Source organism: Anolis carolinensis, chromosome 4, assembly GCF_035594765.1.
Source record: "Anolis carolinensis isolate JA03-04 chromosome 4, rAnoCar3.1.pri, whole genome shotgun sequence".
Lineage (NCBI taxonomy): Eukaryota > Metazoa > Chordata > Lepidosauria > Squamata > Dactyloidae > Anolis > Anolis carolinensis.
The window spans coordinates 156,461,712-157,038,427 of NC_085844.1; the positions used below are offsets into that span (position 1 = coordinate 156,461,712).

General features: G+C 39.7%; 14 protein-coding genes and 1 non-coding gene across 39 annotated transcripts; 8 read left to right on the plus strand and 7 right to left on the minus strand.

The window, feature by feature from the left end:
- The first annotated feature begins 10,079 nt into the window (after positions 1–10,079).
- ssx2ip (SSX family member 2 interacting protein) lies at positions 10,080–37,988 on the plus strand. Of its 3 annotated transcripts, none has more exons than XM_008114175.3 (14): positions 10,080–10,233; positions 18,527–18,659; positions 20,537–20,703; positions 20,861–21,061; positions 25,595–25,705; positions 26,164–26,299; positions 27,992–28,067; positions 28,157–28,334; positions 28,802–28,952; positions 32,702–32,838; positions 33,879–34,052; positions 34,478–34,574; positions 35,368–35,488; positions 37,100–37,988. In XM_008114175.3, the coding sequence occupies exons 2-14, from the start codon at positions 18,617–18,619 to the stop codon at positions 37,275–37,277; spliced, it is 1,770 nt and encodes a 589-aa protein (XP_008112382.1). In that variant the 5' UTR covers positions 10,080–10,233; positions 18,527–18,616; the 3' UTR covers positions 37,278–37,988. The 3 variants fall into 3 exon arrangements, with proteins under 3 accessions (XP_008112382.1, XP_008112384.1, XP_008112383.1); XM_008114177.3 differs by having other exon boundaries at positions 33,882–34,052; XM_008114176.3 differs by having other exon boundaries at positions 10,092–10,213.
- Positions 37,989–55,812: 17,824 nt separating this feature from the next.
- On the plus strand, positions 55,813–84,694 carry LOC100553979 (vitellogenin-2). The gene is made up of 38 exons (XM_062978078.1): positions 55,813–55,827; positions 57,475–57,495; positions 58,119–58,139; positions 58,507–58,655; positions 60,010–60,285; positions 61,265–61,423; positions 61,614–61,762; positions 63,457–63,604; positions 63,713–63,864; positions 64,047–64,224; positions 64,360–64,485; positions 64,834–65,037; positions 65,654–65,871; positions 66,912–67,009; positions 67,991–68,115; positions 68,249–68,350; positions 68,504–68,617; positions 68,704–68,881; positions 69,086–69,164; positions 69,557–69,742; positions 70,895–71,015; positions 71,570–71,747; positions 71,845–71,933; positions 72,676–72,803; positions 73,050–73,101; positions 74,594–75,556; positions 76,270–76,320; positions 78,247–78,384; positions 79,496–79,681; positions 79,785–79,927; positions 80,715–80,853; positions 80,961–81,072; positions 81,914–82,100; positions 82,461–82,555; positions 82,871–82,971; positions 83,514–83,664; positions 83,815–83,976; positions 84,351–84,694. Exons 4-38 carry the CDS (start codon positions 58,560–58,562, stop codon positions 84,446–84,448), a joined length of 5,682 nt encoding a protein of 1,893 aa, XP_062834148.1. The 5' UTR covers positions 55,813–55,827; positions 57,475–57,495; positions 58,119–58,139; positions 58,507–58,559; the 3' UTR covers positions 84,449–84,694.
- Positions 84,695–115,532: 30,838 nt separating this feature from the next.
- On the minus strand, positions 115,533–154,491 carry LOC100553782 (vitellogenin-2). Of its 2 annotated transcripts, none has more exons than XM_062978080.1 (44): positions 154,437–154,491; positions 154,273–154,293; positions 152,806–152,826; positions 151,253–151,273; positions 150,670–150,690; positions 150,050–150,198; positions 148,583–148,858; positions 147,530–147,688; positions 147,190–147,338; positions 145,633–145,780; positions 145,373–145,524; positions 145,013–145,190; positions 144,752–144,877; positions 144,187–144,390; positions 143,273–143,490; positions 142,616–142,713; positions 141,244–141,368; positions 141,009–141,110; positions 140,407–140,520; positions 140,140–140,320; positions 139,871–139,949; positions 139,293–139,478; positions 137,571–137,691; positions 136,920–137,094; positions 136,728–136,816; positions 135,236–135,363; positions 134,889–134,940; positions 133,723–133,850; positions 133,122–133,173; positions 131,188–131,315; positions 130,921–130,972; positions 128,611–129,234; positions 125,860–125,913; positions 125,154–125,294; positions 120,656–120,841; positions 120,418–120,560; positions 119,166–119,304; positions 118,948–119,059; positions 118,175–118,361; positions 117,791–117,885; positions 117,388–117,488; positions 116,697–116,847; positions 116,393–116,554; positions 115,533–115,844 (listed from the first exon to the last, which is right to left on the minus strand). In XM_062978080.1, exons 1-44 carry the CDS (start codon positions 154,474–154,476, stop codon positions 115,747–115,749), a joined length of 5,886 nt encoding a protein of 1,961 aa, XP_062834150.1. In that variant the 5' UTR covers positions 154,477–154,491; the 3' UTR covers positions 115,533–115,746. The 2 variants fall into 2 exon arrangements, with proteins under 2 accessions (XP_062834150.1, XP_062834149.1); XM_062978079.1 differs by having other exon boundaries at positions 136,920–137,097.
- A 6,794-nt stretch (positions 154,492–161,285) lies between these two features.
- Positions 161,286–214,974, plus strand: LOC100553583 (vitellogenin-2). 2 transcript variants are annotated; one of them, XM_062978081.1, is made up of 31 exons: positions 161,286–161,327; positions 161,479–161,499; positions 163,739–163,890; positions 164,832–165,083; positions 168,992–169,153; positions 172,887–173,035; positions 176,323–176,473; positions 176,561–176,718; positions 177,221–177,386; positions 180,077–180,202; positions 182,627–182,842; positions 186,898–187,115; positions 188,135–188,232; positions 191,119–191,240; positions 193,775–193,876; positions 194,865–194,984; positions 195,078–195,249; positions 197,481–197,574; positions 198,603–198,788; positions 199,869–200,004; positions 200,637–200,865; positions 202,807–202,967; positions 204,341–204,553; positions 205,271–205,413; positions 206,272–206,410; positions 210,431–210,566; positions 210,984–211,170; positions 211,837–211,931; positions 213,023–213,120; positions 213,207–213,366; positions 214,761–214,974. In XM_062978081.1, the coding sequence occupies exons 1-31, from the start codon at positions 161,288–161,290 to the stop codon at positions 214,781–214,783; spliced, it is 4,425 nt and encodes a 1,474-aa protein (XP_062834151.1). In that variant the 5' UTR covers positions 161,286–161,287; the 3' UTR covers positions 214,784–214,974. The 2 variants fall into 2 exon arrangements, with proteins under 2 accessions (XP_062834151.1, XP_062834152.1); XM_062978082.1 differs by having other exon boundaries at positions 202,807–202,940.
- Positions 198,963–199,046, plus strand: mir5464 (microRNA mir-5464). Its single transcript, NR_130068.1, has one exon. It is a non-coding gene; the product is annotated as a microRNA mir-5464 (primary transcript).
- A 1,657-nt stretch (positions 214,975–216,631) lies between the features above and the next one.
- Positions 216,632–225,440, plus strand: LOC100553385 (di-N-acetylchitobiase). The gene is made up of 7 exons (XM_003223063.4): positions 216,632–216,926; positions 218,407–218,545; positions 220,383–220,591; positions 221,725–221,896; positions 223,378–223,475; positions 223,567–223,728; positions 225,082–225,440. Exons 1-7 carry the CDS (start codon positions 216,777–216,779, stop codon positions 225,268–225,270), a joined length of 1,119 nt encoding a protein of 372 aa, XP_003223111.2. The 5' UTR covers positions 216,632–216,776; the 3' UTR covers positions 225,271–225,440.
- Positions 225,441–231,924: 6,484 nt separating this feature from the next.
- Positions 231,925–246,428, plus strand: LOC100553188 (di-N-acetylchitobiase). Of its 3 annotated transcripts, none has more exons than XR_010005356.1 (7): positions 231,925–232,176; positions 235,707–235,845; positions 237,979–238,187; positions 238,763–238,937; positions 239,921–240,018; positions 243,091–243,202; positions 244,955–244,972. XR_010005356.1 is itself a non-coding variant. In XM_062978089.1 (7 exons), the coding sequence occupies exons 1-7, from the start codon at positions 232,030–232,032 to the stop codon at positions 245,156–245,158; spliced, it is 1,044 nt and encodes a 347-aa protein (XP_062834159.1). In that variant the 5' UTR covers positions 231,928–232,029; the 3' UTR covers positions 245,159–246,428. The 3 variants fall into 3 exon arrangements, 2 of the variants coding, with proteins under 2 accessions (XP_062834159.1, XP_062834158.1); XM_062978089.1 differs by having other exon boundaries at positions 231,928–232,176; positions 237,979–238,097; positions 243,041–243,202; positions 244,955–246,428; XM_062978088.1 differs by having other exon boundaries at positions 231,932–232,176; positions 243,041–243,202; positions 244,955–246,428.
- A 315-nt stretch (positions 246,429–246,743) lies between these two features.
- Positions 246,744–278,361, minus strand: spata1 (spermatogenesis associated 1). Of its 6 annotated transcripts, XM_008114174.3 has the most exons (14): positions 278,119–278,360; positions 276,449–276,699; positions 272,181–272,287; positions 267,946–268,063; positions 267,194–267,247; positions 266,759–267,101; positions 265,495–265,767; positions 263,932–264,064; positions 263,482–263,542; positions 260,838–260,958; positions 258,799–258,924; positions 256,036–256,214; positions 251,504–251,602; positions 246,744–248,314 (listed from the first exon to the last, which is right to left on the minus strand). In XM_008114174.3, the coding sequence occupies exons 2-14, from the start codon at positions 276,482–276,484 to the stop codon at positions 248,198–248,200; spliced, it is 1,767 nt and encodes a 588-aa protein (XP_008112381.2). In that variant the 5' UTR covers positions 276,485–276,699; positions 278,119–278,360; the 3' UTR covers positions 246,744–248,197. The 6 variants fall into 6 exon arrangements, with proteins under 6 accessions (XP_008112381.2, XP_062834153.1, XP_062834157.1 ...); XM_062978083.1 differs by lacking the exon at positions 251,504–251,602 and having other exon boundaries at positions 278,119–278,361; XM_062978087.1 differs by lacking the exon at positions 265,495–265,767.
- A 3,071-nt stretch (positions 278,362–281,432) lies between these two features.
- On the plus strand, positions 281,433–287,377 carry gng5 (G protein subunit gamma 5). Its single transcript, XM_003223091.4, has 3 exons — positions 281,433–281,648; positions 285,377–285,531; positions 287,135–287,377. The coding sequence occupies exons 1-2, from the start codon at positions 281,574–281,576 to the stop codon at positions 285,500–285,502; spliced, it is 201 nt and encodes a 66-aa protein (XP_003223139.1). The 5' UTR covers positions 281,433–281,573; the 3' UTR covers positions 285,503–285,531; positions 287,135–287,377.
- Positions 287,378–288,958: 1,581 nt separating this feature from the next.
- Positions 288,959–296,563, minus strand: rpf1 (ribosome production factor 1 homolog). The gene is made up of 9 exons (XM_003223061.4): positions 296,323–296,563; positions 293,856–293,912; positions 292,913–292,993; positions 292,038–292,133; positions 291,154–291,307; positions 290,878–290,960; positions 290,616–290,797; positions 290,011–290,137; positions 288,959–289,380 (listed from the first exon to the last, which is right to left on the minus strand). The coding sequence occupies exons 1-9, from the start codon at positions 296,506–296,508 to the stop codon at positions 289,339–289,341; spliced, it is 1,008 nt and encodes a 335-aa protein (XP_003223109.1). The 5' UTR covers positions 296,509–296,563; the 3' UTR covers positions 288,959–289,338.
- A 117-nt stretch (positions 296,564–296,680) lies between these two features.
- Positions 296,681–419,433, plus strand: LOC100552598 (uricase). Of its 3 annotated transcripts, XM_062978091.1 has the most exons (9): positions 296,681–296,838; positions 300,090–300,223; positions 404,628–404,846; positions 405,668–405,784; positions 406,209–406,287; positions 410,570–410,759; positions 412,025–412,148; positions 414,187–414,270; positions 416,826–419,433. In XM_062978091.1, exons 2-9 carry the CDS (start codon positions 300,152–300,154, stop codon positions 416,967–416,969), a joined length of 1,029 nt encoding a protein of 342 aa, XP_062834161.1. In that variant the 5' UTR covers positions 296,681–296,838; positions 300,090–300,151; the 3' UTR covers positions 416,970–419,433. The 3 variants fall into 3 exon arrangements, with proteins under 3 accessions (XP_062834161.1, XP_062834162.1, XP_062834163.1); XM_062978092.1 differs by lacking the exons at positions 296,681–296,838; positions 300,090–300,223 and adding an exon at positions 363,442–363,549; XM_062978093.1 differs by lacking the exons at positions 296,681–296,838; positions 300,090–300,223 and adding an exon at positions 394,818–394,943.
- dnase2b (deoxyribonuclease 2 beta) lies at positions 377,246–391,307 on the minus strand. Of its 2 annotated transcripts, none has more exons than XM_008114170.3 (6): positions 391,129–391,307; positions 387,836–388,013; positions 384,299–384,380; positions 381,764–381,925; positions 381,141–381,275; positions 377,246–380,262 (listed from the first exon to the last, which is right to left on the minus strand). In XM_008114170.3, exons 1-6 carry the CDS (start codon positions 391,236–391,238, stop codon positions 379,928–379,930), a joined length of 1,002 nt encoding a protein of 333 aa, XP_008112377.2. In that variant the 5' UTR covers positions 391,239–391,307; the 3' UTR covers positions 377,246–379,927. The 2 variants fall into 2 exon arrangements, with proteins under 2 accessions (XP_008112377.2, XP_003223108.2); XM_003223060.4 differs by having other exon boundaries at positions 381,141–381,341; positions 391,129–391,306.
- A 7,590-nt stretch (positions 419,434–427,023) lies between the features above and the next one.
- On the minus strand, positions 427,024–463,023 carry samd13 (sterile alpha motif domain containing 13). 8 transcript variants are annotated; one of them, XM_062978098.1, is made up of 6 exons: positions 462,853–463,023; positions 457,956–458,078; positions 449,292–449,376; positions 446,450–446,572; positions 436,383–436,494; positions 427,024–428,299 (listed from the first exon to the last, which is right to left on the minus strand). In XM_062978098.1, the coding sequence occupies exons 4-6, from the start codon at positions 446,500–446,502 to the stop codon at positions 428,156–428,158; spliced, it is 309 nt and encodes a 102-aa protein (XP_062834168.1). In that variant the 5' UTR covers positions 446,503–446,572; positions 449,292–449,376; positions 457,956–458,078; positions 462,853–463,023; the 3' UTR covers positions 427,024–428,155. The 8 variants fall into 8 exon arrangements, with proteins under 8 accessions (XP_062834168.1, XP_008112374.1, XP_062834166.1 ...); XM_008114167.3 differs by having other exon boundaries at positions 446,450–446,534; positions 457,956–458,009; positions 462,853–463,019; XM_062978096.1 differs by having other exon boundaries at positions 446,450–446,534; positions 462,853–463,019.
- Positions 431,247–433,925, minus strand: LOC107983058 (dnaJ homolog subfamily B member 6-like). Its single transcript, XM_062978094.1, has one exon. The coding sequence runs from the start codon at positions 431,929–431,931 to the stop codon at positions 431,266–431,268; it is 666 nt and encodes a 221-aa protein (XP_062834164.1). The 5' UTR covers positions 431,932–433,925; the 3' UTR covers positions 431,247–431,265.
- Positions 463,024–485,034: 22,011 nt separating the features above from the next.
- prkacb (protein kinase cAMP-activated catalytic subunit beta) lies at positions 485,035–576,064 on the minus strand. 4 transcript variants are annotated; one of them, XM_062978099.1, is made up of 11 exons: positions 529,547–529,864; positions 522,227–522,467; positions 509,963–510,024; positions 507,878–508,006; positions 504,525–504,623; positions 503,035–503,117; positions 502,517–502,643; positions 498,789–498,884; positions 497,819–497,941; positions 491,227–491,391; positions 485,035–487,925 (listed from the first exon to the last, which is right to left on the minus strand). In XM_062978099.1, exons 1-11 carry the CDS (start codon positions 529,547–529,549, stop codon positions 487,800–487,802), a joined length of 1,254 nt encoding a protein of 417 aa, XP_062834169.1. In that variant the 5' UTR covers positions 529,550–529,864; the 3' UTR covers positions 485,035–487,799. The 4 variants fall into 4 exon arrangements, with proteins under 4 accessions (XP_062834169.1, XP_008112370.1, XP_003223137.1 ...); XM_008114163.3 differs by lacking the exons at positions 522,227–522,467; positions 529,547–529,864 and adding an exon at positions 575,783–576,064; XM_003223089.4 differs by lacking the exons at positions 522,227–522,467; positions 529,547–529,864 and adding an exon at positions 538,265–538,566.
- Between the last annotated feature and the right edge of the window lie 652 nt (positions 576,065–576,716).

Consider the following 576,716-nt stretch of genomic DNA (forward strand, 5'->3'; position numbering starts at 1 on the left):
AGTAATTAAATCTTACGGTTCAGTGTAAGCTGATCACAGCAGCCAGGAAGGAATGTCTCTGTCCATATACTGTTACGCAAGAAGCACAATAAACTAAGGGGGCTTCACAGCTTTCTTAAGAAGCAGTCCGGTTACTTGATAGAAACTTACTGAGCCAGCTGGTCCAAACTATTGGGGCAGAAATTCTTGCTTGTGATACAAGAATAGCAGTCATGTACAGAGGATGGAATACGTTCCAAGACCAAAGCATTTTATATCCAGTCTCCATTCCAGCAGATTATTATTACAGTACTACCGTATTAAGCATCATAGTGAACTGATAGGTTGTATACAGATTGATCCTGCTGTGTGTTGATGAAATGCTTCACTGCAGTGCAATGAAGAGTCCCCGCTGGAGAAAGGGATTGGAGATTGGGGAACTGATATTCTGGGATAAACAAACCATGTATGGACACAATGGGAAAAGAGAGTAACAAAATCTGTGACTTGCTGATCTTTTTAGGAAGCACCCAGACGAACTGGGAGAACTAGAGAGAGTATCTGGTTATGTTCCTGTCCTTTCTTAATGTTATTTATTTATTTAATGAAGATCTACATGACATTTCCAAATTTTGATGTATCCTCAGGGATTTTACAACACATAAAAACTTTTTATTCCCACTCCCGCAACCCCTTAATTGGCTTGAATGTGCCCTGAAAGTAATTTCTTTGAGGCCCTTTCTACACTGCCAAATAAAATCAAGATTATCTGCTTTGAACTGGATTATAGGGCAGTACAGGGCAGTATTTCAAAGCAGATAATGTGGATTGGCCACACTGATAATTTGGGTTATATAGCAGTGTAGAATGGTTATAGGGGTTTTTTTTATTCCACTTTAAATGCAAAATATTTCTGTTGATTTCAGTGAGTGCTCATGCTTAGGTCTTTAGTTCTAGAATAGAAAACCTTAAGCATATAATTGTTCAATGTGTCATGAATCTCTCAGTATTTATATCCATTTTTATGTCTACTTTTAAAATGCAGATTCTATCTAACTGATTTTTACTGCTTGAATGTATCTCGGCTCATGCTACAATTATTTGTCGGGCTTTCTGTGCACCACTTTTATCCCCTGCAAAATCGCTCATGTTACAAAGATCACAATCTCAATGAATGACAGAAGCTATTGGACAGCTTTAAAGAGTTAAATAGTAACCAGACTATAAGGCAAAGTCCTGAACATTCAGATTAAAACAGTGATTGTAAAGGACAAGCCCTTCACACATTGTATTTCAGATCCTGACCCAAACCTGGAAGCTTTCTTTAAATAACCATTTATTGATTTGTTTCGTGTCCTGGTTTTCTTTGGGAGTCAGTTCCAATAAAAACAATGTAAAAGTATTAAAATAGATAAAAGTTGTTAAAATACTGGAAAACAATCAGCTAAAATAATTTTAAATATCTCAATTATATTTTTTAAATCATTTAATAAAATTAGGTAACAAAATTTAGCACATACATTCAAACCCTTACCTGTAGCTGCCAATCAGGCCTGTCTCAACAGAAAGGTGTTTGTCTGCCACTTACTATTCCCTCTAAAGATTTATTGTGTGCACCATGTTTTGAAATTCAAGGGAGCAAGGAAACAATGATCTTGGTCAATGTCACTTTCAATGTACATGAAAGGAAGCTCAGAGCCTTTCCTATCTCAGGAATCTTGATAAAGATTGCATGAAAGAGCTTACAGCCACATTTGCTGCACTGACTCTGGTAAATCGACACTATACAATGATGAACATTTATTTATTTGTTTGTTTATTTATTTATAGTATTCATACCCCGCCCTTCTCACGCCGAAGAGGACTCAGAGTGGCTTGCAGAACACATATACGGCAAACATTAAATGCTGATTATACAATTAGTAGGACAGACAACACAGACAGAGGTAAAAGCAGTTTTTCCCATTTTATTTCCAGCATCTTGGAGGCTGTGCTCGACTGTGCCCGAGTCCCATTCTGTATGTTTTTCCTAAAAACTCCATATTGGGAGGCCTCCGCTTATATGGGTACCCCTACCTTCTATGGACCCCTTATGTGTGATATCATATTATCTATTATTTCTTTCTATGATTGCATGTATTGATGTATATATATGAAGCAGGGTGACCCTGTTATGAACTCTGGCCAGAAAATTCCAAGACCTGGGTGCCCCAGGTTGCCCCAGATCATCATTTTACTACTAAAAAAGTGAACTACTTTCAGGCTACTACAGTACTTGTACATTATTACTTCTGAGTTGCAAGCTTGTAAACTGAAAACTACTTAAACAAGATTTACCATACATGACTATGATGTTTATGCCAAAGTAAGTCTCGTTGTCTTCAGTGTGCACTGCATAGGGCTTTTGGGAGGATATCTTGCCAAATAATTTATAGATTTGAAAAATGCAAGCTGTAAAGATTTAAATGGTAGTTTTCTTTCCAGAAATATTTACCCTTTAAGTACTTCAACATTCAGCATATATCATTATAATGAAATGCAGTTTTCAGACATTTCAGCACCAGCTAGATAAGTACAGTTTGCAGGCATGGTGCTGCACTCCTAAGGTACAAAATATTATACCAGTCAACATTTTGTAGTACAATAAAATGTGTGTTACAATGAGTTAGTTGGAGATATGCAACCTGATCCGCTACAATGTATAGATTAGTATCAGCCGCCTGTGTGTTGGTATGATATGTGGCTTCTTTCATTTAGATTCATGGCATGGAAACTCTGTGATAGCATACATTTTCACAAGTCTGTTCACAATCTTTACATAGGAATATTCAAGGTCTGCAATATACATTATAATAGTAAATGCATTTATACTTGACAGAAAATTGAGCTGAACTGAATACAACTAATTTACCAGTTACGGCCAAAGAGATGGAAGGAATGTTATGGCCTCTATTCATGGACCTCAGCTTTTTTGGACTTCAGTAAACGTCTTTGAATGCAAGTAATGCTGCATTCCGAATGGAATCGTTTGTGAATATCTTCCATTTAACTTGGTAGGATTTCCTATTCAGTAAAGATGCATAATATCTAGCTAAATGTGTATGTATATATTTACAAAGTAGAAATTGGAAGGTCCAGTTGAATTCTTTAAAACAAATGTGGGAAGCAACAATTTGAAACTGCTAAACTCTACTGCAATTCTAATTCAATTGAATTATTTGTTGAGTGTGTGGGGTTAACAATAGGCAAAAAATGTTCTTGTGCCTGCTTAACTGATTTTATCTGAATGTAGCCTGTTGATTGCTGATTTCAAAGAACATCCAGCATAGAAGGCCCAATCTATACTGCCATATAATGTAGTTATTTCTAATATCTTTGGGCTGGGAGAGTTTGGATTCAAAGCAGGTTCAGCTTAGTCCAGAGTCATCTTGTTCAGATCTTGTGAACTTTTCTGATTGAGTCTCTCTATCTGCAATGCAATCTTCTTCTTTTCCCACCGCCTTTTACCTTATTATATTTACCATTACCTAATTTTACGTAAGATCAAAGATTTATGGGGAAGTTATAGAATCAAAGAATCATAAAGCTGGAACTGCAAGGGTCATCTAGATCAACCCTTTGCCATCTAGATCAACCCTTTGCCTTTGCTGCTGTGGCAGCATACCCTTTTGCTACAGGGCCCCGCTGGAAGTAGATGGTCATTGTGTCATGGTACCGTGGCAAAAGGGGAGAGGAACCAGCATATGACGGGCAAATTAGCCTGTATTATGAGGTCATAAGACATCTAGGTCATTTTTACAGTTACTTCTGTCAAGCCACCTGTCAATGCAACATATAGTGTGCATTTCATTTTTCTGCATAAATGTAGAACCTTACATTTATCCCTGTTAAAGTTCATTTTGTTCCACCAAATTCAGTTTTGGTGGAGTGGCCATTATTCTAAAGATGACAACAATCAGGACCCTCAAAATAGATCCTTTTTGTGGCTGGAGGAGGAGGCTGGACAGTTTTGACAAATATTCTCCAGAATATTATTTTCTCTCTCCTCTCTTTCTTCAATTGATGCCACTGTCAGCAGTGGCATCCTTAATGCTTTGGAGCTATTCATGTTCTCATTTTTATTTTCTCTTTCTCTTTGTCACTCTGTTGCCACACACCTGACAATACTAGAGAACATCAGCCACACCATCTAGTTTTTCCCCCAAATTAAAGTACTTAGCATCTTTCCCTGTAAAAATTCTCCTAAAATTTTTGCCATAGTAATCTTCTCCCTGTGAACCTCCTACTGTTCTTTTCTTCCTCAGAGCTTTTAATCATTGAGAAACTCTCAGCATACAACATTCCTCACATATGCTGTAATCCTCTTTCCTTAAGCCAAAACGTGCCCTGGTCTTTCAGCAACAAAGATTTGCCTTCTGGGTGCTTTTATATCCTCACAAACCTGGGAAAACCTTTTATAGGTAGAGTATCTCTTATCAGAAATGTTTGGGATCAGAGGTGTTTTGATTTGCTGGGGTGAAGGATTTGAAATAACTGTATATACATAATGAGATGAGGCCAGATCTAAACATACAATTCATTTATGTCTCACACACACCTTACAGACATAGACTTAAGGTAATTTATACATGATGTTGAGCTTGAAACAAAGTTGTGTACATTGTACCATCAGAAAGCAAAGATGTCATTATCTTAGCCACTCATGTGGAAAGCATTGGATTTCAGAATATTTCTGATTCTGGCATTCCAGGTAAAGGATGCTCAATCTATAACAGCTGGGTAGTAAATGTAAAGGTTTCCCCCTGACATTAAGTCTAGTCGTGTTCAACTCTGGAGTTTGGTACTCATCTCCATTTCTAAGCCGAAGAGCCAGCATTGTCTGTAGACACTTCCAAGGTCATGTGGCTGGCATGACTGCATGGAGCGCCATTACTTTCCCGCCAGAGCAGTACCTATTGATCTACTCACATTTACATGTTTTTAAACTGCTAGATTGGCAGAAGCTGGAGCTGACAGTGGGAGCTCACTCCGCTCCCCAAATTTGAACTGCCAATCTTTTGGTCAGCAAATTCAGCAGCTTAGTGGTTTAACCCACTGCACCATCAGGGGCTTTTAAAATCAGGATAGAAACCTCTAAAATTATATTTCAGAGCGAGAGTTGTGTTCAGCTGTTGTACAAAAACACATCTGGAGCTGGGCACCTGATTTCAAGTTTAGGGTAGTGGCTATTTGCCTTCAAATGGCCTATGACTTATGGCAACCCTATGAATGAAAAACCTCCAGTATCCCCAGTCAGCAACTGTCCTGTTCAGATCTTGCAACCTCTGGCTCCATCTACACTGCCATATAATGCAGTTTGAAACTACATTCTATGGCAGTACAAATAGGGCCTCTTGTCCTTGGCTTCCTTGAATGAATCATTTCACTTGTAGCCCTGTTTATATATTTTGCAGAATCAACACATTTGATTTTGTTTCTTTAGTCGTGACAATGTTACAGCAGAAGTGACTTTGAAATACAGAACTGAGTATGTTCAATGAATCCAGCCTGTATTTATTTATCTGAGAGTTGGCAAACAGTTTTATTCTTTGCTTTGATATATTTCTCTATCTGATAACTGAGGTAATTAATCCACTTGTCCAAATTAACAGGAGATATGTGTGGGTGTGCATGTGTTTCTGTAAGACTATTAAGTACAGAGCTTAAAATAGAATATCTTGCACGATTTCTCTTGCAGCAAGAAAATGTTTCTCTGTTTTTCAGAGAATCCAGCCATTGCCAGAAACTCCAGTGGTCTCTTAAAAAGCTTTAGGTTAGGAAAAGAGGGGAGAGCTGCCTTGTTATACAGAAGAGATAATTTAATGTTTGACTTATTTTTATTATTGATTGCTTGTAAAATGGAGCCAGGCAGCCAGAATAAACCTAAGATTAAGTATGTTTGCTGATAAAGATTAATAAGATGAATACATTAGATTCTCAGCTAACTGGAATTCTCAAGCAACTGGCCAAATTAAAAAAAATATCGTAAAAATTAAAATACATGTGTAATACTATGAACCGTGTTACATTATGTTTTGCTTTCAATATTAATATCAAATCAATACAGAATGTATGGTATAGTATGAGTTCGGCCTGTTTTTAAAAGTAACTCAAAAGAACAAAAACTACATTTATCTGGCATCTTCCAATCCCCGTTGGTGCTGTGATTTCATAAAATTACAAAACCTTTACTAACTTTCTGTAACTGGGGCATCTACATTATCCACTTAATGAGAAGGACTCCTGGATCAAGTCTGTGGCAGCCAGAGCTGATCTGGGGTAATGCAAGCCAAGGCCACCTTGATCCATGTTCACCAAAGTGGTGGGTGCTCTGAATTCTGACTAGGATCTGGAGTGAGAGCTTTAACTTGAAACTTCTAGACCAGTGGTTCTCAATCTTCCTAATGCCGCGACCCCTTAATACAGATCCTCATGTTGTGGTGACCCCCAACTATAACATTATTTTCATTGCTACTTCATAATTGTAATTTTGTTACTGTTATGAATCGTATGCAAGATGTATATTTCATTGTTACAAATTGAACATAATCAAAGCACAGTGATTAATCACTGGATGATGGGATTTGCAGTACCTTCAACCGATTCAGCTTTGACTTCCACAGACCACTGAGACCCCCATGAATGACAGACCTGGACCAAACTTGGCACATAGAACCCCCATGACCAACAGAAAATACTGGAGAGGTTTGGGAGGAATTGACAGTGATTTAGAAGATATATAGTTCACCTATATCCGGAGAGCACTGTGAAACCAAATGACGATGGATCTGGACCAAATTTCACACGAATACTCAATATGCCCAAATGTGAACACTGGTGGAGTTTGGGGAAAATAGACCTTGACATTTGGGAGTTGTAGTTGCTGGGATTTATAGTTCAACTACAATCAAAGAGCACTCTGAACCCAGTCCACAATGGATCTGCACCAAACCTGGCACATTACTTACATGGCTAACATTGAATACTGGTGGGGTTGGGTGGGGGTGTTTTTGAATTCTGGGAGTTTTAGTTCACCAACACTCTGAGAGCACTCTGTACCAAACCGGTGATGGAAATAGTAAACTTCCTTGGGCTGGTTAGTGCAGTGTATTATTTGTGCTTATTGAAGCTACAGGAAACTGCAAACTGAGCAAAGTCCATGCCCTTTGACCATATACGTCAAAGAGAAAGAGGGGTAAATTTCTCATAGGACAGACAGGTCATGCGCTGATGCTAACTGCTGGAGATAAGATGAACTATAAAACCATTGTTCTACGAGACCCTATTGTCCCTCCTATTCAAGATAACTAGGCACCTGCATGCATGTGTACTCTCATTTTTGCTTTTATTTATTTGTATACTATATTTCTACTCTGCTCCATCTCATGTATACAGTAGAGTCTCACTTATCCAAGCCTCACTTATCCAAGCTTCTGGATTATCCAAGCCATTTTTGTAGTCAATGTTTTCAATATATTGTGATATTTTGGTGCTAAATTCATAAATACAGTAATTACAACATAACATTACTGTGTATTGAACTACTTTTTCTGTCAAATTTGTTGTATAACATGATGTTTTGGTGCTTAATTTGTAAAATCATAACCTAATTTGATGTTTAATAGGCTAAACATAAGAGCAACTCGCAACTTTGGGCCCATGTAAACACCTAGATCGGTTCTGAGAGTGAACTGGTTGCAATAGTTTCAAGCTTTTAAAGCCAAGGGCCGGTTCATGGTCTCTCAGACTGTTGTGGGGACGGACTAAAGTTTTTAAAAAACATGAATGAATTCCTATGCACACTAGAGGTAAAGGTTTTCCCCTAACATGAAGTCTAGTCGTGTCCGACTCTAGGGGTTGGTGTTCATCTCCATTTCTAAGCTGAAGAGCCGGCATTGTCCATAGACGCCTCCAAGGTCATGTGGCCGGCATGACTGCATGGAGCGCTGTTACTTTTCCACCGGAGTGGTACCTATTGATCTACTCACATTTGCATGTTTTTGGACTGCTAGGTTGGCAGAAGCTGGGGCTGACAGCGGGAGCTCACTCTGCTCCCCGGATTCAAACTGCTGATCTTTCGGTTAGCAAGCTCAGCAGCTCAGCGGTTTAACCAGCTGTGCCCCCGGGGGTTCCTTACGCACACTACACACATCTTATTTGTACTGCAAATATGTTTAGAAAGAACAATACAATTTTTAAAATGAAGAACAATTTGAACCCATATCAAGTTACCACTATTTGAGTGGGAAGTGTGGGCATGCTTTTGGCTGCTGAGATCAGTCAAGTGAATTAGGACTGTTGTTGTGTGCCTTCAAGTGGTATCAGACTTAGGGCGATCCTAATTCTAGAGTTTATGCCTCATCCAGCCCATGGACTTTAGTTTGGGGACCCCTGGCTTAGGTGGCAGCCACCAACCTCTCCCATTCTCAGCCTCACAGGGGTCTTCCGGTGCATGACATGGGTTCTGCTGATTGGTCACTGCCTGCAGTGACATCATCTGGGGCAATGGGAGAATTGGGGAAGGGATGGGGTCAGTCCAGGCAACGGCCAACTGACATGGATCCATGTTGTGGCTCAAGACTGTCGAGAAGACACTAAAGATGGCCATCTGATGGCACCAAATCAGGTTTGTCACCACTGGGCAGTGAGAACTCCCTCTCGTCTTGACGTCAGTCGTTGGGGAAGGGGCTCTGTAAATCATTCTGGGTCTGATCCAGCAAACACCAAGCCAGATTGGATGTAGGATCACGGTCCGATGTAGCTCTGGCCTATATTTTTAGATAAGCTTCCATTTTTCTTACTGGATGATCGAGGGAGGTAGTAGCGACTCTGTGAATGGCCTACATTGACCCCTAAACATCTGCTGGGGCTTGGTTCCAGGATTCGCAAATCCATAGTACCGCACAATTAAATAGGAAGTAACACTTTCAAACCAGGGACAGGATTTTTATATGTCTACGGGGGAAGTGTACACTGTCTAATTAATGCAGTTTGAAATCACTTTAACAGCCATGGCTGAAAGTTACGGACTCATGGGAGATGTCGTTTGGCGAGTCACCAACACTGTTTGACAGAGAAGACTAAAGGACTTATAAAACTTCAGCTCCCAGGATGCCATAGCACTGAGATATGGTGTTGTTGGAATCACTGGGTTGCTGTGAGTTTCCCGGGCTGTGTGGCCATGTTCCAGAAGCATTCTCTCCTGACATTTTGCCCACATCTATGGCAGGCATCCTCAGATGTGGGTGAAACATCAGGAGAGAATGCTTCTGGAACATGGCGATAAGTAAAGGTCAAAGTTTTCCCTGACATGAAGTCTAGTCGTGTCTGACTCTGGGGGTTGGTGCTTATCTCCATTTCTAAGCCCAAGAGCCAGCATTGTCCGTAGACACCTCCAAGGTCATGTGGCCGGCATGACTGCATGGAGCGCTGTTACCTTCCTGCAGAAGCGGTACCTATTGATCTACTCCCATTTGCATGTTGGCAGAAGCTGGGGCTAACAGTAGGCGCTCACTCCGCTCCCTGGATTCGAACCACCGATCTTTTGGTCAGCAAGTTCAACAGCTCTGCGGTTTAACCCACTGTGCCACTGGGGGCCACACAGCCCGGAAAATTCACAGCAACCCTCAGATTTGGTATTTCCTTCTCCCCTGGGTGCTTCCACATTGTACAATCAATTAAGTTTGAAATCCCTTTAATGGCTATTGCTGAATGGTATGGGATCATGGGAGCTGTAGTTCCACAAGGTCTCTACTAGCCTTCTCTGCCAAACTACAACTCCCACGGTCTGATCACATTGAGCCATGGCAGTTCATGGGGTGTCAAACTTATTAACCCTACAGTGTGGTAAACCCCCTGCCCCTCCTCTCCCCACATCAATGGATCACAGATAGGGAGAGGAGGGGGGCATGGCTGCAACAGGTGAAGGAGGGAAGAGCTGGCAAGCAGCTGGCGCGCCTGCCAGGCCTTTGTTGAAAGGTCTCCTAGCAACGCTGCGGCCAATGGGGGCGCGGAGTGGCGGGGCGCGGAGGGGGGATTGGAAGGCGGGCGCTGCTGGGATCGACGCCGCGCATGCGTAGGCAGGAGGGAGGGAAGCGGAGAGGCAGGCGAGCTCGGGGCGGCAGAGCTTTGGGCAGCAAGCGGCAGAGCAGCAGTCCAGCCGGGTTGGGACGCCCCGCCCTCTCTCCCGCAGCAGGTGGGACCCGGCTGGAGCAGGTCTGGACTTGATCTTTGCTTCTATGGGGCGAAAAGGGGCAGAGGAGGGGAGGAAGCACGTGGGAAATGGGAGGCATTGGCGGTGGCATGCCAGTCAGTGGGTGGGAAGGGGGCAAGGGAGGGGGAGGAGATCTGGTTGCTGTGAGTTTTCCGGGGTCTGTAGCCATGTTCCAGAAGCATTCTCTCCTGATGTTTCGCCCACATCTATGGCAGGCATCCTCAGAGGTTATGAGGTCTGTTGGAAACTAGGCAAGTAGGGTTTATATATCTGTGGAAGGTCCAGGGTGGGAGAAAGAACTCTTGTCTGCTTGAGACATGTGTGAATGTTGCAATTAATCACCTTGATTAGTGTTGATTGGCCTTGCAGCTTCAAAGCTTAGCTGATTCCTGTGTTGGGAAGTGTTAGCTGGCCCTGATTGTTTCATGTCTGTAATTCATCTGTTTTCAGAGTATTGTTCTTTATTTACTCTCCCAATTTTAGAGTTTTTTTTAAAATGCTGTAAATAAAGTAAATAAAGAACAACAGGGGAATTCTAGACAGGAAACAATCAGGGCCAGTTAGCACTTTTCAACAAAGGATTCCCCCGGTCAGGAACCAGCCAGGCCTTGAAGCTGCAAGGCCATTCAGTGCTACTCAAGGTGATTAATTGCAACATTTAGACCTGCCTCAAACTGTCAACCCACCCTGGGCCTTCCACAGATATATGAACCCCACTTGCCTGGTTTCCAACAGACCGCACAACCTCTGAGGATGCCTGCCATAGATGCAGGTGAAACATTGGGAGAGAATGCTTCTGGAACATGGCCATACAGCCCAGAAAAGTCACAGCCACCCAGTGATTTGGCCATGAAAGCCTTCGACAACACGAGGAGATTGACACTTCTGTAGGAGGGGGCATTGCATAGGATGAGGTCACAGACATCCAGGGGTGTTCTCTCGTGCACAGTCTGGGCCAAGAGTGTGCTAGTGTGTCTACACTGTAGAATGAATGCACTTCAGCTGTCATGGCTTCATGCTATGGAAGCCTGGGGGGTGTGCAGTTTGGCAGAGAAAGCTCACAACCTTGTAACTTCACAGGGGGCATCTTCATTGTGGAATCAATGCAGTTTGACACCCTATTTCACTGCTGTGGCTCAATGGAATCAATGTTTACCAAGCTCAGCTGGTGCTAGACTTTTGATATGTTTGATATGTTTTAATCGTTGAAAGACTATTTTAATTGATATGTACAGTAGAGTCACCTTGATTAGCATTCAAAAGCCTTGCAGGTTCAAAGTCTGGTTGAGTCCTACCTGGGGAGAATTCTTTGTTGGGAGGTGTTAGCCTGCCCTGATTGTTTCCTGTCTGGAATTCCCCTGTTTTCAGAGTGTTGTTCTTTATTCACTGTCCTGATTTTAGAGTTTTTAAAATACTTGTAGCCATATTTTGTTCATTTTCCAGACATGAAACAATCCGGGCCAGTTAATACTTCCCAACAAAGGATTTCCCCAGGTAGGAATCAGCCAGGACTTAAAGCTGCAAGGCTTTCTAGTACCAATCAAGGTGATTAATTGCAACATTCATGCTTGCCTCCAACAGACAAGAGTTCTTTCTCCCACTCTGGGCTTCCACAGGTATATAAACCTCACTTGCTTAGTTTCCAATATACCTCACAACCTCTGAGGATGACAAAAACTCACATCCCGAAAAACGTACAGCAACCCACCATTTGATTGCTCAACAGTATGGGATCCTGGGAGTTGTAATTTGCTGAAGCAACAGCACTTTTTGGCAGAGAAGGCAAAAAGCATTGCAAAACTCTGACTCCTATGATTCCACAGCGCAGAGCCCTGGCAGTTCAGGTGGTGTCAAACTGGATTGATGCTCCAGTGTAGATGCACCCCAAGTCACCCGGCTCAAAATTTTCAAAACCCGTGGATTCTTTGATCTTGCTTGTGGTGCATCTGCACATTGTAGAATGCATACAGTTTGACATCACTTTAACTGCCATGACTCAGTGCTATGACATACTAGGAGTTAGAGTTTGATGCAAAGCACTTTTCAGCAGCGAAGGCGAAAGGCTTTGTAAAACTGCAACTCCCGGGATTTGATAGCATTGAGCCATGGTAGTCAAAGTGGTGTCAAACTGCATTAAATCTACAGTTTTGACTTACCCTTGGTTTCCCAAAATCTTCATCCTTTATCGCTATTCATATTTTTGTTAATTGCTACCAAGCCTGACTTAAAGCGACCTTAAACCTATGCGTCTTTTTTAAAAATCTGCCATCGAGTCCACTTAAGAATGGTCTTTCCAATTCAGGGTCCTGTGACGTTTCTTAGTTCCCCTGATTATATAACAATGCATATGTTTATATTAAGGGGCAGAATGTGAAAAAGCTTCTCAAAAGGGAGGCTATAAATGCTAAAGAGGGTGACAGGCATTCTGGGCATGGGAAGGATTGAGGCCATTGATTGAAGTGGAAAAGGCATTCTAAAAACAGAGCTGTCCGCAAGCGTTAGAAACCTGCTGGTTGGTGGAGTGTGAAAAGGCATCGGGCGTATAGCAGTCTAGGCAATGTGTGGAAATAATACCCTGTGTTGCTTGCACATTTTACTTGCAGTCCGTTGCATTTATGTGTGTATACAGTCCTCCCTACCCATGGATTTTGTAGCCACAGATAGGTCCATGCTTTGTAAATATTCAGAAGAGAATCCAGAAAGCAAAACTTTGATTTTGCGATTTAATTTACAGGATACACTTTTATTATGTCACTGTATATACAGTAGAGTCTCACTTATCAAACATAAATGGGCTGGCAGAACATTGGGTAAGCAAAAATGTTGGATCATAGAATAGTAGAGTTGGAAGAGACCTCATGGGCCATCTAGTCCAACCCCCCGCTAAGAAGCAGGAAATCGCATTCAAAGCACCCCCGACAGCTGGCCATCCAGCCTCTGCTTAAAAGCTTCCAAGGAAGGAGCCTCCACCACAGTCCGGGGGAGAGAGTTCCACTGCCGAACAGCCCTCACAGTGAGGAAGTTCTTCCTGATGTTCAGGTGGAATCTCCTTTCCTGTAGTTTGAAGCCATTGTTCCGTGTCCTAGTCTGCAGGGCAGCCGAAAATAAGCTTGCTCCCTCCTGCCTATGACTTCCCCTCACGTATTTGTACATGGCTATCATGTCTCCTCTCAGCCTTCTCTTCTGCAGGCTAAACATGCCCAGCTCTTTAAGCCGCTCCTCATAGGGCTTGTTCTCCAGACCCTTAATCATTTTAGTCGCCCTCCTCTGGACGCTTTCCAGCTTGTCAACATCTCCCTTCATCTGCGGTGCCCAAAATTGGACACAGTATTCCAGGTGTGGTCTGACCAAGGCAGAATAGAGGGGGAGCATGACTTCCCTGGATCTAGACGCTATTCCTCTATTGATGCAGGCCAAAATCCCATTGGCTTTTTTAGGTGCCGCATCACATTGTAGGCTCATGTTTAACTTATTGTCCACGAGGACTCCAAGGTCTTTTTCGCACACACTGCTGTCAAGCCAGGCGTCCCCCATTCTGTATCTTTGATTTCCATTTTTTCTGCCGAAGTGAAGTATCTTGCATTTGTCCCTGTTGAACTTCATTTTGTTAGTTTCAGCCCATCTCTCTAGTCTGTCAAGATCGTTTTGAATTCTGCTCCTGTCTTCTGGAGTGTTAGCAAGATAATAAGGAGGAATTAAGGAAAAGCCTATTAAACGTCAAATTATGTTATGATTTACAAATTAGGCACTAAAACATCATGCTTTACAAAAAATCAACAGAAAAAGCAATTCAATACATGATAACGTTATGTAATAATTACCGTAATTTATGAATTTAGCACCAAAACATCGCAATGTATTGAAAACATTGACTACAAAAACACTGACTTACTAAAAGGCAGACTACATTGGATAATACAGAACGTTGGCTAAGTGTAACTCTACTGCAATTGGATTTGAGCGTTTATGGACTTTTGTATCCTGGAATCAAACTGCAACAGATACTAAAGGCACTGTATTTGTGAATGTGAGACAGTAAACTACATTTCATACTACTTTGTGTAACAACATTAACTCTGTTTCTATTTATCACCTTCCCAGAAGTTTTCAAATAATCTGGACTACTCAGTAGTCTGCTTGATCATATAAAAATGTGTTTCCCCCACTCCCTCTACTTCATTACCTATTGAAATTGGTAACATATAGGTTTGTTGGCACTTGGAAGACTTGGCATGTTTTATTTGGCATAAGCTTTCAGAATGAAGCTCAAATAAAATATGTAAGTCTTGGAGGTGCCAGAAAACGTTTTCCACTGAAACAAATGTAGTTGGGCTATACCTCTGGAAACTGATGTTGAAGTATATTTGATTAACCATTGCTTACGTTTCATAGGGATCCATGCCATACCAGTTGTTTTCTAGCCCAACTTGTTCATTTTGCAGAGTATAATCCTTGCAGGTTCCAACGTGCATATTTATTGCCAGATTCCTTGAAGCCATCAGAAAAAGGCATGCACCGGATTTTCTAGTTTGTTTACAGTTTTCAGACTGAGGCTTAAGGCTCACATGATATGATCTGTTTTGCTCAGAAAGCTACCTGACCTTATGGTACAAGAGATTCAAAACCATTTGTCTTTGTTCATTCAGATTTGCGACACTATTCAAGATTTCTTGCTTTGTTAGCTAGCTCAGTGGGGAAAAAATATTTAGCAACATTTCACTGTTTGGGAAAAATTAATGTAAATGAAATTGTTATGCTTTCTAAGCATATTTTTAATAGTCTCATCTTTTTAAAAGGGGTTTTCAGATCTTTGTCAATGCTGACTCATGTCAGAGTAATTGCCCAAGAGACACAAAAATTGTATATTCTCACTCCATCATCCCTTTAGTATTAATGGTTCCCAAAGCATCCAATTCCTATCTTAAGGAAAAGTATGAACAGGAGAAAAAAAATAAAACATTGTTAAGATTTTTGTAAAGAGTCTGCAGAGTTGCATAATTGACTTCTGCAGCCCCTTAAACCACCCTTTTCAAAATGGGTTTTGTTTCATCCAGTAACATAGCTGTCTGTGAAGGGGATTACTTTGCCAAATGAATGGCTTAAGCTTTTATAAACACCCTCCACAATCTAATCTTAGAACATGATTCCCCAAGCCCTTTCTAGTTATACTGCATTTGTGCCGAGAAAAAAAAAATTGGAATAAAGTTTCTAGATGCAGTTGATGTTGTTTGAAACCACATTGACTGAATTCTGTTCAATATTTGAGTGGTATATGATGCTCCTGTGAAAAGGGCTTAGTATGTGTAAGAACGTGGACATACCTCAAATTGGTGACACAGCATGTGATAAATTGAAAGGCCAGATGGCCTAATGTGATTGCACTGTCATGCTGCAGAAGCCTATTTATCTTCTGCCACTTAATTCTGAACTAGCTTGTTGCTTACTTTAAAATAGGGTCTTAAAAAACCCTTTGTCAAGTCTAAATAAATTATAACATGGTATGATGTATGACAGCCGTTGAACAGGCTGGTAGTCTTACACTGTGCCAAATTTTTGAGATCCTCATTGTTTTAAATCTATGGAAATGAAATGCACAGCCCACTTAGTCTAAATCCCACACTAAGTTTATCTGTGTTCACTCTCAAAAACTCTTATTCCTGAGAAGAACAGTCCAGGCATTAATCCGAAAAGCATGAGACAGCAATGTTGAAGCAATAAAATCCTGCATAATTTAAAAAGTGCCTACCACAGGTGGCTAATTAAAATACAATGCAGCAATGTTTAATTTAGGATGGATTTTTTGCTGGTATTGTTTAATTCAAAAGTTATTTTGGATTCTGTTGAGGAATCAAACGTTTAGCTTGCAATACAGTCAGCCCTCAGTTTTTGTTGAGGTTGAAGTTATAGTAAAGCAAGAGTAGAAAAAAACATGGAGAGAAAGTCTCTTTTTTCTGACAACAGGAAAAATTGTTAACTTCCATCAGCAGACCTAGATTCTCTCAAAATCTAGAAGTTTTTTTTCTCTCTAGGAATTTCTAAGTTCTCCAGTGTCATCTTCTTTGAGAAGAGCCATCGAGTCTCCTTGTAGAACGTAACGATTCCTAGAAAGAACATATTAATCATGTCTGCAAAGAATCAAAACTACAAAAACCAAACCTGCAAATGTGAAGGGTTGACTATACTGTCCTTTCTTAAGACATAGCTGGACACTGTGTGAGCCACAGAGAAGATCTTTTCCCATGTTCCCACCAAATGTACCTAGTAAGGGACTGGGATGTAGAGAAATGCACACAGGCTTGTTTTTCTTCCAGGGCAAATTGAATTCTGTCTATATATGTCTGTCTGTCTATATATCTTGGCTGTATGTACACATTTGCATATGCACAACATAATGCCCACTGGGTTGATACTGCTTCTCTTGATTGCTGCCTGTGATTATACCTCACCCACTGATTTGTAAATGCCTCGTGTCTCTTGCCTTTCCCCCCAGTCTCCTGCAGTCATCCCTATCATTACAGACACACAAAAACATATAGAAATTGGAATTTGTCCTACAGCCATGTAGGTAATATGCAGTGCCACTCAAGAGCTGCTAGCAAAGGAAGCCTGAATTCTCACTACATATGCAGATTAGTATGCTTTCTCATAGATGTTGCTTTAACACATTGTTTTTACAGAATCCTCTTCTTCTGCCTCTTAATCATTTTGTAATCATTTTAATAAAATTCTTAATTTGGTAGCTCATCTGCAGCTACTATGTTTCCGGAAAGACAGGAAGTTCTTGAGTTTATCCTTTTTTTTGTTTCAAGCTACACCTGGTCCTTGCTCCCTGTGTTAAAGGCAACATTAGCCACTATTTCTCATTATTAAGAAGCATTAATGTGTGTATCCCCTTTAAATGCATTGGAATAAGCAGGGAACTATGTGAATATGTGAAAGCAAAAAGCATACAAAGAGGAAAATTTTATCAACTGATATTTAAAATTAAGGAGAGAAACACATAGGTTCATACACACCATCTCTCTCTCACACACACATATGGTAAATAAAGACCTGGGTTATTTTAAAATGTGTTAGGTCCCTTCCACCTAGTTGAATAAAATCCCACGTTTTCTGCTTTGAACTGGAATATATGGCAGTGTGGACTCAGATATCCCAGTTAAAAGCAGATATTGTGGGATTTTCTGCCTTGATATTCTGGGTTATGTGGCTGTGTGGAAGGGCCCTTAGTTTTATCCTGAGTAAAGATCTGACATTGTTCCAGGAGGGAGGGCGCATCGGGTGACATGTAGCCGTTCAAGCTGGAATAAATCTGAATGTTAATCCCATGTGGGTCAGGCTTTAATATTGCCTCTTCTATGTTTATGAAATTGCTAATGCATGAAATTGATTCAAGAACATCAACATTGGATCAAGATGATGATGATGGTGATAATAATAATAATAATAATTCTGTATCAGCTTTGTAGTACAATTTGTATCCACAGGAGATACATTTCTAAACTTACCATGGAAACAAGGCCCCATGGATAATAGCAAGTCCTTTTGAAATGAAAAACTTCCACCAGCAGTTGGCATCAAGTTACCCTGGAGGACCTAGAACATTTCTAGAAAGGTGTGCTCTGTAGGAATTTGTTAGGTCCTCTAGGATAACTGTATGGTAACTTCCAGTGGGAGCATGCCATATAACTGCTTGGAGAATGTAGAAAATTCTTAGGGAAGGCATGCTAGATGTGGGTAGGTGAAATCATGAGTGCCAGTCCTATGAGTACTTGGATTGAACTATATTGATGGCTGGGAGTCAATTAACAAGGATTATTTTTGAAGATAACCGCAATATTTTTGTTTATATGAATTGCTGTACTCGTCGTTTCTTTTGGAAAAAAAATAGATTATTGATAGCATTGTCCCTTTTCCTTTTATGACACCTGAAAATGTTTCTTCTCTCACTGTGTTGATCCTGGGGGGATTCTATGAATTGCACGTATAGGTTTCTGATTTGGTTACAACATATAAAGCCTTTATACTGCCTTTAGTAGGCTTCTTGTTATATAGAGGTTGGTTTAATTCTGTCCCCCCCCCCCCCCCCCCCCCCCGGGCAATCTCCTTATAGAAGTGTTAGCATCCTTGTCTGTAATTTACTTAACCATATTACACTAAAATATCCTCTTGTTTCACACATCTCTAAACATTTGTCTAATCTCATGAATCTGTAAATCCATAACATAGCTTTAACTGAGCAGAATGTCTTGATTTAAATACACTTGTTAATCCAAAACGTTCTTGCTATTTTAGGAGATGCTTACGTAGGAGATTTATCTCTCACTGGTCATAATGCTGCTCTGGCGAAACCGTTGATCAGGTACTCTGGATGTGTTAGTTGCTATGGGAGACTGGAACACTATCGCAGTGCCAGCACCGTTGTCAGGTAAGTCATTCAAGCCAGAATGTGAAATCTGGCCATGCTTAATGTAGGGGAGCGAATTATGACAAAAACCACAGCAATTCCTAGGCAAGGAGACTAGACATCTGTGCATAACACAGCTAACTTGATCTTTAACATGAGCAAGGCTTGTAATATACTTTTCTTTACAATCTTTGTTGTATACTTTTGTCATAAGCTCTGTGCATTCACGTAACAATCAGTGGTGAATATATTGCCATAACTTTTTGCTTAGGAAAAGAAAGTTCAGAGAAAAAGTCCATCTGCCTAAAATAAATTGTTGTATTAAGTATATGTGAGGAAGGATGTTCTTACTTACTTTATTCTTAACCAGATACTATAGTCGATAGTAATGTGGAATTTAAAAGTTCTGAAAAATAGGGTTCAATGTGTAGTCATCTTTTACTTGATCTATGTAATTTTAATAATAATAATAATAATAATAATAATAATAATAATAATAATAATAATAACTTTATTTTTATACCCTGCCTCTATCTCCCCAAAGGGGACTCAGGCGGCTTACATGGGGCCAAGCCCGAATAAAAACAATAGCAATATAAAACACAACAATAGACAAAAGACATGCACAATTATAAAATTTTAAACATTTAGTTTAAATAGTTACAATATATACTTGTGTATAAATCAAACTTGTGTGGAAATTGAGGACAGGTTTTATGGCCAGAATAATGGATGTTGATATGATCTATGGATAAGTCAATGGTAAAAGTTTTCAGAATTCATTTTGCAGAGGCAGTGGAAATACTACATGAAGACAAAAAGGCCTCCACTACTATATCAGTTAGGGTGCAGTATTACCTCTTAAATTAAATGTTCTCGTCCAAGCCAGAAGTGACACTGCAGGAGGGTGAGTAGAGGTGGTCAGTGCTTTTTTAGCTTCTCCCGGGATGCACTAATGCAGCAGGGAAGGGGAATGGTGAGCAGACTGAGGATCCAAATAGAAGCAGAGGACGTGAGAAGGCGAGACCAATGGACAGGCAGAGATCTTGATGGGTCCTAGATTGGAGAAGGAGTTGGGAGATACATTCTCTTTATTACTTCTGTAGCCATAAGGAATTGTTCTTGAGGCAGGTAAGTGCATAGCAAAGGGGAGCTGCTTGCTGCTGCCCCCCCCCCCCTTTCTTACTTGGGCCAGAAGTGGCATTCCAGTGAGGTGAATGGAGGGGGGGGGGCAGGACTTTTTTCAGGTTCTCTCAACCCCTGCTAATCTTCTCTTTGTTTGTGGAAGAGCCAAAGAGTTGCTGCCACAAAGAGGAGAAAGTAGGAGTTTGGTACCTTTTCTCCAGATTTTCCTGCTACCCAATAGGTTATGATCTTAACAGGTCATACCAATAGTCCAATAATAGCTGCGGCCATGAAAGGGAGATGGGAGAGTTTTTTTCAGGTTCTTCTGTCCCTCTGTAACTTTCCTGCTTTGGCAAGCAAGCACCAATGGGGAGAGATGTGAAGAGTGGGTTTTTTCAAGTTCTCCTGGGACAGATTACTGTGGAAGTTTAGTCCATCACTGGAGAACCTCAAAGAAGCACTGACCAACCCCCTTTGTTCTTCCCGCTGCAGCAGGGAAATGTGGAAAACCCACCACCACCACTTCAGTTTTTATGTTTAGACTAGGAGCGATGCTGTGGCAAGGAGGGTAGAAAGGGTCGGTGTTTTCCAGGTTACTTTGACTCATGGATAATACGACCTAGATTTTTTGTGTTATTTTCTGCCCCAAAACATCCGACATATACATGAGTGTGTGCGGTAGTCTGCAGCCATCTTGTCTAGTATAATGTTTTTCTATGTGTGTGATTCTTATTTCTGACTTATTCTGGAATATCTTGCTTTTTCTCCTCTAGATAATACAACTCCTTGGTATACCTCAACCAAAACCATGTCCCCATCAAGTTTAAGTTTGCAGCGAGTGTTGTACTCACCACTGCCTTTGTCCAAAAGTGCACACAGCTTTTTCAGTGCCTTCTGCACAGAAGAGAATGTTGAGCAGAGCCTCTCTTATCTTAACAGGGTAAATCAGTTTCTTATGGAAATATACGTATTATTTTTTATATAAATGCAGCTTTCTGAAACTAATCCAGCTTCACTCCTATAGAGAGTGCTGAGATTTAATAGTGTTGTGAATCTGGGCAGAGATTTGTTTAAAACTCTTCCCTCCATTTTCATAGGAGATGACCACACTTGGTTTCCCTTCACTTTATGCTGACCCCAAAGGTAAAGAATTATGTGTGGTATCAGTCCTAAACTGTATGAATGACCTTCTTCTGCTTCACCGTAAAACCCTGCGTGCTCAGGAAGAAACAGAAACTCAGCACCTAAAACTGGGTAGTGATATGGACCACCTGCAGAACTGCTACACTAAATTAAAGGTAAAATTGCCTTTTACAGCACTCCTATTTAATAAATATAACAGAGCTTGTAAGTGCCATAATCAATTGTCCAAAGTAACATAACGAGTGGGAAAAGCTTAATTGTTGAGGGTTGATTGTGAGTGTTCTTTTTCTTCATATAATTTTAAAAAGTTAATTATGCAAATTTGAAGTTTTTTTCAAACATTCCATAATGTCTTTCCCACAAAATCAGCTATGTCAAAAGCCGTTATAATAATTTCAAAGTTGTGCAGGGGTGGAGTATTTAATGATATGTTACATCAGTGGTTCCAAACTGTGTTCCACAGAACTCTAGGGTTCTACAAAAGCATCATAGGGTGCCTGTGAAAAAATCTGTGCCAGAGTATGAAGATCTTATTAAAATTCAATGTACCACTGCTTTAAAACCTAAATTCAAATCCTTTTATTTCAAAACCTATATTATTCAAAACACCCAGGCAATAGTAGTAGATAAAAGAAGAAAAAACTTTGTAGGTTCACAGTGCTTAGGGACAGAGCTAGGGTTCTGTGGAGCGGGGGGGGGGGGGGGGTTATAAAGGGCTCCATGACTGAAATTGTAACTTTCCAGGCTCTGAGGTATACTATATTTGTTCTGTGGAAATGGTTTGTCTAACTGCCCAGATGATATACATTTGAAAAAGGTGGTTTAGTTGTAATACAGAAATATCTGATTAAAAATGTATACTGATGCTTGAGCTTCATTAATTCTTCATTCGTTTCTAAAATAGTTACTAAAACAGTATGCAGGAATCCTAACCAATAATATACAACTTATTCAGAACAAGTACTGGATCAGTACTTGTCCTGTTTTGCTCCAGAAATAACGTTACAACACGGGCAAAAGTAACCGAAAACTACTGGCTTTGTTGCTAATTTATAGCCCTGAGCTCCCAGCACAGATGTTCCTAGAGTGAGGTCTGATTGCTCAGCATTTTTGCTGTGATTCTAGCTGACCTTTTCCTTCTTTTGCCCTTCATCCTTCTAAAAATGTAGGGATTTGTCATATGTCTTCCTCGCCTTCTCCTTCTCCCTCAACGCTTGGCCCCAAATCCCCAAGTGCTACCTTTTCAGCCTCCTGTTTTACCTCCTCCTCCTCCTTAGAAGAGTAGCCCACAACAGTACTAAATTATTTTCACACTTGGGGCCCTTCTACACTGCCATATAAAATCCAGATTGTCATCTTTGAAGTGGATTATATGGCAGTGTGGACGAATATAATCCAGTTCACAGCAAATAATGTGGATTATCTGCTTTAATAATCTGGATTATATGGCAGTGTAGAATAGACCTTAGTTCCTTTTTAATTTTGTGATACTTGAGTCCAGTCAACTTGAACACATGTGTGGTGGAGAAACTACCATTTTCTAAGCCCTTTTGGCTTCCGTTTGCCAGGACAGGAGCTAGTGGTAGGCAACTAGTTTTTTTTATATTTTCTTTTGATTATGTTCAGAGAGAGAGAATTGAAATGTGTTGGGTGAGCAACCCCATCCTGAACTCTATAGATTCTTGATCATTCTCAATTCTACCATTTTGACCCCTCCTCTGACATACTGCATTTCTTCAGCTCTAAAATACACCCCCCCCCCCCAAATAAGCATATCTAAAAACGGGGTGCATCTTAGAATTGCAGATGTATCTTAGGTATTTTTGTTGGTGATAATATTGGAATTAGGGTGCATCTTACAGTTCATGACTTCTTACAGTTGAAGACATGCGGTAGTTGTCCCAGAGGTGGAAAACTCTTGTACCACTTAAGGACCATCTCTGAGGTCTTTTAGGAGCCATATCACAACTACCACTGGTATTAATTTTGTACCCCACCTTCCCCCAAATCTGGGGTCCCTTCTACACTTCATCATATAAAACCCAGATTATCTGCTTTGAACAGGATTATATGGCAGTGTAGTCTCATATAATCCAGTTCAAAACATAATGTGGACTATCTGCTTTGATAATCTGGATTATATGCAGTGTAGAAGGGCTAGGCCTCAGGACAACTTGAACTGAACTCTTCACTAAATGCAACCCAGTGAATCATCCAGATTGTTAATTTTTAGGGAAGAAATGGCAAATTCTTCTGTTTTGCATACAGAACTGTTCCAGTGCTTCAAATAACCAAAAAGCTATGATTTCCTGCCGTTCTGTGGAATGTCTATTTATATTATTCATCATACATCCACTGAACAGTATTTTTTTGGATGGGTATTTTCAAGTAAAGAGATACTTCGTTAGTTTGGATTTGAGTTCATAATCAATGACATGAAAACCAATGAGAGGCCAAGCAGCACCACTCAGAGCACATTGTGGGCACATAAATGGTCTTCTACTCTGGTATCAGACTGCAGCAATCTGTGGAGCCTCCTGGTGGTGAGCACTGGGTAGTTATATCAGAATATAGGACTGATTTAGTCTATACAGGGCGGTGACAGGGAGCTCTGGTGTGGACTGGTCCATGCGGTCACAAAGAGTTGGAAATGACTAAATGACTGAGCAGCAGCAGACAAGCAAATGAAGCTAATTAAGGACTCACTTGAAGGAGAATATAATACTTATGCCCTATGTGCCAGACCTGGGAGAAATACAGAGTTTGGAAATTGTCAAAATTAATTTTTCAGCATTAATTTACATTCATTAAAATCTCAAACAGAATTACTTTTTAAAGTTTCCTTAATGCTTTAATGTCAATTAATTAAATCGTTGCCATTATTTAGCAAGTTAATGCTAACACATGCCATTACTAAAACAGTTTCTATAGTCAGCCTGCCAGTGACATCAGAGGAACTCCAAAGATGATTTTAATTTACTGTATAGAACTGATCAGATGCATAGTTTACTTTCCAAAATAGAATTTTATTTTATTATTTGAGGTTTTTCTCATCTACTGATACATCAGCTAACTTGTTTAGGATATCTTTTTTATGCCAGCACACTTTTGCTGAGTAAAGAACCAGCTCTTCTCTTATAATTGGCACACCATTTAGCTTCCCTATGAGCCACACTAAAAGCCAATAATTTATCTTATACCAAATTATATTGCCTTGGAGTATGGTGGAATCTCAGACCCCTTATACACTGTCCTTATATCCCAGGATCTGATCTCATATTATCTGCTTATACTAGATTATATGGCAGTGGAGACTCATATAATCAATTTCCCGGGATATGAGGACAGTATAGACGCGACCTCATTATTTGGAGGTTTTAAAGCAGAGACTGGATGGGTGTGCTTTGATTTGAGTTTATGCCTGGCAGGGGTTTGGACTGAGGCTCCCTTCTACACTGTCCTTATATCCCAGAATCTGATCTGAACTGGATTATTTGAGTCTACATTGCCAAATAATCTGGGATTAGCAGATAATCTGAGATCAGATCCTGGAATATAAAAGTAGAAATTGTGTAGAAGGGGCCTAAATGGCTCCTGAAGTGTCTTACAACTCCATGATTTTATGAAATGGAAAAAAAACATTTATTTAAATCTAAAATTGTGTTTCAGACAATTACTTATGAGATGAGGTTTCCCTGTTATGTCTATTCTTTGTGCCTTCATAGTACTTGCACTTGCTTTCATTTATGGCAGTACTATGGTAGGTACACAAAAGACTCTTTGAAATGCAGCAACAGTTCTGTGAATCCTCTATGAAACACACTCTGGCTGCACCAGTGATAATAATATAATATAATAATAAAACCTTATTTCTAGACTGCCCTCTCTCCCTGAAGGGACTCAGGGTGTTTTACAGACACAAAAAAGGCAAACATTCAATGTCTCAAATGAGTACAAACAAATACAAAAATAATACAGGATAACCCACAGTAACAACAGTAAATTTACAACGGAAGAATTAAGCATCAAAATGAAAATGTAATAGAAACAATCCAATAAAATATAATAAACTAAAACATGGGTGAAACATTACAACATATATCTTAAAAGCAATTAAAATACAATTACATTAAAAATGGCTAACACCAATGTTCATTTAAGATGTATCATAGCAGCCTTATAATACAAGTGCGTTAGCCAGCATTCCAGTGGATTAAAATGCCCTAAAATGCACCATCCTACTTCTGCCCAGACAGTGAAGTCTTGAAAACAGAAAATTATTTTCTCTTGATTGTACAAGAGAACTCCAGTAATGCAGTACTATGGAGACTGTATATATTGTTCTCCTTAAAGGGACCAACAAATGGAGGAAAGGCATCTTCTCCTTCTCAGGCTGTACTAGGTTTCCTCACTGGCCACTCTGAGCCTGTTGTTAATGGCTGTTTTAAAAGACAGAAGGAGATGGAAATTGTTTTGCAGCTCATACTTTATTCAGTTCACTGCATGAGGAATGTTGTGCTACTATTCTAGTGACATAAGATCCAACCTCTTATTCAGTCACAAGTGTGTATGATTTCAGTGTCTGAAAACAGTAATTGCAGTGGTTCAATAATAGAAAATATGTGTTAGATTTTTCTAGTATGTACTAAAAGTGAATTATGGATATTTCTTTTTTGTTTTTTTAACAGGAGCAGCTGGAAACATCTAGAAGAGAAATTGTTGGGCTCCAGGAAAGGGATAGGCAGCTGCAGTGCAAAAACAAGAATCTGCACCAGCTACTTAAAAGTGAGAAAGATGAGGTCAGTTGCATGGTACTGATAAACTTTGATAGACTGGGTGGGTTTTGTAAGTAAGTACTTCTAGTCTTTAATTTCACAGGAATACCACTAAATGAGGGGTGACTGAAACTTGTGCTTGCAGCAGTCCTGTGTGATCATAAAGCAACCCAATTTCTATGCTAGTTCATGTGGCATTCACAATACTGGCATTACTGACTCTTTCCTTCTGCAACTCCTGATTCAGTGCTGACAGTTTTTTAATGAAATGTGTCTGGAAAGAGTAATCATGGAAAAAAACCTTAATCATGCCCTTCTGAAAAATTGTGTCATTCTGGTTTTTCATTGTACGTAGATTTCTGCATAGGCTAATTATTTGAAGTTCTTGGTATATATGCATTCAAAAGTTTCTTATATCCGTACTTTTCCTGACGGATAAGAATTAGTATCAAAATATTTATTTAAAAATATATGTGTTCTAGGTGCAGAAATTACAGAATATTGTTGCAAGCCGAGCGACCCAGTACAATCATGATATGAAGCGGAAAGAAAGGGAATACAACAAACTGAAAGAGCGCTTTCATCAACTCCTTATGAATAAAAAGGATAAGAAAATAGGTAGAACTTCTGATTTGTTACTAGGTGGAGATGGGGATGTGGGCACTTGCTTCTTATTTTAATTCCAAGTTAACATTTTGTGTGTCTCAGCTGTTCTTATGGCGCGTCATACAGGGAGCGGACAACTCCCATGTTACGGCAGCTCCACTGGCTGCCGGTCTGCTTCTGGGCTAAATACAAAGTGCTGGTCATTACATACAAAGCCTAAACAATTCAGGTCTGGGCTATTTAACTAACCACATATCCACAACCATGTCTCAAATGTGGTTGGTGAAAACTAAAAGGGGGCCTTCTCTGTGATCGCTCCTTTCCTTTGCAACTCCCTTCCTATGAAGCTTAAAACAGCCCCATCAGTCCTCTCCTTCAAGAAGCAATTAAAAACATTCTTCTGCACATTGGTTCTTGGGGAGGAAGATGATTAGCTTCTTATGTTTTTATCTTGACTGACGATGTGGACACTGACTACATTGCCTTAACTTATTGGAGAACCACGTTTTATATCTATATTTTAAACAGATTTTACCAGGCTGTTGTGCACTTTATGAGGTCAGTTGATGACATGTTTTAGCCTAAGTTAATTTATCTGGATTATTTTAATTGTTTGTTTCTAATTGTTTATTGATTTGTTTTATTACTATTGTTTTGTTTTTATTGCTACGGAATTGAATATTTTCCATCTTTGGTTTTGGAAGCCGCCCTGAGTCCCTTAGTGGGAGAGAGGCCAGGTTAAAAATAAAGTTTTATTATTAGCTTTATTATTGTTCATCTTTACCCAAATGTGTGGCAGAACTCAAAGATAAATAAAAATACAGGGAAGGATGAGGCGTGGGGAACTAGAAGTCCTGCGTTCTGGTCTTTACATCAAGGGAAATAACTTCTAACAATTAACTGCTTGCAGAATGTTGTAGGTAACTATTTGGCCCTACAGGGATACTTCTGCTCAGTCAGCTCTGAAGAGAATAAGATCCTTATCATGCTGCTCAATGTTTTTTGGTTATGGGAAGGAGAAGGACTGAAGCCTCCCATTTCTTACTTTCTGAAATATTCCCAAACTATAGGATTAAATTTTGGATTAAACCCACAAAAAGTGATACCTTACATGGCCAATCAATATGCACAAAAAGTATAATAAAAGCTTTCAAAGCTGAACTGGCTTCTTCAACAAGCAAAAGATGTTTAGAAATTGTACACGAGAAGAAAAGAAAAGTGATGTTATCGGAGTCACAGGTCTGAGTAAAGCTCATCTGTTATAGTCCCAAAAAGTTTCCTTGACAAGATTTGTTCAGAAGGGATTGCCTTTGTTTTTTTCTGAGGTTGAGAGAATGTAACTTGCCCAAGGCTACTCAGGACCCTTCCATACTGCCACATAATCCAGTTCTAAGCAGATAATATGGATTTTATATGACAGTGTAGAAGGGATCTCAGTGGGTTTCCATTGTTGACTGTGATCTCCATAGCCATAGCCCAGTGCTCAAACTACTGAATTTGCTATAACATCCTAATTGGGGAGATGCATTGGAAGGAGAGCAGATGGTAACAATTGACTTGAGTTATATCAAAAGTAAAACAGCAGATGCTGACATATCAGTGCCTCTTTAAACTGGACTAAATAATGACATTGTCCCATGCAGCATGGCATCATTATGGATGGCGTGAGAGATCCTTTAACATTCATTTCTCTCTTTGTTGTAGCTATGGATGTTCTTAACTATGTAGGAAGAGTTGATGGCAAGAGAGGTGCATGGAGAACGGGGAAGACTGAAGCCCGGTAAAATGGTTACTACAAAGCTTTTTTGTTTCTGTTTTTGCATGCTGTAGTACATTTCATGTTTGGTTATTTGAATGTTTTTCTTCCAGAAATGAAGAAGAAATGTATAAAGCTCTCCTAAATGATTACGAACAGCGCCAGAAACAGCTTCTGGTGGAAAATGCTGAGCTGAAAAAGCTACTCCAGCAAATGAAGAAAGAAATAATTTCTCTCTTACCACCACAGAAGCAGAAACCAAAAGAGAAGACGGAAGATGACAATGGGACTGTAAGTTTGTGCATGTATCTCACATATGTTACAAACATCTTTAGAACAGGATTGCATTGCAAGAAGTTGCCTTACAAGTTGTTGTAAACCTATTCATTATTTTCTCAGTGGTTTGTTTCAGATTAGTGTATTTAACTAATTTAATTAAATATTTATACATCATCTTTCTGGATCGAAAACATGCCATGTCAAATGAATTAGAGATTAAATGTGATCAAACTTTAACATTAAGAATACACCATAGACAAAGCTTTCCCCCCCATTGGTGTTATTGAAATTACAATCAATGGCATCTTATAATTGAAGAAATAATGGTATATTAAAATGCAAAATAAATCAACAGTCTGCTCTCTTAACATCAGGGAGCACCAACGTGAATGAAGTTAAGTAGCAGTTTGTTTTAGCAGTCTTGAAATATTGCTATGGTTTGCCAATACTCTTTACTTGTAGGGTTTTTTAACCTGTAGGTGCTGTCAGACATGGAGGAGGACCCTGGAGAAGCAAATAAAGAGAATGTATGGGAACTTTCTTGTGAAACAGTGCGCGAACAGCTAGCTAACAGCATTAGGAAACAGTGGAGAATGCTGAAAAATCATGTTGAAAACCTGGATAACCAAGGTAAAACTGAGAGCTGAGTTATACGTGTGACACTTGTAATTTCATATTGATTGAGTACTGACGTTATTTGAGAAAAGGTCTAGGAAAGTTTTATGATGCCACATAATTATATGTAGAACAGATCTTTTTTAAACTATGGGTTTAATTAATAATGGTAAATCTATTTTTCCAGTTCCTTCATTATTTCTGGATCCAAACTATGAGAAATACAAGGTTTTGATTACTACAGTTGGAACATTTGGATGGAAAGTTGCATTTACCATAGTGAATTTTCTGCATATAAAGTAACACAGAGGCATGCATTATACAGTAAGAGTCTCACTTATCAAACCTTCGCTCATCCCATGTTCTTTATTATCCAACCCAGTCTTTCTCCCGCCCATAGCTGTTTCTCTAGGCAGCAACACGCAGCGGGCCAACACGCTCAATAACAACACAAGTGCAGCCATGCTCCCAAACATGTGGCAGACTTGTTGCAAAACATGATATTTTGGTGCTTAATTTGTAAAATCATAACATAATTTGACGTTTAATAGGCTTTACCTTAATCCCTCCTTATTATCCAACATTTTCATTTATCCAGTGTTCTGCCGGCCCGTATATGTTGGATAAGCGAGACTCTACTGTACTGCTATAAAAGTGTAAACAGGGAGGTGTTTTTTAAGAAGGTAATCTAGTAAACATATCTTCTTAGAACACCTCAAGAACTTCTTTCTCTGGATGTAATAGAACTATTTATATCTTTGGGGTTGCTTATTTATATAGATGTTGAACATTTTATATATATTTAAACATTCAAAATCTCAACATTTTTAACACAAGAGTACTCATAGCATGTTAACTATCCCAGTTACAATGAAATAACATTTACACAAAAAAAGAGACCTATATCTATATATCTTTTTGTAATCTCACAGTATAAAAGTAAATCTCCCTCTGAGTAAGTAATTAGTTCTTATTTAAAAATAAGTTAAACATGGCACAATCAAGCAAACTGAAGTGAAGCACTTCCAATTCTTGATTTTAGATTTCCACATCTTGATTTTAGCACTATTGAATTCTGCTTCCCAGAAAAGCATTAATGCTTTTCTCAGAAACGGAATCCGACTGTGCTTACCTCAGAACTTTGTCCTTCATTTCACATACCACATTTGTTAAACTTCTCTACTAGGCTTGCTCAAATAATTCGATTTCCCCGTTACCCGTTATTAATTCGTTATTTTCGTTTGTTTTGAAGCAATATACGGCCTTGATTGTCCACACGTCTGGATATCGCGGTTTCGAATCACGAGAGGCTGTTTTTTCTTATTTCGTCGTTTTTTTCGTTAGGAAAAGAAAGCTTTTGCAAATCACCCAAACTCCCACCATTCAGGCCCTTTCCTTTTGCCCCTCAGCAAAAGGGGCGTCACGGGCTCAGCCAATGGGAGGGGGCGAGGGGGAAGGAGGCCGAGGAGGAGGAGGAGGAAGACGGAGGGGGAAAATGGCCGCCGCCGCCGCCTCGCCTCAGCTCAGGCCTGGTGTCTCTCTGTGAGGCGGGAAGGCGGCGGATGGAGCCGGGAATGGAGAGACCGAGAGAGACAGAGAGGGGCCCGGCGGTGAGGTTTTGACGTCTGTGCGAAGCTAGGCAAGTGGGGTTTATATATCTGTGGAAGGTCCAGGGTGGGAGAAAGAACTCTTGTCTGTGGGAGGCAAGTGTGAATGTTGCAATTGGTCACCTTGATTAGCATTGAATAGCCTTGCAGCTTCAAAGCCTGGCTGCTTCCTACCTGGGGGAATCCTTTGTTGGGAGGTATTAGCTGGCCCTGATTGTTTCCTGTCTGGAATTCCCATTTTCTGGGTGTTGTTCTTTTACTGTCCTGATTTTAGCTTTTCTGTAGCTAAAAATGCATATAAAATTGATTCTATAGGGAGGATAAATGATTGGATTTCAACTCCTACAGCTTGGCTTTCTCTGCCAATAATGGTACCCATCTTGGATATTGTAAGGGATTTATTATTATTATTATTATTATTATTATTATTATTATTATTAGACCTTGCTCCCAGGAAGGTGCCTTCGCTGTGGCTCCCAACTTATCTATCTATCTACCTTTCCACATATTCTCCACATTGTGTGTATGTGTATGTATATTATATATACATGAGCCCCGATGGCGAAGTGTGTTAAAGCACTGAGCTGCTGAACTTGCAGACCGAAAGGTCCCAGGTTCAAATCCCGGGAGCAGAGTGAGTGCCCGCTGTTAGCTCCAGCTTCTGCCAACCTAGCAGCTTGAAAACATGCCAATGTGAGTAGATCAATAGGTACCGCTCTGGCGGGAAGGTAATGGCACTCCATGTAGTAATGCCGGCCACATGACCTTGGAGGTGTCTATGGACAACACTGGCTCTTGGGCTTAGAAATGGAGATGAGCACCAACCCCCAGAGTCAGACATGACTGAACTTAACGTCAAGGGATACCTTTACCTTTACCTATACACACACACACACAAACACACACACACATATGCAGGGACTATATATATATATACAGTATATATCACACACACACCAATTTAACAAAGTTTCAGCCACAAAAACAAAGTTTCTGAAGTAGAACAATGACTTTCACAGTAAAGACAACCCAATTTAACAGAAAATAAGACTTTCAAACCAGGAACAGATTTTTGCAATTATTAAAAAATGGTTTATTATAAAAGCTATGAAAATTCGCCAAAAATCAGAGGATAAGGGAAACGTTCCAAATTTTGGTGAGCTATCAGTGTTAAATGTGTTCTACCACTGTACCAAGTTTGAAGAAGATCACTCAAAAAATGAGGGTGGGAGAGTCCTGTAAAGTCCTCTCCCTCTGTGCTGTTTTTGGGAATTGCGCATGCGCGTCCGCCATTAACGAATTAATTTTGAAGATAACGAATTTTCGTTAATTTCGAATTTTTTTGGGGGCAAAATTCGGAAATACCTTCAGAAACGAAACGCTGCCCCCCTCTAGTTTTGAAACGAGTTTAGAATCAAATTTTTCGTGGATCGATCAAGCCTATTCTCTACACATAAAACACAACATGTAATCTTTCATACTTTCTTTATGGCTACCATTATGAATAACTCTATTATTAATGGAAAACACAAAACGGATGTATCATTCCATAGAAGTGCTAGAACAAAGAATGCCTGAGAATGTGTTTTCCCTGAGAAGGACAAAAATGCACATACAGTAGAGTCTCACTTATCCAAGCTAAACGGGCCAGCAGAAGCTTGGATAAGTGAATATCTTGGATAATAAGGAGGGATTAAGGAAAAGCCTATTAAACATCAAATTAGGTTATGATTTTACAAATTAAGCACCAAAACATCATGTTATACAACAAATTTGACAGAAAAGGTAGTTCAATACGCAGTAATGTTATGTTGTAATTACTGTATTTACGAATTTAGCACGAAAATATCATGATATATTGAAAACATTGACTACAAAAATGGCTTGGATAATCCAGAAGCTTGGATAAGCGAGGCTTGGATAAGTGAGACTCTACTGTACTATAAAAAGAAAGTCATACCAAATAAGTTTGGGATTGTTTTTGAATGAGTAACGACTTGATAGCATATCAACAGAGTTTATTAGTTGACAACAACATATATATATCTCAAACAGGGTGACAAATCATAGAAATGTATAGAACCAGGAGTACTACTAGAAATAAAGATTCAATGATTAAATAAAGTAAAGTAAACATAATTTTTTTCAAACTTGTAGTGTCACATGTACATTCTGGATCACTGCACAACAAAGATACAATCTCAAGAGAAGACCATGAACTGGAGGTTGAAAGATTGCAATCAGAAATTCACCAGTGCAAGGAGATGATAAAAACTCAACAACACCTCTTACAGGTAAGCTGTTCATGCACTACGATTAAAAATACACTTCTCTTGAGTGAGTTGTGAGATGTTTTTGGAACACACAAAAATTCTAGAGTTGTGTTCCCCAATCTCACAATTAAATTCTATACCAAGCCTCTTCTTCCATGGAAGAAATGCAGTTTCTCCCCCAAATGGGCCAAACTTGGTAAGAGTGATGGAGAGTAGAGAATTGTGACTTTAGCAATCTCTCCCAGGATCTTCTCGCTCCTTCTGAAAGGCCAGTTGAGGGCCAGCCAATGAGTTTGAACCATGGTTTAAACTCATTTGCTGGCTGACCCCAGACAGTCCCAGATGTAGTTTTCACTCTGGTCGAACACTAGCCTATTTAGACCAATGCAGGTTGGAGGTTCAGTCATTCTCTGCCTGAGCAGCATCCCACCCTTTATTTGGTATTTGTTTAAGCAAACGGTTATAGACCTTGTTTTTGTCACAGTTTTTGTTGAAGCAATTGTCATTGGAAATAGAGCTGAGAGGTATACGGTATTTTCAGGGTACACTACATGTTTGTTAAAGGAAATTCATAATTGGAACTTGGGGAGGGGATATTGGGCAGCCTTATTATCATCTCCAGGACCTCCCTGTGATAGGGGGAGGTGAGTAATATAGGCAGCAGCAGCTTTCAGTCTTCCTTCCCTTTCACTCGTAAGTACAAGACTGGAGTATCGAACTCATCAATCAGCAGGCTGGTTTGGTCAGTGCTTGGATCCTGACCCATGGGAAATAGATCTGAAAGGCATATTTTCAGGGTATATTGGATGTTGATTAGGGAAGCCCCTAATGGGAACTTTGTGAGGGTGTCTGTTATGAAGTAGGCTTGTTGCCATCTCCAGTGCCCCCTGGTGATTGGGACCAACAAGGATGGTGGCAACTCATGTGGTTTCTCCCCTTCACTCCTAAGTATCAGACTAGAAGATTGGGTTGGCAAGATTTACTGCAGCTGCAGCTGGTGATAACCCGCTGTGCTAAAATCTGCTTCTGAATTTATTTTGTATTTCACATCTTATTTGCAGCAGCAGCTAACGTCTCCATGTGATGATGACACCAATATGTTGCTACAGGACTGTTACTTGTTGGAAGAAAAAGAGAGACTGAAGGAGGAATGGAAACTGTTCAGAGAACAAAAGAAGAATTTTGAGAGAGAGCGCAAAAGTTTCACAGATGCTGCTATTAGATTAGGACTTGAGGTACTTAAAAAGTTATATACTTTTTAATGCTGGAGAACAATTATTTTCACACTTTTCAAGCAATCAAGTGTAACTAGTTAACCCTGTTTACTATATTCTAAGATATCGGAATATTGAAAAGAACACGTCTGTAAATACACATTTGACATGTATCGGGGAGTTTCCTATTCTCGGCACAAATCTGTTTAATGTTTACAAATGTACATTTCCAATTCATAGTAGAAATACATCTGTTGTGTGAAGTGTAAAGCAGCCTTTCATTTGCAGCAGGATAATATGAGGACAGTTAATGACCAGTTTCACCAATAATCTGCAGCTTTGTGATACTTTCCCATCTTCTTAAATGTGTATGCCTATCAAAATATGAAAAGTAATGAGACCCGTGTTAACATGTTGTGATAGTCCTTCATTTTCTTTTGGTGCAGAGGAAGGCATTTGAGGAAGACCGTGGAGCTTGGCTGAAGCAACAGTTCTTAAGTATGACTTCTGATCATGGGAAACCTCAGTGTGCCTACTTGGGAAGTAAGACTTCAAAATCACATGCATTACATCATTTCTTCTTCATAAATGTACCTTTTTATAAATAAAGCCATGGTCCTGTTTAAGTTGTAACTTCCCAACTACTCTTTAAGTATAAAAAAATTCACCATATGTTTTGACTTCAGCTCCTAGAAGTCCAAGGCCATATAGCCAGTTGTTAATGATTATGGGAATTGTAGTCCAAAATAATGGAAGGATCACAATTTTCCCCACCCTAAGTTTATATTAGCCATCATATTGTGCAAATTCACTCTTCTTTCTCCACTGACCGTGATGCAGGTATGTGCATTTAATTTCGAAATTATGCTGCTATCTAATGATTACAGCTTCCTTCAATGATTGCAACATGACAGAGTGATCTGACTTACTAATTTCTGAATCTAACAAATGTGACAATACCAGTTTAAGGGCAATAGTGACTCTCCTGGTCAGCGTACCAGCTGGTCTTTTGACCTGATGGATTTTTGTGAATATAAGATCTGTTTTGAGAAATGTTCAGAGGGTTTGACTCCTTAGTTTGGTTGCTTACTGTAGCCTAAGTTTGAGTGCTTGTGGCAAGTACATTTTCAGTATGAAAGTGAGGCAGAGGAAAACTATAAAAGCAGTGTGTTTCATTGGTGTGTCCCCCCTCCCCCGTACCAGCCCTTTCTCCTTTTTTAATACACACCATGGACATGTAGGTTATTACTAATGGCATGTATGTCACTTAAATTCCCTCCTCTCTATTCTGTCATTAGCTGCAATAATTTCCTAAGAACCAATGTTTATCTCACAGATTCAGACTTGGATACTACGCTACCAAATTTCAGACCTTGCCAAAAGAGATTGAACCACTTCTCCAGTGTCCCGAAATGCTCAGATGCTTGTGGGGCAACTCAGCGTGTTTATGAAAACAGGTACTTTCATCCCCTCCTGAACCAAGAATTTAATATGCTTGAGAACCTTGAACTAACTTAGGTGGAGGCTTTCAGTACCTGAATTGTGCTTGGAAACAAGTTGCATACTCTCTTTGCACATTATTTTTACTGGCTAGTGTGTCATCATTTCTGCACTGTACTGCCAAAACTTGGTAATTCAGCAGTGATTTTGGTGTTTGGTGAGAGCCGAAAAGCTTAGAGCACTGGTTCTCAACCTGTGGATCCCCAGGTGTTTTGACTTGCAACTCCGAGAAAACCCAGCCAGTCTACCAGCTGTTAGGATTTCTGAGAGTTAAAGGCCAAAACATCTGGGGACCCATAGGTTGAGAATCACTGGCATAGAGCCTATAGGGTGCTTGTTACCACTCCTGAACTAGATGGCAATCTAAATTAAATTATTTTTGTGTGGTTTATGTCTCAGAGTCAACAGCTTCAGCAGCTCAGGCTGTCAAGTCCCATATTTACAAAGTACTATAGTCCAGTGCTTGTTAAGTTATCTGAGGAGTGGAAGGGATCAGGATTTTTTTCTCATTTTTCTGAGGACTGATGTCACGTTTGTACCCCTAGACTAGAATTGTTGATTTCTTTCCTGGAAAATTCCCAGGTATTGCATCAGTCCATGAACCATCACATTAAGCAAGTCTGCTCTAGTTCATAGAGTTGATATGGACCAGGATGGCTTTTGCAGTGCTTTTGCGGGTATATATTTCATCAGGTCCTCCATTACACTTCCATTTGCGGAGCTGTGATTGAAAACACAGCCCAACCCAAAAATATTCTTGGTGTCTTGTTTTTTAAGCATGTTCTGTGGTTATTTGGGGTTCTGATTCAAAAAAATGTATTAAATAGACTGCACCAACTGTAGTTTCTTAGATACAATCAATCTTAGTGACTTAAATGAAGAGCAAGGTGAAACATTGCACCAAGACATAAAAACTTTGGAAGCCAGGTGGGATATACACATGATGGCAAACTGGAATTGTATGCGGGATTGTCCTGGCAGATCCCACTCGCAGAAGTCTAATAAAAGGAGCTTGTGTGTCAAGTGACTGGAAAGTTTGTATCAGACATCTGTGCTTTTGGTATGAAATAGGAAGATTTTCATGTAGTATACTTTTAATTTTTAATACATTTCCTTCATGCTTAAAAATCTTAATTTAAACATTCAAATATCCTGATTTTTTGTGGGCGAGCAGAGTGAAGAGTGGTATACAGCATATACAGATAGGGGGGAAATGGTGCCAGTTTTGGAAGTCAAATATGCCCAGAAACAGGTATAACATTAGGGGTACCAAAATGTTGGTTAGCCAATGAAATGTTTTGCAGAATTTGTAATCTATTAAAACAGGATGGAGACTACTAGCCTTATCTTTCTGCTTGCCATGGGCAGCTTTTTGTTTTTGTGGCGCTGAGGGGATAAGAAAAACTGGAATTGATACTATGCTGCTGTAAATAGTTGATCAAGTTTTTGGTTCGGGAATTGGGTCTCGCCAGTGGTGCAAGGGATTGCTTTTTCACTATATCATATGTTTGTGTTTATGACATATAGGAATGCTGATTTTTTTTGTATATACATTTGTTTTTCCCTAGTTCAAGTGCTCCTCTAGACAAAACAACTGAAGACCGAAAACTGAACCACATGAGGAGGGAGCAGCTGAGAAAGATACAGACTTGTGATGCCAGCTGTGTTGTGCAAAGAAATGCAGACAGTTTTCACACTTTGCTACCAGCAAACCTAGGCACAGAGCGGATGGACCCTTCGCCTTAGATTTTATAACCTCTTTCTGTTTGCAGACTTACCTATAAACTTTCTGACTTAGTGAAACAGGGTGTGATGAGTGAAATCCAATCAATGCTGGTGATAGCTGTTTTTACTGAATGTGTGGCTTTTTAGGATCGATACTGTTCCACCTCTTTCTTATCTGTAGTCAAGGCTATAAAAAAAGATCTTCGGATACACGTTTATTCTTAAAACAGAAATGTAGTTCTTTAACTGAAGTAACGAATGTACAAATCTTCAGACAATGAAATGCTTCAGCTTTGTTTTTTATACCTTCAGGCAAAAGCAGCACTTTTAGCACTAGTTTGAAGATTAAATATTTGCTTGTATCTCAAGTGTAACTGACATGGAAACCTTTTCTCTTTAACTTGAATGTACAGTATATTGTAGACCATTGCCATGGCGAGTTCTATATTTATTGTGTGATTTCAGATTACCTCTTTTTGTATCTCTTAAAGAAGCAAAGCCTTAGCTTTCAGACAGATGAATTTTAAAGAGTTATGTGACAATGCCATGAAATAAAATGTACAGATAAAAAAATCATAGTATATTACGTGTCAATCATAGCTGTGCTTTTTTATTGTGATACTGTGTTTACAAGCGAAGGTGGTTGGTTTTTTTTAAAAGCGATTATTTCAGTCAAAAGACAAAGTCTTCTTAAAATGCAGCAGCAAAATAAATATATTTGCAAAATATGGATTGAATGTGTTTGGGGTTTTCTTTATTCGTTAGAAAGGCCTTACACATAGAGGCATATAAAGCATTGCCCTGTACAGCATCTGGCATCCTAAGATGTTCTATTAGTAAAGGTAGGCCCGGGCTGTGGCGCAGGCTGGAGAGCAAGCCAGCTGTAACCAGCTGCAATTAATCACACTGACCAGGAGATCATGAGTTCAAGGCCCGCTCGGAGCCTATGTTTGTCTTGTCTTTGTTCTATGTTAAATGGCATTGAATGTTTGCCTATATGTGTAATGTGATCCGCCCTGAGTCCCCTTCGGGGTGAGAAGGGCGGAATATAAATGCTGTAAATAAATAAAAATAAATAAATAAAGGTAAAGGTTTTCCCCTGACATTAAGTCTAGTTAAGTCTGACTCTGGGGGTTAGTGCTCATCTCCATTTTTAAGCTGAAGAGCCGCTGTTGTCCATAGACACCTCCAAAGTCATGTGGCTGGTATGACTACATGGAGCACCATTTCATTGGACCTTTTAATTTAAAACTCAGTATTTTCATGCTCCTGATATTAGGAATTGGTTATTGTTAACTATTAAAGAAAAAGTGGAATGAGTAGAATTATTCATCTCAGAGATTAAGATTGTCTGGGGAGGCCCTGCTCTCGGTCCCGCCTCCTTTGCAGGCGCAAGTGGTGGGAGCAAGAGACAGGGCCTTCTCAGTGGTGCCCCCTCGGCTATGGAACTCCCTCCCCAGTGACATTAGATCAGCCCCCTCCCTCTTAGCCTTTAGAGGAAAGGTAAAACCTTGGCTGTGAGATCAGGCTTTCAGTGAATAGGGCAGTGCAATGACAGTTTTGGAATATATGGAACAACTATGGAAAGGCCTGGTCTACACCTATGGATAGCGTGATTTTTATGTATTATGTTTTTAAATGTTTAATATGTCTGATTTTAATCTATTTTAATTTTCAATTTTATTTATTTATTATTTATTTACAGTATTTATATTCCGCCCTTCTCACCCTGAAGGGGACTAAGGGCGGATTACAATGAACACATATATGGCAAACAGTCAATGCCAACAGACAAACAACATACAGTATAGACAGACACAGAGGCATTTAACATTTTTCCAGCTTCACGATTCCGGCCACAGGGGGAGCTGTTGCTTCACCGTCCACTAGTGGCTGTACTTCCTCATTCCTTTCCCCGTGTTTTGCTGGCAGTTTTATGGTGTTGTAAATTAGTTAAATTAGCCTCCCGCATAAAGCGTACCTAAATTTCCCTACTTGACAGATGCAACTGTCTTTCGGGGCTGCATAGGTCAACAGCAAGCCGGGCTATTTAATGGTCGGGGGCTTAACCTGACCCGGGCTTTGAACTCATGACCTCTCGGTCAGTAGTGATTTATTGCAGCTGGTTACTAGCCAGCTGCGCCACAGCCAGGCCCAATTGTATATGTTTTAAGGCATGGAGTAATTGCCTCTGTGTAAGCCACCTTGTGTCCCCTGCGGGGTAGAGAAAGGTGGGTTACAAATAGAGTAAATAAATAAATAACAGTTAAATATTAAGAAACAAAACAAAAACCCACAATTTGATGAAGACATCAACATTTTTAAAAAGATTTTCTCTGCTTTGGCTTACTCATAAATTAAGAGGAATTCCTAGTGAATACATAAGAAAACAAATTAAGACTCTGAAAGGAAGCTATGAAGGAACTAAGGTCTTAAGTGAAAGATACATAATTAAATACTGAAATCAGAATAATCCTTTCCAGTTTCTGTGTTTGGTTGCAAATGCTGGGCAGTGAAAAAATGTTGATGTGAAAAACCACCTTAAGTGAAATCTGCTGGAGTGTTCAGTGGGGACCATAGACTAATAAAAAGACAAATTAATCCTAGGACAAATAAAGTGAACTGTCAATAAAACACAAAAGTTTATCATATTAAAAACACATCAGGAGATAGGACAGTCTACAAGTTATGAACAAAATAAGTTCTGTAGGTTTGTTCTTTAATTTTTTGTAGGTCGGAATAGGTACATTTTTAGGTGTAACTCCAGCCATGGATTGGTGATAAAACTTCAGTGGAAGCCCCTTTTCCCCATGATAACTCTTTCAGGAGTGAATTTCCCTCTGGGTAGATTTCTCTCATTTCCTATTTTCTCATCCTTGTTCTTAACCATGAGTAATTGGTAAGTTGTATGTTTGTAACTTGGAGACTGCATGTATTGGCAAAGTGGGAGGAAAAAATGAAAACCACATTACAGAGTGATGTATTCAATAAAGAAAGCCACAGTGCTGAATGTCCTAGACCTGAGCAGAGTTGTTTCATGACAAGGGCTTTCCTGGAGCACTCACTTGTAGGTTACCATAACTCAAATATAATTTAAGAGCACATAACAATATGCCCATATCTAAAGACTCCAGGTTCCAAATACTAGAATCTAGGCATTGTTTTCTGTTGCTTGATTGATAATTTGAATTATATGAGCTATGTTAACAGCCTGAGTTCAGGAACTGTGGTTTGTTCTTTGTGTAAGTGACCCAGCACTTAAAAAAACATTTTTACTGTATTTATATTTTAAATTCAAGGGACTTCTTAGGGCTGATTCATGCAAACTTTTGTTTTACACCAGACCAGATCTAACATACTTTTAAGTTGTGCATGCAGACATGTACCTAACATTTACATTCCTACTTATGGTTAGTAACAATTCTTGTGGTTGAAATGGATGCGAGAAATTGATTTTGATCTCGTATCATGAATAAGAGTTTATATATGTATAGCTAATGCTGGATCTACACTGCCCCATATTTCAGGATCTGATCCCAGATTATCTGCTTTGAACGGAATTATATGAGTCTTCACTGCCAGATAATCTGGAATAAGCAGATGATCTGGAATGAGATCCTGGGATATAGGGTAGTGTAGATCCAGCTTTAGAGACATGGAAAATATTTTCATTTTTGGGCTGCTTGCCGTGGCAATTCTGAAACTGCAGTGTGATCAAGAAATATTGTCTACAGATGAAATATAAAATGTACATAGGTGAAAGTAAAGATTTCCCCTGACATTAAATCTAGTCATGTCCGACTCCGGGGGTTTAGTACTCATCTCCATTTCTAAGCTGAAGAGACGGCATGAAGTGTGGCCGGCATGACTGCATGGAGCACCGTTACCTTCCCGTTGGAGCAATATGTATCTACTCACATTTGCATGCTTTCGAACTGCTAGGTTGGCAGAAGCTGTGGTTAACAGCGGGAGCTCACCCCACTCCTCGGATTCGAACCACCGACCTTTCGGTCAGCAAGTTCAGCAGCTCAGCAGTTTAACCCACTGCGCCAACGGGGGCTTCAAAAATGTACACACTCATTTTAATTACTATCACTTTGATAGTAATTAAAATGTAATTACTTTGATTTATAGTGACCATATGAATGAGAAGCCTCCAAGTTGCTCTATCATCAACAGCCCTCCTTAGCTCCCTGCAGATTCAGGGAAATAACCATATTTACTAGTAAGTGTTTACCTATTCAGTTGCACTTTGTATTAAAATACTTGTGTCATTTTATATATCTATTTTTGGACAGTAGAAAGAGCTATTCTCTGGTCTGTCCAAAATCCAGCCTCTGTCCAAAATCCAGCCTGATAGGGGCAATGACTGTTGCTTCTTACCATTAGGGAGTGAAAATGCAATTCAGACTGAGAATGTGGATGGAAATGGAGAGTGAACTACATCTAAGAGCATTCTTATTTTAGGCTTTTTTGCTTACGTTGGTAGAAAAAGGAAGAAAAAGGAGGCGATAGGGCCATTGCAAGGAGAAGATGGGGTGATGGCGACAGGGGACAGGGAAAAGGCAGAACTACTTAATGCCTTCTTTGCCTCGGTCTTCTCACAAAAAGAAAGCCATCTTCAACCTCAGCAACATGGAATGGACGAAGGATTGGGGGAAATCCAACCCCAAATAGGGAAACAAGTTGTCCAGGAACACCTGGCCACTCTAAACGAATTCAAGTCCCCAGGGCCAGACCAGCTACATCCAAGAATACTGAAGGAACTAGCGGAAGTTATTTCAGAACCACTGGCAATTATCTTCGAGAGTTCTTGGAGAACAGGAGAAGTCCCAGCAGATTGGAGGAGGGCGAATGTGGTCCCTATCTTCAAGAAGGGAAAAAAGAACGACCCAAACAATTACCGTCCGGTCAGCCTCACATCAATACCAGGCAAAATTCTGGAAAAGATCATTAAGGAAGTGGTCTGCGAACACTTAGAAACACATGCGGTCATTGCTAATAGTCAACACGGATTTACCAAAAACAAGTCATGCCAGACTAATCTGATCTCTTTTTTCGATAGAGTTACGAGTTGGGTCGATACAGGGAATGCCGTGGATGTAGCGTACCTGGATTTCAGTAAGGCCTTCGACAAAGTCCCCCACGACCTTCTGGCAAACAAACTAGTAAAATGTGGGCTAGACAAAACTACGGTTAGGTGGATCTGTAATTGGCTAAGCGAACGAACCCAAAGGGTGCTCACCAATGCGTCGTCTTCATCATGGAAAGAAGTGACAAGTGGAGTGCCGCAGGGCTCCGTCCTGGGCCCGGTTCTGTTCAACATCTTTATTAATGACTTAGACGAAGGGTTAGAAGGCACGATCATCAAGCTTGCAGACGACACAAAACTGGGAGGGATAGCTAACACTCCAGAAGACAGGAGCAGAATTCAAAACGATCTTGACAGACTAGAGAGATGGGCCAAAACTAACAAAATGAAGTTCAACAGGGACAAATGCAAGATACTTCACTTCGGCAGAAAAAATGGAAATCAAAGATACAGAATGGGGGACGCCTGGCTTGACAGCAGTGTGTGCGAAAAAGACCTTGGAGTCCTCGTGGACAATAAGTTAAACATGAGCCAACAATGTGATGCGGCTGCTAAAAAAGCCAATGGGATTCTGGCCTGCATCAATAGGGGTATAGCATCTAGATCCAGGGAAGTTATGCTCCCCCTCTACTCTGCCTTGGTCAGACCACACCTGGAATACTGTGTCCAATTTTGGGCACCACAGTTGAAGGGGGATGTTGACAAGCTGGAAAGCGTCCAGAGGAGGGCGACTAAAATGATTAAGGGTCTGGAGAACAAGCCCTATGAGGAGCGGCTTAAAGAGCTGGGCATGTTTAGCCTGCAGAAGAGAAGGCTGAGAGGAGACATGATAGCCATGTACAAATACGTGAAGGGAAGTCATAGGGAGGAGGGAGCAAGCTTATTTTCTGCTGCCCTGCAGACTAGGACACGGAACAATGGCTTCAAACTACAGGAAAGGAGATTCCACCTGAACATCAGGAAGAACTTCCTCACTGTGAGGGCTGTTCGACAGTGGAACTCTCTCCCCGGGGCCATGGTGGAGGCTCCTTCTTTGGAGGCTTTTAAGCAGAGGCTGGATGGCCATCTGTCGGGGGTGCTTTGAATGCGATTTCCTGCTTCTTAGCAGGGGGTTGGACTGGATGGCCCATGTGGTCTCTTCCAATTCTACTATTCTATGATTCTATGATTCTATGATTCCTCCTCTAAGCTGAGACTGGAGCTAATTGAGATGAATAGTCTGAATTGACTCCCTACCACTTTTTCCTTCTCACTGGTACAAAACAAGGCCAGGGGTCTTCCTGGAATTCGACATCTGCTGACACATGTGGAGGAGATGGAGTTGCACAGGCAAGGCATTAGAGTTCACCCGCTTGGTGTAGGACTTTGGGCAATGTTTTCTACTTGGAAACAAATTTAAATATGAATTGTGTAGATAGAATAATCTTAACATGAGTTAGCAGGTGATGGATTCAAAGGAAACGACATCCCCAGGTCACACACAGCCTCATGCGGGCTTGAAGCCAAAGGACTACATGACCATGAAGACCTTGGACTTCCACTCAAGCTGCCACTGTCCATTTATCTGACTAGTGCAGGAGACAAATTTTGTTTTTATTTCATATCTACTTTATTTGTAAGTTGTGTTTGGGATGGCTTCCTATCTGGCTTCCAAAAAGTCAAAATTACATCAAAATATATCAGTGGGATATAACACAATACTTAAAAGCTATAAGAAGCAAATATCAAGCTGCGTAAAACCTAGAGGCAATGCATAGAAGATTGAAAAGTCTACAAAAAAGGTGGCAGTGGAGAGCAAGATACCTAGTGTTAAAATGATGTGGATGGTTTTTTAAAAGGTGATTTAAAAATAAATGAAGAGAGATGGGGAATCTTTCAAGAATGGTCTGTTAAAGAGCTTGGTGTACAGGCAGATTTTTAAATAGCCTTTATCTGAAGTTGAGAAGGCTTTAAGGCTTTCAAGAAAAGTCAAAATCTTGAATTGAGCACAAACATGATCCAGAGTCTCTGACATTTGGAAACGTACATGTCATAATTCACAATCTTGTTTGCATTTTGGACTAAATATAGTTTCCACACTGTCTTTTAAATCTGCTCCAAGCATAATGTATTAAAATAGTTTAAACTGGAGCTTAGCAGGATATGACTGGTCACTGATTCGCTGCCTTTCGAACATTAGTGTACTATTTAGTCTTACATTGTGAAATGAATTCCAAAACCTAGTGATCAACTAATACTGCCATGTAGTATGCACAGAATTGAAAGTAAGCTTTCAAAATCTTACCTATCAGAGAAGGTGGGATAGGAAGAAGAGGAAGGAGGGAAAAGTTGGCTTTGAAATCATGAGCTCTACCTAGTTTTAAGATAGGGCGGAAATGAATTAGGGTTTAGCAAGTGTTATACAGATTTTGGGACTAATAATTTTAATGACTTATTCCAATATAATTTCAGCAAAACAATCGGAACTTGGCTCCTGTTGGCATGTTTGATCTATTTATTTATTTATTTATTTATTTATTTATTTATTTATTTATTTATTTACAGTATTTATATTCTGCCCTACTCACCCCGAAGGGGACTCAGGGCGGATCACATTATAACACACATAGGGCAAACATTCAATGCCCATAAACACATCAAACAGAGACTGAGAGACACACGCAGAGGCAAGTTAACCTTCTTCTGAGGGGATGTTCGATTCTGGCCACAGGGGGGAGCAGCTGCTTCATCATCCACACTGACGGCACTTCCTCATTCCAGGTCGTAAATTAGTTAATCTTGCCTCCCCACTTTATAAGTGGTACCTTATCTCCTACTTGATAGATGCAACTATCTTTCGGGTTGCTAGGTCAGCAACGAGCAGGGGCTATTTTTTATTTTTAATTGACGGGTGCTCACCCCGCCACGGGCTGGCCTCGAACTCATGACCTCATGGTCAGAGTGATTTAAGGCAGCTGCTCAACAGCTGCGCCACAGCCCGGCCCCCTATCCCAACACTTAAACTTTCCTCCGGATGTGACATTGCAGAGACTTCTTGAAAGACTCTCTATGCTCTGCCTACATAAATGTTAATGTCTGATGTTATTACCTTTTTCCTTGTTTCATTTTATTATAATAATAATAATAATAATAATAATAATAATAATAATAATAATAATAATAAATTACCTACTTCTCCTCATGGCTTGAAGTAGAGCACAACGAAGTTAAAATATATAATCATAATAAAATACATTAAATGAAATGCATACAATAAAACATATTTCTATATAAAATACACATTACAATACATGGAACAAAAATAAATTATTAAAACTAAAATATGGAAATCTAACCTGGCTCCAGTACTACCAATTAAAAGAAAGTTACAATAAGGATAAGACCCTGGGATTTGAGCACAAAGTAACACCATGGGATGAAATTTTAAACAAGGAGAAAAAGAGAATTGCTAGAACATATAAAATTTTATTGGAGTGGAGCACTGAAAAGGAACAAATAAAAGAGTGTATGATAAATTGGATAAAAATGTTTTACCAATGGCACCTGACCCCAAAAAAGTTAACAAAATTTACCAAAGGCCAGAAGATTAAATGCTGGAAATGTGGAAAAGGAGAAGGATCATATCTGCATATGTGGTGGTCCTGCGAGAAGGTGAAACCGTATTGGAGAGAAATTAATGATAATTGTCAAAAAATCCTAAAAACACAAATACCATTACTACCAGAACACTTCTTATTGGGTATGACCAATATCCAATGGGGGGAAAATGAAGACAAATTATTTATGTACCTAACAACAGCTGCCAGATTAGTTCTGGCCAGACAATGGAAGCAGAAACTAATACCAAGAGTGGAAGATTGGATAAAGAAAGTATATGATATAATGAACATGAACCATTTAACTTTCCTGCTTTCAATAACCCATGACAAACCAAAGAGAAAGACAAACTGGTCACCGGTAAAAGATTGGATGAAAAAAGGAAAAATTAAGATGTTAATATAAGGTCTACAATCAGAAGGAGACAAGTGTCAAAGACAAAGAGGGGGGGAAAGTGAAGATTATCAACAATGGAATCATAAATAGATATGAGAACCTTCTAGAGAAGAGTGGAAGTCAAGAAACGACCCTGATTCCCCCTTCCTTCCCTTCTAACCCCCCCTTTGACCTTCCCACCCCCATCCTCACCCCCTAACCTATCCCCTTTTACCCTCACTCCCCTTCTCCCTAGATCCCCCCCAAGTGGTTTTATTATTGTTTTGGAAATTTTAATAAATATATTTAAACACATAAATTATTGCTTCTCTCTGCACCAATCAGCATCTGACAGTACAGCCCTTGGAACTTGGCTTGCTGCTGCTGCTCAGTCGTTTAGTTGTCTCCGACTCTTCGTGACCTCATGGACCAGTCCACGCCAGAGCTCCCTGTCGGCTGTCACCGCCCACAGTTCCTTCAAGGTCAACCCAGTCACTTCAAGGATACCGTCAATCCATCTTGCCCTTGGTCGGCCTCTTTTCCTTTTTCCTTCCATTTTCCCCAGTATCGTGATCTTTTCCAAGCTTGAACTTGGCTTATCCATGATCAATTTTTGGCAAGCAGACATATTTTTGTTTAGTGCTATGACATATGAGTATGTGAGCATCCAGGTCCCCATTGCCCATTTAGCTTTATATCCAAACAGGAACCTGCCGTAGCAGGGCTTCTTAATTTAAGCAATGTTTAATGAGGTTTCTATCACAAATGTGAACAATCCAATTGACAGTTTGGCTTTTTCATATTTATCTTGGAACAAAAGGGCAAGCCTACAACTACAATGAAAAAAATTCAAAATCATGTTGGGTTATCTAGCAATCATGCATGCATTTTCAATGTGGGATAGTTTATGTAGTTTGTTTTGTTTGTTGCTTAGTAACCTGAACAAAGCTGCATTCCAGAGTTGATGGCACCATTTTAGGGAAATGTGGGAAATGGGAGTATACTTCCTGGAGACTTACAGAAAATGACATATGCTTTTAGAATTTGGGGCATAAAAGGGGAGACTTTTCTTTTGTTCTCTCTCTTTGGCTCTTCGTCTCTTCCTCTTTCTTGATCCTGCCATGCCATGCTGATGTTACTAGTTGTTAAGAGATATGTAGTATCCTGAACTGTATTCTTTTGGAACTAAGATGTTTTTACCTGTATGACCATCATCATACAAGATTGTGAGTAAACATATTTTTACTATTTTACTTTTGATATCTTTGATGCTTATTTTATGTGCATGACTCTTTAAAGGGAAAGGGAGGCTGGCTATTTTGCTTTTTCTCACCTCTGCTCACATAAACCCCTAGACTTCTGCATTTTTGCTACTCTGCACCAATATCTAACCATATTGGTATCATAATCATAACACATTATGAATATATTCCTAATAAATCAAACTTGGGAAAAGCTAGAGTCAGGAGATGGGATGGTTCTTCAAGCATTTTCTAATTCAACCTCTGGTGGTGTTTTGATTTATTTACTTGTTTTTTAAATTTACTTTTGCATCAGAGTGCCCCTGGTTACTGCAGACCTAGGACTTGGCATCCCTCATGGCACTTACAGATAAATTACATAATGTAGAAACCAAAAGTACACAGTGACATTCTTGGCTTCATGGAATACCTGACAATATTTGACAGTAATCAAATAACAGGCAATCTATTGACTGGTCAATTTGACACTATCACACAGCTGAACTGATTGCTGTGCCAATTCTGTATTGATTTTGGTAAAGGGTTCAGTTGACAAAAAATTGTTAATTAGTTATCTATCCATGACCAAAAGTGTAATGGGGAGAAGGATGATAGGAAAGAAAAACTTCCACAAGCATGTGGACAACTTCAACAGAAAGGAGGAAACCATGAAAATAAACAAAATCTGGCTACAAGTATTAAAAAAACTCAAAAATCAGAACAGTAAATAAGAAGCAACACTCTGAAAGGGTTCCACACATGAATCAACCAGGGGCAGCTAACGACTCTAAACAAAAGATGCCCCCAGGCAGGAAGAAGCCAGGAGATGAAGTTATTCAATGCTAATTTAGGTGATTAACTACAACATTCACACTGGCCTCCAACTGACAAGAGTTTCTATCACCCTGGACTTTCCACTGATATATATAAACCTTCCTTGCTTAGTTTCTCCATACCTCACAACCTCTGAGGATGCCTGCCATAGATGTGGGCAAAACGTCAGGAGAGAATACTTCTAGAACATGGCCATACAGCCAGGAAGACATACAACAACCTTGTGATCCTTGCCATGAAAGCCTTCGACAACACACAAAACAAGACTTGTTTGTGATTGCATAGAATAGATTAGTTTCAGATTAAAGTGTACTGTGAGACATATAAATCAGTGGGAGTTTCATAAAACTGGCAAACCATTCAACGCTTGGTCCAGGGGGTCTTTGTAGAGCAGTGGTTCTCAACTTGTGGGTCCCCAGGTGTTTTGGCCTACAACTCCCAGAAATCCCAGCCAGTTTACCAGCTGTTAGGATTTCTGGGCATTGAAGGCCAAAAACATCTGGAGAGCCCAGGTTGAAAACCACTGTTGTAGCGGGACCTGATAGATTGAGAGGCAATAAATAGATGGTGGTGATGATGATGATGATAATGATAATGATAAAATTAGGATTCAAGGCAAAGTTTGTGAGGCTTCAATCTTGTGACTAATTTAGAGCCAAAGCAAAACTAATTTTATCAAGGTACAACCCAGTGATTTAGAGAAATGCCAAAGCATGAAGAGATCTCTCCCTCACCATATCTAAAATAAATTGCATATATATGTAAGGGCCCTTCCAGACAGGCCCTATATTCCAGGATCTGATCCCAGACTTTCTGCTTTAAACTGGATTATATGAGTCCGCACTGCCAGAAACCCTGGGATTAGATCCTGGGATATAGAGCCTGTCTGGAAGGGCCCTAAGATGTTAGGGGTGATATCCAAGTTTTTCCTTTTCCAAAGTGTAGGAGTCTATCAGAAAAGGGAATCATTATCCAAAAAATCTCTTCCATTAAAAGAAGCTTTTGCTGTCAAAGATGTGGATGTTTGGACAGAATGACATGGCTGTAACATTGAATGGTGACTAAGGATCACATGCCAAATTTCCATAACATCACAACTACAACTCCCTGTAGTATCTTGATTTTGTCTTTTTGACAGTGAGTAATGTCCTAAATCAGAAGTAACAATCATTAAGCCCTCCAGGTGCTGTTGGATTACAGTTCTCAGAATCCTTCACCACTGGCTATACTGGTTGGGACCACTAGGACTTACCATTTAACATCACATTCCTTCCAGGCTTTTGCAGATGAAAATTAAGGCACATTTAGTCAAGCAACTTGAGGATGAGGTAAAGATAATATAATATAATAATGTGGAAGAGCATGAAAACTAGCAGTGGCTACAGGGATTTGCTTTTCAATCCTCCCGGTTGCATTAACTGAGTTCAAACTATGTTTGCATTTTGAACACAGGCCCCTTCTACACTGCCCTATATCCCAAGATCTGATCCCAGATTATTTGCTTTGAACTGGATTATATGAGTCTCCACTGAGAGATAATTTGGGATAAGTAGCTAATATAGAATCAGATCCGTTTGTAGAAATTGAAGTAAACTGAGGACAAAGAGGGGGGTATGAGGAGGAGAGAGAAACTGGGACATTTGTAAAACAGCTGAAAAAGTGGGATGACAAAAATAAATTTGGACTGCCCCTGTCAAATTTTTCACAAGGAGGGTTGCGTGAAATCCATATTGATGGTCCTGCTGCTGCTCAGTCGTTTAGTTGTCTCTGACTCTTCGTGACCTCATGGACCAATCCACGCCAGAGCTCCCTGTCGGCCGTCACCGCCCTCAGTTCCTTCAAGGTTGAGCCAGTCACTTCAAGGATGCCGTCCATCCATCTTGCCCTTGGTCCTAACTATAGCATATTCAATGCATCAATTGGTGAATGATAAGGCTGAAAGTGAAGAGGAGATGAGGAGCCTTATATAAAGTGTGATGTCTGCTTTATGTCATTTTATCATTTTATGTTTATTGTGTTATATTGTATCATTGTGTTTTAATTTGTTTTGTTTTATTTTGTTTGTTATATTGCTTACTTATGTTTTAATCATGTTCGTGTTTGTTTTCTGGGCCTGGCCCCATGTTAGCTGCCCCAAGTCCCCTCGGGGAGATGGAAGCAGGATAGAAAAATAAAGTATTATTATTATTTATTATTATAACCAAGGTAAAAGAAGAAAGTGCAAAAGCTGGGTTGCAGTTAAATATAAAAAACCCAAGATTATGGCAACCAGACTGATTAATATCTGACAAATAGTGGGAGAAAACATGGAGGCAGTGACAGCCTTTATATTTCTAGGCGCAAAGATGACTGCAGATGCAGACTGCAGGCAAGAAATCAGAAGATGTTTACTTCTTGGGAGGAGAGCAATGACCAATCCCAATAAAATAGTGAAGAGTAGAGACATCACACTGGCAACGAAGGCCCACATAGTTAAAGCAATTATATTCCCCATAGTAACCTATGGATGTGAGAGCTGGACCATAAGGAAAACTGAACAAAGGAAGATAGAAGCCTTTGAACCATGGTGTTGTAGGAAAATTCTGAGAGTGCCTTGGACTGCAAGAAGATCCAACCAGTCCATCCTCCAGGAAATAAAGCCCAACTGCTTACTGGAGGGAAGGATGTTAGAGGCAAAGATGAAGTACTTTGGCCACATCATGAGAAGACGGGAAAGCTTGTAGAAGAGAATCATACTGGGGAAAATGGAAGGAAAAAGGAAGAGAGGTCGACCAAGGACAAGATGGATGGATGTTATCCTTGAGGCGACTGGCTTGACCTTGAAGGAGCTGGGGGTGGCCATGACCTACAGCTGTGGCGTGGACTGATCCATGAGGTCACAAAGAGTCGGGAGCAACTGAACGAATAAACAACAACAAGGCAATGCTTACACATATCTCACTACTTCACTAGGTTTACTGTGCTCTGCTTGGAGCTGGCAATTTGTTTTTGACCCATATTCTTAAGGAAATTTAAGACAAATCAGCTTTTCTTTATCATTGTTATATTAGAAAGGCAGTGAAAGTGATATCAAACTGGAGTCATTCTATAGTGTAGATGCACCCCTTGTCAGACTATCTGTGAAAGAACATAGCCTTTGATATGATAAGCTTTCTGCCTATATCACAAACATATATACCGAAGCATGGCAGTTTATAACAAGAGCTCTATGTACTAAGGTAGAATTTAGTCTTTCCATATTATAATAGTGAATAATATGAAATCAGCTATACTTACAATAATTACGATAATCAAGCTGGCAGCACATATGCTTCACTCATGTCTTTGCTTCTCCAACATGACCTGTCATTTAGAAAATTGAAAGGTTCTTGTGACCTGTAAAGGCTCCTGTTTCCCTTTCTACCAACCCTGGCATTTATCTTGGAAATGGCAATATTTGCTTTGTGCTGTTGATATCTTTGTACCCAGAGAAGAAATCATTTGGTCAGTGCGACCTGTGTGATAAATTTATGGTACACATGCTACAAAAATGCCAAAGTGGACAATAATTCCAAGCAGTAGATTGTCCATTTTTATATTAATCTACTTAGTTTATGAATGCTTGTGATGGTTTTCAGTCTGTGACCACAGAAAAAAACCCAAGTTACATTTTTAAAAACCCAGCATTTTAATGTGGCCCCATTTTTTCTTATATGGTCCAACTCAAGGCATGAGCATTGGGCAAACTTTGCCCCTCCAGGTGTTTTGGACTTCAATTCACACAATTCCTAACAGCTGATAGGCTGTTAGGACTTGTAGGAATTGAAGTCCAAAACACCTGGAGGGCCAATGTTTGCTCATGCGTAGTCTAACTCAAACATATGAAACATATGGTCCTCCAACTATAACTCTCATTAACCCTAGTCAGGATAGTCAATTCTGAGAAGTATTTGAAAAATAGACCATTCCTACCTCTGGTTTGAATAGATGGGGGATCTATATATTATATTTATTTCCATTTTGGGAAAAGTATAAATCAGTGATGGCAGCTCATTCTGGCAAAGAATCAGGCATCACTGCTAAATCTACACTGCCATATAATCCGGATTATCTGATTTGAAATGGATTATATTATACACTGCCATGCAATCCAGTTCAAAGCATATAATCTGGATTCAGAAAATAGATTATATGGCAGTGTAGATGGGGCCTACAAGTTATCTCCTTCCTTTGCCTCACCAAATGAGGCAACAGAGGAAGAAAGGGATGGAAGCAGGATGGCAGTGATGGAGGCCTTTCTGGGATCATTGAAACACTCCCTAGCCCTCCCTAGTCTCACCCCTACCCCTACTTTTTAACATAGTTTTGCATCCTTATGTAAAAAGCAAACATCTTTTTTTAACTCAAAAATATTTCTTGCTTCCTGAGTCTACAGCGGATCAGCATTCTCTGAGAGGTTGAGCGCTTCCAATTGGCTTCACAGCACCACTCTAAATGTATAGTCTGGTTGGCCCAGTTCCAAGGAGCCCAGAGCATGGATCCATCACATTTTAAATTGTTGTTTAGTTAATTCATGATTGAGTGACTCAGTCAAATGCAATTATTTTCAGCAGTTCCAAATATGGACATTATGATTTCATCTTATTCTTTACCTTAGGTCCAGGAGCACATACCAGGAGGCCACTGCCTTTGAGACACAGGAAGTCTTTCAAGCAAAAACGTGAAGGATTCTTGTAAATATTCATACACTTCATTAAAAGATTGTTTCCTGACACATGCTGCTGGAAAAGGAATATCCCTGTCCACAACACAGTAGCATATTTGTACAAGGGAAGCAGCATATTTTCACAATGGAAAGTGTACATTTCTGTTTTCTGCACAGAATCAAGATGTGTGTGCACATTTTATAAATCAATGCGAATTATAGCATTCATCCGAACCTGGTGTGTCTCCTAGACATAATGATTTGGCCCAGTCCAGAGATCCACTCATTTCTAATGCCAGATGCAGTATGAAAAGCAGCACAATGTCTGACCCAACCTTTCATTCCCGGTGCCCCCTAAGATCTTTAGGATTCCACTTTATGTCATTTATTTAACGTTAAACCCCAGTGCACTTACTTGAGTGTAAGTACAATACGAGCTTTGATTTCTGCTGAGGTTTGGTTTCCATTCTATACAATGTTGCAATAAAATAGTAAAATAGCAAAATCAAAGTTTTCTTTTGGATTTAATTTTTGCAGGGGGGATGGTGGATATTCTCAAGTCATTGATGGTTGAATCCATGGATACAGAACCTGTGAATACAAAGGACCAATATCATTCATAATGTAATGCCATGAAATAGTAAACGAAATCTATACAAGGATACTATTCTTTGGGGTGTCATGCACCAGCACAACCTCTCTGTGGTTATCGGTTAGGTAAACATTTGCAACACATATTAGGTCAGATTAACCAGAACAAAGTCTCCCTCATCTAAAATTATACCTTTAGCCATGAGAAAACCCAGTAAAATCCTTTATATTTTTGTTTCAATTAAAATATTTTCTTAATCTTATAAGATAATTTCATGAAATATTTCAATAAGCACCATTACCATTAAATGACCTATGTAGGATAACTGCAAAGAAATAAATTCGTAGAAGACAAGATAGAAGTGGGTTCTTTATCTTGAAAATTAAAAAAATCAGATCATTTGCCAAAAAAATGTTTGCTAAAAGAGATAAAAAAAGTTACCTGAATCATCAAAATTCTGGTCAACTTGGATCACGTGGGGCTCCTGATCTGCCTATAAAATGCCCTGCACCTCAGAGGGCTGTCATTCGCCTTCATCATGAGGGGAATCGTCCTTGCTCTTCTGCTCACCCTTGCGGGTAAGTCTCCCTTTGTGTTTTACTAAGATCATTCTGCAGAATTTTGTACATTGTAGCCAGATTGACATTTGATAATTTAAATTTATTCTCTAATGCTACAAACACATTAATTAGTGTATCCAATTTCTTTTCCACAGGGAGCCAAAAATTTCCAAATAGTAAGTCTATGAAATTATTTATTCATGTAACTATTTATTTATGTTGAAAAATAAATGTTACTACCTTAGTTGAAATGACATTGGAGGCATAGTAGTTGAGCTGGTGGAATCTAGGCACCAAAAAAGATTACATGTTGCAAGATTTTAAACCTTGCTATAGGTAGTTTTAGAGCTGGTGTGACATAGTAGGTTGTGTGTAGGTAAGGGACACTGGGGACCCTTCCAGACAGGTCCTATATCCCAGGATCAGATCCCAGGTTTTCTGCTTTAAACTGGATTATATGAGTCTGCACTGTCAGATAATCTGGGATAAACAGAAAACCTTTGATCACATACTGGAATATATGGGCTGTCTAGAAGGGCCCTTGAAAAACAGGATTCAAATATCTGTTGGGCCATGAAAACCCACTAGTCCAGTGGTTCTCAACCTGGGTTCCCCAGATGCTTTTGGCCAACAACTCCCAGAAATCCCAGCTAGTTTACCAAGTCACAAATGACTTGAAGGCACACAATTTTAGCAGTAGGAGGTCTTACACACAGTGCAATCTCTTTCCCCATCCATAGTTGGGCAATAACAACATTAACTGACATTGCAAGTTGTTGTAGCCACTAGCCCATCCTTTGGTGGAGGATGGGTGATCCCTCAGATATCTAACTGCAACTCCCACAAGCCCTTGCCATTTGGTCATCTTCATTGAGATTCCAGGAAGCTGAAGATGAACACATTTGGATAACCAAGGGTTCCTTATTCCTGAATGCTACCTAAATTCTAAGCACTAGCTAATCACTAAAAGGGAATCCTTCTTGTCAATTCTGTTTTCAGTGGTAAAGCCCAAAGAGGCTCAAACATTCCTAAGTGTAGTAAAGTCTCATTAGTTTTGTAGCATTATGATATTATGGAATATTGTAGTTTATAAAAAGCTTATAGTTAAAGCTTATATCATAAATATAAACAGACATACAGTATTTTTAAAATGGGCCCCTACTAAACTTTCTTCCAGATCAGTCAGGCCCCCTTCTATATTGCCGTATTAAATACAGATTTTTTATTTGTACTGGGTTATATGGCAGTGTAAACTCATATAATCCAGTTCAAAGCAAATAATGTGGATTATATTATTAGATAATCTGTATTATATGGCAGTGTAGAAGGGGGCTCAGTTTCAGCTTCAATTTTTAAAACATCTTCCGAGTGAAATGGTCAGTACTGGGTGATTATGCATTTATTAAAAGTGATGGATGCAAATATTGTAGATTTTTGTATTATTCTTTATGGAACTAGACATATCAATGGAAAGCTTTCCTTGTTTTGATATGCAGAATTATCAATATTTACCATTAGAAGGTTATACTGTACTAATGAGCTCCCGTTTTAACCTGTCCAATTTCTTTCCCCCAGGAGGCCAGAAGTCCCAAAACAGTAAGTCCTCCAGGATTTAAATAAGCAAATGATAAGCCACAGAAAATTCTCAGAATATTTGTGAAAAATTATGTAATTAATTCACTACCATTATTTATTCATTATGGTTACATACATTTGCACCTCTCTCAGACTTTTGCACAGGTAACCTTAGCTGAAGTGAATAATAAAGCAATAACCAAGTAGTATTATTTGGTGATTAGATTTTTTTATTAGTTCCCTTCCTCTTGACAGGACAAACCAAAATCAAAAGAAGTTGTTAAAAATCCACAAAGAGGGAGGGCTTAAATGGCAGTTCTTGTCTCCCTACTTATCAAGTGAAACATTAGCTTAACTGTCCAAATATGGATAATTTAGGATATGTGACTCTAGTGCAGGCATGGGCAAACTTCGGCCCTCCAGGTGTTTTGGAATTCAACTCCCACAATTCCTAACAGCCGGTAGGGTGTTGCAGTCCAAAACTCCTGGAGGTCTGAAGTTTGCCCATGCCTGCTCTAGTGTTTATGTATCCTTTTCAATCAATGGCTATAAAGTGGTGTGAATGATTTTTTTTTCTCTTGAGATTGATTTTTGATAGTGTCAATGAAAACAGAAGCGAACAATTTCATTGGGATGGAGTATTAGCCAATTATAAAATTAGGTAAATCCCTTTCTGTAATGCAAAGCCAAGTGGTGAATGTTGCCATAGAAATGAATCCAAAATAGGACCAGGCCCAAAGCTAATTACTATCCCCATCTAGTGAGAACTCAATGAGTGGAATTACATTAGTGTTGTGTTATCATTCTTACAATTGTTAGGTTTTTGTGAGAGTAGCCACTGGACTTAAGCCATCAAATGTACAGAAGACAAAAGAATGACTTCCAAAGAAAACTCTAAAAAACACACGCATATGAGGCAACCCACCCCAATAAACAGTAAGGACTGAGCATGCTCAGATCTCATGGGAGACTGGTGACCTCATCACATTGAGAAGCATCTTCTCTGCGCTTCTCTGGACTGCCGGAGCCCATCAGATGTCGCAGGGTTACCTTTGGTGGGGCTTCGTTGGGCTCCGTGTCGGCAGCATGCTAGCAGTGCTAAGAAGCAGATCCCAGAGGAGTCAAATGTACACCTTACTCCACATAGAAGAAACCAGGGAGGAAGCAAGAGGAAGCCAGGGACAACAGGGAAACGTCATGGGAAGGGATCCCATGATTCATGACCTTAGGTAAAACAGAGTTAGGATGTCCCCCACTGTCCCCCAGCTTCTAGGCCTCAATGTGATGAAGTGCTGAGTGTCAGGACCAAACACCAAGAGAGGTACAGGATTTCCAGTATCTGGAGGCACTGATGGCTAATGGTCTCCATGTTGGAAGAGGGGCTGCTATCCAGGTTTTACTCAAAATGAATTCTCCAAGGTCCTGAACCTACATATTTGGGGAATGAGGCTCAACACATTGTTTGGAGTAAAGTCTGGACTAAATCCCAGCAGAGATGCCTTATCTCACTCTCTGGTGGCTACAACCTTTGCATGAAGTACTACTTTTAGCAGCTCAGGATACACTGCAGCAAAATGGTGCAGATCCTGCTTATATATTTTTTCCAGTTAGCAAATGGCACTCTGCTGTTATATTCACAATGTAATTGTTTCAATTTCTTTCTTCTAGAAGGTCAAATTCCAGATAATGGTAAGTCTGTTACTAATTTTAAACATTGTTAGTCAAACTGTGTGTGAGAGAGAGGTGGGAGAAGAAGGGAAAGGGGAATCAGCTTAGTTTTTGTGGTTTATTTACTGAAAGAAGATGCTAATGGGAAAAGTCTCAACTGAAATCTCACAGTGTTCTTAGACACACACTCTTTGACTTTTCCCTACCCCTAGCAACACAGTGATAATAATGTTGGACTAGCAGGTAATCAGGTGAGCATTATTATTCATTCAATGAGCACCCATAGAACCAAAATGGAGTTAAATGAGGCCAATGAGAAATCAGAAGAAGCCAGCTTGTGAGGACTCTAGAAATTGTTTCAAGAATATAATGGTGAATATAGGGAGAAGTCTCTATGTCCCAGTCAGTTCAATTGGGATTAAATTAACTCAGCAGACAATCAAGGTAGACAGTCCCTTGGAAAAGAAACCGGAGCATTAGAAAGGGAATGAAAGTATGCCAAAAGAGGAGGTGGCTGGCTAGTTAACCTGAACAGCAGAACCCTCAGGAGAAGGCAGGATACATCCCACCGGTATATTTTACACTTAAAGGATTGTGCTCTGCTGTTCTGTCTAGAAAGTAATCTTCCAAATTTCTTTCCTCAGGACTCATCACCCCCAAATTCAGTAAGTATCAGTAACAGGACAAACAATAAATTCTTCCTGGCACTTTGTCTGAAATGATGTTTCCAGGAATCAATCCTTGAGGAGTGGTGATTAGTTGGAATGGTGTATGATGAGGCCTAAGAGACTGAACTGGAAACCAGGGACCTCCAGAGAAAGCATGTCCCTTTTTGAATCCTACTTGAAGTGTCACGCTAGAGGCCATTGGATAAATAGCCAGCCTGTACTTAAAACTATTTGTTAAGTAATTCATCCAATAACGCTTTAGCTTAATCATCATTTGATTGCATGGTTAAGGTCTTCATTCCTTATAAGTTTGCATCCATTTAAGACAACAGGTGTAAATGTTTCTTTTTATGATTCTTTGCAGGGGTAGATTTCCCTGAAGGGACTCTACACCACTACAGATATGAGAATGAAATAATGAGTACAGTCCAAGGAGAAGTTCTGGGACGATCGGTTGTAAAGATAACAGCTGACGTATCTGTCCATGCAGATGGTCCGAATAAGATTTTCTCGGTAAGGAGGAAGCTCTTTGGTACAGCCTTCAGGTTCATTCACTGCTTCAATTGAAGGAAAACTAGAAGACATTTCAAAGAACTATAGAAACAAATAATTGCTCTAGTTCTACAACAGTGTTTCTCAACCTGTGGGTCCCCAGATGTTGTGGCCTTCAACTCCCAGAACTCCTAACAGCTGGTAAACTGGCCAGGATTTCTGGGAGTTGTAGGCCAAAACACCTGGGGACCACAGGTTGAGAACCACTGTTCTACAATATACTGTACTTCTTCGAGTCTGAGACACTATTGATTGTAAGATACACACTAAGTTCAGCACCACCAACAGGAAAAAAACCTCTTTGATTCTAAGAATATCTTTTAGATCAGAGGTCCCCAAACTATGGCCCACGGGCCACATGCGGCCCATCGAAGCCATTTATCCGGCCCCCGTGGCAGCAGCTCCCTCATCCCATGTGCACCTTTCCTGCTGCCTCTGCCACCAAGGAAGGCACGTACAGGGCGAGGGAGAAGGGAAAGGTGCATGCCTTTCCCCCCTCCTTACTTGTGCCGCACGCACCTTTCCCACCTCCACCCAGTGCGCGCCTTCCAAAGCTTTGCTTGTGGTTATAACTGTATTTTATTTATTATTTAATTAATTATTAATTATTAAGGGTTGCTTTGCTAGTGCATTTGGTGCACAAAGGCAGAAGGAGGTGGGACTAAATCGCCCAAGGGGTCTCTTCCAACCCTCTTTATTATTTTGATGATGATTATTATTAACATTGAGGCTGTATTTGTTCCCGTTTTGTTTTTTTACTTCAAAATAAGATATGTGCAGTGCACATAGGAATTTTTTCATAGTTTTTTTTTTTTAAAACTATTGTCAGGCCCTCCAATGGTCTGAGGGACCGTGAACTGGCCCCCTGTTTAAAAAGTTTGGGGACCCCTGTTTTAGATGGTCTCATATCTTGTATTTGAATTCTCCTGCATCTGCCAATTTGCTTGCATTAATGTATTTAACTCCCAATTCTCAGTCTCTTTCATTATATTTTGTATTTCTAGAATCATGCTAGACATTCAGCTATTTTTATACACCAAGTCACTTGTTTTCTCTTTACTTTTGAGAAAAACATTATATAATGAGAAATGGTGTGATCTAACCAAAACAAATAATTTTTGGATGCAATCCTGCTAGCACCTCTTTGGCAGTAAATACCCATTCACCTTGATGGGGCTCACCTCTGAGTGGAGATGCACAAGTTAGCACTGTCATCCCATCTGCGAAAATCAGCAAGAGCTACAAGTGCCTAATTGGGAGAATAAAAATCACAAAAAGTTGTATTTCTTCTTCCCCCCTTTTATTTTGTTCCCAGATTTATGGTCTTAGAATGCAAGAATATGTTGGATTCCCTATTGAGCCCAGAGATCAGTTTGCTGAGCCAAAGGACCAGTTTGTTGAGCCTCCCAAGCAAGATAACAGACTGGCTGCTTGTGACCTGCACAACTATCGTGCTGTCTACAGGAATGGACAGTTTGGCGAGATCCGTGTGGCAAAAGAGGCCCCTCGTGAATGTGTGAATCATATGAGAGCAGTCATGAACTTGTTCATTGCAAACATAAAAGACCAGAATGAATTTCAGCTGAAAGAGGTTAGTTTCTCTCATATACACTTTGTTTGTTTGTGTTATTGACGGGATGGTGTACAGAAAAGCAATAGCGTCTGTATGTATCAAACCAGAAGCAGCAGATTACATTATCAATTAAAATGATCAACCAGTAAAAGGCAGCAGGGCAAGAATGGCTAAAAGAAAAAGCTCTAAAAAAACTTGAAAGTGTTTGGAGTCATCTTTTTGTATAACTCCAGTCTACTTTAGTAGCAAAATGCTATCTGTACTTCTTGTTGACATTCCATTTCTTGTTTATGCTTTGGCCTCTCCAATTGTGGATATTCAGTTCTCATCATCCCCAACCATGATGTAGGAGCTGAATTTCAGCATCTTAGGGAGCAAACTCTTCCCCATTCCTTTCTTCAACGAGTAGTCAACTACCACTCTGCTTATTTGTGGTGGTTCCGGCATTTGTTTATATGTATAACACCGGTTTTTCCAACCATGAGGACTAAGACAGCTTACAAGAAATTAAAATAAATAATTGAGCTACATGAAAGGTCTAATTGCCAATTTGGATATTATATATAAACTTTATTACGGTCCATGCACCCGCAGCTGTTAAGTGGATAACATATAGGAGTTTACAAAACATTCAAAACCGGGGATATTAATTTAAATACTTTGTAACTAAGATGTCTAATTGATAAGTGAAGTTTCCGGTCCTAATAATCTGATTCCAGATTGCTCCCCTTTGTATAAAACTAATAGGCTAAAAACTAATCTCTGTGCTTGGGATTATATCATTTTCTCTCCAACTTTCTAAACTGTTAGGAAACAATATACAGCATGAAGACATTACTGTAACCTAGAAAATATTAGGGAGAGAGAAAAGAATAACTCTCCACTGTGGTCCCCAGTGTTGGTTTCATTTTGCTCTACGCCAATTGCACACTCAGCCACACACTATTTGGATGATATTTGTGTATCCCTGGTAATGTGTCTGCATCAATATTTCCAGGATGGCATTGCGGGTGAGTGCCTCACGAGGTATTTCATCACAGATGACAGGAACAAGTGCCCCATGATCACCAAGACCAAGGACTACAGCAACTGTGATAACAAAGTCCAGCGGACCATTGGAATGTCTTATTTCCACCTCTATCCAAAATGCCCTCTGGTAAGAACAGCTCAAATATACTCGTTCACATGGAAAAGTTAAGTGATTCCACTGACTTTAATGGAGATGTGGGGTGGGATTAATATTCCTCTATATGAGCGGCGAACTCCATCTTTAAAGCATCAACCATGTTAGTCTTTCAAAACAGTGTGTGTTGTCCTCACAAAAGATGCCACTTTCTATCCTTTAGAAAAACACAATGGTTCAAGGGACTGCAGCCTTTGTCATGAAGCTGAAATGTGATGGTCCTGTAAGCATGATTTCTGAAGTCGAGTCTGAGGAAGTATACCAAATTGCTCCATTCAGTGAAGCCAGTGGTGCTGGCGTAATGAGAACCAGGTAAGTTGGACATCCACATGCTTTTTTCAAAAAGGGCTTAACTCAAAGTTGGACTGGGTCAAGTTTATTCAATTTATTTTATTTTATATAAGTTTATTTTAATGCCTCTTTTCTCCCATAAGGGACAAACCAACATTAAAACAATGCAACTAAAAAGTTTTGAAATACAAAAACTAAATAAGGAATAAATGCAAACCATTTAAAAACATCACTTTGAAATAAGTAAAATCAGAATATTGCCTCCCCATTGTATTATTTTTAAAATTAAAAACCTCTTCTATTTAAGAAATGAACAAATTAGCTTTAAAAATATCTGAGGGATTCCTGCAGCATCTTTGATTCTGAGGAATAGTTTTATACATAGTAGTCTGCAGGGTTGCCTAAGCCATATAATAATGATTTATTATTATTATTATTTTATTATGACACAGCAAACAAGATAGATATGCTGGATTTCGTATCACAAAATCACTAGTTGAACATTTCCCAAGTGTCTAGGACTGTGTGATGTATTTTCGGATGATGCGTGCAGATCCCAGTAGGGTGGCCTTTTGCAGTTGGCAGATCGTAATTTTGTCAATGCCTATTGTTTCCAAATGCCGGCTGAGATCTTTTGGCACAGCACCCAATGTGCCGATCACCACCGGGACCTCCTGCACTGGTTTCTGCCAGAGTCTTTGAAGTTCAATCTTGAGGTCCTGATAGCGGCTGAGTTTTTCCTGTTGTTTTTCGTCAATGCGACTGTCACCTGGGATGGCGACATCAATAATCCAAACCTTTTTCTTTTCCACAACTGTGATGTCTGGTGTGTTGTGTTCCAGAACTTTGTCAGTCTGGATTCGGAAGTCCCACAGTATCTTTGCGTGCTCATTTTCCAATACTTTTGCAGGTTTGTGATCCCACCAGTTCTTTGCTGCTGGGAGGTGGTACTTGAGGCATAAGTTCCAATGAATCATTTGTGCCACATAGTTGTGCCTCTGTTTGTAGTCTGTCTGTGCAATTTTCTTACAGCAGCTGAGGATATGATCAATCGTTTTGTCGGTTTCCTTGCACAGTCTGCATTTTGGGTCATCAGCTGATTTTTTGATCTTGGCCTTAATTGCATTTGTTCTGATGGCTTGCTCCTGGGCTGCAAGAATCAGGCCTTCTGTCTCCTTCTTCAGGGTCCCATTCATGAGCCAGAGCCAGGTCTTCTCCTTATCAGCTTTTCCTTCAATTTTGTCAAGGAACTTTCCATGCAATGTTTTGTTGTGCCAGTTGTCAGCTCTAGTTTGTAGTGCAGCTTTTTTGTACTGATTTTTTTGTCTGCTGTGCTTTGAGAAGTTTCTGATTTTTGACTTCAATCAAAGCAGGTTTTTCACTTTGCTTTACATATTCTGCCAGGGCATGTTCTTCTTCTTTGACTGCTTGTTTGACTTGTAAGAGTCCTCTGCCCCCTGATCTTCTAGGCAGATATATTACTACTACTACTACTACTACTACTACTACTACTACTACTACTATTGCAGAGATAACCCTAGCATCTTATGAATGCTTACATTTCCATTGGGTTCTGTGGGCTCAGCAGTGCAGTCTGTATCTCCCTGGTGTCCTTTCTCCTGACTTTCTCAGGGAAAATCAGAAGCAGATCAAATGAGTGACCACAATTTACTCAGTCCTCAATGGTACCTTTCTACTTTTTTCCTTCCTCCCAGGCAAAAACTGAACTTGGTTGAAGGTCAAAAACATGCCCCACAACAAAGTCAACAACAGAAAGGTGTTGAAGAGAAGATTGTAAGCATTCGTTATGAATTTGAAGAAAATCTGCCCGAGATGGTGATCATTGAAGATGCTAAGAAACAGGTAAAGAACAAATATTTTTCTTCTTTTCTTCCTGGCTTTCCAAGGAATGTTTTGTTGGCCAACACTGATGATATCCTGTCTACTCTTTACTTTCTGCTCCTCTGTCAGGCTGAGGAAATTCTGCGAGAGGCCGATCACTGGGAAAACGTCCCCCTAGAGGCTCTCCCCAAGTACATAGACCTTAGCCAACTGTGCCGTCGTTTGACTGTAGAGGAGATGAATGCCCTGTATAACATAGTGGAGCGCAAACCCAAGGCCAGGTATGTTGGCTCACCACCATGCCCTGCAGAGCACTGCCTAAGGACCTGAGAAGTACCACCCTAAAGGAGTTCTGCCAGAGACGGGAGCCTCAGGATCGGCCCTCAGACCTTTCAGTCAGGATTGCTCTTGTAGAAAAGAGATCAGAATGAATCTTAAGGGTGTTCTCTTTTCTCCTTTGCAGACAGCTCCTGTTGACTGCAATTGTATATTCAGGCACTTTTGATTCCATGAAGTTCGTCAAAGACAAATACATCAAAGGTGAACTGCAGAAAATGGAACCTTATTGGGTCCTTCCAATCCTCTTCCACACTGCCAACCCAAATGTTGCTAGAGTAGAGGACACAGCTCGACTAGCAGCCGTGAGTACATGTTAAATTGGTGCTCCAATGGGAGATATACGTTGTTTTCAATTAAAGCAATGGATTAACCATTAAAGAAGACAAATTGTCTATGAAAATCTGGCCCCTGGATTGACTACTTTCTCTAATCCACAGGAAATACTCAACCATGTTCATAGTACTGGGTCATTATGGCTTGAGAAGCTTGTCCTCCTGGCACATGGATCTCTAGTCTACAGACAATGTTCTCTGGCTCGATCTTGCCCCAACAAATTGCCTGAGGTATGTGGCCCTTATTTTAGGTGAAGTTGAACTGGACACGCTTTAACCAAAGAAGGGTATGCTTTCAGGAGCCACTGAAGAATTGCTTTTGGATAGCAGATTACCAATAAGGAATTCTTTAGTTGATCTCTGGGAACATTCCCAAGTATGATTCAAACCACTAGTTTCGTCTAAATCTCAGCCTTACTCTGGTAACTGTGAAACACAGGGCCTTTATTATACCACCCCAGAAATGGTACTTGAAAATTAGCCTTCAATATTTTGCCATAGGGAAAAGATAACCACATATACGTATTCCTCAGATGAAGTTGGAATGATCCCATTCTTTGTGTTTGTTTTTGTTTGTAGCCCCTCCACAACTTCCTCACTGAAGCAGTCACGCGTCACGATGAAAAACGCATAATATTGGCTCTGAAGTCAATTGGCAATGCTGCCCAAACAGCCAGCTTGAAATTAGTGAGACCCTTGGCAGAGAACGATAAACACAGCAAATTTGTCCAGGTTGTTGCTATTCAGGCACTGATGAAAATCGCCAGACATGATTCTGCAAGGGTAAGTGGAACAAGAAGGACTCACCTGAAGACATTAGGAAGATATTATGTTTTCAGAAACAGTTCCAGGTGCAACTCCTCCCCATAGCTCAAACCATGGTTAGGTTGCAGTTTTGAATATCAGAAATTTGTTTTAAAAGAGAGGAGAAAAGGTAAAGAAAGTATACTGGAAGAAATATTAGGCAAGATGGCTAGAGAAAGAAGGAATGATGTCAAAGAACAGCTATACCCCTTGGTATCAGGAGGTGGAGCAAGAAGGTGGAAAAGTCTGCCTCTGTTGCCTTCTTGGAAGGGCATCTAGATGGCCACCGAATGACCAAGGGAGCAGAACTCAGCGGAGTGCACTGGTTTTCATGAGACACTTAGAGATCATCCACACTGCAGAATTATAGCAGATTTGATTCTGTCCCAAAACTACAAATCCCATAAAATTGAGCCATGGCAGTTCATATGGCCCAATAATTCTGAAGTGTGGGTACAGCTAAACACATTGTTGATGCTTATCATATGATCTCCATATTATAAAATCTCTAAGTATATTACTCATTCCTACAACCTTCACAAAGATTGCAAGTTTTAAATGTAATAACTATGGGACATTTCCCCTTTTTCTCCAGGTTCATGGCATTCTCTTCCATATCTATATGAATGCTTCTGCTCCAATTCAAGCTCGAATTGTGGCTTGCATGGCCATCTTTGAAACATACCCAACTCTCCCAATTGTCACAGCTGTCGCTAATGTTGCATTCAGAGAGAAGGATCCACTGCTTTTCTCCTTTGTCTACTCTCAGCTGAAGGCTTGCTCCAAACTCAGGATCCCAATGTACTACAACCTGTAAGTTGAGATACACCTTCCACCTCCCCTGCCCAAATGCTTATCAGACAAATCCTCTCTTGGCTTTGCCGTTGCTTCCTCTCCAGCTGCTCTTGAATGTCCCTGACATCTCCCAGTGCAGGCTCTGTCCCTTGAGATGTCTGGCACTGACCAGGCTCCTGGACAACTTGAATATCCAACTGGAGAAGCGATGATAAAAGCAAGGGGAGATTGGCTATTCTCCCATCAGAGACCACTTCTGTATCCCAGTGGTTGGCTATTGAATTTTTAACAAATGCCCTGTTTTCTGTCCAGTGAGTCTTAAGAAGCATGTAACATTGGCTCAGCGTACTGGCTGAGGGCTCTTCTATACATGCTGTAAAAACCAATAGTAACAACGTTAAAGGGGGGTGGGATGGGTGTGGCTAAACAATGTTTAGCCAAAGTGCAGGAGGGATCAGGTTAAGAACTATAAAGCACGTGTTAACCCAATTCAGCCAGAAAAGGTGCACGTTTTCATGACTGTATATCCCTGCTGTCATGCAAAACATATGCTTTCCATCCCCCCCCCCCCCAGGCTGCTCCAGCACACGTGTGCTTTTTAAAAGCTGGAAACAGCTGATCAGGCTGTCAAACACACACAGGTTGTTCTAAGGAAGTTCAAATGGAGAGCAAATAGAACTCTCTGAAACTCTTTTTTTACACTTTATAATTTTAAACAAAATTTTAATTAAGAATTGGGAGAAGAAAGAGATCCGATTGATTTTTTTTTAAATCCCTCCATTATTTGCTTGATCTTATATACGCACATACAAATCTGCTTGTGTTTATATTAAAATATTCTCATGTGATCATAGACCTAATAAAAGGTATCTGAGACCAAGCTATGGTGGACAGGTCTGTAGGCTTCATGCCTGGAAAACTTGTTAGCCTTTCAAGGACCACAAGTTTTCTGAGGTGTAAACCTCTATCCATCTGAACAGGAGGGCTGGTTTCTAAATTGTCAAGCATTTATCTGTATTGTTGAGTCTAATTTCACCAATGGTGTCAATTTTCTTTAGGTCTTCTTATTGCCACCTGGCCTTAAAACTTATGAATCCTTGGTTTGTCCGACTGAATGGAAATTACAGCAAAGTTGTTTATTTGAACATGTTCGATAGTAAGTATCAGATATTTCGCAAATTAATAAGAAACACATGTTTCCCATGCAAACTAATTTCTCAATATTTTTGGTTTTTTGAATTCTCTGTTATCTCATGGATGAACCCTGCATCCTATTAGTGAGAATTAATGATATGTGTAATCAATGTCCTAAATATCTTGGGAAATATACTTCTTAACTGCAACTCCTTGAATTGTCCCATTCAGCATGTGATTCTAGAACTGAAGTACTTTCCCCATCTCTGTCCACACATACATTTGCAGCTATTTAGGCCACTTCCACCATGGAAAAGAATGGGACAAAAATTAGATTATGTGAAATATCACTCAATAGTAATTTTTCCACTCTCATGATGATCATCTTCACCGTCCACCCCTTTTGCAAATATGGGAGTCAAGGCAGTTTACAATTTTAAAAGAACAATATACCTAAACCATATAAATAGTAAGCATCAAAATGCAATTATATTAGTCACATCATTATAACTATTCAAACCAGATACAGTTGTAATCAAAAAAGATTAAAAGGGTGTTATTTAGCTTGCTGAGGCATTCATTCCATTTAACAGATAAGTCCCAGTTCTGGAGTTTTGTATTTGTATATGGAGATATAAGAGGGAATATGCAAGTTTTACACCAACTTACTATTAGAAAATTATGGGGCTGAAGCAGATCTGTTCCAAGAAGCATAGAAATAGCAACTTTCCTGGGAATTGATGTTATGCATCTGAACAAAGGTTGAAACAGGGCTACTTTATCAAAGATATCTCCTCTCTCTTTTAAATCATATATTACAAGCATATGTCTGGGACAGCTATGTTTGATTGACGAAGTTGTGTCAGCAAAAATATTTGAGCAATGATACCCACTCAGTTTCTTCAGGGGAATCATGAATTATAGTAAGCAGTCTGGAAAAATACTTCAAAAGAACTGTAGCAGAGGTATCATGTTTCTCTGTTGTGTTTGCTTTAAATCACAGATCTTCACAGAATTGGTTTCCTTTTCAAAATGTATGTGATTGAGAGCCCCAGAAGACCATTCCTCTCAAATGTCATCTTAAACTCAGAATTAACTGTCTCCGGCGCAATTGTTCGGCCAATTGAGGTAAGTATCACACTGCCTTAGCACATTTCAGGGAAAAGAAGTATGCTGGGTTCCCTTGCATATTTCTTCATACATGATAAATAGAAAGGAGCTCATATCATGCCCTCTCCAAATTCTCTCTTTCTTTGAAAAGCTTACAGTGCAAATGGAAGGCATCAAGGAATGGTGGTCAAACCTCCAGCGTCCATTACAGCAATCCTCTAGCCACCAGAAGATTAAAGATACAGAAAGACAGGTAATATATTCAGTTCCTTAGTGATTTTGGGGAAGGACATGGATATTTGCAAAATGAAGATGCCTACAACAAGAGTGCTGCAAAGGAAAATGATTTTTTGACCTTGTTTAAATGAGCATGCTACTCACCAAGCTTCATTTGTTTGATTTTTAGCTGCCAGGATTCAAAGACTTAGCCCTTGAGCGTCCTTTGCTTGGTGTCGGGGTCACCTTTTTTGGCCAAGATGCCATGTATTTCACCACTGAAGAAACAGCACAACTTGGGAAGGTAAGCTGCTTTCTTTTTTTGTTCACAATCTACTCAAAGCATTTGCATCATCTTTTTTAATCGATTGGATGTCTATTCTGTTGTAGCTGGAGGAAGGAAGACTTGAGTCTCAAACCATTGGAATGATTTATCATCTTATCAAAAATATTAATGAACAATTGGTTCTACCTCTGATGGTGGAGGTTCGACATCTGGTTCCTACTACTGGTGGACTACTTGACGTCAGTGGCAGTGCCATCGTCATGCCATATGCTTCATTCAAGGGTAAGCCAAAAGATCACCAAATGTCATGAAATGTTTTGTTAGACTCCTGATTCAATACATAGTCAGTGTTTCTATGTTAGTTCTTAAAGAGGGTGAAGGGATTGTCCTTTCTTTCATGAAGGTGACAGGTTCCCTACCAAAAAGCTATAGACAGAATTTGGCTAAGTCTCCTTTTAGAGACTTTACTCCTTTGATCTCTTGTAGCAAAAGAACTGGAAAATGAACAACAGCAGAAGAAGACTCCCGATATCCAGAAGGGACTTCAGCTTGAGAGCTCATCTGGGTAAGCCAAATATGACATTTGTATTCAGCCTTTATGGTAAAATCACTGTCACACGCCACAGCTTTGTTCATGAAAACTGAACTGTGAACCTGCTTGACGCAGCCGTGCAAGGTGGAGTGGCATATAATATCCCCACAATCACACACACTTTCATACGCACATGATGCAAGTCATAGCCACGTTATTTTTGCACTATAGGGAGAACATCCCATGAATCCTATTCTTGGAGTTTAGAAAAACAAGGGAACTTAATTACACAAGGAACAGTTCTTTGGGGACTTCAGAATCAACCCCCCGAGGTGCTCCCTCATTCTGTCTAATGCTGGACTTGGCTCTGCTAGTTATACCAGTGGTTAAATGTCTTGTATGCGTGATTTCCTGTTTCCCTTTAGCGTCCAAGGATTTGGAAAGTTTTACTGGGGATTGAACACACGCTCCACCCGGCATGTTGTGGAAATCAACGGCGAATTCAGGATACAAACCTCCCTGAAAATGAATACCACATGGGACTCTGAAGTTCACAACCTCAAATTTGAGATTGAACCAGTTCGTGAGAAGTATGAACTGGCCATGGCAAGGTACAGTGGTTCTCCAACCCTATCTATCTGTTTCAATGAAAAACACATACTACTTAACCACTGGATATTTTTCAGGAATAATCAAAACAAGAGTCAGAGCTACAGCTCAGGGCTTTGTGCTCATTTTTGTCTTCCCAAAACATTGTTTCAGGTTGCAGTCTTGCCTTGGGGTTTTGTGGGAGTTTTATGAATCCATGATACTTCCCTATACTTTAGCTATTTTGCCCACTACCATGCAATGGTCTGCTAAGATTTGTTGTCCAAAGTCCATATATATGGAAGTGCATATATGGAAATTGAAGAAAATTGTTTTGATTTTTCCTCTTCATATTGAAGTCATTTTTTAACTCATTTTCATTTTTGGGGTGGCGATGGAGGGGATATACGTGTGCTTGCTGTTTGAAAATGACTGAGAGTGCTGGAAGCTTCTCTTTTAATTCACATTTCTCTTTCTCATTACCTGCATCAGTTGCCTGCCAATTCAAAAAAGTTCTATGGTAGAGTTCCCTTTCAACATTTCCTTGAGCTTGAACTGAAGTGTGGGAAAGCAAGGGGGTCCCAGACCCACAGAAACCTGATTGTCCAATGAAAGAAAAGACATTCTCACTTATGCTAGCTAGTTGCAGATCTAATACCCTGTAATGTAGTTTTACAATGTTTATATATATTACATTGTAATGTTGTGTGTGTGTGTATTACAGCCATAATTTTTTTAAGTAAGCTATATTGAGTTTCACATTTGGAGAAAAGCAGACTCTAAATAAACTTGTATAGTGAGATCAAGAATTTAGCCTGAACTCCTGAGTTTTCAAAGCTTGTGGATTGATCTTGCTTACCCTCCAGTTGCAGATAATACCCTGCACATCAGCAATGAGAATTTCATGGTACTGTTAATGTATGTACGTGTATATGTGTGTGTATATGCATTTTTCAATTTTTTAGTAAGCTATATTGAGTTTTTCAGTTTTGGAGAAGAGTGGACTGTAAGTAAACTTGTCATAGTGAGATCAATTGTTTAGCCTGAGCCCCTAGTATTCAGAGCTTGTGGAATGATCGTGCTACTCCCATGCCATTCATTCAGTGAGTGTTTTTCCCTTTGAGTGTCCTTCATATTTCCACAAATTTAATGGCATTCCCTGTGTATACAAACAGCCACGAGGCACATGTTGTCGCAAGGCATCTGCATTCTGAGAGGAAAGCTCCAGTCCTTCCCGAAAGATCTGTTGAGGATATCTTGAAAGAAGAGTTTGAGTCAAGGAAAAGCGGCATTAAAGTAAGTCTCTCCTCTCCCCCCCCTCTTCTTCCCCCTTCCCCCCTCTCTTACTCTCTCTCTCTATACACACACACACACGCATGCATGTATTTGTAAATATGTCCTGTTGGGAATTTCATCATTTCCTGTTTTTTCAGGCTGTTGAGGATAAGTCTGATAACTGATTATTTTTTTAATGGAAGACACACAACTGTTTTGTATTTATTATTATTTTGAAAAAAAAATCCCTTCTTATAGATTAATTGTGGTTTATAAGTACTCACATAGGTTTTGTTTTAATATACTGACACATGAGGGAAATACTCGTAAAATTTGACATTTTAATAAGAAGTCATCATTCATCAGCAAGCTAGTCTTTATGACCCAAAAGCTGAAAGGACTACAATGGTTCCCATAGTATCTTAAAGATAAGCCCAAAATGTGGCTAATGTGACTCAGCTATCTCTTTACACTGGGATTTTATTTATTTTGTAACATAGTCTTCTCTTGACCATGTATACCTTGAATATTACTGCACTGCTCCTTATGAAATACTTACAAGCCTATCTTCACAGCAGCAATCAAGGTCCTCCTACAAACAGGACTCTAGAGATTGGTGTCTTCCACTATCGGTGATCCCGGCGAACCTCTGCTTGGAGACAGTGAAGAAAACAAAGGATGTTATGCCCATCCGGAACACATGGATGCATTTCTTGTGTGAAAAACATGAAATCAGGTTTCTGCTGACACCAGGTATCGTCCTCATGTCACCTGGATATTCTGTTTACAGTTGTATCAGTGCTTAGGATGTTATATGCATTGTGAATTGTGTGAATTGTAATCCATACAGTTGTTGCTATGGAGAAGATCAAAGGAGAAATCCTGCTAGGTCCTGAACTACCCAGGATGAAAAGAGAGGCCAAACAGTATGGAGAAAAGGTAAGTATTTCACACAGACCATAAATTATCCCATAAAATCGAACAGGAACCATTGCTACAGGGAAAGTTGTGCTGAAAGCATACCACTGTAAAGGCCCACCAAATATTCCACAGCTAAATATACAGGAGGAAACCTTATTTTCATCACCATATTTTCATAAAGCTATGATTTGAGGTATCAAATGAAGTTCGATTCCCATAAATTTATATAAAGTTCTCAGTAGTGTTGTTCACCTTCAGTGACAGAAGAGACTTCATAGTGAAAAACTGGAGAGAAATATATTTTCCCCAAGAACACTCCCATTGTCCTGATGAAGCCTTTCACGGGAATCTTTTGGAACAGTGGATCAGTGACATGACACTTTTGATAGACCCTTCTAATGTCTAAATAAACAAACAAACAATAATACATTAATAATGCATAGAACTGAAAATGTACTTATCATCCCGTAGGAAAACTTCATCAAACAACATTCCTATAGATTTTTTGTGTTAAAAAAATATTTCGCTAGAAATAGTTTCAAATGGGGCCTCCTTCAAGTAGAATAAATGAGTACAGTGGTGGCAACCTTGCAAAAACCCCGGAGAGTTCACAGTTCTTTATTGCAGTCTGGAAGAGCACAGATATAGAATAAAGAAAATTAATATTACAAAACTTCCTTTTGGGACATTACACCAAAGAGGCTTGTGAAAAGCACCAGCAAAAGTGTAGCCATCACAACCACTATCTTTTACTTCACAGGATGAGTGCCGAAATATTGCACTTCCACCTCAGGGCCAAGGGGCTGCATGCACACGTGAGAAGGCTCCAGTTTGTGGCAGTGATGGCATCACCTATAATAACAAATGTTTATTCTGTGTTGCCAAAAGGTGAGTAGATCACAAAAATATCCTTCTATAGCAAAATTAAAGTCCCTACCATCTCCTCTAACATTTCACTATTTAAGGATGTAAGATACATGTTTACATATTGAAATGCAATGCTCAGAAGAAACTAGGAGTTTCATTTTGGGTGATGTCTATAAATAATACAGTGAAAATATGAGTTCTCACTGATGTTACTGGTAATATCATGTACTCTTTGTTTTAAATGCTGTTTTTAAATGTTTTTCTCAGGGACAGTGGAAACACAATCACAATAGTCCATGAAGGTCCGTGTGAGCAAAAGGTAAGTCACTGTGGCAGATACAACAATTCTTATGAAAGGCATTCTAGCCTTATTCACAACACTAGATAAGCAGACATAACCTAGTCCCCTTCCACCCCACCCCAGATTATCTGCTTATATCTGAATATCTGGCAGCGGAGACTCATATAACCCAGTTTAAAGCAGATGATCTGGGATCAGATCCTGGGATATAGGGCAGTGTAGAAGGGGCCCTATAAAACCATAATACTTTTTCTGCCATCCTAATAATGAAGCCCTCTCTTATACTGAAACATGATGTTCAATGCAAAGTGACAATCACATTCAAGAGCCCCAGACTTCTAACTTATAATAATAATAACTTTATTTTTGTATCTCGCCCCATCTCCCCTAGGGGACTCAGGGCGGCTCACATGGGGACTAGGCCCAGCAGCGTACAATAAAATACAATGGTAAAAAGCAATTCCAAACACAACAATTAATACATCAAAGTATAAAATACATCAACAATCTAAAAACATAATCAGTGACAAAGAGCGACATAGTTGGCACTTCAATCTTCAAACTAGAGGGTGAAGGATAACGTTAACATAGTGCAATATATTAGGATTACTAATAGCATGGGACAGTGATAAAGTGCAAGATGCTAGTATATAGATTATTTATTTATTTATTTCCAGTATTTATATTCCACCCTTCTCACCCTGAAGGGGACTCAAGGCGGATCACAATGTACACATACATGGCAAACATTCAATGCCATATGAACATAGAGACATAAACAGACACAGAGATGCAGAGGCAATTTAACATTCTCTAGTTTCCAGCTTCCTAAGGGGATTCCAGCCATAGGGGGAGCAGCTACTTCATCATCCACTGTGACATCTTGATGGATACTTCCTCATTCCAAACAGCTGCTGGACGGTTTTTATGGTGTCGTAAATTAGTTAAATTAGCCTCCCTGCAAAGCGGTACCTAAATTCCAACTTGATACATGCAGCTATCGGTACAGGTCACTCTGAAAGATCTTCTAAATCAAAGGTGGCTTGAAAAAAACAGGTTTTCAGATCTTTCCTGAAAGAAGTCAGTGTAGGCGCTAGTCTAATTTTTATGCTAATCTTCATGCTTGACTGAGAGTGAATCTTGTTGAACTATACATTTTATAGATGCAATTCTTTCAGCTACATATAAACATGGCACCACAACATTTTTACCAGGGAAGACATAGCCACCATCACCAATTTTTTCAACATGAACAAAGGTTCCTCCTCTTCTCGGATGAGTAATAAAAGGAATGGTTGAGTGGAGCTTTAAAACTGTTATATTAGTTACATTGTTTTGTAAATTCACTTTAATGGATGTCTACTAATTGTATATAAATGTTCTGTTGTTTGTAATGCTGTAATTCCACTGTTTCCCCCCTTCAAAATAAGTAAATAATTAACTATACATTTCAGAAATTTCAGGTTGGTAACAAAGGCCTTTCTGTGCCTTCCTCTCAATCTTACTCCAGGGTGGAAGCAAAACTACAAAGAAGCCTTCCAAGCAAATCACAGATTTCTCTACCAGCTCTTCCACTTCTAGCTCTTCCTCTTCTGAACCTTCAACGAAACAAAAGCCAGATAGAAAGCGAGATGATAGCAGCAGTGACAGCAGTGACACTAGCAGCAGTGACACCAGCAGCAGCAGTGACACCAGCAGCAGCAGTGACACCAGCAGCAGCAGCAGTGACAGCAAGGAGGGACGTCACCGTGGAGGCAAGCGCTCCCACCGCCACAGATCCAGAGACAGTTCAAGCAGCAGCAGCAGTGACAGCAGCAGCAGCAGTGACAAGAGCAGCAGCAGCAGCAGCAGCAGCAGCGACAGCAGTAGCAGCAGCAGTGGCAGCAGTAGCAGCAGCAGCAGCAGTGGCAGCAGTAGTAGCAGCAGCAGTAGCAGCGACAGCAGCAGCAGCAGCAGTAGCAGTGACAGCAGCGACAGCAGCAGCAGCAGCAGCAGTGACAGCAGCGACAGCAGCAGCAGTAGCAGTGACAGCAGCAGCAGTAGCAGTGACAGCAGCAGCAGTAGCAGTGACAGCAGCAGCAGCAGCAGTGACAGCAGCAGCAGCGACAGCAGCAGCAGCAGCAGTGACAGCAGCAGCAGCAGTAGTGACAGCAGCAGCAGTGACAGCAGTGACAGCAGTAGCAGCAGTAGCAGCAGCGACAGTAGCGACAGTAGTAGTAGCAGTGACAGCAGTGACAGCAGTGACAGCAGTAGCAGCAGTAGCAGCAGTAGCAGCAGTAGCAGCAGCAGTAGCAGCAGTAGCAGCAGTGACAGTAGCGACAGTAGTAGTAGCAGCAGCAGTGACAGCAGTAGCAGCAGCAGTAGCAGCAGCAGCAGCAGCAGTGACAGCAGTAGCAGCAGCAGCAGCAGTAGCAGCAGCAGCAGCAGCAGCAGCGACAGCAGCAGCAGCGAAAGTTCTCAGATTTCCAAAAAGGTAACTATGTCATTATTACTTTGTTCCATTTGGGAATGTTATGTTGAGTGAACAAAGACTGGAGGAGCTCCACTGAGAAAGCGTAATACCCAGAAAGAAGCAACTTGGTTCTAGAAGAGAAGCAATTATGCTCACATAGGATAAAAGTGCAACAGTATATTACAATGTTTCTAATCAGTCAGGTAGCGTTTACAGCAACCTTCCAACTAGCATTACGGGAGAATTGTCACACCCCAAGGCAGAAATCCCTTTGACTGTAAGCAACACACCAGCTGATTATATAGCAAGCAGTTTATTATAGAATATGTTTAAAAAGCAAAGCAGGAAAATAGTAAAAAGTACAATCCAAAATGTAGTGAGGAAGGAATGTCTTTAAAGTTTCAGTTTAAATCCAAACCATTAAACTGGTGTTGCTGTTGCGATCTTGCAAAATAGCTTTAGACTTGTATTTTTAAAATTATATATAACTGAACTGGACTGCATTATGTAAGTCTATACTGACATTTCAAACTGCATTATATGGCAATCAAGATGGACCTAGTTTAAAGAAATATCAGTATTTCAGTTTATCAAAATGAACAGCTTTCAGTTATCATTGAGAAATTTATCTTATTGTTCTTTGTAATCATTAAATCTGTCAGTGGAATTGCAAAAAACAAACAAACCCCAAAACATTCTTATTCCTTCAATATTTTTTCTCTTTTCTTCTAAAGGGAGGTCGAAAAGCGATTTACTGGTTCAGTTTCAGATCAGTCAAACAGCAGGTAAGATTTTTAGTTCAGCGGATTAGGTGTCAGTTGAAAAAGTTAGAAAGAGCCAATATTTCTGCCAGGAAATGATTAAGAAAACATTGACTATATTATTGGGTTTTTTTAAAAAAAATCCTTATATTGATATGGTACTTAAAAGCAATAGATTTATCTGACACACTAGTTCTCTCTTCCAGTTATGCACACCATTTCTCTATGCTGCTGTCCATCCCAAACTGTAGTATTTTCCCCTTGGTCCTCTTCTCCAATGTGTTTTAAAGTTCTGCCTTCTAATACTAAAGATGGATTTGTTGGAAGAGTGGTTTAACACAATCAAGGTTTCTTCATGACATAAACTGTAAAATATACTTTGGGGAATTTGGTTCTCTCTAACTATGCCAATTGAAGAAATCACAGAATTATATGATGGAATAGTTGTAGTTTGTGTAGCTACTGGATTGATTATGGTCAACATGGAACTAAACCTCATTGATTCAATGAGTCTAATCTACTCGGGCCTAACTGTGAGACACTATACATACAGTAGAGTCTCACTTATCCAACACCCGCTTATCCAACATTCTGGATTATCCAACACATTTTTGTAGTCAATGTTTTCAATACATCATGATATTTTGGACCTAAATTCGTAAATACAGTAATTACTACATAACATTACTGAGTATTGAACTACTTTTTCTGTCAAATTTGTTGTATAACATGATGTTTTGGTGCTTAATTTGTAAAATCATAACCTAATTTGATGTTTAATAGACTTTTCCTTAATCCCTCCTTATTATCCAACATATTCGCTTATCCAACATTCTGCCGGCCCGTTTATGTTGGATAAGTGAGACTCTACTGTAGTTACAAAAAAGTAACATTCCCAAGCTCTTGCTGTTATTTCCCTTCTTTGGTATCAGAGATGGGTGAACCACCATACCCATCACTCCACTGCCCATGCTTACAATTTGCAAGGTAAAATATTCCTAAACTTTAAATTTCTAAATGTTACTACTATCGTTGGTAAAATGAGGGTTTTCCATGGACTCTTAAAGGCTATAAAGAAAATCCACCTTCTACAAACGTGAGCCTCCCTCGTTGTTCAATTTGGAATTTGTCCTGCATTTTAATTGATTAATTAATTAATTAATAATAAGGCTCAACGCAGGTTACAGAACAATAAACATTGCAAAAACACTACAAATACAGTAGAGTCTCACTTATCCAAGATAAACGGGCTGGCAGAACCTTGGATTAGTGAAATCTTGGATAATAAGAAGGGATTAAGAAAAAAGCCTATCAAACATAAAATTACATTATGATTTTACAAATTAAGCACCAAAACATCATGTATTACAAGAAATCGACAGAAAAAGCAGTTCAATACACAGTAATGTTATGTAGTAATTACTGTATTAACGAATTTAGCACCAAAACATTGCAACATTTACTACAAAAACAATGAATACTAAAAGGCAGACTGCCTTGGATAATACAGAACCTTGGATAAGTGAAGCTTGAATAAGTGAGACTCTACTACATATATTAAAATATACCTCTATAAAAACTATATATCTCTATAAAATACACATTAAAATACACAAAACAGAATGAACAAAATTAACATCAATTTAAAATCTTCAAATGAATAGAAAACAAAATATAAAATTAAGGAAACCAAAAAAATGTGATAACCTGATCAGCAATTGAAAGAGAATACCTAAATCCCCCATAAGCAGATAAAGACAGAGAAATAAATCAGGCAGTTTAAATCAGATAATCTGGGATCAGTTCCTGGCCTAGAGGGAAGTGTAGGAGGAGACTTAATAAAACTAATAATACTACTAATAATAATAATTCTTTTTATTTCTTACTCGCTTCTCCTTAAGACTCCAAGTGTGGCACAACAAGCTTTAAGGATGCTTTTGACTTTTACAGGGGACCAAGCAGGAAACTGATGGCAAACAGAGGCCAAGGAGCAGCAGTCAGAGCAGCAGCAGCAGCAGCAGCAGCAGCAGCAGCAGCTCCTCTCCTGCATCTTCTAGCTCCAGCAGTGAGGAAGATGTAAAAAGTCAGGTTAGTATCATAACAAAGCAGATTGTAAAGACTCTAATTTATAAGTTGCCTCTTTGGACCTTTTTCTTAACAGACAGCAGGTGCACATCTCTATCATAAGCCAAAAGTGGTTAAATCATCATTGATGGTTGCATTGACTGGGGTGGGAGGATAGCTTTGAAAGGTCTGGTCAAACAATTAGGTGAGCTATGTCCATTTATATGGACCAGTTCTTCTTCTTTTATATTTTGCTTGACCCCAAACAAGGCAGCTCTTTTAAGAAGATTCCACTGATCTTTGTTATTAACTGGATTTGTAACATAGGGCGTTTCCAGTCAGCGCCAAATGTGGGATAAAAAGAGAAGCAAAGAAAACCCGGGACCTGAGAGCAAGTTCCCACAAAAACCTGCCGGTCCCAGGATTTGTTTCCCCATCATCCTCAGTGGCCTCTCTTCAGTGTCTCGGGATAAAATGTAATAAATGCTAATATATTTGCATGTGTGCATATGAAGTTCAGCACATAATAGAGTAATACAGCACATAAAACCTCAGCCAGATTCTCCCTTTCCTAATTATTTATTAAAACTCTGATTAATATTATACAGTGTAAAATAAAGAGTTTCAGAGAGTTCTAATGGCTCTCTGTTCGTGCTTCCTTCACATCAGCTGTGTGTCCATTTGACAGCCCAATCAGCTGATCAGCTGTTTGGGGCTTTTTAAAAGGGACATCAGCTGGAGCAGTTTCCACAGTGGGGAGGGAAGGACAACACATGTTTTCTGGAATGCAGGGTCACACAGACATACAAAGAGGCACATCTTTTGGTGAGAAACAAGATAAAAGGGGACCTTTTTATCCTGTGGTTTTTCTCCAATGTAGTGATTTAACGCGCATTTAGTGCTGACGTTGTCTAGCTACTGCCTTTTTAAAATAGGAATTCCCGTGTTTAAAGCCTTGTCTGGATGGGCCCATAGATAAACTTCCATGTGGCCTAGTTTATTGCCAGAAGTCATCTGCAAGAAGGCAGGTTTTATAGTCATCTATTTCAAATGTACTAATGAGTACATTCCCATTCAAAACAAAACAATTTTTAAAAGCACCAATAAAAGTATTTCTCCTATTTTCTCCTGTTAGGGAAAATGGATAAGAATTTCCGACATTCGTGTTCGCATACTCTGTCGTGATAACAAGCCGCGTGGATTTGATGTTGTGGTATTTAAAACTCCCAACTGGCTAAGAATGACCGTGACGAACATCACACAGCCAAGCAAGCCATTTATCTGCTGGGACTCTGGAATGGTCAACCCTTACAAAGTCAAGGTAAATCCCATCAGGTCATGCAGGTGATCCCACAGACCAAGACAACCATGTGTGAGTGATGTATTTGAATAAGTTGTATTTAATATTCTTCTCTTCCTCTTAGTCATCTTTGAAGGCGGGCCGGGATTGCAAGGAATACGAGGTCACAACTGAAGTTGAGACCGGTTCGTTGGCTGGTCACCCAGCTCTTCGTTGGAAACTTGAGTACCCCAGGATCCCTTCCTCACTGTCTACCATTCTTGAACCGTGAGTAAAAGCTTCATTTATGACAGAAAACAGAGTCCCAAGGCTCACCCATAAGGGGAAAATGTCTTTGAAAATCCCATCTGTTGTTCCTGCACAAACTGATTTGTGGAAATGGGTGGAATTCAATTTCTGAAATATCTAGATGTATCATGTGATCAGTGGGGAAGGCGGGAAAAGAAAGCAAAGGACAAGAGAAGGAGACCTGGGATATTTTAAAAAAGAATGAGGATCAAATCTCAGAACATGTGGGGGAAATTTTAAAAACTGAACTTGGAACAGGTGATTCTTCCAGACAGCCCTTGTCCGCTGAGGCCTGCAAGAAATCAGATGGATGTTTTCATTCTTGTAGTCTCCTGGAAAAAAGTACTTTCTTCTGATACAAGTAACTCATTTATGGGCACAGATTAGGCTTGTGGTTAATCCCAACTCAGCCTACCACTTGTACTTGTCATTCCAATCAGTGTCCTTACTACTGATAGGGAGATGTCTCCAGAAGTGTATGGAGTTTTAAAGTAATATTGTCCCATAGTAGAAATCAGCATATTAACTGTGGGCTGATGCAAACTCTCAAAACCTCTGAGCCAGCCTGAAGGGTAGCATTGTTGGCTGGGAGTGGTAATCAGGGGTGCTTTGATGGTGCTTTTCCTGCATGTCAGGGTATTGGACTAGATGACCCATGTGGCCTCTTCCAATTCTATGATTCTATGAAATATTTGAGGGATTCACCTCCGGTGTCTCTTAAATTATTAAAATTGGGTAATTTGATTATTCCTTCTTTTCTCAACAGGTACTATGAACGAACCCCTGGAGTGGCATACATGCTCGGACTTTCACATGTTATTCAAAGAAACTCCGCTCGAGAGGTTTCAGTGGTTCTGGCTCTAATCACTAGACTCAACTATGCCATGGTCATGAGGATACCTGGGGTCAGTTGTCCCAATCAGTGTCAAAGTATCCGTTTAGGAAAACTCTGAGGGGAAAGAAAGATGTTCGCTGTGCTTAGTTTTTAATCAATCCTCATATTTCTTTCCAGAATACTTTATATAAAGAGGATCTCATGCTTCCTGTTGCAGTGCCACTCAGTCCTTATCTCCAAACTTCCAAAATCATTGATGTTCCATCAAGAATCCTTGCCAGTCTGGATGGTGAGGTTTTTTACCATCTCTACACTTTATCAGTGGTTGGGAAATCTGTGGCTCTAAGTGTTGCCATCTCTTTGAGCCAGGATGACTGACAATAAAAGATATGGGAATCGTGTGGAGGAGCCCCTTCTCTACTTTAAGCCATTTAATGTGGGAGGAAGTGCAGATCAGTTTCCCCTAACATTTTATTTTATTTCTCTGAAAATACAGTAGAGTCTCGCTTATCCAACGTAAACGGGCCGGCAGAACGTTGGATAAGCGAATATGTTGGATAATAAGGAGAGATTAAGGAAAAGCCTATTAAACATCAAATTACATTATGATTTTACAAATTAAGCACCAAAACTTCATGTTATACAACAAATTTGACAGAAAAAGTAGTTCGATACACAGTAATGCTATGTAGTAATTACTGTATTTACGATTTTAGCACCAAAATATCACGATGTATTGAAAACATCGACTACAAAAATGCGTTGGATAATCCAGAACGTTGGATAAGCGAGTGTTGGATAAGTGAGACTCTACTGTATTATATAATTGCACCAAGCAGTTACATCACCACCATTGTTCTATAACTTTAAATAGCACTGAAGAGCTGAACCTGAGTCATAAAACCCCAACACTAGCTATTGTTTGACCTGGAAGAAGAAATAGTAACTTGAGCATTCAGAAAGAAAATCACTGTATAAAAGTTACTGGTTCTTACATCTTGTCCAATCTAATTGTTTTAACTTATTTCCTTAAACAATCATTTTACTGTTTCATAGTTGTTTACATAACACTAAGGATCATCCCAGAAGTAGTTATTTTCTCACATTCATGTTGTGGCCTCTCTCTTTAGGTATGTGTGAAGTAAAGGGTCAGACAGTCACAACTTTCCATGGACAAAGCATCAGCAAAGGATTGCCATCAAATTGTTACCTGGACTTGTTGCAGGACTGTACCTGCCACAAGGACTTTATGGTGTTGCTGAAATATGAATCTCATAATAATAACAGTATACTGCTCAATACCACCATTAACTACACGTAAGTATATTCAAACATGGCAATAGACCAGTTTTAACATGATACAAGAAGAACAACTTGGGTCTTTTAAATCATCAAAAGAAAAAGAGGGAAAGAGTAATTGCATATCATTTAACATTATTTTGGTCTGGCTTCAAGATAGTAGAATTACTTGTAAGTATTGATTGCAAGTAAATCAAAACAGCTAACTGGGAATTATTTTTTTTTTGAAAAAACAGGGATGAGACACAGGCTAGCCAACTTCAGAGTGCCCGATAAATTCATTTTCCTGAAAATGACCTCATTTCAGTGATGGAAAATTCAGGAATTGTAATCATAAGAGAAGATTAATTCTCTACTGCATGTTTTCTTTTCTATCAGGGAGTTTATCTTCAAGTATCAAGATTCAAAACCTTTGGTAATAATTAATGGTACTGTCATAAAGCCCGATGAGCCTGTCCTGCGCAATCTCAGAGGTATGTACAAGAATGTATGAATGAATACTCAGACTGAACAATTTGAATCATGATTTGACACAGACAGTGGCCAACAAATAGAAAAACATCAATATTATAACTTTAGGGTAGGAGGAATACTAAATTAGTGTGGCGTGTTCCTCTGATTGCAGGTTAGAAAGAAAATATTACATAAAATACCAGAAAGATTATATCTTTTTATTATAAAACATACTAAAATAGACTATGGATAGTTGTTGTACAAGGGCATGAGATTTAGTTCAAAGCACATTTTGTTTGATATAGCTAATCCCTTTTTCATTATTTAAACTGCAGATACAAATGGTATGATTCTTACAGTAAGACCAGACGAGATTTCTCTGCAGTCGGAGAAGGTTGGATTGAAGAATCTGGTCTATAAAGGCCATTATGTCAAGGTATGTTTCTAGTTGCAAGTCATTTTCCAGATTGGAAAATGATTTGCAAACTCCCAATCCAAACTTGTGCTTCCCTGTGGCCTCTCTCCTTCTCTCTACATCTCATTCTCTCTCTGCATCCTTGCCAGATGTTGCCGAGGGCAGCGATGGATGATGGTCTGAGATTTGATGGAGCAACCAATCCCTTTTGATTTTGTTATTCAGAACTTTAAAAGTTCTACTCAGGATTCTGGAACTTGATTCCCCCCCCCCCCCCCCGAGATAATTTCAGCACATTAGATAGCTCCTTTAAAATGGAGACAGGAACTCTGATTTGATTCAACAGTCCACTGGCAAAGGAAACATCAGCTACTGCAGCTAGAAAGTAACATGGGTTTTCCTTGAGCCACAGACCCCCTTTTTTTCAATAGCAAGACAATCATTAACACAATACCCCAAATTCAATGCTTCCCTGAGAGACCAAATAGATGTAGCTATCTACATTATTCCCCATCCTGCATGTAAAGTTAGTTTCAATTAATGCTATTCACCCTTTCTTGAAGGTTGAGGTGACTCCTGCAATTGGATTGACCTGTGGTCTCTGTGAAATGCAAGGTGGAGAAGAAGGGCATCTCCGAACCCCAAGTGGCTATATGGCCAAAGACCTTGTTAGCTTTGCCCAGTCCTGGGTAGTTCCTGATGCCTTAGACGGAAGTAAGTGGACTCTTGCATTTCTTTTGTCACAACCAAGATGGCTGGTACTTGGTGACATTGCAGGGGCTGCTAGGCAAAGTGCCTGCCCGTGTGCCAGCTCATCTGCTCCCGGTTTCAAGGTTTGAAACCAACGTACTTCTTCTCTTGTAGCCTGCAAGCTGCAGCACTCAACAGTGACACATGAGAATCCAGTGCTGGTTGCAGAAGAAAATTCCCAGTGTGTTTCCAACCATCCCGTTTTGCAATGCCAAGAAGGGTGCTTGCCCACCGAAACCAGTGAGATTTCTGCTGGTTTCCACTGTATGTCAGCTGGTAAGTTGATGTCTACTCTTTTCTCTCTCTTTCTTTTCCTGAAGTTACAAAGTAGATGGGCACTCTATAAAGTCACGAAACCTGGCTTAGTGCAGTGCTCAGTGCACTATGAAGATATTTCTTGCTCTTCCAAAAGAAGTGATCTAGGAAAGAGAAACAGTTTCTCTGTTACTATTCTGATCAAAATGGCCTCTCTCAACTACTATTTGGAGTTTTCTTTTGAAATTGAAGAAAGAATCTTCAGAGATGACATCCTTTTCAAGAGAAAGCAAGCAATTGTCTAATCTGTCCTTTAGCTGTTGAGACGAAAAGCATTTTCCCATCCAAACCATCCATTATGATAATTTTTTTTCACTGTTTTTCTCCTTCCCTAGGGACGACTTTGCCAACTGAAATGACAAAACTTATTGAAAAACCTGAAGACTTTGTAGACACTGTTCGATCCCACGTGGCCTGTTCTTGTTCTCAATGAAGCGTGTATCTACTGCCAATTCTCATCTGAACCTTAACCTGTAATATTGTTTTATGTGTGGCCCAGTCGATCATTCCTAGGCAACTGCACATATGTTAATTTAAGTATTGTAAAAGTCCCACTAAACCCAAAGAAAAATGTCCAATCCCTATCCAAGCAAAGGGATCCATGAATAAAACTGATGATTTTCTAATAAACCCTTGCATTCAAAAAGAATAATACATTTTGTCTTCTTTATTTAATTTCTGTATCAAAGATTAGATGCGTCTGCTGCTAGTTGCGGCTTTGGAAAATATGCTTTTTGGAAACAAACTGCTTTTAATAATATTACTAGAAAGGTGGGCATAAATAGTTCAAGGCACAAAAAAAGAAAAAATCCCACCTAGTGATGCAGGAATGCAATTATTTCTTGTTATAAACACACGAAAAGATCATAAATGCACTACATATTCTGCAAGAAATCTTGAGAAAAGAGAAGGACAAACTAGGTGAGGATTCCATTTTTTTATTGGGACCAACCTCTATTTAGACATCCTTAAACTGAAAAAAAAAACACACAACCTTTATTTTCTCTGCTAGGATATCTAGCATTTCCTACCTTTATGAATATATGGAATACATTACAGTCATATTCATTTGATAACACATTACAGTTCGTGAATATTTCAAAAAAAAAATTGCTTACTCTCATCCATACTTTGTAATCAAGGTAGTTGTTGGACCCAAAGTAGATAACACATGATCACAGTCCTGGGGTATACAAACCATTGTATGTCATGCTGAATGTCATAAAACTATACCTTGCTACATTTTGAAAAGGGTCAATGGTTTTCACCTGACCGAAAGAGTCTGTTGAATGAATAATGTTAAGAACCCCTGATTTAGACCCAAGCCAAAAAAAAACAAAACGTTTTACTTGGGGAGACAACCATTTTGCAAAACAGAGAAGGAAAATATATTCTGAAAATACTAACCTGATACATCTTTTGATTGGTTGGTGGAGAAGAAGTTTTTCAAGTGTCTACAAAGGTTTTCTATAATCTTCATCCAAGATCATGGATGTAAGATATTCCCAGTCTGCATCATCAGGGCTGTAGAATTATCACTGTCATAAAATGGATTATTGTTGTGGTATCTTGGGAATCTTTGGCCCCTTCCACATTGCTGAATAAAATCCCACATTATCTGTCTTGAACTGGAATATATGGAACTGTGGAGTCAGATAACTTGGTTCAAAGCAGATATTGTGGGATTTTCTGCCTTGATATTATGGGTTATATGGCTGTGTGGAAAGGGCTTTAGTGGAATTAGTGGGCAACTCATGATCATATCTTAACCTTACCAAAAAAAACCCCTTAATAATGGCACTTTCCTATTTTGTATTAATCTCCCCCCCCCCAAAAAAAACAAAAACAAAACAAAAAAACTCGAATAATCCACACAGTTTCCTTAAGACATTTGGGCATCTTCAGAATCAGCATTGGGAGACAAAGGATCTCATTACATAGGGCTTCTGCCCTACTAGGACGCTGTCGAGATGCAGCCAGGATGGAGCCCTCACATGACACAGGAGACTTGGGGCTCCACCCCAGCCCCATGCATGCTGCATCTCAGCAGTGTGCTAAGAGGCAGTCCTGAGAACATGGGTGACTGCCTGTATTCTCATAGAGTAAGCCGGGATAGCACAGGACCAAGCCAGGAAGAGACGGGAAACTGCATGTGATAGTACGGGAGTGATGTGGGGTACTGCCCAATGGTTCTCCCTGCTGCCCCACAGATTCTACCTACTGCAAGATGGATTTCCCCACTGTCCCCCCAGCTTAAGGACCTCCGTATGTTGAGCTCCAAATTATTTCAATTACAGTTGTTTGAACATTTCAGTATCTGTTTTGAGGATCCCTTCCTTTTGGACAGATATTCTTCAGACAAGAAGTTTAATAAGAATGATCAGAAATTATTTTGCTCGTCAGACTAGATTTGCTAATTCTGAATGGCAGCTATCTGATGGATATTATACATATTTGTCAACAGGAGGCAGAGGAATTAATTACTTCTTGGTCTCACATAGTTTTCTATCTTTTGTAAAAGCCTCAGTAGAAAACCAACTAGAAAGCAATAATTATTCTATTAAATTAGTCATTCAGCTGACACTGGAACCATATGGAAATAAAAATGCATATCCACTTGAGACAGTTACAGCTATCAACAGATGACTTCAGTGCTTAGACACTGTAGAATTAATGCAGTTTGATATCATTTTAACTGCCATGGCTTAATGTTATGGAATCCTGGGAGTTGTAGTTTCGTGAAGCCCCAGCACTCTGGCAGAAAAGACTAAATAGCTTGAAAAATGACAACTTTCATGATTCCATACAATTGCACCATGGTAGTTAACGTAGTCTAGATTATTTATTATTTATTATTCACCTCTTAGAATCATAGAGTAATAGAAGAGTAGAATTGGAAGAGACCTCATGGGCCATCCAGTCCAACCCCCTGCCATGAAGCAGGAAATCGCATTCAAAGCACCCTCGACAGATGGCCATCCAGCCTCTGCTTAAAAGCGTCCAAGGAAGGAGCCTCCACCACAGTCCGGGGGAGAAAGATCCACTGCCGAACAGCTCTCACAGTGAGGAAGTTCTTCCTAATGTTCAGGTGGAATCTCCTTTCCTGTAGTTTGAAGCCATTGTTCCGCGTCCTAGTCTGCAGGGCAGCAGAAAACAAGTGTGCTCCCTCCTCCCTATGACTTCCCTTCACGTATTTGTACATGGCTATCATGTCTCCTTTCAGCCTTCTTTTCTGTTTCCCTATTTGGGGTTGGATTTCCCCTAATCCTTTGTCCATTCCATGTTGCTGAGGTTGAAGATGGCTTTTTTTTGTAAGAAGACCGAGGCAAGAAGGCATTCAATAGTTCTGCCTTATCCCTGTCCCTTGTCACCATCACCCCATCTACTCCTTGCAGAGGCCCTGTTGCCTCCTTGTTCTTCCTTTTTCTACCAACATAAGCAAAAAAGCCTTTTTTGTTGTTTTTAATGTCCCTGGCAAGCCTGAGCTCATTTTGCGCTTTAGCCTTGCGAACATTTTCCCTACAGGAGTTGGCTATACGTTTGAATTCTTCTTTGGTGATTTCTCCCTTTTTCCACTTCTTGTGCATGTCACTTTTGAGTCTTAGCCCGGTTAGAAGTTCTTTGGACATCCATTCTGGCTTCTTCGCACTTGTCTTTTTTTTTCTTTGTTGGCACTGTTTGCATTTGCGCCTTGAGTATTTCACTTTTAAAAAACTCCCATCCATCCTTAACTCCCTTGTCTTTTAATATTGACGTCCATGGAATGCCGCTCAGTATTTCCTTCATTTTTTGGAAGTCAGCTCTCTTAAAGTCCAGAATGCATGTTTGACTTGTCTTAGTTTCAGCCTTCCTTTGTATGGCAAACTGCAGGAACACATGGTCACTTGCCCCTAAGGATCCGACCACTTTGACTGTATCGATCAGGTCTTCCACATTTGTTAAGATTAGATTAAGAGTAGCCAATCCCCCTGTTGCCTCTTCTACCTTTTGGACCACAAAATTGTCTGCAAGGCAAGTGAGGAATTTGTTGGACTTTGTACTCTTGGCCGAGTTTGTTTTCCAGCAGATATCAGGATAGTTGAAATCGCCCATGACTACTATATCTCTTCTTTGTGCCTGTTTGGTCAGTTGTTGACATCAAGTCCTTCATCTTGACTCGGAAGTCTGTAGTAGACACCCACGACAAGATCTTTTTGAGTCCTGGTTCCCTTGATTCTTATCCAGATGCTTTCAAGCTGGTTTCCCGGATTACAGTCTTGCATTTCTTCTGCAACGTAACTATTTTTGACATATAAAGCTACTCCCCCTCCTCTCCCCTTTGTTCTATTTCTGTGAAAGAGGTTATAGCCCTCAATGGCTTCATTCCAGTGATGGGAGTCATCCCACCAGGTTTCAGTGATGCCTATGACATCGTACGTGTGGTGCTGTGCTAAAAGTTGGAGTTCGTCTTGCTTATTTCCCATGCTCTTTGCATTAGTGTAAAGACATGTAAGTCCCTATGACCTTCACCCGAGCTGTTTATTTGGGATTATTGTGCTCTTGGTACTTGGTCCTTGCTGTGTTTGTGCAGCCCTCCGTTTAGCCTTTTGGCGGTTCCCTGTGGTCATGGGTAATATAGTGTTCACCAGGCTGTTGTTGCCCTCCCCCAGTGGATCTAGTTTAAAGTGCACCTGATGAGGTTTGTGAGTCTGTGCGCAAAAAGATGTTTTCCTACTTGTTTGAGATGCACCCCATCACTTGCCATTTATACCCTGCCTTTCTCTACCCCAAAGGGGACTCAAGGCGGCTTACTTATGGCAATTATTCAATGCCGTAAAAACACATACAAAACATAAGCTTAAAATATTTGAATAAAAATGAATACATATTAACATTTAAAACGTTGCATTTAATTAAAATCACCCCATCCGAAAATTGTAGTCTAAAGCCATTCCATAGTCATTGTTGTGACTGCGCCTTCGGGGATTATGGTTGATGGTGATGGGATCCGAAGAGGAAGAAAAAACCCTCGTGATGAGGGTTCACTGGAGGAGTTGCGCAGGAAGCAACTTAGAGAGCTATATGGGGGATCTTCTGAGGAAGATTCAGATGGGGAGTTTGGGGAAATGGATGCTGAGGAACAGGTGGTGGCTGGGGAAGTGGGCACTGAATGGGCACAGCCACCAAAGATGTCTGGGGATTTGGGGCCTATGGATACTACTGAACCTGGGGTTTCTGCAGGAGCTGATCCCACTTGGGATGCTTGGAGAAGGGAGGATGGTTCTTTAAGTGTTCATGGGGCTAAGTGTGGGCAGGATGATTGGGACTCCGATGAATTGCTAGGTACTCCAGATCCACGAGCTCTAGCTGTGTGGAGTTCGGACTCTGAGTAGATTTGGGTGTGAGTGTTTGGTCACCCAGGAGGAAGGGGAATAAAATGGGAATGTTTGGCCAATGCACTTTGCTTGTGGCAAGGTGTTGCTGAGGCGCCATTGGGATCTCTGTGTTTCCGTGAAGACTGGACTTGGACTGTGATTCGGATGTAAGTTATCTGGGACTGCTTTACAGCAGAGGGATGGAACTGTGTGGGTTTCCCTGGACTGCATTCTGATTAATATTTCTAGCTGCTGATACCATCTGGCTTGGCTCTCGCTGTGTCTTATCGTGGACCTGGTTTGGATGACTGCACCCTCTTCGGACTTTGGATTGAATTTGACCTGGCTTCTGTCTACGCTCCCTGACTGACGACTACTCCCGGCTTCTGACTTCTGGAATTTGCTGCTGCCTCTCGACCTGACCTTGGATTCTCCTGACGACAGCTATTCATCATCCCGTTGAAGCTTCGGCTTTATCTGCACCATGGAAGCAGTTTACTGCTCTTCTAGTTTGTTTGTTTTTAAGCCAGTTTGCTGTTTTTCTTTTGGGAACTGTCCCTTTAACTTCGCAGAGCCGGCTGTCTGTTTTCAGAAACGGTTTGGAGCTAAAAGAAGCTTTTGCACTTTCTGTTATACTCTGCAGCTTTTGGAAGGTTGCAAGCCTTCGTTTATTTTGCATGTTATCTTGCAGTCAACTCTATTTGTTTCTTCTAAGCTGAATTGAAGCGTCCTTAGTTTTTATTGAATGCCAGCATGGGAAAATAGCATGGCTTGTTTTTGTGTTATTTTTGGCTTATCTTCAGAATAAATCTTAATCTTCGAGGTGGTTCATAAGGGAAGAGAGAACTAGCACATGGCTCCCTTTGCTTATATAGTCTCAACACTGTCTTACCCGTCATGCCCAGGGACAAAGGATGTGATATGCAACTTGTCACCCTGTCACATGGGTGTGACACGGCATTACACAGCTGCATTGTCCAGTCCCACTGACTTTAACCCTTCAGTGTTACTTTCCAGCGACCACATGTCTGGAGGAAGCATTTTTCCATGCACATATATTTAAACCCATGGAGTTTGCATTTCTAGTTAAAACACAGTAATTCCTAACTAACAGATGTCAACCACAGATGCAGGCCAAACATCAGGAGAAAATGCTACTAAAACATAGCCATATGCAAGGGTCCACTTCATAAACAGGCAGGGGGCAATCCTTCTTTCAGGATCCCAGCCACTGCCAGCTATAAACCCTTGAGTCTGTACGTGTGCATGTACAATATGATGTGTCACTGAGGGGCAATATGTGAGACAAATCTTATACTGATACTAAGTCAAACAATTCATCACTCAGAAAACTCTTTATTTAAAACAGAGAACTATTTATTTATGGTTACTTTAGTCCTAAAATCGTAACTTGTGGCAATAATTTACTTCTTCAGTTTCACATATATACAATATCAACCATATCTTTCATTCTTCAACATTAACAACTTGACTGAAACTTTGTCTCTACCATATTCCTTCTCCTCAGCTCTTCCTCATTAGAAACCCCAGATCTGACTCAATAATAGTCACTTTTTTACTTCAGTATTTCAACTGAAGTCCCAAACTTAAACTAGGATCCTTTTCCTTCTAGCTCACCCGGCTAGAGACTACCATAACTGAACCTCAGACACACACATCTTTTCTCTAGTTTCTCTCACTAGAAACATCAACATAACTCCACTTCTTAAAACATCTCCTCCTTTTCTCCTCCAGCTAGCTCCGCCCCTTTCACTAGCTTAGAAATTGTTACATTTCTACTGAAGCAGCTACGTTACCATGGTGACACATGGCCAATCATCAGTAGCTAACTTCTGCCCACTTTTATCTCTAAATCAACATTAAGTAACATAGGCAAAATTTACCAATAAAATAATGCTTTCCGTTACACCATACAGCCCAGAAACCATACAACACCCCAGTGATTCTAGTCATGAAATCCTTTGACAGTACAAAGGGTTATCGGGTGGGCCGCCTCTGACCCCCACCCTTGACTTCTTACATAATATGAAAGTATAGGAATACTATTGAATATTTATACCTCAGTATGATCAAGCATGTAATCATTTCCCTTGATTTCACCAGCTATTATATTATTACTCAGAATCCTATTAATCTTATACAGTAGAGTCTCACTTAGCTGACATAAACTGATGGGCAGAATGTCGGATAAGCGAAACTGTTGGATAATAGGGTGGGTGCAGAAGAAGGAGGCCCTTCCCCTGTTGCCGGGGAAGAGGCTTCTCCTCCTCTTCCTCAGCAGGCTGGCCATCAGGAAGAGGAGGAGGAAGCTTCTGTTCCTTCTCCCTCCCTTGCTCTCTCACTCAATCACTCACCAGGCTGGGTCCTGGTCCTGCAGACATTGCTGCCAGGATCTGGCCTGGTGAGTGAGTGAGTGAGTGAGTGAGTGAGTGAGTGAGCAAGGGAGGGCCTTTGCTGCCCTCCTTTGCTCATCCACCCTCCCTTACTCACTCACTCACTCACCAGGCCAGGTCCTGGCAGCGATGGAGGCAGCAACAGGACCAGGCCTGGTGAGTGAGTGACTGACTGAGGGAGGGAGGGCCTTTGCTGCCCTCTTTCGCTCATCCACCCTCCCTCCCTCACTCACCAGGCCAGGTCCTGGCAGCGATGGAGGCAGCAACAGGACGCAGCCTGGTGAGTGAGTGAGTGAGCAAGTGAGGGAAGGAGGGAGGGTGGGTGAGCGAAGGAGGGCGGCAAAGGACCTCCCTCCCTTAGTCACTCACTCACTCACTCACTCATCAGATCAGGTCCCAGCAGTGACAGCGGAAGTAGTGGCAGAACCAGGACCCAGCCTGGTGAGTGAGTGGGTGAGCAAGGGAAATGGCAAAGGTGGTTGCTGCCACCACCTTTGCTGCTGGGAGGAGTGGGTTAGAGAGCTGGGGTTTGGAGGAGGCAGGAAGGGGAGGCCAGGCTCCTGCTTCTGCCACCGCTGTTGCCTTTGTCACCCGCCCTCCCTTGCTAGCACAGAACTAGGACCCGGCTGGCCCAAGAGGCAGGTGAGTGAGCGAGCAAGGGAGGGTGGCCCCAAGCGTCGCATAATATGGTGTGTTGGATGAGCAGAAGTTGAATCAGCAGGATTCTACTGTACATAGCCATCTGTCTGAGGTTCTCAAAAGTATCCCGTTTTACATTGTTTCCCCTCTTTCTTAGAATCATAGAATCATAGAATCATAGAATCATAGAATAGTAGAGTTGGAAGAGACCTCATGGGCCATCCAGTCCAACCCCCTGCCACGAAGCAGGAAATCGCATTCAAAGCACCCCCGACAGATGGCCATCCAGCCTCTGCTTAAAAGCGTCCAAGGAAGGAGCCTCCACCACAGCCCGGGGGAGAGAGTTCCACTGTCGAACAGCTCTCACAGTGAGGAAGTTCTTCCTGATGTGGAATCTCCTTTCCTGTAGTTTGAAGCCATTGTTCCGTGTCCTAGTCTGCAGGGCAGCAGAAAACAAGCTTGCTCCCTCCTCCCTATGGAGGAAGTCTAAGTGAGGCCACGCGTTGCTGTGGCGAAGTATGGTGGTATGGGAAATAAAGTATTGAGGAATTGGTGGTAGTTAAGGTAAAGGGTAAACGTTTTCCCTTGACATTAAGTCCAGTCGTGTCTGACTCAGGGGGTTGCTCTCATCTCCATTTCTAAGCCGAATAGCCGGCGTTGTCTGTAGACTCCTCCAAGGTCATGTGGGATGACTGCATGGAGCGCCGTTACCTTCCCGCCGGAGCAGTACCTATTGATGCACTCACATTTGCATGTTTTTGAACCTCTGAGTTGGCAGAAGCTGGGGCTAACAGTGGGGGCTCTCTCCGCTCCCCCAATTCAAACCTGCGGCCTTTCGGTCCAGAAGTTCAGCAGCTCAGCGCTTTAACACGCTGCGCCATCAGGGGATATTATTTCCTAAAGGTTGTGAATATACAATATTTCTGATTGGTTTTTTTTTTGTCTGTTGGAGGCAAGTATGAATGCTGCTATTAGGAAAAATGATTAGGATGTAATGGCCTTGCAGCTTTAAAGCCTGGCTGTTTCCTCCCTGAGTGAATTTTTTGTTGGGAGGTGTTAGCTGGCCCTGATTGTTTCCTGTCTGAAATTCCCTTGTTTTCAGAGTGGTGTTGTTTGCGATATTTTATGTGCTTCTACTGTCTGTGGCCCTGAGAAAACAGAGGATTTGCCAGACTTTGATGATGGGAATCCTTTGTTGGGAGGTGTTAGCTGGCCCTGATTGTTTCCTGTGTGGAATTCCCCTGTTTTCAGAGTGTTGTTCTTTATTTAGTGTTCTGATTTTAGAGATTGTATTGTTCTGTTTTATTATACCACATTAATTTTTATATATTCTGATTTCAGTGTTTTTGAATACTTGGAACCAGATTGTATTCATTTTCACGGTTGACCACAACATAATAATAATAATAATAATAATAATAATAATAATAATAATAATGATAGTAATAATAATGACTTTGGTAATACACAGTGCTTCACTCCCTTCTCAGCTTCCTTTCTGGAAGAATCCTTTTTTGGGAGGTGTTAGCTGGCCCTGATTGTTTCCTTTGTGGAATTTCCAATTTTCCTGCTTTCAGACTGTTGGTCTTCATTTACTGTCCTGGTTTTAGAGATTATATTGTTCTGCATTATTCTATCCCAGTAATTATTTCATATTAAAGTAGAATCTCAGTTATCCAACATTCACTTATACAATGTTCTGGATTATCCAATGCAGCCTGCCTTTTCATAATCAATGTTTTTTTTTAATTATTTATAATTTTCAAATACAGTGCACAATTAAAAACGGGGATAGGTGCAAAAACATACGGGCAGGGGAGATGTAAACAAAAACCAAGGGAAGGGGGAGTGAGGGTATAAAGGAAAAAAAAGATGGGAAACAGAGGAGTGGGGAACAGGGAAAAGGGGGTTCACATTGTAGAAAAAACCCCCACAAAAAAACAAAAACATATTACAGGGAACATCAATCTAAAGGGAAGTAAAACTTCTTCAATTATCTTAATATATAACACTGTATTCAAACGTTCTTTTTCCAAATAAACACAGTTATTAAACCTATTACAAATCAGATTTTTAAATATATTCTTCCAGTTTACTCCAATTTGTCCTTCTAGTAAGTCTTCCGCTCGTGTCTTTCAAAAGAAACGTAAGTTTGTCCATATTTTGAATTTCTTCTATCTTGTGTATCCAAAGATCTTTTTTCGGAGTTTTCTCCGATTTCCACATTTTCGCAAAGGTCATCCTAGCAGCTGTGGCACAATATGTAAATAAGATGTCATCATTTTTGTCAAATTTAGATTCATTATCTGTAATTCCTAATAAATAATATTCTGGTTTTAGTGGGAACTTCCTTTGTAATATTAACTGTGTTTCTTGATGAATCATTTTCCAATATTTTTTTGATTTTTCACATAACCACCATAGATGATAAAACGAGCCTTCCTGAGTTTTACATTTCCAACATCTCTTATCATAATTTTTATACATTAGGCCTAATTTTTTTTGTGTCATATACCACCTGTGGAAAACTTTCAGCCAGTTTTCTTTTAAGTCAGAGGCATATGTATACCTTAACTTTTTATTCCATATCTCTTCCCATTCTATTAATTTGATTGATAGTCCAATATTTTTAGCCCATTTTATCATACCATTTTTAATTTCCTCAGTTTCTGTTGCCCACTCTAGTAATATAGTATAGATTCTAGATATTGTTTTCTTCTTATTCATCATAATTTTATCCCATAGATTATCTGCCACGCTAAAACCAATTTTTTTGTTCTTATTGAATTGTTTTTTTAATTGAGCAAATTGAAACCAGGATATACCCGGAAATTTCTCTTTTATTTCTTCTTATGATTTCATCATATATCCGTCTTTATTTTTACTCAAAATGTCCTTATATTTTGGCCAGTTTGTCCAACCTAATATATTTCTTTGTTTGGCTTCCAAAGATGAAATCCATAATGGAATCTTATTATTGCAAAGGCGCAGTTTATATTTTTCCCAAATTTTTATTAAAGCCGATCTAATAAAATGATTACCAATTTTTTTTCAATTTTCCTTTTTTCATATCCAATATATGTGTGCCGTCCATGTCGTAGGTCCATTCCCTCTAATGTCAATATATTTACATTTTCTAAAGTTGCCCAATCTTTTATCCACTGTAGCGCACTGGCTTCAAAGTATAATTGTAAATTTGGTAATCCAAAACCTCCTCTTTTCACCAGATCTGTCAAAATAGTGTATTTAATTCTAGGCTTCTTATTTTTCCAAATAAATTTAGCTAGCAATTTATTCCATTCTTTCAAAAATATTATTATTTCTAATTATCGGTAAATTTTGGAACAAATAAAGTAATTTGGGTAGCACATTCATTTTTATAATTGCAATGCGACCTAATAATGAGATGTTTAAAAATTGCCATTGTTCTAAATCTTTCTTTATCTCTTTCCATTTTACCAAGTAATTATTCTCCAATAGTTTGGCATTTTTTGTTGTGATCCAGATACCTAAGTACTTCAATTTTGTTACAATTTTTATATCTGTCATCTCTTGTATTTTCTCCTGATTTTTCTTACTCAAGTTCTTACCAAGCATTTTTGTTTTTTCTTTGTTGATGTAAAATCCCGCTAATTGACCAAAACTCTCAATTTTCTGTAACCATTCCTGTATTTGACTTCTAGGCTCTTCAATTATACACATTATATCATCTGCGAAGGCCCGAATTTTAAAGTCGTGACTTCTGATTCTCAGTCCTTTCAATCAGTCATCTTGCCTGATATTTCTAATTAGTATTTCAATTGCAAAAATAAAGATTAAGGGTGAGAGCGGGCACCCTTGCCTCGTTGCCTTACTAATTTTTATTTCTTTCAATTGTTGACCATTTATTAATATTCTAGCAGTTTGTTTGTTATAGATTGACTCTAACGCATTTAGAACATAGTAACCTAAGTCTAATTCTTTACCCAATAATTTAAAAAGGTTCCAATTCAATTTATCAAAACTTTTTCAGCATCTAAGGACATCAACACTACTTCTTTTTGGTGATGAAGCTCATAATATTCGATAGCATCAATTATACACCTAATATTATCCTTTATATTTCTGTCTGGTAAGAAACCGTTTTGTTCTATTCCAATCCATTCATTAAAAAAAGTTTTGAATCTGTTTGCCATTATTGCTGTAAAAATTTTATAATCTGTATTCAAAAGAGAGATAGGTCTGTAGTTACATACTTCTAATTCATCTCCTTTATCTTTAGGTATTATATTATATCTGCCTGGGTCCATGATACAGGAATTTTTTTTCCTTCAATGCTACGTTCATTATTTTCATTAGCCAGGGTGACAATTCATCTTCCAAAATTCTATAAAAATATATGGGAAAGCCATCTGGCCCTGGTGCTTTATTAGGTTTCATTGTTTTCATCACTTTCCCAATTTCTTCTTTTGTTATTTCTTTGTTTAAAACCTCTCTCTGGTAATCCATAATTTTCTGGAGATTTTGCTTGCCTAAATATTCCACAATTTTTTCTGGGTTTATATCTTCTTCTTTATATAGATTGGAATAGAACTCTTCAAATTCCTGTATAATGTCCTTATCTGTCATCAAAGTCACATTCTCTTTCTTTATTTTTGTGATTAGTTGTTGTTGCTTTTTCTTTCTTATCTTCCGTGCTAGCCATGCTCCCGGTTTGTTGGTGTTCTCAAAATTGTATTGTTTTATACATTTTAATTGATTAGCTGTTCGCTCTATTTCCAGATTTCTTTTATTATTTTGCAGGCATCTAATTTGATTTACTAGATTAATATTTGATGGATTTTCTTTTAGCTTTTCCTCAGTATTATTCAGGTCTTTATTAAATTTATTTAAATTTAAATTAATTTTTGGAATTTCACTCTATTTTTCTCGGCTTTTGAATAAGGTAACCTCTAATTACAGCCTTATAAGCGTCCCATATCACTTGGTCTGTGGTTTCTCCTGATGTATTTACCTCAAAATATTCTCTCGTCAGTTTTTTATTTCTAATAATATCTTCCTCTTTTTTGAGCAAATTATTATCTAGTCTCCATCTCTGACTTGCTTTCTTGTGATTAATTCTAAAAAATAATGGACTGTGATCCGACTTATCTCGGGGTAAGATATTGATTTCCTCTACTTTTGTGCACAATGAATTAGAAAGCCAGATCATGTCAATTCTCGACCAAGTTCTATGTCTATGAGAATAGAAGGTATAGTCTTTTACTTCTGGATTGTTCATACGCCAAATATCTTTTACATCGAATTCTTCTTTCAATTTCCCAAAGTTTTGTGGGATTAATCTTGTCTTCTCCACTTTTTGTTTTTGGTCACCTTACTTGTATCATTTTTCATCTCCATTACACCATTAAAGTCCCCTAAAATAATTAAATGATCAAATTCCATCTCTATAATTTTTGTTCTGAGTTCCTTTACAAATCTAGTTTGTGGTCCATTGGGGGCATAAATATTGCAGATGAGTATCTTTTGTTGGTCAATTGTAATTTGAACTGCTAACATTCTACCTTCTTGGTCTTTAAATTGTAATGTCGCCAGAATGTTATCCTTTATATATAATACCCCTCTTTTTTTAATATCTGAAGAAAAAAACTCTTTACTGAGAGATCTATTTAACAAATGAGAGCAGTGTCTTTGCGAGATATGAGTTTCTTGTAATGCAATAACATCAAATTTTCCCTTTTTTAGTTGTAACATTATTTCCTTCCTCTTGCTTGGTGAGTTTAAACCATTCAGATTGTTAGAATAAAATTTTAGTTGTCTAGAAAAGTTACCTCTATCCATGTCTACCTTCTTCCATTCCTTCTACATCCTGTATTCCTCTTCCTTCTTCCATTTTCTCTTCATCCTCCAACACTATCTCAGGCTCCTCCTCCACCTCACTTTCTTCCTCTTCCTCTTCGTCTCCTATATCAGATTGCTCTGATATAGTGGTCGGGATTCCTTCTTTATTTTCTTTTATGTCTTTTGGGGACTGGAGCCTAGCTCTTTTGGGTTTTTTCCTTTTAGCAGACAAGGGAGGAGAGGATTCAGGAGGGTTATTTTTTTTTCTCTTTCATTAGTTTCTGATAGAAGTCTTTGGCCTTCTCTACATTAGTAGGCCAAAATTTTTCACCAAACCACGTTGCCATCAATCCTTCATTTCTCTCCCACCTAAACCTTATTTTCTGTCTTTTAAGTTCATACGTGAGAAAAAAGTATTTTCTTCTTTTATCCAAAGTTGACTGGGGAAATTATTTTAATACAATTATTTTCTTGTCTTTATAGTAGATAGGGTTTCTATTATTATTTATCAAAACTTCATCTCAAACCCTTTTTTTTTTTTTACAAAGTTTATGATAGTGTCTCTTGTTGCCCGGTTTCTTCTGGAAAAGTTTGTTTGAATTCTGTATACTCTATCAACTTCATTTTCTATATATTCTTCCTCTCTCTGAAGTAGATCTGCAATCAATTTTATTATGATTCTCCTTATATTTTCTCCTGTTTCTTCTTGTATATTCCAAAATCTCAAATGAAAATCCTTCTCATTCAATTCTATTTTCTCCTGCATTTTTTCTATTTTAGTATTTTTATCCTCCAGCCCATCTACTCTCTTATGTAGTTTAGATTGTAATTTAGAAATTTTCAAATTATCAGATTTCAGATCATTTATGTCTTTATGAGTTTTGCCATTTCCATTTTCAGAAGGCCAATCTCCTCCTTAATCTCTCTCTTCATTTCTAGCATCTCTTGGCACATTTCTCTTTGTTGTAGAGAATGCTTATCTAATTTCAGTTGAGACTCTTTCTGGTATTCTGTTTGCTGCTCTGCCAGTTTCTGGATCTCCTGCAAGATATCTTTAAGATTTACTTCCTCTGCTTGAGAGGCTCTTCTTCCTAGGCCTTTATACTCTCTGGTATCCTTTTCAAATTTTTGTTTTGCTCCCACCATCTTATATTTTATTTAAAAGAATTATTTTCCACTAAATTATTAAAATTAATTCAAATTAATTATTTATAGTTTTAATTTAATTAAAGTCTAAATTTAATTGTTGTTATTATGATTGTTTTTATAAATTTATAAGTTAATTAACTGAATCAATTTGATGTATAATTATCTATTTACACTATTATAATTATTTTTAATTTCCATCATCAATTCATTTATATTAATTTGCTCACAATTCTAATTATCTGGGGGCTTGAGATATATTATTTTGCACTTCTACTGCTAACTAATAAACAGGTTATTTCTCAATAAATCAATAAATGAACTTAACTCCGACCTATAAGTCTTTCCAACACTCCCTTCTTCTGTTTCTTCCTTAAATTTCACTTATTCGTTGATTCCTTGTCATTCCGTCCGTGTATCCGTCTCCTTTCACAATTTTAGTTCTCCTCTCTGTGGCAGGACCTTTGCCACCTTTTTATCCCCCCCCCCCATTCCGGTACCCCCACCACACTGCCGTCCTCTTCTTCTTTCTTTGATTTAATTTAATAAGTTTCCAATATAAACTAACGAAACGTTCGTTCAAAGGTTCTCTATTGGTAAGGGGTATCTTCTTTAACATTATTTTTCTATGGTTCTGGGTCTTCAGTCCTCCAAGGTGTTACTGAGAATTTCCTCTGGGTTCTCTGTCTGTTTCCACTCAGTTGCGGATATACCTCGGACTTTAAAGGCTGGTGCACCACTTTTGGGCTTACGTTACTTCAGACTCTTCCACCCTTCTTCCTTTCAGTGGTACTTTCAGACCTAATTTGCTATCCGTAGCTTCTTAGACTGTGAAATGTTTACAAGAAGGAGTCATAGTCATAACAAGATACCGTTCAAGGTTAGTATAATGGCTCACTTGTCCTTTCGGGTTTCCAATTTGCTTTTCTGGCTATGTTTAAGCTTCACATTTCATTTCCATTTCCAAATACTAATACAAATATTATACTCATTTGGACTAAAATTTAAAAGGAAAGACCAACAAAAATCTTAGGTTTGTCCCAGTTGTTCTTTTCTTTACTCTTCACCGTAGACGTGACATTTAGTCCCTTATTTCTTTCTTATTTTCCAATCGGACAAGGATTTGTTCGCGCTCCTTTTGCTGCCGGACCCGTTCCCCTTGGTCTCCCTGAGGGTCGGATCTACAGTGCGACGGTGCGACGATGTTACCAATTAATCAGTCTTACCTCTTAAACTTTAAGGTTATAGTTCTCTGATTTTCTTTAAAGTTTCATTATCTTCATTTTGAGCAACAGACAATATTACTCACAGTTCCCTTTTCTATTCTTAAATCTTCTCTTGAGGGGTTTAAAAGTGAGCTGGGCTGGCAGATAGTGCAGACTTAACGCCTACTGCCATTATCGCCATCCGTGCTCCCTTTGCTACAGGACCCGTTCCCCGAGGATCTACACCCGAGGATCAGATCTACGGTGCTTTCCGGGCCTTGCGTCCCTTCTCACTTCAATCTGTGAGAAGAGGGGAGCCCAAGGCTTTATCCGATCGCTTGACAATGGAGGCTTGCCAAGAGCCCTCAGCAAATCCGTCCTGCCGCCATGAGAGCTCAACCGGAAGTCCATAATCAATGTTTTTGTAGTCAGTGTTTTAAATTCATTGTGATATTTTAGTGGTAAATTTGTAAATACAGTACAGTAGAGTCTCACTTATCCAACATAAACGGGCCGGCAGAATGTTGGATAAGCGAATATGTTGGATAAGAAGGAGGCATTAAGGAAAAGCCTATTAAACATCAAATTAGGTTATGATTTTACAAATGAAGCACCAAAACATCATGTTAGACAACAAATTTGGCAGAAAAAGTAGTTCAATGCGCAGTAATGCTATGTAGTAATTACTGTATTTATGAATTTAGCACCAAAATATCACGATATATTGAAAACATTGACTACAAAAATGCGTTGGATAATCCAGAACATTGGATAAGCGAGTGTTGGATAAGTGAGACTGTACTGTAATTTCTACATAGCATTACTGCACATGGAACTACTTTTTCTGTCAAATTTGTTGTATAATATGATGTTTTGGTGCTTAATTTGTATAGCGATTACCTAATTTGATGTTTAATCGGCTTTTCCTGAATCCTTTCTTATTATCCAACATATTCACTTATCCTGCTGGCCTGTTTATAAGTGAGACTCTACCGTATATTGATAATCTTATATTATCTGCTTAGAACTGGATTATATGAGGCCCCTTCTTCACAGCTGTATAAAATGCACACTGAAGTGGATTATATGGCAGTGTGGAGTCAAGATAATCCAGTTCAAAGCAGATAATATAAGATTATAAATGGGTTATATAGCTGTGTGGAAGGGCCTTGAGTCTACACTGCCATATAATCCAGTGCAAATTAGATAATCTGTGGAAGAAGCCTAAGTGATGCCTAAGTCTACCTGTCCCCTAACTGAACCCTGGCTGTCTGTTGGCTGAGTTGGTTGCTAGGAGACCAAGTGGGCAGAGATTAGCCCTCTAAACTGGCATCAATTGGATAAAAACAATTATTCCTTTCCCTCTAATTAGGACTTTATTTATCTTTTCTTTGTTGTATCAACCTAGGGGCATGGATGATGGGTTGTGTTGTCAAATTTCGATGTTGGGGGGTGTCAAGGACAGAACGCCACGAGATTCAAAGTAACAGAGTTTATTAGGTTACAGAACTCAAAACAAGCCCGTAAAACACAAGGGCCAGGCAGTATTTGCCTTTAGGAGCAAAAAGGGGCAAAATAAATGTTCAAAAGATAAACCGGATTAAACCGGAGTTTAATCCGGGTAAAAAACAAACTGCTTGCTTCAGCCTGAATATAAACAAAACGAGAGCCAAGAACAAAAGATACAAAGAATGCAGCTAATTGGCAGCAGATTCCTCTCTGCTGCCAACACAGTGTTTACAGTAACTTGCGTCGCTCCCACACACACACAGCAGACAGGATTTCCAGCACGAACAAATCAGCCAGGGAATGCAACAGTAGAGTAGACCAGTTCCGTTCCGTAGTTCAAAGCCAGAAGCAGACGTTTGTAGTTTTCCCAAGTCCAAGCAGGGGATGAAGCCAAGCCGTGGTCAGTTCAGTCCGGGTATTCAAAGCAGGAGATGGCGTCCGTCAGGAAGACGACGGAAGGTCAAGCTAATAAGAGTAAGCACAGGTTTGCACAAACAAATGCCCACACAATCCCTCCCGCCGTCTGACCCTGGATTCCAATCAACTTACGTCTCAGCACAGGAAAGCACACAAGTCTTCAGGGAAGCGTCCCACACACACACGGATCCCAAGCGTTTGCCCAGATTACCTTGCCCAACGCAATTTGCAATTGCTCTCAAGCCCCATTTTATGCCAGTTACAAATCTTCATCACTGTCAGCTGTCCTCCTTAACCCGGGCGTTTCCTCATCACTTTCCTCGTCAGAGCTGGAACACCTCTGACTACGCCCAGCAGCATCTCCAGCTGTGGATCCCGTCCCATCCCTCCAGCTAAGCCATGGATCTGATCCTGAAGGTCCCCATTCATCTTCTGCCCCATCATGGCCAGTGGCACCCAATTCCTCCCTTACCCGAGTCCAATCCATCTCATCCTCCTCCGAGCTAACCTGCCCCTCCTCCATTCTCTCCGTAAACCCCTCGAAAGACTCTTCATCAGATGGTGCTGCAAATATGTCTCGCAGTCTCTTTCTCTCTCGCTCCTCGAGAGTATCTGACTCTCGAGGAGTCTTACGCCCACGCCTGTCAGTAACAGAGCCACGAGGCTCAATCATAACACTATCCCCTCTCACAAAGGCCTCCTCCCCCGATGGTGGAGAAGTGGCAGTGATACCCTCTGCTATAGCACCACGACGACTAGAGGTATCAAGTTTCAACAACGAACGATGAAAGACTGGATGGACCTTTAAACTAGACGGTAAACGCAAACGAAACGCAACGGAAGAAATCTTTTTAACGATAGGAAAGGGACCCAAAAACCGAGGCGCAAACTTTCCCCCAGCCTGCTTAATATATTTGGAAGATAACCACACCAAATCCCCTTCTTCCAACTCCTCCCCTGCCTGCCTGTGACGGTCAGCCTGAGTCTTCTGCGTTGCCTTAGCTTCCAACAGTAAGCGACGGGCAACATCGTGCAATGCAGCCATTTCCGTAGAGCGGTACACAGGGTCCGAAGAGACCACATTGGTCGACGGCGCCACACCTCCCCGTGGGTGAAAACCATAAGTAAGCTCAAATGGCGTATGCTGACTAGACGTGTGCACCGCATTGTTGTAAGCAAATTCCGCCATCGGTAACCACTTTACCCAAGCCGTGGGTTGATCTAAACAAAAACAACGCAAATACTGCTCTAAGAGCCCATTAACCCGTTCCGACTGTCCATCCGTTTGCGGATGGAAGGCTGAAGACACGTTTAACTTAGTCCCCAAACACTCATGGAAGTGTTTCCAAAAGCGTGACACAAATTGCGGAGCCCTATCTGAAATAATCACCTCGGGTGCTCCGTGCAAACGATAGATGTGCTTTGTAAATAGTAAGGCCAACGTAGGGGCCGCCGGAATGGTTGAACAAGGAATAAAATGAGCCAGTTTACTAAATAAATCCACCACCACCCAAATACAAGTATAACCCCCAGACTTAGGCAAATCTGAAATAAAATCCATGGAAATGATTTGCCATGGCCTCTCCGGAACAGGTAAAGACGATAACAACCCTCTAGGGCGCCCAACAGGCGTCTTACTCTGCTGACAAACGGCGCAGCTGTCACAAAAGCGCAGAATGTCTTGCCGCATCTTTGGCCACCAGTAGCTCCTGGTGATAAGCTGTACGGTCTTGAACCTGCCAAAGTGCCCAGCCATGGGTTCGTCATGGTGGGCTCTAATCACCTCCAACCTGAGGGCCCACACTGGTACGTAAACCTGCCCCCTACGCACCAATACCCCGTCTTGATCCTGGAGATGCGGCAGTATGGTACGGTTACCTGCAGAGAGCAGCATCAGTTGCTCCTGAGTCCACACATCATCCTTCTGAGCCTCAAGGATCTGGTCATGTAACCCAAGCTCATTATCTACAACACACAGAGAGGCAGTAGGCAAGATGGTCTGACATACTACCTGCTCATTGGTCTTAAATTCCGGCTTGCGGGATAAAGCATCGGCCCGCAAGTTTGCCTTCCCCTCCACGAACTGCACCTTGAAGTTAAACCTGGAGAAAAACAAAGCCCAGCGGATTTGACGCTGGTTTAACTTCTTTGCTGTTTGCAAGTGCTCTAAGTTCTTGTGATCAGACCTGACCACGATCTGGTGCCGTGCCCCTTCAAGCCAGTGCCGCCACACCTCAAACGCCACCTTAATCGCCAACAACTCCTTCTCCCATATGGTATAGTTCTGCTCGAAGGGTGTTAGTTGCCGCGAGTAAAATCCACAGGGACGCAAGGTCCCTGAGGAATCCTTCTGAGACAATACAGCCCCCAACGCGTAGCTAGAAGCGTCCGCTTCTACCACGAACGGTTTGTCAACATCAGGATGGGTTAGTATGTTGTCTGATTGAAAACTAGACTTAAGTCGTAGAAACGCCTCGTGAGCTTCCCGCCCCCACACAAATGGCTGTTTCTTGCGCAGAAGCTGCGTCAAAGGTACCGTGAGCTTTGCAAAGTTCGGAATAAATTCCCGGTAGTAATTAGCGAAACCTAAGAACCTTTGTACATCCTTCTTAGTCTTTAGCTCTTGCCATGAGTTGACGGCGTCAACCTTATGTGGGTCCATCTTAAGTTCCCTACCTGACACTACATGACCTAGGAACTCCACTTCAGGCACATGAAAGACGCACTTGGAAGCCTTGGCGAAGAGCCCATTAGCCCGCAGACGGTGCAGAACCTGCTTGACATGTTGACGGTGTTCTTTCTCGTCCTTAGAAAAAATCAAGATATCATCCAAATAAATCACTAAAAATTGGTCAATTAGGTCCCTAAACACATCGTTCATGAACCTCTGGAAGACCGCGGGAGCATTACAAAGCCCAAAAGGCATGACTCGGAACTCGTGGCATCCGAAGCACGTATTAAATGCCGTCTTCCACTCATCCCCTTCCCGTATACGGATTAAGTTATAGGCCCCCCGCAGGTCAAGCTTGGTAAAGACCTTAGCCCCTTGCACCCTTGATAACAGTTCCGAGATTAAGGGTAGTGGGTACCTATCCCGAATGGTGTATTTGTTTAGGATCCGATAGTCGCAGACCAGCCTAAGTTCCCCAGTCTTTTTGGCTACAAAGAATACTGGTGCCGCAGTTGGAGAACTAGATGGGCGAATAAACCCCTTGGCTAAATTTTCATCTAGAAACTCCCGCAAAGCTTGCCTTTCCGGTACAGTCAAGGCATATAGCCTCCCTGCTGGCAATTTCGCACCTTCTGCCAACTTGATGGCGCAATCATAAGGCCTGTGCGGTGGTAATTTGTCCGCATCCCTTTTACAAAATACATCAGAGAACTCCCCATACTCAGCAGGCACTCCTTCCATATCAGAGTGAGTAACATTTAGAGTGCAACAATCCTGCCTCTTTAAGATCACCTTACGTGTAGCCCAATCTACTTGTGGGTTTATTACAGCTAGCCAATCCATCCCCAGGATCACATCATATCTAGGCAAGCTTGTAATATCCCACACAAACGTTCCCGTTACTCCCTGCACCTCCCACGTTACTGCTGAGGTTTCATGGTTAACCACCCCAGTCTCCAGCAGTCTCCCATCTGCTCCTTCCACCCACACGTCGCATGCCTTGCGCACTCTAGGAATGCCATGCTTCTTAGCAAACTCAATATCTACATAAGAGACCGTAGCCCCTGAGTCCAGCAGTGCCAAAGTAGAAACAAGTTCCCTTCCCCCAACAGATAATGTAATGGGTACGAAAACATGCTTCCTCCCCTCAGTTGACTGCTTGAGGAGCCCTAGTGCGTTGGACTCACGTCGCACTAGGGCTGGCCTTTTCCCGAAAGCTGGGAAGGTTTCACATTACAATTTTTGGCAAAATGCCCAGCATTCCCACAGTACAAACACAAGCCCAGCTGCCTCCTACGGCTCTTTTCCTCGGTAGACAGCTTTTTAAAGACCCCAAGCTCCATAGGCTCTTCCCCCATCACCACAGGTGCCCTGGTTACATGCATAGATGGCGCACACATTGCTTTTGAGTGTTTACGAGCCTCGAACCTTGCGTCTAAGCGCAGCACCTTGGCAACTAAGGCGTCCCAACTTTCAGCCGGCTCCAAGCGTGCTAATTCATCCTGGAGCATGTCACTTAACCCAGCAGTAAATAAAAGCATGAATGCATTTTCCCCCCAATCCAGCTGGTGGCGATACATGTTAAACTTATTTAAGTAATCCAAAACAGTCCCCTTTCCCTGTTTTAACCGATACAAAGCCCACCCAGCATTCTCTGTGCGGAGAGGATCCCCAAAAGTATCAGTTAACAACTTTTTGAAATCATTCAAATTGTCCTTGACTGGGTCATTGCCCAAAATTAAATTAGTGGCCCATTGTCCTGCGGGACCGGTCAACAAACTCAAAATAAAGGCCACCTTACTAGTGTCTGTAGGAAAAGCATGAACGCTGAGCTGAGAAAAATAAAGCTCCACTTGTGCCAAAAAGGTTGGCAACTTGCACCTGGTTCCGTCAAAGCGTTCAGGAGTCAAAACATGTCCTTTCACAGCAAAAGCTGTTTGGCTTACGGTAAAAGCCGTTTGCAGTTGGTCAAACTTGGCCCTTAATTCATCCATCGTCTTCCTGACGGGTTTATTGCTGCAATAAACTTTTTAATGGCGTTGGGCAATCTGTCAAGGACAGAACGCCACGAGATTCAAAGTAACAGAGTTTATTAGGTTACAGAACTCAAAACAAGCCCGTAAAACACAAGGGCCAGGCAGTATTTGCCTTTAGGAGCAAAAAGGGGCAAAATAAATGTTCAAAAGATAAACCGGATTAAACCGGAGTTTAATCCGGGTAAAAAACAAACTGCTTGCTTCAGCCTGAATATAAACAAAACGAGAGCCAAGAACAAAAGATACAAAGAATGCAGCTAATTGGCAGCAGATTCCTCTCTGCTGCCAACACAGTGTTTACAGTAACTTGCGTCGCTCCCACACACACACAGCAGACAGGATTTCCAGCACGAACAAATCAGCCAGGGAATGCAACAGTAGAGTAGACCAGTTCCGTTCCGTAGTTCAAAGCCAGAAGCAGACGTTTGTAGTTTTCCCAAGTCCAAGCAGGGGATGAAGCCAAGCCGTGGTCAGTTCAGTCCGGGTATTCAAAGCAGGAGATGGCGTCCGTCAGGAAGACGACAGAAGGTCAAGCTAATAAGAGTAAGCACAGGTTTGCACAAACAAATGCCCACACAATCCCTCCCGCCGTCTGACCCTGGATTCCAATCAACTTACGTCTCAGCACAGGAAAGCACACAAGTCTTCAGGGAAGCGTCCCACACACACACGGATCCCAAGCGTTTGCCCAGATTACCTTGCCCAACGCAATTTGCAATTGCTCTCAAGCCCCATTTTATGCCAGTTACAAATCTTCATCACTGTCAGCTGTCCTCCTTAACCCGGGCGTTTCCTCATCACTTTCCTCGTCAGAGCTGGAACACCTCTGACTACGCCCAGCAGCATCTCCAGCTGTGGATCCCGTCCCATCCCTCCAGCTAAGCCATGGATCTGATCCTGAAGGTCCCCATTCATCTTCTGCCCCATCATGGCCAGTGGCACCCAATTCCTCCCTTACCCGAGTCCAATCCATCTCATCCTCCTCCGAGCTAACCTGCCCCTCCTCCATTCTCTCCGTAAACCCCTCGAAAGACTCTTCATCAGATGGTGCTGCAAATATGTCTCGCAGTCTCTTTCTCTCTCGCTCCTCGAGAGTATCTGACTCTCGAGGAGTCTTACGCCCACGCCTGTCAGTAACAGAGCCACGAGGCTCAATCATAACAGGGGGCCTGTAGTTTTGTTGTTTTGTGGGTCGCCGTGATGCCATCACTCATTTATATATATAGATTGGTGCCAGAATGTTTGGGGATGTTGGGTTTCTTGGGAGGTGGGGTGGGAGAGTTGCAATACCAGTATTTGGATAGAGATTGTGAATGAGGAACATTGTGTCACCATTTTTTCCTCAACCAATCAGCATTCAATAACTCTAAAATTCTATTCCACTTCTTCTTCATGTTCTCATGCCTACTTTATACATACTAAAATATCTTCCCATAAAACAGTTTTCATTTCACTTAATATACACATCTGTACGAATGCACTGACTTTTCTCTCAGTTTATATTAAATATACTTGAGCAGTAGTTCCCAATAATAATAATAACAACAACAACAACAACCACAACAACAACAACTTTATTTTTCTATCCCGCCTCGGGGCGGCTAACACAGGGCAAAGTCCAAAGGCAATAAAATAGAGTAAAACAAATAAAATAGCATCTTCGAATAGTAAAAACACAATAAAATCAAAACATCAATACAAATTCAATACAATAACAATAAAAACCAATCTAAAACATGACATAGTGAAATGGAAAGACAGCCAATCTGGAGAATTTATTATTTATGTATTTATTTCAATTATTTATACCCCGCCCTTCTCACCCGAGGGGACTCAGGGCGGCTTACAAGTGGCAATTGATGCCATTACACTGTTTAAAACAGTTAAAACAGTCATAAAATACAATATACAAAGTTGAAAACAATGCAAAGTGCTTATTCCATTCATCCACCAGACCTTATACAGGAGCCGTAATTCAGACCACGTCGAAGCCAACACATGCTTATTCTTCAAATGCCTGTGTACATAGCCAGGTCTTCAGGTTTTTTTCTGAACCCCAGAAGGGATGGAGCCTGCCGAATGTCACTGGGGAGGGAGTTCCACAGCCGGGGAGCCACCACCGAGAAGGCCCTGTCTCTCGTCCCCACCAGCCATGCCTGTGAGGCGGGTGGGACCGAGAGCAGGGCCTCTCCAGAAGATCTTAAGGTTCTTGTGGGCTCATAGGGGAAGATACGTTCGGACAGGTAAATTGGACCAGAACCGTTTAGGGTTTTGTAGGCCAAGACCAGCACTTTGAATTGGGCTCGGTAGCATATCGGCAACCAGTGGAGCTGGCTTAACAAGGGAGTAGTATGCTCCCTGTAAGCCGCCCCAGTTAACAATCTGGCTGCCGCCCGTTGTACTAATTGGAGCTTCCGGGCCGTCTTCAAAGGTAGCCCCACATAGAGTGCGTTGCAGTAATCCAGCCGGGATGTGACCAGAGCGTGGACCACCGTGGCCAAGTCAGACTTCCCAAGGTACGGGCGCAGCTGGCGCACAAGTCTCAGTTGTGCGAAGGCTCTCCTGGCCACCGCCGAGACCTGGGGCTCAAGGCTCAGCGATGAGTCCAGGATCACCCCCAGACTGCGAACCTGTGTCTTCAGGGGGAGTGCAACCCCGTCCAACACAGGCTGTAACCCTATACCCTGTTCAGCCTTATGACTGACCAGGAGGACCTCTGTCTTGTCTGGATTCAATTTCAATCCAGTCCGACACAGTGACCAGACACCGGTTCAGGACCTGAACAGCCTCCTTAGTGACAGGTGGGAAGGAGTGACAGAGCTGGACATCATCTGCGTACAGATGACATCTCACCCCTAAACTCCGGATGATCTCTCCCAGTGGTTTCATGTATATGTTGAACAACATGGGGGACAGTATTGAACCCTGCAGGACCCCACAAGTCAATGGTCGTGGGGCTGAGCAGGTGTCCCTCAATGACACCATCTGGAATTGACCCTCCAGGAAGGACCAGAGCCACTGCAGAACAGTACCTCCGTGCCCCAGAAGGATACTGTGATCGACGGTATTGAAGGCCGCTGAGAGGTCCAGCAGAACCAGCAGGGACAAACTTCCCCTGTCCAGCTCGTGGTGTAGATCATCGACTAAGGCGACCAAGGCTGTCTTGTACCATGCCCCGGCCTGAAACCAGACTGTGCCTGATCTGGAGAATCAGTGTCAACCAAGAATGCCTGGAGTTGTGCAGCCACCACACATTCCACGAACTTGCCCAGAAAGGGGAAATTGGGAATAGGCCAATAGCTATTCAATTGAGTAGGGTCCAGTGATGGCTTCTTCAACAGTGGTTTGATCACAGCCAATTTAAGGCTCGCTGGAAATATGCCATCCCGAAGGGAGGCATTCACCACCACCTTCACCCACTCGGCCAATCCCCCTCTGGCTTCTCTCACCAGCTAGGATGGGCAGGGGTCTAGGATGCATGTGGTAACCCTCGCCTCTCCAAGCACCTTGTTCACATCCTCGAGCTCAACCAATTGAAAAGAATCTATCAAAATGGGACAAGCAGATGCTCATGTTATATCCCCGGAGACTGCTGTTAATATGGTGTCAAAACCAGAGCGGATCAGAGCAACTTTGCAAAAAACCGAGCAAATGCTTCACAGCGGGCTGCCGAGCTGTCAGGGATCCCATCTTGAGAGATGGGATTTAACAAACCTCTGACAACTCGAAACAGCTCCGCCGGACGGTTTTTTGCAGACGCAATATTAGCTGCGAAGAAAGCATTCTTAGCAGCATCTATTGCCGTGGCATATGTCCTTAGGTAGAAACACAACCGTGTTTGGTCTGATTTGTTCTGCTTCGAATGCCACACGCCCTCTAGTCCCCTCTTCTTTCGCTTGATTGCTGCCAGCTCCTCAGTGAACTAAGGAGATGGTTTAGCTTGGGTACTCGAGAGGGGACATTCCGGAGCGATCATGTCTATTGCCCTAGCCACCTCCCTATTCCAGAGAGAGACCAGAGCATCGACAGGATCACCAACTGAGGCAGCGGGAAACTCCCCAAGAGCCATCAGGAATCCATCCGGATCCATAAGCCTCCTGGGGCAGACCATTTTAATAGGTCCTCCACCCCTGTGGAGGTTAGGAGGTGCAGTCAGCCTAAACCTGATCAGCTGATGGTCGGTCCATGGCAAAGGAGCGATGGTAAGCTCCTCCACACCGCCACCTTCCTCCCATCCTGGCAGAAAACCAAGTCTAATGTCTGTGGGTGGGACCAGATACCAATTGGGACAGCCCCATGGTTGCCATGGTGGCCATGAAGTTGTGAACTGTGCCAGACAGGATAGTCTCAGCATGGACATTGAAGTCCCCTAGCACCAAAAGCCGCTGAGACTCCAATGCCAGGCCTGAGACCACCCCTGCTAGCTCAGGCAGGGAGACTGTAGTGCAGCAGGGTGGTTGGTACACTAACAGAATCCCTAATCTTTCCTGGTCACCCACCCTCAGATGGACACATTTGAACAAGGTTGACTGCGGGATGGGGCACCTGGTCAGGGGATGGAATCCTTGTAGACCACTGCGACATTGCCTCCCCGTCCTCCGGATCTTGGTTGGTGCTGCACGGAGTACCCAGGAGGACAGAGTTGGGTGAGATTGTCCCCACCTACCTCATCCAACCAGGTCTCCGTTATGCATGCCAGAATAGAGTAAGATGGAAGGGCAGTTGAAGCTAAAATGCAATGATATATTTTATGATGCCTTTGGGGGCAGAGAGGACAAAGTGCTAAGAATTCTCAAACATTGGAGTGAGGTAGGACGTCCAGTTGAATCTAGGAGAGGGTGGAATAAAGTGTGAGGTATGATGCATTCGTTTAAGTAAGATTTTGATCATCGGGACTAGGTTATTCAAAAGTGCACTGGAAGAACCAGGTTTTTAATTCATTTTTAAAAGATGTTAGGGTGGGTGCTTGCCTGATCTCCCTAGGAAGGTAGTTCCAGATCCGGTGTGACCACAACGGAGAAGGCCCACTCCCTCGTTCCAGCAAGCTGATCTTGTGATGGGGGTGGCAGCAAGAGAAGGGCCTCTCCAGCTGATCGAACCTGTTGTAGTCATGGAGCCCTTTTGAATATCAATATCTATGTGTGCAACAGGCTGGTGCCTTGTTCAGCATCGTTGTCTGTCTATCTTACTCTGCAATAATTTTGGAACGAGTAGCAGCAGAATGAACAAGCATCTTCTGATAGAGTTGTGAAATTCAACTTGGAAAATTTCTGGTCAGAATGAAACTTCTAGTTTTCATATTTTAATTCTATTTTTTATTTATTATACTTCAATTTAATTAAATTTTTATTTATTTTATTTTCCTGGAGCAGTTGCAGAACCCCTGGGAAGTACACCTGGAGCCCTTAGGGCTCCACAGAGCACAAGTTGAGAACCACTGTACTAGAGGGCAAATTCAGACTGTAGGTTACCTAAGAGCAGAGCCTGGAAGTAGAGTTCTACTTGTAACACCTTATTACATTTTTTAAAAGCTGTGAAAATCTGTCTGTAATGACCAAAGTTCTACAGTGTAATGTAACAAAGTTTTTGGCCTTTACAGTCAGCACTCCAAGTCCACAAATTCTGCATTCATGGATTCAACCATCCACAGATTGAAAATATTCCCCCTGCCAAAAAAAATTTCCAATAGACAAAGCTTAATTTTACCATTTTATATAAGGAATGCCATTTTACTGCACTGTTGTGGTATTTAAATAGTCACAGATTTTAGTGTCTGATGGAGTACAGAGTACTGAAAGCAAACCTCACTGGATACAAGGGTGCACTGTATTTGTTTACTAGGTACCGTCTACTCAAATTGAGCAACGGAGTGAGGAGACACATGGATAGCTGTCTTGCTTAGACATTTTTTTGTGTGAAATCAAGTGAAGAGGAAAGGAGCAAGAAACAGAGAGCCCCGCCAATGAAATCATACTAAGAAAGGGGTAAGATAGAAAGGAAGTTTGGGAAGAGGGAAGGTGTAGGTGGGGTTTAAAACGATCAGGGGATTAGGGGTTTCAAGGAAGGGGGTTGGGAAAAGGAGGGGATGAAACAGAGGGTGCTGTGCATTCAGTCTTCTGTATCGTGTTAATTAAAGTCTATAATTATCTATTTTACTTCTCAATTTCTGTTACTTCCTCTATTCTGTATTCCAAAGGGTTGAAACCTTCCATTTATAAGTTCATATTAGTATCTTCATTTTCTCTTGTTCCATATATTTGTCAGTGGTGACCAGTCCAGATCTTTTCTGGATTTATTTTGTCTGTATTCTAGTTGTTCGGATAGTTGGTCCATATTCATGATTTTCACCATCTTTATTGCCCATTCTTTTAATGACAGGAGTTCCTTGGTTCGCCAGTGTTAAGCATATATTATTCTAGCCGCGGCGGACAAGTACTGGAAGAGCATATCTTTGTCCCCCCCCCCCCATTTTTATATTTATCATTCCTAATAGAAATTGTTCTGGTTTGAGTAGAAATTTTATTTCAAGAATTCTTTGGATTGCATCATGGATTACTCTCCAAAACTTTTTTGCTTTCTCAAAGCTCCACCACATGTGGAAAAAAGTACCCTTTCCTTTTCACATTTCCAACAGTTTCCCTTCAAATTTTTATAACATTTTGAAATTTTGTCTGGGGTGATGTACCATTGATAGAACATCTTATACCAGTTCTCTTTCATATCATAGGTATGGGTATATCTTAGTTTACGGTTCCGCATTCTCTCCCAATCTTCTAATCCTATAGCGTGACCTACATTTGCAGCCCACTTTACCATGCAGTCTTTTATTGATTCTTTTTCAGTTCACCGTTCCAATAATTTTTTGTAAATTTTCATGATTACTTTATTTTTTTATCTTCATTATTCTATCCCAGAAGGTCTTTTTTTAGTGAAACCACGTACTTTGTCTTTCTTGCATTGTTCTTTAATTTGTAGGTACTGGAAATATGAGATGTTTTTATTTAGGCGATTTAGTAATTCTTGGGATTTCAGTATATAGGGGGTTTTTTTTTGCCTCACCAAAATTTCCTTATATGTTGGCAATCTTATTCCTCCCATTTCCCTTCTCTGGCAGACCTCCAATGGAGAGATCCATAAGGATGTTTTTGTATAAAATTTGTCTTTGTTTTTCTCATGTTTTAATTAAGGATGATCTGATGAAATGATTTCTGAAATTTTTTCTCATTCTTTCTTTTCCTGTGCCATAAGAACACATGCCAACCTAGCCTTAGGTCAGATCCTTCCAATATAAGTATTCTTGTATTGATTAGTGAAGTCCAGTCTTTAAGCCAATTCAGTATGCTGGCTTCATAATACAATTTTAAATCTGGTAGTCCTAGTCCTTCTCGGCCCCCTTTCATCGGTCAAATTGATTAATTTTATTCTTGATTTTTCCCCCTGCCAAATAAATCTTATTAATTCTTTTTTCCACCTCTTGAAAATGTTCATATTCCTTATTATGGATAGCACTTGGAATAAATAAAGCAACTTAGGGAAGATAATCATTTTAATTGTTGCAATTCTTCCTATTAGAGATAGTTTTAGGTATTTCCAATTTTCTAAATCTTTTTGGATATCTTTCCATTTAGTTTGAAAGTTGATTTTCAGAAGTTGTGTGTTAGATGCCTTTATATTAATTCCTAGATATTTGATCTCGCTAAATATTTATATTCCTGCCCTCTCTTTTAGTATTTTTTGTCTTGGTTTTGTCACGTTTTGTTAGCATCATCTTTTTCTTTTTATTTATTTTAAATCCCGATAGTTTCCCAAATTGTTCTATTTTATCAAGCCAATTTTTTATATTTTCTAAAGGCTCTTCTACATATCCATGACATGTATTTCTTACAGTCAACACAAGTCAGAAGGAACTTCAAGGCCCACAATAACAATAGTGAATATGCAAGCTATAGATTTAGGAGTGCGGTTTTAACATATTTTTAAAATGTTAATTCAGTGATTTTATGTAAAACTGTTACCTATCTGAGCTCTTCTGGATAATATAATAAATGAATAAAAGCAGTAATAGGGGTATAGCTTTTCAATCTTCCCTGAAACAGCTTGGAAAACAGCAACTCTGGAGTTAGCTTACTGTTATGAAACCTAGGATGGAGATTTCATTACTTTCTGCAGTGATTGCAATACATTACAACTCTTCACCCACTCAGTTTCTAATCCATTAAATAGGTGTCCAGTCATTCATGCAGCACAAACACTTCTCTTTGTGCTTCAGCATATATAATGAAATAAAGACATCATCACTGTATTACTCATTTTGAATGCAATAGTTTATTAGGAAGCCATTAGTTTAATTCATAGTTCTCTGTACTTGGATTGGGATGGGACAGAGATCTAGGTTTTAGTAAGACTTTTACAATACTTAAATTAACATATATGCAGTTGCTCTGAATTGAGAGACCAGACCACACAAAAAACAATATCACAGATTGAGGTTCAGGTGGAAATTGGTAATAGATACACGCTTCACTGAGAACAAGAGCAGGCCACATGGGATCGAACGGTGTCTACAAAGTCTTCAGGTTTTTCAAAAAGTTTTGTCATTTCAGTAGGCAACGTGGTTCCTGGGGGACCAAGAAAAACAATGAAGAAATTATCAAAATGTATGTTTTGCAGGAGAAAGTGCTTTCTGTCTCAACAGCTAAAGGACAAACTAACTAGACTCTTGCTTGCTTTCTCTGGAAAAGAATGTCCTCTCTGATGTTTCTTTTTTCAATTTCAAGGGAAGCCTCCAAATAGCAATTGAAAAAGGTAATTTTGATCGCAATAACAACACAGAGAGAACTATTACTCCCTTCATCTCTTCTTTTGGAAGAGTAAGAAATATCTTCACAGCGCCATGAGCACTGCACTAAACCAGGATTCTTAGCTCTATAGCAATGGTTCTCAACCTGTGGATCCCCAGGTGTTTTTGGCCTACAACTCCCAGAAATCCCAGCCAGTTTACCAGCTGTTAGGATTTCTGGAAGTTGTAGGCCAAAACATCTGGAGACCCACAGTTTGAGAACCACTGTTCTAACAGAGTACCCATCTACTTTGTAATTTCAGAGAGGGAGAGGGAGAAAGAGTAGACTAATTTTAGTCTTGAGTAGTAGTTGCAACATAGACTTACCAGCTGGTACACAGTGGAAACCGGCAGAAATCTCACTGGTTTTGGTGGGCAAGCACCCTTCTTGGCATTGCAAAACGGGATGGTTGGAAACACACTGGGAATTTTCTTCTGCAACCAGCACTGGATTTTCATGTGTCACTGTTGAGTGCTGCAGCTTGCAGGCTACAAGAAAAGAAGTACATTGGTTTCAAACCTTGAGCAGATGAGCTGGCACACGGGCAGGCACTTTGCCTAGCAGCCCCTGCAATGTCACCAAGTACCAGCCATCTTGGTTGTGACAAAAGAAATGCAAGAGTCCACTTACTTCCGTCTAAGGCATCAGGAACTACCCAGGACTGGGCAAAGCTAACAAGGTCTTTGGCCATATAGCCACTTGGGGTTCGGAGATGTCCTTCTTCTCCACCTTGCATTTCACAGAGACCACAGGTCAATCCAATTGCAGGAGTCACCTCAACCTTCAAGAAAGGGTGAATAGCATTAATTGAAACTAACTTTACATGCAGGATGGGGAATAATGTAGATAGCTACATCTATTTGGTCTCTCAGGGAAGCATTGAATTTGGGGTATTGTGTTAATGATTGTCTTGCTATTGAAAAAAAGGGGGTCTGTGGCTCAAGGAAAACCCATGTTACTTTCTAGCTGCAGTAGCTGATGTTTCCTTTGCCAGCGGACCGTTGAATCAAATCAGAGTTCCTGTCTCCATTTTAAAGGAGCTATCTAATGTGCTGAAATTATCTCGGGGGGGGGGGTCAAGTTCCAGAATCCCGAGTAGAAGTTTTAAAGTTCTGAATAACAAAATCAAAAGGGATTGGTTGCTCCATCAAATCTCAGACCATCACCCATCGCTGCCCTCGGCAACATCTGGCAAGGATGCAGAGAGAGAATGAGATGTAGAGAGAAGGAGAGAGGCCACAGGGAAGCACAAGTTTGGATTGGGAGTTTGCAGATCATTTTCAAGTCTGGAATTCATTAGATGTAATGAAAAAAAAAATACCATGACAGTTTCTCCATCATAGACCAGTTGCTTCACTCCAGCATCTGGAGCTTCAAGTATTATCTTGTCTGATTTTACTGTAATAATAACACGATTTGTGTCTGCAATTTAAAGAAAGAAAAGGGTGAGAAAAACAAAATAAAATGTTCTTTGAACAAAACCTTATGCTCTGTTCATCACCTCCCCATAGTCTGTTTTAGTATGTTTGTCTTCTTATCTACGTTATCTAATATTTTCTAGCTTGCAATCAGAGGAATAAGCCGCACTAATTTCAAATTAGCATTCCTTCTACCCTAAATTTATTGTGTTGTTTATTATTATTATTATTATTGGCCACTGTTTTCTTCAAACTTTCATTCAAATTATTCAAGCTGGGTATTCATTCATACATTCTTGTACGTACCTCTGAGATTGCGCAGGGCAGGCTCACCGGGCGTTATGATAGTACCATTAATTATTACCAAAGGTTTTGCATCACGATACTTGAAGACAAATTCCCTGATAGAAAAGTAAACATGCAGTAGATCATTAATCTTCTCTTGTGATCACAATTCCTGAATTTTCCACCACTGAAATGAGGTCATTTTCAGGAAAATGAATTTATCGGGCACTTGGAAGTTGGCTGGCCTGTGTCTCATCCCTGTTTTCTTTTTTAATTTTTTCCCAATTAGCTGTTTTGATTTACTTGCAATTAACACTTACAAATCATTCTACTATCTTGAAGCCATTCTACTATCTTCTTGTCTCATGATAAAACTGGCCTTTTGCCATGTTTGAGTATACTTACGTGTATTCAATGGTGCTATTGAGCAGTATACGGTTGTTGTTATCAGATTCATATTTCAGCAACACCATAAAGTCCTTGTGGCAGGTACAGTCTTGCAACAAATCCAGGTAACAGTCTGATACCAATCCTTCACTGATGCTTTGTCCATGGAAAGTTGTGACTGTCTGACCCTCTACTTTACACATACCTAAAGAGAGAGGCAGCAACATGAATGAGAGAAAATAACTACTTCTGGGATGATCCTTAGTGTTATGTAAACAACTATGAAACAGTAAAATGAATTTTAAAGAAAATAAATTAATACAATTAGATTGGACAAAATATAGGTACTAGTAACTTTTATAGGGTGATTTTCTCTCTGAATGCCTGAGTTACTATCTATTCTTCTCAGTCAAACAATGGGAAATGTTGGGGTTTTATGGCTCAGGTTCAGCTCTTCATTACTATTCAAAATTACAGAACCATGGTGGTAATGTGGTGGTATGCTGAACAATGTAATAGGTTAAAATATATCTTGAATTGTGCTTCACTTACTCTACACGCGTAACTGCTTGGTGCAACTATACAACATTTTCAGAGAAATAAACTAAAAAACAGATCTGCACTTCCTTTCATATTAAATGGCTTAAAGGAGAGAAGGGGCTCCTCCACACATTTGGCAATAATTCTCATATCTTTCTTTGTCAGTCATCCTGGCTCAAAGAGATGGCAATACTTAGAGCTACAGATTGCCCAACCACTGATAAAGAGTGTAGAGATGGTAAAAACCTCACCATCCAGACTGGCAAGGATTCTTGATGGAACATCAATGATTTTGGAAATTTGGATATAAGGACTGAGTGGCACTGCAACGGGAAGCATGAGATCCTCTTTATATAAAGTATTCTGAAAGAAATATGAGGATTGATTAAAAACTAAGCACAGCAAACATCTTTCTTTCCCTTCAGAGTTTTTCTAAATGAATACTTTGATACAGATTGGGAAAACTGACCCCAGGTAACCTCATGACCATGGCGTAGTTGAGTCTAGTTATTAGAGCCAGAACAACTGAAGCCTCTCGAGAGGGGTTTCTTTGAATAATATGTGAAAGTCCGAGCATGTATGCCACTCCAGGCATTCGTTCATAGTACCTGTTGAGAAAAGAAGGAATAATCAAATTACCCAATTTTAATAATTTAAGAGACACCAGAGGTGAATCCCACAAATATTTCATAGAATCATAGAATTGGAAGAGGCCACATGGGTCATCTAGTCCAATACCCTGACATGCAGGAAAAGCACCATCAAAGCACCCCTAATTACCACTCCCAGCCAACAATGCTACCCTTCAGGCTGGCTCAGAGGTTTTGAGAGTTCGCATCAGCCCACAGTTAATATGCTGATTTCTACTATGGGACAATATTACAGTAGAGTCTCACTTATCCAACATAAACGGGCCGGCAGAACGTTGGATAAGTGAATATGTTGGATAATAAGGAGAGATTAAGGAAAAGCCTATTAAACATCAAATTAGGTTATGATTTTACAAATTAAGCACCAAAACATTATGTTATACAACAAATTTGACAGAAAAAGTAGTTCAATGCACAGTAATGCTATGTAGTAATTACTGTATTTACGAATTTAGCACCAAAATATCACAATGTTTTGAAAACATTGACTACAAAAATGCGTTGCATAATCCAGAACGTTGGATAAGCGAGTGTTGGATAAGTGAGACTCTACTGTACTTTAAAACTCCATACACTTCTAGAGACATCTCCCTATCAGTAGTAAGGACATTGATTGGAATGACAAGTACAAGTGGTAGGCTGAGTTGGGATTAACCACAAGCCTAATCTGTGTGTCCATAAATGAGTTACTTGTATCAGAAGAAAGTACTTTTTTCCAGGAGACTACAAGAATGAAAACATCCATCTGATTTCTTGCACGCCTCAGCGGACAAGGACTGTCTGGAAGAATCACCTGTTCCAAGTTCAGTTTTTAAAATTTCCCCCACATGTTCTGAGATTTGATCCTCATTCTTTTTTTAAATATCCCAGGTCTCCTTCTCTTGTCCTTTGCTTTCTCTTCCCATCTCCTCCACTGTTCACATGATACATCTAGATATTTCGGAAATTGAATTCCACCCATTTCTACAAATCAGTTTGTGCAGGAACAACAGATGGGATTTTCAAAACATTTCCCCCTTATGGGTGAGCCTTGGGACTCTGCTTTCTGTCATAAACGAAGCTTTTACTTACGGTTCAAGAATGGTAGACAGTGAGGAAGGGATCCTGGGGTACTCAAGTTTCCAACGAAGAGCTGGGTGACCAGCCAACGAACCGGTCTCGACTTCAGTTGTGACCTCGTATTCCTTGCAATCCCGGCCTGCCTTCAAAGATGACTAAGTGGAAGAGAAGAATATTAAATACAACTTATTCAAATACATCAAGGTTGTCTTGGTCTGTGGGATCACGTGCATGACCTGATGGGATTTACCTTGACTTTGTAAGGGTTGACCATTCCAGAGTCCCAGCAGATAAATGGCTTGCTTGGCTGTGTGATGTTTGTCACAGTCATTCTTATCCAGTTGGGAGCTTTCAATATTTCAGCGTCAAATCCATGCTGCTTGTTATCAAGACGGATTACGCGAACACGAATGTAGGAATTTCTTATCCATTTTCCCTAACAGGAGAAAATAGGAAAAATACTTTGACTGATGCTTTTAAAAAATTGTTTTGTTTTGAATGGGGATGTACTCATTAGTAGGAGCGTCAATTTGAAATAGATGGATATAAAACCTGCCTTTGTGCAGATGACTTCTGGCAATAAACTAAGCAACATGAATGTTTCTCTATGTTACAAGTCCAGTTAATAACAAAAACCAGTGGGATCTTCCTAGCAGAGCTGCCCTATCTGAGGTCAAGCAAGATATGAAAGAAGAGAAACTGGTCCATATAAATGGATATAGCTCACCTCATCGTTTACCAAACCTTTCGAAGCTATCCTCCCACCTCAGTCGATGTAACCATGAATGATGATTTAACCACTTTCAGCATGTGCTAGAGCAGTGGTTCTCATCCTGGGGTCCCCAGATGTTTTTAACCTACAACTCCCAGAAATCCCAGCCAATTTACCAGCTGTTAGGATTTTTGAGAGTGTGCTAGATATATGCACCTGCTGTCTGTTAAGGAAAAGGTCCTAATAATAATAATAATAATAAAACTTTATTTATACCCCGCCACCATCTCCCCAATGGGGACTCGGGGCGGCTAACATGGGGCCATGCCCAGAGCAATACAACATAATAAAATATAAGAACAACATATCATAACACCATTTAAAATACAATAAATAATAATAAACAGAACATCAAGAAATCAAGAAAAAAACAAAAACAAAAAAACTATAAATCAAGGGCAGGCCACTTGAACACAAAGATAAAACCCGGAGTGAGAGGGACAGAGAAGTACTCCACTATGGGCAGGGACATTTGGAAGGGGTAATCTGGAGGATAGAAGTTCGGAGGGGAGTAATACGGAGATATATGACAGACATTACTCACCGAAAGCACAATGGAAGAGCCATGTTTTTAATTCTCTCCTAAAAGCTAACAGAGTGGGAGCTTGCCTTATTTCAGTGGGAAGTGAGTTCCACAATCGGGGGGCCACAGCAGAGAAGGCCCTCTCCCTTGTACTTACAAGGCGAGCCTGGGATATAGGCAATGGTGATAACAGGGCCTCTCCGGATGATCGCAAGGAACGGGCAGGTTTATGGAAGGAGATACGATCACGGAGGTAGGTGGGTCCCAAACCGTTCAGGGCTTTATAGATGATGGTCTGCACCTTGAATTGGGACCGGAAGATGAACGGCAGCCAGTGGAGCTCCTTAAACAAGGGAGTGGATCTCTCCCTGTAATTTGCCCCCGTTATTAATCTGGCTGCCGAGCGTTGGACCAGTTGTAATTTCCGGGCCGTCTTCAAGGGAAGCCCCACGTAGAGTGCATTACAGTAGTCCAGTCTGGAGGTAACTAGGGCATGGACCACCGTGGTCAAATCAGACTTCACGAGGTATGGTCGCAGTTGGCGCACAAGTTTGAGTTGTGCGAAGGCCCTCCCGGCCACCGCCGACACCTGAGCCTCAAGCGTCAACGCTGAATCCAGGAGGACCCCCAAACTGCGGACCTGTGATTTCAGGGGGAGTGCAACCCCGTCCAGCACAGGTTGCCACCCAATACCCCGATCCGACGCACGATTGACCAGGAGGGCCTCTGTCTTGTCAGGATTGATCCTCAGCTTGTTCCTCCTCATCCAGTCCGCCACAGCGGCCAGGCACTGGTTCAGCATCCGAGGGGCTTCCTTGGAGTCAGGTGGAAAGGAATAGTGGATTTGCGTGTCATCTGCGTAGAGATGGCAACGCCCTCCAAAACTCCGGATGACCTCTCCCAGCGGTTTCATGTAGATGTTAAATAGCATGGGGGATAAAATAGACCCCTGCGGAACCCCACAGGTCAATGGCCAGGGGTCTGAGCAGGTGTCCCCCAGCTTCACCATCTGGGAACGACCCTCCAGGAAGGACTGGAGCCACAGCAGAACCGTGCCCCCGAGCCCCATCCCGGAGAGCCTCCCCAGAAGGATACCATGGTCGATGGTATCGAAAGCCGCTGAGATATCCAGGAGAACCAGCAGGGTCACACTCCCCCTGTCCAGCTCCCTGCGGAGGTCATCCACCAAGGCGACCAAAGCCGTCTCGGTACTGTGCCCAGGCCTGAAGCCCGACTGCGAGCGGTCCAGAAAATCAGTGTCATCGAGGAACTCCTGGAGCTGCGTGGCAACCACCCGCTCCAGAACCTTGCCCAAAAATGGAAGGTTGGAGATTGGTCTGTAATTGTCACAAACCAATGGGTCTAGCGAGGTCTTTTTTAGCAACGGTTTTACCACCGCTTGCTTAAAACAGGATGGAAATGACCCCTGACCCAAGGAGGCATTTATTATGGCCACAAACCACTCCAACAGCCCATCTTTGGCCAGTTTAACCAACCAAGAGGGACAAGGATCCAGAGCACAAGTGGTCGCCCTCACAGACCCAAGAATCCCCTCCACGTCATCAGGAAGAACAAGCCGGAAAGAATCCCATAAGATGGAACCGACAGGTGCCTCGGTTACCTCCGCTGAAACCACAGTCAAGCTGGAGTCCAACTCATGACGTATCTGAGCAACTTTGCCTGCGAAATGGTGTGCGAAATCGCTACACCGAGTTGCCAAGTCATCGGGAAGCTCCTGGGCCTCAGGAGGCCGCAGGAGCTCTCCAACAACTCGGAACAACTCCGATGGCCTATTGGCTGCAGACGCTATGCGGGCAGTCGTGAAAGCTTTCCTGGCTGCTCGCAGAGCCACGGAGTAAGCCTTAATAGCGGCTTTAGCCCGTGCTTGGTCGGACACATCCTGAGATTTTCTCCAGATGCACTCTAGTCCCCTCCTCGTACGCTTCATCACGGCCAGCTCCTCAGTGAACCAAGGAGTCGACGTGACTCTACGCAGCGAAAGGGGACGTTCGGGAGCGATCGTGTCAAGTGCCCTTGCCAACTCACTGTTATAACGATCAGCCAGGACATCAACAGGATCGCCAGTCTCCAGAACAGGAAGATCCCCAAGAGACCTCAGAAGTCCATCCGGATCCATCAGCCTCCTGGGGCGGACCATCTTAATGGGTCCACCACCCCTGCGGAGGTTAGAAGCCACGGCGAAACTTAAACAGATCAGATGATGGTCAGACCATGACAATGGAAGAATATTTTGCTCTTCCACTCTGACTGTCCCACTGTCCACAATAAAAACCAGGTCCAACGTGTGTCCCGCCTGATGTGTGGGCCCAGATATAACTTGAGTCAGCCCCATGGTCGTCATGGCAACCATGAAATCCTGAGCTGCACCTGTTAATGTGGTCTCGGCATGGATGTTAAAGTCTCCCAAAACTATGAGTTGTTGGGAGACCAAGGCCGCATTAGAGACCACTTCTGCTAGCTCACGCAGGGAGACTGCTGGGTCGCGGGGTGGACGGTACACCAACAGAATCCCCAAGCTGTCTCGGGCTCCCACCTTCAGCAGGACACATTCAAACCCCATAGATTGTGGAACGGTGCATCTGATCAGGGCGATAGACTGCCGAAAGATCACCGCAACTCCACCTCCCCGCCCCTCCACCCTGGCCTGCTGATGGACCCCGAAACCCGGTGGACACAGCTGGGTGAGATTCACCCCACCCGGTTCATCCAACCAAGTCTCGGTAATACATGCCAGATCCGCCCCCTCATCCAGGATCAAATCCTGGATGATAGCTGTCTTACCATTGACGGATCTGGCATTCAGAAGCAGGACCTTAAGGTTGAGGGGTCTGTCCTGGAGACTACCACACCTATTCCTCTCCAGGGTCGCAATAACTCTGTTGCGCTTCTCCCTGGGTTGTTGGTGACCGTTCTTCCTTCTCCCCCACACCACCTCAATGGGCCCCCCCACGTGAGAACCCTCCTCCTCCTGAGAGATTGGCTTGTTGAGATTGCCAATTGAAGGGGATAGTCAGCTATCCTGGGATGAAAGGCCTCCAAGTGTATTTGATTGTTTAAAAGAGAGGCTTATCTCCGCTGGTATGAGAGAGGAGGAGTCATCTAATATGATAACATCATCTAATGAGGGAGGGGGACTAGGCACAGCTAATGACTGATGACAGGGCTGGGGGGTAGAACAGACATGGCTTGAAATTAGAGACTCTTGTATTTCACGAGTCAGTCCAATGTCTAGGGGGCGGATCACTGGGTCTACTAATACCCTCTTAAGAATAATACCCCATTGTTGGAGTTTAGGCCCGTACAAAAACAGTTCTAGGCCCGTACAAAAACAGTTCTAAGAGTTGTCCTAAGAGACAACCTATAGACTGGAGTTGTCCTAAGAGACAACCTATAGACTGGAGTCTTTACAATTTGCTTTGTTATGATACTAACCGGAATTTTTACATCTTCCTCACTGCTGGAGCTAGAAGTTGCAGGAGAGGAGCTGCTGCTGCTGCTGCTGCTGCTGCTGCTGCTGCTGCTCTGACTGCTACTCCTTGGCCTCTGTTTGCCATTGCTTTCCTGTTTGGTCCACTGCAAAAATCAAAAGCATCTTTAAAGCTTAAGGAGAGGCAAGTAAGAAATAAAATTAATTATATGATGATGATTATTATTATTATTATTAGTAGTAGTAGTAGTAGTAGCCCAAGCCATACGCAAACTACGCATTTGCTGAAGGCGCAATCCTCTAGGAGGTGCAGTTGAGGCGTGTCCAGGCGCACCCAAAGGCGCGAGTCAAGGAGGAGTGTGTCCCTCCTCCTCCTCAGCTGACCAGCCCTGCCACCGGGAGCGGAGAGGACCGTCTTCACACTCTGAGCTACTTTGTCCCCGCAGGGCTCTTGTACCCTCCGTGGTGCCCTGGCAGGGGGAACAGTTTCTGCAAGCAAGTTTCTTCAACTTGACAAAACCCAACTGGAAGAATGGGCATCCTGAGAACCAGCTATCTTTGTCCTTCCTTCATCTCAGTAACACAACAATAGAAGGAAGATTTTTAGAAACTACTGTGCAACTACAGTTATCAATTTTTTAGACCTTCAAATTTTTGCTTCAGATCTTTGGTTTTTTAAAAACATTTTGGACAACTAAAATGAAGTCTTACCTGCTGTTTTTTCACTGACTTGAAAGAGTATTGGTAAATCTCTCGTGGAGGTCTCTTTAAAAACAATAGATAACAAAAATATTGAAAGAGGTGATGTTACTTTTTGATTTTGCAATTCCACTAACAGTAAATAAACATGATATCATGCATTTCTCATTGTGATAACCAAATGGTACTTGGATATTCTGATACAGGTGCCTAACCCTTATCCAAAATGTTTGCCAGAAATATTTTGGATTTTGTAATTTTTTGTATTTCCATGTATTTATATAATGAAATATCTTGAATATAGGACCCAAATCTCTAGGAAAAGAATATGTTTTACAAACTTCTTATGCACCTAGGCTGAATTTCATTTCATACAATATTTTTAATAATTTTGTTCTGCATTTAGGCACAGCTTAATAGTGGGACAAAGCTGAACATAACTATACTGTACAGCAATATTTCCCATACTTTGGTCCTCCAGGTTTTTTGGACTTCAGCTTACACAATTCCAGACTGTGGGCCAAGGAGGTTGGGGCTTTTGGCAGCTGTTGTCCAAAACGCCCACAGGACTAGTTTAGGAACCAGCTAACTAGCTTGGCAGAAATGAAATAATACAACACAGTACAATAGAGTATAATATAATATAAGTGAACACATTGTTTCTCCCAGGATCAACCAGGAAGCCCAGCAACCCAGAAGTCATTGATCCCATAGAGAAACAATTTGTTCACTTTTTTATCATATAAAATTATGTAGGTGCTTAAAATATTAATGAATGTTGTTTTATGTAATTTTAAAATGCTGCTTTATTTTTATATTGTTTGCCTCATTATTAACTATTGCTTTAATTTAAATTGGACATACTGATGTGCGTTGTTGTTGAGATGATTTGTATAATTATATTGTTGTGAGCCTCTCCGAGTCTACTCGGGGAGATGGGGCAGGATACAAATAAAATTTATCATCATCATCATCATCATCATCATCATCATCATCATCATCATCACAAATGTTATTCCAAAAATCAACTAAAACTAAATTTTTGAATAGAGCCCTGAGACCCTTCAGCTATCAGAGGATATTTTTCAAGTGTAGGCGAACAGAATTTTGGCGCCCCCCCCCAACCAATCACTGAAAAATAAAAGCATTGGATAAGCGAAAATGTTGGATAATAAGGAAGTATAAAGGAAAAGCCTATAAAACATCAAATTACATTATGATTTTAAAAATTAAGCACCAAAACATCATGTTTTACAACAAATCAATAGAAAAAGCAGTTCAATACATGGTAATGTTATGTAGGAATTACTATATTTGCAAATTTAGCACTAAACATTGAACAGGGATATAGGGCAGTGTGGACTTAGATAACCCAGATAGCCCTCAGTATTAAAAAAAAACCCTCTAAAATCAGGACAATAAATAAAGAACAACACTCTGAAAACAGAAGAAATCCAGACAGTAAACAATCAGGGACAGCTAACTCCTCCCAAAAAAAGATTCTCCCAGGCAAGAAGAAGCCAGGCCTTGAAGCCACAGGGCCATTAAATGCTAATCAAGGTGATTAATTACAACATTCACACCTGCTTCAAAGAAAAGTTCTTTCTCCCACCCTGGACCTTCTACAGATATATAAACCCCACATACCTAGCTTCCAAGTTCCTACAGACCTCACAATCTCTGAAGGCCCCAAAGGTGGGCTTGCGTGGTGCGAAGGTGGGTCTGCGCTGGCCGGAAGGCCCAGCGCGGCCGCTGGAAGGCCCGAAAGAGAAGGAGGTGGAGAGTGGTGCCCTCCTCCCAGGACGATGGTGCCCCCGGGACGATGGCGCCACAGGCAAATGCCTATTTCACCTTATGGTTGGACCGCCTCTGTCAGCTATACCCTTGTTTAGCCTTTTATCCACCCTTGCCTGCCCGGTATTGGAATACCTGACACAATTAGCACTTTATAGTTAGCCATTACAATGCTGAATCTTGACTACAGTATTTGGACTCATTGATGGAGTTCTGTTATTAGGTTTTAAATTGTGGAGTACGTGTTTTCTTGATTATTTGTTATTGTGTCTAGTGTTTTAAATTGCTATATTTTAACTGACTGTATGTTTTTAAATGTTGCAAACCACTCTGAGTCCCTTGAGGAGATAGGGCGGTATATAAATAAAGATTTATTATTATTATTAATAATAATAATAATAATAATAATAATAATAATAATAATAATAATAACTGGGTAATTTATCCATGGGTCAGTGTAAGTACTGTACCTTAACTCTTACCAAAATAGGAACCATCCCCTTCTCTGAATAGAGTGGTAAGCAGCTAGCCTGTCCCTAGATGATCTAAAAGAAACACTGGTTCCCTCTACTCTCACCTGCATGACGACACTTGGACTTTCTGTATGCTTGGATGGGGAAATGATGACAGCAGCTAAGGGTGGACATTGGTGTTTTCCCCTCTCCATGAAATAACCTTTGGTGTATACATGATTCGACCCCATAATCTGCCCTTAATTGAGTAATGAGGTCACCCTTTTCATGAGCATGTATGGTATTTGGATGAGAGACCACCAAGGAGTACCAGGTGCTGTAGGCTATATTTCAGAGGAAGGAACTGGCAGAGCCACCTGTGAGTATACTAAGAAAACCCTGTGAAATTCATGGATGCACAAGTGACTAAAGTCTACAAGTAACTTGAAGGCACACAGACACATAGTATCAAGTCTCTCCCAGCTATTCTGCACAGAACAATGGATAGAACAGTTACCTTCTTCTCAAAACTCTGGCTGCTGCTGCTGCTGCTACTTGTGTCACTGCTGCTGCTGCTGCTACTTGTGTCACTGCTGCTGCTGCTGGTGTCACTGCTGCTGCTGCTCCTCCTTCTTGTGTCACTGCTGCTGCTGCTGCTGCTGCTGCTGCTGCTGGTGTCGTCACTGCTGGTACTGCTGCTCTTGCTGGAAGGACTGTATTTAGATTTCTTCTGATAAAGGCGCTTGTTTCCGTGGCGGCGTGTCCCCTTGCTCTCGCTGCTGCTGGTGTCACTGCTGCTGCTGCTGGTGTCACTGCTGCTGCTGCTCTTGGAGTCACTGCTGCTGCTGCTGCTGCTGCTGCTGCTGCTGTCCCCTTTCTTCCTCCCTTGTCTTTTTTTAGTGGAAGGCTCAGAGGAGGAGGAGGAGGAGGAGGAGGAACTAGAGGAGGAGGAAGAGGAGGAGGATCTAGAGGGCTCAGATGAGGTAGAACTGGAGGAGGAAGAACTGGAGGAGTCTGAAGAAGAAGGCCTGGAGGAAGAAGAGCTGGAGGAAGAAGAGCTGGAACTGTCTGAGTTTGCATAGCAGTCACCAAATTGCTGTTCAGTTTGCTTGTAAGGCTTCTTCTGCCACTTGCCTCCACCCTGGAGTGGGATTAGAGCAAGACAAAAAAACACCTTTGTTAAAAAATGTACTTCTGACATTTGTATTTACATTGAATCAAGTCCTGCTTATCTGTTGCTGAATGTATTTGATCCACAAAGTTTGTCCCTTGGTTCCGCATGGTTTCCCTTAAAAGGTTAGATCTACTCAACTTCAAGCTGTCACCACCCTAAACGAAGCTAGATTATTCTTTTGAGGCAAATGAACATAAGCCGACCATTTGCTGACATTGGAGAGCATATTTTTAAATGAAAAAAAAAGGATATAGATCTTGGCCTCCATGCAAAAATTGCAGTCTTGCTTTTTTTTCACTGAGAAACATAATTCATATAGGGCTGCCTACATTTATTATACAAACAGGAGGTTTTGTAGCTGCTACAAAGGGGACACCACTGGACAAAATAAGTATGCCCACCTATTCAGAAAGAACCTTGATTCATCTCTCATTTTTATTTAATGGTTTTGGAGTCCAGTTAACTAGCAAGATTAGACCTTCCTTTCATTGAGAACAACAGAGAAATCAACATTTTAGAGTAGGAAGCTGGCTTGCCATGCCAGACTGACTGCAGGCACCCAACTGAGCAATTCTTTGCAATAATATTTATCTCACACCCAAAGTGCTTGGAGATGCTTAGATGCATTGTGAAAAAAGATTGAGCAACTGTAGTTCAACGGGAGTAACTTTCAGGCAAGAATCTAGAAGTTCCAGACTGAGTATTCTTTATGTGCTTCTCATTTATCATTAAATATCTTGTTCCAATATAAAAGAGGGCTTGGATTTAGTGGTGGCAGGGGTGGGATGATCAGGGTGGGGTGACCAGAGCAAATCTGTGCATATCACCAGATGCTGCTTACCGCTTCTCTTCCAAAAGAAAGCCACATTGTTACCATGGGGTCTCCTTGTCCTTTATTTATTTATTTATTTATTTATTTATTTATGACATTTATATTCCACCCTTCTCACCCCAAAAGGGACTCAAGGCAGAGCACAACATATATATGGCTAGGACATTCCATGGCAGGACATAAATAAAATAACTATAAATATACGCAAACATTAAAATCAATTATATCTACTTTAAAATCAGCTGTTTAAACCAACACAAGACACCATGCTGGTTCCAGTCAATAGAACAGGTTTCCTTTTATTGCACTGCCCCAAAGGTTTGGTCCCACAGCCAGGTCTTTACCATCTTTCTAAAGGACAGGAGGGAGTGGGCTGATCTAATCTCACCAGGGAGGGAGTTCCATAGCCGGGGAGCAAATGCTGAGAAGGCCCTCTCTCTTGTTCCTGCCAAATGCGCCTGTGACGGTGGCGGGACCGAGAGCAGAGCCTCCCCAAAATATCTTAGTCTCTGCGGTGGTTTGTAAAGGGAGATGCATTCAGAAAGGGTAAACTGGGCCGGGGCCATTTAGGGCTTTATAGGCCAAAGCCAGCACTTTGAATTGTGCCCATAGCAAACAGACCACTGGCTAGTGGAGCTGACTTAACAGGGGAGTTGTGTGCTCCCTGTATGCTGCCCCAGTTATTAACCTGGCTACCTCTCGTTGGACTATTTGAAGCTTCCCAACAGCCTTCAAAGGCAATTTTTACATGTAAGGCTACAAGGCCTGTGGTAAGAAAGGCTATATTTGTCACAGGAAATGTGCATCAACAGTAGATTTACCTTTTGCTCACATTCACCTTCATGGACCACTGTAAGAGTATTTCCACTTCTCCTGAGAAAGACATGAAAAAATGCAGAATTTAAAATAGGGAGTACATGATATTACCAATAATATTATTGAGATTGGCAGATATCATCAAAAATGGAACTTCTCATTTCTTCTGCCCATGCCATCTATATCTTTTTTAAACTATCTAATTTTCAAGGGGTAAAGGGTACCCCAAAAATGATTGTTTTTATACCTGGATTTTTATATGATCTACTCACCGTCTGGCATTACAGAAGCAACATGGGTTTGAGTAGGTCTTATGATCGCTGGCACAGACAGGAGCAAGCTCACGTGTACATGGGCTATCACCTCTGCCAGGTGGAGCTGGGTGGTCATGGCACAGATTCTATGAAACAAAACAAAAAATGATAGTAGGGGGTTTTTGGGGGTTTTTCCAACAATTTCTCTTTGTTGTTATGCCAAAAGAGGGGCAACACATCTTTCTTCTTTCTTCTTAGATAGATTAATCATAATTTTTGTTGTATTATCAACCCCCCCTCCAATCCCCCCTAATAATGAATATATACTAAGAACTTGGATCAGGTAAGTGATTTATGATGGATTTATACTGCTCTATATCCCAGGATCTGATCCCAGATTATCTGCTTTGAACTGGATTATATGAGTCTGCACTGCCAGATAATCTGAAATAAGGAGATAATCTGGGATCACATCCTAGGGTATAGGGCAGTGTAGATTCAGCCTTAGGGAGATATTGAGATTCCCTGATGTAAACATGTGTTACTACCGTGTTTCCCCGAAAATAAGACAGTGTCTTATATTATTTTTTACTCCCAAAGATGCGCTAGGTCTTATTTTCAGGGGATGTCTTATTTTTCCATGAAGAAGAATTCACATTTATTGCCGAACAAAAAAATGAACATTTATTCTGTACTGTACAGTAGTTGTCATCACAAACCAACATAATCAAACCAGACAAACTGTGACTTCTGTCAAGAATTTCTTGTTACTACCATTATTTCCATATACAACTGATATGTATATTTACCAATCCTGCATGCTATGGTGTTTTGTTTGGTGGGTGCCGGGCATGATTCCAAACAAAATCTTTGCTAGGTCTTACTTTCAGGGGAGGCCTTATATTTAGCAATTCAGCAAAACCTCTACTAGGTCTTATTTTCTGGGGATGTCTTATTTTAGGGGAAACAGGGTAATGTAAAATAAAGATCTAAAACTTCAAGAGATGACTTCCTGCAATTGGTTTGGAAGACAGAGATCAAGATGCATTGCATTACTTTTATCATTTCAGGGAAAACCTTTATGAATAGCAGCTCTCAGCATAGTTATGTCAGGACTCTTGTATAGAAAATTTTGATTTTATGTGATGGTTTAAGGTGTGCATAGTATTTTCTTTCAGATAAACTTGCATTATTTAGAGCGGATAGCTGGTTTGCCATCTCCGTTTGAGATGTAAAGACTTTTCTGCATATATTTCAGATATCAATATTAATGTCAACTATATGTGGTATGATTTTTCACAGAATTTGTGCTACATTAGAACGGTAAAGGCAAATATCACTGAAATAAAAGAAACATTAAATATTAAATAACCAAAAAATAGGGTGACTAATTAACAACAATAATATTTACAGGGTAGTCACCTTTTTAAATTATCAGTCTTTATGTAAATAAACTAGTTTGACACCATTTACCATTTATACAAAGTATCAGCAATGTGTTGCATGAGTTCATTTGACCTTCCTTTGCTTCAGATTGCAGAAGGAGACATCTCAATGGACCTTTTTATTTATTTTGCACCCCAAGTGCTTGGAGATGTTTTGTTGCTTTGAGGAAGATAGATTGAACAATCCTAGTCTAATGGGAGTCACTCTCAGGCAATAATCTAGAAATTGCACACCAAGTTTTCTTAATGTCCTTCTCAGTATTAAAAACCACATTCCAGTATACGGGAGCACTTGGATTTAGTGGTGGTAGGAATGGCATGTCATGGCCATGAAAGCAGACCTGAGCATACCAGCAGGTGCCAATTGCTACTTTCTTTCCAAAAGAAAGCCACGCAGTTATTACTGTGGGGTCTACTCTCCTTATCTAGTTTTGAATGTAAGACTGCAAGACCCCTAGTAAGAAATGCTAGATTTGCCACAGATAATTGTATCAACAGCAGATTTACCTTTCGCTCACATTCACCTTCATGGGCTATTGTGATCGTGTTTCCACTATCCCTGAAGGGAAAAAAATCAGGAAAAAATTATAGCATTTAAAATTGAGAGTCCTAGGTCCCATCTACATTGCCATATAATCCAGATTATCAAAGTTCTGAACTGGATTATATTTATTTATTATTATTTCCAATATTTCTATCCCGCCCTTCTCATCCAAAGGGACTCAGGGCGGCGTACAATTGGCAACAATTCGATGCTGACACATCATTAAAATCAAACAGCATAGAAAATCTATTACAAACAATTGAATACAGTATAAAATATAAAACATGAGGTTAAAATCCATTCATCCAATGAGTCTACACTGCCATATAATCCAGTTCAATAATGGTAATCTGGATTTTATGTGGCAGTGTAGAAGGGGCTCTAGTCATACCATTAAGAACTCATGTTTTTACTTTATCATTTGTAGGCATCAGTCAAAATGGAACTTTGCATTTTTTTTCTGAGCATTTTAATCTTTAGGAATTTATCTATGCCTTGAAGTGGTAAAGAGGACGGCAGGAACTTTAATTTTGTTATAGAAGGCTATCTATGTGATCTACTCACCTTTTGGCAATACAAAACAAACACAGGTTTGCGTAGGTTTGACCATCACTGCCACAGAGAGGCATATATTCTAGTGTGCACGCTGCCTCCTGGCCCTTAGGTGGAAATTGGAATTTGCGGCACTCATCCTGCAAAACAAAAGATACAAGTGGTGAAGGCTACACCTTTGATTGTATTTTTCACAAGGGTGGGGTGGGGTGTTTGCAACCATTCCTGGCACCTGCACTAGCGTTCAATCCAAAGGTGTTTTTTAAATCAAATTCCACCACAGGAGTATTATTTGTTCTGCTATAGTTTGAAGGGGAATTTGTCTGTGTATTGGTTGTTTAGAGTTGTAAATTATAGCACAAATACATAAAATTTGTGCTACATTAGAGCACTGAGGACAAATATCACTTAAATAAAAGAAAAATTAAATATGAAATAACCAAAAATATATAGGGTGACTAATTAACAACAATAATATTTGCAGGGTGGTCACCTTTTTTAATCATCAGTCTTTTTGTAAATGAGCTAGTTTAACACCATTGACCATTTACATAAAGCATCAGCAATTTGTTGTATGAATTTATCTGACCTCCCTTTGCTTCAGATTGCAGAAGGATATGGGAATTACACTGTACATTTCTTTTATTTTGCATCCAAAGTGCTCTGAGTGTTTAATTGCATTGAGAAAGATAGACTGAGCAATCCTAGTCTAATGGGAGTCACACTCAGGGCACACAGATACTGTATATAACCCAGAATATCAAGGCAAAAGAGCCCACAATATCTGCTTTGAACTAGGTTATCTGTGTCCACACTGCCATATATACCAGTTCAAAGCAGATGTGGGATTTTATTCAGCTGTGTGGAAAGGGCCTCAGGCAAGAATCTAGATGTTCCACACTGAGTTTTCTTAATGTCCTTCTCATTTAGCATTAAAAACCACAATCCAGTATACAGGAATGCTTGGATTTAGTGGTGGTAGGGGTGGCATGTCATGGCCATCAGAGCAGACCTGTGCATATCAGCAGGTGCCAATTGCTACTTTCTTTCCAAAAGTAAGCCACATAATTAGTACCATGGGGTCTCCTCTCCTTATCTAGTTTTACATGTAAGGTTGCAAGACCTTTAGTAAGAAAGGCTAGATTTGCCACAGGGAAGTGTATCAACAATAGAGTTACCTTTCGCTCACATGCACCTTCATGGGCTATTGTGATCGTGTTTCCACTATCCCTGAGGGGGAAAAAAACAGGAAAACATTACAGCATTTAGAACTGAGAGTCTACATTGCCATAGAATCCAGTCCGAAGCAAATAATATGGATTTTATATGGCAGTATAGAAGGGGCCCTAGTCACACAGCTAAGAACTCATTTTTACTATATTATTTCTAGGCATCGGCCAAAATGGAACTCTGCATTTCTTCTGAGAATTTTAAACTTTAGACATTTATCTATGCCTTGAAATGGTAAAAAGGACTGAAGGAACTTTAATTTTGTTATAGAAGGCTATCTATGTGATCTACTCACCTTTTGGCAATACAAAACAAACACAGGTTTGCGTAGGTTTTACCATCACTGCCACAGACAGGCCTATAGTCATCTGTGCACGCTGCCTCCTGGCCTTTAGATGGAAATTGGAAATTGCGGCACTCATCCTGCAAAACAAAAGAGACAATTGGTGAAGGCTACACCTTTGCTGGTATTTTTCACAAGGCCTGTTTCGTGTACTGCCTCAAAAGGAATGGTTTTGTAATGTCAGCTACCTTATTTCCATACCTGTTCTCTTCCAGATCCCTCTTAAGAAGAGTGAATTATCATGATGTAGCCTATTTCTGTTTTTTGTATTTTTCCACCTTTGCTTTCGTTGCATTCACTCCATTTTTGGGAGGTATGGGTGGTGTTTGCAGCCATTCCTGGCATCTGCACTAGCACTCAATCCAAAGGTGTTTTTGAAAATCAAAAGTCCACTACAGGAGTATTTTTCTATAGTTTGAAGAGGAATTTTTCTATGTATTGTTTAGGAATTGTAAGTTTAAGCAAAAATGTGTCAAGACACTGATCAAGTGTAACTGTAATTTCTTTTTATAATATAGAAGAGGGGGGAAACTGTTTTGGTCTAAAAACCTGGCTTTTCCAAGAAGCCTTCGATTATGTTTAGACTCTCTAATAATACATATGAGGACCTTTAGATTCTTAAGATTGGCAGTTTATAATTCTAAGATTTAATACATTGTTTTACCTAAACCATTTGCTGTATTTTATTGATTTTACCAGGCAGTACTGTGAATTTATAATGTTGTGTTTGATTGTTAATTGTCTATGTTTTGTTTTGCACTTGTTGCATTTTATATGTCACTTTGAGTGTTCTGTGAGCTGTCCCAAGTCCCTCTGGGAGATGGTGGCGGGATATAAATAAAATTTTATCATAGTTTTGTTATTATAGTCAGATATGCCCAGAGATTAGAAAACATCTCATATGAGGATGGAAATAAAATATTGTAACTTGTATCAGGGATGTCAGAAAATACTCTGAAAGTACAGAAGCATTGTTTGGATTTTTACTGCAACTTCTGGCACATTTGCCTTGATTGAAGAATCCTTGTACTGTATTTTCTTTTCCCAAATTTCAGCAATAGTTGAAAGATTGCAAGAGATGAAAGGCTTCATTATAACAAGGCCAGTGTTTTTGGCAAAAAAGAGGATAATATTTCTTTCCCATTTTGCACTAAAGCCTGAAGGCAATTGTGTCAAATGATGATTACACTGATGAGCACACTGATGCCATAATAGTACACTGCTGAGCATTCTTTATACGTATTTATGGGAATCAAAGCAGTGATATGTGAAATCACTGCAGTGTGGAAAGGTGACAACAAAAGTAAAGTAAGTTAATCCTGTATATTCAGAACTGGAATGTTTTTGGGGCCTTTAAAGTGTTATACTCTCAGCACAACTTTCCCTGTAGCATGTTTCATGTTTAATTTTATGGAGTAATTTACAGTCTGTGTGAAATACTTACCCTTCCTCCATTCTGTTTGGTGTCTCTTTTCATCCTGGGTAGTTCAGGACCTAGTTGGATTTCTCCCTTGATCTTCTCCATAGCAACAACTGTATGGATTACAATTTAACACACATGCATTAGAAAATGCATATAACATCCTAAGCACTGATACAACTGTAAACAGAATATTCGGTGACAGGTAGACAATACCTGGTGTCAGCAGAAGCCTGATTTCATGTCTTTCACACAAGAAGTGCATCCATGTGTTCCGGGTGGGCACAGCATCCTTTGTTTTCTTCACGGTCTCCAAGCAGACCTTTGTCGGGATCACCGATAGTGGAAGACACCAATCTCTAGAGTCCTGTTTGTAGGAGGATCTTGATTGCTGCTGTGAAGATAGGCTTGTAAGTATTTCATAAGGAGCAGTGCAGTAATATTCAAGGTGTCCATGGCCAAGAGAAGACCACATTACAGAATAAATAAAATCCCAGTGTAAAGAGATAGCTGAGTCACATTATTCACATTTTGGGCTTATCTGCTTTTGGGCCATAAAGACTGGCTTGCTGATGAATGATGACTTCTTATTAAAATGTCTAATTTTACTAGTGCTCCCTCATGTGTCAGTATATTAAAACAAAACCGATGTGAGTACTCATAAACTATAATTAATCTACAAGAAGGGATTTTTTTTCCAAAATAATAATTAATAAATATAAAACAGCTGTGTTCTTCCATGAAAAAGAATAATCATCAGTTATCAGATTTATCATCAACAGCCTGAAACATCAGGAAACGATGATATTCCCAACAGGACATATTTATGAATGCATGCACGCACACGCACACAGAGGAGAGCCTTACTTTAATGCCGCTTTTCCTTGGCTGGAACTCTTCTTGCAAGATATCCTCAAAAGGTCTTTCGGGAAGGACTGGAGCTTTTTTTTCATAACGCAGGTGCCTTGCGACAACATGTGCCTCGTGGCTGTGTAGGTACACAGGGAACACAATTGAATTTGTGGGAATATGAAGGACATTGAAAGGGAAAAACACTCACTGAATGAATAGCATGGGAGCAGCATGATCATTCAATTAGCTCTGAAAACTCAGGAACTCAGGTTAAATTCTTGATTTCACTTTACAAGTTTATTTACAGTCCTCTTTTCTCCAAAATTGAAACTCAATATAGCTTACTAAAAAAAATTAAGGCTGAAATACACACACGCACACACAACATTACATTACATTATATCTGCATCTGGAGAGCATAAGGGAGAATGTCTTTTCTTTCATTGGACATTCAGGTTTCATTGGATCTGGGACCCCCTTGCTTTCCCACACTTCAATTCAAGCTCAAGGAAACATCAGAAGTAAATTATACTATGGACCTTTTTTGCCTACCAATTTTTGAATGCAGATGACTGATGCAGATGACAGGAAGGAGAAAGATGAATAAAAAGAAGAAGCTTCCAGCACTCTCAGCCACTTTCAAATAGCAAGCACATATATATCCTTTCCATCGTCACCCCAAAAAGTGAAAAAGAGTCCTAAAATGACTTCTGCCTCCAGAGTCAGAAATGAAATGTATGTCTCATTGTATGTCATTGTAACAAGGCATTGAATATTTGCCTGTGTCTGTTTATATGCTGTAATCTGCTCTGAGTCCCTTCAGGGAGAAAGGCGAAATGTAAAAAAGTGTAGTAGTAGTAGTAGTAGTAGTAATAACATTAACAATAATAATAATAATTCAATATGAAGAAGAAAAATTAAAACATTGTTCATTATTGGTGTAGTGAAAAGTGTTCTTCAATTTCCATATACAGATAGTCCCCACATCACAAACAAGATAGGTTGTGCAGGCCTGTTCTTAAGTTGAATTTGTACCGGTATGTAAATGGGAACAAGTTCATTTTTTAAGTGTAACTCCAGCCAAATATATATATTGTTTAGCTTTCAACAGCATAGGAAAGAGTCAACATCCCTGTGGTGTTTGTTTTCTGTCTACCCTTGTTCAGAAGATTTCACCTCACTTTCTATCTTTGTGATAACTGGATTTTGAAAAATTTGGCTTGTTGTGGAAACAAGGAGGGGTGATGAAGCTTCAGTTGATACATCTTTTCCCTATAATATAATAACTTTTTTCGGGAGTACATTTCTCTTCCAAGGGGTAGATTTTTCGCATTTTCTGTCTGCTCTTAATCATGAGTCATTTGTAAGTTAGATGTTTGTAGTTTGGAAAACAAATCCTAGTAGACCATTGCATGGTAGTGGACAAAATAGCAAAGGGAAGCATCATGGTTTCATAAAACTTCAATAAAACCCCAAGACAAGATTGCAACATAAAACAATGGTTTGGGGAGGCAGAGGAAGAGCACAAAGTCCTGAGCAGTAGCCCTGACTCTTGTTTTAGTCCTTTCGAAAAATATCCAATGGTTAAGTAGTATGTGTTTTTCATTGTAACAGATGCTTTAATGGGACTGCAGCTAATAGTAGCTAGGTAGATAAACAGATAGATCGATAGATAGATAGATAGATAGATAGATAGATAGATAGAGATAGAGAGATAGAGTTGGAGAACCACTATACCTTGCCACTACCAGCTCATACTTCTCACGAACTGGTTTGAACTCAAATTTGAAGTTGTGAGCTTCCAAGTCCCATGTGGCATTCAATTCCAGGGAGGTTTGTGTCCTGAATTTGCCTGTGATTTCAACGATATGTAGGGAGTAGCCTGTGTTCATTCCGTACATAAACTTTCCAAATCCTTGGAGGCTAAAAGGAAACAGGAAATCACGCATACAAGACATTTAACCACTGGTGTAACTAGCAGAGCCAAGTCCAGCATTAGACAGAATGAAGGAGCACCTCGGGGGGTTGATTCTGAAGTCCCCAAAGAACTGTTCCTTGTGTAATTAAGTTCCCTTGTTTTTCTAAACTCCAAGAATAGGATTCATGGGATGTTCTCCCTATAGTGCAAAAATAACTTGGCTATGACTTGCATCATGTGCGTATGAAAGTGTGTGTGATTGTGGGGATATTATATGCCACTCCACCTTGCACGGCCACATCAAGCAGGTTCACAGTTCAGTTTTCATGAACAAAGCTGTGGCATGTGACAGTGATTTTACCATAAAGGCTGAATACAAATGTCATATTTGGCTTACCCAGATGAGCTCTCAAGCTGAAGTCCCTTCTGGATATTGGGAGTCTTCTTCTGCTGTTGTTCATTTTCCAGTTCTTTTGCTACAAGAGATCAAAGGAGTAAAGGCTCTAAAAAGAGACTTAGCCAAACTCTGTCTATAGCTTTTTGGTAGGGAACCTGTCACCTTCATGAAAGAAAGGACAATCCCTTTGTTCCCTTTAAGACCTGACTATGTGTTTAATCAGGCGTCTAACAAAACATTTCATGACATTTGGTGATCTGCTGCCTTACCCTTCAATGAAGTATATGGCATGACGATGGCACTGCCACTGACATCAAGTAGTTCACCAGCAGTAGTAGGAACCAGGTATCGAACCTCCGCCATCAGAGATAGAATCCATTGCTCATTCATATTTTTGAAGACCTGGTAAATCATTCCAATGGCTTGAGATCCAAGTCTTCCTTCCTCTAACTACAACAGAATAGACATCCAATCGATTAAAAAAGATGACGCAAACACTTTGAGTAGATTGTGAACAAATAAAGAAAGCAGCTCACGTTCCCAAGTTGTACTACTTCTTCATTGGTGAAATACATGATTTCTTTGTTGAAAACTGAGATCTTGGCACCGAGCAAAGGACGCTCAAGGGCTATGTCTTTGAATCCTGGCAGCTGAAAATCAAACAAATGAAGCTTGGTGAGTCTCATGCTCATTTAAGCAAGCCAAAAAATAAATCATATTTCTATGCAGCACTCTTGTTGTAGGGCATCTTCATTTTACCAGTATCCATGTCCTTTTTTCAGAACAGTGTTTTACGATGCCCCAAAACCACTTAATTTAGTCCCAAGCCACATACAGCCCTATGCTATAAATGCAAGTAGCTGACCAGGTCATCTCTGGGTTATTGTATGTTTTCCGGGCTGTGGGCGAAACGTCAGGAGAGAATACTTCTAGAACATGGCCATACAGCCCAGAAAACATACAACAACCCTGTGATCCCGGCCATGAAAGCCTTCGACAACACACAGGTCATCTCTTCTTGCTCATTTGGAAGACATTTGCCCACCCCTTCCCCTCCGCAGTCCCTTAATACAGATCTGGGAAGAATGTCACCCTCCATTTTCTTAGGCCCATGGACTCAAGGAACTGAATATATTACCTGTCTTTCTGTATCTTTAATCTTCTGGTGGCTAGAGGATTGCTGCAATGGGCGCTCGAGGTTTGACCACCATTCCTTTACGCCTTCTATGTGCACTGTAAGCTTTTCAAAGAAAGAGAGAATTTGGAAAGGGCATGATATGAGCTCCTTTCTATTTTTCATGTATAAAGAAATATGCAAGGGAACCGACCCCAATTCTTTTCCCTGAAATGTGCTAAGGCAATGTGATACTTACATCAATTGGCTGAACAACTATGCCGGAGAAAGTTAATTCTGATTTTAAGATGACACTTGAGGGGAATGGTCTTCTGAGGTTGTCAATCACATACATTTTGAAAAGGCCACCCATTCTGTAAAGATCTGTGATTTAAAGCAAACAGAACACAAAAGATATTAACATGTTAATAGTCTTCAAAAACTGGAAGTATGGTACTTCTGCTACAGTTTTTTTTGTAGTACTTTTCTGTATTGTTTACAATAATTTATGGTTGCCTTAAAAGGATCAAATGGGCATCATCCCCTAAGCATTTTTGCTTACAAAGTGCCCAAAGTGAACTTTCCATGAAAAATGCCTGCCTCAGGCCCTATCTACACTGCCACATGAAGCATTTTAAAACTTCACTATATGATAGTGTAGTTGAGGACTCAGACCTTCCAAGATTTTTTCTTGCAATTTAAAATGAAGATAGGAAAGTACCCTGATTTAGCTACAGGATTTTCTAATGTTGAATCGGACCAGAAACATTTCCCAGGCCCCTTCCACATAGCTGAATAAAATCCTATATTTTTTGCTTTGAACTGAAATATATGGCAATGTGTACTCAGATAACCCAGTTCAAAGCGGATACTGTGGGATTTTCTGCCTTGATATTCTGGGTTATATGGCTGTGTGAAAGGGCCCTTAATCTATAAATCAAAAATTTCAGGACTTTAAATTGGATATATTTATTGAACTGAATGCATGTCCCAAAAAGCCAAATAACTTTTTTTTTCTTTTTGATTCCAATGTTTATCTTTTTAAATGTTGTTTCAGATAGTTTTAATGCTGTGACTAGTGTAATTGTATTTCAATGCCTACATTTTGTACATATTTGATATACTGTTCTTCTAATATTGTTAGCAGTTTTGACTCTGAACTTTAGAATAATATGGAATGATGAAGATAATGATGAGGAGGAGACTAGGAAAGCGAATGAGAAAGTTCCTTTTGGACATTTCCCAGAATCTCCTAAACTTGGTCCCATTCTTTTCCAGCTGAGAAGTGCATGGTGACATATAATGCTCTAAGTGGTGTAGCTGCAAAAGTATGTGTGGACACAGCTTGGAGACATTTTTAAAGACCCCAGTTCCAGAATAGCATGATGAGTGGGGTGATTCAAGGAGTTTCAGTTCAGAATTAACTTTCCCAAGTTCTTTGGGACACAGATCACACACATTTGCAAATTACTCACAAAAAAGGAAGCAGGGTTAATCTATGAAATAACACAGAATTTAGAAATCCAAAGTACTTTCTATATTTTGCAATATGCCTTTTCACATATGAACAAACAATATCCAAAAAACCTGTAGTTTTTTTCTTATTAAGTTACCAACTATCTGATACTTACTATTGAACATGTTCAAATAAACAACTTTGCTGTAATCTCCACGCAACTGGACAAACCAAGGATTCATAAGTTTCAAGGCCACATGGCAATAAGAAGACCTAAAGAAAATTGAAATCATCAGTGAAATTAGAATCAGCAATGCATGGCAAATCTTGTCTGTTCAAAAACCAGCCCTTTTCAGGAAGGAAGAGATTTGCACTGCAGAGGTCCTCTGGTCCTTGAAAGGCTAACAAGTTTACCAGGCATTTAATGAAGCCTGGAGACCCATCCACCAAAGCTAGGCCTTGAACACCTTTACTAGGTCTAACTCAAGAGTCTTTGTTTTTGCTGCAACTGTAGTGGATTATTATAAATTCAAGGCAAGCAGGCAGGTTTATTTTTAGGAAAAGACTAAATAGGCTTCTCTTGGTTCAGATGAGACTCAGGCAATGCTGAGCCAATGTTGTGTGCACCTGAGCTCTTACTGAATTGAAAACAAGGCATTTGTTAAATGGCCAACCACTGGGATACAGAGGCAGCTCCTGATGGGAGAACAGCCAATCTCCCTTTGCTTTTCTCACTGCTTCTCCAGGGGGATATTCAAGTTGTCCAGGAGCCTGGTCAGTACCAGACCTCTCAAGGGACAGAGCCTGCACTGGGAGTTACATTTCAACTTACAGGTTGTAGTACATTGGGATCCTCAGTTTGGAGCAAGCCTTCAGCTGAGAGTAGACAAAGGAGAAAAGCAGTGGATCCTTCTCTCTGAATGCAACATTAGCGACAGCTGTGACAATTGGGAGAGTTGGGTATGTTTCAAAGATGGCCATGCAAGCCACAATTCGAGCTTGAATAGGAGCAGAGGCATTCATATAGATCGGGAAGAGAATGCCATGAACCTGGAGAAAAAGGGGAAATGTCCCATGGTTATTATGTTTAAAACTTTGTGAAGGTTGTAGGAATGAGTAACATACTTAGAGATCATATAATATGGAGATCATATGATAAGCATAAATAATGTGTTTAGTTGTACCCACATTTCAGAATTATTGGGCCAAATGAACTGCCATGGCTCAATGTTATGGGATTTGTAGTTTTGGGACAGAGCCCTGATGCCAAGATAAATTACAAATCCAAGGATTGCATAGGATGGAGATGCAGCAATTTAAATTTTGTAAATCTGCTATACTTCTGCAGTGTGGATGATCTCTAAGTGTCTCATGAAAACCAGTGCACTCCACTGAGTTCTGCTCCCTTGGTCATTCGTTGGCCATCTAGATGCCCTTCCAAGAAGGCAACAGAGGCAGACTTTTCCACCTCCTTGCTCCACCTCATGATACCAAGGGGTATAGCTGTTCTTTGACAGCATTCTTTCTTTTTCTAGCCATCTAATATTGTCTAATATTTGTCTAATATTTCTTCCAGTATAGACTACTTTCTTTACATTTTCTCCTTTCTTTTAAAACAATTTTCTAATATTCAGAACTGCAACCTAACCATAGTTTGAGCTATGGGAAGGAGTTGCACCTGGAACTGTTTCTGAAAACATAATATCTTCCTAATGTCTTCAGGTGAGTCCTTCTTGTTCCACTTACCCTTGCAGAATCCTGTCTGGCGATTTTCATCAGTGCCTGAATAGCAACAACCTGGACAAATTTGCCGTGTTTATCGTTCTCTGCCAAGGGTCTCACTAATTTCAAGCTGGCTATTTGGGCAGCATTGCCAATTGACTTCAGAGCCAATATTATGCGTTTTTCATCGTGACGCGTGACTGCTTCAGTGAGGAAGTTGTGGAGGGGCTACAAACAAAAACAAACACAAAGAATGGGATCATTCCAACTTCATCTAAGAAGTGAAGTATATGTGGCTGTCTTTTCCCTATGGAAATACATTGAGGGATAATTTTCAAGTACCATTTCTGGGGTGGTATAAGAAATGGTACACATTCAATGAAACACATCATAGTTACCAGAGCAAGGCTGAGATTTAGACGAAACTAGTGGTTTGAATCATACTTGGGAATGTTCCCAAAGATCAACAAAAGAATTCCTTATTGGTAATCTGCTATCCAAAAGCAATTCTTCAGTGGCTCCTGAAAGCATACCCTTCTTTGGTTAAAGCGTGTCCAGTTCAACTTCACCTAAAATAAGGGCCACATACCTCAGGCAATTTGTTGGGGCAAGATCGAGCCAGAGAACATTGTCTGTAGACTAGAGATCCATGTGCCAGGAGGACAAGCTTCTCAAGCCATAATGACCCAGTACTATGAACATGGTTGAGTATTTCCTGTGGATTAGAGAAAGTAGTCAATCCAGGGGCCAGATTTTCATAGACAATTTGTCTTCTTTAATGGTTAATCCATTGCTTTAATTGAAAACAACGTATATCTCCCATTGGAGCACCAATTTAACATGTACTCACGGCTGCTAGTCGAGCTGTGTCCTCTACTCTAGCAACATTTGGGTTGGCAGTGTGGAAGAGGATTGGAAGGACCCAATAAGGTTCCATTTTCTGCAGTTCACCTTTGATGTATTTGTCTTTGACGAACTTCATGGAATCAAAAGTGCCTGAATATACAATTGCAGTCAACAGGAGCTGTCTGCAAAGGAGAAAAGAGAACACCCTTAAGATTCATTCTGATCTCTTTTCTACAAGAGCAATCCTGACTGAAAGGTCTGAGGGCCGATCCTGAGGCTCCCGTCTCTGGCAGAACTCCTTTAGGGTGGTACTTCTCAGGTGCTTAGGCAGTGCTCTGCAGGGCATGGTGGTGAGCCAACATACCTGGCCTTGGGTTTGCGCTCCACTATATTGTACAGGGCATTCATCTCCTCTACAGTCAAACGGCGGCACAGTTGGCTAAGGTCTATGTACTTGGGGAGAGCCTCTAGGGGGACGTTTTCCCAGTGATCGGCCTCTCGCAGAATTTCCTCAGCCTGACAGAGGAGCAGAAAGTAAAGAGTAGACAGGATATCATCAGTGTTGGCCAACAAAACATTCCTTGGAAAGCCAGGAAGAAAAGAAGAAAAATATTTGTTCTTTACCTGTTTCTTAGCATCTTCAATGATCACCATCTCGGGCAGATTTTCTTCAAATTCATAACGAATGCTTACAATCTTCTCTTCAACACCTTTCTGTTGTTGACTTTGTTGTGGGGTATGTTTTTGACCTTCAACCAAGTTCAGTTTTTGCCTGAGAGGAAGGAAAAAAGTAGAAAGATACCATTGAGGACTGAGTAAATTGTGGTCACTCATTTGATCTGCTTCTGATTTTCCCTGAGAAAGTCAGGAGAAAGGACACCAGGGAGATACAGACTGCACTGCCGAGCCCACAAAACCCGATGGGAATGGAGCCATTCATAAGGTGCTAACGTTATCTCTGCAACAGTCATTATTATTATTATTATTATTATTATTATTATTATTATTAGTATTAATACACAACAAGATTAGCACACAGCAAACAAGATGACTATGCTGGCTATTGTATGGGATCGCACGTCAGACACTACCCAAGAGTCTAGGACTATGTGAGGTATCGGGGAAGAATGCCTGTAGATCCGAGTAGGGTGGCTTTTTGCACCTGACAGATGGTGATTTTGTTAACGTCAATTGTTTTTAAGTGCTGGACAAGATCTTTAGGCACTGCACCTGGTGTGGCGATCACTACTGGGACCACCTTTAATGGTTGTGTCAGAGTCTTTCCACTTCGATTTTTTAATCCTTGTATTATGTAAACTTTTTCAGTTGCTTCTTGTCAATCCTGTTGTCACCTGGGCTTGCAACATCCACAATCCATGCTTGGAGTATTGTGCTCCAAAACTCTGTCAGTTTGAATTTGGAAGTCCCAGAGTGGTCTTACATATTCATTTTCTGTAACCTTTCAGGCTTGTGATCCCACCGATTCTTTGTCACAGGAAGGTAGTATTAATGGCACAAGTTCCGGTGGATCATCTGAGCAATGATATTATGCCTCTCTTGTAGTCTGTTTGTGCAATCTTCTTGCAGCAGCTTAGTATGTGATCCATCATTTCATCTGCTTCCTTGCAGAGTTTACATCTGGAATCCATAGTCGACTATTCAATTCTGGCTTTGATGGCATTTGTTCTAATTGCTTGTTCTTGGGCTGCAAGAATCAGGCCCTCAGTCTCCTTTATCAACACCAAGGAATGGCATGGGCAACCCTGTGAGCCAATATATATATCACTACATATATAGACATCAGATGAAGTGGGATGCAGTCAACTGATGCTTGTGTGATAAATTGCTTTTTTTCAGGTTCTCGGGTTGAAAGGAATCCCTCGTGTATTTTTAAAACTAGTTTATTTCTTAAATAGAATAAGGTTTTAATTTAATTAATAATACAATGGGGAGGCATTGCTCTGCTTTTACCTATTTCAAACTAATGTTTTTAAATGCATTTATTCTTTACATAGGTTTCGTATTACAGAATACTTTACTTTAATGAAGATTTTTCCCCTATGAGAGAAAAATGGCATTAAAATAAACAGTTCTTCCTCAGTCCACCTCCTACCCAAGCCAGTGTGGAGCTTAACATATGTAACCACTCTTTTTTGAAAAGCGTGTGGATGTGCAACTTACCTGGTTATAAATACTCCAGAACCGTCAGCTTCACTGAATGGAGCAATTTGGTATACTTCCTCAGACTCAACTTCAGAAATCATGCTTACAGGACCATCACATTTCAGCTTCATGACAAAGGCTGCAGTCCCTTGAACCATTGTGTTTTTCTAAAGGATAGAAAGTGGCATCTTTTGTGAGGACAACACACACTGTTTTGAAAGACTAACATGGTTGATGCTTTAAAGATGGAGTTCGCCGCTCATATAGAGGAATATTAATCCCACCCCACATCTCCATTAAAGTCAGTGGAATCACTTAACTTTTCAACGTGAACGAGTATATTTGAGCTTTTTCTTACCAGAGGGCATTTTGGATAGAGGTGGAAATAAGACATTCCAATGGTCCGCTGGACTTTGTTATCACAGTTGCTGTAGTCCTTGGTCTTGGTGATCATGGGGCACTTGTTCCTGTCATCTGTGATGGAATACCTCGTGAGGCACTCACCCACAATGCCATCCTGGAAATATTGATGCAGACACATTACCAGGGATACACAAATATCATCCAAATAGTGTGTGGCTGAGTGTGCAATTGGCGTAGAGCAAAATGAAACTAACACTGAGGACCACAGTAGTTATTCTTTTCTCTCTCCCTAATATTTTCTAGGTTACAGTAATGTCTTCATGCTGTATATCGTTTCCTAACAGTTTCGGAGGTTAGAGAGAAAATGACTTGGCAAGTTACTGGATTGACCCCAATCACAGAGATCGGTCTTTGATCAATTGATTTTATACTAAGGGAAGCAATCTGGGATCGGATTATTAGGGACTAAGATCACTTATCAATTAGACATCTTAGTCATAAAGTATTTAAATGAATATCCAAATTGGCAATTAGACCTTTCATATAGCTCAATCTTTAATTTATTGTAAGTTGTCTTGGTCCTCATGGTGGGAAAAACGGGTGGTATACATATAAATAAATGCTGGAACCACCAAAGATAAGCAGAGTGGTGGTTGACTACTCATTGAAACAAGGGATGGGAAAGAGTTAGCTGCCTAAGTTGCTGAAATTCAGCTCCAGTCATCATGGTTGGGAATGATGGAACTGAAGATCAACAACTGGAGAAGCAAAAGCATAAACAATATATTGAATGTAAACAAAAAGCACAGACAACATTTTACTACTAAAGTAGGCTAGAGTTATATGAAAAGATGACTCCAAACGCTTTCAGGTTTTTAAAAGCTTTTCCTTTTAGCTATTCTTGCCCTGCTGCCTTTTACTGGTTGATTATTTTTAATTGGCAATGTAATTTGCTGCTTCTGATTGGATACATACAGACACTATTGCTTTTCTGTACACCACCCCATCAATAACAGAAACAAACAAGGTGTATATGAGAGAAACTAACCTCTTTCAGCTGAAATTCATTCTGGTCTTTTATGTTTGCAATGAACAAGTTCATGACTGCTCTCATATGATTCACACATACACGGGGGGCCTCTTTTGCCACACGGATCTCGCCAAACTGTCCATTCCTGTAGACAGCACGATAGTTGTGCAGGTCACAAGCAGCCAGTCTGTCATCTTGCTTGGGAGGCTCAACAAACTGGTCCTTTGGCTCAGCAAACTGATCTCTGGGCTGAATAGGGAATCCAACACGTTCTTGCATTCTAAGACCATAAATCTGGAAACAAAATGAAAGGGGGGAAGAAGAAATACAACTTGCTGTGATTTTTTCTCCCAATTAAGCACTTGTAGCTCCTGCTGATTTTTGCAGATGAGATGACAGTGCTAACTTGTGCATCTCCACTCAGAGGTGAGCCCCATCAAGGCCAAGGTGTATTTACTACCAAAGAGGTGCTAGCAGGATTGCATCCAAAAATTATTTGTTTTGGTTAGATCACACCCTTTCTCACTATATAATGTTCTTCATATGTAAAGAGGAAACAAGTGACTTGGTGTATAAAAAAACTATTTTGCATTTGATATTTCCTTGCATTAAATGGCTTAATACATCAAGGCTTACATTTTTTTGTGAGGAAAGGGACAGAGTGCTATTACTACGTGTTTGCCTTCCAATACTAGCAGGACAGAGGACGAATCCAGTCAATTCATGATAAAGGGCACAGCTTTGACTGAGCAACCCCAAGGCTAAAGTAGCTACGTTTTAAAAGCCGACTAAGACTTCTGTTGCCAGCTACAGCAGCGTTCGATCAAAAGAGGACCACTCCTTACCAAAGATACATTCTGGTGTGTCACCCCAATTTTTGCAGTACAAACAAACCATCTTTGGAAATATGGCAAATGAACATTATATTAACAATAACTACCAAACCCAAAATTTGATGCAAAATAAAAGCTAGAGAGATGCCAAGTACTGAAAATAGCTGAATGTCTAACATGATTCCAGAAATACAAAATATAATGAAAGAGACCGAGAATAGGGAGTTAAATGCATTAATGCAAGCAACTTGGCAGATGCAGGAGAATTCAAACACAAGATATGAGACCATCTAAAAGATATTAGAATCAAAGAATATTTTTTTTCCGGTTGGTGGTGCTGAATGTAGTGTGTATTGTACAATCAATGGTGTCTCAGACTTGAAGAAGTACAGTATATTGTAGAACAGTGGTTCTCAAACTGTGGTCCCCAGGTGTTTTGGCCTACAACTCCCAGAAATCCTGACCAGTTTACCAGCTGTTAGGAGTTCTGGGAGTTGAAGGCCTCAACTTCTAGGGACCCACAGGTTGAGAACCACTGTTGTAGAACTAGAGCGATTATTTGTTTCTATAGTTCTTTGAAATGTCCTCTAGATTTCCTTCAGTTGAAGCAGTGAATGAACCTGAAGGCTGTACCAAAAAGCTTCCTCCTTACCGAGAAAATCTTATTCGGACCATCTGCATGGACAGATATGTCAGCTGTCATCTTTACAACCGATTGTCCCAGACTTTCTCCACTGACTGTGCTCCGGGTTTCACTCTCATATTTGTAGTGGTGCAGAGTCCCTTCAGGGAAGTCTATCACTGCAAAGAATCATACAAAGAAACATTTACACCTGTTGTCTTTAATGGATGCAAACTTTTAAGGAGTGAAGACATTAACCAGGCAATCAAATTATGATTAAGCTAAAGCATTAATGCGTTAATTACTTGACAAACATTTTTAAATACAGGCTAGCTAGTTAAGCAATGGCTTCTGGCATGGCACTTCAAATACTGTAGGAAATAAAAAGGGACAGTTTTCCTCTGAATGTTTGTTTTGCTCGGTACTTCATTCAGCCTTTTGCAGTCCACCTCACAGCTGTATCTATATTATGTGGGTGACGGAGGGGAACAGTGCTGAAGCAGAAAGGCTTGGCTGAAGCAAGACAATATGAGGAGCTCCCAGCTTTCCAGTTCAGTCTCCTACCCCATTCCAACTAATCCCCACTCCTGAAGGATTGACTCCTAGAAACATCAATTCAGGCAAAGTGCTGGGCAGAATCTGATACTTACTGAATTTGGAGGTGATGATTCCTGAGGAAAGAAATTTGGAAGATTACTGTCTAGACAGAACAGCAGAGCACATTCCTTTAAGTGTAAAATATACCGGTGGGATGTAGCCTGCCTTCTCCTGAGGGTTCTGCTGTTCAGGTTAACTAGCCAGCCACCTCCTCTTTTGGCATACTTCCATTCCCTTTCCAGTGCTCCGTTTTCTTTTCTAAGGGACAGTCTACCTTCATTGTTTGCTGAGTTGGTGTAATCAACTCAGCTTCCTCTGATTTCTCAGTGGCCTCTTTTGACTCCATTTTGGTTCTGCTGATGCTCATTGAATGAACAATAATGCTCAGCATTTGTAGGGAAGATTACCCTGCTAGGCCAGCATTATTATCCCTGTGTCACTGGAGTAGGGAAAAGGCAAAGAGCAAGTGTCTAAGAACACCTTGAGATTTCGACAGAGACGTTTTAGATTAGCATCTTATTCTTTCAATTAGTAAAACAAAGAAACTAAGCTGATTTCCCTCCCTCCCTCCAGCTTCTTCTCCCACCTCTCTCTCACCATTTGACTAACAATGTTTAAAATTAGTAGCAGACTTACCATTATCTGGGGTTTGACCTTCTAGAAGAAAGAAATTGAAAAGGTTACATTTTGAATATAACAGTAGAGCCCAGTTTGCTAACTGAAAAATATATAAACAGGATCTGCCCATTTTGCTACAGTGAATCCTGAGCTGATAAAAGTAGTACTTCACGCCAAGGTGGTAGCCACCAGAGAGTGAGACGGGGTATCTCTGCTGGAACTTAGTCCAGACTTTACTCCAAACAATGTGTTGAGGCCCATTCTCCAAATATGTAGGTTCAGGAGCTTGGAGAACTCATTTTGAGTAAAACCTAGATTGCAGCCTCTCCTCCTACATGGAAATCATTAGCCATCAGTGCCTCTAGCTCCGTGGTTCTCAAACTGTGGGTTCCCAGATGTTTTGGCCTGCAACTCCCAGAAATCCTAACAGCTGGTAAACTGTTGGGATTTCTGGGAGTTGTAGGCCAAAACACCTGGGGACCCACAAGTTGAGAACCACTACTCTAAATATTGGTAATCCTGTTCCTCTCTTGGTGTTTGGTCCTGATACTCAGCCTCTTGTGGGATTTAAGCAGGCTCAATCCATACTATTTATTGGGGAGGGTTGCCTAATGTGCGTGTGTTTTTTAAAGTTTTCTTTGGGAATCTTCTTTTTCATCATCTATATATGTGGTGGCCTAACTCCAACGAGGAATCTTGCAAAAATTTAAACACTCCCTGAATGATAACAACACTTACATAAATTACACTAATTAAACTGTCACTAGTTGGGAATAGTAATTTTCTTTGGGTCTTGCCCTATTTTAGATTTCTGTGAAAATACCCACCACCTGGTATTGCATTGCAGAAAGAAATTTAGCTCAACTTTTGCCTCATAATAATCATAATAACATAATAATAAGCTTTATTTGTATCCTGTTCCCTCTCCCCGAAGGGACTTGAGGCAGCTTACAACAAGAAACAAATACAATAAATAATATATCACAGACAATAATAATCACATATCACTTAATACAACAAGAACACAATAATATAAACATTAGTAAAACAAATCTAAAAATTCTTTGCCCTCTAAAAACAGCAGAAAGATGTGATAATGCTTCATCCTTACACCACCAAAAATCTATTTCCAGAAAGAATTATTCATACCAATTTACATCATTTGTTTAAAACGAACATATAAACACTTGAGTCACATAACCTAAATGATTCATATCTAGACAGTTAAGCTGAAGTTTCACCTGATAAATCGAGAGAAAGGGGCTGCCATTTAATCTCCCCCTCTTCCTTGTGGATTTCTACAACCTCTTTTGATTTTACTGTGTCCTTGGGACAGGAAGAGAACTAATAAGAAATTTAACCACCAAATAATACTACTTGGCTATTATGTTATTACTTTATGATTAACTCCAGCAAAGGTTAACTGTGCTGAAGCCCAAGAGAAGTGCAAATGTATGTGCCAAAAATTAATTAATAATTATATTGAATTAACTGATTAATACATTTCCCACCAACTTGCTGAGGATTTGTTGTGGCTTATTTTGTGTTTATTTAAAACTTGGAGGACTTACTGTTTTGGGACTTCTGGCCTCCTGAGGAAAAGGAAATTGGACAGGTTAAAATGAGAGCTCAGGGGTAGAGTATAACTTTAAAAATATGAAACATATATATTTGAAATCATCTTTGACTTAATGACTTCATATTATTAAAAATAAAGCTTTACCGCTGCTGAAGTATAGTTGTAAAATGAACAATAGAAAGATCTAAAGCATTATCCATTGTTTTCAATAAATGCATAATTATCAGGACTTTACATTTTAATTGGTAGATGTTTTCAAGTTGAAGCTTAAACTGACTGATCTGGAAGAAAGTTTTATAGGGTCCCATATTAAAGATACGTTGTAGTATGTCTTTTTATATTCATGACAAAAACTTTACTTAACTTTTTGTAAACCATAGGGTTCCATAATATTAAGATGCTACAAAAGTCATGTGGGTTTACCACACTTAGGTGTGTTTCAGCCTCTTTGGGTTTCAGTCTATCACTGGAAATAGGGAATTGACAAGAAGAGTTCTATTTTATTAGTGAGCTGCTGCTGCTTTTTCCAGTTAAATCATACCTTACTTCATATTGTCTTCAAGATCATGAATATCTTGGGTAAGATTCAGATATATTTAAATAAAATTAAGTGATTAATTTGTACTTAGAATTTACATGATACCCTAGTTAAGGAATAAGGAATCTGTGATTGTTCAGATGTTTTAGATTTCAGCTCCTTGAAACTGAAGTGAACATGACCAAATGGCAACGGCTTAGAGCAGTGGTTCTGAACCTGTGATCCCCAGGTATTTTGGCCTACAACTCCCAGAAATCCCAGCCAGTTTACCAGCTGTTAGGATTTTTGGGAGTTGAAGGTCAGAATGTCTGGGGACCCACAGGTTGAGAACCATTGGCTCAGAGTAATTGCTGTTAGGGATCTATGAAGGATCAGATTTCCTCCAGCAGATGCTAAGTCAGTGGTTCTCAACCTGTGAGTTCCCAAGTGTTTTGGCCTACAATTTTCAGAAATCCCAGCCAGTTTACTAGCTATTAGGATTTCTGGAAGTTGAAAGCCAGAACATCTGAGAACTCACAGGTTGAGAACCATTGTGCTAATTCAAGGTTTCAATATTGTTATCGACATAGAGCTGGAGCTGAGACTGCACCATATGTAAGATCATCTATAGCAGTGGTTCTCAATCTATGGTTCCCCAGATATTTTGGCCTTCAACTCCCAGAAAACCTAACACCTGGTAAATTGGCTGGGATTTCTGGGAGTTGTAGGCCAAAACACCTGGGGACCCACAGGTTGATAACCACTGATCTATAGCAAGGTGTAAAATGTGTTACTTCTTGGGTGACCATGTTCTACTAGTTCAATTCTTTTTTTCTACTTCCCCAATAGACAACTGACATAAATGCCGTTTCAACAAATGTGTTAATGTTCCTTTTTTAAAATCAATAAATCAATAAATAAATATCAGACAGATAGACTTACTGTTTGGAAACTTTTGGCTCCCTGTGGAAAAGTAATTGGATACACTTATTAATGTGTGCATAGTATAATGTTAAAGAAAAAACTTTACATTATAAAATGTCAATCTGGCTATAATATACAGAATTCTATGGAAGGATCTTGGTAAAACACAAAGGCAGACTTACCCGCAAGGGTGAGCAGCAGAGCAAGGACGATTCCCCTCATGATGAAGGCGAATGACAGCCCTCTGAGGTGCAGGGCATTTTATAGGCAGACAAGGAGCTCCACGTGCTCCGAGTTGACCAGAATTTTGATGATTCAGGTAATTTTTTTATCTCTTTTCAGCAAACATTCTTTAAGCAAACAGGCTATTTTTAATTTCTGAAATAATTAATGTCCTGCTCCTCCCCCCTTCATTGCATCCATTTGACTCATATCATAGCATGGTTTTGATTTAAAATATTTCATAACAATTTGTAAGTTTAAAAAATCATTTTTAATGGAAACAAAAACATAAAGTTCTTTTTAAAAAAAATTAAATTAGCTTACGGCTAAAGGCCATATTTTTAGGTCAGGAAGATTTTTTGTTGGTTAGGCTGACCTCATATGTGAGGCAAGAGTTTACCTAACCGATAACCACAAAGACATGGTCGTGGTAACATGACACTCCAAAGTGCAATATCCTTGTACTTGTTTCTTTCTCTGTGCAGTGTGAGCTTATGCATCCTCATTCAGAAACAAGTATGTTGGGAACAAGTAAATGTGCATAGGATTCCATCATAATAGAGGAATCCTGAAAAGTGGAGGGAGGCATGAAGTGGTAGGTCTTCCTCTACTGCAATGCTTCTCAACCTGTGGGTCCCCAGGTGTTTTGGCCTACAACTCCCAGAAATCCCAGACAGTTTACCAGCTGTTAGGATTTCTGGGAGATGAAGGCCAAAACATATGGGGACTCACAGGTTGAGAACCACTGCTCTACTGCTTATAGTAGTTTGGTGAGAGATATCTAAAGGGTCATTTTTGCTGGTCTTTTCACTATGGCAGCTCATTTCTTCTTTTTAAAGTCCCTATACTGAAGGCAACATGGTTGAATATTGTTATGCCTGCTCCAGCATGAAGTAACTAAGGGCCCTCATCTTTGGAATACCGTAACTGGAGACTGGAAGGGTTTTGGATCCAAAGCCATGCATACCATTTCCTGATCTATAAATGCCAGTGAATTTACACTGGTTGTTTGGAGGCAGTGAAAGCAATGGCTGGCTGTTTCTGGAGTTTTCCGAAGTTGAAACATACACAACAATATATTCAAACACTGAGAGAAGAACTAATAATGATAACCTTGAAAGGGCATAATCTGCACAGATCTATCACATGCATATTTACTCCAAGACGGTCAGGGGAGGGAGACTAAAATGATTAAGGGTCTGGAGAACAAGCCCTATGAGGAGCAGTTGAAAGAGCTGGGCATGATTAGCCTGCAGAAGAGAAGACATGATGGCCATGTATAAATATGTGAGGGGAAGTCATAGGAAGGAGGGAGCAAGCTTGTTTTCTGCTGCCCTGCAGACTAGGACGCGGAACAATGGCTTCAAACTACAGGAAAGGAGATTCCACCTGAACATCAGGAAGAACTTCCTCACTGTGAGGGCTGTTCGGCAGTGGAACTCTCTCCCCCAGACTGTGGTGGAGGCTCCTTCTTTGGAGGCTTTTAAGTAGAGGCTGGATGCCCATCTGTCGGGGGTGCTTTGAATAAGATTTTCCTGTTTCTTGCAGGGGGTTGGACTGGATGGCCCGTGAGGTCTCTTCCAATTCTACGATTCTATGATTCTATGGAAGTGTTGATGCTAACTTTATGCAGTCTGAATGGTTCCGTTTCAGGTTCCCTTCCTCCTTCTTTAGCTTGCTCATAACTGCAAAATCTAATAGAGATATAATCAAAATGTCTGTTAGAAGTCTGTTTCTGGAATTGATGGAAAGTGATTTAAAGAAAGAGTAGGAAAACTAGTAGTATAAATCCTAGATCAACATGTCTCCAATTCTTCTAAAAGGCAGGCTGAGGAGCCCATGCAACCCACTTTACCACATTAGTGTTCAAAGTACCACTATATATCCATGATGAAAATGTGATTATCTTCCAAAAAGGACACTTGTCGTTATGTGACTATTTGTGTAGGCAAACTATCACTCACATCTTTGAGATGTTTGCCATACAACCCCCAAAATAACAAGACCACACGATAAATATGGATTAAACTATGAGCAAATTTTATTAATGTTACAGTAATTAAACTATATATCTAGCAGAGAATTCTAAAAGGTGGCATGAACTTGATGTGGATAATGCCGAGGTAGTGGCTATTCAGGACCTACTCCTTGGCTCATATGGGCGAGACATCTGGGTCCCTGGCTGTAATAATCCTGGGCGACCACTTAGGGAAATGTAATGGAAAATTCTGCCCCAAGGATTTATTGAGTCCAGACTCTCCCTGTTCCAAGGCCATTTCTATTCTCCCTCATCTCGGTTATCTGAACTGCAGATGAGGGTTTCTGTTCCTGACCTACACCACAAAAGGGGTGCCTTAGGTATACACCAAAATGTAAACCCCTTGCTGTTTTCCACATGATGGCCAATTCAAAACTGCACCATCCCAGTTTTCCCTTTGCAAACAGTATAGGGTAGATGAACCCCCCTCTCCCTAGAACATAGGGGGGAATTCCTACCCAGCCCCAAAGATGACTAATTATACTGTTCATGAGCGGGAGGGTGGGTCAGTGTCAAGCTCATGAATGAGCTTGAGGGGCAGGCTGCTGAACTCCCCCCCAAATAGCTCCAGCCAAAGCTATTTTCTTTGGCCTTTCTTTGGCGGAGGTGACAAAGCACTTCCCACCTCCCAGGCCAATTCCTTTTGAGATTGACTGAGTGAAAAATTACAGTTTCTTCCTTTACCACTTTACTGCATTATTTGGGAAGTTTTGATTTATTTGTCTGGCTTTAAACAGTGAAGAGGGCACCTCTAGTCAACAAAATGTTCTTGGACTATGGTCCCTATGACCACTGCCAATGCCTGGTAGAGCTGATGAGGGACAAAGTCCAAGAATATCTGGAAAGCCACTTTTGAGCCCCTTCTTTCTGGTCATTTTTCTGGCTAGAAATTTAAATTTCTTATCAAAATGTGCAATAATTCTGCATTTGTTGTGTAAAATCCAAAATCCAACTGATTATAAGTAAAATATATTTTTATATTCCAGATTGCTATATTTCCCCCTACTGCACAAAAAGCCAAAGAAACAGCATTAGCTCCTCTGAAACAATTCTGGGTGTTCGAAAATGGAATGACAATTGGGTAAAATTCTTCCTTGTCTATTGTTCTTCCTGACAAAGTTTCCCAAATTGCCAGAAACCTCATTTTTCAACCTAAGAATAAATAGTGAATATTCGTTTCCTTCCTAGCTCAATCTTTGGTTTATTGAAACAAGGCAAAATTGTTATACTAACTACACACTAACTAATCATTTAGTGGACACTAAATTTTAGGCCGGGCTGTGGCGCAGGCTGGTTAGCAGCCAGCTGCAACAAATCTCTCTGACCAATAGGTCATGAGTTCGAGGCCCGCCCATGCCTGCGTCTGTCTCTGTCTCTGTTCTATGTTATGGCATTGAATGTTTGCCTTATATGTGCAATGTGATCCGCCCTGAGTCCCTTTCGGGGTGAGAAGGGCGGAATATAAATACTGTAAATAAATAAATAAATAAATAAATAAATAAATTTTAGCTAGTTTAAAGTAAGGCGGTTGCTCGAATTTCTAAAAAAATCCAAAATTGAATGTGAAGAAAATCAATGTCTGGCTTTTCCTGCAATGCTATGCTACGTCTTAATTTAGAATAGGGATCCCCAAATTTTCAGGACTAGTAAGTATATTTAGAAATTTGAAAGGGTGGTTTGGATATCTCTCCAAACAATTGTAATGGAGAACTTGCCCATTCCCAGTATGACTGCCATGGCCGCTATGGAGAGTCCTAAAGACCTACCAGTTTTCCAAAACATAAATTGTTGAAGCTCCAGCAGAAGTAGGATTTCAGCCCCCAAACACAAAATCATGCTTGTTGAACTATGGTTTTCTAATTCCAAAACATATTTTCATAGAAGACAAACTGATGAGCTTCATGGGTGAGTAACCTGTTCAAGCAGACAGGAGAAATGGGATTTAAGACTCAAATGCCAAACATACATTTCATAGAAGAAAACCTAGCAAAACTGAAGGAAATAGAAAAGCACAAACACATGCAAAATACTCCCAAACGACATATGTAATACACATACAACAAACATAACACATCTTACCCAAGTAAAACATATAGTACCTCTCCCAGCCCAAACATCAAATAATGCACAAAACCCAAGCAATGTACCTCACATGCATACTACCCGCAAATAAACAAACAAGGTACACCATATATTCACAAGCACACCACTTTCTGACACAGAGGCAAAACAATTATCCTGGTCTCATTTCCAGAGAAAAAGGCAACAACCTGGAGACCACCTACTCGCATGGCTTCTATCACTATGTGGTTTACTTTTCTGTTATGCAATTGGTCACATTTCTAAAGGAGATGTGAAGGTTAGTTCTAATTTTCTAAAAATGCTTCTGGTAGAAATAATGTGGCAGAGAAACCTTTGGTAGTATGCATGCTTTCAAGTTAAAAAATATTAAAAAGCCATTTAAAAACTAAGAGAGAGATTATTGTGTGAAAAGAGATTGCCTATGGGTATACTTGGGCCTTTTAACATGAAGTTACAGACAACAGATTGGCAGTTGGGTGGAATTTAAGGGGGATGTTTAGGACCTCTGATCTACACTAACACAACCATAGCTGGATAGGAGACTGGTGTCATAAAGTCTGTACAAGCAGCACTGATAGTGTTTTGTAACCTCATCAGATGGGCCGATTTCCCCGTTGTACGCTGCTCCACCTCCCTTTATGGTATGGAGCTCTTCACATGACGTAAGGTGACTTCCAGCCAGGTCTGTACCAAAAAGGGAGGTGAAGCAGCCTCCGCCACTGCTATGACAACACGGGAGGCTTTCCGTGACAAAATGGCAATTGACGTGGGGCATGGAGCGGCGGTTTCTCCACTCCTCTCAATGGGAGCCCATGGATTCACTTTGATGCGGGGTGAATCCATGGGCCTTTAGGATAAGATCCATACTGAATCTTTCTCCCCATCTGTTACACATAGTGAAATGTTGCATTCCTGTCCTTTAATTTGTTCGGGGGCAAAGGGTATTAAGTTAATTCATTCTAAAAATAGGAGACAAATCTTAACAAAGCCCCTGCAATTATCAGCAATAAATTATACCTTCAGAGACATATAATAGCTTCATTAAGGAGGGAGTGGTTTTCCGCATTCATATGGCACAGGAGAAGAGCAGATTACACAGTCCAATTTTTTTCTTGGTTCTTCGAAATTAGGCCTTTTCTTTAGGTTCTTAGGAGGAATTGGTGCCATTTTTGGAATAAGGATGTCAAATATACATAGAAATAGACCTAACATTTGAGGCACCAAATTGTGTGTTTCCAGTGTTATACCTCAAGTCCAGGGCTTTTATTTTGAAAATGAACAAACATTCTAAACAACAGTCACTGATCAAGAAAGTTAAATGAATCCTTACAGTAACATTCAGGAAAAAAGGGAGGGGTGGAATCCCTATTTACAAGAAACCCTAGCAAACTCTTCAAATCAGAACATAGATTCTTGCACTAGAGGCCCCAGAAATGCCTAGCAAACATACATAACATGTGGACATGTTTGACAAACAAGTATAATTCATACCAATAATTTTTTCGAGACCTAATTTTAAAAGCTTGCTGTTCCATGTACTAAGCTATATGGAAGTGGACTTCTACTAAGCAATGCCATTTTCTGGCATTGCTCCTGGCTGAGTAAAGGTTAAGGAGTACTGAATGACCACCGATGATGCCTATGTGTTGCAGTAACCATTAATCAATCACTCAACAAAGATAAGATCGTGTGCTCTGTGTCAGGTCAAAATAACCTTACCAATCCTATCTCAAACTGTTTTTCTCTGTCCTCTACAAAAGTCATGTCCACTAATTCATTTTCCAGAGTAAATATTTCATTGCCAAAATGTTGTGGAATAAAATGATGGAAAACTACATTAGAGTTTAAAATTAAATCATGTGTGTGTTAATATGATAGAAAGAAGAGGGAAGCATTCACTTGTTCAGGAGAATATTTCCTGAAGAAGATTATTTTTGAGGACCAGAAGACACACAAACTATTCACCAAGAACCACAGGAGATTTGTTGAGAGGGAAATGTAATGGATTGAACTACATGGAGGACTATAGAGGGGCATTCCGTACCACAATTTTGTTAAAAGTTCCGCTTGTGCTGATCGTATATATGATTAGTGAACACAGGTACTGGGCTATGACAACTGTGTCTGCAGAAGTGGAAGGTGGGAATTAAGAAGGAAAAGAGTAGGGTAGACTAAAAAGTTAACACACTCTTTCAACCATTAGTTACTGAGCTTGCTCATTGCCCACAGAGTGCTGTCTCTGGAGGAAGGAGAACAAGGTTGGAGGTGAGCTTTATGGGGCTATCCAAGGTGTTGATTCTGTTGTATGGGGGTAAGGTTCAGCACTCTGGATAGCTCTATGAAAATGTGGGTTCAAAGCTGGATTTCATTCACTGCCTGTGCTGATGAGGAAGCTACCAGACAACACTGGTTGAAAGTAATTTGGAATAATACATGGCTGGCCGGCCAGAATCCTGTATAAGATAATGCTGTGCCACATTTTATGGATTTTTTTTTAAACAGAGGATAACTTGAGATGATGGTACATAATAAAAAGCAAAAAGTCAGAATGGCTGCCCAAAGAATGTTTGAATAGCTCAGGATAGAAGTTGATAGCTCAGTAACTCCTCCTTCTCAGCAGCAAATGTCAGTTAATAATTTGTTGTGTATAAAAGCAGTCCACTTTCCCAAGGTTTTCCATTCACCTGCGTCATGAGGGGAATCACTTTTGCATTGCTCATCACTTTTGTGGGTAAGCTTCCAACTTCCATTGTTACTAAGCAGGGGACAAAAGGAGGGTTGGAGTGTTGTTTATTTTGGACCCCTCCCCTCTTTCCCCCCAATTGTTTAATAGTTTGAAACCCAAATACTTCCTTCTTACAAATGTATTTTTCCATATACAGGGTGCCAGAAAAATGATCTGGGTGAGTCAACTTGATATATTAATTCTTAATATGTTAGATATTTATCAGCATTTCATTGTTGTATGGAGGTTCCTTGCAAATAACAATACTATTATTTATTTCTACTGTTTTATCTTTTCACCGTGTTCTTGTTTTTTGAAGGGAAGAATCTAGCAGGATATTTTTTGGAGGTTGAGGAAAAGGTATTTCACCCTTAGATAGGATTCAGAGCAAAAATCATAAACCTGCACTTAAACTAATCAAGGAAGAAAAGTCCTGTCTCCTAAAAAGTAGTAATAGCTATTTGTTATACAGCATCCCTTATCTGAAATTCCAAAATACTACAACATTATCCGCATGGGTGGCTGAGATTGTGATGCCTTTGCTTTTTGATGGTTCAGCACACAAACTTTGTTTCATGCACAAAACTATTTAAAATGTTGTATAAACTTACCTTCAGGATATATGATACAATGTATGTGAAACAGAAATGTATTTTGTGTTTACACTTGGGTCTCAACTCCACGACATCTTAACATGAATGTACATGGAAATACAGGTATTGCAAAATCCATCCCCAATACAGAATACAAAACACTTCTGGTGCCAGACATTTAGAATAATGGATTATCAACCTGTACCTCAAAATAATCAGAAATCAAATGCTCTCCAGAAATAACTGCATTTGACTCAGACTGAGATTAGAATATTGCTAGAAAAAAGAAAGTGCTGCATTGATCATTGCTCTGCCCATTTAGAAAACTGTCATCATACTTGGTTACATGGATTCATGCATTCTCTTATGTGTTACTAAAACAATCTGTCATTTGTTACCATGGTTCTTCCCTCTTAGAAAGCTTTCCTCCAAAGTGTATTCCCCAGAACACGAGGTGGTTGCAACCAAACACCAACTGTCTTTTTGACTTTATTTTACACTTCCTTAAATTACTGTAAATTCAAACTATGTAACACATGAAAGGGTCTTTGAAAGTCTAAGAGTGCTTTGGACTACTCCAGCATTCACATGGCATGATCGTAGGATACTCCAGAAATTGTAGTATTTATGGGAAGGTTTGCAGGGTATGGTTAGGTTTCCAAAGAATCTGAGTGTCTCCTATGCACAGAATGACTAAAATTATAGCTTGGAAAGCTTGCTGCAGGCACCCTAATGTATACACGAGGAAGCCCCATTCTAACTGCAGGAGAAAGGGAATACCATAGGGCTACGCTGTTCCAGCCTAAAAGTAAATGTGCTTGACATCTGCAATAATAGGAAAGAAGGGATTACAGGTAATGCATTACTCTAATGTGTTGTATCTAAGCTCTTGATACAAGTTACTGACTGAAGAGAAGGGAATAGGGAGGTTGGGTATCCTACTTTACTAAAGGCTGTCCTCTACTTGAAGGACTTGCAGAATGTAGCTGTTCCATTGAAGACATCCTCAGTTTATTTTCTGGTTTGATCAGCTATGGCCCTCAGACATTATTGGATTAAATTTCCCATCAGCACTAACCACTAAGGCAGTGGTTCTTAACCTACTTTTTCTGTCAAATTTGTTGTATAACATGATGTTTTGGTGCTTAATTTGTAAAATCATAACCTAATTTGATGTTTAATAGGCTTTTCCTTAATCCCTCCTTATTATCCAACATATTCGCTTATCCAACATTCTGCTGGCCCGTTTATGTTGGATAAGTGAGACTCTACTGTAATAAAAATATTGATGGTGCTCTATATAATGTGCATCCAATAGCAACAAAAATGCAACTGCAGTGAAATAGTAGGTTTTCCAAGAGCTAAAGTTTATTATATAAAAGACAAAAGGGAACCTGAAGGGAAAGGGTCTTTTCATGCTCTGGTCATGGAATGATCTTCATAGAAAACCTTACTTTATTTCTGTGTTTTTGTCACCCAGTGAAAACCATTTTTATTTCCTGAGATTTTTTTAAATCTTGAAAAACAGTTGATATTCACATTAAAATCTCTGCATTTCACAATTTTCATTATGTTTTCTGGATAATTGGGGGAAGTGAGTGAGTTTTAGCCACTATGACTTGGTTTGACAGCATTTTAATCTTTGCTGTCTTGCTTTCACGCTTATTGAACTTGCAATTGATTTTTGATCATTATTAATGATTTTGGACGGTTTTAATTAATATCAGGCAATTTTAGCCATTAATACAAGCAATAATTAAATATGACAGCTGTAGTTTGTGATTGGGACTATAGGTAATAACTAAAACAAAATCACATTGACAGAGCCTGTTTTTAGTGACGTCAAAACATACCTATACAACTATGAAGGACTTATTCTGAATGGGCTGGAAAAAGATAACTCAGCAAAGTCTGGCATAAAACTAACATGCAAAGTAAAGATCAGCAAAGTATCTGAGGAAAACCATCTTCTTAAGGTAGATATGATTTCTAATTTTGATTATTAAGAAAACCTATGTTTAATATGTATTAATTTTAAATTTTAACTGATTTTAGTCTCTGTATGTATGTATTTTAAATAATCTAATAGTGGCCATATGTAAGCCACCTTTAGTCCCCTTTGGGGTAGAAAAAGGCAGGGCAGAAATAAGGTAGATAAAATAAATAAACAAACCTAGAAATATCTCTTTCTTTGGGATCCCTTGGGATTTTCTGGAAACAGGTACAGATAAAATATAAGGTATTGTGCTAGACAAAATAGGATTATCATGAAATAATAGGAGTGTGGGGAACAGAATATATATTAAGAAATACATCTATGTACATTTATTTCTCAAACTGGTTATGTAAAATCAGAGATTGGGGAAATTATTTTTGTCCTATAAGTCCCAGAATCTCCCAGCTAGGTAACTGGGAGATTTTGGGTGCTGTGGTCTAAAAAGGCAATTGCCCAAGCTTTGTATAAAGATGAGCAGTTCAGGGATCTTCTGTGATGAAACGTCATAGCTAGGTTACCTTTTGGGTCTGTTATTGTACCAGAAAAAAGATTACTTTGGCTGCAACATTATGCACCCTTGCCCAGGGCCAAAAGACAACTCAAACTGCAACATTATAGGAGATGGCACCAGTTTAATTGACATGGTTCCATCTTATGGAATCTTGAGTTTTGTAATTTGTGGTGGCACCAGAGCAGGATAAATATCTCACAAAATTACAAATTGCAGAATCCCATAACATTGAGCCATAGCAATTAATATAGTGTCAAATGCTATAATACTGCAGTCCACATAGGTTACACTTATCAGATAAATCTCACTGTGGTCCACATTCTAGCTGAATTGTGTGTTTCTTCATTCCTGTATGACTGTATGTGGGAAAAATCTAACTCAATTCAATCTTCACCCATCTGTTTTCTCAGTTGCTGTCTCCACAACTGGAAGAATACAATGGAATCTGGCCCAGAGATTCGTTCACCAAAGCGTCCAAAACCACTGAAATACTTCAGCAATGTTTTGCCCAAGTGTTTAAGTTTGAATACAGAAGAGGTCACGTTGGAAACATCTATGCCCCTAAAGATGTCGGCACTATTTGTGTTAATATAATAAAGGGCATCCTGAACTTGATGCAGATAACCATAAAGGAATCATTGGATATGTACGAACTACAAGAGGTTTGGAGGGTTTTTTTCTTGTTAGATTATAAGATGATTTATTAAGGAAACCATACAGTCAAGTTATAAAATGCTCAGAAGGTTTTATAGGAGCACCATCTTAAAGTATGGACCAGTAGCAGGCGGCTTTCTCAACATTCAGCAATGAATGTTGCACCACAACTTGGTGTGTGAACTGATTTCACAATAAGCATTGTATTTGGGGGGAAATGTGAAGGGATACAATTGTTTCATGGATCCTACTTGATTCATGACATTTGCATGTTCAGTTTGAAGCAGAAATAGTCAAAGAAAAATGCATGTGCATGGGAACCACCTGATCAGAATACGCGTATAGAACTGTTAACTGTAATAGGATATAAAGGTCCTCTTTGTCACTTTCCTAGTTAAGGTCTATAAAGTACTGACAGATTTTGAAGTACAGACACTCAACTTTATAGACTCTATAGCAGCAACTTCAAATGCAGTCCAATAATTCAGAAAGTATCCATAAGAACAACCAGTTCTAGCAGTTCTAATCCTGACCTGGAGCAAATATTTGCTAAATGTAATAGATTAGAATAGATCTTTCAAAACCAACCCACCACCACATGAATAACCATAGGAGTAGATGATTGCTGAAGAAATCAATCTCCTTCCCTGGCATTACGGTAGGGATTAAAGCTAAAATGAGAGGATTTGGGCAACCAATGATACCGTCAACCCTACTATTAAAAAAACCCTGCTGTTTTGATCCCACAAGCCTTGATTCTATTACTCTACTGCCCAAAGGCAATCCTTAAATAATATTTCTGTATGACTTTGCTACAGTAAGTGAAATTAAAAGTACCACAGCTAATGTACTAGTCCACACATTTCTTACCAGGTCCTTCCTTGTGCAATGCAGTACAAAATATATGGGTATATAATTTTACATTTGCGGGCTACACTTAACTTTATCACTTTTTCTTAGAGGGGAATGATTTCAATTTAACACAAGTATTTCTCAGTGTAATGAAATCTGTGAAAGTAAGGAACAAATCAGGGATTAGCCTATCTGTCAAACAGATCTGGTGATCATCGCATCTTGAGGATAAAAGGAAAATTTTTATTGGAAGCTACTTCATGATGTATCATTAATGTCTTCTATTATTGATTCCAATAATATTTTATGCACAACTACCTTTTCACAGATAGGCAACAAAATATACTTTTCAGGTGTTTTCAGATGAATCCACGAGAAAGGTGCTATTGAGAAACAGTAATTAATATGCGATACATATTGAGTATTCTCTATCTCGAATTCTGAAATCCGAACTGCTCCAAAATCATCCACAAGGGTGGCTAAGATAGCAAAACCTTGTTTCCTGATAGTTCATTGTACACAAACTTTATTTCATGTTCAAAGCTATGTAAAATGTATATAAAGGTACATGTAGTTATATAAGATGCAAATGGAATATATATGAATGTAATGGTTAGATTTCAATCTTATCTTCAAGACAACTCATTGGTATATGTAAATATTCAATAATTGGGGAGGGGGACTGAAATCTGGAACACTTTTGATACCAAGCATTTCAGTTAAGGGATACTCAACCTGCTTAGGCCCTGGCCTCCATAGTCCCCTGATTATTTCTTCCTATTTCTAATGGAATTCAATTTCAAATGAACTCTTTCTCATGTATCACATATTGGTATGAATTTGTGTTTCGGAGGCTGGATGCCACAAGTGAAAGAGTGCCATTTAATCCAGAAAAACATCTACTTCTGCTTTATTGACTATTCTAAAGCCTTCAACTGTGTGGATCATAATAAACTATGGCATGTTCTTGGTGGTATGGGGATACCAAGTCACCTTGTCTGTCTCCTGAGAAATCTGTATAAAGACCAAGTAGCCACCGTAGGAACAGATCACGGAACAACAGACTGGTTCAAGATTGGGAAAGGAGTACGGTAGGGCTGCATACTTTCACCCTACCTATTCAACTTGTACGCAGAACACATCATGCGACGTGCGGGGCTTGACGATTCCAAGGCTGGAGTTAAAATTGCTGTAAGAAACATTAACAAGCGTAGGTATGCAGATGATACCACTCTGATGGCCGAAAGTGAGGACGAGCTGAGGAGCCTTATCACCAAAGTGAAAGAAGAAAGTGCAAAAGCTGGGTTGCAGTTAAACATCAAGAAAACCAAGATCATGGCAACCAGACTGATTGACAACTGGCAAATAGAAGGAGAAAACGTGGAGGCAGTGACAGACTTTATATTTCTACGCTCGAAGATCACTGCAGATGCAGACTGCCTCCAGGAAATCAGAAGACGTTTACTTCTTGGGAGGAGAGCAATGGCCAACCTTGACAAAACAGTGAAGAGCAGAGACATCACACTGGCAACGAAGGTCCGCATGGTATTCCCCATAGTAACCTATGGCTGCGAGAGCTGGACCTTAAGGAAGGCTGAATGAAAGAAGATAGACGCTTTTGAACTCTGGTGCTGGAGGAAAATCCTGAGAGTGCCTTGGACCGCAAGAAGAACCAACCAATCCATCATCCAGGGAATAATTCCTGGCTGCTCACTGGAGGGAAGGATATTAGAGGCAAAGTTGAAGTATTTTGGCCACATCATGAGAAGACAGGAAAGCTTGGAAAAGATCATGATGCTGGGGAAAATGGAAGGAAAAAGGAAGAGAGGCCGACCAAGGGCAAGATGGATGGACGGTATCCTTGAAGGGACTGGCTTGACCTTGAAGGAACTGGGGGCAGCGATTGCCGACAGGGAGCTCTGGTCCATGAGATCACGAAGAGTCGGAAACTACTATGTGACAGAGAGAGAGAGAGAGAGAGAGAGAGAGAGAGAGAGAGAGAGAGAGGCTGGAGGCCACAAGTGAAAGAGTGCCATTTTATTCATACCCTCCTGGTGTATTTCCTGTGATTTTATATTGTGTTAATAGAATGGTAGACCAGACAAGTCTTTGATCCATTTAGGCTCTTTTTATGTACTTATGACTTGTCCTTCTCAGCTCTTTTGGAACTTTTGACTTTGAGAATAGTTTCCTTTGCTATGCTTCGCTCATCCCTGATTCTTCCTTTAGTAAGCACCATCCTGAATTATATGGGTTCAAAGAGGAGAGAGGAAGATTTATAGAGGATGAGTTCTTGTTATTTATACACATAATAAAAGTGAAAATGTGTATGTGTGTATGTGGCGGAGGCGTCCACTTACACAGGCAGTCTCCTGCCTTCACAAACAGCTATAACTTCCACCATTCAAGAGACACCCATAGCTCTCTCTCCTAGGACATTTCAGGTTATAGTGAGCCCTGTGAACATGTCCAAGAGCCCTGCCAATGTCCTCCACCAGCACCATACTGCCCACCACCCAAGTGAAGGTTTTCATACGGGGACAATTTTCTCCTAGATTTTATGTTTTTCCTCCAGAATGGACATCCCAGGGTTCCTTGTTCTCCCCATTGGTGTGGAATTTGCATGACCCCACCCATTGCCTCTCCCTTAACCCTTTCCTACTCTTTTCAACTCTGTCTGCATAACAAACAGAGCAGAACTGAGTAGCAATTAAACATACTGGACGAGTTTGGGGAATTGATTTCACATGATGGAAGTTGTAGTTCACCCTGCATCACGTCAGAGCACTGTGACCCCGACTGACAATGGACCTGGTACTACAGGGGTTTGTAAACTGCTTTGAGTCCCCCCAGGGGTGAGAAAAGCTATATAAATAAACAAATAAATTGTGGGAATTGATATTGGGAGTTGTAGTTCACCCTTATCCACAGAGCCATGAACCCAGCCGACAAATAACTCAGCCGTCAAATGCCAGGTCCCCAAGTAGTAGTAGTGCTTGAATGTAACTGTTAGACCCTTGTAACCGTAGATAATGTGATTTAATTATGTAATTTGTCTTTTCAGCCAGGTGTTGGGGGCACCTGCTTCACCACATATCTTATCCAAGAAAAAAGGAAAGACAGCAGAGTCAGCATTCTGAGAAGCAAAGATCTCAACAACTGCACAGATAAAGTTGTGAAAGATGTTGGAATGACCTATGTGAGGCCTTGCCCCACATGTCCAGTGGTAAGTTTTAATGGTACTGCATAAAAAGCAAAAATTGTAATTATGCTTGTTGTTTCAGAAACAAGTTATCTTCAAAATATATAAACCAAACCAATTTACAATGCATCTTAGTCTTTCTTTCTGTATGATGCTCTTTCCTTTTTGTGACTTTAGTGTGGAGCCTGAACCCAACTGAGGGAGTGGAGACTATGGGTCCATCATCCCTAGATTGTTGACCTCTTAAAGGATTTGGGGATATTACTGATCAGGCGATACTCACTTTAGGGAAGTTGGGCTTATTGTGATCCAAGGTGGTATGGAACTACACATCACCTTTTGCCCGCCTGATATCCAATTACTACCATTCTAGTTACTCAGCATTCACAATCAGGAAATAGTTAGTGCTTTCACTAGTTAGTGCAAGATGGGAATGGGGTTCTGAGGCCTGGATCCATTTCCATCCATTTCCAAAAGGCTAGGCTTTTTCATTTATAGCACTAAAGTTCTGACTGTTTGTTCTAAGGCAGTGGTTCTCAACCTGTGGGTCCCCAAATGTTTTGACCTTCAATTCCCAGAAATCCTAACAGCTGGTAAACTGGCTAAGATTTCTGGGAATTGTAGGCCAAATCACCTGGGGACCCACTGGTTTAGAGGATATGATCTTTTTGTTAAGAGATATATATATATATATATATATATATATATATATATATATATCCCTCCCTCCCTTCCCCCTCTTCCCCCCCTCTCTCTCTATAAAAGGGTAATGAAATTTGGACCATGAGCAAAACAACAAAACTACACCTCACAGAACCATGAAACTTGGCAACACAACCCCCCATCCTTGCCCCTAGGTTCCGACAACAAAAAGAAAAGAAAAATAAAGCCCTAATTAGAGGGAGAGGAATAATTGTTTTTATCCAATTGCTGACAGTTAGAAGGCTAAGCTCCGCCCACTTGGTCTGCTGCCAGTTAGACGGCTAAGCTCCGCCTACTTGGTCTCCTAGCAACCCACTCAGCCCAGGGGACAGGAAGAGTTAGGCATCACTTAGGCCTCTTCCCCACTGCCTATAAAATACAGATTATCAGATTTGAACTGGATTATATGGCAGTGTAGACTCAAGGCCCTTCCACACAGCTATATAACCCATTTATAATCTTATATTATCTGCTTTGAACTGGATTATCTTGAGTCCACATTGCCAACCCAGAAGTTCGAAAACATGCAAATGCGAGTAGATTAATAGGTACTGCTCTGACAGGAAGGTAACGGCGCTTCATGCAGTCATGCCACATGACCTTGGAGAAGTCTACGGACAATGCCAGCTCCTCGGCTTAGAAATGGAGATGAGCACCAACCTCCAGAGTCAGACACGACGACTAGAACACATAATTAAGAAAGCACAGACTTCAGAGAAAGGGCTGGTGGGAGTAACATACAAAGCGATGACCAAAGATGAGGAATATATCATAAGAACATTACAAGAACGATGGCAAAAAGAGGGGGTACTTACAAGACAAACAATAGAGAACTTAAAAAGAGAGGCCACAAAAATTAAAATCGAGAAGTACAAAGAAATGGAAAGGAAATTCATATGGAAATGGTACCGCACCCCAGCACAATTAGCAAATATGATCAGGGACAAAAATTCAACATGTTGGCATTGTGGAGTAAGCAAGGGATGGTATGCCCACATGTGGTGGGAATGTCCAAGGGTAAAATCATTTTGGGAAAAAATAACGGGGAAAATAGAAGAATTATTCAGAATATCACTCCAAGTAAACATGGAATTAATGTTGATGGGGATATTAGGGAACAATAAGATTGATGTAAAACACCAAGATCTATTCAAAGCTATGATTCTTGCAGGGAAGGCAGTAATAGCATGGGGCTGGAGAGATGAAAAAAAGTGGAATATGGTGAATTGGAATAATTATTTGTTTGACCAGGTTCAATCAGAAATTATTGCAAATGTAACCTCTGAGGATAAGAAGGAAGATAAAATGAGGAAAGTTAAAGAGAAATGGACAATATATTCAGATTGGATAAAAAGAGGCGAAGCCAATGTAAATATTGTACAGAAATGGGAAAAGTTGTGCTCATGGTTGGAATTAAATTTCTAATGGAATTGTGGTATGGGGTAGGGGTGGGGGGAAGGGAGTGGGGTGGGAGAGGGGAGGGGGAGGGGAGGGGAAAAAAGAATGAATAGAATGATGATATATTAGATATGTGAGTAGACAATATAGATGGGAAGATGATTGAGAAATGTGATAAGAGATAAATGATGTGTAGGTATGAATGTTTGTATTAAATGTGCAATACACTCACAACATGAAATATGAGATAATATCAATAAAATATATATTAAAAAAAAAAAAAAAGACACGACTAGACTTAATGTCAGGGGAAAACCTTTTCCCTTAACCTTAACTACCAACAATTCCTCAATACTTTATTTCCCATACCACCATACTTCGCCACAGCAACGTGTGGCTAGGCACAGCTAGTGTGTGTGTGTGTATATATATGTAATGTGCATTTTTCCCATGGAGTAAACAACAAAACCACTGAACCCAATCACACCAAATTTAGCCACAAATGACATAATCATCCAATCTATGTCTTTCAATCAAAAAACCTAGAAAAATAGTCCAAATTACAGAGGATGAAGAAGAGCCGTTTTCCCCCTGGCTGCCAGTCAGAAAGGTAGGCACTGCTGCCTTTAGGTCCTGCCCCTTCATGTCCTAGCAACCCCGTCAGCCACTAAGGCGCCCAGGGAACAGGCAGAGTTCACTTATGCCTCATCTGTACTGCCTATAAAATACAGATTATCTGATTTGAACTGGATTATATGGCAGTGTAGACTCAAGGCCCTTCCACACAGCTATATAACCCAGAATGCCAAGGCACATAATTCACAGTATCTGCTTTGAACTGGATTATCTTGAGTTCAGTGTGGATTTTATACAGCTGTGTAGAAGGGGCCTCATATAATCCAGTTCTAAGCAGATAATATAAGATTATAACGAGAATATATAATAATTACTGTGGTATAATAAAACAGGACAATATAATCTCTAAAATCAGGACAGTAAATAAAGAGCAGAACTCTGAAAACAGGGAAATTAAAAATTCCAGAAAGGAAACAATCAGGGCCAGCTAACACCTCCCAACAAAGGATTCCCCCAGGGAGGAAGCAGCCAGGCTTTGAAGCTGCAAGGCCATTCAATACTAATCAATTGCCGCATCCATACTTGCCGCAATGAGACTATTCATTGCTATTCAACCTGGCCAACCAAGGATTCCACAAGGTAGAAAGTGGCCAGGCTTGCAAGCAGCAAGGCTATTCAGTGCTATTCAACCTGGCCAACCAATATTTCCCTGAGCTAGAAAACCCCCAGGCTTTGAAGCCACAAGGCTACTCTGGCCCATTCAACCTGGCCTAGCAAGGATGCCCTATGTAGAAAGTGACCAGGCTTTTAAGCTGCAAGACTATTCAGTGCAATTCAAGCTGGCCAAACAAGAATTCCCCTACAAAGGAAGTAGCCAGGCTTCAAAGCAGTTCTTTGATTGAGGGTGCTACTCCAGCTTGCCAAACAAGGATTCCTCTAGGTATAACACAGCCAGGCATTGAAGCTGCAAGGCTATTCTGCCAAAAAGTAATGAAAACAATCATTTTTCAGAGACAAAGAGAAATGAACAGTCTTCTGATGGATGTTGTTCTGGTTGTTTATTTGTACTTTTTTTTAAAAGAATATCACAAACACAAGAGGGACTGTGGCATTCAACTACAACCTGAAACGTACAGACACTGGATCTCTGATTATACAAGCTGAATCCCAGCAAATTTATGAGATCTCCCCATTCAATGAATTTCATGGTACTGCTGTTATGGTGGCAAGGTATGTTTGATGAGTAGCATTGAATCAGTATTGTCACTAGGACTATGTTCTTGTTCAGATATGAATGTGTGCTCTCCCTCTCCCATTGCTACTGAGAGGTGAAAATGTGAACCATAGAAATTGGGATGGAAGTGAAAAGAAATAAATTCTGGTTTTCATATTTGCTCTTCAACGTTACCTTCACACATGAAGGAAAACACTTCATACTGTTGTCATCTAGTGAGTACATTAAGATTAAAAATAGTCCTTGGGTTTTTGTTTTTCAGTTGAGACAAGGCAGAACATGAGTCCCATACTGGGAGAAAGGATACACAGCCCAACCAAAAAGAATTCTTGGTGTTGTGGTTTTCAGGCCTATTCCTGGGGTTATTTGGGGCACTGATTCAGTAAAGTGCATTGGATAGACTGTATCAGCTCTAGTTTTTAGATACAGCTATCATGGTTTTGTATGGGTGAGCAAATGGCATCTAAGTAAAAGTAAAGGTTGTCTAGTTGTGTCTGACTCTGGGGGTTGGTGCTCATCGCCTTTTCTAAGCCGAAGAGCCAACGTTGTCATAAACACATCCAAGGTCATGTGGCTGGCACAGAGGAGGTCCAAGGTAATTTTCAAGTGTAGGCGAACAGAAATCCCCCCCCCCCCAAAAAAAAACAAAACCAATCACTGTAAAATAAAAGCGTTGATCCTGGTCATGACAACACACAAATTATTATTATTATTATTATTATTATTATTATTATTATTATTATTATTAAGATCCAAAGGAGCAGGGTGTGAAAATAGTTCACATTCCAGGATCCCATCCCAGGCTTTTTATGTTTAACTGGATTATACGAGTCCACACTGCCAGATAATCTGGGATAAACAGAAAATTTCTGATTAGATCCTGGGATATAGGTCCTGTCTCGAAGGGCCCTAAGTGGCCTATAAACTTTGACAAACTGGGATTCCTTCTGCATGCTACAGCAGGCAGAAATGCAAATCATGGGTCAGTTGAGCAACATGACAAGGAAGTAAAGAGAGAGGGCCCTTGCACACAGCCATATAACCCAGAATATCTACTTTGAACTGAGTTATCTGAGTCCACACTGCCAGATAATCCAGCTCAAAGCAGAAAATGTGGGATTTTATTCATCTTGAACCTGCCAAAAAGCAAACCTTTCCCAGGGTTGCGAAGGCCAGCTCTTTCCTTGCTGAGGAGCTCCTGTTGCATTTCATTCCAAGAGAGAGAAAAGGAAGTAAACATGAGGGCGGAGGAGGAGGAGGAGGAGGAGGAGGAGGAGGAGGAGGAGAAGGGAGACGTCTCCCTTCTCGCTCCCTCCAGCGTCTGAGTATCCAATGCTGGTTTAGCCTGCTTCTGCTTGTCCGATTAAGTGGCAGCAAAGGAGGGAGAACCCTGCCTCCTCAGACAGAGGCTGCCAAATCAAAGCGCTGCAGAGGGAAGACAAGCAAGTACCTCATAGGCGTCAGAGACAAATACACACGCACAGATCACCTTTGATTTACCTCGATCCATTGCCTAGCTTTGGCCATGGCTGGCTCCAGACGGGGGGCGCCCTCAGCCAGGTCTACAACCGGCAGGCCGGCCATTGGTGAAGGTCCTTTCCTGCGATGGCAGGTGCTGCAGCAGCCCAAGGGGAGAGGCCGAAGGCCGGGTCTCCCTGCAGCAAGAGCAGGAGGAGGGGGGGGGAAGGAGGAGGCAGCCCTGCCGGGCGGGCATGTAGTCCCTTCTCTACCAAAGTCCCAGCCTCTCCCTCCCTCTTCTTATCTGTCCTCCGTCCCCTCCCTGCTCTCTTGCAACAAGATCGAGCCAACCTGAGCAGCTGGCTAAAAACACAGTGCTGGAGAGGGAGGCAGAGGGAGGCAGGGATAGGAAGCTTTCGTCCCTGCCAGCAGCGGCTTCTCACGGGCAGGGGGAGAAGGCGCGGGGACAACTCAGGAGAAAAAGAAGGAAAGGGGGCAAATAGCACCACGTCTCCACCTAGGTATGGCTCCAGCAACACAGCAACAGCAAGACCAGTGCCCCAGATCCGCCTCCAAGGCCGTGCAAACCTGGGAGGAGGAGGCAGGGGAGTGTGTGCATGCACAGGGGTGCACGCACGTGAGATCTCCTCAAATGCGCCCACAAGAAAATGGCGCGACAGGCAACTGCCTAGTTTGCCTTATGGGTGAATCGCCCCTGCTGGCATGACTCCGTGGAGCGCCATTATATGGCCATTATATAATATATGGCATATATTCTGTATCTCAAAAAATAGAGCTGATAGGCGGAACTGGTTCCATTTTGTTTAATCAGCAGGTCATATGTACCCAGAAACAGGTCTAACGTTCGAGGCACCAAAATGTGTGTTGGTCAGTGATAAATCAGTGGTGCAGGGCCGGGCTGTGGTGCAGGCTGGTGAGCAGCCTGCTGCAAGAAATCACTCTGACCGTGAGGTCATGAGTTCGAGGCCAGCCCATGGCGGGGTGAGCACCCATCAATTAAAAAAATAAAAAAATAGCCCCTGCTCGTTGCTGACCTAGCAACCCGAAATATAGTTGCATCTATCAAGTAGGAAATAAGGTACCACTTATAAAGTGGGGAGGCAAATTTAACTAATTTACGACATTGGAATGAGGAAGTGCCAGTGGATGATGAAGCAGCTGCTCCCCCCTGTGGCCAGAATCGAACATCCCCTCAGGAGAAGGTTAAATTGCCTCTGTGTCTGTCTCTGTCTCGGTTCTATGTGTATATGGGCATTGAATGTTTGCCCTATATGTATATAATGTGATCTGCCCAGAGTCCCCTTCGGGGTGAGAAGGGCGGAATATAAATACTGTAAATAATAATAATAATAATTCAACATAGTGCTTTGAAGCAGTGCTGAGCTAGTCAAGAGATCCTTAAACTGGAGTGTTGTGTGGTTTCCGGACTGTATGGCCATATTCTAGCAGCATTTTCTACTGATGTTTCACCTGCATCTGTGGCTAGCATCTTCAGAAAATTTGCCTTCAACGATCCTTAAACTAACCATTGCTCTAGGTCCTAAAATCTGAGATCATTATGCTTTTGACTCTTCTTTCCCAGCTAACTACCCCAGCAATGTTATTTTGTCTGTGGATGATGGGAAGTGTAATCTAACATATTTGGAAGCCACTAGCTTGGGAATAATGCTTTGGATCATGGGATTCTCTTGCTGAAACTGAATGCATTTCCATTGTACTACATTCCGTACCTTTGAACATTCACTCCCCCTTTCCATTATAATACATGCATGCTTTTCTTTCTTTCTTTTTTTGCTTCACACAGACAAAACATGACTCTGATTGAAACAATCACCAACCAGGAAAGGATGTCAGAGACACCGATGCAAAACCATGGGACCCTATATTACCAGTTTGAAGAAGACCTGTCGCAGATGGCTTTGCATCTGATCAGAACCAACAACCCTGAACTGGCGGTAAGAAAACCAATGAAAGGCCCAGAAAAAGAATCCAATTATTCACATGATGCTACATGATGTTTTCGTCCTTTGTTTACTTTCTAGATTACAGAGAGGTTAGAACAATTAGTTCAGCAGAACCAAATACAAATCCACGAAGAAACTCCAGCTAAGTTCTTGGAGCTTATTGAGCTTTCTCGTGCAGCAACTCATGAAAATCTGGAATCTGTTTGGAAGCAGTGTGCCAAAAGGCAGCAATACAGGTAACTGCTTTATTTGTTTTATGTTGTGTTGCTTTCTTTCTTTTTGGACTCACACTTTAAATTGGCACAGCCACACCCAGATATGAAGGTAGACCCTTCTTTAATCTGTGGATCCTCTGGTAGCCGGCAGTGGGGGTTACTTTTCAAATTTCCAACATTTGGTAGCCACACTACATCATGGAATGCACAATTTCCCCTTTTAAAAATAATCTGCAAATACAAAAAGAAAAAAAAGCGAGAGACAGAGAGAAATAGGTAAGAGAATATAGAATGTATTTATGGGCTAAGAACAGATGTTAATATAAGCTGAACATACATCCAAAACATTTCCTTGGCTGTGTATTCATAATTACATAGTCATAAAATGTTCTTGCCATTCGAAACTGTATGGAGAAAACCTGTTCTTCCAACCTTCAAGTATGTTTTGTCACTTCATTAAGGGTCCACAGGATCCGACCATCCTGTCTATCAGTTATCTCCCAACCAACCCTTCTCTTTACAGGTATTGGCTACTGAGTGCCGTTGCTGTTGCAGGCACCTCAGACACACTGGCATTCCTGAAACAAAGAATTCTCAGTGAGGACCTAAACGTCTTGGAGTCAGCGATCACTCTCACTTTGGCCTTCCATTTAACAAAAACTGATAAGCTTACCTTCAAAGTAGCAGCAGTGAGTATATTGATTTGTTGTATGATTTTATTTTATTTTCTGATTTTTCTTTTTCACACAGAGTTCAAAGATGTATAGACATGCAAGTCATAAAGATATTTTTTTCTACCATCTCTACACTAAAAAGGAAATGCACATCTTTTCTGACCTGTAAACATTTTGGGCACTATTACATCTCCGATTTGTAATGATTGGTTAAATTATTATCCAGATGCTTGGAAAGACCTATCATTCTTTTTTGTTTAAATTAACAGTAAGGTGTGTTTAGAATTTGGAGAAGTTATTTGTGGACTTTTTTTTCGTGCCAGGAGTGGCTTGAAAAACGGCAAGTCGCTTCTGGTATGAAAGAATTGGCTGTCTGCAAGGACGATGTCCAGGGGATGCCTGAATGTTTTGATGTTTTACCATCCTTGTGGGAGGCTTTTCTCATGTCCCTGCATGGGGAGCTGGAGCTGACAGAAGGAGTTCACCCACTCTCCCCAGATTTGAACCGCTATAGCCAGTGGCCATAGTAGCTGTTAGGATATCTGGGAGTTGAAGGCCAAAATATCTGGGGACCCACAGGTTGAGAACCACTGGGTCAGCAACCCAATCTTCAGGAGTAGTCCTGCTGACACAAGGGTTTAACTCATTGCACCACCGTGGGCTACAATGTGGACCACAACTCATGGTATCCTCTAACCCAGTGGTTCTCAACCTGTGGGTCCCCAGATATTTTGGCCTTCAACTCCCAGAAATCCTAACAGCTACTATGATCACTGGCTATAGCAGCTGGGGATTCTGGAAGATATCATCTAGAAAAATAACAACCCCAATTTCTGAAAGACCTTGCAACTAGGTGCATATTAGAAGGACTATGTTCAATAACTGCTGACATCGATGTTTAACTCCAGACCTATTACATTCAGCAGAATTGAAGTGATAATTGAAGAGAATATAATTGTTTCAATGTATGGCTCCTTTTCATTTCTGTGGAGAATGTATTTTCACACCACCACTCTCTAACTTCATTTCTCTCACTGTTCTTGTCCTTTTGATGCCCATGAGACAATTGAATGTAACATCCTTTTATTTACAGGGTTCATGATGACATTATGTTAACATAATACAGTAGAGTCTCACTTATCCAACATTCGCTTATCCAACGTTCTGGATTATCCAACGCATTTTTGTAGTCAATGTTTTCAATACATCGTGATATTTTGATGCTAAATTCGTAAATACAGTAATTACTACATAGCATTACTGCATATTGAACTACTTTTTCTGTCAAATTTGTTGTATAACATGATGTTTTGGTGCTTAATTTGTAAAATCATAACCTAATTTGATGTTTAATAGGCTTCTCCTTAATCCCTCCTTGTTATCCAACATATTCGCTTATCCAACGTTCTGCCGGCCCGTTTATGTTGGATAAGTGAGACTCTACTGTATAACGAGGAACGTAAGGGCACAATGGCCAAGGAAAATGAATGCCAGTGTGAACAAACAGGGCCAAAACAAGTGATGGCAAAGGGAAATTAATTGCTGCTGATATGAACCCCTCTATACATTTGCTTTGCGCAGGATGCCAAACATGGGACATTATCACACATACCTCAGAAAATATATTTTAAGTAGGCAACCTGCCACATAAGAATGGTAGATGATGACTGGATACCTGTTCACCCCTTCTCACATACTTTTTCCTAAGCTAATAAAATAATGCAAGTCAGACTTACCACACAGCCACAGGATTACACCTCCCAATCTGTCCAGTGTTTCCCTATGTCACTGCCCTCCCTTTTTTTGGCAGATCTTGCACAAATCTGATTTTTTTTTGTCCCATTGGAAAAATATAAAAACATCTATTTTCCTACAAAGTTGTAGAATTTTGATTTTTTTTTAAAAAAAATAAATAAATAAAAAGGGAGCAGTCATGAGAAAGTGGAAAACATGTATAGCTTTAGTCATGGTCTTTCTCTGACTGCCACCAAAAGTGTACTGCCAGCCGTTTTGCCAAAAGAAAATTGAGTGGGATGAAAAGACTCTCCCCAAACACACTGTGAAAGACATGTCACTGGCACAGAGGACAAGCTGCAGACAACCTGCAGATGGGTCTGCCCATCACACACAAAAACTCTCTTCTGACATGTGCGGCAAAATTAAAGACGACTGAAGTTTATTGTTTCCCATTTTTTAAAAGGACTCATGGCAGATTCTTTGCCTACAAGTGTCTGATGAAATGGACTTTGCATTATGTGATAAGACCCATAGGCACCAGTAGACAAAGAGCATCAGAGACAGGATCTAAGTATGTATGGAAAAAGTCCATGGTTGAGAATGGGAAGAGTGCTTCTCACACAAAACCAAATAGGAAACATGTCAAGTAGTTTCATAAGGCCCAGGAAGTGAAGACTTAGGATAATCAGCAGAATAACATTGTAGTTTACCAGTATAATTCCTGGCTTCAAAGAGCGGAAGAGAGGGTAAATACTTATTTGACCTGCAATCTACAATTCCATGTCTATGGGATTCTGGAGCTGTTATCCAGGAAAGTAATTCTCCCTGTCTGGTTCCAAGCAATATCTTTTATTCATTTTAATTTTTTTTTTATGACTCATTGAACATGAGAATGTTGGGTTGTAAATGTTTTCAATAAAATTCTAGGAAACATTTATGTTACATTTACTTTGTTTTGACTTTTGTAGGAACTACTGACCAGCCAGGCTGTCCGAAAGTCCTTGATACTTCACAATCTTGCTTATTTGGCATATGGTTCCATGATAAACAGGCATTGTTGTGCCTCTCCACATTGCCCTACTGAAATTCTTCAGGTAATATTCCTGTTTCTTGGGGTGCACAAAATGTTGCCCAATGCATTTCTGACTAGTTAATTATGTCATTATTAAGTCTTCTCATCAACGACAAGTCTAACCCTGCAAGGAGCCCAATTCGATATGCATGGTGACATCTCTTCCTTAGATGAGACAATTTGTTTGCTTTTTAACCATCTGCCCAAAACCCTCAACCTTTTAAAGTTATGCTTTTCATGAAATAAAATCTGTGCCAAAGTTTCCCATCCAAGACTCTCTCTGTCAACACTGTTTCATTCTCATATATTTCCAGATGACAAGAAATTCTGAAGCTAGTGCTATCAAGATGAGTTTCTTTTGTCAAACTTTGCTTTTGTAGGAGACGTGTCCTGTCAGTAAAAGAACAGATCCTTTAAAGCTTAGGAGATTGAGAATTTGTGGGAAATGAAAAAGGATTTCAGGGGCTATCACTGGAAACCTTCTCCAGGTGTTCCCGCTCCCATGATTTCATTTAACCCCACAACACTACTGCTTCCTAGTTTCCCAGCTTTTGTAATCCCCCTCCCTAATGCATCATCGAATGTTTGGGGGCCTAAATATCCTAAAGGTACCTGATCCTGTCAGATATTGAAAGCTGAGGAAGATGGTCTCTGGTTATTACTTGGATGGGAGACCACCAAGAAATACCAGGTTATTGTAGGACATATTTCAGAGCAAGAACAAGAAATTAGTAAAAATCACCTCTGAGTATTCTTGCCTACGAAAGCCCTACGAAATTTGTGGAGTCACTATATGTTAACAGGCACGTTTTTTTTTTAACTAGGGATGAAGGACAGATGTTGGCATGGGTGTGAACAAAGAGGGGTGTTTAATCACATGATATGGGATGCGATCGAGTGCAAGAATACTGGAGAATGATTGAAGGAGAAATCAATAGAATGCTAAATCTACAAATAGTAATAGTTAATAGAAATGTTTTACATGCAAGGATAACAGAAGTGAAGAATATACAAAAAGAAAAAATGGTTGACAAATGAATAGCATGTGCACAAATTGTTTTAGTGAGGGGTTGGAAAGATAAAGCAAAATGGACTCTGACGAATTGGTATAAGTATCAACATATAGTTGATATGTTAAATATGGAAATAACAAATTGCAAATGGAACAATATAGATAAATTTGAAAAGACTGCAATAATCAAGGGGATTCGGGAACCAGTTAAGAATTATTTAGAGAATGTGCTAAGATGTGGAGTGGAAAAATTAAGACTGAGATTGATATTTCAAATGAAACTTCTGTAGTTTGTTGTATAAATTGCATGTACAAGGAGGGGAGGTTGGGAGTGGGATAAAATAATAAAACATTTTTTTTAAAGGCAGGCAGTTTGAAAGCACATACACACACAAAGGTTGAATGTTGTTTTTGATCCTGCACATGTGCCTTTGTCTCCCTTCACCACTAGAGTGCAGCCTTTAGAACTTTTCCAAAACTGAATTTATCCCTCAAGGTCAAAGAGTTTCCTTAACTTTCATTTGAAATATTATGAAGTTTCTTTAATCAAATACCCTGATCACTTCAGCAAAACCATGTTGATAGATGAGAAAGCAAAGTGATGAGGCTTGCTATAAAATTTTTGAATAGGATTATTTTCCGAGTAGGGACTGACTCATTGGGATGCTTAATGGATTGAACCTTTGCAAATTTTGATATGAACTGAATTGCCTGTACCTCTACTTTGTAGACCGCAATACACATATATACCACTGGTCTAGTTCCACCATTGCTAAATAATTCAAGGTTTTTTTTAATGATTTCTCCATAAATGGGTCAGAAATAACTTTAGATGCGAAAAGTTCAGATGCCTCCAAACTACCCTGCCATTGCTTTTTGCCACCATAGCCGTATTGTGTATTCACTTCCTGAACAACAACATTTAGAGCTTTGAGGCCAGAAAAGCTCATCTGTCTGCCTTGGGTACTTTATGATGAAGTGAATGTAGAACATACACACAAAAGGGAGGTGGGAAAGGAAATCTGATCTGGGTGGGACAGATGATGGAACATTGGCAAAAAAGAACAACTTTCAGTGTTTGTTTAAAACTTCACTCCCCAGAAAATGGTGTGTTTCTGACATCTGTGTATCTATAAAACAGAGATTCTTCTCGAATGTGTGTGTATTACTGGGCACAGTTACAGTGTTGGACCAGGATGTGGGAGCTGCAGTTTGGGGTCCCTACTGAACCATACAATTCCTTGGGTCACGTTGGGCCAATAACAGTCTCTCAAATGGACTTACCTCAGAGGACTGATGTAAGGATAAGTAGAGAGGATCATGGTGTATTGGAGGAATGACAAGACATAAAAGGCAAGAGTAATATATAATAAAAATTATAGAAAAGATAGTCACATTATTGACTGACTTTTGATACTGATTGTGTTTTTTCAGCCTCTCCATGATCTTGCCATGGGGGCCTATAAGAGCCACGAGGAAAATGCAGCTCTGGCTCTGAAAGCCATGGGCAATGCTGGAGAACCTGCCAGCATCAACTACATCAAGAAATTCCTGCCAGGATTTTCAACTAATGCTAATGACCTGCCAGCGAGACTCCAGAGAATTGCAATCCAGTCCTTGAGGAAAATATCAAGAAAAAAAGCTGCAACAGTAAGCAAAGTCATTCATTGTTAAATCAAAAATTGTACACAGCCAATGGAATCCAAGACATTAGCTGTAAAGAAAGTGGTTTGATGCAGGGGAATGGGCAAGATCTAGGACTCATAGAAACCATCCACAACGCAAATGATTTTGCTAAACATATATCAGTTTATTTAATAAAGATTCCAGTCCTTATAGTTTTATTTTGGATTTTCAAAGGCAGTTGCAACTGATGGCTCCCAACTCAATGGAGCTGTAAATTTACTCCAAACTTTAGCCTCAATATGAAGTTGTTGATCCTATTTTGGGGATGGGGATCAGCATGTAGAACAGTTCCTTTTAACTTCTTTAAAGTTTAGATCTAAATCAGAATCAGATTCACTCTGGAGTGGCATGGAGGCCACCCAGCTGCTGTTTGCCCAAAGGCTCAAAAGCCAGTTTTTTTCATTGCAAATATTGCATGGCATTTTCATGATCTCTTTCCTATACCCAGGGAAAAGAAACTGCAATCACCCTATTGCTATAATAGCATTCCTGTTCACATATACACTTGAAAATTATTAACTGCATTTGAAGTGTCAAGTCATTCATGGATAACTACAACAGCAATACAGTAGAGTCTCACTTATCCAAGCTAAACGGGCCGGTAGAAGCTTGGATAAGCGAATATCTTGGATAATAAGGAGGGATTAAGGAAAAGCCTATTAAACATCAAATTAGGTTATGATTTTACAAATTAAACACCAAAACATCATGTTATACAACAAATTTGACAGAAAACGTAGTTCAATACGCAGTAGTGTTATGTTGTAATTACTGTATTTACGAATTTAGCACCAAAATATCACGATATATTGAAAACATGGACTACAAAAATGGCTTGGATAATCCAGAGGCTTGGATAAGTGAGGCTTGGATAAGTGAGACTCTACTGTATTTCCTTCTCAATACTCAATTTATCCATAGTAAGGAACCATGCCATAGGGACTATTGTTAAATGTCTCTGGGGGATTTCCTGACTAAAGCATTATCACATGAGGTAGGCAAACTGGAATTACAGCAGAACCACATCTTTGGCTTGGACATAAGATTTATAAGATCCCATATTGCACCGATTCTGAAACAACTGCATTGGCTACCAATAGAACATCGGATCTCTTACAAGATACTAATTCTGACATTTAGAGCTCGAAATGGCCAAGGACCATTATATCTTAGGGACCACCTCATTCCTTTTTTCCATCAGCGGTCACCTTGATCCTCCCAGGAAAATCTCCTATATGTACTGGGCCCTAGGGAGGTATACCTGGAAGCTACAAGGCGTAGAGCCTTTTCGACCTATGCTCCAGTTCTGTGGAACTCATTGCCTCCATATGTTAGAGCTATGTCGGAGTTGCGACCTTTTGTAAAAGCGCTCAAGACTTGGCTGTTTGGTTGTTCATTTAAGTAAATCAGATCTAATTTGCCAAATAGTCACTGCTGAATGTTTTTATGTTGAATGTTTTTATATTGTGGAATGATATTTTAAATTGTAAGTCGCTCAGAGCACTCTGGTGGAGAGCGACTAATTAAGAAATAAAGTGAAGTGAAGTGAAGACATCAGATGTTGCTCTTTTCCACTCTCAGTGGGAAACAGCTTAGAAATTGTTTCCTTACAAACACAAATAATCAATTAATAACTTCCACTTATGAAAAAATGCCTTCAAACAGTTTCCCACTTGGAGAGTGGCAGGAAAGGAGCAATGTCACATGGAAGGTCCAAAGCAGAACCACTGTTGTCCTACTATAATTTCAATTTGTCTGCTTCATATGATAGCCTCCAATGCTAGTTGGACTTTGACCCTATTGAAAGCAATGAGATAACCTAGTTGTGTCCTGGGTCTTGCTGATTTCAGTAGAAACTGCATATGCTCAACTCAGTCTAGACCAGACATAGGCAAACTTCAGCCCTCCAGATGTTTTGGACTTTGACTCCCAGAAATCCCAGCCAGTTTACTGGCTGATAGGAACTGTGGGAGTTGAAGTCCAAAACACCTGGAGGGCCAAAGTTTGCCCATGCCTGGTCTTGACACAATTATATTATATATCTCCTGTACTATACCATATATCTCCTATTTACTGGTGATTATAGAGAACAGGTGTTTTCTTCACATTACATTTTTGCATTACAAATGAAACGTACAACTATTTGTTTGTTCAAATAAATTCAAAGCCAGAATGAGTTCCGAGAGTTTGGGATTCTGGGAGTTGTAGGTCAACTAAACAAACAACTCATGCATCTTCTTCATTCTGGAAAGAAGTGATGAGTGGAGTGCCGCAGTGTTCTGTCCTGGGCCTGGTTCTGTTCAACATCTTTATTAATGATTTAGATGAAGGGTTAGAAGGCATGATCATCAAGTTTGCAGACGACACCAAATTGGGAGGGATAGCTAATATTCCAGAAGACAGGAGGAGAATTCAAAACGATCTTGACAAATTAGAGAGATTGGGCAAAACTAACAAAATGAAGTTCAACAGCGACAGATGCAAGATCATCCACTTAGGCAGAAAAAATGAAATGCAAAGATACAGAATGGGGGATACCTGGCTCGACAGCAGTACATGTGAAAAAGATCTTGGAGTCCTTGTGGACAACAAGTTAAACATGAGCCTACAATGTGATGCGGCAGATAAAAAGGCAAATGGGATTTTGGCCTGCATAAATAGGAATATAGTGTGTAGATCCAGGGAAGTCATGCTACCCTTCTGTTCTGCCTTGGTCAGACCACACCTGAAATACTGTGTCAAATTTGGAACACCACAATTGAAGGGAGATGTTGACAAACTGGAAAGTGTCCAGAGGAGGGTAACTAAAATTATCAAGGGTCTGGAGAACAAGCCTTCTTTGGAGGCTTTTAAGCAGAGGCTGGATGGCCATCTGTCAGGGGTGCTTCGAATGCAGTTTTCCAAGGGGTTGGACTGGATGGCCCATGAGGTGTCTTCCAACTCTATGATTCTATGATCCCATGATTCAAGCTGTGCTTGAGATGTGAGAGCTTTCATAGAGTAAACCCATAACAGGAGGAGGAGGCTTGTGAGAGCTTTGTAGCTTATGAAGCAGTCTGTGTCTGTATGGTATCTCTGAGCAACAAAGTTTTAGTAGCAGCATACAGTCTAGATTCCAAGATTTAGTTTTCAGCATCCTTGCTTATGAGATCTGAGGTAGCAACTATGGAAAACATATAATAAAAACTAGAAAGCTGCTTCCCATATCATATAACTGGTAGAATTCCAAGCATGCTGACCAAAAAGTAAGATCTGCTATCTTACAATGAATTTCTGTTTAGAAGTTCCACTTAATTGAACCAGTTATTCACCTTGATGTAAGGCATGATCATATGTCTCTATGGGCAGTTCTACACAGCCATTTAATGGAGTGTGGGGGTTGTATCAGCCTACGCGCATCCATACAACACACGCAGAATAAGGTGACCTTTCCTGGGGAAAGGTGCTTAATGTGGTTGCACCCTGGATTTAAGAAATACAGGCAAAGTCTGACTCCTGCAGCAGAATTTGGACCTTTTCCTGTGTTGGAGCAGTGAGAACACCAATCCTCAAGCAGCTTGGGGAAAAGGGGGGTTGTCCCTATGCAACCCATCCCCACAAAAAACAGAACATTGGCATTTTTCTGAGATCTGGAATTTGAATTTTTGGTCCTGCCATGTAACTGAGCAAGGCAGTTAAGAACAAGTGAGAAGGGGGCTTGCTTCTCCTAAGCTTCCTTGTTCGACCACATAGGAGTACCCAGAACTAGACATGAGGAGCTCAAATAAGTGCTGATTTTCTGTATTTGGGGGGGGGGGGTCAAGGTGCTTGGGGGAGTAGAGTCTGGCTCCATTCTCAGTTGTGCCAAACCATCTTGGGCTGTGAGGCTGGTGTCCTGCTGTGCAGGCAGTTTACAACACCATAATGTGGCACCAAATCATGATGTTTCATACTGGTTCAGGGTCGTATTTTCTGCCTGTGTAGAACTTCCTTATAATGTACCACATACCTTGTGGAATTGTACGTTTCTCTCTCTCCAGATACGAGAAATCACTTTTGAGATCTTCAGGAATCGCACTGTCGATGCTCAAGCCCGAATGGTGGCCTGCATTGCTTTCTTTGAAACCAAGCCTACTCTCCCTCTAGTTACTGCCATGGCCAGTTTTGTGGAAAAGGAAAACAACTTACAGGTTGCCAGCTTTGCATATTCCCACATGAAGGCATTGGCCATGGGCAGGATTCCACAACTCAATAATCTGTAAGTGCAAAGGGGACTAAAAACCAGGAAGGAGGTTTGGAAAGGGACCAAGGAACCCATGTAGTATTGTGATAACTACAAAGTCACACTATGGCTGGATCCCTTGAACTCTCTCCCAGTCACACATGAACCACTTATTGCTAAGGTTATCTCAGGAAGCTGAGAAAATATTTGGACTGAAACAAACATTTTTGTTTGTTTTTATATGTAAAACGATAGCCCTCCCCATTACAATAAAAGTAATTGTCCCTAAGTATCCTGGTATGTCCACCATAAAGCAGGCATTGACCCTATTATTTGGGAAGACAAGTGGTGGATACTGATGTTTGAGGAAGAAATTTGGTACCAAATTTGTTCCCAAAACAAAGAGGATCCCTCATCTTCCTAACCCAGTGGTTCTCAACCTGTGGGTGCCATTTGTTTTGGCCTACAACCCCCAGCAATCCCAGCCAGTTTACCAGCTGTTAGGATTTCTGGGAGTTGAAGGTCAAAATATCTGGGGACCCACAGGTTGAGAACCACTATCCTCAAGCAAGATAGATGCCACCTAAAGCCTGCCAAGGTATTTTTATGTATTTAAAGAGGAAACCCATCAACATTCCCTCACACCCCCCTGGCAGTAAAAAATAGCAAATTATATACAGTACTTAACAATAGTGCCCTTTTTATGACACCCCAAAACTGCTAGATAAAGGTCTGCCTCACCTTGCTTAATGGCAGGACAGTCATTCCAAGCTACCGTCTACCATGACAGTGGAATCCTTTGAATGTCAAAGAAACTATACAAGATGCTGAAACCATGGATTCAGGACCCTGGCCAGCACATTTACAATTCAGACTAAAACCTGATGCTGATTTGCCATCCTGTTAACAAGAAAGCCACAACTGGAAGTAACATTCAGCTTCCAGGCTAGTCAGATTTTGCATGTGTAGTAAGCAGTTCTCTTTAAATATATATAAACATAAGAATATCAGGACTGTTAAATTAAAAAAAAAACCTATTCCCTGCTTTTTTATAGATCTGCTGCTTGCAAAATTGCCATTAAACTAATCAGTCGCAGGCTAGAATGGCTGAGTATTCGTTACAGCAGAGTTCTTCATATTGATGGCTACATGTGTAAGTCATGCTTGTCACAGAATTTCTTGATATTCCTGATAAAATACTGCTGCTGAGGGGGAAAATAAAGAGAACCTGGAGCAGTTACTTGTCTGATCTAAATCTCCCAGAAATCTTATGCCATGGGTTTTTTTGAACTACAGTAGAGTCTCACTTATCCAACGTTCATGGATTATCCAACGCATTTTTGTAGTCAATGTTTTCAATATATCGTGATATTTTGGTGCTAAATTCATAAATACAGTAATTACTACATAGCATTACTGCGTATTGAACTACTTTTTCTGCCAAATTTGTTGTCTAACATGATGTTTTGGTGCTTCATTTGTAAAATCATAACCTAATTTGATGTTTAATAGGCTTTTCCTTAATGCCTCCTTATTATCCAACATATTTGCTTATCCAACATTCTGCCGGCCCCTTTATGTTGGATAAGTGAGACTCTACTGTAGTAGGCCAATTGAATATCTTTCCCAAATACTGTGAAGGAGAAGGGGGTGCTTTTTGTGCATACAAAATAGATGATGCTTCGCAGCAGCTACATCCCATATGCTTTTGGTAATATACTCAACTTTCCACATTTGGAGATTTGATTATTTGTGGATTTGATCAATATATGCTCTGTAAGACTTCCTAGGTCCTGCAGGATGATTCTGTGGTCAGCTTCTGCTGGAAGTTGATCATAAAGTAACACTGCAGGACCTAGAGATGCAGATTTTTTTAAAAATAGTTTACACAATCCCTAAACCTCCATACTTGCTGTCACTAAGTCTAACAATGGACTGGATGGCAGGCTTGCTCTTCTTGTAGCCCTCAGCATTACTTCCAGAGAACTGACACAGATTTTCAGATAGATGTAGAGAAGTGGAGTAATCAACAAGAAATGCCTCCCTGCTTTTATTGTGGGAGAGTACAGGAAACCCATGGCAACTCTGGATCCAATCCTTAGTGCAATTGGAAAATGTTAGATTCACATGTGGAGGGGAATGGGGGAGATGCCTGAGTTGACTGTGTGAGTTACTACTTTCATGATGTCATAAACCGGTCTTATTGAAATAGAGGGAAATGTGGCACATTGTGCCATGCGGAGCTCTCCGCTTCCACTCAAATGATATGGATAGTTGTGTATACCTGCGATGTGGAAGGCTTAGTCCTCAAACCCCTTTTCTGGCTCTAGAGCCCTCTTGGGGCCAGTGGGGTGTAGTGGAGACCAGGATTCAAATTTCCACTTGGTCCTGATTTCTTCCAGAGTTTTCCATTTCCAATCCATCATTTTTTTTCTTATATAAGAGGCCATCCTTAAATTAGCAATTTGTCCATAAGAATCTGCCCATTCATTCCACCCCTTCTGGTTAATCTGTCATCTTCTCCTTCTGAGCTGACAACTCCTGGTCAATCTGATGTAGTGCAGCTTCTCCCCCTTCTGCCTGTTCTTTTCCTTGTTGTTTTTCTGTGAATTGTTTTGTTACTTCCAATATTTGTTTAGATTCAGTTACCATATCTTTTAGCTCCTGCTTAAAATTAGCTTCTGTTTGAAAAAGATCTTTTTAAAGCTCCAATATGCAAAAGCATTTGTGACCTTCCTGTTCTTCATACACAACAGGAGGACAGAGAAGAAGGGGTTAATTACAGCCTTATTCTTCGGCAGACGACACCAATTACTGTATTTCTTCCATTCTTAGAAGCACTTTTTTCTTATATAAATATCTCTAAAAATGAGGTGCAACTTAGAATAGCAGGTGTATCTTATGTATTTTTGTTGTTGGTTGTATTGAAATTAGGGTGTGTTTTACAATCATTGGCATCTTACAGTAGCTATTATTGCTGAAATGTCATTTTCCCTTCTTGGAATATGAAACTGTTTTCCTCTATGTAATTTTTCTAGTTTTTATAATCCTGGTTTTTTTCCTTTTATTGTCTTCATACAAGTTTTATTAGTAAATAGAAACAGAAATATTTTTATACGTGTGGAATGATTTTCTTCACCACATTGATGGCTTAGTTTTGTGGCAAGGAGAAGACTGTTGTTGTTACCTCTAGGCCTCATCAGTCTTCCAGTCAAATTTGATTAGGTTTATTTTAAGAACTACAAATAAAAGAGTTTGCCTTAGTTTAAGGAGGTTCCCAACCTTCATCTTTTATGTTGATTTTTGTGTGTGTGTGTGTGTGTGTGTCAGGAGCAACTTGAGAAACTGCAACTTGCTTCTGGTGTGAGATAATTGGCCATCTGCAAGGATGTTACCCAAGGGATGCCCAGATGTTTTGATGTTTTATCATCCTTGTGAGAGGCTTCTCTCATGTCCCCGCATGGGCAGCTGGAGCTGACAGAGGGAGCTCACCCTGCTCTCCGCGGATTCAAACCACCAACCTGTCGGCCAGCAGTCCTGCTGGCACAAGGGTTTAATTCATTGTGCTACTGGGGGCTCCTGCATGTTGATTTATGAATGTAAGGGAGGGCTCTTAGAGCTTGGCCATCATCAATGCTGGGGCAGATCTGCAGGAAGGCAAGATGGGGATTCAAGCTTTTTGTTTGGTCTGTGTGTCCACTCTTCTGAAACACTGAGACGAATTTTGGCATGTGGATAATCCTTTCATTTCTTCTATACCTAGAAGATTTTTTTTGCTTCTCTTGGAGCCTCAAAACCAGCTTTTCTTTGTGGGTTGCTTCTTTCTCATCTCAAGCTGAAGTGAGAAGAACTTTTACTCATTAGGTCCTCCCTCAAAGTCTAATTGGTCATTAAATCACTTGAACACAACATCAGTCTCCACGATGACCACCATGCTACCATAAATACATAGTGATCCCTTTGCCACTCCTGCAAGTCACAAAAATGGGGAAATTTGATTTATTTATGTATTTATGTATTCATTTGATTCCTACTGTAGCAAACTATGTAGCTGGTGCACTTGGGAGAGTTTACCTCCTGAACAAGCCAAACACACTGTTTCCAATCATTTTTGCGAAGATCAGAGGTTTCTATGGTGCTGCAGCAATGGATATTGTAGAGGTAAATATGTAGTACTGGGAAATAATAATCATTGGATAATATTGTGTTCCAAAATGATCATTTGGCAAAAAATGTTATCTTTTCATTAGATTACCACTGTTGGCTTTGTTTTTAGTTCACAGTCTCCAAATGCAGACTGGTCATTCATAAAGAAACTACATGAGCCAATGTCCCCAAAACATGCTCTTAAAGTTTTATTAAGCAGTATATTTAAATAAAGCATCTCTAAGCAGTGAGTCATGACTTCAGTAAATCTATACACAAATTTTATCTGACTCATTCTTGATAAATCAAGTCCACTGTATTAAGTTATCCTGGTATTATGGCCTTGACACAGCACAGTTTGAATCACAATGCAGATTGAGTCTCTCTTATCTGAAATTCTTGGAACCAGAAATGTTTTGAATTTTGGACTTTTTAGAATTTCTGAGTATTTGCACATATGTAATGAGATACCTTAGAAAAGGGGTCCTAGCCTAAACACAAATGCATGTATTTTTCATATAACACCTTACTATAAACATTGCCTGAAAGTGATTTTATACACAGTATTTTAATATTTTTGTTTGAAACAAACTCTGTGTACATAGAACCACCAGAAAGCAAAAATGTCACTATCTCAGCCACTCACGTGGACAATTTTGGAGAATTTTTTTTCCTGAATTCTGAAACAGGGATGCTCAACCTGTATAAAACATTCACACTAGCCTCAAACAGACAAGAGCTCTTTCTCCCACCCTGGACTTTCCACAGATATATAAACCCCACTTACCTAGCTTCCAACAGACCTCACAACCTCTGAGGATGCCTGCCATAGGTGTGGGCCTGGTCCCAGAGGCAGGACGGGTGCAGGCCCCGGAGGCGAGCTGGCCCAGATCAATGCTGAGAGGAGGCGGGGGGGTGAGTGCCTGGGTGCATGCACATGCGTGCATGCGTGTGCACTTCCCGCCTCCACTCGGCTTTGGTTTGGGCCCGCTTGGCTTCAGCCTGCCGAGTGGGCCCAGACCGAAGCCGATAGGAGACGGGGGGTGCGTGCCTGGGTGTGCGTACATGCGTGCGCACTTCCCACCTCCTCTCAGCTTCGGTTTGGGTCTGCTCGGCTTCGGCCTGCCGAGTGGGCCCTGACCGAACCCGAGAGGCAGGGGATGCGTACCTGGGCGCGCGTGCATGCATGCATGTGTATGCACCCCCCGCCTCCTCTCGGCTTTGGTTTGGGCCCGCTCGGCTTCGGCCTTCTGAGTGGGCCTGAACCGAAGCCAAGAGGAGACGGGCGGTGCGTGCACACGCATGCACGCACACCCGGGAGCACCTCAACTGCATCCCCTACAGAATGGCACCACAAGCAAGTGCCTGGTTCGCCTTGAGGTTGAACCGCCTCTGTATACAGGTGCCTCTGTTGATATGAGCACAGGGCACCCACTATCACAGGAGTTCACCCAGAGTGGTAACAGTGACACAATAGGCAAGGTGGCGGTCATGATAATGCAGTCATGATCTGGCTGGACCATGTGAACTCCAACCTGCCAGCATAGCAAGTTTTGCAGGGTGTGTATGGCTGCTTCTGGGGCCAGTCCTGCGCATTTCTGCTCAACATTGTTCCCAGATTTACTGGTAGGTGTAGATATAGACCAAGTCTCTAAGAGGATGGTATTCCACAATTAGGTTATCACAGCAGAGAAAGCTATCTGCCATGTCCCTCCACTAAGCATTGTGCCTACCAGTTGAATGTAGACAAGGGCCCCTCCAGCAAACATCTTCAGATAGGCACATTTAAGGTTTTTTTTTCCCCTTAATGAATTTTCTTTGCTTTTTAAACACACTGGCTGTCTCTTCACACCAGAGCATGAATCCACTTTAAATCCGGTTTCTGCCTCCTGCAGAATTCTGGGGCTTGTAGTTTGGTGAGGCCCACGACCTTTCTGGCTGAGCTGTTTAAAGGCCCCTCCCTAAAGTGGATTTAAAGTGGATCCAAATGTAGCGGAAACCAGATTTCCCCTCTTCCCGGCTTCTCGTGTGTCTGTGCGGACGCAGTGGAAGTAGGAGACAGACAACTGGAGGTTTTTTTCTTTTTCCCAAAGAAAGCAGTTTACTAAAAGTTTCCTGCAGCTGCAGAGGTTCATCCCACGCACAACTAGATGCTCAAAAGGGAGAACGCCGCAGACAGGGTCGAGTGTCTATTTATACAATTCAGTGGGTTCAGTTTACGACCGCCCACATATCAAACCATTGGTGCATATTTGTGGTGCAGTATTACATTTCATTACTTTCGTTTCTCTCAAAACACATGATTTCAGGGAAACCATGTGATAACCCATCGGCTGTGTTCCTGGCCTGCTCGTACCTCCTTATATGGCCATTTCCTCCTACCCCTTCATTCCTGCCTTACAAACTCTAGTGTGATGTGGTCCGTGCTCAGCATTTATAAAGTGTTTTATCGGTAAAGCTTTGTTGAACATAACGTTCTCATCATTTATGTGTTTGATTACTTAGTGCATCTCCCTTTCCTGAAGTATATTTCCTTCCATTTTATATAGGTTGGTATACGACTGGAAAACCTCTTTGATGTGGTCAAAAGACAGAATATTCCTTTTGAGCAGTATTCAACATACAAAAAAATTAAAGAACTTGGAAAACTGGTATGAGAGCTTTCCTTTTGTATTCAAATAAGCATCATTTTTTCAGAACCGCAGCCAGTCAGTTCATTTTTCCAGTACATTTTCTAAGAAGGTTGCTAATACAATTTCTACAATTACTATTACAACTACTTAATATTTATTTATTTAGCATATTTCTATCTTGCCCTTCTTGCCCCAAGAGGGATTCAAAGCAGCATAGTTTTTGCTAGACTACTTGGATATTTCTGGTTGTTTCCAAAGATCTCTTTCCCTTCAAAATAGAAATACAGTAGAGTCTCACTTATCCAACATAAACGGGCCAGCAAAATGTTGGATAAGTGAAAATGTTGGATAATAAGGAGGGTTTAAGGAAAAGCCTATTAAACATCAAATTAGGTTATGATTTTACAAATTAAGCACCAAAACATCATGTTTTACAACTAATTGACAGCAAAAACAGTTCAATACATGTTAATATTATGTATTATTTACTGTATTTACTAATTTAGCACCAAAACATTGCAATGTATTGAAGACATTGACTACAAAAACAATGACTACTAAAAAACAGAGTGCATTGGATAATACAGAACATTGGATAAGTGGAGGTTGGATAAGCGAGACTCTACTGTAAATAAATTTGTGAAGTCAGGATTATAACTCAGTTAAATATTCAATCTCAGAAATGTGATTCATTTAAAAACTACACAAGACAATGATTATAAGTAAATTGGAAATTAAAGCACCATCAATTTATTTGTATGCTGCTTTTCCATGGCATCTTCAAAGTGACTTGTAGCATTAAAAAACTTTGCAGAAAAGAGTAATTTTTCAATATGAACTATTTCAATTAAAGATTTAAATAGTTATATAAATAGGCTAAACTTCTCACAATAAATAGTCATTAAGATTAAAGGTTCATTAATAATTCACATAAAAGCGTAAAAAAGAGAAAGAAAAAATATATTCCTAAGTAATTCATTTTTAAAGCTTCTTAATATCTTTTCAGCTTCAAGGATTGAAAGAAATACCTTTAGAAAATCCAGAGGTGGCAGCTTATCTGAAGATATTTAGTCATGAAATTGCTTATGGTCTTGCTGACAAAGAATTTTTCCAAAAGGCCGAGAAGGTATGGCTGTTTCTGAAAAATCTGTTAGTGCATGTAACTATTTGCCTTCCCAGACTGTTTACCAATCATGCTTGCATCTTTGCCTTTGTGTAGCTGGTGACCAGATTAGGAGAACTGCTAACCACTCTGTTCCAAAAAGGCCTAGCAGGCAGATGGACCCAGCCCATATTGGCAGGAGAATTCCGACTCATTGTGCCCACTTGTGTGGGTCTCCCGCTGGAATTCGGGTTATATACCACTGGTGTGGTCCATGCAGCAGCCAAAGGTGAGAATTGTCAGGAAGAAGCATCAGCAAGTTGTGCTTCCAACAGTTCTTTTACCTTACACTTTGTCCCCTTCTGGGAGCCACATTCTCGCCACAAAAAAATGAGAAGGTATTTAGAAATTCAAAGAAAAGGGATTGATTGCAGGAAGTGCAACACTACTTAGTATTGAAGGGTGAAGAATGCTTTACAGTAGGCAGTAGTAACAGGGTTATATGCCATATTTCATCACATAATAGTCACATCTTCCTTTTTGGGTCACAGTTTTGGTATTTAGGAATTCCTCATATAATAGTCACATCCGTAGTTCATGGGTGTGACTATAATGCGAGGGGGCAACACCCGCCAGATTGCCTCTTTCCTCCGAGCTACAGAGGGTAGCCAAGTGTCAGGAATTCCTCTTCTTCAGAAGAGGAAGGGGAGCAGAAAAGTGTTCATGAATCTGAGGGTGAGTTGGAGTCTGAGGAGGAGATTTTGCTAGTACCCTCATTCCAGGAGAGGTGAAAGGAAACAGAGCAGAGACATCGTTCAGCTAGATTAGCTGCCAGAAATGCAGCTGAGTAATTAGGAACTGCCCTTGCAGCTGTGTGGGGACCCAGGGCTATAAAAGCCGAAGCAGGTGCAGCCAGCTCTTGCTGGTAACAAACTGACTCTAATGCCTTCACTCTCTGTGTGCCTGCTCCAAGTCTGCATCTGGATTTATGCCTGTTTCTTTGACTGAAGTAAGACTTCCTGGCTTTCTTTTGCATTATTTCACTGAGTGTACTGTACTTTATGTTTTGCTGAAGTGAAACAGTTTTCATTTACTTACCACAGTGTGTTAAGGCTGTTCTTGAAAGACAAAACAGGACATGAAGGCAACCCTTCATAACTCGGAGGGGAGAGCCAATCCAGTGGGTGAACCCACCTTACACCCTCTCCCAATTAGATCTCCACCTGTATTCCAGAGGGTTGACCAAGGCAGACTTCTGGAGCTTGGAGGGGAAAGACCTCCCGCATGCCTGTCAGTGAGAGCTGCGAGGCCTCCCTCAGTTGGAGGCAGGTGAGGGAAGCATCATAGCTCTTGTCAACAGGTGCATGGGCAGCTTTGCAGCTATAGCATTTCCCTTGGCTGGTAGTTGAGGGAAGTCCCATTGCTGCAAAAACGTTCCTCTTATAATAGTCACCCACATCTTTTTCAAAAAAGGAGGGAAATGTAACTATTATATGATTAAATACTGTAATTTAAGTAACCTGAAGTATCCTTTTCCTATGGGTGCTTATTCCTTTAACAGCCATGGCTCAATGTTGTGGAATCACGGGAGTTGTAGCTTTACATGGCATTTACTTTTTGACTAAATAATGCTTGAAGCTGTAGTTCTCAACTTGGGGTCTCCTGATGTTTTTGGCCCACCACTCCCAGAAATCCCAGCCAGTTTATCAGCTTTTAGAATTTCTCTGGAGTTGAAGGCCAAAAACATCTGGGGATCCCAGGTTGAGAAACACTGTGTTAGAGCCCCACCAAACTCCAGCTCCCATGACATCATAGCATTCAGCCATGGTAGTTAAAGTGATATCAGAGTCCATTATTTCTATACTGTAAATGTACCCTAAATTTATCTATAATGATTCCTCTATGATGTGAACTCTTACTCTTAGGGATGTTTCTCCACCTCTCCTTCTTTCCATAAATTCTCTTTTGAAATTTGAAGGTTGCTATTCATCCTGGGTTACTATACTACCTCAGAAAGGAGTGTCTAAAATAAAGCTCAGGTCCCATCTATACTCCAATATAACACAGGTTAAAACTGCTGACCACATAATGCAGTTTTAAAGTGTAGATGGGGGGGTCTTAGGCTCCACCTACAGTGCCAAATGATGCAGTTTGGACTTATATGAACGTCATAGACCAACCCCACACAACCAGTAGCCCTTCCAGGTGTGTTTGCCTGTAACTCCAAAAGGCTCTAGGCAGCTGTTTCAATGGCCAGAGATTCTGGGAGCTGAAATCCTTGAGGCTTGAGGCAAGATATATATATAGATAAAACAGTGAGGTAAAACAAATCACTAATAAAATACGTGTAACAAATAAACAGAGGTTAATTGCATTTTTAAATTTATTGATGAAATACAGGTTAAAATTCACAAGTTAAAGTTGACTGTAAATATCTTAAATGATAAGTTAATAGCGTAGCACTGGCATTTCTTTATTATTCCATACTTTTGGCATTTAATTGCTTTTCACTTCTTGCAGTAAATGGGCAGCTATCCCCTGCTTTGACTAGTGACTTCAGATCCAAACAGCTGCTTGAAACCAACATAGATCTTAGAGCTGAGATTAACTCCAGGTATGTGTGAATAAGAAACTGGGGTGTCTGAAGAGAGAATGGAGCAGGGTACATAATTTCAAGTATGGACGTGCAATTCTTTTACACTACTTGTATTATGTCTGCTATAAAAATGAATAGATAGATGAGCAGCAAGGAAGAGATGCTCTCATGGAATTGTAAAATCCAATCATTTTTTTCAGGCCAAGGAAAACAAAAACATCTTACATACAAGGCCAGGCTACACTATAAAAAAGAAGAAACAAAAGTTACATGCATTATAGAAGTGATGAGAAGTTTAGAAGCAGCTTAGTTTGGGGTTCAATTTCTGTCAGAACGAGAGGTGACAGGAGATTAAAGAAAGTTCTGTAATCTTTGAGTTTATTTACAAATATACAAGTTGCTATGTCCTATACAGTGGGCCCTTGGTATTAATTGGGGTTTGTTTCCAGGAACTCCCCCAGATAACAAAATTCATGGTTGCTCAAATCCCATGACATACGGTTCATTAGTAAAATAATGTTACTAATATAAAACGGCTAAACCAAGGTTTGCTTTTGGGAGTTTAAATATTTTTAGGCCATGGATAATTGAATCCATGGATTGAGACAACTTTGAATACTAATAGTATTGTTCATCAGCAAATGTAGGAAAAACTCTATCTTGGCACTGGTGCAGTATGGTCATAGTAGAACCAAAATGTTTTGAAATTCATTACCCGTTTGATATTTTATAGCAAGTTGAAATAGTGAATTTCACCTGATACCCCAAACTCTATATTTACATTGACTTCAATTATTATTATTAATTAACAATCAATTGGATCACCACCAGCCACTGTTTTGTTTAAATATATCTGGCCCGCTAAAGATGTGAATCACCATCTAATGAACTATGTGAACTAGCAAAAGTATTGACATTATTCTTATGTTTCTATTATTTATATTACATTTGCTGACTATGCTGCCAATAAAATGTGTATGGTAAAGTACAATTGTATGGGACAAATTACATCCTTTATTCAAGTTGGTGTTTCCATGTTATTTCAGTGTATATACCCATTTAGTAGCAGTGATGGGGATCAACACACCACATTTCCAGACTGGCCTTGAAGTGCATGCTAAATTCCATGCAGATGTTCCAGTGAATTTTAATGCCAACATAGACTTGAAAGAGGAAAGATTTAAATTTGAGAGCACACCAGTACAACAGGAGACAGAGCTGCTGTCTATAAGGTACAGTAGTGAGAATCACAATTTTTGCAACTAATTGTGAATTGCAGCATTCTTAATATCATAAATATCTGCATATCTCCTAATGCGGTAAATATTCATTGTTGCTCTTTTGTCTGTTGCTCTTTGTTGCCAGTGCTTTAATGTATTTACCTTTACAGGCAGTTTCTTTTTTATGATGGCCTCTATCTTGCCGTTCTTACCGAGGCAATAAAGTAGATGAGATTTTTGCCTAAGTAAGGACTTCAGGATTAGGCCCAATGGACTCTCATCTGGGCACAGATCACAATGTCATTCTCAGTACCTAGGAATGCAAGAGCAAAAGGGATGTCTAACATTCAGAAAGGTTGGATCTCCTTCTCCACCAACAGATTCCTAAAATATATCTCCTTCATCTTGTCTCGCTATATCAGCTCTATCTTTGATTCAATTACAGTAGAGTCTCACTTATACAATGTTGAATAAGCGAAATTGTTGGATAATAAGGAGAGATTAAGGAAAAGCCTATTAAACGTCAAATTACATATGTGGATGTGAATTTTGTAAATTCGATGTTGCGCATCCTGCTTGTGAGAAAAATTGGTTGAATTCCTTGTTGTGGTGGTACATTTTGTTTTTAGTTGTTGTAATTTGTGTAATTCTTTGGTTTCATTAAAAGGTAAGTGATCATCTCTGCAATATGAAAAGAACAGAATGTGCTGTCATTATATAAATAAAAGTGATTTGGTTGTGTTCACATTATTCTCCTGGAGGGTGGCATTTCCCTATTCCCCTTTGGGGCCTCTGCGACTGTAAGGAATCAGATATGGAGAGATGTGGTATAGTAAACTCACAGTTTTTCTTGAGGTTCAGTCCCACTTTGTGAGCACAGTTTTAATCTCATCTGCTTTACCACTGCCCTGGGGTATATGAGTGCTTAGGATATGAATATTTTGATAATGGATAATAAGCCGAACGCTGTGCCCAATGGGAAAAGTCTGCGCCTGCTATGTTTTGCCCTCCCGGCAAGGTTGGATAAGCAAGACTGAAAATCATATCATTGAGTCATTGTTCACATCGAGTATTCTATGCCTGTTCTTTCAGGACTAAACTTTATAGAGTTTCAAGATTTGCAGATGAACCAAAGTTAGCTAAGATGTTGCCACTTCTACCCGAAGTGCCTGGATTTGATGTTCTAGATAAGTGCTTTAAGTCATCAAAACTATACGATGTTCTGCAGGTAATTCATAATATATCTTACTAATTCCCAATTAATTTGATTTTCTCTTTGAGGATATTTTCAGCAAATTAAAGAATTAAACACCCACTTTTATATTGATGAATATGCTGCCCCACTAATTAAGAATAGATTGTCTATATAAGAATAAACCGCTTGAGCTGCTGAACTTGCTGACCAAAAGGTTAGCAGCTCAAATCCAGGGAATGGGATGAGCTTTTGCTGCTAGCTCCAGCTTCTGCCAACCTAGCAGTTCAAAAACATGCAAATGTGAGTAGATCAGGTAGCGGCGTGTCATGCTGGCCACATGACCTTGAAGGTGTCTATGGACAGTGCTGGCTCTTCGGCTTAGAAATGGAGATGAGCACCAACCCCCAGAGTTGGACACTACTAGACTTAATGTCAGGGGAAAACCTTTACCTACCTATATAAGAAAGAAGCTATCTGCTAAATCTGTTCCTTCAGTGCAATTCTCTAGCTTATCTACATCTAAGATTTTCTTAACTATTCTTATGCAAATCACATTTTTATTAACAATCAAGACAAAATAAAAGGCTTCATCTTCAGAAATTCTTTACTCGTGAAAATGGTCCCAGCTATCCAAATGTAATCTGCTGTTGTTCTTTTTAATACAGCAAAAACCAAAGTTTGACATTACATCAAGAAAGTTCACATACAACCTTGAAGATAATTTTCACCACAGCAAAACAGCAATATCATATCCAACAGCCTCTTATGTCAAACTGCCAGCTTTAGGATTTCAGACTTGTTTTACAATGAAAAGGTGTAACACGGGTTTCCCTGAAGGAACATACCTACACAAAATCTTGGAAAAATGTGAAATCAAACTAGCCATGAAACCAGGTACGGTTTATATCATTAGTTGGTCTCTTAATCAAATCATCAAAATCAACATACATCATATTTAAATTGTCTTGTTAACCACCATATTTAATATGTTGTATGCATGAAATTACTGGAGCAAGCTTTCTGAAGTTCTAGAGCTTTTGACACCAGTACACCAGTAACACTTCTCCTGCCCATCTAAATTTGGTGGGGAGGGGCAGGTTTGGTTCAAAATAGGTGCCAAATGTCAGTAATGGCTTTGATGAGGGAAAAAAGAAGTTTAATCTATAGTCACAATCCTGACCAATTGGAAAGAAAGTCAGGGAACAGGAATTCAGCCTGTTACGGATATGCGTACATTTGCTATGATGACACAAGTTGACAATTGGGTTAGTTCTTGGATTGAATCTGAACACACACTGCACCTGTCCCCAGAAATATCTGATCAGGCCACAGTGACACATACCTTAGTTACAACCTATTTAGATTATTATAACACACTCATTTAAAGAATATTCACAACTGCAGTGGGCCTCAAATGCTGCTGCCAAAACTGTAGACTGAAGCTTATTTTAAGAAACACGTGTTTTGTTCCGACTGAGGCACTGTCAACCAGTTCATCTTCAGAATTCGAAGAGCATGTTTGGCTACAGCAGGGGTTCTCAAACTTTTTCAGCCATGGAGCCCTTTTTGAAGCAAAAGTTTCTTGTGGTGCACCAATAAATGTTAATATCTTATATTCCATATAATATGTATATATTAGGCATGAGCAAACTTTTTGACCAACATAACCTTAACAGTATTTCAGTGGAAGACCCTAGGGGTCATCTAGTCCAACCCCTTCTGCCATACAGTAAAAGCACAATCAAAACACTCCACGCTGTGGGAAATAGGGTTTTGGAAACAAGGAGTGGGGCAAGGAAAAAAGGCTTTTGGCTGCAAGGGGGGGGAGGGGAAAGATCAGGAAAGAAGAGGGAAAGCTTGGAGGGAGAGGAGAGAAGTACAGAGCCCCTCAGTATGCTTTGCAGATCCCCAAGGGCTCAGTGGAGAAAAAATTGAGAACCACTGGGCTACAGGAAATCGTATGCAATTGAAGTTTAAAGGATATTTCCCCATATGAACTCACCTAGACTTTAAGATCTTCAGGAACATTTTGTTGGCAACACAAGATATAGTTTTCTTGGTACAACCTTGTTCCCTGTTTGTAGAACTCCCTTTTGTGGGAAGCTAAAATGGTCTCCTTATTTGCCTTTTGCTTGTAAGCAACAACCATTTTTTACCACTGACAGGCCACTGTGGAAGTGACTTGTGAGTAGAAAGATAAAGCTGCTATACAATATCTTCTTTGTTTTGAAATGCTTTGAATTTTTAAGATGTATATTATTGTTACAACTCTTTTATTTCTAGCTATAAATGGATTTTAAAAATCATGTTGTGAGTTGTCTTGGATCCAGATATTAGGAGAGGGAAGGATATGGATCCCCAACCGTGACTTATATGTCACTCTTCTTTCTTCTCAGTTTCCTTAACCCTCATCTCAAACTTAACATTAGAACCTCATCAGACAGGGTGAATTCAGAATCCTAGGATGTTTTCACCACGTCGAGAGGATGGAGCCCCACACTGGACATCAGTGAATTCTGGCAGAGGCCCTATCCCTAAATGGGGTGAAAGTGTCACTAGACGCTTTCCCCCCAACACGGGATGCTTCTTGTGTTGTGCTGGCTCCATAACCATATCCAAGAAACTAGAGCTGATGCAGTCTATCTAGTGAAATATTCTGAATCAGTGCCCCAAAGAATCCTAGGAACAGGCCTAAAAACAAAGACACCAAGAAATATTTTGTTGGGCCATGTAATCTGTACTTGCAATGCTCACAAGCCCCTTTTGCTGTCTATTATTTAAGAATAATCAATTTAATGCTCATAATTTTTTTTTCACCTCCCTTCTTTCATACAGTAGTTGCTAAAACCAAAATACAGCTGGATATTAAATTAGGATCTGAAACAGATTCAGAAATAAACCATGAGGAATATAATGAATCGTCTTCAGAAGAGAACCAAAGGCGTAAAGGGAAGAAGGGAAAGACCAAAGTAAAGAAGACTAGAGAAAATGAACAAGTTTGTATGGTTTCAAAAGAGGGCCAAAAAAAGGGAGTGGTGGGAAAGGAGTAATGTATGGAGGAGGTGCGGAAGGAGGCTAGTGAGAACATCTTCAAAACAAGTCTTATGATCTCATCGGATGGCCGGTGGCAGGAGGCGGTGGTGCTCTGCTTCGCTGCGAGGCATGGGGAATCCAGCACCCCACACCTCACCCACATTGCCCACCAGGAGGGTGATCATATGGAGAGAAGCATGAGCGTGAAGCTTCCCCACATAGATACAGGCAACACAGGAAGCCTCCCGTGTTGCTGCATACCAGTTCCACCTTCCTTCACCCACAGAGCTGGCATGATGTCATCTGATAGGAGCCAGCTGGCTCCATTGGTGGACAGGTTTAGAACACCCTATGCTGCCGATTTTAGCCCCGTGTGACGAGGTCGTTAGAGAGAAAGCTACAGAGTTGAGAGCTGGGTTACACAAGCTTGTCAGTGATTTGCATGTGAAAGCTGAGGACGGGACAGACACAGGTTCAAATTGCTACATGCGTCATAAAACCCACTGGGTAAACTGTGCCACTCCTCTCTCACGCACTCTCTGACTGATCCATCTTACAGGGGCTGAAGTTGGGAGGATAAAGTGAGGAGGAGAAGAACCAGGTGAACTGTCTTGAGTTCTTGAGTAGCTAATAGTGCAACTTGTTCCCAAAACTGACTAACAGAGAAGGAACAGTTGGGCATTTTTTGTAACTCACACCTCTTCTTTGGGCCTCATCAGCACTTCCAGTTTGATCATGTCACTTCTGTTTCTATTTTTAATGTGGAAATTGTGTGTGGGGAGGTTGTCCTGGAGTCACCAGGGGAGATTGGAAGGTTAGAACCTAAACACCATCATTTTGAGGTATTTTAAACTGTTCGGGAAGACACACAAACATACACTGTGGACATACCTTGCTGGTATGCTTTCCTTACACTATGCCAGTTTAATAATTACACCCCTGGCACTTTTCTTTCTACCACCCTGTTTCCAGATATGTTTGATCCAGAGAACAAATGTGGGTCTGAGGACCCTGGGCAAGACAAATAGGGGACTTTTGGGTCCAAACCAACTCCATCAACTCTACACATCAGGGATGAATTTCATATTATTGATTTATTTATTTCATACATTTATATCCCGTCCTTCTCACCCCTGGGATGTTTGCTTGACTGAGAGATTTCCCTCAAGTATCAGTCATCTAGTTTGTGTAGTAGCAATTGGATAATATGTGCCTTGTAAGGATGAGGCATAGATACAAATTAAAACCCCACCTTTATAAAATACTTTATTGTTGGTTGTTATAATGTTCAGAGTGCTTCCCCCTACCCACCTCTTTCTTTTTCTTCCTTGACTAGTTCAATATCTCAAGAACGAATAAGCCATCAGGGCTAGTTGCAACCCTCAACACCATCCAGAATAATAAGAAGCTAAAAATATGTCAAGTTGTACTGGAGTCTGATTTACATTCTTCCAGACCTACAGTACACATATTTGTGTCAGATCTCCAAGGATACAAAAGAATGAAATTCTGTGGTGATGTTTCCATTCTCAGTTCTCAAAATGCAGAGGTAAGAAGCAACCATTTCAGCAAAGCAATCATATTTTCACAGCCGGATCATTCAACACTATCATGTTTATTAAAAATGAATGTCTTAAGAGGTTCCAGTTATACTTCTCAGATGGTGTTACTTTAGATGAACTTTTGCAGAAACTACTAAAATCAAGCCAGTTGAAGCTTTAAGTCCATATACAGGCTTGGGCAACTTTAGCCCTCTTTGTGTTTTGGACTTAAACTCTACCAGCTGTTAGGGATTGTGGGAGTTGAAGTCCAAAACACCTGGAAGGGTTCAAATCTCCACTCAACTATGAAAATCCACTGGCTAGCCTTTGGAAAGTCATACTTTCCCAGCCTCAAATGAAGGCAAGAACAAACCTTTTCTGAGCAAATTCTTAAAAAGCAAAAAAAAAGTTAGAAGCTTGGACATTTTTAAAACATCTGAAAAAGTGTAATGACAAAGGATCAATTGGGGCTGGACGGTGTGGTATTTAGCTTGTATGTACTTGTACAATGAAATTCCCTATGGCTTTGGTTGCAACAGTTAGAAAGTGTTAGGTGGCACTGAAGGCATATTAAAGTGCTTACTGTTCTGCTTTGGCCCAAAACATTGTGTAGAGCTGAAATTCCCTTTGGTAGATAAGGAAGCATTTGTAGTATGGTAATTCCTGTGAGTTGTTTCCCATTTAATTTTAGGAAAATAAATTGCTCACTGCCTGTTCCTTCTTAGGGTTACCTGAAATGGGGAAAGGATTGTCGTGACTACAAAATTTCAACAAAGATTGCATATGGACAATTGGCTGGTCACCCAGCTATGCAGATTAAGCTGGAATGGCCCCAAATTCCTTCAAGAATAGAAGAAGTTGGAAGAGAGTAAGACTTAAATAACATGAAACTGATGTTTAAAAATCATTTAATACTGAAATTAATGGATGTATTTGCTCCATTTTAGACCAGATTTATATGAACACTGCAGTACAGTCCAATTCATAAATATAATTAAAAATAAATTGATGCTGGGGTTTTTTTTCATGCCAGAAGCAACTTGATATACTGCAAGTTGCTTCTGGTGTGAGAGAATTGGCCATCTGCAAGCTCATTGTCTGAGGGACACCCTAATGTTTTACTGTCCTGTGGGAGCCTTCTCTCATGTCCCCGCATGGGGAGCTAGAGCTGGCAGATGGGAGCTCACCCTGCTCCCCGGATTCGAACTGCTGACCTTTCAGTCAGCAGTCCTGCCAGCATAAGGATTTAACCCATTGCGCCACTGGGGGCTCAGTGAAACAATCAGATGATTTATAAAGTCATTTCAGCAAGGAAAGGGTGCCTTAGCAATAGTTAAGTCCTGAAAAATAAATTGAACTCAGCAGTTATTTTTGGGGAAAAAGTTGAGTAAAAAACTGGAGGACTGTGTACAAACTTGTATAAAACATGACATTGTCATGTGGATAAAAGTATGTTTTGCTTTCTGTGCGAAAATAACTATATCTTGTTTTTAAATACTGGAGTTTATTTTTTAAAGGATTTTAAAACAAACCATCGTCTTGTGGGCAAAGAAATCTGAAACATGAAAAATCATTGGAAAATAATCAAAACAATTTTTCCCAGCCATGAGAAAATGTTCACATGTCTATATTCTTGCATTCTTGAGAATGAAATAAGTAAGAATCTGCACCTCTATCCATTATTGATGAATCATGTAACCTTCTGTCTCTTCTTATTTTTCTTCAGGCTTTCCATGCTCATTCCAGGCACTGCTTACATGCTGGGATTCCCTGAAGTAGAACAGAAGAATCCTTCACAACAGGCTTCTGTAATTCTGGCTCTCACCTCTTCAAGGACCTGCAGTCTTGTTGCCAAACTACCTCATGTAAATACTTCATTTTGTGACTTTCCTATACTTTCAAGTGGAAACAACAATACTCCACACAATTAAATGAGTCATGGGAGACCCACTGAAAATGATGGCATAACAAACTTGTCATGCTGATTCCAAGGGGAATTAAGCATGACTAAAGTATGTGTCAGTTGTTTTGTCCTCATGTGGTTCCATGTGCTACTGCCCCATCCCACTTCCTTTTCACTCATCTAAATTTCATGGTTTTGAGCCTAATGGGAGCTTGAACAAAAAAACAATATTTTGAAGGACTCTTTTAGGAAGAGTTGTCCAAAAAAAGAGATTTACCAGACTCTGACCTTATGTGATTTAAATCGCATGGGCAGACCCTGTAAGGATTCTCCATTTTAGAAATGTCACCTGTGGATGTTTAAATAGAAAAGATGTTCTCTGTCTTAGAAGGCATGATCATCAAGTTTGCAGATGACACCAAAGTGGTAGGGAATTCAAAATTGTCTTAACAGATAAGAGAGATGGGCCAAGATTAATAAAATGAAGTTCAACAGCAACAAATTCTCCACTTAGGCAAAAAAAAAATGAAATGCAAAAATACAGAATCAGGGACATCTGGCTTGACAGTATGAGAAAGATCTTGGAGTCCTTATGGACAAGTTAAACATGAGCAAACGTAATGCAGCGACTAAAAAAACCAATAGGTTTTTGGTCTGTAGAAATAGGAATATAGTGTCTAAATCCAAGGAAGTCTTGCTACCCCTCTATTCTGCCTTGGTCAGACGACCATATCTGGAATACTGTGTCCAGTTCTGGACACCGCAATTGAAGGGAGATGTTGACAAGTTGGAATGTGTCCAGAGGAGGGTGACTAAAATGTCAAGTGTCTGGACAAGCCCTAAGAGGAGTGGCTTAAAGAACTGGGCATGCTTAGCCTGCAGAAGAGAAGGCTGAGAGGACATGATGAGGGCCATGCATAAATATGTGAGGAGAAGTCATAGGGAGGAGGGAGCAAGTTTTTTTCCTGCTTCCCTAGACACTAGGACATGCAACAATGGCTTTAAATTACAGGAAAGGAAATTCCATCTGAACATTAGGAAGAGTTTCGTACCTGTGAGAGCTGTTCAGCAGTGGAACTCTCTGCCCCGGAGTGTGGTGGAGGCTCCTTTTTTGGAGGCTTTTAAACAGAGGCTAGATGGCCATCTGTGGGGGGTGCTTTGAATGAGATTTTCCTGCTTCTTGGCAGCGGGTTGGACTGGATGGCCCACAAGATCTCTTCCAACTCTATGATTCTCCTCACAGTTTTGATCTTGTAGAGATTAATTACTTAAAGAGCTTTACTGTAGCTGACTACTATCCAGTTGAATTAGTTCTAACTGGAGTTGACCCATTAAATCAATTGTTGAATGGTAGGTCAACACATAGGTAAATCTTATCTCTGTAAAAATGGCTTTGTCGAGAATATCAAGAGGATTTAGGCTTATTATTGTTTTACCCATTCCACAGCAATATTTTCATTTATCAATTACGCACATGCTTTTCTATCACAAGGACATGTCACTGACTTAACTGCCAATTGTAAATACTGGTAAATTCCATCCACTGTAGTTAATAAATTACAGATCAGCACATAAAATCAAATTACCCCACAAGAGTCATGATATTATGTTATCTCAGTTCTCAAGATAATTCCCTCATAGATCTTGAAGGACTGATGTAAATGGGAACAAGGTTAGCACTACTCTCCAATAACTACTTCTGTACAATACAAAATAATCCTGTCATGAGATAATATATTGTATAAGGAAAGAAAATAGTTTTTCCCCTTCCAAAGAACACAATTTGCTCAAGAAGTAAGAAACTGAAAAGAGGAAAGAGCTTGGAGATGAAGTTATGACACTTACAACACAATCAAAATTATCACAGGACAAGGTTGTTGCTTTCAGCAACCAATTTCTCTCTCCAAATTGCTCAATTCACATGTTGAGTAACCTTGCAAAAAAAGTGAGCAAATAGTTCATGCGGCATTGCATACTGACTTCCCTATTCCTGTTATTTTAAAATGAAGTAGACTTGAAAAAGTACACAAGAACCTTAAATCCACAGAATAGCACAATCTCCGAAGGTAATCTCTCCTTTCTCCTGCAATGAGAGGTATGAGTTTCAATGGACTGCACATATCACTGTTTGTCATCCTCAGACTGGATGATGGTAGTACTATAGAAAAGACAAAGTAAAGCAATGTGCAGCAAAGCCCAATAGTATTTCTTCCATTAGCTTTGCTTTACTAGGAAACAAATTCATGCTCTATGAAGTGTTATCTTCCACCAAATTACAACTCAGTCCTACCATTGTTCTTGAGATGTGTATGACATATTGAAATTTGATAGGTAAAGCAGTCTGTCATGCTGAATGTAGATGTAGCAGCTTAGAGCCCTTCCACACAAGTCTCAATCCAGGGAAGAACTGGGATATTTTATTATTTACAGTATTTATATTCTGCCCTTCTCACCCTGAAAAGGACTCAGGGTGGATTACAATGCACATATACATGGCAAACATTCAATGCCATTATCCAACATACAACATATACAGATGGACAGACAGAGGCTATTTAACATTTTCCAGCTTCCGGCTTCATGAGGGTATGCTCGATTCTGGCCACAGGGGGAGCTGCCGCTTCATCATCCACTGTGATGCCGAGTTCTTTTGATGGTAGTACTTCCTCATGCTCTTTGGCAGTTTTATGGTGTCATAAATTAAGTTAAATTAGCCTCCCTGCATTAAATGGTACCTAGAATTTTCTACTTATAGACACATCTGCTTTCGAGCTGCTTAGGTCAACAGCAAGCTAGGCTATTAATGGTCGGGAACTTTAATCCCTGACCAGGCTTCGAACCAATGACCTCACAGTCAGTGATGATTTATTGCTGCTGGATACTAACCAGCTGAGCCACAGAATCAGTTTCTGTCAGACCCAAGGCAGCGGGGCACCAAGAACCATACACGGAGGCCAATTTCTATCTAATATCTTTATTAAGTAAATGTATAAAAGTAATAAAAACAAGTGAAGAATATAGTTCAGAAGCAGACCTTTCAAATGAGGTCAAATATAGTCCAAAAATGTATTGTCCAATAAATGATATTAGAGTTCAAAGTTTTAATCCAATACCGAAACACACACTATTGCCAAGCAATAGTGTGGGGAAATGCCAGAGTCTTAGGAGTCCAAGGTAGCTTGACAACAAGGCTGGATACAATCTTGGTTCTTTAACAAGGTCCGTGACTAGGAACAAGGCAAACAGTGATTCTTGGAACAAGATCCGTGGTTAAAAACAAGGCAAGGCAAATCTTGAATACTTGATCCGGGAAGCAAGGAACTGGGGTTGCGAAGTCCACACATGATCTTACTCCTGAAGCTGCTCTGTTGACTCCGCAAAGATTCTCCCGTGTCAGGCACCTATATTGGGGTCTCGTTTTCCCGCCAACAACCTCTTTCCCTAGAGAACGGGAAACGAAACCCAACTTTGTCCAGATGCAAGACTCCTTAGAATTTCCCAAGGGAAGCAGGTCTAATCAGCCTGTTGTTTGGCTGCAATCCGTAAACTCCTGCGATTCTGTTCCCTCACTCCTCTGTCTGCAGAATAGGACTGTCTCCTAGGGAACGGGGGCGAGGAATGCCCAAGGTCTGTTTTACTGAGTTCTTGGGTACAAACATCAACATCCGGCAGGTGAAAAGATTCCGGCTCTTGTTGAACCGGCGAAAACCCCATGTTTTCGTCTTCATCTGCCACGATGGCACTAGGAACAGGACTACAAGGCCCATGAGGCATCACAGTTTCTCTTGGAATAGAGGCTCCACACCTCCCCCAAACCCCGTGCTTTCCCTGGGGGATACATGCCCTCCCTGGTTGACCAGCCCCCCATTTACCCGTATCTGGAAGATTCCTTAGTTAAAATCTACCTGCTTTGCATTTCTAACCAGTTACTGCCCCTTGAAATGATGGAAAAGTATAGGATAATCCCAATTATTTTTTCCAGGTTATGATCTATGGCACCAACATCAAGATCCCTTTTGCACTTCCAGTAGATCAAGATCTAGGACCCTTAGCAAAGCAATCCCATGTCTGGAGTTTTATCTCTGATGTGCCACCTTCAGTCCTTGAAAATCTGAAAGGTTAGTAGTTTATCCAAGACAATTGCTCTCCTGGTGCAAGTAGTATGTATGAAATGGTTTATGAGGACTATAAAGCATCATCCTCAAGGAATTTCATCAAGAGGAGATGCTTTGACACATGCCTGAAACTATCAGCACTCCTGTCACTCCTACACAAATTACTGGACCATCTTTGGGTTTGCAAATTGAAGGTGAAAAGCAGCGAGTGAAGCTTTAAACACCAGAAGTTGAACCCTTTGTCTCAGTCTTGTTCACTAAGGGGGCTGGAATATTATTCGCCTTTCACTCCAATTGGCAGTTGAACAGATCCTATCTCAGGATGCTGCTGCTGGATGTTAAGATGAGTTGGGACAGGAGATGTTACTTAATTACGTCTCTAAAGTTTGCTGATGCCTCCTAATAGTGTTTATTTTTCAGGTGTTTGTTCAATATCCCAAGATAGTGTCACAACTTTCAATGGTATTACTTTTAACTATTCAATGTCTCCAAGCTGCAATCACATCTTGGCGCAAGACTGTAGCTCACAACTGAAGTTCCTGGTGATGAGGAAAAAAGCAGAAGACCCTAATGATTTGAACACCATTCACATCAACCTTGCAAATCTGTAAGTAATGCCTCATAAATTAGTATCTAAAGGGCCAGTTACTTAATGGAAATTTGCAATATGATCAGTAGCAACAAACATTATCCTAATAGGCAGTCTACTAGAATGCACACTTTTGCCAGACACTATTCAAATATTTTACAATGGAACAGCCAAAGCACCCTTTTTTGCGTATCCAGTATGATTGGTAAGAAGATAGAGTATTCATTATTATAGTGGGTTGAATCCAAGGTTTTATCCTCATGACAGAAAGCTTTTTCATCTAGCAGATGCTTCCATAAATAGAAAAGGATGTTCTGTGATCTCCCCCCTCCCTATATAGATATTCCTCCAAAAATCTGCTCCATGAAGTTGAGAAGACCTTTGTATCAATATAGATAATGGGACAGAGTGCGGACAAATGTAAAAATGGGAATTTGCAAACACTATTCCTTTACTCAAGGAAGCTTCATGAATCAAAGTGTCTTCCATTGGGGGAGGAGGGGAGATAGAATCCAATTTTTGTAAGCTGCCCTGAGTCCCCTCGGGTGAGAAGGGCGGGGTATAAATGTTGTAAATAAATAAAAATAAATAATACTAAATAAAGGACAGCTTGATCTTAGTTCTGTGTGATGATTAGGATATTATTGGGCTGTTTAATTAATTTTATTCTTCACTTATCTGAAGGGAAATTGTCATGGTTCTTTCAAATGGGATCGTTAAACTGTGGGTGGACGGTGCCGAAATATTGGCAGAAAATCTCCCATATGTTTCCAGTTCTGGTAGGTAACAAAATACCCTGACTTTTTTCTTAAGTGTGCAAAATGAGTACCTTTAAGTCACCTGTCAATGTATGGCAACCTTTTAAGACTTCATAGTATTTTTCTCATGCAAGGAATACTCAGAGCTTGTTTTGCTAATGACTTCCTCTGCAATATATCCTGGTATTCCTTAGCAGTCTCCCTTCCAAGCTTCCAAGATCAGACACAATCTGGTACCTTTAGGGTGACTACTTTACATATCTATGAGTTGGGTTAATTTGGAAAGAGATTAGTGTTTGATTAAGATTAGAAAGCGATTTGGAAGCAAGACTTCAGTGGGAGGCTAGAGCTAGTCCACCACCATAACTAAAACTGGATCTACACTTCCCTATATCCCAGAATCTGATCTCAGATTATCTGCTTTGAACTGGATTATTTGAGGGCCCTTCTACACTGTCATTTAATCCAGAATATCAAGGTTGATAATCTACATTATTAGTTTTGAACTGGGTTATCTGAGTCTGCACTGCCATATAATCCAGTTCAAAGAAGATAATCTGGATTTTATACAGCTGTCTAGAAGGGGCCTGAGTCTACACTGCCAGATAATTTGGGATCAGATCCTGGATTACAGGATCAGAAAGGCTGCAAGTCAAAGCCATTGCTCTTTGCATGTCATCCTTTTCCAGGTAAAGCTGGGCCCCTTCTACACTGCCATATAAAATCCAGTTTATCTGATAATCTGGATTAAAGTAAACGGCAACACGGAAAACTTTCCGTGTTGTTGCTATGGCGGCATGCCCTCCTTCACCCACAGAGCTGGCGCTACAGCGTCTGAGGAATGACTGGAGCTAAACTGGCGCACGCCACCAATTTTAGCCCCATGTGACAATGTCCTTAGATTCATTTGTAAGTCAGATGTTTGTAACTCAGGTACTGCCTGTACTTCAGAGACGAAAAACAGGAAAGAATCTGATTTGCTAAACAACTTTTTGTGGAGCACCATCCGCATTCTTGTTGCAACTGTCTGCCATTTTTATTGGAAAATAGAAAGCAATTATGATGAAAACTTTTATTTCAATGTGAAAAGCAATTTTATTTTATGCTTACAGCTGGGTATATCTTTATCACCAATGAGGAGAACGGCTTGTTATTAAAAGCTCCAGAAATTGGCATTGAAAAAATGTACTATGATGGAAACATGCTTAAGGTACTATTTTCTTTATCACACACCTAATGTTTTGGTTTTTAAAAACTTAGCCAGCACTCCATTGATGTCTGTTATGTCCCTTACAGATTCAAGTACCTTTCTGGATGACTGGGAAAACCTGCGGAATATGTGGAAGATATGATGCTGAATATGAACAAGAATATAAGATGCCCAATGGATACATAGCTGAAAATGCTATGAGCTTTACTCAGTCGTGGACAGTCCCAGATGATTCTTGTGCCACAGGTCAGGAAACTATCCAAAATATTTGTATATTTAGGCACAAACATACTTTTTTCTTCACCTCTACTTACCATATAGACTATACACTTGTTGTATAAGTTGACCTCATGTATAAATCAAGAGCAGATTCTGGGGCCAAAATTATGAATGTTTATATGAACTGTGGGTTCTGCAGAGCAGGGAAAGTGCCAATGCTGTCTTGGGTAGCCAGATGCTCCTGGTCACTGCCACCATTTCCCTGCATTCAAAGAAGCCAAAATTGGTACCACAGAGAAGAGGAGAGGGTTGGTATTTCTTTCAAGTTTTCCTGGACTTGGCTCTTTTATTTTGCTGCTCCACTCAGAAATGGTGATAGGTGAAATAAGAGTTAATGGACTGTATTGACATTGATCAGAGGATAAGTTTACCCAGGTTACAGAAATTGATTTTTTTGACTGAAGTTTCTTGACATACGTGAATATATAGGGTACCGGTAACTTTTTGCTATATATATGGTACTGTAATTGTGCATATATATGCAAAGCAATATGGTCATATTCACTCCATGGGGAAAAATATCAGTACCAATAATTGCTTGCTGCCTTTATAAGCAAATTGACTCTAGAGTCAAACTGATGAATGAGATGTGATGACAGTGAATCATAGGTTGCTTGTGGAGATCTAGATACTAGGGGCTTAAGATAGCGACTAATGTTTTTTCTTCAAGACTCAGAACTGCAAATAACTTCAGTGTACTGTATACCCCACCCCCACTTCCAAAACCAACAAAAAGTATGTTGCACCACTCTGGACCAACAAAAATGCATAGTAAAACAGGCATGAAAATGTTGACAGGTTTTGCTTGGCTACTCTTTCTTTTACTGAGTTGTTTCATGCGGGAACTTCACTCCATGAATGGAGCCGTGGTGAGGAAAGCCAATTTGCATGCAAAAGTATTTAGACTCATTAAAACGTGTGGAATTTACAGAAACCTTGCCATTGCACAGAATCTGCTAGTGTCAGTAGTACGAAAAAAGATATCCAGGATTTTGCCCACAAAATAATTACAGTCAGCCTTCCACATTTGCTGCGGTTAGGATCTTCATGAAAGTAAAAAACTGCAAAGAAAAATTATATTTATTTACCTAAGAGAACACCTCTTTCTGCTGGAAATTGACCAGAGGTGTTAGAAATCTCTAGGTCCTCCAAAAGAAGAGAACATTATGATAAAATGTGTGAATAATCAAATCCACAAAAGTCAACATTGCAAATGTGGAGGGATGGTTAACAAAGTTGTCTATCAGGTTTTTACTCAAGATGCAACTTCTAAAGTAGACAATAGACATACCACATATTGTCACACTGTGAAAAAAATGATTTCTGAATAACCACCAAACTTTTTAATTTTTTTATTCCAGAATCTGCTGCCATTCCAGCTTAAAGAACAGAAAAACAGTAGACCAAACCTTGAACAAGACAGAAGATCTAATTGATGCTTGCACAGCATGTTTCTAAGAACAGCCACAACAAAGAATTTAATGCTGCGGGGCCAAGGATTAGAGGTTCCAGTGGTTTCCAGATGGAAGACAAATGTATTTCTGAAGAGTCATTAAATGAATTTAAACTGCAAAACCATCTATATTTTTCCCTTCAATGACTGATTTCTCCTGTTACCATAATCAATACTTTCAAAAATCTGAATCTTAACACATTCAATAAATTATTACCTGCAAAAAAGCTGCATACTATTTTGTCTAATGCTGAGACCACTATGTCAGACTACATAGAAAAACCACTATGTTAGACTACATAGAAAAGCCATTGAACTACGCAAGCATGTGGACAATTTCAACAGAAAGGAGGAAACCATGAAAATGGACAAAATTTGGCTACCAGTGTTTAAAAATTGTAGAATCAGGACAGTAAATAAAGAACAACACTCAGAAAACAGGGGAATTCCAGACAGGAAACAATCAGGGCCAGCTAGCACCTCCTAACAAAGGATTCCCTCAGGCAAGAAGCAGCCAGGCTTTGAAACTGCAAGGCCATTCAATGCTAATCAAGGTGGCCAACTGCAACATTCACACTTGCCTCCAACAGACAAGAGTTTTCTCCCATCCTGGATTTTCTAGATACAGTAGAGTCTCACTTATTCAACATAAACAGGCCGTCAGAACGTTGGATAAGCGAATATGTTGGATAATAAGGAGGGATTAAGGAAAAACATATTAAACATCAAATTAGGTTATGATTTTACAAATTAACCACCAAAATATCATGTTATACAACAAATTTGACAGAAAAAGTAGTTCAATACCTAGTAATGCTATGTAGTAATTACTTTAGTTATGGATTTAGCACCAAAATATCACGATGTATTGAAAACATTGACTACAAAAATGCGTTGGATAATCCAGAACGTTGGATAAGTTAGTGTTGGATAAGTGAGACTCTATATAAACTCCACTTGCCTAGCTTCCAACAGACCTCACAGCCTCTGATGATGTCTGCCATAGACGTGGGCGAAACGTCAGGAGAGAATGCTTCTGGAACATGGACATACAGCCCGGAAAACTCACAGCAACCCAGTGATTCCGGCTATGAAAGCTTCCAACAACTCAAGGACCAGATTTGTTTTCGAATTTTGTTTCATAGGGTTATTAATACTGAGTATATGATACGGTATAGGGTGGGGCATAATATATACTAGGTTTGTTTTTAATAGCAACTCTCAAGCAACCAGTAACTATTTATCCAGCATCTACCAGCATTATCCAGCATCCAGCACCTACCAAGGGCGCTGGTTCAACTGGGAGTCTACTGTATGGAGATTCCTCTGCCCAATTTTCTCAATATGGTCTCTTAATGCAGTAGTCTCACTTATCCAACATAAACGGGCCGGCAGAATGTTGAATAAGCGAATATGTTGTATAATAAGGAGGCATTAAGGAAAAGCCTATTAAACATCAAATTAGGTTATGCTTTTACAAATTAAGCACCAAAACATCATGTTATGCAACAAATTTGACAGAAAAGGTAGTTCAATATGCAGTAATGCTATGTAGTAATTACTGCATTTACGAGTTTAGCACTAAAATATCACGATGTATTGAAAACATTGACTACAAAAATGTGTTGGCTAATCCAGAACGTTGAATAAGCGAGTGTTGGATAAATGAGACTCTACTGTATTACTGTAAGGCGCGTCTTTTCCTATGGGGATGGCTAGCCAATAAAACGGGGCCGCCCCTTAAGCTCCTCCCTTTGTGGGCGGGGCCAGGCTCCCTCCTGTTGCTCTTCCGCCTCCTCGGCCCCTTTAAGGCTCTAGGCTCCCCTACAGCTCTCCCTTCTCCCGCTGCGAGCAAAGCGACTGGATCCGGGCAAGCGCCCGCATAACAGACGCTGTCCGTCCCCCCTCCCTTCCCGTTCTCGGCATGGAAAGGTTGCTAGGCAGCGCGGGCGCGCGCTCCTCCCTGCTCGCGCTTCTCGTCTTCCTGACGCTTCAGCTGAGGCTGGGCTCCGGCGCATGCCCGTGCCGCGAGCCCGAGCTTTGCAAGCCCATCTCGGGCAGCCGGGACTTCGAGGTGGGCTGGGTGTAAACAAGCAAGCAAGCAAAGCATTCTCTCCACAGAAAGGCAAAAACGGGGAAGGGGGGGGGGGGGGAAGGGGGAGAAGGAGGAAGGCGATATGTCAATTTACTTTTCCCAGTCATTATCATTGAAACGTTCTTCAGTAAGCAGTGGCAGTGAAAGGGTGCATCTCTACACTGTAGAGCAGGCATGGGCAAACTTGGAGCCTCCAAGGGTTTGGGACTTTTCAATAAACTCTGAAAGACTATTCTAAATAATTAAAAATTACAATTTACAGTCTGAGGAAGGAGAAGCCGAAGGGAGAGAAAAGGAGCCCAAGCGGCAACGGGAGGAGAAGGAGGCGATTTATCAACACACGATTGGTTGATAAAGACTTAAAATAGTGTATAACTACTAAAATAATGTATAAATATTAAAATAAATATAGTGTCCCTACTTCAGGGATTTTCACTTTTTGCGGGTGGTCCTGGAATGTTGTTTTGGGATGCGATTAATAGTAGTTAAAAGAATCAGATTAAATCAGGAAGTTAGTTTTAAGGATTTGTGTGTTTTTCTACACTAAGAATAGCCTGATCTGCTAGGAATTATTTTGTAACGTTGTTTCCCTTGTGATATGTTATAAAATGTTAAAACAATCAGATTAGATGGAAAGTCCAACTCATCTGACAAGCAGAAATGGGAAGTCCACATTATCTGACAAGCGGAAAAATTCCCATATGTGGGTCTATAGTTACCCTGAAAATACTAGATTTTCTAATAATTCTAATAATTTCTGTATAATTCTACGCAATAGAAAATTAAAATATTTCCTGTGATTGCTTCCAAAGAAGGGGGAATTGGATTAACAGCATCATTTTTGAAATCACAATAAGAATATTAATAAGAATATTCACATCTTGCATCAGTTAATTCAGATAAGCGGCCACAGCTCCTGCCCTCCAAGTCATGAATCTGCTTTTAATTTTTGTTTAAACGTTAAAGCTACTACTATCCAGAGTACTGAACTGAACAGCTCCCTTGAAAATCAAACTAAAACTTGGGAGTAGATTCATCAGCCCCTGAGATGGATAAAAGTATTTAACTTACCAGCTATGAGGAAACTGGATTTGATTCCCACATAAGGTTCTTCCTCTTTAAATCCACTTTTTCATAGTTTACCTTCTGAATTAGAAGCAGTTGTTCACTTGCTGACCATTTGTGTTTGAGGTTATATACAATTGCATTTTCATATTTATCTGCCTTTTCCCTTTCATAATTTTAAAACTGGTAAATACTGTTTTATTTTGGTGAGTTTTGTTTTTGTGTGAATTTAATGACTTCTGTTTTTGTTTCTGCAGTTGCTTACATGCTGATATTTTATTAGGAATTGAATTATTATGATCTCCCATCCTCAACTTTTACAGTCAAACCATGAAATGTTTGCAAGAAAAGACAGAGATTCATGGTTGTTGGTTTTTAATTATTATTTCTGCAGGTTTTGGTATTTGATATTGGTGGATCAAACTGGAAATACTACAACTGGACACATATTACAACAGTGGCAATATTTGGAAAGTATGATCCTGAACTTATGTGTTATGCCCATTCAAGAGGAGCCAGAGTCGTTTTAAAAGGTTTGTTCAAACAAGGGTTTGTTCTTAAATCTTTAATCCTCTTAAACCGTATATGTAGCTTTATTCCAAATTGAACTCTTTCAGCTTCAATTTTTTTATTTATTTTGTGTCAGACGCATTGCATAAATAAGTATAAAACTGATAAAATAGAGGGAGTACAAGCAGCTAAATATTTTAGACCAAAAACGGGCAACAGCAACTGCATTATCTGTAGCTTTAAACAATTCTTCCTCTGTGCACAAGGCAGGGCATGGTGGGCAAGCTGAGTTGTTTGTTCTGCTCCACAGTCGCACAAGGTGGAGGATTCTTCTAGGTAGTGCCATTTTGTCAGGTTGTCTTTTGATCTGCCAGCTCTGCTTCTGAGTTAGGTACTTCCAAGTTGCCCATTCTTGGTTTGCACTTGGAGGCAAACCCTCATGGGGAGCCATCCAATTGGGATTTCCTGGTTTAGCTGCCCAGGGGGATTCTCTTGCTGTTGCTTGGGGAACATTTAGAGGAGTGGTAGTTCTCATGAAGCTTTTCCTTGATTTAAGTCTACTGGGAGGAGGCTGATAGCCATGCAGAGGATGGCTTTCACAGTATTCAACCTTATTTCTCTCGCAGTTAGCAACTTCCTGTCGCACATTAGGAGCGGCAATGCCAGCTTCAAAATAAAATAGCAGGAGTAAGCATGGTTTTAAAAAGGAACTTTACATTGGAGGCAAAGGTGGAGATAGGGCAAGACCCTCTCATTCAGTGCCATTGGGTGAAATTAGTGAAAGGCTTCACATCTGGGGGCAATGGAAGTATAACCAGGACCTCATAGATATATCTTGCTTAGAAGTAACCTACTACAGTGGTTCTCAACCTGTGGCCTTCAACTCCCAGAAATCCTATCAGCTCGTAAACTGCCTGGGATTTCTGGGAGTTGTAGGCCAAAACACCTGGGGACCTACAGGTTGAGAACCACTAACCTACTAGGTGTTTCATACTGTTTCCACACAGAGCTACAAGCCCATCTTTATGCTGCCCTGCCATGCAGAGGTCTTTCAAACAATGTAATGCTGTCAACAGACTAATCTAGTGGTGTTACCTGAATCCCAAGCAATGAGATCACAAACGTTGAGCAAAATACCCTGTGACTACACCTATATTTAGTTCTTAAGAAAGCACTTCCATCCTTAGCTATATCTTCTTTCGCCTTCTTTTCTGTGGCCAAGTCCTTCAGGCCTTCACTTCTTCCTCTTGTCTATGATATTTTATTTAATGCCACTAGTGATTCAGTTGTATATACTGGTGTGTGTGTGTATGCATGTATGTATTGCCTTGGGTAGAAATTTCTCCTCATGGAAACCCCGACTTGCTGGTAAATAATTTTTGCCTTTCAATGCATACAAAGAGCTTTTGCTGCAAGCCTCCCATCTTCTGTGAATACCTATTCCTTCACTGATGTCATGGGTCTGTTGCCTCATGTGGGATTCTACCAGCATGGCTCTAAGCATCTCAGTGTAATAATTATATGCGTAAGGATAATTGTGCTGGACCTCTTGCCTGGAGATCTTTCTAGTAGGATGAAGCTGTCATTTAACTGATGATGGTATCATATAACTGAAGATGGTGCCATTTAACTCTACTGTATTTGTATATCAGCCCCCACAGTGTTGATTGCCCTTCCATATGAGATTAGGCATGTACTTTCACCACTTCATTTTCAGTCTTTCCAGATAGAAAAGCTTTTCCTGATCAATAAATCCCAATAACAGTTTTATTAACGTGTGTCATTATATTTGATCATGATAATATACATATTTTCTGTCATAATAATGTAATAGTCAACTAATCACTGTTTCTTTTTTAGGAGATGTAGCTGTGACAAAAATTGTTGACCCTGCCTTCAGAGCAGCTTGGATAAATCAGCAGGTGGAATTGGCTAAAAGGCAGTACATGGATGGAATCAATATAGACATTGAGCAAGAGGTGGCTAAATCTTCTCCCGAATACTATGCATTGACAGCTTTGGTTAAAGAAACAACAGATGCTTTCCATAAAGAGATTCCAGGATCACAGGTAAAAATATCTAGTCTTTCACAAATATTGCTTCACATTGACCAACTGCCCTATTTATTAATGTAAGAGATTTATATGCTGCTGCTAAAAGTATAAAGTCCCCAAAGTGCCTCACAAACACATTATTAACAGGATATTCATTATATAGCACCCAATTAGAAACCATTGTTTTATTAAATATGGATGTAGGGAAATCAAACAGTAGCCTAACATCAATAATACCAAACTTTGAATCTCTTAAAACCTGAAGTCAGTCATTACATATTGACTAATGGCAAATAGAAAATAAAAGTTATCAATAACATTTCTAACATGCTCTTTCTTACATTGAGCTCAAAGCGATAAACATAGCTCCAGTCCAGTCCATGTCTTTAATTGTAAAACAACCCTCAGTGATTCTATACTGTGGAATTAATGCAGTTTGACACTTGAACTGGCATGGCTCATTGCCATGGAATCCTGGAATTTATAGTTTGATGAGGCCCCAGCACTTTTTGCCAGAGAATGCTGGACCTTGTAAAACTTACCAGTCCCATGATTTCATAGCATTGAGCTGTGCCAGTTACAGTAGTAACAACCTGCATTAATTCTGCAGTGTAGATGCATCCCCTGTGAGGGAGATCAGGATGAGTTTAATCATCAATCGGTCAGTTTGATGAAAACCACAGCTTGATGGAAATTTGATCGGGTTTTTCATTTATCCTTTGTCCCAGGCCTGATCTGGAGTGGTGAATGCTGGATCACCCCTGGGATGATTTTAACCAACAACCCCCTGGCCACTGTGTAGGTGGAAGGAGTCCTGACTGTCCAGTAATGCTGAACACTGTTTGGCACTGCTGGACAGCCATCCTTGTTTTTCCCCTTCTGCTTATTGCAGAAGCCAGCAAGCATGACATGGTTAGGGTCAGGTCACTCATCACCTGTAGTAATATCAGCTAAGGCACCAGAGTGAGGCAGAAAGGGGGAAATCGCTCCCTCACCCCCACCACCACCCATCTCCCATTACCTTGTTACTCTGGTTAGTGTCACTCCAGGCGATGAGTGACCAACACTAGCGATGTTGTATCTGCTTCTGTGCAAACCTGTGTCAACAATGATCACAAACAGATTTTACCCCTTTGTTTCTCTGACAGGTAACCTTTGATATAGCTTGGTGTCCAGATTGTGTAGATAAAAGATGTTACAATTACACTGGGATTGCCGAGTCCTGTGATTTTGTGTTCGTAATGTCTTATGATGAACAGAGTCAGGTGTGGTCAGACTGCATAGCAAGAGCAAATGCTCCATTCAATCAAACAATTGCTGGTAAGAACCAAAATAGAAAAAATGCTGAGGTTGGTTTTTGAAGGGTTTGGGGGAGAAATGCTTGATTCACTATTTCATGAGTAATAAAGTTTATTTTAAGTAACATTTTAATCCTGCGCTTCAGTCAAAGAAGTTCCCAGAAGAGTAGACAAAAATCCCTGAACTGTGTTTATCACATAAAATTAGACTGCATGGTATGCATATAATTCTTAAAAATATAGGCTGTGGTTTACCAGGAAATAAGTCCCATTAAATAGAGTGAAAGATATTTTTGAATAGCCAAGAATAGGAGGATAGCTGTGTTAGTTTTTTCAAACGATAACATCTCTGTAATGTTACAGACAGAAGATCAAGCTGTTATGATTCAAACTAAATAAGCATTTCATTTTTCATTTCATTTTAGTTGTTTATAAAATAAAAACAAAACATTTACATTAAGAATAAGAATCATCAGTCTTGCTTAAAAGCAAAACCTTGTCATCATTTATTCTTGGAAAAAAGTATCTTGGCATATTAAAGCCACATGAGAGTGCTGCAATACACATGCAAGTTGAGCATCTCTTATCCAGAAATCCAGCATCTGAAATAATTCAAAATCCTAATTTGTCTGCTCATTTGGCTGAGATAGTGACACTTTTGCTTTCTGATGGTTCAGTGCACATGCACTTCGTTTCATGCACAAAATGTATAAAAATATTACATAAATAACCTTCAAGCTCTGAGGCAGAAATAAATTCCACGTTTAGACTTGAGTCCCATCTCCAAGATATCTCTTTATGTACATATATATGCAAATACAGGTATTCCAAAATCTGAAAAAGTCTAAAATCCCCCCAAAATTAAATGATCCCAAGTGTTTCAGATAAGGGATAGTCTACCTGAATTTGGCTAACTGAAATAGCAAAAAAATTACTTCTTACTTTTTCTTGCTTCCAGTTACATATACAGTAGAGTCTCACTTATCCAAGCTAAACGGGCCAGCAGAAGCTTGGATAAGTGAATATCTTGGATAATAAGGAGGGATTAAGGAAAAGCCTATTAATCAAATTAGGTTATGATTTTACAAATTAAGCACTAAAACATCATGTTATACAACAAATTTGACAGAAAAAGTAGTTCAATACGCAGTAATGTTATGTTGTAATTACTGTATTTACAAATTTAGCACCAAAATATCACGATATATTGAAAACATTGACTACAAAAATGGCTTGGATAATCCAGATTCTTGGATAAGCGAGGCTTGGATAAGTGAGACTCTACTGTATTCTTATTTAAGGTGTTCTTTTCATGACTATGTTAAAAATAAATCCCATGGAAATTAAAAAAAACATTCTTAAAAAGATAGCTGAATGTGAAAGAGACTTTAGCTTGAATGTCTGTCTTAGTGACTTTTAATTTATTGTTTTTGTTATAAATGTTCCTGCTGTATTAAAAAAAAATACAAGTATTTTGAACTTTCAAATTATATATTAAATTAGGATATGAACAATACATTCGCATGGGCATTGATCCATACAAGATTGTGATGGGTGTTCCATGGTATGGATATGATTATACCTGTCTAAGCTTAACCAAGGTAAGAGAAAGAAAGGCTTTGCGTGTGGATTTTAAAACTATATCTTCTTGGTATTTTATTATATTATGTAACATAACGTGCCTTTCTTCAGGATCACATTTGTTCCATAGCAAAAGTCCCTTTCCGAGGGGCTCCGTGTAGTGATGCTGCAGGACGTCAAGTCCCCTATAAAGGAATAATGTCTCAGGAAAAGTCTTCTTTTACTGGGATCCTATGGAATGATGAATACGAAGCCCCATTTTTAGAATACAAGGTAAGTTGCAAGTTTTAAAAAAAATACTTCCTCAAAGTTATTTTTATATATTTTGCAGAAGTGCTCCACAAATACAAATTAGCAATGTTGTTTGTTTAGAGAATAATCTAGAAGCCATTACTGGGTGAAAGAGAAAGCAGAAAAAGTAGAGAATAACAATCTCTTTCATCTTCCCCAAACCTGCAGTTCTTTAGACAGAGTGTAAGATAAATCACGTATGCAAAATTTCATGGTTCTCCTTGAGTACAAAGCAGATAGAAAAATTAATTCAGTAATATTATATCTGTTCTCTTCCCTTCTACTTTCCTCAAATTCTCCACATAAATGCTTACCTGCACAATGTACTGTTCAGCTATTCTCATTATGGTCTTTCATTTGGTTACGTAATGCAAAATAACTTAGAAAACAAAATCAAAAATAACAGTTGCCCTGTGTATTGAGATCTTCTGGGGAGCCCCTTTCCTCTGAACTACTACCTGCACAAAAACATCTGGTGTTAACAGGAGACAGGGCCTTTTTTATGACTGCTCCTGGGTTCTGCAATAACTCCTTCCTACAAAAGTTAAAACTTTCCCTCCTCCATACTGTCTTTTCAGAAACTCAAATACTTTTTTGTTTCAGCAAGCCTTTGAAGATAACTCAAGGGGCTTTCATCATCTGCTATACTGTCTCTTTGATGCTTTCTTTTTAATGCCTATGCTTTCAATTGGTACTAATTTCATTGATAAGTTTAATTATTTATTAAACTTTTGTACAAGAGATTATTTAGCTATGTTAAATAAACTGTTATGATCTGTTTTGAATGCTGGATTGCTGACATCTGCAAGAGGGAAAGACAAATATGAAATCTGTAAACAAGTGGGGAGGCTTTTTTTTTCTTTCAGAGCAGAATATAGGATTACAAAAGGAAATATAAACAATGGCAAAAAAGCATCAAACACAAAGCAGAAATAAAAGAGCAATTAAAAGGACTCAGTCAAAAATTTCAGTGCTTTAAAAAGCTATCAACTCCCTTATTTTATGTTAAAGTTATTACAGAAAAGTTTCTTTGCCAGTATATTCTTCCAATGCAACCCTAATCCATAGGGTCCCTTGAATTTTTCCTGCATGTATAGGAACACCAAAACCTGTAAGGCTGGTTTGAAAATAATTCAGGAGGCATGCTAATGTAATACTGTGCAGCGTCCTTGTTTCAAAAAGCAGAACCAAGTACAAACAGATGGTTACCAACAGCATGCACTTCTTCCTGTAGCCATAATCAACCTATTTTAGCTGAATATGGGAATACCTAAAGTTATGAGCTTGGTTTAAAAAGAGACGTTTTAATGTGCTCTCTTTTTTATTATTTTGTAGGCTCCAAATGGTATTTTTCATCAAGTGTGGTTTGATGATCCCAGAAGCATTTCTCTGAAAGCAGCATATGTAACAGAGCGTGGCTTAAGGGGTATCGGTATGTGGAACGGAGATTGCCTTGACTACTCAGGAGGCTATGTCGCACAAGAGCAAACAGAAGCTATGTGGGAGGCCTTGACCCCAGATTGATCTCATTAGGAAACTTGTCCTTGCTGTGTGGATCTTTTCAATTGTGTAATATTTCTTTTCTTAATTACATGTTAATAATTTTAATGCATTATTGTCAAACATTGTACCTTTTGGCAAAAGAACAAATGAACGAACATAATCAACAGAGAAATAAATTAAATTAATCCAAACTATCTTATCCCATTTATGTTTTCTTCCATCTCTGTACTTGATTTTGTTAGCTATGAGTATGGTCACCAGGAATATGCAGAATGGAGGGAAAGCAAAACAACACAAAATGAAAATAGAACTTACATATATATCCCCTCTTTCTTCCATACTTCTTCTATGTCTATATATCTTTCTGCATATTCCCTTCAGGATAACAGTACTCAAGTAATCTGTAATCCACAATTTGATTCCTGAATTCCTATTTCCAAGGAGATAGGATAATAGTGATGGATTCATAAGGAAGCAAAAGCTTAAAACAAGCTTGTAAAATGCAGGCTTGACAATGCTATAGTTAGGTGGATTGGGAATTGGTTGACTGTCCAATTCCCAATCCTACAGAGAAGTGATCCGTGACACAGGGTTCTGTTCTGGGCCCAGCACTATTCAACATGTTTATAAATGACTTAGATGATAGATTAGGGAGCATGCTTATCAAATTTTCAAATGACACCAAATTAGGAGTGGTAGCTAATATCTCAGAGGACAGGTTCAGAAATGACCTTAAAAGATAGGAGAGCTGTGCCAAAATTAACAAAATGAATTTCAACAGGGATAAATGTAAGATATTACACTTTAGGGAGAAAGGCTGAAATGCACAAATATAGGATACCTGGCTTGACAACAATACATTTGAAAGAGTTCTTAGAATCTTAGTATCTTAGTAGACCACAAGCTTAACAGAAATCAACAGTGTGATGCAGCATCTAAAAATGTCATCACAGTTCTAGGCTGCTGCATCAATAGGAGTATAGTGTTAAGATTGGGGGAAGTCATAGTCTCACTCACTTCTGCTTTAGTCAGACCTCACCTGGAGTACTGTGCCCAGTTTTGGGCACCACAATTCAAGAATACTGGCAAGCTGGAAGGTGTCCAGAGGAGGGCAACTAAAATGATCAAAGGTCTAGAAACCATTCACTGTGAGAAAAGGCTTAGGGAACTGGATATGTTTAGCTTGAAGAAGAAAAGGTTGAGTGGACATGATAGCCATGTTTAAAGGATGTCACATTAAGGAGGGAACCAGTTTGTTTTCTCATGTTCCAGAAACTAAGCAATGCTCCAGAAACAGCAATGGATTTAAAGTATAAGAACAGAGATTCAATCTTTTTTTGTGTCAGGAGCAACTTGAGAAACTGCAAGTCGCTTCTCGTGTGAGAGAATTGGCCATCTGCAAGGGCGTTGCCCAGGGGACACCCAGATGTTTTGATGTTTTACCATTTTGTGGGAGTCTTCTCTCATGTCCCTGCATGGGGAGCTGGAGCTGACAGATGGGAGCTCACCCTGCTCCTTGGATTTCAACCGCCAACCTTTCGGTCAGCAGTCCTGCTGGCACAAGAGTTTAACCCACTGTGTCACCAGGGGCTCCCAAAGATTCCACCTAAACAATAGGAAGTTCTTCCTGAAGTTAAGAACTGTTCCCTAATGGAATATGTTTTCTTGTGATTGCCTCAAAGTCTGTTTCTCTGAAGCTTTTTAAATAGTGACTGGAGGGCTTTCTGTCCGGTGTGCTTTGGTTGTGTGTTCATGCATGGCAGGGGGCTGTACTGGATGACCCTTGTGGTCTCTACCAACTCGGTGATTCTATACACAACATACTATCTACAGAAATCAAGATCCATTATTTTCAGTGGAATGGCAAGAGATTGGACCAGTTAATCAGTAACATTCTCTTTGGGGGTGAAAAAAAGAGAAAAAAATCTGTAACATTCTACCACTGAGGTCAAAGTGCATAATTAATGTACTTATCTCATTCAGCAGATGGTGACTGCTGTGCTCAGGCAGAAATATCCTTTACCTTATCCTCTACAATGTTTTCTATGTTGGAACTTATGATTAGTTTTTTTCTCCTTGTGTGATATTTTCATTTTAAAAAAATAATGAGAGCAAATGTTTGTTTACAAACATACTGTTCTGATTTATCTGTGATGACTGCCAACAGCTTTCTAAGGTTTCAGATAGAAGTGTTTCCCAGTCCTACCTGAATAGCATGTGCTTTGTCACGGAGCTATAGGCCTTCTCCAAGCATTTTTTCAGTTTCTCACACATCCCCAAAATGACTTTACATATTCTTCTCAAAGTTCCAGGCAGCCTTTTCACATCCTCCAAATAGCAATAATGGATAGATGAAACTTATGACATGCAGCATTGACAACCAAGCAGTAGGAATTAATAATGTTGTTTTATCTCAAAATCTAATTAATGATTTCAGTTAAGTTACCGTAGTCATGTTTCTCTGTTAAAGTATTTTATACATTTATAAATTACTTCATATTCCTATTTCTATCATGCAAACATATGGATTTTGGGGGGTTTCTTGTTTATACTATACCAAAGATGTCCTATCCTCAAATAAGGCACATCTATATATATAAAAGGGTAAAGTTGTTTGCGCCGTGACTATAACAACACAACTAAACGCCCCAGAAATACGAAACTTGGCAACACAACGCAAAAGCCTTGCCTCACGGTTGTTACAACACAACCACACCACAAAAACATAATCCCGAGCCACAAAACCGAAAAAACCGGCAAAGATGCACAATGCAACTACATGACCCAAACACACGAAACTTGGCAACACAACCCAAAATCCTTGCCCCTAGGTGCCGACAACAAAAAGAAAAGAAAAATAAAGTCCTAATTAGAGGGAAAGGAATAATTGTTTTTATCCAATTGCTGCCAGTTAGAAGGCTAAGCTCCACCCACTTGGTCTCCTAGCAACCCACTCAGCCCAGGGGGCAGGCAGAGTTAGGCCTCACCTAGGCCTCTTTCACACTGCCTATAAAATACAGATTATCTTATTTCAACTGGATTATATGGCAGTGTAGACTCAAGGCCCTTCCACACAACTATATTACCCATTTATAATCTTGTATTATTTGATTGGAACTGCATTATCTTGAGTCCACACTGCCATATAATCCACTTCAGTGTGCATTTTATACAGCTATGTACAAGGGGCCTCATATAATCCAGTTCCAAGCAGATAATATAAGATTATAAATATACAGTAGAGTCTCACTTATTCAACATAAACAGGCCGGCAGAATGTTGGATAACTGAATATATTGGATAATAAGAAGGAATTCAGGAAAAGCCAATTAAACATCCTATTCCCTCACGACCCTATCTGCTGCCAAACTGCCATCCATGTCTATGCCAGGCATCCTCAGAGATTATGAGATCTGTTTGAAAACAGACAAGTGGGATGTTTATTTCTATCTCACCAATGATATCCAGGATGGGACAACTCTTATCTGTCTGAGGCGACTGTGAATGTTCCACTTGCCCACCTTGATTACCACAGAATACCCTTCCACCTTCAAGGCCTGCCTACTTCCTGCTTCGGAGGGGAAATCCTTGGTTGGGAGATGTTAGCTGGCCCTCAGTTCATCATGTCTGGAATTCCTTGATTGCTCAGTGCTGTTCTTTAGTCCTGATTTCACAGATTTTTTAAATACTGGGAGCCACATTTTCTTCATTCCAGGCAGGCACGAACCATCCAGGCTTTGAAGCTACAAGGCTATTCAGTGCCAATTCCAACATTCACACTTGCCTAAAGCAGACAACAGTTCTTTCTTCCACCCTGGTCATTCCACAGATATATAAACACCACTTGCTTTCGTTACAACACATTTCACAACCTCTGAGGATGCCTGCCATACACGCAGGCGAAACATCAGGAGAGAATATATTTGGAACATGACCAGGCAGACCACAGAACTCAGAGGAACCCAATACAAAGAGAAACAAAAATAATAAAATAAATACAAAAAATACATAAAAATAAAATACAATAATACAATTAAAAAAACATAAATAAAAATAATATAATCAAATAATAAAATATAATACATACAAATAATAAAAAATAAATAATAATACAAGAATAAAAAATAAAATACATACAAATAATACAATAAAAACAATTTAAAACACTAAGAAATTAATACAATAAAATACTATAACAGAAAATAACTAAAAATAATAAAATAAAATAATAAAATATAATAAATAAAACCCCAAGATAAGTTACAATAAAAAAATTAAAAAATACAAATAACATCAAATAAAAATTCCACAACAATTTTTAACCAATACCACCACCACTTTGCCACAGCAACGCGTGGCCGGGCACACCTAGTATATATATAAATGTAATGTGCTGTTTTACTATGGAGTAAACAGCAAAACCATTGAACCAAATCACACCAAATTTGGTCACAAAAGACATAGTCATCCAGTCTAAGTCTGTCAAACAAAAAACCTAGAAAAATAAAGCCCAAATTAGAGGATGAGAAAGAGCTGTTTTTCCCCTTTAGAAACGGCTCAGAAAGGCATTCATACTTGCCACACCAAGACTATTAATTGCTATTCAACCTGGGCAACCAAGGATTCCACAAGGTAAAAAGTGGCCAGACTTTTAAGCTGCAAGACTATTCAATGCAATTCAAGCTGGCCAAACAATGATTCTCCTACAAAGCAAGTAGCCAGGCTTCAAAGCGGCTCTTTGATTGAGGGTGCTACTCCAGCTCGCCAAACAAGGATTCCTCTAGCTATAACACAGCCAGGCATTGAAGCTGCAAGGCTATTCAGTGCAATTCAACCAAACCAACAAAGGATTAACCTTGATAGAAGGCGGCCAGGCTTTGAAGCAGCGATACTACTCTGTACTATTGAAGCTGACCAACCAAAGATTCCCCTAGGTAGCAAGCAGGCAGGCTTTGAAGCAGCGAGGCTATTCATTGCTATTCTAGCAGCCCAAAAAACCACTCCCCTAGAACGCAAGTACCCAGTCTTCCAAGCAGCAAACCTATTCCATTGTATTCCAGCTCACCAAACAAGGATTCCCATAAGAAGAAAACGGCCAGGCTTTGAGGCTGCAAGGCTATTCACTGCTATTACACCTGGCCAACAAAGGATTCCCATAAGTCACAGCAATGCGTGGCCGGGTACAGCTAGTCCTTTATAAAAATGACACATGCTCATCCTGTAAGGGACAAATCTCCAACCCTCAAATATGGGACATTTCTTATAAGAGACACCTGGTAACTGTACTTCCTTAGGATAAAACAAATTTATTTCTTTTTGGTCAGAGGTCAAGCTTACACTCCTAGTGTGAGAACTGCTTGCTTTTAAATCAAATCAAACATTTTCATTTTTGACTTAAATATGGGTTTACATTTAGCAGCATCCAAGGTCCAAAAATCACAGGTCAGACGCACTTACAAGATCAGGCTGTTATCCATTTCTTGTTTCCTTGGGAATTTTCTGCAAGGAAAATAGTTATTTAACTATTTTAATTGTTGTGTTATTTTATTGTATTATGATATACTGGTAGTGATCCTGCCAGTTGTGTAAGCCGCCCTGAGTCCCCTTGGGGAGAATGGAGGGGTAGAAATATCGGAAATAAATAAATAAATCTTCCTGGACAAAACCTAGCAAATGACAAGTGGCACTAGGGAGAGCTTATATACAGTACATTTGTTCAATACATTTTATTTTTAACACAGCATGGATGTGGGAGGACTGCATGAGAAGAGAAACTAGGTGTAACAGACACTCAGTTAACCAGAAGTCATGTAACTAGAACTCTCAAGCAACCAGCAAATGTTTATAGACTGCCATTTAAGTAAAATTGAACACTGCATTCACAAAGCTGTTTTTTAATACAGTTGATCTTTCTTTGTCTTAATTTGCTTTTAATTACTGTGTTTCAACATTCAAACCAATTCAATACAGTACAGTGCTAGTTCCTTCCTCTGAAATATAACCTACAGGCCCAGGAATTCCTTGATGGACTCTAGTTCAAGTACTAATCAGGACTGACCCTGCTTAGCTTCCCAAATGGGATCTAATGATTTTACATTTAGGGAACTATACTAGTGAATGGATCTCCTATTCAAGTACTAACTCACTTTAGAAGTGACCTAATCTCCCATCATTAAAGGGAAAGCAGAATATTGGATTGCTGTGAGTTTTCCGGGCTGTATGGCCATGTTCCAGAAGCATTTTCTCCTGACGTTTCACCCTCATCTATGGAAGGCATCCTTAGAAGTTGTGTGGTCTGTTTGAAACTTGGCAAGTGGGGTTTATATATCCGTGGAATGTGGGTGGGAGAAAGAACTTTTGTCTGTTGAAGGCAAATGTGAATGGTGCAATTGGCCACCTTGATTAGCATTAAATGGCCTTGCAACTTCAAAGCCTGGCTGCTTCCTGTCTGCACAATGCAGGGCCATCGTAAATCAGTCACAGCCAAATAGAACAGACTTTTAAAACACCATGAGCAGATTTAAATCACTTGTGGAAGGGTCGCGAACCCTAAAATGCTGGATTTCTTCCCCTTTTAAACCAGCGCTTCACTAACTTTGGGTCTGTTGGACTTCAGCTCCCAGAATCCCTACTCTTTGGCCAAGGCAGCTGAGGCTTCTGGGAATCGAAGTCTACGCGGCTTCTTTCTTGACAAGGTGGTTTGGCCCGTCCCGCTTCCCGTACGCTGAATAAAGCGAGGAGGGAGGGAAGAACGCAAAGCAGCCCTCATGAAGGAGGAACATGCAGGTGTTGTTGGCTGGCGGGGGCGCGCGCCTTCTCCTCCTCGCGATCGCGCGCCTCTCCTTCTGCTTGGGCTGGGGCTGTGGCGCGTGCCCCTGCGACGACTGCGCGCTCTGCGACCCCATCTCGGCCACGAGGGATTTTGAGGTGCGCACGCGCAAGAAGCCCTCGAGTTGGGCGGAGGAAAGGGCTTGGCGAGGGAGCGCGAGGCTAGTGACGTCAGGGCGAAGGCGGGGCGAGAGCTGCGAGTTTAGGAGGGAGTAGGGAATTTATGGGCAGCAAAACCAATGCTTCAGGGTGATGGGAGTTGCAGTCCACATTCCTGTTTAAGAGCTACACAGGTGGACAGTTGGTCTCCGAAGAACGCTTCAAACACAATGCCTTATTAGCTGAGGTCATTAAAATCAGGCTGCATGCCATGGAGGCCTAGGAGTTGTTTGGTGAGGCACCAGCATTGGACAGAGAAGGCTAAAAACTTTGCCATGACAGTTGAAGTCATCTCAAACTGTAGGTGCACCCTAAGCCAGAGGCCTTCTCCAGTAGTCAAGCTGCCTGGGGATTCTGAGAGTGGCATTCCAAAAGTAGCCTTCCTAGGCTCTAACTTCCAAATGGAATTAGTTCTGTAGGGTTTCAGGAAGGAGTCTTTCTCCCCTCCTTGGAATTGTCTAGAGGCTTTTGCCATGCCAAGGGCCATATAGCCCAGTGGTTCTCTACCCGTGGCTCCCCAGATGTTTTGGCCTTCAACTCCCAGAAATCCCAACAGCTGGTAAACAAGTGGGCAAATAAAGCCCTTCTGGGAGAGGATCCATCATAGAATCATAGTATAATAGAGTTGGAAGAGACCACATGGGCCATCTAGTTCAACCCCTGCCAAACAGGAAAAGTACCATCAAAGTGTCCCTAACAGATGGCCATCCAGCCTCTGTTTTAAAACCTTCAAAGGAAGGAACTTCTCTCAGACTCAGAGGCAGAGAGTTCCACTGCTGAACTACGCTTGCAGTCAGGAAGTTATAATAATATAATAATACTTTATTTGTATCCAGCCACCATCTCCCCTAAGGGAGCAGCTTACACAAAATAACAGTAAACAAAATCATTATGTAACAACAAAAATAAAATCAACAAACAAGACTCATCAATAAAAACAACTGATCAATATAAGAACAGCAACATATCAAATTAACAGAAACCATCTGTTAAACCAACAGAGACCATGGAAAACAAAGAAGTAAAAATATTCTGGGATTTTAGAATCCAGCAGATAAATACCTGCCACATAACACACTAGATGCAACAGTGGTGGAAAAGAAATACGTTTTCATTATAGACAAGTTCTTCCTAATGTTCTGTTGGAATCTCTGAACTTATCTCCTATGAACTATCTCTGAGATTAAGTTCATTCGGAGAGGCTGCTCTTGATCCCACCCCCTTTGCAGGCGTGACTGGTGGGGCGAGAGACAGGGCCTTCGCAATGGCCCCTCAGCTATGGCACTCCCTCCCCAGGGAAATTAGATCAGCCCCTTCCCTCCTAACCTTCAGGAAGAAAGTTAAATCCTGATTGTGGGACCAAGTGTTTGCACAGTGATTCCTAGTACAACAGTTGATATCTCAAGTGCAGCAATGAACAATTACAGATGACAATTGCAATGGCGCCTGACATATGTTTTCGGATTGTATGATTTTAAGCAATTGTTTTAATTGATGTGTTTTAGTGATGTGATTTTAAAGTAAATGTTGTTTTATGTTGATATGTGTTTAAGGCATCAAATTGTGCCTTTATTGTAAGCCGCACTGAGTCCCCTTCAGGGTGAGAAGGGTGGGATATAATTATTAAATTAATTAAATAAATATATCTCTTTTCCTGTAATGTGAACCCATTGCTCTATCAAGTCCTAGTCTCCAGGACTGCTCCCTCTTCCTTATGGCATCCTTTCACATATTTATATTTGGCTCTCATATCTCCTCTCAACCTTCTTTTCTGCAGGCCGACATTATTTCACTGAACTGTGGTCTCTCTTGTACAATGACTACTTAGTGCACAACTATTAAAAAACAACTACAGTAGAATCTCACTTATCCAAGCTAAACGGGCCGGCAGAAGCTTGGATAAGCGAATATCTTGGATAATAAGGAGGGATTAAGGAAAAGCCTATTAAACATCAAATTAGGTTAAGATTTTACAAATTAAGCACCAAAACATCATGTAATACAACAAATTTGACAGAAAAAGTAGTTCAATACGAAGTAATGTAATGTTGTAATTACTCTATTTATGAATTTAGCACCAAAATATCACGATATACTGAAAATATTGACTACAAAAATGGCTTGGATAATCCAGAGGCTTGGATAAGCGAGACTCTACTGTACCTGTATAATACAAGTTCCAAATCTGTTTTCAATTACTGAAGGGCTTCAATGCAGATTATTGAGCAAAGTTGTGTCCTTTATTCTTAATGTTGCAGAGGGCAGGGCAAAAACTAATGAGTGGAAATGTCAGGAAAGCAGATTTCAAATTTTAGGAAACACTTCTTAATAGAGCAAGATGATCATGCTGGTTATTATTATTATTGTAATATTTATTTATATCTCACTTTTTCTCTCCACACGGAAACTCAAAGCAGCTCACAACTAAAAGCATTGCAATACATCTTAAAATATACAAGTATTAAAACAGTATTAAACATCATTAAAAGCATATAAAATCACAGCAGCCCCTGATGATCATAAAAACCTTCTTCTTTAAAAGCCTGTCTGAATAAAAAGGTTTTAGTCTGCCACCGGAAGGACAGCAGAGAGGGGGTCATTCTGGCAGGGAAATCCAGAGTCAAGTAGCAGCCACTGAGAAGGCCCACTCTCTCATTCCTTGAGATCGTGGTGGGACTGAGAGAAGGGCCTCTCCTGAAGATCTCGGCCCAGGCAGGCTTGTACAAGGGGATGCAGTCAGCCAAATAGCCAGAACCTGAATTGTCTAGGGCAGTGATTGTCAATCTGTTGGTCCCCAGGTGTTTTGGCCTACAACTTCCAGAAATCCCAGCCAGTTTACCAGCTGTTAGGATTTCTGGGAGTTGAAGGCCAAAACATCTGGGGACCCACACGTTGAGAGCCACTGGTCTAGATCCTTAAAGGTTTATTGGAGGAACAGGCAGTTTTGGCTGGATGATCATCTGTGTAGTGAAGCACCTGCATTAAACAGTTTGTATGAATGGTAGAAGATATCCAAGATCCCTCCCAACTGTATGGTTCCAGATCCAAAGTTTGGTGAATTCAGGACACTCTTAAGTTTAATCTCAACATTTGGCTCAAACCAGACATTGAGGACACAATGGGTTCTTTGCAATTAAACTGTTTTTTCTTCCACCATGTAAGTTTCTTAGATATACCTTGGTTTCCTTAGATATACCTTGCAACCAGATGTATAAATTAAATCTGTGTTTATCTTCCAATTGCCAGTCATAAAAACTGCCTATTTTTCAAGTTATGGAGCTGAAGAAAATACAGTAGAACTAGCTGCTATCTTTCACCACTTGAGGGAGCTCCTCTCCACGTGCATCATCTAGTTTGGCTCTTTATTGCAGAATGATCAACTGCACAGATTTAAACCACGCTATTAAAGACAGTGGAGTCATGAAAATGTTAGCGAGAGAGTGCTATGTTTCCCTGCTGTGCACCTGCAGGTCTTTGTATTTGATGTTGGTGGGAAGACCTGGAAATTCTATGACTGGTCACAGATTACAACGGTGGCAACTTTTGGAAAATATGATCCTGACCTCATGTGTTATGCTCATTCCAAAGGAGCCAGGGTAGTTTTAAAGGGTACGTCTTAACCAGCGTAATGAGAACATGTGCTAACTGCATACTTATCCATTTGGTTTCTCTGATGTTCCACTGAGGTATATGAAATGTATTCCATACATGAGGTTGCTGCACCGGTAATCATTTTGCAGTGCTTGTTACCACAGTTTCCTTGTAGTATTTGGAAGGAAATTGTCCCACCAAATTTGCACCTCTAATGTCAGGATAGGCTAGTGGAGATGCTTTGTGTGTTCCTGCATGACGGGGTTGGACTGGATGGCTCTTGAGGTCTATTCCAACTCTTTATGATTTATGATTATATTAAGACACCTCTATCAGCCCCTGGTGGCGCAGCGGATTAAACCGCTGAGCTGCTGAACTTGCTGACTGAAAGGTCAGCAGTTTGAATATGGGGAGTGGGGTGAGCTGCTGTTAGCCCCAGCTTCTGCCAACCTAGTAAAGTAGAATCTCAGTTGTCCAACACTCACTTATCCAACGTTCTGGATTATCCAACGCATTTTTGTAGTCAATGTTTTCAATATATCGTGATATTTTGGTGCTAAATTAGTAAATACAGTAATTACTACATAGCATTACTGCGTATTGAACTACTTTTTCTGTCAAATTTGTTGTTAAACATGATGTTCAGGTGCTTAATTTGTAAAATCATAACCTAATTTGATGTTTAATAGGCTTTTCCTTAATCCCTCCTTATTATCCTACATATTCACTTATCCAACGTGCTGCCGGCCCGCTTATGTTGGATAAGTGAGACTCTACTGTAGTTCAGAAACATGCAAATGTGAGTAGATCAATAGGTTCCGCTTCGGTGGGAAGATAACGGCGCTCCATGCAGTCAGGCCGGCCACATTACCTTGGAGGTGTTTACAGACAGCGCCGGCTCTTAGGCTTAGAAAAGGAGATGAGCACCCCCAGAGTTGGATATGACTAGACTTAATGTCAGGGGAAAACCTTTACCTTACTCATCATAATAGTATGATAGAGAGGGAGGGGGGATCCCTTTTAAACCTGACAATTTTAGAAGTGTGTAGTCTAAGGGGTGCAAAACGTGATGTATTCTCCCTCTACTCTTTTATGTAAAAGAATTTATCAGTGATTTCAACAGAACTGCTAACTGTATGATCTAATGAGCTATCACACAGTGTTGTGATAAGTGCATTTTATGTGATTAATTGATTATGTGATTAATCATTTTAATCTGCACACATTTGCAATAAATCTTAAGTTCTTATTTTTCTATGACATACACTTTTTTTGTAACAGGTATTTTCTTAGGCACTCTCTTCTGTAAGCAAGGAAAGATTTCTTTTAAGGTGATCATTATTGCTCTTTGGAATTCTTCCCTTGAAAAAGGTTTGCATTATACATTAGTTAAAAATTAAATCTTTAATTGCTTCATTAGGATTTAAATTACTTAATAAATGCAAGCCCTATTAAATTGTTTAAGATACACATTAAGAGCACTATGCAGTTTATTATAAGTAATTTCTATAATTTTTATTCATGTTTTTATCCTCTCTGGAAATCATCAGAGGGGTTTTAGCAAGTGAGGTCTTTTTTTAGAAGAGAAGCAATGTAGCTCAGTGGCAGCTGGTGGATTTCCATTTCAGTGGGTTGATGAACTTTGAAGTACCTATCTAAAGTGCTGAGCACTATCTACATAGGTTTAGTTTCTACATCTTTGATAATTTCTTTAAAATGCAGATTAAAGCTGAGAGAAGATTCACCGCTGCTCATGTTAGAGCCACCAGCCACTGTTGATGTAGTCACCAGAAGACATATCCACCAACTGTATCACAAATGGCCTTTTCTGAGCTGCTAAACAGATGGGCAGAAAATATCTTAACTTGATATTATTTGTGCTCCTTGATGTACCCTTGACTAGCAACTAAGAAGGTCACTATATATTTATTTTAATAATTTTAACCTTTCTATTTGTCCTAGAAGGCATTCAAGAATAATGGGTTTAGATAGTGTTGCCAATAGTCATGAAACAAATGGATACCGCTGTAATCCTAAGTGTATTTACAATGTCATAGAATTCATGAGATATAATTTTGAGCAAATAATATTTAAGATTAAGGTGGTCTCAAAACCCTGCCAACTAATTATAATGTTTATTTGGCTTTTTAGGTGACATATCTATGAAGGAAATTGTTTCTCCAGCAGTCCGAGCTGCCTGGATAAAACAAAAGACAGACCTTGCCAAAAAGCAGCATATGGATGGGATCAACATAGACATTGAACAGAAGGTGATAAGAAACTCACCTGAATACTATGCATTAACGACTTTGGTTAGGGAAACAACAGAAGCTTTTCACAAAGAGATTCCAGGGTCACAGGTAAAAATCAAGTACAGATTTTTCTTACATAATCGCTATTTCAGTCTGACTGTAACCAGTTCTATTCTAAGCACCATTTACAATTTAAAAATAAATCCTTTATCCTCCATGTATGAGCCCAAAGGTTCCTCTTCATAATACTTAAACTGCAAGCATAAATTTTACTACATGCAGTCCCTTGGTTAGTTCACACTAGAAACAAAATAAATGGCATCTGGAAATCTGAATCTGAATATATTCATATAACTTCTACCCTCCCTTCTGATGTGAATACTCACAAAGGGATTTCAAAATAATTACCACTGAATACAATGTAGTATGGAAAAATCCACAGTAATAAAAGTAGGAAAGCAAACAGATTGGTAAAATAAATTAATCCCCCATTAGAAAAGATTCTGTCTATCATCTATACAAAAAAAGATGCGTAGGCAAATGTTTAATGCAGTTGAGATAGAAACATTTTTCAAGATAGTATTTTGTCTGCAGTAACAGTGTCTTGGTATTATAAAACAAATATACAAAGATTTTCTGTTTAGAACAGATGAGTGTGGGATATCTTTTGTGCCTTGCTCTAGGTAACTTTTGATGTATCCTGGTCCCCAACATGTATAACCTACAACAGGTGCTACAACTACTCTGGGATTGCTGATTTTTGTGACTTTATGTTTGTAATGTCTTATGATGAAGCGAGTCAAGGATGGTCAAAATGCATAGCAAGCGCCAATGCTCCTTATAAGCAGACTATATCTGGTAAGAACTACAGTATTCTCAGCTTTGGACTATTAAAAGGTATTGGCTGGCCCATTTATTACAGATACAGTAACCTTAATAGGTTACTTGAAGTTTTCTAAAATCTCCTTCTGTTGCTTGGAGGCAGTACACAACTAACATTATGTTTGCTAGAATTTTGAGACATATTTTTATAACTGACAGTTAGGACCAGATTATCAGTAGCTCAATTGGTGCAGTTACACACACTCTCTCTTAAAGCCCAGTGTTTAAGCTTCCTCTTTTCTCCAGTCACTTTCTAAGTGCCCTTCCACACAGCCCTATATCCCAGAATATAAAGGTAGAAAATCCCACAATATCTGCTTTGAACTGGGTTATCTGAGTCCACACTCAGATAATGTAGGATTTTCTGCCTTGATATTCTGTGATACAGGGCAGTGTGGAAGGACCCTGAGTCTTTCAAGATCTCTGTTCCCCAACAGTTTGGTGAGACTAACAGAAAAATTGTCTCACCAAAGTTGTAAGACAGAAAATGTGTTTCTGCACAAAACTTTTTGGTTGCTATTGTACTATTTCATTGTAAGGTATTAATTAATGTTATTTTTCTGATAACCCTTATAGGATAAATTTGGCATGCTCACAGAGGAGCCTCATTTTGCAAAGTGCTCCAACCAGCTTTATCTGCCATTGATCACAACAAGGGAAATTGCAGCTGTGTACCTTGGTTCTTCCATGGCATATGGCCATCTACTTAAAACAGAAAAAATCAGTATCTGTTCTTATAAAGGGTGTTTCCTTAGTGAGTAAATTAAAACATAAATCACACTGAAAACCAAGCAAACACTGTTCTCCAAAGAGGGAATTGCATGTGAAAAAGATGAATAGGTCTAGTTGTATCTTGAATATCTGCTTCTGTCATAATTTGTTGATGTTATAAATATACCTGCAGGTGTGGAAGTAGGAATAAAAGACGTGGGCAATTTTTAAATTTTATATTAAATTAGGATATGACAATTACATTCACATGGGCATCAGTCCAAAGAAGCTTGTGATGGGTGTTCCATGGTATGGCTATGATTATACGTGTCTAGGCTTATCTAAGGTAAGAGAAAGACAACTAATTTCTACCATTTTTTTTCACTGTGGTCTGTATAACTTTATTTTTATGGGCATGATTCTACTCTAAGCAGTTTAAATAGTCCAAGTATTTGTATTCTTTTATCAAAGTATAAATCTGCCCACATTGGATGCCTTAGTGAATCTTGTGGGAACAAGGGAGAGGGCCTTCTCTGCTGTGCCCCCCCCCCCGATTGTGGAACTCACTGCCCGTGAGATTAGGCAAGCCCCCACATTAGCAGCCTTTAAGAAAGACCTGAAAACATGGCTCTTCCGTTGTGCCTTTGGAGAGTAATCACTAGATAAATCCTAGGCTTGATCGATCCATGAAAAATTTGATTCTAAACTCGTTTCAAAACTAGAGGGGGCATTTTTTCGTTTTTGTTGCTAATAACGAATTTGGCCCCCAAAATTTTTTGAAATTAACGAAAATTTGTTATTTTCGAAATTAATTCGTTAATGGCGGACGCGCATGCGCGGTGGCCCAAAAACAGCCCGAAGGGGGGGGACTTAGGGGGCTCTCCCGCCCTCATTTTTTGAGTGATCTTCTTCAAACTTGGTACAGTGGTAGAACACATTTAACACTGATAGCTCACCAAAATGTGGAACGTTTCCCTTATCCTCTGATTTTTGGCAAATTTTCATAGCTTTTATAATAAACCATTTTTTAATAATTGCAGAAATCTGTTCCTGGTTTGAAAGTCTTATTTCCTGTTAAATTGGGTTGTCTTTACTGTGAAAGTCATTGCTCTACTTCAGAAACTTTGTTTTTGTGGCTGAAACTTTGTTAAATTGGTGTAGTCCCCGGCTGAGACACAAGCAGCCCCGCTTGTGCTTGAGAGCGGTGAAGGGACAAAGGCACCCCCTTCTTTCCCCAAAAGGAGTTGTATTTTGTACAGGGAAGTATGGGATATGCAACTCTTTCCCAAACTTGGCTTAGGATTATCAGGAAGCGTCCCCGGCTGAGACACAAGCAGCCCCGCTTGTGTTTGAGAGCGGTGAAGGGACAAAGGCACCCCCCTTCTTTCCCCAAAAGGAGTTGTACTTTGTACAGGGAAGTATGGGATATGCAACTCTTTCCCAAACTTGGCTTAGGATTATCAGGAAGCGTCCCCGGCTGAGACACAAGCAGCCCCGCTTGTGTTTGAGAGCGGTGAAGGGACAAAGGCACCCCCCCCTTCTTTCCCCAAAAGGAGTTGTATTTTGTACAGTGAAGTATGGGATATGCAACTCTTTCCCAAACTTGGCTTAGGATTATCAGGAAGCGTCCCTGGCTCGGATCCCTTGTTTCCAAAAACACTTTTGCGTGGAAAAAAGAAAGGAGAAAGCCCACCCCGCCCGCAAGAAGAAAAATGGCGTAGCAGAAAAATTGCTGCGCCAGGAAAAAAACACCCACAGGACAGCCCTTTGCAAAAACAAAAGAAAAAGAAAGACCCAACTAACACACACCACCCAAACTCAGCCAGCCACCCCACCTTTTCTCCCGGTCTTCACACAGCCATGCTGTGACGCAGCAATCTTTCCTGCCTGCCAGTGCCTGCACCAAAATCTCCCTTCCACCCTCTCCAAAATTCCCAGTGCGACTGAGCCACGAGGCGTGTGCACGCTCAGGACGTCCTACCAGCCCCTCCCCCTGGTTAAACGTGCTCTCTGATTGGCTACAAGGTGCAAACAACACGCTAGATTGCCCCAGTGGACTTAAACAAGTTTGGATGATTTGCCAAAGCATTTTTTAAAAATGAAAAAAAGGCGCCATAACGGAAAACGGCCAATCGCGGTTCGAAACCGCGATATCCAGGCGTGTGGACAACCAAGGTTCGATATTGCTTCAAAACAAACGAAAATAACGAATCAATAACAGTAAACGGGGAAAACGAATTATTTGAGCAAGCCTAATAAATCCCTTTTGTTGCTCTCCTTCAATATTTGTCCTCCAGATTGCACCACCACTTTATGACCCTGTCCTCTGTGGTTTTTACTCCTACTTCCTTTCTCACCCCGAGTTTTAACCTAGTGTTCATGTGGCCCGCCCTTGGTTTTATTGTTCTTTTGATCTTGTTTAATGTAGTGTATATTTTCTTTTATTGTTGTTGTTTTATTGTTGTTTAATGTGCTATGATTTGTTGTTCTATTATATTTTGCTATATTGTATTGTTCTGGGCATGGCCCCATGTAAGCCACCCCGAGTCCCCGGTGGCGGGGTATAAATAAAGTCTATTATTATTATTATTATTATTATTATTATTAATCTTTAGCATGTAGACCAGGATTATTCAACAACATCTTTAGTCAACATGGAAAAAACAGAATCATACATCTGGAAGGGATCCTAAGAAACATCTAGTTCAATCTCTCCCAGTGTATGGATTTAATACTAAAATATCACTGAAAGGTTGCCATCAAACTTCTGTTTCAGTGAAAGAGAGTCTATCACTTTCTCAGGGAGTTTCTTTCACAAACATTTTCATCATTATCTATTTCTTTTTTACAAGTTGAAATAACGTGAAGGGATTCCCAGCCTTTCCAAAAAATCTATTGGTAAAAAAGATGTTTGATTCACAAACACATTTCACCTTGCTTTTCTCTTATCAGGAGGCTGTAGAGTGTGAGGTGTGGCTGGGATATATACACATAAAAGCTTTGCAGCCTTCCTGTATAAACATCCCGGCACTTCATTTGAAACTGTTTTTAGGTAGCAGTTATAAACATATCAATCTTAAATAATCTGATCCTATGTAGAGCTAGACTGAACTCGAATGAAAAAAGGTATTGCTTGGCTTCACAAGTTATGTTTAAAAATGTGTACTTTTTTATAATGATTGGCAGGTAACTGGATTTTGGAAATCAAAACTTTCTCTTAAATCTAGTGACCTTGTTAGTAAAATCGAGAACATGTTAGCAAAAGTGGGAAATTTTAACAGGGTATGGACATTTATACGGACAGGAAATCAAAACATATCCCTGCATGAGATTGTAGTATATTGACATAACAAAACTTGCATTTTTAGGCTCATGTTTGCTCCTTGGCAAAAATCCCTTTTCAATTGCTTCCATGCAGTGAGGCAAATAGACATCAAGTCACATATAGAATAATAATGAATTGGAAAAATAATTCTCTTTCTGGGATCCTGTGGGATGAAAAACAGAACTCTCCCTATTTGGAATACAAGGTAAATTTTTATGAAGATTATATGCACTTTAACATATGGTATTGTTATTGTTTTTGAAAACCAAATTACAGAGGTTCAATAGTACATAAAATATATAAAGGCCATGTCCTGGTGCAGTTGTTTGCCAATCTACTTACATTTTTGATGGGGTAGTTAGAAGCTACATGCTTTCCCCTGCTGCTTATTTTGCGGGCACAACTGGAGAAACAATAGCCAGGTGCTTGAAGGCACAGCTGCATCTCCTTAGCCACCTGCTGACCTGAGGTGTGCCTATGTGTTCTGGCTGCTCTAGAGCAGTTGGGGATCAAGGAGCATGTTGAGCAGCCTCAGCATATACCAGGAAAATGTTGTGGAGGCAGGTACTGAATATCTCTTTCTGCAACATCTAAATGAATCTTTATCATGTCATTATTATTATGCTGGCTTAAAGTAGCCAAAGTATATGTGTTTGGGTGTTAGGTGGTGGAGGGGAGACTTTTCACACAAGACTTTTGTTGAGTGATCAATTTAAGGATGCCATGTCAGTAGTCCCCTATTTCCTGATATTTCAGAGCCCAAATCTGAGAGTAGAGTTGGGTCTTTGTAATATCACAAGGACAAGTCAATGTATCATGGCGAGGGATCCTTTTGATGGCACAGAAGTGGGATAAAAAAAGTGTTGAGAGGCAGTCTGGAACTACTCGTCCTGTATAATAGAAGTATAGTTTCCAAGTGTAGGGACTCCCCTTTGGAGAGATCAAAGTGGGGTATAAATAATAATAATAATAATCATCATCATCATCATCATCATCATCCAAATTGGTCGTCACTAATCTGGAGTATGTTATTCAGTTCTGGGCATCTCTTTTTAAAAAGGATATAGACAAGTTGGAGTGAGTTCAGAGAAGGGCAGCAAAGATAAGAAGTATGGAAAACAACATCTATAAGGAATATTGAAAAAGTTGGACATGGTCAGTTTGCTGAAGAGAAGATTGGGGGTAGTAAGATTGCAGTCTTTAAATACCCCAGACTATCACTAATTGAGAGTAAGGCAGCCTGTTTTCTGCTTCTCCAAAGAGTAGGTTTAATGATTTGAAGTTACAGGAGACTAGATTTTTATTAAATGTAAGAAACTTGACAGCAAGTGTAGTTCACCACTAGAACTAATTGCCTAGAAAGATAAGACCTCATTCTTTAAATGACTTCAAAAAGAAACTGGACAACTGCCTGTTGGGAGATGCTTTAGATGGAAATCCTTCATTGACCAGAGGTGGGACCCACTAAGCCCTTTCAAATCTATGATTTTAATATTGGGTATTCTAAAATTGACATGAGGGCAGTGGATCCAGAATCTGGGTAAAACTCACCCATCAGTTTAAAATAACAAACCTGTACAAGTTTCATTAATGGAATTTTCCTTGCTTCCACCACAGAAAACTATTCTGTAGAGATGGAATAACTATACAAAAATTTTTTAACTCCTTGGAAGAATCCCATATACAAAGTATTGAATTTATTAGACGGTGGGTGGCAGTATGTGATCACTCTTCCAGTATTTTCTAAATAAGTAAATATTGTGAAACATAAGCATATGACTTCCTTTCCCATAATCTAGACCGAAGCAGCACATAGATGTTTACAGCTATTATATACTTTCTAAAGCATATCATAATCCAGATTTTCATGGATTGTTTTTCCTGAGTTCAAGAGCAAGTTAGTGAAGTTGCCTGAACACAACTATTTTAAAATGTCCTATTTTTCAATGTTTTGTAGGATTCAAATGGTACTTTTCATCAAGTTTGGTTTGATGATCCCAGGAGCATTTCTCAGAAAGCAGCCTATGTTAAAGAACGTGGTTTAAGGGGTATTGGTATGTGGCATGCAAACTGTCTTGATTACTCCAGAAGCTCTGCGGCACAAGAACAAACAAAAGCAATGTGGGAGGCCTTGAAATCAAAGCAAGCTATTAGAAAGTAGATTTAAGAGTCCAGACAGGCATACATGACTTCTTGTCTTATTGGGAAGAGAGTTGAAATGTATAATATCATTTTTTCATTGCTGTGATGTCACTTAAAATGATATACCATATACTCCTATTATGCTATTATTCTAATTGAGTCTGTTATTTATTTTTCTATAATAAAGCAACCTGTTTGTTATCTTAAAATCTATGAAAGAAAAATAATATGGTAACAGAAGTGACAAATAAACATGTTACAAGTACAGTTGTAACTTATCAGTGAATTTAGAGTATGCATTTAAGTGTGGGGTGCTACTCTGAAAGTAAAATGCAATATTAAATTGCACCTGTGAAAACCATTCACAATTTCTTACATATAGCCAAAAGCAGTGAAAGCACTGTTATTTTTACAGGAAGAGAATTAAGATTGAATTTATTTGTGGTTTCCTTCACCTAATACAAACTACACAATTCAGTACACTAACTGCTGCTAACAATGTTCTTGCACCCATTTCATCATCTGCATTGAAATTTTAGGCCATTTTCCAAAACGCCAAGCCACCTAATTAAACAGTTGCACACAACTCGATGGAAGTGTTGCTAAAATCTACAAAACCTTGTAGGAACCATCTCCTTGAGCCCATTCTGGGTATTGTAATGTATGTTCAAGACATTTCCAATGTGTGGTGATTCTAAAGTAAGCCTATGTTAGAGTTTTCTTAGCATGGCTTATTCAGCAATTTGCCTTTGCCTTCTTCTGAGGCTGAGAAAGTATGATTTGTCCACAGCCATTCAGTGGATCTCCATGATTGAGAGTGGATTAGAACACTGCTCTTCAAAGTCATAGTCCAATGCTCAAACCACTAAACCACACTTTCATCATTCTGCACATGGTTTCCTGTAAAAATTGGCATTTCTTGCCATTTGTCAGAATACATCTGTATTCCTTGAAAGGGGTTCCAATAATTAGTTTATGTGGAATTTGTCTGGCTTGCTGCATCACTCTCACATATGTAGTGCTCTGCAAGTAGGAAATTTGGTGGGCATGGCTACATGAAAAGTTGGTATTCCTGGCCATTTTCCACAATATGTTTTGTCTTGAATGAGTATGAGAAGGTGCCTTCTGTGGACTTCTTTTGTAGTTTCTTGCAGCATTTCCATCTGCTCTTGTACAACCTGAGAATTGAATGGGCATGGTCTGTGCAGATAGTGGTATCCATGCCATTTTATTCTGGTCAGGACCGTTTTTGGGCATTGAGAGTTAATAAAAAATAATATTCAAAATGATTTGAGTTCTAAAATTTTGTTCTTAAGCATGTTTAGCACATTTTAATCTATCTGACATCTCTATCTCTCAAAAATAGTTCCCACCCATTCAGTTCAGGCTTTTATCCACAGACAGTATGAGAAACTTAACATAAAATGAACATTGATTTTCCTCTGGACATGTAAGAAGCATACAAGTACGTAATAAAAACATATTCTGTGGAACTTTTAAAAATAAATAAGCAATCAAAAGGCATTTTAATGCAAAGACATAATCAAAGAGAACTGTTATCATCTACTAGATGTGATGTGGTAAAGAGACGAAGTCTCAGGATATTGAAAGGCAAGATTATTTTATTATTGAAAACAACCAATGTATATGGCCTTCAGGGGATTATATCTTTAAATCATCCTCTAGGGATTCTAAAAAGAAGGCTTGCAAGGTTTATGTTTATAATGCATGCCAGCCTACAAGAGAAAGGATATCCCTCCCATACAAATAATTAAAGATGCAGTAATTTATACACATTAGAAGCTTAATTTGAAGCCTTTCACTAAGCACGAATCTTCTACTAAAAATGTAGGTGAACTCTGATTGCTGTGATGTATATATGTAAAAACCCAAATCAGGCATTTGAAATCATGATGTAGGATTGGCACCTACAAGACGATTTAAGGACTTTAAAAAGAACGTAATCTATCAAACCCAGTAATACTGTTTTTACAGTTGGTACTCAGATGCCTATGAGAAGCTCACAAACAGGACCTGAGTACAACAGTATATTCCATTTTATATTCTGTAGCAATTATTATTTACAAGGACACATATTTGATACAAGACATAATATACACCACTATTGATAGTCATTTATAGATATAACATATTTGTCTAGTTTCTCTTAAAACTGTAATACTAAAATAGAGGTTGTTAGGCATATGAAAATTTCTTCGAGAGTTTAAGAATTTTAAAATTTTAAATGGGCAGTTCAAACCACAAAAACAGAAAAGAGTGTAGGAATTCAGCATCCCTCGTTCATCTCACTCTAGCTCACATCTCTTGGGCCAGTCTATTTATGCCAGGAAACAACACAGAATTATTAATATTTTCCTTTTATGCACAACAATAATAGGGATACTAGTACCTTTGGCATACTGGTGCATTAATGTCTTTTTTAAAAGTATAGTCTCCGTTCTCGACTATATGCCAAAGCAAAACTGATTTAGATGAGGTTGACAACTATGCATAAGATTAAAAGATATAAGTACGACTTATGATTTACATAGATTAGAAATAAGTACAAGGGGAACATTTGCTTCTTCTTTTTCTTTTTTTTTGGCTCTAGGTTTCGTATAAATAATAATCTTCCAATTTCAGGCTATTATATTAATAGAAAATAGCTCCCCATTTTTACTGCCTCATGTTCAAGTGTGCTCTTACCAAAAGTAAAGCCAGCTGGAGTTTGGGGAAATATCCAGTGACTCCACCATTTTCTTCATCCAAAAAGAGGCAGAAAGAACTGTAAATTCTTCAGAGTTCTAAAAGTGAGACTTTCCCACTCCCTAGTGTTTCTTCAGCACAAACAAATGGAGTTCACTTTTACTGCTGCATATGATGGATTGGGAGAATACTGTGATCAGCACAAGCACTACTACATAGTACATCAGGATTGAATTACTGTTTTGAAATATCCACATTTCAACACATATAGCATCTCTGTGATGTTTTAACGAATTACAACTAGAAGAATAGCCTTTGTGTGTAGCTATAAACGTATAAAGAGACAAGAATATCAAATTGGGTTCAGCTGAGATACATGTTTGCCAGACTGGAGTTTCAAAGCCTGAACCTTCTTATGTGCCAGTTCTGCCTTCAGAGCTCGTAAATCAGAAGTTGCCTGCTTTCTCATCTACAAAAGATACAAAGATTGAAAAGAAGAATAAAATTACAACCTTGTTTTATTTTATATGTAAGATATAAGATTAGACTTTAATATGTATTAATAATAACAGCCTTAATCTTTCATCTCTTGAACTTAACCAGTTATGCCATGAGGCACTTGTGTTTTTTTCTGGCATGTTAATATCACAATAAACCAGACAAACACAGGTACATATTACACAATATTTCCATAAAGCCGATGGGAAGTTGTCTGAAGGAACATTACAGATCATATTGTAGATATTAAAGCATTGTGCTTCTGAAGCTGTTTTGTTTCTGGTAATGAAAAAAAAGTGTATTATTGTTTTCCATAAATGAGGGATTTCAAACATAGGGGGCTTGCAAAACTTTGAACAGTGTGGATATAGATATTTCGGTGATACCTTGATATATATATATATGTTTGTGCTGGCCTTCTAAGCTAAAAAGTACTTGACATAGGATTTGTCTGCACTGATATATATGTATACATATATATGTCTGTTACCCACCACATTTTTCAGTGACCCCATTTGTTCCACAAACATCTTCGTGGGAACGCCATAATCAGCCATACATTTCCTCCTGGTGAACCACCTTGCTGTTAGGGATAGGCTAGATTTCCAATCCTTTGCATTATTCTCAGCCACATGGCCATTTTGTTTTGTTTGTGTGTGTAATATATGCAAATATACCTATTTTTTGTTATGTGGGGTGTGCTAATACTGGTATTCTGATATGCAAACATCTGCACACACGTTCCTGCTTTAAAAATGCCAACTTAAAATTTAAAATTCAACCCAGCAAATAATTAATTCCTGCTGGCAACCTCCCAGTAGTACCTCCGCCTCCCAACTCCAAAGCAATATGATGTCACTTGAAGGACTGGCCACACATTTAAAAAATCTGGAAGAAAAATGGCCAGATAAAAAGCAATATTTTTTTAAAACAAAACTGGATTAAATCCAGAAGAACCACACTGTAAGAGAATCATGGATCAGGATTGCAGTGCCTGCAAGGTGAATACATTTTCGCCCATAGTGGTAAACGAGGAAATAGTGCTGATGGGAAGTATATCAAGTGACTACATAATGACCATTCAATAAAACAGTCCCGGGTAAAACAGTCTGTTCTCCATTGTGGTCTCTGTGGATCACATATAGATGTGAATTAGCAAGCTTACCACATAAGGCAAATGAGAAGGTGCAGACAAATAGGCATTGGGTAACTTAAAATGATGCTGTGTAATTGGTATAAAAATCTAGAGTCCTGAAAGGTTTCTGAAAATGTAAGAACTGTTTTCTGTCCCATGTTGGCATGATGGAACAGAACATTAACAAAATGATAGCCTGTGCCAGGTAGAAAGTAGACATAACCACTGGCAGCAAAGTAATGACTACTCTAAAAAAACTCCTTGTGAATGAGAGAGTTTTCTTGCAGTGTGATCCCCCTCAATGTGAGCTCCTCTCCAAGGAAACAAGAGTGAGATATTTAACATTGTTGGTTGGGCATAAACTACTTAAAGGCTTCTGACAGAAATGTGTGGATTTGTGAAAGTGGATGCCCTAAGGGCACAGGATCCTATCTGATTTTAGAAACTAAGGAGGATTAGTACTTGGATGCGAGATTACCAAGGAATACCAGAAACTATATGCTGTATTACAGAGGAAGGAGCTGGCAAAACCACCTCTGAGTATTCCTTACCTACGAAAACCATAGTGACTTGAAGACACACACAGAAACACATATTATGAAGACCACACAAGAAGTGCTTGATTTCCAACACAGTAAACGGAGATAAAGACAATGATGCTTCAAGCAAATAAGCAATGAGAGCTGAAAGGTAAACCTGTAATGATGGAAAACTATGCCCTTTGTCATACAATATGGGGATGAGAGGCAATACAACACATCAAAAAGCAAACAATTATAGGGAGTAACGTTATACTGAAGGGCATAATTATAGGCAACAGTCTATTTGTGAGAGTAAGATGCATTTGATCCTTTGGAGCTGAAAGAGAAATGGATTTTCAATATAGTTAACTAGAATGTCCTCCCCTCTGGGAAATAAACACCCGTCCCATTAAATCACATTTTGCCAAAAAGAAAATCTGTGGAAATGTCTTTCCAAATCTTTATTGGATACATTGGGCATGACCAAGAGACTCAGAGATGTGAAAAAGCATGGTGTCTATGAAAGGGCAAACACTAATGAACCACCCAAAATGGTGCTGGGTCAGTACACAAGCCATGTAATCTTCATTTAATTGGTGCCAATTGCATAAATATCATATAGAGCCAAGCAGCCAAACATGGCGTTGTGGTAATTTACATCACTTTTGAGGAAAGCAATCTGCTAAATCTATTTTATTGGGGAAACTATTGTAGCCAGAATGGAATACAAATGAGTTCTTATAAAAATAGTTTTCTAGGTAGAAGTGAAAGTCTGAATTTACAAGAAGAGGTATGAAGGTTTCAACAGGCCGCAAATAAGCAATAGGAGGACAAAACTAGGTGGTTTCTTTCCTGGGTGGAAAAACTCTGGTACTTTCTAGAAAACTGATGGAGAATGAAGATTTTGGCTGTTACCACTCCTAAGTATGGTTTTGGTTGTGACAATGAAATAGTCACAAGTGAGTAAACCAAAGTAACTGTTTTGTATTTGAGATTGCTACTTAGTAATGAATGTGACACTATTACTATGATGGCAATTTAAACCAACTTTACCATGCATCATCTGCATGTCTAATTAGAAGTCTACCCCTGCAGAAGAGTTTTCTCTGTTTGGCAAGGAACCCTTCCACACAGCCATATAACCTAGAATATCAAGGTAGAAAATCCCATATCTGTTTTGAACTGTATTATCTGAGTCCACACTGCCATATATTCCAGTTCAAAGCAGATAATTTAGGATTTTATTCAGCTGTGTGGAAGGGGCCAAGGAAGAGATCAATTTTGCCAGTGATTGAAGTGCAAGTGCATGATACTTTTATTAGGTTTGTGGGGTTAATATATATATGTGTGTATGTATGTATGTATGTATGTATGTATGTATGTATGTATGTATGTAGTTCCTAACAGGATTTTAGCCATGATTTTTAACATGAACTTTTAAAATAAGTTGTAAGTTGACTGGAGTCCCATTACTACGAGAAAGAAGGAGAGACATTAATAATACCTTGATTTCTATGACAAGCTTCATTTTTGCATTATCTAGCTTTCTCCTCAGCTGGTCAATATCATGCTGAAAAGTTGTGATCTGGATTATTGTATTATTCTATAATAAAAATGAAATATAGATTCCATTTAGAATTATACACATATAGTCTAAATAACAGAATCACACACCAATGCACACACAAACAATGAACTCTCTATTAACTTCACTGTGTGGGCAAGCTGTTCAGGATAGTATTTCTTTTAGTTCTATAGATACTCTATTTTACTATCTTCCAATCTTGTAGCTGACAAACCTAACCTGCTTTATTCTTCCCTAAATAGACAGATCAAAGTCAAAAATTGATTTGTCCTTTCATTTCTACTATGATACTGTCTCTATGGGAGAGTGGCAATAAGCTTTCTCTTCAGTTAGGGATATTCCAAATATGTTTGTGTTTTCCAGCATGGATTAACTTCCTTTGATTATTTTAAACCAGGATATATTTGCCTGTTTCTAGAATACACATTTGAATCAGAATGCAGAAATGGAAATATTCTGGTGTGGAGTTATATGTGGCTAACACTACATAATAAAACTGAGTATTAATTTCATGAAATGCCAAAATCATAAGAATCTTTAACTTGTGATAGCATCAGAAAGTATAAAGGAACAAACCAATGAATACAAAGTGTTGGAAGTGCAGAGAAGAGGAAGGGACTTACCACCATATGTGGTGATCCTGTAAAAAAGCTAAGGAATTCTGGAATTCGATACATGAGAATATTAAAAAAAAATTAGAGACCAAACTTCAGAAACTGCCAGAAATATATTTATTAGGCATATCCAAAATATCCCCTGGCTCTAATGAGGAAAAGATCCTAACGTATCTCGTAACAGCAGCAAGAATAACATATGCAAGATATTGGAAGCAACATAAAATCCCCCAATTAGAAGAATGGCTAATTAAGGTAGCAGAAATTAAAAATATGGATAGACTAACTTTTCTAATAGTCAAACAACAGGGAAAACCAAGGAAAGAAACAGATTGGAATCAAGTAGATAAATTTTTTAAAATGAGGAAAATAGAGGAGTTTGAGAAAAAGGGAATAAAGAACCATTCGAGATTGGATAAAACGTTCTGCTTATTCACCAAATCAAGAATATATTGTACAGGACCGCAGAAAGAAACCAAAGAAGAAAATTAAAAAAGACATCGAGAGATAGAACAACATCTACTGAAGTTGACCTGGAAGACTACCCATCTCCCACCTCTTACCCACCCCCTTTCCCCTCTCCTCACATCCCCCATCCATCTCCCCAAGCCCCTACTCCATTCCCTTCCCATTTTTCCGTTCCCCTAGTCCATCATCCCTTTCCGTTTTAATCTGTGTATTTATTAAAACTCAAAATAAATACTTTTTTTTTTAAAAAAAGAAAGGCTTCCCACATTGTGGCTGCTTGATGAATTTCAGACAATAATTGAAGCAGTTTACCTGATGGCCTTCAATCAGACAGAGTCAAGAATCATGGCTATTTAATGTGTGGTTTTCCCATCAGAAATGTGCGCTTTTAAAAAGAAACTCACAGAATCCCTGATGTGAAGAAAATTTATTATTATATTTATACTAGCTGTGCCCAGCCACGCGTTGCTGTGGCGAAGTATGGTGGTATGGGAAATAAAGTATTGAGGAATTGGTGGTAGTTAAGGTAAAGGGTAAACATTTTCCCCTGACATTAAGTCCAGTCATGTCTGACTCGAGGGTTGGTGCTCATCTCCATTTCTAAGCCGAAGAGCCGGCATTGTCCGTAGACTTCTCCAAGGTCATGTGGGATGACTGCATGGAGCGGTGTTACTTTCCCACCGGAGCAGTACCTATTGATGCACTCACATTTGCATGTTTTTGAACTTCTGGGTTGGCAGAAGCTGGGGCTAACAGTGAGGTCTCACTCTGGTCCCACAATTCAAACCTGCGGCCTTTCGGTCCAGATGTTCAGTAGCTCAGCGCTTTAACACGCTGCGCCATCAGGGGATATTATTTCCTAAAGGTTGTGAATATACAATATTTCTGATTGTTTTTTTTTGTCTGTTGGAGGCAAGTATGAATGCTGCAATTAGGGGAAATGATTAGGATGCAATGGCCTTGCAGCTTTAAAGCATGGCTGTTTCCTCCCTGAGTGACTTTTTTGTTGGGAGGTGTTAGCTGGCCCTGATTGTTTCCTGTCTGGAATTCCCTTGTTTTCAGAGTGGTGTTCTTTGCGATATTTTATGTGCTTCTACTGTCTGTGGCCCTTAGAAAACAGAGGATTTGCCAGACTTTGGTGATGGGAATACTTTGTTGGGAGGTGTTAGCTGGCCCTGATTGTTTCCTTTGTGGAATTCCCCTGTTTTCAGAGTGTTGTTCTTTATTTACTGTTCTGATTTTAGAGATTGCATTGTTCTGTTTTATTATACCTCATTAATTTTTATATATTCTGATTTTAGTGTTTTTGAATACTTGGAGCCAGATTGTATTCATTTTCACGGTTGACCGCAACACAATAATAATAATAATAATAATAATAATAATAATAATAATAATGATAGTAATAATAATGACTTTGGTAATACACAGTGCTTCACTCACTTCTCAGCTTCCTTTCTGGAAGAATCCTTTCTTGGGAGGTGTTAGCTGGCCCTGATTGTTTCCTTTGTGGAATTTCCAATTTCCCTGCTTTCAGAGTGTTGCTGTTTATTTACTATCCTGGTTTTAGAGATTATATTGTTCTGCATTATTCTATCCCAGTAATTATTTCATATTAAAGTAGAATCTCACTTATCCAACATTCGCTTATACAATGTTCTGGATTATCCAACGCAGTCTGCCTTTTCATAATCAATGTTTTTGTAGTCAGTGTTTTAAATTCATTGTGATATTTTAGTGGTAAATTTGTAAATACAGTACAGCAGAGTCTCACTTATTCAACATAAACGGGCCAGCAGAATGTTGGATAAGCGAATATGTTGGATAAGAAGGAGGCATTAAGGAAAAGCCTATTAAACATCAAATTAGGTTATGATTTTACAAATGACGCACCAAAACATCATGTTAGACAACAAATTTGGCAGAAAAAGTAGTTCAATACGCAGTAATGCTATGTAGTAATTACTGTATTTATGAATTTAGCACCAAAATATCACGATATATTGAAAACATTGACTACAAAAATGCGTTGGATAATCCAGAACGTTGGATAAGCGAGTGTTGGATAAGTGAGACTCTACTGTAATTACTACATAGCATTACTGCACAGGGTACGACTTTTTCTGTCAAATTTGTTGTATAATATGAAATTTGTTGTATAATATGTTTTAGTGCTTAATTTGTATAACAGTTACCTAATTTGATGTTTAATCGGCTTTTCCTGAATCCCTTCTTATTATCCAACATATTCACTTATCCTGCCAGCCTGTTTATGTTGGATAAGTGAGACTCTACTGTATATTGATAATCTTATATTATCTGCTTAGAACTGGATTATATGAGGCCCCTTCTTCACAGCTGTATAAAATGCACACTGAAGTGGATTATATGGTAGTGTGGAGTCAAGATAGTCCAGTGCAAAGCAGATAATATAAGATTATAAATGGCTTATATAGCTGTTTGGAAGGGCCTTGAGTCTACACTGCCATATAATCCAGTGCAAATTAGATAATCTGTGGAAAAGGCCTGAGGCCTAAGTCTGTCTGTCCCCTGGGCTGATTTGGTTGCTAGGAGACCAAGTGGGCAGAGATTAGTCCTCTAACTGGCAGCAATTGGATAAAAACAATTATTCCTTTCCTTCTAATTAGGACTTTATTTTTCTTTTCTTTTTGTTGTATCAACCTAGAGGCATGGATGATGGGTTGTGTTGTCAAATTTCGAGGTTGGGGGGGGGGCTGTAGTTTTGTTGTTTTGTTGGTCGCCGTGATGCCATCACTCATTTATATATATAGATTTACATTTGGGAATGAAGTAAGACAAGCCAACACAAAACTGCTAACCATGATAGAAAATTTTAAAAACCCAAGGTTAACCTTCCATAACTGGGATGTATAAAACTGCAGTTTAACAGGAAGATAAGTTTACTGTATGAGAAAAGCATGATACACAAAACTGATTCTCACACTAATTAGCTGAATTGCCTCCGTGTCCTTAAGGCATGCTTCATATGGGAAGGATTTAATTAGTTTAAAACTTTGTTCTCATGATTGTTTATTTGAGTGGGAAAGAGAATTTAGGCATGCAAAATGGTATAGACATGAATCGCGTTTGTGCATGTTATGCAGTATGTTATGATAATTCAAATGAGGGCACTAGCTGAGAGTTAAGTACATGGATTCTTTTTCCTATCCAAGGCTGGTATTAGTTGTTTGGATCACTATGCTCTGAGTCTTTGGGAACCAAGAATAACGTCATTGAATGACATTTCGAACATGTAGCAAAGCTCTCTTCCATATTAGTACTATAAAACATACAGGCTTTATTGAGTTTCAATTTTGAGAGAAATTGCAACTGGACAAAGAACATTACCTTCGAATTAATGAGGTATGTTAAATTATTACGTTTTTTTCTAACGTCTCTAGCTTCTAGTTGTATCAATAATTTCTGGTAGTGAAGTTCAAAATCTTCCCGTAGTTTGTTTAAAACTTCTTCCAAGGAAACAGTGACTTTCTTCACTTCAAAATATTTTTTCTTCCAGTAATCACGGGCTGCAAAAGAGCACAGGTCAAAATATTTAAATTTACATTATCATCCTATTCATACATATTCAAAAGTAAGAACTACTACATTCAAAGGACTTACTCCCAGGTTAATGTTTAGAGAAATGCTGTCTAATAATCAGTAATAATGTATTATCAAAGGCTTTCAAGGCAGGAATCACTGGGATGTTGCATGGTTTCCAGGCTGTTCTAGCAGCATTTTCTCCTGATGTTTCACCTGCATCTGTAGATCCCTCGAAGATGCCAGTCACAGATGCAGGGGAAATGCTGCTAGAATATGGCCATACAGATTGAAAACCACACAACATCACAATCAGTAGTAACTCTGCATTTCTACCTACAAGTTTTAACTTTGAAAACATTTCGTAAAACTCAGTTATCGTTCAAGGATGGATGCACATTTTAAAAAAGACTAGCTAGACCCTTGGTAAGATCCTAAAAATCTTAGAGCAGGAATGGGGCAAATACAATTCATGAGTATTCTGCATTTAGCTTTGTAGCTTCTTCCCATACTCTGACTCATTTATCCAGGCAGTGAAAAATCTCTTTCTCACCATTATGTATGGAAAAGTATATGTATCTGCCCTTGTTTAGTCAATCATGCTGGAAGCCACAGGCCAGTAAGACCTTGGCTGTAGACAGCATTAAGACAGGTGGGGAATGCTCCTGAACAGATCAGGTGCAAGACAAAGGAAAGAGGTGCTAAGTAACAATCAGATAATGAGAGATCACTACAGGGCCCTGGCTGAGAACTATTTTGTATCTGGGCTCTGCTAGTCCATGTCAACCCAATTATCATCATTGGCCACACAATCAATCCACACAAGTTTGTGAACTCTAGTTGGCTTCTGTAAATTAATGTGGACATTTGTTCAGATTTTATGTCAAAATATATTTTGGCTGACTACATTGGTTCAATATATTGAAGTTAGAGTTAATTCACTGATGCCAGGTTTAATTTGATGTTAGGTTTTAATGCTGTTTTCATATGCTGAGTTTTTTTCTGAGATTTTATGTCGGCATTTGTTTGTTTTATGGAGGCAATGAATGTTTGCCGCTGTATGTTGGAAATCCCTTTAGAGAGATAGGGCAGAATATAAATAAAGTTATTTGTTGTTGTTGTTGTTATTATTAGCAAGGCAAACATTTAAAGGAGCAAAATTCTCATGAAAATGAGGGTGAAATGTGAAGTATATGCACATAGGGTCAAGGCGACAGAACCAAAAGCAATATTTCCAAGACGTTATCAGTTAGCTTCTCATGCTTTCACCTTCCACTCACAAGCCTTCTTTTTACCACCATCAAACTAGTTTCTGCACTAGTTTGTCTTATGAAGGAGCTACAGTCTGTCAAAAAGCCCCAACAACAGAGTTGAGTAGGTCTGGATAACTTAAGGAGCTAAGCTGTATACTCTAAGGCAGGGGTCCTCAAACTTTTTAAGTGGAGGGCCGGTTCATGGTCCCTCAGACTGTTGAGGGGCCGAATTATCATTTTTTAAAAAAATTCCTATGTACACGGCACATGTCTTATTTGTAGTGCAAAAAAAACCCAACAACAATTATTTGTTTGTTTGTTTGTTTACTACATTTATACACCACCCATTCTCATCCCGAAGGGGACTCAGAGCAGTTTACAAGTTGTATGTACATACAATATATTATATTATTAGCATAGCACAATATTAGCATTATATATTACTATATTGTACTATACCACTATACTGTAATATTATTAATATTACATTTAATATATAATATATAATTAATATTATTATATTGTATACATTATAATATTATTATCAATATTATATGTATATAGGTACACAATATATGATATTATTACCATAGCATAATATTAGTAAATGAAAGAACAATACAATATAATATTTGAAAATAAAAACAATTTTAACCTACATAATCCTACCAGGATTTCAGTGGGAAGTGTGGTCCTGCTTCTGGCCAATGAGATAGTCAAGTTAATTAGGATTGTTGTTGTTGTGTGCCTTCAAGTCATTTCAGACTTTGGGTGAGCCTAAGTCTAAAACTATGGGCGGGGGCCAGGTAAATGACTCTGGAGGGCCGCATCCGGCCCCTGGGCCTTAGTTTGGGGACCCCTGCTCTAAGGCAACAAAAGAATAAAGAATTTAAAAATGTTATCCCATTTTGCTAGGAACTAGCCAACCACTTCGGTGGCGAAGTGGATTAAAGCACTGAGCTGCTGAACTTGCAGACCTAAAGGTCACAGGTTCAAATCCCGGGAGCAGAGTGAGCGCCCGTTGTTAGCTCCAGCTTCTGCCAACCTAGCAGTTCGAAAACATGCCAATGCGAGTAGATCAATAGGTACTGCTCCAGCGGGAAGGTAATGGCTTTCCATGCAGTCATGTTGGCCACATGACCTTGGAGGTGTTTATGGACAACGCCGGCTCTTCGGCTTAGAAATGGAGATGAGCACCAACCCCCAGAGTCAAACATGACTGGACTTAACGTCAGGGAAACCTTTACTTTTACCTTTAGCCAACCAAAGGGAGATGAGCGGTCCCTTTTCATCGGCAGCACGTCATTCTAAAACGTACCTTGACATCTCCTGAACTTGTTTTGTTCAAGCAAGGTTTTCACTTTTTTAATCAGTTCCATTCTAGTCTTTTCCAAGTCCTTTCTTTCTGTCTTGATAAGATGTAACTGTCTGTTCAGTTCACTTCCTAGGGAAAAGAAAAAAATTAGTACACTTGTGAAAATTAGAAGTTGGCAGAGAATACAATCAGCCACCCATATTCACTGGTGATAAGGACACAGGAACTTGTAAAAGGGAAAAACCACAAATAAGGAAATTGCTATTTTTTTAACCTGAGGATATATTTATCTAGGAATTTCTAAATCTTCCAGCATGATTCTGGTCAACTTCCATGGAAACTGACTACAGAATCACACTGGAAGACCTAGAGATTCCTAGTCAGAAGTTGTCTCCAGAAATCTCTAGGTCCTCCATCATGAGTGGAGGAAGTTGACCATAGAGTTACACTGGAGGACCTAGAGATTCTGAGAGAAAAGTTTTAATCACATCTGTGTAAAAGTCAAAACTTGAAATGTGAAGGGGCAATTGTATAAAATATAGATAAGGCTTAATACTGCAAAGCCTTGAAGAAGAAAAGTAATCCAGAAGTACAGACAGATTGCTGGCCATGCTGTTGGCCAGTTCCTGCAGGATTCAATACAGTAAAATGAAGTTAAAATGTACTCAAAAAAGATGTGGTGGGAGGAATGCATTCTTGTTTGAAGGATTTAACCCCTACGTGACATTTTAGGATCCAGGTAAAGAATTCACATACCAAATACAAGAGAGGAAAGTTACTTGTGCACTAAACTCCACACTACATCAAAAATATTTTCTTCCCATACTTTCGGTTTGATTCTAAAGCTCTTTGCTTGGGAAGTAAAGCCTTCTCATGCAGGCAAGTATGCCATTTTCTACCTCTGTCTCTGCAGGTAATATTTGGAATAAATGAATGGGAACTTGAAAAATGCATTCACATGGTAACTAAACTCTTGAGAGTAATGATGATAGGGCCTTTTATAAGACATTGTCTTGTGTAACCTCAACAAAAATGAATGGAAGTTGTGAAAGAAAAAGAATCCTAAAAGGATTATGTCAGTCCTATATAATAACAACAATATTGGTTTTTGGTGTGCTGGTAACACAGACAATACAATTCACACACCAAAGGAAAGTATCAGCAGATTTGGAGCAATCCTGACGTTAAGTGTAATGTTTTAAGACAAAATATCAGAGGGACCCAAAATGAAGACTGAATACTGATGACTGGTTATTGAGGGGAAAAGACAAAAATGGGGGTAGAGGAATAAAGTGGAGCTTCTAGAAATCCTGAACAAAAGCACTCACACTGTAACATTACTTCAGGCCTCCTTTATTAATTATACTGCATAAAAAGATGGCTAAAATCTGATACAACTGGATAAATTAATTTTTATTTTAGAAAAAATAGACTATCTCCCTTTCATAGAATCCTGGAGTTCAGCCATCCATTCAGTGAGTCCAAAGGTAATAATAATTACTGTTGTAGGAATTAGTGTCTCTGCATAATTGCAGACAATGATAACAGATACATCAGAGGCCCATTGAGAATAGAAACTTCTCTGGAGGCATGTTCATGTAATGTATTTGTAGTTTTATATGCTTATTTGCTTTATTCAATTTGTGTTTTCATTTTAGATGTACTTCTTTTATGTTTTAGTCACTGCATGCAGGGTGTAAGCTGCCACGAGTCCCTTCGGGGAGATGGTGGTGGGATACAAGAATAAATTTATCATTTATTACTATTATATACTATCTATTTGCCTTTACTTAAACCAGTGGTCCTCAACCTGTGGGTCCCCAGATATTTTGGCCTTCAACTCCCAGAAATCCTAACAGCTGGTAAATTGGCTGGGATTTCTGGGAGTTGTAGGCCAAAACACCTGGGGACCCACAGGTTGAGAACCACTGACTTAAACCCTGCATCCTCCTTTATAATTGAGGAGCAAAATACTTGTTGCTAAAATTACAGGCTAAACATTTCTAAGAGTGTCAACAAATATATCACTTGAATATATTTACCTTCTGTTGGAAATACTCTGTTGGGATGAGTTCTGCTTACGGTTAGAGCCAGAAGAGGTGGACTAGGAGGTGAAAGATATTGGTATGGATGTGCAAAGTCTCTTGGGTTATTTTCATCAGTCTAGGGCAAAAAAAAAATTAATGTTCAACTATCTCTAATATGCAACTAAAGAGACTAAGGTGAATTTATCACAGGGTTTTCCTTCCTCAGAGGCTGAGAATGTGATTTGCCCAAGGTCACCCAGTATGTTTCATGGCTGAGTGAGAATTTGAACCTTGGTATCCAGAATCATAGTCCAGCACACAACCCACTATACGGCATTGGTCTTCAGATTGTGGCATACTACAGTTGAACCATGGACTGTGCCAAGGCATGCTGAACTTCCCCTTTGCCCCAGAGTATCTCCTATAGAACACATACAGTAGAGAAAGGAGGAGGATCTCCATAGTGGGATGCTGGAAAAATATTTGAATGACTGAGCAAACACTGGGAAACATATGTCAACCTAATGAATTATAACACAGAAAACCTCTCAGTTTAGTTAATATCATAAAGCAAAGCAGAAATCACAGAAGCAGATATTTAATTTGCCAATAATTTCTATGTGGTTGTGCAGCAGTAGCATTTCTGATTCAACGTTACGAGTTCTCCTGTCGCTTTCAAGGTTTATATTTACAACTTCTAAAAGTTAACGTCAATTTTTTTTTCTGAATTCATCCTAATGAAGTCAGTGGGAATATTTGGGAAAGTAATAGTTTTTAAATCTCAGACTGATTATTTCAAGCTTGTGTGACAGTATGCCCAGCTGCATAGGTTGCATTCTTATGCTCGGTTAACTACCGTGTTTCCCCGAAAATAAGACCTCCCCAAAGAATAAGACCTAGCAGGGGTTTGGGGGGGATTGCCAAATATAAGGCCTCCCCTGAAAGTAAGACCTAGCAACTAAGGCTGCAGCAGAGTTCCATTGGGAAGCATGGCTGCAGGGCAGAAGCAGCACTCATTCATACACCGGAGGGAGGGAGGGAGGGAAAGTGCTTGTTTTCTGTGCCTCCCTCCCTGCCTTGCCTGTCCCCCAGCCGAGGCTTGAAAAACCTTCCGTGGCTGCTGCCTGCGCTGCCGTTTCTTCCTTCTCCGTCCTGGCCATGCTGGCCATGCTCTCTTCTTCCCAGAGGCTTCTGATTGGCTCCTGGAGCCCGGGCAAGGGAGGGTGGGAGGGAGGGAAGGAAGAGGGCTTTCGTCCTGCTGCTTTTGCTCTTAAAGGTACAGGACGCATTGGGATTCTCCTCTCATCTTCCTATCCTATGCCATGAAACTGATTATTTTATACTATTATTCTATTGCCATATTATTATCATCATATTCTGTTACTATTATTATATCCCATTATTATATTATCCTATTAATATATTTTAAATCATTATATTATATTTTTCTATTATTATTATTATATCATTATATTATTATTCTATTATATTTTCATATTATTATATTATTATTCTGTTATTATTAAATTCCATTTTATATTACCCTATTAATATATTTTATATCATTATATTCTATACTATTATTCTATTATATTATCATATTATTATTATTAGCATATTCTGTTATTATTATTATATTCCATTTTATATTATCCTATTAATATATTTTATATCATTCTATTCCATTCTATTATTCTATTATATTATCCTATTATTATTATATTATTATGCTATTCTGTTATTATATCCCATTATTATATTATCCTATTAATACCATATTATCATCATTTTCTGTTATTATTATATCCTATATTATATTATCTCATTAATATATTGTATATCATTATATTATTATTATATTATCATATTATTATTATAGTATATTATATTATTCATCATTCATGACTACATTGAAACTAGAATAGAGAGAAATCAGCGTGGAAACCTTGTGAAACCTAAATTGCAAGAGGTACCATAGATTGTTGTACATGTAAATAATGGTAGTAACAAGAAATTCTTGATAGGATTCATAGTTTGTCTGGTTATGCTGGTTTGTGATGACAACTACTTTACAGTATATAATAAATGTTCATTTTGTTGTTATAAATGTGAGCTCTTCTTCATGGAAAAATAAGGCATCCCCTGAAAATAAGACCTAGTGCATCTTTGGGAGCAAAAATTAATATAAGACCCTGTCTTATTTTCGGGGAAACAGGGTAAAACTAAGTCCTAAATAATAATAATAATAATAATAATAATAATAATAATAATAATAATAATAATAATAATAAATATTTTTTTATTTCACCCTCTCTCCCCAAGGGGACTTAGGGCATAAAAACTCAGCAGATTTTTTCTTCAAGTAAACATGCACAGATGTGAGCTGTATGCCTTATGGGACTCTGTTTTGCCTTGGGACGAGTCAGTTGTTACAAATGTACAGTATTATTCCAAATAAACCACACAAAAAGCTGTTTTGGAGATGAATTTAGCATTGTCCAAGAACAGACATAAATTACTTTTTTTAACCAAAATAATCTATTATTATTATTATTATTATTATTATTATTATTATTATTATCTCAGCAGTTTTATGTTGATGGCATATTTTTAATCAGAAAGAATAACCCATTTTCTTGTTGGATCTTTGGAAACATACCTGATTATCCTGCACGCTACAAGTGTCAGCAACAGACTTGTTAATTCCAGGGCACTGGTGACTGAAGATAAAATCAAAGCACAGTGTAACAATTCATTTAGAAATAAACCACTTTAATTAAATTTGTTTAAAAGTCTGGTAGCTCTAATAAATCGTATGCTGGGGTGGCAGGGCACTTTGTCTCAGTTACCAATCTAAGGAATGAGGATGCTGAAGGCAGGGCAGGGAATCTGCTGCTGGCAGCTTGGGCTGGGAGCAAGCATTCTGTGAAAACCCTAACTTCATGTGCGGGAAATGATGGCAAGAGAATGAATTCCCATGTTTAATTATGCTTGCCTGAGAAATAATTAACGTACTGTGCCTTTTCATTTTTCAGCACGTTAGCAGTCCTTTGCATTTTTAATGAACGGCAGCCAATACTGTCAGCATAATAATGCAGTGCTTCATTACCTCTTCTCACTTTGTAAATATTCCAGGTCTCTCTCTTCCAAGGATTCTGGTATTCCTGAGTCCCCTGTGGTATGTCTTTCTATTCCTATTGGACTGCCTCCATTTTTGGCATCCAGCATGACAGAAGTTTCTTCTACATCAAGCAAAGTTGTAAAATATCATGAGCCTGTTTTACTTCTACCATCTGCCAGCCAAAAACAATGGCTCAATGAAAAATGTCTGCTTCCTGGAAGAATCATTCATTTTAAAGAAACATGGACGATATAAGAAATCTTTGAAATATTTAGACACTTTCTGAACTGGCAAAATTTCGTGGACAAAAGTAAGGCAGTTTATCAAGACCATACTGGCTGCATGCACATATCCGTTTTGAATCTGGAGATTTTCAAGAATGCTGTAGGGCTGAATGTTGATTGTCTCTTTATGTATACTGACTCATTTAAAGTTCTTTAACCATCATTGGCTGTGACTGCCTTACGCGACTATTGCAGAACACCAAATCACTGTTTGTAAAACATTCCATCAAACTGAAACTGGAGTTTAGAATTAACTGCAAGTTTGTATGATTTGGATATCACTGGACATTATGGTTACAGTGAACTTACATTTAAAAGGGACAAGGGAGAAAAAATAATGCATACAAACTCCTGGCACAATCCCAATCTCTCCAGCATTATGACACTTATGCAAATTGATTCTTTTGATTTATGGTTTAAATGAAATGCAATACTGCTTTTTAATTTAATATGTTTTGTTTACTTTTCACTTTAATGGATTGTTTAATTACTTGTGTTGATTCCATTTGAATTGCTTATTGGTTAATTTTTTTATTATCGTTTTATTTTGATTATTGTTTTGTTATTTACACTGTTGTAAGCCGCTCCAAGACCCCTTGGGGAGATGAGGCGGGTATAAATAAAGTTGTTGTTGTTGTTATTGCAGTAGAGTCTCACTTATCCAACATAAACGGGACAGCAGAACATTGGATAAGCGAATATGTTGGATAATAAGGAGGGATTAAGGAAAAGCCTATTAAACATCAAATTAGGTTATGATTTTATAAATTAAGCACCAAAGCATCATGTTATAAAACAAATTTGACAGAAAAAGTAGTTCAATACGCAGTAATGCTATGTAGTAATTACTGTATTTACAAATTTAGCACCAAAATATCACGATGTATTGAAAACATTGACTACAAAAATGCATTGGATAATCCAGAATGTTGTATAAGTGAGTGTTAGATAAGTGAGACTCTACTGTATTATTATTCTGTAGATGCCCCACTTCATAAAAAATAAGAAAAAAATGGATAAAACATTCCAAAACATTTTAAAAGGATCAGAATTCCTTCAATGATAACACTACTCCAACTCAAAACAATGAGCACACCCATTCTGAGGATACATCTACTTGGAATAAATTATGGAAGAAAAGAAAACTATGAAGGCAGAGAAAGGCTAGAATACTGATAGTCAAAGAATATCAGCTGAGCCACAGCGAAGGTCCAGCAGCTTAGAGGTATGAAAAATTTCACGTACTATTTAGCTGCATATGGTATACCTTTTATCTTTTGTGAGATGTTTTTCTCTTCAATCTGGTTGTTTTCGTTTTGATTGTGGTTTTGACTTATGTGCGAAGAAGAAATGATTTCTATGGATTTCTCTCTCTTGCTGGTAAGATTATGTGTCTCTTGAGCTTGGTTGAGAGATATTCTCTGTTGCATTTTCACTGATCTTGATTTTTTAATAGAACTTTGTCTATCAGGGATTAAATTATTCAGTGCATGGGGGGATGTACTGGATTCCCTTTGGTTTTTCTTACTATTTATTTCCCCTGGTGAATAAATTTACACAGATATATATTAGATTCATACAGCTTCAGTTGTATAGTTCAGTACAGTTATATACAGTTACTCTAGATTACAACGGATCAAAATGTTATTAATCTTACCATTTCAGATTTAATGTATTGCATTGATTTCAAATAGTTTCCTATCTTTTAGATGTAATCCAGTTTTTGAGTTTATTTTATAAATAAGAAAATAGTATCATTTTAATTTTAAAATAAAAAATAAATGTATGTAGGCAATGTTGTCAAAACTTTAATTAAATACATAGCTAATCTTTTATGTACCACATTATCAGTAAAATTAATGTATGACAGATTAATCTAAGAAAGCTGGTGATTTGGAGAGGTAGGTGGAGATAAAGATTTTGGAGGGTTCCCCACATATAGTTATTAGACACATGGTATTAGGATAACTAACAGTAAATCTGTAAATGGCAAAAAAATGGGAACGTAGAATGTTTGAAAAGTCTGTCACCTAGAGGGAGTAAGGCAGTTAGCTGTCAGTTGAAAACAACAAGGATATTTTGAAGCAATTACCCCAGTTAAGAGCTTTAGAGAGAAGACAGAGAAAGCCAGCTCTGAAAGGATTTGTGGGGCTGCTTGTTGCTCTGGAAAGTTGATCAAAGACAGTGGATTTGACTGTTTCTTGGAGTTGCATAAACCTATTCCCAACCCATATATACTTGTCAATAAACAAAAATAATACAAAAATATTACATCCAACACACACCATTGTAACTTATCTTTTAGTCACCGTGGAAGTAGTACTGAATGTGCAATAATTATAATTCCCCTCAGCCAAACTCCCCCCCGCCCCCAACTGAGGCCTCCCAATATAGCCATTTCCTGGCAGAAGAAAAATAGAGAGAATTGCAGAGAAGTGTCCAGTTATTTTTGTTTAGCTGGATACAGAGAAGCTGACATCCCCAGGGACATCCTAATAATCTTCTCCCTTAAAACTGCTTAGAAGACTCACCATTTCTTTTGTGTGAAATATATTTTTCTTTAACGCTTTCATTCTTCCTTTGCTCAGAATTCTGTTGTATATGGATACTCGGAACATCTGTTTTTTCAGTCTCATTACATCCTAAAAAATTATCATATGTTTGATCCTGGTTAAGATGATTTTTCAAAGAACTATCCCAAACTGGTGGAGTCTGTCCACCTTCAGGAGTTGGAGCAGCTAAGGAATCTGGTCCATGATATGATGTATATGAGAGTATATAGTCTGCATTATTGTGATGTTTCTCTGGGGTTGATGATGAAGACAAATAAATACTTTCTACTCCTGGTAACAAATACAGTTCTGGGTGAAAGGCCTGAAACATACAGCATATTAATTTGAAGTGTATGAGATTGCAAATCAATGAATAATGTTTTATGATAGAAATTATTGCAAATAAATGCTTACATATGGAGGGGCAAATGATTTGAGCTTCAGTTCTGTCTCTTGCTTTGCTTTCACCTAGCAATATAGTATCAAAAGTGACATTGTTAAAATATCATCCAGTCTATATATTTTGTTACTTTATTCACATATATAAAAACTTCATTTCAAATATGTAATCTAACCTTTGGTAAGAACTGAGAAAAAAACACAAACTATAATCCTGTGGGAGGCTTCTAGATGGTTAAGACATGTTTATTTAGGAATGCTATCTAATTACTTCCCCGTCACAATTTTTTAAAGGTTTTGCAGTGCAGTTTTTTTTTAGTTACATACACATACATAAACACACTGATCAGATATATACAGCAGTTCCTTTTGGAATGGTAGCAGCCAGTAAACAGTTACATTTTATTTTTGCTGACTCCCTTTGAATTCAAAATTTTAAATGGGTACAAATGAAATATGCTGACCAGAAGGTCAGTGGTTCGACTCCGCGGGAAGGGGTGAGCTCCTAGCTTCTGCCAACCGAACAGGTCGAAAACATGCAAATTTGAGTAGATAAATAGGTACCGCTTCGGCGGGAAGGTAACAGCATTCCATGCAGTCATGCCGGCCACATGACTTAGGAGCCATCTACAGACAATGCTGGCTCTTCAGCATAGAAGAGTCGGACTCGACTAGACTTAATGTTAAGGGGAAACCTTTGCCTTTTACATAGGAAATGAATCATGGTATGTTTGAATATTGGCAGAAAAAAACATAAATCAACTTACCACTGCAAGTTTCTTTCCTATACATTTTAGAAAGATAAATTTATCCACAACTGCATCTTCACCTAGGTACTCGCCAAACTGCTCTCTCAATGTTCTCAGTGTCATGTGAGGTGACACCCTGCAACACCAGATGAGATTATTGTGTTTATATAATTGGGATATTTTTGATTTTAGAAATAGGTCTGCTTACAGATGATAGATTGTCAAATAGGATGCCGATAAGCCCCTATAGCAGTGGTTCACAACCTGTGAATCTCCAGGTGTTTTGGCCTACAACTCCCAGAAATCCCAACCAGTTTACCACCTGTTAGGATTTCTGGGAGTTGAACGCCAAAACATCTGGGGACCCACAGGTTAAGAACCACTGTCCTACAGCTTGGGCTGTATCAACTATTCATAGCTTTCACAGTCACTTTATATACTGGATACTATTTATTCTTTGTTGATATGAAAAGATGCAAATAGAAATATAAAATGGTGTTTCCTGCTAGGCTTCTCCTCCACACCCATTGCCAATTGCTGTCTCCCATACTCTTAGAAACATATAATACAAATTTTAGGAGTTGGCATGAAATAAAATTACAGTAATTTTAAACCTAAAGATACAGGTTTGGTATTTTTCATTTTTTCATTTTTATATATTTCAAAACATATTTGTAAATGAGAGTAACTGATAAAGTAATTACAATTTTAAAAGTATAGTCAGCCCTCAACATTTCAAAGTCATGGATTTGATTATTCGGAAACTTGTACTGCCACACCAGCTCCCAAAGTTGGGCCGGCCATGAGAATATTCAAGAGGTGGGGAGAGGCAAGGGATTACCACTCATGATGCTCCCAGCTCTTGAGGATAGGCTTGTCATATGAATATTCACACAACAGCCCTGTCTTCAAGAGGTGAGGGGCAGATGAGTCATAATTCCCAGTACTGTGCCTAGCTCCAAAGATGGGGGCTACCATGCAAACATCCACATAGGAGCAATATCCTCAGAAGGTAAGCAGAGGATTGTTTGGGAGGAGGATGCAGCATGGATGGCAATGATCCCCTCCCTATTCGTCCCTTGAAGATTAGGCTGCCCTATGAATGTTCACAGGACAGCTCCATCTTTGGGATCTCAGTGAGCCAGGTGCATCTGTTTTGCTAGAGCTCCCTTCTTCTGCTTGGGGAAAGCAGACACATGTGGCACACTGGAAGAGAAACACTTTGCCTGTCCTGTGGATCCCTATTCCTCATCATCTTCTTGTGTGCCATATGTGTCTGTTTTGCCTGGGCAAAGGAAGGGAGATATTAGACAAAATAGACACACGACCCATAGGAAAAAGATGAGGAACTAGGATCCACAGGGCAAGTGAAGCTGCAGCAGCACGCGGGATCTGCAGGGTAAGTGAAGTTGCAGCATCATGCAGAAAACATATCACATATGTCTGTTTCCTCTAGTTCAGTGGGTCCCCAGATGTTTTGGCCTTCAACTCCCAGAAATCCTAACAGCTGGTAAACTGGCTTGGATTTCTGGGAGTTGTAGGCCAAAACACCTCGGGACCCATAGGTTGAGAACCACTGCCCTGGTTGCTATGATCAGGTGAAATAGACACCCGCAATATGCAAGAAAAGGAAAAGAAGCAAGGATGTGCAGGGTAAATTTATTTTTGGCCGTCTGCAAGGACATTGACCAGGGGACGCCCAGATGTTTGATGTTTTACCATCCTTGTGGGAGGCTTCTCTCATGTCCTCGCATGGAACTGGAGCTGATACGAGGGAGCTCATCCACACTCTCCCCGGGTTGGAATGAAATGTATGGGACCTGTTTCTCCTCCTCTTTTCCCTGGCACCACAGCAGATAGCCCTTGATTGGGACTACATCAGTAGCACTCCATTCCTCCCCTGGAATTATTTGCAGTTTTTACACTTTTGTGGGGAAAGGGCTGTGCCCCTAACCTCCATGAAAGTGGAGGACTGACTGTTCATAAACTTACTAGTCTACATGTGATGTCAGTGGTACTTATTCCCAGTTAAGTGCATTTACAGCAGTAGCCCTAGCATCCTTACATGTAACAATTTATATTTTCCTCAAAAACTACATATGTCTACCTGTCAGTTAATACTTGAATATTAATGTTCAGTAGATGGTAAATATTCTCGCATAAATTCCATTAAGCATTATAAGAAACAGAAGATAAAATGTGTATAGACTGAAAACCTGTTTATTCTTATGTCTTCTTTAGTTAAGGCTGTATTACCATTTTAGATGAAACTGCTCATTTTATGTTTAAGCAGCACTATTGCTAGCAAGACAGGTGCTCTAAGCAGTTTCTCAAGTCATTAAGTTAAGGATTTTCCTAATTATAAAATTGCATTGTATTACAATTAAGGACATGAAGCATGATTTACAGTAATAGGATCTTAATAGATTCTATGATCTAAAGACAAGCAACCACTACAATTGTAATGATTCTTATAACATGTAGATACAAGCTTCTGAATTTAATAAGACTATAAATTTAATTGAAGTTTAAAAAACATGGTTACCTAATGGATAGCTATAAACAGAACAATGGAAGCCATAAGCCAGCTATCTTATGTCTTGTAGTATCTGTACTAGACAAGGTTTTTTTTTTTTTACCAATATGCATTCTAGATCCAAGAACATAAAGCCAATATGTGTTCATGTATGCAGAAGATGCTTAGGCATTTGGTTCTTAGTGCCTTTATATCCAACCACATTACTGATGCTGAATTAAGACTGCTACCTGTTTTTTAAAATCTACAAGGCAAGCATAATATGACCATGTTGGGAACACCTGCACCTATTGCATATAATTGGTCCAGAAGATGGCTGAGAACCTTATTCAGTTCCGTTTCTATGAGAATCCAACATTTGCAAACTTCCTCATAAATGAGATTTTTTTTTCTTTTACAAAACAGAGTGGGAGAAAACAAAACTGACAAATTCATCCATCTTTCATTTTCACCACAGACTGCAATTTATATAATAGTTGTTCCTTACTCCTCTCCTAAACCTAGCAATTGTAGGTCTTTGTGAGGACCAGTATTTTCTAGTAAAAACAATGAAACAAAAGAATCACACAAATCATTCAACAAAGTCATTTTCCAAAACTCTTTGAGGGGTAATCCTAACAATTAAAATAATGTAAATTTCTTATGCCCAAATAAACTTATCAATATTGTTATCACAAACTACAACTAAGTAGGAGTGGGTCTCTCCCACCTCCCAGATTACTCTCTAAATTGAGTAAATTAGAGAGGAAAAGACACACAAATGGCACCTTGTTCCCTTGTAGTGTTCCATTCCAATTTTAGTTACAGTAGAGTCTCACTTATCCAACACTCGGTTATCTAACGTTCTGGATTATCCAACGCATTTTTGTAGTTAATGTTTTCAATACATCATATTTTGGTGCTAAATTCGTAAATACAGTAATTACAACATAGCATTACTGCATATTGAACTACTTTTTCTGCCAAATTTGTTGTATAACCTGAAGTTTTGGTGCTTAATTTGTAAAATCATAACCTGATTTGATGTTTAATAGGCTTTTCCTTAATGCCTCCTTATTATCCAACATATTCGCTTATTCAACATTCTGCCTGCCCGTTTATAAGCGAGACTCTACTGTATTAAAAACACTCAGTAATACTTTATTTTGCAAAGCGTGTATGTTTAATTATGATCTCCCAAATGACAACAGGATTCATATGTGAACTAATTATCTTTTTGGTATCCTTTGTAGGCAATTAACCAATTTTCTTTTACTCCTAGAGGGCCCTAGAGACCACTAAAAAAATTGGGGTGAGCATGTATCCTGTATGCTGCATTTTCCCCACCTCTCCAGTAATAAAATATGATAAACTGTATACAAATAAATTCAACAGATTTGGGTAACTACTGTTCCATTATACATGAAAAAAATACAGGCCAAAACACAAATCACAAGCAGTGTTATGATTCTTGAGGAAGGAGGAAGCTAGAGAGAAACTGGGACATTTTAAAAGCAGTTGAAAAATTAGGATGGCAGAAGATTAATAAGGGCTGACCCTGGCAAACTAGAACAGCTGGAAGCTATTGTAAGAATTACTTAAATCTCTTTCATGCACATTTTAGCCTTTAGAAAGCTATACAAACTGATGTAAGTGCTTAAGTAAATCTTTGAAAGTCCTATGAATTATGAATTTTTAAGGCAAGGCTGCTCTTTCTTTTTTCCACCATGAAACTCACCTTATAAAACCAGCTGAAAAGAATTTGTTGGTGACATCTACAGGAACTGTATTCAACTTGAAATCCCACAGTTCCTCCGGAACATAAAAAACATGAAGTTCTATGAACTAAATAAATTAAAATAAAATTAACTTAAAATCTAATATGCAATTTGTATTTTAATGTATTATAAGAATTGATATTGCTATCCATTTAAATTTTTATTTTTATGTCATCATTAATATCCCACTTTTCAAAATGTGAATAGAACTGTCGCCATGGCGTTGTCTCAAGGTGATGTCCTGGGACTAGACGAGAAAAGCCTTGATAAAGGAACATTTCTGGCAATGTATATCAATGAATATCCAGTGAATATTACTATGGGGGTGTGAGATACCTACAGCCATTCAAATGCTGATGTACTGCAATTTCCAGCATCCCTCACCATTGGGTATGTGGCTAAGGTTGCCGGGATTGGTTCTCCAATAATCACTGAAGGACTACATGCTTCCTACAACTACTTTAAAATACTGCACAGGGAATTCTACCCTCCCCAAAGTTAAGTATAATACATAACACAGCATAGTTCTTTTTGGGAATAGAAAAAAATGGAAGCGGAATTGCAGTTATTACTCAGAGATTAGAAGGAAGAACTGAGTTGAGGGCCCTGAAAAGTGTTAGGAATCTAGGAGCTGTTAAGCTCAAATCACCCTCTTTGTGAGGTAAATTCCCAGGAAAACAGCAGAGTGTGTGGAAGCATCTCTTCCAATACAGCAGAAAAACTTACGTGGAGTGAGTTTAGGAAGGCCTTTGTCTTCTTCAGGATGGCAAAGGATCGCAAAGTCAGCTTAAAAGTTTAAAAGCATTTATTGAGGTAAAAGGAAATCCACTGATGGATAGAAAAGGTTTGGAGCTTACTAGCTTATCTAATCTGGTCTAAGATAGGTAGACGGATCAAAATAACAAAGAATCTAGATAGCTACATCTTGACTACAAGAGGGGACAAAATGCGTCCTCTCTGTGAAACAAAGCAGGAAGAATGAAGGACGACCACCTCGTGGTGAGTCCCTTTCTTCTCTAGGGCCATAAAAATTCCAAAGGCCAAATTGAGGAAGTTACATCAAGCCCTAGGAGAGATTTCTAAAATCAACAAAAGGATGGGGTGAATCTAAACAGGACAGGAAGAAGGAAATAAGAGTAAAGCCTATCAAGCATGCATAGGACTGTGGGAAGGTGTCCCTAACTCTGCTCTAGGCTTGCTATCTAACAATAGAGACAGGCAGTGCAGAATGACATCTCTAACAAAAAGGAGGTGACTTTTGTAAAGGGCTACCTTTCTATGGATAGCTGATTTGTGTCAGTCTAACTAGAATTTAAATTCACAGAAATTTAGATAAGAAATACCCAGCAAAATCTAAAACTGCAATGATATAGATATATGTGAAATAGGTAAAAAAGGTAAAGGTTTTCCCCTGACGTTAATTCCAGTCGTGACCGACTCTGGGGGTTGGTGCTCATCTCCATTTCTAAGCCGAAGAGCCGGCGTTGTCCGTAGACACCTCCAAGGTCATGTGGCTGGCATGACTGCATGGAGCGCCGTTACCTTCCCGCCGGAGCGGTACCTATTGATCTACTCATATTTGCATGTTTTCGAACTGCTAGGTTGGCAGGAGCTGGGGCTAACAGCGGGCGCTCATTCCACTCCCGGGATTTGAACCTGCGACTTTTCGGTCTGCAAGTTCAGCAGCTCAGTGCTTTAACACACTGCGCCACCACCAGGGGCCCATATGTGAAATAGAACCAGAATATTACGCTTCTTGCTGAAAGTTTCTGAAACATAATAATGTATTGCTTAATGACATATACATATTCTACTAGGCAGAGAGCCTTCTCGATTAAGCCCCTTATTTATGGAATGCCTTGCCAGTTGAAATTCGAACTACCCGAGACCTACTTGCCTTTCGGAAAGCCTGTAAAACCTTTCTCTTCCGACAAGATTTCGATGGGTGAAAACTTGGGGCTACGTCTGTTCTTATTGTTATCTAAAGCTAACTGCATTGTTTTATCTATTTCTGTAAACCGCTCCGAGCCAAATTGGGAGTAGCGGTATACAAGTCCAATAAATAAATAAATACAGACATGGTTGTTTGCCAAAATTATTATTGTTGAATTTCAGCAGAGTTTTATATTAGGGGACACACGTAAGCGTTGCCGCACTCATTATGAGTGACTTTAATTGACATTAATGTTAAAACATTTCTCTGAATTACATACGTATATTGTTAACTGATGAGGAATAATTTTATAAGGAAATCTATAACTACACCGCAATTAAATATAAAATAAAACTCAAGAGTCAACTTAAAGGCATATAACAACAGCAATTCAAATTTTCAGGGCAGAATTGCTGTAAGGAGGAAAAACAAGAGGTAACCAAGGTGGCACTACAGGAGAATAATAAAAGGAGAGAAAATGCAATTGAGCAAAAAGAATGCAGAGAAACCAGAAATTTGACTCGGATTTCTCTCAAGTACAATATGATAAAAATGAAAAAATGTCAGTATAATAAAATAAGAAACATACATAATTTGTCCTATAATCATATAAATGCAGCAGAAATAAATTAATGTCGCCAGTATGACAGATCTTTGATGACAAGAAGCTTCTCAAGCAAATGGCCACAAGGAAGATCTATAGATGGCTGAAGAAAAAATATAGTAGGTGCCTGATAGCCAGCACCAGCCCAAGACATTTGGGTGGATAAGGCAGAATCCAAATGTGATCTCTTCACTGCTACAATTAATATTTTTATCCAGATACTGCACCATTTAGACACAATTTCCTGCTCTCAATCTTTCTTCATTCCTTGGGTCTTAATGTCACTTGAAACAAGTTGCTTTATTCTTCTGATAGAAAAGAATATATAGAACAAGATTTCAATATTGCGCCTTCACATCAGAAATGAATTTCATCTCTCTTAGATCCAGGCCATACAATACATTAAAAGGGAAAATATTCTTATGTTTCAGTTCCTATAATCTGTGAAAATTTGATATACTCCAGGAAGCAAATAGCAAATGCACTAGCACAGCCTTCCATATTTTCTTTCTTTCCAGAAGAAAACTGGGATATGTATGGCCAGACAACATCAAAATGTTGTCAAGATGGCAAATGTTATTCATGTGCAAACTAGGAAAGGTTGCAGGAATTTGATTTTGCCTAATCCTATCAAAAATGCCCTCTCCATTCCTCCCTCTTTCTCCTACTGAGTTGAGTGCAAACTGCAACTGAAGCTGAGGAGAAAAGGGAGAAAGGGGGAGGATGAAAGAAAAATTGGGATATTTTAAAAGCTGTTGAAAAAGTAGAATATGCAGAGGATTAATCAAGAATATTCTTGCCAGATCAGGACAGATTGATGGCATACTTTGAGTATTCTGAGCCAATTAAAATGTTATTGTTATATTAGGTTTAAAATTAAAGGTTTAAAATGTATGTGTGTGTCACCACGAAATAGTCCACACATGTACCTTCAATCTCCCCCAGCCCGGGAATGATCACCTCCCTCAACAACTGGTCTGTTTGACCTATTCTTCTGATAGGTCTTTGCTGAATATATTCTTGTTTATCACAATGCTACCACTGAAACCTCCTTGAGAAAACTTAGTAGAAGGGGAATCCACTTCCCTGGTAGACTGCATTTCAGTTCTCTCTTTGTCATAAGACCCTGGAAGCACCCAGGTCCATAGATTGCAGTAATCATACACACTGAACTACTCTTGACTGAATTACAAATTGAAATACAGTATACTACTGTATCCTTGTCTCTAAAGTTAAAATTATGATGGCAAGCGAATCTGTGAGATTTCATTTCCCACTATTGTTATCCCAACCTCAGTTACTGTTCAACTATTAGCAATGGAGGAAAATGTTCACTAAAATAGCCACAATATTAATGCTGTCTGTATGTAACAGCACAGAAATCTTTGATTGCTGTCTAAAACCAGATTATAGAACTCCCTCTGTAGACTATAATATAGATCACTGTTATACCTATACCTTGAAGGTATTTAAGGGGGTTCTTTGTTTATAGTATTTTGTATATACAGTACATGGTTTTTACCTTATTTTTAAAATCCAAGATTAATAATAATAATAATAATTATAATAATAATAATAATTAAAAAATAATAATCTTTATTTATATCCCGACCCCTCTCCCTGAAGGGACTCAAAAATTTGCTCCCCACCCCCACCTCTGTATATATTTTCTCAAAACCATTATTTCTTACCTCTGCTGTGTGGGGTCTGATCTGACCAGATGGCATTTTTTTCAATTTCTTTCCTTACACATGCAGACTTCTGAACAGGATCACCTCCTTTCAGTTACATCTTTTATAAGGATTATCTAGTATAATAAGAAAAATCCTGTAGATTTCCTAAACACAAAATTCTGTATTTCATGTGTGGTTCCATTTCTTTGAAGTCTTGGCTTTAGAACAGAGAAAACTTCAGGGGAGCCAAGTATTTGTTTCTAGTGAACCTGAAAACAAACAAAAAAAGATCCAAAAGTTGGCTAACAGAGTTGATCCAACCTTTGATGTGAACACTCCCTCAGTACAAATAAATATCACTATAGTAGCACAGTTAGTTGTACAATCAGAGCCAGGTAACTGAGGTTTACGTTTGTAATCTAGGATTTGCTTTATTTGTGCTTACATGGAGATAAAAGAAATACAGAATAAAGACAGCAACTATCTCATGACTTCATCAGTGCAGTTTAAGCTATAAAAAGATCATAATTGGGTATAAATTTGAATAGCCCTGAATATGAGGAATCCCTGAATTTGCTTGTTTACACTCTCCTCCACAACCATGCTTGTAATAATATAGAGACCAATATAGGTACACTTTCCTTGGCATTGCTCAAGTGAAAGGTATATATATTATACAGTATATGGGAGGCAGGTAGGCATAACATGTAATCTTACACCAAGTGTGTGGGAATAACTTCTGTGGGTAAGTTTAGGCAGTTCAATGAATTCAATTTTGTTTGTGCATATATGTGAGGAGGTTCCAGCTGGTCTATCACATACATGACCATTGTCAACTGGCTGATTTAATATAAACAAGTCTTATGTTCTTATCTACATCATTATCATAGGTGATCCCTAGTGGCTGAGTATGATTGCCGTCCAATCGTACTGTTAGGAATTGTGGGAGATGAAGTCCAAAACACCTAGAGGGCCCAAGTTTGCCCATGCCTGCGTTAAAGGATGTACACATTTTTGAGATATCTTGTATAGATGTATGCATGTCTGTGTCTTTCATGTGTGTGTATGTATTTATATGTCTGACTCTTGGTTAACTGGAACCTAACCAGCCGGAACTCTCAAGCAACTGTCCAAAAAATATTATTGCGCTTAATGTTATTGTTTTTACAACAACATTAAAACTGTGTTACATTATGTTGGTCTTGTCTTTATTTGCTTTAATTACCACATTTCAATATTAACATCAAGTCAATGTAGAGTTTAATATGGTATCGTATGGGGTATAATGTTAGGCCTAGTTTTAATACTAATTCCTAAGCAACCAGAAACGAAATAACCCTCATGCGTGCCGGTTAACCGAGTCTACTGCAGGCATGGGGAAACTTTGGCTCTCCAGGTGCTTTGGACTTCAACTCCCACAATTCCCAACAGCCTACAATTCCCAGAAGCCCCCAGCCTGCATTCGCAGGCTGGGGGCTTCTGGGAATTGTAGGCTGTTGGGAATTGTGGGAGTTGAAGTCCAAAGCACCTGGAGGGCCAAAGTTTCCTCATGCCTGGTCTACTGTATATTCAAAAAAAATGAAGAAAATATGACTATTTCATATACATGTGTTACTTCCTTCACCAAATGCAAGACAGCCTCAAAATTTGCCTAGAAAACCGAGCCTGTAAGCCCTCAAAAAACCTACCAAAAGGAAGGCAGAAGAGGATGAAAACAATGGAGGAAAGGGAAGAGGCACACTAGCAGCGTGAGAAGGTGAAGTAAAAGGGAAGGGGGAGGACTCCTGAAGGATTCTCCATGGAGTCGCCCATAGCAACCCCCTCCCAGAGGCCCAAAGGCTGAACCACAAACTTCTCGCCAAGACGGGAGCAGGGAAAGGTCTCAAACGGACGCCTACGTTCACGGCGCATGCGCGAGGGCTGCTTTGTGCCCGCCGCCGTCCCCAAGCCCCGCCCCTCCGGAGACTCGCTGAATTTGGCATGGAATTTAGAGAAACAGAAAAGAGAGAAGTGACCGGGCCACACTTGGAGACCAACACTTCCGGGAGCTTTTGGTAGCTGCTCTTGGGAAAACCAAGAACTATTATTCAATAAGTTCCCAGTTCATGTTGTTTCTTTATGTAACAACATTTGAAACATTCTGTGTTCCTGGTTTGAAAGTGTTATTTCCTGTTCAATTGTGCGGTATTTACTTTGAAAGTTGTTGCCCTACTCCAGAAACCTCGTTTTAGTGGCTTCCACAAACTACAGTAGAGTCTCACTTATCCAACATAAACGGGCCGGCAGAACATTGGATAAGTGAATACGTTGGATAATAAGGATGGATTAAGGAAAAGCCTATTAAACATCAAATTAGGTTATGATTTTACAAATTAAGCACCAAAACATCATGTTATACAACAAATTTGACAGAAAAAGTAGTTCAATACACAGTAATGCTATGTAGTAATTACTCTATTTACGAATTTAGCACCAAAATATCACGATGTTTTGAAAACATTGACTACAAAAATGTGTTGGATAATCCAGAGGCTTGGATAAGCGAGTGTTGGATAAGTGAGACTCTACTGTATGTTGAATCATGGAATGGCCTTGCAGCTCCAAAGCCTGGCTGCTTCCTGCCTGGGGGAATCCTTTGTTATGAGGTGTTAGCTGGCCTTGAATGTTTCATGTCTGGAATTCCCCTGTTTTCTGAGTTGGTGTTCTTTATTCACTGTCCAGATTTTAGAGTTTTTTAATACTGGTTGTCGGCGGTTTGAATCCGGGGAGCGAGGTGAGCTTCTGCTATTAGTCCCAGCTTCTGCCAACCTAGCAGTTCGAAAACATGCAAATGTGAGTACATCAATAGGTACTGCTCCAGCATGCAATCATGCTGGCCACATGACCTTGGAAACATTTTTACGGACAACGCCGGCTCTTCGGCTTAGAAATTGAGATGAACACCAACCCCCAGAGTCAGATGCAACTTGACTTCATGTCAGGCGAAAACCTTTACTTTTACCTATATCTGGGTGGGAGAAAAAACATTCCACAGGCAGGAAGCGGCCTGGGATGCACACGCGAATAGATACCTACATAAAAACTCCAAGCATCACCCAAGTAAAAAAAGCACAATTAAAGCCATGGCAGACCATGCAAAAAGAATCTGCAATGCCAACTCCTCCAAGGGGAACTGAAACACCTAAACTGGGCTCTATAGCCCAATAGATACTCCACTACAGACATCAGAAGAGCTGCAAAGTCAAAAACAAGCCAGGAGAGTAAAGACAAAGATCCACCCAGAGGAAAGGTGTTCTTACCATACATCAAGGGAACTGCTGACCGCATAGGGAAGCTGATGAAGAAACACAACTTACAAACTATTCTACAGACCCACTAAGAAAATCCAACAAATGCTACATTCAGCAAAGGACAAGAGGGACTCTCTCTCCTCTGCAGGAACAGAAAAGGCATTGCAGACTAACTCAACCAGAGAAGTCAGCCATAGCAGAGCACTTGATGAACCAACCTGAACACAGCATATTATTTGAGAACACAGAAATGCTGGTCAACTTCAACAACCACCATGTCAGACTACACAGAGAAGCCACTGAAATCCACAAGCATGTGGACAATTTCAACAGAAAGGAGGAAACCACTGCCACTTTCAGAATCCCCAGGCAACTTGATTACTGGCAAGGGACTCTGGCTTAGGGTGCATCTATAGTAGAGATAATGCAGTTTGACATGATTTCAACTGCCATGGCAAAGAGTTGTTGTGTGTTTTCCAGGCTGTATGGCCATGTTCCAGAAGCATTCTTTACTGACGTTTCACCCACATCTATGGCAGGCATCCTCAGAGGTTGCGAGGTATATTGGAAACTAAGCAAAGAAGGTTTATATATTTGTGGAAAGTCCAGGGTGGGAGAAGGAACTCTTGTCTGTTTGAGACCAGTGTGAATGTTGTAATTAATCACCTTGATTAGCATTAATGGCCTTGCAAGCTTCATTCCTGCCTGGGGGAATACTTTGTTCTGAGGTTTTAGCTGCCCCTGATTGATTCATGTCTGTAATTCCCCTGTTTTCAGAGTGTTGTTCTTTATTTACTGTCCCAATTGTAGAGTTTTTAAAAAAATACTGGTAGCCAGATTTGTTCATTTTCATGGTTTCCTCCTTTCTGTTGAAATTGTCCACATGCTTGTGGATTTCAATGGCTTCTCTGTGTAGTCTAGCATGGTGACAGTCAGAGTGGTCCAGCATTTCTGTGTTCTCAAATAATATGCCGTGTCCAGGTTGGTTCATCAAATGCTCTACTATGGCTGACTTCTCTGGTTGAGTTAGTCTGCAGTGCCTTTCATGTTCCTTGATTTGTGTTTGGATGAATCTATAATATATAAGATATATCTATCTTTTTGACTAAGGAGCCCCAGTGGCGAAGTGTGTTAAAACACTAAGCTGCTGAACTTGCAGACCTAAAGGTCCCAGGTTCAAATCCTGGGAGCGGAGTGAGCGCCCTCTGTTAGCTCCAGCTTCTGCCAACCTAGCAGTTCGAAAACATGCCAATGTTAGTAGATCAATAGGTACCGCTCCGGCGGGAAGGTAACGGCGCTCCATACAGTCATGCCAGCCACATGACCTTGGAGGTGTCTATGGACGCAGGCTCTTCGGCTTAGAAATGGAGATGAGCACCAACCCCGAGTCAAGACATGACTGGACTTAACATCAGGGGAAACCTTTACCTTTACTTATCTTTTTGACTGCTCTCATGGTTCAATTGGTCCTTCCACACAGCCATATAACTCAGAATATCAAGGCAGAAAATCCCACAATATCTGCTTTGAACTGGGTTATCCGAGTGCTCACCGCCATATATCCCAGTTCAAAGCAGAAAATGTGAGATTTTATTCAACTGTGTGGAAGGAGCCTCAGTGTGTGGCTCTCTCAAGGGGCAACCCCTTCACTTCCGCTGAAGGAGCCCACGAGCCAGCGCTGCGGGCGACTCTAACCTTTTCCCGCTCTATGGGCGAGAGAGTTTGCGAAGGGAGCCGGAAACTGGGGCAGAAAGTTTACGAGAAGTCCACCCCCCTTCCCCACCCTTCGAAAGCAACAGCCGGCGCGAGCCAGGTAGAGGCAGGCAGGCAGGCAGCGCGAGACCGGGGGGACCATGTCCTCCAACGTGGCGGCCATGAAGAAAGTTGTGCAGCAGCTGCGCCTCGAGGCCAGCGTCAGCCGCGTGAAGGTGAGGAGGGGGGAGGCGCCTGAGGCGCAGAGTTCGGCCGCCATTGCCGCGCCCTCCGGGCGGAGAGGAGCACTGGCTTCATGGCTCCCCTCCCTCGCCCTCTCTCAAAGGAAGGAGGTTGGCTTTGGTTTGGGGAGACCGTTAGGCTGGGGAATACATGAACAGGACGCGCCGAGAGCGCCTTGCCAAGGTTTTTCTTTGTTCAAAGCGGGAACTTCTTTGCCTTCCTCTGAGGTCTCGAGTTTCCATGGCAGGTTGGGTTTCGGGCGCGTCTCTAGAGCCATACTAGAATTACGGCAGTCAACTTGGCAATCATGAGTTCTGATTTACATTCTTTTACCAGTCTTGTTTTGAAAACCTACACCAAACACAGCTTCAAAATTGACCAATACTGCTACTAGAATGCAAGAGGGTTTATATATCTTTGGAAAGTCCAGGGTAGGAGAAAAAACTCGTGTTTCTTTGAGGCAAGTGTGTATGTTGCAATTGGCCGCCTTGATTAGCTTTGAATAGCCTTGCAGCTTCGAAGCCTGGCTGCTTCCTGCCTGGGGACATCCTTTGTTGGGAGGTGTTAGCTGGCCCTGATTGTTTCTTGTCTGTAATTCCCGTCTTCTGAGTGTTTTTTTTTTTCGATTTACTTTTTTTTACTGTTTACTGAGGGATTTTACTGAGGGAAACCCCATAATGTTATGGATTAGAACAAAATGCAGTATAATCCAAAAGTATGCCACAATAATGTGAATGTACATTATTGTTTTCAGTTGTTTATTTTATGATATTTTATACTTATTATTGATGTACAGTAGAATCTCACTCATCCAAGCCTCGCTTGTCCAAGCCTCTGGATAATCCAAGCCATTTTTGTCATCAATGTTTTCAATATATCATGATATTTTGGTGCTAAATTTGTAAATGCAGTAATTACAACATAACATTACTGTGTATTGAACTACTTTTTCTGTCAAATTTGTTGTATAACATGAAGTTTTGGTGCTTAATTTGTAAAATCATAACCTAATTTGATGTTTAATAGGCTTTTCCTTAATCCCTCCTTATTATCCAAGATATTCGCTTATCCAAGCTTCTGACGGCCCGTTTAGCTTGGATAAGTGAGACTCTACTGTATTTGGAGTGTTGTTTACATGATTTTAATATGTTGTAGGCCACTTTGGGTCCAGTAAGGGAGAAAAGCAGGATATAAATAAAGATTATTATTAATATTACTGCAAAAAATTTGTTTTTGCAGGACATCTTGCAGCACATTTTGCTATAGTTTTTAATGAGTATCTCACAGGGCCCTACCAGACAGGCATGAGTCTCCACTGCCAGATAATCTGGGATAAACAGAAAACCTGGTATCAGATCTTGGGATATAGGGACTGTCAGGAAGGGTCCATAAAGTCTCAGCCAATTCATCATAGTTTGTGACAGCCACAAAAATGAAGGTTTTGGTGTAAAACAACTAATTTCAAATTAGGTATCACCCAATTAAAACAGAAAAAAACTTAAATTAGGAACATAATTTTTTCATTTTGTTTCATAGTGTAATAAATAATATGTACTATTATTACCTGCCATGGCCCAATTCATTCTTTTTTTGCCTATAATTTTTATAGCAAATCTATAAGGAATGGGTATCTATATATAGAGCAGGGTTGGTTTTTTTTACATCTTCATCTTCCATTGCTGTCAGCCATGGCCCAATTCTGTAGCATCCTGGGAGATATAGTTTTAGTCTTCTCTGCCAAGAGTGCTGGTGCCTCATTATACTATGAATCTCAGGATCCCACAGTTAAAGTGGTGTCAGTCTATGTTCATTCTACAGTATAGATGCACTCCTAAGCCAACGCTCAAACCATTACAGGCACTGTTTCATCTCCCTTTTTGCTCAGTGACAAAAAAAGCCCACTCCTCAGTAAGGAAACCATTGTTGCCCCTCCCAAGCACATTGCTAGTAACACACACACCTTAGCAGCAGTGGGATAATTTAAAACTTAGTGCCTGTTGTTGTGTCCTCTTTAAGTCATTTACAACTTATTGCAATCATATCATAGGGTTGCTTGGCAAAATTTGTTCAGAAAAGGCTTTCATGGCTAAGTAGGGGATTTGGACCCTAGGCTGTGAATGTGAATCACTGGAGCCACTACACTGGCTTTCCAGGCCTTGCTGTTATCCTCCCAAATCTGCTCCCTGCTAGGATTGCTTTCCCCAGACTTCACCTACTCAAATATTGGAAATAACAGCCTGGAATCTTTCCTGAAATGAAAGTTACGGGTTCTGGAGGGAGAGGCATTTTAAAACTCATCTGGCAAACCCGCCCAGGAAAATGCGGAAGTGCCTTAAGGCCCAGGGAGGGCCAGGGAAGAGAAATTGGTCAGCACTTTTTTTCCAGCTTTTACAAGCCTCACTCCACCTTAGTTAACTACTTGATCATAACAGTGCTTTTTGTTGTTTTCATGTGTGCAATCCAGTTATCTACCCATAGCCACATGAGCAGAGGTGGCGAGACTTCAGTATTGTGTGATCTACTTTTCTTTCTTTCATCAGATCCCCAAGATCCTTGTGCATATATTTGCAGTTCTACTGCATACTGTACAAATTTAGACTTATAGCTATAGAAATAGTAATGTTTATTTCTTGACTGCCTCATGGCTCAAGGCGAGCTACAACATTGCTAAAACACACATTCATCTAAAACTTCTATTAAAACATATTTCCACAAAATACATATTAAACTACACAAAATAAAGATTATGCATAAGATGCAAGTTTAAAATTTGTAATTCAAACTGTTTTAAGTAGATTTACCTCCTGCCCATCTCAATCTGTACAATCCATTAAGGGCATATAGTAGCCTTGAGAACAGCTAATTCTTGCGATCCAATCATGTAACTCATTTTCAGGACTGCTTAGCTTGTTAATGGGTTATTTGAAGTCAAAGTGGTTTTAAACATCCTTTTGTACTTTTTCACCCTTTTCCAGCAAAGGCTTTATGGAAGCAGCACTGTTCTTTCCTTTAAAAGGAAATTTAAGACATTCTGGAGAATAAAATATATTTTATCTGAAGAATATTTGTACTGCTTTACTTAGTACTCTTTACCAAAAAGGAGCATTCTGTATCACATTTCAGGAGTGTCACCTGCAGTTTTGGGGATGTAACATTATTATTGGACTAATTCAAGGATATGGGAGAGAACAATATTTTACTGTACAGAACAATACTCCCATTTCATGGGGGATTTTCCTGCTGGTCTGATGGGATTTTGGCTAAGACTTCCTCAGGCCTGATGGAGAAGCTCCACAGGTACTTGGGGTTCCTTTTAACAGAAAATCAATAAACTGAGTTTTGTATATACATATATACAAGAGAGATGGTGCCATTTTACAAGACAGGCTTGAAAAGTACTGCTATAGTTCACAGTCAGGAATGGAAAACAGTTATCTTATATAGCAAATTAAAAGTGTGCCAGAAACTGGTATCATGTTTGTGCCCAGTTGCTGTAACTTTTATTTTCTGGAAACTCCTAATGGATTGGAATCACCACTTTCAGTAGCACTTGCCTATAACCAATCTTACCACATGGGATGAACGTACATTGATTTCTAACTGGCTTAATTATTTTCCCACTTAAAGCTGCTCAGAGTCCCCTCGGGGAGATGGGGTGGGATACAAAATGTTGTTGTTGTTGTTACAATATTCATTCAAACATGGATTTTTTTGTTTGCAGGTTTCACAAGCTGCAGCTGATTTGAAGCAGTTTTGTCTGCAGAATGCACATCACGATCCTTTATTAACAGGGGTGTCTTCAAGTACAAATCCATTTAGACCACAGAAAGTCTGCTCATTTCTCTGACTTTGTGAAATATATGGCTACTTTTCATAGTAAGTTTTCATTAGTTTCTCTAGGTTTAGCAGGAAGAAGTCTTATTCTATTCAGGTATATGTTTATTAAAATATTTTATCCTGTCATATATCCAAGGTTCACATGGCAATGTATAATGAAAGAAATCTGAACAGTTTAAAACAATGAAAATAATACAAACGTTTTAATACAAACAGTTTAAAACAATGAAAATAATACAAATATTATTTTTAATAAATAATATTAAAAGAATATTAAAAGTTAAATAAAATTTCAGTTAAATAAGATTTTAGAATGTTTTCCTGGTCTTAGAGTACATCTCACAAGTATGTACAGTGGGCCCTTGTTATCAGCTAGGATTTGATTTAAGTAATTTCTGTAGGTGCTCAAGTCCCATTATGTTCAGTAGCATATCTCTTAGATCAGGAATCCTCAAACTGCAGCCCTCCAGCTGTTTGAGCCTCCAGCAATAATATATTTATGATATATATTATTATGGTACCACCCAGAATTCCTGACTATTGAATAAGCTGGCTAGGGGGGTACAAACAGCTGGAGGCCTGCCTTAGATAAAATACTAAAGTCAAAGTTTGCTTTTGGGGTTTTTCTTAGTATTTTTAAGGCATGGATGGTTGAATTTGCTGATATAGGCCAATTACATTTTATACAAGACCAAGTTTCACCTAGAAATCCAATGTGAAATAGTTTAAGCATTGGGCTAGGACTCGAGACCAGGGTTCAAATTCTCATCCAGCAATGAAAACCCAGTGATAGTTTCACTGTAAATTGGGGAAATTAAGGCACACAACAACAAAGTTTTACCTGTTACTGATCTGAGATAGAATGCAAAACTGTTAGGAGGCTAGAAGCACATTAACCATGCAGGGACTTTGGGTGGCTGCATCTCATTTAAGTCTTCAAATGCCCCCTGGAAGACGGACATTTTCACCTTGCTTTTGGGGCTTTTTGTGTTTTGTCTTCAAGTTGACTTTTCAACTTCCGGCAGGACTGTGCAGTTAGACAGCTTTCATGGACAAGAAATACTCAAGATGGTTTTGCCAGTTTTTCTGAACTATTCAATTATTCAGGCAAGCACTTACCGTAGGTCCAGGAGGGACCTTTTATGACAAGAAGTCTACTGTTATTTTTAAAGGCCTCTCCTGGACCTAAAATTGACCCATTGCTCATTCTAAAATATCTCCCACCACCCTTAAAGTGCATTTTGGCTAAAACAGAATTGAACCATCAAATCGAAACTATGAATCTATTGTAAGTCTGAACACTTATGGTCCTCTTAATTTCTACCAGCTACCATTCTTTACTTTTTTGCAATATAAATGTTTTTATTGACTAGCAATGTAGCATGGACAACCACTATCTGCCTTAAAATCTTTGGATAAACCCATGATATATATGTGTTGTCTTACCTATACAAATACAGATAAAGGCTAGTTGATCCTTTCTGTAGAATTTGGAAGACTGATTTTTTCATTTATTCTTGTGTTAGTTCTGTGTCACTAACTTGTGTAAGAATTTTATTGGATATATCAAATAAGTTGTGATTTCCAGAAACCATTCTCAGCAAATGCTTAACTCCAGCAATGTTTTTGTTTTGCTTTTCAGACTTTCTTACAACTTTCCCTAACTATATACACATGATATCTGTCGAAGCAAAGCGAGGCGACTGGGAACACGTACTGAAACTTTGCATCATTGTGCCAATTTAGATCTAGGAATACTTTTACTGTTGTCAAACTCTTACAATCTACCTCTCTAAACAAACTGTATGCTTGCTACAATAACTTCTGTATCACGAGGGAATCGATTTTATATACAAGCAATAAAGATTGCCTTAATCACTTTCAATGTTAGTGTAAAGTTTTACAAGTTAAGTAGAGTGCCTGGTTTCACAATGATTTCTTCATACCTTTCTTACTTGCTCAAGGAAGGAAAACACTGTAACATAACCTACTCATTTGGCTGTACCCACTACTTTTAAATTTCCTAAATACAAAATAGTGTTTGCAACCAGACATCAAATACATTTATATCCACTATGCAACTATTTGCAATTTCAAATAGTTGTAATACTGTCTTGAAATGGGCAGCATTTCTTTCCAAGGCATATTAAGAAATTAATTTCTTCTTTCATGAAATAGCTGGCGCCAAACTCCATCCTTAAATATGTTTTACCACACACTGCTTATAAACCTAGCAAGTCTGTGAAGAAATTTATTCAGTGGACATTAGAGTTGATTGAGAAAGCTGTCTATGGTTAGCATCCTGCTGATTAATCTCGACTAGAGCAGACACATTCATGGTGTGAATGATGAGACACTTAGGTAGAGCCGACTGGATAAATGAGTCCACTCTAATCAAGACCAATAACAGACTTTAGACATATATGCAATTTGCATGGAATAATGGATACAAAACATCTGACCAATACGCAATGCTAGTTCATAATTCAATGCAGCAAACTATATAAAAATGGATACTTCGTATTTTAAATGATTTTTGAAATGTACTATTTATAACTTGTGTAACTATTAAGGAAATTTATTTGTAATCAAAATACCAAAATGACATGCCCATGCATAATAGATCAAAGCAAAATGTGATGATTACTGGCTAAAAAACTTGTGTTGAGCATGGTATTCACATCTGAGCAAGGATATTAGTTTTTAACTTAGAGGTGCATTCCCTTCTTGACATTACATGTCTAATACAAGGCATTGTTTGGAACATTTCTATTTTAGTTATGACGTGAAACTAGCCTATGCTATAGTATAGATATAAATAGCTTCCCTGCTTAGTACAGATTAATGGGTAATGGTGGGAAGCAATGCCATATATATTAATATAGGTCAACCATATGTATAATTTGAGTGCAGGTTTCGGGCTAAAATTATGGATTTTTCTATGGCCTTTGTGAGTCAAGGATAATTCCACAGAGAGGAAAGCACCAATGCTGACTCAGGGCTAGCAGCCTCTGATCATCACTGCCGCTATTTTCTTGCTCTGACATTCAAAAAGGTCAGAAGCAGTACCATAACAGAGAATAGAGGAGTTCAGTGTTTATTTTAAGTTCTGGGATGGACTAAGCTCTTGCCTTTTGCCACTCTTATCAGAGTAGGGGATATTTTTGCCCCATGGATAAGTTGACCTAAGTTTTCTGGGTTGTTTTTTTTTACTAAAATTTTGAGACGTATACATGAGTGTGTGTGTGTGTGTGTGTGTGTGTGTGTGTGTATAATACAATCTATTTTCTCTTTTTATATATTAACACAGACATGTTTAAACCAAACATATTCTGTTATTCTTTCTTTCCTTTATAACAAGGCAATTCTGAATTGTTGAATGCACCAATCATAATATTCTGAAGTAGAAAACAACCCACCAGGGTAAAAATATTAGGTAAATGTTTAGACAGCTAATTCTGAGAAGTAACTCATAACACATGGTTTTTTTTATTATAGCAAGGTTCTAGGTCTTAAAATACAATCTACTTCTGAAGAGAAATTACTCCCACAGAAAACAGTTAAGTGATTATGAAAGAGCATTTTAAAAAAGTTTTTAATTTTGTGAGTGGACAGCAGATAGAATTTCTTGTCATTGTCACATGAAATGTTCTACTCCTTATAAATAAATAGAAACACATTTAGGAAGTTAAGGCACTGAAGATAATCGGTGTTAAATCGGTGAAGAAAAGATGTCTTAGTGGAATTTTTCCCTTTAGACCAGGAGTTACTAAAGACAATATCCCAGTCCTTGTGCTCTTCTTAATTCAGCAGAAAAAGGAAAAGCAGCAGTGCCTTAATTTGGTCTTATAGATGGAATTTTCTTCGACTTGTGTCCATTTCACGACGCTGAAAGATAAAGGATAAAACTAGATTTGCTTATCAAATGAAGAGAGCATTTTATTAGGAGAAAAAAAACTTTGCCTCAGGACAACAACTTACAAATACTTGTCAAGCATTTATTTGCATTAGGCCTAATGAGAGGATTTATCAGTATACATTTTTATGTCAGATTTTATAAATATAATAGTCAGGCCGACTTGGACTGGTTGTAGTAAGTTCCTAGCTCTGTTTACATAGGCTTAGTCATACTACAGTAACTAATTCACCCTTTATTTAGGTTATTATACAATTTGACAATTCCCGTTGATATTGAAAAAACTTCAAAGCTATTACCAGAAGCAAGTTCATCCATCAATGTCATCAACTGATCAACTGTCTTTAGTGACAGTAAAGCAAAGCTTCAATCTTTCTATTTTGTGCATATTCAGATGGGGAGGGGCAGAACCTTTTTTGTTACGTTGGAACTGTTTGAAACTCAATCTACTATAAGTACTAAGACCATCTCCACTCAGTCCTTCAGTCTGAGACACCGTAAACGGGCTCTCAGCTTAAAATATTTGAGAACCCCTGATCTAGACTATTAATATTTCTAATTATATAGAATTAGGCAGCTCTGGGAAAATACCAAAACAATACCTTATGGATCCATTCATATTCTCCAAACTTGGAATCAAACGTTCCTTTCTGAAGAGATCTTAATTTCAGGGTAAAACGTGGTCCCACTTCTTGAATTGCCACTCTTTTTTCATTTTTGAAGATATACCTGCAGAAAATAGTACGCAATATTAGCAAACTGGTAATATACAAATTCCCACCCTAGTGGCTAGAGCAGGGGTCCTCAAACTAAGGCCCGTGAGTGGAATGTGGCCCTCTAAGGTCATTTACCTGGTCCCCACCCGCCCTTAGTTTTAGACTTGGGCTCGTTCAAATCTGAAATGACTTGAAGGCACACAACAACCACCCTAATTAACTTGACTATCTCATTGGCCAGAAACAGGCCCACACTTCCCATTGAAATCCTGATAGGTTTATGTTGGTTAAAATTGTCTTTATATTTAAATATTGCATTGTTCTTTCATTATTGTTGTTTTGCACTACAAATAAGACATGTGTAGTGTGCATAGGAATTTGTTTTCTTTTTTCAAATGATAATTCGGCCCCTCAACAGTTTGAAGGATTGTGGACCAGCCCTCTGCTTAAAAAGTTTGAGGACCCCTGGTCTAGAGTCTCTGAACACTCACCTATGGAATCTGAAAAAGATGTAGTCGCGCTGATTGTGAAATGTAGCCACTTGTCTACCAATGAACTGAGGATCGTGTGGGAAAAGAGATGCAAACATGCGACCAATGGAGTGGCCTAACCGTGTTGTAAAGTTGTTCAGAATAATTTCAGGTTGGTGTTCTGTGGGAGCTTTCCCTTTTCGCTGGAAGAAGTGACACAAAACATTAATGTTATACCTAGCAAAGTTATACAAGCAGGGCCAAACCATGAAACTAAACTCACCTTAATTTCTTTACGAAGTCTAACACTACTCATCCTAAAATGAGCTGTTGGGCCTTCAGGCAAGTGACTTAAGACAAGACCATCTATTCCAGCAGTTAAGATTCATAATGAGCTGTGCACCATAGACTAAAACTGAAGAATAAAGCATGGAGAATATGACTAAAAGTGTTAACTTTTATTCCCAATAAGCAGTGCTATAGCCCAGAATAACTTCAATTCTCAAATAGTATCTGATATTTAAATTGCTTCATGAAGTATCTCATCAACAAAGGATACTAGGTATTTTGCGATCTTCATTGATCACAATCATATCAGTAAAGTCTCTTGCGATACACTGCGGAATAACGTTTTTTAGAGCCAGCCCTCTTCGATAGTAAACATGTGAGTTTGGAATACATGTTGACAACTGTTCACAGAACCTCACAGTCCTCTATAAAAAAAAATAAAAAAAGGAAGGGGGTAGGCAAAAATTAGGCAAGAATGTTTAAACAAATCAACATATGCTTAAAAATACATTGCTATGTGTCACTAGATCTCAGGCTATATGGACATTTCTATGTATCATTTTTTTAAAAAAAAAAGTACAATCAAGTACTCAATTTCTTCCTAAGGCTTGGTGAACCTTTTGCAGGCCAAACTGATTCAGGGACGGAATGCCAGCAATGTCACAGATCCACATGCCAAAGTAAATGAAGACACCCCATTGCTACCATGTGGCTCCCAACATTTTCTATAGACTTTATTCACTAATACAGAGCAGTCAGCTTTTTTACAAGTTTGACTGCATTTAAAAAGTCTAAATACAGAGTTTTTCAAGGAAGAGTCACATGATTAGGATTAGCCTTTCCCTGCAATGCCAGCATTGACAGTTGTCCGTGCTGCAAGGATACTTTGAAAGGCTTCTGGGAGCATCAATGTAGGCTTTGTAAAAAAAATTATAGTACAGTATGAGCAAGAACCTTGCCAACAGAAAACATGGAAGGCCAGATGTGGACTGTTCTGCTTTAAGCAGCTTTCTCTTAAAGGGACTTCAGCCAAATTTATTTACAAGATGCTGTGAAGTCAAAATCCAATAAATGCTCAAGGGTTACGCTCCTCACATTATATACAACCATGATGAAATAAACATTTTATAGTTTTCTTTTAAATTGTGTTCTTACTCCACGGGGTCTGTCAGATGTTGTAATAAGAATCTTTGGGATAGTTTGCCGGTTGAAATAGGGTGCAAATTCATCTGTAGCTTCATCCAAAGCAACCTGGAAGTATATAATAATGTGTAATGTAAGAAACTACACTTACGTATCATTTGTTTTTAAAAAAATAAGACCTGCAATTAGGGAAAGCAAAGTCCCAGCAGAGCTTTACAATTTACTTCCTCACAAAGAGGGTAATGAAATGTTTAGAGGTGGGAATGTCTGAGGTCACATAAGGTTTTACATACTACAATTCTCTTTAATAAACACAAAACTTTTAACTGATTTTGCTACACCAGACTACGAGGCTACTCCCTAGAAATTCTTATATACAAGCTCACCTAACAAAAGATTGCCTGGACACAAGATATAATTATCAGACAACGTGCACCAGGCCCTTAAAAATATGATTGGGAAAAAGAAAGATTAGACATTTTTTATTTATCTTCAGGGTGCTGCTAGAGATATATTTTCAAGATGGGAGAAAGAACTACCTTAAATCGGGTGAAACTAATTGTCCATTTAAGTCAACAAATTATTGTCTCTGGCAGCAGTTCACTTTTTCCATCTCATCTGCTACCTGATACTTTTAATTAAAACCACAAATATAACAAACAAAGCCTTTTACTGAGAATGTGGTAGTTTTAAAGAAATTAGTCCCATCAGCTCTAGATCAGTGCCCTGCCATTGTTCCTGTGAAGGAAAACGAGAACGAATGCTTTATCCATATTACTGGGTTGGAGTTATTTATCAAATAATTCTGCGGGTGACAAGATGAATGAAAAACTAAGAGGGAATTTTGGGTGGCATTTTGGGTGGAAGTGTTCTCCAAAAAGAGCTACCTCTTCATCATTTGGGTCAACTGTGGTTTCATCATATACACGCTGGTTTTCAATAGTCTTTGGAACTGGCTTTGGCGGTGCCTGCAGAAAATAAAATATTAATTCATTAAAACAGATTTTCAAACTACATTTGCTGCAGCTAAAATGTTTGATGGATTATTTCACCAGCAGTAAAATCAAATAAACTTACTGCACTCTCACCGTTTATTTCAAATGCTTCAGATAAGTAGAGTTCTAATGTAGTGCAATATGCCAATGATTGCATGGAAATACAAAATAATGAGTTTCATTCAGACTTAGTCATATTTAAAGTCAATGGGATGTCAATGGGAAGGCTCCCACTGATTCCAATGAGTATACTCTAAGGGCAAGTAAGCTGTGGTTCTAACTCATGCACACACATTTAAAGTAGTAATTTCATATGCTTATTGAATTTGATAACTTCATGTAAGTAGACATTACGGCACAATTGAAAGCTGTCAGAATTCAAAAATAATTAGAATGTATTATTTTTTCATACATTCAGAGGTGGTTTTGCCTCTTTCCATACTACAGGATGGCAAGATGAGTTTTAACAGTAGTCACTTGAGTAAGGTTATTTAATGAATTTCACAGTAGTGGTCTTAATTAAAAACTTTCCAGGTCAGATTTACTACATTGCAATAGTACATTATTCTCAGTATACCATTAATATTAAGAATTACATTTCATACTCCAACATGATGTGAGGTAAAAGAAGTACTGAACAACATCCATTTATTTCCTTATAGGTATCTTGCTTCCTATATAATCTCGGATGACCACTACTTGCTGTCTTCCACTAGACACATTTCAAAGACTAAATGAAATGTAACAAAATCCAGTTATGAAATTGTAACATTATTAATAGTTAATAGTATTTTTTATAAATGAGAACTTATTAGCCCTTAATGTTTCCTTTTACCTTGTCTCCAAGTGCTGCTCGCTCCTTTTTCCTCTTTTTCTTAATGGCTAATTTTTCCTGAAGTAGGGAGGGAGAGGAAAACACATACTGCTGAGTAATACATAAGCACCATCACAGATCACATACATGGGAATAGCCCATTTCTACAATGATCCAGACTTTAGAACAAACACTGAAAGGCATAACACTTTCTATTTCCCAAGTTGCTTGCACGGAGCATTATAGTATTTTGGATTATCTAACTTCCATCTCACAGGCATCCTCAGTACAGGCAGTCCCAAAGTTACAAACCAGATAGGTTCTGTAGGTTCTTTAGTTGAATTTGTATGAAAGTTGGAACAGGAAAATTTTTAAGTGTAACTCCAGCCTTGGATAGAATTTGGATAGTATAGGGGAGTGTTAACACCGCTGTGGTGTTTGTTTTGCTGTCTGTGCCCCTGTTAAGAAGATTTAATCTTACTTTCTATCCCTTTGATAATTGGGATAATTCCCTTTTTGATAGGGAACCTTTCCGGGAGTCGAACCTAGACCCCCACCCCCGTTTTCCCTCAAATCACTCCCTCCCCTCTCCAGTCCAACACCCTACCTGGATCCTTAGGATGTACCTTATCATACCTTCATATATGTATCCATCCCTTAGGGTTATTCCCTTTCCTTATCCCTATCCTTCCCCTATCTTGTTTACCCAAACCTACCCCCACACTTTTCCCCCTTAGATAAATTGATGTAATTTTGAAAACCTTTAATAAAGATTATTGGGGGGGGGGGGGGGGGGAAGATAATTGGATTTTGAAAAATTTGGGTTGTTGTGAAAACAAGGATTGGTGATAAAGCGTCAATGGATACCTTTTTTTCCTCATTATACCACTTCCAGGAGTGAATTTCTCTTCCAATGGGTAAATTCCTCTCACTTCCTGTTGTCTCAGCCCTGTTCTTAACTATGAGTCATTTGTAATTCAGATGTTTGTAACTTGGGGACTGTCTGCATTAGAAATGAGGATCTATCGCTCAATAGAGATATGGCTTGAATCCCTAACCAACACAACTGGAAACTGACTGCAGACCAGTCTTTCTTGGAAACCTCAACACTCACCTCCACTCTCCAATTATTCCTCAGCATCCCCAGATCTCTATGCTTTATTCACATTCTACATTTCCACCAGTGATTATTCCTTTTTGCTTTACTCAGGTATAGCTGTTTTCAAATTACCAGGCAATTTATGAAAACCTCATGAATTTCAAAGGTTTAAGGCAGAGCTGGTTTTGCCAGCTTTTGTGTGCGTTCAAGTCATTTCCAGCTGATGGCAACCATAAGGTGAAGTTATCATTGTTGTTTTTGTTTTGTTTTTTTGCCAATATTGGTTCAGAGGGGGGTTGACTTTGCTTTCCTGTGAGGCTGAGAGAGTGTGACTTGCCCAAAGCCACCCACTGCTGTTTGGTGCTGGGATCTGAACCATGGTCTTCCAGAGGAGGAGGATGTATCTACAATGCAGAATTAACACAGTTTGACACCATTTGAAAGGTCATGGCTCACTTAATGTTATGGGATTGTGGGAGTTGTAGTTTTGCAAGGTCTTGAGCCCTCTCTTCCAAGGCATGCTGGTATTTATTTATCGCATCAGAAGCGAATTGCAGATAAAGTTATAATGTATTTTTAAAAACACACAAAGTTAAAAACTTGGCATTACATTAGAATTCCTTTGACCAAAAGCTGGCCTCTTGGAGTGCCTCTGGTGTCGCTGTGAGAAGGTACTCCATTGTGCATGTGGCTGGGCACAGACTGCATTGTAATAAGTGGTCTGTGGTTTACTCTTCTTCACACTCGTGTGTCATGGACCCCTCTTTGTGGTGCCAGAGCGCAGTCTGCTCAGCGCCTTTCAGGTCATCCAGTTTTCTGTGTGCCCATGAGGGTGTCGGCCACTAAGGTTCCTGGTTTTATCCTGCTACTTTTAGACTCTCATTTGCTGAGGTGTTCCTGCAAGCATCTCTGTAGATCTTAGGAAGCTATTTCTTGATTTAAGTTGTTGGCATGCTGGATGATACCCAAACAGAGGATGGGCCGGCGATGTCACTGCAATGGCCTACTGGCTGCTACTTCCCAACGGATGTCAGGTGCAATACCAGCTAAACAGTGTAATTCCTCCAGTGGTGTAGACGAGCTGTGATAATGCGGCATGTCTCATTAAGATTCACATCCACTGTTTTAACGTGGTGAGATGTATTCCGCACTGGACATGTTTGAACGGGCATGGCTCACTTAATGTTATGGGATCGTGGGAGTTGTTGTTTCGCAAGGGCTTGACCCTTCTCTGCCAAAGTGTGCCTGTGCCTCACCAAACTATCAATCCCAGGATTCCATAGCACTGAGTCACGGCGGTGAAAGCGGTGTTAAATGGCATTAGTTTGAGCACAAGGCCAGGGAGCTCCTTCCTCTGAGACAGAGGCCTTTCTTCCCCTCATCGCCTACCTTTCTCTGCTGCTGCTTCCAGCGGAGGAACATGAAATGGCGCCGCTGCTTGTTCTTAATCTCGGAGACGCTGAACGTCGGCGGGAACGCGGCCTGGCTCTGCTCCGCGGCGCCTCCTTGCTCCCCCGCCTCGCCATCGCACGCCGCCGGCTTCGGCAACCTCCCTTTCCCCGAAGTGCCCGCCATGCTGGTTGCTTCCCCTCTGACCCTTCACCCCTCCCGCCTCCTTTCACGCTCCTCTTACGTCACCACGCCCGTGCGAAGCGGACTCCTTCCTCCCTCAGCAGTGAGGGTTTCGCACTCTTGCCGCAGTGGGCCAATCAGGACTCAGTCTGTGCGCCTGCGTCTGCATCAGGACAAAGTTGGCTGTTTGGAAGGCTAACTGTGAAATGTGTTGTCGAAGGCTTTCATGGCTCGGATCACTGGGTTGCTGTGAGTTTTCCGGGCTCTGTGGCCATGATTTAGAAGCATTTTTTCCTGACGTTTCTCCTGCATCTATGGCAGGCATCCTCAGAGGTCGGTTGGAAACGAGTCAAGTGGGGTTTATATATCTGTGGAAAGTCCAGGGTGGGAGAAAGAACTCCTGTCTGTTGGAGGAAAGTGTGAATGTTGCAATTGGCCACCTTGATAAACATTGAATGGTCTTGCAGCTTCAAAGCCTGGCCGCTTCCAGCCTGGGGGAATCCTTTGTTAGGAAAAGTTAGCAGGCCTTGATTGTTTTGTGTCTGGAATTCCCGGGGTTTTTTTTTTTTTTTTTGCGTTTCTTCTTATTTACTGTCCAAACACGAATCAAGGAATATGAAAGGTACTGCAGACTTAACTCAACCAGAGAAGTCAGCCAGAGCAGAGCACTTGATGAACCAACCTGGACACAGCGTATCATTTGAGAACAAAGAAATGCTGGACCACTCTAACAAACACCATGTCAGACTACACAGAGAAGCCACTGAAATCCACAAGCATGTGGACAATTTCAACAGAAAGGAGGAATCCATAAAAATGAATAAAATCTGGCTACCAGTATTAAAAAAACTTAAAGAACAACTCTCTAAAAACAGTAAATAAAGAACAACACTCTGAAAACGGAAATTCCAGACAGGAAACAATCAAGACCAGCTAACACCTCCCAACAAAGGATTCCCCCAGGCAGGAAGCAGCCAGTCTTTGAAGCTGCAAGGCCATTCAATGCTAATCAAGGTGGCCGATTGAAATATTCACACTTGCCTCAAAGAGACAAGAGTTTTTTCTCCCACCCTGAACATTCCAGATACATAAACCTCACTTGCCTAGTTTCTAACAAACTTCACAACCTTGGAGGATGCCTGCCATAGATGTGGGTGAAATGTCAGGAGAGAATCCCACTGGAACATATAGCCATTTAGCCCGGAAAACTCACAGCAACCCAGTGATTCCGGCCATGAAAGCCTTTGGAAAGCCATACCATAATGGGGGTATACTTGTTTGTATCAAAAAAGCTGTTGCTTGGTGAAGTGGCCCTCTGATATCACTGGGGAAGAAAGGGAGCAGGGCAGATTGAAGTGTATGAGGGGAAAGGAGGAAGGAAGGAAAGAAGGTGGGGGAAGAAAGCAAAAACAGAAGGGGAGGGAGGGAGGGCGGAAGAGCCACAGAGAGCCCTGTTGCCATGGAGACGTGAAGAAGGGGAGGGAAAAGGAAAGAAGGGATGAAAGCAGGGGGGCATTAGCCCCTCCAACAACCAGGCAACGCTGAATGTATACACTGGTTAATAGTAATAGTAGTAGTAATAATAACGAGGTTTTTTGTGCATGCTCATATCCCACTTCCACTATGTCCATAGCAGAGGAAAGGGTTTGCGCATCTGCAAAATGACAAAGCAACCTATCCACAGATATCAGAAAGTTATCTGCTGCAGCCATTCTTTCTGTGTTTGGGATATTAATTGAATTTTTGCCAGAGCAGTGACCTTAGGATGATTATATAAACAATTCTGACTCAAACAATGTACTACCTGTAGGCAGAGCTCCCCTTATATTGGGCTAAGCCTCTTCCAATGGCTGATTCACCAGCAGAGGGAACTGGCAGCACAACTGCCCAACCAGCTAAATAAAGCAAGGGATGGAACAAGGGAGGAGCCAGGTCCAACCTCCTCTCACTCAGCCACTATGGGTCCATCTACATGGAAAATCAGTGACGTTTGACACCACTAACTGCCATGGCTCAATGCTATGGAATCATGGGGGTTGTAATTTTATAAGATACTAGCTTTGCCCGGCCACACATTGCTGTGGCTTATGGGAATCCTCTGTTGGCCAGGTGGAATAGCCTTGCAGTCTCAAAGCCTGGCTGTTTTCTGGAGTAGCTGGAGCTTGGATGAGGGGTTGTGCTGCCAAGTTTAGTGTTTCTGGGATGTGTAGTTTTGTTGTTTTGTCCTAGGCCGAAATTTCATTACCCTTTTACAGTAGAGTCTCACTTATCCAATATAAACGGGCCGGCAGAAGCTTGGATAAGCGAATATCTTGGATAAGAAGGAGGGATTAAGGAAAAGCCTATTAAACATCAAATTAGGTTATGATTTTACAAATTAAGCACCAAAACATCATGTTATACAACAAATTTGACAGAAAAAGTAGTTCAATATGCAGTGTTATGTTGTAATTACTGTATTTACAAATTTAGCACCAAAATATCATGATATATTGAAAACATTGACTACAAAAATGGCTTGGATTATCCAGAGGCTTGGATAAGCGAGGCTTGGATTAGTGAGACTCTACTGTATATATATAGACTAGCTTTGCCTGGCCACACGTTGCTGTGGCTTATGGGAATCATTTGTTGGCCAGGTGGAATAGCAGTGAGTGGCCTTGCAGCCTCAAAGCCTGGCCATTTTCTGGAGTAGCTGGAGTAGTACCCTCAATCAAAGAGCTACTTTGAAGCCTGGCTACTTTCTTAGTAGGAGAATCCTTGCTTGGCCAACTTGAATTGCACTGAGTAGTCTTGCAGCTTAAAAGCCTGGCCGCTTTCTACATAGGACATTCTTGCTAGGCCAGGTTGAATGGGGCAGAGTAGCCTCACGGCTTTAGAGCTAGGGGGTTTTCTATCTAGGGGAAATCTTGGTTGGCCAGGTTGAATAGCACTGAATAGCCTTGCTGCTTGCAAGCCTGGCCACTTTCTACCTTGCGGAATCCTTGGTTGGCAAGTTTGAATAGCAATTAATAGTCTCAGTATGGCAGGTATGAATTCTGCAATTAGCCACCTTGATTAGCATTTAATGGCCTTGTAGCTTCAAAGCCTGTTTGTGTCCTGTCTGGGAGAATCCTTTGTTGGGAAGTGTTAGCTGGCCCAATTGTTTCCTTTCTGGAATTCCCAATTTCCTTGCTTTCAGAGCGTTGCTCTTTATTTACTGTTCTGGTTTTAGAGATTATATTGTTCTGTATTATTATATCACAGTAATTATTTCATATTACAGTAGAGTCTCACTTATCCAACATTCGCTTATCCAATGATCTGGATCAGGGGTCCCCAAACTAAGGCCCGGGGGCCGGATGCGGCCCTCCAAGGTCATTTACCTGGCCCCCGCCCTCAGTTTTAGACTTAGGCTCGCCCAAAGTCTGAAATGACTTTAAGGCACACAACAACAACAACAGTCCTACTTAACTTGACTATCTCATTGGCCAGAAGCAGGCCCACACTTCCCATTGAAATCCTGATGGGTTTACAGTATGTTGCTTAAAATTGTTTTTATTTTTAAATATTGTATTGTTCTTTCATTTACTAATATTGCCCAGGGGACGCCCAGATGTTTTGATGTTTTTACCATCCTTGTGGGAGGCTTCTCTCGTGTCCCCGCATGGAGCTGGAGCTGATAGAGGGAGCTCATCCACACTCTCCCCAGGTGGGATTCGAACCTGGCAGCTTTCAGGTCAGCAACCCAACCTTCAAGTCAGTCCACTACGCCATCTGGGGGCTCCTAATACAGTAATTACTACATAACATTACTGTGTATTAAACTGCTTTTTCTGTCAATTTCTTATAAAACATGATGTTTTGGTGCTTAATTTGTAAAATCATAATGTAATTTTATGTTTAATAGGCCTTTTTCTTAATCCCTCCTTATTATCCAAGATTTTTGCTTCTCCAAGGTTCTGCCAGCCCATTTATCTTGGATAAGTGAGACTCTACTGTAATATTATAATGTAATACAATATAATATTTATTTATTACAGTATTTCTACCCCCGCCCTTCTCACCCCAATAGGGGACTCAGGGCAGCTGATAATAATAATAAGACAATATAATAATATTGTATAATATAATATTAATTATATATTATATATTAAATGTAATATTACCAATAATATTACAGTATGGTGGTGTGGTATAGTACAATATAGTAATATATAATGCTAATATTGTGCTATTCTAATAATATAATATACTGTATGTACATACAACTTGTAAGCCACTCTGAGTCCCCTTCGGGGTGAGAGAGGGTGGGGTATAAATGTAGTAAGCAAACAAATAAATAATTGTTGGGGGGCGTTCGCACTACAAATAAGACATGTGCAGTGTAAAATTTCTTCATTTTTTCCCCCCAAATGATAATTCGGCCCCTCAACAATCTGAGGGACCATGAACCGGCCCTCCACTTAAAAAGTTTGAGGACCCCTGATCTGGATTATCCAATGCAGTCAGCCTTTTAGTAGTCAATGTTTTTGTAGTCAATGTTTTCAATACATTGTGATGTTTTGGTGCTAAATTCGTAAATACAGTAATTACTACATAGCATTACCGCGCATTGAACTACTTTTTCTGTCAAATTTGTTGTATAACATGATGTTTTGGTGCTTAATTTGTAAAATAATAACATAATTTGACATTTAATAGACTTTTCCTTAGTCCCTTCTTATTATCCAACCTATTCACTTATCCAACGTTCTGCCAGGGTGTTTATGTTGGATAAGTGAGACTCTACTGCATATTTATAATTTTATATTATCTGCTTAGAACTGGATTATATAAGGCTCCTTCTGCACAGCTGTATATAAAATGCACACTGAAGTGGATTATATGTCAGTGTGGACTCGAGATAATCCAGTTCAAAGCAGATAATATAAGATTGTAAATGGGTAATATAGCTGTGTGGAAGGGCCTTGAGTCTACACTGCCATATAATCCAGTTCAAATCAGATAATTTGTATTTTATAGGCAGTGTGGAAGAGGCCTGATTGAAGAGGCCCTGGGCACCATTAAATGGCTGAGTGGGTTGCTAGGAGACAAAGTGGGCGGAGCTGAGCCTTCTAACTGGCAGCAATGGGAAAACAGTTATTTCTCTCCCTCTAATTAGGACTTTATTTTTCTTGGGGTTTTTTTATGTAAGAACAGACCGGATGACTATGTCTTTTGTGGCCAAATTTGGTGTGATTTGGTCCAGTACTTTTGTTATTTAAGTTAAGGGAAAAACATATATATATATTTTGACCTTATTTGCCAAAGAGTGCTGGTGCCTCACCAAATTACCAGTCCCAGGCTCCAGTAGTATTGAGCCATTGCAGTTAAAGTGGGGCCAAACTGCATTAATTTGACACTGTAGAGCAGTGGCTCTCAACTTGTGTGTCCCCAGATGTTTTGGCCTTCAATTCCCAGAAATCCTAATAGCTGGTAAACTAGCTGGGCTTTCTGGGAGTTGCGGGCCAAACACCTGGGGACCCACAGGTTGAGAACCACTGGTGCAGAGGCATTCTACCTCATCATGAAATTAGACCAAAGGTATTGTAGCCTGAAATAATTTCCAGCATTTTAGGGTGAAATGAATTTGGAGTCAACACAACTTCAGCTGGTCTGATCTTGTCTCAGCTGTCCCTCAGCCATCTTGGTCAACATATGGTGACTCCATGTATTTTATAGGGTTCTCTTAGGCAAGGGATATCAGAGGTAGTTAAATCTATTGAGTTGTCTGGAAACATCTGTTCAAAGAGAACAATTTGGAAATTCAGCTATTTTACGTAATGCACGAACATGTCTCTTCCTTTAAGCAGAGGCTGGATGGACATCTGTTGGGAGGTGCTTTGAATGTGATTTCCTGCTTCTTGGCAGGGGATTTGACTGGATGGCCCATGAGGTCTCTTCCAACTTTGTGATTCTATTATTTCTGTGGGCTGCACTTCTTTAATGTTTGCCCCAAAATTCATTAAACAAAAACAATGTATAGGTATTATCAGCTATTTCCCTTTTATCCTTGAATAATTGTAAGGACCTGTATGCCCTGTATGTTGTTGAAGAAGAAAAGTTAGAGGGTTGTTACTTACTCACATCCTGCTTGTGGGCTTTCTGTGGACATCTTGGCTGACAAAAGCCACTGTGTAAACAGAATGCTGGTCTTGGTAGTCCTTTGCTTTGATCCAGCAATTTCTTGTTTTCTTAATGCCTTCTGGCAGAATAACAAAAGTTGGAGAACTTGAAAAACCTGAGCACAGATTTGGGCCAGATAGGGACATTGAAGCCCTCTTATTTTATTTGCTAAATAATATCTTGCTGTTTTCATCTTGAAATGGGGATTATTTTTTTAGCCAGGGGTTGCTGAACACACATTATGTTGTCTTTGTGAAGTTCATCACCCCAGAAATGATAAGTACTAAATGCTATGATAAGTATTTAATTAAAAATATGAAATAATGAGCTCCTTGAGGAAAGCACATTGCCTTGATTACATGTAAAGTGGTTTGTGTGACAAAGATTTCTAAGAAATAGACATGGTGAAACCATTACAATTTGACAGTAATAGCTTTCAAAACATCTATGATCGGGTCATGTCATTGGTATGACTGGTGGCAGTCACCAGTCAGTACCTGCATCCAAATCTGAGCTTTTCTCACTTTCTGTAATTCCCTGTTTTGTTATTGATTAGGAACAAAATGGATTAAAAATATATTTAGGATTGGGTTGTAAATCGACATTTCCCACTTTTCCTACTTAGAAGTAGATATCTGAACATTAAGCCTTCCTCTGTTATGTGCTTTCCCTTCATTCGCATTATCTTTAAAATCCTAATCCTGTTTAGTGGCATCCTATAAAGTTTTTTAGTCCTATCATTTTGAAATAAGTATGTCTAATTATGATTCAATGTAGTTTTCCTTTTCTCAGTTCCCCCCTCCATTTTATTTTTTAATCCATCACATATTTTGATAATGTCAGCATTGTTACACAGATAATAAAATTGTGTTCCAGTTGGCTCTCTGTGTTCATATATTTTCCATTGACAGATTCTACCATTCACAACTTGAAAATATCCCCCCAATCCAAACAGCAAACCTGGAATTTGTTATTTTATATAAGGGACATCATTTTATTATGCCATTATATATAATGGGACTCAGAAATCCCTGAACAGACTCAGAAGTGGAATTGGCAGATCAAAAGACAACCTGGCAAAATGGTACTACCTAGAAGAATCCTCCACCTTGTGTGACTGTGGAGCAGAACAAACAACTCAGCATCTGTATGCTTGCCCACAATTCCCAGACTTATGCACAGAGGAAGAACTGCTTAAAAGTACAGACAATGCAGTCACTGTTGTCCGTTTTTGGTATAAATCTGTTTAGCAGCTTGTGATTCCTTTTATCTTATCAGTTTTAAACTATTTATTATGCAATGCTTTTGACACTAAATAAATATAATGAGACTTGAGCATCTACAGATTTTGACATCCACAGGGCATCTTTTTAAACATTTGGCTGTTTTAGGTGGCTTTTAATATGTTTTTGTATCATGTTCCATTTCTGCTCTTGTTAATGTATTGTGATAGTTTAGTATACCACCTTGTGAGGTTAGGTGTCCAGTAGATTATTTCATTAATAATGTTAACAAATAAAGCATAAATAAATGTATCCTGCCAGCATTAATGCCTGAAGATTTGTAGAGGCAAACATGACCACTGAGAAGATCTCTGGTTGTATATAGGACAAGCCGCGTGTCATGGAGTGGTGTCAGTGTGTAATGACAAGCAATGACTTTCATTATTATGAAAACAAGTGTTGTCTAATGGGAGTAATTAGAGACTACAAGTCAAGGATCCTAGTTCTAAAGTTTCTGGTTCCAACTCTGTGGCTGTAGGCGAAGGGCCTCCTTCCAAACACCTCAGTGTGCTGCTCTCTAAAATGGGCATATTAACAGCTGTTCATCTTGTAAAGAGCATGAGATCATCAGATCAAAGGTACTTAATGAGCCCAAAGTATTCTTGTTACTACTGAAGCTGCCCTGCCTACACGTACTCACATATATGTTCCGCATAGTTTCCTTTCATAGCACTTAGAGGATGCTGTCTAGAAGAATTCAATTTATCACATGCCATTTAAGGGGAGTTTACTTGGATATGCAAAGTGACCACTGTTGTAACACTTCCTAGTATGTGCATACCATTGTGTAGTTATTGTGATATTCACATAAACCATCTTGCCTTCTCTGCAGATTTTTAGGAAATGTGTTGTAATCTCTTGGACTTGGGCCATCTTTGATGCATGACTGAAATGATTTACGTGGTGTCATTGGCTGTTTTCCATCACAGACATACATGAATAAACATATGAGAGATGGATGGCTCATCGTGATCCAAGGCATCTATTTTCGCCTTTTGCACAGCTCTAGCAAGAGTTGGCTTAAAGTCCCACTGCTGTTGTCTCTGAGACATCCTCTTTCACTGTCAGCACCCACTACTAATACTGTCCAGTTACTGATTGGCACATTTAGACAAAGGTGGCATTGTCTTTCTGTAGCAGTGGACCATGATTGTGTAGTGAGCCATTTCATGTCAATGGATCGCACATGATTTGACATGTTTTTCCGCTTTACCCGTATTTTTCTTCTTACAGCCTTTCAGCAGAACATAGTTTTGTCATAGCTTGGGTGAAGGATGAAAGAAAGGAGCAGTGGTGACACTGCGATACATGTTTGACCGAACTCAAGTACAAAATGGGAATACATCTGGCCAGCAGATTTTGGGCAACTAATCAGTGGGACTAAGGCTAGCCAAATCCTCATACTGACTAACCAGATTATTCCCTTGGATCAACAAGAAAATAGGAACCATAGCATACTCCTGCACACCCATTAATACATATCTATGTTTGTAATTCAGGCATTGGCTCTGTGGCCCTACTAATGTCAGAATATAGTCAGCATACCCAATTGTGAGTCCAACCATATATAGGGGCAGGGAGCAATTTTAAAGAATAAAGGTATGACTAAGTTCAACTCAATGAGTGGTGTCCTTATCATTTTTCAAATTGTTGCACCCCAGGACTGGAAACCCCTATGACCACAGCACCACACAAGAGTCCAGAGTATAAGCAAACAGTTTATTATAAAAACACATTAAAAGATAGGAAGAATTAGAAATAAGGCTAGAAGATGCATAATCCAGGAAAGGGTCAGCAATAGGTGATAACCAGGCAGTAATCTTAATGTCTCCTGCAAATTCCAAGGTAATATAGTCCAGGAATAACCAGAAAGTCACAAATATAGCATACGTCCACAAGCAAAGATATATGTAGTAAAACTTGAGAAAGAATACAAAACATGAACATAGAAAGCTTCCAGAATACTTGAATGCAAAACCAAGGCTTGACTTGAAACAAGAACCAGAGAACTCAGGCCTAGCTTCTCCCTTGAATGCTACGTTGTCTGAACTAACTCTTAGGAAAACAACTTGCTAATTAATAAGCAGCTATGAAGTTATTTTGTTTACCACGAATTCTCTCCTCAACTTTCTCACGTAGACGCTCTGACCAGAGCTGCCTATTTTCTGCTCTAATCTGTAAACGAAGGCTTTTGTTGACGTCCATAGCTCCAGGTGTTTTCCCCTGGGAGCCTTGTGTATCACCTAGTTCCTCGCCCGACTCCATATCTCACGTTGCAGTTTCTGGCTCTTCTGCCTGACTTTGGAGCCTTATACTTTCTGAGTCAGGTTTTCCCCAGAGAGAACCATCATTTATCTGACTTGAAGCTTCATCACTTTGTGCCCCAGGAAATCTCACAGGAAATCCCACAATTCTCTCTAAACCATCAGTGAACCCATCAACCTCAGGTTCAGGCTGTACTACAACACAAATCACAGATTCCATAGAAGCTGGTGAGGTTGGTGTACACAAGCTATTACGGCTATATAATTTACATTGGGCCACACACATGCCATAGCTGCATGAACATCCAGACTCTGAACCAAATGATACAGTACAGGAATGGGAGGGGAAATGTGGTTGTTAGATCTCTGGGTCTGGTCGCTATTCTCCAATTATGAGGGCAAGTGAGAGGAAACTCAGGATGAGAACCTTACCTTAAAAGTTTCACACACACACAAATATATACTCCTCATTTTTTAGAATTTGTGTATTTTATTTTAATTGTATTTTCTATATGGCTTTCAGTGATGCTTACTGTATCCTGTGTAATGCCATCATCAGGCACTTCTAACAAACACACTGGTGATATCAGCAGGGACTACTTCCTGTGACATCACAAGAGATCAATCTTATCACATTAACGTTGAAATTTGCATGAATCGTGAGAACCCATCACCCCACACCCCGCATCACTCAAGGTAACTTTGGCCCCATCTCGGGGGGCCGGGGGGGAGCATCTGCCAGCTGGCTTTCACCTACTGTTGCTGCATTGTCGTCGCATGCTTCTTCCTCTTTTTTGCCACGGAGCCCCACCAGTAGTAGATGTAAGTTGTGTAATGGGCTCCGTGGCAAAAGGGGAGAGGAACCAGCATACAATGGGCAAATTAGTTGCAGTCTTGGATTTTGATTCTGAAATCTCATGATCTGGGTTAGTCTTGACTTGGCAAACCAAAGGAAGAATTAAGTTGATTGGAGAAATTCCTTTTTTTAAATTTTGTGTTTGCAGTTTTCAATAATCTTTGCCAACATGGCCAGACTAAATACAACTTTTCTGAGTTTTGCGTGAGCCTTGAAAGTTTCTTCCTTTGCTTTCTGCTGGCCTTGCCTTTTTCATCACAAGCTCAGTAATCCTTTTAATGGAGATGCTAGTAACTGTGATAGCTTCAACCCATTGGTGCTGTCAACTTAGGACTGCAGGAATGAAGCTCACAAGGAGACAAACATAGCAGGACTGGCTTCCCACACTTTGCAGTAAGTCCAGACATAGACATTGCCATCTGAAAAGGCAGCCCTCATAAAAATCCTGTGAACCGAGAACTGAACATTATGTAACTGCAACACTTATTGAATTTGGAGCCTTCCTTATGCAGATGTGCTTAACCACTGAGCAATGCTTTCTAACCTATTGACAAGTACACCTTTATTTGTGACCAGGTCTCAATTTAAAAGCAAGCTATTAATCGCAAGGTGGTTTTTGGACCAGTCTCTGGGGAGCTGACTCACTGCCACCTCTGTGGCTTGGTTGCTGTAGAGGCCACCACTACCATTAGGCAAAGTAAAGCACCAGACTTGAGCAACTTTGATTTGGCATTTTCTGACTCACTTTAATTTATTAATGTATTTTTTGCTGCCAGGAAATGAGGGATTCATTTGTGGGATTTCCTGCCTCAGGCGTTGAGTACCATGACCTTTTGGGAGATGACTATTGACAGCTCTGGCTTACGCAACCTGGACCAGTCGTGGTGGCAACTAATTCTCTGGAAGTTCATATTTCCAATCATCCTTCTGCCTTTCCCCCCAGTCTAACCACATGATAATCTAACAAACATAGAAAGAGGACGTATGTGATTGACCACTGGTTTGTGTAATCCAGGCCTATCTTGACTGGCTAACAAATGCTCTTTAGGATTTCCGTCCCTATTGAGAGATAGCATGTGCTCTCCTAGGGAGTTGTATGGTTAGGGAAATGATCTCCTGAACCCTCCCAGCAATTTAGTTTATTTATTTATTGAAATCATTGTATAATTTTAAATGCTTATAGTCAAGGCAGTACTCTGATATAATTGCAAATGTGAGATATGTATGGAGACCACATTCATATTTATATACATTGTTATTATCATTAATTTATATAGTGCCCTGTACAGGTAAAAGAACAAAGCAGCTCTCTGCCCTCAGACTTATAATCTAATTAAGACATGACGCAAAAAGAAAAGATGATGGCAACGTGGGAGAGCCCAGTAGTAACTGCCCTTTCTCTCCCTCCACAGTGGCAGTTGGGGTGGAGGCAATGCCTTTCACCTGTCTCTGTCTGGGCCTTGTCATGATGGTGTTGTGCCTGCCTCTCCTCTCTTTCTCTCTGTAACCAGGGCAGTGGCAGTTGAGATGCAGAGAGGCTCATGTATCAGATGAGATGCAGAGAGGCTCATTGATAAATCTATATCTATATCTATATTCCTCTGTGAATATGTACACTTGAGAAATCAAGATTTAACATTTGGTCTGAAGCAGGGATGGTCAACATGTGGGCCTCCACTTGTTATTGGATTGTAGCTTTCATCTCTCAATGCTGGCTATGATGCTCAGGGTTTATGGCAGATGTAGTCCAATAACATCTAGAGGCCAAGCTTTGCACTGTTGCCATTGTTGTTGTCATGACCCACCACTCCCTATGGATCAAAGTGGGGAACAACAACAAATTAAATACATAATACGAGTTAAACAAGTATATAAAGCCAATACGGATTAAAAACGATTCATACATACTTTTAAACAAGTTGATTTAAAAACCATCTAGGTAGCCCGATTTGAAGAGACTGGTCTTTACTGCTGCTTTAAACTCAAAAAGTACATCTACCTGATAGATTGCTTCTGGCAGGCCATTCCAAAATCTAGGAGTGGCTGAAGAAAATGTCCTCTGGGAAACAGTTACTAGCCCCGTTTTGGTTGACTTGACATAAATGCCCCTTGAGGACCTCAGTATATGGGGCAAATTATACTGAAGAAGGTAGTCCTTTAGGTAATCTGCACCAAAACCAACACTTTGTGTCTCATTTAGACACTAATAGGCAGCCAGTGGAGTGATCTTAATATTGGTGTAATTTAAGACATTATCCCACAAGACTCCTAAAATGGGTTCTGCTTTCAGAAACCCATCTTGCTTGAGACTGGAGTATGCCTGCCTAGCCCCTTTTCTTATTGCAGCAGGCTGTATTGAAAGCACCCCCAATCCATTCATTCACTGTCTTTATAGTTTCCCCCCTTTTGTTTTTTTTTTTTCTATGAAGATCGAGAATCTTCAAAAGTTCAGATACTGAAGCTGCATATTTTTGTTCTTTCTGGTTTTCAAAGTACTGAAGCACTATCCACATGGACACTTACAATATTAATTAAAAATTAACGAATATTTTGCAATTAAAAACCTTTTCCCATTGTGTTTACAAGGGGGAGGTGTGGTTTTGACTCTGAAACCTTTTTTTACCAAAATAAAATCATGCACGAGTGGAAAATAGTTGCCTTGTAAGAAAGGGAAATATTTAATTAAGAGTGGAAATTCATATCAGCAACCTGGTGCAGTCAATGAGTAGTGCAGTTATATATATACATATACATATACATATATATATATATATTTTAAAGGAAGTGGTCAGGGAGAAAAAAAAAGAAACTTTGGGCTTACAGCAGTGGTTCTCAACCTGGGGTCCCCAGATGTTTTTGGCCTTCAACTCCTGAAAATCCTAACAGCTGGTAAACTGGCTGGGATTTCTGGGAGTTGAAGGCCAAAAACATATGGGGACTCCAGGTTGAAAATCACTGGCTTACATCCATACCTCTTCTCTATCTGCCTACCAGAAGTGGCAATGGCAGCAGATTGGGTGCCATTTTGATCTCAGAGCAAGTGACTTCAGAGGCAAGGTTCTGCCAGAAAGGTGCTTGATAGGGACATTGGTGGCCCCTACGAAAAACAAACATTTTTTTTCTTTTTTCTATGGTTAGGACCCCACTATACCACCTCACTGTTTTGGCTTGTAAGTATAATATCCAGTATATCATCAAATAGCTCAAAAATGACAATTCCTACCTCCCGTTAGTCTATTACATACAATACCATCCTGATTCCAGTGAACATATATAGTAAGATAGCTTTTTTTCTTGGATACTGCGGAGAGGGTAGAGTTTTTAAAAATCTTATTAAAGCCTTTTAAAAAGTGATTCCACTATTAAAACAGTTGTAAGTTTTGTGTTCCTACTGTACCGGAATAGAGGTAGTTGCATTTTCTTTTTGCTGGTGTAGACAATCTCTGCATAGAATACAATTGCAAATTATTTTTTTCAAACCCTTCATAAACTAAATAGAGTAGAGTCTCACTTATCCAACATTTGCTTATCCAACATTCTGGATTATCCAATGCATTTTTGTAATAAATGTTTTCAATACATCATGACATTTTGGTGCTAAATTTGTAAATACAGTAATTACTACATAGCATTACTGCATATTGAACTACTTTTTCTGTCAAATTTGTTTTGGTGCTTAATTTGTAAAATCATAACCTAATTTGATGTTTAATAGGCTTTTCCTTAATCCCTCCTTATTATCCAATATATTCGCTTATTCAACGTTCTGCCAGCCCGTTTATGTTGGATAAGTGAGATTCTACTGTAAATGACAATTTGCAACTCCAAATCTATCTTCAGGGAGAGGCTCCATCAGCTCATGCAACTTTCCAACAATCTAGCCTGTAGCTTTTTTCTCGTTTTAGAAGTGTGTTGATGTTAATCATTTTAAGTGTTCTATAGTAGTGAGTAGGTATAATCCAAATATAACCAGAGTGGGTAGCATGCTTGGAAACATAAGCCTTCAAGAAAAAGACAAACAGGCAGACAAATTAATCTGACATTCACTATTCTAATATGAAGTCAAGCAGAAAATAGAAAGGAAAGAAAACTAGAGTTACTCAGAATCACACCAATAAAGAAACTTTCCTACTTGTTACACTCCTTTTGAACTGTAGCTTCATATTCCCTTATTAAAACACAGACTGAACCCCACAAAAATGGTCACATCAGCCAAATTAAAGCAACATGAATAATAGTAAACATTGGATTAAGAGCTAAGAATCCTGGGTGAGATAAGATCTTTCACAAGGGTACATCACAGATAATGCATCAGTAAAAAGACACAGTGCATTAATTCAAACATAGCTCACTCTAAAGTTAATTGGAGCCTGTGGTGGTGCAGCAGATTAAGCTGCTGAGCTGCTTAACCTGCTGACTGGAAGGTCGGCAATTCGAATCCAGGGAGCGGGGTGAGCTCTCGCTGTTAGCTCTAGCTTCTGCCAACTTAGCAGTTCGAAAACATACAAGTGTGAGTAGATCAATAGGTACCACTCCAGCGGGAAGGTAACGGCGCTCCAAGCAGTCATGCTGACCACATGACTTCAGAGGTGTCTATGGACAATGTCGGCTCTTCGGCTTAGAAATGGAGATGAGCACCAACCCCCAGAGTCGGATACGACTAGACTTAATGTCAGGGGAAAACCTTTACCTAAAGATAATATTGACTCTTCCTTAACTGCGACAAGATGGCTCCTTGAGGAGACAACTACTTACATAGCAAATAGCACTTGTTCTACATTCTTTGTACATGCAATGCTCGGGATCAGCATCTGGTTATTTCCTAGACAAAAGAGAGATCTGAAATTTCATATTTAACAAAATTACTGTAGAATTTTTCATTTTATTAATTTAATGAAATTTCAGGGAATTTATAAGCAGATGAGAAAAGAGGTGACTACAAACCTTCTGTCCCATTCAGATATAACTTTTACAATTACCGTTTAGAACATAGTCCCTGCTTCAGATAATGTAATATAATAGTAAAGCAGGGAAAGCATAACAGAGTCATAAAAATGCATTCTTGCTATTTGACACCCCAGTTACTGGGACTGCCTTGCAGATATCTGAGTATGAAAACACTGTAAACATTGCAAAACTTTGCATCAATGTTTATTGCAAGGTAAAGATAAAGGTTATCCCTGGCATTAAGTGTAGTTGTGTCCGATTCTGGGGGTTGGTGCTCATCTCCATTCCTAGGCCGAACAGCCAGCATTGTCCATAGGCACCTTCAAGATCATGTGGCCGGCATGACTGCATGGAGCACCGTTACCTTCCTGCTGGAGCAGTACCTATTGATCTACTCACATTTGCATGTTTTCAAACTCCTAGATAGGCAGAAGCTGGGGCTAACAGTGGGAGCTCACTCCGCTCCCCGAATTCGATCCAGTAATATTTTAGTGAGCAAGTTCAGCAGCTCAGTGGTTTAACCTGCTGCACTACCAAGGGCTCCGTTTATTGCAAAGTTTATGGCAAAATATTCTTTTACAATTGGAAGTCTTGTTCTAAATGAGTCAGTGGAAGTAGCTAATTTGTTCTTACAATATCCTACAAATATCTTTTGACTTTTGATTATTTGGGATTTTGAAATATTTTTTGTAAGCGGAAGGATTTTTCATATTAGTAGGTGCGGCACCTAATCATATTTCAGGATTTAAATATTACTCATTACCCAGAAGAAAGTAGTGAAGTTATCAGTTATTGCACTATTTGCAAAAAATTATACCCTTGTTACTGAATTATGAATTGTTAGTTATAACATGTTAATGCTATGCTTTGCTAAGAAGGAAGAGCAAGGTCCTTTTAATTGTCCATAGACAACACCTAGATAATAGCCTGAGCTGGCACACAGTTCACCATGTCACAAGGTGCATCTATACTGACCACCTAGCACAAAAAAAAGCTAGCCGGTGTGATCTGTGGCCGCTCCGATATTGCTTCAGTTAATGAGTGATTGACACATGCCATGTCATAGATGCTGGTCAACATGACAAGAAAAATAGGAGGGTGTTAAGGTGGCCATCTGGCAGCACCAAACTGAGTTTAAATCCATTGGACAAAGGAGACTCCTCATCTCTGCAGCAGCCAGAAGAATGAGGGTCTAAAAACTATCCTAGTGTCAGTCTGGCATTGACCACACTGATTTCGCCACAAGATAAGAGGTCAGGTAGATCTGCCCACAGCCTTCCTCACCGTGATGAGAGCTATTATATTTACAGTGCAACTCTTGTACACTTTGGATGTGTGTGTATGTGTGTATTTTTCAGTGTGAGTAAGTGAAACAATGGATATTAAACCTGTGGATTGTAGAGTTGTACTGAATATTTAAATTAAAATACTCATTTCTAAATTTGCATTGTATATGTAGGTTAGAACATGCAGTTTCCATGTAAACCTGTGTCCTCATTTGTTCTTTGATGATGACCTGCTTTCTCTTTTGAGGCTAAGTGGCTACTCTAGGGTATGCCCAAGAGGAGTTTCCTCTGTGATGGCAACATTTCTTGGCCCGGTCAGAGCTTAGTTAGAAATGAAGGGTTGACTTCTTACTCATTTGTAATTGGCTCTGGGCTTACAAGTTGTTGAGGACAAGCCTTGGGGGGAAATCAGATTTCTTATTTAGTTCGGAGTTCTTTTAAGCCTAATAACACCCAGCTCCTTTTACTTCCACCAGGACAGAAGAGAGAGATCACCAACAAGAAGGGCAGCACTAGAAAATTAGAGCAAACTTTACTGGTAGATCAGGGAAATCCGATGCTTAAGAGTCCACATTATACACTTTTTTGTTCACTTTCTTGTGTTTGTGAGTTTTACACACTTTTCCTTATGGTATTTGCCTTTTGCCATAATATGTGTGTGTATGTATCAACAAGGAAGAGTAACAGCAGTAGAGAGCTGAACAGGAGTGAGCTCGGCTGTTAGGTTGCCATATCCCACGGCCAGGACCCCCTCAATCTTCAGGATGAGGGAGGAGGAACCTCTGGGTGAGAGTACTGCCTGGAAAGGTTTTAATACTGTACACTAAGGGTCCTCAAACTTTTTAAGTGGAAGGCCGGTTCACAGTCCCTCAGACTATTTGGGGGGGGGGGGGGCTATGATGAAGTAGTCAAAAATTAGGATTGTTGTTGTTGTTGTTGTTGTTGTGTGCCTTCAAGTTGTTTCAGAATTAGGTCAACTCTAAATCTAAAGTTTCAGACAGGGTCCAGGTAAATTACCTTGGAGGGTGGCATCCAGCCCATGGGCCTTAGTTTGGGGACACCTGCTGTACATAGTAGGTCCACCATACCTGTTTGGTTCCAGGACCCACTGTAGACATGAAAAAACATGGATGACCACACCATATGTTTCCTTGGTATTTTCTACTTTCATAGTTTGCTCCATAACTGTGATTGATGCTTAATATATCGTGTTTAATGATATTGCCAAGGGCTGGTAATTGTAACATCACTTGGAGTCATCCTTAGGAGTCACATTTTGTTGCTGAAATCTCAAGGCCTTTGATAGTCCTGACTTGGCAAGCCTATTTAGTTTTGCATGGCTAGATGATTTTTAAGTGTACAGGATTATTATTCCGAGCATCCTTCGCCCCGCCCCCTAAAATTCATTGCCTTTTGATTCCCAGATTTTCTCAACCTAGCTGCCACTTACTTCACCACTTGAGTAGACAAGGGGAGAAATGGTTAAGAACTAGAAAACTTAGCAGAAGATCATTAATAAGGTATTGCTGAAATAGAAATTGAGCTCACTAAGAGTCAATTACACTGTTATTTTTCTTCTATGAAGTTTTCCATTTCTGGGTGGCCTTTCAGGTGGCTTTAGTCTGGACTGACTGGTTCATCTGCACAACATATTGGGCACCACGGCATGCGTGTGCAATCTCAGCAAAGGTGAACTACCAATTAGTATGAGCCATGGGTTACATCCTCGTCTTATAAATAAATAAAATAACTGTAAATAATATTATGGGATGGAGTTCCATATGCATATGTTTGCATGCAGAACATGTAGCCTTCAGTGCACATGTAAGCCCTATACCACAAATGTGACTATTATCTCATGTATTGCCTTAGAATTTATACAGTTGTGTACATATGATCAGAGATTGGAAATGTGACTTCTGGAAATGTTCAGCTAAAATAGATTTTAGGATTGGTAGACTAAATCATCTTTTTTTTTCGAAACAGAGTCCCTTCCTCCTTCCATCCTTTCTTCCTTATCCCACTTTTCTCATGAATGGGATTCACTACTTTGGCGATCCCTCATTGTCCGAGTATGATTGTCTTCTAAGTGCATTGTTTGTTCTGGCGGTGGATACATAGGTGACTGTGGAGCCCTATTCTTGACCCGCATATTCTTCCACAGTGAGGACATCGGTTTCCAGGTGGAATGTGGTCCCGATCAGGGTTGGCTTGACATGCCTTCCTCTTGGTATGTTTCCCCCTTTTGTCCTCCATTTGTGCCTCTTCAAATTCCACAGTACTACTGGTCACAGCTGACCTCCAGCTAGAGCGCCCAAGGGCCAGTGCTTCCCAGTTCTCGGTGTCTATGCCACAGTTTTTAAGGTTAGCTTTAAGCTCATTTTTATAAAATGTTTTCCTGTCCACCAACATTTCGTTTTCCATTCTTGAGTTGGGAGTATAGTAACTGCTTTGGAAGATGGCAATCGGGCATTCGGACAACATGGCCAGTCCAGCGGAGTTGATGGGGTAGGAGCACCACTTCAATTCTAGTGGGTTTTGCTTCTTCCAGCATGCTGACATTTGTCTGCCTGTCTTCCTAAGAGATCTGCAGGATTTTCTGGTGGCAACAGTGATGGAATTGTTCCAGGAGTTGAATGTGCTTGAATAGCTTTTTTTTACCCTGGTTTAGAACTTGTAATTTTGGCTGAAGATTCAGTACTGACCAAATAGCAGAATTATGGCACAAAACTTGTTTTGTGTGGTGACTTCCCTCGCCTGATAAGAACATAACCAATGTCAGTATGGTTTAGCCAAGGAGCATCTTTAAACAGAATGAGATTGTCTTAGTTTGACATCAAAAGTTTACCAGACAAAATATGCCAAGAAAACCTGGTTTCTGATTTGAGGGATTTCTGTTTACACCTGAGTGAACTAAGGTCAGTGACCACCTAAAGACACCTTCTCATTGCAGGGAGTATTTCATTGTTCTTGATTTTCACCGTCTAGCCATGGGGGATCCCTCAGGCACTTCTCAAACTAAGATTGCACAGGTGACAAGGACTGGGGAAGGAACACTGTCAATTTTGCAATTTGCACAGCCACCTTCCCATAATGAATGCATTTTGAAATCCGCTTTGATAAGCAGGTGAAGGATGGGTCAGTTGCCATTTTTAAAAATAACCTGCTTGTGAACATCAAGAGGAAAAAAAGTGACAATTTTTGGGATGATGTTTCTGGATGAAATTGACTTTGGTTTAATCTTAAAACTTTTGCCATGTAGAAGATGGGTCTGCAGACACATTGAAATTTTCAGGAAGTGTAGTGGGAGCCATCACAAAATGGTTGTCATAACGTGATGCCGCCATTCACAACAAAGGCTGCTCTGGTGGCATGGCTGGTTAGAAAACACATATTTTCCAGAAGGCAAATTGGAAATGCTTAGAGATATTTAGTACTTTGCCTAAAAACCTTAATACAATGCAGAGGTAGGTTTAGTTTCAAATCACAAAACCTATAGTTTGGATTCACATGTTTCTGTCCCAAGAGAACAGTCATTGCACAGAAGGCAAAACCCCCAAACTTGTGAATGCAAAATTAGTACATTTTCCTAAATTATTAGGAATATCATATGTAAATTAATATTTTTAAATTAATTACTAAACCTGTTCCCTTTCCATTAACTCTCAATGCACTAATTTTCACTCTGCCAACTATCTTTTAGACTTTGACAGAAACCAGATGGAGAGCACAAAGGGCTCTGTTTGTGTTGTTGTTTATTTGTTCAGTTGCTTCTGATTCTTTGTGATCTCATGAACCAGCCCACGCCAGAGTTCTCTGTTGGCCGTGGCCACCCCCAGCTCCTTCAAGGTCAAGCCAGTCACTTCAAGGATACCATCCATCCATCTTGCCCTTGGTCTTCCTTTTTCCTTCCATTTTCCCCAGCATCATTGCCTTCTCCAAACTTTCCTGTCTTCTCATGATGTGGCCAAAGTACTTCATCTTTACCTTTAATATCTTTCCCTCCAGTGAGCAGTTGGGCATTATTTCTTGGTGTATGGACTGGTTGGATCTTTTTGCAGTCCAAGGCACTCTCAGAATTTTCCTGCAGCACCAAAGTTCAAAAGCATCTATCTTCCTTCTTCGCTCAGCCTTCCTTATGGTCCAGCTCTCGCATCCATAGGTTACTATGGAGAATGCCACTGCTTTAACTATGCGGACCTTCGTTGCCAGTGTGATGTCTCTACTCTTCGCTATTTTATCGAGGTTGGTGTTTCCTCTCCTCCCAAGAATTGTACAAGACATCAAACTTTTTTTTTGATAATTCAGACTACTGACTTTGTGGCCTATTTGTTCAGCCTCATTTTCTGACTTCCGCTATACTTTTTCCATGCTTCTATGAACCTAATGTTCCACCTGAACATTAGGAAGAACTTCCTAACTGTGAGATCTGTTTGGCACTGGAACCCTCTGCCCCGGGGTGTGGTTGAGGCTCCTTCTTTGGAAGCTTTTAAGCAGAGGCTGGATGGCCATCTGTCAGGAGTGCTTTGAATGAGATTTCCCTGCTTCTTGGCAGGGGGTTGGACTGGATGGCCCATGAGGTCTCTTCCAACTCTATGATTCTTTGATTCTATGATTCTAACCTAACAATCAAAAATAAAACCCAAGATCCTGTGCCCTCATGCAGTTTGTTTTTACCTAACATTCAATGTCTCCTTCCTTTTCTGGCTTTTCTATCTGCTTTCCTATCTTTAGCATGACAACTGAGGACCTCATCCCATGAGCAATGGAAAAGCAGGAAAAGTGGAGAGAAGCATCTTACTTCATTCCCTCCCATCAAGGTCCGTCTTCTAGAATGACCAGCCATCCCACATCCTTTCCCTGTCTTCCCCTGTTTTTAGCAGTTTTCTGGGCTCTGTTTCCATGTGCTTCAGAAACGGAGTCCCATTGAGTCCCACCGGAAGTGCCCTTACACCATGTGATTGCCTTCATGGAACTCTGTTTCCAAAGTGCATGGAAACAGAGCCCAGATTGCATGGAATAAGGTCCATCGTGCCCTATCAAGAAGGCAGTCCTCAACAAGATTTACAGCTGACTATAATTATAACACTATAAAATGAGATCACATTGATATAGGAAGAAGAAATAAGTTTCTCGTGAATCTTACAATGTCCCAAGCATATTCAGCAGCTAAGTTGTGAGGAAATTGTGAAATGTTGGAATGGCATGCATAATGATATGACGGAAATGTAAAATAGTTTTATTATTATCGTCAGATTAAATTAAACAGAGCACGGCATGACAGGGAACACGTAGTCTAGATTTTGAAATAGCTGTTAAGTTCATCCTCCACAAACAAATGACCTCCAGATGTTTGCTCAAAGGCAGTTATCAATAAAGCCCTGGCTCATTTCTCTCCACAACAGTAATGCTTTCCATGTGGAATTAACCTTGATCCCAGAGTGCTTGGCTGTATTTATTCCACCCTGTACCCTGTAATTTCTCTTTTCTTTTTCTTTGACCCCTTCTACATTCCATATAAAATCCAAATTATCTTCTTTGGACTGGATGATCTGGCAGGGTTGACTCAGACAATCCAGTTCAAAGCAGATGATGTGAATTATCATCTTTGATAATCTGGATTATATGGCAGTGTAGAAGGGCCCCTAGTTTCTCTAAATAGTACTATTATCTTTTCTATAAGGCTTCAGATCCCCACCAACGTGAGTGGGCAGAGGTTTGAGAAAGATTTTCCACTATGTAAGGGTTGGCAACCTGAAGAGTTGTAGGGTGTGGAAGGTAGAGCGTATTGTAGGGAGAAAGAAGCTATTGACTAACACAGATTCACAATGGAATATCTAAATAAAGCCTTGCTAAATGTTGCCAGTAGGCTGCAAGTTACAGGTCAACAAAAATTTCCCTCTGTTTCTTCCATTTCTCCCTTATACTCCTTTTACCCTTCTACCTTGCCAGAAAGTCCAGGTTACCACAGCAGAAAATCCACAATATCTGATTTGAACTAGGTTATCTGAGGGCCCTTCCACACAGCCATATAACCCAGAATATCTAGGCAAATAACCCATAATATCTACTTTGAACTGGATTATCTGAGTCCACACTGCCATATAATCCAGTTTAATTGGGTTGAGTTGCTGACCTGAAGGTTGCCGGTTCGAATGCAACCCGGGAAGAACGCGAATGAGCTTCCTCTGTCAGCACCACCTCTATGTGAGGACATGAGAGAAGTCTCCCACAAGGGTGGTAAAGATATCAAAACATCCAGGCGTCCCCTGGGCAACGTCCTTGCAGATGGCCAATTCTCTCACACCAGAAGTGACTTGAAGTTTCTCAAGTCACTCCTGACACACACAAAAAGAAGAATCCAGTTTAATGCAGATTTTATACAGCTGTGTGGAAGGGGCCTAAAATCACATTCAACTCTCTATCACACTCTCTAATTTATCTCAGGACAACCCACTTCCAAATTATTTTTCAATATCCAACACATTTTAGCACTATTGAAATTCTGGCTAGCCATCATTTTAGGATTTCATCACACCTACCTGCTATTCAGCAAGAGACATATTACCATAGATAATGGATACATACCTAATTGTGCAGCTTTGATACCACACCTCTCTTCAATAGTGCAATTGTGCCAATTTGCTATTTCATGGCCCTGCAATCATACTTCTTTTACACACCCTTATAACCCTGTCTTCCTTCAATATTGTAGTTCTTTTTTTAAACAATGTTTTTATATTTTGTACAATCTCAGCATTCAAAACAGCGAAAATGATACAATATATATGGTATGAGAGTATAGCTTGAATGTGTAAGATACAACTACTTTGCTGGGTATAGTAAATACCACCATTTTGTATCTATCCCAAAGATAATTGAGAATGATGGCATAGGGTTTTTTTTTCCATGTCAAGAGCGACTTGAGAAACTGCCAGTCATTTCTGGTGTGAGAGAATTGGCCACCTGCAAGGACGTTGCCCAGGGGACACCTAGATGTTTGATGTTTTACCATCCTTGTGGGAGGCTTCTCTCATGTCCACGCATGGGGAGCTGGAGCTGACAGAGGGAGCTCATCTGTGCTCTCACTGGATTCAAACCAGCAACCTTCAGGTCAGCAACCCAGCTTCAAGTCAGCAGTCCTGCCAGCACAAGGATTTAATCCATTGTGCCACCGTGTCATACTTGCATGTGTCTCTGTGTTAACATCATAGTGAATATATCATGTGTCTCTGTGTTAACATCATAGTTAGATCATGGGGAGGGTTAGACTTTTGGACTAATTTGGGTCACGCAATGCTACCTGCTCTCCCCCTGTTCCATCCTTGATATGGAGGGAGGAAATGAGGAAAATGGCAGTGATAGCAGAGCTGTCGGTTTGTGCCTACTAAAAGAGAAGGACCTCTCCACTGCCATCTTCCTTTCCTCTTTCTTCCATGGCATGGAAAGTGCACACATGAGTATATATGTGATTGTGAGAGAATGAGCGTAAGCATATTCATCCATGTGTTATATGTGTCATAGAATTACCTGGACAGTACTATCTTATAACCTGTCATAAAGGGTGCCACTGTGATTTTACAAAGGTGATGTTACAAGGGGCAACTACTGATGATGTCATTCAATATGGTACAATAACATTTGCAGTTAATATGCCATTCAAATTAAAAACATCATGTTTAACAAATGATATATCAAAGCAATGCTCTCCACCTGGGATTTATCCCCTTGTTCTGAAACATGGAGAAAAGAGGCCTGGCATTGAATCAGGCAACTCTAAAGCTGGATGAAGACTTACTCAGTCTCTGAGACTACAGGCTTCTTTGTAGATACACATGGACACCTTTTATTGTATAAGCCAAAGGCTATGAGGAAAAGTGAATACAAGTAAATGGACAAGAGACAATTGCATACAACATTGTGTGGACTCTAAGCATCAGGTTTCTCAAGCCTACCTAAAGTCAAATTTAGACCACAATTAAATGTGAGTCCATCTTGGCAAGCATTTACGCTAACAATCAAAATTCCCAATTGAAGAACACACTCGCCAGGGTCAAAGACAGAGACAGAGGATTTCATTACGTTCTGGTCAAGAATGGATGCAAGTTGGCTCTTGCTCTAAAGTACATGCATAACCATATTGTGAAACGTAACCATTTTATACAGTAAAGTTTCCATTTGTTAAGTTTGATTTTTCCCTCCCTTGTCCTCGATTGGCTGAGCTTTGGGAACCAGTTGGTGCCCCCTACGCTCCTGATTGGTCAGGAAGCAGGCTCAAGCCAGCTTGCTTCCAGTTTGGTGCCTTCTCCGATGATGTGGCTGGGGATCCCTCCTTGGAGGGCGGGGGAAGCCCTGGGATGGCCAATCAGCTGGCCAGGGTGTTCCCTGGGCAGTGGGAAGTCCCCAGGAAGTATAGTCCATATCTAGAGACTTAAGCTGTAGTTTTGAGACAATAGATGTCTGGGCATGGAGATGATAGAATTATGTAAATGCAGAATCCAGGATGCTGGGAACAATGGGTGATAATTCTTCTAAGTCAGTTCTCAGACAGGGCAAATAAAAGAATGATCCCAAGATGTCTATTGGGTTGCAAGGGTGATCACAGTCCCTTTGTTCAGTGTTCTATTGGGCTGATCACCAGGGTCCCACCTGAAGCAGTATAAGGTGGGAAATCATAAGCCCATCAGTTGAACTGTTTGTCCATGGCGTGAGGTAATTTTTGGGTTGTTGCCCCTGCCCTGGGTCAGGCAGAGGTTAAACAGTGGCTCTTGTTTCAGAAATAAAACATATTTGATACTGGAATCTTAGAAGCAGATTGGAAACAGATATATATAATAGCAAGGAATATGGTGTATCTGGACCAAGTTAGAAAGGATAGATTTAATTTTGAAAGACTGGATATTTAGTTGTCCTTGGAGAGACCTCTGGCTGGGGCTAGGTTCCATGGGGTATGCACTAGTTCAGATCAGCAAACGGTTCGGGCCCTGCCTATCTTTCTGACTGCATCCTCCCCTATGTACCTGCGCGAGCATTAAGATCTGCCGGGGAGGCCACTTATCTTGGTTCCATCACAGTCACAAGCACTGTAGAGATGAGGGAGAGGGCCTTCTCGGTGGTGGCCCCGAGGAGGCAGGGTAAAAAAATGAAATTATTATTATTATTATTATTATTATTATTATTATTATTATTATTAAGTTATTATCAGCAAAGATTAAAGAGCCTGAGTTCCATGTGATGGGTTTTTTTAAAAATTGTGTTAGAAGCGAGCAAGTTGCTTCTGGTATGAGAGAATCAGCCGTCTACAGAGACGTTGCCCAGGGGACACCCAGATGTGTTACCATTCTGTGGGAGGTTTCTCTCATGTCCCCACATGGGAAGCTGGGGATGACAGATGGGAGCTCACCCCATCTCGCTGATCTTCAGGTCAGCGGTACAAATGGCACAAGGGTTTAACTCATTGCACCATCGCAACATGGGATAGATACTGAACTGGAACAGGCACAGATTAAAGATACCTAGATCCAAGGAGGAGATTCTCAGCAGTAGACTTAGCTCTATAAAATATGAACTTGGATCAACGTAGATTAAGGAGACCACACTGGTCCAGACCAGGAAAGCTTAATGCTTTATTTCATTCTGGCTCACTGTCCTTTGAAAACTATAAATCTTTTGGGATGTTGGGGGTGGGTTTGTATTCAACAACATAACAATATGTGGCAAGGCTGCTCAGTTTTGAAGACCAGCTGCAATGTCTGCAATTTTAAAAAGAATAATCTTCCTGGAACCGCTAGTTTTGCTTCTCTGCTCTTTGCCCCCAAGCATTAGTACTGCTCTGAATAGAAATAAATATGCATTTCTTCTGGCATTTACAAAGTGCGACATGTATTCAGGAACCCACATTTTCTGTATCCTAAATTGACCATGGATAGGACCAAATTCACACCCACATTTCATGGCATTCTTCAAGTTTTCTCATGTTACATTTTTCCAAGGATCAATATTGTTTTTATTCAGTGGATGTGTGCCAATAATAGAGGAATTTATCTTCTATTATTAAAGTAGGTTCTAATCTGTTGTGCAGGAAATCTGTCACTGCTCTTACTCCATATAGTGCCTGACAAACTGCTGATTCAATCAAAATAGTTACCTAGTAAATAAACATTTGTTTTTGTAATACCTTTTAAAAATGTAAAATGTATCCCAACCAGCTTTTTCCTAGTGTTCTCATGACTCAGACAGATTTTAGAGGGCACTGAGTACTAAGAAAGAATGGCTTGCTCAAGACAAACTCAGTCAGTTCTTGCTAAGATGGAAATGGAACCCAGAGCTTATCCCCATTTTAAAGAATGTATTTTGACTCCACCAGTGTTCATTATGGCAGCCCCCAGAGACACTTTCATATAATTTATACAGACTGTGATAACACTCCAGATAAAAACTGTATCATAAATCACAAACTTCTCAAAACAAGTAAACAAACTCTGGACAAGATCACTGGCCATTGGCAGCATAATTCACATACTGCTTCAGCTCAGCAGGGATTTATTAGTATCTGTAGGCATATAAATATTCAACTTGTATGCAGAACACATCATGCAACATGTGGGGCTTGATAAATCCAAGGATGGAGTTAATATTGCTGGAAGAAACATTAAGAACCTTAGATACGCAGATGATAGCATTTTGATGGCTGAAAGTGAGGACGAGCTGAGGAGCCTTATCACCAAGGTGAAAGAAGAAAGTATGTAAGCTGGGTTGCAGTTAAACATCAAGAAAACCAAGATTATGGCAACCAGACTGATTGATAACTGGCAAATAGAGGGAGAAAACGTGGAGGCAGCGACAAGCTTTGTATTTCCAGGCATGAAGATGACTGCAGATGCAGACTGCAGCCAGAAAATCAGAAGACATTTACTTCTTGGGAGGAGAGCAATGGCCAACCTCGAAAAAATAGTGAAGAGCAGAGACATCACACTGGCAACAAAGGTCTGCATAGTTAAAGCAACGGTATTCCTCGTAATAAGTTATGGATGTGAGAGCTGGACCATAAGGAAGGCTGAGTGAAGGAAGATAGATGCTTTTGAACTGTGGTGTTGGAGGAAAATTCAGAGAGTGCCTTGGACCATGAAAAGATCAAACCAGTCCATACTCCAGGAAATAATGCCTGACTGCTCACTGGAGGAAGGATATTAGAGGCAAAGATGAAGTAGTTTGGCCACATAATGAGAAGACAGGAAAGTTTGGAGAAGAGAATGAGGCTGGGGAAAATGGAAGGAAAGACGAAGAGGGGCCGACCAAGGTCAAGCTGGATGGATGGCATCCTTGATGTGACTGGTTTGACCTTGAAGGAGCTGGGGGTGATGGTCGACAGGGAGCTTTGGCATGAGCTGGTCCATGAGGTCATGAAGAGTTGGAAGCCACTGAATGAATAAACAACAAAGCATATAAACGGGGCGGTTCACCCTTAAGGCAATCTAGGCACTTGCCTGGAGTGCCATCTTTTGGGATGCGCACTTGAGGCACCACTTGAGGCGCCTCCAAGTGCCGTAAAGCAAGCTTTTTGTTGGTGCACGCCGCCGCTTCCGACGGGAGGCTGTGGAGGCCACCCCCACCTCCTTCTCCTTCGGCCCGGCGTGGGCCTTCAGCCCAGCGCTCCGCCTTGCACCCAGCACTCCGCCTTCCGCCCAGCGCTCTGCCTTCCTCCCCGCGCTCCGCCATCAACCTCGTGCTCCGCCATCCGCCCTGTGCTGGGCCTTCTGCCCTGCGCCGGGCCTTCCACCCCGCGCCGGGCCTTCCGGTGCTCGCACCAGGCCTTCATGTTTAATTTGTAACCTTCCTGGGTTGATCCTTTCCTACTTCCACCCTTTTCCAACCCCCCAAATAAATATGTTAAGGAGGAAAGAAGTGACAGAATAACTCAGGAATAGGGAAACGGCGCTCCATGCAGTCATGCCGGCCACATGACCTTGAACACTGGCTTTTCAGCTTAGAAATGGAGATGAGCACCAACCCCCAGAGTTGGACACGACTAGACTTAATAACAAGGGAAAACCTTTACCTTTACCCTCTCAGATTCCTCCAACTAGTATGCCAGTAAATTTGGCAATTTGTAGCGGAAACAAATACATTTTCCAAATTCTGCACCTTTCTTTATTTATGATTTTTCATAGAACATTGATTTAGATTTTCATATGGCCTTTCCCCATTTTCTGCATTTTAATGAACAGCATTTCAAAATTACAGTGTGATTAAAAGATGTTGTTGTATTGTTTGTAAAAGCAGAGTAACTGCCCTCCAATACAAAGTTAGGGGTATTTCAGTTCAGGATTGTAATATATGGGTTTGTGGCATGCCCCATTTTGTGGACTATCATTAGCCTTTCAAAAGCGAAATAATATACTTGTTAGAATTTATTACGAGTTCTAATAACTTATGACTGCTTCAACAACTAAATATATAATTTATTACTTCAACAGCTAAATATTTAAGAGGGCAGATTTAGCTCAGGGCTGTCTTGGTATCTGAGATCATTTAAAATAAACATGTTGCTGATACTATCATCTTGTACCATCACAGAAACCTAATTGTTTTCTTTTATTTGTGTGTGGGTGGTGAGATTGGCATGATTGCCTCTAATGTCCACCAGATATCTCCACCTAATATCCTCCAGGAAGTATCATTATTATATTGCAAAACTTATTGAAATGATGTTATTGATCTCACATCAGTATGTCCAGGGTGACAAATCTGCTGAATGGAGTTCCGAAGAAATAGTTCAAGGTTCTATTAACCAGCTCAGTATAAAATTACAGAGGTTGTTTTCCTTTTTAAAAATGCACAATCAGGTTGAGTAGATTCCTGATAAGACTAATTGGCTGCTTAATCAGAAAAGATAAGGAAATTGGCTTTCTGTATTCTGTTGTAAACAAGTGTAACTGACTGCACATACATTATTCTTTTTATATTTGCCTTTCCAACTCTCTGCCACATCATATTTTCCCTCCAAGCATTTGGGAAGAAACATTTCCTTTAATTTCTGCAGAAGAAGAAGAATAATTTACACATTCTCTCACATTTTAATATCAGGTTCTCCAGCCTAACAGTCCACTGGAAAGGAGAAGGTGTATGTGTTTGAGCATGAACATACGGATACATCCTCCCCTTTTCATGATTGGTCTCTAAGATATATCTTGTTCTTCTCAACATGAAACAATGTTCTGTATGGAATAGGTTCATGTAGATTTCAGAATATGCACACAGATTTTGTCTTTTCACAGTAGAAGCAGCCCTGGTTGTGATGGCTGGGGCTATAGTCTAAATAGTAAATTTTCTAAGTTTGGGTTCCCTATACTTTTGAAGTTGTTCCTGTACCTCTCTGGATGCCATGTATATCTTTTCCCCAAGTGAGTTGGGTGACCAGTATGGTAAAATGCCTATCATGATAGAGATGGAGGCATAGTTGCTCTGATACATTTGTAGAAGATTCTGGTATCTCATGAAACAACCAGAGCTCTGCTGGTCACTCTACTGTTGCAAAAAATAAATAGATGAGTTGTCACTGATCTGGAGCAAAGGAAGTTATACCAGGGTGAGCAAATGTCAAGGATGGTGCCACAATGACCCTCCATGGGATCTCAGAAAACCATGCTTTCTAATTATTTTACTGCACCCGAGAGAGACGAAGTAGAAAACAAGATACAGTGTTCAGTGTACTTCACGGTTCACTTATTGAGGACTCGCTGTTTCGGGGGAAATTTATTTATTTATTTATTTACCTGCCCCATTGCTACTTTTAATAGTTAAGTGGCCTTTATCCCGCTTGCAAGCCATGGGGAGAATGAAGCCCTTCTTACCAGTGCCGACGGGCCCCTTGCTTTGTGTCTGCCATGTTGCCCTGGCTGCCTCTGCTCCTGCAGCCAGGGAAGAAGGATGGACGCTACGCCCAGTAAGTGAGTGAGTGAGTGAGCGAGCAAACGAGGGAGGGTGAGAGAGAGAGTGAGGGCGGGCAGCAGCAGAGGAGCGTGGAAGAGGCGGTGAGGCTCCTTTTTCTGCCGCCGCTCCAACCAGCCACACCAGGAAATGTGGAAGATTCGGAAGAGGAACTCGGAAGTCCCGCCCCTTCTTCCGAGTCCTCCACATTTCCTGGCGTGGCTGGCTGGAGCGGAGGCAGAAAAATGAGCCTCACCACTTCTTCCACACTCCTCTGCTGCCGCCCGCCCTCACTCTCTCTCTCACCCTCCCTCCCTCCCTCCCTCCCTCCCTCGCTCACTTACTGGGGCTTGCAAGGGGGAGAAAGGCCACTTAACTATTAAAATAATGTTTAGATATTAAAATAAAAAGAGTGCTGCTACTTCGCGGATTTTCACTTATTGCGGGTGGTCCTAGAACGTAACCCCCACGATAAGGGAGGGAACACTGTAATTCATCATTCCCATGGAACAATCACTTTCCTGAAAGCTCCTTCCTTAACTACCAGCACCATCAGAACTGAATAAGTGGATGATAAAGGATGAGACCCCCCCCCCCCCCAGGCACACACAAGACTGAGCAACTTGGAAGCCACTGAACAGACAGTGCTGTGGCACCATGAGATGCAGAGCTAACCTTAAGAAATGGGGCCACAAAGTGGAGTCCACGACATGTGAGTGTGGAGAAGAGCAAACCACAGACCACAATGCAGCCTGAGCCCTGCCACATGCACAATGGAGGATCTTCTTATAGCAACACCAGGGGCACTCCAAGTGGCCAAAGGATATTTTGTATAATGCCAAGTTTTAAAATATTGTTTGTGTCTTACACCTACAAATGATCCACAATGTGGTTTAAAAACATTTGAATGGAAGTCACAAATAGTGATACCAAAATCAGATAATGATGCATCACAACTAGTTCTCAGGGATATCTTCTGCCCCATAATTATGAAATTTTTGCTCTTTTCTGCATCATTGGCTGCTTATATCACCAGGATAGATGTATAGATCATGCAAAAGTCATTCCTATAGCTCCAGGATCATCACTGATCCCATTTTATCTATGGATTCAGATGCCTTCAGTACAGCTGAATTTTAAAATACAGCTCTGGGGAGGTTTTGAATCTTTCACTCATGTCTTTCACTTCAAAGACTGAGCAATGCACCTGCTAAAGTATTTGCTGCTGCAGCAGTGCTTTATAGGCTTTTCATTTAATTTCTCATTTAGTTTAATTCTCTGTTAATCGGTTATCCAACTGGGAGCTATTTTATTTTACCTAGCCCAAAATTTGACTTTATCTTTTGCCATTGTGGTGATTGACGAAGAGTCTTTTATTCATTCCCTCATGTGTCATCAGATTACACTGAAAAGCCTTTATTTCTTTTGACATGAAAGAATACAGGCAATTACTCTATTTCAGAGTGGCTTCACCTCTTTCTCGACCAAAGAGATAGGGTGGGGATTAATGGTAGATCCTTCAGACGTTGACACCCAAACCCACAAACTGCTACAACATCTAAGCAAGATCATAATTTGAAGTTCTGCCTGCTCTGCAGTATTTGTTTCCAAGCGAGGAAATGTAAAGAGTTTAATTATTTTTTTGAAAGAAAATGAAGTTTAAAAGAAATTATAAATGCCTGTAATGAAACCAGGAGAGTCGGTCAAGCTTAAATTAAGATGACTTAAAACTTAATTAAATAAACATTGATTTTCTGAATGAGCTAAAGGTAGCTTGTCTGGGTAATTTACTATAGACCAACAATGTTTTCTGATTTCCACTATAATAATAATAATAATAATAATAATAATAATAATAATAATAATAATGACCTTAAACACAATTGGCGCTGACAAAATTACCACCTGCCAGCTGCAGAAGGCCACCTTGCTGGGATCTGCATGCATTATTCACCGATACATCACACAGTCCTAGATACTTGGGAAGTGTCCGACGTGTGATCCAATACAGCAGCCAGCAGAGTGTCTGCTGTGGACTCATCTTATTGTGTTTCAAATAATAATAATAATAATAATAATAATAATAATAATAATAATAATATATTTATATACCGCCCTATCTCCCAAGAGAATGCAGGGCAGTCTCCAACATAAGCAAAACATTCCATTGCCAATAGAAGACCATACAAGATAGACATCATAAAACAAAACAAATAATCTTGCTAAATGTTTGTAATACTCATGGCCATGGCTATGTTAACTGTAGGATTCTGGAATTTCTACTCCCAAATGGTGACATTTTCAAGTTCTGAACTGAATTCAAAAATGAAAGTAACAATAAATTGATTTTTCTGTAGAGAACTATGTACATTAGAAGTCCAGAATGGATTCATCATCAACAGCAACAACAGCAACAACAACATTTTATTTATATTCTGCCCTTCTCCTTGAGGGGACTCAGAGCGGATTACAGACACAGGCAAACATTCAATGCCTTGTTACAATGAAATACAATGAAACACAAATAGACAGACAAAGGCAAAGGTTTCGCCTTTTCATTTCCGGCTCTGGAGGCTGTGCTCATCTCCATTTCCATGCCGAGGAACTTGTGTTGTCCTTAGACACCTCCTGGTTGTGTGGCTGGCATGACTGCATGGTGTGTCTTTTTGCCTTCCTGCCGAGACAGTAACTAGTGGTCTACCTACATCTGCATGTTTTTGAACTGCTAGGTTGGCAGGAGCTAGGGCTAATAGTGGAAGCTCACCCCATCCCACGGATTCAAGCTGTTAACCTTGAAGTCAGCAGTTCAGCAGCACAAGGGTTTAACCCACCGCAGCCCCTATCCATTAATGCAGCAGCTAATCCATCAGAACAGCTGCTCACTTTAAAATAAGGCAAGGCAGTAAGTAGCATGTAGTCATGTTGGGCTATGACTCTGGGAAACCAGGATTCAAATCCCCACTCAGGCATGGAAACCCATTCAGCGACCTATGGCTAGTTGTAATCTCTTTGCCATAGAGGAAGGCAGTGCCAAAACTCCTCTGAATAAATCTTGTTGAGAAAACTCTAAGAGGACTATACCATAAATTGGAGTCAACTTGGAAGCTTATAACAAGTGCTTGAATATTAGATTTCTTTGAAGAAGGAATAAAATCCCTGTGAAATGATGTGACCTGGGCTATCTTTTATTAATGCTTATGTTGATATGAAATCTTTTGTTTGATATTAAGATAGACATGCGTTTATGGGAAACAATGTCTTTAATAATTGCACTTTACTATGCTTCTAAGCTATGTGCTGCCAGATCCCCAGCCCTTCGGGGCATTTCTGTAGGATGCAGAGGACTTTCTCTTTTCTTCAAAGAGGAAGACGAAAGGGGGGGGGGGGCTATGAAAAGCCTCAAAGAATTTTAATTTTGTAAATTTTGAGAACTTGTAGAGCTTCCAGCTGTGAGAACTACTGTCATGGGAGGATAGCATACCTGCAATTCCTTTCTCATCATGTGGCTCTCCCCTCTGCCCACATCCTGTTTGTTTCTTAACTCCCTCCAGCCCTGATGGTTTCAGACACAGTGATGCTTAGTGTGTAGATCCATTGGCACCTACAGGATACATTGTACAAAGTGTTGGTTTTCAACTTTAAAGCCCTTTGTGGTTTGGGTCCAGGCTACCTACAGAATAACTTTCTCCCATAATCTGCCCCTTAGAACATTTAGGTCCTCCAGGGATGGCTATTCTAGGCATCCAGAACCTGACTGACAGCTGTCATCCACAGGACCTTTTCATTAGCCAACCCAAGACTGTGGAACAAACTGGAAGAGAACCAACAGCTAAAAGAGCTGTTGGAATTTAAGATGCAATTGAAGATCTATCTCTTCCAGCAGGCCTACCTAGTCAGTTTTAAATTGTGATTTTTAACCTGCATTTTATTGGTAATGTTAATCTGCATTTTACCTGTGTATATTAGTTATATTAGTTATTTTAACAATGTTCTGTTTTATCTTGCTGTTCCCCACCTTGAGAAGCAAAGAGGGGTGGGTGATAAGTAAACTGTTGTTGTTGTTGTTGTTGTTGTTGTTGTTGTTGTTGTTGTTGGTCATGCCTAAGTTAAACCCCATTGATTGGAAGATAACTAAATCGAGAGAACTCAATTATGGTTATTTTAAAAATATCTCATTCTGAATACAGTCAACCCTCCACATTCACATAGATTAGAGGCTCAGGACGTCTGCAAAATTGGAAAACTGCCAGTTTGTTTTACCTGAGAAAATACCTCCAGGAATCTCTAGGTCCTCCATCATGACCCTATGAGCAACTTGCACGGGAACTTTACATTTGAATCATCCTGAAGGACCTAGACAATCCCAGAGAGGCATTCTCTCTAGGTCATGCTGCATCCAGGTGTTCTCTCTAGGAATCTCTAGGTCATCCCAGTGTTCTTTCTGGGAACCTCTAGACCTTCCAGCAAAAGCTGACCAGAGAGTAATAAAATCCATAAATAATGAAATCCACAAAAGTGAAACCCACAAATGCGGAATCTGTATACTGAAAAAACAAATTGTGTGATGAAAAAAATGCATTTTGATGTGAATAAATTATATACGTGAAGATTAATTACTGATAGTAGAGAAGTCCAAATTTTTATTTCACATTTTGATTTTGATTTTTAAAGTACATTGCAAACAGCATTTATTTATTAAATAATGCCACCTTTTATCTAATGAATTCAAAACAGCATACATAGCTCTGTTCTTTCCCATATTAGCCTCATAACAAGGATATTAAATAAAATTGTGTGAAGTGAGGAGCTGGACAAATATAGGTAAAGGCAGCTGATCACAGCTCTGGGAATGCAGTGAGGTATGTGTGGGGAGCTATGTGGAAAATCAATTAAAAAAAATAACAACAGAGCCCAGATGGGGTTTGGATTTAACAGAGACGGGTTTGATTTGAGAAAGATAAGGAATAGAGACAGGGCAGTCAGAATAATAGGAGAACTGACTGTGAATTTAAGGAACTGGAATAAACTGAGAGCTCATGGGAGTTGTAGTTTGATGGGACACCAGCACTATTTGGTGGAGAAGACCTTGTGAACAATTCCCATGATTCCATAGCATGGAGCCATGGCAGTTAAAGTGGTGTTACATTAACTCTACAGTTGGATGAACCCTGTCTGAAATTTTGGGTTCTCCCAATGTGCTTGAGCTCCAGTCCAATCCAATGAAAACACACAAGGATGAAGGCAGGAACCAAAATGGATTTATTCAGCAATGGCCAAGGTGGATGTCAGGAGATATAGTGAAATCCCAAATGTTCTGGACAGCTTGGAAAGCAAGGATGAGGAGATGCTGGTGGAAGGCTCAGCAGTCGAGTTGGAGGCCAGCAGTGCTCAGCACTTCCATCAACCAAGCTCTGAAACAATATCCATGGAAGGAGCTCTACTTCTCAACCTGCAGAACAAGTGCAAGAGAGTTCCCCTGAGCAGACTGAGGAAGAGTTAACCTGCATGGACCTATGAAGAGAGATCTCAGCTGCACAGGTTCTTGAGAATAGCTGAAAAGCAATCCAGCAACAGGTAACATCTGTGACTTTAGGATTTAAGGAAATCAAATGTGGTATGTTGCTGGCTGCAACGTCAGTTCTAGAAGCTATGACCTTGGACTCTTGCTATCTTGTATTCCTGAACTTACCTTGGACCTCAGTTTTCAGATTTAACCTTGTACTCTGGACACTCTAGTAATCAGCTTATGATCCTGGAATGTGTTATTTGTGTTATCCTGCTAATGTTTGCACCTCTGTTGGACTATTGGCTTGATTAATGGTCTGCTAGTATTTGTGGTCGAGGCTTTTGACACCAAATCTGACCGAATAAAAGCATGGATATTTTACAGATAATTTACATACATTTTTGAAAAATGGGAAATGATAATTGGTGCAGTATCAGGGTTTGGGGTCTCATTGGATGAAGGGGATTGGTCAAAAGTTTAAAGGTTTGTGAATCTCAAGCACTGATTGGCAGAGAAGTCTGGCTTGAATTTTAATAAACTGTCATTGGTTGAATTTTTAGCTGTCTTCTGTCAGTTTGTGCTCACCCTCTTTGGGGCAGATAGGTTGGGAAAGAATGTGGGTTAGTTCATAGGAACAAAAGGTAGTTGGTGAATTTATCTCTGGGGACATGGTCCCACAATATTCGGAGATTTGGAACAATGAGTGACTGGGTGCTCTGATGGCCTCAGAGATTAGGATAAAAGGGTGAGAAGGTGATTTGATGGGCTTATGGTTTATGTCAAACATGGGTCTTTGTGAGACAGAGAAACTAGTTAATTGCTGATCCCTATTTATTGTGAAGGTGCAAATCAGAAGGACGTGTAGTGCTTTTTTTGTGTCAGGAGCAATTTGAGTCGCTTCTGGAGTGAGATAATTGGCTGTCTGCAAGGATGTTGCCCAGGGGATGCCCAGATGTTTTGATGTTTTTACCATCCTTGTGGGAGGCTTCTCTCATGTCCCCGCATGGAGCTGGAGCTGATAGAGGGAGCTCATCTGCACTCTCCCCGGGTGGGATTCGAACCTGGCAGCTTTCAGGTCAGCAACCCAAGCTTCAAATCACTTAGTCCACTACTCCATCTGGGGGCTCCAATGTGTGTAGTGCTTATGCATACTTAGTGGGTGAATGGGGCAAGATTAGGGGGAAATGGTTTGGCTGGATTTGCGGGAAATTTCAGAATGGTGGTATGGGACCTCTTAAGGTAATTATTTGGGCGAGGAGAGTTGACAACAATCCTAAGAGAAAGAGACAGTGAAGGGAATGTCAGAGGTTAGAGATGTGTTAGAGATGCATCACATGCAATTGAAATAACTCGAGTTAACCGAAACTTTGATTTCCAGAGACATTAATGAAGAAATAATTGGATATTTAAGATCTGTAGAGATCTGGTCCCTGGTAGCGCAGCAGGTTAAATTGCTGAGCTGCTGAACTTGCTGACTGCAAGGTCGGTGGTTCGAATCCGGAGAGTGAGGTGAGCTCCTGCTGTTAGTCCCAGCTTCTGCCAACCTAGCAGTTTGAAAATATGCAAATGTGAGTACATCAATAGGATGACAGGAAGGTAACGGCGCTCCATGCAGTCATGCCGGCCACATGACCTTGGAGGTGTCTATGGACAACGCCAGCTCTTCAGCTTAGAAATGGAGATGAGCACCCTCCCCCCCCCCCCCCCAAGAGTCGGACATGACTAGACTTAATGTCAAGGGGAAACCTTTACTTTTGAGATCTGGCATTTTTTGAAATGCCAGAAATTTATGATACAGGAAGATGCATGAGATCATATTGTTTCTGGTTTGAAAGTGTTATTTCTTGTTTAATTGTGTGAAACCTACTTTGAAAGTAGTTGTCATACCCCAAAAACCTCTTTTTGTGAATGCCACAAACTATTATGAATTGATTGAAATTCTATCCACCTCTGCACACGTGGCATTTTTGCCCCGTTTTGCCACTTTGTTGCACGGTGAAGGCAGGGCCTGCTGCGCATATTTCTCTAAGTGGAGTAGAAGTGCTGAAAGGGGAGGAAAGTGTAGTTTGGATAGCTCTGATGAAGCTACCTGCACTTTCTTCCTCTTTCCCCCTGTATGATGGGGGAAAGGGTGATGGGGTAACACACCCTGTCACATCATAACTTGGATGGAATATGATACCAGGTACCTTGAAGCAGTTTATTGTCCATTGTTAAAACCACTATGGTTACAAATGCCCTGGTAACCCTCTTTTGCAGATTAGGTTTTGCAGTGAAATTGTTTCAGATTTGGGGTCATCATTAATTTCTCAAGTGATGAAAAGTCTGCAAGAAATATGTGGGGTCAAACACTTAACCTCTTTAACCTACCATCCTGAAAACAACAGGCTGATAAAAAGATTTAATGGTACTCTTAGCAAAACACTGAATGTGACTACTAATTTGAGTACCTGGGATGTGAAACTTCAATAACTCCTGTTTGCATATTGAGACACTTCATAGGAAATTGTCAGAATTAGTCCCTTTGACCTAATATATCGATGGAAAGTGCATGGATCTGTAGTCCTAGTCAGGCAAGGCTGGCAAAGACAGCTAGATAAACCACCAGAAGCAATTGTAACCTATGTGGAGAACGTGCAAATCTCACTGAGAAATTCTACGCAATTGGCAGACAAGAAAAAATAACGGGTATGTCCAAAAAGCAAGAGAACACATCTATAAACCCAGAGATGAAGCTGCAAGTTACCTGGGATGAATCTATTAATATCCAGTCCCATTAAGTGACATGGATGATTTGCTTAGTTTGGAGGTGGAGGATAATTACTCCAAAGCAGTACATACAAACGTGCTAAAACCTTATTATAGGAGGGGAAATTTGATGCTGTATGACGGTACTAAAAAGAGAAAAGAGGCCTTATTTATCTTACTAGAGGAGAGTGGAAATCAAAGGGTTAGTAATGTAAATATTACCCCCCCCCCTCTCTCTCTCTGGAGAGGAAATAAAAGTTCCGAGGATGTTAAAAGAATATAAGGAGTTATTTTCTGACCTGAGGGTAATAAAAGGTGTTCAGCTTGATATATGTACTGGAGATGATGCACTCATATCTATCTCCTCCTATCAGGTAACAGGAAAATATGCAGAAAGGGTGTTCCAGGAGGAAGAGGAAATACTAAGACTAGAAGTAACAATGCTTTGAGAAAGTCTTGGTTGAAAAAGTGGATCCTACATTCACTGTTATGTAGACAATTGAAAATTCAGTCACATATTCCGGGCAGCCAATTCCTTGGCTAGGTGACCTGACTGAAAGAATCTAAAGGTCCAATTGTGGAGTTTGTTTCCAAAAGGTACTAAATCCCAAAAATATATGGAAAAATGAGTAACTGGTGCCAGCACACTGTTGGCTAGAAGTAGGATATTATCTACCAATCAAAAGTATCAAAATGTATCATATCACTTTGGTACAAGGCTTGGAAAATTGCATTTTAAATTAAAATAATGCATATCTTCAGCACTGGACTTTATACTGCTGCTTCTCCTTTCCCGAGATTGGTGGGCAAAATGGTAAAAGGCCTGTACTGATTATATAGGGCAGTGGTTCTCAACCTGTGGGTCCCCAGGTGTTTTGGCCTACAGCTCCCAGAAATCTCAGCAAGTTTACCAGCTATTAGGAGTTGAAGGCCAAAACATCTGGGGACCCATAGGCTGAGAACCACTGATATAGGGGGTTTCAGCCACATATGGAAGGAAGGACCATCTAAACTTCCTTGAATTTGTGCTGAATAGAATCAAGGATGCTGTAATGAGTGACATTAAGGCACCAAAATGTCATATTGGACAGAGAAAGAGAAAGCATTTAGGGTACATCATGGTAAGAGGTGGAAAATTTGGTCAGAACAATCCAAGATAGAGGCAGTTGATAATTGGCCCATCTCTACCACAAATAAGAAAGTTAGAGCTTTTCTTGGCTTGGTAAGTTAGTATAGAGAGTTCATTCCGAACTTTAGGTCCATAGCTGCTCCCTTACCAGGGATGACAAAGAAAAGACTACCAGATAAGGATGTGTGGACCACAAAATGTCAAGAGGCTTTCAAAACCTTCAAAATTGTGATCACATATAGGCCAGTGTTGGTTGCCTTAGACTTTGATACATTCTTTGTAGTTACCACTGATTTTGCCAAGATTGTTATTGGAGCAGTCTTAAGTCAAAAAAGGAAGAGTTGGCAGTTTCATTACATTATGTTGCTAAGTAGGAAGGAAGCAACCTCTGGCCACTGTGGGAAACCAGTTTTTGACATTGGTGTGGGCTTTGGGTGCGTTAATGCCTTATCTCTGGCAAAAGAAATTTGTTTTAAGAACTTATCTCTCTTCCTTATGCTGGTGGCATCATATCAAAGGGGAAAATGAGAGTGTTGGACTAGCTTTTTCAGAGCTATAATTTTGACATAGCTCACATAAAAGGACAGGAAAAAGTGGTGATTGTGGCTGATCCTCTGTTTTGACAGGAAGAATCACAAACTCATTGTTTAATAAACTGGGAAGGTATGATCAAATGTCTGATGTTGTTATCTCTACTGTACTCTATTAATGTAAAATGAGGAACTGGAAAAATGTCTATGGCAATTATAGTAATAGCTTTAATGTCTTGTCGCATTAAGGTGCTAGATCTCATTGCTCTTAATTGAGATGTATGGAGACCTCAATAGAGCAATGACTTCAGAAGGTTGGGCAAGTGAACATTAAACTTGGCTGAAGGTAGGTAATCACAGCTCAAGGAATGGAGGCCTGCAGAAGAAAGCAATATAAAAATAAACCCAGAGGCTTGTCTTTGTTAGAGGCCAGATGGGATTTGGATTTGACAGATGTAAGCATAGCTATATTGAAAGAGAGTGCTAGTAGTCCAAGGTCACCCAAAGATTTGAAAACTGTTTCGGACTGAGCCCTGTTTCTTCCAAGTTCCTGTCTAGTACTTTTTCCACGATACTACCTCAAAGCAAAAATGCATACAAGCAATTACATAATTAAAGCATATAAAAATAACATATCAAGGAAAACATGTGTTTCTTGGACAATTTCCATCTCTCATAATAGACAGGCAGACAGATGACAGAGATCAAGAGATAATGTTGATATAGATAAGCATAAAAACATGAGAGTATTTCAAAGCATATTACTGCAGTAGAACTATCTCCTTAGTTCTTTCTGGATTTTTAAAAAATCTAGTATCTGGTTGTTCTCATGGGCAGTAAATAGATCCTGTATCCATCATTAGTTCAAACCTGCTCAAGGGCCTGGAAGTCCCTTCCCAGAAGAGAGACTGTAGCCTCTAAGTATCCTGATTTGGCAGGGACAGTTCCAATTAACCCTTTGTCACCCCACTTTCTCAACTGCTTTAATAATATATTCCAATTTGTCTCTCATTCTCTCACCTTCCCTTTTTCTTCTCAGTTTACCTCAAATGCTATCAAATGAATTCAAAATGCAACAGTAGTTCACACTCAACTCAGTAATTGAAGACAAGAGGAACAAAATCATATGCATACAAAAACAAAATGCTGTTGTCAAAAAACCAAAAGTCAGGGCTGACTAGATGATCGCTTGGTACAACATCCACCATAAGATACAAGAAGTCCCCTTTGGAGTCCTGCTTATCTCTTTCACAACACAACAATAGCAGGTTCACAAGTGGGGCACAGGAAATTCCAGGTAAGCTAGCCACCGGGCAAACACCTCATCACATCGAGAGGGGCAAGAGTAGAGAATTGCCCCTCTTACATCTCCCATTTTGAGTTTTGCCTACCTATCACATTCACATTCACACGTGGAAACTTAAGGGCTGTTAGTACATTCATCTTACTCATTACAAGATCAGGATTACTTTTCTTTAATCAGGAGAAACAACAATATCTGAAAACCAAGAGATCCCTTGCCCTGCCCAAAGCCCATTACATTAAAGGAGACTGATATCAGTTTAAAACCACTTATTTCCATGGGATTCTATTGTTCTGCATCAAAGTCCATAGGATACAAGAGATAGTGATCCAAGTTAAAACCATTTATTTCCATGGGATCATATTGTTCTGCATCATACCCACAAGGATACAAGAGACTGCTGACAGTTGGGCAATGAAACAGGATGGGAAACTTTTGATGGTTCCCATCCCACCTGTTTTTCAGTTGTAAACATGGGAATAAAGTGCGATAAAAGGTAGGAGCTCTGAACACAATTGTTGGTCTGTGTTCAGAGTTCCCTCCTTTCAGGACATTTCTGCCTCTTTTCAACTCTGGAACATGTGATGAGCTCTGTGCCCCTCCATGCTTGAAAAGTGGCTGAAAAGAGGGGGAAATATCTCAATATGATGAGGTTGATTGCTGGAGTTGTCTCCTTTCAGGACACTTCTGCCTCTTTTCAACCACAGAGGGCTATGCATGACAGCCAGAAGTAGTTTCACTCATGTGATGAGCTCAGTGCCTCCCCATGCTTGAAAAGAGGCTTAAGTGACCTACGACTGGGAAATTTCTCAATGTGATAAGGTGGAAAGGCAATAGCAAAATCTCTGATCAGGAGTTGAGTATTTGACAAATACAAATACGTTTAAAAGAGATCAGGAATCTCATCAACAGGTGCAACTCTCCATCTTCCGTTGGGAGGAGATAGGAAAATCCCATCACCTAAGGGTGTCCTACCCCTTTTAATCCAGATGACTCGCCATCAATCAGTTTGATTCGCCACCCTTTGTTTTCTCTGGAAAACACAGACCATGGAAGGGGGACAGGACACAACCAGTGAGCAACAACTTGAAATCACCAATAATACATGATCTGCCAATCATAGCTGTTAGAATTGAAGAATGTATGCACATTAAACCAATGAAAAACAAATTGTATACACTGAGTTAATAAGAGCAAAATATATTGTCTTTGTGATATGATAAAATAGGGCATATCAGGTTTGGGAACCTTCACCTGACATGCTTCTCATCACTGAAGAATAACAATCTCTGATCTGGCACCCATTTCTATATATCTTCAGTTTGGGACATCAGAGCTTCAGCATGGTGGGACTGGACCTTCTCGTTCTGGAGACAACACTGCTGCTGCTTTTCCTAAGTTGTGTGCATGTCCTCAAATAAAAACTTTAGCTAGCTTGACAATACTCTGATGTTGGTTGGCTACAAGTGCCCCAGTTTTCATCTATAAAAGGTTGGAAGTATGGGTTAGACTAGAGTGATCATTCTTTTCCTTACTTGCTATCCAGTTGGTGGTAGGTGAAGATCTTTTTGTTTTAGCAAACATTTTAGGCCTGACAGCTCAGGGGAGAGCGCTCTTCGTAGCTGTGTTGTTTACATTTGTTGTTGTTTTTAATGGTTATGCTTTTAATTTTACTGGTAGTTTAATTATACTTTTAACATTTGTACATGCAATTTAGTTTCACTGTGTTTGAATTTTTATAAGCCACCTTGAGGGTTAGAGTAGGAAAATGTGGGATGGTGATGACGTTTACAGCTTCATATCACTCACTGTAACAGAAGGTATAAGGCCAACTTATTAGGTGTTTTAAAATGCTTCTACACTCACTCTGGACTGGAAAAGAAGTGGACTGTTGGGCATGTATGGCCTTAAAGTCAGGAAGAGTGAGATAGTTATCATACGTGGCAAATTGTGGGGGACAGAGGGAAGGTGAGTATAAGGATTTTTGAGAACAGCTCTAGACCCCCCAAAATACCCTGTTGCCCCCATAAGCAGTGTAAGGCTCTATCCTGTCATTGGAAGCTGCCATGGAAGCTAAGCAGATTCAGCCATAGTTAATACTTAAGTGGGAGAACAACAATCAATACTAGGTGCTGTGGGCTGTATTTCGGAAGAAGGAAGTGGCAAAATCACCTCTGAGAATTCCACGCCTAAGAAAATTCTAGGAAATATATGGGGTCGCCATCATAAATTGATGGGCGATTATTCTCAGATAATAATTGGATTTAATAATTTACAAATTTACAGTTGTTTCCAGAATCGACATGCCAACCCTTGTGGTTTCAGTTCAAAGTAGAAAGTTTTCTAGGCTCAGTATAAAATTCAAAATCCATTGAACTCAAAGAAGCTTCTTGGAAAAAAATTAATTGTTTGGAGCATGCTCTAGGTTTAAATTGTAAGAAAGTGAAACGCTATTAGGTTAAGATTCATATGTCAACAATAAAAACAGTATATCTTTCAGTAGTACCAGAAGTGATCTTGATGGACATTATGGACAAAGAAATGGATAGCAAGTGTGGACGACTTCCTTGTTATATGGCAACAACAGCAAGAATACTGGAAATGGTTTGAAGCACTGAATATGGAGAAATGGATTGTTAAGGCTGCTAATGACAGCCTTATCATACTGGAGAAAATAAGTGTTCTAGGATGCTTCTGCCCCAGTTCACTCATGGAGTCCCATGTCAAGACTCCGTGGATGAACTGGGGCAGCAGTGTGGTAGGACACTGCCGCCATCAGCATAGAAGCCTCCCCGTGTTCTAGAAAGAACAATGGAGCTACTGAGGGCGTCAGCCACATGGCCACACTTCTCCATGTGTGATGAAGAAGCATCAGCTGCCAGCAGGGGCACCAAGATGGCCCAACGGCCACCCCAATTCGCCACAATGGCTGACGAATTGAAACACTCGACCTCATCCATGTGATGAGGTTATTTTGGGTTCATCTATAGTTCAGTTCTAGTCTTAGTTCTATATATGTGTGTTTATGTTTACATATGTACATCTTCTTTCTTTGTTCTTTTAAAATATTTGCTTTTTTCTTTTGGCTGTAAATTACACTGTTTCTGTCAAAATTAATTAAAAATAAGAATGATAAATAACACAAATTGGCAAGCAACTTGAAGGCACACACATATACATGTGTATGGACAGGATGGACACAACAAAATGTCTTGGGCCTGTCCTGACTCAAAAATATAAAAATTGGCCCACTCTTACACTAAAGGAGATGTGATAAACTGAGCATGGGGTTCTTTTTAGCCAGTTTAATCACACCTTATTTCTGGTTCCCAGTCAGCATCACAGTACACCTCAATAACTCTCTTCACCATTGATAAGTTTATTTGCTTGCGTTAGCTTTAAGCAACATATTTTCTCCTGCCTTTGTCTCCCATTTACTATAGTTCAAACCAAACTAGTCATTTCATCACCATACCCAAATGTGTTGCATTTTTATGGCTATTCATACATGCAGTCTGCCTACAAATGTCTTTTCCTAGGCACATCACTCCATACATCTGAGGAAGTAGACTTAGCATAATGATGAAAGCTGATGCTACCAATGTCTTTCTCTCAACTAGTTTCTTTTTTAACTAAACTGAAATATATTTTTAGTTTTCTACACTTTGAGAATACTCATTATAAATACAATACACTAGGCACCATGCCCTACTAATGCTATAGGTGATTACTTGTGGATGAGTATGATTGTTTTCCAAGGGTAAAATTTTGGCAGTGAGTCTGTAAGTGACTGTAGTGACCTATTCTGGGTCCACATGGTCTGTCACAATAAGGACATAGGTTTCCAGGTGGAAGGGGGTTCTGACAAGGATTTACTTGACCTGCCTTCCTCTTGGCACGTTTCTCCCCTTTGCCCTCTGTTCATGCCTCCTCAAAATCCATAGAGCTGTTGGTAAGAGCTGACTTTCAGTTAGAATGCTCAAGGACCAGGGCTTCCCAGTTCTTGGTATTTATATCAAATTTTTAAAAGGTTAATAAGTCCATCTTTAAATCTTTTATATTGTCTGACATTCCATTTTCCATTCTTAGTTTGAGAATAAAGTAACTGCTTTGGGAAACAGTGATTGGATATTCAAACAATGTGGTCAGTCCAGCACAGTTGATGGTGGAGAATCATCACTTCAATGTTGGTGGTCTTTGCTTCTTCCAGAACACTGACGTTTGTCTACCTGTCTTCATAAGAGCTTTGTAGAATTTTCAAAGGCAATGCTGATGAAATCTTTCCAGAAATCAAGAGTGAAGTTTGTTAGATGGTCCATGTTTCTCAAGCATACACTATAGCAGGGGTCCCCAAACTAAGGCCCGGGGGCCGGATGCGGCCCTCCAAGGTCATTTACCTGGCCCCCGCCCTCAGTTTTATAATATATTTTTATATCAGTTTTAATAATATAATATATTGTATATACATATAATATTGATAATAATCTTATGTTATACAATATAATACTAATAACATATAATAATATTAATTATATGTTATATATTACATATTATATAATAGTATAGTGGTATAGTTCAATATAGTAATATATAATGCTAATATTGTGTTATGCTAATAATATAATATATTGTATGTACATACAGCTGCTCTGAGTCCCCTTCGGGGTGAGAAGGGTGGGATATAAATGTAGTAAATAAATGCAGTAAATAAATAATTTTAAACTTAGGCTCGGCCAAGGTCTGACATGACTTGAAGGCATGACTTGAACAACAACAACAATCCTAATTAACTTGACTATCTCATTGGCCAGTAGCAGGCCCACACTTTCCATTGAAATCCTAATAGGTTTATGTTGGTTAGGGTTATTCATTTTTAAATATTATTTATTTATTTATTTAATATTTATTTATTTAATATTTAAATAAATATAAAATTATTTTTAAATAATTTTAAAATAGGTTATTCATTTTTAAATATGGTATTGTTCTTTCATTGTTGTTGTTGTTGTTGCACTACAAATAAGACATGTTCAGTATGCATAGGAATTTGTTTGTATTTTTTTTTCAAATGATAATTCGGCCCCTCCACAGTCTGAAGGATTGTGGACCGGCCCTCTGCTTAAAAAGTTTGGGGACCCCTGCACTATAGTATAGGTATAATACATTAAGCTAGATTCTTAACTTACTTACATAAAACCTGATCACGCTTAATCTCCTCTAGCTCACATTAACATGTATGAGTTCCTTCCCCCAGTTTATAGGCACAAAATTAAAAGAAATATTCCACATATGGAAGAGCATGCCCTTCTGGGTTTCTTAGTTCCTTCATATATTTTAGCAAGTCTTATTGGGTTCAGGAGTATTATTTTATAGAAATTTTATTTTGAAAATCTTATTTGGAAATTGACAGTAGTGTCTTTGGGCAAAGTTAAAGACACATAGTCAAGATAGCTTGACTATAAAGTAGTTGTTCAAACCAGCATGAATCTTGCTTTTCTCATACCAGGCACCTAGACGTGCCAGTCAAAATGTAGATGGCATCCTTCTCAATGCAGCCATCCTTCAGTGTTAAGAGTTGAATCAAATTAGGACCCTCAATATCTAAGATGCTACAAGATCCCTTTTCATACTGATATTACAGACTAGCACAATTGTTTCTTTGAATGAAGGGAAAGAGTTAATCTTCCCCTGTTTCATCCTTAAAAACTATCCATTCTCTTCCAGGACTTCTTTTCAGTATAACAATGACTGACTGTCAGGGCCATAGCCAGGATTTTTTTTTTTTTTTTTTGGGGGGGGGGGGTTTGAAACTTTTTATGACGAGTAGTTCCATAATGCAAAATAATTCTGAAATCAGGCTCCATCAATAAACTTCAGTAGACACTCATAGGGATTTGGTTAATCAGTTAAAATTTATGAATAAACCAGGTTAAAAAAAAACTTGAAAATTTTCAGGGGGGATTGAACCCCTAACCCCCCCCCCCCCCCTTTGGCTGCAGCCCTGCCTATGTGTAAGTAGCTTAACCCAACAGCAGAACTGGTTGTTATAACAGATAGTCTGCAACTGAAAATGGTAGGCGCAGGTGAATTTTTTTTCTATCCTTCATCTGTACTCCAGAGCAAAACCAAAGTTGGAAATGTTGCAAAGGAAGGGGAAAGCTGTAGATTATTCTCAGACAATAACTGGATTTGTACAAATTGTTTCCAAAATTAGCAAGCTAGGATAGCCAACCCTATGGTACAAAACAGTATTTTTTTTCTAAGTTCTGAGTCAAATTTACACTCAGAATAAATTTGATATTTTTGAAATGGCTTGATGGAGTCATGAAAAGCTGAGTAAGACAATGGTAGCATCCAACATAACACAATTGTCAAGTTGTGACAGTAATGGAGAGGGGATGGATGTAATAAACATCATTTTTGCCACCAGCTCTTTGTTTATCATGACATCTAGTTCTGGCTTTTCTGGGAAGTGGTACTTAACTTTGAATTCCATGAGAAATTTTCCTAAGTAAAGATGGAGACAGAGGATTTGGCTTGAAGACTCCAAATGTCTATTTCCTGTGGAGTAATTGTTTATGATATATCAGGCAGACACTTCCAAGGAAGCGTGCTTCAATGAAAGCTACTTCCTCTGAAAAATGACTTTTCCAGTGTGTTAGATTAATTTGTAAAGCTCAGTCTGTGTGTGTGTGCCAGGAACTGCGGCGGCATGCCCTCCAGCTTCCTGATTAGCTATTAACAGTTTGTTCTGGTGATGTAATGCTTCAAGCATATTAACCTTCCTGGCATTTGTGTGTATGTGTTTGTGTATGTGTTAAACTGGTCCCACAGGATTAGGAAAGGTGTCCTAAGAAAGCAGTAGTTATCATATGAAATTGACGCCAGACTCTTAATTATTTCTTTTCAACACGAACACAGAATGGCATCTGTAAGGGATTTAATTTTTTTTTTAAATCCATCCAACAGGTGTATCTAGCTACACCTATCAGGTACAAAGGAAGTAGTGTGCTTCTCATGACCTGATGGCACGAATATTCATTTGATAATGCACATTTTTGCACAGGGCTGTTTCCTTGTAGTATTCTTGGATTTCCCCCTCTACATTTGATTTACTAATGATGGAGTTAGAATGAAACTTATGAATGTATTTTTTTTTACGAATTATGAAGAGTAGTGTTACACTAGCATGATGAAATTCCTTTGTGAAAGGACAAGAACTTGATCAAGGCACTGTACAGTGTTTCTCTATTTTGTCCATATGTTCTTCAGGCAGCAGGGCTAAACCAATGTAGGTTCAGACCCACCTGACCTTTATCCTTGAAGTCAGAACAGCTAGGAAGTGGATTGAGCCAATAAAATAACAGCTTCAAGTGAAAGATATATGAGGATAACTGTGACAGGCCTCTGGTTGTACATGATGAGCATTCCACTTTCCCCCCACCATTGGAAGGTAGAGTTATCTAGGTTACACAAATGTTTCTCTGACTATTTGATGGGGTAAACCAACTTATCCCCCTCCTCCCCAATATTTCAGGGACTGGCATCTAAATTTGTGCTCATTAGGTATGACTGTGAGTGCTTCCAGACAGCACCAAATTGCCCGTTTCAGTGAGGGGCAAAAAATCCCAGGGCTTGAGAAGAGGTCCACATTCAGACCTGTTGGTCTCAGGATTTCTGCCTCCGTCATCCACACTTGCTGTTTTGTTGCAGGATTTAGAGGCTCCAAGATGGCCACTGCGGGACGTCTGCTGGAAATTTTGGTGATTTTTTAAAAACTTAAGATGAGAATATGTAAATATCTGAATCACTGTATCAGTTCCATTCCTGGGTTACAGAGGCTGCATGGCCTCTATAACAAGTTTGGCTATGTACTTGTGCCTGGGAACTATGGGGTGCTGTTCTTGGGTTATGCATGTCTATTCCTTATTGCTTTTATCATAAAAAAATGGGAAAAGTTGATTACATGGCAAAATTTTTGTTTGTGTGTCACAAACTTCATTAAACGTATGGAGGACAAAGTTTATCTTGCCAAGATAAAGTTTTTATCCTCTAGTCAACTATTGCCATGTTTTTAGGAACCAATCAGGAACCGATATGTATAACCCAGGACCAAACCAACATAAAAATCCCATATTTTCTGAGTGTAGGGAAATACAGAGATTCTAATATCTGCATTTTCCAGCCAGAACCGGTATATTCCTGCACCTGAAAATCTCATGTTTTTTAGCCTTTGTAACTATTGCTCCCATGTTTTGAGGGAATCATGTTTGGCCACCTTCCATTTTGCTGCAGGAACTCCTGGGGTAAAGGTATTATCTGGACGGGCCCTATATCTTTCTTTCCTGGAAACATGCCGGGCATCAGCAGCCAATGGTTCAAGAAGCGCCATCATTTTAGTAGCACTGGCCTACACGACCTTCTTGTCTCAACCATATTGCTGCTTCTGATATGGTGTGACATTATCACATTACATTCTAAATCCTATTGCTAGTTCTGAGTACAGGAAATCAGGAAATTCATTAACTCGGTTTGATTTATCTCTGTGTTGACTCCCCATTCATGTGTCTATTCAATGAGTTTGCTCTATTTGGGATGAACCAACAGGGCTCAATCCAGCTAATGTCAAAGTAGATTTAACTAATTATCCTTTGAACTGATCATTCATACATACAACTTAACATCCAAAGTAGAATGGCATTAGTTATGCATACACTCAAGTGATCATCCAATGCAGAATTCAACTGATTATCTGAAGTAGAATGGATAATCCATCCATTCAGATAATCATCCGAAGTAGAATTTAACAGATCATCCATTCAACTGATTGTTCAAAGCACAATTCAACTGATTATCCATTCAGCTTCTATACACAGAGTGGGCGGGGGATGCCACCGTGCTTCAGACAGGAAAAAATCATGGACCAGCCCTGAGAGCCAGTCAGTTAGACTACATCCCCTCCATACTGGTGCATGTGTGAGTTTCTCCAGTATAAGTGATAATCCCTTTATACCGCAGCTGAAGTTTGCCATACAAAGGAAGGCTGAAACTAAGACAAGTCAAACACACATTCTGGACTTTAAGAGAGATGACTTTCAAAAAATGAAGGAAATACTGAGCGGCATTCCATGGACACCAATATTAAAAGACAAGGGAGTTAAGGATGGATGGGAGTTTTTTAAAAGTGAAATACTCAAGGCGCAAATGCAAACAGTGCCAACAAAGAAAAAAAAATATGACAAGTGCAAAGAAGCCAGAATGGATGTCCAAAGAACTTCTAACTGGGCTAAGACTCAAAGGAGACATGCATAAGAAGTGGAAAAGGGGAGAAATCACCAAAGAAGAATTCAAACGTATTGCCAACTCCTGTAGGGAAAATGTTCACAAGGCTAAAGCGCAAAATGAGCTCAGGCTTGCCAGGGACATTAAAAACAACAAAAAAGACTTTTTTGCTTACGTTGGTAGAAAAAGGAAGAACAAGGAGGCGATAGGGCCTCTGTGAGGAGAAGATGGGGTGATGGTGACAGAGGACAGGGAAAAGGCAGAACTACTTAATGCCTTCTTTGCCTCGGTCTTCTCACAAAAAGAAAGCCATCTTCAACCTCACCAACATGAAATGGACGAAGGATTCGGGGAAATCCAATCCCAAATAGGGAAAGAAGTTGTCCAGGAACACCTGGCCGCTCTAAACGAATTCAAGTCCCCAGGGCCAGATCAGCTACATCCAAGAGTATTGAAGGAACTAGCTGAGGTTATTTCAGAACCACTGGCAATTATCTTCGAGAGTTCTTGGAGAACAGAAGAAGTCCCAGAAGATTGGAGGAGGGCAAATGTGGTCCCTATCTTCAAGAAGGGAAAAAAGGACGACCCAAACAATTACCGTCCGGTCAGCCTCACGTCGATACCAGGCAAGATTCTGGAAAAGATCATTAAGGAAGTGGTCTGCAAACACTTAGAAACAAATGCAGTAATTGCTAATAGTCAACACGGATTTACCAAAAACAAGTCATGCCAGACTAATCTGATCTCTTTTTTCGATAGAGTTACGGGTTGGGTCGATACAGGGAACGCCGTAGATGTAGCGTACCTGGATTTCAGTAAGGCCTTCGACAAAGTCCCTCACAACCTTCTGGCAAACAAACTAGTAAAATGTGGGCTAGACAAAACTACAGTTAGGTGGATCTGTAATTGGCTAAGCAAACGAACCCAAAGGGTGCTCACCAATGAGTCGTCTTCATCTTGGAAAGAAGTCATGAGTGGAGTGCCGCAGGGTTCCGTCCTGGGCCTGGTTCTGTTTAACATCTTTATTAATGACTTAGACGAAGGGTTAGAAGGCACGATCATCAAGTTTGCAGATGACACCAAACTGGGAGGGATAGCTAATACTCCAGAAGACAGGAGCAAAATTCAAAACGATCTTAACAGACTAGAGAGATGGGCCGAAACTAACAAAATGAAGTTCAACAGGGATAAATGCAAGATACTTCACTTCGGCAGAAAAAATGGAATGCAAAGATACCGAATGGGGGACGCCTGGCTTTACAGCAGTACATGTGAAAAAGATCTTGGAGTCCTTGTGGACGACAAGTTAAACATGAGCCAGCAATGTAATGTGGCTGCTAAGAAAGCCAATGGGATTTTGGCCTGCATCAATAGGGGTATAGCGTCTAGATCCAGGGAATTCATGCTCCCCCTCTATTCTGCCTTGGTCAGACCACACCTGGAATACTGTGTCCAATTCTGGGCACCGCAGTTGAAGGGAGATGTTGACAAGTTGGAATGTGTCCAGAGGAGGGCAACTAAAATGATCAAAGGTCTGGAGAACAAGCCCTATGAGGAGCGGCTTAAAGAACTGTGCATGTTTAGCCTGCAGAAGAGAAGCCTAAGAGGAGACATGATAGCCATGTACAAATATGTGAGGAGAAGTCATAGGGAGGAGGGAGTAAACTTGTTTTCTGCTGCCCTGCAGACTAGGACGCGGAACAATGGCTTCAAACTACAGGAAAGGAGATTCCACTTGAACATCAGGAAGAACTTCCCGACTGTGAGAGCTGTTCAACAGTGGAACTCTCTCCCCCGGACTGTGGTGGAGGCTCCTTCTTTGGAGGCTTTTAAGCAGAGGCTGGGTGGCAATCTGTCGGGGGTGCTTTGAATGCGATTTCTTGCTTCTTGGCAGGGGGTTGGACTGGATGGCCCATGAGGTCTCTTCCAACTCTACTATTCTATGATTCTATGATTCTATGCATACATCCTTGCACCTCAGTCCATGTGGTTTGCATGCAACTTTACTAGAGTCTGAAACTGAAGGCTATTACCTGTGTTAAACTGAACTGGGCACAGAGAAGACTGGGCGACTTGGAAGGCGCTGAACAGACTGCACTCTGGCACCAGGAGATACAGAGCCAACCTTAAGATATGGGGCTACAAAGTAGAGTCCACGACATGCAAGTGTGGAGAAGAGCAAACCACAGACCACCTATTACAATGCAGCCTGAGCCCTGCCACATGCACAATGGAGGGCCTTCTTATAGCAACACCAAAGGGACTTCAAGTGACCACCTACTGGTGAAAGTACATTTAGTATAATGTCAAGTTTTTAACTTTGTGTTTTCAAATACATTACAACTGTACCTTCTCTGACATGATAAATAATAACTAAACTGATGAGAATAATTTGAAAAAAATGAAAAGATGAAAATACTGTTTTAAAGCACAACTTCTCCAAATTCATTCACCTTTCATCAAAACAAAATTTGTATTCTCCCCACGAATCCCAGGTTAACAGAAGGAGCCAGGACTTCATTATACTACTGATGTTTAGTCTTCCAATTCTAGGATCCACCCTTAGACACGCACAGCTTTTGTGGACTCATCTCTATCTATAAATGTATCACTCCTTATTTCCATCTCTACCACTGATCTCTTGTCTCAATTTCTCATTCCAAAATCTTTCATCATACAGTATTGGTGCTACTACAGCCACACATTATAGGGCAGGCTGCGACTCAATAGTAGATCTTTGGGGGTGAAACTGTGGACTACAACTTCTCAGTTTCATAGACTAACCTGGCCACTGGCCAAACTGGCTGCTGAGTCTGGAGACTATAGTTCCAAAAGAAGCTTTTCCATGCTCTGGGCCTGACCCACTACTAAGTATAAAATAAACAAGCCTGAGTTTTATTGAAAAGGTGAGAGATGGGATTAGATCTTGTCTATAGTTCTTGACAGTGACTGTAAATGAGAAGTGAAGTATATCACTGAAATGCTCTAGATGCCAGGTCATGCATGTAGTATTGAATTTCTGTACATGCTTCATTTCAAAGTCCAGCTTTCACCAGTGTTCTTAAGTGAAGTCTCACATCTTTACTACATCTAAGTGATTTGCCTCAGTGTTCATTATATTAGTTAAGGCATACACCATTCTAATACACCATCTGATAAAATGCACAGCTTCCTCTCATCAGTTTCAGTAATAAACATTAAATGCAAATGTTGTTGCATGACAGAAATCAACCTACTCACAATGGAAATGAGTTCCCACAAGTTATTTGAACATCCTGCCCACGTCATTTATGTCATATCAAAATATGTTTCTCAGCATATTGCCCCAGATAATACTAATATGAGCAACGCTTAGGAAAAAAATTAATATAATGTGTGAACTGTGATCGAGTCTTGTAAAATCAATAAACATTTAAAATTATATCATGTACCTTCTTCAAAAGCACCCCAAATTTTGATGTTGTCAAATTTGGGCACATGATCAAAACAATTACACAGCAGGTTTACTGTGCAATCCATTTGGGAAATCTTTTTAAGGTGTTCAGCATTTCAACCATAATGTGAACAATTGAGCCATTAGTTAAGCTACAGAGTTTATCTGAAACAACACTGAAGGTTTGTTTACATTGGCTCCATAACTTGTATTTGCCATGCAGTTGCTCCTGGCTATCCCTACAAAGTCCTGAAACCTCCCATCCATATTGTAGGATAAACCAAATTGCCCCAATTTAAAAGACGTTGGGGGATGCTCTAGGGTAGTGGTTCTCAACCTTCCTAATGCCATGACACCTAAATACAATTCCTCATGTTGTGATGACCCCCAACCATAAAATTATTTTCATTGCTACTTCATAACTGTAATTTTGCTATTGTTATGAATTGTAATGTAAATATCTGGTATGCAGGGTGTATTTTCATTCACTGGACCAAATTTGGCACAAATACCCTATACACCCAAATTTGAATACTGGTGGAGTTGGGGTGTGTGTGTGATTTTGTCATTTGGGAGTTGTAGTTGCTGGGATTTATAGTTAACCTACAATCAAAGAGCATTTGGAACTCCACCAGTGATAGAACTGAACCAATCTTGCCATACAGAACTCCCATGACCAATAGAAAATACTGGAAGGGTTTGTTGGACATTGACCTTGAGTTTTGGAGTTGTAGTTTGCCTACACCCAGAGAGCACTGCAGACTCAAACAATGATGGATCTGTACCAAAATTGGTACAAATACTCAATATGCCCAAATCTGAAAACTAGTGGAGTTTGTGGAAAATAGACCTTGACATTTGGAAGTTGTAGTTGCTGGGATTTATAGTTCAATCAAAGAGCCCCTTGAACCCCACCAACGATAGAATTGGGCCAAACCACACAGAATCCTATGACCAACAGAAAATAGTGGTCTTTGGTGATCCCTCCAAACGTCCCTCGTGACTCCCCAGGGGTTCCGACCTCCAGGTTGATAAACACTGCTGTAGAGTTTGGCCAGTACACCAGAGTATCCCATGGATTTGACACAGTGCGGACAGCAGGATCAGGACTAATGCAGACTGGTTCGCTGACCTTACGGGTTGCTGCAATCCACTTTTCCCTATCTTCATCAGCAGGCGTACTTGCGTGACTGTATCATACGGGTGAAAGGGATGGTAAAATTACAGTCAAGTGGGGCCATCCTGGCTGGAATGCCTGGCCTCTGCCTTACACATGCTACATGTTGGGACTGGAGTTAGTGCCAGTGTAGTTGAGCCCTGAGTGACCATCCATATAATCTATGTTGTTAATATTATATTTCCATTATTTATTCTGAAATTAAGAAATTTATGACTGTAGGCACCAATAGGACCATACCTCATTATTTACAGTTACAGTACATTGTGGCGTTTGCTCTTTGTGGATACAAACAGTGATAGCCAGCCAGCACCATCTGTGTTACTGAGCCAGGTTCCTGGTCCAGCGTTTTGAACAGGTCTTTTAAAGTTCACACTAGAATTCAGAATGCATTTCCTGTCCCACAGACAACTGCATCAGCAGATATAAAGAAAATGCAGTGAAAAAAATTGCAATGTGAAAAGAAAATGAAGTCACAATTCAGAATAGCCCAATTCTGTATTCTTCTTACTTCCTTCTCCTTGCTAGCTTGGGTTAGCTTGGGGCATTCACACAACTCTGTGTAGATATATTTTACAAATAGATCTTTGTGAACACATTCTAGGTGATTCCTGACTTATACAAAGGGATGTATATTTATTATTTCACTACAAGCAATTTTTTAAAATCAGTACAGTCAGGAAATTGGAGATCACGACCACTGCTTACATTATTCCTATTATTTTAAAGCATGTACAGTGGGCTATTGAGATCTGTTGGTATTTGGTTCCAGAAATCCTCATGGATACCAAAATCTATCCATCCAATATATACAGTGGTATAAGTCCTCAGTGGTGCAGCGGATTAAACCTGCTGTACTTGCTGATAGAAAGGTTAGCGGTTCGAATCCAAGGAGCAATGTGAGCTCCTGCTGTTAGCCCCAGCTTCTGCCAGTTCGAAAGCAATCAAATGTGAGTATTTATTTATTTATTTACAGTATTTATATTCCGCCCTTCTCACTCTGAAGGGGACTCAGGGCGGATCAAATTGTACACATATAAGGCAAACATTCAATGCCATATAACATAGAACATAGACAGAGACAGACGCAGAGGCAATTTAAACCTTCTCTAGCTTCCAGCTTCCTGAGAGTATGCTTGATTCCGGCCACAGGGGAGCAGCTGCTTCATCATTCACTGCACTTCCTCATTCCAACGGCGGCTGGGTGATTTTTATGGTGTCATAAATTAGCCTCCCCACATATAAGTGGTACCTAAATTTCCTACTTGATAGATGCAACTATCTTTCGGGTTGCTTAGGTTAGCAAGGAGCAAGGGCTATATTTTATTTTTAATTGTTGGGTGCTCACCCCGACACGGGCTGGCCTCGAACTCATTACCTCTTGGTCAGAGTGATTTATTGCAACTGGCTGCTAACCAGCCTGCGCCACAGTACGTAGATCAATACGTACCGCTCCAGCGGTACAGTTTTTAAGCATTTGACTGATGTTTCCATTCCAATTTAAACCTTCTCTAGCTTCCAGCTTCCTGAGAGTATGCTTGATTCCGGCCACAGGGGAGCAGCTGCTTCATCATTCACTGCACTTCCTCATTCCAACGGCGGCTGGGTGATTTTTATGGTGTCATAAATTAGCCTCCCCACATATAAGTGGTACCTAAATTTCCTACTTGATAGATGCAACTATCTTTCGGGTTGCTTAGGTTAGCAAGGAGCAAGGGCTATATTTTATTTTTAATTGTTGGGTGCTCACCCCGACACGGGCTGGCCTCGAACTCATTACCTCTTGGTCAGAGTGATTTATTGCAACTGGCTGCTAACCAGCCTGCGCCACAGTACGTAGATCAATACGTACCGCTCCAGCGGTACAGTTTTTAAGCATTTGACTGATGTTTCCATTCCAATTTAAACCTTCTCTAGCTTCCAGCTTCCTGAGAGTATGCTTGATTCCGGCCACAGGGGAGCAGCTGCTTCATCATTCACTGCACTTCCTCATTCCAACGGCGGCTGGGTGATTTTTATGGTGTCATAAATTAGCCTCCCCACATATAAGTGGTACCTAAATTTCCTACTTGATAGATGCAACTATCTTTCGGGTTGCTTAGGTTAGCAAGGAGCAAGGGCTATATTTTATTTTTAATTGTTGGGTGCTCACCCCGACACGGGCTGGCCTCGAACTCATTACCTCTTGGTCAGAGTGATTTATTGCAACTGGCTGCTAACCAGCCTGCGCCACAGTACGTAGATCAATACGTACCGCTCCAGCGGTACAGTTTTTAAGCATTTGACTGATGTTTCCATTCCAATTTAAACCTTCTCTAGCTTCCAGCTTCCTGAGAGTATGCTTGATTCCGGCCACAGGGGAGCAGCTGCTTCATCATTCACTGCACTTCCTCATTCCAACGGCGGCTGGGTGATTTTTATGGTGTCATAAATTAGCCTCCCCACATATAAGTGGTACCTAAATTTCCTACTTGATAGATGCAACTATCTTTCGGGTTGCTTAGGTTAGCAAGGAGCAAGGGCTATATTTTATTTTTAATTGTTGGGTGCTCACCCCGACACGGGCTGGCCTCGAACTCATTACCTCTTGGTCAGAGTGATTTATTGCAACTGGCTGCTAACCAGCCTGCGCCACAGTACGTAGATCAATACGTACCGCTCCAGCGGTACAGTTTTTAAGCATTTGACTGATGTTTCCATTCCAATTTAAACCTTCTCTAGCTTCCAGCTTCCTGAGAGTATGCTTGATTCCGGCCACAGGGGAGCAGCTGCTTCATCATTCACTGCACTTCCTCATTCCAACGGCGGCTCGGTGATTTTTATGGTGTCATAAATTAGCCTCCCCACATATAAGTGGTACCTAAATTTCCTACTTGATAGATGCAACTATCTTTCGGGTTGCTTAGGTTAGCAAGGAGCAAGGGCTATATTTTATTTTTAATTGTTGGGTGCTCACCCCGACACGGGCTGGCCTCGAACTCATTACCTCTTGGTCAGAGTGATTTATTGCAACTGGCTGCTAACCAGCCTGCGCCACAGTAAGTAGATCAATACGTACCGCTCCAGTGGGAAGGTAACGGCAGTCTTGCAGGCCACATGATCTAGGAGGTGTCTATGGACAACACCAGCTCTTCGGCTTAGAAATGGAGATTACCCCAGAGTCAATTTTTAAAATGCTGAATTTATGTATATGGAGGGTTATATGAAGCTATTTCTCCCACAAGTTGCAATTTGGGCCACACTTACTTAATTTGGGTTTTGCCCCATGTGTTCTGGGATTGCACATGCTTGAAATAGTGGCTCATTTGTAAAATAAATACAGGAATTAGTTGTTTTGTTGGTTACCCCCCCCCCCCCCCCCCCGGCCATTTCATTAATGGATCTGTTGCACACAGTTTTTAAGCATTTGACTGATGTTTCCATTCCCATTTGAATTACAGGGTAACAGACCCCTGTTGATCACAGTGGCCGCTGCCCTGTTAGTGTGATTGGAGGACTAGCTCCAAAACTAGGACTTGCATATGGATCACAAATATATTAGTCATGAGTACATAACAGTAGGTTACATAGCATAACTGCCATAGAGGATTTCAGCCTTTTTTATTAAATGCCCTTTCTGCCAAGATTTATACTCCAAATACCTTATTAAAATAAGAGTGGTCTTACTATTCTGAAGGAACTTTATGACCCCATATCTGTAAAATGTTTATGTTTCATTATAAATAAAACAGTATTCATTAAAACAGTCATATAATATATGTGAAGCAACAGACAACAAAGCCAGCAGTTTTCTAGGTTGAAGAAATGAATGAATTCTGCAGAACATTCTCTGTATGTGAAAATATCTCCCTCTCCCAGCCTGTCTGGGTCCAATCTCTAGTACTTGGTTTTTCTTTGGGTTGTGTCTGCTATTTTAATACATTTCTGAAAGCCATAGCTGAGGAAGAACTCTTATTCACTGTAAAACTAATTCTGGAAAAATGTGTGTGTCATTAAATAGCCACACTCTTGCAACATAATAATGAATGTTTAAGTTCATTAAAATCAGGGAATTTAAGTGCATTTTACTCTGTTGTGGGTTGTCGTCACTTTCTGAAAAATTGATGTGCATTGCTGTTTTATCTTCACATATATTTTCACATTATAGAAGTGAGACGTGACAAAACACCTATTTCATTGAAAGTTAATCAAAAGGATGCCGTTTTCTTTGAAGTCTGCCATGACTGAATCCCATTTGTCTTTTATTGATGTACAATTACAGAAAAGATTGGAAAAGTGACATTTTTCAGCTACTACTTCCGAAATCCTTACCCAAGAGGATTACTACTCATGTTTTCTGGGAGGTTAAAGCAGTAATATTTCCAAGCTCCGTATCACAAAGGGGACAAGTGATCACGGACACAGACAATTATAATTAAGGCAGGGCAGACCTTTCCACACACTTAAAATATCCCACCCCTGTGCCTACAATATGATAGCAGGACGATGATGGATATGTTAGGGTAAAGTGAACCCTCCTTGTCTTTTAAACTTTGTTTTGAATTAAAGCTGCCACCAACCTAATAGGTTTTAGGAATTTTCCAAGGTATTTGAGGTAAACTGCTCCCACTTCTGCCAACACTGCTTTCACCCCTGGCTCCCACACAACTGTTTGTTAAGAGATTTTCCTGTAGTAACTGGATGTTACTAATGATGGAACTATCACAAAGGCTTGACGATGGAATGATGCATTGTAGAGACCTTTTGACAGTTAAATAGAATAAGATTTATTTATTTTAAAACAGACAACTAACCACTCCTGAGAGGTACAAAAAAGCGTGATTTGTTACAAAACACTTCAACTTGAATTGGCTGCTTGTTCAGTTCTCGTCACTTTGTTATAGACAGATCTAAACAAACCGATCTAACTGTTATTAACAAAACCTTTGCTCTATTTCAGAGAATAGTGACGAGTTTGGCTAATCTATCTAGTTAGCCCCCTGGGTTCTTAACTAACACTACCTTAGAGTTCTTCCTGTTAACTAACCTGGCCTGGAGAGTCAGTCTCTTGTGCTAACTCTCACAAGAAATCAAACTGCTATCTGACCTTTTCCTGTCAACTCACAGCACTCCACTCTCTCCCTGTGAAACTAGGTTTTTTTTAAATCCCTACACCTTCACACACCAGTTTTCTCTGACCTCTCCTCTTCTTTTCCTCTCCTCTTCTCTTCCTCTCGGCCCCTCCCCACTCCTCTGGCCAGTCCTAGGAGTCTCCTAACTCCTTCCCTTTTCCAACCTTCCTCACTCAAGATGGCTGCCTCCCTGGCATTCTCTCCCAACATGGAGGCCTGCCATACTGTTATCCAGACTCCATTTATTTATTTATTTATTTATTTATTTACAGCATTTATATTCTGCCCTTCTCACCCCGAAGGGAACTCAGGGCGGATCACATTACACATATAGGCAAACATTCAATGCCTTTTAACATAGAACAAAGAAAAGACAAACATAGGCTCCAAGCCGGCCTCGAACTCATGACCTCCTGGTCAGAGTGATTCATTGCAGTTAATTGCACAGCTGGCTTGCTCTCCCGCCTGCGCCACAGCCCAGGCCCTTTCCGGCCTACCAGGTAAGATTCACTACACTCTGTCATTGATAAGATTTCTGTATTGAGAAAAAAGAGGTAGAACTAACCTGCTTCTTTCATCATCATCATCATCATCATCATCATCAACAACAACAACAACAACAACAACAAAAGTTTATTTATATACTGTTCTATCTTACCAGAAGGGACTCAGGGTGGTTTCCAACATAGGTAAGCATTCAATACCAATAAAAAAAACATAAAACACCACTGTAATAAAAACATAAACATAATTATGATTAAAACAAATATACCCATTTAAAATAGAACCAGTTTCAGGACTACTTCATTGGGTGAGATTCAACTACCAATGGACAGAATTCCAGGATGGACCAACACAACTGTGAGGACTGGGCTAGGGCTAATGCAACCAAGTACCATAGAGCCAGGGGGTAAATAAAGTGCAACTGATTGCAAGGATAGTGCCTGGGTTACTCGATTTCAAGGCCTGCTGAATAGCTATAGGATGGCTAGGCTAGTGCAATAAAGTATCAAAGGGCCAGGGAAGTGGGTAAAGTGCAAGGCAGGGTCCTATCTGGTGGCTAGAGTAGGGTCTGTGATCTGGGATTAATCACTTTCAAAGGCCTGCTGGAACCACCAGGTTTTCAGGTCCCTGCGGAAGGAGGATAGCAATGGGGCTTACCTTATCTCTTTGGGGAGGGGGCTCCAAAGGTGAGGGGCCACTACCGAGAAGGCCCTCTTCCCATCAACTGCACTTGAGATGGTGATGGGAGCGAGAGGAGGTCCTCCCCAGAAGACCTAAGAGTCTGTGCTGGCACATAGGGGGAGATGCGATGGCAGAGATAGGAGAGGCCCAAATCATTTAGGGCTTTATAGGTCATAACCTGCACCTTGAATTGGGCCAGGCAACTTATCAGCAACCAGTGGAACTGTTTTAATAGGGGTGTTGTATGTTCTATCCTAGCACTATATATCAAAGAAGGTTATAAAGTCATAACATATTCTCACATGAAGGGTAGAATAATAAAAATAATAAGAATAATAATAACAGCAACTTTATTCTTACAGCTGCGTCCATCTCCTTGAAGGGGCTCGGGGCAGCTTACATGGGGACCAAGCCCAGAATAAACAGAAATCAAAGTACAAAATTAAAACACATAACAAAAACAATATAATTAAAACCATTAAAACCAAGAAAATAAAAGCATCATAAAATACATCTCTCAACATCCCAAAACCTCTTGAGATTTGCGAAGGAAGATCAGGGATTGTGCAAAATGCAGAACAATAAGACCAAGATTGGGAGCAAAGAGGGAGCAACGTGCTGGAAACTAGAACAATAAATAATAATAAAAATAATAAAACTTTATTTATATACCGCCCTATCTCCCGGATGGGACTCAGGGCGGTTTACAGTCATAAAAGCAACACAAACATTACATAACAACATAATACATAATACATAATACACATTATTAAACAAAGTAAAATAATACAATTATAACAATAAATCACACTTACATGACCAGATCAAGGGGACGGGAACCATAAAGGGAAATCTTATGCAATATATTCAGGCTCAGAAATCGGCGGTAGTCCAATATAATTACTCAAAAACCTGCCGACACCACCAGGTCTTCAGTTCCTTACGGAAATTGGATAATGTAGGGGATTGCCTGATCTCTTTTGGCCATGCATTCCAGAGCCGGGGGGCCACTGCCGAGAAGGCTCGTTCCCTCGTCCCCACCAGCCGCACTTGAGACGGTGGTGGGAGCGCGAGAAGAGCCTCCCTGGAAGATCTCAAGGTCCGCACTGGCTCATAGGAGGAGATGCGATCCCGGAGATAGGTAGGGCCTGAGCCGTGTAGGGCTTTATAGGTCAAAACCTGCACCTTGAATTGGGCCCGGCAGTTTATCGGCAGCCAGTGGAGCTGCTTTAATAGGGGCATTGTGTGCTCCCTATAGCCGGCTCCCGTTAGAAATCTGGCTGCCGATCTTTGAACCAGTTGGAGTTTCCGGGCCGTCTTCAGGGGCAGCCCCACGTAGAGAGCATTGCAGTAATCCACTCTGGATGTAACTAAGGCATGGACCACCGTGGCCAAATCAGACTTCTCGAGGTATGGTCGCAGCTGGCGCACAAGTTTTAAATGTGCAAAGGCCTTCCCGGCCACCGCCGACACCTGGGCATCAAGCGCCAGAGATGAATCCAGGAGGACCCCCAGACTGCGGACCTGCGCCTTCAGGGGGAGTGCAACCCCGTCGAGCACAGGTTGCCACCCAATACCCCGATTGGTCCTCCTTGGGCGGAGCTTTGTGGGATGAATTCATCTCCAGAAGAGATGCAGGCTAAGGGAGGAGGGCAGACTGGAGTTGCCATGTGGGGTTCTTTCTGAATTTTCGGCAATGTGGGGAGTCTCCATTTACAAGTTAGCTCGCTTTCGTGAGCCTGAGATACTGGGATTGAGGGCCTCAATTGATTTTTTTGACAGCTATTTCTTTGGGCAGTTCCTCTCAATCCAGGTAGTAGTGGGTGGATGACAATATCTTGAAAAACTCTTCTTACTGAAATACCCCATTTACATAACCTGGGCTCGAGTGCATATATGCTTTTAGATATAATAGCATCATCGAATGTAATCAGCAACCGCCAAGCATTGTTGTTATTATTTTTAGATAGCCAGGTGATGGAACTGATTTTAATTTCAGAGGGATACAGGGAGAGAATCTGTGCAATGGACCGTTTGACCTGGTTAGGTGTTTTCCACCTATCTCTATTTAATTGTATGTCCAATACATCAAAGGCTAGTTTATTAGATTGGAAGACTCTGTAATGTGGCTTCCTATCTTGGTGGTGCATCTGCCTTTGTTGGCTATTAAGATTCTGAATCTCCTCTTTGCAGGGCTTATCCGTGAAGTTCAGCCTGTTTAATGTATCCCTACAATTTTGGGCTATATTTTTACCATATGATTTCCCCTTTTCCCAGTCCCCAGTGTAGCTATCAGTTTCCACACCCGCTCTCCCTCTAAAATCAGTTAAAGTCTCATTTTCCCTCCCCCCATGCCAGGAGGGTATCTGGTCCAAAAATTCCTCCACCCTATCCTCCTGATGGCAAAATTTATCAGATAACATAGTTGTGTTTCGGGCTATATTCTCAACTAAATAATCTAATTTTTCATTCAATATTTTCAAATAAATTAGGGCTGGGTAGGGATGGTTACAAGCTAAACGGTTATTCAAAGAAGCATTGAAACATCCAAGTTTTCAAGTCTTTACTGAATGTGGACAAGGTAGGGGCTAATCTGATTTCGCTGGGGAGAGAGTTACAGAGCCGGTGGGCCACCACTGACAAGGCCCTCTCCCTCGACACCACTAACCATGCTTGTGACAGAGGCGGGAGTGAGAGAAGGGCCTCCCGGGCAGATTTTAGAGCTCGCACCAGTTTGTAGGGAGAGATACGACCATGAAGATAAGCAGGACCCAAAACGTTTAGGTCTTTATAGGTCATAACCTGCACTTTAAATTGGGACCGGAAACTTATGGAGCTGCTTCTGTAGAGGCATCATACATTCCCTCTAACTAGTTCCTACCACAAACTGCATCTACAATGTAGAATTAATACAGTATGACATCATTTTAACTGCTGCGGTTCAATGCTATGGAATCCTTGGATCTGTAGTTTGGTGAGGCACCAACAAACTGACCGAGAAGGCTAAAAGTCTTGTAAAATGTCACTCCCATGATTCTATGGTATTGAGCCATGGCAGTTAAAGTTGTGTCAAACTGTATTCATTTTACAGTATAGATAAGTGATTCTCAACCTGTGGGTCCCCAGATGTTTTTGGCCTTCAACTCCCTGAAAGCCTAACAGCTGGTAAACTGGCTGGGATTTCTGGGAGTTGTAGACCAAAAACATATGGGGACCCCAGGTTGAGAACCACTGGAATAGGTGTTACTTACTTACTTAGGCGATCCCTCGTTGTTCAAGTATGATGGTCTTCCAAATTCTTGGAAGATGGCTGTGCGGGTTTTTTATATGTAGAGGTCATTGCACAGCTTATCAACACACAGTCTTCACAGAGTGAGGGTCCCCACCCAGAGCCGGCCCTAGGTATTTTTCAACTGTAGGCGAACAGAATTTTGCCCCCCCCCCCAAACCAATCACTGAAAAATAAAAGCATTGGATAAGCGTAAATGTTTGATAATAAGGAGGGATTAAGAAAAAGCCTATTAAACATCAAATTACATTAAGATTTTAAAAATTAAGCACTAAAACATCATGTTTTACAACAAATCAACAGAAAAAGCAGTTCAATACCTTGCGGAGGCAGGCGCAGGAGACAGGAGTTGCCTCGATGGCGCCCCCAACAAGATGGCGCCACAGGCAACTGCCTAGTTGCCCTGGTGGTTGAACCGCCTCTGTCCCCACCAATAGTGTGGTTAAGATGATGTTGCAGCCTTCTTCCACCTTCACAGCTGTTCTAACATGCACCATGTTATCTTCCACATGATCCGCCGTTGAGGTCTTTGCCATTAAACCTCCCCTGCAGTCCCCCCTGAGAGTACATGATTCCGGTGGTTATGCCCGCAGGTTCATTGGAACATGCAAGCCCCCTCACCATGACAAGGTGACAATCCATCAAGGGGGAGTATAGATGTACCCTTAGAAATAACTTGAAACAGATTTGTATCAATCAATACAATTGAATATTACACAGGACTGAGTAGCATACCGGCTATACTGATAGCATGCTATCATCGTTGTCATCATCATTATCAGCAGCAGCAGCAGCAGCATCATCATCATATCAAGATGCATTTGAACCAGTTATGGAAGGGATGAGAGCATTTTCTGGCCTCAAGAAGAATTCTGCCCACCCCATCCTTCAGGCTCCATATTTCTAGTTATTGAAGTACCTTAAAATTTCAGTTGAGCATTTATAAATACAATTGGCCATCCAAAGAAAAGAAGAGGCAAAGTGACCAAGAAAATACAAACACAGTACATTTATAAATCCATTCCACCTAGAACTTATTAATGATTTTTAGTGTCTCACTTTCCACAATGCAAGAAATTGGGGGGGGGGGGGGGCAGAAGTCTCATTTGCATGGATTGGACACATTTTGCCCACTTCCTTATAGTCACAACCTTATGTGCATCATTACGTTAAACCCCTGTGAGGTCAGGAGTCCCAATTTTATTATGGAGATCAGCCATTTGTGAGGAAGTTATTTAGGGTGGCGAGAACGTTTTTCCTGTCCCTGGTCACATCCTTGGTACAGGTGTATGCTGCTGATTTATGTTAAATCAGAAGAAGTTGCCCTGCCACAATTCTCATGGATGGTAAAGCAAGATCAGGAAGCATCTCATTTCTTCTCTTCTTCCTTTTCTCCTTCATTAACATTTCTGCCTGTAGCAGGAAAAAATGCAATTCAATTGAATAAAGTGTACAATATTTACATCTGTCAGGCCAACCCCCTCAGTCATTGCTCCACCTTACACATTATGAAGATGACACCTTTTTATAAAGCACCAGCAGCAACAGTTGTAGCCAGCAGTCACTGTGAGTCGCTATTACTTTCCAGTGCCATCTCGAAGAGACGAAAATGCAGAAAGCACCGGGGTGCCAGGTTTCTGTAAGTTTGAACTTGCCCTTTTTTAAAAAAAAGTCATGGAAATACGAGCGCACCTACACATAAACACAAAGGCGTGCTTTAATTTGATGCTAGGCAGATTTTATACTCAGTATTTAAATCTAAAGGTATGTGGGGAAAGGCACTGTGGTTTGTAGAAAAATTAAACTCTAAAGTAAATCATGTTATAGTTTTGAGTGAAAGTAGTCTTCAGCTTAGAATGGGAGGAATTTTGAGATGTTATTGGTGTTTGTATCTATTGTGTTACAGTCTTCCCATCCTAGTTTTCAAGTCATTAAGGTTTTGTTTAGTGGAATGTTCTGAATGGGGTCTATTTCTAGTATGTGTCATTTTCCTATGTGTTTGCCTGGAACTCAATTTCATCCAATTACAGCATCAATCTGTTTTTTTGAAGTTTGTAACATATTTCCCTGTCTAAACCTGATTTCTGTTAACATATAGATTTATAAATGCATTTAATCCTAATTGCATTGTGTTAGGTGTATTTAATCCAGTGTGTGATTCCAAAATGACACTGCAAAATTTGGAGAGGTACAAAATCAAAAGGATATTTTTTCCCAATTTGTCCATTTTTTCACAAGCTGTGGATCAGGTTTGTTTGCTTCAATATGCAGAGTGAACAAAATTCTTGAGCCTCACCAGTTCTGAGCAATGCTTTCTTAAGCGATCATTCATGAGATGCTTATTTTGAATATTGCTGTTCAGATTCTATGGAAGCTTTTATGCCTAATTCATATTATGGATATCTTCCTGGCTACATGTATCTTTACTGTATGCACCACCAGACCCTTTCCCATGGCACTAGGCGAGTGATTTTCAACCTGTGGGTTCCTAAGGTTGAGAACCACTGGCTTAGTGAGTCTAGGGGAATTTCTGGGTTTCACAACATTTTTAATTTTTTAAAAAATAGGATGAGAGTGAGCATGGCCCCAGAGAGTAAGTAGCTGCCCACTCCTCTTTCGTGATATCTGATGGATTCATAAGGTAGTTGCCCAGTTTGGTGCACCAAGTTTATTCAAAACTACCTTAAAAAGAAAAATGCAAGAGACTGTATAACTTTGAAATTTCTGAGTATAGTAAATGATAAAAAGTCAGATCCTGTACATAAAGGTCTCATTATCTTTCTACTTATGCCTGCTTCTTTGGAGATATCCCACCTCCTGATTTTCTAAAATCAGGCTGTTTGCAGTACTAGTACCAATGTGCTTAGCAACCTGTTTTATTAGAAAAATTAGCATAGCAAATGTGCCTATCCCAAGGGTTTAGTCAAACCAGATTCCTTCCACTCTATGTGGCGCTTTTGTATGTCAGTAGAGATTCTTTTAATAAGTAACCACTTCCCCTTCAAGAGCTATGTATCTGATGCATCTTAAATTCTTAAGTTCTCTTAGTTTGTGGCTTCTAAGTCATCAATGATGGATTTTTTTGTCAAGACCTTTCAATTTTCTGTTTTATTATTTCTTTACATCACATTTGCACTTATGCTTTATATATATATATTTTTAAAATACTCATAACTACATTGCAACATTACAACACAGAATACCGATATGAAACTGATTTTATTCATGTTCATGGCCTAGAGCAATGGTTCTCAACCTGTGGGTCCCCAGATGTTTTGGCCTTCAACTCCCAGAAATCGTAACAGCTGGTAAACTGACTGGGATTTCTGGGAGTTGTAAGCCAAAACATCTGGTAACCTACAGATTGAGAACCACTACTCTAAGGGATGAGGATAATGGTTGGAGAACAATGTTGCTGTGGATATGGGCCTCCTGGAATTTATAGTACTATTATGCAAATCAATTACTTTGATTTTCAACTTCTACTTTCTGGTTTTAAAAGCAGCTGTTCTGGGCTTAAAACAACTCTGCCCACACTCCCAAACATGCCAAAATTAGCCCCATATTCTCCAAGGCATAAAAGCTATCCAACCTTGCACCCTCCAGCTGCACTGGACTACAGTTCCCATATCCGCAATAAGCATATGATTGGTCATGATGACTAAAGGTGATGGTAGTTGTAGTCTAACATATCAGAGAGTGCCGAGCTGAGAAGATTTATAACACAGAGAGACTTTTATTGTGAACATTAGAGTATCCACATCCCAGTTGCCCATGTCTACATCAAACACTAGGTGTTTTGTAGGTACAATACAACCCCTTTATCTGCAGATTCAATATGCATGGTTTCACTTACCCATGCACCAACAAATATTTGCTTTCAGAAGTAGGCCTCTCTAGGTCCTCCAGTACTATTCTATGGTATGTTTCTGGCTCAAGTATAGTCAAAATATAGGGCTGGCTATTATCTGCTATTTCAGGTATCCACGGGGGTGGGGGGTGGGGGTGGGGGTGGGGGGGTAAGGGATGCCGTAGGACTTCCAGGATCATACTATATAATGATATTTGAGTGGCAACAAGTGCCAGACTGGTGGATCAGTTTCATTCCCCACCTCTCATCTTAGTTAATATAGATTTAAGCTGGTATGGACAACTTAGTAGGCTCACATGTTAATTTTCTGTCTGGGGGAACTACCTCAGAACATGAGACAAAAGTTCAGAATAAATGGAGTTTGTAATACTCTAATCCAGTGGGTCTCAAACTGTGCTCCGTGGAGCCCTTGGGGCTCCGTGAAGCATCCTGAGGGACTCCACATTTTCATCCTCTTCATTTTCCCTCATCCCCACTTTGCCCCCAAAAGCCTTTTTTTCCTCACCAACAGGTGGCCCCTGGGGTTGCTTCTATTATTATTATTATTACTATTATTATTATTATTATTATTATTATTATTATTATTATTATTTACTACTACTACTATAAAGGCTAGATGGCCATCTGTTGGAGGTGCTTTGATTGTGCTTTTCCTGGATGGCACCTGGGGTTTTCTATGTTTATGTTGGTTCAAATTGTTCTTCATTTTAAATATTGTATTGTTCTTTCTTTCCTTTTTTTGCACTACAAATGAGATATGTGCAGTGTGCATAGGAATTCATTAGTTCACACAATCACTCTCCATCCATCTGCCTGACCCATCTGTCAAATTTTTAAACACAAAGTTTTAAAAAATGCCCATGCCTGTTGTGTGTGCGTGTGCGTGTGTTTGTGTGTATGTTAAACATTTCTTGGACCTCCATGAGAAACTTTTGATTCAAAAAGGGCTCAGCGGCTGAAAAGGTTTGAGAACCCCCGCTCTAATCTATTGCTACTGCTGAATCAAGTTGAATCAACCAAATTGTATGCACAACAGGTTAGCTGCTGTAAGCATGCATTTTCAGATTGCTGGCAAACCTGTAACAATCTATGAATGATTAGCAATGAGTCTGTGACAAGAATTTGCGATACTCTTTTCTGGTTCATGTGTTTGGTGTTGAGATCCTTCCCTTCTGTATTTGTTTGGTGGAGTTAGTGGCCCAAACCACTTGCAGAATAACTTCCAAAATGTAAAACTGGAAGCAACTTCCTATTTTATTTTAATTGGTTTAGGGTGATTTTCCAACAGAGTGAATCCCATAGAAAAACTTGAAAGACAAAATCAAGTAATCCGAACTTACCTAGTTGCCCATCTGTCTTCTACTGCAATAGTATTCTGTTCTATTCTCCAGCAGAAGTTTAAGAAAACAACCTCATTTCTTTTTCCGTCAGCTGCAGAACTGTGTTGAATAACTTGGTCTTAGGTTATTTAGGGGTGTCTTATCTCTTATATTATTATGATGATCAGGTGATAGCGAAATTATAATTGGGGTGTCTTTTTGTACACAGAAAAGTCCCAATAAGATCTCAAGTGGTAAATTAAAACAAATAAGTCAAATCATACAGCTAATTATAAGATTATTTTTTTCAAAATTCCTGCAGTTGGACCTTCTATCACTTTTATGGATTACTTCAAGAGCTCAAGGTCTGAAAAGCTTTTATGGTGTCAAGAATCATCTTTCAGCTAAATACTATTAAGAGGAATTGGGAATGTATTCACATGTTGTTTTCAAATGAAGTAAGGAAATATTAAGAAAAGATTTTGACATAAGTGGAACAACCCCAGATATGAATTAAAATTGTCTGAGTAAGTATGACCTAATGGTTTGAATGTCAGAGTCCCGGAAACCAGAGTTCGAATCCCAGTGAGCCTTGAAAACCCATTGGAAAATTTTGAGCAAGTAACATTCTCTCAGCCTAAGAAAAAAAGCAATGTTAAACTTCCTCTGAATAAATTTTCTCTCACACACATACACACTCAAAATTCTATGGGAACATCATCATAAGTTGTGTTCACCTGTTGTCATATAAAAATAACAAACTTAAATTAAAAGCAAATTACTTTGTAGTCATTTAAATAATTTTATGCATGCTTTGAAATAAGGAAATAGACGTATAGTGAATTAAAATGAGAGCAAATATGAAATTCTTTAGTCATCATCCAGTGTTTTATATTTGGACAGAAATCTTATTCCTGTTTACCTGAGAATAAGTTGCATTCACCTCAGTGGGAATTATATGTGAATGCACATGCACAAGACTGTGTTGTCACACCGCTTGGACCCTGTTAACATAAAATCATAGAATTATAGAGGTGGAAGAAACCAGAATGGCCATCTAGTCCAACCTTCTGCCATGCAGGAATATACAAATAAAATACTCATGAGAGATGTATATCCAACCTTTGTTTAAAGAACTTCAAAGATCGAGAGCCTATATTTGAAGATCTTTAAACAAGTCAGTCTATTCCGTTGCCAAACTACTCTAACAGTAGACAGTTCTTCCCAATATTGAGGCTCATTTCTTGTAATTTGGACCTATAGGTTTATATTCAAGTCCTCAGAGCAACAGAAAACAAGCATGCTCTACCTACATGATATGCCTTCAGATATTTAAAAATAGTTGACATATAACTCCTTAGTCTTCTCTTCTCCAAGGTAAACATATCCAGTTCCCTACACCATTCTTCATATGGTTTTCCAAAGTTTTATAATTTTGGTTGCCCAAAATGGACATGTTCAGTTTGTCAAAATCCTTCTTGAATTGTGGGGCCCATAACTAAACACAGTATTCTAGGTGAGATCTGACCCAAGTAGGATAAAGTCATGTTTTTACTTCCCTTAGTTGGGACACTATGCTCCTGTTGATGCAGATTTCATTGGCTTTTTGGATTGATGCATGACACTATTGACTCAATTTTAGCTTGTGGTCTGCTAAGACCTCTCTTTTCGTATGTACTGTTTTCAAGCCCAGGTGATCCATCCTATATTTGTGCTTTTCATTTTTCCTATCTAGATGGAGATTACTAGAATTGTTGTAGAAAAAAACTCATGAAATGCAATAATAAATTAAATACTGTAACGATTAACTGGCAATAATATTTGTTCACTGAAGAAGGGTCAATGCAGGTATCAGAGCCTGGGAAGTGCCAGCTTGACATAGCTCAAACATATGAATTGGTTCCTTTTTCCTAGTAGCAAGACTTTGGCCAGCTTTGTTGTTCTCAAATGTGATTTTTATCCAATGAGTTCTATCCAATTAGACTGGCAGGAGGAAGCCAGGCATGATATTCCCAAGCATCTACAGTTTTAAAAGGGGCACATTAACTCAGATGTTGTGTAAGAGTACAGGCTCCTTTCAGTGATGACTAATCTTTATTTTATTGTAGTGGTCTCCTGTGTCACTGCCATAATTTAGTTGTGGTTGTAGTTTTCAAGTTACAATGGAGAACAATAATTTAACTTGGATCACATGGATCACATGGATTAAATAGGAAATGAGACTGCTGCCCTCTTCCCCGTGTTGTAGTAGAATAAATATTCCTTTGAGTTGTTCTTGGCAGCCTGAACTTGGCCCACTGTAATCTGTCTTCTTGTGTTGTTGTATGCCTTTATGTCAATCCCAATTTATGGCAAATCTAAGGCGAACCTCTAGGGCTGAGAGTGTGTGACTTGCCCAAGGTCACATAGTAGGTTTCCTTGGCCCAGAAAAGAATTGAACCCTAGCTTCCAGAGTTGTAGTCCAATGCTCAAACTACACCACACTGGCACTATGACCTGTCTAACCTGTCTAACAAGTTGCAAAGAGCTGAATCTTTTGACTGAATCTTCAAAGAAATAAGTTGGTTGCTTCTATGTGCTTTTTGTTTCTAGGTTCAGTTCCCTTGCCCAAGTCATAATTCCAATTCTAGATGAGTCATCTGTGCAAGAAATTGTTGACTGGTAATCAACAAGTTGATCTCCCCACCAAATGAAGATAACATAGCACTTTTGTTGTGAGCCAGAAACACCTTTGTGGTGCTGTTGTAGAGATCTGTAGGGATATTCACACAATGGAGGAAAAACAATGTTTATGAAATTGGCTCTGGGGTGAGGGAGAGCCAGCAGGTTGTAGTAGTTCGAGCATTGAACTGTGACTCTGGAGACTAGGGTTCAACATCATCACTTGGCCATGGAAACCCAGTGGATCATCTTGGATGTCACATACCCCCAGCTGCAGGAAAAGGCAAAGGCAACCCCACCACACCGAATAAATCTTGCAAAGAAGGCTCTGTGATAGATTCGCCTTAGTGTCACCGTAAGTCAGAAATCACTTGAAGCCACAAAACTACAATGAGGGAAAATGGAGTGAATAGGCTAGTAGTTTGAAGTATCACTTTTTCATTTCCCCACTCTATCTCCCTCACCCACTCTATTCTAGATCTGATATGTTTCAGGTCTGCACATGCTCATTCATAAGAAACTTCTATCCTGTGTCCTCATCCTTCTGAGACTTTTAAAATATCCAGGAACATTTGCATTTATTTTGTATGCATTTTCTTAAAAAGTATTTTTGTATGCAATTTCCTCTAACGAACACTTTCTCCTAATCAGTTTGCATCAATATATATATACACACAATTTTTAAATAAAGGACTACATTGATAATTCACAGACAGGTGTAGTCCAAATAATGTGTTTTTCAATCAGTCAGGTTTATACATACTCTAAGTAAGCTTTAATTTAAATATTTTAAAAATATTCCTATGCGTATCCTGTTCAATATTTATGAGATCATAATTCAGATTTGTGAGCTCATAAATTTTGGTATTCCTATTTAAGGTTGCCAATAACCTAATTCCAAAAACCCACTTCTTGAGCTAGGCAGTGTCCCAGCTAAAAGGTTTCCAATGCACTGCAGATCAGGAAACTGAGAAATAATTACTGTTGAGTTCTCTAGGTTGCAAAGTGTGTTGAGACAAGCAATTGAGGAAGGACCCTGTGTATGTCTCTCCAGATTCCTGTCTCAATCTGCAGGGCCGGCCGGACATATTTTTTTATATAAAGCGGGGAGGGGAAATTGTGCCCCCCCCGCCTCCTGCGCCCCGCCAGCGGGCCCCGCCTCCCACGCAGGTCACCCTGGTCCCGCCTCTCACGCTGCATGAGAGGCGGGGCCAGGGCGTGGAGGGCGGGGCCAGGGTGGCCCCGCCTCCCGCGCAGCTCAGCTTGCCAGTCTGGCCTTTTCCAGGGGCCCAGACTGCAGCAAAGGTCCTTGCAGGCCGCGATTGCGGCCTACAAGGGCCTTTGCTGCAGTCTGGCCCCCTGGAAAAGGCCAGGCCGGCGAGGCTGAGCTGCGAGGAAGGCGGGGCCAACCCTGGCCGCGCCTCCCTTGCAGCTCATCCTGGCCCCGCCTCTCACGCAACGTGAGAGGCGGGGCCAGGGCGCGCAGGCCGGGAGGCGAGGCTCCGCCCAGACGGGGCCTTGCCTCCCTTCCAGCACGCTCTGGCCTTTTCCAGGGGGCCAGACTGCAGCAAAGGTCCTTGCAGGCCGCGATTGCGGCCTGCAAGGGCCTTTGCTGCAGTCTGGCCCCCTGGAAAAGGCCAGGCCAGCGAGGCTGAGCTGCGTGGGAGCTCACCCTGACCCCGCCTCTCACGCAGCGTGGGAGGCGGGGCCAGGGTGCCTGACCGCCCCCCCGGGCCTGCGCCCGAGGCGGCAGCCTCACGTGGCCTCCGTGTTGGGCCGGCCCTGTCAATATGCCCCATGAGCGGAAGGGTGCTGCAGCCATCACTTCCCAGTGCCCCAATTCATACAAATCTCAGAAACCCTGTGGTTGCAATGTTACGTGGCATAAGAGACATTATTACCATACGCTGAAGGCACATGACACCAAATGGAAGGGCTGGCATTGGTTCCTCCATTGTAGCTATGGCGGATGGTGCAAGATCTCAGCCAACATTTTCAGTTTCACACACTAGGTAGAAGAATACACATTCTATGGGTAATATTATGGGGCCTCTTGATATACAACTGGCATAGTGTAAGGTCTCAGCACATCTCAGTTCATTATTTCCAAACTGTATATTGATCTCCAAGTGCAAATATAAGCTTTTCATTCAGAAATACAGACTGAACAAAATTGGTCCCTGTCCCAAGCTACCACTTTGACAACTTTGAATATGCTTTGATTATGTTTAATGGTTTTAAACTGTGAATTTTAAATACTGTTTATATTTAATTCTGTTTTAATGTTTGCATATTTGTATATTTTAAATTTTATGTTAAGACGCTTTGAGTCCCCTTTGGCAGAATAAATAAAGATGATGATGATGATGATGATGATGATGATGATGATGATGATGATGATAAATAATTGTTCCCAAATTTTCACATGTGTCGGCTTTGATGTCCTCCCCTTCTAGACAGATTACAACCCTGCTTTTTTCAAAATGACAGATATTATATTCTGCAGTTGCCATTTGCATTTAAGTTCCTGGTTTTGTTTGATAAAGATGTGTGGGAAAATATTGGTTTGTAGCTTAAATAGTCATTCAGTTACCTCTGTCTTAGTGCTGGTATTTTTTCAAGTTATCTCTTCATTCACCTGTCAGGACTATATTTTAAAAACAGCTCTTCTTCTCTTCACAAAACTATCTTAGATTGATACTACTTTGCCATAGAATTAGCAGATAGAAGGCTAAGATTTGTAATTTAATCAGGTTTTTTAATCATCTGCCAGCTGCTCAGGGAAGTAAAGTAAAGAATTCCAGGTATGAGATTCCATAAAATGAAGTCTTAGCAATTAAAGGTAAATGGTGCATAGGGCTGATCTGACTTCGCCCAGGATAGCTGTCAAGATAGTTCAGGAACCAGTCCATATTAATTTGGTTTTCCCCTGGGTTAAACTAATGCGGGGGGGGGGGGTCTGACCAGGGTTTAGGTTGTCCCCTGTGTTAGGGACAGTCACAACAGCTGGGCTGGTTTCTAAGTGGAACTGGTGGCATCTGTCTTGACAGTCATTCCCGCACTCCTTGGACCCAGGCTGCCCAGGAATGTGAAGTGACAGTCCCCCCTGTCCCCTCCCATGTTGTGTTGGTTGTCTGGCTTTTCTCAGCTTTTCCTCTCCCTCTCCCAGCCCCCTTAGCAAACAATGCAAAGGATAACACCAGCACCCCAAAGCTCTGATGGTGGGGGTGTTGTGTTGTCAACATGGGGGAAGGAAGGGAATCCAGGATGCTTCTACAGAAGTGTAGACTGGCACATGGTTAAGGTAATACATTGTTATACCTGTTGCATGGCATTTTGACTCCTTGACTTCCAGGGCAAGGGCTTTTTTCTCATTGCAGTTGTGGGTTACAAACTTGAAATTATGGAAGATGATGGAAGCAAAAGCCACTGGTTACTAAGGCAGTAATGGATATGGCTGCACTTTCCATTTCCACCACCACCTGGCTCTTACGTGATTATGATGAACCTTATAGTCTGGCCCTAGGGACAGAAAAATATTCAGGTGAACAGTTTCCCTCACAAAAAAGAATCCCGGGCTGATGATAATTTTAACAGTTTGGAATTTATTATATGCAAATTTTTCATTTGGTTGTTCTGCACAGAAAAAAAAACATTTTGAAATCAGCACTTCCTATACAGAAATATCATCATTCATCATCATCATCATTTAATTACTTATTAATCGCCCTCCATCCAAGATTCTCTAGGCGATTTACAAGATAAAATTGTAAAGGATAAAAATACATACATACAAATATTGATAAAATTAACATAGATTAAAAGCTCTAGTAAAGAGCCAGGTCTTGAGTGCTAGGGTAAAAGGCCCTAACTCATGCATGGCTCTCATATGAGGCGGCAAGGCATTCCATAAGGCAGGGGCAGAAATAGAAAAAGCTCTGCGTCTGGTCCTTTCCAAGTGCACTTCTCTAGGACCCGGTATATAAAGTAAGTCGCGTTGGGATGGTCGCTGCGACCTCCGATGATGGGAGAAGGAGAGACGGTCCCTAAGGTACGATGGGCCCTGGCCGTAAAGAATTTTAAAGGTCAGAACTAGCATCTTATATAGACCACGGTAATCAGTTGGAAGCCATTGTAGATGCTGCAGCACTGGTGTTATATGGCATTTCATGGGTGTTCTTATGAGTAGCCTGGCTGCCGCATTCTGGACAATACGGATCTTTCGGGTTGTGGACATCGGAAGGCCAACATACAGGGTGTTGCAATAGTCCAGCCTAGACATGACAGTGGCATGGATGACTGTTGCCAGACCCTCATCAGATAGATAGGGTGCCAGTTGCCTCGCTTGTCGTAGATGGAAAAAGGCCTGTTTGCTAGCAGCAGCGACCTGAGCTTCCATTGTCAGCTACGAATCCAAAACAACACCCAGGCTCTAAACGGTAGGCGAAGGAGATAGGGCAGCACCATCGAAGGTGGGTAGCAAATGGGTCAGACCAGTCGAGCGGCCATGCCAAAGATGCCATTCCCTGCACAGAAAATGTAGTTTTCTGTACACACAAAATACCACATGTAAATTTTGCATAGAATAAGTCCCAAACTGCAAATAGTACTTGCTCAGAAACAATTGCTACAATTATTAATCGCTTTCATTAGGAAAGAGAATTTGTGAAGAATTACATCCCTAGTGGACACAGAGAGAATGGATTGTGTATGTATATGGGGTGATGGAGGCAGGTAACAGGAGGATGAGATAGAACAGAGTAAGTGTTAAAATGCTGGGGGAAAGGTAGTAAGACAGCAGTGGCTCTGGTCAGTTTGTGAAGTAATTCTGCTGGTGTATCTCACCCTCCACATTTGTTTCTTCAGTTTTAATGGGCACTGTCTGGAACATTTGAATATTTGATGCCTGTTCTCACAGCAAAGCAGCAGATGAATTACATGGATCTAATAATTAGTTTTAATGTGTATAAATTTTTAATTTTATATTCTTAATCTATATGTTTATTTTATTACCAGTCTGTTTTATGTCGCATTGAATTATTGACTATTGTAAGGCTGCTCTGAGTTCCCTTTGGAGTGAAAAGGGCGAAGTATTAATACAATAAATAAATAAATAAATAAATCTACTGATCACACAACTTGCTCAGATTCAAAGGCCGCCTCCTTCCCAATTCTTCTTCTCAGGACTTCATCACATTAGTCTTCAGCTTCGTCCTAGGATGCTTGCAGGACGGAGCCAGGACGGAGCCTGACAGAGGTCATCACATAACACAGGGCTACTTCTGGTGGGGATGTGTTCCAGCTCCATCCTGCAAGCATCCTAGGACAGAGCCCTGAGAACATGGGAGGCTTCCTGTGTTCTCATCCAGTAAGCCAGGGAAAATGCAGGGGGAAGTCGGGCTTTTCCCTTTGGCATGGCTATGCGGGTCACAGGGCAATAGTTCCCTCACTGTCTGCTGGATATAACAATAACAACAACAACAACAACGTTATTCTTATATCCCGCCCATCTCCCCGAGGGGACTTGGGGAGGCTTACATGGGGACCAAGCTCAGTAATACAGCAATAAAATATATCAACATAAAATACATTTCAATTACAATGAATTAACACATACAAAGATATAAGATACCATAAAAACATAACTCAACAACAACCAATAACTGATAGCTGGGTGCAATGGGCATGTTCAGAGCTGGAGGCAAGGCAATAATAGGGCATGTACAATATATTGCAAGGCCACTGGTAAAAGGGGCTAGTAATAAATGATTTTGCCCTGCTGCCCCACAGATACCCCAGGCTTGAGGACCTTCATCTGAGGAGGTCCCTAATCCTTTTTTGATATTTTCTAAACTGGATGTCCCCACCTGTCTTGCTTCCCAGCTTACGAGAGAAGAAGGGTATGTGTTACAGTAGGGAAGAACTGCAACGCTTCATTCTAGATAATTTAGACAGAATGCTAGCGTTTGGAGGACTAGCTGAGAATAGAAACTCTGAAAATGGAGGTAAAGATCTCCAAGGGACAAAGGATCTGATGCTCTCCCACTCCCAAGATGTATGTTTGGCAGTCCATGTGTGCGTGTATTTGTTTTTGGTGATTCATGTAGGACCTTTCCTAGAAGCTATGCTTTTAAAGGCACCTGTTTCTTTCAGATGAAAATAGTTTAGCCCCATAGCACTGTTATTTAAATGGGGAGAGGAATATCAACTGCAATGGCTGACATTAAATACATGAAGTCAGATCTCCTCCCCACACAAAAGCACTTTCTCCTCAGAAGCCATTATACAGGTTGAGCATCCCATAACTAAAATTCTGAAATCCAAAATCTGAAATTGTTCACATAAGTAGCTGAGACAGCAAGACCTTTGCCTTCTGATGGTTCAATGTACACATACTATGCTTTATGCACAAAATCATTAACAATATTGTGTATAAAATAACCTTCTAGCTATGTATACAAAGTCTTTCATAAAAAATTAATTTCCTATTTACATTTGTGTCCCATCACCAAGATATCTAGTTAATGTACATATTTTCAAATACAGGTGTTCCATTTTTAACCAAAAAAAAAAAAAAACGAATTTCACAACACTTCTAGTCTCAAGTGTTTTGAATAGGGGTTTCTCAACCTATATTGCTTGATCTTACTTCAAATTCCTCAGAGAGAAGAGGGAAGGAAGTCTTTGCTAACTTCTTGTAGTTGTTGGGTGTGTCATTGTTGTACTTAAAAAACTTCTGTGGAGTTGTTGTAAAGACAAAGCTCAGAAAATAGAATTTAATGTGGCCTTTGACACTATTGAAAGAAGACATGCTAGTCTAAATTTAAAAGTGGCAGAACATGTTGATTTGGAATATTAAAATGTTAGATCCAAAATGTTTTCTGGGATTGGTCTACATGAGGTCTGAGCCTTAATTAGATATCTCTTCAGTGGAAATGTTTTTTGTTTATTTATCAACTTTAATAGTTTCAATACATTTGCAGTAATAGTTAAAATAACAGTAAATTCAAAACTGCAACTAAAGATAACAAAAGAAAACAGAAAATAAAATTACAATAAAAAGTGGTGGATCAATTTCAAAGGCCTACATTTAGCAGGTAAGATCAAATAGAAATGGGACATCAATAACAACAAACAGATCCCTTTGTCCCCACTGTAAGGGTGTGAGAGAGGATGTCAACTTCATCTCTGGGTGAATGGGGAAGAATTACACATTTCAAGGATTGACATACACACACAACCCTATCTCATTTGGGTTAATGGGAATTTAAATGACTATTGGAAGGTAAAATTGGACCTGATCATAAAGTGGGATCTGCATGAGCTATTTGACACTTTGACTGAGAAGGAGCTCATGCATTTTTCAAAATGCTTGACAAACCAGTGGCTATACTCAAATGGGATTCTTGGAGTTGTCAAACATAATTTTCCCAGGATCTGATACAAATCATATTCTCCTTAAAAATATACTGAAATTCAGGGGAGGCATTTAAATGAACATTTATGAGAATCAGGTTTAGAAATCAACATAAAACAACACTGATATTCCGCATGACCTTTTTCTGCCACACATTTTTCTAGGTACAGACACATTTGGAGGAAGCATTTCCAAGCTGTTTGTATACAAATGAGCAAGCAAGTAATTTAATATTATAGGTTGCTAAACAAATATGTTTATAATTACTTCAAGCAGGGTATTTGCTAGGCTTATACAATCCAAATTTATGTCAAGCAGTCACATCTTCTGAATTAACATCAACCTTTTAATTCTGTGTTAACAAGCAACTGTGCAAATGATGCAAGCTCACATATACTTCCAGCATGTGTAATGCTATTATTGGAATATTTTTATATTGTCGTTTTAGCCTAGACCAGAACTAGCTGTGGAAATTGGAACCCAGACTCCCACAGATTACTTTTTCCTAACCAAAAACAAACAAATACCCTATGTTGAATTGCTTCCTCTGAAATCTAAGGCAGGAGTTGTGTTCGAATGTATCAGAATATATTGAAAGATCTGTACAACATATCTCCCATCCTGATCTATTTCTGATGAATTTCCAGAATGATTCATGATTTTGGAACTCTAACGGCCTCATTAGATGGGGTACTTTTTGGTAGCATGTACCAGATTGTCTATCTTTTTGTGATGGAGCCCATCCCACGGTGTACAGCTACTTCTGGTCGGGCTCTGTATAAATGGTCGGGCAAAAGTATAAATGAACAGGTACATGCCACCATGGGGACAACATAGGAGGTTTCCCATGTTGTATTGGATCAATGGAGGGAAGCCGGATGGCCGACACTTCCCCAATGGGATGGGGCCACAAGTAAATTAGGTGATGTGGGGCATGGGGAGTTGGGTTCTCCATGCCCATCGATGGGCAACGGCAGATTTGTGATGATGCATGGCAATTCCAGAAGCCCATCTGATGAGGTTGCAAGACCAGAGGTAGACTTGGAGGAGGGACTCCCCCAGATTTGGATACTGGGGTCTATCCCTGTTATCTCAGTTTCTTTTCTACTTCTGTGTGATCCCACATATGGAGCACTGAATGGGTGTCTCATCATGTAGCCATGGAGGTTCTTCTCCAACTTTCATTCCTTTATTATTCTGGGGCATGGAGGAAACACCACTCACACTGGACTTCAAGAAACAAACGATTGAAACCATATTTCAGATATGGCTGATGACTGGATGCAAGTGGCAGGAAGAATCACTACAAGTTGTGCATTTCAGAACCATAATAGCCCAGCATTTACTGAGACTTTTGGCTCACATGGAAGAGGCTTTTTTTCTAAGCTCCAAACAATTTCCCTTAATAGTGATAGTCTCTTGAGCAATGGTGGTCTATGAGTCATTGGCTTCCTTTCCAGGGAGAATTCATAGGAATAAAAATAGGTTGTAGACAGTGAGCACAAATACATCACCAGTCCCAGGCATATTATTAAAAACCTCATGGTCCCACACATCAGATATCCTGAAAAACTGCTCTGAATTTCTAAACCTTCCTGAATCAGCACCAGATGCAGATTTTCATACTCTGAGACTATAATATGTACTAACTCTAGCTCATCTTCAATCTGGTCTTTTTTCTTGAAAAAAGGAAAAACTCAGTTTTTATTTTATTCTTTTCTTCTTTTTATTCTGTCTTTGGCCTGGACTACCACCCAGTTTAGAGTCAGGATTGATCCAAGGACTGGTTGGGAGGTAGGAATGTCACCTGAGGCAACATTCAGTAGTACGCATGGACATATGCACATAATCATATATGTGGGGATCAAAAACCACAGAGGATTTGGAAGTGCTGGTAGTCACACTCTGAAGGCTGGTATATACCAAATTAAGGTAAACTAAGCTCCCATGTGAGTACAGTGTATACGCCTTGTAGAAACAAATTCTCCTTAGAATTATGAGGTGTATGGCTCTTGGTCCTGAAGGCATTTCAGACAGAAACCAGATGTTTTGCCTCTAGTGATGCAGAACCAGTTTAGGAATGAATGCTCACTTTAGCCCTAGGACAAGGATCAGGTGTAGACTTGGCTTAGGACTTGATATGCACTTTAAAAATGTGTCACTCTCTTAATTTGAACATCAAAATGATCTGTATTCCCTTCTAAAAACCAGAATGGGACTTTTGATAACTTTCATTTTGTTTGTACTTTCTTTTGGCATTATTGACAGTCTATGGCCCCATCAACACTGCCAAATAATGCAGTTTGAAACTACATTACATGGCCAGTGTAGATCCAGCCTGAGGCCCCATCTATACTGACCATTTAATGCAGATCGAACTGTATTATATCGTCAGTGCAAACTTATATAATGCAGCTTGTTAAACTGCATTATATGAGTCTACAATGACCATATAATGCAGTTTGATTTTCATTAAATGGCCAGTGTAGATGGGGCCTGAGTTGCTCCTAGAAAGTCTGAGGGCAAAACACTAGCCTCTAGACCTTCTGAAGTTCCCCACATTTGGTGTAGAGTAAATACAAGAATAACATAGGTTTAATCTGTTAAGACAGTATTGGTAGATGTCATATACTTCTGTTTTTCTAAAATAATGGGGACTACAAACATCTTTGTTTAGAAAAATATATGAAAGGATTGGCATAGAAATCTGGCAGATTTGCTATCAGTCTGATACATATATTCATGAAGTTCAACAGTAATAATAGCCGAAGACCAATGACCTGAAGGCTTTGTAAATATGCTGATTTTGAGTGCAAACAAAGCCACCACTTCTCTTGGCTTGTTGAGCTGCATAGTTTAAATCCCCAATGCAGGTCCATTGGTCTTCAGGCTTCAAGGAAACACACCACTTTGAATGATCATAATAGGAGAAGAAGGAGGAATTCCATGGTGTCTGGATCAGTTTGATATTGTAGACATGATAAGGAAGAGAACAATTTGAGAAGTGGCGATGTCCATTGCGCTGCCAGGATTCTATTAGAAAATCTGTTTGCAGTGTCTGTGCCATCCAAGCTGCATAGATGTCTGGTAAACAGAGGAAAGTGAGAAATTAGCGTAAACCTCATCAGATGGGAGGAATTTAGAATCCTAAGATACTTTCATCCCATCTTCTGGATGGAGCTCTACGCCAGCCATCACATGACATCACGTGACTTTTGGTGGAGGTCCCCTCACAAGCATAGTGAAAACATCACTAGAGATTCCCCACAAGATGGGAGACTCCAGTGGAGCCAGCAGGGGTCCTCTCCGGAAGAGTGATGCTTCCCCTGTGTGATAGGGAAAACGTTGCCGAGAGGGAGCTGCGTGTGGGGTCACAGATTCACCCCGCTGCCCCTCTCCTTTTGCCACGATGTCAAGTGAAGCGAGACTTGTCCTGACCTTTGTGATGAGACCCCTAGGCTTAGCTTTTGAAATATATTTCACTTCCTGTTTTTTAGGGATAAGATTTGGGCTGTTTCTTTCAGACAGAACATTTTAAAGACAGAGAAGGTCTGTCACTTTTAAGAAGGCTTTAAGGAAGAGAATTAAATTTGCATAAGTTCAAGATATCACAAAGCATATAGGGTTTTGTAGAGAATTTTCTAGGAGATGGTCTACTCTTTAGCTTTTTCAGCTCGTCATTATCACCATTGTCTTGTGAATCATGGAACATAGAAGAGGATGAAGAAGACTTGGACAGTTTTCTGGGTTCCCCTTCAATGGGTGCATTCCAACATCAAGGAAAGATGTCAAACATTGTTGGATTTTTAATACTTAGAACAACTGTGAAGTACAATTTGAGATGGGACTCATGAAGCCCTCCAGATGTTGGAGGGCTCCCAGTAGTCCTCACCATAGGTTCTACTGTCTAGAACTTCTGAGAATTACAGTCCAACAACATCTAATTGTTTCTCCTGCCATACCTTCATGATCTCTATGTGTTTTGGCAAAGCTGAAGAGTGTTTCTCCCTGGGATGACTGGAGTTTGATGAGTCGCTGTTTCCAAGGGACTGGAGGCATCTTGTATCCAGCACACAACCTTTGCAGATTGAAGAGCTCTGTTTGGAAGGCCATTGGTATGGAACAGTTGTAAATATTGGGGTTGTAGCACAAGAGTTGCTTGTCTGGACAGGATGAAATGTAGTTCAGAGATGCTAGGTAAGCATGGTATAAAACAAGACTAGCCCACTTTTTCAGAGAGTGGCCCTCAAACAGGCCGTTTTAGTAGAATCTCAAATCAGCTGTACCCGTTGAGTATCTCTTATCTGTAATGCAGAATTGTATTGATTTTTTTCAGATTTTTTGAATATGTGTATTTGCATATATGTACATAATGAGATATTCTGGAGATGGGACCCAAATGTAAACATAATTTTTTGGAGATGGGACCTAAGTCTACACATAAAGTTCATTTATATTTCAAGTACCTATGAGGAAATTTTTTGGTGTATTTTGAATTTTGGAATTCTGGATAAGAGAAGCCCAACAAATTGCAGTAGTTACTTAATAGAGTCTGATGTGTATATGCAGAATAAACAATTATTACCTATTTCTGCAAACTGATCATGTTGGAATGTCAGGCAGATCACTGTCTGTCCATTATATTTCCCACTGTGTGGATATCCATAACCATCCTCAGGAAATGGAGGGAACTCAGGAATACTGTGAATGACCCAAAAACCTTGGGATTGGTCCAGGAGCAGAAATCCTGCCATGAAGAAGAAAAAATACAAGGAGATGAGAAATAATCACTCTCAACCTCAGGCTGAACCCGTCTTACCTGGAATTCCACAATCCAAAATGCTCCAAATTGTCTATGTGCATAACTGAGATAGTGACACCTTTGCTTTCTATTGGTTCAATGCACACAAACTTTGTTTCATGCACAAAATTATTTTAAAATACTGTATAAAATTACTTTCAGTCTATGTGCATGATGTGTATATGAAACATAGATATACAGTATTCCCTCACTACTTCGTGTTTCACTTTTTGCAGATTTGCTGTTTTGAGGTTTTTCAATAAACTCTAAAATAATATTATAAATCATAAAAAATTACAATTTACAGCCTAAGGAAGGGAAGAAGGAGAAGCCAATGGGAGAGAAAAGGAGCCCAAGCGACAACGGGAGGAGAAGGAGGCGATTTATCAACAGACAATTGGTTGATAAAGACTTAAAATAGTGTATAACTACTAAATAATGTATAAATATTAAAATAAATATAGCGTTACTACTTTGCAGATTTTCCAGGTGGTCCTGGAACCTAACCCCAGCGATAAGTGAGGGAACACTGTATATCATGTTTCTACTTGAGTGCCATTATGTACATATAAAAATCCAAGATACTTTTGATCCCAAGCATTTTGGATAAGCAATGTTTCCCAAAATCTGGTTTTCCAGATGTTTTGGACTTTAGCTCTCAGATTGTCCAAAGCCACTGAGACTTCTGAGAGCTGAAGTCCAAACACTGTGAGGACTAAGGTTTGGGAAACACTAGGATAAGGGATACACCATCTGTGTTTATATATCCCCTATTCCTATTCCAGTGGCGCAGTGTGTTAAAGCGCTAAGCTGCTGAACTTGCAGACCGAAAGGTCGCAGGTTCGAATCCGGGGAGTGGAATGAGTACCCGCTGTCAGCTCCAGCTTCTGCCAACCTAGCAGTTGGAAAACATGCAAATGTGGGTAGATCAATAGGTACCATTCCAGCGGGAAGGTAACGGCGCTCCATGCAGTCATGCCGGCCACATGACTTTGGAGGTGTCTATGGACAACGCCAGCTCTTCGGCTTAGAAATGTAGATGAGCACCAACCCCCAGAGTCGGATATGACTAGACTTAACATCAAGGGAAACCTTTACCTTTATCTATTCCTCAGTTTAGGACTCAAAGTGGTTTACAAAGTTTAAAACAGATTCATCTTTATAATTCATGTCATACAAAAACTAATAATATAATTAAAGTAGCAATAAAATTGAAATCAATTCAAAGCATATCCCACAAAAGGAAAACAGCAAATAAATAGTGTAGCACATCATTCAGTCATCGAAGACATACAGAAAAGGATGCCAGTGTAACCTCTCTCAGAAAGCAGTTTCAGAGGCTGGGATCAGTCACTGAGAAGACTGTCTCCTATGTTATCACTACCTTCAAACTGCGATAGCTACACAACAGTGTGTGAAAGAAAGCCCTTAAACCAAACCAGTGCTTTGCTGCATAGCAAAACCACTTTCTTCAATACAGGTTTGAAACTGAGGATCTACAATGCCATATAAAATCCAGAATATCTGCCTTGAACTGGATTACAAGGTGGTGAAAACTCATATAATTCAGTTCAAAAACCATCTGGATTATCTGCTTTGATAATCTGGATTATAGTGTAGATCCAGCCTGACAGACAAGATCAGTGAAGATGTGCCCAAGGGCTTCAACTGAAGGATAATATCCCATAGCATCCTTATTACGAAGGATGTTGTAAATACATAATCTATGGTATTTTCTTTAAATCCTCTCCATACGTTAATTCCTGAAATTTCCATTAACAATTGTGAATTAATTCTTAGACTATAGTTTGTTTGGCAAGTCCTATATGCAGATAAGAAAAAATAAATAAAATAGAGAAGAGAACTTTGTCCAGAAAAGGCTATTTCATGTGTGTACATTGTTGTTTTTCATGCAAGAAATCCACATGTGAGTTCTGTATACAATGAATCCTGACTTTCAAGTAGGCTTTTGAAAACCACATGGTTTTTGAAGACTTTATTGCAGTAGGAAGAAAATGGCTCGTTGCTTCCGTTTAGAAGAAAATAAGTGAACAACGTCATCCTTCCTTTAAAATGAGTTTTTCATTTTTAGTTCTCAGATGGGATATATGTGTGTGACCCATAGGGAGAAATGGCTCATTTAAACCTTCCATATGAGCAACGGTTCCAATCGAGGAAGTAAAAAGTGATGTGAATTTTAGCTGTATGGTACATATGGAATAGAAGCTGTAGTTTAGCTCTAGGTAAGTTTATTAAACAAGAGAAAAGCAATGTTCATCTGAAGAGGCAAGAAAGTAGCTCAGAACTATTCGTCAATACCTTTTGAATGTCCGTGCGTCCAACTGTAATTCATTTTGTCAGGTGGCCCATCATTGTAGAGCACGTAGGCTGTACTGTTCTTCTAAAAAGACATATACTTCAATATTTTACTGAGTTTACTGAGTTCTGAAATAAACAGAATATTAAAATGGAACTTTTCCTATCATATTAAGAAAATGCACAGACCCTTTCATCACTACTTCAAAGCCAAAAACAAAATCATCACCTAGACCAGTGGTTCTCAACCTGTGGGTCCCCAAGCGATTTGTCCTACAACTCCCAGCAATCCCAGCCAGTTTATTAGCTGTTAGGATTTCTGGGAGTTGAAGGACAAAACATCTGGGGACCCACAGGTTGAGAACCACTGACCTAGACTGCAACTCCATGGCTTTAGTGATACTGAAGACAAGAATGCCAAAGTGAATAAAAGGAAAATACAGTAGAGTCTCACTTATCCAAGCTTCGCTTATCCAAGCTTCTGGATTATCCAAGCCATTTTTGTAGTCAATGTTTTCAATATATCATGATATTTTGGTGCTAAATTTGTAAATACAGCAACATTGGCTATATGAAATGGGTTGATCCATTTCACTTAGAAACAATTAAATAGGTGGCACCATAAAGTTGCCTAGTTTCATCATATATGTGAATGATCCATTTGGTAAGGGAACTGGGTAATTGGCTAAGGATGGTGTCTTAAACAAGCTACCACTGGCAGATATTGGGGGGAGATATGACTTTGGTGAACATTTTTTCTTACCTCCATTGGTGGATGATGGGAACCGCGAACTGCCCATGATTATCATGCAATTAGGGGGTGGAGAAAGTTACTGTCCTTGGGGCTGATCTCTAGGTTTTTACCTTTCCCAAGAGGCCTCATGGCTTGAGGGTTGACACCATCTGGTCAGCCTTACATTTGTATTGCTTGACTGGCAGCAATCCAAATGTTTAAGTTGGATTCCTTTCAGGGACTAAATTGTTGTTGTCCAAAGAAGTTGTGCAGGGGGTCTAGGAAGTACTAGTGGCCCCATTACTCCAGCAACATTGGCTATATGAAATGGGTTGATCCATTTCACTTAGAAACAATTAAATAGGTGGCACCATAAAGTTGCCTAGTTTCATCATATATGTTTGTGTATGGCCTCATTATTCCATTGGTTGATCAGCAATTTGACTTGCTTCAGCAAGACATTGTTTTACATTCTTAAGCAAGAGTGCATTGTCAGGACCATTTACAATGATAATTTTGTTTTAATGCAAGACCTTCAATCTGCAGGTTTGCTTTCTCAATGAAAAGCATTGCTTATGCAATGGGCATTTAAGTCACATCAGCAACCCATCGCACAGCATTCTTCCTTTCTCAATTTAAAATACATTGACAGGTGCTATGTCTTCTATTTTTACAGAAAGTGTAGGCTATACAAAACAAAAGCCAGCCCATGCTTATTCTAGAACATGCTCTAGAAAACCAGCCCCCTCTGGTATGTTTGGAGGGAAATACCCAACTGTGATTGACCTGGGATGACATGTAGCCATCCCTTCAGCAAAATCTCAGAGTTTGGAGCTGTTGTGGGGCCTCAATCCTGAGAGGAACTGGGATATAAAATCCCAGCTTCTCTTGGGATTTGGGCATGTGTGGAAGTGCCCTTACTTGGGGATATTTAGGCCCTTTCTACACTGACTATTTAGATTGGTAAGGGGATGAATCTGCCTGCGGGTGATTCTAAAACACATGTAGGCTGATCAGCAATAACCCAGGAAAGCTTCCAAATGCAGTTATACCACAGAGTAATATAACTCAGTCAAAAAACACAAATCCTGCAGCAGGGTTCCTCCTCCCATTTCCAAAGCTCCTGACACATCATTTTGAAGCATCAGAGGCTTTCTCTAAAGCAGTGGTTCTCAACCTGGTGTCCCCAGATATTTTTGGCCCTCAACTCCCAGAAATCCTAACAGCTGGTAAACTGGCTGGGATTTCTGGGAGTTGTGGGCCAAAAAGGACCCCAGGCTGAGAACCACTGCTCTAAAGGCCCTGAGGATGCAGCCCGGCCCCTCCAATAAGTTTGGAGGGAAAATGGAGGGTTGGAGGTGAGGATGAAGGTGGGGTTGCCCTCTCACTCCTACAGGCTCTTAGAGCCCAAAGATCCGGGATGGCAATACAGATTGACCCCCAGGATGACAAAAGGTGACTCCAAGAATCAACCTCCACAGTGGAAAAATCCAGACCTTGCAGTCATGTCCGGATCTTTCCAGGTGTTTTATTAATCTGGAGTAAACTCTTCGGCTTAGAAATGGAGATGAGCATCAACCCCAGAGTTGGACATGGCTAGACTTAATGTCAGGGGAAAACCTTTACCTTTACCTTAAAATAGGAAATCCCAGTTTACTACAGATTAATCCAGATTAACCTGAGGTGTGGTTTGGACACCTCAGATTAACCCCAATCATCATGAGTTTTGGGCCTGTGTAGAAGAACCCTAAAAGACTGAAGGAAATCAACTATATATTAATACATATTAAGGGCCTAATCTTGTAAAAGCTTTTTTTAAAAGTTCTATTCAAAACTGTAACATACATTTACTGTTGGTGCCATAGGATAATCCCCAGTTTGGTCAGTATAAATATTGGAGAGTGTTGCAAAAGGAAATGTCCAGTGCCTCCTTCTGCAGCACCTCAGCCTAGGGCTGCTATACCTCACTGGAGTTGGAGTTTGGTGAGGTACCAGCATTAGTTAGCAGAGGAGGTCATGGTTGTTAAAGTAGTGTCAAACTGCCCTAATTCTACAGTGTAAATGCTCTTTCATGCTGAACCAGATGATTTTTTTAAAAAAACAAACAAACTTAGTGCAGCAGGTTAAACCTCTGAGCTGCTGAACTTGCTGACCGAAAGGTCAGTGGTTTGAATCTGGGGAGTGGGATGAGCATTGACCCTTCTTCAGTGAACAAATATTATTGCCAGTTAATCTTTACAGTATTTAATTTATTATTGCATTAACACACTGTGCCCCTGGTGGCACAGTGTGTTAAAGTGCTGAGCTGCTGAACTTGCGGACTAAAAGGTTGCAGGTTTGAATCTGGGGAGCAGAATGAGCGCTCGCTGTTAGCCCCAGCTTCTTCCATCCTAGCAGTTCGAAAACATGCAAATGTGAGTAGATCAATAGGTACTGCTCCAGTGGGAAGGTAAAGGTGCTTCATGCAGTCATGCCAGCCACATGACCATGGAGGCATCTATGGACAATGCTGGCTCTTCGGCTTAGAAATGGAGATGAGCACTAACCCCCAGAGTCGGACACGACTTGACTTAATGTCAGGGGAAAACCTTTACCTTTACTATCCTTTATATTTTTAGGTGATAGTATGTATTGCCAAAATTGTAGTTGTCATTAATACCTCAAATCATACCAATTTTGTTTCTAAAAAAATAAATCCCATTTAACATGTCATTAACTCTTTTGCTAAATATTATCTTGTGGATTTCAATCCAAATTTTAGAATCTTTTCCGAATTTTTGGTTCTATTTGAATTTGATGTCACTTGCCTTGGACTTGTAAGTTTCATAGAGTTGCTGTAGAGTTTGTCCAAGAGCACTCTCTGTCATGTTGATGAAAGATTCACTCTGTTTCCAGACTGGAGTCAAGGAATCCATAAACATGTATTCAAGCCCAGTTCCAGAAGCGTTATAATGCATATACTTTGGGAATTTATAAAGAATATACCTAAAGAAGGGATGTAAGCAAAATAAAAAACAGTAGGAATCAACTATGACTTACATGTGCATGAAAATACGTAGAAAAGTCACACTTTTTTGGGTGCTTTAACTGGTATTGTGTGCAAGGCTGTTATACAATTTGATATGTACAGACCTTTCCTATGATTTTCATACATGTTGGGAAATTCTCAAAACAGAAAATTTACTCTCTTCACCATTTGAAACTATTTCAAATTAGGATATGAGCAGTAATTAGGAGAGTCATGAAATACACTTTCTGAAATATATTTTGAGTTTCTGGTTAAATGAAATGCTTCCTTCTTCTATCAGTCTATATAAAAATGGTATATCTATTTTGTGCAAGAAATAGTTTTTACGCAGCAGATTCAGTTCTGCTATCTCTATGCCAAACAAATGTAGGAACTAGAAAAATTTAGTTTAAAATGAAAAATCTGTTTGGGGCTGTGTTTGTTTTTGCTGTCCTGACTCTCATTGAAATAAAATGCTACTACTTCTTCCCATAACATTTTAATTGTACAGTTTATGCGTGTGTAGATACTGCCAGTGCAATTTAGCTGAACCTGTTTTTGCTCATATGGCATCTTTTTAGAAAACAGAGTTAGGGAGTATCTTATACCAAGCAATGGCATTCTTTGTAACATGCTACTTTCTGTTGAAACCTTATTCAATATTACACCAGGCTTGCTGACTATTTGAGCAAGCATGTGGCTTTATATAGCATAAGACACAGACATTATAGTATAACACAGACAGAAATTATAGTGTACATGTACACATGCAGAAATAATTACTATAATTTACATAGAAATATATTTCATTGTAGTGGGGGGGGGGGTGTTACCAGTTAATTTGTGTGCTTGCTCAGTTTGCTCTCTATGTGATATGTGAGTAATTCCAAGGCTTTTGCTTAAGAAGAAAATTAAAAACTCTCTTCTAAAGTGAACTTGCATAGGTCAGCTCTTCAATATAGATGACGCTTTGAAAATGGAAGATGACCTCCTATAATATGATCAAAGCAGATTAGGAGACAAATTCCAGCTGCTATAGATGGTTACTTGCATTTTAACTCTGGATCTGATCTCGCAAGATGGGAAAAGTGGAGGAATCATGACTATTTTTAAGACAGAGTCCCATAGAGATCATCAATCGCTACATGACTGCTTCTGGTGGATTTCATGTTCAAAGTGCTTGGAAATAGGAGGTTTGTGAAGTCAGTGAGGAATTGACTCCACTGCTCTCCCTGTGCATAAAAATGACTAAAACTGGGTATTTTAAGGTGGAATGGAAACTGTTGCATTTTAAGGTGGGATGAAACTGTTGAATTTTAAGATGGGAAATAAGCTATTGTAAAATTATTCATTTCCTTTGGAAATGGAAGGCTACTGAGGCCCCTTCTACACTTCCAAATAAAGTCCAGATTATCTGCTTTGAACTGGATTATATGGCAGTGCAGACTCAGATAATCCAGTTCAAAGCAGATAATGTGGTTTATATGCTTTGATAATCTAGATTACATGGCAGTGTAGAAGGGGCCAGAATAACAAAGTTAGAAAATGATTCTCTCTGTGTTCCCCCTTTTGTTGGATGTATCTTGTATTTTAATTATGTTTTATTTCTTTGTTTAAACAAAGTTGTGCCCTGCATTAAGGAGATGTATTATTGTTATTATTATTATTATTATTATTATTATTATTATTATTATTATTATTATTATTATTATTATACCATATGCCTGTGACAAAAAATTGGTGGGATCACAAGCCCGAAAAGGTTACAGAAAATGAACATGTAAAACTACTTTGGGACTTCTGAATTCAGACTGACAGAGTTTTGGAGCACAATATTCCCGACCAAACGATCATGGGGAAAAACAACGTATGGATCATCAATGTTGCAATCCGAGGCAACAGCAGAATTGACAAGAAGCAACTGGAAAAGCTTACATGATATGAGGCTTTAAGGATTGAACTGCAAAGACACTGGCACAAGCCAGTCAAGGTGGTCCCAGTGGTGATCGGCACACTGGGTACAGTGCCTAAAGACCTTGACCAACACTTGAAACAATCGGTGCTGACAAAATTACTCTCTGTCAGTTAGAAAAGGTCACCCTACTCGGATCTGCACGCATTATTCGCCGATACATCACATAGTTCTAGACTCTTGGGAAGTGTCCGATGTGTGATCCAATATAAAAGCCAGCATAGTGATCTAATTTGCTGTGTACTAATCTTGTTGTGTATCAAATAATAATAATTTAAAGCTCAATGAGTTCCAGCCATGATGAAAAGGAATCATCCAAGTGACCATCAATCAGCGCATGGAGCTTCATTTCCTGATGTTTGCCCATCCTTTCCTTGGACAAAATTCTAATATAGGGCACACAGATGCTTATTGATTCATATTCTGATTCCATGGATGAAAGGTATACTTGTCTCTCAGAACACTAAACACTCTTGGAGAGAAAAAAAAGTTCCGGAACACATGACTGGATAATTCTGGGGGATGCTTATCACAACATAGCAGAGGGCACTATCATCTCCATCCTCTTAAAACAAAATTCTTATTGAATGACTTGCAAACATAGATGAATGAAAGGTGCTACTGTTCTAGGAATGTCAAGAGGGAAGATAACTCAGCCCAAACCATGGTATGCTGCCTGTCAGCCTTTTTGTGGAACTGGATCAAAATGGAAATGCTAGCCAATTGCTGTCTCCTCTGTAGTCAGCGTCAGATCTCCGTAGGAGGGTGTGAAGGAGAAATCCCTTCTTTAAGTGCTGCAGTTTAACGTACGTGCCATTTGCAATGCTCCTCCTTCCCTGAGGATTGGGATTATCATGCATAATCATCTTTCCTCTTGATCAAAGGAAAAAGCCTTCTGTGAATCCATCACTGCTCTGCAATTAGTCACGCTGCAATGATGTCCTATATAGCATAGAATCTAATCAGATTTAGTAACTTACATTTCATTTTCCACAATATAGTTCAAAGGCTAGCTTAATAAGCCTCTAATATTCATTCATTATTTCCACTTAGAGTCAAGCGTCTGAGCTTCTTTATTTGCATTTGCTTTGCCATCCTCTAATGCCACCTGTTTTACTTACCAGTCAACCGGCTTGCCATCTTGGTTTATGCAAGAAATGTCCATCGCCCACAGAGGTACAGTACATCTGAATAACAGCAAAAGCAGACTCCACAGCGATCTGACAGTCATCTTGGTTCCATCAGCAGATGGCAAAAAGAGGAAGCACTCAGTATGACTGGCCTTATCTGAAGCTTTCTCTTTCAGTAGTAAGCAAAATGCAATAAAAACTATTGTGAACTACAGCTGAAACTGCTGCTTAATGTCACATAAACTTGAAATTCTGCATGGTTTAAACCACAGAGGCAAGCAGAAAATGGGATTTTATTTACTGCATTTTCCATCCTTCCATAAAAGAGCACAAGGAAGCATTTCTTTCATCCTAGCTTCAGAGGTAGCAACTGGCCAAGCACATACAAGGTAGGCAATATGACACAAGGTAGGCAATATGCCATTGTATTAACCTACTTTCTGTTGGTAAAGAAAATACAAGTCCTGAAATCCCTAGATGACTTTGATAGAATTAATTCTGTGCATAAATAAAGCATAGAGATGCCTAACAATAGGTGGTAATCTATTAAAATTGAGAAAAAACACAAGGTGACTGGAATCCTATGAATGATATATCCCCAGGTATAAATTGGACTATATCTGTAGTGATTTTTTTACAGCATGCAGCAATCATACGTGGCTGGTTTAAGCAGGGTGGTACATGTAGAATCATTGCACATATGTAGTGATGTGCATGGTATTTGTTTCATTGGTTTCATTCATCTGTTCATTTAGTATTGTCCATTCGGCTGCACTAAATGAAAGATGCCATTTTCAGAGGAAACAAAAGGCAACACGAAAGAGAAAGCTGTATGGTTACCATGCTTGCTTTCGTTTTCCTTTCGTTTCAGGCTACGTAACAATAAGCAGGTACTGACAGAGGGCTGCTTTCCTATTACAGCTGATGTGTGCCAATGGGTGTTAATATTAATATTAATATTAATAACAATAGTTATTCTGGGACCCTAGGCTGAGTCTGAGAGAAGAGTGCTTCCCCATGACATCTGATGTGTACCAATGGGTGCTAATGATAATATTAATATTAATAACAATAGTTATTCTGGGACACTAAGCTGAGTCTGAGAGAGATCTGCTTCTCCATAACAGCTGATGTGTGCCAATGGGTATTAAGAATAATACTAGTAATAATAATAATAGTAGTAGTAGTAGTACTCTAGGGAAGACCCAAAAATTAGTGGGCTAAAAGGGGTCGAAACGACCTCCGTGGGTGGTGATTTTCACCCCTCTAGACCAAAAACCAAGCCGGGGGGGGGGGGGTGAGTCTCAGAAGCCCTCCCATTGCCACCAATGATCTGAAATTTTTTTTGTAAGCGAGACAAAAATTCCATTCGTATAGGCGCCCCGTTTTTGGAAACGGGGACAAATACAAAACTGATACAAAGCAAATGAAACTAAACAAAATGAACAGAGATTCCATACAAATGCACACCACTCACATATGGTAGTACATTACAGTACAGAAGGTAGTGTGTATGCTCATTATCTCTTTGTACTGCATTTTTACATGTAATTGCCCATGGGTTTTGGGCCACAATGGTCCATTGACCATTGCTTGATATAATGATGCACACTGATATCTTATATTACCTACTTAGGTGCCAATGCATGACTCAGTAGTCTTCTGGACCTTAACAATCAGCAACTGCAATGAGCAACGGGTCTTTTCATGGCATAGAAGAATTGATGTTTCCAGATCCCTCTGGCCAGCAAGCAGGGCAATAACAAGGAATTGTGACAGGTGTCCTGTTTCTGATTGTTGCAACCTCTGTTGCTGGCTGGAGAGGACTGGAGTACACTTCTGTGTCTTGCTCATCACCTTTATCACTTGATGCCTTTGCAGTAGGTTTTGGGGATAATTATGACAATCACGGCAAACATGCCATGATTTGCAAATATGTAGTATTACTGAATACAGAGCAATTGCAAATGCATAACTCTAGATTACCAATAATCAAATAGTTGCTATTGGCATATTATTTTGCATAATTTATAGGAACGTAAAACATTACTAGTATGAAAAGGTACCCACTTCACTTAATATCTTGTTATATTGCTATTTGGTGTATAATGACTCACATTTGAATGTGTGAATACATTCAACTGTATTATATTTCATGGGAAGGGAGGAGGCTTGTAGTGTGTGTCTAGGGTGTTGGATCTCATGCTGAGTCCGTCATACATGCACATGTCATCACATGATGCTTTAGTTGCTTTAGTGCATGCATTTTTTCAGCATAGCCAGGTCTAAAGGAATGGGAGCTGGAGCAAGGAGAGACTGGAGAGGCTATTTCTCGTGTCTCCCACTACGACCCACCTCGAAGCTTAAGATCATCAGATGAGGCCCTGCTCGCGGTCCCGTCAGCCTCACAGGTGCGGCTGGCGGGGACGAGAGACAGGCCTTTTCAGTAGTGGCTCCCCACCTATGGAACGCCCTCCCCATTGAAGTCAGTCAGGCAGGCTCCCTCCCTCCTATCCTTCCGTAGGAAGGTTAAAACTTGGTTGTGGGACCAGGCCTTTGAATAAGAATCAGCAGCATTAATTACTACACTGGAACTCAATTGACAGACCCAGTCTTTTAAACTTATACACGCCTATCTGTATTTTATAATGCGTTTTATGAATGTTTTATGTAAGTTAATTTTTAATTGATTTATAGTGTATTGTACAGGTTTTATATGTGTGTTTTATTGTAAGCCGCCCTGAGGCCCCTGTTGGGTGAGAAGGGCGGGATATAAATATTGTAATAAATAAATATAAATAAAATACTTCATCAGGCAGGGGGGAATCTTTTATATATCCCACCGCTGCCACCAATATAACGAAAGGAGCGCAGACACCAAATATATCGTACCCACTCTCCACTCTACTCACGCTCACACACACACACACGTATGTGAGAGGCGAGGGTATACCGTTTGATTTTAGATTTTCTTTTAAAATGGTAGCTGCCACCAACCTAAAATGTCTTTAGGATTTTTGTTGTTAAATGTGTCTGAGATAAGTTTCTCCCATTCCCTGCCCACACTATTTCTACCCCTGGCTCCCAAACTGATGTTCACTATGAGGCTTTTCTGTGGTATTTTATTGTTGTATTGCTGGAACTTTTATAAAGGCTTCTTGATGGAAAATATACACTGTGGAGGCTCTTCAAAGTGGAAAATTGAATAAAAATTTATTTTCTTAAAAAATAGGCAAATGATTACTTCAGAGAGGTACATTAGCGCAAACGGTTGCAGGCGTTCTTCAGCTTAACTTAGTTGTATGTTTCAGAATTACTTCACTTAGTTTCAAACAGTTCCAACCAACCAAACTATCTATTGGTCACAAAAACCCTCGCTCTATTTGCTGAGAACAGACACGAGTTCCCCTGGGTTGTTAATTAACTCTGACCTAGAGTCCTTCTATTAACCAGCCCAGTAGTGAGAGTCAATCCCTTGAGTTATCTTCCCCCAAGAGATCCAAACTGCCTGACCTAGCCTGTCAGTTTTCACAGCTTTCAGTTCTCTCTCTCTCACACACACCCTCCAAACTCCAAAACCAAACTGCCCTCTTCAAACCCTAAAACAGAACTCCCTGGAGCTCTTTTTTCCCCTCAGCACTCTAGGACTTGGCTCCTCCCATCTGCTCTGGCTGGCCAATCCTAGGAGTCTCTCTCCAAGCTCCTCCCCCTTTCTAACCACACTCAAGATGGCTGCCTGGCATTCCTCTACAAAATGGATGTCTGCCTCACTAACTGTTACCAAGGCTTCATTCCAGGCCTAATAGGTAAGGTTCACTACACCATGGTGTTACAAAATGATGGACCCAATTTGAAAGCAATGTATTTCATGATGGCAACATGATACAATTACACACAAAATTGCTAATGTTTTGATGTGTTATTGAATTATCAAATTTTATGAACCATTTTAAGCTAGAACAAAATCTAAAAAACAAACTGCAAATGAATAATATGTCAGACTTATCTTTTTAAAAATATTTTTATTGATACTATTTAGATCTACCATTAAAACGAAGACAGAAACAGAACATGTGAGGTGGGAATAAAAATAAAATAAAAAGTAATAAAAAAGGGAAAAGGGGTCAGACTTATTTTGTGGGTCGTCATGATGAGAATGATTGAGGCTAGGGGCTGTTTGTGTGCTGAGAAAGGCATCTAGTGGTAATCCTCTGAAACTCCATGCCCCATCCTTTCAAGTGTAAAGGGTTTAATTTCTGGGCGAATCATAGTTGTACAGACAGACAGATTTCAAATCAGGTCCATCTTTTTGAAACTTCCTATATATCTCTCTAGGGGCTCATTTATGCTGGGCAGTTTATCCAGATATCAATATGCCTAGAACAGCCCCAAATTAAGTACATTCAGGCTGAATCTGAGGCCATTGTTCAGTTGGCCCATGAGTATGTGCTGGTTCAGCCCGCATTTTACCTTCTCCTTGTGATCTCTTCTTTTAAACCAGTGGTTCTCAACCTGTGGGTCCCCAGGTGTTTTGGCCTACAACTCACAGAAATCCCAGCCAGTTTATCAGCTGATAGGATTTCTGGGAGTTAAAGGTAAAAAATATGTGGGGAACCACAGGTTGAGAACCACTGTTCTAAACTCTGGAATATCCCATGAGTTTGCCCAAAGCAGGGCAATCAGTTAAAAACAAAACAAATAAGCAAAAAATTAAAAAATAACAAAGAGGGCACACTGCAAACTGTTGTGCATTTGAGGTGAGTCTGAGATTTGTTTGTTTGTCTGCAAGTGTAGGCAAGTCCTTGGATAGATATATTTTGAATCTGAGTATATTGAATTCAGCCACATTGGTGGAATCCTGAACCAGAAGGAGCACATGGACTGGGACTATTTTCTGAGGTTTTCATCTTCAGGATTGTTGTGTGTTTTCCGGGCTGCCTCACAACTTCTGAGGATGCCTGCCATAGATGTGGGTGAAACGTCAGGAGAGAATACTTCTGGAACATGGCCATACAGCCCAGAAAACACACAACAATGCTGTGATTTTGGCCATGAAAGCCTCCGACAACACATTTTCAACCAAGGGGAAACAATTTGAAATTGGTATCCTTGGCACAATTTATCTTTTGAGAATAGTTAAATTTGTCAGTATAGAGCAGGGGTCCCCAAACTAAGGCCCGGCGGCCGGATGCGGCCCTCCAGGCTCATTTACCTGGCCCCCGCCCTCAGTTTTATAATATAATATTTTTTATATCAGTTTTAATAATATAATATATTGTATATACATATAATATTGATAAAAATATTGTAATGTTATACAATATAATACTAATAATAATACCATATAATAATATTAATTATATGTTATATATTACATATACAGTAATATTACAGTATAGTGGTATAGTTCAATATAGTAATATATAATGCTAATATTGTGCTATGCTAATAATATAATATATTGTATGTACATACAGCTTCTCTGAGTCCCCTTTGGGGTGAGAAGGGTGGAATATAAATGTAGTAAATAAAGGTAGTAAATAAATAAATAAATAATTTTAGACTTAGGCTCGGCCAAAGTCTGAAATGACTTGAAGGCACACAACAACAACAATCATAATTAACTTGACTATCTCACTGGCCAGTAGCAGGCCCACACTTTCCATTGAAATCCTGATAGGTTTATGTTGGTTAAAATTGTTTTCATTTTTAAATATTGCATTGTTCTTTAATTGTTATTGTTGTATTGCACTACAAATAACACATATGCAGTGTGCATAGGAATTTGTTCGTATTTTTTTCCAAATGATAATTCGGCCCCTCAACAGTCTGAAGGATTGTGGACCGGCCCTCTGCTTTAAAAGTTTGAGGACCCCTGGTATAGAGGCTTGTGAAAGGATTTATTATAAGTTGCCTACAAAATGGCTTGTAGCCTTACACTGTACAGATACATGCTACATCTCGAAGGAACTAACATTATTTTAACAACAGCCTTGGCTTGAATTTCTGTCCCAATTGCCTCATGTACAAAATTGGTTGTGGCCTTTTTCTTTTATCATCACAATGTTATGTTTTGTGTGCGTGTGTGTGATGTCTGGTATATTCAGGTTTTATTTAGCTTCATATTTGAGTTCTCCAACATGCCTGGTATTGTAAGAACCCCCTTTTAGAACATGCTAAAGAGCCAAGTTATAAGTGACAGTAGATTCAACAACAACAACCGCAACAGCAACAGCAACAACAACAGCAACAATAACAACAACAACTTTATTTATATCCTGCCACCATCTCCCAAGGGAACTCAGGCAGCTTACAAAACAGCACATATTAGTGCTATAACACACAAAATACAAGTAAAATATATCAACAATTAATAACGACAAAATATCAAAACATAAACAAAACTTACAAAAGTAAAACCCAACTCAATTTAAATAAGATATTCAATAAAAACGCAGCAATGACAATATAAAATGGACAATAAAAGCAGTTTAAAGTATTTCTTTTCCACAACAATTTCACTTCCTGTGTGCTTTAAAGTTTTTGTTGGAATGCATTTGCCAGTCTTGATTATATGCTATGATGAGCATGCATTGGTTTCATCTATTTTAAATTGCTGGCTGTATGTGGCTTTTAATAGCTGTTATAAAGGTGATGTGTTAGCAGGTTTTACACCTGCTATTCTGGTAAAATCTTATCCTGTACTGTATGATTGTGCCTTAGTTCTGAAATTAGCTCTACAGAAGCTTTCTGTAATGATGATGGCAATGATGATAATAATGGTGATTAATAACACTATTGACCCTGGTGAATGCAAAAAAGTCATGAAGGTAACACAGTGGTTTTCCCTGGCCACAGTCAATTACTGGTACCTGTTTCTGGTGTAATTTCAGAACAGCTACAACATTTTTAAAGGGTAGATAATCTGCATATGATCTTGTATTTGGGCACACTTAGGGATAATGCCATGAGCTCTGTGACTATGATGAAGGAAACCATCTCACACCTAGTTTGAATGGTGTGTACAATTTTTCACTCCTTTTTACTATTAGTAAAATAGGTCCTCCAAATCCATGGGGTCCAGATCCACAATTTTTACCAACTGTGGATCATCTTAGCCAATATTATGAAATTGTGGTGATATATTATTGGGGAGTGGTCTGTGTAATCCTGTGTGGTCCCAAACCTAATTCCCATGGATATGGCAGGCCAACTACACAGACTTGTATGTACCCTGGAATAAGGGGTTTGGGTTCAGAGCTTGAGCTCCCCAAAGACTTTGATGTGGGGCGGTGCCTCCCTAAAATGATCTGGCAAAATTGGTCCACCAAGTCTTCCTCCTCTGAGTCAGAGGTGAACTAAATGACCGGACACTAAGAAATCGTAATGCAGCTGTGGTAATTAAATCCTGCTAGGAATAATAAAAGTTGCCTGCAATTTGCCCTATGTACACTTACTTGGGAGTAAATCACACTGAACACATTGAGGTCATTTCTACATGCCCATTGTACTTTCAGACTCTTAACATTTAAGATGCTCAAATGATAATAGATGTGAAAAATACTTTGTGCTCCATCTCCACATAATTAATAACAAATGTAATTAGTAATTAAAACAGTAATTAATACTGAGCTCCTCCACCGTAAAAGTTTTGTGGTCCCTGGCTATCTTGGCATATAAAGCTATTTGTATGTTTGTAGGTGTGAGTGAGAGAAAAAGATTAAATTTCTGCATATTTTGTGATCAAAATGTCTTATATCAAGTTGTTTTGTTTCTTACTTGCTATCAAGACTCTGAGTGCTCCACATGCTTGTCATATTCCCTTCACATAAAACTATGCCTTCTAAATTTAAAAAAAAAATGGATGAGAAAGGAAAAGGTAATTATATTAAGGGATTTTCCCCTGAATCGTACGTGCAGGAATGTTGATGAGATGGGGATATTCAGACCTGTGAAGCATCTGCCTCGCTTCCTCCTGGAATGATACATCCTAATCAGAGATGGTACACCATCTCCATTTATCTAGCCACACAGTTTGCTTGAAGGTGAGGTGTCAGTCCTGTCCACCCTTCCTTGGAGATAAATCACCTTGTGAAAGCAGCTAAGCTGGCAGGTGAAGAAGAGTATAATTTCATAGAGAAACCTGTACTACAAGAGATGGTAATAGCCTAGAGACTTTTATACAAATTGTCATCGTTTATGGGAAATTCTGCTGACATATATAGGAATTCAGTGTAAAGCCCTCACATAACCTCTTTAGAAGTCTAAGAGTGACACCAATAAATGTGGTTAAGCATGTAAACAAACACATACACATTTAATTTTTATATGCTGCTGTTTACTAACCAGATGCCAAGGGTATTCATGAAACAAATATGAAAGTATGCCCAGGGCTAGAGTGAGTCATGGAGAAATATTGAATAACCATCAAAGAAATGTTGCTCTTTCATTGCTATTTATAAAACATAAAGCAGTCATTTATAATCCTGGGTGCATCTATACTGTAGAATGAATGCAGTTTGACGTCACTTTAACTGCCATGGCTCAGTACTGTTGAACCCAGATAGTTGTAGTTTGGTGAGGCACCATCACTATTTGGAAGGGAAGGCTAAAGACCTCGTAAAATTGGAACTCATGTGTTTCCATAGCATTGAGCCATAGCAGTTAAAGTAGTTTCAAATGGCATTGATTCCAGAGTAGATACACCTCTAGGCAGTATCTTCATAATGGCCAATGCAATGTCAGAAAATAGTGGCCAAGTCCTGCTTGATCAGATGCAATTATGATATAAGAGCTTTGCTATAATAGCCTCTCCTGCGAATGCAACTCCTCAAAAACTTACCTCTCAAACTAGGAAGTGCCCTGATCAAAGGGTTTCCAAGGTGCTCCAAGCTGGAGTGCTGGGAAATGATGACAGTGTCGTCTTAGTCAAGAGGAACATTGAAAAGAGCAAGGAAAAAGATTCCCTTTGGGTTCTGCCATAATTGCTTATCTCAATACACCGCACAACCTGGAGAGGGCCACAGCCATTGTTGTTGTTGTTGTTATTATTATTATTATTATTATTATTATTATGCATTGTTATCCTGCTTTTCTCCCATGGATAGGGCTCAAAGTGGTGAACAAATGGTTAAAAAAACAATATGGGGGACAAAATTGAACCCTACAAGACCCCAAAAGACACGAGCAGGAGCCTCCCTGCACCACCTTCTGGACCAGACTCTCTAGAAAGGACCAGAACCACTGTGACACACTGTCTCCAAGTCCCATTACTGTGAGGCGGTCCAGAAGGATACCATGGTCGATGGTATCAAAAGCCACTGAGAGGTCTAAGAGAACTAGAAGGGACACACCTGTTCAGTTCTCTACATAGATCAGTGATTTTTGACCAGGTTGCACTTTTTAACAGGGACCACTTTGACCAGGGACCACTCTTCAACATTAGTATCAAAAGGGTTACGAATCAGTTTTTGGTCAACTTTTGTTTCGGTTTGGTTATTTGGGGTGCTGATTCAGAAAATGGCATTAGATAGACCACATCAGCTCTGCAGAAAGGAGCAGAAATTAAAATAAATAAAATTATAATAAATAAGTAAGGAAGTTTGTTGACCGGATTTTCTTTCTCACAGCCCACTGCTGGGCCATGGTCCATGGGTTGGGAACCACTGACGTAGATCATCCACCAAGGCGACCAATGCCATCTCAGTCCCTTGGCCGGGCCTGAAACCAGATTGGGATGGATCTAAATAATCATTTCCCAGAAGTGCCTTGGAAGGCATTCAGTTGGAGTACTGTCTCCTAACAAATATGATTGACCATAAATATGAATGTGAGTCCCAAATTTAGTTCCCAAATCTGCCTCTATATCACCCAAATGGTTCACAGACATCAAGAGTACATTATTCTGGTTTGTCAAAGAGTGATGGAGATGTCTCTCTTCAGGAGACATGGCATCTAGCTTATTGAGAACAATGGGCTAAAAACTTTCATAATGAAAGATTATCACCCCCTTTGGCAGATCCCCATGACTCCTCCCATTCACATCCCCATCGTGCATTACCTGAATTATCTTTTTGGAAAACTCTGCTTAATATAAAACTATTACACTATGTAACAAAATTTGAAAAAAACGTGTTCCTTGTTTGAAAGTGTTGTTTCCTGTTTAATTGTGTGGTACTTACTTTGAAAGTAGTTGTTGTACTTCCAAAACTTAACTTTTGTGGCTGCCACAAAATATATTGAATTAAGACTCTATGAGATATTCATTGAAAAACTATAACAAAATGTGCTGCAGGATGTCCCAAAAAAACAAAGTTTAGGCAGTTTAAGACATTTTCCCCATATTTTTATTATGGAACTGATTAGAAAATAACATAACCTAGGAACAAAAATCGAGTTACACAGCATTATCAAATGTCACAAGGAAATAAATAGGGGTGATTTTGAAATGTATTCATATGCTTTGAGATGGCCCTTCTCCATTTATTCTTACGTTGCATTGAAATCAAAGGATTTCAACTTAACTTGCAACATGATCAAATTTCAGTTCTTTCATTTTAAAAAGTATTATGAAAGTTATAAGATGTTGAGGGTCCATGAAGGACTGGTGCAGAAGTCATTAAGGGAATTAATGTAACACACTTCAAAGATCCTGGACTAATTTATAATTCAACCCAGTGCTTTTTGAACAAGTCAGCTAGAGCCTTCAGCTAGCTTTTAAAAAATAATTAAGTGCTGAGAAACATGATGTATTTACATGTGTGAGCTGTCCCACAACTACCTTTCTTGAATGAAAGATGGAACAAGATTTAAAGGTTTAGTGTCTATCCAACCAATATATAAATAGAAACACTTTGGGATGTTTTGAACCTACAGAGTCACAGACTCAAGACAGAAATTTGTTTTCAACCTCAAGATAGACTTCTTATGGTGGAAGAGAAGTGAGCTCTAGTTGTTCCTTATATTCTTGACGCATGCAATGTTTTCAAAGATCAAAGGAGACTCACTGGATATAGCAGATTTTGATATTAAGATGTCCTAAGTAGGCTACATCTCCTTTTCAAATAACACTGATCTGATTTAACAAAGTGGGAGTGTTTTTAAAATAGGACTCCCATAGAATAAATTGATTCAGGTCTTCAGAAGAGGAAGCTTTGTAGGAGAAAACTGAGGAATTTACTATTTACTGGAAAACCAAAACAGAACTCTTATTAAAATATTTGCATAATTCCCTTTGCCAGTGGCATCCAAAGATATGAATCATGGAAAATTTTTAAAAGAGCTATTGCAAAAAACAAAAAACAAAAACAAAAAACAAAAACAAAAAAAACTTATCCAATTTGAGGATGTTCTCTTTTATCTCTTCAACAACTGATATTAAAAGAACATTGCTGCTGCTGCTCAGTTGTTTAGTCGTCTCCGACTCATTACTCGAGTCTAATGCGCAATTGAATCTAATGCACACCTCAATTATCAAAACACCGAAACCCCCCAAAGTATTTACCATATTATGTGAATCTAATGTGCAATCTAATTTTGGGAAGGTAATTAGTCAAAAAAAGGTGAGCAGTAGAATCAAGTAAATAAGGTAATTTAGGGATAAGGGAGCAATGCCAACTGTACAAAACTGAATTAAGGGGAATTTGCTTTTGTGTAACTAACATGCATATTAATGCTGTTGTTTTTAGGTCAGCACTTATATAATTATTACCTTTGAACCAAAAAGTAATAAATTTAAGAAATGAGATTTATGCATATAGTAGACCACAGAAACTGACGATAGAAAACTTATTTCCACTACATTGACAGCTGCTCCACATCGTTGAGAACAATGCATTTAGCAATGTTTATGTTATTTTCATCTGTATGCAGCTTCAAGTTGTCTTGGCAAGAACAAGGTTTTTAATGTATTCTTAACAGTGTGGACCATGAGTTCTTAAGCAAGAAGATGTGATTCCAGTCACTTATGTCTCTTTCATACTTAGCCCCGGTCCAACATGGAGGCCAGTGAGGCCCCCACTTGGAGCGCACGGTCCCCTGGGGCGTCGTTGACCCCCCCCCCCCCCCGCAGGGACCATTGGCTTTGGCAGCTGCGGGCATGGCTCTCTCTTCCCTTCTCTCTCTCCCCTCTCTCTCTCTCTCTCTCTCTCTCTCTCTCTCTCTCTCTCTCTCTCTCTCTGAGAGGTTGCCCTTGCCTGGTATAGAAGCATTCTATTCTTCTTCTCCAAACATGCCAACAGTTTGTGTACTAAGTGATAAAATCCTGGGCATTTTTTCCTTTAATGCTAAAAGGTCATAGGTTGTTCAGCAACAGCCTATTGACTGGGTTGCTATGAGTTTTCCGGGCTCTATAGCCATGTTCCAGAAGCATTCTCTCCTGATGTTTCACCCACATCTGTGGCAGACATCCTCAGAGGTTTTGACGTCTGTGGGAAACTAGGCAAGTGGGGTTTATATATCTGTGGAAGGTCCAGGGTGGGAGAAAGAACTCTTGTCTGTGGGAGGCAAGGGTGAATGTTGCAATTGGTCACCTTGATTAGCATTGAATAGCCTTGCAGCTTCAAAGCTTGGCTGCTTCCTGCCTGGGGGAATCCTTTGTTGGGAGGTGTTAGCTGGCCCTGATTGTTTCCTGTCTGGAATTCCCATTTTCTGGGTGTTGTTCTTTATTTACTGTCCTGATTTTAGCTTTTTTAAAAATACTTGTAGCCAGATTTTGTTTATTTTCATGGTTTCCTCTTTTCTGTTGAAATTGTCCATGTGCTTCTTGTGGATTTTAATGGCTTCTCTGTGTAGTCTGACATGGTGGCTTTTAGAGTGGTCCAGTATTTCTGTGTTCTCAAATACTGGCTGTTAGGAATTGTGGGAGTTGAAGTCCAAAACATCTGGAGGGCCAAAGTTTGCCCATGCTTGATTTAGATCCATCTCACAAAAGGGTATATTTGCCAAGCCCTTTGGGTACGACCTTGGAAATATCTGGTTATAGTGCAAAATGTTCTCAAGTGTTGGGTTTTGGAAGCTGCACAAGATGGCTTTAAGGCAATTTCTGCCCCCTCAGCCAAAACATATAAAGCCAACTTCAGTAAGCTGGAAGTAATGTCTTAATCATGTATCTAGCTCAATAGCAGATTGTGATGGGAAAGTTCTGGAAAGTGCAGTAAAGAGCAGGCATGGGTAAACTTTAGTCCTCCAGATATTTAATAATAATAATAATAATAATAATAATAATAATAATAACTTGCCCCCTCTCCCCAAAAGGAGAGTACACCAAGCTCCACAAGAACTCTCCAACAAATATATTCAAGTGTGAATTGGAATTAGCTTGAATGTGTCATTAACAGGACACTGTTTTGAATATCCTTGGTAATATGACAAGAAGATTAGACTCACAGGTGGATATGGATTCAAGGATTTGTACATTTTCATTCAGTTTTCTCACTATGATAACTCTGACTTATTTCAAGTAAAATGAGCATGCTTCTTTTTCATTACAGTGCCTGGATGTGGAATACGTGAATTCTGAATATGGAAAAAATGGAGTGCGACTCCTGTATATTAGAAGAGAAGGCAAGATGCATTGCATCAAAGAACTGGAAATCTCTGTACATATAAAACTGGACACTATGAATGAATACCTGCATTCTGATAACACCAAAGTTATCCCCACTGACACCATAAAGAATTCAATTGAAGCTCTAGCCAAAATTCGTGGGGTACGTTTGAAATTCTTATGCATCTTCCAATAGCTAGATATTGTTTCAGTGTGATGCATTGTCTTCTTCCCTATCAGTTGAAAAAGTCAGTCCTTAGACAGAAAATAAGAGGAACTGTGGCACATCAAAATGCATATAGGTAAAAGCATATGAAATAGATAAAAAGGAAAGATTTCAATTTGACCCTCAGATGGTTTTATAAAATAATATGGGGAAATGGCAACTATCAACTTCCCCAATGTACTTTGGGCAGTCTTGTTGGCTTTGTTATATATGTAGTAACATAAATAGCAGCCTTCTACTGGATACAGACACTGCACAATTGAAAAATTCTAATTTTTGCAGACATAAGTCCATTTATGAAGTCGCAATGGCCCAACGGGAATCTGTCCAGTATTTGGAAACAATGTGTGCATTGATCAAGGGTCCCAAGCCAATGCACCTTCAAAACAAAACAGAAGCATTATTTTAGATGATTAAATGTTTTTTTTAAAAAAAAATATGTATTTATTTTTTTGCGATATTTCTATCCCACCCCTCTCTTCCCCGAAGGGGACTCAAGGCAGCTTTTTAGCTTCTTATATTGTATATCTTCCTGTCTAGCTATTTTTATTATATAGCATTTTAGCAGGTGTTTAATTAGATTGTATTGTATTCTTCTGGATTTTTCTAAACAACCCACAGAACCTTTATTAGGTGGATTTAAATTTTCAGCACATCAATATATGTGTGCATTTGTAAAGAATGAGATACTGTACCATTTCATAGTGATTTTACAAGAAAGAAGCAGATAATCCCTAATATAATGTTTGTCTTACTAGATCAACACGATAGAACAGTTTGGCCTTGACATCTGTGATCACTTCCTCACCTCATTTTGCCACGTTGTGTATTGCAATGCCTTCATCCAAGAGGTGCCATGGCAGCGCCTAGAAAAGGTAAAATGGATCTTAACATTTGAGTCATAATCTTATTTGTCTGAATTATCTGCAGCTTCTACACTCAAGCAGAAAGCCAACAAGAAGATGGGAAGTGGGGAGCTGGAGGGGGATGCATTTATAAGGGGGCATGGCAGGATGTTGTGGAGTTCTGGATCATCCTTAATGTTTATCTTCAGGATATTCTCCTTGTACATTTGTTATCAAATATCAGACATTCTTGTAGCACCTTAAAAGTTAATTACTTTTATTTGGCATAAACTTTCATGAACTACATCGCCTTAGTTGTATCAGATACTGGACTCCTTAAGAAACGTAATATATTTGTTTGATTTCTCTGTTAGTTTGTCTATTGTTTTAATATTTCCGCTCCACGGACAAGGAGTTTTACTTTCATATGTTGAATCTCATTCTTACTCTCTAGGATGGTACCCCACATGTACATGCTTTTCTGTATAGCTCTGAAGGGGTTCGATTTTGCGAAGTAGAACAGTCTGTGGATGGTAAGACAAGTATTTTCATTCATTTCAGTACTATTTTCACACACACACACACACACACAATCTTTATACAACAATACAATAACAAGTATCTCCTATACACATAATAAAAGTGAAAAATGTATATGTGTGTATGTGGAGGAAGTGTCCACTTACACAGACAGCCTCCTGCCTCCACAAACAGCTATAGTTCCTGCTGAGCAGGAGACACCAATGGCCCTTCCTCCACCATCATGCAGGTTATAATGAGCGGCATGAACATGTAGCCCAAACCCTGCCAGTGTCCTCTACAAACACCATTCTGACCTGAACCCAAGTGAAGGCTTTCATGCAGGGACAATTTCATCCTAGATGTTCTGTTTTTCCTCCAGAATGGACATCCCAAGGTGCCTTAATTTGCATGAACCCACCCATTGCCTCTACCTTAACCCTTAACCCTTTCCTACCCTTTCCTATGGCACATACCGTGTTTCCCCGAAAATAAGACAGTGTCTTATATTAATTTTTGCTCCCAAAGATGTGCTAGGTCTTATTTTCAGGGGATGTCTTATTTTTCCATGAAGAAGAATTTACATTTATTGTTGAACAAAAAATGAACATTTATTATATACTGTACAGTAGTTGTCATCACAAACCAAACTCTGAATCCTATCAAGAATTTCATGTACAGCTGGTATGTACATTTACCAACCCTGCATGCTCTGTTGTTCTGTTTGGCGGGCATGCTTCCAAACAAAAACTTTGCTAGGTCTTACTTTCAGGGGAGGCCTTATATTTAGCAACTAGCTGTGCCCGGCCACGCGTTGCTGTGGCGAAGAATGGTGGTATGGGAAATAAAGTATTGAGGAATTGGTGGTAGTTAAGGTAAAGGGTAAACGTTTTCCCCTGACGTTAAGTCCAGTCATGTCTGATTCTGGGGGTTGGTGCTCATCTCCATTTCTAAGCCGAAGAGCCGTCGTTGTCTGTAGACTCCTCCAAGGTCATGTGGGATGACTACATGGAGCAGCGTTACCTTCCCAACGGAGCAGTACCTATTGATGCACTCACATTTACATGTTTTTGAACTTCTGGGTTGGCAGAAGCTGGGGCTAACAGTGGGGGCTCTGTCAGTTCCCCCAATTCAAACCTGCGGCCTTTTGGTCCAGAAGTTCAGCAGCTCAGCGCTTTAACATGCTGTGCCATCAGGGGACATTATTTCCTAAAGGTTGTGAATATACAATATTTCTGATTTTTTTTTTGTCTGTTGGAGGCAAGTATGAATGCTGCAATTAGGAAAAATGATTAGGATGTAATGGCCTTGCAGATTTAAAGCCTAGCTGTTTCCTCCCTGAGTGATTTTTTTGTTGGGAGGTGTTAGCTGGCCCTGATTGTTTCCTGTCTGGAATTACCTTGTTTTCAGAGTGGTGTTGTTTGCGATATTTTATATGCTTCTACTGTCTGTGGCCCTGAGAAAACAGAGGATTGGCCAGACTTTGATGATGGGAATCCTTTGTTGGGAGGTGTTAGCTGGCCCTGATTGTTTTCTGTGTGGAATTCCCCTATTTTCAGAGACTTGTTCTTTATTTAGTGTTCTGATTTTAGAGATTGTATTGTTCTGTTTTATTATACCACATTAATTTTTATATATTCTGATTTTAGTGTTTTTGAATACTTGGAGCCAGATTGTATTCATTTTCACGGTTGACCGCAACACAATAATAATAATAATAATAATAATAATAATAATAATAATAGTAAGGATAGTAATGATAGTAATAATAATGACTTTGGTAATACATAGTGCTTCACTGCCTTCTCAGCTTCCTTTCTGGAAGAATCCTTTCTTGGGAGGTGTTAGCTGGCCCTGATTGTTTCCTTTGTGGAATTTCCAATTTCCTTGCTTTATTTACTTTCTTTATTTCTTTATTTCTTTATTACTGTCCTGGTTTTAGAGATTATATTGTTCTGCATTATTCTATCCTAGAAATTATTTCATATCAAAGTAGAATCTCACTTATCCAACATTCGATTATACAATGTTCTGGATTATCCAACACAGTCTGCCTTTTCATAATCAATGTTTTTGTAGTCAGTGTTTCAAATTCATTGTGATATTTTACTGGTAAATTTGTAAATACAGTACAGTAGAGTCTCACTTATCCAACATAAGTGGGCTGGCAAAATGTTGGATAACCGAATATGTTGGATAATAAGGAGGCATTAAGGAAAAGCCTATTAAATATCAAATTAGGTTATGATTTTACAAATGAAACACCAAAACATCATGTTAGACAACAAATTTGGCAGAAAAAGTAGTTCAGTACACAGTAATGCTATGTAGTAATTACTGTATTTATGAATTTAGCAATATATCATGATATATTGAAAACATTGACTACAAAAATGCGTTGGATAAGCGCGTGTTGGATAAGTGAGACTCTACTGTAATTACTACATAGCATTACTGCGCATGGAACTACCTTTTCTGTCAAATTTGTTGTATAATATGATGTTTTGATGCTTAATTTGTATAATGATTACCTAATTTGATGTTTAATCAGCTTTTCCTGAATCCCTCCTTATTATCCAATATATTTACTTATCCTGCCGGCCTGTTTACGCTGGATAAGTGAGAGTCTACTGTATATTGATCATCTTATATTATCTGCTTAGAACTGGATTATCTGAGGCCCCTTCTTCACAGCTGTATAAAATGCACACTGAAGTGGATTATATGGCAGTGTGGAGTCAAGATAATCCAGTGCAAAGCAGATAATATAAGATTATAAATGGGTTATATAGCTGTGTGGAAGGGCCTTGAGTCTACACTGCCATATAATCCAGTGCAAATTAGATAATCTGTGGAAGAAGTCTAAGTGAGGCCTAAATCGGCCTGTCCCCTAACTGAAACCTGGCTGTCCCTTGGTTGCTAGGCAACCAAGTGGGCAGAGATTAGCCCTCTAAACTGGCAGCAATTGGATAAAAGCAATTATTCCTCTCTCTCTAATTAGGACTTTATTTTTCTTTTCTTTTTGTTGTATCAACCTAGAGGCGTGGATGATGGGTTGTGTTGTCAAATTTCGAGGTTGGGGGGCCTGTAGTTTTGTTGTTTTGTCCACTGCCCTGATGCCATCACTCTTTTATATATATAGATTGAGCAAAACTTCTACTAGGTCTTATTTTTCGGGGATGTCTTATTTTCGGGGAAACAGGGTAGTTAAAAGAGGAATTATCAGCAACTGAACAAGAGGTTTGGAGAGAATTCACCATGATTTACAAGAGTTGTACCTGATAAACATCCAGAGAGCACTGTTAACCCAACCAATGATGGATCTGGACCAAACTTGCCACAGATAATGAGACTTGCAGTACCTTCACTGATACTGTGACCCCCACCAACAATGGACTGGGACCAAACTTGGCACAGATAAGCCCCATGACCAACTGAACACACAGGGGTTAGTGGGAATGGACCTTGATTTTGGGAGTTATAGTTCACCTGCATCCAGAAAGCATTGAACCCAGCTGACATCAGATCTGGACCAAACTTGGCACACAGACCCAACATGGCTAACTGTGCAAACAGGCCTGGTTTGGGGATCATTGACCTCAGATCTGGGAGTTGTAGTTCACCCTTATCCAGAGAGCTCTGAACCCAGCTGATGACAGATCTGGACTAAACCTGGCACATAGACCCAACATGGCCAACTGCGAATACTGGCAGGGTTTGAAGATGATAGCCCTGGGAATCTGGGAGTTGTAGTTCACCTTTAACCAGACAGCACTGAACCCAGCCAACGATGGATCTGGACCAAGCTTCAGTGATATTACCTAACATTCCAAAACAAACAATGTTTTCTTCTAATAACCTGGACATCACTGGATCCCCAAGCTAGTATACAATAAGAGAAAGTCACGAGTAAAAAGAAAACATACTTAAAGTTACTGATCTCAAGGATAAAATTTGCAACAGTCTCACAAAGTAATGCATCAGAGTTGTTCAGAAGATATGGAATTTTTTAACACCCTCGCCATTAGGAACACTGTGAAAAATGGAATTACAGTATTTCATCTGTATATTATCATATTTGTGGCAAAAAACAAAGAATGGTGAAGTGTTTTAACAGGGACCAAATCACAAGGACAAACCCTTTTGGAACGTTCCACTTTTTAATATCTCCATCCAAAACAGCTGATGGCAAGACATGACATCTTGCAATTGCCAAAGCTAAGTTATCCATTTGGGGAAGAAAAAGAACTGACAATTATATGATCTCTCTCTCTCTCTCTCTTTCTCAAATTGCAGGTGCACCAATTGTTTTCTCTGGCATCAAAGATCTGAAAATTATGAAAACAACCCAATCTGGATTTCAAAACTTCTACAAGGATAAGTACACCACACTTCCAGAAAGAAGAGATAGAATTCTCTCAGTGGAAATGTTGATAAAGTGGTGCTATGGTGTATGCCCAGAAGGCCTTGACTATGACTGTATATGGTACGGTAAAAACCTTCTGCATGGGACCTTTTTTTGTTTGTTTGTCTATGAAATGTATCCATAGTGAAGGAGATGCCTGATAACCAGAAAAGTGAAAACACAATGAATGAGAGAATAAGAAATAGGTTTTATCTGAGATCTTTTTCTAGGGGAAGCTTTACCAGAATGCTTGTTTAGAAATCACAATCCCCATGTTTACACTGGCCAAATAAATCATAGTCACCTTGAATCCATTGTGAACAGTCTGGACCTTGTTCGGTTCCACAACAGAAGCACTGCTTCCAGGCATTAATCTGTCACAAGAAGAACCACAAATTACTCCGAAGGTTCTGGAAAATTCTGGAGTGAGCCACAGTGTTTTTGACTTGTGGACAGCAGGATTGAGTTAGATCTGAGGCAATCCACACTTCAAAGAGATCCACTGCTATTTCACCAACCAAAAGCAACTCCATGGCAAAGCTTGATAACAACATCACTTCTCTTGATCACATGGCTGGGCACCTTGTTTGACCTCACCGGAAAGTACATTGTCAGCAAGTCCATGCTGGGGATCTGCTTCTGGCAGGTGAAACAGTGTCAGTGGTGGTGACGGCAGCCCCTTGCAGGACAACAGTGCTGATGCACTGTCAGCCTGGCCACTGTGTGATTTGCAAAAGGGCTTCAGGGTACTTTCACACGAACATGTGAGGACTCCTTGTGCTACACCCTTGCCTGCCACAAAGCAGACTACTTCCAAGTATTTTGCTTGGTGTAGCTGCAGCCAATATCTCCCTCCCTTTGGTTCTGAAATGTTTTGGCCCTCATTTTCCATAATTCCTGACAATGGTCATGTTAGTTGAGAAGACCAATAAATCCAATTTCTAATCCCAACTAGAGTAGTCCAATTGAATCAGCATTTGGCTCAAAGTCAGCCTTAAAAATGGTTTTAATGGCTGAACTTTCCTGGAACTAGTAATTATGTGTACCTTATATTTTATGCTTACATCTTACTCTTGGAAGTGGCTCTGATCATTTCCAAAGGGTTGATCAACCTCAACCTATCCACTGATTTCGTCTTCTGCAGCAGGCTTAATGTGACCCTGTGAAAAGCCTTCCCTTCCTATGGTAGCTTATGAAATATCACATACCTGATTAGTTGCACTTCAAGTTCCCAAAGTATTGTACGGATGCGTTCTTTTATAGAAAAATGAGGAGAGAAGCAAAGTTTCATGGCAAAATGCCAGCTATTGTACAGATGAAATCTAATTATTACTCTTTATTTGAAGGAGAACTGCACATGAAAGTGCCCTTGATGCCTTTGCTGGACCACCTGAAACAGGTCATTACTCACCTTCTTACCAGAAGACTGTCAACTGTGTTCAGGAATACATCCTGGAAAAAATCCCACAGGTCAGTATCTTTATATTTTTGGTGAATTACTATGTGTACGGAGATAACATTGCCTACTGTCAAACCCTTAGACTGGTGCTATTTACCCTGACTGGTATTTGCTCCCCATCTATTTAGAGGGAACCTTTTCTGCCCTTGTTAGTTCTGATTTAGAATAATTGAAAATGGCAGGAAGTCAACGTGGGGTTTTCAGTGTGGAATGCATTTCTACTGTGTGAGTGTGTGCCATTTCTTTCTACCTTATGTTGAACTTAAGGCACACGTACCATGGTTTCTTCTTGGTGAGATTTATTCAGAGTCTCATTGCCTTCCACTGAGACTGGATGCGATTTGCTTAAAGACACTGATTGTCCTCCTCCATAGTAAGGAAAGCCTTAAAACCACCAGTCTGCATGCTCATGAGGCACAAAACCCACAAGGACACACAACAGAGTCTTTATTTGGCTGCTATTCAGCACAATGAAATCATAAAACTGTAAGCCACTAAATAGGGCTAGCATTCAGTTCAAGCATGACTAACTGCTTATCCAAAGCCTTCTGTTTTAGGCCAGTTGCTATTCACATTACAACTGTTATTTATCTGTCACCACAATAAGTCCAAAGGTTACAAGATTGAATAAATCTTAGTCGACTCCTCCTTCACCAATGTATCTTTCAACAATTCCTCTTGTCTGTCCTTCCAGACTTCTTTCTCCATTCTCCCACCTTCTTCCCTGTCTGCTCTACACCTCCGTCCTCTCTTCTGCACTCCCTCTGAGCTTCTATCTTGTTCTCTATTAACCCTTTCCATCCCATTGTACTCTTCCAGGCTCTACTCAGGATCCTCTGCTTGGGTGGTTTCCTCCCTAAGTGCAATCCTGTTACAGACAGTAGGTTTACATGGCCAAATGAGGATTTGAGCCCTGATTTCTCACAACCACATCATAAAGCCCTGATGAAGTATCTCGCTTCTGCTGGGCTTCTGGGGAGGAAAGAGGGAGCAGGGGGGTGAATCTGTCATCCCATGCACAGCTCCCTCTTTCCATCACATGGGGAAAGCATCGCCATTGAGAGGAGGCCCCATGCTGGCTTCATTGGAGCCTGCACAACATGGGAAGCATGCAGTATTGCCGAGGAAGCATCTGGTGATGCTTTTACCTCAGTTGGGAGAGGAGCTTCCACAGGAAGCTTCCTTGCATCATCTGATGTGCAGCAAGCCCATCAGTCTTCTAGACAGTGTGGAAACATCCTAGGATGCCAAAATCGCCCCACTTGATGAGGTGGTTAGAGTTCTAGTTCAACACTCAAACTACTATGCTACTGACTTATTTTTCAGTACAAAACTATAATCCATCTCCTTGACTAAAAGAGAAAAGGGAGGGAAAAAATATAACATTACAAAGTAGAAGCAATGCCCAAAATCCTGTTGGGACATTGTGTACTTGTAAGCATGCATCTATGGGAAATAGGATTGTGGAGCTACACGATATCTATTAAAGAGCTGCCATTAACAACATAGTGGAGATGGCAATGGAACTAAAATGAATCGGGACTGATGCGCTATAATACCCTAATGTACATTAGGCCCATAAGTCACATCAGATGCCTCCAATGTATATTAGAAACTCTTACTGGTATCCCATTATCCTCTTCACAATTCAGTAACTGAGTTTCCTAGCACCTGTGCTACAGGAATCCAGCCAATACATTTTACTGAATACATCTCAAAATGTGACATCTCATATAGTTTTAATTTTCTGGAATTTTATTTTCTGGAAGTATATATTTTGGCTTCTATTGGAAACTTGACTAAACACAGTAAATGGAAATTAGTATGCTGTACTACTTACCAATTTCCTGTTGATTCAGTAGATTTAGCAATTGGAATTACTGGTGTGTAACTCTGAGAAAAGCTCTGCTCTTGGAACACTACTTTCCAAATAGTTGGGGAAACAATTTCCTGTTTTCAGCTATCTCACATATATGAACCAGGAAGGAAGTCTAAATGTTATCGAGATGCTTATGAACTCATAATGTGCCATGCTTTTTGTACTTTCAGGTGGAAGAAGTGGAAGTGATCTGTTCCAACATCCATTATTCACTGACACCTCTAGAAAAACTGGGGTTGTGCAATGACAAGGAGGTGAGGAAATACCGTATATCTTTCTTTTACCCAATAAGAAGAATGCATTGTGATATGGAACTATATTTCAACATACAGGTTGAGCATCTCTTATCTAGAATGTCAAAATCCAAAAGAAGCCAAAGCCCATTTTTTTAAATATTGTGTATAAAATTTCTTTCAGGCTATGTGTATAAGGTGAAATATTTATATGAAATATAAATAAATGTTGTGTTTATACTTGTGTCCAAGATATCTCCAAGATATCTCATGATAATAATAATAATAATAATAATAATAATAATAATATAATAATAATAATAATAATAATAATAATAATAATAATAATAATAATAATAATAATATACTGCTGTCATAAGCTATACTTCTGGCATCATAAACTGGATGTAGGCAGAACTGGATAATTTGGACAGAAAAACAAGAAAACTAGTGACCATTCGTTAGTCACTGCATCCTTGTAGTGATGTTGACCGGCTATATCTGCCTTGGTCTGGTGGCAGAGGACTTTTACAAGTAAAACAAACAGTCAAAGAAGAAGAACTGGCAGAATATGTAAAGGAAAGTGAAGAACCTGCTTTGATTGAAGTCAATAATCGGAAACTTCTCAAAGCAGAGCAGACAAATCAGTACAAGAAAACTGCACTACAAACCAGAACTGACAGCTGGCACAACAAAGCATTGCATGGGCAGTTCCTTGACAAAATTGAAGGAAAAGTTGATAAGGAGAAGACCTGGTTATGGCTCATTAAGAGAACCCTGAAGAAGGAGACAGAAGGCCCGATTCTTGCAGCCCAGGAGCAAATGCAATTAAGGTCAAAACAGAAAAATCAGCTGATAACCCAAAATGCAGGCTGTGCAAGAAAGCTGATGAAACCATTGATCATATCCTCAAATGCTGTAAGAAAATTGCACAGATGGATTACAAACAGAGACACAACTATGTGGCCCAAATGATTTATTGGAAATTATGTGTCAAAGACAGAACGCCACCAAATAGAGTACAACACAGTTTATTGAAGTTACAGAACTAAAAAATGCTCGTAGGAAGCAAAGGACTAGGCAAACACTTGTCTTCAGTGTGAAAAGTAACAGAAACAGCTCCGTTTGAATTAAAACGGTTCGAAGGATAAACCGGATTAAACAGGAGTTTAATCCGGATTAAATCAAAAGTGCTTACTTCAGCCTGGCAATTTTAACAAACAAAAGTTGGTAAACAGAGGTCAAAATGAACACAAAAAACTGGCAGCAGATTCCTCTCTGCTACTCAAAAGCTACAGACGAGTAACTCAGGCTGTTTACTCCTCCGTGCAACGAGCGAAATCCGGGTCCAGGCACATCAATCAGGGTAACGGCGGTCAGCAGGGTCCCAATCCGGTCCAAGGTCGAAAGCCAAGTGCAGACGTCTAAAGTTCCACAAGTTCCACCGATAGCCACAGAAGGGATAGTCTGAGGTCGTAGTCAGTCAGTCAGTCCAGCGTCAATCCAGAGTAGGTAATTAATGTCCGTCAAAAAGACGACGGAGGTCCAAGCTATCAAGATTAAACACAAGTTGCACAGAAAAACCCCACACAGTTCCTCCCGCCGTCTATGCCCAGTGTCCTTGGTAACTTACGTATCTAGCAACGAATCACACCCGTCTTCAGGAAGTTCCCCAGCAAGAGCCCAAGCGTTCGTCCAGATTACCTTGCCCAACGCAATTAGCCATTGATCCTAAACCCCATTTTATCCCAGTTCATAACTCCTCATCGCTGTCAGCTGCTATCCTAATTCCAGGTGCCTCATCATCATCATTCTCATCAGAGCTAAAACACCTTTGACTACGCCCCACAGCATCCCCAGCTGTGGATCCCGCTCCATCCCTCCAGCCCGTCCATGGGTCTGATCCTGCAACCCGCCAATCGCCTCCCATGCTATCATTGCCGGTGACACCCAAATCCTCCCTCACACGAGTCCACTCCATGTCATCCTCCTCTGAGCTAACCATCTCTTCCTCCATTCCCTCGGTAAAACCCTCAAATGAGTCTTCATCTGTTGGTTCTGCAAATAAGTCCCGGAGCCGTTTCCTTTCGCGCTCCTCAAAAGAGTCTGACTCTCGAGGAGTCTTACGACCCCGTCTCCTAGTACCGGAGCCAGAAGGCTCAACCATAACATTATGTCACAAGTACCACCTGCCAGTAGTAAAGAAGTGGTGGGATCACAAACCTGCAAAGGTAGTGGAAAATGAATATGCAAAAATACTGTGGGACTTTTGAATCCAGACTGATAAAGTTTTGGAAAACAACATACCAGACCTCACGGTTCTGGAAAAGAAAAAAAGTTTGGATTATTGATGTCGCCATTAGGTGACAGTCGAATTGACGAAAAACAACAGGCATTTTGCTATTTCCTGTTGCACCAGAGATCATACTTAGGAGAGAGTGGAAGTGGCAACCAACTGCCTCCTGATTAATAAGGGGACAGTGTAGCTGTGTGCACAGAAGCCTAGGTAGGTTTGCTTTTAACCGGGCGCACTCTGATGCACGATCAATCACTTACATGTGTTCTTTCCTGTACAGATCTTTACACCTCAGGATACACCCTTTGGGGCTTGTGCATCAACGCTGCGTAGGAAGAAGGGCCCAGAAGAAGAGTGTGACACTGTCGTAGAGAGCAAAACCCACTGCTCTGCTGGATGGAAGCCTGCCCTGAAGTCAAATTAAGCAGTCAACGACATTATTACAATTATCTCATATCAGCATGTATTATTTACTCCACGCTTTGTCCCCATAATGCTCAACGTGTGGATATGAGTGATGTTTTCAAAAGTAGCCTAAAAGAAACCCTATGCTAACATCATAGTTCATTTTCTTTTGTTTCTTTTCAAAATACAAGTAAGAACTGTTCAACGCAGCTCACTAGTACACATTTGAAGCTGGATATATGTAGAATCAAATCATTGAAAGTAGTGGGATTTAAGTTGGTTAAATGTGACTTCTTTCAGTTCTATTGATTCCAGTGATCTTTTTACATCAAGGCTATATCTGGATCCACCTAAATAGTTTAGCAGGCTTCAAATATGAATATGTTGCTACATGGGGGGTTTTCACATCTGAAGCCTTCTGGGTTTTTTCCCCCTTGTAAGTGAATCCTACTAAAATATTAAGAAGTTCTATGAAAACTTTCAAGCCTGATTTATTTCTGGTTTTCCAATAAAGAGTGCATCCAGACAGAATGAAAAGTTCCAGATTTTGTTCCTGTTCTTTCCAATTTTAGTGACTCTTTCTGACCAAATTACCAAGAAAAATCCACAACAGAGTTGCCATAAGTCAGAAATGACTTGAAGACACAAAACAACAACAAAATAAACTGAGCTGGGGAGCTGGAATAAAAAAAATCTGATTTTATCATGAGTTGGCAAAAAATATTCTGGGATAAACAAAATTTGTATGGTTCTCAAAATAAAATTGGAAGAATGGGAATAAAATGTGGGATTTTCTGCTCATTCTAATCAAACTGGATGCGCCCAAAATACATTACAGTGAGCTCCATTAGCTGAATTCCCCCCACTACCTTTCTATTCTGCCTATATATTCAATCACCCTACAACTGTCAAGTGAGACAAAGGAAGCAATTCTGTAAATATGGCGAAAATGGGTTGTAACAACAACAACCATGTCCGTGTTGACTAATAGACATTTATGTAATGTGATTACGCTACTCCTGAATTTTGCACCTCTGATATACCGATCCCTAGGGCATGTGTGGGTAGACAAACAACTTTATCTGCTTATATAATCATCATGCTGTAGTTACCTTCATAGATTTAAGTAGATTGTCTTTAATAAGCCTCAGACTTTAAAAAGTGTTCCTTTACTTTAAAATGTCTGATGCTGAGCAAGTAGACTAAAAAAGGAGTGTGTATCAGCATGGGCAATGTCAAACATTTAAAACAGAGATAATAACTAAAAATTGCCTTTATGGTACAAAGTAAAAATATACCTCAGTCACAAAAGTTAATTTTTGGGGATCATAACTTCCACCATCTTAGCTGGGTGTTACTTTCCAATAATAACCTTTTAAGCTCTGGTTTCAGTTTGGATGGGCATAATCCAATGTACGTTTGTCCTTATCATTTACTAATATAACGTTTCAAAGGGTAACCTCCAAAGGCAATCATTTCCGGTTGTGGGATCTTAAATCATTTGCCAAACAAATGCAATTATAGGATTCAATAATAACCTAGTTTTCAATCCCAATTCCTGATCAAGTTTCAGTGGTTTATCCATAAACAGAAAATCTGTTGATACCACTTTGATTATGTGTGTGTGAATGAATAAGTACGTATGTATATATGTATGCATGTACACACTCACACATATGGCAACTAACCTCTAGTCTGAGGATGCTAAGAGAGATTTGCTATGTGGCTGCTAGATAGTGTACTATTTTACCCATCTTTGAGTGTCCCTGTCTTGGCCTTGTTCTTTCCAAGGACTGTTTATATGACTAATCCAGCTTGTTCAATCTGCTTGCCAAAAGAATTTCTAGTAGCTTCTCAATACACATTTTAATCTCAGTAACATAACTGGTTGGGAAAAGGATTCAGTTTCCTCCAGACAGCAATAATTCCATTTAAGCTTTTTATTTCAAGTAAGCTATTGTTTGGGGTCCAGTTCACTGAACCACATACACAAGCACAAAATAAATCATACCATCCTCTCCAACAATTTACTTTTCGTTCTTGTGATTTATACCATCAAAAGCTAGACCAAGTGGTATTGATTTTGGAGGTACTATCAGAAGTTGAGCAAGAGCTACACACTTACAATTAAAGTGCTATGATTCCATTTCAACTAACCTGGCAACATCCTACAGAATCCTGAGATTTGCAATTTTAGGAGGGATGTTTAGCATTCTCAGTCAGAGAGCTCTATGTCTTGCCAAATTGCAAATCCTAAGGATACTACAGTAAGCAACCATGGCATTTGCAGTGAAATCATAGTGCCATAATTATGCAATGTGAAAGGACCCAAATAATCTCACCTGTTTATTTCATCCTGTATTCCAACCAGAAAGGTACTTGTTACATTAGAAGGATTGTAGATTTCCTGTTTCTTTAGTATGACTTGTGTGGTGAGGTTTCTATGTATCTTTTGGGGTGAATAAAGAGCAAAGACAAAACAATTTGGATCTGTTATTGAATTAAATATCTTCATGAGATCAAAATATAAATATATCTTATGTACACAATTATGGACTGGTATATTTGATTCTTCCTCTCGAAGAGATTAAAACAATAGACAGAATTTAAGTGTATATCCTGAACTAGTTATAAACATAAAAAACCCATAACTAGGCACTTTATTATAGCTAGGAGCATTGAGCATTCAAGGGCTAGGTCTGGGACATCAGCAGTCTTCAGCCCAAATCCTTGCACAATCCCCCTGAATGGCTCCCTCATCCGCCAGGAGCAGCATTCCTTCTTCCCTGGCTGCAGGAGCAGAGGCAGCCAGGGCAACATAACGCAAGGGCAACATGGAGCAAGGGTCCAGCTGGCGCTGGTAGGGAAGCGTTCACTAGCTCTCCAGGGCTTGCAAGGGGGAAAAAGGCAACATAACAATTAAAATCTATATATATAAAAGAGTGATGGCATCACGGCAATTCACAAAACAACAAAAGTACAGGCCCCCCAACCTCAAAATTTGACAACACAACCCATCATCCACGCCTCAAGGTTGATACAACAAAAAGAAAAGAAAAATAAAGTCCTAATTAGAGGGAGAGCAATTTTTTTTATCCAATTGCTGCCAGTTTAGAGGGCTAATCTCTGCCCACTTGGTTGCCTAGCAACCAAGGGACAGCCAGGTTTCAGTTAGGGGACAGGCAGATTTAGGCCTCAATGAGTCTTCTTCCACAGATTATCTAATTTGCACTGGATTATATGGCAGTGTAGACTCAAGGCCCTTCCACACAGCTATATAACCCATTTATAATCTTATATTATCTGCTTTGCACTGGATTATATTGACTCCGCACTACCATATAATCCACTTCAGTGTGCATTTTATACAGCTGTGAAGAAGGGGCCTCAGATAATCCAGTTCTGAGCAGATAATATAAGATTAGAAATATACAGTAGAGTCTCACTTATCCAACGTAAACAGGCCGGCAGGATAAGTGAATATGTTGGATAATAAGAAGGATTCAGGAAAAGCCAATTAAACATCAAATTAGGTAATCGTTATACAAATTAAGCACCAAAACATCATATTATACAACAAATTTGACAGAAAAAGTAGTTCCATGCGCAGTAATGCTATGTAGTATTTACAGTAGAGTCTCACTTATCCAACGTTCTGAATTATCCAACGCATTTTTGTAGTCAATGCTTTCAATATATCGTGATATTTTGGTGCTAAATTCATAAATCCAGTAATTTCTACATAGAATTACTGTGTATTGAACTACTTTTTCTTCCAAATTTGTTGTCTAACATGATGTTTTGGTCCTTAATTTGTGAAATCATAACTTAATTTGATGTTTAATAGGCTTATCCTTAATCCCTTCTTATTATCCAACATATTCGCTTATCCAACATTCTGCCGGCCCGTTTATGTTGGATAAGTGAGACTCTACTGTACTGTATTTACAAATTTACCACTAAAATATCACAAGGAATTTAAAACACTGACTACAAAAACATTGATTATGAAAAGGCAGACTGCGTTGGATAATCCAGAACATTGTATAAGCGAATGTTGGATAAGTGAGATTCTTCTTTAATATGAAATAATTACTTGGATAGAATAATGCAGAACAATATAATCTCTAAAACCAGGACAGTAAATAAATAGGGGAATTGCACACAGGAAACAATCAGGGCCAGCTAACACCTCCCAACAAAGTATTCCCATCATCAAAGTCTGGCAAATCCTCGGTTTTCTCAGGGCCACAGACAGTAGAAGCACATAAAATATCGCAAACAACACCACTCTGAAAACAAGGGAATTCCAGACAGGAAACAATCAGGGCCAGCTAACACCTCCCAACAAAAAATTCACTCAGGGAGGAAACAGCCAGGCTTTAAAGCTGCAAGGCTATTACATCCTAATCATTTTTCCTAATTGCAGCATTCATACTTGCCTCCAACAAACAAAAAAAACCAATCAGAAATATTGTATATTCACAACCTTTAGGAAATAATATCCCCTGATGGCGCAGCGTGTTAAAGCGCTGAGCTGCTGAACTTCTGGACCGAAAGGCCGCAGGTTTGAATTGGGGGAGCGGAGAGAGCCCCCACTGTTAGCTCCAGCTTCTACCAACCCAGAAGTTCGAAATCATGTAAATGTGAGTGCATCAATAGGTACTGCTCCGGCGGGAAGGTAACGCCGCTCCATGCAGTCATCCACATGACCTTGGAGGAGTCTACGGACAACGCCGGCTCTTCAGCTTAGAAATGGAGATGAGCACCAACCCCCAGAGTCAGACACGACTGGACTTAATGTCAGGGGAAAGCTTTACGCTTTACCTTAACTACCTCCAATTCCTCAATACTTTATTTCCCATACCACCAGACTTCGCCACAGCAACGCGTGGCCGGGCACAGCTAGTAATGTATAAATATTAATATTAAAATAGTGTCCCTATTTCGTGGACTTCTCCTGTAACAGAACCCCATGATAAGTGAGGGAACACTGTACATCCTTTCCGGCAGCCCCGTCTTCCACCTTGGTCCTCCCCACAGTCAGACAGACAGGCTTTTCCATGCCTGAAGACAGGAAAGGTTTTTTAGTTTTCCTCAACCAACCCCCTCCTTCCAGACAAGCTGTTCTTGGGTCCTTTCTTCTCTCAGCTTGCTTTCTAAGCAGCCATTCCACACAAGTGCAGCCCAGCACTAATATGAATAGGAAAGTATAAGCCTTACCTTGTGTTCTCAGCCTCATGGGGTTTGCAGAATTTGGCAAGGCCAAGCAAGACTTATAAATCTCTGTGAAAGATGGCATAAGGCAGCCCCAGAGGCATCAGCAAATAATCAGTGAATAATTAAATCCATGAAAACAAAAGGCACGGATGTGGAGGGCAGACTGTAATTCTATGATTTCAAATGTGCTCAAAATAGCTTCGGTCTCCTTTCCTCCCACTTTCCCCCTTTCCCCGTGGTAAGTAAATAAAAACAGCTTTACTTCAGCAAAACATAAAGTACAGCACACTCAGTGGAATAATGCAAAACAAAGCCAGGATGTCTTACTCCTCCTCAGATCCCAACTCACCCTCAGATTCATGGACACTTTCCCGCTCCCCTTCCTCTTCTGAAGAAGAGGAATCCCTAACAAACCCACAGGTTGAGAACCACCGATGTAGGACTATGTTGGATATTATGCCCAAGAGCAGTTGCAGCTATAAAGCTAGAGGAATGCTGAATACAAACAGTATCAGATAATCAGATAACAGCATTAGCATTTCCATCAGTGATATTAAATCACATAGTTTTTTTTTTTTTAAAAAATCCTTTATTCACACATCACTTCATGCAATTGAGGAAGGAGACTTCGCCTATGAAAGCTTATGCTACCAACTTCATTCTCTGTCACTAAAGGGTTACCAGCATCCCTTTGCACACCATATCAAAGCCATACAGGATGAGTTCCCACTGAATTATTTTGTTTCAGCTAAAACAACGTTATACCTTTTAATGTGACTTTTTCTATAAGAACATGGGGTCTTGCTGTCTGCACCAGTGGTTCTCAACCTGTGGATCCCCAGGTGTTTGGCCTACAGCTCCCAGTTTACCAGCTGTTAGGATTTCTGGGAGTTGAAGGCCAAAACATCTGGGGACCCCAGGTTGAGAACCAATGGTCTACACCAAGGGATGGAGTTGTGATAATATGTTTCTATCACACATATTACATGCATATATCTCTAGCCTTGAAAGATAAGATGAACCTATTGGTATTGACACGCTTTCATATTACTTAACTTAGGCGATCCCTCGTAGTTCAAGGATGATGGTCCTCCATTTCTTGGAAGATGCCTGTGCATGATTTTTTTTAATGTGTGGAGATCGGTGCACGGCCGATCAACACAGTCTTCACAGATTGAGGTCCCAGCAGTGGTGTGATTAACACAACGAGAGTGGCTTCTCAGTCTGTTGCAGCCTTCTTCCGCCTTCACAGCCGTTGTAACATGTACCATGTTATCCTCCGCCTGCTCCGCCGTTGAGGTCTTTGGGTCTTCGGATTGTTCTTGGTCTGGATCCTCCCCTGTGGTCACTCCTAGGAGTGTGTGACTCCCGTGGTTGTGCCCGCAGGTTCGTTGGAACACCCAAGCCCCCTCACCACGTCGTGACAATCCATTAAAGGGGGACTTTCATATTAACACAGGCTTCAATCCCATGCCTGTAAATACATGCCTAAACCAATTTCCTGGAATGGAAGTCAATGCACTGAACAGAGTGTAACCTGGAGCCATGATATTTACAATGACGTGAGTTGCTGCATTTGAAGGATGTAAATATTTGATACCATCTGAAATGGCGTCATTTCTTCCTTTCTCCACTCTTCCGAAGATTGGTGAGAGACAAATATCTACCATCCTAACAAAAATATAAGGCCTTCCATCATATATGCACACCCACAGCCTTCCACATCATTTTACGTGTTCAGAACACTTCAAATGAAATCCCAAGACGTAATCCTTCCAGTACCAGTGTAAACTAGGTCAGTGTTATTATTGCCTCTATTATGGATGAAGCGACCGTAGTAAAAAGACAGCAACTTTCAGAAAGAAAATTCACGATAGAGAGGCAAAATAGGGACATATGTAGCCACCCCGGACAGGAAAGGAAACGCAAAATAAAAGACAACATTGATTTACTTACTGCAGGGGCACATAAGTGAACGCTTATGACCTTATTTACTTCTCACAAGAAACGTCCCAAAACCACTTTCCTTTCTTTACTGCTCCTATCAGTGAGAAAGAGTGATCTATAGAGGAATATCAGAGGGAGGGAATGGCATGAAGTATTTTAACTTCCAGCTTTAAAGGGTGAGGGGATTACTGGGAAATGTGCTTATACATCTTCTTTGCTCTCTGCAGCCAAAAGGTCATGCACCCCAGAATTTGTGCATTTTATCTCAGCCTTCCTTCAATTCAGGGAACAATTCAGTTCTCATTCATGTTATCCTTCTCCAAAATTTTTGTTGTAGTCTAAGTCAAAGTTGGGTTTACAGATGTACGCCCCCCTCCAAAACATTTCTTTTTGAGAAAGAACCCAGGCCCACTTAGATCTGTGTATATATCGGGACATAACTAATGTAATAGATAAAATAAACAAGCTCCACTGCTGCAATCAACCTGATGACAACCGAGTATGCTGGGCATGAGACAATAGCTACTCAGCTGCCAAAAGGAAAAAAAATACAGCAGAAAACCAAAGTGGCAGCAGGATGGAGTATCCAGAAGGATAGTAAAGCTGGAGACCTGAAATGCAACATCCCATTCCTGTTCCAGTTGTTACAGGTGCCACTTGTGCATTCTAGGAAAAGGCATTAAGTCTAGTCGTGTCCGACTCTGGAGGTTGATGCTCATCTCCATTTCTAAGCCCAAGAGCCGGCATTGTCCGTAGACACCTCCAAGGTCATGTGGCCAGCATGACTGCATGGAGAGCCTTTACCTTCCCGTTGGAGTGGTACCTATTGATCTACTCACATTTGCATGTTTTTGAACTGCTAGGTTGGCAGAAGCTGGGGCTAACAGTGGGAGGTCACCCCACTCCCCAGATTCGAACCACCAACCTTTTGGTCAGCAAGTTCAGCAGCACAGCGGTTTAATCTGCTGCGCCACCAGGTGCTCTAACCCTGAACAATGTATATGTGGTACCTTTACTATCTATGGAATGTGAAGCTAGTCTGTAATACATAAAACTTCCCCCACCCTTTATGTGCATTACCAAACTGCAATTTATAGGAGAATATCAGTTTCAGTTGGTTTTTCACTTCCACTATTTCACAACCAAATGTGATTTTATTCAAGAACATTTAAGCTTGTTGAAATAGCAGCTTTCCTTATCACTTACTATGGCAACCTTTAGGACTCAATCCTAGATTGGCAAAATCTCATTGCAGAAATATAGTAATACATTTACATGCATTCATGAAAAAAGTATGTAAATCTGTTTCTTATAGTTCCTGAGGTGCAGTAGTAAATTTGGTAGCCCAGCATTAGGAGCATGCCTCCAAATCAAGAGGGGAAACAACTATAATTAACCACAGGACATTAGTAAACCTGGCTGTTGTATGTATAAAATGCTTAAGTTGCCACCTAAGATTTTGTCACACGTAACATAAGAAATGAAGTGCGGCAAACAGATATGAGGTATACAGGCCAGAGGCAAGAAAAAGGACAGCCTCCCAGAGATCTTCTTCCTCAAATGCCTGAATTACTATTTTGAAATTTGTTGGAACTGTAGTATTAGAGATGATTTAGACATAGTTAACATTGCCATCCATGAACAAGACAATTTAGTCATTGTGGAGAAATGGGTATTGTTCTTGATTCGATTTTAAGAAGAAAATAAAATTCTGACAATATTTTAGCATGAGCCAAGTGCAAATTCATTTCAAAATGATATAACATTATATGCTTCCCTAGCTTTAAGGTGAAAAAAGGCAGGTAATAATTTGATCATATCTGAATTGTAACACCTTAGTCTAAATGTTTCTGTAATTTAGCCAAATATGTAAATGTCACACTGTAATAAACATTCACATGCCAACAGTACAACCTTACTCATTATATGGAAACTCCTAAAAATAGGGATATGTACTGGTAGGATAGAGTTATGCAAACTTCTTCAACCACTGGAAAAGACCACATTACAGATGGACTGACCCAATACAGGAAGCCACAATCCTGAACCTGCAAGACCTGAGTAGGGCTGTTGATATTCATGGTTCTTGGAGGTCTCTTGTAATAGGGTCATCACATAGTGTTTTGTGATGCTGGTAAGTGGGCCACTGAAGGATGATGTCTCCTGTTCCCTCTTTTCAGCAAGTGGGCAGTGTGCCCAAAAGTTATGACAGGGTGCATAGGGGTTTCTATTTCTGATGTTGTTCTGTTGCTTGCTGGCAGAAGAGGGTTGGATGCTGAATCTTTGGTGCGTCTAGTTCAGACCTGCACTACATTCGACTCATGGGTGGACAAAAGATGTTTAGCCTAATTTAATATTGGCCCCTTACCATTGCAGACTTGAGCAGGCCTGGTCTATCTGGATGTTAACATTAGTTTGGGAGTCAGATTGGGAGAAAGATCATGCCACAAAAACACGACTAAGGATGTCAATTCTATGTATCACTGCCAGGGCATAGTTTTCATCTACAAAGTATCAGATTGAATCTTTGGTGTCCTGTTATTTCAGGTGGCAAGGCTGCTTGAGACTCTGGACAGTTGCTGTCAATTGGAGGACAGTTTGAGAAAAGAGTAGAGAGCATTACCATCACTCACACATAGTAAGTACTAAGATCATCCATTGCCCTTTGAACCATGATTCTAATAAAATGAAAATCCATTTGGTGATTCTCTGTTGATAAGACCATGAGTTGATCACGTAAGGGTGCCACTATTTTTAGACAGAGAACCTGTTTTCTTAACAGCAAGCTAAATCCCAAACTGAACTGCCAACTGTATTAAGGTGCTTCTTGTTATATATTGGCATACTGGTATAAAAAGCAAACAATAAGAGACAAAACTTCCCCAATAAAAAAGCTGAAAACCAAATTGAATTGAAACACATCAACATCTTTGTTGACAGAACAAAATTTCAATTAAAAGAAGAGGAACTGGTCAAAACAGATTGAACTAGATTCTTCCTTCCACAGAGATTCACAGTCATAAAAGAACATTCTTTCACTTTTCAGAAACATGTGTTCGGCTCATGAATCAAGTCACATAGCAAAATAATTTGTTACAGCACCACAAAAGACAATCTTAAAAAATATGCAGAGATTTACAATCTTTTTTGCACCTATTCAGCAAAACTGTTAGCAAATAAGTTATAAATTAGAACAAGAGCAAAACAAACTTTCTCATAAAGCAATGCAAACAGTGAAAAACCTATCTCCCACAAAGACCCTTTAAAATCCAAAGAACATTAGCACATTCTGCAAACAACTGTAGGGTTCCCATAACCCCTGAATGTATCTTCTTCTGCTGTCAAAAGATGTTAACCTACTCAGCCTGAGCCAGTTTAAAACATTTCAACATGCTGTGAACAAATCATAATAAAATCAAAAATAGGCCTGCTCTGCAAAAGGGATTGGTGGGTTATTTTTTTTTTGCCAACTCAAGATATCTTGCTCATATTACAAAAGAAGATAAGTCACATTAGTAGCTCTTTATGCTGATCCAAACACAAAACCTCTTTTCAAATTAATGTGAAATACTCCCCAAGCACCACAGAAATAGTTGAGAATTGTGAAAGGGCATATTGTGTTTCAGTGAGTCTTGGCCAATAGAATTTGCCAAGTGGCTAACATATTTAAGTTAAAATAGTATTTTTAAAAATAAACAAAAACAGTGCTTCTGCTTGACTTTCATATTAAGTAGTATTACTCTCCTTTTCTACTTACCTTTCTTTATAATATAGTCATCTCTAGAAAAAGAATATTTAGCTGGTCATGTACCTGAACAATGTGAAATTCCACTCCTCCATCAGCTCAATTGTCACCATACAGCATATTGCTAAAGCTATCCAATAGGATATACACAAATATACTTTTATCAGTGCTATTTGGTTTAAATTTTGTATATACATATAATGTCTTTTGACAAAGGTCCATGAATAGGAAACCAATGTTGCTTATTTATTTTGAACCATAGAGACACAACATGGTCCCAGCAGGATAATCCATTATAGAGAACTACTCTTGAGATGCTGTGTCTGTAGAGGCTTGACGTGATATTCATAGATCTTCAGTGCAGGTCCAAGTTTTAATGAAAGTCCAGTCAACACATCGTTCCTTGTCATCAACAGTAAAGATTTTCCATCGATTTCCTAAGATAGAAATGAATGAGTAATTAAAACACTGTAAGAAAGCAAGGCAAAAAGCAAGAACTAGAATAGAGGTCATCAGAGGTCCTGGACTTCTGAGATTAAAAGGACCATCATGTACCTTAGACCCACAGGTTGAGAAGGGAATAATTGCTGGTTGGTTTTCTGTTCATATTCACAGAAGATAGCTCCAACTATAAGTTTTCAATTCAAGCTATATTTAAAAAAAAAAAACCTCCCATTTTTCAGCATCCTTATCATTCTCATCCCCCAGTTACTTGAAATCTCTCTCATGGTCTGGGGGTTGAGGGGTTGGAAGGGAACGAGTGCTGTGTGTCCTCTCTATCTCCAACTGAATTAAAAGTAGGACAAGTTAACTCTTTTCTATCACAGAATTGAGAGCTAGATTGACTTACGCTTACTTTGATAAGAAAATGGGCCAGTAGGACATTGTTCAGGACAATGTTTGTATTACCCTGTTTTCCTGAAAATAAGACATACCCATAAAATAAGCCGTAGTAGGATTTCTAAGCATTTGCGCAATATAAGCCACATCCCGAAAATAAGGCATAGTGATAGGCATGACTATGCAGCATATAAGGTTGGCTCCCCCTGTCAGGTCCCGGTCGTTCTGTGCGTGCTACAAGCTGAGGCATAGTGGGAGACATATAAAGTGAAAGTAAAAGTCTCCTCAGTGAAGTGAGGAACAGGATTCTCTACTTTAGGTATTGTGTGTCCTCAGGGGGAAGAAGTAAAGCTGTGGCTGCCATTTTACTCAGTACCGTGGGTCTCCCTCCCCAAGCAACAACCAGCAACAGTTTGTGGGTCTTTCTCACCTCCCACAAACACCAGGAAAGCTGCTGCTTCCCAGCACTGACCAGCAACAATCTGTGGGTCTCTCTCACCCCACACAAACACCAGAGGATAGGGTAAAGGCTTCAGCAAGCAATCTGCTACTGAGCCCAGAGAGATCATCCCATAAATGCAGATTGTTGTACCATACTTAATAAAAATATGATATACTCTGAAAATAAACCATAGTGTGTCTTCTTGAGGAAAAATAAATGTAAGACAGCATCTTATTTTTGGAGAACCACGGTATTGTATCTCTACAATCATGACAAAGTTGTACTGCTCTAACTGATTTCTATTTTGGCACTGTTCTTACTGCAGATCCTGAACTTGGAAAAATGAACTCTTTTGAATGATCACTCCCAGAGTCTCCTGTTTGGCATGACATTATAATCAAAGAAAGTAATTTTTCCAAGTTCTGCTTACAAGTGAATCTGTTCAAGGCTGCTTCAGTGAGTGAGTCATAAAGCTTGGTTAGGAAAGGTAGGTTATGGGATTGGATGTCATAAGTGATAAAAAGCAATTTGTACCACTTCCATAGTTAAGATTGATTGTACTTATCAGCCGCCAATAAAAACAATAACATAAACATTATGTTCTTTTGACATCCCTAATCCTTTCAAACAAAATTATGTCATCAGCTGATATTAAAATAAACCTTAATCTTCTTTATCAGTTTAGCATTCAAATTGTAGTCAAAGATACATACCTGAGTATATTGCTAATTAAAATAAAAGACAGCACATGCTAAGGTGTGCAAAAATCATACGAGATAAAGTTGGCACTGACATTTTGCATATATCAACTTAGTATTCAATCGCGCTAATAAGCCAATTAGAGGCCTGTCTCTACCTGTTCTGCTGTGTGGTCAGATCCTTGAGATAGAATGAATGAAATGTATTCTTTAAGCAACTAAACATATCAATGAGAAAAGACACTAACAAATGAAGAAGTATGCCTATAAATAACTACTCTAAGCAAAAAAAAAAAATCGTATCACAAAATGCTTCAGTTGGCATGGCTTTTTCCAAATACAGTATAAACAAATACAAACAGAAGCTCCAGAAACTGTGACCATGAGTATGAATACTGATCAAAGCCTAACAGAATGAATAATGTCCTTGAATGCCCTCACTGCCAGAGACATAGGCTGCATGCATGGCATTTATTTTATCCATATGTAGATTGTGCATCCCTTATCCAAAATGCTTGAGACCAGAAGTGTTTTAGATTTTTTAAATGTTGATACACCTATATATCGGCTTTTTCAGTGGTGGCTCTGCGGCTGTGGAACTCCTTGCCAAGGGAGATTAGGAAAGCCCCAACATGCATGTCTTTCAGGAAGCAGCTGAAGACCAGGCTGTGGGATCTAGCATTTGGCCTATCCTAAGATATGAGCTGATATGACCTGATAGATTAATATTAATTCGAACACAGACTGGCTCTGTTTTATATTTGGTTTTTCTACTTGTTGTATTATATATGGCATTTAATTCTGCCCATATGTAAGACCGCTCTGGGTCCCCTGAGGGAAAAGAGTGTTATATATATATATATATATATATATATACACACACACACACATACACACATACATACATACACACACACACACACACACACACATACACACACACACACACACATACACACACACACACACACAATGAGATATCCTGGAATTGGGGCCCAAGTTTAAACACAAAATTTATTTATGTTTCATATATATCTTCTCCACTAGTTTTAAGGCTATTTTATGCACTGAGCATGTACTGCCTTGCCATTAACAGATTGCATAGTTTGCTTTCAGGCCAGAGAATAAGGCTCTTAAAGCCACTAGTGATAGTAAAACTCATTGCTATATTTCCAAATATCACAAGAGAGTTGCATAAATATACTTTCATAGATAGAATCAAGATCTCTCTTTACGCAACCCTCACCTACCGTAGCAAGAAACTGGAGAAACTGTTTCTATTGAATCAAGTTGGCTGAAGTCCCAACTGTGGAGTGATATCTTCCACCCATCCTTCAGATGACATTAAATGCAGCACAGGTGTTTAACAGTACCCGCCTCAAGCTTAGTATCTGTGTCCCTTACCAAAGACAGCTGGAAAAACTCAGTGGCAGAGTGGCTCCTCCTCAATTTCGATGCTCTCTTTGCCATTCAGCACAATTCTCTTCGTGATGACTTTTCGGCCATTCACAATCTTGCTAGTTGTTATGACAGACTTGAACTTCCCATTGCTGCTACTCTTTACGGAACAGGAACTGCATCCAGTAATCTCAGGGCCAAAAGAAGTAAACCCAGTTCCCGGAATAGGGGACACGCCATTGATAGAGATGGAAAAGCTGCTGCCACTTCGGCTGCTCTGCCCAGAAATGTGGTCAAGCAGATCACCAAAAATGTTAAGTGAGAAGGAGTCCACATTTTCATGCTCATTCATGTGAGGCTGGTGGGAGCAAAGTTCAGTTTCAGTCCGCCTTCTTTCACGGACTTTGTCTCTCCGGCCACCATCATCACGTCTGCCTCCAGTTCCACCTCGTCTTTCTGCATGCCTTTCTTTTATGACTGCTCTGTTGGATCGGTCATACGCATCTCTCTTTTTATCATCAGATAAGACCTCATATGCCTTAGAGATTTCTACAAATTTCTTCTCTGCGGCTTCTCTGTTTCCTGGATTTTTATCAGGATGCACCTTTAAGGCCAACTGTCGGTATGCCTTTTTAATCTTATCCGAAGAAGCAGTTTTTTGTACTCCGAGGACCTCGTAGTAATTCACCATCTTCTTCAAACAAGGTTATGTTAAATTTTAAATAGTCTTGAATGCAATAAGCTCTTGAGGTCTAGCTCACAGTATCTGGGTACTGACCATGTTAGGTCGGTTATGAAAGGCTGTTGGTTTCAAACAGTCAACTGTGACATCATCATTATATCCAGTAACGGCTCAGTTTCAGTCATTTGCATACTGCATTCCCATTGGTTATATGTGAGAATGACAGCCATCCTTTAGAACTAGATGACATCAAAGAGGAATAGAAAGTTCAAGATAAAAGAGTGTTTGGACTTTTGAAAATGGCTCAAATGGTCATAATGTCTCCTGTACGACCATAAAACTCTACATTTACTTATATACCCATCTAGCTGTGTTGCTTTGCTAAAGTGCATCATTTTTTAAACTGGAGACTAGCAACTCCCCACCCCAAAAGTCCTCAAGCACATAGTATTCACAGTATTACTGGGATGATTTTAATGCGCCAAGTCTCTGCAGATGCTTATTTATTTATTTATTTATTCCATTTCTATCCTGCCTTTCTCACCCGAAGGGACTCAAAGCGGCTTATAGATCTGGCAAAAAATCAATGCCAATAAAAACAAAAATACAATAAAACATAAAACAGTTAAAAAAATTTTACATTAACCATTAAAACACATGAAACGATATACAAAACTTAAAACAAATAAAGTACATAAATCCATTCATTCAAAAACCTTGTGCATAATCCTTAATCCAGACCACATCAAAGCCGTAAAAGCATATTCGTTAAACGCTTGTGCGCATAGCTAGATCTTTAGCTTTTTTCTAAAACTCAGAACGGATGGAGCTTGTTGGAAGTCACTGGGGAAGGAGTTCCATAGCCGAGGAGCCACCACTGAGAAGGCCCCGTCTCTTGTTCCCACCAGTCACGCTTGTGAGGCAGATGGGACCAAGAGCAGGGCCTCCCCAATTGATCTTAAAGTTCTAGTAGGCTCATAGGAGGAGATACGTTCGGACAAGTACAGGTAAGTTGGACCAGAACCATTTAGGGCTTTATTTATTTATTTATTTATTTACAGTATTTATAGGTCAAGACCAGCACTTTGTATTGGGCTTGGTAGCATATTGGCAGCCAGTGGAACTGGCGCAACAGAGGAGTAGTATGCTCCCTGTACGCCACTCCAGTTCTAAGTCTGGCTGCCACCCGTTGCACTAGTTGAAGCTTCTGGGCCATCTTCAAAGGCAACCCCACGTAGAGCACATTGCAGTAATCTATGCGGGATGAAACAAGAGCGTGGACCACTGTGGCCAAGTCTGACTTTAAATTTTTAAAATGTATTTAAAAAATCTTTGTTTCCCATTTGCATAGGAACTCTTTCTTTAGCACATGTGTGGGAATAATGAAGCCCTCCTAAAGTTGTTGAACTGCAAAGTGAACTAGCACTAGCCAATGGTGATGAATGTCCAGCAACGTCTGGGGAGGGGCTACATGTTTCCCACCCCTACTTCCACAATACAGTTGTCACCACCAGCAAATCTGTTACTATAGGAAAAAAATATTCTTCCACCACTATTCTTCTACCCATGATTATTATGACATAGTGAAAACTTTAATATTGTATATACTAAATGGGTGCTTTTGATACATCACAGCCTAAAGACCTTAAAGGCACCAGATCCTATCTGATCTTGGAAGCTAAGCACAGTAACCCCTACTTAGCACTTGAATGGGAATATTAGGTACTGTAAGCTGTATTTCAGAGGAAGGAACTGACAAAAGCACCTCAGAGTATTCATTGACGAAGAAAACTCTAATGAATTCATGGGACTGCCGTAAGTCAAAATAGCTAGGTAAAGGTAAAGGTTTTCCCCTGATGTTAAGTCTACTCGTGTCCGACTCTGGGGGTTGATGCTCATCTCCATTTCTAAGCCGAAGTGCCGGCATTGTCCGTAGACACCTCCAAGGTCATGTGGCCGGCATGAATGCATGGAGTGCCGTTACCTTTCCATCGGAGTGGTGCCTACTGATCTACTCACATTTGCATGTTTTCAAACTGCTAGGTTGGCAGAAGCTGGGGCTAACAGCGGAACTTCACGTCGCTCCCCAGATTCGAATCGCTGACCTTTCAGTCAGCAAGTTCAGCAGCTCAGCAGTTTAATCCGCTGCACCACCGGCGGCTCCCAAAATAGCAACAACTTCTCAAAATGGCTATGTAAACCAAACCTAAGACATGAGGAAGGTTTCTTTTAAAACTACACCTGATAAATGTATAACATACAATAGAATTACTCTTAAATTTGAAGACTGTAAATAAGAAATGGCTCTTTGACCTTTTTTCTGGGGACTGGGGACATCCTCAAACCCTTAACTTCTGGAGTCACACAGGTGTTTTTTTAAAAACTACCTCCTTATACATACATACACACACACACACACACACACACAATCATACTTGAACATTATTGGTACAGAGGAGCCCTTGGTGGTGCCGTGGGTTAAACCCTTGTGCCGGCAGGACTGATGACTTGAAGGTTGGGTTGCTGACATGATGGTTGCCAGTTCGAATCCAACCCGGGGAGAGCATGGATGGTAAAACATCAAAAACATTTGGGCATCCCCTGGGCAACGCCCTTGCAGGCGGCCAATTCTCTCACACCAAAAGAGAGAATTTCTCAAGTCATTCCTGACATGAAAAAAAGATTATTGGTACAGTGCATTTGTCTTGTTATCAACCCATCCTTGTCATCAAACCATCCTTCCAGGACAAAAGTCTCTAAATGTCTTCTCACATGTTTAATGAACAAACTAAGGCTGAAGTGATCTCAGGACAAGTCTCCATTAATTTTAGTGACTTCTCATTCATCTTTCAATTGCTATGTCCATAAAAGATAGTTTTATACATTACTTCTGTTTTTTTAATGATTTCATCACACCGTGATTCAAGATGCTGAGACTATATTCTCCAGACCAAAGAAAAAGTTCTTGAAATCCAAGTATTACCTAGCCAGTGAGAACAATAGTTAGGCAAGATAATCAATGCAATTGATTCTAGCCATGTCATGTGGGCTTTCTTAATATTACTGTGACAGCATAGATTAAAGTGCTACAGGAAAATCACAAAGAAAAACAAGGATATTTCACTGATTGAGAAGGCCAGCAAAAGTTGTGGCTGGCCCAGATCAGCCTGTCTTGCTTCTTCTATGGTATCTATGACAGAGAGCAATCTTTATTAAGATTACCAAATCCACATTGGAGGAGTCTTTAACAGCTACCTTGCTAGTAGAAATCTCTGAATCTGTCACTTCCTCCCCATCTCTCACTGACATTCTTGTCTTGCCTGATTCTTATTAAGCAGCTTGAGATTTGGGTTGCAGTGAGTTTTTCGGCTGTATGGCCATGTTCCAGCAGCATTGTTTCCTGATGTTTCGCCTGCATCTGTGGCAAGCATCCGCAGAGGTTTGTTCAAAGGTCTGCGGACGCTTGCCACAGATGCAGAATACTGAAACGTGGACATACAACTCGAAAAACCCACAGCAACCCAGTGACTCCAGCCATGAAAGCTTTTAACAGCTTGAGATTTTCTTCTACTTGCATGAAAACTGGAACATATTTTTAAATAATTACTTAATATTTAGCTATTGCTCCCACTGATTAAAATGAGAGTACATTTTCCTTCAAATAAATACATTTTAGTCAATCTTTCACATCTTTGTTTGATTTTGAATGTTTTCTTCTTCTTCCATGGAACATATTTAATGTTTCTCCAAAGCAAGAGGGCTTCACCCGATTGATAATTTTCAGAAGTGTGAAATGGATGCTTTCATAAGTACATGTGAGTGCAATGAGTTTCTTTTCTGCTTTGAGCTATGGAGCCCGCCTCCAGTCCACAGACATACTTCACAAATGAGCAATAACTTTGAATCAAGCGCTAGCTCCCTCTAGGGGCTCCGTGATCCCATTTCCAGGCCAGCATGATTGGGGATCCTGCTGTCCTTTCCCAGTTCAGTTTTCTCAGCCATAAAATCTCATGCCTACTTGAAAAAGAACACTTAACCAATAAGGAGTATAAATGAATACATAAACCCTGCTGGATCAGCAATTTGCTCATTACAGAGCCACAGTGGTTAATCTCTGTACAACAATTATGTAAATGCTACTATCATTTGCAGTTACACAAAGCCTATAATCACTCTCCAACCCACCCACCCATTGTAACTTATTTCATAAGCATCAGAAACTCACGTCTGAGCAAAGTAGTCTTGTAAAAATGCTGGTTTGGTTACAGATATGGCACTAGTAATGAAAAGCATGTTGTTGTTATCTTCAGGAACAGAATATCAAGATATATTTGAACAGAGATGGAAATGTTTTGGAGTAAAGCTCTCAGAAGTGTCCAATCAACATGCCGCAGAAGATTCTGGGAAATGTAATCTTAAAAAATCTTTGTGATTTGAATTAAGTATTCAAATAGATTTACCTGTTCTTGAAAAGCATTTGCTTGTTCTTCAAAGCCCGCCGTTCGGAAATAATTAACCACATCTGTAACTGCCCAGTCGGCAGGATCTGGAGGTCTTCCATTCTCTACCAAGCTTGAAAGAAAATTCAGGCAAACTGTTAAGATATGTACACTGTGTGGACTGAATGCTGTACACCTTTTTTACAGATCTCTCAAGAAATGAAAAAGGGCACCAAACAGAAATGGTGACTACAGATACTGATCCAATGAATATGGGGGTCATACTGTAAAACAAATATTTTCACATAACAACAGGGCATGCACACTTTGGTCCAAATGGGTCCCCGACATTTATTTCTCGTATTTTTACCCATCGTTCCTCAAAATAAACCAAGAGTTGGCATAGTTTAATCTTCACAAGAATCCTTTGAAGAAAAAGGCCACCCCCCCAAACCACCCCCCCCCCCAAAACAAAACAGTTGACTGGCCTCATGTCTCATATTTAACGTTGAGGTTGGAGATTTGAGTTGTCCAATCTAAGCTTAAGAATCAATAAGGAAGCTCTTGCTTCTCTAACACAGTCTTCTACAAATTGAAGCTTCTAGTTACACTGGACTACAACTTCCCCCATTCCAGCCAGCATAGGAGATCTGTTGGGAACTGTAGTCTAACACATCGAGAGAAACCATGTTGAGAAAGGCCATTCTAGCCATTGTGTCCTTTCACACACTGCTTTATTGCCATGAGGCAGTGTGCCCAAAACTATATCTATGTGGGAGGATCCTCTGGAATTGTACTGAGTGAAAATACAATGTCTTTCTTTAAGCAATTTTTATTTTCATCATTTGACACATATGCTGTGTAGTCTTCCCCCTCCCCCATATTCATGGATTCAACCAGTTTGAAGATATTAAAAGACGTTAAAACTTGATTTTGACTTTTCATATGAAGGACTTGAATATACACAGGTTCTAGTATCCACAATTGATCCTATAACCAAACTCCAGTGGATATTGATGGGCCACTGTAAACTATCCCCTGAAAAGCCATTTATCTTCATTTTAGTCTCACAACTTTATGAGGTATGGCAAGCAAAGAATTCTGAACTTGGTCAAGTTATTGTCCATGATAGCTGGGAGTGTGTGAAGTTGTCATTTAAAAAGACAAACTAGCATTCAAGCTCTTTAGAAAATAAAGAGCCTCAAACCGCAAAGAGAGGCCGGTAATAAATTTGTTGTTGTTATTGCTCTGTGGTCACACCCAGTAGCCATCCTGTCACTATATTTTTCTTTACTACTTTAGAGTATTCAACATGCTTCACAGAATCTACCCCAATAATTCAACTCTTAAGATGTAAATATGACTGCCTGCCTATTGTGATAGGCAAGGAACAAAGGTATATTGAAGTTGTAACATAGGGGCAACATACATTAAGTCTTACTGCGAAGGCAGGATAATTATTTCATTAGTACTTGCTTCCAGTAATTCAAATGAGCTTGAAAAGAGCCAGCATGTACAATAGACAGACATTTAAGTAAATCCATGTGCACTGAGGTTGGGAGGGAATGGAAGTATACACATATGTACCTTCTCTATGCCCTGACTCCATTTCGGACATGCCAATGAACACATGAAGGTCTTAAGTGTGGGAATGTATATGGGAGGAGGTACCTGGAAAACCCTATTATCACAAAGACTGGATATCACAGATAATTATTTCATTAGTACCTGCTTCCAGTAATTCAAATGGGCTTGAAAACAGCCAGCAGATACAGTAGGTAGACCTCATGTGAGTTGAGGTTGGGAGGGAATGGAAGTACAAACATAAGTACCTTCTCTATGCCCTGACTCCATTTTGGACATGCCAACGAACACATGAAGGTTTGAAGTGTGGGAATGGATATGGGAGGAGGCACCTGGAAAACCCAATTATCACAAAGACAGGATATGACAGAACTGGGTACTGGAAAAGGCTTGCTAAGCACAAGACCTGTGGATGCTCCAGCTGGGGTGAGAAATGAACCAGGAACTTCTTTACTTATTCTTAACCACTAACCAAGGAGGAAAACATTTTTCAGACCTGTCAACCAAGTGGGATATTCACCTGTTCCACTCACACACCCCAGAATCTGTAATCATGTGAACCGTCTGTCTTTCTCACCTGTTTTGGTAACCAATTGTCTGATTTTGCATACAATGGCAGGTGGAGGGCAAGTAGGAAAGCAGGGAGAGGATGAAAGACCTGCACTGTTTCTTTCAACACACAAACACAATGGCTCTTGTTTATGCAGCCTTCTGTCAAATCCTGAGAGAAATCTACACATTGAGAAAAAGTGAATGCTATAGTATTTCCAGGAATGCATCGCTTCAGAAGCTGATGGATTATAGCTTGGCAGAAAGAAGGTAATGGGTGTCAAGTTTGAGTGATTTTGAGCATCACGGTTTCTCTGTCAATGGAAAATAAGGATGGCAGTGAAAAACTTTTAGCCCAGATTTCTTCATGCTTTGTTAGCTGCAAGAATGTCATTTGTTTGTTTTCTTTTAGCTTGCGGTAGAAACACAAATGCCAGGTTCATTCCAAATATAATTACATCTCATTAAACAGAACTAATAAAATCCCCAACGTGGCTCCAAAGCAGGCTGCCAGGGGTCTTCAGCCAGATGATAGGAGTTGTAGTTCAACACCTCGGAATTCCACCAAGTTGGAGAAGGCTGCTCTAGAGAAATGTACCTGGAGGTGAACAAAAGATATGACAAAATCCAGGCGGTTCCGGCTGTGAGGATATGGCATGTTTAGTGTAATTTGGAGCAGTCTAACAAGATTACTCCACAAACCTTTGGAGTCCTCTGTTGCTTATCTCTGAAATGCATGCCTGTATTGCTTATCTCTGAAAGCAATGTATGTTAACACCCATGGAGTGTGAAAGGAATGTAATACATTTCCATTTATTTTAAACATGTCTGGGCTGTTCAGCATTAACCGCACCAACATGGTAATTTGGAGGTAGGAACAGTATGTAGCATAAAACCAACAAGACTAGATCAGTGCTCTCCGGAATTTGATTTGCTGCAACTGTGTTTGCAACTGCTGGAGGAAACTGGAAGAAGGGCCATAAAGCATATGCGACTTCTTAAAGAAGAAAGAGAAAAATCCCATGGAATGATTACATGGGCAAACAGATGCCAACATGACCAAGCTATCAGTCACCATTTTGTGATCTACATTCTCTGTGTTGAATATAAGCACACTATAAAGACAACAGGAGTTCCTGGTGGTTGCAGTGGGTTAAACCGCTGAGCTGCTGAACCTGCTGAACAAAAGGTTGGCAGTTCGAATCCGGGGAGCATGCTGAGCTCCCACTGCTTGCCTCAGCTTCTACCAACCTAGCAGTTCAAAAACATGCAAATGTGAGTAGATCAATAGGTACCGCTCCGGCTGGAGGGTAACGGTGCTCCATGAAATCATGCCAGCCACTTGGAGGTGTCTACGGACAATGCTGGCTCTTGGGCTTAGAAATGGAGATGAGCACCAACTCGCAGACACAACTAGACTTAATGTCAGGGGAAAACTTTTACCTTAAGCTATAAAAACAACACTGATCTCATTAGATCACGTGGGTTCACTGGCAATGTGAAATGGGTTCAGATAAGCTGTGATTACGTGGAACCAGCACACAACATTTCACTTCCAGCTGTTTCATTCTGAACAGTCTTTAGTGTGCTTGAATTCATTCATTTTATGGTCTCAGAAGCAACGAACGGCATAGAATTCAGACTCCTTTCTGATTATCCAAATGTTTACCATGCTCATATGAATAAGAAGTTATTGTGCCAACCTGTTTTCTAATAGTACACATATGGGGGTGGCAGGTTGAAACCATATTAGAAAATGACTTTCCAAATCAGAATTATATTTTAGTATAATCCTCTTTATATTTATTCAGAGGCTTTTTCACACAAAACAATTATTGCATTATGATTCCACTTTAACAGCCATGATTGTATCCCATGCAATCTTGGTATTTGCAGTCAAGGGAGATGTAGAAAATCAGCTCTATCAACCCACTTGTCTTTTCCCATTGCTGCTTCTGTCATTTTTCTTATGAGAAAAAGGTGGAAAATGTACAATGGTTTTCAAATCATAGGGATTATTTCGTTTGGAAGCACATGTCAATTCGGCACATACCCACAACCCTTATTACACAAGTCGGAGAGTCTACTTTCTCCACTCTCCCATAATTCCACTTTGTTTTGCTTAAGGGAAAGAACGTATTTAGAATCAAAAAAGGAATTGCTGAAGACAGACACTTAATTACTTTTCACATGTGCCACAATTCTCTTATCCGCATGGTGCTTACACCCTGCAATATTTCTGTGTTTCAATAATTTGCACAAATGTATGTACGTGCAAAAGGCAAATAAACGAATGACAGCCAAAAACTGCTTGGTTGGAACTGTTTCGAGAAAGGGAGGGACCAAGATAGAGAGGAACACGACATCTTATGTGTGCCAGCAATATAATCATGCAATGCAATCTTTGCATTGCAGTAGGTACTTTGAACACAACCACAGGATTGAGCAGTTTATTTGTTTATTTATTGCATCTGTATGCTTTCAGAGTGAGACAACTTGCAAAGTTGCAAAGGCAACTTGCAAAGCCATTAAAATATTCACAATACAAATTTAAAAACAATAAAAATAAAATACAACAGCATAAAAACATTTGAAAAATACACAAGTTTAGAAAAAATAAAGCAATCCCTTAAAAGTTCCTTGAGACTCTATTAGTGTTTTGTTGATTGGTTTACAACGCCTTCATCACTAAAAGCATATTAAAGTGCACACAAGTCTGTTGCTATACTGTTCAGGATTTTAAAAAAATACAGACCTGATAAAATAATTGGGTTGAACGTTTGGAGGTTGCTCATATTGTAATTGTGAGATAGAAGTAAGAAAAAGTTGTTGTTGTTGTTGTAATTATTATTCTGCTTATTTATACCCTTATTTATCTCTTGCGAAGGAGACTCAAAGCGGCTTAAGTTGGGTCCTGATTTAGGAATCTTTCATGGTGATCTAATGTGAGATCTCACTATACACTCTTTTAGGTTCGACAGTTGGCATCTATACCTACTCATTCTGTGCCAGTGCATCATTTCTATTTTATTTTGATTTATTTGATTTACTTTATTTATATCCTGCCTTTCTCCCTGTGGGGACTCAAGCTGGCTTTGGGGCCTGTTTCTTGATGGATGTAGTGATTTCTGGTATTAGAGCGAGAAGTTTTTTTTTAATAGTGTCTGGTTTATGCATGTAATCTTGTTTTTTTTTCCTATTCTTTAAAATCTTAGTCTTTCAGACCACCTAACCTAGAAGCACACACTATATTATCTGAATTCCTGTGTGTAATCACTACTACAAATGTGTAAATCAGTAGATAAAGATAAGAATCACAGGGACACATCCAAACCCAGTTTCTACACTACTTAATAATGCTTGCCCATAGTTTTTTTCCCAGCCACACTCAATTAGCATCCAACGCCTTATCATTCAAGCCACAAGGCAAAGTATTACATCGAAACCAGTTTGGTTTGATTGCATTTTCCTTCCAGCAAACCCAATGGAGAGCATGGCAGACTTATAACATATAGGATTTTATTGCATATTAACACCCAGCATCGATTGTATGCACATGCTAATTCCTAATTCCGAAGGCGGAAGAAGTTTGCATAATTTGGTGGCAGGAGCCCATTAAAATATGTGCTAGAATTAGAAGATGTTAATTCACCATCTTGTGGTAACAATTACATGGAGTAAGAGATTTTCAGCTGTGTCAATAGATAAATTATCTGCTGATACATTGCCACACAGTCTGAAATCACATTACCTGGAAGGCAAAAGACATAAAAATATGTGCATCTGAAAGCAACTGGCATCAAGGTAATAGCAACCATTTCAAAGGTTATCATAAGCATGGTATGTCATCATATTCTTCTAAAGAGTTTCATTTTGTGCTTTCTTGTTGCTATGTTCGCAAAGTGTACTTTAACTGATGGTGACCCTATCATAAGGTTTTCTTAGCAAGGTTTATTCAGATGAAGTTTGCCACTGCCTTCTGCTATGCCTGAGAAAAATGTGACTTTCCCAGGATTACCTAGAGGGTTTCTGCAGCCAAGTAGATATTTGAACTCTGGTCTTCTGGGGTACTAATACAACATTTAGACTACTGCATCATTATGGTTGCTTTATGCTATATAAATATTATCAACACGTAGGGAGATTAACTGGACTGGCTTTGGGAGACAAATCCCCCCCCCCCCCCCGGGAATTGGATTATTCTCACAGTGAGCAACAGCCTCTCCCAATGGGTGACAGATTCTCCCAGCACCAAGGAGAGAGTCATAGGTAAGTCCCAAACCAGATTTGCTCTTTCTACATCTACACCATCTCAGATGAGGGAAGGTGAGGGAGAAGGAAACTAGGCTCAGATGAAGTCTTGAGGAGCACTTCTTAAGACTATGGTGGAGTCCTGAAACAGCCTAACTCCTCACCTGGAAAACAAGAAACCAAGCCAACATGGCCCTGAGGACTACTATCACTTACTCTCCCATTGCCTTTTCCTTCTGAGTGATGGAGCTTTGAGATGAAAGATGATCTTTACTCTGACATCAGAACTTCCCCATCTCTGGGCCATGGATTCCCCATCTCTGGGCCACCTTGTGGGTTAGAGGTTCCCCTTTTCTATCTTACTTGAACAAAAACAACAATCTCACCAAATGACTAATTTATGTTTGAAGTAGAGATGGAATGAATATTCCAAAACATTTTAATTTTATAAAACAATGTTTTCGGAGTGTCAGGACACCCTGAAGGAAAGAATTTGACCAGAATCTTTGCAGTCAGGCTTTATTTTGTGTGTGTGTGTATGTGTGTGTGTGTGGGGGGGGGGGATCCAAGCATGTGGTTGTTTCATAGAAGAAACAGAAAAAGATTCTGTTTCCAGTCGAAAATGCTGAATTGGACTTGTTCCATACCAAATTTGCGGGTTTTTGATTTGCAAAAATAAACAAACCCAACAACACAAAGCAACTTTTTCTGATTAAGAAAGTTTTTCTATACAGAAAATGCTACATGTGAGGACTTATTCTTTGCAAAATGCACATGTGCCTTGCACAGAAAACAGAATTTTCTGTTGGGGAAACAGCTTTTGCTAGAATTACTCATTGCTTTGTTTGAAAATAGTGAAGAATTGCACCCCTAGTTTGGAGATAGTAGAGTTGCCAGCATTTCACTTGGCATCTTTAATAGCCATCTGACATATGGAAGGAAATGGAGGTTGTGATCTTTAAAAAATCTTTTTGCTGACAAAACTGTTTAAAATAGTTGTTAAAGGTACTAGTGCCGGCTGAAGCAATTTTTTCCTAGTCAGCTAACAATCATATCAGACAGGTTTTGGGGAAAAGGGGGCAACAAAATGAAAACCTTTCCAAAGAAATCGAATAATATATGAAAACTAGGGAAAGGCTTATCAGCTTTTCACTTCAAAAGCAAGAGAACAGACTCATTATCTTCACTGCTCAAAGAATGAATCCTATTACTGAACAAAAGCAAACTACCCTACAAAATTTGAGCACCACAATTTTACTTTAAAATCTAGGCCTCCATCATCTGGAATCCTAGAATTTATGGTTTCAAGTGCTATTTATTTGGTATTTGTGCTATACCAAAGTAAAACCTCCAGGATTCTGAAAAATGCAGCCATGACAGAAAATGGGATCATTGCACTATAACTTTGCAATGTGAAAAGGGCCTGTAGTTGTTATGTAAGACAGAAGACAACAAGATTACCGTATGCTCATGTTAATGCTTGTCAAATGTGTAAGTTAGAAAACTTACACAACAGCAAAAGCCCGGAATGCATCTATAGGTTCCAAATCTTTGATGCAGCAGTAGGACCTGGAATTTCATTTTGTTAAAAAAAATACAATGATGTCCCTTTAATTTTGTTTTAAAATTAATTTTCTGTTTGTTAGTCTGTGTAAGGTTAGTCACAGCTTAATTACTTTTAAAACTTTAAAAAGAACATGAGCAAATAGAAATAATGAGAAATATGAACTTGCAAAACACCATCTTTGTGAGTAAAACAATTATAGTTAATATTAAAACCAGAAGCAATCGTATTATGATTTTTAAAGGGTTTTTATACTCTGATTACACAAAAAAGTTAGATGTTTCAAGAACCATAAATATTTTTAATGTGTTGCTTCTTCTTTTCGTGCAAAAGCAACTTTGCATTTGGCACCCACATTTTTTACCATCCCAAATAAAAACAGATAGTTATCTGATTAGTTACTTACAAGGCTTGCATGATGCAAGCTGATGTTCTGAGGACTTCCATCTTTGATCATTTGCTGCTAGAGTGCCACCTACTGGCAGGCAATTCCAAGCACACAAGGCAATTAACACTTTCTAACTCAGATTTTCCCTTCCAGATTCCTAAACATCAGTTGACTATGGATTAGAATTATAGCTAATCTATAGTACAAGACATAATTTCTGAATTGCTTTACTGATTTACAGCTTTGGATCCAAAGCATGTGAGACAATAAATGAAAATACAAGTCATGCTTTGCACAGAAAAAAGACCGTAAAGACTTTATCACAAGATGCATAGTCAACATAGGATATGCTACTACAAGTAATAGTGATGGCCTTCAAATCAGAAAGCTTTAAAAAGTAAGGAGAAAAGTTCACAGAAGATCAAGCTATCCAATGGTACCAGTTTTACTAATTATATATGACTGAAGGCGCTTCCAGACAGCACTAAATCACGGGTTTTAAACAGGGGCAAAAAATCCCAGGACTTCAGAAGTGGTCCACATACAGATCTGTTGGTCTTGGGATTTCTGCTTCTGTTCTCCAGACTTGCTGCTTTGTTCTGAGATTTAGGGGCTCCCAAGATGGCTGCCGCGAGACTTCCACCAGAAACTTTGCCAGTTTTTTTTTTTAACTGGCGAGATGCAGATATGCGGTGATTCAGATATGCGAATCACTGCAAAAGTTCCATTATTTGTCCTGGCCAGAGAAACTGTGCCCTCCAGACATTTCATGAAGTATCTGTCACACAAGCAGACCTAATGTGATAGCTCAGCAGTGCCCAATGAAACAGGAACACACACTTTCAAGCCAGGAACAGAACTTTGTCATTATTGACACTTTTTTGAGCATGGCTGCCTGGCCATCTATCCAGACAGATTTGGTTGTGTACTTGTGGCATGTAAGAATGGGATGCTGTTCCTGGGTTATATATGGCTGTTCCTATTAGCCACCTGCATGACCTTGGCTCTCAGTATTTACATTCCTCTCCAGCACATCCATGTCCCAACAGCCAATAGTAAGTTTTTGCCATTTACTAAACTGTACCCGTGTTGTCAGCATACACCCAATGAGGAATCGACATGTATAACCCAGCAACATCATCCTGTTGTTTCCTGGCAAAAGTACACCACGAAACCTATCTACACAGATGGCAATACAACAAAATCTGACTAATTACAGTAATGATGACATTCTATTCCTGGTTTGAAAGTATCTGTTCCTGTTTCATTGTGTACTACTTAATGTGAAAGTATTTGTTGCATCTACCACTAGCTAAGTAAAAGCAAGAACAAGCAACTCTCACTCACAATAAATAGTATATCAATGTGTATCAAAGCAAAATTCTTCCAATATCACAAAGAGTATCAGTGCAAAATAAAGGTAATATTCATAATACTCAACTATCCTAAATGGTTTAGTCAGAAAGACTACTGAGACAATGGGCATGAAACACTTCGAAACAGAGAAACTTAGAATTCGATCATAATGTTCCAAACTGAAAAAATAATGATGATTTCTGGAAGTGGGAACAAGCTGAAAGGCTCCCTTCTTCCACTTTTGGCCTCCACAGAAAAGTGAACTAAGCACTAGTTTGAAAAGAGTTTACAGGCAAAGCTTGAAAATTGCTCATCGCTTTTTTGGTTTCAATGAGAGTTTAGACTGAGCTCCAACAACTCAACAGAGCAATTTATTACATATAAGGGACAACTTACTTTTCTGTGCCCAGAGATCCATTTTCCTTGTTTTCCATATCAATGGACAGCATGGGGAGGTTAGAAGTGCCTTTTACGTCAGGAACTAGATCAATAAAGAAGAAAGCTGCATTCACTCATAAGCTATAAGCAAAAGAGCAATGTAGTGTTATGAAAGTTTTCAAGCCTTGGCTTTCCTTTTAAAAATAATGGATTAACCACACACCTTCCCAATCACAAAGTTCTAAAAGCAATTTGGGTGGCTTCTGTCTGGGGCTTTGACAAATTAAATAGCCATCTTGTCAATCAATAAGAAGCATGTCTGTCCAAAGGACTTTATGTTATGACATTTCAGTATGAAACTGCCTTACCCTGGTTAGTACTGGGCAGCTTATGGTAAGATAAGATGTACTCTCTAGTCTAGGCTATATTTCCTAGCTACAAAATGGCAACACATGCCGTAAGATAGTGGCATTATGCAAATGAATACAAGTTGGGTTTCAAACTACTATCCAGCTTATACTATGTACTCATGTATAAGTTGACCTGTATATAAGTTGAGGATAGGTTTGGGGCCAAAATGATGGCTTTTGAAGTGACTCAAGGATAAGTTTAGGGTCATTCTGCAGAGTAGGAAACACAAATGCTGTCTCAAGGGGTCAACTGCCCTTGATTGCTGCCACCTTTTCCCTGCCTTGGCATTAAAAAACCCCGAAGCAATGCTGCATTGGGAAGAGTACGAGGATGCGTGGGTTGGTGCCTTTTTGAAGTTCTCCCAAGGCAGATTATGTTCTTGCTTTCTGATATCAACACAGAGGGGATGGGTCCTTCTTTAAAATAAGAATCAAGATACAGTATTTATATTGATCCATGGATACGTCGATCCATGTTTTTGGGCTGATTATTTGACTAAAAGCTCTACAATTATATATGAGTATATGGAGTAGTTGCTGTAAGAAAAAAAATACAATTAGGGCAAGTATGCAGCAACAGTATTCCCATTTCCCTTAATCATGGAAGGATCCAAAAATGTCTATCAGTATCTATGTTCTTTGGAAGTGGAAGCATAGTTCCTCCCATTTTACAGGAAGAACATAAATTCACCAGTATCAGAATGATTTTGATAGAACTGAAGCAGGAAAGTCAATATACTGAGTCCAATTTCAATTGTTCCACTCCAGCTAGGGTACCTCATGAAGAGAAATACTTTTCTGTATATACAGGCAACAACACAAATGCTGATATCCATCCATCATTAATCACCCAGACCCCCACAAACTGGCAAGATATATTTAAACAGACATTAAAGGTAAAATCTAAAGGACATTTAATGGTAAAATCCCTGCTGAATCAGAACAAAAATATGAATGGGAAAAATGAACTTTGAATAAAGTTATGCTATGAGACTTTCACATTGTGGTGCCAATCCTATGCAGATTTACTAGCATTGTGGTGCCAATCCTATACTCTGTAGGAACTAAGTGTGCTGTAAGAAAATTCATATACTTGGCTCTGATTGGTGACCAGGGTTTGATTTTCTGCTCTGCCATGGAAACCCATTGGATGACCTTGGGCAAGTCACACAACCTCAGACCCAGAAACTCATATGGTAGGGTGGCCTTAGAGCTGCCACAAATCAGAAATGACATTTTATTTATTTGTCGTGTCAGAAGCGAATCGATATAAACACAGTTATAATGTATTTAAAAAACACACAAATGAAGTTAAAAACTTGACATTATACTAGATTTCTTTTGACTAGAAGCTGGCCACTTGGAGTGCCTCTTGTGTCCCTATGAGAAGGTCCTCCATTGTGCATGTGGCTGAGCCCAGACTGCACTGTAGTAAGTGGTCTGTGGTTTACTCTTCTCCACAATTGTATGTCATGGACTCCACTTTGTAGACCCATTTCTTAAGATTAGCTATGCATCTTGAGGTGCCAGAGTGCAGTCTGTTCAGCACCTTCCAAGTCGCTCAGTCTTCTGTGTGCCAGGAGGGAGTTTCTTCATCTGGTATCTGCATGGATAGAGGTTCCAGGGTTTTAGCCTGCCACTTTTGGACTCTCGCTTGCTGAGGTGTTCCTGCAAGTATTTCTGTAGATCTTAGAAATCTATTTCTTGATTTAAGGCTGTGGTTCTCAACCTATGGTTCCCCAGATGTTTTGGCTTTCAATTCCCAGAAATCCTAACAGCTGGTAAACTGGCTGGGATTTCTGGGAGTTGTAGGCCAAAACACATGGAGAATCACTGATTTAAGGCATCTGCTTGGTGGTTGATATCCGAACAGATGATGGGCCGGAGGTGTCAAAGCCTTGGTCTTTTCATTACAGGCTGCTACATCCCGTCAGATGTAAGGTGGTGCAATACGGGCTAAGCAGTATAATTTCTCCAGTGGTGTGGGGTGTAGACATCCTGTGATGATGTGGCATGTCTCATTAAGAGCCACATCCAATGTTTTAACGTGGTGAGATGTATTCCACACTGAGAAGACGTATTGAGCAGCAGAATAGAAAAGTGCAAGGGCAGATGTCTTCATTGTATCTGGTTGTGATCCCCAGGTTGTGCCAGCCAGCTTTTGTATGGTATTATTTCTAGCTCCTACTTTTTGCTTGATAGTCAAGCAGTGCTTCTTATAAGTCAGAGCACAGTCCAGCATGACTCCCATGTATTTTGGTGTGCTGCAATGCTCCAGTGGGATTCCTTCCCAGGTAATCCTCAGGGCTCAAGATGCTTGTCTGTTCTTAAGAAAAGGCATGAAGACACACAACAGCAACACACTGGTGCACAATTGTTTTGTTGGCCTCCTATGCTTAAAAGGAACATGTCACTAAAAATGATAGTGATAATATTTTGCACACACTCACCATTTTAGGAAGAAAATCTCAGAAAGCATTCAGTAGTCAAAATCCATTATACTATCCAATTTTTTAGAAGTCTTTTTTGTGAAGTCTTTTTTAAAGAGAGAGAGAGAGAGAGAGAGAGAGAGAGAGAGAGAGAGAGAGAGGACAGACAATTAAAAAACATTCATTTTGAAAAACAAGATTATCAAGTTGAAATAGAGCTGTCAAGTTATTTGTTCATAAAGCAGGCTAGCAAAGGAATTCATGCACAGTGCACAGTGAAATAAGATCCAGCTAGCACTAAACAAAGATCCCAGCTACTACAGTATAATATTCCAGCCCACACAACCATGTGAGCCACAGCAACTGTCTTCAATGTCACGTCTGATTTTTTTTAGAAGACACTGAATTATCTATGCCCACTCTTTCTGATAGGATTTTTTATTACAATTGCATTCAAACTATACAAACATTTGGCTAGATGTACCTATAGCTAAAGAAGAGATGAAAGAGAGGGAGGGAGTGCTATTTCAAGCTACAGTAGAGTCTCACTTATCCAACATAAACGGGCCGGCAGAACGTTGGATAAGCAAATATGTTGGATAATAAGGAGGGATTAAGGAAAAGTCTATTAAACATCAAATTAGGTTATGATTTTACAAATTAAGCACCAAAACATCATGTTATACAACAAATTTGACAGAAAAAGTAGTTCAATACGAAGTAATGCTATATGGTAATTACTGTATTTACGAAATTAGCACCAAAATATATGATTTATTGAAAACATCGACTACAAAAATGCGTTGGATAATCCAGAACGTTGAATAAGCGAGTGTTGGATAAGTGAGACTTACTGTATATGTATTTAACGACATGTGTGACATTAAGCACAAAGTTTGTTAAATAGAAAATGGGCTTTTAAGTCTCCATCTTTGTTATTATGTGCTCCTAAACCAACTCCCATTTATAACAACCATTCCCAAGGGGTTTACTGGCAAAGATGATTCAGAGACGGGGTCTAAGGCTAAGAGAGTGTAGTGTGATTTGCTCAAGTTCACCCAGTGGGTTTACACAACCGAGTAGGATTTGAATCCTGGTCCAGCACGCGAATACTACAACCAGGCAGTTTGTTTCCATCTATGGGCTTCTATTCCCACTTTTATTAAGGAAGTAGTTTTTCTACCAAAGAGAGAGCGAGAGAGAAAGCAAATTTGCTGCAAGTTAATTGTCGTGTTTCTGATCAGCCTGATCTTATGGGAAACCAAAAGTCTAAATTATTTCCCCTTAAGAAATAACTTTGCTAAGCAACTACAACCCCAGGTTGCAGTGGGGTGGATTATTAACATAATTACTGATAAAACTTTTCAACTATTGCTTGAAATATTTCCTAACTGGTTACTTTGACATTACTCTGGTGTTAGGTGGCTTGATTACATTACCCATCTTTGCAATGCTAGTCACCTTGGTGTTTCTTGGAACCAACTTATACCTTGCAGCATAGTAATACAGTATACTTCCCAGTGTTTAACTACATGTTCAGACAGCCAAGAAAAATCAACACTACAACTAGGTTCTACCGACTGCAAACGTGGCTCAGGTGAATTATACCAATTACCAGAGTAACATCATCACAGGATGAGAATCCTGTAGCCTTCTAAATGTTGCTGAATTAAAACTCCCAGCATTCCTATTAGCTAGTGAGGGCATCTGGCAATCGCAATGGAAGCCACATGGATCTTGCACTCCTGATCTAAATCCTCAATCTAACCTCTGAAGGCTTCTTTGGCTCTACCCCTGGCTCTACACTATCTTACATTCCATAACATTGAACCATGACAGTCAACAGTGGTGTCAAAGTGCATTAAATCTACAGAATTGATGCATCCTTATTCTTGCTCTCATTAGGTAATCAGACACTTAATCATTTTTGCATTCTGATAAATCACACCTTCTGCATCTTCAACAGTGTGAATTTCTGCAGACCTCCTGCTTCTAATGGACTTTTTACATCTCAACTTCCCTTGCCTTTGTTTCTTTCAGCAACATTCATAACCACCTCTTTCGTCAGATTTCTACTATTGCCTTTTACAGACTTTTGAAAACTTCTTGTCTGTGAGTTTCCTATCCCATAACTACTCTGCACCACAGTACTTTTCCCCTGCCCATCATTTCACCTCTCCAATAACTTTGACTAACAAAAGGTCCAAGGGGACAGTTGGTAGACCAAATGGAAAAGCTTCAGGGAAGGGCAGTGTGCATGGTCATGGTACCAAAAACAAATCTTATGGGAAAACACAAAGCTACATATACATGTTCATCTTGCAGGAGAAAAGTTAGGGCAGGCATGACCACACATAAGAGACAGCAAAGATTTGGTCTAAGTGCAACAGGACACATTAGGAGGAAAAACCTAGTAATAAGAATATATAGCTGGGGATATGTTGTTTCTCTCTCAAATTGTTTTTTTTCAAGGAGACATTGGACAACCAACTGTTGGGATGAGCTAACTCGAGATTTCCTTTAGGAAACAGATGGTTGGACAACTCTACAGTTCCAAGTACAGAAATCCTGACCACATATCTCTGTGCAAATTATTTTTCAGACCCAAAACAAATACATCTTTTCTAAAACTTTGCAGATTTCCTTGCTCTTACTTATACCCTAAACAAATGACTATTTGATAATAATATTTGATAATTTGATGTTATTTACAGGTGTTGATCTCCCTTCTGGAACATGAGACTAAGGTAGAAATTTAGCTGATTAAGCATCTCTTAACATGTAGAAAATAGGTGGAAAAGAAATCATTGCCTAAATTTCTGAGGACTTAACAACTCAAGAACCAGCCATTTAAAAATATAGTAACTCTTTAGAAGTCTGAAGGAAACATTCTTCTATATCTCAATATATCTCCTACTCTATTTACAAGTCACAAGGGAAGTTTAACTGCTTTATCTGAAATCCCAAACTAGATTTTTTAAATAGGGTTTTCATTTGATTGTTGCAAGACTTCCTAATACGAAGTGTACCGTCGCGCCTGGGGCTGTACTCTTAGTGAAAGAGGCATGGACGTGACATCTTTCCCCAGGGGATTACTTCTTGCCCTCCTTTAGGGAAACTGGAACTCCCAAGGACCAAAACACTGAAGTTAACTCAAAAACTGGGTTTATTGTTCACAAAGGGGGTAAAAGAAAATATACATTACAGTCTTTGATTGTTTAAGTCCATGAAGCTTGTCCAGATCCCTCTTTCTCTGGCTGTGAATGCCGGAGCAAACTCAGCCTCAGTCCAATGACCTATATCTGAAGACAAGAGTCTTCCTCTGTTGCCAAAGGACTGATGTGAAGGTGCTTGAGACTCCTCAACGTTGTTCAGGTTGGCCCTGAACATGAAGTGTGAGTCCCAAGGGTAAGAACCTCAGAATTGGTGCTGAGAGGTAACTTTTGAAGAGCTTTTAGTGCCAAGCCTCTCTTTCACGTCCATCCGATAGAGAACTTGCTGATGGAATGAAAAGGAGGAAACACAGTCCTACTCTAGGAAGAGGTGGAGCCAAACAGTTTTGCTGAGTGAGCAATATAACAGGTACACACAACATTGATTGACAGATATAAATAACCAATCCAACTACATTTACAGGGTAAGGGCAAAATCAGGCATGATACAACAATTCAAATCTTGCAACTTATAGTTCCAACACATAGATGGCGCCACTCGCGCCGTCACACGAAGATTTTTTTTAAACACACACACACACACACACAAATTACCATTTCCATGGAAGTGATGCAAACTTCCTCTAGCACTTCCATTTATTCAGCCATGGCAAGATTTAAAAGACAAGAGGAAATTAAAATATTGGTGGGTTATATAAGGGAACTACAAATTAATTGTGCTTTGCTGCACATTTCTTTTCCTGCCAACAGATTTAAATTTTAGTCACTTTCAAGAATCAAGCTATTTAGCCACCACTACACACACATTCCTCATCTGGTTTCACAGCAAGCATTTTCTCCTGTTAATACATTACACACAAATAATATGACATGAACGACATGCACATCCAGGTTGAATTGGGGGTACGGACACAGAGATCTATGTGGATCACATTCTGTAACATGAACATTTATACCCAACCAGATCAAATGGTGGTAAATGATAAAAGTTTGCCTCGGATTATTATGAAGTGCTGTTTGCAACCCACCTGCCGCTTCTCAAGATACTAGTATTTACAGGGATTTTAATTAATTGGTTCTTGTTCAAATGCTGATTCTTTAAATGTCTAGTTACTCATTCAAATGTTGGGGTATATCAAGTACAAACAAGTAACCTTTTTCAGGAAGATGTGTGTATTAGAAAGCAGGGATTTCTCAGTGATGGCTCCAAAGCTTTTAAAAGTTCCGTCTGTTCCCATGGAAACCTGTTTGTTAAGATAATCCTTTTTCTGTTTTCCTTTCAGTGAACATTTCCTATGTGCTCATAAGGAGAAGCTCATTTTTAGCTATATGACGTACTATATATAGTCATATATAAAAGTAAAGGTAAAGATTTCCCCTTGAGTCCGACTCTGGGGGTTGGTACTCATCTCCATTTCAAAGCCAAAGAACCAGTGTTGTTCATAGACACCTCCAAGGTCATGTGGCCGGCATGACTGCACGGAGCGTTGTTACCTTCCCGCTGAAGCAGTACCTATTGATCTACTCACATTTGGATGTCTTCAAACTGCTAGGTTGTCAGAAGTTGGGGAAAACAACGGAAGCTCACCCCCATCCCATGGATTCAAACCACCTTCCAGTCAGCAAGTTCTGCAGCTTAGCGGTTTAACCCGTTGCACCACCGCGGCCCATGTATAAGATAAGTATAAATTGAGGGCAGGTTTTGGGGCCAAAATTATAGATTTTGCTACAACTCAAGGATATTGAGGATAAATCTTGGGTGCAAAATTTAAAACTTAGAGACACAAAACTTATGAGACAGAAAAGCAAAGGTATATACATGTGGGGATAGATGTCATTACGGCAACTCTAGCTGTCATTGCTGTTTAAATGCCTGCAGCCATTAAAAGAAAAACAGTGCCTGAAAGAAAAAAAAAGTCAGCCTTCCCTCACCTTTTTCAGTCTGAACAGTGTTCAGCAGCAATGTGCAGTGTCATGGTCTGCAAAGGCACTGTGCTTTGTATGTTAACAGGAAAATGAAGTGCATGAAGCCGATTGGCTGAGCCTGCAAAGATACTGTTTCTGTTCTACTGCTACGGAACCAGTTTGGACAGGTTTTCAGTTGCTGACTGAGTACTGCTAGTGAAGCGAAGTGTACTCAGAGAGGCCTTGCTATTTTGAGGCCTGTTTGCTGCTGAGGAAAGAGAAAGAAGAACCAGGACTGTATTCTTCTTTGAAGCAGATTTGTGGACTAAGAAAGGACTATTTATGATTGTGGACTTCTGTAAGTGATCAGAGGGAACATTGTAAATACTACTGTTTTTGATCTCTTGGAATCAGTAAAGTTCCTGTATTTCTGTTCTGCAAACCTGAGTGGCATGCTATTGTTCTGCGGGTGATTCTGGATCGCAGGCACATGAAACAGCTTCCATTTATCATCATCAATTTATTTATTTATTTATTTATTTGCCCTTGAGTCACCCCGAAGGAGACTCAAGGCATCTTACACATGGCACAATTCGATGCCACATGCAGGAACAAATGTATACAGGAAGCCTTACTAAACTACCTGCCAACGTTGTGAGGCTGATGAAGTAAACCCATATTAAAAATGTCTGCCACTGTTCAGTTCATCTCAAGCACATATTTGTCACCTGTCTCCAGCACTGAGCCGTTGATAAACCGATGAAGGTTTTGGGGGCTCATTTCTTGCCAAATTTCTTATTTATTTATTTATGTATTTATTTATTTATACATAAGTATCTACAGGCAGTCCCTGGGTTACAAACAAGATATGTTCTGTAGGTTTGTGCTCTGAATGTTAAGTCAGAACAGGTATATTTTTTAATTGAACTCCAGCCGCCCCCGCCCCCCCACACACACATATGAATGAAAACATGCAAATCAATTGATACTGCTCTGGGAGGAAGGTAACGGTGCTCCATGCAGTCATGCCAGCCACGTGCCTGTGATAACTGGATTTTGAAAAATTTGGCTTGCTGTGGAAACAAGGATTGGTAGGAAAGTTTCAGTGGAGACTTTTTTTTCCATGATAACTCTTCCAGGAGTGAATTTCCTTTCAGAAGAGTAGATTTCTCTCACTTCCTTTCGTCTCACCCCCATTTACAACTAGGATTCAGATGTAAGTCAGACATTTGTAATTCGGGGAGGGGACTGCCTGTATAGTAATACAATTGACCTTTCATATCCATAGGCTCTATATCCACAAATTAAATATCTCATGGCTTGAAAACATTCCTACCTCCAGGAAAAATAAAAAGAAAGCTTTAATATTGACATTTGACACAAGTGACACAATTTTCCTAACCCATAGTATATTACAGGGCTTGGACACCTATAGCTTCTGGTAATCAAAGGGGGTCTTGAAACCAAACTTGCATAGATACCAATGCCAACTGTTCACAGATGTATGTTTAGAGCAGCTTTTCCACTAGAGTTTAAAGAGAACCCAGGTCAATGCACCAAAGAGGAGGAAGAGACCAAGCTAGGGCTTTCCACTGTTCATCCGTAAGACAAACTGCCAACATTGCCAAAGAAAGAAGAGAGTGGAATGAGGAGAAGAGGAGGAGGAAGAGGAAGAGTTCTCTGTTTTGTTACCATCACCACCACTGAAAGAAACCATCACAGTCACCACCTTGTGCTTCCTCCCAAAAACTGGCCTGAGTCTGCTAAGGCAAGGAGCCCTGGGGGTTCTCTGTACTGGCCAACTTCCCATGGATATTTTTCGGCCAAGATCCATGATGGCAAGCAAAGCCAGTATGTGCTCTTCTTTCTTCTATCTATCCCTTCTCCCTGAACTCATGCTCTTTTAATTTCTCCTCATCATTGCCCTATCATCTCCAATTTCACATCCTTCTCTGACCATGTCATTGATTCTGCCCTTCACTCTGCAAGTTATGAAGAGGCTGCTGGATTGGAAAAAAGTGGGCAGGCGACTGCTGCAGCGCTCTTGCTCATTTATTCACGGGCTCCTCGGAAAACTTATACCAGGCATGGGCAAACTTTGGCTCTCCAGGTGTTTTGGACGTCAACTCCCACAATTCCTCACAGCTGGTATTATTATGGGTGGGATTTAAAGTGGTGTAAAATATTTAAAAACAGAAATTACATAACATATAAATTCAAACAAAAAACACCATAAACCAAATGCCCAAATTGCACACTACATAAACCATATATAACAAATCAATAAATTACAACATATGCCATTTAAAAATCTGGTCACTGAGGTTATCCATAAAACAAATACAGTAGTACTAAGATCATAAAGCATCATTTCCACTGGACTGTGTAACAAAACTGCCAAGTTGCCTATTACAGTAGAGTCTCACTTATCCAACACTCACTTATTCAATATTCTGGATTATCCAACACATATTTGCAGTCAATGTTTTCAATACATCGTGATATTTTGGTGCTAAATTCGTAAATACAGTAATTACTACATAGCATTACTGTGTATTGAACTACTTTTTCTGTCAAATTAGTTGTATAACATAATGTTTTGGTGCTTAATTTGTAAAATCATAACCTAATTTGATGTTTGATAGGCTTTTCCTTAATCTCTCCTTATTATCCAACATATTCGCTTATCCAACGTTCTGCTGGCCCGTTTACGTTGGATAAGCGAGACTCTACTGTATAAGTTGTCAGAAAAGACCTGGTTCCACAAAAAGGTTTCAATTTGTGAATGAAAGGGCAACAAGGAGGGGGCAGATCGCACCTCTCTAGGAAAGGCATTCCAGAGCCTCGAGGCCACCACCAAAAAGGCCCTCTCTCTTGCTCCCACCAATTGCACTCGTGAGGGTGGTGGAACTGAGAGAAAGGCCCCTCCTGATGATCTCAGGGCTCATGTGGATTCATAGGAGGAGATACAGTCCCTCAAGTAGACTGGGCCTGAACCTTAGGCTGTTAGGAATTGTGGGAGTTGAAGTCCAAAACACCTGGAGGGCCAGGTTTCCCATGCATGTCCTATACAATACAGGTACTGTACTGTGTTTTATGTACTTGTAAATATGGGTATTCCAAAATCCGGAAAAATCCAAAAAGCTCCTGGTCCCAGCATTTGAGATAAATGAGACTCAACATGTTTACATTCTGCAAACTTTTGGATTTCTCACAAACTTGCTGGTTCTTCCTTTTTGAGGCTACATGTGGATCAGCTTTCAAAGTCTGACTGTCACTAATATAGGGAATTATAGACTAGGAAGCGGGAGAAGAAAAATATGGACAAAATGTGCGTGCAAAACTTCCGACTGTAAAACCTAAAAGCACTTTCCTGCAATTAGTTAAATACTTGCTAAAGCATTTGGGATGCATGTTAGAATCTTCATTTTATCGACAATGTAGACAAAAGAAAGACGGCACCTGTCAAATAGTGTAGCAATCAGAGAGAATCGTGTCATTTAAATCCTGCATTATTATAACACATCTTCAGATTGTTCAAAGTGCTTACATATATAACTTCAAAAAAGATGATAAAGACACTGAAATAGTTTGAAAATGTTTATACCTTGGCTCAATCATTTATCGGATTGCAGTCATAAAGGTCTGGCAGCGAAGAAAGCTGATAGGAAGAAAATCAACTCATTGGAAAGGTGGTGCTGGAGAAGTGTTCTATGAATACCATGGACTGCTAAAAAGACAAATAAACAGGTCCTAAAGCAAATCAAGTCTGAAATCTCCCCAGAAGCCAACATGGCTAATCTGTGACAGTTGTACTTTGGACATATAATGTGAAGGCATAACTCATTAAAAAAGACAATCATGCTTGGTGAGATAGAAGAAATAGGAAAAGAAGACGATCATATGCCAGATGGATGAACTCAGTCAAGAATGTGTTATAGAAGGCTTTCATGGCCAGAATCACTGGGTTGCTATGACTTTTCTGGGCTCTATGGACATGTTTCAGAAGCATTCTCTCCTAACATTTTGCCCACATCTATGGCAAGCATCCTTAGAGGTTGTGAGGTCTCTTGGAAACTAGGCAAGCGAGGTTTATATACTTGTGGAAAGTACAGGTGGGAGAAAGAATTCTTTTCCGTTTGAGGCAAGTGTGAATGTTGCAACTGGCCACCTTGATTAGCATTGAATGACCTTGCAGTTTCAAAGCCTGGGTGCTTCCTGCCTGGGAAAATTCTTTGTTGGGAGGTTAGCTGGCCCTGAATGTTTCCTGTCTGGAATTCCTCTGTTTTTGAGTGTTGCTCTTTATTTTCGCTTTATTTATTGACTTTATTTATTTACTTACTTACTTACTTTCTCCCACCCTGACATTTCACAGATACATAAACCTTACTTGCCTAGTTTCCAACAGACCTCACAACCTCTGAGAATGCCTGCCACATGTGGGTGGATGTGGGTGGAACGTCAGGAGAGAATGCTTCTGGAACATGGCGATACAGCCTGGAAAAGTCACAGCAATTCAATCAAAAATACCATGGACCTGAATCTGCAAGACCTGAGCAAGCTTGCTGATAATTGACTTGGAAGTCTCTCTTTCAGTGGACCACCATAAATCAAAATAACCTGACTGCAGTTAACAATAAAGAATGTTGAAATGACTTTCCTAAGTCTCAGTTAAAGAGGTAGGATATTTATGTTAAAATACCTGGTATTTTTTGGTCCTCTCTGTTCCTTTTTGTCTTTCGCCCTACCCATCACTGGAATATGGTTCCCAGAAACTGCTCTGAAACTAAATTTCAAAAGTTCCCCAACTTTGTCCTATGTGAGTTATGGGACAAAGACAAATTTGAATGATACTGTATTTATTCAAATCTAACGCTCCCCTTTTTTGGCTAAATCATCTTGCCAAAATTAGGGTGCGCATTAGATTAGCTAAATATGGCAATCTTAGTGCTGAGGCAAAGCAATAGGGAAAGGTGCTTCAGGAGCACCTGGAGCTCATATTTGAGGGATGTCGTCTGTAATTTGGTTACATGCTGCTCTGTACAGATATCAGCCAGCACACCGACATCTTAAATCAAGAAACAGTTTTCTAAGATCTACAGAGATACTCGCAGAAACACCACAGCAAGCGAGAGTGCAGAATCATAGAATCATAGAATCATAGAATAGTAGAGTTGGAAGAGACCACATGGGCCATCTAGTCCAACCCCCTGCTAAGAAGCAGGAAATCGCATTCAAAGCACCCCCGACAGATGGCCATCCAGCCTCTGCTTAAAAGCCTCCAAGGAAGGAGCCTCCACCACGGCCCCAGGGAGAGAGTTCCACTGTCGAACAGCTCTCACAGTGAGGAAGTTCTTCCTGATGTTCAGGTGGAATCTCCTTTCCTGTAGTTTGAAGCCATTGTTCCGCGTCCTAGTCTGCAGGGCAGCAGAAAACAAGCTTGCTCCCTCTTCCCTATGACTTCCCTTCACATATTTGTACATGGCTATCATGTCTCCTCTCAGCCTTCTCTTCTGCAGGCTAAACATGCCCAGCTCTTTAAGCCGCTCCTCATAGGGCTTGTTCTCCAGACCCTTAATCATTTTAGTCGCCCTCCTCTGGACGCTTTCCAGCTTGTCAACATCTCCCTTCAACTGTGGTGCCCAAAATTGGACACAGTATTCCAGGTGTGGTCTGACCAAGGCAGAATAGAGGGGGAGCAGGACTTCCCTGGATCTAGACGCTAGAAGTGGCAGGTTAGAACCCAGAACCTCAATCAGTGGCTAAGACCGGATGAGAAACTTCTTCCTGCGCACACAGAAGACTGGGTGACTTGGAAGGCACTGAACAGACTGCGTTCTGGCACCACGAGGTGCAGAGCCAATCCTAAGAAATGGGGCTACAAAGTGGAGTCCACGACATGCGAGTGTGGAGAACAGCAAACCACGGACTACCTATTACAATGCAGTCTGAGCCCTGCCACACGCACAATGGAGGACCTTCTTATAGCAATGACTGTGTGTTTTTAAATACATTACAACTTGGTTTCACTTCTGATACAATAAACAAATATCTGTAATTTAATTGTCATAACTCAATGCTACGTAATCCTGGGATTTGTAGTTTGGTGAGACATCTACACTCTTGGGCAGAAAAGGCTCAAGGCCTTGTAAAAGTACAGCCCCCATGACTCCATAGCATTGATCCAGGGCAGTTAAACTGGATTTATTCCACAGCAAAGATTCACCCAAAGGTTTCTTTTCCATTGCTGAAAGCTTTGGTGCACTAACACAATTGATTTTAAAGGCAGCAACTATAATGGCCATATTACAAAGAGGGAAGCTTTTCCTGCTGCATGTTATATTTGTCAGCAAAAACCTTTTTTGGTTTCAGGGTTTTGAAAATTGAGGTGCACATGAGATTCGCTGGTGCATTAGACTCGAGTCAATATGGATTTCTTTATTTATAATTTGCTCTCTTTGATGGCTACACGATTACTAGTATACACAAGAATTACATCTGTGAGTGAAAAAAGATCACAAGAAGCACAAGTTTTATTTGGCATTAGCTTTCATGGACAATAGCCTATTTTCATGAAAGCTTGAATCTTTCATCTTAAGTTGCATAGAAGTCACTGAAGACTTTCATTTGCGGTTGGACTCTTAAAATGACACGGCCATTGGCCACTCTCTTGAACTTATGGCACATCAATCCTCAAAGTACAACTTAGAAATATAAGTACAGTATCTGTTCTAGAAACTTTTTTCCATAGTTCCAGACTGGTGTGGGTTGTGAATCGTGGCAATAGTGAAGGAATGTCATTCTGAGCATGTGCACTTTTCTTTACAGCTATGCAAAATTAGTGACTGCTATAGAAAACAAGATTTTGGTGTCAAGCCTGGGATCTGTTTATCTCCAAGGAGAATTACATTCTATATTTAAGAATTACCAAAACTTAGAATTAATGCATTTAACACTGTTTTAACAGCTATGGCTCAATGCTATGGGATCACAAGAATTGTAGTTTTACAAGATCTCTGTCAGAGTGATGGCACCTTCTCAAATTTCAGCTCTCAGGATTCCATAGCATTGAGCCATAGGAGTTAAAGTGGTATCAAACCGCATTAATTCTTCAGTGGAGATGCACCTTGAGATAGTATGATTTTCAGTAAATGCAACAGTCTCATTCAGCCCCCTTCTACACTGCCATATATGCTAGGATCTGATTCCAGGTTATCTGCTTTAAAGTGGATTGTATGAGTCTCCACTGCTAGATAATCTGGGATAAGAGGATAATCTGGGATCAGATCCTGGTGTGGAAGAGGCCTCAGTTTTTAAAAAAAAATAATAATGGTAAGTTGTTCAATCTTGTTTTCAAAGCTCACTGACTGACAAAATGGGCTTTCATACTTTTTCTGCATGTTGTTTATACTTCAAAAATTAAACATTTTTTTTCTTTTTTATACCATCATTCTTTCCATCCTAATGCTGTTCAATTACCACTCCCAGCAATTCCAAAAAAAGTGCCTGAGTATTCTTTTTTTTTTTTTTTAAACAACTTTGTTTACCAGCAACTTGAACACACACAGACATTGGGTAAATTCAAGGCCAATTTCTGTGTTTTATGCTCTCCATCTGAACACAGTCTATTGAAGTTATATTTTGGGGGGGGGAAACACAATGCAAACAGGACAGGGCAAGAAGGTCCAAAGATATTATATTTGTGGACTGTGTTTGCTACACTTTATGCCAAAGACGCTTTCTTTCTGTCCATCCTTGAAAATGTTGTGAAAGACGGGATAGAGTGTGATAAAGAAACACAATGTTATATTTGATTTGATTTCAACCAGAGACTGAAGGGAGCCTATTTAGAAATGTAGAAACACCTAATTCATGGTCCTAAATCCCTAAACAGCTTTCCGTGAGGAAGCTGCAAAGCTTTTAACATCATTCAATGTGTCAGAAGCATCTTATGATGTGACAAACTTCCCACATACCATTAGAGGCAAACTTTTTTTTACAAAAATGCAGCATTTCAGCCAGCATTTTGAAAGCGATTTCAAATAAACAAACCCAACGCTAGCATTCCTCTCTCTGCAATGACAAGAGAAACATTGAATAAAGAGATGATGGTGAAAATATACATATGATGATACACAACAGTTTGCTTTGAAATAATCAGAAATAGCTGGTGTTTAAATAAATGGATGGATAGAGAAATGACTAGTTGTGTGTGTGTGTTTTTCCCTCCCAGAGTGTGCAGTAATCCTCTCTCTGAATATGTTTCTTGATCCGTTTGGGATCATCCCCAGTGCATCACTATAATAAGTCTTGCTCTCCCAGTTTTTGGATTGGCTAAATTTCCCTAAACACACTCCAATACAAAACATGCCTTTGGGAAGCAGCTGCTTCAAGGAAGCGCTCACTAACTAGGTCAGGAACAAAAGATCTGGGGAGAAAAAAATCATGGAAAGGAAGGGAAGCAGCCCCCATTCCCCATGGAGCATGTCGCAGAGCTGACTTACCTTTTCCCCCCTATATACACGCATATCTATTGCCAGCAAAAGCCTGCCTTCCTCTTAGCACAGCAGCAGCCACATGCAGAGTTGCAACCAGAACCAACCACAGCCAATCAGGAGCCAGCTGTCAGGGAGGAAAGCATGCTGGGAAACGTAGTCCCACCTTGCCAAAATCAACCTGATGGGAATAAAATGTCTTTACAGACCCTCCATGGAGATGCTCCTGTTGGATTTGCAGTTTGGAGCTGCCATTCCCAGCACACACACAGGCACATGCCTTTGCATGTGAAACTCCTCTCAAACCAGTGGGAGCAGTTTCCAGACCAAATGCCTGGGATGCTGAGAAGTCAGCACATTCCTCTGCATCCCTGGTGCATGATCCGGCATCGATTTGGAAAGATGTACATACATTTATAAAAGCATCACCCAAAAGGGGAATAAGAAGAATTACTTAGGCTACTTAAAACTGAAGGATGGATTGAATTAATGCAGGAACACTTTCTCTCTATATACAGTATAAGTAAAGGTTTCCCCTGAAATTAAGTCTAGTCGGGTCCGACTCTGGGGGTTGGTGCTCATCTCCATTTCTAAGCTGAAGAGCTGGCATTGTCCATAGACACCTCCAAGGTCATGTGGCTGGCATGATGCATGGAGTGTCGTTACCTTCCCGTTGGAGTGGTACCTATTTATCTACTCACATTTGCATATTTCAAACTGCTATATATATACACACAGATATGCATACACACACACACACAAATACACATGCTCATAGAGAGATAGAGACAGAAAGAGATACACACACATACAGGCTCAGTATCCATTATCTATAATAATTGAGACCAGAAACATTCTGTAATTTAGATTATTATTATTACAGTAGAGTCTTGCTTATCCAACCATTTCTCATCCAGCATTTTGTATTATCCAACGCAGTCTACCTTTTAGTTGTCAAATATTTTTGTAGTCAATGTTTTCAATACATTGATGTTTTAGTGCTAAATTTGTAAATACAGAAATTAATGCATAACATTACCATGTATTGGACTGCTTTTTCTGTCGATTTGATGTAAAACATGATGTTTTGCTGTTTAATTTGTAAAACCATAAGGTAATTTGATGTTTAATAGGCTTTTCCTTAATCCCTCCCTATTATCCAATAGTTTCACTTATCCAACGTTCTGCTGGCCCGTTTATGTTGAATAAGTAAGACTCTACTGTATGATGATTATTAGGTTGCTGTGGGTTTACCAGGCTGTATGGCTATGCTTCAGAAGCATTCTCTCCTAACGTTTCACCCACATCTATGGAAGGCATCCTCAGCTCACACCTCCCAACAAAGGATTCCCTCAGGCAAGAAGCAGCCAGGCTTTGAATCTACAAGGCCGTTCAATGCTAATCAAGGTGGCCAATTGCAACATTCACACTTGCCACAAACAGACAAGAGTTCTTTCTCCCACCCTGGACCTTCCACAGATATATAAACCTCACTTATGTAGTTTCCAACAGACCTCACAACCTCTGAGGATGCCTGCCATAGATGTGGGTGAAACGTCAGGAGAGAATACATTTGGAACATGTCAACACAGCCCGGAAAACTCTCAACAACCTGGTTATTCCTGCCATGAAAGCCTTCGACAACATATTTATTATTATTATTATTATTATTATTATTATTATTATTATTATTATTATTATTATTGGGAGCCCCTGGTGGGACAGCAGTTAAACCACTGAGTTGCCAAACTTGCTGATCGAAAGGTCAGCGGCTCGAATCCAGGGAGCGGGGTGAGCTCCCACTGTTAGCCCCAGCTTCTGCCAACGTAGCAGTTTGAAAACATGCAAATGTGGGTAGATCAATACGTACTGCTCCAGCAGGAAGGTAACGGTGCTTCATGCAGTCATTCCGGCCACATGATCTTGGAGGTGTCTACGGAGATGAGCACCAACCCTCACAGTCAGACAAGACTAGACTCAATGTCAGGGGAATTTACAGTAGTATCTCACTTATCGAACATAAATGGGCCGGCAGAACGTTGGATAAGCGAAAATGTTGGATAATAAGGAGGGATTAAGGAAAAGCCTATTAAACGTAAAATTACGTTATGATTTTACAAATTAAGCACCAAAACATCATGTTTTACAGCAACTCAACTGAAAAAAGCAGTTCAATACACGGTAACATTATGTAGTAATTACTGCATTTACGAATTCAACACCAAAACATTGCAATGTATTGAAAACATTGACTACAAAAACATTGACTACTAAAAGGCAGACTGCATTGGATAATACAGAATGTTGGATGCGCAAAGGTTGGATAAGCGAGACTCTATTGTACATCATGAGAGAAGTTAGGAATAGGACCCAAGCCTAAAATGTCAAATTCATGTATACTTCACATACCCTTTATACACATAGCATGAAAGTAATTTTATGCTATATTTTAATGATTTTGCGCATGAAACAAAGTGTGTGTACCTTGAAACATCAGAAAGGTGGCACTGCCATCCCCCATGTGGATAATTGTTGATTCTAAAATATTACAGGTATCATAATTGTCAATTAATGGAAAAACAGCTTATTCTAAACACTTTCAAAAATAAATTTTAGGGATACATGGTAGTACTGTTATGATATATATCACTGCTAAGTCACTGGAGCCAGGATATGCGCAAGAAGGTGAGAATATAATCTGGATTTTATTAAACATTTCTAAATTGGTTGTCCTGTTACACAGCCAGAGATTTATTTTAAAAAGGAATACAAATGAGAAGTGTTATGATAATAGCAAAATGTAGAAATGGCAAACTACAAACAGGACATTGATCAGATCATTTTAGTAGATAGATCTGTTTAATTTTTTTTACTCAAAACCAGTTTTTATTTACGAACATTACAGAAGACTATTGCTAGATCTTTCAGTTTATAGATAGATCTGTTTATTGATTAGTCCACTGAAGATATCTATACACATAATAAAAGTCAAAATCTGTATGTGTATATGTGGCATGGATGTCCATTCACGCAGATAGCCTCCGGCCTCCACAAACAGGCTATAGTTCCCAGTGCTGAGGAGCCACCAAGTCACTCCCTCCCAGGACATTGCAGGTTACTCTAACTCCTTGGTCATCTAACCTTCCACATTATAGCACATCCTAAATTCTTGTTCTTTTGGAAAGATAAGTCTGGCGAAGCTTGGAAGAGCCTTCTAGGCAAGACTCCAAAAAGATGAGGAAACTGTATATTTGAAAAGCATATATATATATTTGGTCTTGTTTTTATATGACGTATGAATGAATATCAAAACTTTTGGGAGTGCGCGGGGTGCACATCAATGTTGTATAACAGCCACAAGGTGGAACTGCAGGGCTGAGTTCCTTCCATGCATCAGATATTCAGATCACAATTACAGGAAGGAACAAGAAATACAGTCAGATTTAAGAACAGTTGTTAAGAAAGAAGCAGGACATGCAGGAGAGTTTAGGGGGAAAATATTCTAGTGTGAAGCAAATTTAGACACCAGTCTATCCTGGATGTAGGTTTTGGGGGGGGGGGGGGGGAGCCAGTTAAATTACAAGAGGCTTTGACCTGGAATCACCAACTGAAACTATATAATCGTATGCACTTATGCTATGAGGAATATGTAGAGGATGGAGGGATGAGTCCAGAATCCTATTTATACAGAAGTAGACACTGCTTCATTCAGTATTTAAGTAGTATTTTAAATATTTCTAAGCTCATGTATTTAGATTTGGAGTGCCAGCAGTCTAATAGCCAAATCCCAATCCTAGAGTCCAGTGCCAAAAACGCCAATGATAGTGTGCATCTAATTATAGCCTTTTACAAAGCGATTAAATTCACACTTTGCAGCAATGCCCATAAGTTCCAGAATGACCTTGAAGTGATAGTGTTTGACTTCCTGGCATCTCTGGTACAAATACTACCCACAATTTCACTGTAAAAGAAAAAAAAATCCAAAAACAAAAGATATATATTGCTCCATCCACATGCGAGCTCACATGTCACTCTTTTCAGATCTGTAGTAAGTTTTAGTGCAAGAAATGGCAGACCATTAAATAATTTCATATATCTGGACGGGACATGAAAAATATACAAAACGACTAATTGAAAATAAAAATGAAATCGTTGTGTTGTAGGTAGTAAAGATAAAGGTTTTCCCCTGACATTAAGGCTAGTTGTGTCTGACTCTGGGGGTTGGTGCTCATCTCAATTTCTAAGCTGAAGAGCCGGCGTTGACCGTCGACGCCTCCAAGGTCATATGGTCAGCATGACTGCATTGAGTGCTGTTACCTTCCCACTGAAGCTGTACTTATTGACCTACTCACATTTGCATGTTTTCAAACTGCTAGGTTGGCAGAAGCTGGGGCTAATAGCAGGAGCTCACCTCACTCCCCGGATTCAAACCGCTGACGTTTCAGTCAGTAAGTTCAGCAGCTCAGTGATTTAACCTGCTGTGACACCGGGAGCTCCTAGTTGTGTTGTATGCCATTTATATTAAATTATTTGAACTCACTTTGCAGTAACAGAAGGAAACTGAGGACAAATGGGGAAAGTGGGAAGAGGAGAGAAAAACTGGAACATTTTAAAAGTATGTGACAAAGTGGAGGATTTATGAGGACTGTCCCTGACACCCTTTTCTGCAAGGACACCTAACACATGGGCATTTCTTAACTCAAGGAAAGGATGCATCTACACTGGAGAATGAATGCAGTTTGACACCACTTTGACTGCTATGCTTCAATTCTATGGAATCCTCAGAATTGTGGTCTAGTTTTTTTTCTGTGACAGGAGCGATTTGAGAAACTGCAAGTCGCTTCTGGTGTCAGAGAATTGGCCATTTGCAAGGACATTGCCCAGGGGATGCCTGTAGGAGGCTTCTTTCATGTCCCTGCATGGGATGCTGGAGTTGACGGACGGAAGCTCACCCTGCTTCCTGGATATGAACTGCTGACCCTTGGATCAGCAGTCATACCAGCATAAGGGTTTAACCCAATGCGCCACTGGGGGACACCAGCATTCTTTGTCAGAGAAGGCTGAAGACTTGGTGAAACTTCAATTCCCATGATTCTGTAATATTGACCCATGGTAATTAAAGGAGTGTCAAACTGCATTCATTCTATAGTGTAGATTCACCCAAAGGTAGCACAGAATGTTGTTTAAGTCGGAAAAAGTTACCTGTATTTACAGTAGAGTCTCACTTATCCAACATAAACGGGCTGGCAGAACACTGGATAAGTGAATATGTTGGATAATAAGGAGGGATTAAGGAAACGCCTATTAAACATCAAATTAGGTTATGCTTTTACAAATTAAGCACCAAAACATCATGTTATACCACAAATTTGACAGAAAAAGTAGTTCAATACACAGTAATTTATTTATTTCCATTTATTTCCAATATTTCTACCCCGCTCTTCTCCTTGAGGGGACTCAGTAATGCTATGTAGTTATTACTGTATTTATGAACTTGGCACCAAAATATCACGATTTATTGAAAACATTGACTACAAAAAAGCGTTGGATAATCCAGAATGTTGGATAAGTGAGACTCTACTGTACTTGTGTATAACGTGGCTTTTAATGTAATGCACGCCTCAGTTTTGAAGGTGCACATTACACAAAATGGACATGCCTCTGAATGTAATGCAGCCAACAGCGCAGGCATGGCGCACCAGGGAGGTAGGCAGCAATTGGGTTATTTGGGAATACACGCTCTTCCATCAGTCCAAGGCTGGCGAGTTCACCATCCTCATGCAGTTCCCAACTGGCCTTGAGAATGAGGCCAGTTGGGAACCATGTGGGTCTGAGCCAGGGGGCATGGAGAAGGAACCACAACTACGGTAAGTGGTAGTGTGCCGTCACGCCTGGGGCTGTAACTCTTAGTGAAAGAGGCATGGACGTGACATCTTTCCCCAGGGGATTGCTTCTTGCCCTCCTTTAGGGAAACTGGAACTCCCAAGGACCAAACACTGTAGATAACTAAAAAAACCTGAATTTATTGTTCACAAAAGGTTATCTGGAAGTTTCAAAGGGGTAAAAGAAAATATACATTACAGTCTTTAATTGTTTTAAGTCCGTGGAGCTTTTCCAGTTCCCTCTTTCTCTGGCTGTGAATGCCGGAGCAAACTCAGCCTCAGTCCAATGACCTATGTCTGAAGACACAGTCTTCCTCTGTTGCCAAAGGATATGAAGGCGCTTGAGACTCCTCAACGTCGTTCAGGTTGGCCCTGAACATGAAGTGTAAGTCCCAAGGGTAAGAACCTCAGAACTGGTGCTGAGACGTAACTTTATCAAGGGCTTTTAGAGCCAAGTCTCTCTCTCACGTCCATCTGGTAGAGAGCTTGCTGGTGGAATAAAAGGAGGAAACACTGTCCTACTCCAGGAAGAGGTGGAGCCAAACAATTGAACTGAGTGAGCAATATAACAGGTGCAAACAACATTGATTGACAGATATAAATAACCAATCCAATTACATTTACAGGGTAAGGGCAAAATCATGCATGATACAACAATTCAAATCTTGCAACTTATAGTTTGACATATAGATGGCACCACTCGCGCCGTCACAGGTAGGAATGACTGGGTCATCAGCCAGATGCTCCTCCTCCTTCTGCAGGTGCCATGGAGCCCAGACTGCCACCACTGCTGAGATTACAAACCACAACATGGCCAGCCAAGTAATACAAGCATGACTTCCAAAATTACCGTAGCTGTATGCATAAAGCTTATGTAAAGTATTTTAATAGCATAACCACTTAAAATGACGAAGCTCAAAATGATCACTGATGTTATGGAAGCCCTTTGTAAATTTTGTTCAGTTATTAAAGCGACAAAAAATTCTAGTCCAGTGAACGTTTCTTTTTCAATCCCCGCTTTAGCCATTCTAATTCTACAGAACATTTTTTTCTGAAAGGGCCAGGCTTGACTCTTGAACAAACATGTGCAGGACTCCACTACAATTTCATGAAATCTTTCTGTCAAGAGAGTAATTGAGATTAGATCTAGATTGCATACAAGCAAACAGATACAGTATTTGCCTTACAAGTCTGTTGATTTACTTTTATGATCTATGTTCTCTGAAGCTGGTTAGGATGAGACACTGACCTGCCCAAAGTGATGCAAAGCTTTATAAATGGACTTTTTTTCAAGTTTGCTATGACCAAGCTTATGCTAGTTGCTACACAGAGTCTGGACAGCATAAAAACAATCCTTCATTGAAAGAAGAAATGAGGCACTAAAGTTCATGATCCACATTCATGAACTGGTAATTTGTGTGAATCTTCTAGATAAGGACTAGGTCTACATTCTTATCCGAGGGCCCTTTCACACAGACTTATAACCCAGAATATCAAGGCAGATAATCCACAATATCTGCTTTAAACTGGATTTTCTTAGTCCACACAGCCATATAATTCAGTTCAATGTGGATTTTATACAGCTGTGTGGAAGGGACCTAAGCAATCTTCACTGAGGTTTTATTCTAGATATTCCAACAACCAGATTACTTCCGTGCACTGTTCTTAAATTGAGCATCAGCATGGTCCATAAAAAGAGCCCCCGATGATGCCGCGGGTTAAACCGCTGCGCTGCTGAATTGCTGACTGTAAGATTGGCAGTTCAAATCCAGGGAATGGGGTGAGCTCCCGCTGTTAGCTCCAGCTTCTGCCAACCTAGCAGTTCAAAAACATGCAAATGTGAGATCAATAGGTACCGTTCTGGCGGGAAGGTAACGGTGTTCCATGCAGTCATGCCGGCCACATGACCTTGGAGGTATCTATGGACAACGTCAGCTCTTGAGCTTAAAATGGAGATGAACACCAACCCCCAGAGTCGGAAATGACTAGACTTAACGTCATGGGAAAACCTTTTCCTTTACTTACTATGGTCCTTAAATAGTCCCTTGTGGTCATGAATAAGATGTCTTTCTATTCTAAATACTGTTGAAGTTTCTTTAGGTCAAGTCTGATAGCTAAATTCTCATTTGGACGGCCTTATTCTCACTTAGATAATATAGATTTATATTGGATAAGTGGGAGGAAATGTACATGCTGGTCACATACAGAACCAAGACAATTTTTGCTTCTCAAAAACCCACTCAAATAATCCCTTGGATTGTCATTTCAAATGCTGTGTAGGAGACAATATTATTATGTCCTACCCCACAGCTGTTAATGGGCTTTTTTTGTTTTTACCTGTTGTCAATCAATTTTGACTTACAGCAACCCTATGAATGAGACACCTCCAAGTAATAATTTTAATTGTGGGTTTTTTCTCCAGGTTAATCTTGGAGTGTAGATTGGTTACAAGATTCAAGAGGTATTTCAAGATCATAAACCAGTATTTAGTCTACTAGAGTTGACGCTGCACCAGAAGTACAGAAAATGGCCATTTGAAATGCACTGTGGCTGTTAAAATATGGCAAAGCAGCCTAAATTGACTATGTATTTCTCAGAAACAATGCAGTTAAAAGAGATTTTGATTTTTTTTAACTTAATCTTTTCAATCAAGTCTCCAGAACTTAGGTCATTGCTGAAATTTTGCTGTTTGATATTACAAGAAAAATGCCTCAAAGGTTTATTTACTACAGAATAATAGGATTAATTAGTCAGTTTCTCAAGAGTTTCTTCAGTGTAATGTATGCTAGGATTTACAAGAAATGTGAACAAGGTGCAGATGACACATACTTTGGATTCAGTACAGTGTGTAGGAAATACTGTTCTATATTCTTGAGGAGCGATGCTGTGATGAGAACTTGGCTAAAAGAAACCATTTGATTAATTACACCACAGTACATTGACTTGTTGATAAATGAAGGTTGGGTCAAGATAAACGTGTATAATTGGCAACCTGCACTGGCAACAAAACTAGTGAAAGCTGAAGATCATATGACAAAGGACATAGACGAGCTAAGAAGAGTATGACAAGGATATATACTAGTGGTGAGATTTGTGCAGTTATCCAGATGTTGTTTGACTATGATTCCCAGATATCTTAAGCAGTATTGCCAATTATGAGGAATGCTAGCAGTTGGAATCCTGGGATATCTGAAGGACTACACATTCTCTACCTTTGATGTGAATTCTGATCACTCCTTTTTTAACTTCTTCTGTTAGCACATTTTTAAAGAAGCACTTGCTGATTGAAAAGCAATAATATACATTAATTTAATGACAACCCAGACTGGCCCTGGCATATGACCTGGATTATGTGATTTCAATTCTTGTTTTAATGTTATGTTTTAATTGGTTGGTTTTAATGTTTATTAATTGATGTATGTATACATGTCGCATTAAATTGTTGCCTTTATAAGGCCACCTTGAGTCCCCTTCGGGGTTGAGAAAGGTGAGATACAAGTATGGTAAATAAATAAATAACACAATTGTTATTAAAACTCCTGGACTCCAAAGAGGACTTCAAAACCCAGCCATGGAATAGTCCCAATAGCAAAGTCCAAGGTGATCTTTCACCCAGAAACCTAATTGGGGCTGACCTCCACAAATGATTTTTAGCCTGGACATACAAGTTTCACAACTCTCATACTCTCACCAGGAGGAATATAGGAAACCCACATTGCCCAGGTGTAGCCATAATTCCCTAACAATGCCTCTGCACAACTAACAATGGAACCAAACAAAAGAAATGGCCAAATGCTTTGATTCTGTCCTTCTCCTGGGAACCCATTCAGGCAGGTTAACACCCATTGCTACTCGTTGTTTCACCAGCACGGAGTATTGTCTTTTCTAAGGCTGGGGAAACTACCATCATTGACTCCAATTACCTCAAGCCTATCCACATTCTTTCTCTTCACACACCTATGAGAACAAGTAGCAGCTACAAAACTGCTCAAAGTGAACGATGACAATTTATTAAAATTCCCCCCAAACCTGGAGACCGATAAACAACAATGCCAGACAGTTCATTCCAGCCAACCAGCTTGCAGATCCTAGCCTGCCATGATCTGGACCAATCAGCAACCAGGGTGGCAAAGTTTCAAACTGCTGTCAGGTGCAGCAAATATTTCTTTATGTTTGCATTCTGTATGTCAGCCTTTAAAGAGTAGACTCTGATGGCGTCCATTCTGGCCAAGGTGATGCCTTTTGCCTTCAACCCATCTATATCTTATTTGGTAGTAGATACGCTGGGCCCTGAACCTGCCATTTTAGCTGAGCTGAAATCACACAACAGAATTGTGAATGGAGAGATTATCAGTATCAAATATTCAGGTGTAGGTTGAGCATTCCTTATCTGGCATTCTGATATCTGAAAATGTCCATATATATATATATATATATATATATATATATATATATATATATGAATGAGTGATGGCATCACGGCGACTCACAAAACAACAAAAGTACAGGCCCCCCAACCTCGAAATTTGACAACACAACCCATCATCCACGCCTCAAGGTTGATACAACAAAAAGAAAAGAAAAATAAAGTCCTAATTAGAGGGAGAGCAATAATTTTTTAATCCAATTGCTGCCAGTTTAGAGGGCTAATCTCTGCCCACTTGGTCTCCTAGCAACCAAGGGACAGCCAGGATTCAGTTAGGGGACAGGCAGATTTAGGCCTCACTTAGGCTTCTTTATTTATTTATTTATTTATTTTACAGTATTTATATTCCACCCTTCTCACCCCGAAGGGGACTCAGGGCGGATCACATTATAACACACATAAGGCAAACATTCAATGCCCATAAACACATCAAACAGAGACAGAGAGAGACATGCAGAGGCAAGTTAACCTTCTTCTGAGAGGATGTTCGATTCTGGCCACAGGGGGGAGCAGCTGCTTCATCATCCACACTGACGGCACTTCCTCATTCCAGGTCGTAAATTAGTTAATCTTGCCTCCCCACTTTTTATAAGTGGTACCTTATCTCCTACTTGATAGATGCAACTATCTTTCGGGTTGCTAGGTCAGCAACGAGCAGGGGCTATTTTTTTATTTTTAATTGACGGGTGCTCACCCCGCCACGGGCTGGCCTCGAACTCATGACCTCATGGTCAGAGTGATTTAAGGCAGCTGCTCAACAGCTGCGCCACAGCCCGGCCCCAATCTTCCACAGATTATCTAATTTGCACTGGATTATATGGCAGTGTAGACTCAAGGCCCTTCCAAACAGCTATATAACCCATTTATAATCTTATATTATCTGCTTTGCACTGGATTATCTTGACTCCACACAGCCATATAATCCACTTCAGTGTGCATTTTATACAGCTGTGTAGAAGGGGCCTCATATAATCCACTTCTAAGCAGAGAATATAAGATTATCAATATACAGTAGAGTCTCACTTATCCAACATAAACAGGCCGGCAGGATAAGTGAATATGTTGGATAATAAGAAGGGATTCAGGAAAAGCCGATTAAACATCAAATTAGGTAATCGTTATACAAATTAAGCACCAAAACATCATATTATACAACAAATTTGACAGAAAAAGTAGTTCCATGCGCAGTAATGCTATGTAGTAATTACAGTACAGTCTCACTTATCCAACACTCGCTTATCCAACATTCTGGATTATCCAACGCATTTTTGTAGTCAATGCTTTCAATATATTGTGATATTTTGGTGCTAAATTCATAAATACAGTAATTACTTTGTATTGAACTACTTTTTCTGCCAAATTTGTTGTCTAACATGATGTTTTGGTGCTTAATTTGTAAAATCATAACTTAATTTGATGTTTAATAGGCTTATCCTTAATCCCTCATTATTATCTAACATATTCGCTTATCCAACGTTCTGCCGGCCCGTTTATGTTGGATAAGTGAGACACTACTGCACTGTATTTACAAATTTACCACTAAAATTTCACAATGAATTTAAAACACTGACTACAAAAACATTATGAAAAGGCAGACTGCGTTGGATAATCCAGAACATTGTATAAGCTAATGTTGGATAAGTGAGATTCTACTTTAATATGAAATAATTATGGGATAGAATAATGCAGAACAATATAATCTCTAAAACCAGGACAGTAAATAAACGGGAATTCCACACAGGAAACAATCAGGGCCAGCTAACACCTCCCAACAAAGTATTCCCATCATCAAAGTCTGGCAAATCCTCTGTTTTCTCAGGGCCACAGACAGTAGAAGCACATAAAATATCGCAAACAACACCACTCTGAAACCAAGGGAATTCCAGACAGGAAACAATCAGGGCCAGCTAACACCTCCCAACAAAAAAATTACTCAGGGAGGAAAAAGCCAGGCTTTAAAGCTGCAAGGCCATTACATCCTAATCATTTTTCCTAATTGCAGCATTCATACTTGCCTCCAACAGACAAAAAAACCAATCAGAAATATTGTATATTCACAACCTTTAGGAAATAATATCCCCTGATGGCGCAGCGTGTTAAAGCGCTGAGCTGCTGAACTTCTGGACCGAAAGGCCGCAGGTTTGAATTGGGGGAGCAGAGAAAGCCCCCACTGTTAGCGCCAGCTTCTGCCAACCCAGAAGTTCAAAGACATACAAATGTGAGTGCATCAATAGGTACTGCTCCGGTGGGAAGGTAACGCCGCTCCATGCAGTCATCCCACATGTCCTTGGAGGAGTCTACGGACAACGGAGATGAGCACCAACCCCCAGAGTCGGACACGACTGGACTTAACGTCAGGGGAAAACATTTACCTTTGACCTTAACTACCACCAATTCCTCAATACTTTATTTCCCATACCACCAGACTTCGCCACAGCAATGCGTGGCCGGGCACAGCTAATATATATATACTAGCTGTGCCCGGCCACGCGTTGCTGTGGCCATTTAGAATTCCACTGAATCGCCTCGCTGCTTCCAAGCCTGGGTGCTTTCTATATATGGGCCTCCTTGCTTTGGCTGGTTGAATGGAACGGAGTGGTGTGATGGCTTCCAAATGTGAGGGTTTTTTATGTAGGGGAAATATTGGTTTGAGAGGTTGAAGAGGAGTGAATAGTGTTGGTGCTTTGAAGCCTGGCCGCTTTCTACCTTGTGGAATTGTTGGTTGGGCAGGTCGAATAGCAATGAATAGTCTGAGTGCAGGAAGTATGAATGTTGCAATTAGTTACGTTTTGAATGTATTGAATGGCCCTGGAGATTCGAGGCCTGGCTGTTTCCTGGTTGAGGGAATCCTTTGTTGGGAGGTGTTAGCTGGGCCTGATTGTTTCCTGTGTGGAATTCCCGTGTTTGGAATGTCCCTGTCTTTTGAGTGTTGTTTTGTATTTTGTGTCCTGATTTTAGAGATTCTATTGTTCGGTTTTCTTATTAGACCATAGTAATTATTACATCTATATATATAAAATGATAAAGTTGTTTGCGCAGTGACTATAACAACAAAACTAAACATCCCAGAAATACAAAATTTGGCAACACAATGCAAAAGGCTTGCCTCCAGGTTACAACAACACAACCACACCACAAAACCACAATCCAGACCCACAAAACTCACAACAACGCATCATGCGATAACAATACAACTAAACACCCCAGAAATACAAAACTTGGCAACACAATGCAAAAGCCTTGCCTCCCAGTTGTAACAACACAACCACACCACAAAACCACACAGGACCCACAAAACTCACAACAACGCATCGTGACTATAACAACACAACTAAACGCCCCAGAAATATAAAACTGAACAACACAATGCAAAAGCCTTGCCTCCCGGTTGTAACAACACAACCACACCACAAAACTACAATCCGGATCCACAAAACTCACAACAATGCATCGTGACTATAACAACACAACTAAACGTCCCAGAAATACAAAACTTGGCACACAACTAAACGCCCCAGAAATATAAAACTTGACAACACAACGCAAAAACCTTGCCTTTCAGTTGTAACACCACAACCACACCACAAAACCACAATCCGGACCCACAAAACTCACAACAATGCATTGTGACTATAACAACACAACTAAACGCCCCAGAAATACGAAACTTGGCACACAACTAAATGCCCTAGAAATACAAAACTTGACAACACAACACAAAAGCCTTTTCTCCCAGTTGTAACAACACAACTACACCACAAAACCACAGTCCGGACCCACAAAACTCACAACAACGCATCGTGACTATAACACAACAAAACACCCCAGAAATACAAAATTTGACAACACAACGCAAAAGCCTTGCCTCCCAGTTGTAAGAACACAACCACAACACAAAACCACAATCCGGACCCACAAAACTCACAACAACGCATCATGACTATAACAACGCAACTAAACGCCCCAGAAATACAAAACTTGGCAAAACAATGCAAAAGCCTTGCCTTCCGGTTGTAACAACACACCCACACCACAAAACCACACCGGACCCACAAAAATCACAACAACGCATCATGACTATAACAACACAACTAAATGCCCCAGAAATACGAAACTTGGCAACACAACACAAAAGCATTCCCTCCCGATCGTAACAACACAACCACACCACAAAACCACAATCTGGACCCACAAAACTCACAACAATGCTTCGTGACTATAACAACACAACTAAACGCCCCAGAAATACAAAACTTGGCACACAACTAAACGACCCAGAAATACAAAACTTCTCAACACAACACAAAAGCCTTGCCTCTCAGTTGTAACAGCACAACCACACCACAAAACCACAATCCAGACCCACAAAACTCACAACAACGCATTGTGACTATAACAAATACAACATTTGACAACACAACTCATCCACCTCCCCAATTCCTACATTCACACTTGGCCTCCAAAAAAACAATTACAATAATAACAATGACAACAACGACAACAATAAGAATCAACACAATCACAGACAAGAAACAGCCAGGCACTGAGGCTGAGAGGCCAGTCAGTGCTACACTGGGCCTCCAAAAAACAATACAGTAGCATCTAACTTATCCAACCTTCATAATCACTACAACAACAATAATAATAAACACGTACACAGGCAAAACAAAAAAAAGACTATTGTACCACAATAAAAATATAAACCGCACTCAGTAGAATCAGACATTACAATTAACAACAAACCAAAGACAACAGGGATCTCAAGCAATTATCAATCAACACAAAAATGGAAGAAGGTAACAGAATTCAAATACTACTACTAATGTGAGTATAAAGAAGGGTGGAGGTCACAGCATCAATACAACCTAATGTAAACTGACCAACACCACCAGACTAAGCCACAGCAACGCGTGGCCGGGCACAGCTAGTATGATATAAAGTAATGTTATGTATTAATTACTGTTCTTACGAATGTAGCACACAAACATTTAATTTGAAAACATTGACTACTAAATGGCAGACTGGCTTGGATAAGTGAAGCTTGGCTAAGTGAGACTCTACTGTATTGTCTGTTTGGAGGCCAAGTGCGAATGTTGCCATTGGCAAGCTTGATTAGCACTGAATGGCCTTGCAGCTTCAGTGCCTGGGTGGTTCTTGCCTGTGATTATTGTTGTGGTTGTGATTGTTTTTACAGTAGAGTCTCACTTATCCAACATAAATGGGCCTGCAGAATGTTGGATAAGCAAATATGTTGGATAATAAGGAGGGATTAAGGAAAAGCCTATTAAACATTAAATGAGGTTATGATTTTACAAATTAAGCACCAAAACATCATGCAATACAACAAATTTGACAGAAAAAGTAGTTCAATCGGCAGTAATGCTATGTAGTAATTACTGTATTTACAAATGTAGCACCAAAATATCACGATATATTTAAAACGTTGACTACCAAATTGTGTTGGATAATCCAGAATGTTGGATAAGTGAGACTTTACTGTATTGGAATTGAGGTGTAGAGGAGGAGAAACTGAAAGTAATTGAGGGAGAACTCTTCCTGCTTCCCTTCTGGCCCCCGCCCCTCCGTGGCCTCGGTGTGCCTGTTTGAGGGGGCGACGTGGGCAAGGCCCCTCCCTCCCTCCCTCCCTCCCACCTCGCTCTCTTTCCCTGATGACCATGAGGAGGAGGTCGTCCCGGAGGAGGGTGGCCGGGGAGGAGGCCTGGCCTCCCGGCCCTCTCCTGGCCGCGTCCCCCAGCCCCAGTCTCAGCCAGGCCTCGCCGGGGGGAGGGCGGCGGTGGGGGGCTCTGTGTAGGCCTTGCTGGTCCCTCCTCCCTGGTGCCATGTTGAGGGCCGCTGGGTGAGGTTTTTCTTGGTCGCGGTGCCTCGGAGCAGGAAGAGGGGAGCGCGCAGGAGCGCCTGTTGAGGGGAGGGGTGGGGGTTGTTCTCTCCGTGCCTGGGGTTCGTTGTGGCGGAGGCGCACATGGAGCATTTTTGTTTTTAGGCCCCGTGGTGGTTCCTGTTGTTTATTTTAGTTGTATCCCAGAGGCAGGGATGAGGGGTTGTGCTGGCAAATTTTGAGGTTGTGGGATATGTAGTTTTGTTGTTTTGCTCGGTGCCGGGATTCCATTACCATTTTATATATATAGATATATACATACACATACATATATACACATATACATACACACACACACATATATACATACACACACATATATATATACACACACACACACATACATGCATACACACACACACACACACACACATTTGCCACCAGCTCCCCATTTACCCATTTGTATGAGACTCACACTGGAGAAAATGGTACAGACCCACTTCCGTTTAGGAATTGGTTCTAGAAGAAAGCAAAGAGAAGACATATTTTGTCAGATGTTTTGTCTAGGAGGGAGTTAACATGGTGTTCCATACAAGGATTAGAAGTTGGAATAAGCTAGATGATTACCCTTATGAATATGAACCACTCATCACACTGGATGGACTGAAATCAAGGTTATTTCAGTCACCAAGAGGGAAACACCCACTTTGTCACTGATTAAAATAAAATTCTCCTTGATCGTACTTTACAGTTCTTGGATGATGATGCAAATTTTGATTATTAAATTATGTTAATTACAACTCAGTGGAGTAGTTTGCAACATTTAAGAGGGTATATTAATAAAAATAGCTTTATTTTTTATTAATTTAGAAAACAGTAGTGCATAATAGACTCATTACGTGTGTCATGCTGTGAGCAATGCGTCAAGTGCATTAGGAACGATAAGAAGTAAACCACACTGGCATAATGGCACATGGTTTATTAAATTCAGTCTTAACTGTTCATAAATGTTTCACATTGCTACTACAGAAGTGCCAGCTGCTGTAGCTATCCTTAAAATACACATGTATATACACAGTGTTTATGAAAGTTTTACTGGCAGATCCATGGAGATCTAAAAGCTTCCATGAGGAGGCACACCTAGAAGAGTCTCCTTTGGAGGGAGGCTAACATCAGGGAACCAATGGTGCAGACGGTGGAAGTTTTTGTGCTAGGTACCAAAAGGCCAGACTTTTAACTACTTGGCCATTGTTGTTGTTTGCCTTCAAGTTCTTTTTGACTTATGGTGACCCTAAAGTGAACCTGTCACAGTTTTCTGAGGCTGTTGTCTGTGGTCACTCAGGCTGGATCTACACTGCCCTATATCCCAGGATCTGATCACAGATTATCTTCTTATCCCAGATTTTCTGGCAGTGCAGGCTCATATAATCCAGTTCAAAACAGATAATCTGGCACCAGATTCTGGGATACAGGGCAGTGTAGATCCAGCCTCAGTGTGTCTCAATGTCTAAACAGGGAATCAAACTCTGATCTTAAGAGTTGCCACCCCATTTCTTCTTAAATTTCCATTTCCTGAGTAATAATTTGTGTAATTTTCTGATTCAAAATGTCCCATTCCTGTCTAATTTGGTTTGCTCACGCCAAGTATTGCAATGTTTTTGCATTCGATTTCTTGTTTCACTATGTCCAGCTTCCTGATTTATGTTCCTATAATAAGTGTTGTGCAGCTTTGGATTTTCCTTTCATTTCAGATAATGTCAAGAGCAGAACATCCTTTTGAACTGAGACCCAATTGGGTCATTAGCCACAGCGCTACTTATAATTTCCCTTTGCTCTACCCCATCCAACCCATCTTGGCCCATGTCTGAACTATATTCAGGTACTGATTCTGCTTTTATTGAAATTTACTAATAGTGACCTCTCTTTAAAACATTATTTCCACTTTTGCTGTAATGCTAGAACATCAGAATATGTAACTAAGAACCTTATAGTGTATTTGTATTTTGCATAACATGCCGGGGGGGGGGGGGGGGGAGTAGAAGAAAAAACAGAGGGAGTGGGGTTGGTTAATACAAAAGAGAGGGAAAGCAATAGTGTAGTGGTCACTGCCAAACTCTTCCCCAGATCAATTGGTAGTGGCCCTCCTAGTTGGAAAATGCTATTAATGAATATCATGTCTTTGAGTGGGAAATTAGCAGCTATTCAGGACTTCATGATGGATGAGCACGATGACAAAGCTTATATCAAAGAAACCTGGCTGGATGAAGCTGGAGCGTTGGTGGGTTGACGTCAGTCTTGTTTTCCCATGAGGTTTTTCTATGCAGCATGAGGTGAGATGTGGAGGCAGGCAGGGAGAGTTGCAATGGTTTATTATGCTTCAGTCTCCTTAACCAGTGCCCTATTCTACAAAATACTGGGCTTGATTGTATATATTTAAAGGTGGGTGTCTGCACTAGAACAGGGATTCTCCTAGAGTATACTATAAAGCAGAGTGATGCCAAAGTAGCCCCTTATTTTCTCAGGGAAAAATAATGATGGCACGAGTAAGACAAGAGAGTAGAGTGCTGCAGGTGGGAGAATTGGAGCAAGCCTGATCAGAGACAAGAATCTCTTTAAAGACCTAATGTGTAAATTATTATTTCCTGCCATCACTGCCTCTGCAAAAAGATGTCCAACAGAGCTGTTTTGAATGATCAGCTATTGTAGACCATTCACTATCCCACTGTTATGAATTTACATACTTTACAGATACAATCTTTCAGGTCTATTCTTGGATGCTGTAATTGCTATAGTTCCCATGGATTTAATTCTGCTCCGTTTTGCTCAATAACAATCAATTATCTAAAGATGTGGACAGAATTCTTGGAAAAGTGGAAGCCCCACACCCAACATGTGCTAGACTTGCTTTTTTTTTTACTCATTAAAATAGTCAGAGGGGGGCAGACTAAATGGATAAGGGGAGTCATGACATCTTTAAAACAAAATAGTACAACTGAATTTCTCAGCAGCTTTCAGTATCACCCATTGCAGTATCCTTGTGGACTATTTCATTGGAATGGGATATAGGTGTTTTTTTTTTTTACAGTAGCTCCATTCTTTCCTGAATGAAAAAACTCTAGACAATTGTGCTGGGGGGGTTCTTGTTTAAATCCTTTAGTTCATTTTTGTCCTCCATGCTTTTTAACACCTGCACAGAACAAAGGAAGTTGTCAAAAACTTTGGGATCAAGTGTCCAAAACTGATGACATCAAACCGAGAAAGTGTGACTTCTCTAAAGGCACCCAGTGGGTTTATGGCTGAGACCCGGCCATGAATCCTGTTTTCCAGAATCATAGGGAAACTCTACACTGACCATTTATCTTGAGCCTGATCTGGAGTGACAAATGTGGGATTGGCCCTGGGATGGTTTAGATCACACCGCCAGCTGCTGTGGAGGTGTGAGTTTTGACCTTCTCACTGTCGTGGCAACTAACAGGTATGACATGTCTTGTGCTGATTGCCTGGAGTGATGTCTGCCAGGATTCCAGAGTGATGGGAGAGGGAAGAGGGGGAGAGGAGGAATTTCTCCCTCTGATCCCCACCCCACACCAATCACCTTGTCACTCCAGCCAGTGATCAACATGAGCCATGTTGTGCCTGCTGGCCACTGCATTTATTATAATAGGCGTGAAGCAGTGAGTGCCATCTGATGTCCTTGGGGCCACCCGAGCTTGGGGGATGAAACTGACATGTAAACAGTTGCAGTCTGTTTACATGAGCCCAAAAAGGCAGCGCCCAACTAACCAGCCGTGCAGATTGCGGGGTGGGGGGCGCCCACGCAAGATGGCGTTGGTGGGGGGCTTCTCTCTCCCAGGAGCCCCCTCGCTCGGTGGGAGCATCAGCGGCCTGCCCGCCCTTCCAGTCAGTGGCCTGGGACCAAAGGTAATTGGCTGGGGTCGCCCCTTTTTAAGGCGACCCCCAGGCTGGCCCGGGTCACTCCATTCCTTTCTTTTGGCCCTCCCTTCTCACCCTGTTTATTGTCTTTTGGATATCATTCTGTCTCAACTCCCTGGTTGGTGTTTGGCATGGGCCCTGGATCGGGTTGGCCTCCCCCCCCCTATTGGAGGCGGGGGGAGTGCCCTATTTGCCAGTAGTGCGGGGTAACACTGGCTCGGTCTTTTACCCGGCTGCACCCTGGCGTGCTTGCATCGGTCAGCATTCGGGCTGACCAATCTTAGATCCAGGACCCATGCATGGGCTGCCAACCCTCTTTGTTACTGTTGTCAATAAATAAGTTGTGGCCAGTTTTAACCCAACCATGTGTTCGTGTCTTCCTTGGTTTGATGAGGGGAGGCGAGTCCCCCTGCCCATGCAATCAGTTTGCTCTGGAGTCTCTCTGGGAGAATTCAGAACAACCTATGGCTTCAATGCTTCATTAAGGCAGCCTTGGCCCACATTAACCCAAATGCACTCCATGCATTGTTTAGCCATAATGGAGCTGCTTCACTCGCCTTTCAGGATAAGAGGGCAGTGTAGATGTGCCTGGTTTGATGCCCAAACCATTACACCCCACATGCCCAAGGAGATGAAGATTCATGGGCTTTATTATTATTGTGATCCCCATTTTACAGATTGTGAAAATTGTGAAAGATGCATTGTGATGTCATGGACTTGTTCTGAAAAAAGTGCTGTTTGATTTATTAGTTGGGTAACAATATGAAGCAAGCAGCTGCTGGGAAGGACTAAATAATATACAGTTGGGAGAGAAAGCTGATTGGATGGAAGGTTTGAAATGGATGGAATGCTTGGTAATAAAATTTTGGAGTTAGACAAGGGCTTTAGATTTAGTTGAGCGTTCCAAATTTTGGTGGGGCTCTGGTATGGTTGGCCAGAGTTAGGTTGTGAAGCTTGTGATGTAAATGTAGTAAGTATTTAATCTGCTTGGTTATGTTTAACTTCTTTAAGTAAAGATTGGTGATTTTTATCCTTAATACATTTTTGATCTCTAGAAATACTATTTATCTGAGAAAATGGATCCAGATAATGTGATTGCATTTACTATAGAGGGATGGTATTCATTGCAGATAGAAGTGGCATAAATTCTGATAGGTATGTTATGGGTATTTAGAGGGTTCCAACAGTTGGTGTCACACAGATGGAACAGAAGAAGTTCTTACACTGTAGCAGGGGTGGGGATCAGGGAAAGCCCCCATCTCTTCATAATTGTAGTGAATAACATGGAAATCTTTACATTTGATGGATTTAATGGTTGAAACCCCCCATCTGGCTATGGTGTGGGATTGTCTGAGAGAAACCCTCACAGCTGGTGTCACTGCCTGAGTGGAAAACCTGACAATTGATGGCAGCTGTGGGACTGCCTGAAGAGAAAACCCCACAAGTGAGTTCCTAAAAAAAAACTACTGGGTATGAGTAGGGGCAGCAACAGGTAGTCAACAATCAGGGAAAGTTACTAGATACATTGTTGTGTATTTGCATGTGTATTCATGTGTTCCCCCCAAAAAATAGGGACACTGACCCATAAATGAGCAGCCATATGGCTCTCCTTCCTGGGTATGATATAGAGTTCAATGACCCCATGTGCCCCCAAAGGAGCTAAACTAGTTCAAAGTACCCAAAATAACTTTGGGATGAAGCTTCAGGGTCGATGATGCCTGATATAACTAGTAATTAGACATAAATCATGTGATTACATGGTATGTGCATAATTCTCTTCGAATCTTTACCATGACAAGAGTTCTTCACACTTAATTCTGGATCCTGTACAAAGAGAATCTAAAGTGTGTTATTCTTGTTAGCTCACAACTTGACTTTGATTTATGGGAACTCTATGAATGAGACTTCCAAGAGAGCCCTGCTTGGGTCTTGCAAACGCAGGGCTGTGGCTGCCTTGATTGAATGAGTGTGTATCCTGAATGAGAAAAAAAGCATCAGAGTCCTTATGCAGTGTTGTACATAATTTAATTTACAGTTTTAATATAAACTTCTACTGTATTGCACGCTATTTTAGCCAACTAATTATTTGCAAAGAAATCAGGAAGATACTTAAAGGATTTAAAAATAAGGGTTTTAATGGAGAAAATAAAGGAAGCAAACTTACTTAATGGGATACAATCCTTTATGTTGAAAATGAGGGTTACATACAACGAGAATACAGCTAAAAGATACTATACAATCCAACACTTAATTCCTCAAATTGTGTAAAATTAACAAGTCTCTACTGTCAAATATACAGTATTTCATATGATTATGAAGGTTTTTGAAATTAAATACAGGCAGCATTGTCATCACGTGGCTTTTGTATGATCAAAATCATAGGGTCATGTAACTATTGCCAAGTTTATATTCTTAATGCCTTGAAAATGGCAACCTCCATAGCTTTTGGCCCAATGCTTTTTATTTTTCCAGTCTAGTACCCCAACTTAAGATTTATTTTTACCATCTATTTCTGACATGTTAAATAAGCAGAAATAATAAGGAATCAAGATTTCGAAAGAAATGTCCACCAGGAATTCAAATCTCGGACATGCTGGACTCCATCCTTTGGACTCCTACACAGACATTCAGGGTAAAGTCTCACAGCAGGTTTTACAGCAGACGCCTGTCCTGTATGTGATCCAATCTAAGAATTGGCTAAAATTCATACCAGAATCAAAAAAGTGGTCTCCAGCATTTGATAAAATTGTTAAAACCTATAAACAATAAAATTACTGTAGAATGTATCGCATAGAGCTAGCATACGACAGTGAGTCCTCAATCTAGATGAAATACAAAAAGACTAACATTTTTTTCATACAAATAATTTCTTTAAATTTATTCATGTGACAATATATTTATTACATAAAATTTGCTACTGCAAAAGTATTGTATGTTTGTCTTACACATACACTGCTGGGGGAGGGAGACGACATACAAAAAAATGGCAAAACAAGACTCCTAAAGGATGATGTGCGAAAATGGCTTGACAACTTAAAAAGACATACATAATGTTATATGATACATCCTATTCCAGACTGAAAAAAATGTCTTTGTCTGTTTGTTTTGTTAAAGGAGTGTCACAGAGATTAAAAAGAAGTAATGCCAATGGTCTCATCTGCAATGGCATTCTACAGAATACCATGACTACACCACAGCAATCTAGATTAGTTAATAAAAAAACACATTTCATTCTTGTATGCATGTAAATTGATAGTCAAACATAAGCCAACTTTATTTCAAACACACTGATGTGCCCTCTGAAGACAAGCCACCTTGAGATAAACCAGAAATGGGGTGCCCATAAAGAGTTGTATGGATAAATTTAAAAGCACAAGAAGGTGTGCTAAGCCACTGATTGTTAAACACTGAAAGAAGTGTGTAAGGAAAGTGCTGGAAGCAAACACATTGCAGCAATACCCCTTTAAGTCAGTTGGTGAGATAATATGAAACTTAATGCAACCTGAATAACTCTGTATGACCATACAATCCATTTCAGTAGTAGGTTAGAAATGAAGACCCCCACCGCACAGATATGGATGGCGGCAGCTTCAAACTTTTGTCTTTTTTCCATGCAAATGAAGCACTGCTGATAACCATGATTGGAGCAGCACTCCATCCTTGATTTACTAATATAGTATACCAGGATAAAAACTTGGCATTTACTTCTTTTATTCTTCACAGCTAACAGAAACACCAGGTTTATCTAGAAACGCATCAATATTTTAAACACTACATTTTCAGTTTGCGAAACCATTTATTCTTATCACTAAAGAGATTTAAAAAACAAAACAAAACAAAAAACCAAAGAGCTTTCCTCCCCTTTAATAAAAAAGGGTTGAAATTTGAAATACTTCAGGAGCCCCAACATTATTAAAAACCAGTCCTAGTCAATACTGACCAAATCTTTTTTTTTATCTATGTCTTTTGGGCTTTAAGGTGTTTTAAAAACCCATTTAAACAGCTACTTACTGAAATGCAGGTACTTAAGCATGGCTAAACATGGTCCAAGCATGGTCCAAAGCCTAGGCTGGATGGAATTGTTCCTGCTTACTGAGACTGTGCTTCTTGTGTCTCAAGAATATGCTTATGGCGCATTTACCTACTGCCCAGGAAGGAAAAAAAATGAGGCAGGGAGAAGAACTGCCAGCATGTAGAAAACCAAGGCACGGGGTCTAGCTACTGTACCCTACACAACTGTCCAATTTTGATACTAAGTTTGGTCAGTCTCCAGGAAGATGTGTTTAAATTAGCATACACTCATATGGCGATAAATACTACCTTCAAAAATGCTAATGATGTTGGCTAGGTTTAGTCTGAGCTACGAACAAAAAAAATACAAACCTATGAACTGTAGCTTCAGACATAAAGACAGACATGGGAGGACTGGCTGGCAAAGACTAGAAGCAACACTTATCTTTCACTTCAGTCTAAAGTCATACTAGCCAAAATACTTTCAATTTCATTATCCACACAAATACATTATTCGAAATAAAATGGAGCATTCTTAGGTAAAAGGCTGCTTCATTTTAAAAGGGGGGAGAGAGGGGAAATCAACAATACACAGAAAATAAACAAAATGACAGAAAAAAGGTAATTAGGAAAAGTGGTCTATATTCTGTGTTACAGCACAAACCGTGCTTGCTTAATTGTGCCTAGTTATAAGGGTTGGTGCAAACTGCACACATGGAAGATGGCAATAAAGACCTCAGTCAGCTTTGTGGAATGAAGTAACTAGGTAATTGTTTTGACATATGATGGTCTCAGCTCCGCCTCATGAGTTTACAGAGTGCAAAGATCCCAACATGAGCCCTGATGTCCTCTTATCCTCCAGCAAGTACTAAAAATCAGCAAATTCCTTTGCACATTTTTCTGTTAGAGACACGCGGATATCTTCTTCCTCATAGTCATCAAAATTGCTGGTATCTCCAGGACCTCTACATTTTGGTATGAAGGGGGCTTCTACCTACATGTGAAAAAGAAGAATAGAAAATTCGTGGTTGCAAATCTGAAAGATTTAATCAACAGTAATCGGCAAAAGCTTCTTGGTAGTGAAGTCAACGGAAATATGTGTGTATGGTACACTCCAAGGAAACATCATAAATGTGGAATTTGTTGGTTAAGTATTGAGATAATCACTGGCCAACACACATTTTGGTGCCTCAAATGTTAGACCTGTTTCTGGGTAAAATTGACCTTCTGATTCCAAACATGGCACCAGTTTCCCCCATCAGCTCTAGCTTTTGAGATATAGAACATATGCCTTCTATCAGTTACCATGTGCTTGCCCACAGAAAACCACGAAAACCATATCTAAGGTACCTTCCACACAGCTGTATAACATCCCACATTATCTGCCTTGATATTCTGGGTCATATGGCTGTGTGGAAATTTGGTTGGGCTGTGTTATCTAGAGTTTTGCTTTAATGGTACATAGAGAAATTTAAAATGCAGCAAGTACCTACAAAATGAAAGATGATCCCTACCTCAGATCAAAAGCCTTTATCTTGCTCTGTGAAAGATTTAACTCAGATTGATCCAATATGAAATCTGGAATCTGACAAGATTTTACACAGATCTTCCTTGCACTCATAGTAGAAGAGCTGACCAATTTGAGTGTTGCCACACACAAGCTTTGGCAATAAGCAATGGCCTAGAAATACGAAGGAAGGCTGCCTGCTTCTTGTATACAGAAGGGAAGTTCAAACCATGAGTTTTGGAACTGGCTGCTTTCAACACTCATTGTTAAGATTAACAGAGATTACCAGTTTACTGCTGTACTGCTAAATCACAGTTAATCTAATCTAAAACGGAAGAAGACATTTTCATGACTCTCATGGCTGTTCTGGAAGGAAGAGATTTTAATTCTCAGTTTATAATGTACAGTTTTTTTAAGTTGGCCATCTTCTGCCCTGAGCACTATTTCACTTGGAAATGAGAGAAAATATATATGAGCCTGAATCTCATTACATCTTATACTTGAAGGAATATTCATTATAACATTGATGGGTTATATTATACCAATATTTATAATAAAATAAAACTTGTAACTCTAAATTATAGTTTACAATGACAAACTAAAGCAATTATTCTGTCACCCCAGTCCTCAATGGGACCCGAAATTCAGAATACCAGAGAAATGCAGTAATCTCTGCTATGTACACTATAGGGAAGGTGAGAAGCTTTGGTGACCAATATACTGGCTGCAAAATAAAATGTACCAGTTCATAACATGCATATTATTTGTCCTGGGATGAGAGAGAACAGAGGCACTCTCTGGGTTTCACAGCAGTTGGAAGTCAAAAAGCATCCTGACAAGAGGGAGGCCAACCTTGATGTATCTATCCATCATCCAGATAAGTAACTAGAGTGACTTTCCTTTCTCTCTGCCTACTAGAAAAGAAACTCACACATTTGGCTCCAGATACAACTTGCTCTAGGATTACAGAACCAAAGGGAAGTGACGACACCAAACTGGGAGCTAACACTCTAGAAGACAGGAGCAGAATTCAAAATGATCTTAACAGGCTAGAAAGATGGGCCGAAACTAACAAAATGAACTTCAACAGGGACAAATGCAAGATACTTCACTTAGGCAGAAAAAACGAAATGCAAAGATACAGAATGGGGGACGCCTGGCTCAACAGCAGTACGTATGAAAAAGATTTTGGAGTCCTCGTGGACAAGTTCAACATAAGCCTACAATGTGATGCAGCATCGAAAAAAGCCAATGGGATTTTGGCCTGCATAAATAGGGGTATAGCATCTAGATCCAGGGAAGTCATGCTCCCCCTCTATTCTGCCTTGGTCAGACCACACCTGGAATACTGTGTCCAATTCTGGGCACCACAGTTGAAGGGAGATGTTGACAAGCTGGAAAGCGACCAGAGGAGGGCAACTAAATTGATTAAGGGTCTGGAGAACAAGCCCTATGAGGAGCAGCTTAATGAGCTGGGCATGTTTAGCCTGCAGAAGAGAAGGCTGAGAGGAGACATGATAGCCATGTACAAATACGTGAAGGGAAGTCTTAGGGAGGAGGGAGCAAGCTTGTTTTCTGCTGCCCTGCAGACTAGGACGCGAAACAATGGCTTCAAACTACAGGAAAGGAGAATCCACCTGAACATTAGGAAGAACTTCCTCACTGTGAGAGCTGTTCAGCAGTGGAACTCTCTGCCCCAGACTGTGGTGAAGGCTCCTTCTTTGGAGGCTTTTAAGCAGAGGCTGGATGGCCATCTGTCGGGGGTGCTTTGAATGAGATTTTCCTGTTTCTTGCAGGGGGTTGGACTGGATGGCCAATGAGGTCTCTTCCAACTCTACGATTCTATGATTCTATGAATTATGGCTCATTCAACAGAAACAGGACAAAGGGCTACCAAGTTGCATATATGTGAGAGTCTGAAGGTACCAATAATGCTTGTAAGGCATCCTGGAAATTTTTAGGTTTAAAGGCAGAAAGTCCCTCTTCCTACAAGCTGCATACTAAATACATATTTGAAATGAAGATGAAGAAGCTACAATTCTTTGGTGAACATTTTGCTTAAGAAGCCAGTCTTCAAAATCCATGAATACAGTGAGGTTAATCGTAGCCTGTCTTATGCTAATTAATACATTACTGATAATAACTGCTACTGTATGTCATACTGTTCAGCAAAACAACCAGTTTCCTTTTATAGACTATTGTTCAGTTTGAGAGTTAGCTGCTCTTTTTTGCATCGGAATATAACTATGCGGTTATAAAATAAAGGTATTTTAAAAATCCTCACTGTATGGTCATGGATGTGTTTGTGTTAAAAGTATTGGTGGTTTCAAGACAATGAGAATACAGGAAGGCATAATTTATTAAACTGCAGTAAATACCAATGAGCACCCTTCCAATGCTTTAGAAAGAGTTTAAAAAGTGTTCAGAAAACCAATCTAAATGCTTTAAATCTGATGGGCTTCATGCATTCCCCAGGGCCTTTTTGAAACCACTAAGGGTATCTTAGCACCTCTTATTTATTAAACAAAGACTTGCTCTAAGCTTGAAACAACCTCAGCCCCTCTAACCATTATGATACTGCCCCCAAGCATTTTGATTTTTTAAGATTTTTTAAAAAAATTAAAAATGCAAGAGTGGCTGCATGGCAGGTGGAAGACTGGCCAACGTAAGGACTCAATGCAACCTCGAAATACTCAAGTCGCACAGACCTGTTCCAAATCCTCTGTTGTTGTTGTTGTTGTTGTTGTTGTTGTTGTTTTTGCTAAGAATAAATGCAACACAATCTTACCTTTCTCTGATAAATGGCAATCCAATCTGTAGTGGCAAACCATTTGTGATTTTTAATATCATTCACTCCGTTCTTGAGATTGCCATATCGTTTGGTCAAATCTACTTGGAGTAAATTTCTTAGTAGATCTTTAAGATCTGAACTGAAGTGCGATGGGAACCGTACCTGCAAAATATGAGATATGCAATGCAAACTCTGTTTAATTTTCAGGGGGAGGGGGGCATAAATCAACTGTTAAGTTTTAGAAGTGTAAGTTCACAACTATACATTTTGAAAAACTGCTACCATCAAGCATAGACATGGACAAGGACCATAATTTCATGATATACTATATCTCTGGTTGCCTCCCAAAGTTTCAGTTGATGTCAAATTCTCCCCCTTCCACTCTCAATAACATTTAAAATACGAGAACACTTGATTAATTTAATGCTATTATGTTAAGTTAATTGGCATCCAGTGAGTTCAGTGGGCATGAGAAATGCAAGGCCATATGTTTGCTGCTGCACTGAATTTGGTGCCACTACTAAGCTGAATGATTCTGCTGAAAAACTAGTTTGTGTAAGGAGGTTTGAAGCACCTTTTCCCTTGTAGCCCCAAAATCTCTCGAAGCAGAGCTGGTTGAAGGGGAAGAGGCTGATTGGGACAAAATGTGTGATTATTTTTTTGGTGGAGGCTGATCCGGCCACCAAAGTGGGCTAATGCAGCCCTTAGCCTTTGATTGCTGCCCATCCCTGCATTAGAGTGACATTGGGTAAGAATTTAGTTACACATGTGTTTCAATTTTAAGATGGGTTAAGATGGTATGCAAAAAAAAATAAATGGCTGTAGGCCATGCATGGGCAATCTTCTGCCCTCCATGTGTTTTGGACTTCAATTCTCAGAAATCCCAGTCAGCTTATCGGCTGTTAGGAACTGTGGGAATTGAAGTCCAAAACATCTAGACGTCTGATGTTTGCCCATGCATGCTGTAGGCACATAGCTATGGCAGAGATGGGGGAAGAGAATTTCTTTTGTAAGTTCCACCAGCTCCAATCCAAACTCCATCAGCTCTAGCTTCCAAAAACATCCAGGAAGCTAGTGATGCTGCAGCCCAGGTGCCTGCCATGCCACAGAACAGGTGTCTTCATACTGTAGCCCTGCAGGAGTTTGGGAGTTCAGCTCCCAGAATCTTTGACCACTGAACATGTTGGCTAGAGCTTCTGGCAGTCAGAGGTACAAATACCTGGAGGGCTGCAGGTTGAAGAGGTCTTGCCCTCCTCTCTGCACCACTGAAAATGTACAAACAGGGTTTCCTTGTAAATTGACACTAGCTTGTGATGCAACGTATGGCCTCTCAACTCTTGTCTGTGACTACATACATAAACCATTTAAAACTATAAGTGATACTTTCTGTTGCAGATTTTCACCGCTTCCTGACTTTCTGCAAAAATAAACTAGTGTTGAGAGAGAAAAGCACCAAATTTCTCAAATATGCTTTTCTTCTCCAAACTTCCAACTATAGGCAGTGGTTCTGGGCCAATAATTTCTGATCAACATTGCCACAGTTTTGTACAGCACAATAGTAGTGGAAAAGCATTAGATTCCTCGGGGGGGGGGGGGGAGATGATGAAGTTCCTCCATCTGTGATTACTTTATTGTTAAGTGCAAATCCTGAACTGATTTGTCTTCCTCCCTAAAGGGCTCTGTCACAAGCCGTGCCAAGGGAGGAACAAGCAGGGTACACACTTACATGTTAAAATGTTTGTGGTTTAACAATCAGGTAACATGTAGAAGCATTTGGCTTACAAACATCTAGTTCCACTAGATGTTAATTGTGTTCTGAAAGCAACCATATTTTCCCCAAAAGCGCAGTTCTTCCAGAATCTTGTTTTCCGGTCCCACCATATAAACAAAATGTGCTCTACTGATATTATGGGGTCATCTCAGAAAAGAAGCTTTTTATCCTCACTACACAGTCAGGTATGAAGTCCTGATGTTTCTGGGGCATTTTCTTTGTAGATTTGTTTAATTATTTAGTCCTATTCTAGAGGCAAACTTACTATAGCTTTACAAGTATTGATCCACTATCCCTCATTGCTTCGTAGGTTATTCCCTTTATACATGCCTCCTAATGTAAAGATCTCCAGTTTCTCAAATTCTATGCCATACTAACATTATTATATATGTAGCACAAGCCTTCTGCTATGCAAATCTTGAAAGAAAGAAAAATTACTACTTTTCATCTTGTGATTTATCTTATGGTACATAATAAATCCAACCTTTATAAAGCAGTCCATAAATCGAGTAAGTTTATGTCGAAATGATCCCTTTGCCCTTCAAAAATACTATACAACATGAAAGCTGTTTGTATGTTAGTTGCTATATTTACCTCCTACCTTAATTACAGTACTATAGCTGTCATTCTTCCCCTTGGTTTAATATGAGGTTGTTTCCCTTTTCCCAGTCAGGCTATTACTGCAAGTCTATACACAGTCGCTCTATACCCAGGGCCTCACCCACTGGCACTCAGTATAACTGCAGAGTAATTTATCACTATGCTGGGAACTGCCATTGTTATGTGATTAATTTTACAGCATTTATGCTCTTCTTAGCTGTGTATGGTCAGAAAGGTGAGGCGGAAAGTTTTTTCAATCTTATGTTTTCCATGAAAAACAACCCCAGTTCCTTAAAATAGGATTTGACCATATATTACAAATGCGTCGATTTTGTTAATAATTAACTTGAGCCATGCCAGTTAAAGTGGTGTCAAATGGCATTAATTCTTGTTATGGTTGAGCCTTCTGGCTCCGATACTAGGAGACGGGGTCGTAAGACTCCTCGAGAGTCAGACTCTTTTGAGGAGCGCGAAAGGAAACGGCTCCGGGACTTATTTGCAGAACCAACAGATGAAGACTCATTTGAGGGTTTTACCGAGGGAATGGAGGAAGAGATGGTTAGCTCAGAGGAGGATGACATGGAGTGGACTCGTGTGAGGGAGGATTTGGGTGTCACCGGCAATGATAGCATGGGAGACGATTGGCGGGTTGCAGGATCAGACCCATGGACGGGCTGGAGGGATGGAGCGGGATCCACAGCTGGGGATGCTGTGGGGTGTAGTCAAAGGTGTTTTAGCTCTGATGAGGATGATGATGATGAGGCACCTGGAATTAGGATAGCAGCTGATAGCGATGAGGAGTTATGAACTGGGATAAAATGGGGTTTAGGATCAATGGCTAATTGCGTTGGGCAAGGTAATCTGGACGAACGCTTGGGCTCTTGTTGGGGAACTTCCTGAAGACGGGTGTGATTCGTTGCTGGATACGTAAGTTACCAAGGACACTGGGCATAGACGGCGGGAGGAACTGTGTGGGGTTTTTCTGTGCAACTTGTGTTTAATCTTGATAGCTTGGACCTCCGTCGTCTTTTTGACGGACATTAATTACCTACTCTGGATTGACGCTGGACTGACTGACTGACTACGACCTTGGACTATCCCTTCTGTGGCTATCGGTGGAACTTGTGGAACTTTAGACGTCTGCGCTTGGCTTTCGACCTTGGACCGGATTGGGACCCTGCTGACCGCCGTTACCCTGATTGATGTGCACGGAGGAGTAAACAGCCTGAGTTACTCATCTGTAGCTTTTGAGTAGCAGAGAGGAATCTGCTGCCAGTTTTTTGTGTTCATTTTGACCTCTGTTTACCAACTTTTGTTTGTTTAAATTGCCAGGCTGAAGTAAGCACTTTTGATTTAATCCGGATTAAACTCCTGTTTAATCCGGTTTATTCTTTCGAACTGTTTTAATTCAAACGAAGCTGTTTCTGTTACTTTTCACACTGAAGACAAGTGTTTGCCTAGTCCTTTGTTTCCTACGGGCATTTTTTAGTTCTGTAACCTCAATAAACTGTGTTGTACTCTATTTGGTGGTGTTCTGTCTTTGACAATTCTACTGTGTAGATCCACCCAAAGATGAAATCAGTCCCCCCACACCAACAACTCTCTTTTTTCATGAGATCCATGCATTTATTCCATACATGAAGCCTAAGTGGGGCCCACAGCTTCCCAAACTCTAATTTTTCCTATCTTCCACATAAAGAAAGACAATAGACTGTAGATATGGTCATTTTGTTAAGATAGTACTGATCACAGAGTGACCAGGGGAAATCCAGTAAATGTGCAGATATAGCAATTGGTGGCTGTAAACATCCCACACATTGACTGCACACACAGACAGAACATAAGGACAGGATTTTTAGGAAGCAATATGCACACCTACTGCATAGGCTTTGATTATGCTAAAATTAGAACGTCAACAGCTCTCAGTGCTTTCGTTTTCTTTTTTACAAAATGTAATGGAATGCTTCTGAATGGTCATGTAGAAGTTTAGAGGAATTTTGATAAGATTTTCTGTTTCAACAGGCTGAAGAATGCTTAAATTTTTGCTGAACTGATACAAAGGCATGCTTTCAGTGTCTTAGTATAAAGCAGCAGAGGTGACTTTGGGGGGGGGGGGGAAGCTAGACATTTGCAGAAATTCTTTTCTATCCTTGCAGCTTCATAAAAGCCCCCTTATTTTATGGAGAAGTGAATATAGTGGTTATGAGAAGGGCAAAAATAGTGATTTTGCAATCTGTCTTAAATTAAGTCATTTTACAGTCTTCTGCTTGACTTAGTTTCCCAATCTATATGTTAAAATTTTGAGGTTACTTATAGAAACAGTTTTGTTTTTAAACACTGTAAAAGAGAAAGGGGTTAATAAAGAATCCAGCAGCAACGATCAAACTAGCTGGTTTGTTATAGCATATGCTTTTGTGGATATTAATTCACACTTTAAAATGAACTGAAGCAGCTTAATAAGCCTTTGCTGCCAAAAGAGAAATAATGAAACAAGGAAAGCTAGGGAAGCAACAAAATTCCCAAAGTGTCTTATCCCCAAATAGGAAGTTTGATAAAAGTGAGCACTCTAAAAAATTGCCAAATATCCGATTTGTTTTCTTACGTGAATGAAATCTTCATTCAAATGAACTAACAGAGTAAATTGGAGATTTTTCAACAAAAAGTGTTGGGCATTGCAATAAATATAGGCATTGTATGTTTTGTTTCTAATGTCCTACAACCACAACCTGCATTTCTGATAGTCACACATTCTAATGAAAGGACAGAATCAATTGGATGATCTTGAATATAGTACTTCTTTATATCTTGGTCTAAGAAATGGGTGAGCAATGTGGAAGGGTAAGCCCATCAGGGGATTTGTTGTTCTCCGTAGAAAAGGGGGCCCTTTAACCATGTTCTAGATTCAGGAGAAGCCTTTTCTTTAACAACAGAAAATGAGCAAATGCCACTCCTGTTTGAAAAAAGGCTATGCTATGCTATGAAAGATGTATAAATTAACAATGAACATATAAACAGAAGTTATCATAGGTGCAAATATAAGTAAACCCCTGGTTGAATTAGAAACACTTGTTTGGTAGACCTGCAGTACTGAGTTTGGGAATATACATGTTCCAGCCTAAAGGAGACAGAAGCCATTGGGCTTGATCCAGAAATTTTTTGGAAAAGGACTTCTGTTGACACATGGAGCAGTTCTAACTGAGTCTCTACATGCAATAAGGGTTCCACTGCACCACCTTCTATAAAGCAACCTGAGAACAATACGGCTGAATTAGATATACAGAATTAAGTGGACAAGCTTTTCTATTTGACAGCACTACTCCAAGAAAAAAATCGACAGAGTACAGGGAATCTGATGTACATCCTTGGAGTCTGATTAATGGATTCAACTGTGTTGTGGATCTGAATTTCTAAGTAGTACGCATACTACTCAGCTATGGTTTGAAGGCCCATGATACAAAAGCCATGCCGAAACAAAGCAAAGCTGGGTTTGGGTGGGGCCAGATTATGATACTGCGAAGGAATACTATATGTGTCCCTTTGTGTTTTAAAGAAGCAGAGTGGATATAAATGTAATAACAACATGAGCAATCACACCGCTTAATAAATATGAGCATTCTATGGCACACAAACTGGTTTTGCAGTTATTGACACACGAGAATGAGAGATGCAATATGAATTTGCAGTTTGTCAGCATACTTAGAAGCAAGATTCATTCTAAAACCATTTCATAAACAATTCTCTCTGTAATGAAAATGTAATTACAATAGCAGTGCTATGACAAAAGTGCACCTTCATTTCAGTTCAATTTTCATTCTCAGACTACCTGCTTCTGTTATCCTAATGAATAGCTTTCTGTGTAAAGAGCAGGATACACATTTCAGATGTTCTTAATCATACCATTTCAGGAATGGGTATATATTTGACATTAGAACGTATTTGAACCCTATTCTGAAGCCAAATAAGCCAACTCCAAAATTCCATTTCCCATTTGTGGCTATAAAGAGTACCAGACTTTAAAAAATCTATACATCCACTTACTAAATAAACATCTCTCTGATAACAATGTTTTGCGAATGGGAATAAACTTCATACAACTCTGGTTTCCTTATGATGGAATGAACTGGGTCAATAAAGTTGAAATAAAAAAACATATAAACACTGTACAAATTAGCATACATGTTTCAAATTATTTCCAGAATTGAAGAAATCATTGCTTACCTTTCCAGAAACAATTTTTTCATATATCTGGATTGGCTGATCTGCAAAGAATGGTGGATATCCAGCTGCCATTTCATAAATTAGCACTCCTAAGGCCCACCAATCTACTGCTTTGTTGTAGCCCTGGCAAAAACAAAATACTATTAGCAGCGTTGCTTGGATGGCAACGAAACCTTAGCATAAGCACTCAAATATTAAATGTAAATAACTTTTTAGTAATAGCCTTTAAAAACAAGATCTCATGTTTTATAGATAATTTTGACACTTTTTAGCTAAAGCTAAAGAAAATACTCACTGCTAATCAATAGATGGCTAAAAAATTAGTTGGTCTCATTCAGTACTGAATTCAAAATCTTTCAAAACTGCTCAATATTTTTGAAATGTTTTAAAATATAAAAGAGATATACAGTAATCCATATACCACTCTTTATCATGTCAGAAAGGACTTGAGAACATACTGCAAGTCATTTCTGGTGTGAGAGAATTGGCCGTTTACAGAAATGGTGCCCATGGGACGCCTGAATGTGTTAGCTGGGAGGCTTCTCTCATGTCCCCGCAAGCTAGAACTGACAGACACGAGCTCAACCCGTCTCGCGGATTCGAACTGGCAACCTTCAGATCAGCAACCCAACCTTCAGGCCAGCAGTTCAGCCAGCACAAGGGTTTAACCCACTGTGCCGATATTTATTGAATATGAGAGACTGTCCAATCTAGGACACGGCAACATTTTAAGATGCACTTTTTTGTGGCTTTCAGAACTTAATTATTTTAAGAAACTTCACACAACTCCAATTATTGTGAGAAACGCCACACAATTTCTGTGACACTCAAGTTAACCACCCCAATCATCAGTGCATTAATTTAAAATGTATGTCCTACTAGTTTCAAGTGAATTTTCACCCAAACACATAATTGTTCAGAATTGTAGTCTTTCACTTTCATCACTGTTTATTTACTCTCCAAAATATACCTTGCTGAGAATTATTTCAGGAGCCAAATATTCTGGAGTCCCACATAACGTCCAGGTCCTCCCTTTTACTCTTTTTGCAAACCCGAAGTCTGTGACCTAGTAGGATATAAAACAAGAGAGTCACTACATTCTCCAACCATGACGTGTTAATGTTTTATTTTAAGGCAGCAAGAACATTATGTACACACTTCTAGCCACAGAAGAGGATTTATATTTTATGAATGATTCAAAAGGTCTATACATTTTGGCTGTAGTGAAACTTTCATTTGTTACATCCTGTTTGGAATATTGCAACACAATGCACACAACACAATGCATTTGTAGAGTTTCTGGAGACTTCAGCTGGTCTAAGAGCAGTGGTGGGACTACTGTCTGGATTGAGTTATGAGGAGCATACAACTCCCTCATTACAACAACTCCACTGGCTGCTAAGCTTGTTTCCAGGCACAATTCAAAGTGTTTAGTTATCTATATATATAAAAGACAAATGGTGTCCTCCCCTGCCACTAAACAACAAAAGTACAAGCCCCAGAACCTAGAAATTTGGCAGCACAATCCACCATCCTTGCCCCTATGCTCCGACAACAAAAAGAAAAGAAAAATAAAGTCCTAATTAGAGGGAGAGGAATAATTGTCTTTAGCCAATTGCTGCCAGTTAGAAGACTAAGCCCCGCCCACTTGGTCGCCTAGCAACCTACTCAGGTCTCACGCTCTCTTCCACACTGCCTATAAAATACAGATTATCTAATTTGCACTGGATTATATGGCATTGTAGACTCAAGGCCCTTCCACACAGCTATATAACCCATTTATAATCTTATATTATCTGCTTTGAACTGGATTATCTTGAGTCCACACTGCCATATAATCCACTTCAGTGTGCATTTTATTCAGCTCTGTAGAAGGAGCCTCATATAATCCAGTTCTAAGCAGATAATATAAGATATACAGTAGAGTCTCACTTATCCAACATAAACACCCTGGCAGAACATTGGATAACTGAATATGTTGGATAATAAGAAGGGCTTCGGGAAAAGCCGATTAAACATCCCATTCCCTCACGACCCTCTCTGCTGCCAAACTGCCATCCATGTCTATGCCAGGCATCCTCAGAGACTGTGAGATCTGTTTGAAAACAGACAAGTGGGATGTTTATTTCTATCTCACCAATGATATCCAGGATGGGACAACTCTGATCTGTCTCAGGCGACTGTGAATGTTCCACTTCTCCACCTTGATTGCCATTGAATTCCCTTGCACCTTCAAGGCCTGGCTGCTTCCTGCTTCAGAGAAGAATCCTTTGTTGGGAGATGTTAGCTGGCCCTCAGTACATCATGTCTGGAATTCCCTGATTGCTCAGTGCTGTTTTTTAGTTAACTGTCCTGATTTCACAGATTTTTTAAAATACCGGGAGCCACATTTTGTTCATTCCAGGCAGGCAGGAACCATCCAGGCTTTCAAGCTACAAGGCTATTTAGTGCCAATTCCAACATTCACACTTGCCTAAAGCAGACAACAGTTCTTTCTTCCACCCTGGTCATTCCACAGATAAATAAACCCCACTTGCTTTCGTTACAACACATTTCACAACCTCTGAGGATGCCTGCCATACATACAGGAGAAACATCATGAGAGAATATATTTGGAATATGACCAGGCAGACCACAGAACTCAGAGCAACCCAATACAAAGAGAAACAAAAATAATAAAATAAATACAAAAAACAAATAAAAAACAAAATAAAATAATACAATTAAAAAAACATAAATAAAAATAATATAATAAAATAATACAATATAATACATACAAATAATAAAATAAAATAATAAAAACACAAATAATAATGAAAGAATAAAAATAAAATAAATACAAATAATACAATAATAATAAAAAAACCCTAAAAAATAATTAAAAACACTAAAAATTAATACAATAAAATACTATAATAACACAAAATAACTAACAATAATACAAGAAAATAATAAAATATAATAAATAAAAAAGATAAGTTACAATAAATTAATTAAATAATACAAATAACATCAAATAAAAATTCCACAACAATTTTTAACCAATACCACCACCACTTTGCCACAGCAACGCGTGGCTGGGCACAGCTAGTAGCCTATAAATCTCTACATGGCTTGTGTCCATGGGATGTATCTCCATCCTAACATCCTAGGAGACACATCTATTAACAGAGGTGTCAAACTCATTTTCATTGGGGCCCACAAAGAATCCATGGATACAGAGGGCCAACTATAATTTTTGACATAGTGGTTGACGCTCTTTAGTTTTTACCCAGCTTGGGGCCCCAGATGTTACTGAATGAAAACTCCCATCACTTGTGATTATATCTGCCATACAGACTGGGGATAATGGGAACTGCAACCTAACAGCATTTATGGCTCTTCAAACCCCACTATTATGACTAACCCAAACAAACTGCAGCCTTCCAAATATTACTGTATCAGAACTCCCATTAATTCTAGTCATGATTTCTAATTATGAGAAATACAGGAGTTGGAGTCCAGCATCTGGAGGGCAACATAAAACCACATGGTGGGCCAGATTTGCCCTACAGACCTTGAGTTTGGTACATGTGACCTATAAGGAACAAGGCAGAGAGCCTTCTCTGTGGTTACTTCTAAAGAGGCTAAACTGGTGCCTTTTATGGTGTCCTTCCAGAAGTAGGCAAATACTTTTCTTTTTGTTATTCACAACTCCTTCAGGACTAACTACTTATGAATGAAGGAATTTTAAGAATGCATTCCATTGTATGCATTTGTTATTTTTTAACAGGCATGTTTTTACATTGTCATTATTTCTATTTATAACATAGCTATATTTTAACATCTATATGTTTTAAGGCACCTGTGTCTTCTAGTGGTTTGAGTACTGGACTCTTAAGAGACTAGGGCTCAATCCCTATTTGGCCATGGAAATCCACTGGGCAACCTTGGGCAAGTCACACGCCCTCAACCTCAGGGGAAGATGATGAAAAAAATCCCTCTGAACAAACCTTGCTTAAGAAAACCACTTAATAGTTTCATCTTAGGATCACCATAACTTGGAAATTACTTGATGGCACACAAAAGGCAACCTTGAGGCAATAGTTGCTGCACTCCTGTTCATTTGTTTTTCAGATCCTCAGTGTCTCTCTAGCCTTATGTCTCATACCTGAATGAGGCACAAGGATGGAGAGACCGAAGTTCTTTGAAATGGCAGGAATCCAAGTGTAGTGCTTAGCAGGCACCCCCGTCTCCCACAAATCACTAATATTCTTTCCAGCCTTGTGTCTCATATATGAAAGAAGCACAAGCCTGGAGAATGGCCGAGCATTTGTGAAATGGTGAGAAATGTATTTATATGCAAAGACATACATTACAAAATCCATACTCAACCAGTATTGTATTTTAGAGATGACATACTGTATGCTATTAGAAGCGATAGAAAGGGAAACAGAAGACAACTAGAAAATATACACGCTAAGCATGCTATGCATACATTTCAGTGGTATCCATTACACTTTTTTGGACAATTAGTAATAAGCTTTGATTAGATCCGCTGAAAATATAAACCATTTGGAATCACATTTTACCATTACTTTTGAATGATCAATTTGCAGGTTATCAAACAGAGATTTAATTTATGGTCATCATCAATTGACTTAGATTGGAAACATTTATTTTTCTTACAAGGAAAGAAGATATTTCTCTGCACTGTACCTGGATATATCCTTGTTGGTCAATTAAAAGGTTTTCGGGTTTTAGATCTCTGTAAATGAGGTCTAGTGAGTGGAGGTACTCAAAAGTTAGCACTATCTGGGCTGCATAAAATCTTGCATGTGGTTCACTGTAAAAAATAAAAATATTATACTTTTAAGTTTTACTTGTATATTACATACATAGCATATTCAGTATATTAATAATGTCATGGATTGATCTGTGGGTCTTCTAGAACGACTTCAAGAAATTCATGTTCTTTCATTCAAAAGTACAAGAACAAATTCAATGATATATTTGTAAATTTTTAATCGTGTAAAACCACTGCAGAAATCTAAAGAAGTTAAATGAAAAGTTGTTTTTTGAAAGTCATTTGAGGAAACGTTCATGCTTATGCAAAATAAGAATCCTTTTATCTCCAAGATTTCAAGAAAGCTGAGCCTGCCACTTCTGTCTCCTCCTATGCCTCATGACAAATAGAATAGATGTTTGAAAACTATAATTTGCCAATGCCTTCTTACCTGAACCTCCCAATTCTTCTTAAATGTGAGAACATTTCACCCCCAGGAACATATTCCATAACCATGTATAAATTAGAATTGTCCTAAAAGAGAGAGAAAAACGTTGATTTGGAAATATGTATTTACAAAATCCAGAATTCACCATATTCTATTTCTGATACCCTCAAAGCAGATTGCTTAAGCAACCCCATTCTTGAATATTGTACACAAAATGAGCAAGTAGCACAGTCAGTCAGGAAACATTCTGATAAATAAAAATGGCCACTCTAATTTCATCAAATTAAATGAATCAAAATGGAGGTTCATGTGTTTCTCTCTCTCATCTTCCACAGTGGACATAAGAAGGAATTAGGAAGGTTTCACTTCCATAGATGAACCCATTAAATTATGGTTAGTTGCAAACTGTGATCTGTTTAAAACAAATTAAGTTCAAACTATAGGCTATGATGTTGACTTCTCTGAGCAAACTATGGAACGTATTTACCACCATTCATAATTAAAGCAGTGTGCTGAATAGTGGTTAACTGAAATAGGATGCAAAGGCTTGCAAACTCCTTTTTATGTGTATGCTGGAGAAGGAAAGTTTTTCTGTGGCTTTTCTTGTGTAGCAATAATTTAAAGCAGAATAACATCTCTTGAAAATGTAATCCATCCAATCTAACCATAAATATATTAATAAACACGTAATGAACTGCAATGAGAAGAAGCAATGTGCTGGTGCATATAGCCCATTCAGTCTTGCTTCGTTGTTCCCTTTGTTATTAATTAAACCAACCAGAAAGATATTCAATTTGAGAAAGTGTACCCTCATAATCAGGGTTGAAAGCAACCCTGAAAAAAAATGTATTGATTTTGTTACAAATTCTGACTTGTTTTTGTGCATTTAAAGATAATCATAAGTTCAAGTGATTTTTTGTTTGTTTACATCTTTGTTTATGGAGCCACAATACTGTATTTTATTGCATAATAGTCACAATTGCGTAATAGTTTGGGTCCCAGTTTTAGCATTTATGTCTTCTTCGCATAATAGTCACCCACTGGTGCACGGGTGAGGTGAGAGGGGCCCTATAGTCCTTCCAATTTTCACCACACAGTAGGGGAAAAGGGAGGGAGTACAACTGTTGTGCAATGAAATATGGCATTTGGCATAAAGTGACATATGAACATGACCTAAAATGTCATTGAACAATAGCAGGAATTGAGAACTGTAGACTTTTTGCTTTAACAGAGTAAATCCTTCAGTTCTTAAAATCTGATTTGGGACTGCATGCTATGTCTGGGAACAAGACGCCTAAGCATTTCACCTCTGATTTTAACAACTGGAGAGTCATAAATCATTTTTTTCTTGATTAGGTTTGATACAAAATAAGGAGCGATCACTGGACATTTAGATTCTACAATTGATTTTAACAAGTGAAGAGTCCAAAATCAATTTTTACTTGATTAAGTTTGCTGCCATAAAAAGTAATGACCACTCATTCGATATTTACCTTAAAAGAATACTCCAGTCTTACAAGAAAAGGAAAGTTCACTGCTTGTAATATTCTTTTTTCATTCAGTGTGTGTTCTATTTGCTTCAGTTTAACCACCTTGGGACAAAGCACAGTTTATTTTATTTACTCTTAAAATTAAATCAAACCAGTCACAATATTTTTAGTGGTAAAGAAAAAAAATTGAAGCAGTAACTCAAGCGTGGTAAGTTCCACAAAAAGTTGTAAAACCATATAACGTTGTACCAATTTTTAACAGTGAATATGTATGCAGATTAAGCATCCCTTATCTGGAATTCCAAAATCTGAAATACTCCAAAATCCAAAATTGTCCACATAGACCAGTGGTTCTCAACCTGTGGGTCCCCAGGTGTTTTGGACTACAACTCCCAGAAATCCCAGCCAATTTACCAGCTGTTAGGATTTCTGGGAGTTAAACGCCAAAACATCTAGGGACTCACAGGTTGTGAACCACTGACATAGATGGCCAAGATAGTGACCTCTTGTTTTCTGATGAACACAAACTTTGTTTTATGCACAAATTATAAATATTGTGTAATACCTTCAAACGATGTGCGTAAGATATATATAAAACAGAAATGAATTTTGTGTTTAAGGTTAAGTCCCATCTCCAAGATACAGGCAGTCCCCAAGTTAGAAACATCCGACTTACATATGATTCATAGTTAAAAATGAAGGTGTGACAACAGGAAGTGAGGGAAACCTACCACTAGGAAGAGACATTCACTCCTGAAAGAGTTATCACAGGGGAAAATTATCACAGAGACAGAAAGTAAGATGAAATATTCTGAACAGGGGCAAAGACAGCAAAACAAATTCAACTTAAGAAGAAATCTACAGAACCTACCCTGTTTGTAATTTGGGGACTGCCTATATTATACATATGCAGATATTCAAAAATCAAAAACACTTCTGTTCTCAGGCATTTTGGATAATAAATACTCAATCTGTACACCAAAACTATTACTCTCTTCTGCCTTTTAGAAGATATTTATCAGACAAAGTGTGGCGCACTCTGTATGTCTATTCCATCTTTAACCTCTGTCAAAGGAATATTACGATTGGTATTCGTAACATGGTTGAAATGACTCCTCAAAATGTCTAAGGCCCTGGACTTTCCTAGAGGCTGGCAAGCCAGTTTATCTAACCGGGAGTGTGATAGATTATATACTGAGCTCTTTTTTGGCACATGTTATTCCCACCCTGATCCTGGTAACTGTGAAGCGAGTATAGCACGGAGAACCTAATAAGGGATGCACAGGACTCTCGCGATGCTCTAAATTTTCAATGCGCACCCCACCACATCAGTCATTTATAATTTAGCATATAATCTTACATTTGGAATAACTTAACAATGATTTCGCTATAGATCTGCAAATGTTTAAATAGGGCACTGTTTATGCTGCAAAATGCTAGTATCATATAGCTAGCATTATTTTCCTCTCAGTGAGGTGGCCCTAACTTGGATTTTTGTGTGAAGTGTCACCAGGCCAACTTTGGCTTTTGGAGACCCCGTGAACGAGAAACTTCCAAGTCACTCTAACTGTAACAACCTTGCTCAGGTCTTATAGACTCAGGGCTGTGGTTTCCTTGGTTTTTAATTCTGAGATACCAATACTTCACTTTGTGTAAAATGAAACTTAAGCAAAGGGAGGAATTTTTGTAATATAGTAAGACAATTAAATTCTGGAACTGAAGACACAGAACATTACCATCATGACATTTCAAGTAATTTCAGTATAAATGCAGTAGTATATCTGTATATAGCATGCAGACTTGAATAATGAAATTGGCATGATTTGTAACATTGCTTCACTTTCTGATTTATAGCTGTTGCATTATATTAAAAATCCAATGCCTCTCTCCTAGTATTGAGAATTAAAAAGTATCCCTGCCTAAGCTGCAGGATGTTTGTGAAAAAAAGGTGAGGGAACAAATATACAGCTATTTTCTATCCCATACTTCTTTAAACCCCTTCCTTTTTTAGATATTCACCCAAATTTAAAAGAAAGGGAACTATTTTTTTTTAAAAAAACTCATTGAAACACTAGCAGCACAGATACACTTTCTCATTCAATGCTCCAAAATATTACTGTGTGCTTTATTTCTAGGACAGAGTTATTTAAATAGGACAGAAATATTTAATGGAATGATACAATATGAATTATATCCAGCTGTAGCAATATAATCTGCCTGAATAACACAACGATATGAACAACTGGATTTGTTAATACCCCTACCGTATTGTAATAGATATAATATTTTTGTATTCAGCTGCACTATCAAGGTATTGAATTTACAAAACAATTACTGTATATACTCAAGTATAAGCTGAGTTTTTCAGCCCTTTTTAGGGCTGAAAAAGCTCTCCTTGGCTTATACTCGAGTGAGGATCCTGGCAGGCTTATATTTGGGTTGGCTTATACTCAAGTATATAGGTAATCAGAGTTGGCCAATCTTATCTTATTAAAATCTTATTATTCTCTTAAATTACAGATTTATGTAAATATTCAAAAACATTTAACCTACTGATGCCTCAATTAATGTAATTTTATTACTATCTATTTTTATTTTTGAAATTTACTAGTAGCTGCTGCATTTCCCATCCTCGTCTTATACTCGAGTCAATAGGTTTTCTCAGTTTTTTGTGGCAAAATTAGGTGCCTCAGCTTATATTTGGGTTGGCTTATACTCGAGTATATATGGTATTTCAATATGGTAAAAAAAGCAATCCAATAAGCTATCACTCCTAGGTAATATTATTTATAGCAAATATCAAGAAAGGTTATAGACAGAAAAACCACTGATCCTTTCACTAGGCTCATAATTAGATTATAAATATTACTAGATGCTGTAAGTAATAAAGATATGAAGACAATAGGCAGATGCTCAGCGCAACCTGATGAGTTATGAAGGGCTTTTTTTAGATAACAATATAGTATTCCCTATTTCAGTATTTTTTCTGGTCATAGAAATACCATATTCTCATCTGTTGTTCAGATTATGCCAAACCCCCTTCTTCACCCAGAAGTGATTTAAGCACTTGAAGCATGGCTGGGAAAGGCACTTGACCGTACTCTAGGTAACACACAATTTTAACAAAGAACCCTCATCTTGCTTTTCATGTCTCCTTAACAGAGCTGGTGTACTATTCTCCCACAATGGAGTAAAATAGATATGTTTTCCTGGGTTGGAGACCTGAGAGAAATTCAATTCAAATGAAGGAGTAATTGAACAAGAACAACACAGAAAAAAACCCTATCTAAATGATATTTTTCTGTGCGTAAAGAATGGTATTTAAACAAAGTAAATGTTAATAAAAACGTACTAACTTTTTGTTTATCCAGTATCTTCATGGCATAATACTGTTCTGTTGCTTTATGCTTCACCAACATAACTCTGCCAAATGACCCAGTTCCAAGTGTTTTTAGCCTCTCAAAGTCTTCTAAACCAGCAGTATTCTACATAAACAGAAGAAAATGATAAAATATTCAAAGTCTAAAAATATAACTGGTATTTTAAGTTCTATTAAGTTCTATTATAATCAGTTATCAAATGTTTTATTTCATTAAGGAGGGTGACAGCATACTCCATGGCAGATATTAAATTAGAAACAATCTGCTACCAATTTTTCATATATTCAAAAGGTTAACAACAGTCATTCAAGGCATGAATGAATACTTTGAAAAGTACACAAGCTGGGAAGTGTAATTCTTAATATGAACAGTCAAAAGGGAGTTGCATAGCATTCTATATTCATCCAAACAGTTGGCCCTCTGCTTTTGCAGGATTAAGGAAAGTAAGAACTTCACAATAGAAGAAAAACAATGAATTAAAAAAAATTAATCTGAGAGAACGCTTCTGTAGGAATTGCTAGGTCCTCCAGGGCAATTATATGATCACTAGAAGTTGACCATATCAAGTTGATCACAGAGCCACCATGAGGATCTAGGGATTCCCAGAGGGAACATATTAATTAACACCCTAAATAATCTGCAAAAATTAAATCTGCAAATGTGGTAGACTGATTGTAATTCAAACATAAATCCACCCATGCTTTCTAACATACACATTATTACTGATAGGAAGCTTCTCACAGAGGAACTGAGGTTGCAGAGGTAAACTAGATGCTTGCCACCAAGTACTATTCCCGCCCACCAGTTCTTACCTACTATGTTTTAGATATAACTATGTAAAAGATGTAGAAAGAAGCTACGATCTAGAAACTGTTATGTGCAGGAAGCCTAGAATTGAAGGTTGAAGTGTCTGGAATAGATAGAGCTCTCCACTTATCTCGGAATAAGGATATTGTTCTAGATCCCTTCAGCTGTATTGATAAGGAAAAGATGTACGCATTTCCCAAGCAAATCAGTTATAGCCTTTCACTTTTCCAGGAAACAGGAAGGTGGTTCCTCTGACACTGTGGAGATGCAATTTTGCATTCTCCAATTATCTGTGATCCCTATTTCAGAAGCCCAGACTACTGTCATTAGCACCAAAAATCTTCAACTGGGTTATAAAAAACAATTTTAAAATAGAGGTTGAATGGCTTTCTCCCATGAATGCTTTAATGATGAATTTGTGCATGGAAGAGAATTGAACTAGATGGTCCTTGCAGTCCTTTTCATATTCATATCACACGACACTGTTACAGCACTATTGCTCCACTTTCACTGCTTGTGGCTACCTACTGTGTAATCCTAGGATTTGTTATTTAATGAGACTGAAGAGCTCTCTAGTTGAGAATTTCAAATGACTCCCCCAACTGCAAATTAACAGGAAACAGCCATAGTGGTTCAAGTGGAATAATAACACTATAACAGTGTAGTGTGATATTGGTCTTAACCCAGTATTCACATATTTGGGAAGGTACTTAGGTTTAAATGCTACTTCACCAACCCTTTACATAAACCTTAAAATATATTAGCTACAATTAGGAGTTGCAAACATGTTGATGTTGTTCTATATTGCATATGCTGGATAGATCTCAGAAATCCAAGCAATGTAGAGTTAGGAAGCATAAAGTATTCAGGGGCACAGAGCCTTAGTTTGAACAGTGACTCTCGCAAGTCTTATATAAAGCAACAAAAAGACAGCAGTATATACAGCACTTATGCTATAAACACAATTTCAAATATCATTGCAAATTTCCTCCATGGAAAATAAAGCTACTCAAAATATTTGTTTCTATACATTGTTCCAAAGTTTGAGCAGTCAGTAAATACTGACTGTGAACAAACCCATTTCTTCTCCAAGAAGATTCATACAAAACAGAATCACAGGACTGAAAGATCATTAAAAGTTTCCTGACCAGTATCTAGTGCTTTTCTAGAAGTTCTAATTACTTTTAGAAGAGTATATAAATGTGCAATGCGTTATTCCAAACACAATAGATAATACTGAAATGGTTTCATTACCTGAGGGGGGCTTTCCCATTTTCTTAAAAAATCTTCTTTGGCTTTGGCTAGGAACTCTTTCACTGAAAACAGAAATTAAAATGTATAATTTAATAAAATTTATTCAAGTAACAGGGCTTAGCAAAAGTATTTCAAGGCTGTTTTAAGAACTGCTTGTAAACTTGTACTTTTCAACTCACACTCTAAATAAGAAGCAAGAGGTCTACAGTAGTTCTAACAGCTTTGTAAAGCTTATGAATGACAACATATATTTCAGCATAACTCGCTTAAACTAGTTTAAATCTAATAGGCCACACCACTGTACAGGCAAGCAGGCTTTAAGGTGATGCAAATCCCTCTTGGACTGAAGGCAGAATGTAAAAAGGTATTTCCTGTTGGTATTCAGAGAGCAAACTGGTCTTGCTCCAGTGCATCACTTTTGCTTAAAGGCTGTTTGCAAGCCAAAGAATCAAGTGCACAGCATTACTGCAAGCAAAGGCAAAACATAGGGTTACAAAATAGCACATCATAGATGCCCACAGTCAGAGACTACCACAAAGTACTAATTTTGCATTTCATGCAATATCATTCTACATTGTTGTGTAAAATGTGCACTATAGCATAAAGCAATGCATATTTGTTTTAACTTTTAAATTAAATTACTTATTGTATATATAATAATTTTATATAATAATTATATCTATTTACTAGCTGTGCCCGGCCACGCGTTGCTTTGGCGAAGTCTGGTGGTCTGGGAAATAAAGTATTGAGGAATTGGTGGTAGTTAAGGTCAAGGGTAAAGGTTTCCCCCAGACATTAAGTCCAGTCGTGTCTGACTCTGGAGGTTGGTGCTCATCTCCATTTCTAAGCCGAAGAGCCGGCGTTGTCCGTAGACTCCTCCAAGGTCATGTGGGATGACTGCATGGAGCGCCGTTACCTTCCCGCCGGAGCAGTACCTATTGATGCACTCACATTTGCATGTTTTCGAACTTCTGGGTTGGCAGAAGCTGGGGCTAACAGTGGGGGCTCTCTCCACTCCCCCAATTCAAACCTGTGGCCTTTCGGTCCAGAAGTTCAGCAGCTCAGCGCTTTAACACGCTGCACCATCAGGGGATATTATTTCCTAAAGGTTGTAAATATACAATATTTCTGATTGGTTTTTTTTGTTTGTTGGAGGCAAGTATGAATGCTGCAATTAGGAAAAATGATTAGGATGTAATGGCCTTGCAGCTTTAAAGCCTGGCTGTTTCCTCCCTGAGTGAATTTTTTGTTGGAAGGTGTTAGCTGGCCCTGATTGTTTCCTGTCTGGAATTCCCTTGTTTTCAGAGTGGTGTTGTTTGCGATATTTTATGTGCTTCTACTGTCTGTGGCCCTGAGAAAACAGGATTTGCCAGACTTTGATGATGGGAATACTTTGTTGGGAGGTGTTAGCTGGCCCTGATTGTTTCCTGTGTGGAATTCCCCTGTTTATTTACTGTCCTGGTTTTAGAGATTATATTGTTCTGCATTATTCTATCCCAGTAATTATTTCATATTAAAGAAGAATCTCACTTATCCAACATTCGCTTATACAATGTTCTGGATTATCCAACGCAGTCTGCCTTTTCATAATCAATGTTTTTGTAGTCAGTGTTTTAAATTCATTGTGATATTTTAGTGGTAAATTTGTAAATACAGTACAGTAGAGTCTCACTTATCCAACATAAACGGGCCGGCAGAATGTTGGATAAGCGAATATGTTGGATAATAAGGAGGGATTAAGGATAAGCCTATTAAACATCAAATTAAGTTATGATTTCACAAATTAAGGACCAAAACATCATGTTAGACAACAAATTTGGAAGAAAAAGTAGTTCAATACACAGTAATTCTATGTAGAAATTACTGGATTTATGAATTTAGCACCAAAATATCACGATATATTGAAAGCATTGACTACAAAAATGCGTTGGATAATCCAGAACGTTGGATAAGCGAGTGTTGGATAAGTGAGACTCTACTGTAATACTACATAGCATTACTGCGCATGGAACTACTTTTTCTGTCAAATTTGTTGTATAATATGATGTTTTGGTGCTTAATTTGTATAACGATTACCTAATTTGATGTTTAATTGGCTTTTCCTGAATCCCTTCTTATTATCCAACATATTCACTTGTCCTGCTGGCCTGTTTGCGTTGGATAAGTAAGACTCTACTGTATATTTCTAATCTTATATTATCTGCTCAGAACTGGATTATCTGAGGCCCCTTCTTCACAGCTGTATAAAATGCACACTGAAGTGGATTATATGGTAGTGTGGAGTCAAGATAATCCAGTGCAAAGCAGATAATATAAGATTATAAATGGGTTATATTGCTGTGTTGAAGGGCCTTGAGTCTACACTGCCATATAATCCAGTGCAAATTAGATAATCTGTGGAAGAAGCCTAAGTGAGGCCTAAATCTGCCTGTCCCCTAACTGAAACCTGGCTGTCCCTTGGTTGCTAGGCAACCAAGTGGGCAGAGATTAGCCCTCTAAACTGGCAGCAATTGGATAAAAACAATTATTGCTCTCCCTCTAATTAGGACTTTCTTTTTCTTTTCTTTTTGTTGTATCAACCTTGAGGCGTGGATGATGGGTTGTGTTGTCAAATTTTGAGGTTGGGGGGCCTGTACTTTTGTTGTTTTGTGAATTGCCGTGATGCCATCACTCTTTTATATATATAGATGGATGAAGGGGACTTATCTGTTAGGAAAACAGGTTGGGAATCCTGTCTAAAATGACCAGAGCAGAAATAATTCCATTCTTTTCATTTTTTGTCATGTTGTCTATATAATCACATTTGTGAGGATGCAAATGTACTGTCTGCTGAGACAGCTTGCTCTACCACACACTCCATAATTGTGCATCTGGCAGGCAAAGGCATATTCATTTGCCCCTGTTTACTGTTCAAAGCAATTTTTCTACTCGGATGCTAATTTATCTTATGGACCTGCTACAGTGACCATATAATGCAGTTCGAAGCCGACTCAAAGCTGTGGTGACCATGAAACTCATACCAGAAGTGCGCATTTCAACACAGATTAAATGGGAAGCAACACATTAAAAAGTCACAAGAATATCTGATGTAAACTATATAATGTGCTGCAACTGATTCAATTATATGCCAAATCAATAAAGAAATCAGCTCCGCAAAATGCAGAGCACAGAGTAGAAAGCCGCTCCTACTGAAACGCAGTAATGAACCTAAAATGGGGGATCCAAAACAATGCCCCAAGGGCGTAGCTGGCCAGCCTGGGATAGTCAACCCCCTGGAGATGAAATTGATTACCTCCACTGCTGTCAGTTTCCCTTTTTAAAAAATCCCATATGCCTTTGGTGCGCTGATGCTTATTTCTGTGAAAAATTGAGGGAAGGGGTGAGTCTGCACAGTGATTTGAGGCCAAGTTCTGTGATTAATGTAATAATCTTCCAGGCCTCAAACTGATTCCAGACCTTTTGATCTAATCACCCACACAGCAAACCTCTCAAACCAGCTCCAAGGTAGAATATAGTGTCTCTGTAGAAGTGCCCTCACAGGCACTTTTAACCGATTTAGTAATTTTATTTATATTGTAATGGAAAGTTAGCCTGGCAAAGCAGTTTACATGGACTAGGACTGCAGGAGACTAACGTTCAAATCCCTGCTCAGCCATAGAAACCTATTTTGTGACCTTGTGCAAATGAAAATCTCTCTGCATAAAAGTGGTAAACATCCTCTGAATGAATCTTGCTAGAAAAGCCTATGATAGGTTTGCCATAAACCAGACTTGACTGGGTGGAAGGTAACAAAAACAAATGTTTTTTATAATGTATTTAAGTATTGCTAGCCATTGTGAGTGCCTGTATTGTCAAAGCAGCAATAAAAATAAATTGAGCTCTGGGTCATATCAAAAACTCTGCAGTCTTTATGTATATTTATACATAAATAATCCTATGGATACTTGCATGTGTGTGTGTGTGTGTGTGTGTATGTATATGTATATATATGTATGTATGTATGTGTGTGTGTGTGTGTATATGTATGTATGTATATGTGTGTGTGTGTGTGTGTGTGTGTGTGTGTGTGTGTGTGTGTATATATATATATATATATATATATATATATATATATATATATATAAATTTTACTCAATAGTAATGGATACTTGTTATCTGAAAAAACACAAAAGTTCCTAATTTTTTCAATTGGATTTTTTTACATAAAATCTATGAAATATTTTCAATGTAAATGGACCCAACTACTGAACTTCCACCCATCAGTGCACATTTTATTTACTAGTTTTATTATTGCTGCTTCCCCTTTTTTGTAGTTTTATAGTCTAGTCAATGACTCTGGGCTCTAATGAAAGAATGAGCATACCAAAGGTTTCTAAAGTTTTCACCAAGGATTTTCAGGAACATTCACCCACACAGATGTGATGAAAAGAAGAAAGAAAGAGAAAAAAGGTTTACACATTTTCCATGTGGTACACAGAAATAAAATTCATCCCAATTCAGCTCCCTTTCCACCTTTCTCCCCAATATAGAATGGACATCAGAACAGACCAGTCATCCCACATGCTCAGACTTGTATGAAGAAATACACCTGCAAAAAGCAGTCAGAAAACCACTAAGTTTTACAGAAATAACGAATATGTAAGGACTGTGAAGAACAGTACATTGAAAACATTACAGAATTCATGAAAGAAATTGGTTTGTTAGTAATTTAGGCACTCAAACACGTGACACATAAAACAGTGATGTACTGCAATCTCAGAAGTGTGCTATAGGGTATCATTCACAGATCAGTTGCACTGACTGTGAATACACTTATCGATCCCCCTCCCAGTTATTCAGTACTATCCATATGTTATATTAAATTGAATGGGCATGCTAAGCAATTGTGCTGCATTAAAACATCTGGCAAATGGTGAAGAACTGCACATGCAGCCTCCAATCTGGCATTTCTTTCAGAAACCACAACATTTTGGTGTAGTCAACCTCTAGTATTAACCAAAAATGTACTGTATACACCCAGGTATAAGACTAGAAATTTTAGTAAAAATCAACTCAAAAATCTGGGCCGATTCATACATGAGTCAATGTAAATCAGGCACGGACAGACTTCGGCTCTCTAGGTGTTTTGGACTTCAACTCCCTACCAGCTGTTAGGAATTGTGGGAGTTGAAATCCAAAACCAGGGGGGCCAAAGTCTGCCCTGGCCTAATGTAAATAGTGGATCTTAACTCTTATCACAAAAGAAACCATCCCTTTCTCTGAGCTGAGTGATAAAAGGTGAGAGCTTTGCCTACCTTGGGAGAACCTGAAAGAACTACCAACGCAAACATCCATATGATGGCACCAATTCTGGCCTATTAAAACACCTAGACAGGAAAACAGTAGTGGTAGCGGCTCTCTGACACCTCTCCTCAACAGAGAGTAGAAGAGGTTCAGGTTCTCCCTGGACAGATTAAGCTCTTGCCTTTCCCCACTCTACTCAGAGAAGGGGATGGGTCCCTTTTTATAAGAGTTAACACTGTACTTTAATTACCTTAATTAACAAAAAAGGAACAATCCCTTGCTTTAAGCAGAGGCCCCTTTTCTGGAAAATGGTGGTGGTAAAAACCAGGGACAGCTGAAGCAGCACCGACACTTTCCCCTCTCCACAAAATGACCCTCGATATATCAACAGGTCATATCAGAATCCACAATTTGGTCCCTAAACCTGACCTCGACTTATGCATGAGGTTGACTTGAATAAACAAGTATAGATGGTAACTTGCCTTTGGGAGGAATTAAATGGCCCATATGCACTTGCCCCAAAACTCCTTATACTTTACTTTCACATGCCATCACTAGGTAGGCATTGACTTGCACAAAGCCATAACATGAACCTATTGAAAACATTATGATGAATTATTGATGTTACATAACGTTCACCACTTCCTGTACAATTTTACTTACTGCAAATAGTTATACTGACAACTCTAAAGTGTGTATTTACTGTTCTATTGATTCAAACATCTGATAAGGGAAAATATAAACATGTGCTTATCCCTCTTTAAAGTCCTACCTAACAACCCTGGTTTCTTAACTAATTAGTATCAAAATGAACTAGAGGTCTCTGAGTTCACTTTCCATCGCTCATGTGGAAGGGAGGACAGAACAGGAGCCCAAGGCTCTCAGTGCCCATGAGTCATGATGACTATGCATTCTCTCTGGTATCAGAAGCTACTGAAGTCAGTGACCTTCCAAAAGTAGTGTAATATATATTTCATTCCTGCTGATTAGATTGATAATGGAACTGCTGTGATGTGTATTTAGATTTTGTTGTATTTTTCTGCATAGACTGAATATGTTCTTCAGAATAGAATATTATTCAGATTACAAGCACACAGTTTTGTGTGCTTGTAATGGAATTACAAACACCCAGTTTTGGGTTACATGGTCATTGTCCCCTTCAAAGTATACCTCCCTCCTTTTAAAACATTTGGAGTATGTGTAAAAGAACTATCAGTCCTCCTTAAGTCTAATTTAGTGGCTCCCATGTTAGAATCATAGTTTGGAAGAGTCCACATGACCACATGTGCCATCCAGTCCAACCCTCTGCCATACAGGAAAAGTATAATCAAAGCACCCCTGACAGATGGCCATCCAGCCATCTGTTTAAAAGCCTCCAAAGATGCCTCCACCACACTCCACGGTTATATTATATGTTATATTATAACTATGCAGTACCATAGAACATTGTTGGTGTTAACCTTGGCACCCACTATATGGGGGGTGAAGGGGGATACCTGGGATGGCCCTGACAAGTTGCAGGGCTTTGGGGCATTTTGGGATTTCCCCCTTGGGGCTGGACTGGGGGGTTCCCGCTTTCTTTCATAGTTTTGTGGCTCAGGAGGGAGTGCCCGTGGAATGGCTTTCCAGTAATGACCGTACAAGCCAGCAAGCCATTAAGTGGACTGTCTCTGGGGTCAGGTGTTCACCCAGAGGTGGATGAGGAGATAGCCATTGTGTGATACTTGGCCTCCGCCATGACCTATTTCTTTGTTGCTCCCTCCAGGTTAGCTTTTACTGCTCCTGATTGCAGTTTAAATAGGTCAATAAACAGCCCTTTGTTTCATATTTTGTTGCCTGGTCTCTTATTTCACAGTGTTACTTCAATTATAACCAACAGGTGAAAATGTATCCTGTTTTCCTATTATTTTCCCCACCCATGTTGCCATTGTAAACAACCATAGTTTATGATATGGGAAAAAGGTGAGGGGGGGAAATGGTTTTCTTCCTTCAACTCCTCTCCCCGCTCCATAAAATGGACTATCCTTCTCTGTCTAGGCCTGCTTTTGAGTCTGCCCGGATAATGGAACAGTACTGTAGTTTTTCATAGTTCTAAACAGAAGTTAAGTTATTTCCATTTACAGCTAGACAGAATTTCCATTTAGAACTTCAAAGAAATCTATAAGCAAAACTAGTAGTTGTTGGACATGTGATTATGTAACATGGATTTAAGTCATACGTGATTGCTATGACTTAAAATTTAACAATTTGATAAAAGTGATATTTTGTCTTCTCAACACTCTGTCATCTTTATCATTAGGCATAACGAATCAAGCCCAAATGTATAAGTGTTTTGATTACAATGTGAAGAAGCATTATGTTTAATACACTGAAATTAGTGTATATTAGACTTGCAACATTATATTATTAACATCAGTTATGCTTAAACTGCTTAGGGTATTTATAGATAGATAGATAGATAGATAGATAGATAGATAGATAGATAGATAGATAGATAGATAGACAGACAGACACATGCTTACAGTGGACAGTGTCCACATGATGGAGGTTCAAAAAAACTTGCTTTGTACAGAATTAATCATGGTTTTAAAACAAAAGTGGCAATAGCACAAACTGTTTTGAGTCTAAACAAACCATACCTGCTTTGATTAAATGTCACAATCTAGTTTGTAAGAATGGCTTTCATCAAACTACAGATTCGTTTCTCTTTGAAAACCCAGTATTTTCTATTGCTCTTGAAACAAGGTCGTGTAAAGCATAATCTTTACAACAAGTTATGCCTGCTGACTCCAGGAGTAAGCCTTCTGCAGGCACACACACACACACACATACACACACACACTGGAGAGACAGAGAGATCTACAACATTACACACAAAGCAGGCATCTCTGTTACAGCTCTGCATAGGAAGCAAGAAAAAAGAGCAGATAATGCAATTTATCAAGCTAGGACAGAACAACAGCAGAGAAAGCACCTGTCCTTTAAAAGGAATCTATTCTGCTAACTACCCACATTTTGTTCATTACTAAACTAGAAGAATAAGAGCTGTTACTCAAAACTAGTTCTTGGAATCTATTTGAAGCCACCTGCAATACTTCATCTTCCCACATTTTCAAATTTTAGGTTGAATGAAGTATTGTCAGAAAGGCTGAACAGTAACTGATCCAATCAGCTACAAGCACAACACACACAGAGAGTCTGTACGGTGTAGTGGTTTGAATGCTGAACTATGAAAACTATGAACTACGAACTCTGGAAATAATGGTTTGAATCATGACTTGGACATGAAACCCACTGCACATCATACTCTCTCAGCCTTAGATGAAGGCAAATGCACAAACCCTTTCTGAACAAATCTTGACAAGAAAATGCGGCAATCCATTTCGCCTTCAAGTCACGTAAGTTGAAAATGGCTTCAACAACAACAACAACAACAACAACATAATTTAGACCAGAAGGGGCTATGGACAAGCATCCAAAAGGCTGAAATGACAGCAGCAATGGTCAAATATCCATTGCAAACATCTACTACCCAACTGCTTTTACATTTCTCACACATGGTTTGCAAAGCTGGCATGAAACAAGCACTATTTCATCATGATTATTCTATTTTTTTCCCAAAACATCATTTTCCATAGTAACTATCTATGCATGATCATTGAAACAAGCCTGGGCAGAAAACTGAAAGCAAGCCTTCTAAACAGAGGTCATTTCTGAATAGAGAACACCCTGTCTATTACATTTTATTTATACACAAACACAATACAGTCCTCAAAAATTTATTGTAGGTGTGGCAACTATCCAGACCTACAGTTACACTTTCACAACATGTTTGGATATTGCTAACTGCGTGTTCTAACTAGAGCTGTATATCTTTTTATAATAAGCATTCATTCAACAGCAATCTCTTGTCCTCCTCCCACCATGTTGCAGCACATATATTTCAGAAATAAAATCTAGCGAACAGAGCTCATGAGATTATACAAACATCAATTAGCATAAAAAAGATACCTACAGCCCTAGATATAATTGCTATGCTAGCCACACAGGCAGATTAATAAGAGATATAGTTCAGTCTATGAATAAATTTTCCATTGGTAAAGTTTATATGAAGGACTGCTATGTGACTTTAAAGTGACTCCAATTTATAGAAATCCAATATAGGATTTCCCTGGCAAAATTCATTGAAAAGAGACTCGCCATAGTCTTGCCTAAGCATATTAAAATATATTGGTATACTGAAAATATTGGGGGCCCAAGTGCAAGTTTCTCTGTGTCTGACCGAAGACAGTCCTCTCCAGTCAATAATAATGGACAAACCATAAAATGCAATCAGCCTGAAGCCTATAAATATCTGGGTATACTACAGTTGCACAATATCAAGCATGGGCATGTGAAAAATGTGGTCAGCAAAGAATACATCCAAAGAGTCAGAAAGGTTTTGAAGAGCAAATGAAATGGTGGAAATACGATCAAGGCTATCAACACCTGGGCCATACCCGTCATTAGATACACTGCTGGAATTGTGAACTGGACACAAGCAGAGCTAGATGATCTGAACAGAAAAACAAGAAAACTGATGACAATCCACTACTCATTACACTTGCGTAGTGATGTCGACAGACTTTACCTGCCCAGAAAATCAGGAGGCAGAGGGCTTCTGCAAGTGAAACAAATGGTAGAAGAAGAGAAATATGCCCTGCCAGATTATGTGAAAGGCAGTCAAGAACCAACATTGAGGGAAGTCAATAGTAGTAAACTGCTTAAAGTGCAAAAGACAAAGAATGAATACTGTAAAAACACAATCCAGAGCAGAAGAGAAAACTGGCGAAAGAAGGCTCTCCATGGACAGTTCCTGGGAAAAATTGAGAGCCAAATTGACAAAGAAAAAATATACCTGTGGCTCACAAATGGAACTTTGAAAAAGGAGACGGAGGGCCTGATTCTGGCAGCCCAATAACAAGCCATTAGAACCAATGCCATCAAAGTCAAAATTAAAAAGTCGATGACAGATCCCAAATGTAGACTCTGCAAGGAAGCAGATGAAACAATAGATCACATCCTCAGCTGCTGCAAGAAGATCACACAGACTACAAGTAGAGGCATAACACCGTTGCTCAAATGATTCATTGGAATGTGTGCCACAAATACCATCTGCCTGCTACCAAGAACTGGTGGGATCACAAGCTGGAAAAAGTTACAGAGAATGAACATGTCAAGCTACTCTGGGACTTCCGAATTCAGACAGACAGAGTTTTGGAACACAATACTCCTGACCTCGCAATCGTGTTAAAAAACAAAGTATGGATTGTCGATGTTGCAATCCCAGGTGACAGCAGGACTGAGGAGAAACAACTGGAAAAGCTGACACAATATGAGGATTTAAAGATTGAATTACAAAGGCTCTGGCACAAGCCAGTCAAAGTGGTCCCAGTGGTGATCGGCACACTGGGTGCAGTGCCTAAAGACCTTGGCCTGCACTTAAACACAATCGCCGCTGACAAAATTACCATCTGTCAGCTGCAGAAGACCACCTTACTGGGATCTGAACAAATTATTCGCCGATACATCACACAGTCCTAGACACTTGGGAAGTGTCCGACGTGTGATTTTGTGATATGAAATCCAGCGTGTCTGTCTTGTTTGCTGTGTCATACAATAAAATAATAATAATAATAATAATAATAATAATAATAATAATATGAATCATCCGAAAATACATCACACAGTCCTAAACACTTAGGAAGTGTTCGACTTGTGATTTTGTGATACAAAATCCAGCATATAGATCTCATTTGCTGTGTCATAATATGTCTTTGTGTCAATATTAATAATAATAATAATAATAAAGTAAAACAAGCAGTCAAAGAAGATGAACATGCCCTGGCAAAATATGTAAAGGAAAGTGAAGAACCTGCTTTGATTAAAGTCAAAAATCAGAAATTCCTCAAAGCACAGCAGACAAAAAACCAGTACAAGAAAACCGCACTACAAACTAGAGCTGACAGCTGGCACAACAAAACATTGCATGGAAAGTTCCTTGAAAAAATTGAAGGAAAAGCTGACAAGGAGAAGAGCTGGCTATGGCTCATGCGCATCATCCGAAAATACATCACACAGTCCTAGACGCTTGGGAAGTGTTCAACTTGTGATTTTCTGATACGAAATTCAGCATATCTGTTTTGTTTGCTGTGTCATACAATGTCATTGTGTCAACAACAACAACAATATTTTTTTATTATTTATATACCACCCTATCTCCTCAGGAGGACTCGGGATGGTTTTCAACATAAAGCAAAATATTCAATGGACCATACAACAATGTGAACATAATAAAAACAATAAACATAATAAAACAAGAACATACAATTCAAAACAATCCACAAATATCAAGTTTCAATATGCTCCATCAAGGGTTCAATATACCAGTGACCAGAGCTTCAGTGTGGACATGGCCAACTATAATGGGTTAGCTGCGAGTAGTGCATCAGAATATCGTACGGCCAGGTAGTGGATAAGGTGTAAAGCAAGGTCCTAGTTGATAGCCAGGAAGGGCCAAGGGATTAATCCTGCTTGAAAACCTGAAGGAACTACCAGGTTTTCAGGTCCTTGAAGAAAGAAGGCAGTGTAGGGGCTTGCCTGATCTCTCTGGGAAGGGTATTCCAGAGCCAGGGGGCCACCACTGAGAAGGCCCTCTCCCTCATCCCCATCAAGCGCGCTTGTGACCGTGGCGGGAGCAAGAGGAGGGCCTCCCTGGCATATCTTAGAGCCCACACTGGTTCGTGAGGGAAGATGTGATCATGAAGACAGGCAGGGCCCAAGCTGTATTCTGTTCATAAAATATTCTACATCACTCTACATAATTCTGTTATGTGGCAGATTGAAGCTGAGATAGTATAGGCAATGAAAAGCTGTTTGCCAAAGTCACTGCCACATAATAGATACAACAAAAAGTTGTCACAGATCTTTGATCATACTCACTCTGTCTACAGTTTAGTAATTGTCCAGCCTTTTTCTTTACCCATAAAGCCAGCTGGGCTGTGGCGCAGGCTGGATAGCAAGCCAGCTGCAACAAATCACTCTGGCCAAGAGGTCTTGAGTTCGAGGCCAACCCGTCTTGTCTCTGTCTCTGTTCTATGTTATGGCATTGAACGCTTGCTTTTATCTGTGTAATGTGATTCGACCTGAGTCCTCTTTGGGTGAGAAGGGCGGAATATAAATGCTGCAAATAAATAAATAATAAATAAATATTGTGTAAACTATGGTGAGTTATATAGGCTTCAAAGCAGTAGATAGGAAAATGAGGGGCTTCATTCATCTTATACCAATTTTCCTACCAGAGGTGTGAAATGGAACATTTTCAGATGCTCTATCTTTTTTCTGGATTATTTTCCATGCCATATATGTTCACATTTATCTATAGTTGTTTGGCTGTTGTATGCCAACCAGTGATATTAGAGAGGCTACATAAAAGCTAGGAACATGTAGTTATTTTTGTAATCATTGGCAAGCCCTAGAGAATAGGATAACAAATCAACACATTGCTGAGTTTGTTTGTATTTCAAAAAACTCTTGCTTCTCAATCCATCACAAGTCCAAATAGTCAAGGAAAAATTTGATATCAATTCTTTAGTGAAATGAAACATTCAATTTGTTGTCCTGAACCAGATTTTTCTCAACCTGAAGTAGAACTGATAAGGAGTGCAAAAAAAAAAATGAGTGAGCGGTGTTGAAAGTATTACAGGTATACCTCTACAAAAGAAAATTAAGCTGTGAATATAAATCAGTACAGATCCCCTGTAGCATGTGATGTAAAAAAAAATTCTTTATGCATAACCATTTTTGAAAGATGTATGGGAACTATATCCTATTCTGTTCATACTAATACAAATATTCCAAAATGTAAGTTCTACAAACACCTTGAAATGTGTTTGAATATAAAATTTAAACCATTTGTGCTAAATCATATAACACTACTGAGAGCACTAAAAAACTATTTCCAAATTCTTCTTTTTCAAAAAAAAAAAACTCCACAAAAACCTCACATTACTGTTTACTACCATGAAAATAAATGTAGAAATGTGTTGTCGAATGTAGAAATGACACTCAAGACATGGGAGTGAGGGATGGGGAACTGTTTCAGACCGAAGCCTCGCAGACATGTTTTAATCTTTGAGTGTTGTGAGCATTTAAAATTCATAAGCCTAATAGTTTGCTCACATTCTGCTTTAGAGCAGTTAAAGCATAACGGAAATGCTTTGAGATTCTATCTACAAATTAAAGACACCCCCCCTTTCCTTGATTCTTTCTTGACCTTTTCTCATTGCTCATTTCAAGCTAGCCAGGCATTTTATTTTCTGTAGTGCTGAGCCCCAACTGGTTTCTGACAATCCCAAAAGCTCAGGTCAGCTACTGGCTCTTTAAAGAGAGACAAAGCACCATATGGCGCTGTGGTGTATTTTTGAAGCATCAGTACAGATTATTCTCTCCTTTCAGACTATGTAAGGACCAATAGCACACAGAGAGATTCTACAACACAGGTATGAAGGAAAAGAGCAAAGATAGGAAAGTAATCCTTGCTCTTAGCAGTCTACATAGGGCTTTGATCTGTGATCCTCTAAATTAAAGGCTTGGTCACAGAAGAGCAGTACTCGTAAGTGGGAAAAAGAAGAAAGGAAGTGTGTGTGTGTGTGTGTGTGGAGGGAGGGTGCAATGGTATCATTCAATAAAGATTGCCAAGGAGGCACACATTTTTGTTGACTGTATTCATAACCCCTTTGCTGGCAGTAAAAACATTTATAGTGAGCCTACATATCTCTGAGGAGTACCAAAATAATTGGTACTGTGGAAGCAGCCTTCCAAAAAACTGAATACTTACTCATAATACTGACCACTGAGCTTTATCAAACTTAAAATAAACTGCTGCAGAGAAATGTTCCTAAATAACTGAATAGAACAATATTTCACGTGTGAATGATAACAGAGATATTAGTGCATGGAAACAAAAAGCATCCAAACCAATTTTCTTGAACAAACGCAGACTTGCACCATTCAATTATAAATAAGAGTACAATTCCAGGAGACAGGGGAAAAAAGCTACACTTTTACAAACAGCATTAATTTGGTTGTATCTGAACACAAAAAATGTCAATCAATATAGTTCCAAAAATGATTGGGGGAAACAAATCGCTTGCCTAGCAAAATCACTCTTGCAAAACAATACACCCTTTAAAAGGGGAAGAATGTTTATCTCCATGTCCACTAGTAGTGGGGAACACAGGGAAATGAAAGTTCAAAAAGTTCAAACTGAAACCTTTTTTTAAAAATCCAAGGAAGATATATTGTGCTCCTAATTAGCCCATTATTAAGTTCAATAAAGGACCTAGGGTCTTCCATAAAGGAAGTTATTAGTTACATTTCAGATAAAGGAAAACCTTTTGTTCACATGTTTATTCAAAGAGGGTTTATTCAAAGTAGTACTGAAATCAAAACACTCTGGAGATCAGGCTTAGTTTCTGTACTAAGTGTGAAGAAATACGTATTAGTTAATGAAAGTCCTACAGGCTAAAAGATGTGCAGTTAAAACAGATGCATTTTTAAACAAACAGAAATGTATACACAATAAAACACAGGCAAATGGTTAGATTTAAGTGCAATATATATTAGTATTAGCATTGTTGTCTTGCCTCACAAGGGCCCAAAAGAGTGGAGAAATTAATATCCATAAAAAAATATAAAAGCATTTAAAAACGCATTAAAATATCCTTTAAAAACTCCCCACAACAGTCTAAAATGAATGATTTTTTCTCCTCACCAGGAAAAGGTACAAGAGACATCGACATGTTGTATTTCTAAGTTTTTAACACATCTTGATATTTTACTGTGAACTTGTGTCTAAATATATATTCCTCAACAGTTTCACTCAAATGCTATGGGTGTGAAAATCAGAACGAGTTGGTAAAATTAATTCCAAAGCTGCAATACCAGGTGAAGTCCCACACTTCTTTCCCTACCAGACAGTCCAAAATGGTGAGAGAAGACAACTCTGCAATGGTCTCCAGGTCAAATTTCTAAGTTGACATGGGATCCTATTTTACAATATGCATTGCCTTTTTTGGGGTGAATTCTTTTAACTTCTGTATAACACTTTGGACACACACACATATATTATATGAATTCTCTGGCTTACATCCAACATCACACTAAAAGGTAGCTACCAATGTGACAGAAACTTCTCCATTCTCCTCCACACTGCAGCTCTCTGTACTGTCTAGAAACCTGCTACAGATGGTTCACCTAAGCAGGTTTTAAGGTTCACTGAAACATACATACATACATACATATGGACGGGTGGTTCACTGTCCTTAATTTTGCTGGAAGTAAGGTTTATCTATGAAACAACCTTAGTGGACCCTGACCTCTTCTTGTATTATTAGCTTAGTCAGTGGTTCTCAACCTGTGGGTCCCCAGGTGTTTTGGCCTACAACTCTCAGAAATCCCAGCCAGTTTACCAGTTGTTATTTCTGGGAGCTGAAGGCCAAAACAACTGGGAACCCACAGGTTGAGAACCACTGGCTTAGAACAAGAGAGCTAAGAAAGGTACTTCCATTTATACTAGGAAGCTCCATGTCATGCCATATCAGAGGGCCCCCTGTTCCTCATCTTTCAGTTCAAGTTTTGGGTGTCTTTGATTGAGAAAAGAAGCCAGAAATGCCCTGTTGCATGAATTGGACACTGCTTGCATTTCTCTGGAGGCAAATTTCTCTGGAGGCAAATATAGAATCTAAAAATAAATGTGTTATGTATGGGCTGTCACATTTTCAACACTGCATTATTTTCAGCAGACTGTAATTTCTTCCTCAGATCATAATGGCAGAGCTTTTCTTCTTCTGATTTTCAGTACTAATAGCAATACTCAGTCCAGAGATGAAATAACATAAACAACAATGAGCAAGGCATTATGGATGGATCAATCTAAAATATCAGTCTCATCCCATGTTAAAGGAATGAAGAACTATGTTAAAAATACAGCGGACTATGACTCTGGAGATTTGGATCCCTGTTCACTGGGAAGACCCTAGGCAAATCACACTCTCTCAGTCTTAGAGGAAAGCAAAGGAAAGCTTCCTATGAACAATTATTGCCAAGAAAACTCCATGATAGGTTTTGCCTTAGGTCACTGTAGGTCAGAAGTGACCAGAAGTCACACACATATGGTAATAACATTGATGAACTGAAATGTCCACATGGAGAGTTAGAGCAGTAGGAAGTAGCTCTGTGCTTAGACAGCACCATTTTTCCTCCTCTCACTTTGCTTCCCAGTAACTGGGAAGCAGCTCATACCAAATACTCTAAAACAAGGGTCCTCAAATTTTTTAAGTGGAGGGCCGGTTCACAGTCCCTCACACTGTTGGGGCAGGACTATGATGAAATAGTCCAAATTAGGATTGTTGTTGTTCTGTGCCTTCAAGTCATTTCAGACTTAGGTCAACCCTAAGTCTAAAGTTTAGGACAGGAGTCAGGTAAATGATCTTGGAGGGCCTTATCTGGCCCATGGGCCTTAGTTTGAGGACCCCTGCTCTAAAATCATGATTTGGAGGATAAGAAATATGTGAATTCATTAGAGGAAACACACCTGAACGAACATACGTACCATGGAAAGAATCAGACAACTATGTGCATGTTCACTAGTTAACATCAAGTGTTTTATTTTTACCTCTTCAAGTCCTTTTTCCTGCTCTGCTAAATATGTTCTGCCTTACAAAATTACGTTAATATTGTTAGTGAAAGCAAGGAAAATAATGCTTTCCAAAAGAATATGCTAAAGATTCCTTGCACAATTTGAGTATCCTATATTTAAAATGCTTAGGATTTGGATTTTACGTGTGTGTGTGTGTGTGTGGGGGGGGGGGGGGGGGGGTTAAAGGTTTAACCCTTCTCACTCCCAAAATGTTTCAGGGTAAAAAAAACTCCACAGTTTCCTCGTGAATTTTAACTAGTTAACCAATTCATGAACAAACCAGGTTTTTTTTAACCTGAAACAATGCCCCCCTCTCCTCTGGTTACAGGCCTGCCTGTATTTGCATACAAATAAATAATGAGATATCTTGAAGTTGGAACCCACGTTTTCTCACATTTATGCTTCATATATATAGTCTGAATGTAATTTTATACAATGCTTTTAATAATATATATGAAAGAAAAGGCATAGAAACTTAATCAACAGAAAGCAAGGGTGTCACTAATGGTAGCCACCTATGAGGACAATTTTAGATTTTGGAGTATTACAGATTCCTGAATTCAAGATAAGGGATGCCTATTCCCTACAGCAAATATAGAAGAACTCAAGTGAGGTCAGTTCTTCTCATTTTGGCCTCTGATTCACAGATCTGGGGATACAAATCCTCTGAATGGTTTGATCATATTGACTGATGAGGCAGCAAGGATAGAGATTAGATATACACTCGCCTTCTCAAAGAAAACAGACTCTTTGCTTTGCCTATCCAGACAGTCCCAATATCCCAGTTGTCTAGATAGCAAAGGAGACCTTTTCAGCTAATATTCCGGATGTCCAAACAGTACAACAGAAAATATGCATATAAAATGAAACATGCACAAACCAATGCTATATGGCTATTTCTGGTTATTACTAGGATTATTAACCATGCATTTCCAGCCTAAGCATGTTGGGTTTTTATATGTGTACGCCATATTAAAATGCTACACACATGTGGATAACTGGGTGGGGACAGAACGAGCTTGCTCTCTGCCTCCTCATGCAATTTGGTATGCATATACTCTGGCTATCCCTTAAAGCTGAATCTACCGACTGCCTATCCATTAGAGCTACACTTCTGTTTACTAATAAAACAGTTCATCCTGTGAATATGCTTGCAAACTGAGTGCAATTTTAGAACCACTTAGGAATCCTTGTATTTCCAAGAGACACAATTCAGCACAGGAATCACCAAGCGGAAACCTGATTCTGCAAGGTATCTCTCCTTGATTTAGTAGTTAAACTCTGTTTGAGATACCATCAAAATGTAAGACAACACATAATAGATTTTTTCCCCACCATTCTCTGTAAAGAGGGTTGGAGAATTGAAAGATAATAAATTTGTCAGCCTACATTCCTTATGGGCCAGATTTTTACAATCTGTGCTGGCAGCTGCATAAGCAGTTACCATGACTAAATCAAGCAGATGTCAGAATCAGATTCCCTCCTCCCCATGTGCACCACTTTCCCCAAAATGCAAATCACATTCATGTTTGTTTCACGATTATAAGACTAGAGCAGCATGAATGAACAAGACAATTTATATGTTCTTTAAAATCTATCCCTACAAATAAGGTTCTTTCACATCTTCTGTACCTTACCTTTTCTAGGGTAGTTACAAATGGCCATCTGGATTATCTTAAAGCTGCTTTGCTTTTTGAATTACACTTCAACACAGGTGAAGTGCTCATGATTTTATATATTTAGACAAAAAAAAATCCTTAGAGTTCAGGGAACAATATGCCTTTTGGTGCATATTTTTTATGGAAATAAGACCAAATAAAAAACAAAATGGCTTATATTCTAGGTTATTTGAGTCTAGTTCATTCATGCTGGAGAAGGGTATGTGATGTTCAATTCCTAGTCATTATTGAATGATTCTAAAATCCAAGCTTGCTTTTTGAAATGCAAACAAAAATCAGTTCACAAACCTGATCACAGTCTGATTCATTTCCTTGCCAGATCAGCCTCAATTTTAAATGACAGAGCCATAATTTAAATGTGCATGCCTTGACATTCTTAAGAATATATATGTGTCAAAAACAGTTGCATAAAGGAGACAATACCAATTACATTGTGTAAATTTTGAGATAAATTGTGTTGTTGAAGGTTTTAAAACAAAATTTCTGAGTCGAAATGCCATCTGTAAAAATTGACAAGAGAATTATATAAAGGATGCCAATGGAAATCTAGGCTATTTCTACAAAGTTTTTTGTTAGAATGGTTGAACTTTCATTATAGATAGCAAAACAGACATGCTTGCAAATAAAGCATTGTATTATAATTTGCATCCTATTTGAATACAGCACAGTAGGAAAGGCTGCATCCTGATGATTTACAAAATACTCAATAATTTAGTATTTATTTTAAAATCAACAACTCCGTAATACCAAGATAGTAAAATGAAAAAGGTGCATGAGAAATTTAATATAGTACAGAGAATAATTTGATATATCACTTTTCATAAAAGCAGATAAATCCATGACAGAAACAACACTGTAATATTAACAACAGAAATAGCTTACCATTCATATTGAAAGGTTCAGTTGTAGAAACATATTGCTAGTAATACACGTCCAGTAAATGAGTTGTTTAATCTCTAGAGTAGAAGCACTAGTGCTTTCACACACAGCCACTAGGATGGGAAGGCAAACAAACCCAGAGAGCTTGCCTTCATTCAGGCTGTTGGAGATATGAAAGCAATCCAATACAAATACCAACAGTAAATCTCAGATCAATATTCAAATAGCGATGCTCATTAACCATTTGGTTTGGAGCCAGCATCACCTATACACATCGACAGCAATGCAAAATGGCAGAGGGAAACGAAAACGCAAGGATGTTTTTAAGATGTTCTCAATTATATCACGCACTGCTTGTTTCCATAGCAACCTTAGAGGAGAATTATCGGTCTGCTTGTACCCTACCAGCAATTTTTTTTTGCTAAAGCTTTAATCTGTTCACACAGAAAACATCTCTCTATATATCTGTGTAAACACACACACACATATATTTATTTATGGATTTTTTAAAAAATTAATATTTCTCCAGAGGTAAACAACTCAATGTTTTCAAACATAAGCACTTTAAATATCCTATATAAATTGCTTGGATGCAGAACTTTTTCCTTCTATTATTTACTACCACGATGAGCATACAAGTGCAACCAATCATTCCCAATGGTATTTCTCACTCCATACACAACAACTTGTGCATGAGCTGCTTACTTCATGATTCCTGAGCAGCCAGTCCCAACACTGGAAGACAATTTAATGAATGAACCTGATATTTTTCTGATAGAGGCTGAAAGAGTTAAGGATTTCCTGAAAATCACCAGAAAACAAACCATGCATGAAGAGCAGGAACATAAGCCCTAAACCTGTCACAGTGTTAGGCCTGATGCAGACTTACAACTACACCAGGATGGTGAATCACTTTCATCTCAAGGGCTGAGATTTTTTTCCCCTGGGAGTGGGGTAGTTCTAGTCCATGAAGTCAAAGGACAGCATATATAGAGAGATAAATATAGCTTGAAGCCATACATACTGGCAGTAACTAAGCCAGAGGCATTTCAACCTTTTAGAATTGGTAAACTGATTTTACCCTTTTCAGAATGGGTAAAGCAGAGCCTGCATGGAGTGATGGTTTGAAAGTTAGACTCTAGAGCAGGGGTCCCCAAACTAAGGCCCGGGGGCCGGATGCGGCCCATCGAAGCCATTTATCCGGCCCCCATGGCACAAGGGCAGAAGGGGGTTAGACTAAATGACCCAAGGGGTCTCTTCTTCTCTTACAACCCTTATTATTATTATTATTATTATTATTATTATTATTATTATTATTATTATATTTTATGACACAGCAAACAAGATAGATATGCTGGATTTCGTATCACAAAATGACATTATTATTATTATTATTATTATTATTATTATTATTATTATTAACATTGAGGCTGGGTGGTCATCTGTCAGGGATGCTTTGCTAGTGCTTTTGATGCACAAAGGCAGAAGGGGATTGGACTCAATGGCCCAAAGGGTCTCTTCCAACCTTCATTATTATTATTATTATTATTATTATTATTATTATTATTATTATTATTATTATTAATTGAGGCTGGGTGGCCATCTGTCAGGGGTGCTTTGCTTGTGCTTTCGGTGCACAAAGGCAGAAGGGGATTGGACTCAATGGCCCAAAGGGTCTCTTCCAACCCTCTTTTTTATTGTTGTTGTTGTTATTATTTTATTGTATGACACAGCAAACAAGATAGATATGCTGGAATAATAATAATAATAATAATAATAATTATTATTATTATTATTATTATTATTATTATTATTATTATTATTATTATTATTATTGCTCGGTGGACAACTATAGTCCGGCCCTCCAACGGTCTGAAGGATCGTGAACCGGCCCCCTGTTTAAAAAGTTTGGGGACTCTTGCTCTAGGGTGTTGTCACACTTGAGGATTTTTCCTCTTCAATCCATTTTAAATGCTATGACTGCCTCCTGCAGATTTCTGGGGCTTGCAGTTTAGGGAGACCCAGAGCTTCTCTGGATGAGCAGTTTAAAGGCTCCTCCCTAAACTACAAACCCATGAATTCTCCAGGAGGCAGTCCCAGCATAATTCTGGGGTTTGTAGATTAGGGAGGAGCCTTTAAACTGCCCCTCCAGAGGCAGTCACAACATTTAAAGTGGCTTGAAGTAGAATTTTTTGTGTATGTCAGGAGAGACTTGAGAAACTGCAAGTCGCTACTGGTGTGAGAGAATTGGCCTTCTGCAAAGACATTGCCCAGGGGACGCCCAGAAGTTTTGATGTTTCTACCATCCTTGTGGGAGGCTTCTTTTATGTCCCTGCATGGAGCAGGAGCTGATGGAACTCATCCGCGCTCTCCAAGGTTGGATTCAAACCAGCAACCTTCAGGTCAGCAACCCAACCTTCATGTCAGCAGTCCTGCCAGCAAAAGGATTTAACCCACTGCGCCATGGCGATGCTCAAGTGTGATGACGCCTTAGGACAGGATTGGAGTTCCTACTTGAACAAGTGTACCTTTGGACAAGTCATACTCTCTCATCCTTAGAGAAAGGCAAGGGTAAACCCCCTCCAACCATGTTCTGTCAAGAAAACACCATGATAGAATCACAGAGTTGGAAAAGAACTTGTGGGCCATAAATCACATTCAAAGCATTTCCGACAGATGGTCATCCAGCCGCTATTAAAAAGCCTCCAAAGAAGGAGTCTCCACCATACTCCATGGCAGAAAGTTCCACTGCTGAACAGCACTCCCAGTTAGGAAGTTAGGTTCATCTTAGGGTGAAGGCACACAAGAACTGGGCACTCACCAAATGATGGTGTCAATGCGAAGGGAGAGTATTTTTCTGGAGAATCCCAAAGGGAGAAACAGAGGCCCCGGGAGTGTCAGAATAAAGTGTCAGATCCTGTATTATTTCTTACCTTAATTTTGATTAAGAACTCAAACAAAAACATGACATAAGCTAATGAACGGCTATGGGTACGAAGCTGAAACACCTTCTTCAAGCATAGGTTATTCAGTAACACATAACAGCAACAAGTATGATTAAGGTTTGCCTAGGTCTATTAATACTGAAACATAATGTCTCTGTGATATGCATCAATGTAACAAGGATTTTACTTGGGTTCTGTTAATTCAAGTATGTTGCGCGAGGCAGCTACTTCCCTCAAACTTGGAAACTAAATAATAATCCTTGCCATCACTTCAGTATTAAAATACCACCGCAAACAGTTCAGATTGTAAACCACAACCTGCAAAGAGGAATCTGCATAAGTCTTAGAAATCCCTCACACTATGCCTCTCATAGACTAAAAACAGAACTAATGGAAGTAATAGTACTTTCCAAATGTCAAATTATCAGTTTGCTTAGAACAAGTAAAATGTATTATAAGGAATACAACTTAGAGAAGAGAGAGAATTTGTTCCGATCCTTCTGCTGCCTGCTGCATTACTAAACCACCAGAAACTAACAACCCACAGAGAAAAAGCTTCCCCTTTGAAAGCACTATAACTGAAGCACAAGATGTTTTGCAAAAAGGATATGTTAATTCAGCATAGGATTCTGCAATGTATTTTCTGCCATACCAGCTGAAAACAGATCCTTTTCTTTCTTTTTTCAAAAAAAAAAAAAAGATATGACTTCAGTAATTTCTTTTCAAAATGTCCTGTGATAAAATTCATACCAAACTCCAAAAACGTACTCTTCACAGCTTGTATATCAGGTATGGGCAAACTTCGGCCTTCCAGGTGTTTTGGACTTCAACTCCAAACAGCATAGCAGCTGTTAGGAATTGTGGGGGGTGATGTCCAAATCACCTGGGGGGGGGGGGCAAGATTTGCCCATGCGGGTTGTATGTATGTACTACTACTCACAAACATAAAGCCTATAGGGGTCTAGGAAGTAAGTCTCATATAACTCAATGGGACACTCTCCTGGAGTAATACACAGTGTTTCAGCTGGCAAATTCTCAGTGTGGCTTAAAAACACACACATTCCAGCTTCAAAACCAAATTTCAAATGATAAGCAAAGCCCTAGAAGTAGCCTCTTTTATTGAACTTGTGGACAATGTATCAGAACAACCATCATTAGAGAATCTGAGTTTGTTTATCTGTAAGAACAGTTAATCCCTTAAAATTATGATTTAACAACACACCTAAAACATTTATTTGGGAAAGAACCATTCAAAACTATCAGCATTGATTTAAGATACAGCATTAAACACAATCTCCACCTCTCGAATACTGCAGAAGATACCTGAAACTGCAGATGTGATCAAACATCATTAAGTCACCTGACTTCTGATCTCTGCACACCACAGAGTTGCACCGAAGGACCTAGAGTTTTCTAGAGAAGTATCCTGTCTAGCAATTTGCTAGGTCCTCCATCCAGCTTGACGTTATGGCAACTTCCAAGGGAAGCATACAATAGAACCACCCAGTAGAGTGATCAAATTCCTAGAGATACCATTTTTCTGCAGGTAAGTGAAACCACAGATGTGAGTTCCATGATTACAGGGTTCTTATTATATTATTAAGTGCATATTTTGCGTTTTCCAGAATAGTCTGTGTTTTCTGTCCACCTGTGGATTTTTAATGACCAGGAATTGTCTAGATATTAAGTTCTCAATTGATAATTTGGAAAGCCTAGAATCAATTGGAAAAAATGATGCAGAGCTTCTGGTATGTGGCTCTTACTAGCAGATGAAATTACTTTCGCAACTGTGGAAGCATGTACATAATTCTACACTTCTATCTTCATCCCACTTTGGGAAAACAAAACTGTTAAATATGTTTTGAATGAACACATACTTCCCATAAGAAACAAGAAAGAATTTTATTTATGTTGAACTCCACAGTAACAAATTTTAAAGTTGAAACAGCACTGCAGAGCTGCAGAAAACAGTAAAATGTATTAAGCCCTCCTTATAAAAATACATTTCAAAGGCCTGCTCATTATTGTCTGTTTACATTCCAGCTGAACTCTATCTATACATTACATTTTTGGCTAATCTATTGGTCATCACAGTGCACATTATTACTTACAAATGCAATTCAAAAGATCATATCCCCTTGTGTTTATTCACTAGCTGTTTCCTTGTTGAACAAGTCAGACAGGTAAGCATAGCTTAAAAGTGGGAAGGTCTCTCCACCATTTAAACATAAAATGTATTGCTAATTAGCTCAAAAGGTCGTAATCTTGTTCACATTCATAATCCTTGAAAGGCTAGCTCTGAAACTAGTAGCAACCCCCTCCCCTTCCTTCTTTCAATCCATTCTTGCGTGTTTACATTCTCGGCAGGAACCATCAAAGGCCCTAATCTTGAACCTAAGCACATTATACGAAGTCTGATGGAGTTCTAGGCAGAAATTAAAAAAAAAACCCCTGTAAGAACCCAAAATATATATGAAATGCTTTCCTTGAATGCTTTTTTTCACTTTGAGTGCCCATTTTCTTCTAGAAACATGACTAGCCACAACGTTGACATCATTTGATCCTGGCAACCTTAGATATGTAGAAATATTTCACTGGCAAATACATTAAAACAGACACAAAAACCCAGCCTTTGTGAAGCTTTAATATTGTTCTGAAAAAAATACAAGTTTTTACCCATTTTTAAATTATTTTGGTAGACATATACACAGGGATTTCTACTAGAAAACCAACTGCAATTTTCTTGTTAAGCTATCTCACACCAGCATCAATTTTTGACAAAGAAATGGGAAAAAGATGGAAACACATAAAATTTCCTGAAATGGCAATAATTCCTAAATTCCAGCACTGTTGTGTTAGAATGCAGCTAATAAGATAAGATTAACATGGTCCAAATCTTCTGCATCACCAAAAGATACTACACTTTCCATCTTCAGACCATGTGTTAGAAAAATGTCCCAACACATGGGTACAGAAAACTAATTTTAACAAACAGAATTGTAGAGACAATTTCAATATATTTTCTGTCTTTGATACATTTTCCAAAAATTATGCTGAGCTGCCAAATGTCTTTGACTGCTTTATTGTTCAACCTAATTCAGTCACAGTTCAATTTGGTTTAATTTAAGCTACTTCCAAAGACTATACATACTAACACAAATATGATTCTGCATTAGGTTTGTTTCATGTGTTTCAATTTGCTTTCAATTACTGTGTTTCAATATTATTATCAAGTCAATAGAGAGTTTATAGTAGGGTATGGTATAGAGTATAATATTAGTTAAGCTTACCTTTATTAATAACTCTCAAACAACCAGAAACTACGCTTATCTGGCACCAACCAATCCCCAAGGATGTTGGTTAAATGCAGCATTTTAAAATAACATAGACAAATGTGTATATGTAAAAGCCTTATTGCTTATCCTTATTGCTCATAACTAATTTTAATGTAAATGTAAATATAGTGGGCAGAGATTTGATTCCAGGATCCTACATAGACACCAATATCTATAGATACTCAATTCTTATTATATACACTGGCATAGTAAAATGGTGTCTTTTATATAAAATGCCAAAATCAGGATTTGCTTTTGGAAATTTTATTTTTAGGAATATTTTTGAGCCACAGTTGGTTGAATGTATGCATTCTGAATCTATGGATAAGGAGGGCTGACAGGAATGACTGAATTGTTCCACACCAAGAACGAAAACCATTCTTCATTCTCTGTAACAGATTTTGACCAAAGCAGAACCTTCTTGATTTTGGTATACAAAATGAAAGCAAAAATGAAATGTATTAATATACCTATATCTATAAATAAACATGTTCAAGTGCTTATATTCTTATATCTGCAGTGCAAATACCATGGTTGCATATTGTCAATATTATAGTCAATAATGTTGTTCCTGTATGCCTTCAAGACATTCTGACTTGTGGTGACCCTGTCAAGGGGGTTTTCTTGGCGAAGTTTGTTTGGGGAGGGTTTACATTGACTTCCTCTGAAGCCAAGAGAGTGTGACTTGCCCAAGGCCACCCAGTGGGTTTACAAGGCCAATTGGAAATTCAAACCCAGGTGTCCCGATATCCTAATTCAATATTCAAACTGCTATGTCAGGCTGGATTATCAATATCTAGTAAAATACTTGCCACGATACTGTGGCTTAACATCTGGATAGAAAATATTATATTCAGAAACTCTTCTATGAAGAATTTTCACTACCAAATCACTCTTTCTCCCTCTCTCAAGCTAATTTATATCACAAAATTAGAGCAAAGCTAAAGTGACATTGTACTCCTTTGAGGAAGGAGATAGTAATTGTAGCAAACTAAGCTTAGGGCAAAGTAATCTGGTAAACACCCAGCACTTTGTTTTGGAAAGTTAATGCATTTTAGTTAGCTTGGAAGACTACTTTTAAAAGTGGTTATAATTTCAACATAATTAGTAACCATTATATGTTTAGAGGAGGAAGTATTCATTGTTCTATGCTACTCCCCCCAATATTTATCCTCTAGACTGGTTCACTATCTGATGTCCCGTCCCTCGAGGTTTTTATTCTGATCCCTTTCTCACCCAGAGTTTTTAATTTTTAATCTAGTTTTTAAATGTAGTGTTCATGCGGCCCGCTCTTGTTATATTGCTGTTCTGATCTTATGTTGTACTGTTTATTTTATGTAATGTATTATTTAATTGTATTATGTTATGGTTATATTGTATTGTCTTGGGCATGGCCCCATGTAAGCCGCCCCGAGTCCCCATTGGGGAGATGGTGGCGGGGTATAAATAAAGTTTTATTATTATTATTATTATTGTACTTTTTGAATTTTCAAACACACAAATGTTTAAAACTTCTGGTCTGTACTGCAAAACACCGTTTTTCCTGGGACCTTCTTGCTGTCTTAAGAGCCGCAATACAACAAAAGGCATCAGCAAAAGTACAACATGACCCAGCATTTAAATTGTCTGGTCATTTAGTAGGTAAAATCCTTTGACTATAAGAATAATGCTGCAAAAGGAGTGATGCTAGTAAGTTACAAGTGTAGCTTAGCTATACTTCTGTTACTAAAATTAAAAAAATGGTGACAACTAATTAATTTGAAATACATCCTGCCAAATCTTGCTTTTGCTTATATTTTAATTTGTTCTTATGAAGCAGTTGTGGTTTTAAAATATCAGAGAATGTAAAAAGAAAGCAAATACCCAAACCAGTGAGATGTAGTTAAGAGATTTTTCAGGCGTAACAGCAGAACATGCAACTAAGGTCTTCTAAAAAATAAAATAAAAGGTAGATTGGCTGGCTGTATAGAACAAGAGACAATTTACTGGCAACAACTCTGGTAACCCTGTTTTCCACACTGTACCAGTCTTGCCCATACAGGGCCCTAAATGGAAAATGATTTCTATGCGGCCTGTTTCAGTACATTTGCTATCCTTGTTGGACTAAATGTCCATCTGTTAGATCATGCTTCCTTCTTCTGAAAATTGTATTATAAGGTCAGTGAACAATGAAAAGCCAGGATCTTATTGCTTTCAAAAGCCAACTTGAAAGAAATATGCACTTAAATGACAAGGTGAAATTATGTAAAATAATAAATTGATAACAGGAAATCCGATCATTAATTTTACCCCATAACCAGCAAGTGTTTTAAGAAACAGAACTACAGACTTGAATCCACCTGCTGATTATTTAAGCGGTTTAGCTGTCAACATTTTTCTATATTTAGTATGCCACAGTTTAAAGCTTGCCATTACAAACCAAGTAACCTCCACACACTTACTTGATCTCTCCCACAGTGCAGCAAGTTCAGAGAAGTGCGGAGACTCATTTTCCTGAGCTGCTTTCAGTTCACTGGAGGAGCCCTTGGAGTGCCTGTGAAAAAGCCTGTTGGCAAATCCCTCCAGTCTCTGCAAAGCATTTGCAGTCCCTGTGCTTGGGTTGCCCTGTAACTCCTTCTGAGCAGCCATCTATACACATTTAGTTTGTGTGTTAAAAGCAAGAAACAACTCCAAACTTAAGAATTCAACTTCAAAGCCAAGTGCTGTGCATGTGTCAGACTTCCTGTATGCAGTGCGTTAAAGCCACAACTGTTGTTCTGCTTCCTGTTAATATAAAACCAACTTCAAGAGCTATTCTCAGGCTCTTGATATCAGCTCAGGGTGGTGACGGGGAGGGGGGGGGGCAACATGACTTGTTTGCGTGCTTTCCCTCCTTCCCAAATAAGCCACATGATGTTGAGAACAAACACACTTGTTAAATTCAAAAAGAGCACTAAAAAACTGATTATATAGACATTTATGTGTATATATGCATAAAAGGATATTATATACCTAAAAGAGTTAGTGTTCAATTTTAACTTTTGGAAAAGTTAAGTTATTATCCATATTAAATCATACAGTGAGCTTCTGCTACATATAGTGTAAGGAGGAGAAATATATTTTTGAACAATTTGGGGAATGAATGGAATGCCTTTATGTCAACTCACTCAAAAGGTTACAAACTGTGTAGTATAAAATTTTATGTAAGATAGTTTTTATATTCCTCCATGTACATCATTCAGACCCGAGAAGCTCGTATTGGTGATGATACAATGGGCCCTTGGTATCCACTAGGTTTGGTTCCAGGACCCCATATGGATACCATAATTGGGAGTTCTCAAGTCCCAGTATATACAATAGTGTAGTAATGTTTGCAAACCATGGGCAGTTAAATTCTTGGATGAAAAACCTGTGGATGCAGAACCTGTGAATACAGAAGGGTAACTGTATAGACTTCTGAAGAGCTTATGACTGTCAGTACTCAATTGAACTGCATATCTGGTATATTACAAGCCTACTTTAAAAACTGTTAATGCATGAGACTGTTTCTCTCCAAATAATTCACTTTATTTTATTACATAATATGTAGTTTCCGTTTTCATTTCCTCCTATTTCTCAAACAGCAACAATCAAGATAGAATGCAGTAGTTCGCAGCTCTCTTTACTATAGTATACTGTATATTCATATTTCAGCTTACAGAATACAGATATTCATCTTTTCAGATGTAATCAATATTTAAATAGTAAAATTTTATGAGTTACTGCATGATTTTAAAGAACTTTTTATGTTTTCAAAACAGCATAATTTCACTGGGCATAAAGCCCACTAGACACAATGAAGATCCTGTGTAGACATGTACAAGATTGCACCGTAAACTCTTTCTAATTTTGCAATTTTGCATGAATTAAAAACTAGAATGGTATAGTTCTGTGGAGTACAACTCTGGAGACAAGCATTTGTATTGCTTCTCAGCCATGGAAACTCATGGGGTGATTTTGGGCAAGTTGCACACTCTCAGCCCCACAATAAGGAAAACAAATCACCTCTGAACAAATTTTGCCAAGAAAACCACACCGTAAGTTGGAAACAACATAGGTTAGACACAACATCATGGCACACAACAACTATCAATTGGTTAATAGTGCAAATACCTAGCATAGTTATCAGCAGAGAACACTGGTACAGATATAGCCTAATGAATGCTTGGAAGAGGTAATGGGCTGGATGAGGAAAAACAAATTGAAACTGAATCTAGACAAAACAGAGGTGTGCGCCATCAATGGTCCTAATCTGGAAATGGAGGTGTGTCAACCAATCCTGGATGGGGTTATACTCCCATTAAAGACTCTGTCCGCAGCTTGAAATTGCTTCTGGATCTGTCTCTCCAAATGTCAGTAGTGCTTACTATCAACTTTGTTTGATCCTCCAGCTGCTCCCCTTTCTAGAGGACCTAAAGATGGTAGTGCCTGTGATGGAAACCTCAAGGTTGGACTTCCACAATGCACTTTACATTGGGATACCTTTGTACCAAGTTTAGAAACTTCAATTATTTAAAAAAATGGCAGCCAGGAACATCCAGGGGTGAGCATATTACACCTATGTTAAAGTCACGCCACTGATTGCCAATTAGTTTCCAGGCAAAGTGTTGTTTAAAGCCCAACATGGTTTGGGTCCAGGTTACCTAAAGGATTGCCTTCTCCCGTTCAATCCACTATGAACACTGAGGTCCTCCAGGGTGGGGGTGGGGGATCTACTCCAGCCTGCCAGAACCCAAATGGCGACCATCACCCAGAAGACCCTATTATCGGCCGCCCCACAACTAAGAAATGACCTGCCAGAAAAGCTCTGTCAGCTAGATCTGTTGTCACAATTTAAAATACATCTGAAGACCTAGCAGGCCTACCCAACCAGTTTTATTCACAAATTTTAAACTTGCATATTATGATCAATCTTTCTTTTGTGTACAGTGTTCCCTTACTTATCACGGGGGTTATGTTCCAGGACCACCCGCAATAGGTGAAAATCCGCGAAATAGAGAAACTATATTTTAATATTTATACATTATTTTAGTAGTTATACACTATTTTAAGTCTTTATCAACCAATCATGTGTTGATAAATTGCTTCCTTCTCCTCCTGTTGCCGCTTGGGCTCCTTTTCTCTCCCTTCGGCTTCTTCTTCCTCAGGCTGTAAATTGTAATTTTTTATTATTTATAATATTTGTAGAGTGTATTGAAAAACAGCAAAACAGCGAATCCATGAAAAGTGAACCGCAAAGTAGTGAGGGAACACTGTATTTTAAAATGTATTTTGTAAAAATATGTTTTATGAGTATTTTGTAGAATGTTTTTAAATGATTATGTGTTTTTAGAAATATTGTAACCTGCCTCGAGCCAAGAGAAGAGGCAAGCGAGAAATAATGATAATAATAATAATTGTCCAATAAACAACTTTCTCATTCCTGGGATCCAAATACCATATATACTCGAGTATAAGCCAGGTTTTTCAGGACTGTAAAAGGCCCCCTCGACATACTCGAGTGAGGGTCCTGGCCGGCTTAAATTAGAGTTCTGTATAAATATTCAAAAACATTTAATCGATTGATGCCTCAATTAATGTAATTTGATTGGTATCTATTTTTATTTTTGAAATTTACCAGTAGCTGCTGGATTTCCCACCCTTGTCTTATACTCGAGTCAATAAGTTTTCCCAGTTTTTTGTGGTAAAATTAGGAGCATCAGCTTATATTCAGGTCAGCTTGAGTAAATACGATAATTACTCCTACATGTATTCACAGTAAAACACCAGTTTCTTATCACCATGCCACAAAGAAGATTTCATTTGAAAATGTGGGGATTTTCAACAGCATCTTGCGAGATAAAGCGGGGGGGGGGGGGGCACCTACTATTTAAAGGAAGAATAAAGTTTTTTTAACATGTGTATGCTCCTTACTGTCTTAGGAGTGCCTAAAGTAGCTCTTTTGATTCCTGCCTATTACTAAAAGCAAATAAAACATTACAAACACAATTCATGCAAAAGAATGTTAAAATCAATTCAGGACTAACCAATACTCTGTCTCTTGCCAACAGAGCTTTTTAAAGCCATTGAGGAAGTCTTTCTTTAGCAAGAGAGCAATGTAAAGATGAGGCAGCAATGTTTCTATAAATAACAACGCCCAGAGGAAGTTGTTGCTATGGCAGCACTGGCCACATTTCTATTTTAAATTCAGAAGATATCTGCTGGCATCTGCTGTTCAAAAGGTAAAAATGCAGCTATTCGGTATAGTAAGTTACCCTCAAAATTAATTTGTGCTACATGAAAGAATTCCTTTAAAAAATTAATGTACTATGCATTTGGGCTTAGATCCAAAACTGGATACACAACTTGAAGGTAGAGGAAGGGATATCAGTGTCCTTCAACCCTCAAAGTGAGACATTTTCAGGGGGTGTGAGGGAAGGAAGAAGCAGGAAAGCTCTTTTCCATGAAAGGAACATTATGTCCAGGGAATAGAAACTGGCTTTTGTCATGATAAAAAATGATAAAAGTATGAGTCACAGTGCAATTAACACAGAAACTTCAACAAAAGACTCAATGTATATAGAAAAGCAGCAGTCAAACAAAGAAGGTCAGTGCAAACATCTAACCATGTTCAATTCCAGCAAAAAGTGCAAGATCTTTCATCTATGTGTAGAAGCAGCTGCATCATGATATTGAATAAAATTCCCTAAAGCAGTGGTTCTCAACCTGTGGGTCCCCAGGTGTTTTGGCCTACAACTCCCAGAAATCCCAGTCAGTTTACAGTTGTTAGGATTTCTGGGAGTGAAAGCCAAAACATCTGGGGATGGACCCACAAGTTGAGAACCACTGCCCTAAAGAGACCTTCCTTTACCATATTAACCAGTGTTTATGTTTCTCAAAGTTTCAGGTACACAGATGCATCTAGGCTTCCAGCGCTATCAACTCATTAAATATTCATCCACCCCTTTAGTTATATTCCTGCCTTTCCCCTAGGCTAGGACCCAAGGCAACTTGCAAAAAAATAATAATATACGAAATGCATATAGTTAAAAACGTACAAAAACAACATTGAAACCATACTGAATATCAAATGAATTAAAACCAATTATAGTCATCCTTCCACATTCATTGGGGCTAAAAGCAGAGGACACCTGTGAAACTGAAAAATGGCAAACAAAGAACTGGCTATTTTTTATTTTTATTTTTGCTGAGAGAACATTCTTCTAGGAATTTCTAGGTCTTCTACCATGATTCTCAGCAGGAACTGACCACAGAATCGCACTGGAGAACAGATTTAATCAAATCCGTGAAAATCAAATCCAGAAAAGTGTGTGAAGGGACACCTGTAAAATCACCTTTTTTCAAAACAGATTAAAATGAGTTTCCAAAGGCTTAATAGAAAATGAAGGTCTTTGCTTGTTGCCAAAAGGAAAACAAAGGGGGAGCCATTCTAACGTCCTTAGGGAGATTGTTTGAAAGTGTGGGGCTTTCTCCCCTGTTCACACTAGTCATGTCTCTGAAGGGGGTGGACACAGAAAAGTCCATCCCCTGTATATCTTAGGGCTTTGGCAGGCTCATATGGAAAGAGGCAACCCTTCAAACAACCTGGGCCTGCGCCATATATGCCTTTATAGGTCAAAACCAGCACTTTGGTTTGTGTCTGGAAACAGACTAGCAGCCAGTGGAGATGTCGCAAAATGGGATCTGTGTTCACCCTTCAGCATTCAAAGTCAAAAGAGCAGCATTTTCCTAGTTGATCATGTAGCTTAATCTCAGAGAATGTCACGAGGTCAACACCCTATACCCTATCATTAACTAAAATGTCTTACATAATTTTGAAATCAATTTTCCAGCACTAAAGATATTTTTCTACAAATCTTTTAAATGTATCTCTAGCTAGAATAACATTTCTGTACTTGTCCCTGGACCTGACAAGTTTGCAGAAAAGAAGGAAACTATTTTATCTAGTGGAAACAATTTAATGGCGGCCTTTGGCACATTAGGAAAACCGTGACAATTCATTCTCATCAGAAAGCCTGAGAAGTAGGGCTCCACCCTTTCCTAAAAGGTGGCTCTCTAAAAAAAGATTATCATCACAAACAACTCCAAAGCAGAAATGGACACAGACCAAACTCATTTGTACAGTCTGCTCTCCTAGAATGTATCCATACTACAGTTATACCATGTTAATATCACTTGATCTCTCATGAGTCTATTGTCCAAAATTGGGGATTTGCCAGTTGAGGAATTTGTTAGAATTCTTTGCTAGAAACCCCTAAAATGCTCTTAATTAACATCACTATAGTTATCTAGCAAAGAATATGCCTCAAACTACAACTCCCAAAAGTGCAGACACTGCAATTCAAGGGCTATCAAACTACTTTATCTGTGTATATCGGGTACACTCTTTGTCTCACATCTAAAATAGCTCCTTAAAAAACATATTTACCTGGATGCAAGGCCAGTACAGCGATATACTGAGTTAAGATTTAAATTTGTTCCATGACCGAGCTCTTAACTCAAAAGAGAATTTCCCTGTTGAAATGCTATTAATTTATTCCGGTCCCCCGAATCCTCTTCCCATATTTTTGTTATGTGTTTTTAAATAAGAAATTCTACTTTATAAATAACAAATAATGTATAAATGCACATTCACATGGAACAATAAAAAGATCAAGTTTAACATGGTAGAAGCATGAAGTCATGGCAAAGAAGCAGATTTGAGGTAACAAAATATGTGTTGGCCAGTATAACAGCAAGGCAAAACCTGCACATTCACAAGGAATAATAAAAAGAAAGATCCACTTTAAAATGGTAGAAGCACAAAGAGAAGAGGCAGAAGCATCATTTTCTTCATACTGTACTCATGTACTCATTCTCCCTCTCTTGCTCTCTCCCTCTCTCTCTCTTCATGAAGCCAGATATACCAGGAATTAAAAAACACACACACACAAAGTCAACTAACTCAAAGTTCCTCAAAGTGGAAAAAAAAGCAGACAGCAATCTCCCAAAGCGGACAAGAGCATGAGACACGGAGGCTGCTCCCTTGAAGCCCGAAAGTCCTGTACACTCATGCTAGCATGCTTTCTGGCACTAGTTCTTAACTCAAAATGCGTCTTTTATGTCAAAGTGAAACCTGTATCAAGTGACAGCTCTTAACTCAAAACACTCTTCAGTTGGGACTCTCCTGAGTAGAGGTTCCACTGTATTCTGATGAATTATGTTGTTAAGTAATAATAATAATAATAATAATAATAATAATAATAATAATAATAATAATCTGGGCATATCACAGCTGGACAACATCAAGCATGAACATGTGAAAACTGTGGTCAGCAAAGAATATACACAAAGGGTCAGAAAAAATTCTCAAAAGCAAGCTCAATGGAGGCAACACCATCAAGGCCATAAACACCTGGGCCATACCTGTCATAAGATATACTGCTGGCATTATAAATTGGACACAGGTGGAACTGGACAATTTGGACAGAAAAACAAGAAAACTAATGACCATTCATCATTCACTTCACCCTCGCAGTAATGTTGACCGGTTATATCTGCCTAGAAGATCAGGTGGCAGAGGACTCTTACAAGTGAAACAAGTAGTCAAAGAAGAAGAACATGCCCTGGCAGAATATATAAAGCAAAGTGAAGAACCTGCTTTGACTGAAGTCAAAAATCAGAAACTCCTCAAAGCACAGCAGACAAAAAACCAGTACAAGAAAACCGCACTACAAACTAGAGCTGACAGCTGGCACAACAAAACATTGCATGGAAAGTTCCTTGACAAAATTGAAGGAAAAGCTGACAAGGAGAAGACCTGGCTATGGCTCACGAATGGGACCCTGAAGAAAGAGACAGAAGGCCTGATCCTTGCAGCCCAGGAGAAAGCCATCAGAACAAACACAATTAAGGCCAAGATCAAAAAATCCAAAATGCAGACTGTGCAAGGAAGCTGATGAAACCATTGATCATATCCTCAGCTGCTATAAGAAAATCACAGACAGATACAAACAGAGGCACAACTATGTGGCCCAAATGATTCATTGGAACTTATGCCTCAAGTACCACCTCCCAGCAGTAAAGAACTGGTGGGATCACAAACCTGCAAAAGTATTGGAAAATGAGCACACAAAGATACTGTGGGACTTCCGAATCCAGACTGACAAAGTTATGGAACACAACATACCAGACATCACAGTTGTGGAAAAGAAAAAGGTTTGGATCATTGATGTTGCCATCCCAGGTGACAGTCGCATTGACGAAAAACAACAGGAAAAACTCAGTCGCTATCAGGACCTCAAGATTGAACTTCAAAGACTCTGGCAGAAACCAGTACAGGTGGTCCTGGTGGTGATTGGCACATTGGGTGCTGTGCCAAAAGATCTCAGCCGGCATTTGGAAACAATAGACATTGACAAAATTATGATCTGCCAACTGCAAAAGGCCACCCTACTGGGATCTGCGCGCATCATCCGAAAATACATCACACAGTCCTAGAGGCTTGGGAAGTGTTCAACTTGTGATTTTGTGATACAAAATCCAGCATATCTATCTTGTTTGCTGTGTCATACAATGTTGTGTCAATAATAATAATAATAATAATAATAATAATAATAATAATAATAATAATAAAAAACTTTATTTGTAGATAAATAAAGTTATATATCTCTATCTCCCCAAGGGGACTTTGGGTGATTTCCAATACATATGGCAAACATTCAATGCCAACAAAAAAAATATCAGCAAGTTACATGAAAAGTGAGACACATCAAACAATATCAAACAGCCTAGTTGCAAACTTAATACCAAATAAGCATATACTAAAAAAAAATCAGACTTAACATCCCTAAAAGACATAATCACATCACATAAATTAACATGAATTAAAAGCGCTTAAAACCTTATTAACAAGTAGGATAAATTCCAACAACTGACAGGTTAGGGTCAATTCCAGTATAGAAAGGATTTAATGTATCTAAATGGTGATATATGTTGGGACGTATTGGTTTTCCTCTCCTGAGAGGCCTTTTAGGACTAAAGGGCAGGGCTAGGGGCGAGGGCGGGGCCTCTTCCCAAGAGCATGAGACAGGGCTGAGCCTCTGTATACCTCCCCTGAGGCGCGTGTTAGAACACGGGGGTGGGGTATAGATATTTAGCCCCACCAGGCACTTGGGAAGAGGCCCCGCCTCCTCCTCTAGCCCCACCCCCTGTGTCCTGGCAGGCACTGCAGGACAAGGATAGAAGCTCAGCCCTGCCTCAGAGCTCATAACTCTGCCCATCCCAGTTCTGGCCACCCATTTGTGGCCCCGCCGACCTCCCCCTCTCCGCCCTACATCTTGGACTGGGGAGAGGCCCTCTTGAGCAGGAGCCATGCCCACCCCTCTAAGCCATGCCCCCCTTTCCAGGGAGCGCTGAATAATATTTTTTCTGGAAAGGGGGCGGTAAGCCAAATAGGTTTAGGAACCACTGGTTTAGGGCTTTATTATAGGAGATGTCCCCTAACTGAGAAAGTTTGTTCTTATTGGTCTGGCTGGTGTCCCTTATTATAAGAGGTGAGTACTTTTTTCCCCCCAGATAAACTGAAGAAGATTAAAAAATGGTAGTGGAGTGGAGTGGGATCTCCACAGAAACAGAAATGTGTGCATTGTTTAATTTATTGCTGTGAACAATATGTTAATTCTACAAACAAATACATAGCTGATTGAAATAAATACTTTCATTTGGTATTTATTCATTTGGTTAATAACTGCGTCCTGCTCATCAACGGCATGTCAGGAATTACGACCCTCTCTTATTGCTATTTTGAAAACTTGGCAACAGTAGGCAAAAGTTGAAGTTGGAATAGGCAGCCCAGCAGGGCTTTCTCCTTCTCCACTCATCCTCCATATCCTTCTATGGGCTTTCTCCCCCTTGTCCACCGCAGAAGGCTATTAGGGAACAAAATGAGTGCAGAAAAAAAGGATATGGCTCTTGTCACAATTATTTAGAATTACAGATGAACTGGAATGTAACCTGATTAACACTAACAAGGAGTTTTCACTAGACATGATTTGAAATTCTGATCTGGCACAAATTCTGGTTAGTGTGAACCACTGTTGACCAATTTGTGACATCCCTGAGCCAAGGTAAGAAGGTATTTATTTACCAAAACAGAGGGCATTAGAAAAGGTTGTATTAACCCTGGTTAAAACCATAAGAACATTACAACTGCAGTGACCTAGAAAGCAACTTTCCACAAATTCCTTCCAAACTGCAATGTTTGACATGATGTATTAATTGCTCAGGCACAGCCAAATGACAAATACCGAAGCCATGTTTGTAACACATAAAATACCAGACTCTGCCTTCTGAATAGGCAATGTTTAGGCCTGGAAACCTTAATCAGATTAGCCAACTAACACTTTCGTCATGATTTAAAATGTGATCCTGTGGCTATTGACGTTATTCTTTCTCCACTTTATTAGATGAAAGAGAACTGTAGAGATTGTTGTTCTTTCATCACTGTGTCCCAAGCTAGCACAATATTTGCCCTTCAGGGTAAAATTACAATAGATGTTTTAACAATTAGTACCAAAGGAAACTACAGCAGACAGTGCGCATGTAAAGCCAATCTGTGTCTTCCACACTCTTGGAAGTTGTTTAATTTTTAACCGATTTTTATAAACTACTAAAATGAAAGGTTCCCTGTATTCTTAAAGAGAGCATATTTGCATGGTAGGCTTTGCTTTTTTTATGTGTCAAAGATTTAAGAGTCATAGAATTATAGGGTTGTATGGGGCTTCGTAGGTCATTTAGTTCAATCCCAGGCCAAAAGTAAGATCTCCAGCTCAAATAACCCAAGAAGGTAGATGCCCAGCATCTCTAGGCAATTGATTCCACTGACAAACTGCTCTCACTGTCAAGAAATTCAATCTAATGTTCAGTCAAAATCCATCCTTCTTTTGAAATAAAATTTTTTGGGCGCATTAGTAATTTGTTGGAGAGCCCGTGCATAGGAGAATTAATCTCCCAACAAGCATGAGAGTAATTTAAATCCCCCATAAGTACTAAGTACTGGTTCTTGCATCTTTGAAATTTGTTTCTGAAAAGCATACCATTTTCCTGAAAATAAGACATGCCCATAAAATAAGCTGTAGCAGGATTTCTAAACATTTGCGCAATATAAGCCATATCCCCCCCAAAAAGACATAGTTATAGGTATGGCTATGCAGCGTACAAGGTCTGCTCCCCAGTCAGTTGTTCTGTGCATGCTGCAAGCTGAACCATACGAGGAGTCATAGAAAATGAAAGTAAAAGTCTCCTCAGTGAAGTGAGGAGCAGGATGCTCTGCTTTAGATATTGTGTGCCCTCAGGGGAAAGACGTAAAGCCATGGCTGGCGTTTTACTCAGCACTGTGGGTCTCTCTGCCCCAGCACCAACCAGCAACAGTCTGTGAGTCTCTCTCACTCCCCACAAACACCAGTAAAGCTGTTGCTCCCCAGTATTGACCAGCAACAGTCTGTGGGTTTCTCTCACCCCACATAACTACCAGGGGGAAAATAGGGGAAAAGCTTCAGCCCAGAAAGATCATCCTATAAATGCAAATTGTTGAACCATACTTAATAAAAATAAGATATCCCCTGAAAATAAACCACAGTGTGTCTTCTTGAGGAAAAATAAATCTAAGGCAGTGTCTTATTTTTGAGGAAACACTTTAATTTACTACCTCTTCTTAATAGTGTGCAGTTAACACTGGTCACAATATTTATTTCTCTTTTTTGCCCAAATGCTCTCAACTAGTCCTCTCTGATCATTCTCATGTATTTCTATACAACAAAAATTGATTGGTTCTTTGACCCATCAGAAAGCAAAGGTATCACAAGTTATCACTACCTCAGCTAATTTGGGAGTATTTCTGATTTCCAGATAAGGGATGATGAACCTGTACTTCTGTATATTTTAAAGTTATATGCAACAACTTAAAATAAACCTATCACATTATGGTTACTGAAGCCATTTAAGTCTTTAATTGCCAATGTCTCAGGTATTTTCATTTTTATATTCCATATTTTTGAACTCAAGCTTTCAAATCTAAAGCTATGACAATATAGACAGATAAAATAATTTGCATTGGAGTATTAAGTTCTTTAATAGGAGTACAAAATTGTAAAGAATCAACGATCTATTGGAAAACTATTCATGCAGACTGCCAAAAAATTTTAGGATTTTTTCCCCCAATAAAACCGGAATACTATCTTCTGGGAATTCGAGAACCAAAATAAGGAAAAGCTATTTATATACTTTACTACAGCTGCAAGAATGGTCTTTGCGAAAAGATGGAAATTGGATAGTATACTGGATATAAAGGACTGGATTATTAAAATAATGGAAATAAAGGACATGGATAAACTAACATTTTAATTAAAAGAAAATAATGGTAGTGGAATAAAAAAGACTGATTGGTCAATTTTTGAAGATTATCTTACAAAACTTTAAAGCCTGGAGAGGGAAAGAAAATTCTTTTTTCAAAGACATAATTTAGTTAAGAATAAACTTGTATTTAAACAGAAGGAAGAACGGAAGTTACAAACTCCCCCCTTCATTTCTCTCTCTCTCTCTCTCTCTCTCTCTCTCTCTCTCTCTCTCTCTCTCTCTCTTCCCCCCCCCCCTTTCTCTTAAATATTCTTTCCTACTTTCCTATACTTGTATTGTTCCCCCACTTTTTATGTAAACCAAAACCTCTATCTTTTTAATTTCAATAAAAATTACTTTAAAAAAAATAAGAGTACAAAATTGTTTGGGCATGGGTCTCCAGAGATTGTTAAAAAAAAACCCAAATGGACACATTTAGCCATGCTTCAAAGATATCTTCAAAAAACAGGCTGACAAATTTTACATTGATTATGTTTGTTCTATATATATTGCGACACAGTGCCTCAAATCCTCAGAAAAGTACTGCTTCTTGCATTCGCGAACTGCTTTCCTTTATCTTTGAGCTTCAAAGGAATCTCTCCTTTCTGCAACAACATGAGAGTTACAGTTGGATAAATATATTGGGTCACAAATATGGGTCATCAATTCAGGTCATAGACCTTCCTCACTTATAATACTCTGAATCCACCATATCCAAAGCAGCCAGATAGCCGATTCATTAGCAACTATCTATAGAAAGGTATAATATTATACTGCCAAGAATATGGAAGTAAACATGAAATTCATGCATATAATTAGAAATAAGATAAAGTATTCAGAATGTTTCATAAACCATTTATGTAAGATAAAAAGTATTTAATACACATTGAACTCTAAAATAGTAGCACGCTATCCTATATATTGCTATAAAAATTCCAACCTTTCTGTAGGCTAGGCAATAATTTTGCAGCTTCAAAAAGGGCTAAGTAAAAAGGCAGCTTTCTACAGCTGATATCTACTACAGAAAAACTTGCTAATAAGCTTTTCAGTGAATGCAAAGAGGTATATATTATGTCTTTGGTCCCACCACAAACCTGTTTCATAGAATTGGAAGATCCTATCAAGTAATTTTGGGATGCTTGCAGTGAAATCGTTGAGAGTAGGGTATTTGTTTCATATGTTTCATTCGTGCTTTTGTACCATATCGTCCATTTGTGTTGCGCGGTACGACAAACTATAACAACGAGAAGCCTTCTGGATATTTACTCTTAAAACTGTTCATCCTAAGGGTCTCTATGATTCTATTTCATTTCAATGTTTTCTAAGAGCCTGTGTATGCCTTTTATGAAGTTCAAATAGGTTCTTCTTATGAGAAACTGGTTACAGTTGGTTGGGACAGAGCCACACCTATATCCATACCAGGCCCCTTTAAATTTCTCTCTATATACAGTAGGGTCTACCTGCTTCTCCTGGGCGTGCTTAAGGAATCAAACTAGTAGCAGACTACCCTTGTAGGAGCGTTGATGTGAGTATACATGCTCCTGTCTTTAATGCTTTTACTATACTTGGTAAGTTTGATCCTATACAAGTGTTTCTAGCCACTCATATGTATTCCCTGTAGGTCCACTCCGTCGCTGATACTTATCCATTGAATCGATTTATTCGAAGAACGTGATACACTGGAAATTTGGCTGTTCTATATATTTTTGATCTTTCACAAACTACCACCTGAGGAAGACTCGACACAGTCGAAACCAGTTGTGGATGGTTACAAACTTTGGATTTGTTTAAAACTTTGGATTCAAAAAGGATTTACTAACTTGGATATATAGGTTTGGATTTACCATCTGTGATTTACACAGTCCTCCATGTGGAACATGAACTCTGGTTGTCATTGGACTCACAAACCTTGAGTATAGGAGTCGTGCTTTCTATGAGGGTATGTGTGTTTGTAACACGTTGATTATATTTTTCTGGACTCTGCTTTAGAAATTTCTTGTCTTTCCTATGTAAGGAAGATTTTGGTTTAGAGATGTGTATTTTGAAGCATTTAGTAATCTATAATCCTTGTCTGTACATTGAATGTTGTTTAACATATACATGAGAGATCATCCAGAGTTTCGGGGTGCGGTGTCATCTGTACGCAGATGATGTCCAGCTCTGTCACTCCTTCCCACCTGCTACTAAGGAGGCTGTCCTGGTGTCTGGCCGCTGTGTCGGACTGGATGAGGGCGAACAAACTGAAATTGAATCGCCCTCAAGGAGAGGTCCTCCTGGTCAGTCGTAAGGCTGAACAGGGTATAGGGTTACAGCCTGTGTTGGACGGGGTTACACTCCCCCTGAAGACACAGGTTTGCAGTCTGGGGGTTCTTCTGGACTCGTCACTGAGCTTGGATCCCCAGGTCTCTGCAGTGTCCTGGGGAGCATTTGCACAACTCAGACTTGTGCGCCAGCTGCGCCCATACCTTGGGAAGTCTGACTTGGCCACGGTGGTCCACGCTCTGGTTACATCCCATTTGGACTACTGCAACGCCCTCCCCACAAATATCTGATAAGCCCCAACCCTTCTGGGCAGTGAAAACATGGCTGTATGCACAAGCTTTTAACGAGTAATATGATAACGTCGACATGGAAGGCTGAAGCAAATGGATCTAATTTACATATGTTTTAAATGTTATAATGTATTTTAATCATGTATAATTTATAGTTTTAATTGATATGTACTGTTTTTGTTTTATTATTATGTTCTTGGCATTAAATGTTGCCAAATGTTGTAAGCCGCCCTGAGTCCCCGCCGGAGAGAAGGGCGGGGTATAAATGCCGGAAATAAATAATAAATAAATAAATGTTCTATGAGTATAGCATATATAGGAAATACTGTCTTATAGCTTATATTATTAGATTAGATTTCTGGTTAGAGTGGCCTCTAGCCTTAGTATTTAATGCCACCTTTGTACTGAGAAAACGCAAAGAGTGCTGAAATGTTTTTGATTACAATACACTGTAAATTAAAGTGTGTGTGTGTGTGTGTGTATTTCTTTTGCAGAAAGATATAAAAGGATGAGATATCAATTTTTCCTTAACTTTGACCATGTTCAAAATTCCTACCTTGCCAACAGCTGGAGTAAATTACCAATGGTCTTAACTATCTCTACATTAATGCAGACACAGGAAATAAACAAGACAAATTTGAACCTTAACCCTGATGGCAAATATGATTTAACAGCCATCACTGAAAGTTGGTAGTGATGTGCTTCGTTACTGCAACATTATAATAGAAAGTAGAACGTATTCCAGAGAAATGAAACAAATAGGAAAGGAGGAGCAGCAGCATGATATGTTATCAATATGTACACCGAAAAGATCTATAGTGGCAAACTTGGAAAACAGGTGAAGGGGATGCAGGTGGGAATTAAAAGGGAGAGAAACAACAACATATATCTGCTATAGGCCTCTCCAAGCTAGACTGAAACCATGAGGTGACTTCTTCCTAGAGCAGGAGGTCATATATTGAAGAACTTTGCAAGGACAGGCAACCACCACTTTACGCATCACTGTAGAAGATGGAGCATGATGGAGCAGGGATCAGGAGATGAACCAATTGAAAAAAATCCACCTAAACATTAGAAAGATCTTTCTGTGTAACTATGCAATAGACTGCCATGGAAAGTACTGATAGTTCTTCAGAATTCTTTGAACATCATTAGGGTGGTTATCTTTTAGTAGTATTTTGCCTGGCCGTGAGTGAGTCACATTAGATAGGTATGTGGGTATATTTATTATTCTATAATACAGAGCCACTGAAACTATGTCAATGTGATAGTGGACAGAAAAAGATAAAGAGCTTGTAGAAAAAAAAATTCTTGAAGAGAAAAGCCGATCAGCCAGATGTTACTACAAGTAAACTGTCACACCAATGCAGTTCAGTCTATATCTAATAAGTCATAATAGGTCATTTTCTACTTGGAGCCCCCCAGTGGTGCAATGGGTTAAACCCTTGTGTTGGCAGGACTGCAGACCAAAAGGTCGGCAGTTTGAATCCAGGGAGCACGGTGAGCTCCTGTCTGTCAGCTCCAGCTTCCCATATGGGGACATGAGAGAAGACCCCACAGGATGGTAAAACATCAAACATACAGGCGTCCCCTGGGCAATATCCTTGCAGACAGCCAATTCTCTCACACCAGAAGCAACTTGCAACTTCTCAAATAGCTCCTGACAGAAAAAATCTGCTTTCAATTTCCTGATCAGAACACCTCAAGAAACTGTGGCTGAAGAAAATGAAATGTTTGCTGAATAAGGGTATTTATTTATTTTTACAATAAAGCCTACCATGAAATGTTTCTTCAGATTCTCACAAAGTATTTAATGTTTTAGCATTTTGAATCCAACTGATTTACTTTACCATGAGCTTTCAGGAATCTCAATCTATTCATTCAGATGGATAGAGCACAGCATTAAGAGCTTAATGCTTAATATATATAAATTGTTTCTAATAAGAAAAAAATGGATGTAGAAAATGACAAGAATAGGATCATCATTGGGCTTCAAATATTAGCACTAAAATCCTGGCAATAAGTAATAATACTCCTATAGCCATGTACATGGAAGTATAGTATACAACCATATTCTTAAGTGAACTGGAAAAATACTTCTTTATTCTTGTCCTTGAAATACATGGCAACTTGATTATCTCAACTCAAAGACAGGAATCAGTTGAGGAGCTTCACTGGAACATCAATAGTTTTCATTCCACCATCCACCTAGATGTAGAACACAACAGACAACTGGTCTTCTGTCTGATACTACTGCACAACTTTTAAAATGGACATGTAAGCCCTATATTATATTGAAAACTAGTGATCACTGTGCATTATTACATATTTCCAGGTTTTATCTACAACACTAGGAAACCTATTTTCTACAGCAAAGCTCAAATGCATCTTTTCAGAACTGCAGAACAGGGTTTTGGGATTCACGATATATACCAGGCATTTCTCAAAATCCTCAAGTACAGTTCATACCTAAGGATGAGTAAAAGACAAGCTGACAAGGTAAGATTGGTAATTAAGAACACTTTACTTCAAGACAGATCCAAAAGAGAAAATGACACAAGACTCTAGTTGTGAAATGCAGCTTGTACCTGAAACCAGTCAAATATATTAGTGAACAAAAATTTATTCTGAAAGATGATACAGTAAAGTCTCACTTATCCAACATAAACGGGCAGGCAGAACGTTGGATAAGTGAAAATGTTGGATAATAAGAGATTGAGGAAAAGCATATTAAATGTCAAATTACATTATGATTTTACAAGTTAAGCATCAAAACATCATGTTTTAGAACAAGTGTGCCACTTGTTTGGGAGCATGGCTGCACTTGTGTTGTTGTTGGGCATGTTGGCTCGCTGCGCATTGGTACCTAGAGAAACAGTTGTGGATCAGTACGGGAGGCAGACTGCGTTGGATAATACAGAACATTGGATAAGCGAGACTCTACTGTACTTCCTTTTCACAGATCATAGATGGATAATCTGTGCTTCTATGGAGAACCTTCCAACCTTAAATGAATGCTTTTACCAATAACAACCAATGTATTCACTGCACATATCATGGAAAAGGCCTACAAATTCAGATGTTTACTCTGTTGTCATAAACACAGGGGCCATGCCATTACAGAACCTAACAATGTCATCTACAGTTTCAGGGATTTGTTCGCTTCATCAACTGGAGGTTAAACCAAGCTGTTATAAGAGATACAAACACATACATAAATTGTAATAACAAAACTTATGGGGCACAATATATCTCATGTTGCTCCCATTAGGCCTTCATGGCTTGGAAAGGCTACCTGCAGTAGACTTCAGTAGGGCTTTGTAGATGGCCAGCCACTTTTTTGTCCCCACACTTTGTCTTCCAAGCTTTTTCAGGAGACACACCTGGGCACTGCAGCCAACACACCAGGGTGTTGTGACACACAGTTTGGAAATAAATATACAGACAGTTCTCAAGTTACAAACACACAACTTACAAACAACTCATAGTCAAGAATGGGGGTAAGAACAGGAAGTGAAAGAAATCTACCCCCGGAAGGGAAATTCATTTCTGAAAGAGTTATCATGGGGAAAAGGGGTCTCCACCGGAGCTTTCTCACCTGGAGTTACACTTTAAAAATGTACCTGTTCTGACTTACAAATTCAACTTAAGAACAAACTTACACTATCTATCTTTTTCATAACTTCGGGACTGTCTCTACAAAACATCCTCTGTCAGAAATGTCCATTTGCATTCTATACAGGGCTATGCAATATATATATATATATATATGTGTGTGTGTGTGTGTGTGCGTGCGTGTGTGAGTTTTATTATGGAGTAAACAACAAAACCACTGAACCAAATCACATCAAATTTGGCCACAAAAGACATAGTTATCCAAAATATGCCTTTCAAACAAAAATAACCCTAGAAAAATAAAGTCCAAATTAGAGGAAGAGGAAAAACTGTTTTTTTCCCTTGTTGCCAGTTAGAAGGGTAGGCTCCAACCACTTTGTCTCCTAGCAACCCACTAAGCTACAATGGGGCCCAGGGGAAAGGCAGAGTTCAGTTAGGCCTCTTCCACACTGCCTATAAAATAAAGATTATCTGATTTGAACTGGATTATATGGCAGTGTAGACTCAAGACCCTTCCACACACCTATATAACCCAGAATGCCAAAGCAGGATAATCCACAGTATCTGCTTTGAACTGGATTATCTTGAGTCCACACTGCCATATAATCTAGTTCAGTGTGGATTTTATACAGTTGTCTAGAAGGGGCCTCATATATTCAGTTCTAAGCAGATAATATAAGATTATAAATATAGTATCTAAAATTACTGTGGTATAATAATACAGAGCAATATAATCCCTAAAATCAGGACAGTAAATAAAGAGCAACACTCTGAAAACAGGGGAATTCCAGAAAGGAAACAACCAGTGCCAGCTAACACCTCCCAAAAAAGGATTCCCCCAGGCAGGAAGCAGCCAGGCTTTGAAGCTGCAAGGCCATTAAATGCTAATCAATGTGACTAATTGCAGCATTCATTATGAATTATGAAGCTGCACTGAGACTATTCATTGCTATTCAACCTAGCCAACCAAGAATTTCACAAGCTAGAAAGCAGCAAGGTTGTTCAGTGTTGTTCAACCTGGTCAACCCAGATTTCCCCTAGATAGAAAACCCTCAGGTTTTGAAGCCACGGGGCTACTCCATCCCATTCAACCTGCCCAAGGAAAGATGTCATTATATAGAAAGCGGCCATGCTTTGAAGTAGCGAGGCTATTCATTGCAATTCAAATTGGCCAAAACACCATTCCCCCAGAACGCAAGTACCCAGCCTTCCAAGCAGCAAGCCTACTCCATTGTATTCCAGCTCATCAAACAAGGATTCGTATAAGTAGAAAATGGCCAGGCTTTTAGGCTGCAAGGCTGTTCACTGCTATTCCACCTAGTCATCAAATGATTCCCATAAGCCACAGCAACGCGTGGCAGGGCACAGCTAATAATAATAATAATAATAATAATAATAATAATAATAATAATAAATATTTTGGAAAATGGAAATCTCCATAACCTTTTGGAGAATTTATGGTATTTGGAAAGGCATGAACTTGTCGGAAGTCATAACGTTTTGAAGAATCATGCTATAACCTTTTGGGAAAATTGCATTCATGCAAGGCAATCAAGTTTCTCAGCTGTTAAACTGATATACTTTTCAAAAGTGTTCTTTTAGTTGCCCAAAAAGCAGCTACTCCCCCTTAATTTTTTTTTTTTTGCTTTTAAACCATGCTCTCAAGAGACAAAAATAAGCAGACTTCTTTAAAAGTAACGTAGTTGGTTTATTCAAACTTCATGTATTCAGTATACACATACTTTGCATAGGAATCCAGTTACAGATAGGATTAGAAATATTTTCTCTGTATAGGTAACACAGGGCATCTTTCTTATAATCAACAGGCCAAAGTTCTAAGCATCTCTCTGGTCTGAGAGTCTAATAGTTTCTGTTTCTACATTGAAAATCTAATGGCTTCTGTACAGCATTTTGTTCCTACTGACTTCTAAAAGCATCCATCTGTTTCTAATGAAGTCTCTAAGCATACTGTTCCTACTGACTTCTAAAGGCATACTGTTTTTAAAATGGAGTCCGAGTCCTGAACAATTCCAGATCGGGATCATGTGGTCTGCAGCCCCTCCCATAATAAAGAGTTAAGGAAACCTGCATACCAACACACATATATAGAATACAGTAAGCAATTTGAATTATATACTTAACAAGTAACTACTAGAGGCTTGAAGAAGGTTTCTATTTCCAACATATTATTATATTTATTTGTACCCCACTTTCTCTCTCTACAAAAGAGACTCAGAGCAGCTGTCATACCCCAGCCACCTTTGGTTTCTGAACCTGATTCAGAAATCAACTTTGACCAGGATGAAGCTTATTCTGACTTTTTACCTAGTCCGCAGAGCTCCTTCCGATTACAGCTCCCAGCTGTTGATAGCTCGGATGTTTCCTTAATTGGGAGAGATACTGGAAATATTACTCCCGTGGCTGAACCAGATGTTCTGAGTTGCCCAGAGAATGTGTCCTTCAACAGAAGGTAGTTTCTGCATCGCCATAGATCGGAAAAGCAAGGGCTCCACAGGAGTAACCGCTTGGCATCTCGAGGGGATAATGGATAGAAGATTTTCCCTTGGGAACTTTTAGGGAGTTTGGCTTGCCTTCTTGTGATCAGATCTAAGTTCCATAAATGTGTCTTGCACCGTGAACACTTTGCGGTGTCAACATAGCTATTTCCTGAAGAAGGATAAACCAGCCATTTTGGGAGAGGGGGCAGAAGGTAAAGTGCCAAAAATTAATACCATATTGGTACCCATGGACTAAGACTATTACTTTATTTCCTGCAAAGTTCCTATGGACCAAGCAGACAAAGATTAACATATTAGCACTGGTTTACAGACTATCACTGGCATATAAATTATGTTCTGAAAGGATTCTCTGGTTTTAGTTCTACTAAACAAGATACTTTTTATTGCTTCACTATTTCACATATAATAAACTACTGAGTAGACTTATACTTGATAACAAATCCTTATAATGTATTAAGTATTGTTAGGATGTTTATTCTAATCAATCAGTGTCGATATATAGCTGTCTTTATCTAAATCACATTTCTCTCCAATCACCCCTCTACCATGTCAGATTTGCATACATATCTGAAGCTCTAACACTGTACTCCCTGTATCTAAGGAAGTGGATTATAATCCACAAAGGTTTGTGCTAAAATAAATATATTAGTCATAAAGGTGCCACAGGTCTCTTTGTTCTTTTGCTGGAACTGGCTAGCACAACTAATTTTAAAACAATGTTTTCAATATGTATTTTGTATTCCTTTTCAGCAGGGATGGAGAAGGGTTACGTAACCATATGAAAAATCAATCACACTCTTGCTTGCTAACTTATCCTAATCGATTAAATTTTGTTATTTTTTCCCCTTAAGAAAAATTCCAGCAATTAAGATTTGGTATCATAAGACGCCAGCATCTGAAATAAAACACAGAATGGCCAAGGAACAGAAGGAATGAACATAGAAAGGACACAAACATCACTTGTATAATTGCAACATCTGCATTTTTATGTGAACCAATCTAATTCATTTCTCCAAGTTTTACACTGCACTTCCAGCCTCAAAATTAGTGTGCAAACATACATGTTAGTGAAATCTTCTTTAAAACCTTTTACTTAAGCAGGCCTTTAAGAGAGGGTGTATGGTGTAGTAATTTGAATATAGGACTATGACTCTAGACTAGGGATGGATTCCCCACTTAGCCATGGAAAGTCACTGGGTGATTTTGAATGACTCACACAGTCTCAGAAACCCCTGTGATAGGTGAGCCTTAGGGTCACCAAAAGCTGAAATTACTTGAGGGCACATAAATAGCAAGAGGTTTTTTTGGAGATAGTCCTTGTCAATTAATAAACCTACATTGGTTTGAATGTCCTCTGCAAATTCTCAGATGAATTGTCTATATACCATATAGTAGTTATATACAGCATGACCCTGACAGCCAAGTTCATGGATTTCTCGTGTATATGGAAAATAGCAAATACTATTTAAATGAAGGATTTAATGGCATAAGAATATCATAGGATTGCACCTGGAGGATCTAGAAAATTACTAGAGATTATATATTTTGTCAGATGTGGAGAAATGAAACCAGAGATACTGATCACACCGGTACAATGGTCATATTGTATAGTTTAAATAATTGCCACTACCATTCATTTAAGATATCTCATATCTCAACTTTCTGTCTGAAATTAAATTTATTTGGCTAACACTGAAACAAGAAGTCTCTTCCGATTATTTTAATGGACATGTAGGACTTCACGTTACCTGCAAACAGATTAATCTTAAAGTCAAATTGTACTTTTTTTTCCAGGAAAGATGAGACCCAAAACTAATTTTCACTCAAAATTTATACATTGACGGGCAGGATATGACATGCTCTTCTGGCCCAAGCAATGAGTTTAGGAACTTTCCCTCAAAAGAGGACATGGTATGAGTTAAACGTGGACTCAGAAGTTGACTGATGATAGAGAAGTCACAGATATCAGTCTTCCAGAGATGTACTTTATTGTTTTCAAGAGGTAGTGCTTTATTGTTGTTATCCTTTCAAGGGGCTGGGAAAACCCCCTTTCAAGGGTTTGGGAGATACACATCAGCATTAGATAGGATTGAAAAAAGAGCTGGACAAGGCCTTAGGGCAGTGGTTCTCAACCTGGGGTCCCCAGATGTTTTTGGCCTTCAGCTCCCAGAAATCTTAACAGCTGGTAAACTGGCTGGGATTTCTGGGAGTTGTAGGCCAAAAACCTCTGGGGACCCCAGGTTGAGAACCACAGCCTTAGGGAAAGACAGAATGAAAAGTAGGCTATTCCCATCCCTTCTCTCTCATACACTGTTGCACCACTACTTTTATTTCCTTCTATCCGCCAGAACCCTTTTCTCCCACACTCCTGGTGTTATTTCCCATTTAGAAGGCTGCTGGTGGGGGACAGATTGCTCTTGCAGAGACCTGAAATGATCACTTTAGAAATTAGGCCAAGGGTTGTACGTGGTTTTGAAAGGCAGCAGGTTGTCCACCCCTGATTTATAAAATGTTATTAGCCATCCTGCAGGCTTTGCACAATTATTCTAGCCGAGTACAAACATCAGAGAATTCTCTATCTTATTCAGCACTTTAGAAAGGAAAAAGTACAGTTTCAGTTAATCAAGGTCTAGAGAAAAAGCCGCTTGCAATTTGATCTACTTAACTTTAGCATTTCAGCTGTAGAAGCAGCTGCCACTAAGCAAATGGAGTATACGTGCTATTTCCTCCGCAATTAGAGCTGTACATTTAATAAGCTATCAACAGTAGTGCTATGTTAGCGGTAGCAAGACTTTAGAAAATGAAAACTTTTTTCAACTTAATAGCACACTCAATCAGTGGCTAAACAGATATTTAAACATTCTTTAATTTTATTGCTACTCTGGAAAAAAATAAGATGCAGTAAAGGTGTACAGTTATGCTTAATGCATTTTGCTATGATTAGAAAAAATTATTTGCATGTATACTCCATCCTTATGGTCTTGGGTGATATACGTACTCATCCTCGAAATAGTACAAAACATCAAACCATTACAAAAGCTAAATCATCACATAAGCCAATTCTTTACACAACTTTACCAACAAGGTGAAAGACATTAAAATTTTCCAAAATTTCTAAACAAATTACAGGCAGCTTTCTTTTCTTTTTCTCCTCCTTCTACTTACAAGGAGTAGAGCTTGTAAAAGGTGGCCCATATAGATTTGTACACTAGACCAATAGAAAATTAATGACCCTTTATGAACTAGTCTATCTTGAAATACTTAAAAAGCTATTTGATAAGAGAAACCAATAATTTAGAGAGCACTTTTATAGAACGGTCTACATAATTTAAAAATAGACTATGCCATTAGGAAATGGAAACCACACCACAACTATATTATTTGTGCAGAAAATCTAATATGCTGAAAGTTGATACCTTTTGGTTTAAGAAGCCATGGTTATTGCATGGATGGGAGACAATATGCAGTAGGCCATTGTTTCTTAAACTGGAGGTCTTGGCCCCAAACAGTAGTTCAATGCTGGGATCACAAAAAAAATGGCAACTGTAAAAGGTTTCTGAATGCCACCCATTTACAGAAATCTGTTAGCAACAATGTGTGGTGTTTACAGAGGGCTCTGAAGAAAATGTTTTAGCTGTATTCCACAAAAAGGAAAATCGACCTGTTTAGCAAGTGTTGCAAATGCTGATTTATTATCAGTAAGTGTTTTATTTTTATACCTATTTTAAATACTTATATACCTGGGGTCACATAAATATTTCTCGGGCAAAAATGGATTGCTATTGGAAAAAGTGTAAGAAGCCCTGCTGTAGGCGATACTTCATACTAGCAAACCCACCTCTGGGCATTCGATGCCTAAGAACACCTTATAAAATTTGTTGGGCTGCCATAAGTTGACAGGAAACTTGAAGGCACATACACACACAAATGCTTGAATGATCAGTCAACTGGGGAAAGGGTTGCTTGGGGAGAAGAGTAAAGAGAGAAAGTAGGATCTTTTTTTCTTTTTGGCTGCCAATACATAAAAATGACTAGCAAGGCATCCATGAGCATCTCAACAAATAAACTTTCTGAACTTAACTTCTAAAACTTATACTAAGTGCAGAATAAGATCCTTAACTGAAATGGAAATGTAAGTTACTGGACAGAATGTGGCTGCTTACAACTCTTTGTGCTACCTCTAAACATTTTATAACACATGTTCTTAATGATCTTACTGTAATTTTCCCATTTCTTCTTACTGCAGGAGTGGAAAAAATAAAATACAGGCTGAGCATCCCTTATCCAGAATTCCAAAATCTGAAATACTCCAAAGAGGACCACACAAGTGGCTGAGATAGTGACCCCTTTGCTTTCTGGTGGGGTGTACTCAAACTTTGTTTCTTGCACAACATTATTAAAAATACTGTCCATAAATGTCCTTCAAGTTCTGTGTATAAGGTGTACATAAGACATAAATGGTATTTAGTATGACTGGGCTCCATGTCCCTGTCATTTCACAATACAAAAGTAGATCACAGAAGTGACTTGAGGTATACCGATCTAAAACTGGTGCATAGCTCCTTATTTAACAGCTTATGATTTCTAGGGCAGCAGGTCTATATGATGAAAAAAAAATGAAGTGCTGATTGATCTGTAAGTGAGAAGAATGGATGCAAACCTCCAATAATCCCCATTACCAGCCTTCACAAGATCTTGTTCGGTATAGTAGTATGACTGTTGGGCCAGGACTCTGGGTCATCAAGCTTCAAATTCCCACTCATCCATGAAAACCCACAAAGTGATCTTGGGCAAGTCTCAGTGTCAGGGGAAGGAAATGGCAAAGCCTTATTTAAACAAATCTTGCCAAGAAAGTCCTATGATACATTCTCTTTAGAGTTCCTGTAAGTTGGAAATGACTTGAAGTACACAACACCAATACAAATAACTTACAGTTTCACTACGTATTATAGCATGAAGCCATACAGTATACCTCTGCTAATCCATTAGCATTCAGAAATCAAGTTCACTTCACTATAGTAAGAGAGTGAAGAGGGACTGTAGTATTTCCCACAGCTATCTAATGTTGCCCATTTTCTATGATACCAATGGGACTTCTTCTGAGTAAGCCTAGTACAGCAATATTTATTCAGATTCTCAATATAATAAATGCTATACAGTGTTCACTCACTTATCGCGGGGGTTCCGTTCCATCTTCATTTCTAAGCCGAACAGCCAGCGTTGTCCGTAAACGTCTCCTAGGTCATGTGGCCGGCATGACTGCATGGAGCACCATTATCTTCCCAATGGAGCTATTGATCTACTCACATCTGAATATTTTGAACTGTTAGGTTGGCAGAAGCCGGGGCTAATAGCAGGAGCTCACCCCGCTCCCCGGATTCGAACCACCAAAATTTTAGTCAAAAATTCAGCAGCTCAGTGGTTTAATCCACTCCACCACCAGGGGCTCCATATAGAATATAATAAATGCTATACTAGTACTTATAGTATTATAATAACCCATAAGTTGATTTTGATGCATACAAATTTCTAGGTAGTTTCAGGAAACAGAGGTTGCACTACGTAGAAATTATAAAAACATGCCAAAATATTTAGTATGGATCAAGGAAAACTGATAACATTTGCTGAATACATACAGATATAGTTCATCTTGTGTAGAATAGATACACTGGTAGATAATGTGTGGTTGGCCTAGTACACAACTTTAGGAAGCTCCATGTTAGCACAAAAGTCCTCCCACACAAATCCATGATTATTAGGGTCAGGTTTTTAAATAGGCATCTGCTATCTTGTTATGCAAAACAGCCCAATATGTAGAAATCAATTCAAGGTTATAATAAATATTTCAAGAGCGTATTTCAAAAGTCTCACTGTTCATTTTGCTTTTGAAGAGCAACCACTCAAGCAGAAACAACACTTAAAAAAACAAATTAAAACCGCATAAAGGTTTTCAAAATCAGTTCAACAAAATGATCAACAAATGAACTTGCTTTTAATTTTTAAAGCACAGTATTATGATCATATATAAATCACTTCAAATGCCCAATAGGGTTTTTATACGTTTGTTTTATTTGTTTTATGTTTGTTTGCTTTGAAAAGTAGAAGGAAGTTTCCGTTTTTTCTGCGATTTTTAATCCCCAGGTCATTCTGACTTCTGTTACTTTCTGAGTTTATTATATACCGTAGATAACAAATAACCCAAAAATCACACCGCAAAATGGAATTTCCCCCCAGTCTGAACCCATTTCTTGTCATCTTTTGCTTTGAGACCTCTAATATCCAGGGCACTGTTTATCAGTTGATCAGAAAGTTCAGTTACCTTGACTGTGTGTGTAATGTCGCCCTATCTTTAAGTTAACTCATGTTAAAGTCTCAAATCGGATAGATATACCTGAAAAAATCCCAAAGCCTATTAATAATTAGATCAGAAACATGTGCATGCTTGTTTAAGGAGGAAGGCACAGAGAAAAAAAATCTAACTAAAACATGATATGCCTATGGTTAAGCATATTATATTTTCTAACAGGATGGAATAAGAAAGGGAAGCAGACACAGAAAGAGGACACAACATGGTTCTAAAGATATAAGGTGAGAAGATAACATTTTCAGCTGCATACTGTAAAAGATTTGCAAGGGTTTAGTACCTACACAAGGTAAGATCATAAACATGAGCCTAGAAGAAAAGTCAGGGAGTGGTCAATTAAAAACCCTAAGTGGTGAATCATCCAACTCCCCTTTCTGTGTTCCTGGACTTGGAAGAGTAGAAAACACATGGCCAGATGACTGTAAGTGACACTGAGACAACCAATTATTATTAGATCTGCCTTGGGCTAAGAGAGAAAAAGTTGAAATCGGGCTTATTGCTTTGTTTTGTTTGCCATGACCTTTCACTGAGACCATGGTAAGAGATTATGACTTACCTAGTCATACAGTGGGCTTCCTTAGCCAGGTAGGAATCCAAATCCTAGCCCCCCTGAAGTCCAGGTCTAGCAAAACCACTGCACCACATTGGCTGGTGAGCCACTTCATTCACTTGAAAGTGCAGAAAGACTGATGGTATTTTTTTTAAATGGGATTTGGTGGTGGATTATAATTACAAAAGTCTGTCATATTGACTAAAAATGTGAAGAGAAAAGATGAAATGGAATTGATGACAAAAACTGGTGTCAGAATTGGGAAAAAAGTAAAATATCTAAGTGCCAAATTCAAATTGTAAGGTAAAGGTAAAAGTTTCCACTTGACATTAAATCTAGTTGAGTCCGACTCTGGGGGGTAGTGCTCATCTCCATTTCTAAGCCGAAGAGCCGGCGTTGTCCATAGACATCTCCTAGGTCATGTGGCCGGCATGACTGCATGGAGTGCCGTTATCTTCCCACCAAAGTGATCTTTGGTGGGAACCTAGCGATCTGCTCACATTTGCATGTTTTTGAACTAGCTAGGTTGGCAGAAGCTGGGGCTAACTACAGGAGCTCACCCCATCCTGTGGATTCGAACTGTCGACCTTTCGGTCAGCAAGTTCTGCAGCTTGGTGGTTTAACCCAATTGTATGTTATATCAAAACAATTATGTTAAGATGTGGCATGAAATCAAGGCTATGAAGAGATAGGAGAGTGTAAACCTGTCTTTCATGTGTGTGTGTGCGTGTGTGGGGGGATCTCCACATTAAAATGAATGTATTATCCAGGATGTTGTTTTTGTTTCAGACAATACCAATGAATTCAAAAGATATACCCTATAACCAATGCCAGATGGATTTGTCAAGATTAACTTGGCAAAGTAAGAAGGCAAAAGTGAAGATAAAAATAATGCAGATGTAAAACAACATGTTATCAAATTTGAGATTATAAATCGCTGCACAATGTTTAGTTTAGTTAAAGGAATAAATACTGTTGAGAAATGAAAGACTTTTAGAAATAGAAGGTCATGATTGAAGGACTGAACAGCACTCATATCTATGGTATGATAAAATTAAAGTTAATGCAGATTTGAATGATCACTATGTGGGACATGTCTTATTGAGAATATGGATGAGATTCAAACCTCAGTTGTTATGCCAGAAATGCCATTATGGATCACAACAGCAGAAACTTTTTATAGAAAAGAAATAAATGACAAAGAAAAGTGGCTCAGATATCAATGTATGTTGCAGATTTACCTTAAAGAATACAAGGTAATAACAAAAGAACAGTTTTTATGGGAATGATGTGGATTTCAGTGGTTTTCTTATTTCTTATTATTTACAGTTGTTTGAAAAACTATGGTATTGAATTGTCTAAGTCTGAATTCAAATTTCAACTATGTACAAATTATGAACAGGTAATTGATATGTGCAGTACAAGCTTTTATTAAAATTAGCTATGGAAGATAGCCAGTTGTTTCTTTTCTATAAAAAGCTTCTTGTGTTGAAAGCATTTCAAACCTTTTAACCGCATCTTCTCCCATGTCTTCAAGGACTGCATGATAAAACTGGCTAGAAATTTTGGACACAATATATACAAATGGAGCCGTGGGTAAAAGGTTTGAAATTTACTCTGTCCTTCAAGATCATTTACTGGGCCCATGCCCTAAACTTTAGACTTAGGATTTTATAGCTAATAGCTATTTTATGTAGATTGCATTCAATAAATATTATCTATGGAAGAGAAGATCTAGAGAGAAAGGGATAGTGGGACAAGACAATACATTGAGCCTTTGAAAAACAATTTATAAATACACCAAGTTGCTTTCTCAACTTCAGTCTTCACTCCCTTGTAAACATGTTTTGCCTAAGTACAAGTTTTTCCACAACCTATGCACATCCCCTCTTCTCAAATATAAAATATAGTCACTAGTTTGGCTATTTAGCTAATTAATATTTGCAATCCCAAAATAGTGTATATTCTCATGTGTACATACATGTACAAAGAATACTTTCTCTTATTTTGATTTTGCTCCATGGGAGAAAAACCAGGCAGGGTGATCCTATCTTGTCTAGATGAGCATAAGAATTTTAGTAAGAAAGTAGCTACCCTCCAACACATCATTCTCAACTGCTTTTTATTGCCATTCCTCAAATAGGGCAATGGTTTTTAGACATCTCTCTGCAAAAACTACTTAATTGTTTATATTTCCAACAGATGTTCTACAAATCAAATGACATAACATAAATCTTTTCCCTTGCTACCAGTACTATATTATGAAAACCATGGGCCTAAGACTAGGTCAAGTGATAAAGTCTTCTTTCCTGTTAATTTCAAAACAGCTAAATGTAAAGTATAAAATTAGTAGAATGCAATACTGCCATGTCACAAAAACCAGCTGGTAGGCCAGGGCATTGTTAGCATACTGAATAATCTCAATCAACACAACTCAACTCAACCCTGTTGAAGGCAAAATAAGTAAATCAAATTTAGGGCCAAGTAGTACCAGGCAACTTGTGTGATGTAGGGTGTGGAGCGGCAACTTCTCCATGTCCCCCCCAACCACCAGGAGCCCATGGATTCACCAGAATGTGTGACAAATCCATGGGACTTTGTGATAAGGTCAACAGAGACAATGTTCTGCAGTGATTCTGCTCCTTTCTGGCATGGGCCCAGAAGGTGGTGTTGGGGCCTCTATGCTGTATTTCATGGGACTCAATATCAACATGAAACTACTGGGAAAGATCTCCAGGAATTTGGGATTCAGTGCTATCACAGTACAGAAAGCACTCAACTTTATTAAGGCTTTCCACTTAACTCCAAGGAAACTGCTTTGGTTCTAAATCAGTGTCTGGGAATCATTCTCTCCCATCAACAATGAGAGATAATAAAGACAGTCAAATTGAAGCTCAATCCAGCCAAGACACAAGTGCCTTCCTTATATTCCAGCTGAACTGAACAGCTCTACATTAGTGGCTTCCCCTGGAGAAGTGGTTCCTAAACTTTGGTCCTCCAGATATTTTGGACTTCAGCTCTCACGGTTTATAACAGCTGACAAATTGGCTGGGATTTTTGGGTGTTGAAGTCCAAAACAACGGGAAAACCAAAGGCTGAGAACCACTGCCCTAGACTCTGGAACTCTACCCCTAGAGAGGCTGGAATGGTCCCTTTCTTGCTGTTCTTATTCCAAAAGTAAAAGGTTTTTAAAGAATAGATTATTAAAGGGTGCAAAATTGTTTTAAACTGAACAATTTTAGCTGCTTTTCTTTTTAGCTATATGTTAACATTACTTTAATGTTGTGAATACATTACTTTTTATATGTTTAGCTGTATTGCTCTTCTTTGAAATTGTAAGCAGGCCTGAGTCTCAATTCTGGGAAAAAGGGAAATAAAACAGAAATTTCTTTTAAAAATCACAACTATTGCCACTCTTCTGTGGTCTATCTGAAGAGAGCTTACCAGTGCACTTTGGACACAGGGAAGTTAATGCAGTCTTCCTGTATTCAACTCCCTCCCTCCACCCACCATGAGTTCTGTGGCCTCAGTTGTCTCTATATGAAGTCTCTATTTGCCAAAGCTAAATGTATGAACAACAATTATCTTTCATCTTACTTCTACATTGTAACAGTTTTAAAAACATTTCAAGCATAAAGGAAGCGATCTTCTATTTTTTTGTAAGGCCTACATTCAAACACAATTATGAATTATTTGTCCTCATCTCTGGGGTTTTTTTTAATTCTCTATTTTAAAGGTAATGACATGTATGTATTTTAGGACATTTCTGATATGGCTGCCTTTTAAAAAAGGTATTCACTGAGGCAAAATTAAGTTCAACCTTCAATAAATAGAAAGGATAAATCCCCCTTATACCTAAAATACTAGTAAGAAAGTAAAAGTCACATTATAGAAGCCTTAAAGTAGATTGGTGTTGAGTCCTAAGTAGACTTAAGTAGAAGACAAGTCTCAAAATAACGCTTGCTCTTAACTGGAACTGTGTTCAAATGCATCCTCAATGCATTTCCTTTCTAAATCAATTCTAATGATTTACCTAAGATCAAGTTCAAGATGTAACAGATATTCACTTACACAACATCAAACATAATCCCCCATTTTATTTAGTATAGTATCACTACAATATTTGTTCTAAACCAGTGGTTTTCAACCTGCGTGTCCCCAGGTGTTTTGGCCTACAACTCCCAGAAATCCCAGCCAGTTTACCAGCTGTTTTCTGGGAGTGGAAGGCCAAAACATCTGGGAACCCACAGGTTTAGAACTGCTGTTCTAAACTATACTAAAGGCAGCATTGGCAGTTTAAAGAGAATATTGCCCCGTGGAAAGTTAGCAATATATGAAGGTATGTTTAGATGGTATTTATTACAAAAATGGAGCAATCATATTGTACATCTCCACTGACCAAAGTAGTAGCAAGGGCTTTCACATATTGAAAGCCCTAAGTGAAAACTCATGAATAAAAAACTGCTTTTTCTATCTGAAATAATTCCTCTCTAGGAAGATCTATATTCTCTAGCACAACCCTATGGTCAACTTCTGGTGTAAGCTGATCACAGAACTGCATTGGAGGACCAAGAGATTCCTAGAGAGGTGTTCTTTGTAGAAACTCTAGATCCTCCAACAAGACTCTATCATCAACAACCAACAGACATTAGCCACAGAGTTGCACTGAAGGATTAAGATTACCACTGAGAACATTTTAATAACATCTGTAAACAATGAAGTCTGCAAAAATCAAACACTCAAAATCAAAGCTATGATGATAAACTTTAAATCCTCACATCCCATCACATGCTCCCCCTCTTAGATTCATATTTTGCCAAACTTTTCCAAACTTTTTTCTTTCCAACATACATAGTATCTGCTCAGAACAAAAATCAGTAAGTAATATCCTACTATTAATATAAGTAACTCTTTATCATTCCAGCATGCAATTAAGAAACAACTCAGAATATGACAAAATTAGTCCATGTATCAAAGTCTACCAACGACATAAAAGACTTCATTCTACAGAACCCCAGTGTTTTCACCTCGATCCCATGAAATCTCCCTCCTTCACCTCTTTTAAGTCCACAATTTCAGGAAGGGCACTGTTGAAATGTGTTGCCGGGACTGCCTTATTGTGTGTTTAAGGTTTTCCGCAGAAACTCCAAAGAAGAACCAAAGACAAGCATATCCCAGGCAACTAGGAGCTAGGGCCGAGTTATTCATGACATGAACATAACTGCAGAATCACAATGAAGCTACTTAACACTGCTTTTATAAAATGATAAGACTTCTTCCTGCCAAGGAAACAAATTTTATTTGAATATTTCATACGTTATACACAGAACTATATAGATTGCAGTTGTCCACATCCTGGCATGTTAGAAAGCTGACCTGTGTCTTGCAACTAAATAGCCACAATTTTGTTTTTGTTGTGTGTGTGTTTGTGTGTTTTTTTGCATAGGTCAAAGGAAGATACATCATGAAATACACCAAGAAGGGACCAGATTGGATTAACATATGTTAGAAATGCTTTATGAAACTGTAATCCTGTACATTTCATGCATTGGTGGCAAGGTGAGAAGCAGCTTCTTCTGGAGACCAATATTTTTAAAGGATATGTAACAGAACCTAAATATACCTTCTACATAGCTACAGCTGCCTCAGGAGTACTGTGATGATGGCAGACCACTCACCTAAAGCCAAAAACCTCTGAATATTCACTTTCTGAATAACTAAAAGACCTTTCTCTCAGTACTAACACTGCTCTCAGCAGATCCAAAACTGTACATAATGGCCTAGGCAATACTATATCAGTGATAACCACAAGTACATCCCTTGTCTTATAACTATTGGGCTACTGAAACATAGTTCATCAGGGACATAACACACTACACATAAATAACAGTATGATAGGAAAGTAGATAGAGACACCTTCCATCCAGCTGAATAAAATCCCACATTATCTGCATTGAACTGGGATACATGGCAGTTTGGACTCAGATAGCCCAGTTCAAAGCAGATATTGTGGGTTATTCTGTCTTGATATTTTGGGTTATATAGCTGTGTGGAAGAGCTCAGAGTGTGTTTCAAAATGATAGGCTGAATTTCAAAGAATGATGGCAACATGTTACAATTACATAAAGAGTTACAAGTGGTTTAATGAGTTATCAAGTTATACTAATCGTTTTGAGCCAGAAACAAGTCTTAAAAAGAACTACAAATTGAGAATATCTCATTAAGCCTTATGTTGCATGGACGCCAACTTGCAAATGACTAAAGGAGCCTTCCACACAGCCATATAACCCATAATATCAAGGCAGAATAACCCAGAACATCTGCTTTGAACTGAAATATCTGAGTTCACACTGACATATATCCCAGTTCAATGCAGATAATGTGGGATTTTAGTCAGGTGTGTGGAAGGGGCCTAAGGCTCACAGCTGCCTGTGTACTGGGAGAGGCTTTAGCGGTAATCCTTTGAAACTCTATGCTCCACCCTTTCAAGTGCTGGGAGTTTCATTCATGAGTAGTTTACGGTTGCAGAGGTATAGTGATTTCAAATTGGATCTATCTTATTGAAACATCCGGTACTATGCCATGCCTAGTGTTAGTTTAAATAAGGCTGGCATAATGATTCTTCCCTTAAAAAGGGATTGCAACATAGCACTTTCATATTAGTTGTTAACTGTTCCTCAAAGCACTTTTCTCCCACTACAATTTCACAAACTGCTTCTGGGGATATTGCTATCCTATATATACAGTTTAAAAACCACTGAAATCTAACACAGTGAACAGTTCATCTTCAAGAACAGGACTAAAGCTGAAATTTTATGGTTATTGAGGGGTAAAGCCAACTTAATGCAACAGGAATATGCTCTGAAGCCATCACAGGCCTTGATTTTTTTTAAAAAAAAAAAGATAAAAAACTATAGAGTTGGAAGAGACCACAAGTGCCATCCAGTTTCACCCCCTTCTGCCATGCAAGAATACATAATCAAAGCTCAAAACCGAAAATTGGTAATTCAGCCTCTGTTACAAACCTCCAGAGAAGGATATGAATTTATTCCTCCATTTAACCAAAGATTTGTTTTATTGGAAAAGACAGATGACTTTCCTCAGAATGAAGTCTTTTATTTACTAAAATCATCACAACCTTTTAAATGACGTACAGCATTTGTCTAAATTAACGTCAAAAGTAAGTCCTACTGAGCATGTAGCACTGCAAATCTAACAAATGGTTTAGTTTGTGTGTACACTATAAATAAATAAATGCAAAACAAAACTCCAGGAATGCTAAATAAGTTGAGGATAGAAGGACTATGTAGGCATCAGAACGCCGTGGCAAAAAGTGGGTATATAAACACAAGCAATACTGCTAGTTACCATCAATAACAAACGGGGAAAATGAGAGACTTATTTCTGAAGCCAGACTCAACCCAAATTAAATAATTATCACACCAGCGATTAAATACCTAATACAATGAATCATACCCACGTCTGCTTCACCACCAGCCTCCTATAGCTTATGGAAATGGAGCATGACAAACTTTTAGTCTACTTGAATTGTAAAGTCTGTGATGAGATAAGATTTTTTTTTTAAAGATAGTTTCCTGACATTAGACATCCTTAAATACGAACAGGTTATGTTTGGCATAAGCTTTTGGACCATAACATGCAGGAAAGTGGGTTGCAGTCTATGGGCCCTTCCACACAGCCATATAACCCAGAATATCACAGCAGAATAACCCACAATATCTGCTATGAACTGGAATATCTGAGGGCCCTTCCAGACAGACCCAGGGATCTGGGATAAACCAGGATCTGATCCCAGGTTTTCTGTTTATCCCAGATTATCTGGCAGTGGATACTCATAATCCAGTTTGAAGCAGAAAACCTGGGATCAGATCCTGGGGTATAGGGCCTGTCTGGAAGGTCCCTGAATCCACACTGTTCAAAAACAGATAATGTGGGATTTTATTCAGTTGTGTGGAAGGGGTCTACAACTGCCCCGAGTCCCCTCAGAGAGATAGGATGGGTTATAAATAAAGTTTTTAAAATTATTATTACAACAGCTGAGGCCAAATAAAACTTGCTCATCTTTTCGGGTGCCACAAGACTCTTTGTTGTTTATTCTTCACTGGCTCCTAATGAAGACAAACAGAAGTGCTCCACAAACACTGGAAACTTTTGTTGAAGGCTTTCATGGCCAGAATCACTGGGTTGCTTTGAGTTTTCCGGGATGTATGGCCATGTTCCAGAAGCATTCTCTCCTGACATTTCGCCCACATCTATGGCAGGCATCCTCAGAGGTTGTGAGGTATATTGGAAACCAGGCAAAGAAGGTTTATATATCTGTGGATGGTCCAGGGTGGGAGAAAGGACTCCTTTCTGTTGGAGGCCAGTGTGAATGTTGCAATTAATCACCTTGATTAGAATTGAAAAGCCTTGCAGCTTCAAGGCCTGGCTACTTCCTGCCTGGGGGAATCCTTTGTTGGGATGTGTTAGCTGGCTCTGATTGTTTCATGTCAGGAATTCCCCTGTCTTCTTTATTTACTGTCTTGATTTCAGAGTTTTAATACTGGTAGCCAGATTTTGTTCATTTTCAAGGTTTCCTCCTTTCTGTTGAAATTGTCCACATGCTTGTGGATTTCAATGGCTTCTCTGTGTAATCTGACATGGTGGTTGCTAGAGTGGCCAGCATTTCTGTGTTCTCAAATAATATGCTATGTCCAGGTTGGCTCACCAGCTGCTCTGCTATGTCTGACATCTCTGGCTGAACACGCTTAACAACTATCATGTCAGACCTCATGGAGAAGCCATTGGAATACACAAGCATGTGGATAATTTCAACAGAAAGCAGAAAACCATGAAAATGAACAACATCTGGCTACCAGTATTTAAAAAACTCTAAAATCAGGATAATAAATAAAGAGCAAGACAAGAGTTCTTTCTCGCACCCTGAACATTCCACAGATATATAAACTCCACTTGCCTAGTTTCCAATGCACCTCACAACCTCTGAGGATGCCTGCCATGGATGTGGGTGAAACATCAGGAGAGAATGTTTCTGAACATGGCCATATGGCCTGGAAAACTGACAGCAACCCAGTGATTCCGGCCATGAAAGCCTTCAACAACAGATATTATTATTATTATTATTATTATTATTATTATTATTATTATTATTATTATTATCATCATCATTATTACAAAAGCTGAGGCCAAATAAAATTTGCTCATCTTTTCGGGTACCACAAGACTCTTTGTTGTCTATTCTTCACATGCTCCTTATGTAGACAAACTGAAGCACTCCACAAACACTGGAAAGTTTTCCACAAGTTCCTGAAACTTGAGAATAATGGTTTCCAGTCCCCTCCAGTTTGGAAAAACTATCAAGACAGTTTTGTAGAAACAACGCAGGAGAGGATGAGCTGGGGGGAAAGCCCTAGGCAGGAAACAAACCACAGCAGATGGGTCCTTCTTGGTCCTCTCTTTGCAAACTCTCCAAGCCTTCTCAGTGTCCAGGGAGAAGCTCAAGAGCGCTGCGTAATGAGGCCCTGCGAGTCTTTGGGACTTCAACTCCCAGAATCCTTGAGCTATGGCCCAGTTGGCGGGGGTTCTGGGAGTTGAAGTAAAAAAAAACAACACCTGGAGGACAACACGAGTTGACATCATTGCGCAGGGCTCTCCTCGGGTTGGAGGGAGAAAGGTCTCTCCTCCTGAGTGGGAGAGGGGGAAAGAGGCTTCCCTTCTCGAGTGGGACAGCCTGACCTAAGCTAGAGGACAGACAGAGAGAGAGGAAAGAAGGAAGGAGGGAAGGCTGGGGGAGGCGGCGCTGCTTTCCTGCGGCTAGCTGCCCTGAACCTGGCCGAGACCGGTTAACCCGCTTACTCCTAAGCCGGGGAGGGCTGCAGCCGACACGCAGGCCTCCTCCTCCTCCTCCTCCTCCTAGGCCTGGGCCTGCCCTCCGCCCTCGCACTCACCGCTCTCGATCTCGTTGCCCTTCTTGGCGGTGGCGGCGTTGCCCATGGCTGGCTCCGGCCCTCCAGCGGGGAAAGCAGTCCTGAGGGCCCGGTCGGGCGCCTGCCTTCTTGCCTGCCTGCTCTTCTCTCGCCTCCTCCTTCCCCGCAGCGCTGTCTTCCTTCTTGTCTCCCTCGGAGAGCGCTTTGGCGGGCGGGTTGGCTTGCTGCTGCTGCTGCTGCTGCTCCTCGCTCCCTCCTTCCTTGGCTCGCTCCCTCCCTCCCTCTCTCACACAGAGGCACACAACACACGACGGAAATGACGGCCGCTTCAAGCGCCTCCTCCTTCGCCTCTTCCCGCCAAAGCCCTCCAGCCACCCCACCTGAGCAGAAAGGCTGCGCCCGCCCTCCTGGGCGTAGAGATGCATCTATCCGTGGATACTCAATATCTGTCTACTGAGTATCCTCGTATATATACATATTAGATACATACTTTCGTACAGTGGCACTTATTTCCCATGCCAGTAAGGTAATGCTCAAGATCCTGCAAGGCAGACTCCAGCAATACATGGATGTCCAAGCTGGGCTCAGAAAAGGCAGAGGAAGGAGAGACCAAATTGCCAACATCCGCTGGATAATGAAAGAAGCCGGGGAGTTTCAGAAAAACATCTATTTCTGCTTTATTGACTATTCTAAAGCTTTTGACTGTGTGGATCATAATAAACTGGCAAGTTCTTGGTGGTATGGGGATACCAAGTCGCCTTGTCTGTCCCCTGAGGAATCTGTATAACGACCAAGTAGCCACAGTAAGAAAAGACCACAGAACAACAGATTGGTTCAAGACTGGGAAAAGAGTATGGCAGGGCTGTATACAGGCCTGTAACCGTGTGTGTGTTAGGGGTTCAAACCCCCCCCCCCATTTTTCAGATTAAAAAAAACCCCTGGTTTACTCATGAAT

What these genes read in the sequence shown, in the direction of transcription:
- ssx2ip (XM_008114175.3), top strand. Translation starts at nt 18,617, where the DNA reads ATGGGAGACTGGAACACTATCGCAGTGCCAGCACCGTTGTCAG. An exon ending in ACTGCTACACTAAATTAAAG is followed by an intron (nt 21,062 to 25,594) that starts GTAAAATTGCCT and finishes TTTTTTTAACAG; the next exon opens with GAGCAGCTGGAAACATCTAG. An exon ending in CTATTAGATTAGGACTTGAG is followed by an intron (nt 34,053 to 34,477) that starts GTACTTAAAAAG and finishes CTTTTGGTGCAG; the next exon opens with AGGAAGGCATTTGAGGAAGA.
- LOC100553979 (XM_062978078.1), top strand. Translation starts at nt 58,560, where the DNA reads ATGAGTACAGTCCAAGGAGAAGTTCTGGGACGATCGGTTGTAAAGATA. An exon ending in AAACAGCACAACTTGGGAAG is followed by an intron (nt 68,618 to 68,703) that starts GTAAGCTGCTTT and finishes ATTCTGTTGTAG; the next exon opens with CTGGAGGAAGGAAGACTTGA. An exon ending in GTTCTCAGATTTCCAAAAAG is followed by an intron (nt 75,557 to 76,269) that starts GTAACTATGTCA and finishes TTTCTTCTAAAG; the next exon opens with GGAGGTCGAAAAGCGATTTA.
- LOC100553782 (XM_062978079.1), bottom strand. Translation starts at nt 154,476, where the DNA reads ATGAGGGGAATCGTCCTTGCTCTGCTGCTCACCCTTGCGG. An exon ending in AAGGTGAATGTGAGCGAAAG is followed by an intron (nt 131,316 to 133,121) that starts GTAAATCTGCTG and finishes TTTGTTTCATAG; the next exon opens with AATCTGTGCCATGACCACCC. An exon ending in TGCCCTGCGCAATCTCAGAG is followed by an intron (nt 117,489 to 117,790) that starts GTACGTACAAGA and finishes TTTAAATTGCAG; the next exon opens with ACACAAATCGTGTTATTATT.
- LOC100553583 (XM_062978081.1), top strand. Translation starts at nt 161,288, where the DNA reads ATGAGGGGAATCACTTTTGCATTGCTCATCACTTTTGTGG. An exon ending in TTGTTGCCAAACTACCTCAT is followed by an intron (nt 206,411 to 210,430) that starts GTAAATACTTCA and finishes TATTTTTTCCAG; the next exon opens with GTTATGATCTATGGCACCAA. An exon ending in CCCATATGTTTCCAGTTCTG is followed by an intron (nt 211,932 to 213,022) that starts GTAGGTAACAAA and finishes TTATGCTTACAG; the next exon opens with CTGGGTATATCTTTATCACC.
- LOC100553385 (XM_003223063.4), top strand. Translation starts at nt 216,777, where the DNA reads ATGGAAAGGTTGCTAGGCAGCGCGGGCGCGCGCTCCTCCCTGCTCGCG. An exon ending in CGGGCAGCCGGGACTTCGAG is followed by an intron (nt 216,927 to 218,406) that starts GTGGGCTGGGTG and finishes TTATTTCTGCAG; the next exon opens with GTTTTGGTATTTGATATTGG. An exon ending in AAGAGATTCCAGGATCACAG is followed by an intron (nt 220,592 to 221,724) that starts GTAAAAATATCT and finishes TTTCTCTGACAG; the next exon opens with GTAACCTTTGATATAGCTTG.
- LOC100553188 (XM_062978088.1), top strand. Translation starts at nt 232,030, where the DNA reads ATGCAGGTGTTGTTGGCTGGCGGGGGCGCGCGCCTTCTCCTCCTCGCG. An exon ending in TTATAAGCAGACTATATCTG is followed by an intron (nt 238,938 to 239,920) that starts GTAAGAACTACA and finishes ATATTAAATTAG; the next exon opens with GATATGACAATTACATTCAC. An exon ending in CGTGTCTAGGCTTATCTAAG is followed by an intron (nt 240,019 to 243,040) that starts GTAAGAGAAAGA and finishes TTGCATTTTTAG; the next exon opens with GCTCATGTTTGCTCCTTGGC.
- spata1 (XM_008114174.3), bottom strand. Translation starts at nt 276,484, where the DNA reads ATGCCATCTGGTCAGATCAGACCCCACACAGCAGAG. An exon ending in TAGGAAAGAAACTTGCAGTG is followed by an intron (nt 267,248 to 267,945) that starts GTAAGTTGATTT and finishes CTATATTGCTAG; the next exon opens with GTGAAAGCAAAGCAAGAGAC. An exon ending in TATTTCACACAAAAGAAATG is followed by an intron (nt 265,768 to 266,758) that starts GTGAGTCTTCTA and finishes TTTATTCACCAG; the next exon opens with GGGAAATAAATAGTAAGAAA.
- gng5 (XM_003223091.4), top strand. Translation starts at nt 281,574, where the DNA reads ATGTCCTCCAACGTGGCGGCCATGAAGAAAGTTGTGCAGCAGCTGCGC. An exon ending in CCAGCGTCAGCCGCGTGAAG is followed by an intron (nt 281,649 to 285,376) that starts GTGAGGAGGGGG and finishes TTTTGTTTGCAG; the next exon opens with GTTTCACAAGCTGCAGCTGA.
- rpf1 (XM_003223061.4), bottom strand. Translation starts at nt 296,508, where the DNA reads ATGGCGGGCACTTCGGGGAAAGGGAGGTTGCCGAAGCCGGCGGCGTGC. An exon ending in TGAAGATCGCAAAATACCTA is followed by an intron (nt 290,961 to 291,153) that starts GTATCCTTTGTT and finishes CTGCTGGAATAG; the next exon opens with ATGGTCTTGTCTTAAGTCAC. An exon ending in AATATGAATGGATCCATAAG is followed by an intron (nt 289,381 to 290,010) that starts GTATTGTTTTGG and finishes TTTATCTTTCAG; the next exon opens with CGTCGTGAAATGGACACAAG.
- LOC100552598 (XM_062978091.1), top strand. Translation starts at nt 300,152, where the DNA reads ATGGAGCTGGAGCTGATAGAGGGAGCTCATCCACACTCTCCCCAGGTG. An exon ending in CTCTAGCCAAAATTCGTGGG is followed by an intron (nt 404,847 to 405,667) that starts GTACGTTTGAAA and finishes TTGTCTTACTAG; the next exon opens with ATCAACACGATAGAACAGTT. An exon ending in TCCTGGAAAAAATCCCACAG is followed by an intron (nt 412,149 to 414,186) that starts GTCAGTATCTTT and finishes TTGTACTTTCAG; the next exon opens with GTGGAAGAAGTGGAAGTGAT.
- dnase2b (XM_003223060.4), bottom strand. Translation starts at nt 391,238, where the DNA reads ATGACTGTCAGATCGCTGTGGAGTCTGCTTTTGCTGTTATTCAGATGT. An exon ending in ATGAAACTTACAAGTCCAAG is followed by an intron (nt 384,381 to 387,835) that starts GCAAGTGACATC and finishes ATGTCTTTTTAG; the next exon opens with AAGAACAGTACAGCCTACGT. An exon ending in AACACATAGAGATCATGAAG is followed by an intron (nt 380,263 to 381,140) that starts GTATGGCAGGAG and finishes TCTGTTTACCAG; the next exon opens with ACATCTATGCAGCTTGGATG.
- LOC107983058 (XM_062978094.1), bottom strand. Translation starts at nt 431,931, where the DNA reads ATGGTGAATTACTACGAGGTCCTCGGAGTACAAAAAACTGCTTCTTCG.
- samd13 (XM_016994889.2), bottom strand. Translation starts at nt 446,502, where the DNA reads ATGCTGTCCATTGATATGGAAAACAAGGAAAATGGATCTCTGGGCACA. An exon ending in GGATCTCTGGGCACAGAAAA is followed by an intron (nt 436,495 to 446,449) that starts GTAAGTTGTCCC and finishes TTTTCTTTCAAG; the next exon opens with CTTGGTAGAGAATGGAAGAC. An exon ending in CAAATGCTTTTCAAGAACAG is followed by an intron (nt 428,300 to 436,382) that starts GTAAATCTATTT and finishes TTTCTATCTTAG; the next exon opens with GAAATCGATGGAAAATCTTT.
- prkacb (XM_062978099.1), bottom strand. An exon ending in AGAAGAATTGGGAGGTTCAG is followed by an intron (nt 502,644 to 503,034) that starts GTAAGAAGGCAT and finishes TATTTTTTACAG; the next exon opens with TGAACCACATGCAAGATTTT. An exon ending in TTGCCATTTATCAGAGAAAG is followed by an intron (nt 487,926 to 491,226) that starts GTAAGATTGTGT and finishes TTTCACATGTAG; the next exon opens with GTAGAAGCCCCCTTCATACC.